The sequence below is a fragment of the Cydia strobilella genome, chromosome 17 (assembly GCF_947568885.1).
Source record: "Cydia strobilella chromosome 17, ilCydStro3.1, whole genome shotgun sequence".
Taxonomy (NCBI): domain Eukaryota; kingdom Metazoa; phylum Arthropoda; class Insecta; order Lepidoptera; family Tortricidae; genus Cydia; species Cydia strobilella.
This window is the reverse complement of record NC_086057.1, coordinates 9,056,645-9,633,360: the sequence shown is the minus strand read 5'-3', so window position 1 is coordinate 9,633,360 and position 576,716 is coordinate 9,056,645. Positions and strand designations below refer to the sequence as shown.

The 576,716-nt window shown below is 38.9% G+C and overlaps 18 protein-coding genes, 1 long non-coding RNA gene and 15 other non-coding genes across 49 annotated transcripts; 16 read left to right on the top strand and 18 right to left on the bottom strand.

Moving 5' to 3' along the window:
• Nucleotides 1-56,799: 56,799 nt before the first annotated feature.
• Nucleotides 56,800-65,152, bottom strand: LOC134748842 (uncharacterized). Its single transcript, XM_063683651.1, has 3 exons — nucleotides 65,097-65,152; nucleotides 58,556-58,673; nucleotides 56,800-58,087 (listed from the first exon to the last, which is right to left on the bottom strand). The coding sequence occupies exons 2-3, from the start codon at nucleotides 58,649-58,651 to the stop codon at nucleotides 56,867-56,869; spliced, it is 1,317 nt and encodes a 438-aa protein (XP_063539721.1). The 5' UTR covers nucleotides 58,652-58,673; nucleotides 65,097-65,152; the 3' UTR covers nucleotides 56,800-56,866.
• A 1,604-nt stretch (nucleotides 65,153-66,756) lies between these two features.
• LOC134749021 (T-complex protein 1 subunit gamma) lies at nucleotides 66,757-88,956 on the bottom strand. The gene is made up of 12 exons (XM_063683913.1): nucleotides 88,818-88,956; nucleotides 88,678-88,739; nucleotides 88,409-88,585; nucleotides 87,814-88,011; nucleotides 86,314-86,438; nucleotides 85,238-85,433; nucleotides 84,011-84,165; nucleotides 83,401-83,569; nucleotides 79,264-79,356; nucleotides 78,091-78,205; nucleotides 69,436-69,644; nucleotides 66,757-68,838 (listed from the first exon to the last, which is right to left on the bottom strand). The coding sequence occupies exons 1-12, from the start codon at nucleotides 88,849-88,851 to the stop codon at nucleotides 68,707-68,709; spliced, it is 1,665 nt and encodes a 554-aa protein (XP_063539983.1). The 5' UTR covers nucleotides 88,852-88,956; the 3' UTR covers nucleotides 66,757-68,706.
• A 2,540-nt stretch (nucleotides 88,957-91,496) lies between these two features.
• On the bottom strand, nucleotides 91,497-131,949 carry LOC134748856 (uncharacterized). The gene is made up of 3 exons (XM_063683679.1): nucleotides 131,906-131,949; nucleotides 92,650-92,852; nucleotides 91,497-92,319 (listed from the first exon to the last, which is right to left on the bottom strand). Exons 2-3 carry the CDS (start codon nucleotides 92,850-92,852, stop codon nucleotides 91,557-91,559), a joined length of 966 nt encoding a protein of 321 aa, XP_063539749.1. The 5' UTR covers nucleotides 131,906-131,949; the 3' UTR covers nucleotides 91,497-91,556.
• An 18,762-nt stretch (nucleotides 131,950-150,711) lies between these two features.
• Nucleotides 150,712-155,131, top strand: LOC134748757 (centrosome-associated zinc finger protein Cp190). 2 transcript variants are annotated; one of them, XM_063683531.1, is made up of 2 exons: nucleotides 150,712-150,847; nucleotides 151,065-155,131. In XM_063683531.1, the coding sequence occupies exon 2, from the start codon at nucleotides 151,120-151,122 to the stop codon at nucleotides 155,128-155,130; it is 4,011 nt and encodes a 1,336-aa protein (XP_063539601.1). In that variant the 5' UTR covers nucleotides 150,712-150,847; nucleotides 151,065-151,119; the 3' UTR covers nucleotide 155,131. The 2 variants fall into 2 exon arrangements, with proteins under 2 accessions (XP_063539601.1, XP_063539602.1); XM_063683532.1 differs by lacking the exon at nucleotides 150,712-150,847 and adding an exon at nucleotides 150,852-150,966.
• A 2,885-nt stretch (nucleotides 155,132-158,016) lies between these two features.
• On the bottom strand, nucleotides 158,017-160,075 carry LOC134748758 (ubiquitin-conjugating enzyme E2 J2-like). The gene has a single exon (XM_063683534.1). It carries the CDS (start codon nucleotides 159,959-159,961, stop codon nucleotides 159,284-159,286), a length of 678 nt encoding a protein of 225 aa, XP_063539604.1. The 5' UTR covers nucleotides 159,962-160,075; the 3' UTR covers nucleotides 158,017-159,283.
• Nucleotides 160,076-173,635: 13,560 nt separating this feature from the next.
• Nucleotides 173,636-201,907, bottom strand: LOC134749125 (centrosomal protein of 120 kDa-like). The gene is made up of 20 exons (XM_063684030.1): nucleotides 201,750-201,907; nucleotides 201,520-201,667; nucleotides 201,224-201,356; nucleotides 200,481-200,591; nucleotides 199,322-199,415; nucleotides 198,426-198,574; nucleotides 198,009-198,094; nucleotides 197,574-197,725; nucleotides 195,715-195,920; nucleotides 189,917-190,086; nucleotides 189,209-189,422; nucleotides 187,611-187,647; nucleotides 186,044-186,153; nucleotides 184,143-184,325; nucleotides 182,782-182,958; nucleotides 180,866-180,952; nucleotides 178,186-178,346; nucleotides 176,921-177,042; nucleotides 175,659-175,698; nucleotides 173,636-174,902 (listed from the first exon to the last, which is right to left on the bottom strand). The coding sequence occupies exons 1-20, from the start codon at nucleotides 201,799-201,801 to the stop codon at nucleotides 174,758-174,760; spliced, it is 2,577 nt and encodes an 858-aa protein (XP_063540100.1). The 5' UTR covers nucleotides 201,802-201,907; the 3' UTR covers nucleotides 173,636-174,757.
• Nucleotides 190,641-190,759, bottom strand: LOC134749151 (5S ribosomal RNA). Its single transcript, XR_010128459.1, has one exon. It is a non-coding gene; the product is annotated as a 5S ribosomal RNA (ribosomal RNA).
• Nucleotides 191,413-191,531, bottom strand: LOC134749149 (5S ribosomal RNA). Its single transcript, XR_010128458.1, has one exon. It is a non-coding gene; the product is annotated as a 5S ribosomal RNA (ribosomal RNA).
• On the bottom strand, nucleotides 192,805-192,923 carry LOC134749148 (5S ribosomal RNA). The gene has a single exon (XR_010128457.1). It is a non-coding gene; the product is annotated as a 5S ribosomal RNA (ribosomal RNA).
• LOC134749147 (5S ribosomal RNA) lies at nucleotides 193,570-193,688 on the bottom strand. Its single transcript, XR_010128456.1, has one exon. It is a non-coding gene; the product is annotated as a 5S ribosomal RNA (ribosomal RNA).
• On the bottom strand, nucleotides 198,721-198,882 carry LOC134749156 (U1 spliceosomal RNA). Its single transcript, XR_010128464.1, has one exon. It is a non-coding gene; the product is annotated as a U1 spliceosomal RNA (small nuclear RNA).
• A 536-nt stretch (nucleotides 201,908-202,443) lies between the features above and the next one.
• Nucleotides 202,444-241,963, top strand: LOC134748872 (uncharacterized). 3 transcript variants are annotated; one of them, XM_063683697.1, is made up of 15 exons: nucleotides 202,444-202,594; nucleotides 208,053-208,776; nucleotides 209,371-209,549; nucleotides 209,714-209,834; nucleotides 213,226-213,469; nucleotides 219,585-219,812; nucleotides 220,120-220,313; nucleotides 228,071-228,860; nucleotides 229,994-230,138; nucleotides 231,153-231,383; nucleotides 232,344-232,462; nucleotides 236,999-237,110; nucleotides 238,201-238,660; nucleotides 239,240-239,424; nucleotides 239,735-241,963. In XM_063683697.1, exons 1-15 carry the CDS (start codon nucleotides 202,518-202,520, stop codon nucleotides 240,276-240,278), a joined length of 4,353 nt encoding a protein of 1,450 aa, XP_063539767.1. In that variant the 5' UTR covers nucleotides 202,444-202,517; the 3' UTR covers nucleotides 240,279-241,963. The 3 variants fall into 3 exon arrangements, with proteins under 3 accessions (XP_063539767.1, XP_063539769.1, XP_063539768.1); XM_063683699.1 differs by lacking the exon at nucleotides 202,444-202,594 and adding an exon at nucleotides 202,713-203,121; XM_063683698.1 differs by lacking the exon at nucleotides 202,444-202,594 and adding an exon at nucleotides 203,738-204,014.
• Nucleotides 210,705-210,866, top strand: LOC134749153 (U1 spliceosomal RNA). Its single transcript, XR_010128461.1, has one exon. It is a non-coding gene; the product is annotated as a U1 spliceosomal RNA (small nuclear RNA).
• On the top strand, nucleotides 218,378-218,496 carry LOC134749146 (5S ribosomal RNA). Its single transcript, XR_010128455.1, has one exon. It is a non-coding gene; the product is annotated as a 5S ribosomal RNA (ribosomal RNA).
• On the top strand, nucleotides 218,815-218,933 carry LOC134749161 (5S ribosomal RNA). The gene has a single exon (XR_010128469.1). It is a non-coding gene; the product is annotated as a 5S ribosomal RNA (ribosomal RNA).
• Nucleotides 223,310-223,471, top strand: LOC134749155 (U1 spliceosomal RNA). Its single transcript, XR_010128463.1, has one exon. It is a non-coding gene; the product is annotated as a U1 spliceosomal RNA (small nuclear RNA).
• Nucleotides 224,233-224,351, top strand: LOC134749145 (5S ribosomal RNA). Its single transcript, XR_010128454.1, has one exon. It is a non-coding gene; the product is annotated as a 5S ribosomal RNA (ribosomal RNA).
• Nucleotides 225,469-225,630, top strand: LOC134749154 (U1 spliceosomal RNA). The gene has a single exon (XR_010128462.1). It is a non-coding gene; the product is annotated as a U1 spliceosomal RNA (small nuclear RNA).
• On the top strand, nucleotides 229,081-229,199 carry LOC134749160 (5S ribosomal RNA). The gene has a single exon (XR_010128468.1). It is a non-coding gene; the product is annotated as a 5S ribosomal RNA (ribosomal RNA).
• On the top strand, nucleotides 229,675-229,793 carry LOC134749159 (5S ribosomal RNA). The gene has a single exon (XR_010128467.1). It is a non-coding gene; the product is annotated as a 5S ribosomal RNA (ribosomal RNA).
• Nucleotides 232,189-232,307, top strand: LOC134749152 (5S ribosomal RNA). Its single transcript, XR_010128460.1, has one exon. It is a non-coding gene; the product is annotated as a 5S ribosomal RNA (ribosomal RNA).
• Nucleotides 237,169-237,287, top strand: LOC134749157 (5S ribosomal RNA). The gene has a single exon (XR_010128465.1). It is a non-coding gene; the product is annotated as a 5S ribosomal RNA (ribosomal RNA).
• Nucleotides 241,964-242,355: 392 nt separating the features above from the next.
• On the bottom strand, nucleotides 242,356-265,714 carry LOC134749003 (aldehyde dehydrogenase, mitochondrial). Its single transcript, XM_063683890.1, has 11 exons — nucleotides 265,504-265,714; nucleotides 263,959-264,107; nucleotides 262,564-262,660; nucleotides 260,131-260,299; nucleotides 256,240-256,388; nucleotides 255,584-255,686; nucleotides 255,082-255,258; nucleotides 254,298-254,416; nucleotides 252,156-252,320; nucleotides 251,114-251,248; nucleotides 242,356-247,125 (listed from the first exon to the last, which is right to left on the bottom strand). The coding sequence occupies exons 1-11, from the start codon at nucleotides 265,600-265,602 to the stop codon at nucleotides 246,955-246,957; spliced, it is 1,533 nt and encodes a 510-aa protein (XP_063539960.1). The 5' UTR covers nucleotides 265,603-265,714; the 3' UTR covers nucleotides 242,356-246,954.
• A 686-nt stretch (nucleotides 265,715-266,400) lies between these two features.
• On the top strand, nucleotides 266,401-267,845 carry LOC134749124 (tRNA-uridine aminocarboxypropyltransferase 2). The gene is made up of 2 exons (XM_063684029.1): nucleotides 266,401-266,756; nucleotides 267,093-267,845. The coding sequence occupies exons 1-2, from the start codon at nucleotides 266,674-266,676 to the stop codon at nucleotides 267,763-267,765; spliced, it is 756 nt and encodes a 251-aa protein (XP_063540099.1). The 5' UTR covers nucleotides 266,401-266,673; the 3' UTR covers nucleotides 267,766-267,845.
• A 571-nt stretch (nucleotides 267,846-268,416) lies between these two features.
• On the top strand, nucleotides 268,417-270,608 carry LOC134749134 (small ribosomal subunit protein uS19). The gene is made up of 4 exons (XM_063684038.1): nucleotides 268,417-268,565; nucleotides 268,719-268,804; nucleotides 269,029-269,251; nucleotides 270,415-270,608. Exons 1-4 carry the CDS (start codon nucleotides 268,557-268,559, stop codon nucleotides 270,538-270,540), a joined length of 444 nt encoding a protein of 147 aa, XP_063540108.1. The 5' UTR covers nucleotides 268,417-268,556; the 3' UTR covers nucleotides 270,541-270,608.
• Nucleotides 270,609-274,583: 3,975 nt separating this feature from the next.
• LOC134748781 (zinc finger RNA-binding protein) lies at nucleotides 274,584-302,569 on the bottom strand. The gene is made up of 20 exons (XM_063683561.1): nucleotides 302,423-302,569; nucleotides 302,083-302,222; nucleotides 300,510-300,691; nucleotides 297,091-297,214; nucleotides 296,156-296,249; nucleotides 294,213-294,336; nucleotides 293,224-293,479; nucleotides 291,646-291,953; nucleotides 291,181-291,300; nucleotides 290,378-290,479; nucleotides 289,099-289,287; nucleotides 288,823-288,908; nucleotides 287,084-287,306; nucleotides 286,875-286,998; nucleotides 285,935-286,029; nucleotides 285,256-285,351; nucleotides 282,877-283,029; nucleotides 276,248-276,343; nucleotides 275,852-275,960; nucleotides 274,584-275,646 (listed from the first exon to the last, which is right to left on the bottom strand). The coding sequence occupies exons 1-20, from the start codon at nucleotides 302,473-302,475 to the stop codon at nucleotides 275,579-275,581; spliced, it is 2,742 nt and encodes a 913-aa protein (XP_063539631.1). The 5' UTR covers nucleotides 302,476-302,569; the 3' UTR covers nucleotides 274,584-275,578.
• Nucleotides 302,570-304,617: 2,048 nt separating this feature from the next.
• LOC134749042 (protein groucho-like) lies at nucleotides 304,618-321,175 on the bottom strand. Of its 13 annotated transcripts, none has more exons than XM_063683936.1 (18): nucleotides 320,740-321,175; nucleotides 320,517-320,614; nucleotides 319,927-319,990; nucleotides 319,799-319,843; nucleotides 318,947-319,084; nucleotides 318,378-318,410; nucleotides 317,168-317,284; nucleotides 316,098-316,211; nucleotides 314,875-314,997; nucleotides 313,824-313,877; nucleotides 313,098-313,211; nucleotides 312,082-312,218; nucleotides 311,541-311,802; nucleotides 310,772-310,951; nucleotides 310,488-310,566; nucleotides 310,090-310,254; nucleotides 309,614-309,813; nucleotides 304,618-308,669 (listed from the first exon to the last, which is right to left on the bottom strand). In XM_063683936.1, the coding sequence occupies exons 1-18, from the start codon at nucleotides 320,779-320,781 to the stop codon at nucleotides 308,562-308,564; spliced, it is 2,073 nt and encodes a 690-aa protein (XP_063540006.1). In that variant the 5' UTR covers nucleotides 320,782-321,175; the 3' UTR covers nucleotides 304,618-308,561. The 13 variants fall into 13 exon arrangements, with proteins under 13 accessions (XP_063540006.1, XP_063540009.1, XP_063540010.1 ...); XM_063683939.1 differs by having other exon boundaries at nucleotides 314,890-314,997; XM_063683940.1 differs by having other exon boundaries at nucleotides 314,899-314,997.
• Nucleotides 321,176-321,621: 446 nt separating this feature from the next.
• LOC134748981 (uncharacterized) lies at nucleotides 321,622-349,066 on the top strand. The gene is made up of 15 exons (XM_063683854.1): nucleotides 321,622-321,902; nucleotides 321,991-322,103; nucleotides 322,235-322,380; nucleotides 322,875-323,011; nucleotides 323,859-323,926; nucleotides 334,890-335,052; nucleotides 336,743-336,933; nucleotides 337,469-337,555; nucleotides 337,700-338,204; nucleotides 339,651-339,689; nucleotides 341,398-341,603; nucleotides 342,328-342,450; nucleotides 342,535-342,691; nucleotides 346,977-347,416; nucleotides 347,606-349,066. Exons 1-14 carry the CDS (start codon nucleotides 321,800-321,802, stop codon nucleotides 347,063-347,065), a joined length of 2,127 nt encoding a protein of 708 aa, XP_063539924.1. The 5' UTR covers nucleotides 321,622-321,799; the 3' UTR covers nucleotides 347,066-347,416; nucleotides 347,606-349,066.
• A 31-nt stretch (nucleotides 349,067-349,097) lies between these two features.
• On the bottom strand, nucleotides 349,098-349,825 carry LOC134748991 (mitochondrial import inner membrane translocase subunit Tim29). Its single transcript, XM_063683874.1, has one exon. It carries the CDS (start codon nucleotides 349,743-349,745, stop codon nucleotides 349,176-349,178), a length of 570 nt encoding a protein of 189 aa, XP_063539944.1. The 5' UTR covers nucleotides 349,746-349,825; the 3' UTR covers nucleotides 349,098-349,175.
• Nucleotides 349,826-352,453: 2,628 nt separating this feature from the next.
• LOC134749129 (uncharacterized) lies at nucleotides 352,454-354,655 on the bottom strand. The gene is made up of 2 exons (XR_010128453.1): nucleotides 354,297-354,655; nucleotides 352,454-352,738 (listed from the first exon to the last, which is right to left on the bottom strand). It is a non-coding gene; the product is annotated as an uncharacterized LOC134749129 (long non-coding RNA).
• A 7,752-nt stretch (nucleotides 354,656-362,407) lies between these two features.
• On the bottom strand, nucleotides 362,408-364,512 carry LOC134748992 (large ribosomal subunit protein uL23m). Its single transcript, XM_063683875.1, has 3 exons — nucleotides 364,344-364,512; nucleotides 363,963-364,242; nucleotides 362,408-362,638 (listed from the first exon to the last, which is right to left on the bottom strand). The coding sequence occupies exons 1-3, from the start codon at nucleotides 364,355-364,357 to the stop codon at nucleotides 362,480-362,482; spliced, it is 453 nt and encodes a 150-aa protein (XP_063539945.1). The 5' UTR covers nucleotides 364,358-364,512; the 3' UTR covers nucleotides 362,408-362,479.
• Nucleotides 364,513-364,730: 218 nt separating this feature from the next.
• On the top strand, nucleotides 364,731-484,361 carry LOC134748982 (tyrosine-protein phosphatase non-receptor type 9-like). Its single transcript, XM_063683855.1, has 15 exons — nucleotides 364,731-364,875; nucleotides 384,393-384,614; nucleotides 385,244-385,333; nucleotides 390,022-390,162; nucleotides 454,521-454,729; nucleotides 457,869-457,981; nucleotides 466,438-466,561; nucleotides 469,295-469,371; nucleotides 474,578-474,764; nucleotides 475,735-475,898; nucleotides 477,837-478,066; nucleotides 478,613-478,782; nucleotides 479,285-479,361; nucleotides 481,255-481,412; nucleotides 484,179-484,361. The coding sequence occupies exons 1-15, from the start codon at nucleotides 364,843-364,845 to the stop codon at nucleotides 484,245-484,247; spliced, it is 2,064 nt and encodes a 687-aa protein (XP_063539925.1). The 5' UTR covers nucleotides 364,731-364,842; the 3' UTR covers nucleotides 484,248-484,361.
• A 3,556-nt stretch (nucleotides 484,362-487,917) lies between these two features.
• Nucleotides 487,918-504,034, bottom strand: LOC134749094 (bumetanide-sensitive sodium-(potassium)-chloride cotransporter-like). The gene is made up of 18 exons (XM_063683997.1): nucleotides 503,969-504,034; nucleotides 503,454-503,634; nucleotides 502,258-502,517; nucleotides 501,941-502,049; nucleotides 501,317-501,456; nucleotides 499,155-499,346; nucleotides 498,487-498,718; nucleotides 498,097-498,218; nucleotides 497,203-497,338; nucleotides 496,857-496,938; nucleotides 496,339-496,462; nucleotides 495,733-495,968; nucleotides 495,388-495,581; nucleotides 494,926-495,053; nucleotides 494,386-494,537; nucleotides 493,794-493,927; nucleotides 489,357-489,490; nucleotides 487,918-488,374 (listed from the first exon to the last, which is right to left on the bottom strand). The coding sequence occupies exons 1-18, from the start codon at nucleotides 504,032-504,034 to the stop codon at nucleotides 488,264-488,266; spliced, it is 2,733 nt and encodes a 910-aa protein (XP_063540067.1). The 3' UTR covers nucleotides 487,918-488,263.
• A 6,245-nt stretch (nucleotides 504,035-510,279) lies between these two features.
• LOC134748946 (bumetanide-sensitive sodium-(potassium)-chloride cotransporter) lies at nucleotides 510,280-566,248 on the bottom strand. The gene is made up of 20 exons (XM_063683814.1): nucleotides 565,911-566,248; nucleotides 543,767-543,906; nucleotides 542,569-542,872; nucleotides 534,410-534,481; nucleotides 533,572-533,752; nucleotides 532,945-533,201; nucleotides 531,002-531,110; nucleotides 530,434-530,573; nucleotides 522,115-522,339; nucleotides 521,289-521,520; nucleotides 520,960-521,081; nucleotides 520,344-520,479; nucleotides 519,275-519,486; nucleotides 518,627-518,868; nucleotides 517,645-517,865; nucleotides 517,206-517,372; nucleotides 516,417-516,574; nucleotides 514,138-514,277; nucleotides 512,989-513,122; nucleotides 510,280-512,709 (listed from the first exon to the last, which is right to left on the bottom strand). Exons 2-20 carry the CDS (start codon nucleotides 543,799-543,801, stop codon nucleotides 512,596-512,598), a joined length of 3,201 nt encoding a protein of 1,066 aa, XP_063539884.1. The 5' UTR covers nucleotides 543,802-543,906; nucleotides 565,911-566,248; the 3' UTR covers nucleotides 510,280-512,595.
• Nucleotides 566,249-576,716: the final 10,468 nt, after the last annotated feature.

Genomic DNA, 576,716 nt, shown 5'->3' with positions numbered 1-576,716 from the left:
ATAACAATTCAGTTGGGGTTAACTTCCAAGCCGAACTGACTTTATGTGCTTCGACTTTCTCATGCATTAATTCTTTGTCCTAGCTTGTTTGTTTGATAAATAACAACCAAGTACAAAGTAATATAGTTAAAACCAACAAATTCAGTAGGAAGCCCAGTTTGACATAATTATTGCGTAGGTACACTGTTTTTCCCACCACTGACATGAAATTTATTTTTTATATCACCTATTCGGAAAAGGCACTTTTCTTTCCTGCTAGGAGGGATCTAAGTGGCACTTTTCTTTTCTAGGACTCTTTTTTTACCTTTTTTACATGTTATTTTTTTATCTAAAATAATATTTTGAAACAATAATTTCTTCATAGCTGATGTGAAAAGCAGTATGTGGTATTCCCTGTGATCGGCCATGTTTAAGTACAGCATGATAACGATAAGATAGATCATCCGCCACTTCTGACACTGAAACGTTGGACCCTTTTCCCACGCTTCACTGTGACTTGAATAGGTACATACATTTAATTATAGCTACCCCATAATACACCTGAGCATCGAATGTATCTTATGGTATCATTACTCTAACGCTAACACAGCGGCAAGACGGCCGTATTAAACCACCGGATGTCGTATTAAAATAATTACCCTATTTCAATAAACAACCATTATATTCCGCTGTTTTTGGAGAAGTTTATTGAAATTATCTTGATACTTTTACTCTTTACTCTCTTTTACTTTACTGTCGTAAATATAAGTTAAAAAAATAAAGCGTTTTTGAATTAAGAGCCTTCTTTCATTCTCTGAGAGTTCAAAAGTAATTTTGGATTTATACTCGTGCTAGGTAACCTGGGGTCTTCCTAAATCTAAAAATGTTTACCTATGTAAGTACCTAAAAAGCTTAAAGGTTTATTTTATTTATTTATTTTTATTTTATTTAATCATCTACGACAAAAACTAACCTATAAGTAACTTTACACATTCCTCAGTATATATATATCTTGAGTTAGTGCTCTACTGGTCGTTATCTACTAAATTAATGATATATGTTTCTTAGATTTTATCAATTTTAAATTTCAACCCGTTTGTAAGTAACATTATTTGTTCTTACTTTCTCACCACTGCCAAATATCAAGTCACTTAAATCAAAATGAAATCTTTAATCATCTTGATGGGTAATATAATACGCCAAACACGCAAGTAAAGCCTTTTCTCAAGTACCAAACCCTGTCATCATCGGTCCACGGCCAAAATTAGTCAATTGCTGACGCTACCTGTTTTACGCCAAGTCGTTTTATTTTGCCCGGCGCTCGCATGCCGATTTTGTGCCCGTGGGCGAAAACTAAAAAGGACCATTAATCCGTCAATACAATTTTATATTTCCTGAGGAAGCGGAATTGCTGCGAGGCTTGAATTCTGATATGCCATTTTAACACACGCTAGGTTAAATTATTAGTCTGATTCAAATTTTAATGCATTTAAAAAAAGAAGATATTATAAAACTTGGTCCGCCATTGTTTTGTGTTAAAATTACCTTTTTATTTTATTCATAACATAATTTTAATACCTTTGGTACACAAACAAAACTCACTAAGTAGGTAGTGAAATGTCTGCCTATTTAAAACACACCTTATATCTTATCAATTTAGGAGGCTTCTAAGAGCAGTTACACATTGCTAGTTTTTTTTATATCTGGGAAACCGAGGAAAACATATAAAAACTCAAAAATGTTCGTTTTCCCAGAGATAAGACCTAGCTAGATCGATTTTTCGCCCCCGAAAACACTCATATAGCTAATCGAAATCGTTAGAGCCGTTTCCGAGATCCCCGAAATATATATACACCGTGTTTTTATTGAATTCCGTTAACTGCGGTATGGGTAAGTACGTTTAAGGAAACTAAATGGCATACATAGTTAATTTAACAGTTTTTTTTTTAGTTTTTTTTTCTGAAAAGTAATTAAATGTTGCGTTAGAACAACGCTTTATTTGTTGTAACACAACCACTCAACCATACATGACATGTCAATGTGACATGTCAATGTCATTTCGAAGATCGATCGTCCGAGATAGTAGTAAATAGTACTTACGTTTAGTAGCAATTGTATAAACTCGTACTAAACACTAAGGTATTAGGGGCCTTATCAGATATAAATAAATTAGAATAGAATAGAATAGAATAGAAATAATTTATTCGTTAGCACACACAAATAGCAAATTATACAAAACAGAGAAACATAAAAAAGAAAAAGTGCCACGAAATGGTCTCACCTCAGCATGTTGCTGGCGAATTCCAGCGCTGATCTTCCGGTTATCCGGGTAAATTATTGGTTATCTCCGAAATTAAGTGAATTAGAATATCGGCGTATATACAATAATTGCTCGCCTAAAGGTATAAGATGTTAACCGACGATTTACCTACTTCCATTCCGCGATGGCCTACAGTTATATTATTTGTAGTATATATACGATTTTAATACCCCTTACGAATACTCGGATTATCAAAAAATCGGCCAAGTGCGAGTCGGACTCGCGCACCGAGGGTTCCGTACTTTTTAGTATTTGTTGTTATAGCAGCAACAGAAATACATCATCTGTGAAAATTTCAACTGTCTAGCTATCACCGTTTATGAGATACAGCGTGGTGACAGACAGACGGCCAGACGGACAGACGGCCATCGGCCAGACGGACAGACGGACAGCGGAGTCTTAGTAATAGAATAGGGTCCCTATAGAACCCTAAACATTATGGAAAAGTTTTAAAACACTTACCAAATGGGAAAAATAGCCAGTTCACCACGAACGCTATTTTCAAAGGCAACGTTCACAAACAAGTCAGTGATCCTAATTGAAACAGTATAGAAATAAGAAATCTCTAGGAAAATTCGTAGTCTTGTCACTTATGTTATGTAATACTTTAAACTCTCTCGTTTGGATTCTAATAGGCCGTTGATAATCATTTGACATTTGTGTTTTTAGAAAGAGGCAAAATTGAACAAAGGTTTGCTAAGTTTTATGAGGGGGTTAGTGATTTTAGAACGGGTCTAACAGTAAGTGACACTAGTGGCTTTGTGAGCCGTAGACCTCCCGTAACCCCATGGCTCCGACAAATCGAATCGACAAAAGAAAATATGATTGAACCTGCTCACAAAATATTACAAGTAAGTAGGAGTACAGGGAGATACTAATAATAAACATTTTTATCCAAGATAAAACGACCTTCATTTCGCTTGGTCAATTACATCGTCTGAGTTCAGCGGTATGCGATTCGGCGTTATCTATAGATATCTATGGACCCAATTGAAAACCGAACGTCGTCTCGTCTAACAGCGAAGGGGTTCAAGGGGTTCATTTACGGAACCCTTCAGGTCAAGCGTCCCCAGGGACCCGGGTCGGTATTCTTTATTACGGACCCCGCGCGTAAACAACTCATTGCCTGCCGGGGTAATTGATGAAATATCGCGAAACACTTTGAGGCAATTTGGAATAAACGTCCATTTTGTCATTTTGTTTGGAATTGATTATTGGTTGAGAATAGGGATTTTGAGAAGTGCGAATTGAGATTAATCAAATTAATTTCCTTTTGTTCATTTAGGGGGCTCTTAAATACCTAAGTGAAACCAAAAAGCAGACTGCACGTTCTCACACTTTGTAAAACTGGTCGCTTAGCACCCCTGCAAGGGTAAATATTTGTATTTGTATGCACCTGTGCGCTAAGCTACCTAGCAATGTTGCTGTTTCAAATGTTGTTTTTCCAAGTTTACAAAAAATATTTTAAAAATTTTTTTTTTTACTAATGAGTAAGTACTCGTTCTTGTGTACAGTCTTAAAAATCTGGCTTATCCACGAACAATCATTACTAGTTTTACAATAGTGCTGCATTAAATAATTATTATGTGGTTCACAAATGTCTATTTCCAACAATACCATCTTCCTCTAGTCAGTTCCCTAAGAAAACAATCAAGCTCCTTTAAACTCCAATAAAATATAACGGCGGAATAACTCGAGCTCATCCCGCTACAATTCCGCGAATTCCCAGAATTGCACAACAAACACAACAAAGGACGTAAAAACAAACGTCCCCCGTCGCAATCGTCTTGCTTGCGCTTGAAATATTAAAATTTAATCGGCACGTTGTCGCGAGGCGAATTAGGATCTCCTGAGAGATGCAGAGATTATAATGCAGAGGGGACAGTTAGAATGAAAGTGTGGGAGGTTGGCATTAAATTTAGCTCATCAATGTTTTTTTTAATGGTCAAATCATTCTGACCTCACTCTTTCCTATGTTCAAAGTTATTGTGTCAATACAATATTTACGAAGAGGAAAATTTGGCAAAATAAAATGACTGAATTGTAATAAGTTATATCATTTTAAGTAATGGAAATAGTCAATGTGTTAAAATCACTATTGAACATAGAAATAATTTCTCTTGTACACCACAGGTGTGGTTGTTCAACTGTAAAATATAAATTAACCAGGTTTATTAACAGAAAAATCTTGCTAATTGTTCTTTTTTACGTAATTCTTGTATATATGTATATAAAAATGTAAATAACTTTGTAGGGTTGTGACTGATGAGTAAACATATTTAGTTTTAATGATTTTATTTTACTTTTTAATCCATCTTTGCGATTGTAATAACTCGATTGTACCTATAGATCACTTAGATAACATTGTCCTTTCAGCTCAGTCGCTATATATTTCTACAAGAATTGCTCGTTTAAAGGTATAAGATATATGTAGGTACCCAGCATCCCTATTTCACCTGTCACAAAAAACCTGCCGCCATTACTGGACTAAGGTCACTAAAGATGGCCACTGCGACCCTGCCCACCAAAGTCAGCCCTTCTGTTGAATATTGTACTCTTGTATCGAATCGCGCAGTGATACCAGCAGGGTAATTGCAGGACGCAACTGATATTAATTCTGCCCTGAATGATTCAAGGCATCCCGTCTTGCCCCGGGGGGACATCGGATTTGGAACGACACAAGAAAATTGCTGTTTTGACGGGATTAAATTAGCCGAGTTCAAAGACGGAATGTTTAAAAATTTGAACGAAACGTGGAAAGTATAATCAAAGGAATACTCAGGTAAGTACCTACGTAAAATTGTCTAAAATTTGGTAGCCGGTAAAGTGAGCAGTATACTTTTTCATTTATCATCATCACAGGCCTTTGCGTCTATTGCAGACGATTTATGCATTGCTGTTTAGACAGCGGGTTTGGTGACTGTGGAGGCCAATGCGTGAGCGGCACGACCTCCCACATTTTTGGCGGAGAAAGCTCATGCCACCTGAGGTTCCAGTCCCGGTTTGCTTTCTGGTTGGTTTTCATTTATAGTGCAGCCATAATAAATCTAAATACCTGTGTACAATAATAATTATTTCTCTGCTTCTTGAGGTTCCCCGGCAAGCTCGGTTCTTCATACAAACGTTGTTACGCTCTAATTTTAAAACGAGTAGCTAGCTTGTTTTATAAACTAATTACAGGCCTAGTTATACCTCATTTCATGTATGTGCAAAGTTTATTTACAATCCAACACGTAGTTTTAAAATGAGAACGAAACTCCGTTTATATGGGAAGGTGAAATTTGGCCGAGCTTGCCGGGGACTCTTAAGACGAAACTGACGCAATGAGGGGTGACAGAGACTTTGTAATCATAATTAATCATGCAACTTAACTTGCCCGCTGGATCGCAAATCCAGTTTTGTTATTTAAACTGCCGGGCTATGATGCTTTGTCACCATTTCATTTATCATTGTATAAGTGAAAAGACGGCATATCTGATAAGTGATTAAATTGGGTATAAAGTCGCGAGGATAACGTATAAGTGACAAATGATAGCGATGAGGTTTTGAAAAATGAATTTTAAGCTCGATGACTTAAGGTGTATTTTAAAGAATAGATTGTTAAATCACATTCTACCACTTATCCATGTACAAATGACATAGATAGTTATAAATTATCCATGGTTTGAGCTTTTGAAAAATCAATTCTAAACAAGTTTACTTAAAGTGTATTTTAATGAATATTTGGCTAAATGACATCCTATCACTTATCTATGTACATGTGATATTGATAGTTAAAAATTATCCATGGTGTAAGCTTTTGAAAAATAAACTCTAATTGAGTTTATTTAAGGCGTTTATTAAAGTAAAACTTTTATACCGTCGCCTCAAATTTAACCGTCTTTAGCATGTCGCATTACAGCAGTAGTAAAATTCTACTTTAATCATATAATATATATGTAAAAATGTTCTTTTAAAATGGAAATATGCAATGTAAGAATTTTGTGCTACGGTTTGAAATTGTGTTACGATTACGACCCTATCGAATTCATTGTTTACCGATGTCCCCGAAGGCGCCTGTAAAAAAGTAGGCCTACCCATTGGAGTGCCGGCTTTCGCCTGCCGTAAGGCCCCTTTCGTTTCGACGCCCCGTCTGAGGCCTAGCGCTCCGGCTCCGACCAAGTCCCCGCTGCCGCCGCTAGTCGCGACGGTGCACCGTGCACCACACATCGAGAGAGTATCGACTCTGCAGTATCGTGCCAGACGTTAATTGTGAATTGTTTAGTTATACGTAATTATATACTGTGGTTTGTGTTTGTTATTTGATATAAGTTTCTCATTTACTATGTTACTATTTTATGGTGTTAGATGCAATGAGTTCTCTGTCTGAGTCTTCGTGCCCCTTACTGTCTTGACTCGTCGCGAGTGTTCACATCCCGAGGTCTTAAGTCGCATATTACTCGTAAACACAAAGATGTTCCCCACCTTATGCCTCCGCAACCCGCCGGCGAGGCCTCTGTTCGCTTTAATATCACACCACCAGCTCCAGCTTCACAAACACATAGCTGTAGCCTGGACCAACTTGTTTCATTAAGGGTCAGTGCGAGTTTTTCCCCACATTCAAAATGGGGCGAGGAGTATCGCCGCTAGTAACTGATGTAGTATCATTGATAATTGCATTACAATTAATGGATTGAACGAATAGTTCGCCCTCCTATCTTTTTCCTACAGAGCCCTACGAACGCCTGTATCAGAAGAAGCAGGATTTCTTACCGCCATGCCATTTTAAATGCGTCTATCTTTTTCAAACATGCATGAATTAGGTATTTTATTTAGTAACTAGCTTTTCCATGTGACTCTGATCCTATTAGCAGATGCTTTTAGGGGTAAAAGCTATCCTATATGTTCATCTTATGAATGATACTTTTTGTTCCGCCATGTAAACAGTAATCTTCATGTAAGAGTCCCGGGCAAGCTCGGTCGAATTTCACCTTCCCATACAAGCGGAGTTTCGTTCTCATTTTAAAACTACGTGTTGGATTTTAATGAAACCTTGCATATACGATAACATGAGGTATATCTAGGTCTGTAATTAGTTTATATAGCTCTCGTAAACGTAAACGAAATAGAGCAAAAACAAGTTTTCTATAAAAAACTTATATTCGCTGTATTTTTTTTACTATGGTATCTGAAGCTACATAAACTAATTACAGCCGGGCTAGCACATGTTTGGCGCGAGAGTATCTCGTCACGACATAAAATACCCGACCCCCTTTAATTCATACAGAAAGACGGGTAGTCTATCTCGCGGCGAGATACTGTCGCGTCAATCATTAGGTAAGGGAAATTAGCTAAAATTACGGCATAATTAATGGAAGACTTTTTTAAATTGGGATATGTACGTTATGGACCGAAGTTATTTTTCATCAACCCTCCCCATCCCTCCCCCCTCTGCGTCACCCCCCCCCCACCGGGCCCGGGCCCGTAACCCGGTTTTTCTCAATTTTTAAGGAAACCGTTCAAGATACAGAAAAAGTGTGTAGGAACGAAGTGATCCTTAATAAATTTGCTAATAATCTCTTATACACACCACAGTGCTATCACTTATAGTTTTTGTGCAATCTGTCACCAAAGATGCAATTTTTTTAGCATTTAACGTTTTTTTCTTTTTTAAGATAACTTTTCTCAAAAAATACTCACGATATCGCCCAATTTTGTTTTATTTAAGTAAATAGTTAATATGTTCTTTAAAACGAAGTATTATTTATTATTAAACTACTTCATTTGACGATTTTATGCCATTTTGAAAATACATCCTCGTCAAACATATTCAAAGTCAGCGAATATCCTTATTAACCACTTGTCTGTATGAAACGGACCCTAACCGAAATTCATACCTAAAGCACAACCCGAGGGTGAACCCACGATTTTCGACCACCACATACATATGAAAAGTAATGAGCGAAAGAGACATAGATAGTTGGATTTTGCTGTTAGGACACTCTTTACGAATGGGAAACGTAAACATTTCAAAAGTTCCCTACGTGTGTCCAATGTACCGTGGTTCCGTGGTTACTTTTTAGGTTTCCGTACCCAAAGTGTAAAAACGGGACTCTATTACTAAGAATCTACTGTCCGTCTGTCTGTCACCAGGCTGTATCTCATAAACCATGATGACAACACGTGCGCTTGTTTTTTAAGAATTTTTTTTTTTTTTTTTTTTTTTAATTTATTTATTCACTTTAAATATTCATACAACTTTTGCCAGTATGCCACTATTGTAAACCTCTTTGGTTTATGTAATAGTTGGCGAGTTCGCGCGGTCCGATCCGCTTTTGCTTAATACTATTAGGTATATAATTATGCACATGTCGTTAACGTAAATCAAGTATTCGGTGGGACTGACTATGGAGCCCTGCGCCGAGCCCTCCTCCGTGCGTAGCGGGTCGCTGAGCGCGTCGGCGATCTTCACCCTTGTGTATCGGTTGCTATGGTAATTCTGGAACCAGTGCAGTAGGGGTCCTTGTATACCATTTTGCTGTAGTTTGGAAAATAAGGTGCTGTAATTCAAAGTATCGAATGCCTTGCTGAAGTCAATAAAGGTGGCAATTACATTCAGCACCTGAATAGATATTCAGGTCAATTTGGTATAAATTCAGATATTCTTTGTCAAATAAACTGGTCGGAATGTCTATCCTACCTATTCATAAACTTTGTCTTAAACTGAAACTGAAAAGTCCAGACTCAAGGTTTGTCAGAGAGCAATGGAACGCAGCATGCTGGATGTTCGTAGAACCGACCAACCGAGCATATTACATATAAACACCGCACTGCGATCCAAAACCGGTATTGTGGATGTGGGCATGAAGGTCGCAAAGCTATAAGTGGGCTAAATGGGGCTGGGCAGGGCACGTTGGCCGAATTAACGAACTAGCCACATACTGGATCCCACAGGATGGACCTCGAAGCAGAGGAAGACCAAAATAGAGATGACAGGACACTTATTTAGAAAAGAAGTGGGAGTGTGCATTGGACAATTTGGATAGGACTAAATAGCGGTGAGAGGGAAGGCCTTTGCCGAGCAGTGGAACACTCTTATATATGTATAGGCTAGTAAAAAAACACACAAAATAGGTGACATAGACAATAAAACAATTCCGATTGGTCTAAATTAATTCCGTGACCATAAGTGCTGAATATCTGAAAAAAAGGCATAGAGCATGTCGGGCCATGCTCATTGTAGGGCTCCGTAGTTACCCGTCCGTCACAATAGGCTGCCTTGAATGGAGCCTATTAGTAAGTAACAACATAACATAACAGGCAAAAGGGAGTAGGTGCATACCTTCGCAACGCTTTGTACATAGGTACGTCTTTTTACTAAGAAGGGAAGTTTTAGCGATAAGTCAAAAACGACTTTTCATTGAATGCCTTTCTACAGCTCTACATTCACGATTTTTTTTTTGTTTTGAACCCATGGTTCAAATGTTTTTTTTTTTTTTTATTACAAAAAGGCAAGCACTTGACCGCAATCTCACCTGATGGTAAGTGCCGATGCAGTCTAGGATGGATCATGCTTACCTAAAAGATGTCTATTCACTCTTGATTTAAAAAGATCCAAGTTATAGTGGACTGGGAATATATTTGCAGGAAGTGAATTCCACTCCTTAGCCGTTCGTATGATAAAGCTGGATGCATAGCGCTTAGTACGAATCAGTGGCAGAGTAACGACGTAAGGGTGAAACGCAAGTCCGCGTCTAGTCCCACGGTGACAGAATGGAGATGGGGGGATTAAATTATGTAATCCCATCGCACACTCCCCGAAATGTATCCTGTAGAACACCGATAAACAAGCTACCTTTCTACGGTGTTCAAGGCTCTGCAGTCTAGCCTCTACTAATCCCGCATCTCCAATAAGCTTCCTAGCGCGTTTGTCTATGGAATCTGTGGAATCTGTGTGATACATAAGTCTAGATATTTAACTCCAAAAACTGGTATATTTCACAATTTATATTCTAAAAGTCTTTTTCGCTGATCTTAGCAGAACAAACGAAAGATGTACTATCCTCACAAAAAGACCTTAAACCAAACTTCACGGTAGAATATGATGGAACTTGCATTCATTCTAACTTAAGATCACATCAATGTACCATATTCTGACAAATAAATACTTTTCATTTCATTTCATTTCAAATACCCTTCTAGTATTCAAGTCCATGTGTTTCCACTTATCGTGCCCAGTGAGCACTACGATAAATTAATCAAAGGCTAGCCGTCAAAAATCGACTATATGTCTAATTATCCAACAATCGTAGCCATTTACCGGCTATTGCTGTCAAAGTGGACAAAAGTGTATAAAAATGTATAAATCTGGACAAGTGTCATATATATCATTTAACTTATCCACTTATCATCAAATTTTAAGGTGGAAATTTAGACAAATGACATATTATCCAACGACCATGTTATGCAGTATATCATTTACCGGCTATCGTTGTCAAAAGTGGATAAGACATCAAAACTGGATAAAATGTCAGTTTTATCATCATTTATACAGCTATATCATTTATACAGTCGAGCATCATAGCCCGGCTGGACTTTTTAAAAATTTGACATTAGTATAAGATTCTAACTTGAATACGAATGTCAAAATGTTCCTAATCATTGGTCAAACGCGTGTTTAACGGCGTTTTACACGTGTAAACTTGTAATCTGTAGCTTTATAGAATATGGTTCAGCCAGCGCTGACAACTTGAGCTTTCCCTTAAAATTAAAACTATCCCGCAAATCCCACTTTCCCAAGAATGTCGTTTCCCGTCTCCAATCTTCCCGCACTAAACCGGCCGGAATTCCTCTGGGATTCGCTATAGGTACTGCCCCTCATGGTGACATATGGACGTGGACAACGGGAAACTAATCGATTGGGTAGTTTGAGGATAAGTCGCAAAATGTTTAACTACCAAGTTATGGATTCTTTTGTGGTTCGAGAGACGAACCTCAAAGCCTGACTTTTGTGCTAAGGAAGTAAGGAATGAATTTTACCTTGTCGTCGCCTCTTAACACTAGGTCACGTAATCCAGGCACTTTAATGTCTTAAAGCCAAGAGAATGAAGCTCATAACTAACTATTAAATTACAACTTTTGCTCTGTCATGGCATCACATCCCAACAAGGAAAGAAAGAAGGTAATTTACTAATAATTAAATAAATATGAGTTTTAAAATGTTTGGCTCAAATACACCATGTAATTTTTTCCAATGGGTAGGTAATTACTGCTAGTAAACACTACATTACATTAACAATACCTAGTTTTAGTAATTGAAATAAGTATAAAAAACTTAAGGCTTATTGAAGCAATTTTACTTAATTAATAATATTTTTGTTTTGCTTGTGTGCGTATAAGATCCCTACACATACACATCTAAGATATTTTCGACTTTAAAATGTTCAACCACTTCTTGCCTGTCCCAACTTGGCAGCGTTTCCCGCTTTACCCGCTGTCCCCTACGAGTGGCACGTATATGTCACACGTCATTTAGACCGTCTGTCCCCACTCTCCCCATTCTGCGGCATTTCGCAGCATTGCACTGACTGCCCATTATTTTTTCCTTCCCATAAAGGCCACCTTTAATTTCCCAAACTCCTATCATATTTATTCACGCACTTCAAAATTATACTTTCTGTATTAGGAGCTGAGTGCTTTTTGAAATAATTTGGTTGAGTGTGAGAGGATTTGATGAAGGGTGTGGGTAAGTAGTTATGGTAATGGCACTAGATGGGGTTCTAGTCGTTTAAGACACGTGTCAGTGTTTGAATTGTCGCTGTTTGAGTGTATTGTGAATATCAATTGGCTTAAGTAGCCGTGTTTGAGGTCTGGCTTTTAGTGCCAGCTATAAACGAGAAATGAAAAGTAGTAATCGGCGTTGTTTTTTTTTTGAAGGGACACCGCCGTCAATGAAGCACACAAATAGTACCTAGCGGTTTTCGAACTCTTCACTATTCTAAAAACGGTAGACGTACTGATGGCCTATTCTTTCATTTTCTATTTGTCATTTGGATTTTTGGAATCTACCGATCTTGGACACATCTGAAAACGACGCAGGTATCAGTGTATTTTTTTTTTACCACACCATCTGGTATAAAGGCCCTCTTGATTGGTCAAAAACTCTAAGGTCAAAAACTAATAGCTAAACTAGCGGTTAAACAACAAGTTTGTCCCCTTGTAAAACAAATAACTATTACTCCCTACTATATTTATGGTGAAAATGGTAAACAAGCGTAGGTACGATCTGCCTGTTGATAAGCGGCTACATGCCTATGGTCGCTTGCAAATCCAGTGGTGCCACGGGGAAAGCTCTGGTTTGAAAACACCCTCACAGATTATTATCTGAAAATATGAAATATCTTAAGCAGAAGAATATCAGACATTGTCGTGGCCACAGGGCCTGAGGGCCCGGAGTTCGCAACTTATTGTACAAACTTATCTCGTGCATAATGGATATGGCTGATAGGTTTCTAAGTGATTGATAGAGGATCGTCGGTTTTCGCCGTTCTGTAGTTAAATTTGATACTGATGGCAAAGTATCTACTTTTTTATAATGCTGTGTGAGTACTAAGTTATAGGCAGTTTTCATATAGATTCCTATAGCACTGTAAAATGACGGCTAAGGTTTGCGATTAAGCTGTTAAAAACAGTGGGTCCGGCCCATTTGGCTTGCAAGGAAGATGGACGTAGGACGTCTATACATAATTGCCTAATATATTTTACATGTCGTAATTGAATCCCTATCACATACGTGATTGGCTACATTTGGTCAAACGTCAAACTCACGAAAATCGTTGCATATGGATAGGAGCAGATGGTGATACGGGACTAATAATAATAACAAGTAAGTGTACGAAAACGCAACCGTATCGAATACCCCCGGCGTACTCCGAGTTCTCGCATGAAAAGTAAGTCTCCATTAAAATATATCTGTAGTCACGGTATGACGGATCGGCAAGCTTTGTTGTGCTAATGTGGTCGTACCTTAGCACAAGAATGCCGTGAGTAGTTTTGCAACGGTACGGCAGATACGCTGTTTCATAAATGACGTGTTCAATTTCGGACCTTGTCCAAAAATGGCCAAGATTTAGCGAGGTTCTGTGATACATCAAATTATGAGGTTTCTGTGATTTTGGGATGATAGATATCTAAGAACTAGTGGGCATGTATTGTAATGTAATTTATCATCTTCTTATTGTTTTAATACCTCCTGAAACATCTTTATTTACATTAGGTAAGTAAGTATTTTTTTACGTGTCGGCGTGAAAAACCATACAGAATCCTTGTTATAGCAATGAAGAGATACCTATGGCTGGCTACTTTATAAGTGTTTTAGTATTTTCTACAAAAAGGTGTTGACTGAAAAATAATTTTATGCTTTGAAGCCAGAGGGATTATGCGATGGATAACACAAACGCGATTCTGCCTATTCGTGATTCCCATACAATATGGATTCCACACAATTGCAGTTTACTACATTCGTAATTCTACACAGTCTATATTTTGACGCAATCGGGATTCTTCCTATTCGCGATTCTACATAAAATTAGTTTATCGCAACTGCAGTTTACTCCATTCGTAATTAGACACAGTCGATATTTTAACGCAATCGGGATTCTTCCTATTCATGATTCTGTACAGTATGGTTTCAACGCAACTGCAGTTGACTACATTCGTAATTCTACACAGTTATTTTCAAACAATAATAGCGTTTAATCCTATACAATATTATTTCAATTAATTTTATTAGAAAGAGCAATATTACCTACTAGCAAAAAGCAGAACTTTGTAAGGGCTCGCGGAGTTTTTTTATATTAAGAGCCCATTTTGTGAAGGCGAGGTCAAATTTTATTAGGGTTTGCATACCATGACACAGGCAAGAGCAGCAATCTACCAGGCCACGCAATAAACTCAGATATTTCGTGATCTTAGAGATGTTTCCGTGCAAAAAACAGGTTTCTTAGATAATATAGATTTAGGTTCTGAATTTCTGAAAAAATCTGCATGTTTTTGGTCCCTTACCATTAATCGCGCAATAGTCAAGTCGCGTGTTTTGCGCCGTCAATGCGTAAACAATGTTAAGAAACAGTAGAAACGCACAAATCGTTTACTTTGTCGTCGCGTCAGGGGCGCGACCCCAGTTAATCGTCGCGAGATCATCCGTCATCCGACGCGCCGTTGATTACACTTGTTTTCACGCATTGACGCGTTTCATTGCAGAAATTGATTTGAGTTCTGCTCAAGACAGTTTATTAAACAATTGCTAATACTCTATAAAATGACCAGCCACGTCTTTCTTTTTGGTTACCTTCCCAATTAATTATTATTTATGATACTCATGCAAAGTTTATTTCATTCTTGACCGTATGGCCGCGAGCTGAACGACTTTTACGGTGAGAGCAACCTCCAAATCGCGATAAAAAGATATACTGTCCCATGGAAAACTGGCATATCGAAGCGATTTCTAAATTGGTATTGGTAAACTTAAAACCTATCTATTGAACCTAAATCTCGTATGCATATTATGCATATGCGACCATTACGACCCCAGTTAATCGTCGCGAGATCATCCGTCATTCAACACGCTGTTGATAACCCTTGAGTCCGATTCAGATTTAACCATTTGTTGCGGTTTTTGAACTGGTTTTGATACGACCTTGAAGATCTTTCACGCTGATTGGTTGGTGCATGCGAAATGAAGTTAAATTCCTGCATGATATGCGCGCCAATCACCAAGACAGTCATCAAGGTCGCATCAAACCCAGTTCAAAACCATAACAGGCAAGCGAATAGCCTGTCTAATAAGTCGCAGTTGTAGTAACTTATTAACACATGCACAAGTCGTCGCAAGACAGACGTCACAATCATGTGCACAGCATACCCACTATATGAGTGGATTTCATGTATGAAGTGGGTATGCACTTTTGCAACTCGCTGAAACCTATGTTTTATTTGCGTATGACGCCTTGACATGTTCCAAATGTCAACGTTACGTTACGATACGATAATATATTGGCTATAAATATCTAAATGTTTGAATTGTAAGTATTAAATTCAAAAATCCTATCTCCCTTTAAAATATTATGTTCTAAACTAGAAAAATCCCGTAGTCTTCCTTCCTCAGTCAATAACATTTCCAACTCTGTTTTCAAATGCATATTACCGCAACCCACATCCCACATTCATTCTTCAACTCCCACGAAACCGATGCTTTTACATTTTAATCCACTAAACCACAAACACGGCCAAGCAAGACAAATTGACACCATAAAAGAGCAAAATAGACCGCTAAGCAGATTCGCCAACTCAATATCCAAATTGCCACCGTAAAGTCAACCCCTCCTTAATCCAATCACACCCATCCTTGTCAACGTTTTGTTTCTACCAATACTGCCAACATAAAAATAACTTTCCAATACCCCCCTTCCCTATATTTCACTATAATAAACAAGGGGGGAGGGAGCTCTGAATATAACAGACACGAAACAAAAGAACGTCACAAAAAGACCCATAGGTAATATTGTTTTTGAAAAAAGAACACACGAAGAAAATAATCCATTTAGTCGCGTGCCGCGCAAATGCTTGGCCGTTAGGGTACAGTGAGGAAAATGCAGTAGGACCACTCCAATAGGGAAAACTAAATAAGATGTAGCGTTCCGCATAGATATGGGTATTTACCTATGCAATTCGTGCTTACGTATTTATAATTTGTAATTCTACGAATAAAGGAATATGAATATACAGACATAAATAATTAGGCAAAAATTGTATATAAGATTTTGAAAAATCAGTAGTCACCGTACTGAACTATACTAAGGTTGGTCGTATCTTCGGCAAACATAATAACGTACCAAATGTGTATTTATAACATGCTGTAATACATATATACAGAAGTAGTGCATAATTATTTTTCATCGTATTTTCACGGAAACGTTCGAACGTGTTTTGTTATTTCAGTCAGTCTCGGTACATAAAATACTTAGGTTTACTGAAGTAGCATGACAAAGATGATCGTACGGAAAACAATTAGGTATACACTACATCTGTACTTAAGGGTTTCATTAGGAAGAGGTAATTGCCAATTGTCATAATTATGAAATCAATAGAGATTAGAGCTTATCGATATAGATAAACGAGAGTGAGTGAGTTGAACAATTCAGTTACTTTGAAAAGAAGTTGTAAGACACCGTTACGTCGTTTTCTTTTGTTCTGCAACACGTTTGGAAGTAAGAACAGAAAATATTAAGGAGTGGGTATCCCTTAGCAGATTTGTATTTACCCGAACGGTTTAGCCTCTAACTACAAAAAAAGCCTTGTTCTTTAAGTAATCACTTTTCCCACATAATAATTATGAAATGAACCTGCTGGTCTTGTATGCACTACACGCGGCCGTTAAGGGATGCACGAACGAGATCAAAACACTCGCATTTCGAACGCGGGCATTCTTTTATTTCGGCCAGTCAAAGCGAGGGGGAAATTTAAAATGTACTTAAATTCGATTCGAATTTCCGTTTTCCAAATTTTCTTTTTAATTTCCATTCGTGTCCATGGCAGCTTGTTTTAGGCCATTCATAGTTAACGCGAGTGGTCTTTTGTAAGGGCTCTCTCTGAAATTGGAGAGGGCAGTGTTTTTGCCTATTTGCTAAATCAAAATACTGTCTCTGTCTCTGTTCGTCGTGTCGTGTACGGTTTACTCAGACGTATTTGGTATAGGTATATTTAAAATCAGTCATTATTTTGTTATTTAAAAATCCTGACAACAACTGTTTTTACTGAATTCGTTAAGGCGGTTCCCTGAGGCAGAAGGCGAAAAATCTCCTTATATGATCATGTTTTTCTAAGAGACGTTGATATTCGTAGACGTGGAAAAAATATATGTAGTTCTTGACTATATTATCTTTAACAACATAGCTTCCGATACACGAATTATGACACTTGGCTCGATACAATTAATTCCCAAAGTCACCTCTAACTCGGACTTTTAATCCTACTTTACTCGGTTATTTATTATGTGATACTATAAACAAAAAAAAGAAGAAAAAACAATCTTAACATAAATAGTAATTTAATAGCTTTAGAATTTCGATATTGTAAGGTAACGTTTTTAAAATAAATAAAAACCGACAAAATTCAATCAAAATTGACACTTGGCGCGTATGTTCTTTCCCTTTCTTTCTTGCGAAATGTGACAAACACAGCGGCAAACCGATGGAACGGCCTTAATGTCTGGTAAAGGATTAAAATAACTGATAATATCACATTATTTTTAATCTACTCAAAATTGTAATCAATGAGAAAGAAAGAAAAGCTTATTTTACGGCGCTATTAAAGCTTTCTATCCCAGCTTAAACAGCGATCCAGGGTGCATTGCCAAAGTGACAAACGATAATCGAAAACGCCAGTCGAACAGTATCAATCCTAGTAGTGTGACTACTTAAAAAAAAAAAACACAAAATCAAAATATTTAATAAAATAATTTGATTTGTTCCCAAACTTGTTCATAGATGGCAGCACTAGTCTCTCTCGCTACAACGTAAATCCGTAAGGAGTTCGTTTAGGAGGTGCAAGCGCGCACTGCTTGCCCTTAGAGTTGGTCAAAGACGCCTAGTCTTACTAAGATGGCATATAGTCGAGAAATTCGGACGGGCACCGCCGTGGCGGGGTGGCCTAGGGGTTCATGGCGTTAGCCGCGATAGCTAAAGACGCCGGTTCGAATCCGGCCTTCACCACTGGAGGGCTTCGTCACTTTTTCTTTAATATATGACATCTATTACAGTTTTTAGTATCAATCCTATTATAAAACGGGGCCCATGAAACGTGACTAAAAAAACTATCGCCAATTCCCCATTGATTCCTGCGAGGGCACCGAGTGTAAATAAAAGCGGTATCGGTGGCGGTTTAAGCCGTACGCGACCGGCGTGACACACATCCTAATAGTTTTTTTATTGGGAGGCTGCCTGAGGGGTATTCACACGTATCGCTTTTTAAAAACGCTTTTTTATATTATCTTATCAATTTCACAATCTGCTGAATTTAAAAAATATGGGTATTAATGGAACAACAAAATAACCCGTAATACCACAGAACTATAATAGTTCTGTGCGTAATACCATGTAATATTAACTAATATGTAATATAGGTAAATAACTACACACTAAAAAGTATGTTAGTATGAAAAATTTCGTTAAAAGTAATTATTATTTGGTTTTTTTTAAATACCACAACGGTGGCAAACAATCGTGCAGCCCGCGTGATGTTAAGCGGCCACCGCAGCCTATGGGCACTTGCAATTCAAGTGGAGTTACACGAGGATTACATAACTATCGTAAGAGCGTTTTCACATTGTCCGATCCGACATCGGATATCAGATGACCTATGAAGAAAAAGAAATTAGGTACTAGAAATTGCCATAAGGCATGAAGTTTTTTTATTTTTGCATTACCACTTTCTTTTGAACAACTAACAACAATTAAATGTATAAAAAATGTAAAAAGGCTCTTTTTTTACTTTTTTGTAGTCGTATATGACATCCGAAATCGGATCGGACATTGTGAAAACTCGGGGTCTACTCAATTTAAAAACACATTACACACGGTGTGAGTGGGCACCAACTCAAACGACTGTAACGGCATTTGAAAACATATAAGATGAAGAACCCCGTGACAGGGTCCACGCAACATTACCCACTGCGGGTCAAGACGCTTGACATGTGCCGACAGGAATTTCTATTAGCTTTACGGAATCAGTAAACTTTGTAAACGGACTCACCGGGGGCGTATTTTGAACCGTAAAATGCGATGTCCGATTTGATTTCAATTGCGTGTCATGCTCGTGCAAATATGGAAACGCATCATATTTATTATAAGAACATTTTGTCCAATGCGTAATCGTATTTAAAAAAAACCGGCCAAGTGCGAGTCGGACTCGCGTTCCAAGGGTTCCGTACATAACACAATTTAAACAATGTATTTTTTTGTGAAATGTCTTTAAAAAACCCGTAGGGGTCGGATCAAAAACTAAGTAATTAAGTCCGACTCACGCTTGACTGCACATTTCTAATAGGTTTTCCGGTGATCTATAAGGTAAAGTCTTGCTTAGATCTATTTTGTGTATTTTTTTCAAAATTTTTGACCCAGTAGTTTCGGAGATAAAGGGGGGGGAATGGTCATTTTTTGCCTATTTTCTTGAATAACTTCCAAACTAAAAAGTATATTTGAGATTCTCACAATGAGCTATATAAATAATATGAATATAAATAAGTAAATGTATAAATGTAACTTTCCGGCTTTCCGGTAGGACAACCGTAGGCTCATGTTTTTCTTTTATCTCCTTTTTATCTTTGCTGTTTAGTGTGTATGTTAACATTATGTACTTACTAATGAACCTCCAGGTCTGTTTTCTTAAGTATGTTAAGTACATTTGTACTTCAAACCCATTTGTATATGTGACTGTTTGTGTTCTAAATAAAGTAAAAAAAAAAAAAAAAATGAGCTCTTTCATTTGATATGTAACACGATATAGTTTGACAAACTTTATTTTTTAATTTTCTCATATCCCCCCCCCCCCCCCCCCCCAAAGTGGCCCCCTGGGTAAAATTAATTTGTTCACGTTACATGTCCATCTTTGGGTCACAAACTTACATATGTGTACCAAATTTCAACTTAATTGGTCCAGTAGTTTCGGAGAAAATAGGCTGTGACAGACGGACAGACAGACAGACAGACGGACGCACGAGTGATCCTATAAGGGTTCCGTTTTTTCCTTTTGAGTTACGGAACCCTAAACACGTTTATTCGGTCTAAGTATTACGCTACAGTTGTATGTGCTGGCGCCTCTGTTTAAGTAACAAATACATGTTGTGTTACAGTCTGGCAAAAAAGAATAGATATTAAAAAGTGGGAACACTGTAGCGTCGTCCCTTTCAAATCAATCTAAGAAAAACGGGACGACACTACAGTGTTGCCACTTTTTAATTTCTACTCTTTTTTGCCAGACTGTAATTTTCCTTAAATGTTTTTACTATTAAAATAGAAATGAATATGCTATAGTATAAAAAAACAGGTAATTATGGCGGATGCTCTTTAACAGCACAGCTACAAGTAGATATGCTATACTATAGATATACGATTATCAGTATTAAATTGATATTAAAATTGTGATATGAATAGACTAAAATATTAAAACATTTTATAAACGCTCTTTTTTATACCACGTCGGTGGCAAACAAGCATATGGCATTACTTAGTTGTTTAAATATAAGTACGCGTGACCAGAGGGCTGGTTCATATCTAGCACAGCGGATCAGCATTGCCATACAACGTGGCAATGCTGCCAGCCTTCTGGGCACGCTGCCAATAGACGGTACTGATTTGGGGCAAATTTTTTATTTATAGTTTATTTTTAAGTTTAGTTTTTAATTTAGTTTGTAATTTTGATTTTAATTCTTACTTGTATTTGATATTAAATAAAATATATAGAATATTAGTACCTGTAGGATTTTTTGTTTTATCTTAAAATCTTTACACGACAGCACTGTTAAAACATGAGTCTATATCATCATTAAATTCCATTAACTGAGCAAATATTATGTTATCAATTCCCCCTTACATAATAAGCAAAAACAGACACAATATTAAACCGAAAAACCAATTTACACTTCCTGGAAATTGACTGTAAATTTATTAAAGCGACGAAGCAACGAACAAATTACGACAAATCCGACTTTTTGTCCGCCATATTAAAATAATAAAACATACATTTACAAAGTTAAACTTTACATCTAATTAAAAATACTTAGGTTACTACCGACTCTGTGCAATTGAAATAGAGTTTAAATTAGTATGAACTAGATATTATATTGGTGGTCGTACGGCAAGACGGAGTGGTGGTTTAGGGTAAATCACACAGTAGGCGAGTAAGGTTTTGGCGCGACAGGAGGTCCGTTAGAGGTTTTCCGGCTTGCTTCTGATATCCAATATTGGGGCATCTACCGTGCTGGATAATTCTTGGTCTTATCGCTCCATTATGGAACTGTAAATTGTCTGTGAGTGTCTGTCCCTTGCAAAGTTACCTACGTGTCGCTTATCCCATTTCTCCTTTCCAGCGTCGATATGCACTTTAATGTGAATGGTATTTAATTAAATTTAGACTAAATTTTAAAGTAGAAAAATTACTGCCTTGGGTGAGACTTGAACTCATCCCTAGACCCATATAGTGGGAAGATTTGCTGACTACGGATGAGGTCTTGGTGGCTCAGTTAGCACAGCGCTGGTGTGTCGATCCAGCGGCCGTGAGTTCAAGTTGCACCCAAGGCAGTAATTTTTCCACTTTTAAATTTAGTCTAAGCTTAATAGCATCGATCGCAGACGTTTCTTCTTGTTGAAAATTAATTTGGTATTTAATTGTTCTTTTTTATTACTAAGACTCCGCTGTCCGTCTGTCCGTCTGTTTTTCTGTCACCAGGCTGTACTTATGAACCGTGATAACTGGACAGTTGAAATTTTCACAGATGATGTATTTCTGTTGAAGCTATAACAACAAATACTAAAAAGTACGGAACCCTCGGTGCGCGAGTCCGACTCGCAATGGGCCGGTTTTTTCAACAACTTTTATTCTATCAAAAACAAAGATAGATATAACTCCGTAATAGATGGATACAGTCTAAGGAAAAAACGTGCCTCGAAAATCACGAAAATTTGATTCTCGATCAGATGGCGCCACTAGCTTTGGCCTACTCTCGTATAGAGGGCGTTGACGGTTTTGTTTGTTATTTATAATTTTAACGCATATCAGTGAAAGAACATGGGTCATAATCATATAAAAATAATTAATGCAAATAAAAAAATCATTTACCCATATTTAAATACATTTTAACGCATTTTTATAAATCCTTATTTTTAGTTTTAAAGTATGTCGATAGATGGCAGTGAATTTACAGTGGTTACAAAATTTACTATTACAGTACCGCTCTATCTTATTATATCCTCTTTGATCAAAAAAAATATAAACAAAAATAAAGTATTTACGTCTAACTTAAGAAACGCGTCTCGCCACAGACTTTAATCAAAGAACCAACCGCTGCCACAGATAAGCCAAATAAACCGCCCCTGTCAAACGCGGCGCACCGCGAAATGTCGTGCGATTCAAAATGGTAAGGGAAACCTTATATTTTACACAGGGCTGTGCCACTCGCAGTATGAGGAAATTGAAACAAATAAGTATTAGAATATTCTTGTTGTGAGTGATACGTCTACAAAAGTAGTCACTGCTATAATCCCTCTTGCTAACACCAAGAAGAGGTGAAAACCATTTAAAAAAAAGTTTTACGCGGGCGCCGCAGAGATTGATGTCATTCATTTTATTCAATACTGTTTTTGCGATTAGTACTCTATGTAGCTGTGTGTGTAATCATTAACCTCAACTCTCCTGGCGATACTATACCTACTATTTACGTCTTTGAAATAATATGTCTCTATAGCAACTATTGAAGTATAATAAGATTACCCAGGAAAAAATATTGTCAGTAATTATAATTTCATATTCTTTGAAGCTAGGTTATCTTAAAATATCACCGCCTCGAACGAGATTCGAACTCGCACTGTGCGAACTTGGTAAATCTTTCCTGAACACCTTTCGTTATTGACGCCATTTAGATGTTTTTTTTTGTACATACAAAAACATATTAAGTATATATTGCCGCATCCACAGCCCTATAGTATCTTGCTAATATTGTTGAAATATCTGAAAAGTTTGTCTTTGTTCGTTGTTAAGACTTCTCGCGAGATTCTTTCGCTCTTTGTGAGCATAAATTAGACAAAACTTCTCCCTCCTCCGTTGACAGTCTACATATTCTTCTGTTTTCTTTGATAACATGTTATTCATTTGAGAATCGAATTTTGTTTCTGCATAGATTATTTTGACATTGAAAATCGGTGTATTTTTTTAGAAAAGTGTGTGAAAATAGGAATGTTAATGGTACCTACACAATTTTGGTACAGTCCAAAACTACATTATAAATACAGGTATAAGTACATCAAATATCTAATAATAACCACCAGCCTTCAACAGCTACGTAAACAGATACACACAAAGACATATAAAAATCAATTTGACATTTTTATGTCAGAAAGTGAGGACTTTTCACAAAATCTAGGTATTGAAATGACTAGTCCCCAAATGACACCTTACAGACTACTTAATGTACACTTTATTGCACATTAGGCCTCACAAGGATATTTTTGGCTCCACAAGTTCGCAACTTGGCCATCCGCATTTCCGGCACCCCGTCACCGGCATCCGGCGTGACGTCACATCCGCTGCCGCCACGATCAATGTAGTGTCTAATTCCAAACTGATTTATTTGCAAGACGTCTTTGTTTGTCTAGTCTAGGACAGTGGCTCTTAGGGTGCATCCACACGACAGGTAACTTTTAACAACCTACCTAGTTACTGACTGCACATTCTTGCTTCACAGTGCAGATGCTGTGAGCTTTGCTATGCCGAGTTGTATTGCTCGCATTATTGTTGTAGGCGCTTCTTATGTGGACGTGAAAATACGGTAAAATAAGCCAAAACTTAAGTTAGTAAATAAAAATATTTTTTTTTTCAATATTTTGTTTTACTAGTTGTATCTGATTCGGTATCGACACGTACGATTACAATATTTAAGTCTAAACTAGATTTTCTAGATAGCTTTTGTATAAAGCTTCCTAGCCTAAAAAACCTACAATTTATATTCATCGTTAATCAAGTCTCTATCGTAGCTCCAATCCTATCCACCAACTATTTTTCCACATAAACCTATAGTAAGTAGTCTATTTATGAACCAAACAAAACTACATCAAACAAAGGCTCGTCTACGACAAGCATCAATAAAAGAATCCAATCAAGTGTGTAGCGACAGACGATAATGATTGCCCTTTGACCACCATCAACAACTGCCAAACGACTTTCGACCTAATTTCAATATAGTTAGGGTGGAAAAGAAGTCTTATGTTGGTCACAGTTTGCGAAACAACAGAACGCGTTCATAAACTAGTTGTTCTGTCGAATGACATTACTGAGGACGTGTCGAGGAAGTATGGCCAGGAAAACAGCGATAGCAAGGAAAAGAAACACCTATTATTATACAAGCAATTTTTAGTAAAAATCATAGGTAATGTGAGAACATCTTGGAAGGGAAACTTGACGGAAAGCCAATTATAGCAAACATGGATCGAGTTCCTAGACTTGGAGGGCTTTACCTAAACTCAATATTAAACGTCGTGTCATCAAAGTTAATCTTCCGACAAGAGCCCCTTTGCCTTTACATATGTAGGTGAAAAGGTAACTCTAAATTAAATGCTATATGCTAAATTTCCACATGGAATAATTACGGAAACCATATTTTTGTACAGCAGACTATTTTTCATTTCTTGTAAAACTTTTCCTGAAATTTTCAACTTTTCCAACTTTTTGGATTTTTAAGCAGCCTGCAGCATAGCTGAAACTGGTGAAACTTGCGAATGCAAGTTGCGAACAGAACTGTAACCGCGAATAACGAAGTTCGTAAATTTCGAGCAACTATCTCTGTCACTCTAATTACGCCTTAATTGGAGAAAAATATAATATGAATAGGAATTGGAGATTGGGGTAAAAGAGAAAGATGCCTGTAATTCGCGAATTTTTATGTTCGCGGTAGACCCTCAGATATTTTACATTGCTATATTGTTTGTTTCGTGGCCCACCAGCCTCCCATCGTTAAGACGCCATCTTTCTCGCCGCCATCTTGCCTAATTAACCACTGTCCGTAGTGTCCGTGTCTCCTAAATTTGTGATTAGCTGCTGGTAAAGCCACATCGACGAATTCCTAGATGTACCTATTCTTTTTATACGACTTGTATAATCTTTTTGTACTATGTACGAGAATAATACATACTATTTGGGTACGTGAGTTTTGTTTCAGATAAGAGCATTCAGCTTTTAAGGGACTGACTATAACAAAGTCATAAAAACAAAGTAAGTACGTGCATCTTGTTTCTTTATTATCTAATTAAAACATGCTCTTTATGTAGAGCGTTATTTCTTTGTATGGCCATTTGGCCAAACTTATTCTCTAGCCGAAGTTTAACACATTAAATTTAACCCTTAAATAGTCACAAAACACACCGCAACCCCTCTGCACTCAGTAGTTGTAATGATTCTGGGGTTAGGAACAAAAAAAAGCAAAAAGCGGGCCAAAGGTTATGTCCAGTATTTTGGACGTCATCGAGTTAAGAGCTAAATGTGTGAAGTATCGTTAGGATCCTTTTGTCATTCCGACGATTTACTAGATGGACTATAGATGGACGCTGCAAAATTGTTGCCTACAAGCAAGTAGGCAACAATTATTTTCTGTCAAGGTACACTTTTAGGTATCATAAATTCTATGTCGAAGTAAGATTCACAGTATATTAGCAGGCCAGAATACAGCTGTTTCATTAGTAGCCATCGTAAACGACTTGGACCGAACGGTCTGAATAATCCTTGTATTGCCTTCGATATTTTCTTCTAGATTTAAATTTCGTCTGTAATTACTTACAAAATGAACGAATTAGTATCTTAGAAATTGATATGAGGAGATAGGTTTTCAAACCTAACATAATTCTCTATAATTGCTGTTAAAATTTAAAGTTACAGTTTCAGGAAGGGTTCACTTCTAAGGGACTTACAAGGCCGAGAGAAAACAAAATAAATTCAATTTTATTTTAAACGACATGGAACTATGTTTGGTAAGTAGGAAATCGAATGGTCTGAATCCGAACGTAACCTACCTTAACTCTATCATACGACAAAGATTGATAATTGAAATGAAAGTCTTACGAATAAAAAGGTCGCCGGTCGTTATCAGAGTACAATAGTAATAGCGATAGCAATAAGTATTTCGTAGTGATGTCCTAGGGGACACGTCGGAGGCTGATGGAATGGTGTCTAATTTTGTGCAACACGGAACGAGGAAATGAACAAGACATTTTGTTTAGCAGTTACCCGTGGGTTTACACAGCTGTGGGTTTGTTACACACACATCTAGTCTACTACTACACACACATGCAGTACACTACACACGCTTGTATCTTATGATTCCTCTAATCAGGAAATTATGGCAAGTGTCTGAGAGGTAGGTACCTATAGTTGCCAGTGTCAACTAGGTTCTTACCACTAAGGTCCTTTGCGTTTACTGTATATTTATTAATTAATAGCTGCATTGTTTTTGAACCTACAGGTATCCAAAAAGTTTATATTGTTTCTTCAGAACACGATTACAAGAATACTTTTTATTTATCAAGGCATAAAGTGCCTGTACCTACAATTATTTATAAAAATCGTCAAATGGTTTAGTATTTAGACGTTTCCAAGGAATCGACTAACTGAATATGATTGTATGAAATCACTAACACCATATGTTTACGGGTCTGACGGGTTTATATTAAAAATAACTCCAAATGTAAAAATATATGTTTAATCTTTCTTATTGAAAATTGAAGTGACATTTGACATGCAAAAGCCCAAAAGAAGCTACATTAACTTTTATCTATATATAATATACTGCCAGCATCCGCGGAGGTGTGATTTCTTGCGAACATGCCCCCGGGCGTTGAAAGCTTGCCTTTCAACCCAAACTGCTCTACCCAGGAAGTAAGTACATCATAACAGCGGGCCGCCAAGTTACTGAAGGTGAAGAGGTATCTTCTCTTCTACGAGCACAACGGCGTCAAGTTGCAGAGCGTGTGTATCACTCAGGCTCTGATGGAAGGTTCCAAAGCTTCTTTCATGATTTGACTGCTGCCGCAACTGCTCAACGCTGACGGACTGTGAGTGGCCAATGTAGCGTACTCGAGGTCGTGAATCCATGCCGATGAAAGAGGACGGTCACCGATGGAGAGGTAGCAGCCACCTTGCAGCATCATTGAAATAAATGGCAGCAATTCTTCTGGGTGGAACGAAATTAAAGTCAGTGGGAAGTGGCAACCAAGCCAGTGTTGAGGTCATTGACGATAAACATTATATTACAATACCCAGCACTCATTAAATAAAATATGGTTGACTTTACCCCAGCTTCCCATGAAACTCCAATGTGAAGGACACGTAGAACTAACATTAGAAAATAATCGAATCACTAGCTGAAGCATTAGCTTGCGAATTATAGCTGCGCTTATAGATAAGTCTAAGACTCATTGTATGCACCCGTTGTATGTACAGTACAACTGAAATAATGAGTAATGCTAGCAAGTACTCGTAAATATATAACTAGTAAAGTCGACTGCTAGCAGTAGATGTACTTAGTACGAAAACATACGAAAAATGGCTAAGATATAACACTTTCACAAGCTTTTTTATAAGAGCCAAAGTAGCTACACTAATGAGTACATATTTAAAATGTTACTAATAATAGCTGTGCTAGATTATTAGTATGTAATAAGTAAAATCTCCAGAAGACATGGATTTTATTTTAACGTGAATGACGCCGAGTGAAAACCTTAGTGAAATACTTTCTATCTAAGTCGTTGCTGTTCGAGGAATAATGAGATTGTTTAGTGCAGACCTTTGCAGGCTGCTGGAACCCCTTGAGTTGGGTTCGAGTCTCATCGTCAAGCATTTCATTACTGGCGTAAGAAGTGACATTTGTAAAACAACAATTAATACGCGAAGGGGCCGATACTTGACAGCTGTTTGTTGGGCCTGCGACTATATACCCTAGTTTAGTCTCAAACAGTATCGTCTGTCCATCGCTTAATTCAATTTTATGCGACCCTAACAAGTTCCAAAAAAGGTCAGCTCCTATTAAAAAATCGACCTCGGAAGGTTTATGAAAGTTAGGATCAGCTAAACGGATGTTAGACGGAATATTCATTCGTGATATGTCCATCCGTTGATAAGGCATCTCGTCAGATATCGAGGGCAAAACAGAACAATTTAAATAAGTCGAGTAGGTGTCATCTAAGGATTTAATTGGCACCTGACACATTTTGCCTACGTGAGACTTTAATTTGTTTATGCCTGTAATCGATTTATTTACTCGATTAGTATGTACATTTAACTGTTGACACGTCTTCTCAGTCATAAAACAAGACGCACTGCCATTATCCAAAACTGCTCTGGCTATGATCTCGCGTTTGTCATGCCCATATACTTTAATTAATGCAGTAGTTAGTAGTCCGACATTTGGTTCAGATGCATTCAAGTGTGGAGTTGCTACTCGTATGCGAGCCGATAATGCAGGGACGGAGGCGGTAGCCGGCGCTGGCGACGAGGGCCGCTCGCACGAACTCGATTCCGTTTTTTGCGTATGCTCTGTGACATGAACGAGTGAATTATGCCTACGCTTACATATTCCACAGCCTGCCTTCTTGCAATGGTTTGCATAGTGATCGCGTCGGAAGCAATTAAAACAAACTTTATAATTCGGCAGCAAATTAAGCCGCTCGATATTGCTTAAGGCGAGAAACTGAGAGCAGTTATTTAAGCTATGCTCACCATTACATTTCGGACATAATTGAGACTGAGAAGTGACACAGTGTTCAGTGGCTTGAGTAGAAAGCAAAACCCTATGTTTAGATGCGATTTTAGCCGGCTGACTAGACTGACCGGCGCCTGAGGCGCTCGATAACTCTAAGGTTTCAATCAAATCTGCACGATTACGCATAAAAGTCATAAAATTATCAAATGAAATAGGTACATTCTTATCAAAGGTACCTTTATGTTCTTCCCACTCACGAAATGTCGTAGTGTCTAATTTGTTGCTAATGATGTGAATAAGGAGCGTGTCCCACTGCTTGACAGGCTCGCCTAGTGATTCTAAGCATCTCAGGTTTTTGTTTACGTGGTCAATAATACGTTTTAAATGCACGGACGACTCCGTAGTGATTGGCTCGATGTTAAAGAGCGCAGATACATGGTTCTGCAATAACAACCTCTTGTTATCATACCGCTCACATAAGAGTGTCCATGCCACCTCATAATTGCTCCCAGAAAACTCTATAGAGTTAATAACCAAGGCCGCAGATCCTTCCAACGATGCTCTTAAATAATGGAATTTATTAATGTTATCGATGTCATCGTTCGAATGAATTAGACTTGTGAAAGTATCTCTGAAACCTAGCCAATTCTCGTATGAACCCTGAAATTTCGGTAACTGAATAGTTGGCAGCTTAACCAGTTTACGATTATTTGAACCACTTCGCGACCCACGATTGCTACATGACTCAAATTCATCACGTTTTTTATTAAAATTACTGAGCATATTCTGGGCCCGCGAGAGTACAGAGAAGTAGTTGTTTTGAAACTCATCTCGGTCCGTAATGTGTGCATCCAAATTATCACTGCTGCACTCCAACTGTGTCTGTACATCGTCATAAAGTGCATACAATGCTTCAATCTTACCTGTACGCAACTGCAATTGACTGGCTTCCGCTTGAGTTAGTGACGTTTCATTAACTTTGCCTAGGTATGTGGTAAATAAGGTGAGTTGACCTTTGTAACTGCCTCTCTTGCGAACTAAATCCATTTCCTCAACCATTTTTGGGAAGCTGGTGTACGTAAACCTGGAGTTCACTATAAACCCTACCTATTTACTAACTTACGAGTGCTGGTCCTAATTATAAATCCTAACACACTCAACACTGGCGGATTCCGATGTCCTGGTGAATTTCTTCATCACAGCCTCGGCAGTCATAATATCCTCGCAGTGTTCAATTGGTATTTTATAGGTATTTCCCTTTGGTCCGTCAATAAATGCTGGTTCCTTTATTTACACCCGGTTCGTGTGGACCATGTTTACGGGTCTGACGGGTTTATATTAAAAATAACTCCAAATGTAAAAATATATGTGTTTAATATTTCTTGTGGAAAATGAGTAAGTGACGTTTGACATACAAAAGCACAAAAGAAGCTACATTAACTTTTATCTATATATAATATACTGCCAGCATCCGCGGAGGTGTGATTTCTTGCGAACACCATACCTACTAAAGGATGAATCACGCTATAACGGCCCGGGCCCGGGCCGGTGCGTCCGACAGTTCGTCTTTTTATGACTGGTGATCGGTGATCACGTGATGCTTTCTATTGAAAACGAAGTGCTGGACGCCTCGGCCCGAACCCAGACCGTTCTAGTGTGAGATATCCTTAAATGTAGAGAATGTTTTTCCCATGACACCAGCTCCCAAACCTGTCAGTCTCGCAATAATTTTACTAAATAGCTCCAAATTACACGTATTATCGGATTACCGCGCGGTCCGTATAATTTCCGAATATTGTTGGACACTGTTAAGGCAGTGTCTTGCATTCGAAATGAGTCCGAGAGGCCAATTCAAACTTACATTTTGACATCAAAATGTTATCTAAATCATGTCATTTTGTTATCATTCGCCCGTGCGTCTCGCTTATGCCAATATTGCCAATACATGTATGGACAAGTTACGAGCAAAATGGACGCCCAAATCATTAACTAAATGACATCAATTTGATGATATCAATTTCATGTCAAAATTTACCTACGTTCTAATAGGCCTCCGGGATGGGAGGCAATTCCTTTAGTGTTTTTTTAAATCTCATGAGTCATGACATATCTCGTGACATCACTTTGCAGATGTTCACTTTAACTTTCGCAGGCTGTCACTTTGGAAAGCAAAGATTGACAGTATGCGACGCTGGGCAAAATCTGGTAATCAATTAAATTACTGTACCATTTTAGTGAGGCAAAACAAAGTGGAATCCCCTCTGAGTTGAAAGGTCAGATGGCAGTCGCTTTCGTAAAAAACCAATTAGGAATATTTGTCAAGCGGACCCCAGGCACCCAAAAAGCAGGGACAACGCGAGTAAGATGACGATAAAATAAAGTAAAACAAAAGTTATTTTATTATTATATGACGATATTAGTCTAGGTCCACTAAGAACCTCCAGTAATCGCTCACCCATCGATAGGGTTGTCACGCGTGAAGCGTGAGCGTCATTTCGCGTCGTCGTTTTGATCGGAGAGTGATGGATAATCGTAATGAGCTGCAGGACACTTTTTTTACTGTTTTAGTCGACAAAAAATGGGATTTCGTATTTAAAATATAGGTAGCAATTAAGCGGGCGTGTAGTTGTAGTAGGAACTAGAAAGTTATTATTATTATTTATTTATTTTATTTATTTGGAGGTCCAACAGCTGTGACATAAACACCAAACTAAGTAAAAAAAGTAAGTAAAAAGTAAAAGTAAGTAAAAGTAAGTAAAGTAAGTAAGTAGTAAGTGAGTTGCGTAAAGAAAGTATAAAAATACTTACCATACTTACCATTTGTAAGTACTATTCTCGTAGTGTAGTGTTTTCACTCTTGAGTGTAACAATACAGAAACATACATTTATGTTATTTTACTATAATCCAGCAGTCACAGTCCAATTGGTGGACTAAGGGTCTTCGATAATCGCTCACCCATCGATAGGGTTGTCACCGCGAGTAATTTCGCGCCGTCGTTTTGTTGATCGGACAGTGATGGGCATTCGTAATGAGCTGCAGGATCCAGTGATTATTTACCCGCTCTAAGGGCTGCCAACGATTTACAATTTTGAGTTTTTTATGTTGCAAAGAAACAAATTTAAGTTTGCAGATAGCGAAAATCCGCAAAAAAAAATAACATCCCAGGTAGCAAAATGACGTCAAATGACGTCAGCGACGTCATAATGACGTAATAATGCCGTCATTATGACGTCGCTGTCGTCATTTTACGTCATTTTGCTACCTGGGATGTAGATCCTAGCTACTTTAAGGAACGGCAAAATAACTACTGTATACATACATAGGTATATACCTGATATAAACGTTGGTAATTTAAATGTTACTAATTATACATGTAATTAGGTATTATTTATATATTAAATAAAATCAGTTTTTGTTTTAATTTATTTTATTAAACACATACACAAACAAACACAAACAGGTACAACACTAAATATGTAATAAAAATTGTGTAAACATTTTTTAAAGAAAGCACTACATTTAACAATTTATTAAATTAAGTGGTAATTCGTTCTGTAAATGTCAATAGACAAAACACTGCAATTAATTATTAACAACGTGCCAGCCCTACCCGATGTCAAGAGTGACCGTACGTAAATTATTTGTTAAATTTAGAACAGGATCGACTAAACGTTTCGGGGCATCAATAAGTAATACCCCCCATTTCACGTTGACCTACCGCGCCCTTCGTTCTTTCTCACCCGTTGGGTTTTCTTAGGAAAATTGGGTATGTTCGAGAGGTCTTCATAAAGTGGTGGGTGTGTAATTATGGCTGGTCGCAATTACGTGGACGGTCTGCAGTGACAAATGTTCATGAGTTTGTCACTTGGACATTGTAGCGGGGGATTTAATGCAGGTTTTGTTTCGCCGCCGGGATCGGACCTTTGGACGGCGAAGTGGAATTATTGCAGCGTGTGTAAGAAGTTATGGAAGCTATAATTCCCTGCATTCTGATCTTTGAAAAATAAGAGAATTTAATATTTCGGAAGAATCTTACGGAGATTGACCTAGCCCCAAACAATAAATATTCCATTAGTACCCTAAATAAGTGTAAACAATCCATACCACGTGACCCACAATCAGTCATTCCGGCAATCAGGCATTTGTCACCCGGAAAATGTTGTATTTGTGTTTTACGTTTACATTATCTTAAGGTCCTAATGGAATTGATTATAAGCCAAGCTTGCACCTCTAGGTAGGTACTAGATGACAATATACATACCTACATTACCAAATCAAATACATTCAGTAGAAACAAAGACCACCCGTGTTCTGTGTTTTTCACCCTATTCAGGCAGCCTTTGCCTATAGGCCGCCTGTCTCGCCAGTACCTAAACATAGAACTACCATTGTCTTGCCTCATTTATTTGTGGCTTGAACTCGGCCGTAGATCTCCGGAGACTGAGCGATATTAGTTTAAGTTAGTAAAATCATTTGTTTACATCAGAACTCAGAACTAAACTTTAGCCGAGCAAACTTTAAATACAGTGTCGAATTCTAATAGAGTTAGACCAAGAAAAGTCTGCAGAGATTTTGACAGCACACGCAGTGCCAGTCATAATTTCATAATTTCATAGAAGTTTGACGTTTCTACTGTTAGCATACAGAAAAATTACAGAAAAAATATAATCATACAAAATAGGTAACACAACCCGCTTTGTAACGCAAAACACTGTTCTTATTTTCATTATCTTATAGTAGGAGTGGTCATCTGGTCATTGCCCATCATTTGGCTGTATAGCTTATAGCTTGTCACCTACTTCAAGTATATGATGTCCGTTGGTACCGCATTTAATACAGTAAAACCGAAACACGAATACATAAGCGAAAAAGCATATTAACATACTAACCGTCAAAAAATGTATAAAAGGAAGTTGCAGTAACTACCTAGTGTAATATAGTATATACCTACATATCGTATTGTTGAAGACGGCTTTTTTTTTAATACAAGGAATTTTAATGATTGCTTATAATGTCCCCCGTTTTTGCGACAAGGCGTTAAAACCACGATTCCTTTTCAATTCAGCGCTTCAGCATTGCTCATTTTTCCTCAAACACATTCTTAAAGGTCAACGGCGTGGATAAATCAATAGCCGACACAGTATGTTTTGTCACCCGCCGATATAAATATCGCGTGGTTTATCGAGACAATCGCCATAATTACTGGGAGGCGCAGCGGGTGACGATTGGCTGTACATGATCTTTTCAACATACCTACACACAACTATAAGTACATACAAGTGATATGAATATATTTTTTACAATACATATTTAAAAGAGATTTTGTCAAGAGCGAAATCATCGATATGGGTACGTCATCACATCGTTACATTAATCACTCAATAACTATTCATTCATTATGTTTTGTTTTATTTTTATTTTTTAGCTTACTAATATCTATATGTCACTCCCTAAGGCCTTGGCAGAATAACAGCGTTGGAATTTGCCTCGTTTGCAAATTGCAACAATATGCTGAGACAGGGCCTTTACCCTACTGCACACATTGCTGGACCCAAGTGTGTAATATTTCTGTTTTTAATGTGTACCTACATAATTTTATCTTTGTTTTGCTGTTCTTATTATTTTCCCATCTTATTTCTTTCATCGTATTGTCCTGTGTATGTGTGTTTTATGGAATAAATGTCTTTCTTCTTCTTCTTCTTCACCATCAATTAATTGTTTAAAATAGGATTAAAGCAATTAATCCTCATCGAAGTTGTAAACGACGGTTATGTACCTATACCTACTTTAAAATAACAATCTAAATAGGAACACCGGTATTAGTTTTTATTAATAGAGTAATAAGTATATACAAGCGTGTACACCTGTAAAGGTAGTGTTCAGTGAAACTATGTTGTAATATGCAATATTGTACCTGCTATTGTAACCTGAATTACCATACGCAATAAATAAATACAAATACAATACAATACAACATTACACTTCAAAAGTATATCAAATGTCCTATAAAACTTGGCCAGGCATCGATCGAGAATCTGCGTCATAATTTCCCGTCCTAAATTCTTCAGTATCAGTGTGTGTGTGTGTGTCAATTTTTGATTAGTGGATAGGTATAGTCAGGTCAACTTACGGTTGTGGCATGTGGTCGCTCACAATTAAACTCATAAGGAGGCTCAGAGTCCACGTGCAATAAAGAAAGCTAACTATTACGTTGCAAATGTTGCAATAGAGGGTTAACGCTGTGGAATAAACCAGAAATGAGGATTGTATTTTGTCTTCATCATTTCATACATTAGTCATTTAGACTTTATCACAAAAACAATATCCTCTCTTTATCATTTGGATAAAATATCCGCCTCCAAGTTTAGGCAATGCTTTGTCACCAGTCGATATACGGCATTGATTTATCGATCGACAAGTCGTGTAATTACTGAGAGACACAGCGGGTGTCGATGGGCTCACGCGATATGTTAAATCTCGGTATAGAAAGGTTATAATTATGCTTTTAACCTGTCTTTTTTGTACTGGAATATTTGCAGTGTCATGGGAACCATATGAAGTCATGCGAAACCTTAACTAAATTTTTATTATAACATGTACAAGAAAACTGTTTATTTCTACCAAACGGTCTTACATGCATAGATATGAATCACGGTCAAAATACGCATATTGAATATGTAGATGTAATTGCTTGATTACCAGGTCAGGTTATTCTGTCTTATTATATACAAAAAAAACGCTTAACAGCCTTAAGAGTTCCATCTTAGTAGCACGTTAGTTCTTGTGTAATCGCTGATTAGGTACTCATACTTGCTACGTGCGCGGTTTGGGACCACATTGGTCCGTATCCTAAGTATCCTAACCCACTTTTTTAGGAACGAATTAACAGCTGAGAGAAAGTGGCTTGTAAATTAACTAGCAGATCCCTTTTCCCAGCAATGGAGTATAATACTCGTGTCTCCACTCAATAACTCAGTGCAGGGCGCTCCTAAAACAAAGTGTCGTAATTAGTCAATAGGGGAGGACAGGGCACTCGTAACAAGTTATTTGGAGCGGCCATTCCAGCGTGTTTATTATCCCCGGTGTCCCCAACTAATTTATTTGGCCCTTAGCGCCCTTTGGCCGAGATGGATTGCCTAATTTAACATTAAGGTGGGCACCTTCATACTTCTGCCGGATGCAATGGCAATCCATAAAATACATAATGGGCAAACAGAGCAATAGATGCCGGTGAGACGAAGGGTGCAATCAAGCGATTATAAGAAGTTTGTATCGCTACGAAGCATTAATTTTTTTGTGTAAAATATGTTCAAATAACGATGTCTTGGTAATCATCCAGGTAGTTGACTGTCAGTACACGGAAAAAAGGGTTTGCCACCTACCTACAAAATGTTCTCTAACTGTAATACATATATATATATAGTCCTCCACATCGATTTCGATGACGGCGAGCTCAACAATCAAGGCTTATTCCTCTCATGAGCTCTTATGTGGCTGGCCAGGCCAAACTTGCTCTTAAAAACTCTTTCACACTCACGGCAGTAGAGTTGACCGGCCGTAATACACTGTACATAAGGTACCAAGTCCTACTCTGTACTAGCAACTTTATAAAGTGCTAACAGTTTCATACCTATAGATACCTACAAGCCGTATTGTGCTTTTTCTCACTATACCACATTTATACCTACACTAGCTTCTGTCCGCGACTTCGCCCGCATGGGATGATGATAATGATTGATAAAAACTATGCTATATCCTTCCTTGGGCGGGCCTCAATTTATCTCCATACCAAATTTCATTCCAATCGCTTCAGCGGTTAAAACATGAAGACGTAACGACAGACAGACAAGAGTTGCTTTCGCATTTATTTATTTACATTTTATTGCACAAATTACAAAAATAATGTACGAATGGCGGACTAATGCCTAATGCATTCTTGACCAGTCAACTATCGAGCCAAACAGATGCAAAATTATAATATTATTGCAACCACCAGTCCTCACTATAGGTATCAGAAACAGATGTCATACAAAAGCAAATTCTTACCGAATTTATTACTAAATAACCCAATAAACTGCAATCATATTCCCAAACTGTATCGACATTCCCCTCCCGGCGATAACCGTAAACACGTTACTCTGTGGCGTAACCCTGATCTAATTTGCCATATTGATGTACACAAGGAGTCCTAAAGTTCACTGAAATAATATAATGGCTCATATTTACTGGTTGGGGAAGTTAAGGGTTAGGTTTGCATGGTGGTATCGGAAATGGCGTTGCTGCTCGTTTAAGACGGGAGAAATCGTTTTACAGGAGTATCATTGACATCGTACGTACATACTATATGAACATATATATCTCAAATGTTTGACGATAAATAAACATTTTTTTTAAATAAACGGATGACACGACGTTTTATAATGTAACATCCTTGAATTTAACACTAGTTATCGATATATAATAATCGTATTAAAACTTTGTGTTACTGGAGTACCTACCAAAACACGAATCCTTTTTTCGAGGATGTTTTTCATAGGAAACAGATAAAAATAGATATATACTTACAAAAGAAAACGGGCAAAATAAACTCTTACTGTTATTTGGACATGCCCTTAAAATTCCGTAAAAATGTGATTTAAAAAACAACTCTTTACTCTTACCTACCTATATCGTTCTCTAAATGTCAAGTCCAACTCTCCTAAGTTTCGCAAGTGTCCTACCAACGCGCATTATCGCACGGCATCGCCATCGCGCCTAACAGAGCAGCGCGTAAATAAGCGCGCGCTACAAGGTTGCGCACTCAGCGCAGATAGCTTTGCGGTGACAATACCGTGCAAGCGCATGCGCGGTAAAATGGTGCGCCGGTTTGGTAAAACATAGAATCATCATACATATTAATTGTATAGAGTAGTTAATCTTCAAGTTCCGTCTTAAATTACCCAATAAATAGCCTAAACTGTCTTTGAGAGAGGAGGCTACTGTGCCCATCATCAGCGGGACATTAACACCCTGAAAAGTGTAACAAAATATAATGTGAAATGAAAGTAGGGCATAGGAGGTATTTGGAGACTGTTTTTAACTAGAAGGCTATCCAAGACGAAGAATTAATGAAACACTGGCCATAGATTTTGATGGCATATATTTTCTTGAGTCCTTTTCTTTTTTCCACAAACCCGAAACGCCATCAAACACTGCAGTGTTTACGACATCTCATTCTTATGCATGAAAGTAATTAGAATTTAGAACCGTCATCAAAATTATAAGTAGATAATAATAATCCACCTAGTCTAAATACGATTTTTTAAGGCTTCGAGATAGCTTACTGTTATTGTTTCTACTGCGATCGTGTTATCGAATTACGATTTACAGTGTTCCCTGTATCAGTTGAAGCTCGTGTCGCCTGAACTTTTTGCTCAGCCGGTATTGTTTGCAAAATATTACGTGGGAATGCTGCCTTGCCTTGTTTATAGACATCGATACTGGACAATACTGGGCATTGTAGGTGTCGTCAAAGTAAGTTTAGGCACAATAAGACAGAGGTACCAAATTTACGAGTTGTTTGTTTTTTTTGTATCTGACTAATATCATTTATTCTCTTTTTGTACTTTTGGAACAGACTATTTACTTACTTAATGCTGTGGCGCAACGACCCGAAGTGGATCTTGGCCTCCGACACCAAAGACCGCCATGTTACTCTGTCCAAAGCCGTTTCTGTCCAGTCGACGGCGCCGAGTCCGCTGAGGTATTTCTGCACTTCGTCTCTCCAGCTGTACCTATGGCGTCCAGACGGTCTTCGGCCACTTGGTACTCCAGAGTACGCCCTTCAGACTGCGCGATCTTCCCCCATCCGGACTACGTACCTGAGCCATCGGAGTCTACGTCGGAGATCTGGTCCGAGCCGAACATCATTGCTGAAGCAGACTATTTACAAAATTGTAATTACAAATCAACATTAATTATAATAACTTATAGTCATAAGTTTTTTTTATTTTACATATTGAGTGGATCTCTTCGCACAAGCTTCCTAAATTTAACCCAACTTAATTACGTCTTGAAGCTGTGGACCATAATTGTAGTACTGGACTATAGTCCGATGGTTGTACGACTTGTACGGCACCTAAATAAGTAATACAGTCGAATATTTTCTTTAATACTCATACTGTCATAATATAAATAAATAAATATTATAGGACATTCTTACACAGATTGACTAAGTCCCACGGTAAGCCCAAGGAGGCTTGTGTTATGGGCACTCAGACAACAATATATATAATATATAAATACTTAAATACATAGAAAACACCCATGACTCAGGAGCAAATATCTGTGCTCATCACACAAATAAATGCCCTTACCGGGATTCGAACCCAGGACCATCGGCTTCACAGGCAGGGTCACTACCCACTAGGCCAGACCGGTCGTCATAAAAGCCGGAGTGTTAATTATTAAATCAAGTCCAGGGTGGGTAAATTTCACAGACCAGAAATTAAACCTTATGTCAATGACATAACGATATAACATGTGCAGGGCTTGCGACTTTATTTTGTAGAGCATTTTACAGTCTGCTTATCATTACGCTGAATGTTTTATACGAACTTTTATGAACCCACGACCTCACATCAGGGACTGGAACTTAAGTTTAAAAACAAATATAACTTCGAAAGTTATCAGTCATTAAAATCCCTGAAAGATAGTTCAACTTGAGAGAACTTTTTACATTCATCCCTCTGCAATCAAAATGTCCGCAAGTGAAACTTTGGGGAATAAATTGTTTTCAACATTACTGTATTCTTATTAAACATGTAAAACAACAATACGTAGTTTTTAGCGTTATTGCTGTAGAAACTACAGCTCTATGAAAACATATTTCATTATCATTGTACATTCATATGTTCTAATTTTGATTCCCGGAATTTTAACATATTGTCTGAATCCGAACGTTACCTTTAAACCATCAGTTACTGTACTGATACGGTTTCAGTTGACTTTAAAACTGAGGTAACATTCGCCAGCCATCAATAGTAACGGGCCCCGAGCGCCCATCGGGCTTCCAAATCATTCCGCCGCTAAAATATCAATAAAACAAGCTCGCCCCCCGGCGCCCCCCGCCTTGGGACTCGTTGAGATTGCTCCCGATTACAAACGATCGCCAAACACGGCCTGGCATTTTCATGGGACACTTTGGTTTTTAGGGTACCGTACGTGGAACGCCGACTGGTCCACAGAATGGTTCCCAAACACAACTGGTGACCTAGTGAAGATGACAATCGTACGTCGACGAACGCAAAATGAAGTAAAAATTTATCGGGATGACAGGATGCTACGAAAAGTCACGTGACTATTTTCATACATTATTTAAGTTTCGATTGCCATTTTCTATCAACGATTGTCATCTTGGCTAGGCCCCCTGTAAGGGTCTCCCGTCTCCCTACATATATCGACGCGGATTCGGCAAAAGCCGATAGAAAAAACCTTTATGTCTGCGCAATAAGAGCGAAAAAGTCTTCATTCGGCTAGGCTTGCATCGGCCGACGGCATAAAGGCTTTTTCTATCGGCTTTAGCCGATTCCGCGTCGATGTATATGGGGAGACCCTTTCGGCATTATCAAACGACTGGCTGACATCTGTTGTCAGAGAGGAGGATTAGTTATATTTTTTGGTATCATGCGATACCTAAAGCTAATAGTTTATTTTTCTATACAAATAGAAAAATAAACTATTGTCGACATATACAAAATGACAAATGTCTTAAAATTGAGACACGATATACTCAACAGAACGTCAGATACAGACAGACAGCTCGCCTCACGGCACACTGGTACGTTAGATACGTGTACTAGCTGTAGCGTCTGGTTTCCTGAAAAGGTTTTGAATCTTAGATGGCAGTACAAGTATTCTATGAAACTAAATTTTATTTAAAAATTTGTACGTAGGGTATGGAAGTAAGTTATATAATAAATCTCCAGTACTACTGCCGGCCTAGCCAAGGTGACAATCGCTATCGCTACGAAAACGAAACGCTTTGTGTCTCTCTATCACTCTTCCATATTATTGAGACAGTGACAGTTGCGTTTCGATCGCTACGAAGCGTAAGCGACTGGCATGTTGGCTACGCGGCCTGGCCGCTAAAAGAATGAGACATAGGAAAACAAATTAATAAAGTCAGTCAGCTGTCAACCGGCCTTTGATTCACTCAAGTTTGGACACTTTAGACCTGATGAAGGTATCTAGAACTCTTTAATAAACTAAACAACCATCCTCCTTCATATTTATATTTTTGAACAAATAATATAGTAGCAGAACATGAGCAGAACCCTTCATTAAAAAGCCTGTTTCGCCCTTACTACATTTTTATTGCAACCGACCGTACACCGCAAAAGTGCGTTATGTGATTTACATTGAGTCGTTATTTTATTGCAGGTAATGGCGATGGGGCAAGTGCCCCGAATGGCCCAAATGGCCGATGTGAAAAATTTAACCAACAGCCACGGGGAGTTATTTGATTTGAAGAGCAACGTGGCTTTTACCGGTATGACGGGTATAAAATAAAATTGTTGAGGGTAAAATAAGTGGATAGTAAGAAGCACTTATTTCTATTTTTCCAGTAAGATTATATGTGCAATATTGCGGAAATATTACCTCCGCTTTCTTGATTAAAATTCTGAAACGGTGATTTATCATTGGCTTTTTTCCTTTTTATAGGTCCAACTTTTTGAACTGCTGTTTGAACAATGAGTATAGAACCCTAGATTTGTTCTTTCTCAGAAACCTTGGTCGCTAACATGTTTGGTAGATGACCTGCTACTACTATTTGAATGTCATTCAATCTTATTTCAGAGTGACCCAAGGGAACGTAACCATGGCAACGAGTGACAAAAGTATCTTGCATTTTTTTTAATCGGATAGGTAATCGGTCGGTTTGCTCCTACTCCCATGGACACATGCTCTTGATTATTCTATGCGATCAGGATGTTTTCATCAAGAGCCTTATTTTCTAGACACAAAAGTATTTAATCCAAGTTGCAGATATGCTCTTCATCGTCATATTTAGAATGTTACGTCAGCCTACTGCTGACGTTGGCTTTTTTCCAAGTAAGGATGACTCACGTTAGACCGGGCCGTGTGCCGGAGCTTTCGGCGCTTCGTTTTCCATGGAAAGCATCACGTGATCACCTGTCATGTCATAGAAAAGTAAGCGCCGGAAGCTCCGGCCCGGACACGGCCCGGTCTAACGTGAGTCATCCTTTATCATATTGTGTTGGTCATGAGCTATCTTATCCCGAATTGACCCCTGATGTTCCTAATCTGCATAGCAAGCATTCTAGAAAGCCACCAACCACCAAAAGGCCTTACGAAGCGGTATTTGACTATAACATTTATAGCAATACACGCACGACATTTACATCTTTCAAAACTAACTTTTGTTACTGCAAATCGGGATCTAAACCTCCAAACTGCTTACGAAACTTCTCACATACGTGTAAAGCGTTCAAAAGTGAACTATAGGGTTACCCCTTTACAAAACTTGTGAAAAACTTTATCCCGTCCAAAAGTTGAGATAAAATAAAAGTACCTACGCCAGCGAAGCTCGTGCTGGGGTGGCAATAAATATCCCGGAATACAGGAGTTTCCTATCGCCGTGATAAAAGTCCTTTCGTTCGACCGACTTGTGATCTTAGCTGAGGATGGGACAGAGCTAACGTCGATAAGAATACGCTAGATAGATATACACATGTGACTTGAGCATTATGTAATTAATCTTATGGATGTTTATGTCTGAATTAAATTAAATTGATTGATTGATTATCATAGGGCCTAACCAAGATAACAATCGTAAATCGAAAAACACTAAACTAATAGAAAAAACGTACCGCGATGACAGATTATATTTATTTATTTATTGAAAACATAATATACAGCATTACAATTGAAACCAAATCACTGTACGATAAAATTCAAGTTATAAAATACGTAAGTTATACCTACACAATGGTAAAATCGGATCACAATCACCGCAGACACATCTGATACACTTGCAAACAATCACATTCTGGTGCCCATGACAGAAGCGGGTTCAGCATGGGACAGCGACTCTAACACTTCTTCCAACCAGCTCAAGACTGGCTGTATCGCCACGTAAAATTTCGCATGTTGTCATTAGGAGTTTGTAATTCCGCCTTACTGCAAGGGAATTAAAACCTAGCGCTCCTAAAAGTACTTGGTCGGATATAAGAATGGATAATAAGTGTATAACTTTTTATGTAAGAACCTAAGGGATGTTTTTTGCACTTTTTCTACGAGAAGGACGTATGTGCTTTCAGCTGGGTTCCAAACAATACTTGCCGCTTCAAGCTTACTTCTCACAAGAACCATGTAGAGCAGTTTGATGGCTCTAGGATCATTGAATGATTGATGGCGCTATGACAAAAGTCACGCGACTATTTCCATATATTATTTAAGTATCGATTTGCGTTTTCTATCAACGATTTTCATCTTGGCTAGGCCCCTAGGTCTCTAGAAACCGATGATGAAACCGTAGTTTATAGTTACATGCAATCCTGCGGTGGAACGTTTCTCAAAGGGAATCGGTTAGAATCCCTTTGACCTGAATGTACCACGGATTCCCCATACTGACCCATTTTTTTATGCCTCTATGCGATTAAGATTAGTAGGATTAGATTTTCAACAAGAATACGTCACAAAGCGCAGCCGGCCTTTAAAAAACCTTACCGTACTCTACTCTAGCGATATCGACTTCGATAATCGATATCACCCCGTGTCCCATCCCACCTCAGACCGTTAGTGTGCACCGCACGTCGCGGCCGGCGCCTGTTTTCTTTTTAATTACCTCCAATAAATAGAGGGGACCGTGCTTGATGCACGAGGTGTTTGCCGAACTTGCTGGAGAATACTAATTAAAGATGGAGACGTTTGTGACCAAGACATTGTCCATATGACATACTATTGACTTCTGATTTCCATTGGGGCCTTCAATGTTGGTTGGTATCGAGATCTGCACGCCATTATCGGTGCTACTTTACCGCCCTAGAGCCGTAATTAGCACAATACGTGCCTATGTCGAAAATTTAAAGGGCCAATGTACTATAAAACGTACAATACACGTGCGAAAAGGTAATTAGCAACTCGTGTCGATTTAAACCACTCCCTTCGGTCGTGTCAATTTATCGCCACTCGTTGCGACGAAATTTAAGCAGTCTTGAAAAGAATTAGAAACTTTTGTAAAACCAGCAAACAGTCCTAAAAATTGACACGTGATAATTAAACCTACGAGTACGATAAGTAGATAAGTTATGAACGAGTTTATATGATAATTATGAAAGAATGAAATGAGTTTATATAATAATTATTGTAGAATTTTCAATACTTTAATCAAATCCATGTGTGTGACTTTATCCTCCTAAGAGTCCTAAGCCCCAGACTCATATATGCAATTTGGAATTTGGCACCTTCTTTTATTCCATTATTTTTCAAAATTCGATTTTAATTTGTCCTCTTAAAAGGACGTTGGGACTTAAGAGGCTATAATAAAATTACAAACAGGGTTGTAATGCCTCTATTTTCCTGGTCAGGTGCACAACTTACATGATAACCCTCCCGTTCCTAGTTTGCAACAGCGCTAAAAACTCCAGAAGCGATAATTTGCTAAGTTTCTTGAACAAGCCATCATAGCTCACGAATATGAACTTGCAAAATATTTTGAAATTATCCCATCTATTCACTTTTACAGAAGACGTGAGTAGGATCGCCCTATGTGTTTAGTAACCTATTGTATCGTAACAGTATTAGTCAGATTAACATATTTTTTTGTGTTAAAAAAACTGCACGCATCACATAATCACATGCATCATGCATGCCACATGCATGATCATCTAAAATTACCGATACTTACAGATTTAATAAGTGCATAATTGTTTTTCATCGTAATTTCTAGGAAAATCTACTTGTGTTAACCTCAGTACTTTTTGTACCGAGACTGACTGAAATAGCAAGACACGTTCGTACGTTCCCGTTCATGAGATAGTTACAGCCTGATGACACAGACAGACGGACAGTGGAGTCTTAGTAATAGGGTCCCGTTTTTACCCTTTGGGTACGGAACCCTAAAAAGAGGAGAGAAGTCTTAAAACCTTACCCGATTTTTTGCACTGGTAATACGTAAGGATTAACTTATACAGTCGTCAAGCATGCAAAATAATAATAAAACACGTTAATACCCTAATCGATGTCAACCGCCATAAATTATACGACATTGTAAACGTTTAGGACCAAATCGCCGCATATCTTCGCTCATTATACTTTATGTGACACCCGGTCGCCTTCAACTGGCATACATTCAAGTTTTAAAATGCAATTTCAATTCAGTTTTAATATATCAATCTTCGGCGCGTTTCTCTCGCACTCGTTAGATGACTTGGGATATATAGTCTGTCAAGCTGGATATGTCAGTAGCAATGTAAAGCAAACTAAACCGAATAAAAAGCAGCAATGTACATCGAACAACGATGAAATGTAAACAAAACAGTTCCACAGATAAAATATAAATATCACGCGATTTTCGAACAATTTAAACGTAGTGTTGCTAACACGCGATTTTTCAAATTTGCCGCCTTTTCTACTGACAAGATTTGCTTGACCAAGTATAGTTAGAATGTTTTAAGATGTCTGAATTTTACTTGGGAGCCGCACTGCTCCTTTTATTAAAAAAATCTAACCAAGAGTCTGATTCAAAACCGTAACAAGTTGTGAAATCTGAATCGGGTACTGGTAAAGAAACCAGGCCGCTATGGATGGTATAGAAAGGATCGCAATCTCTTATGGCAGAATTGTTGCAAAAGTGACCGCTTTAAGCTTTAAATAATAGTTCCTAATCTCTCCGGTGGCGCTAGTTAGGCTCTGGGACACGAGTATAACATGAACCATATAAGGCAACAAATAACCCGACCAAATTACTTTTTTTCAAAATTCGATTTTAATTTGTCCTCTTAAAAGGACGTTGGGACTTAAGAGGCTATAATAAAATTACAAACAGGGTTGTAATGCCTCTATTTTCCTGGTCAGGTGCACAACTTACATGATAACCCTCCCGTTCCTAGTTTGCAACAGCGCTAAAAACTCCAGAAGCGATAATTTGCTAAGTTTCTTGAACAAGCCATCATAGCTCACGAATATGAACTTGCAAAATATTTTGAAATTATCCCATCTATTCACTTTTACAGAAGACGTGAGTAGGATCGCCCTATGTGTTTAGTAACCTATTGTATCGTAACAGTATTAGTCAGATTAACATATTTTTTTGTGTTAAAAAAACTGCACGCATCACATAATCACATGCATCATGCATGCCACATGCATGATCATCTAAAATTACCGATACTTACAGATTTAATAAGTGCATAATTGTTTTTCATCGTAATTTCTAGGAAAATCTACTTGTGTTAACCTCAGTACTTTTTGTACCGAGACTGACTGAAATAGCAAGACACGTTCGTACGTTCCCGTTCATGAGATAGTTACAGCCTGATGACACAGACAGACGGACAGTGGAGTCTTAGTAATAGGGTCCCGTTTTTACCCTTTGGGTACGGAACCCTAAAAAGAGGAGTGAAGTCTTAAAACCTTACCCGATTTTTTGCACTGGTAATACGTAAGGATTAACTTATACAGTCGTCAAGCATGCAAAATAATAATAAAACACGTTAATACCCTAATCGATGTCAACCGCCATAAATTATACGACATTGTAAACGTTTAGGACCAAATCGCCGCATATCTTCGCTCATTATACTTTATGTGACACCCGGTCGCCTTCAACTGGCATACATTCAAGTTTTAAAATGCAATTTCAATTCAGTTTTAATATATCAATCTTCGGCGCGTTTCTCTCGCACTCGTTAGATGACTTGGGATATATAGTCTGTCAAGCTGGATATGTCAGTAGCAATGTAAAGCAAACTAAACCGAATAAAAAGCAGCAATGTACATCGAACAACGATGAAATGTAAACAAAACAGTTCCACAGATAAAATATAAATATCACGCGATTTTCGAACAATTTAAACGTAGTGTTGCTAACACGCGATTTTTCAAATTTGCCGCCTTTTCTACTGACAAGATTTGCTTGACCAAGTATAGTTAGAATGTTTTAAGATGTCTGAATTTTACTTGGGAGCCGCACTGCTCCTTTTATTAAAAAAATCTAACCAAGAGTCTGATTCAAAACCGTAACAAGTTGTGAAATCTGAATCGGGTACTGGTAAAGAAACCAGGCCGCTATGGATGGTATAGAAAGGATCGCAATCTCTTATGGCAGAATTGTTGCAAAAGTGACCGCTTTAAGCTTTAAATAATAGTTCCTAATCTCTCCGGTGGCGCTAGTTAGGCTCTGGGACACGAGTATAACATGAACCATATAAGGCAACAAATAACCCGACCAAATTACGTAGGTTGGTTTTGGTAGTATTTCGGTGTATGGTGGTCCCGCCTAATTACTGTTTTTTGGTGGACACTTTTCATACATAGAGATTTGGCTCCTTTATATAGTCTCCATGGGGGTATGGATGGTATTCTCCATGCAGGCCGCGTAGCCAACATGCCAATCGCTTGCACTCCGTAGCGAACGAAACGCAACTGTCACTGTTGCACTAATATGAGAGAGTGATAGGGGACATGAGCGTTTCGTTGTCGTAGCGCAAGCGATTGTCACCTTGGCTAGGCCGGCTGTGATGCTGGATAATGAAAAATGTACATAATAATATGTATATAATCGTAAGGCGTGTTAAAAAAATAATTAGGTATGTAGTCGTACACTATTAGGAATATTAGTGCGAGAAACACTTAAATTTATATGGCAATACCTATTCTTCTCGTGCTCGATTCCCACCGGCTTGTCTAATTTTCAGCCAGTTGAATATTTTAATAGGTACGGCTCATGAAGAAAAGGTAAGCCAAATTAGCCCAGGTTTTTAATGAATATTTTTGATGTGCCTCTACTGATTGATCATCATATTTCTAGAATCTGAATACGCCCGCTGGTGTTTGACCCGTAACAAAGGGTCTTCTTAGAAGAATTCACAAGCAATCGGCGATAAAAAATCATTTGCATAACTTACTTTGTTGCCGATTTATTATACGATGACACATAGTTTGGGAGAAATTTCGTTGATATGTTATGAATGTTAGGTTTAAAGACACCGTTCTGTGAATCAGCGGTGATAAAATATTGGGACATTTGGGACATGGAGACTTGTAAATCGTTTGTTAGAAATCAACTGTAGATTGTAGATCGTTGTTTAAAACAAACCTAAAACGGTAAAATTAACCTTTATAATAATAAGTCGCTATTTTTACTAAGCTCACATAAATATTTTAAATGAATTAAATAATGTAGAGTAGGTTTCGAAATTTGTGTTATTCTGATCTGGACCCGATTGATTTCCCTTATTTATTCGTATGACATTATGATTGATGAGTCGTTCTACAGTTTTATTTATTAATTTACAGATTAATGTCTAGGTTCTTCACCCATTGGGCTGCGTTATCACTAAACGCTATTAAGGCCAGAGGGTCACCGGTACATTCGTTTTGGGCATTTCCCTTGCTATTTATATTCTGAATACAAAAAACCTTAGACACGAATTTTAATATTATTAATGATGATACTTGGTATGAAAATTTCGAAATACCTACAGTCGCCATCAGATATATCGGAGCGGCCAAGGTGTTCACAATATCTGAACACGCACTCTAACGCTCTGACAATAGAGGCGTGTTCAGATATTTGTGAGCGGCTTAGCCGCTCAGATATATCTGATGGCGACTGTACTACGACGACTACGACCAATTTTTTACAATCAAGAATAATGTAATTTATTGAATGGTAGAGTCCCGTATGGATTTTGTCGAGCTTCACTGTCGCTTTTCTTATGTACTAGGTATGTGTAGGTGTAAATGTGTAATTTTTATATTCTTTTGGTTATCCTACCGACAGACGATTATTATTTATGCCTCGCTTTCAATAAAAAGTTGTGACAATAAACAACGACAGAGCCGACTGGACATCTCAATATTAAGACAAAACTTTCACACTTCCATCAATGATAAAATCTCCAATCGATTATGTCCGCAATAAATAATAAAAATATCGACCATAAACACAATTGATACGTTACGTTGGCATATTTATGGTTAGTGTCGCCCGGTTCGAGTCCGGGCGAAACACGGCGCGTAATGTAGCGCGGAGTGATCGCCCGTAATGTGTGTATGGTGAAAATTATTGCGATTCTGACGATCTGCATGATCATGTACTCTACTTATATGTAGGAAAGATTCGGCCTAAGGATACGATGACAATCAGTTTTAGCATTTAGCTGAGGTACCTACACACACGCGCGAATCGCGAATCAATGTAGGTAAGCACAATGTATTACAAAAATATACAGCTATGCAGCTTTATACAGAATATTTTAAGTTTAACTATTACGTTAACGGATTATCAATATAGGTTTACCACAATGTTCGTAGAATACAGCTTGAAATGTCAATAGTTTAAAAAATGTTTTGTAATTTCGACGTTAAGTCTTCCATAACAATATAAATATTAAGGAAAGAAACATAGCAAGAAAATAAAATAAAAATGATGTAACCCTAAACTAAACAACACTTAGGTACTCGCAATTCAACCTTAGGCTCATACAAATCATACAATGACAAAGAAGTAGAGCCACTCTCCGAACGGTGCGGGTCACTATCCCAGCAAGGCTTCTTTATAGTCTTGTCATATCGGTTAATGGTCGCGCTTTGTCGCACCGCCGCCGATAGCGCGATCCTATCAAACAGGCCCTGCATGTGGATAAGACATCCGGCACTCCTGCACTTAAGTACCTATATTACATGTCTTTGTCTTATCCATGGCGATAAGCGATGAAAAGTAAAGCTGCCCAAATTGTTAGCAGTTCATGGATTATAGTTTCCGGGCCAACGAACTAGAATAACTACAGTAGTTTGACTAGAGTACAATAATTACCCCAAGTGTATGGCGGTTATCACACTGGATGCGATTCGCACGTCGCTCGGATGTCGCTATAATACGCGCATAGCCTTGTCTAGCTCAAACATCGGAACGACGTGCAATCGCGTCCAGTGTGATAACCGCCTATTAAGGATGACTCACGTTAGACCGGGCCGTGTCCGGGTCGGAGCTTTCGCCGCTTCATTTTCTATGGAAAGCATCACGTGATCACCTGTCATGTCATAGAAAAGTAAGCGCCGGAAGCTCCGGCCCGGTCACGGCCCGGTCTAACGTGAGTCATCCTTTATGCCGCGAGCGACGCCACGCAACATGTCTGACAAATATATACATACATTTACTTTAGGTAGAGCTTCGTCGTCGTCGAAGAACTTCGTCTATGTATATTCCGGCGCTGTTTAAAAGCTCAAGATAGAGATTAAGAACAATTAAATGGCATTGTAATGAATTCCTCGGAGACGGAGGTCGTGAACTATTCAAGCGTATCATGTCAAAACTTACCCCTGTCAAAACATTATCCGAGCCGTAATGGGGTCGTCGGCAAATATTAATAGTGCCACCGGACCTTTAATGAATAAGCGATGGCTTGACGGTGCCCGGAGATGATACAGGGTGACCCTAAAATACTACCAGATTTATTCGCGCCATGAGAGTAAATAGGTACTGTTTATGGATATATATTTAAGAACGGATAAAAAGATAATCTGTTTGTATCTGTAAATATTTTACGTAGCTCTCAGCAGGTTACGTGATGAGATGCTAAAATTAGCCAATTTTTAAAATTCTGAGTTGTCAGCAGTGTGCGTATGTCCTTTAAAAGGCCGATTGCAAACTTATGTCGTTTTACATAAACGTCTACCAGCTAACAAGCCGTTGATAATCGTTGGTCCCTATCTGACATTTTGACATTTAAGTTTATTTTAAACTCTTTATTTACATAAAAGATATATAGTGGTACTACGTAAACGAAATTAATAACTAGTTTATTAGAAAGGTTTGCTAAGTTTTATGAATAAAATGGGGTTAGTATTTTAGAAATCTTATGGACTTTTTCTCTCAACGTTATTGTCTATCTGTTTGTTGTCATAAAAAAACCCCTAAAATGTACAAAAATTAAGCTCAATCCAATAAAGTAAAATATTTCCAAACATAACAGACAGAAGAATGTTTGATAATTATAAGGTTCCAAACCCCAGCCAACCAACCAACCAACAATCACCAACTGGATTTATAAGCTTCTATTTATAAAGAGTAAAATGTGTATTTACTTATATCGTCCTGTACCTAGGCCCTTGTCCCGACATCGGTGAAAATTACCAATTTACCGGACCCTTCGGAATTTAAAGTCAGGGCTGTCGCGCGCCAGTTAATTGAATACCATGAGTGGCAGCGGACAAATAAACTTCTGTCAAATCATAAACAGTTTCGTTCGACAGTTCCACACATTACCACGTAAATAATTGCATCATGATGAGAAGACAACAACTTATAATAATTAGAGTTTTGAATGATTCACGGTTAGTTTCACTAGACTTATATTGACCGGGATATAGACATAGAGAATATCGGGAGCTCACAAATAATACAAAAGGTAATCACGGTCTATATCCCGGTCAATATAAGTCTAGTGAACTTATAATAACTTGTGAAAAGATTTAAAAAAAAACAACAGTAACACAAATAATCTGGTAAATGTATAGTTCTTTCATTTCCTTCGAAAAATATTACTAGTTATTCTTTAAACCTCTTGTTTTCTATTTTAAGGTCTTGTATATAATACATGTATATATTCCGTAGGCGCTATCTTTAATTGACCAAATCCATTAAGATAAGAATGACTTGTTAAACTGTTTGTTTCTTGTATTTCTATTAAAAACTAAATACCTATTTTTATTTACACAATGTAAACCCTACTATATAGGTACATACTTATTTTTCGTATACGAATAATCTAAAATGCGAAGGTTACTGCGCCTATAGCGTAGTTATACTCTAAATTGGATAAACTAGGTACTCATATTATAATTTTCCTTGAAAAGCGGTTCCTCAGCTACCCTGCCTAGGCAACCCTAATAAGCTCACCCCTTCTCAATTGTAAAAGCAATTCGGTAAATTGTTATCTGCATGTTAACGTGGCCCTGAATGTCGTATGTCGCCTTTTACCATCAACATATTAACTACCATGACATGGTAGCTTTATTATACGTGGATTAAGAGCGTCTTTACACTCGCTGATGCGTTATCGGAACGGGCGTGGAATGCAACCGCGGTAAATAGTTGTATGAGAAATACCGGTTCCACTCAATTTCCACATAATTTTATACCGGTTTGCATAATCTTAAACGGACGGATTCTCTAAACGCAACCGATAATTTAAAAAATACCCAGATCGACCTAGTCCCACATGTAAGCTCAGTGAGGCTTGTATTGCCTAGAGTATGAGAGTTGCTATACAATCTTTTTTTGGATACCCTTACTTTTTTCCTTTTTGGAATTTAAAAAATTACTTAAATTTTGAAACTTTCAATTCCTGTATTTTTGTATTATTTCCATATGAAGGGTACACGGAAAGAACATGTCTAGTCACTTTAGTCACATTTTGAGTAATCGCGGCTTTAAAATTTGGAACCATGTCAAAATATATGGTAATTCCGTCACCAGGTAATTTTTAACTTAAAAAAAAGTTGAGTTACATATATTATACAGTGGTAGCAAAAGATATAACTAATAGTAGATGAAAATCTCATTTTCCGAAAAAAGTGACTAGACATGTTCTTTCCGTGTAGCCTTCATATAGGTATATTATTTTAATATCTACATCATTGTGATAAATTGCTCATTTGCTATCTAAGTATGTTACTAGATTTTGTTATAAAATTCAACATGTGTCATCATCCCTATTAGGAATTTGGAAATGTAGCGTGACGAATCCGGCGTACCCCGTACCGTAAAATTGACGGATATTGTAAACGGTTCATAAAAGGGACGCTATAGTTTTATCATTGGACCGTTTGACGTAGTTCAGTAAAGCCTTAATGACCTTATGGTTCATTTGGGAGCTGTTAGGTCCTTTGAAACTAATAACGTTTGAAGTTTGCGGAGTTCGAATATAATATCTTCGTGAACTTTGGGACACTGAAAAGACAATTGCCGTTGTCTACTAAATGTTTGTTGTAAAATTAAATCACTTAACGCAAATAGCTACTTTAGTAAGTACCTACTTCTATGTGCATTTTTTTTAGTTTATTAGTCCATTATAGGCATTATACTTTCACTATGACCGTAAACTTCTAAAAATATTAGTTAAACTGTGGTTAAACTATAGGTTTTTTTGTAATTGAAAATTATACAAATCAAACGTCGTACAGAAAAATTAATTTGGTTTTGTTCATATACATATACACGTATCTGGGAGACCGAGATTTGCTCGGAAAACATATAAAACCTCAAAAATGCGCGTTTTCCCAGAGATAAGACCTAGCTAGATCAATTTTTCGCCCCCGAAAACTCCCATATAGTAAATTTCATCGAAGCCGTTCCAGCCGTTTCAGAGATCCCCGAAATATATAAATAAATATATATATACAGTGTGGATAAAATGTATGGGCCCTGGAGGGAAAGTGCCTTAAAACCATTATTTTATTTTTAAATTCGCCCGGGAATCGAACCGACACAAAATTCCAAAAAATAAACAATCGCTATTTTATTCTAATAGTCGATACAGTTAATAATAATGATTACATTTCTTCAAGGAACATTAGGAATTACACTCGTCGTCTGTCTTACGAAATATCCATAATATCGAAAAAAAAAAATTAACAAACTGAATGCAGTTTCGTTTCTTTTTAAAAATAAAAGATATTATTATATAAAAAAAAGAATGTTTCCTTTAAATAAAATGACCTAACTTAAGGTTTTAAGACACATTCTCTCCAGGGCCCATTTTTTTTCCTTCCTGTATATACAAGAATTGCTCGTTTAAAGGTACATATAAGATTTGCATATCTATGTAATTCGAATAGCATCATTAGGCAGTCCACCGTTAAAAAACCGGCCAAGTGCGAGTCGGACTCGCGCACGTAGGGTTCCGTACCATTACGCAAAAAACGGCAAAAAACTCACGTTTGTTGTATGGGAGACACACTTAAATATTTATTTTATTCTGTTTTTAGTATTTGTTGTTATAGCGGCAACAGAAATACATTATCTGTGAAAATTTCAACTGTCTAGCTATCACGGTTCATGAGATACAGACTGGTGACAGACGGACAGACAGACAGCGAAGCCTTAGTATATTTATATAGAGTCTCGTTTTTACCCTTTGGGTACGGAACCCTAAAAATAACCTGGTGTAGTAAATGGTCGCCATATCACAAGATATTTTTAAAACAAGTCGATTTTGCGTCGCCTTACCAAGGGGGATTTTCGCTTGTAGCTATTTAACCACAATATTAATTATTAACATGACATCCTTTATCCGCTTACCGCAAACAAGCCCAATTAGACTCGTTAGCTTTTGCAACCTCTTATCTCACTCGCCATTTCAATTTAAATATAACCTTATTTAAAACACATAAGGTTTAAAGTCCTAGTACATGATGTACAGTTGTAAGAGCTTGGATAGGGCATTGTGGGTAATACGGACGTATCTTAAGGCAGGTTGAGTGCCTCGGGCATCTGTCAACCCTTTTGTAGGGTGTGCTGGAATAGTATTTCAATTTACTTACCAAAAAGATACTACTACATACAAGTATGTATATTAGAGAAACCAGTATCCTTGCCCTCAAGATCCCTTAGCGCCACTTGCACTATCCCATTAACCGGTTAAACCGTAAACCCAGTGTCAAATTGTACTAGTAATAATGGTAACTCCAGGTTTAACCGGTTAATTCCGGGTTAGTAAATGGTGCAAGTGGCCCTTAGAGAGAAAAAGATAATGAAACATTGAGTAGGTAATCCAAACTCCTAACACTTTATGGCCAAGAGAAAACTAGAAGAGAAATTTAGGCACAGCGAAATTTCAACTTGCTCAAATCAGAAGCAGTCCGACTGGTGTAAATCGGGCCTACGAGTATGAAGTCCAAACTCCATAGCCACAGGATGCCACTCACTTAATAGATATTGTTGCTTTCCTGTCAGCAATGCTGTCAGTGAGTTAAGTTGCCACTTGCCACAGCTGTCGAATGAGGCAGCTATAGGTGGTCAAGCAAATCTTGTCAGTACAAAAAGGCGCGAAATTCAAATTCTCTATGCGACGACCTTCGCGACTACATTTTTTAAATTTGCCTGCTGCATATTTCTGCATTTGTTAAATGTGTCTTATCCCTGTTGTGGTGTCCGCTTATCACAAATTGGATCGTACGCTCGTTTGCCACCGTTGTGGTATAAATAATACACTAGCTTTCAAGAGGCGATATGCTCAGCATCCGTTAGGAATGATAATCTTTTTAGAAACACACGGTGGGTTGTAAGGGTAACGAACAGTAATTTAATTGATGGCAAATAATATTATTAACCTTTACAAATGCCCCACCATTTATAAATTAGATAAATAATATTATTTGCCATCATATACCGCCAACATCGAAAAATCGTAAAGCGTTATCTGCCTCCATCGCACTTGCGTAATCGAGCGACAGGGACAGAGATAACGATTTTTGACTTTCCGATATTGGCGGCAGGCCCTCTGCATACATCTGCGAAGAATAATATCATTCATCAGATCATTGAAAACAAGACTTCAATGCACCGTAACTATTTCTTAGTCTGCTTTTATCCGCCGTAGTCAATCAGGAATACTTACCCATCCATCTTACCCGCCTCATGGACACCCTCACGACGAATAAATAATTCTGTCCGGACTCGTCCTGCCGTGTGGACATTACTAATTCAGGGGATAGTCCGACGTAGTATTTACACGCAAAAATGTCTGGGGAATCGGATATTTGGATACCTTGATTGGGCAAGGGTTAGTAATGAGATAGTGGCTTATGTGGATTATGTTCGGGTTTGATTACAATCGTATGGGAATATGTGTACCTAGTTAGTCGGTCCGCGTAACTACCAGCAGGGTGTTTTTGTCAAGTTATTGCTATACGTAAAAAAAATCATATTATTTTTAAGTTTATCTTAGATATTCATAGAGAAGATAATTTTGTAGTAGCAAGTCCTATAGATGAGACCAGTGAACTTATTCCTATACTTGACTTTATCTAATTCTACTTCAACTCATCTTGTTCTAATCCCAAACACTCCCACGACATCACATCAATCAACACAGAACTGTGTCAGCCAAAATGATTTAAACCCCGAACTCAAGCCTCCCTCAACAAGATTTAATTACTCGTAATTTATCGTCGCCATTAATCCTTCGCTTCTGCTTAAAAAAAAGCGTTTTAAAAAACAAAAACGCGGGAATCTATCCCCTTGATTACAAGCTGTCACGTTACGGGATTTTTTCTAAGCCACTCTAATTAGTTGTCGGTTAGTACGCGTGTCTGGGGCATCCATTTTCTTAAATGTTTACTGTAATTGGCCCCCACCTCGAGATGTTGCCAGCCACAAAATTTATTGCTTAATTACCTCGAAGTCGCGTCGTGTTTCAAGCAGATGTTTTTTATTCGCAAGGAAAAACGAAACGGTTTAAGAATGACATTAATTAATTCTTAATGAAATTCGTCTTCACCCTCCTGAGTTTTAATTTAAACGGCCGATTTATTACGCGTACAATTTGTCGCGGGACCCTAGTATAATTAATACAAAACCGTTCTTAATTACATTTATTACCGACAAGTTAAACAGATACTGAATCTGCATTGCATTTACATGGGTAATTTATCGTAGACATTAAATACACAAAATCAATTTCAAACCTAAGCATAGGCAAGTAACTTATAAAACGTTTAAAAGGTGTCGATACAAACGGGTATTTAAATCGTAAAATATTTTAAAACTCTTCCTCCGTTAATATACATATGTAAATAATTGATAACATGTATGAAAATAAGTCTACGAAGTCGCTTTTAATTAGTATTTTCTTTGGTACGGGTCTTCCACGGTGCCTTGGAACAATGGTTCGTCGTACCGTAAGTAGGTGTCGTCCTGTCTCACCACGTCCTGAAAGGCCTTGTGAGACACCGGCTCATTATAGTTCACCACGCCGTCGTGGTACTGGTGACTGTTTATTAGATTCCTGTTCACGTTTCTGTTATAATCTGTGGGTTTCTTATACTTGTCCTCTTTTTCTGGTATGATTGGAGTCGGTGTCACTTTCTCCTCGGCTTTCTTGTCTTTTGCTGTCGTACCCGCTCCAGCTAAGTCTCTATAATTTCTTTCTTCCTTCCTTAAAGGTGCGTACGGATACTTGTTTCTGAATCTATAGTCGTACCTGCCGTTTCTTGCATTGTAATCGTCTTCATACGGCCGCCTGTAAGGGTCTACAGAGTACCTATATCTCAAATCTACGCTAGGGGGCGTCCTGACGACTTCAGGAAGATGGGTGTAGTAGATTATTCTCTTCGGTTTTCGTGGGACGTAGTTGTCGTAAGGTTCATCGTATCGATCGACTTTAGGGCCATATGGTGCAGGGATAAACCTAGGGATACTCCTTCTGTCATAACCGTCGTAGTAAGGATCACGTCGATACATATCATCAGCGGGGTAGAGTGAGTAAGCGGGGTACCGTTCGTTGTAGTAGGGTCGCCGGGATCCTTCCGGGTAGTATACTGCCTGCCGCGGATACACTGGTTTATACAACTTAGCTCGCTCGTCCTCACCTGGTCTGACGAAGTCTGTTCGTATATCTCGAACATCGTCGGTCCTTGTTACTCTCTGAATTGCTTCCTTGTCGTTTCTCGATTCAGATGCTTCTAAAGGTTTGTTTTGTGTAACGAAGTTTACTCGAGGCATGCGAGAGTTGATCAGTTCTCCTGATGGTTGCGGGGGCGTGAGGATGTCGTCTCTGTTGTCCTCTTCCCGGCCTGGATAAGGCAATTTGATCCAGTTGTCGTTGGAGGCTCTGGCACCTCTACCAGTAGGTTTATCCGTAACTCTTTCTGTGGTCTGATACAAAGGAAGAACCTCTTTAGCGTTCTCGTTCGTGATGGATATTTTCGTAGTGGGGTCCTCAGGAGGACTGGGCAGCCAGGGTTGGTTGACCTCCTGTTTGTTCTCTGTGCGAATGTTGTAAAATTTCTCCTCTTCGATAACACCGCGGCGCCCCCGAGTCATATCAGTTTCCATCGTCACCTGGAAACAAGAAGTGATTTCTTCATAATATCACAAAAGCAAGGGGAAGAAACCAGAGATAAAGGATTAGGATTTTTAACTGGACTCACTTCGGTGGCTGGCCAGTCGAGTGAGAAGAATTGACAAGGCGCTGCTCGATCTATGTTTGTATGACGTGTTGAATCATAAGCAACAGTGTACCTTCCAAAGCACGCCTTATGGCAGGGGTTCCCAAACTGTACGCCGTAGACAGTAAAGGGGGGCGCTGCGAGACAATCCTCCTCACCATGTTAGATATCTATTTCGAATAGCCTAGCTAGGTTAGGGCGCAGAAATTAAATTTTAAACTTGCATGTGCCCCTTGAACTGAAAAAGATTGAGAATCCCTGCCTTTTGGTTTATTATAAATATTATAATTAATAAAATGCCTTAAGTAGTGTGTGCATAAAAAGTTAACTACTTACTTTTAAAATAAGAGCTTAAAAGTACCTCTGAATGCGTTTCATATCCATGGTGTTCCTCCGCACAGTGCGCAGCCTGTATGAGAGCCGCGCACCAAAATATCAAAATCTTCGAATTCGTCATCGCGGTTTCGATTTATTTCGTTCTGGAATGCAACATAAAAAACATTATCCATTGATTTTTTTATTCGAGAGATTATTATAGGAAGACGATGCGATACTACTGCTGTCATTATCATCAGCAAAAATATCTTGCACAACGAATTGTAGAGCAATAAGTGCATATCAATTGTTTTCTCGCGCTTCATTGTGCAAATTATTATTGCAGGTGAGTGTACGTAGCTAAACCATGACTCAGTCAGTAGGTAAGTAGGAATTTACTTATGTCGTTATTCATTAAATGTCTGTTGATAGTGTTGATAATCGTTTGTCCCTATCCCTCCCTATTAACAAGTTTGTTAGAAAGAGACAAAATTTAACAGAGGTTTGCTAATTGTTATGTTATGAATAAGGGGGCGTTCAAATATTACGTAATGCAATTTTCGAAGATTTTTGACCCCCCCTCCCTCCCGTGTAACGCGCCGTAACTTTTTTCTGTACCCCCCCTCCTCCCCCTACCTAAAAGTTACGTAACTCCAAAGTGACCATTTTTACCTAAAAGTCACAATTATGTTTAGGAAAGCATAATCATGAGCGACCGTGTATAAGGAATGTTAAAGCATGAAAGTAAGGGAAACGAAAGAGGTATGTCAGGATCGTAGCAAGTTGAAATCTGTGGTCTCAGCCTACCCCTCCGGGAAATAGGCGTGATTATAATTATATTTATTAAAAAAACATGTTACGTAACGCCTTGTTCCAACCAGGGACCGGACAACCCTTTCCGCGATAAAACCCTTTCAATGGGCGACACTTAAACACGGCTAACACATTGAAAGACTTTCCCTTTTGAACTGCAAGCCCATTTATACCCTTACCTTTGACTAACCCTTACCGAAAAGCTAACCAAAAATAAGGCTAGCTAAGCGCTTTTTATAAAGGTTTCCCTTTGCGTGAAAGAGACAGGATTAGTATATATCTACGATAGTGTATGAAAAGGAAAGAAAATACGTGCCTAGTCAAAGAACGCCGCCGTCGCCGCCGACGATCGCTCGGATTCGAAGTAATGTGTGCTTTATGAACAAGGTAGACGACTTAAATTAACACGCTTATATGCTAAAAGGGAAGCCTTTTATAAGGCTAACCCTTATAAGCAATATGCAAGGTGTTGGTGAGCGGATGATAAGGGTTTTGTAAGGGTATTTGGGCTACCGATTACTCAAATGTGGTAGCTTTATATAAGGGTTTTTAAAACCAAAACAAAGGGTTTCGTCTGGCAAAGGGTATGGTAAGTTAAGCCTTATGCAATACCCTTATAAAACCCCGATAAGGGATAGCGGGCCGGTCCCTGGTTCCAACCCCCCCTCCCGCCCCTGTAACGCATCGTAACGTTTTACATGACCCCCCTCCCCCCAATTGCGTTACGTAATATTTGAACTGCACCCCCTAACGAGATTGGTGGATTTGAGATATTTTTTTAATCGTAGTATTCCTCCGAGGTATCTGTTAATCTACCCAATGATTGACCTGTCATTGGCCCTTATAGTTTGTAGGAAAGTCGCCACTGATGCCTTTCTATAAGGTTGAACTGGTTGATGGGGTAATCATTTGAGGGGACATTAGTACAGTTTACCCGATTAGGTTGTAACCTCTGATATGTGTTATTAGCAGACCGTGCTCTGAGGTTTGGTTCATTAAAACTATTATGTTACGCGATTGATCTTAACGCTTTGATAGGCAGTAAATAAATGGTAAATAACGATGTTTGGTGTCATTGTGGCACCGGAAGTGATGAAATGGGCGGAAGGCGCGACGGACCGTGAATGTTATCTAGCCCAACGTTGCTAATGCCCGCGGATTTGGGCAGGCGAGGACGATGGCCTGGGAAACTTGATAATACATTAGATCCTCGATAATACAGATCCCCGAAAATCGTTATCGTGATAATGGGGACGGACGTGACACGGGTGAAGGAAACATTTACCGGGAAAGCATATATTTCACTTTTTCACGCGAGAATTGGAATAAAGAAGACAGAAGAGTACCCATTACTGATTTATGCTTGCCCTATTTGTGAGGCCCATACTGTATTACTACTTAAATGAGGTGGGTTGGGGTAGATGCGCCCATAAGAAAAAGGCGCCTACTCTAATATAATAAGGAAAAGTGCGATCGCCGTAGAAGGATCTCTAACCCTTACTCAGACTCGTATTTTTGAGTAGACGCAGTTGCCCCATTGATCGTACTACTCCCATATAGGCAATCCACGTCTAGTTACTGCTAAATAATATTCAAACATTTATAGCTACTGTAAATAACTATAATATCTTGTAATACTCGTATGCATAGGTAAGACATTGCAAAAACTGGAGCTTGTAAGAATAAAATATTATATTGAATTATCTATCTTTTATGTTTTATGAAACAAGAAGTAGTAACAGAGCATCAAAAATAGGTACTTGGACAAGCTGGAGCTAACACCTGGTTTTCTTTGAGACCTGAAATTTATCGCCAAGGTATTTATGTAAGTAATATGCCTCGTCAGTGACAAAAAGCGAATCTAAGTCCACAACGTTAAACGACATGTGCACCTAAACCTACCACAATAGCTTAACTATAGCCTTTAATGAATCACCAAAATCCCACGATCAGGTGTCAGCACAGTACGTTCCGCTCCATATAGTCACGATCAATAGCAATAGGTCCCGTTACCCGAAATCCTATTCAAACATGTAGAATGCGATCCAATAGTCCGTGCAAATAGGCTGTTGACTTATAGGTACAGATCATTTATTCATGGACCCGAGTGTATGTAATGTTATCCCAGGAGCGGTATTCGACATGCGTTAAGTGACGTTTCGTGTTGAACTTCAGTTGAATGGAAGAAATCGTGTGTTGTCAAATAGGTAAATTTGACATTAGCAATCCACAGTTAGGTGACAACGAAACCAAACCGAACCACGCAGAGTTCAGAGCCATTTTAAACCGTATAGTAGTAAGAAAACAAAGTTGATTTTTGTTGCATAATTTTTTCAATGAATGAGTTTTGGTGTACAACCAAATGATACTTTCCACAGTTGATGAACAAATGATTCATTCCACTGTTGAACTGATGTTGAAGCCGAAACTGACAGTTGTGCATCTCGAATAGGGCCCCAGATGGTGAACTATATAAACTTTGAGCTGTAGACCACGCGAGTCCAAATCCGCCATTTAAAAAAATCGAAACACTGAATTCATAAAATTTTATGACAATCGGTTGAGAAATGCGTAGAGGAAAACAGCCAGACATACGAAATCATTTTTGTCAAAGTTGGAACGGAGATGATTATTCGGACGCGTTTCGCGCTGGCTTGGTGAATAAACTCAAAAAGATGTCATATATGTATGTATTACGTAGAGAAACAGTGATCAAGTTATCCAGTAGCTACCCGAGACGGCCGAGACCGAATTCAAATACGTGTCATCAGCTTTCGCTTATAACGACCCAAACATACGGCCTATTCGAACAATGCTTATAATATGAGATGTCACACCGATACGATACCGATATGTCAGTGAAGTGACGTTTTTGGTTAAAAAAAATGTCACTTTTGACACTGACAGATCGGTATCGTATCGGTGTGACATCTTATAAGCATTGTTAAAATTGGGCTGATAAAGCGCTACGCCATAACGAAGTGCTAGGCCTATAACCTATTGAAAGTTATATAGGTATTTCTTGAGCCTTGATTATTGAATAATTATATGAAAGACTAGCTTCTACCCGCGACTTCGTCTGCGTGGAATGATGCTGATTGATAAAAAAAACTACACTATGTCCTTCCTCAGGCGTCAAATTATCACCATACCAGTTTCAACACTACTTTAAAATTACACAAAATAAAATTTGTTTGTCCCACGGAGGCGTATTTAGATAGTAATTTCTTGTTATCAAACGGTTCTTTCAGGATTTCTGGTTATCGGTTATCATAACTGTTTGATAACAAGAAATTAATATCTGGATACGCTTTCATGTCTGATTGATCTGATCTCCATGTGTCTGACGTGATCAGTGATTACTTCATAGAGATAACGTGGATGGATAACTGTTGAACATCAAGATGGTTGTAACGACTTTTTACTCATACAACGTGGTCATTATATTCCGCTGTTAACCATTCAGTAGCATTGTTTTATTAACTAATAAGCGGTGGGATAGTGGCGGTGTTTTTTTTTATATTATTTTTTCCAAAAAGTATAAATTCGTTAGCAGGTGTCTTTGCTGAATAAAGGATGTCCCAAAAAGGACGCAATATTTTAAATTGATGAAAAACACATTTTTTTCTTCGTTATAATATATTTGTATATAAAATCTTGAAATACATAAAATAGGGTTATTTGTGGAATAATACGTCAGGAAAATGTCCACCTAGGTTTTGCTGGCACAGCCAAGCCAAGAAGGACATTTGCCTGACGTATTATTCCACAAATAACCCTATTTTATGTATTTCAAGATTTTATTTACCAATATATTATAACGAAAAAAAAAAGTGTTTTTCATCAATTTCAAATCTTGCGTCCTTTTTGGGACACCCTTTAGTAGGTATAAGTATACTTTCTGTATGAATGTTTTATTTTCAGCTCATGACATATTTTCAAAATGAGTTACTGCTCTTATGCTTAGCGCGGCAGAATTATACACCAATCAAATCTTACAAAAACATCTAAAAAAAAACAATGCGTGATGTAGTTCTGTATTTTTTGTATGTTGTTTATGAAGGAATGTAAAACTATGTTTTGCAAGCAACAAAAGTTGCGAAAAACTGCAAAAATTTCGGGCTTTTTTCAGGTTTTTGCAGTTTTACTATAAAACTATGGGTTATTGGTCAAAACTTGCTGTAAAATGTTGGAAGCACATTAAATTTGGAATAATTTAAGCCCATTTACAGCGCCGTATGTCAAATAGTTCTTGAGAAAAATGTCAAATAGTTCTTGAGCTTTAAAAGTGTTTTTTTTTTTCTTTTTAATTAAACTTTTCGTTTTGTCTATATTTTAAGACAAATATCGGCGCAACCGCATGCTATGCAATAAATAATGTTGTAGTAAATTTAATTACCTTTCATTTAAATGCAGAAAAGGGTCAGTAAGTCCTACAGTTCTCTTGTTATTATAAAAAAATGAAATTGCTGTATGCAACTAATGTATTGTTTAAGGCATTGTCAAAATCCCTACAAAAGCAGTACCACCGTCTAGAGCGCAATCTACGATTAGCTTTTACCGGCCTTCCCCGATAGCAGCGAAGCGCTGTTAGAGATCAACCATTTTTTAAATGCACTCCCCTCTTTTAAGCACTTTATTCAGTCAGTAATGAAATCAAGATACAATCTGTAATTTTGCTTGTTTTTGGGTGTAGCCATTGTAGTCCACGATCCCGATTCTAATTTAACAATGTGTTATGGTTTTGATCTTGTTTTGACACGACCTTGACGATAGCTCACGCTGATTGGCGCGGTGCTGGCGAACCGCACTGGAATTACGCTGTCGTGTCATTAGATATCTAGCTCGCGCTTATTGGTGCTCTCGAGTGTGCTGTGAGTCGTGTGCACACACGACAAGATTAAAAGTGTAACAAATTGAATCAGAATCAGCCTCCATTGCCCACTCTAGGCATACGTTTGTGCTATAGGCATGTAGTTACCAGTATATTATTACTTCTTCAGTGGTGTACTGTATTTAGTATTTACATACAATAAATTACAAATTCATTACTGTAGTAAGACAAATATTATAATAACTAATAGATATTATGTACCTACTTGTTCTGGGGTCCTAGGCATTCTAGTCTGCTGGGAAGAAAAGTATGTGTCGATTGTGTCGTGTGTTCCAATCCAAGGTTGCCAAAAGTTCAAAACAACTAAGATAAATGACAAAAGTTGTTGTTTACATCGTGTGTATTACTCTAGCAAAGGAAATATCCTAAAATGAAAATTAGAATCTAGCGGGTTGCGAGGGTTTCAAGGCACGAGGTTACAACAAACTGGTTCCGAGTGAAGTTTGTTTTAACCAGCTTGGGTTACTAACCAACAAACTTGTATCATTTTATCACACAAATTGCATCAGTTTTTGAAGCATAAAGAGAGCCTTTACGAGATGTGGTAAAAATATTTCCAGTTCGCTAAAAAACCCGACATGCTCTAGGCCGGTTTGCTTCTAAGAATTTAATTATCTGTTGGCCTATGCATGCATCGACGAAATAAGTAGGTAGGTAAGCTGTACATAGCTAAATCCATACAATTTGCCCTTTGCTCTAATGTCGTTGACTTATTCCACTTTGTTAAATCGAGCTTAAATTATCGACACGATTTCGAAATTTTCCTCCGTGTTAATTAGCATTATTAATTTGGATTTTTTTTATAAATATGGTTCGGGTTCTTTGGAACTCGGGTGTGTAAATCCAAATAAATATAGTAAAAAACTAAAAAATCACTCACCTCACATAATCCCGTGGTGCCGAAGCCAGAATCGAACCCATAATGAGCCGACCCGCGGCCGGCCGGTCGTCACGGGCTGTGACCTTTTGTTGACGCGGCGCGCGGGCCCACTGTCACCCATTAAGCTAGTTGACGTCACGGTTTTTAAATTAATGGGTTTAAAAACCCACAGATTATACTCGTTTCTACTCTTTTCTTTTGGCGTATTCCCATTTGTCCCTACCGCCTCATACGTTACTGTTTACTCGTATAGCCATAAAAATAAAGTGAGAATGCTGCGGCACTCATCACCAAATATTGATTGATTAGAAAACTAAGTCTTAAGGGCCTCTTGCACCATCCACTAACCCGGGGTTAACCCGTTAACCCAGTGTCAAATTGTAGTGGTAACCATGGTAACTCCAGGTTTAACCGGTTAACCCCGGTTAGTGGAATGGTGCAAGTGGCCCTAAAACAATTACATGTAGGTATATGAAATTTGTAGATGGCACTGTACAGCTGTACATTATGCGGTAACTCTGGTTATCAGAAGTTTGATACCGCACCACCAGTTACCTCATAACTCATAATGTACGAAGTATGACTCGACATTGACAATTCACCGTACATTGCTGGTCCAACACGTAAATGGGCAATTTATTTTATTTTTTGTCGATTTTCTTTTTTGAACAGATTTTGATAAAAATTGGTAGGTTTTAAAAGCTCCTTATTCTGGTCGGAATAAACAGGAAATCCAAATTTGGGACAAAAAAAATGTATGAAAGTTCCCATTGAGTTACGGAAAATTCCATACGTTTTCCGTAACTCAGTGGAAGATTTTGTAGAACATACAGTGAAATTTCGCTTATATTGTGCAGAATAAGGAACTATCTATCCACCAAATTTTATCAAAATCTTAGAAAAATTAAAAAAAAACGACAACAAAATAAAAAACCGGCCAAGTGCGAGTCGGACTCGCCCACCGAGGGTTCAGTACTTTTTAGTATTTGTTGTTATAGCGGCAGCAGAAATACATCATCTGTGAAAATTTCAATTGTCTAGCTATCACGGTTCATGAGATACAGCCTGGTGACAGACAGACAGACGGACAGACGGAAAGACGGACAGACGGACAGCGGAGTCTTAGTAGTAGCCCGTTTTTATCCTTTGGGCACGGAACACTAAAAATGACCCAAATAACCGTTAAATATTATTTGACAACCCGAAATGTACAGAAAAGTGTCAGTGTCGATCGTCAATTGTCAAGTTTGCGCCACCGCCAGCAAATTGGTTAGACCTTACAAGTGTAATGGAAACCCGCCACGTATAACGGTGCGCATTTAAAACATGATTGATAACAAAGCGCACACGCATGCGTAGCGTCGTCAATCTGCACGACCGACCTATGGCTGAAATTATTTGAGACCAACCTTGCTTTAGTAAAAAGGGACGTTGCAATTTGCATCTTCTTGCCTAGGAATTAGGGTCGATATTTGAATGGACAAGTTAATTAGAAATGATAATCTCGGATACGAGCATTGATCTCTGCGATTATTAGTTGGTGCCACAATATAACACTCAACCTGTATATCTGTGTTTGTCTCTCAGAATGTTCTGGGTGGATATAGATGATGAGGGCTTAGTATCAAAGATACAAGGATATAAAAGAAACATCAAAACCAATTATTAGTACATTTATAAAACATTTAATACTATTGCTGTATCATTTTCGCAACTAACTTAAATGCATTCTCGACATTAAGTGTGACCATTAACAACAAAATAAGGAAAACTAGCGTTTCATACGAGGAAATAAAATGTTCCTCTCGAACTGTGATACATAAGGCATTTTTATTAGCATTAAGATTAAGTGAAAGCTATAAGACTTAAATAAGACGTACCGAGATACAACTAAATATTTATTACAACAAATAATGATGTAGTGACAATTAAATTAGGTGTCAATACTGTTAGTGTACAAGTATTTCCTTTCTGAGTTACAAACCAGCAAACTTGTATCATTTTATCACACAGAAACACCAAGAAAAATTGGGACAAAAGTATTTTCACCCAACACTACAAATTCTAATATTCAAAATAATGTTTTGACAGACGACTTAGCGAGTAAGGGCCATCCAGGTTTAGCCACTAACTCAGTTAACTGTTGTGTTACCACCGGGTTAGATTGTACGGTAACTTTGGGTTTAACCGGTTAGCCCCGAGTTATTGGCTAACCCTGGATGGCGCTAGTGGCCCTAAGTAATAAATATCCACCTTAAATACTCTCACCGTACTACTGGTTATGTTGCCAGTGTCAGAAATGGAACTTTATGGACTGCAATATTAATAGTTGTTGGATGAGTGATATGAAATGATGAAGGGCCTCCTGCCCTCCCACACCGGCAATATAACTAGCACTCTCAGTAAAACACGTAGAGCACACGGCGACTTTCAGCAAACCATTATACAATAGCTCGTTTTGAAAACGCTCTATTGTTTTTTTTTACCAGTAAAAAAAGTAACCTTGTACATGTACTAAAATCAAAAAGACACGATTCCCTCTACTGTACTAGACCGAACTATTCCCTAATGATTCTGCTCTTAGTACGTTTTAGTACACTACACGCGAACGAAACAGAATGGGAGCGAAGACCGAGGAGTGACAATGACAGCAAAGCGATCCGAGTGATCCGACTCATCCGACCGAACTAAAATTAAACGTCGATTCTCTCTGCGTACTACTGTACTAAAAGACCGAACTAGTACAGTTGTGAGATTGTACTAGTTGGGAGCGATCTTTTCAGTGAACGAGCATGCACAACTCTAAAAAAGGAAGATCGCAAAAACAACGCTGCAAATATTCGCCGTGTGCAACAGTGAACTTGACAAAAACGTTCATTATTGAACTATACACTGATGACCTGCATCATATCGCATAATTGCACGGAAACCGTTTTAAACTAGATCAAATAATTTACTTTATATTGTGTAAAACATACACCATGCTCTTTTGGTTTGTTTGTGCTGAAAGTGACTATTGACATCTAGCGATATCTATAAACGACTGTAAAAGCCTTAAGCATATCTGTGTAAAAAAATACCCGCAATCTCGGTACATTTGATTAATTTAAGATTATAGTAAGTATTTAGTCACATAAGAATACTAAGAGTACGCGTCCGTTATGTCACTAAACAATTTAAAATTATACATTTCTTCGGTGCTCGCAATAGTAGTTAACAGCAACCGGTTAGTTGTCAGAATCTTCTGTAAGTGTGATATGAATGAACAGAAATATAGAACACAGATCGTATTCATATTCGCTTGATTTGCATCATTTTACACCAGAGTTAAATTTGTAGTTTATATGAGTTAGCCATTTCGGATCTCAAGCAAATCCACACAAGTTTAAGTGTTCTAGTCCTAAGCGCACAGGAAAGAAAAGGTCTGCCGCTCAGTAATGATCAAAAAACTTTGATGTCGTAGGTAATAGTATCATCGGTCATTCCTTTCATATAAATTTCACACTAGGCCTTCAGAATTGCCCAACACTAACCGTTGCGATTGACCAAAACCCAGCACCGAAGAGATGCGCTATCTAGGCGTAACGTAGTGTGTTTGTTCCGTCTGTAGTTAGTCTTGTCCGGCCGCCATGGCGGCGGGCGCTGGCGGCGCGGCGGGGTCGTTGGCCTTCTTCTTGGAGCCCGACACGATGTCGTCGATCCGCAGCAGCAGGATCGCCGTCTCCACCGCCGTCTTGTACACCTTGGAGGAACAAACATTCATTAGTGCCTGCGTTTTGGAGTGTTCCGGGCCCTAATTAATATATTACACGTGAAAGAGAATGTCAAAATGGAAAGTGAAATGTAAATTGCAGTAATATTTTTGCACGAGTGTCTCCGCGTTCTTATAGACGTCGCAAAGAAAGGTATAAGAATGATCGACGTTCTAAACGTTCTTCATAGTGCCACCCCTCGCATAAGTCGATCTGAATCGACGATCTAGTCGTCGTAAACATAATTGATCGTACGCTCTAAGCTTGAATTCGGAGGTGCATAATTGTGGACCTATGAAATAATAATATATCTACGTTTTATATCGTCCTAGCCGACGTGAGACAACAACTTACCATCGGGTGCGCATCAAATGGATGTAACCGATCTAATGTGAATTGCAGTGTTACAACATGACTTGTTTAGTAACTCTACCTGCAGTTTGACAGCGAGCGGCTCCCGGACGCCTACAGCGGCCACGTTAAAGATCGTTTCGATATCGCTTTAAACCCGGCAGGGACGCTGTCCAAGTGCTTCACGATAAGGATAGTAAGAGAACATGATGTACGGAAGGAGGGTCCTAATGTACCTGCAGTTTGACGGCGAGCGGCTCCCAGATGCCCTTGGCGGCCATGTCGACGATGGCGCCGGTGTCGCCGTCGATGCCGGCGCTGCAGCCCCCCGCGCCGCCCGCGCCCCCCGCGCCCCCCGCGCCCCCCGCGTGGCGCGCGCGCAGAGCCGTCAGCGTGCGGATCGTGTTGGCGCCGCAGTTCTGAGCTAGCGTGCGAGGGATGATCTCTGAAATTTCACAAATAACAATGTAACTAACAATTGTTAAACCACAATATAGCAACAAATTTTTATGGAACCTGTTTATCAGTGATAATTAGTACTAAAGTAGTTGAGACAGATGTGTAATGAAGCTTTCTGAAAATATGTTGTCTTCCTCTATGGGTAACAGGAGTCATTCATAAACTATAATGACAACATCTTCTTAGCGTCGTTCCGGCTTTCAGCTCCGGCTCGTGGGAGTCCGGGGTCTGTTTGGCGACTAATCCCTTTTTGTGGTCCAACCTTTTTGTGAAGGCAATTGTCTACCTCTTTCACTCACTTTACTATTTTACCAGCTCTATACAACGTGAGGACTGTACACAGTGAGCTTCGAAATTGCATCGAGGAATTCAGAATAAATTCATTGATAAATTCGCCATGCACTTTTACGGCTAATAATACTTGTCAGCAAGGAGCAATATGCATGCCGGATTTACATCTATTCGTGTTATGATTGCTGGTTCGATACGTGGTGTAATTTTATCTGTCGTGCCATCATAGATTAGTTTAGGCGAGAAGTGTCGCTGCCGTTACTCGTTACCTAGCGCCTGCGCCACGGCGCGGTAGGGCGTGTTGTGCGCGGCGTTGGAGGCGAGCGCCTGCGAGTCTGTCGGGCCATCATAGATTAGTTTAGGCGAGAAGTGTCGCTGCCGTTACTCGTTACCTAGCGCCTGCGCCACGGCGCGGTAGGGCGTGTTGTGCGCGGCGTTGGAGGCGAGCGCCTGCGAGTCTGTCGGGCCATCATAGATTAGTTTAGGCGAGAAGTGTCGCTGCCGTTACTCGTTACCTAGCGCCTGCGCCACGGCGCGGTAGGGCGTGTTGTGCGCGGCGTTGGAGGCGAGCGCCTGCGAGTCTGTCGGGCCATCATAGATTAGTTTAGGCGAGAAGTGTCGCTGCCGTTACTCGTTACCTAGCGCCTGCGCCACGGCGCGGTAGGGCGTGTTGTGCGCGGCGTTGGAGGCGAGCGCCTGCGAGTCTGTCGGGCCATCATAGATTAGTTTAGGCGAGAAGTGTCGCTGCCGTTACTCGTTACCTAGCGCCTGCGCCACGGCGCGGTAGGGCGTGTTGTGCGCGGCGTTGGAGGCGAGCGCCTGCGAGTCTGTCGGGCCATCATAGATTAGTTTAGGCGAGAAGTGTCGCTGCCGTTACTCGTTACCTAGCGCCTGCGCCACGGCGCGGTAGGGCGTGTTGTGCGCGGCGTTGGAGGCGAGCGCCTGCGAGTCTGTCGGGCCATCATAGATTAGTTTAGGCGAGAAGTGTCGCTGCCGTTACTCGTTACCTAGCGCCTGCGCCACGGCGCGGTAGGGCGTGTTGTGCGCGGCGTTGGAGGCGAGCGCCTGCGAGTCTGTCGGGCCATCATAGATTAGTTTAGGCGAGAAGTGTCGCTGCCGTTACTCGTTACCTAGCGCCTGCGCCACGGCGCGGTAGGGCGTGTTGTGCGCGGCGTTGGAGGCGAGCGCCTGCGAGTCTGTCGGGCCATCATAGATTAGTTTAGGCGAGAAGTGTCGCTGCCGTTACTCGTTACCTAGCGCCTGCGCCACGGCGCGGTAGGGCGTGTTGTGCGCGGCGTTGGAGGCGAGCGCCTGCGAGTCTGTCGGGCCATCATAGATTAGTTTAGGCGAGAAGTGTCGCTGCCGTTACTCGTTACCTAGCGCCTGCGCCACGGCGCGGTAGGGCGTGTTGTGCGCGGCGTTGGAGGCGAGCGCCTGCGAGTCTGTCGGGCCATCATAGATTAGTTTAGGCGAGAAGTGTCGCTGCCGTTACTCGTTACCTAGCGCCTGCGCCACGGCGCGGTAGGGCGTGTTGTGCGCGGCGTTGGAGGCGAGCGCCTGCGAGTCTGTCGGGCCATCATAGATTAGTTTAGGCGAGAAGTGTCGCTGCCGTTACTCGTTACCTAGCGCCTGCGCCACGGCGCGGTAGGGCGTGTTGTGCGCGGCGTTGGAGGCGAGCGCCTGCGAGTCTGTCGGGCCATCATAGATTAGTTTAGGCGAGAAGTGTCGCTGCCGTTACTCGTTACCTAGCGCCTGCGCCACGGCGCGGTAGGGCGTGTTGTGCGCGGCGTTGGAGGCGAGCGCCTGCGAGTCTGTCGGGCCATCATAGATTAGTTTAGGCGAGAAGTGTCGCTGCCGTTACTCGTTACCTAGCGCCTGCGCCACGGCGCGGTAGGGCGTGTTGTGCGCGGCGTTGGAGGCGAGCGCCTGCGAGTCTGTCGGGCCATCATAGATTAGTTTAGGCGAGAAGTGTCGCTGCCGTTACTCGTTACCTAGCGCCTGCGCCACGGCGCGGTAGGGCGTGTTGTGCGCGGCGTTGGAGGCGAGCGCCTGCGAGTCTGTCGGGCCATCATAGATTAGTTTAGGCGAGAAGTGTCGCTGCCGTTACTCGTTACCTAGCGCCTGCGCCACGGCGCGGTAGGGCGTGTTGTGCGCGGCGTTGGAGGCGAGCGCCTGCGAGTCTGTCGGGCCATCATAGATTAGTTTAGGCGAGAAGTGTCGCTGCCGTTACTCGTTACCTAGCGCCTGCGCCACGGCGCGGTAGGGCGTGTTGTGCGCGGCGTTGGAGGCGAGCGCCTGCGAGTCTGTCGGGCCATCATAGATTAGTTTAGGCGAGAAGTGTCGCTGCCGTTACTCGTTACCTAGCGCCTGCGCCACGGCGCGGTAGGGCGTGTTGTGCGCGGCGTTGGAGGCGAGCGCCTGCGAGTCTGTCGGGCCATCATAGATTAGTTTAGGCGAGAAGTGTCGCTGCCGTTACTCGTTACCTAGCGCCTGCGCCACGGCGCGGTAGGGCGTGTTGTGCGCGGCGTTGGAGGCGAGCGCCTGCGAGTCTGTCGGGCCATCATAGATTAGTTTAGGCGAGAAGTGTCGCTGCCGTTACTCGTTACCTAGCGCCTGCGCCACGGCGCGGTAGGGCGTGTTGTGCGCGGCGTTGGAGGCGAGCGCCTGCGAGTCTGTCGGGCCATCATAGATTAGTTTAGGCGAGAAGTGTCGCTGCCGTTACTCGTTACCTAGCGCCTGCGCCACGGCGCGGTAGGGCGTGTTGTGCGCGGCGTTGGAGGCGAGCGCCTGCGAGTCTGTCGGGCCATCATAGATTAGTTTAGGCGAGAAGTGTCGCTGCCGTTACTCGTTACCTAGCGCCTGCGCCACGGCGCGGTAGGGCGTGTTGTGCGCGGCGTTGGAGGCGAGCGCCTGCGAGTCTGTCGGGCCATCATAGATTAGTTTAGGCGAGAAGTGTCGCTGCCGTTACTCGTTACCTAGCGCCTGCGCCACGGCGCGGTAGGGCGTGTTGTGCGCGGCGTTGGAGGCGAGCGCCTGCGAGTCTGTCGGGCCATCATAGATTAGTTTAGGCGAGAAGTGTCGCTGCCGTTACTCGTTACCTAGCGCCTGCGCCACGGCGCGGTAGGGCGTGTTGTGCGCGGCGTTGGAGGCGAGCGCCTGCGAGTCTGTCGGGCCATCATAGATTAGTTTAGGCGAGAAGTGTCGCTGCCGTTACTCGTTACCTAGCGCCTGCGCCACGGCGCGGTAGGGCGTGTTGTGCGCGGCGTTGGAGGCGAGCGCCTGCGAGTCTGTCGGGCCATCATAGATTAGTTTAGGCGAGAAGTGTCGCTGCCGTTACTCGTTACCTAGCGCCTGCGCCACGGCGCGGTAGGGCGTGTTGTGCGCGGCGTTGGAGGCGAGCGCCTGCGAGTCTGTCGGGCCATCATAGATTAGTTTAGGCGAGAAGTGTCGCTGCCGTTACTCGTTACCTAGCGCCTGCGCCACGGCGCGGTAGGGCGTGTTGTGCGCGGCGTTGGAGGCGAGCGCCTGCGAGTCTGTCGGGCCATCATAGATTAGTTTAGGCGAGAAGTGTCGCTGCCGTTACTCGTTACCTAGCGCCTGCGCCACGGCGCGGTAGGGCGTGTTGTGCGCGGCGTTGGAGGCGAGCGCCTGCGAGTCTGTCGGGCCATCATAGATTAGTTTAGGCGAGAAGTGTCGCTGCCGTTACTCGTTACCTAGCGCCTGCGCCACGGCGCGGTAGGGCGTGTTGTGCGCGGCGTTGGAGGCGAGCGCCTGCGAGTCTGTCGGGCCATCATAGATTAGTTTAGGCGAGAAGTGTCGCTGCCGTTACTCGTTACCTAGCGCCTGCGCCACGGCGCGGTAGGGCGTGTTGTGCGCGGCGTTGGAGGCGAGCGCCTGCGAGTCTGTCGGGCCATCATAGATTAGTTTAGGCGAGAAGTGTCGCTGCCGTTACTCGTTACCTAGCGCCTGCGCCACGGCGCGGTAGGGCGTGTTGTGCGCGGCGTTGGAGGCGAGCGCCTGCGAGTCTGTCGGGCCATCATAGATTAGTTTAGGCGAGAAGTGTCGCTGCCGTTACTCGTTACCTAGCGCCTGCGCCACGGCGCGGTAGGGCGTGTTGTGCGCGGCGTTGGAGGCGAGCGCCTGCGAGTCTGTCGGGCCATCATAGATTAGTTTAGGCGAGAAGTGTCGCTGCCGTTACTCGTTACCTAGCGCCTGCGCCACGGCGCGGTAGGGCGTGTTGTGCGCGGCGTTGGAGGCGAGCGCCTGCGAGTCTGTCGGGCCATCATAGATTAGTTTAGGCGAGAAGTGTCGCTGCCGTTACTCGTTACCTAGCGCCTGCGCCACGGCGCGGTAGGGCGTGTTGTGCGCGGCGTTGGAGGCGAGCGCCTGCGAGTCTGTCGGGCCATCATAGATTAGTTTAGGCGAGAAGTGTCGCTGCCGTTACTCGTTACCTAGCGCCTGCGCCACGGCGCGGTAGGGCGTGTTGTGCGCGGCGTTGGAGGCGAGCGCCTGCGAGTCTGTCGGGCCATCATAGATTAGTTTAGGCGAGAAGTGTCGCTGCCGTTACTCGTTACCTAGCGCCTGCGCCACGGCGCGGTAGGGCGTGTTGTGCGCGGCGTTGGAGGCGAGCGCCTGCGAGTCTGTCGGGCCATCATAGATTAGTTTAGGCGAGAAGTGTCGCTGCCGTTACTCGTTACCTAGCGCCTGCGCCACGGCGCGGTAGGGCGTGTTGTGCGCGGCGTTGGAGGCGAGCGCCTGCGAGTCTGTCGGGCCATCATAGATTAGTTTAGGCGAGAAGTGTCGCTGCCGTTACTCGTTACCTAGCGCCTGCGCCACGGCGCGGTAGGGCGTGTTGTGCGCGGCGTTGGAGGCGAGCGCCTGCGAGTCTGTCGGGCCATCATAGATTAGTTTAGGCGAGAAGTGTCGCTGCCGTTACTCGTTACCTAGCGCCTGCGCCACGGCGCGGTAGGGCGTGTTGTGCGCGGCGTTGGAGGCGAGCGCCTGCGAGTCTGTCGGGCCATCATAGATTAGTTTAGGCGAGAAGTGTCGCTGCCGTTACTCGTTACCTAGCGCCTGCGCCACGGCGCGGTAGGGCGTGTTGTGCGCGGCGTTGGAGGCGAGCGCCTGCGAGTCTGTCGGGCCATCATAGATTAGTTTAGGCGAGAAGTGTCGCTGCCGTTACTCGTTACCTAGCGCCTGCGCCACGGCGCGGTAGGGCGTGTTGTGCGCGGCGTTGGAGGCGAGCGCCTGCGAGTCTGTCGGGCCATCATAGATTAGTTTAGGCGAGAAGTGTCGCTGCCGTTACTCGTTACCTAGCGCCTGCGCCACGGCGCGGTAGGGCGTGTTGTGCGCGGCGTTGGAGGCGAGCGCCTGCGAGTCTGTCGGGCCATCATAGATTAGTTTAGGCGAGAAGTGTCGCTGCCGTTACTCGTTACCTAGCGCCTGCGCCACGGCGCGGTAGGGCGTGTTGTGCGCGGCGTTGGAGGCGAGCGCCTGCGAGTCTGTCGGGCCATCATAGATTAGTTTAGGCGAGAAGTGTCGCTGCCGTTACTCGTTACCTAGCGCCTGCGCCACGGCGCGGTAGGGCGTGTTGTGCGCGGCGTTGGAGGCGAGCGCCTGCGAGTCTGTCGGGCCATCATAGATTAGTTTAGGCGAGAAGTGTCGCTGCCGTTACTCGTTACCTAGCGCCTGCGCCACGGCGCGGTAGGGCGTGTTGTGCGCGGCGTTGGAGGCGAGCGCCTGCGAGTCTGTCGGGCCATCATAGATTAGTTTAGGCGAGAAGTGTCGCTGCCGTTACTCGTTACCTAGCGCCTGCGCCACGGCGCGGTAGGGCGTGTTGTGCGCGGCGTTGGAGGCGAGCGCCTGCGAGTCTGTCGGGCCATCATAGATTAGTTTAGGCGAGAAGTGTCGCTGCCGTTACTCGTTACCTAGCGCCTGCGCCACGGCGCGGTAGGGCGTGTTGTGCGCGGCGTTGGAGGCGAGCGCCTGCGAGTCTGTCGGGCCATCATAGATTAGTTTAGGCGAGAAGTGTCGCTGCCGTTACTCGTTACCTAGCGCCTGCGCCACGGCGCGGTAGGGCGTGTTGTGCGCGGCGTTGGAGGCGAGCGCCTGCGAGTCTGTCGGGCCATCATAGATTAGTTTAGGCGAGAAGTGTCGCTGCCGTTACTCGTTACCTAGCGCCTGCGCCACGGCGCGGTAGGGCGTGTTGTGCGCGGCGTTGGAGGCGAGCGCCTGCGAGTCTGTCGGGCCATCATAGATTAGTTTAGGCGAGAAGTGTCGCTGCCGTTACTCGTTACCTAGCGCCTGCGCCACGGCGCGGTAGGGCGTGTTGTGCGCGGCGTTGGAGGCGAGCGCCTGCGAGTCTGTCGGGCCATCATAGATTAGTTTAGGCGAGAAGTGTCGCTGCCGTTACTCGTTACCTAGCGCCTGCGCCACGGCGCGGTAGGGCGTGTTGTGCGCGGCGTTGGAGGCGAGCGCCTGCGAGTCTGTCGGGCCATCATAGATTAGTTTAGGCGAGAAGTGTCGCTGCCGTTACTCGTTACCTAGCGCCTGCGCCACGGCGCGGTAGGGCGTGTTGTGCGCGGCGTTGGAGGCGAGCGCCTGCGAGTCTGTCGGGCCATCATAGATTAGTTTAGGCGAGAAGTGTCGCTGCCGTTACTCGTTACCTAGCGCCTGCGCCACGGCGCGGTAGGGCGTGTTGTGCGCGGCGTTGGAGGCGAGCGCCTGCGAGTCTGTCGGGCCATCATAGATTAGTTTAGGCGAGAAGTGTCGCTGCCGTTACTCGTTACCTAGCGCCTGCGCCACGGCGCGGTAGGGCGTGTTGTGCGCGGCGTTGGAGGCGAGCGCCTGCGAGTCTGTCGGGCCATCATAGATTAGTTTAGGCGAGAAGTGTCGCTGCCGTTACTCGTTACCTAGCGCCTGCGCCACGGCGCGGTAGGGCGTGTTGTGCGCGGCGTTGGAGGCGAGCGCCTGCGAGTCTGTCGGGCCATCATAGATTAGTTTAGGCGAGAAGTGTCGCTGCCGTTACTCGTTACCTAGCGCCTGCGCCACGGCGCGGTAGGGCGTGTTGTGCGCGGCGTTGGAGGCGAGCGCCTGCGAGTCTGTCGGGCCATCATAGATTAGTTTAGGCGAGAAGTGTCGCTGCCGTTACTCGTTACCTAGCGCCTGCGCCACGGCGCGGTAGGGCGTGTTGTGCGCGGCGTTGGAGGCGAGCGCCTGCGAGTCTGTCGGGCCATCATAGATTAGTTTAGGCGAGAAGTGTCGCTGCCGTTACTCGTTACCTAGCGCCTGCGCCACGGCGCGGTAGGGCGTGTTGTGCGCGGCGTTGGAGGCGAGCGCCTGCGAGTCTGTCGGGCCATCATAGATTAGTTTAGGCGAGAAGTGTCGCTGCCGTTACTCGTTACCTAGCGCCTGCGCCACGGCGCGGTAGGGCGTGTTGTGCGCGGCGTTGGAGGCGAGCGCCTGCGAGTCTGTCGGGCCATCATAGATTAGTTTAGGCGAGAAGTGTCGCTGCCGTTACTCGTTACCTAGCGCCTGCGCCACGGCGCGGTAGGGCGTGTTGTGCGCGGCGTTGGAGGCGAGCGCCTGCGAGTCTGTCGGGCCATCATAGATTAGTTTAGGCGAGAAGTGTCGCTGCCGTTACTCGTTACCTAGCGCCTGCGCCACGGCGCGGTAGGGCGTGTTGTGCGCGGCGTTGGAGGCGAGCGCCTGCGAGTCTGTCGGGCCATCATAGATTAGTTTAGGCGAGAAGTGTCGCTGCCGTTACTCGTTACCTAGCGCCTGCGCCACGGCGCGGTAGGGCGTGTTGTGCGCGGCGTTGGAGGCGAGCGCCTGCGAGTCTGTCGGGCCATCATAGATTAGTTTAGGCGAGAAGTGTCGCTGCCGTTACTCGTTACCTAGCGCCTGCGCCACGGCGCGGTAGGGCGTGTTGTGCGCGGCGTTGGAGGCGAGCGCCTGCGAGTCTGTCGGGCCATCATAGATTAGTTTAGGCGAGAAGTGTCGCTGCCGTTACTCGTTACCTAGCGCCTGCGCCACGGCGCGGTAGGGCGTGTTGTGCGCGGCGTTGGAGGCGAGCGCCTGCGAGTCTGTCGGGCCATCATAGATTAGTTTAGGCGAGAAGTGTCGCTGCCGTTACTCGTTACCTAGCGCCTGCGCCACGGCGCGGTAGGGCGTGTTGTGCGCGGCGTTGGAGGCGAGCGCCTGCGACACCGCCATCTCCACCGCGCCGCCGCCCGCCACCAGCCGCGGGCTCAGCACCTGCAACAACCACACAATATCACATTCTTCAAATTGCTTACATTTTCTTCGTCAAACCAGGCGTGACTCACTCCGCGATTTCGTCGCGCCGCTACAAGTACATGCGGCCGTTCCCAGTTCTGAGGTCTAGCCATAGTAATTGCCGCGCACCGCTACGGAACGGACGCCTGTTCGCGCAGGCGCCACCTAGCGGTCATATCTGTCGTAATAGACGCGTTTTGTTAGAGAGTGAATCTTCTGTACCTAGTACCATTATTTATTCTGTGGTCAAACTACTCTTCAGTGATATGAGTAGCTAGCGCGCTATTTAGGAACCATTTGCGAAAGAATCGCGTTACTCACATGCATTTTGTAGTTTAGTAAAGCGTGATTTTTCAAGCCTTAGGCATAATCTGCGAGTACAACGTTATACTGAACAACTTTCATCACTATGGGATCGATCCACAATAGAAAACAATAACCGGTTTTGCCTTATTTACAGTGGTGGTAAATGATTTTAAATTTCAGAGGTTCATTCAGGACTCTGATAAAAACGCATATGGGGCATTTTCTATGAAAAGGGACCTTCTTGTCGAAGCGCTTACAACGCACAGCGCCGCGCGGCATTCGAAGCATCGTTAATAATGGCGTAAGCGCCATCGGCAATAAGGTCCCTTTTTATAGAAAATACCACATATGTATTTCCGATTTGTAAGACTGAAGTGATATTATAAGTGCTCCAATAACAAAGTTTTGTATGAAGCACTAAAAATGACGCTATCATATATCAGCCGAAATAAATGAAAAAACTATTTCGTAATTTATATTTGCATTCAATTAAAACAGTGCGACTAAGAAACATTCAAAAGCAGCCCATTTGCAAAATCGGTTATACTATTTACTATGTGTGTTGCTCACTAAAACAAAGCATATAGCCCCAACAAATATCAGCTGCTCAATAAATAAATCACATGAAAAGTCAAACTCTTGACTATCGTTTCTTCCCATAATTAGTCCCATATAAACATCCTTATAAAAAAAATATACTAAAAAATCTAGTCAATATGTGAATTGCTTACCAAATTCTTAGCAACATGAAGAGCGTCCTGGAGGTTCCTCTCGATTTCATTCAACACGTCCTTGGAAGCACCGCGAAGCAGGATTGTGCACGCCTGAAAATTACATATATTCAAAGGTTATTAATATTTTGCTAGAGGACAGTACAAATGTTGATAATAAAAGTTAACAACACCAGTCAAGAACATCTTCAACATTTCATGATAAATTGATAATAAATAAAAATACATATGGCTAGTATGAATATATGTCAGAAGACAATCTGATTCGTTTCTATCGCATACTCTCGCGTGAATGTACTGTGTAAATTTTAAATTTACCACTGTGTAAAGTTCTGTCCTTTCATCTAGATGCGCTAAAGAGACTGTCATAGAAAAAAAATATATATTGAAAGGATATAAAAAATATAAAAAGCATGTTTGTAGGGTAATAATAGGGTTAATGTTGTATAATTTGAATTTTTAATTTTTATCAATGTTATTTTATATTTTTCATTATTTATTTTTTATTTTTGTTTTTGTAATTTTTGTAATGTGGTAGAATATGGGTTTGTAAGACCTGAAATAAATGATCTTTATTTATTTTATTTATTAAAACTAGAGGTTACAGTTTCCACACGCAAATACCTTAAATATATATTAGTGGTTTTGCAGTTGGACTCCTATGGCTCCGTCTTTTTAATTAATTTCACCAATTTTCGCTAGAATCGGTTTAGAAATGTACAGGAGAACAAAACAACCCGACAGCTGGACATACGAAAGCATTTTAAGCCAAATTAAAACGGAGACCTTTGCTCTCGCTCGATCAATAACATTTAGCGCCATCTACAACAATGACGATTCTTGTGGATATGTATGGGGGTCATCAGTATTTTCTATATTCTATACTGGTTATACGATTTTGAGGGTTCCTTACCTCAAAAGGAAAAATCCGAACCCTTATAGGATCACTTGTGCGTTTGTCTGTCTGTGTCTGTCCGTCTGTCACAGACTATTTTCTCCAAAACTACTGGACCAATTAAGTTGAAATTTGACCCAAAGACGGGCATATAACGTAATAATTGGTCCAGTAGTTTCAGAGAAAATAGTCTGTGACAGATAGACAGACGCACGAGTAATCCTTTAAGGGTTGCATTCTTTCCTTTTTAAGTACTGAAACTGGATTCTAAACATGGGCACAGAATGTAATAGTATTATCATACCAGAAGGGCCACGCACCGCCCCGCCCCGATTCGAATGACCTCGCCCCGCGACAGCAGATTGACGACCTTTTGCCGACCACTCAGTACTGTTTTTAAGCAACTTACCCACACAATAACGCATGCCGCATGTACAGACGTGCCGTTCACACATAGAAACGTAAGTAATTTTTGATGTATAGCGTGACCGTAGCCTTGTGTCATGGGGGCCACTTTTGAGGGGTTCGAAGTTATTTAAGAATATAGACAAAAAATTAACACTCCGGGTCCGAAATTACTGGTCCAAAATTTTGAAAAAAATACTCGGAATTCGGAATAGTCCTTTACCTGTCCTATAGATGAAAGGAAAACCTATTAGAAATGTGCAGTCAAGCGTGAGTCGGACTTACTTACTTGGTTTTTTCGTCCAACCCCTACGGGTTTTTTAAAGACATTTTACCCACTTTTCACATTAAAAAATACATTGTTAAAAAATTGTGTAATGTACGGAACCCTTGGAACGCGAGTCCGACGCGCACTTTGCTGGTTTTTAGGGTTCCGTACCCAAAGGGTAAAAACGGAACCCTATTACTAAGACTCCTCTGTCCGTCTGGCCGTCTGTCTGTCACCAGGCTGTATCTCATCAAACGTGATAGCTAGAAAGTTGAAATTTTCACAGATGATGTATTTCTGTTGCCGCTATAACAACAAATTCTGAAAATTACGGAACCCTCGGTGGGCGAGTCCGACTCGCACTTGTCCGGTTTTTTCGAAACAGCCCTAGTCGGGCGGGTAAAATTCAGCTGAACTGATGAAGGAGAAGAAGTCATCGCCGATCTTCTTGACCTCGAACTTGCCGGCCGCGGTGCCGACGGACTCGCGCAGCTCCTCTCTACCCGCTGTACACGACTGACCTTGGGGTTCTTGCACTCGGTGATGAAGGAGAAGTAGTCATCGCCGATCTTCTTGACCTCGAACTTGCCGGCGGCGGTGCCCACGTCGGACTCGCGCAGCTCCTCTCTGCCCGCTGTACACGACTGACCTTGGGGTTCTTGCACTCGGTGATGAAGGAGAAGTAGTCATCGCCGATCTTCTTGACCTCGAACTTGCCGGCGGCGGTGCCCACGTCGGACTCGCGCAGCTCCTCTCTGCCCGCTGTACACGACTGACCTTGGGGTTCTTGCACTCGGTGATGAAGGAGAAGTAGTCATCGCCGATCTTCTTGACCTCGAACTTGCCGGCGGCGGTGCCCACGTCGGACTCGCGCAGCTCCTCTCTGCCCGCTGTACACGACTGACCTTGGGGTTCTTGCACTCGGTGATGAAGGAGAAGTAGTCATCGCCGATCTTCTTGACCTCGAACTTGCCGGCGGCGGTGCCCACGTCGGACTCGCGCAGCTCCTCTCTGCCCGCTGTACACGACTGACCTTGGGGTTCTTGCACTCGGTGATGAAGGAGAAGTAGTCATCGCCGATCTTCTTGACCTCGAACTTGCCGGCGGCGGTGCCCACGTCGGACTCGCGCAGCTCCTCTCTGCCCGCTGTACACGACTGACCTTGGGGTTCTTGCACTCGGTGATAAAGGAGAAGTAGTCATCGCCGATCTTCTTGACCTCGAACTTGCCGGCGGCGGTGCCCACGTCGGACTCGCGCAGCTCCTATCTGCCCGCTGTACACGACTGACCTTGGGGTTCTTGCACTCGGTGATGAAGGAGAAGTAGTCATCGCCGATCTTCTTGACCTCGAACTTGCCGGCGGCGGTGCCCACGTCGGACTCGCGCAGCTCCTCTCTGCCCGCTGTACACGACTGACCTTGGGGTTCTTGCACTCGGTGATGAAGGAGAAGTAGTCATCGCCGATCTTCTTGACCTCGAACTTGCCGGCGGCGGTGCCCACGTCGGACTCGCGCAGCTCCTCTCTGCCCGCTGTACACGACTGACCTTGGGGTTCTTGCACTCGGTGATGAAGGAGAAGTAGTCATCGCCGATCTTCTTGACTTCGAACTTGCCGGCGGCGGTGCCCACGTCGGACTCGCGCAGCTCCTCTCTGCCCGCTGTACACGACTGACCTTGGGGTTCTTGCACTCGGTGATGAAGGAGAAGTAGTCATCGCCGACCTTCTTGACCTCGAACTTGCCGGCGGCGGTGCCCACGTCGGACTCGCGCAGCTCCTCTCTGCCCGCTGTACACGACTGACCTTGGGGTTCTTGCACTCGGTGATGAAGGAGAAGTAGTCATCGCCGATCTTCTTGACCTCGAACTTGCCGGCGGCGGTGCCCACGTCGGAATCGCGCAGCTCCTCTCTGCCCGCTGTACACGACTGACCTTGGGGTTCTTGCACTCGGTGATGAAGGAGAAGTAGTCATCGCCGATCTTCTTGACCTCGAACTTGCCGGCGGCGGTGCCCACGTCGGACTCGCGCAGCTCCTCTCTGCCCGCTGTACACGACTGACCTTGGGGTTCTTGCACTCGGTGATGAAGGAGAAGTAGTCATCGCCGATCTTCTTGACCTCGAACTTGCCGGCGGCGGTGCCCACGTCGGACTCGCGCAGCTCCTCTCTGCCCGCTGTACACGACTGACCTTGGGGTTCTTGCACTCGGTGATGAAGGAGAAGTAGTCATCGCCGATCTTCTTGACCTCGAACTTGCCGGCGGCGGTGCCCACGTCGGACTCGCGCAGCTCCTCTCTGCCCGCTGTACACGACTGACCTTGGGGTTCTTGCACTCGGTGATGAAGGAGAAGTAGTCATCGCCGATCTTCTTGACCTCGAACTTGCCGGCGGCGGTGCCCACGTCGGACTCGCGCAGCTCCTCTCTGCCCGCTGTACACGACTGACCGTGGGGTTCTTGCACTCGGTGATGAAGGAGAAGTAGTCATCGCCGATCTTCTTGACCTCGAACTTGCCGGCGGCGGTGCCCACGTCGGACTCGCGCAGCTCCTCTCTGCCCGCTGTACACGACTGACCTTGGGGTTCTTGCACTCGGTGATGAAGGAGAAGTAGTCATCGCCGATCTTCTTGACCTCGAACTTGCCGGCGGCGGTGCCCACGTCGGACTCGCGCAGCTCCTCGGTGCGGTTCACGATGGTGGCGCCGCACGCGCGAGCCAGACGGTTGTTGTCCGTCTTGCGTAATCTGAACAAATCATATTCTATTAAATAATACTCAAACCTCCTATTTAAAGCAAATAACTAAAACACACTTAAAGTTTCTTGACACACAGCTCAAAATTATTAAAAAAAGGTTGATCTGCACCTGTATCCGCAATAACTGTGAGCGAGAATAGTCATTTATTTTATAAAGCAATCTCTCGCAACCTTCCCAGTTGCCCAAGAAACTACTCTGCTTCAGACCCCAACCCGTGGTCACCACCAACAGCAGAACAAATAAAATAAAGTTCGTGAGTCGTACTTCTCGAATATAAGACATGTTTTTAATAGTGATACTTGGTGGTCTCCCCTCTTCCTGATGGCAAAAGTACCTTCTACAAAAATATTCAGTGTTGATGTTGATGTTACTGGTTACAAATTAGGAAATCAATGTGCCTGATTTATTTAGTCAGTTACAGTTAGTCACCTGCGGATGGCGGTGATGCCGGCCTTAACCAGGTAGTGCTGCGCCAGGTCGGAGACTCCCTTCTCTGTAAACACGATGTCGGGCTTCATCGCGATGATGTCCTCGCACTGGCGCTGGACGTGCTCCTCTTCCAGTTGGAGTAGCTTTGTGAAGTCCTGAATATAGAATATGCCTATGTTAGCATTTTAAGTACAAAGCAATTTAGGAAAGCAGACTGAATTGATTGAACTTTTGTTCAGCCGTTCCCTCAATGCTAAGATTGTCTGTCATGTTTAAAATGGCTTTGACAGTTCTGTATAAACACTTCCTATTATTGTATGTGTGTGACAGTTTACTCAGACTATACACACCAGTTTAGAATTATCCTATAAGATTATTAAGAGCCCGGTAATGATTGTAGAGCAAAAATGTAAAATTAATAGATTTAGTGATTGAAATTGTACACCTTTTGTTACGTAATAGAAATAACAAGTACTGGTTTCTATTAGCACGCTTTCTCATCATGCCATTTTACAGATCAGTTTTTTGAAAACACACCAAATTAGTAATTTTTTTTTTCTGATGGACGTTTAGGTAAACGTGCGTAAAGCACTGATTTTGTCGGTCTTATCTGTAAATTTCGTAAAGTTTGGACCGCTAAAAATTATAATTTTGAATTACACATATCCTATACTCCACCTTTTACAAACTACATTTTTATTATTATTATGACTTTGAAGTAGTGTAAATGAAAGTTAGACGAAATCAATTTTCTCCAGAAATTACTTCAAAACAAGTGACAATTTCTCTGAAAATCGACTTAATTTAAACGTAATTTTGATACTTAAACAATCTACAACATTTGCTGAAACTGTTCTTATACATAATTTTGTATAATTTACCACCATAATTTTTTGATGAATTTTTAAAAACCGCCCTTTTTCTTCATATATTACTGGTGACGCACGCTCGCGACCTCATGAAGGCAAGATGAGAAGACGTGCTAATTGAAACCAATACTTGTTATTTAGATATTACGTAACAACAGGTGTACAATTTCAACGATCTATCGATTTCTAAATCTATCAATTTTACATTCTTGCTCTAAACTCGTTACCGGGCTCTTAATTTATTAATGATGAGATTTATAATTGAAGTGCCGCATCTCTTTCTATTGTTCTTTAAATTCTTATGATTTGGAGTTCTTTTTAATGCTGAAGTATGAATCAAAGTATTTCAGTATCATACCTGTTCTCCTACAATCTCGATGTTGGTCTGGCTCTCGCCCTTCTTGTACTCGAGGGGGCAGTCGAGCAGCACGATGCGCGGGTTCTCGATGTAGCGCCTCATCTTAGGATGCGTCACGTCCTTGTTGATCATGACGCCGTTCAGGACGCGGGACTCCTCAACCGTACCTCCGGGGATCTTCTCTACTTTGGCGTAGCTAGAATTTTAAATTTAGTCATGGTTGTTCAAACTACTGTACTCAATAAATAGTTTGTGGATTCAATCTGTAAGGAATTATAGAAATACGGACTATAATAAAATGCCTTTGGGTAACTTCAAAACCAGGGTTATTTTCAAAATGGCAAATCTAATAAACTAGAGGCACTGTCTAGTGTCTAATGTAGCAACAGTAAGCAAATTGCCTTGGCCTTGGTTGCAGTAGTGTATTTTATCCTAATGCACTTTATTTGATAACTCTAATAACCTTTCAGATACTACATAATGCTTCAATCTGTGTTCTGTAATCTGGGGGTATCTATGTATAGCAATATCCCATTCAAAAGAGTTAAAACTTTTTGCTAAACCAATAAAAAGTATGAATAATAAATAAATAAATAATAAATAAAAATAGTTTATTTACCGAAAAATTATACATTCTTTTATTAACCTATGATCTCCACACTAGGCTAGGCCTGTCTTGTGGAGTCAGTTGAGATAATTCCAATTTTTAATTAACATTTTCCTACGCTGAAGTTTTGACATTGTGCTAATACTAGGTGATACATATAGCTTAAAGTATTATATAAAAATAAAAACTTAATCTATACAAGATAAATCACAATTTATATTTTTTTAGATTTAATTTTGTATAAAAAATGCTAAAAAATAAATAAACATGGATAGGTAAGTAAAAAAATCTGGCTTTTAAAGTAGAGCAACCCTTATTCACAGTGGTCAAGGGTCAAAGGACCCCATGCAAAGTGTACTCAAATAAAAGTTACACCAATTGCCGCAGCGAAGGGGTTAATTGCATTTAAAACAGTTTTTCTCCAAATGATTTTATCATTATAAAACATAGGACATAAAGGAGGACTTACTTCTTAATATCAACTTCCACCCTGCCATTCTCATTGACCATGACAGTGTTAACTGCATCCAAGGCAATGTCAACAGCCAGGTCGGCCCAGCGCCCAATGTACTTGGTGCCCACACACGAACGAATCTGAAATACAAAATTGTAATGTTTATACAGATAGCTAAACAAAGAAGAGATAATGCTTTCAAACAGCTGGACAGCTAGACATACAAAAGCATATACCTGAAACAGTGATGCTTTGCTTGTAGTTTTTGTTCTTGCTTGGTCCATTAAAAAACATAATTATAACTATTGAACACACGCAAAAATTTCTCTTAGCCCAGATAAAGTTAAAACTATAGCTTCATTCATCAATTAGTTATTTCTGCTGTCCTGTAAGCCAGTGATATCACTATAGCAAAGGTGCCGATAACATGCCAAGGAAATGCACCCTTGCTAATAAACTTGAAGTTAGTTAAAGGGTACCAAGAAAGCTTACTCTCCTGGATGATGTCATGCGTAATGTGGTATCGACACCGAGAGGTATACCTTGGGACACGAACGTGTTGGAGGACTTAGACTACGCGGACGACATCGTGTTGATTTCGCCTACTCTTGCTTATCTAGAAGCTAAACTTGAAAGACTTAAAGAAGAGGCTGATAGAATGGGCCTGCGAATCAACAGACGCAAGACAGTCAGAATGCGAGTGAAGTCAAGTACAACGGATCTGCTATCACTGGGGGGCTAAAGCCTAGACTCAGTGTTCAAGTTTGTGTACCTAGGGAGCGTATTATCCTGCAAAGGTGGAGCGGATGAAGACATCGACAACAGGAGAAGAACAGGACAAGAAAGAAGGTGAAGGCTGCGTTCGCTCAGTTAAAGCCTGTTTGGGAGTCAAATGTGCTCACGCGACTTTCCCTATTCGAATCCATTTTGAAATCAGTGTTGCTTTTTGGATGTGAAACGTGGAGAGTGACAAGGGCCTAACGAATAAACTTCAAGTCTTCGTCAACAGGTCTGTCAGGTCGATGCTTCGCGTTTTCTGGCTAAAAACTATTCGAAATGAAGACCTATGGAGTAAATGCCAGCAAACACCCATTGGCGAAGAAATGGCGACACGGAAATGGAGATGTATAGGACATACTATTCGAAGAGGGGAAGCAAATAACGCAACCGTCGCTTTCGGTCGGAAACCGCCGGATGGAAGCATTGGCTCCGGGCGTCCTGTACACTCTTGGCAGCGGTCCGTAATGAGTAAGCTACGAGCGGTTGGGTTGAGCTGAAGCGAGGCCAGAAGGGTCGCTGAAGATAGGAAGGCGTGGCGCGAGCTCGTGAAGGCCCTTTGCACCTCTGGGGTGCCATAGGACAACAACAACGCTTAAATGATAAATTAAACTTTAAATAATTATGTAAGTATAGATGAGCCCTTTATAAAAATATCAAACTATGTAATTATATCACAATCACAATTTTCACATCTATAAAATACATGTGAATGTAAATGTAACACAGATTACTTACAACGTCCTTCATCTTTTCCTTGTCATTCATGTCAATGGGGATAGAGATCTTCTCCTCCAGTAGTTTGACGGCATCCTCAAGTGCCTGCCGGTACTCCCTGATGATGACTGTGGGGTGTATGTTCTGGGTCAGGAACTGCTCGGCCACAGCCAGCATTTCTCCGGCCAGGACTATTACTGATGTGGTTCCGTCACCGACCTAGACACATCATTCTGGATTTTAAAAAAATCATCAAATATATACCAAAATGTATAACAATTGTGATTATTATTACTAGACACCATATACTGAACTTTTTTTTTGACCAGTAAACTGGTAGTTAAAACTAAAAATTCATAGTTAGCTGGGTCCACACAGAGCGAGCATACGCCCGAAGCAACCCATGGGACCCTGCTGTTGATGAGAACTTAAATAAATCCTTTGTTACAATTAATTAGTTTAAAAGTGATTTAATCTAATTATATTACACAAAATTAACAGAAACAAGAGTAATGTGAGTTTTTAAGTCGCAATAAAAAGATCTATTGTATGTGTAATGTTTTAAAGTATAGTAAAAGGATTGTAACTGCCCAAAAAGGATAGTAATAATTCTAACCTCTTCATCTTGTGTTCTCGCGATTTCTATCATAGATTTGGCTGCTGGGTGCTGTACAGTGATCTCCCGAAGAATAGCATTGCCATCGTTGGTCATCACGATGCCACCCATGGGGTCCATCAACATTTTTAACATCGCCTGAGGTCCAAGGCATGTTCGGATAACGTCCGCTATTGTCTAAAATAAAAAACAAAAGTACAAAGTAATAAGTGGTATCGGTTGCTAAGTGCGGAAATTTTATGTATAGTATAATTTGAACACATATTCACCTTTCCTGCATTAATATTTTCGAGCTGAACTTTCCGGCCGGACTCACGTTTTGTGTTTTGACCTGCAACCGTAAATCACCATTGAATACAATTTTACCTTTTATTAAACAATACTCAAAGTTTCTTGACACAACACTTACTCAAAACTAAAATAGGCTGTTGACCACCAAACATTTTTGTGTATCTTTTCTGGAAACTGAAGTGAAAAGTACGAAAACCTTTTATTCTTCCAGAAGAAGTACAAGCAAATTCAGAAAGAAAATCGCGTGGTGACTAATGTTGCTATGCGAATGAAAAAAAATATGAATGTCATTTGTCAGACTTTCCTTTGTTTCCAGTAATTGATCGTCGAATTTAGTTTATATAAATTGTATGAATATTTGTATTGTAAAGTACCAATTGTTCTTTTATTCATATTCAAATACTATTATATTAAAAATGTATAAAAAGTATTTGGACTATAGTTGGTCAAACCAAATTGTCAGTAAATAAGAACTATACTCATCCTTTTCTTTTGGGTGCTAGTACTAATGTAAGACAAAGATAGTGTGATTCTCTCTATGTTCGAAATGAGACAGTCCTTTGACGAACAAACTATATTTTATTTTTTACACTGGCAGCACAACATTAACTGTCAATTCTTCGTTTTTAACATGGAGACTGTATAAAGGAGCCAAATCTCTATGTATGAAAAGTGTCCATCAAAAAAACAGTAATTAGGCGGCGCCACCATACACCGAAATACTACCAAAAACAACCTAAGTAATTTGGTCGGGTTATTTGTTGCCTTATATGGTTCATGTTATACTCATGTCCCAGAGCCTAACTAGCGCCACCGGAGAGATTAGGAACTATTATTTAAAGCTTAACGCGGTCACTTTTACAACAATTCTGCCATAAGAGATTGCGATCCTTTCTATACCATCCATAGTTTTTAAAAGCCAAAAGCACTACGCGGCGCGAAGCCGCGAACGCGAGTCTGGAGTCGATTTCGCTGATTAGCGAACTAGACTCCACACTCACGTTCGCGGCTTCGCGCCGCGATTCGCGCACGAGTGTGGAGGGCCCTAAAGACCTAGATACGGACGGTATAGAAAGGACGACAATCTCTTATGGCAGAACTATTGCAAAAGTGACCAGCTTTTAGCTGTAAATAATACTTCCTAATCTCTCCGGTGGCGCTAGTTAGGCTCTGGGACAAAAGTATAACATGAACCATATAAGGCAACAAATAACCCGACCAAATTACGTAGGTTGTTTTTGGTAGTATTTCGGTGTATGGTGGCGCCGCCTAATGAGGGCTATCGCGTATGAATTCGCCGCTAGGGGCGCTAGTGTAGATGGTGGTCTTTTCCATAGTTCGAAATGTCAAATGTCATTTGTCACTTCAATGACTGACAGCTGTTCTATAGTCTTTTGGACCACCATCAACAGAGGCGCCAACTGGTGAGCAAAAAAACGATAGCCCTCATTACTGTTTTTTGATGGACACTTTTCATACATAGAGATTTGGCTCCTTTATATAGTCTCCATGGACCTAGAGCCCGCTCCAGACTACGCGACGCGAAGCCGCGAACGCGAGTGTGGAGCCGATTTCGCTGATTAGTGAACTAGACTCCACACTCGCGTTCGCGGCTTCAGGCCGTGATTCGCGCACGAGTGTGGAGGGCCCTTAAGATTAGCTATAAGCGTACGCATAGACCTAGCATTACATAGATGTGCTATACGTGTGCGCCCGTGAGAGACAGAACATGCGCAATGGGCCAATATGATTTGTCGAGTAGGTTTGTAGCCCACCATAAACCATACAAATTTACGGTGGGGAAATAAAAAAATGTGAGAATGTAACAAGGACATAACAATAACGCTTTCTCTGCTACTCCTACTGAAAGTTCCATAAGAGCATCTCATTCAGTCAAATGGGGGAGGGGCCATCTCCTCTCTATATTATTGTACCTCTATGAGCGTACGCGAGCGCCCGTGAGGTACAGAACATACGCAATGCGACAAAATTAAAAACACGTTTTAACATCCCTAACAACATACCAAAAACGACCTACGTAGTTTGGTCGGGTTATTTGTTAATAGTTACTAGAGTTAGCACTTAGCAGTCACTTATCTTTATTTCTAATCTTGTTAGTTGTTAGGTATACCATGTATGTCAAGTGCGGTGCGAACTTACAACGGCAATAAAGTAAACTGTATTTAAATATTAATATTTTATTGTGTTTCAGTTTCAGAATAATATGGGTTTTATCATTTTACAACAGTTAAAACGTTTTATAGGTAATTACAATTAAATAAAACAGAATTTGAATTAAGTAAGGACTAGATTTAATCACTTTGGAATAGGTACAAACATGTTTTATTTACACTGAGATCATCATAAACTTACGCCCTACATAGCTTTAAACACGGCACTGGTATTAAATTAGGTGGACTTGAGATTTTTATTTAACAGCGTTCTCGAAAAATAAACATTGTGTTTAATACATTTATATACATCCTTACGACCGCTGATAGGTAACTAAATATTGATATTGATATGATCTAAAACGTGAATTCAAACACACAACCAATATTTTCGCTCTGAATATTTCTCATCACAGAACATTCCATCCTGTTATAATAGGTACTATTTTTAGGTAGGTACATCAAGTTATATGCTCAGACTCGTGCTTATGCAGTCATTCAGTTACATATAATACAATTTTGATAATATTTTCTACAAAAATCTTTACTAGGTACCTACTCACATTTATTAGTTACTTTCTCAATGCCAGACTTCGCACATTTCATATCTTTTTAATATTGATTCATTCATCCATCGCCACTTTAAATTACACTTAATTTTATACCTATTAGTTATTTTTATACAACTAATCTATTATATCGTCATCAATATCTGAGGACTCGGCTTTCGTATCTTCATCCTTATCTACCTTGGAGACGTCCTTTACATCTTGAGAGCTTTTCAAATTTTCATAAACGTTTTTCAAATTCTTCATTATATACGACGTCCCGTTGATTTTACCCAGTTTGTTAGTGCTGTTCTGGTCAAAGTATTTAGTTGTTACTTCAGAAGCAATGTTCCCTGGTCTAACTGGGACGGAGAACGCAGAAACGTGGCGTGGTTTCATCCCAAAATCTCTGCCTAATTTTTTGTCCAAGCCGGAATCTTCTGGTCGCTCTTGGCTAATATTGTCTAAACCTTCGGCCAAGGCGCGTTTTCTATCATATATATGTCCAGAAACACGTAAGTCTATGAAGAAGTTTAAAGGGTCTACGCCGAATTGGGGGTTGTAGATGGGTGGATACCACATCGGTGGGGGCGGGGGTAGGATGAGGTTTGAAGGGACGGCGTCAGCTCTGCCGACGCAGGGTGAGGGTTTAGGGAGTTCTTCCGTGCCTACATCGACGAAAGACGACTGTCGGCCGGGAGGTGGGCTACTGCTGGGTTTCTGTTCAATCTTCGGCGATAGTCTCCTCGGCGAGGGTACCCGAGAATGCTTCTCCACAGTTAACTCTAAAGGAACTTCGGGCCGTGTTTCTGGCTCCTTTTTTTCTTCGTCCTGCTTTGGCCAGTCTCGCCGCCACTCGTCATTTTCAGCGAAATATTTGTGTGATCGTCTTTTGAATCTCCTGAAATTAAAAATAAAAAGTTTCAATTACAAAGCCGTAGGTAGATACGAAGACTCTAAGATACTAAGAATCGTCAGAAGCGTTGAATTAAACTAGCATTAAATTTCTAATAAAACTGATACATGGTCGCATAATAATATTAGAGACCGAATAATTTATGTGGCACTAGGGTGGCGCCATAGTCACACACGGAGCGTTTGAGCAGGTATATATAGTTTTACAAAATGATCCGCGTAATTGATTGATAGAATAGAATTGGAAGACAGCTCAGCTCTTCCAACTAGGCAAGTCTGTTGGATGTAAGTAGGTTAGTAGGTGTGCACGTTTTACCTGGGGTAGTGGTTAGGCCTTGGGTGGCGCGTCACAAAAGACCGCAGCATCTCACTGAAGAAGAAAGCATGTGGCTGCAGTGGAAAGGAGCTGTACAAGTATGGCGGCGTCGCAGCAAGCAGCCGTGAAACTAGCTCAGCGTTGCGAAGTTCGCGAACTGCCTTTGCTGGCTCTGGGGGCTTCTCCTCTTGCACTGAACTCATCTGTAACATAATGAAAAGATAAACACAATTAAAAAATACTAGGCAATAGGTAGGTAGTAGGAATCACGTATGCATGTAAGTAGTCTAAAAAAATATCAGGGCAGCTTCTTACATTCAACTAGCGTAGCGGCGCAACACATTCATGTATTTGATTTGATTTTATTTTATAGAGTTAGACCAGGATAACTCTGCAGCGATTTTGATAGCCCAGACTGTCCGTGTTATTTTAAACGTCAAACGTCTATGAAATTATGACGTATAAATAACACTTACAAAGTCTGTGCTGTCAAAATCGTCGTATCTTGGTCTAACTCTAGTTTGTCTCCCGATAACTCTCGTATAGTATAGTACAGACTACAGATATGGTTTAGTTTATGAATCGCACTCTAGGTGGCACTACCTACTCAGCGTAGCAAAAAAATCCTGAATCACGCTATTAAGATTTTCCTCGGAATAATGACTAATAAAATAATTCCTTAATTACCAAATTGCTCGCTAGATGGCACTGCTCCGTGTACTAAAAAATCCTGAATCGCGATGTTAAGATTTTTATTGAGATGATGACTCCAACGTCGTAAAATTTTTGTTTCGTTAGCAAATTGAACAATAGATGGCACTGTTACGTGTCGTCGAAATTCTGAATCGTGCTATTAAGATTTTTCGTGGATTAATGACCCCAGACTAAGACCGATTTTGCTAAGTTAATTGTTACTTAAGGGGCCGCGGCTAGTGAATACATTTTCCTTTGTTTTCCTGGAGGGCAAGGGTAGACTTAGACTAACTTATTTAGTACAACTAGTACAAGTCACCTGCTATTAATATCTTACACAACGAAGGCTGCGAAGATATCTGACACGGTCTTATTTGTAGAGCCATAAGCAGATGACTGTACGAATTAATGCTTATATACAGCGTTGATAATTTTGATATGCTAACTCCTCTGTCGAGCTATCGTCACTCTGATAATGTTCTGCTGACAGCACAGTTCCCAAATTGATCACTAGATGGTACTGTTTCGTGTAAGTAGTACAAATTCTAAATCGTGTAACAAGGCTTACAACGCAAACCCACTTATATACATGAGTGCAGGCTGTGCAGGACGCACCGAAGCGGTAGAATGAAATCGATTAATGAGCCAAAAGTATTAAATAAGTACTTATATGACTTAGATTTTAAGCTGAAACCTACATAACATATTATAAACATACATACCTATAGGTAGTATACCTACTTCAAAACTACTCGTACAGCGGATTTACAGAGCTCCGTTTGCAGCGCATCGGAAGCAGATAGCTGAGCTCAATGTTGTATTTCCAACCTCTTACCTAACACCGGCGAGACGGGACGGGAGTCAACATAAAAAAATGCTCAGGAGACACATGCGGCGTGAAGACGAAATGGAACAGTGAGAGGACATGGGCCAATTAAAAAAGTACTGTCAGATGTTTTTCCGGCCTTCGTTGTAGGTATAACATATATGGCAGGACTGTACGTTACGGTTTTAGGGACCTCGTTACACTGGATTGTCCGAGAACTCTTATCGTTCTCGCTCGCGCTATACTATTCGTAAAACAAACTGACTACCGAGAGCATATTACCATCTCTTTCACTCTTGCTACAACTAGGTATCCAAGTATGAATAAGGAGTTTGCGGATAGAATAGCAATGATAATACATTCGCAAGTAGACTGCATTGTACGCGGATTTCTTGATAATCACCGTCTCAATGGAATGTCTCTATTACTGCATACAGTGCTGCAGTACAAATACACTGGCCACTTTTGCAGTAAAATGGGACTTGGTACTTGTTGTAAAATAAAATAAATATAAATAAAATATTAGGCGACACCTAACACAGATCAACCTAGCCCCAAACTAAGCAAAGCTTGTACTATGGGTGCTAGGCGACGATATACATACTTATATAGATGAATACATACTTGTATACATATTTATGTAAAATGTTCCTTCTACGGTTTATAGGTGCCCCTCCTCTTCCTCCTCTCCGCTCCATCTGAGACCCAGAAGCATTTGTTTTGTTTGTGAATTTGGAAACCTTAGTTACTCAACAAAAGTTCAAAATAGATTGTGAAATATGTACAAAAATTTGTACGCATTGTCTAGCAATACAAATAATACGATGGATGCAAAGAAGGGATGGCAATTCGTGAGTTTTGTGAATATCATATTTTATTAATATTATTGTGTTGGGTTATTACCGGGTTTTTGATGAAAACTATACTTGTACCAATATTTTAACTTTATTCGTTTCACGTTTGTTACAAACAAATATTTACCGTATACGCAATAAAATCCAAATTCGACCTGATTTTCCTACTGTTACGACTGTTATGCGTGGTGACACCGTAATCTCTAGCGGATGATGGCTGAGAACAGTCATGACGAGTGCTATGCTATAGCCTATAGGCTCGTATAAAATATACGTCTCTTACATCGCTATCGCTCGTAATATAATGAATTATCCGATTTTACCGTACTCGAACTTATTCCAAGTATTCCAACATAGGAACCTACTTTAAAATTCATTCCTGTATATAGAAAGCGAAAATGGTTAGTATTAAGGGCTGAAATCACTTTGTGTGTAAATATTTATTAATTTTATTTTATATACATATATACCGGTGTTCTCCACATTGACCTTATCTATATTATTTGTTAATATATGCGAATTATTTCCTTGTAAACCTACGCAGAACGGAATCCATTTCAAATTCAATGATTTATACGTGGCCCATGTACTACTAACATAAAGACCCTATTGACCACTGTCAACCTTATATCGTAGACATAAGGGTTACCAATGGTCAACTGTGTCAACGTCGGTACTCTCTGGAAAAATGTTTTTACTATACATGTTGTTCGCTGTTGACAACGGTTTTAGCTAGATTAAAAACCTGGGCCGGATTGTTTGCGTATGCAGTGCGATCGGATCGTGTTTACAATCTTTTTACCTATGTCCTCTACCTCTACCTAGTTTATACTTAAACTTAAATCATTTTTCTGCTTCTTTTATTGCTTAGGGACTATCATGATGTGTCTGATGGTAAGCTGTTACTGCAACTTACAAACGTTTAGCTTGAAAAACACAACAGAATTGTTCATTAAAATTGCAAGGATATTTAATATTTTTAAGGTTTATGTCATACATTTTATGATGATTCATTAAGTCATACATCTTGGCACAATTTTAATGTGACTCGATATAATCTCAAGAATTAAATTTCATATTTTGTCAAGCTATATTTTAATTTTAATCAATCACATGGCTACATTTCGAGTTATACTTAAGCAAAAATAAACGGTCCTTAGCTTGACTATAGCACTACGGAACCCTAAAAAGGGCTCATCTATAGGTACTAGGGATGCGGAGCGAGCTCGTCTGTCGACATCGATTTTTCAGCTCAGCGCTGTTTTATTGCCAATATTCCAAATTCGAATGACGCATACATCCGAATTCGGTTAGCTCTCTTTTTAATATCGACATATCTCCATTTGGATTTGAATCCCTTTGACGTAAAATCAAAGGATTCGTTACCTATCAGGACTTTTATTTAGTTTTGCAATCGGTTTGCATTGGTTTGTTTAATCAAGAGATGTCGTATATTATACGTGTGATTGAAAACTCGTATAAACGTAAGCTATGAGACAGTTTTAATTTTCAGGATTGGAAATCTGTAACTTTTTATCAATGTCAGTTATGGGGTAAACACTCCTATAACGGTCGTCGGTCCACCTTCTAACTAACTCTAATTAGGTGCCCATATTTCTATAGAATAACCACAAGCCATAAAAGTTACTACACATCTATAGGTATATATGTTTGCGTATGTGCGTATAGATGGATAAATTGAAATATAACGAGGGATCCCTCAATGATAGGAATTAAATGTCACATTACCATATCACACGAGTTTCAAGTGAAAGCGATACATCGGATTTACGTGACAATAGGTTTGGGGTGGTAACTACCAACCTAATCCAAAAGAACCCAACTAAATGTAAAGCTAAGCGACATGTGACGTTTCGGTTTGATGAGCGAGCACAATAAATTCAGCGCCGCGTGCTTCTATTCAAACAGTTGATGTGAGCGTAGAACGGAATTGATCTTTGAAATGACGGGCGTAGAAATAGACTCCCTCTCCCCGTCGCGACTTTGGTTTTTAATTTTGGGACGTGGATGATATAATGCAGTAAACAGCTAGTAATTTTGATTTGAATTTAATTATTATGGTAATTAATTCATTACAATGTTTGTACTGTATAGTTAATGGCCTTAATTGGTCTATAATTTTAATGCTTACTTGCCTTGTGTATTGTTACACCAAGCAATCAATCAAATTTTTGGCTGGCGAGTTAAGTAAAAAAATATGTTCACATTTCTTGAATAGAAATATAAATTCTTTATTAATTTATTTAAACTTTATTGCACATCAAAAAAGGTACAAATGGCGTACTTAATCCCTTATGGCATTCTCTACCATTCGTATTATTTTGTCTTCATTCGTTTCTTTTTGTATCAACACCTTGACACTTGCTACGGCGTAGCACTTTGTAGCTGGTAGATTGGCGGTATCCGGTCGACATTTTTCAATGTCTTACACAGTGATCATAATAAAGGAACTAATATTTACAGTACATATGGTGCTACTTTACCGCACTAGTGCGATAATTAGCACATTACGTAACTATGTCGAAAATATAAAGGGCCAAGGCAAGGGGTTTTTTTTTATAGTTCGTGTAGTTGGCGCTAGTTGCATATGTAGCTGTAATGTTCAGCCAAGGTATGGTTGGACCGGACCGATACAGGGGCTGAATGTTATGTTATAAGTACGATGCTTGCTTTATATAAATAATTTTTAATTTAAGCGTTATGTTGTATCTTCCTGCTGTGTACCTTTTTCTTATTTAACTATTTGTTCATTCTATGTTATTTTATGTATCTTTTCTTATTATCTGTTACCTTCCGTGATTCTTCTCACCTGATGGTCTCATCGGAAGATCAGCGCTGGAAGTCACTAGCAACATGCTGAGATGAGGCCATTCCATGGCACTTTAATCTTATTTTATGTTTTCTTTTATATTATGTAATGTCTTGTTTGTTTGTGCTTACGAATAAAATCTCATTCTATTCTATTCTATTCTATATGTACTGTAAAACGTTGTACGATACATGTGCGCATATTATGTAATTCGCACTTGTATCGTAATGCACTATTTTACCACTGACATTTCGTAAATCTTATTCCGAAGACATAAGGTCCCCGTAGAGTAAATTAAGAGGTTGTTGTTAGTACTCCTCCAGCTCTGTGCTCGAATGGTCCTCTTCCGTCTCAGTACTCCTTTTTTAAATGCCAATGCCAAAAGGAACAACGAAAAGTTGGAAATTGAACGAAGAGGGAAATGAACGTTACGAGAGATTGATATCTTTTATTAGTGATTTTCCGTGTTTGTATACATACCTTGGTTTGTTTATTGTTCAATATCGATGTCTATTTGAATTTTGGTCTTTTTTTGTTTGTTTGTAGTATTAAATATGCGATGCATTTCAAATAAAAGGGCCTTCTATTGCAGTTAAAAAAAACCGGCCAAGTGCGAGTCGGACTCGCGCACCGAGGGTTCCGTACATTACACAATTTAAACAATGTATTTTTTATGTGAAACGTGAGTGAGGTAAATTGCGGTTTACGATTTATGACGTATTAAAAAAAAACTACTTACTAGATCTCGTGCAAACCAATTTTCGATGGAAGTTTGCATGGTAATGAACATCATATATTTTTTTTTTAGTTTTATCGTTCTCTTATTTTAGAAGTTACAGGGGGGGGGGGGACACATTTTACAACTTTGGAAGTGTCTCTCGCGCAAACTATTCAGTTTAGAAAAAAATGATATTAGAAACCTCAATATCATTTTTGAAGACCTATCCATAGATACTCCACACGTATGGGTTTGATGAAAAATTTTTTTTTGAGATTCAGTTCTAAGTATGGGGAACCCCCAAAATTTATTGTTTTTTTCTATTTTTGTATGAAAATCTTAATGCGGTTCACAGAATACACCTACTTACCAAGTTTCAACAGTATGTTCTTATAGTTTCGGAAAAAAGTGGCTGTGACATACGGACGGACGGCAGGGGGGTGTCACTGCGCAGTTTAGGTATATTTGACCGGCGCACCGCCCGGGAAGGTGTATGGCAGTGGGCTGCCGCTCGGCTCGCACGATAGTCGTGTCACGTGGCGCTCGCGCAAAATTGTAAATACGCAATGGCTTCGAAACCTAAATCGCGATCTTATCTGTATAAAAGATAATGTTCCGTTTACGGATCTCTGAATAAACGGAAGAACAAGGAAGCAGAAAAAACATTTTTTTTAAATTCCGGACTATATTGACCGACATATTTTCAAAGGAATAGGTACTTCTGTGGCATACCTACTTCCGTGAGAATCAGACATACTATCTCCGGCTAAAAATTTTATGTTTACAGAATCAACGTTTGTAATTCCTACATATTTATCTTAAAAATAATAAATCAGTAGGTATAGGTACAAAACTTGTCAAGTGACAACCCCGTGCCGACACTCGCAGCTCGGTCATAAAACTGCGGCGCGCAAAGAAGATTCACGGTTCGTGCGCAGTTATAAGTTTCAATTTTGCTTGCAGGCGGCGAGTGTAGGTATAATTTTATACCGAAATCTGGCTTTTGTGAAGGAGTGAATTTTCTGTACGGTAGTACTATTAGTTATTCTGTGCGGACGGTCAGACAGACAGACATGACGAATCTATAAGGGTTCCGTTTTTTGCCATTTGGCTACGAAACCCTAAAATTAACAATTTCGTTGATTGATTAATTTAACCGACCTTTGTTCTAAAACAACCCGAACAAAGTAAAAACATTTGGGTAAGTAGCCTTAGATACAAAGTATAGAAAAACATAAGTAGTTCCTAGTTAGTAGTTCAGGTAGTAGGTACATGTTTATCTGAAAAGAATCTGCCGCTGCAAAAGTACATAAAAAATTCAATTAGGCACCCAAATCCGTGGATTTTAGCGGCAAATTCTTTGTGAAAGGCAAACATACATCTTTCGTCAAATAAAACCAACAGTGCGACTCGAAACTTTATGCTAATACCTTTAGAGGCGAAATTGTGAATGTTAGTGGTATAAAAGGGAAGGAATAAGCTTGCCGAGTACGTCACACGGTAGAACGTTAATTTCCATATTAAAACCGTCACAAAGGAAGCAGATTCAAAAACCGCACGCGGCGGGGGCTGAGCTGCGAAGCAGCAGATACGTACATTTTGCCAATTTCTTAAAAATGGTGAAGAAATGTTGTGACGCTTTTTACTTAAATCTTAAGATAAGATTTATTGTATAACTGTGTACAGAGATGTTGACAATAATACATTTAAGAACCAACAGTTTATCCATCACGGACGTACAATATAATTATGACTAACCTATAGCTAAATGACAAAATTAATACATGTATTCACTACTATCATAATCGTCACTTTTTTATGCTGTAGAAGACTCTACTAATAAGCCATTTTTTAAGTGGCTTTAAATTGTTTACTTTCGACAGACTTTATTTGAACAGGCAATTTGTTAAAAACTCTCGGTAGACCCCTCTGTTCTCTTGTGCATTTGACGTATCGTAATATTTAATATCGAAAAGATCACTATCTTTCCTCTTCTTGTCTACGTCTTTCGTCTTCACTTGACTACTCGCTCACCTATCATTCACACACACTTACACGCGAAAATGGCGAACAGGCATTTTAAGAAGTCGGTTAAAAATTAACAACAACAATATTTCTGTATGAATCATTTCATTTCCAAAGTGCCGCATCCTTTCTGTCCCACATCCAAAACGACAGCGAGATACCGTCGGGTATGATAATCGCGTCAAAACGCACGTGAAGTGCCGGGGGAGGGGGTAGATGGGTGGAGGGGGGGGGGCTAAGCCGCGCTTTAAAACGCACCCCGTTGTGGGGGTATTTTTAAATCGTAAGGAGCTTTGTGCTTGTTGACCACTTGTAGCCTATTTAAAGGATCTTTTGTTTTCTGTTTTAGGCACCTAACCATTCCTATTTGAAGGCATTAATTTATTCCTAATGTTAATTCCATTTCTTTTTATTTCTTGACTTACGGAGAAAAAAAAAATATAGCCTGGTTGAGTTATACTTTAACTTATTAATTAAAAGTTTTAAAGAAAGACACCTACTTAGATCGTATTTCTTAAGGGAACAAAGAGGATACCAGCTAGAAAGCTATCTCCCGTTACGACAAGCAATAAGTAGTTTTTGCCTCCAAATTTTATTTTTAACCATTTATTTCGTTCGTTCTTCTATTTGCCTCTATATTGCTCGTATATAAAGACTTGGAGAGTGATAGAGAGGCAGATAACAAAATTTAAATTTTCGCGATAGGCCCTCAGCGGAATACGGAAGCAGATCAAATAAGAGACGGGTACCTAGTTGCTGGTTCCAACTGGAGCCACGGGTATTTTAAACTATCAAAATTCTAACCAACATAACATCTCGGAAACAGATAAAACCTAAAACAATCTTTGTTTTAGTCGGATTGTAAATTAACTTAAATTATGTTATTTAGTGATGAGGATGTAATATACAGGTTCTTTATAATATTGAGCTGTAAAAAAAAGTGTATCAGATTCAGGTATCTTTTATTTTTCAATTTATTTGGGTAAATTAACAGCCACTATAAGTAATACATATTATACTAATTACTACAATGTCTACAATATGTGTGGCCCACACCGCTTACCACTAATTAGCATGAATAATGTTCATTCAGAGCCAAACTAATCACCATTAGTCTTATAAGGACTACCGGTGTCAACAACAACATAGAATGGTTAGTTATGTATAAATATGTTAGGTAGGTACTTGAAATACAGTCTAAGAAACTACAAGAAGTACTTAGTTTGTAGGGAGTGTTAAATTAAAACATCAATAATACTTTTTTTATAAACACTTAACCTACAACCAAAAATATCTACGTGATTAAATTTTTTATTGTAAGTATTGACAATCTTGTCAAAACTTATCAATCTACAATCTGTATCAATCTACAACTGAACCAAGCAAACCAATTCACCGTTGTCCTATCGAGTTGCCAATCGCAAAAAGTCTTAAAAAGTAATTTTCGAGCCCGAATCGATGTTCGCCGAACCTAACTTGGTAATCGAGTGAATCGAGCCAGTCGAGCGGAAAGCCGACTCGGGCCAATTTCCACCGATGCTGATACCAAACGCATATCTATACCTTTTTAATTCACGTGCATTTACTTTTACAAGCTAATTACAATCTTATCACCATAGCGTGAAGTGGAATTTACGACAAATAGTTTTAGCTAGTTATGCCGTTCTATAAATATACCGGAGTTATAAGTACCTACATGAACTATATGACGTCATTTTGACTAGATTGTATCTCGTGGGCATATTTAACTTCGACTTTAATTACACGAAATAAGGTAGCATTTAAAAGGTTATTTTTGGAGCAAGAGTTACTGAGATTAGGAGTGAATGTAATGATTTTAAGTAGAGACGCTACCTACTAATATCTGTTGCACCTACATAAAAAGAAAAAATGCACAATAAAAATAACTAAACACTAGGTATATTTAATTTATAATATGTAGGTATTCATGGATAAGTTGTTAAACACAAAGACCCTTTTTTGACCGTTAGTTGATTACAAAATATTTTATTTCTATCATGGGTCTGATTTAATTGACTCTTAACTACATTCATTAATTCTGTTCAACAAATAATATATCTTAGCATATGTTGTGTTTTTTTGGCGAACAGTTTTCATAATAATTATTCTGACTCCAAATGTTCGCATGATATATCGAATGTTCGGCACTTCGGCCGAGAGAACGGCCGAATATTCGGTATTTGGCCAAAACCACTATTCGGGGCATCTCTAATTTTAACTGAACGAATGAGTTAAGTAGGTATTTGTTTTTATGTCTACTTAGTTTTAATTTTATAGTAAATGTTGTAATAAGACTAACACTTATAGGTAGGTTTATAGGTTTCCTAGCTTAAGTATTACTAACAAAATATGGATTTTTAGTCTGATTTTTTTTTGTATGAATTTTTTTATTATCTAGAATGTATTAGCAGGAAGTTTGTTTTCGTGATATGTATTAACATACACATGTGATTCTATTAAGCGAACAAAAAAATAAGATTTCATTCTAACAAGCACTTAAAAATGCATTCCAAAAAAATATCAATATGCCACAGCATATAAAATGATCGCTCCCAGCTCCCGCGTCGCCCCTGTTCGTGAGCAATTAATAAACAAACGATAATTAATTAATTATACGTGTTTTGGCGATAATTACCGCGCGACGACGCCGCTTATTAACGCAAGTCTCAACTCGCGCGACATAATAGGTGGTGTGCGTAATGGAACCAACATTATAAAAATAAATTTAAACTTCAACATTGAACATTTCTCGTAGGTGCAATCGAAGAAACTGATTTGTGACCCACTATACGACGTTTTCAGAGTAATTTTAGTTTTTATATCAATGTAATGCCAATGACGTAGTAATAGTAAATGTGAAAAGGTTTCACATTGGGTAAGGAATCAAGTTGTTCGATAGTAACTTATAGTTGTACAATCGTTTAGGATAGAAACAAAACAAACTAAAACACTTTATCAAAATTAAAGCTATTAAAATATTAAACCAATAAAATTAGTCATTCGCCTAACATTAATTTGAAAATAAAAATTAATTTAAACCCAAAAAAAAAAAAAATGATAAAAACATGTGGGTAGTTGTAGGTAAGTACATTTTAAGATATTTATCTACTTTTGCTAGATTAGTACCGAAATTTTTATTTAAATAATTTTATTATAATAATGGTTACTTTTGGCATATGTGCTGCCACGTAAACAAATATGTACGAGTTTCATGTAGTGGAAACCATAGTCTGGAGCCGCTAGTAAGATGCCTCGTTGCTTAATCAAAGGCAAATTAATTACTACTGGAGCTCATGCTAACGCTATTGAATGTTATAGTGTAGTTTGTATGGAGTAATTAAGACAAATTCAAAATTAAAAAATCAGAACAACATTACAGAGAGATAGACGGACGGAGATTAAAACTGCAATTTACGTTTATGTTTGTCTCACAAACTTTGCCAATAAATACACTTAAAAAACGACTCATAAAGTCACAAACGAGACGTAAATTCGTTATAAATCCGCCATATGACTATATATAACATATATTAACAGACTATATATAATAACAGCACGGCGCACGCGTCGTTTTCAGTTCATTTAAAAAGCTTTTTCTTCTAAGCGAACAATAGAAATGTAAAACATTACCATTCTTTTACCTCTACCGGTCGGGAACATCGTTTTTATGTGCCGGCTACAATACGGTACATTTCGCATTTTATCTCGCCATAATAACGCTATCTCGGGCGACACAATGCCGAAATGTCTTTACGTCGCGTCAAAACATGGAGCCGCGAAATTTAATAAATGAATCAATGGATGTGGCTACTGATGTGTCATCGGAAAGTTTCCAAAATTGCTAAATTGCCTCTTGGAAAGATTTCGAAAACATATTTTTTAATTGGAATCGTAATTTTCGTTTCCTGTATACTCCTGAAATTTCCGAGAACTTTTTCAAATTTTTGGAAACTTTCCGCATCTTGACCCGGTCCACCCCTTTTACAGTACCTCATCTTAATTTATTTAAACTTTATTGCACAAAACACAAAAATAATATATGTACAATATGGCAAACTTAATGCCTAATATACAATGTGTAAAATGGCCTTAATGTTAATATTAGATAAAGCAGCGCATCTAAAGCCTTTCAATACTCCACGAAACATTTCAGCGGCACGGTATCGCGCGGTTTCTTTGTGTAGCCAATAAAGGTGCTACGGAGCTACGAGCGCGTCTACGAGCTGCGAGCTACGCCGTAGCGAGCGAGAAGGTATCAAAGCTTTGTTGCGGCCAATCTCTTTGTAGCCAAATTTGCATTTACTTTTTTTTAATGTAAGGGTCTCTTAGGGTATTTAGCAAAAATAATTATCCTTGAACCATCGATTCAATTAGTTTTATAGACTTTTTTAAATCTCTTCAGACATAATCTTGGAATTTTTCAAGTGACTATAATGTCACATCAATTCAGATTGAATTTATATATACCTACACGTCGCTTTACCATACAATTACCTGTATAATAATTACTAAGTTACTACTAAGAGTAAGTTGCATATGAACACATTTTCATTACTCAACTGGATGCATTAGAGCATTGAATATTCCACAAAAATACGAATATATTCCCGTTCAATAGGAAAAAATCAGCGCAACATCGAAACGTATCTCGAATCATGTTCTACATTTGAATACCAAACGCGGCAGAGTGGGTTTGTGTGTAACTTTCAATCACGCATGCATCTCTGTAAGGACGTAACACCACGATTTTATCATGTGAATTTCGACCATATATATATTAAAGCATAAAACGCATTTTCAATGAGCCTGTTACAAAGTGGCGCCAATCACTAAAAGGCGTATGTTTACTAACGGGATTAAATAAATTGGATTTTAAGTGTATGCGGTTATAGTTGAAAATTGTACGTCGTTGTTTTAAAAAATATAGAAAACGTACTCCTTGTTACCTCGTTGCTTGTCGAATCTGTATGAAGCGTAGGTAATGTAACTTGATGTTAGATATCAGTTTACATGGGAAAGGAAAAACAATGTTATTTATAAAGAGTATAATACGAGACAACCATTCCATTTGGGATTAAAATATTTTGTTAACTGAATTGTCCTAAATTGTTTTAGTAATAGTACATTACGATACAAGTGCGAAAAATGTATCGCACAGTACATACATTTGGCCCTTTAAATTTTCGACATTTCCAGCTTTTTTAAATTTAATTCTAAAGTTAATCGATACGTCCACACCAAAGAGTTTGGATGTTCAAAGACTTTATATATTTTAATTTTGTCATTAGACATTTATTACGTACAAAAAGTATGTTACACGGTATGAAGTAAATATTTATTTGTTACAATATGAATAAAACGTTATATAACACGATATTTTACTAAAAAACTTTTTTTATTATTTGGCTGAATGAAACTATCATTGCCACGTTGACAACGTTAACAGAAAAATTAGTTTTTTATTTATTTATCACTAACTTAAATTGCAATAGTAAGAGTATATTTGTATGAAATGAGTTTAATGTGATAAATTTTTGCAATGTAAATCAACGCTGAACGTAGTTAATAGTGCTGAATAATATATAATATAAAATATCATTCAAGTTCAAGGGGAAATTCGTAAGTGTAATACTCATGTCACCAATATTTGTTTAATTGTGATTTTTTTCGCAAATGTATCAAAAAACGTCGTTCAATGTACGTGTGAAAGTGCTATTATTTACTTGTGTCGTGTCTTTTATTCGCCTTCGGCTTATAAAAGACATCTCAGGACTCATAATAATAGTACAGTTTCCACGCTTGCATTTAAATGTACTATTACAGCACATATGGTACTACTTTACCGCACTAGTGCGATAGTTATATATATGTCGAAAATTCAAAGGGCCATATGTACTGTAAAACGTTGTACGATACATGTGCGAATAGGTAATTCGCAACTCTTGTCGATTTGAAACACTCCCTTCGGTCGTGTTTTAATTTATCGCCACTCGTTTCGAATTTCCTATTTTTCGCACTTGTATCGTAATGTACTATTATAGGTAATTCGTAAGGGCATATTCACTACTTATCTACTTTATAGTACGACTAAAGTAATTTGAAATAATTGAACTCTCGTTTTTAACTTCGATTCCGCAAAGTCAATCTAGAGGACACCCTGAAATAATTAGACCATATATAAGCATTAGGTATATATTCTTGATTGTCAGTAACTTGGCAGTGGCAATGAATATCCCATAGGATCTTGGCATGAAAACTTACCCTGGTGTGACTCTCTATGGCAGTCGTTTAAAAAACAAAGATTGAAGCAAACTCCTCTAACCGCCGCGCCGCCGGCCCGGCTGCGCTTAACGCGCGGAATCTAATGAACAAACACACGGAATTGAGTCTTGTGTTTACATTGCCACTCACTTGCTTTTACTAACTGTCGCCCTTGTTACCTGGGCCATAGAGTTCTCAAATATCAAGAAAATTGAGACTCCTGTGTGTAAGGATTAAAATGTATCACCTTGGTGACATAAGGAGGTATGTGAGTGAGAATCTCGTACTCACTTAAGTCAGTTTTATTTAAGAAAGTTTGTGAAGGATATGGATAGCCATATTCTTGGTTGATGTTAATATTCGTCCCGACGTTAAGTTAATAAAAACGATATACCACAAGATATATTCTTATGTTATTAACGGGAAAGTTTGTATGTTTGGGTGTTTGTTACTCGATCAGGTGTGAATGCACGAATTTAGTACGAAATCTGGCTTAGAAATAATTTAGATTTTAAAATATACGGGGTGGTGCGCTCACGCACACATTCATAACAGTTTACATACATAATATTAGGACCCCATAATATAATATTAGAAGGGGGTAGAATTCTTATGAGGAGATTAAAGGGTTCTAAGAAGATGAAGTCGCGGGCGATTCCTAGTTTTTGAGAAATAACAAGTTTATCAGTTTTTTTTTTATCGTAGCATTATCTCCACTGACGTTCCAACAGAATGCATAAACTCCTCCGTCTGCTTTCAATCACTTTTAATATACCTGCAGAAGCATTATTCACAAAATGTTTTGTTTTAACGGTGAACTTATTACTGACATAACTTGACCTCTAAACCAGTAAGCGTGATCCGAAGTATCCGAACTCTTATACTGGCGTATTAAAGCAATAGGTACATTTGAAGAGCGTAGATTCTAAATAGCTCAGGACTGAAACAATAAAGTAAAAGCGGTCGCAAACAGGGCATCCCCAGAGTGTTGCCAGTCTGCGGAAACCAGATTACATTCACTTGGGTGAGGGAAAACAAACGGTTTCGAGTAGATTATCGGCACTTGACGTGTGTGACGCGTGATGGAGGATTTTATTTTAAAATTGAATAGTTTTATCTTGAGTCGTGTAAGATAGGTAACATTGTTACATTTTCATTCCTATTTCCGATTTCATCTAGAACACTATACGTTTTCTTAGATTTTCTAACGCGAGGGAAAATGAGTGGTCATCTTTAGTAGGTAGGTAAAGTATATGTCTGGTTTTAGCAGTATATGTATGTCTGGTTTCAATAAAAGGGTTAGTGGGTGGCTTTGTCAATGTTGCAACTTGATTATTAGAAGTTCTTAATCCGTCCAGAACTAAAGCTTTGCAACTGCTGCTGTTAGTAGGCACTAAATAAAAGCGCAATCCATTGATTAAATTGGTTTTCTACATTTATAAAACGATCCTATAGGTATTTACAAATTGTGTACAAGTCTACCTTCACTCACGTTTCAAACACGGGTTTTATCCGCTGGCAGCCCTAAAAGGCGCGTGCACAATAGACGCAGAGACAATGGCGCGGAAGAGCATTGTCCCGGCGGTGTGGACACGCCTTTAGCGCCGGTGTGACGCGAGCGTATGATTTCACAATCGCCGTCATATTAAAAATCTTATTTAGATGTAACGTTGCAGTTTTGCCAGGTTCTTTTCAAATAGATTGTTACAAAAGTCTATAAGCAGATTTTCCATGATTGTTTTCTAAATTTTTACTATTTTTAGGATGGCTAAAAGACGCCCACATACAACATAAAAAATGTTTTACACAATTCTTTTTTCTACTGCATCAGTTCAATAATGCAGAAAAGGCTGAACTCTTCAAACAACGTGATACGGTTAACCTTTTACAATTTGACGTAGGTATTTACACATATATGACTCTTTGTTTTAATCTCTACCATGGGGGGACGCGTACAACAACTTATATTCATTCCGAGTGTAATTAAAAAAGAAAATAATGTCGTCCATAAAATATGTATGTCTCAAGTTATGTATCAAATTCGTATGGACATTTTATACCTACACGACATTACCATATTTTAAATTGAAAAGGTATTGTTTACTCTCCTAGCTTACTACCCAGTCACTTGCTTTTGGTAGCTGTGCACCATCCATCACCGTTATTACGTAGGCAATAGAGTTCAATAAATAACTGAAGCACCAGAGTGGCTACAAAAGCTACGTGTAATAATCCACGTTGAGTGGCAGTGGGAAGCGAGCTTTACGTCCAAGGACAATAACACCAAGTTACGCATGAATCCCTTATAAACCTAACTACCAGTCACACACAATTTTTTGCCATAGGTACACGTAGGTATATTAAGCCGTTGATTAACTTGACACTACCAGAGACAATAGAATTACGCCAATTTTATGCGTCTACTGATCAAAAACGTGTTTTTGATTATAATAACAGGTTATGATATGAATTAGATCTGGATTTGTTGTGGCTAATGTCTGTCAGTGTTAAAAGTGATATTTCAACCAGAAATGATACTTACAATCAGAATACGCCTCTATACTGAAGTCAAGTATAAGACTTGCACATGTACTGCCAACGACCCGCTAGGTGGGTTCTGCTTTTCGATACATACGGGTTTCCCGTGTTATCGGCTACGCTCGTAGCTCGCGCTGGCATTGAATGACGTATTCAATGCTGTATTCTGTATTCAGCTTCCGAGATAACTATGCCACAGCTACGACGTAGCACTTGATCGTAGCACACCTGCGTAGTGGAAGAGTTAAATAAACATTATAGGACATTCTTACACAGATTGACGTCCGAAGTCTCACAGTAAGCTCAAGAAGGCTTGTGTACTCAGACAACGATATATATAATATACAAATACATACATACATAGAAAACACTCAAGACTCGGGAACAAATATCTGTGCTCATCACACAAATAAATGCCCTTACCGGGATTCGAATCAAGGACGAACGGCTTCACAGGAAGGGTTACCACCCACTAGGCCAGACCAGTCGTCAAATAAATTAGGCATATCTTTATAACATGTGATTACATGTACATGTACAAGGAACAGTCAATTCCTACGTCTTAAGGGGCTCCCTAACGCCAATGACCTTCGATCTGAATCCCTTACTTTTCTAATGCTTTTTGTAGCTTATCATGTTAACAGCAACGGCTTTAAGCTATATAGTATCCCATATTTAAATAAATAAATATTTACTTTAAAGTTCATTGTCGAGATATTTGGCATCAATGTTGAACAATTTTAGGTCAAAAAACTGGTTCCAAACGCCATAACTTTTGTGTTAATTAGGTTAAAATTAAAATCTCTGACACGTTATTAAGACGTCTAAGACAAACCCAAATATATATATTTCGTAAATGTAAAATCCTTCACAGCAATCGAGATACGGAAAAAGTGTTTTATACGAAAAAAAATCATAAAAAAATAAATATTCATTCCTTTCAATATCCGTTAGACAAAAATGGAGATTAAAGATTGAAGAACCGATATTCGTTTGTCTTATAATTCTATCTGTAGTTCAAATGTAGGAGATACGACTCAAAACTTGTCAAAAACCGATGAAAACCGCGGGTAGCCCCTTAAGATAATCTGCATTCCCTGTGGTCGAGAGAGTGAGGTTTTTCCAGCAGCAGCTTTCAGGTTTAGTTTGATGTATCGTTTTCAAGCAAAAGGTACCACATTGTCGCTTGCCATAAGGACGCTTTGACAGGTTATTCGTATAAAGATACAAGCAAATTTTGTCCTTATGGTAAGCGACAATATGGTACCTTTTGCTTGAAATTGTCACATAAATACAGTCTAGTTACACCAATGGTATGGTTACGGTTACGCATATCCGTCACTATTTAAAATTTATTTATTTATTTAAAATTTATGGGCCTTGGTGTGCCGAGGCCAAAGCCTTTATTAAGGATATCTATATCCTATCGCTCTATATCGCTCTAGCGAAGCTTAAGGGAAAGGGGCGGCGACCCTCGCTCTGGTTCTTTCCTCGTCCAAAAGATATCCCTGGCCATTCAGCGAGGTAATGCCGCCAGTATTTTTGGCACATTTGGTCCGGGGGATAATCAGAATGTGGGGGGTAATATTGTATTTGTTGTAATTTAGTTTTACTTTTTTGCATTAATTATTTTTATTAATAAAATTGTGTAAGCACCTATGTTTACAAATAAATAAATTTTGTTTTTAAAATAAGACGACAAATTTGAAAATTGTATTAATTAATAGTAACGAAAGGAATTAACAACCATAAAAGATCTAAAAATGCAGAAATGCATGCAGTCTTTGGAACACCAGACTATACCTAATAATTACAAATTCAAGAGCCTTTAAGGGTGTGTATCAATTTGAATGTATTTAATCCACACACTTGTATAAAAGATTGAGCGCCCGCAGACTGCGACGCGACGCGATGTTTGCTCAGGGGGCCGACATTCATATTGTTCGCTGGGATCCGCTAAAATGTACTTCAGTTGTGGGATCCAGACCCACTAAGAATATAATTTCATGGATATGGTATAATTCCGATTGTAAAACATGAATATGATAGCAATGTGTTTTGAATTTCAGAGTGAGATACTTTTTCATTTTTACCCATCTAAAAATAATAAATTTCTGAAAATATAGACCCCGGGAGGGTTTAATTAGCGTGTCATCCTTAAAGTATCATTCTTATAATCCAAGGTACTGGGTGAATTATATAGGTACCCGTTTTTGTATTTGTAGGTATAGTAGCAACTTTTTACGTAGGTACAGCAAAGTGAATTTGAAGTGAGTGAAGTGAAGTGAATTTTCGATAGTTTATTATCACAAATGCAAGGACCATAACGTAACAACTTTCTTCAAATAAGTATTGTAAACTTATCTTCGGTACCATCAAATTGCAATGAAATTCGAAATATTAAAACGTATTTATGCATCCATGTTCAGTAAGAGATATGAATATGAAGTCATTAAACAAGGGACGAGTAAGTCTTGTGCAAATGACTCACTAATCCGAACGTTATACATGTCTCATAAAACTTGCTCGTTGCAAGTTTCGGCGACTACTTTGAGACTCCAACGTCACAAGATGGTGCCCGAGACCTGAAAGCTCTTAGCGAAATAAAATATATTTGTTTATTCGCCGAATATTAGCATACCAAGCTTATTGGTTAAAACTTTAAAGTGTTAATATACACGTGACGTGATTCCTATCTTAGGCAGGTAGGTTTCGTAGTCCTAATATCGCTGCGGTACTAAGTAGATACAATTTCCTCTAATAATTTTGTGTGTAGGTAGGTAGGTATAATGTGGACAAAGCAGGCCACAACGAAAATGACCCAGACACTACTGACCAGCTTTAAATGCTACAATCAAATATTTAATGGAGTATGTATCGTGCAAAGCCGGACATCACGAAAAGAACATAACTTGAATACTTCCTAAACTTTTTTTTTATGAAACAAACATTACAAAAGTGTTGTTTTGTCTGATCAATAACCAGTCGTCTGACGATCTCCAAAATGCAATCCGGAAATGGCGTCAAACGATCAGAATCACTCATACCTCTGTCAACCCATCCGATACTAAATCCTATCCCTCATAACGAAATTAGCCTCTATTCAAAGGACATTCGTATATCTCCGAACAGTCGGGAATTTCTCGGAGCAGCCCTTTGTCTAAACGCGATTGTAAGTCAATCTCAGACGTCTTGGAAATTAATGTAATGGGTACTCAGGACAATTGGGCCCCGAGCGGAGACGTGTCGCAGTCTATATATTATCTTGCAGTCCCTTGACTATACACAGCACTTGTAGGTTTCTGGAACTGGTTCTACCTTAGAAAAAAAGCTAACATTTTACTGGTTGAATCCTATACTTATTGCTGCGACTGTGACAGGCAACATGCGATTTACCAACAACGAGCAGTGTTGGTTTAGTTAGTTAGAGAATTGTAACTTGTACCTTTTTTAAACAATAGTGCCCTGTTTCTGGAGAAAACCTCAGCTTTTAACTTAAAAGGAGGCCCATTTATGTATAACTATTCACATAACTCTCGCCCGTGCGACTGGTTCGTACTTAGGGTACCTCCATACCGTACTACATACCGCACATTGCCATCTCAGCGAAATTACTTACAATTGCGCAAAGCAATAAAATACTAGTCAGTACACGTTCATCATTAGAACCTATCACGCATGTCCTTATTAGCACCACTATCATTCATAATATCACGCTTTTAAAAAGTATTTTAGTATCAATCAATAAAGTGTTTATTTACGGCAATATTGTAAGTTATCATTATGTCAAGCAACCAACTGAATATAATTAGTGTATGTGACATAAGCAGCCCATATATCCATGTTTGGGTGTCAATGCAACTCGATTTCCATCAGCTTACTCAAATTGATCATCATATACTGCAGATGTTTAGAAATCAGCGGGTCAAATAAGGTACGGAAAGTCCAACAGGTATTTTTAACGTGCCACCACTTGTATGTACTAGTAATACAGTGTTTAATTTCGATCAAAGTACTGCTACTAATAGTTTGATTGTGATCGGGCCCCGAGCAAAGACATATGCTTGTGGAGAACACCGCGTCAAGTGAAATTGTGTTTTGATTGAGATGAGACTTACTGTACTCTTACCTCCGCAGAACATGGGTATAGATATATATACTCTAGGTATATTAATAGTTGTCTTGTTACTTGTTAGACACACGTTGGCTTTGTGATTTAAGTCAGGTGAATCTACATATAACATTTTGTAAAAAATACTGTTATGTAAAATCACAACACAACAAACCACACGCCTGTAATATCATATCCCCAATATTAGCGGTATTACTCGCAACTTCTTACTTGTTGATTCCTCCCTCCGTAAGAAACCCCTTCCCAGTCGTCGCCAACAATTTATAGCAAGCCCATAAATATTAAAAAGTTGGCGCATAAATCTCTGGTTTTAATAATAAAGGAGGTTCTGTGCCGAGGAGGTAAGTCACGGTAATATTGGTCTGCTTTCATCAAAGCCGAATTTATGGAAGACAGGTGGATGGAATACTTTAATGACTTTAAAATCGCAAGGCGTGTTTAGAAATATAAAATATGATACAAAATTGATTTTCATCATTGTGTTTCGCGCTAGCACAAAGTAATTGTTCAAAATAAGATTAATAGGTATAATTAGATCCATTCTGTAGGGACATGTATAGGTATAGGTTTTGAGTTTGAAGTTGAGTAAAAGCTGCCGCTGAAAAAACTAAGTGTACTTACAAAAAATCCACAATCGCCAAAATCATTTAGGTACTCAAAATGTTCATAACCGAGTACGCAAAGAAAAAATCATTGAAATCCTACAAAGCAGACAAAAAGCAAAACATGGGCGAGCCCAGCAGGAATCAGTTCTCCCCAGCAATACAAACGCACTGGCCGCAAACAAAAATCCAATCTCGTAATAATTGTCGTAATACCAGTATTACAATAGGAACTTCGTCGCGGGCGGTCTAAAAAAAGTAAAATCTCTATGGAAATCATTGGGAGACTTTAACAGGGATTTCTAAATCTGGAAGTGCACCTGACCAGATATAACCTGGGTTGAACAGGTTAATCTTGACTTGTGCCATATAGTTGTAGGCTGTGTTGCATTTGCATTCTAACAGTCAAAAGTTTAGAAAGAAACGAATTTGCTAGAAAGGTACCTACGCGTTTCAACGTATAGTTTACCTGAAGAGTTCCATCAAATCCATCATCAGAACCTTGACCATTACTAACCATGTTAGCGCAAACAGATGAAAAAATGTTATTTTTTAGATCTAAAACTAATATATGGCTCTGTGAGCTGTAAGACCTCGCGATTCGCGATAAGATTCATAAGGTAAAAAAATGTAGAAACAAAGAACACTTACTTCCTTGAGTCATTATCACAGTGTTCTCACACTGGTCTTAACGACAGAAAAAATATATCTAACTACTGAACCTGCTCGCAAAATTACACGAGAATCGGTTGAGAATTGCGACCTGTAGAGGAGAACATACGAAAGCAGTTCGCCCGAGTCAAAACGGAGACCTTCGCTAACGCTTCGGTCAATAATAAAAGGTAGAAGATATTTAATTCAGAGTTAAGAACCTCATCACTGCCTTTCTCCCCCCTCCTCCTTCCTCTCTCCTTAATTATAAAAATAAATCTGTTAGTAGTGCTAGTGAACAATCTCAAATTAGTCAATCATTTGCGCCGTTGAATTCGATCCGTTATTGTCGCTATATTTTCGCACAATATATAAAACATTCACTTCCAGTATAAGGGCATTTGTTAATAAATCCTCGGTTTTGATTAATTAGCGCCATTCTTTCCGAGACGACAGGAAGCGCCGCCATTAATCCCGCAAGATGGCGGCGGTATTGAGACATATCCGGTTGCTTGAGGGACGGGTTTTTCGATATTGTCTCGGCTAATTAATTAGATTTCTTGTGGTTATTCTTGAAGCGAGAATTTGGGGGTTGGGTAACATTATAGTTGTTTTACGACCTACTAGCATAGGTACTTGTGCTCATATGTGCTGTATTCAGTCTTCATTTGTAGCAAGTTTGACGGCTTAGAGTTTGTTGATGAGCTAATTAGTAACTTAGGTAAACATCAATATCTCAAACATACGTAGCCCAATTTTAGATATTAAATTAACTCAAGTCACTTCAAAGCATTAAAAAATAATGTGGGATCACTAGATGGCAATTTTTAAACTACTTTAACAAAATTAGTTGCACAGTTTTCGAGTGTTCCTCCGTGGTAATCAGTTATGACTGAAAAACTTCCCAGCTTATTTAAACAGCATAAGCGCCACCTTCAAATAGGCAAATATATATATGATTATTATGAACGCTAGAATAGGTATCTCTTACCTAATACTACTTAGTTGCTTACCTCGTGTTAATATATATAGATAGCAATATTTTGGATAATACCCACCCTATAATTAACAACCCTTATTCAAAGTAGCGCTGATAATCAGAACTCCCTCAAATATTAAATTTTATTGCGATCACAGGTACAATGGCGGCTCGGTGAGACATCTTAAACCGCAAATCCCAGTTTTATATGTTTGAAAAGACATTTAAGCTGGGAGGAATTAGCGATCAGGGGGACGGTCGGGCTTATTGCGTGTCGTCATTGTTATCAATTATCAAGTAATCATTGTTACATTTTTAGGGTTCCGTACCTCAAAAAGAGTCAAGTAAAAATACTATTTATTCAAATAAGCCTAGCAACAAGCACTTTTAAATTGTCAAGTTTTACAAATATTACCTTAATCTAAATATCAGAGCAATTTATTGATGCAGTTGTTATTGTTCTTAAAAACATTGAATTATTATAGATATGTCAAACTTAATAATAAGAATTTCACAAGAGGATCGTCAAACACCAAAATTACTACTGGACCAATTAGGTTGAAAATTGGTATGCATATGTAAATTTAACGTAAACGAATGAATTTTAAACAAGGGGGCCACTGTTGAGGGGTAAATGAGAAAATTAAAAAAACAAAGTTTTTCAAACTATGTCGTGTTATATATACAATGAAAGAGCTTATTGTGAGAATTTCAAATATATGTTATATATAATTTTAGAACAAATAGTTTAGAAGTTATTTAAAAAAATAGGCAAAAAATTACCATTCCCCCTCTTTATCTCCGTAACTACTAAGTCTAAGATTTTGAAAAAAATACACAAAATAGTTAACCTAGCCTATAAATGACAGGAAAACCTATTAGAAATGTGCAGTAAATCGTGAGTCGGACTTAATTACTTAGTTATTGATCCGATCCCTACGGGTTTTTTAAAGACATTTCAATCACGTTTCACATAAAAGATACATTGTTAAAATTTTGTAATGTACGAAACCCTTGCAACGCGAGTCCGACTCGCACTTGGTCGGTTTTTTTAAAGACATTTCAATCGCGTTTCACATAAAAAAACATACATTGTTAAAATTGTGTAATGTACGGAACCCTGAATTGAAACCCTCGCACTTGGTCGGTTTTTTTTGACTAAACCAACGCCCATTTAAATAGTAGAAACGAACATGAATGAATATTGAACATATGTATTATGTAGCATGAGTAAGTACTACTATTAAGAGTTAAATTAAGTTGTCCGGTGAGAATTGTGATTCGCACACTGTCCAAGAGGACATTGAAAATTCAAAATAAAACTATTATCATTCCACCTTTGATAATTCACTAGCCTATAAATGATACGTTCCACGTCTAGGCACAAATTTCCTCATATAATAAGCCTATTAAGTATAATCCTCACACTAGCACAAATTAGCAGGAAAGCAATACCCATAGCGATTTGACTTACGTAATGACGAAGCAAATAGATCCATGGCTACAGCCATGCTAATGAACGCTTTGTTTCCATGGGATCTTATTGCTGGCTAATTGTTTTAAAACAACGTTTTTACCAACTGTTTCGTATTCTGGTTCCCTCTTGTTTTAATTGCATTCAATTTGTAATCCTGAGTGAAAAGTATTTCTGTTCAATAGCATAATCAGTAGAGTAAATGGCACATTGAAGATATGCATAGAGCTTAGCGATATCGTCTTCTTTTTACAAGCTTTTATTTAAATTGCCCTGTTAGTGCGAGTATGTATGTTAGTTAGTGTGGAGTGTGGGTCAAATCTTGGAAGATAAATTTGACCCACTTCCCGATTTCCGATTGACCTGATATTTTGCATACATTAGTAAATCGGATGACAATGCAATATTATGATGACATGGTGCTGATCTGATGATGGAGACAGGAGGTAGCCATGGGAACTCTGTGATAAAATAACCCAAACCTATCGTGTTTGGGGTTGTTAGAATTGTCCCGATGGGCGATAAATATTATGTAGTTGCCTGTGGAAAGAAATAAAAGCTTGTACCAATAATGAAATTTTTGCCAAAAACTAATTGCCTATGTATGTGCATTATAGTGTACCTAATGTGATAATAAAATAATTATATTTTGTCTGTGAGGGCATTTTTTTAGTTCTAGTAATAATACCTATACCTAGTTACACTTTACATACTTAGGAAGGGAAAGTGATGTATGAAACCGCCAGTTTTTAAAAAGCCTACTTCTACTCCTACGGGTGACAAAAAACAATACGTATAGACTTCCGAACCGAAATAATGCATGGCTCTTTCAAAACCTGTCCGTCTCATACCATACCACTCTTCCCCTTCTTCATTTAATCACCGTGCAAAAGGGCGGTTTCAGACTAGCGTATTTTTCTGCGGGTAAACGGTCGTTTCGGCGGTACGAAAACGCAACTCTCAAGATCTGGCATAGGGGCTGAGCTGGTTTTTTCATAATTAAAATGTGAAACTAAGGCTACAAATTAAAAAGTATTGAGAGGTTTTTTACCACAAAAATACGCAGTGGGGTTAACGTTTTTCAAGCATTTTACTCATTAATACCAAAGATAGATATAACTCCGTAATAGATGGATACAGTCTAAGGAAAAAACGTGCCTCGAAAATCAAGAAAATTTGACTCTCGATCAGAGGGCGCTACTAGCTTTGGCCTACTGTCGTATAGATGGCGTTGTCGGTTTCGTTTGTTATTTAACAATTTTTACGCATATCAGTGAAAGAACATGGGTCAAAATCATAAAAATAATTAATGCAAATAAAAAAAATCATTTATCCATATTTAAATACATTTTATCGTATTTTTATAAATCTTCATTCTTAGTTTTAAAGTGTGTCGATAGATGGCAGTGAATTTACTGTGGTTACAAAATTTACTATGACAGTACCGCTCTAGTATAACTTAGTCTATGTTAATACTTACACTACGTTTTAGCGGCTAATGAACACAAGGAGCACTGCACTTAACATGTCGATGACAAGACAGCTTTTATTTTTAACGGTCCGTCACCGACGACGTAATTAGATTGTGGACGTTGCGTCAAATGCATTGTTCAATGCGAACTGTGGGACGACACGAGCATGCGAGGTGCGGGAAGAATGTAAAAAGGTTCCGTACTTATAGAGTGCAACACATTATTTTTAATATAGCTTGACTCTCGCTAGAACGGGCCCGGTCCAGCATCATATTCTATAACTTATGATCGGAGATCACGTGATGCTTCTATACAAAACGAACAGGCCAATTACGTCATTTACTAGTTCTACAAACGATATGGATTAGATATATATCAGTGTCAAAAATGTCGTTTTTGTTTGAAGGAACGTCATTTTTGACACTGACATTTAATTCATATCGTTTGTAGAACTAGTAGATGTCGTATCTCATTGTTCAAATTGGCCTAGAAGTGTCGGACGCCTCGGCCCGGACCCGGGCCGTTTTAGCGTGAGTCACACCTAGATATATGTCTAGGCAGATATGTGATAGTTACATATCTATACAATTAGAATTCTCCGATTCGTCTTAAACTTTTTATTCAAATCACAACTAAAAGCATGGAACAATTACTTAGGTAAAAAGTGCGGTTTGACCCAATCTCAATCAAATCTTAAATATACTGAACAGAAAATTAAGACGGAGAAGTATAGGGTTTTAGAATGTTAAAATGTTACAAGCGACTGTATACGTCCATCAAAGCTACTATTAAAAATAGTATTGGTAACCTGCGGACCTCTAAAGTCGGTAAAAACCGCGTGGGGCACCGTAACCCCCGTAATGATATTAGTTCGTAACCTCTTATTAGGGCGGGGTGTGATTGCGCCCCTTCAACACCCGGCGGTTCATATTTTATGGAATATAGATGTGATTCAAGGACGACAGTTTTTTTATTAGACTCAAGAGCAATGAAAGTGGCTCATTTTGTATGGACTTATAGGTTAGATTCTACATTTTAAACGTGATAATAGGTAACTAATCTTCAGGCCTGTTTTCGAAAGAGTACCTATGATTTGGTGAGTGCTCGCTTGAAAGCGCGGCGCACTGATCAAAACGGTTTTAACAAAATATGGATCTGATGGTCTGAAATAAACAAATTTTATTTATTTATTTATATGTGCGTTAGACGCACCAAAATTACTATATTGAAAATTATGTCGTTATATTTTATACCTAGTTTAACTCGAGAAAAATATTTTCCGTTTTGCGACAAAACAATAATAACAGTAATTTATATCTGTACAAAGATAAGTATATTTTTGCAGTATATTGGTGAGGGGAGTAGAAATGTCACAGCGTCGTAATGTGACGCGGTAACGAGCGCATTTGTTCCGGCGGATGCAGCAACGGTGACAAATGCCACGCCGCCGGCGGTGTGGTGTCGAACTTAAATACAATATACTTTTGACATATTTGCAACTATTGTATTGTCTGTTGGTGATCCCAAATAATTAAAAAAAATTAGCATTGGCGAGTCGTACACAAAGAAACTGTATGATTTTCTTTTACTAACACAAACACCAATGTCGTTGCAAGAAGCTGGCCGCGTAGACAACACGCCAATTGCTTACGCTCCGTAGCGATCGAAACGCAACTGTCACTGTCGCACTAATATGGAAGAGTGATAGAGAGACACAAAGCGTTTCGTTGTCGAAGTGATAGCAATTGTCACCTTGGCTAGGCCGGCTGATCAGCCAACACGCCAACAGAGCACCTAACTTCCACTAGACAAATGATGCCAAGCCGCAAACCGAATTAAAACAGAATCACAATGCGTTATCAGGGACACGGAGCATGCACAATGCACATATAATGTTACCGATGATTGACAGCGAGGGCGACGCCCCCCTTTCCCCTCGAGCCCTTTACCCCCTCTGCCTTCATTAACAAAGGGGCAAATGCAATGCATTGCATGGTAGAGCTGCTGACTATATTCACGTAGCTTACAGGTCATCATCATTCGCTTGTACTTACCCATCATTTGGGGTCTGGGCAGCATGTTTTTTTTTCCTCATACCTTTCTGTCGTTCGTCATCTCATCATTCACTTGCTTTCTTTTCATATCATGTCTCACACAAACCTTCTCCTTGGTTTTCCTTTCTTCTTACATCCCTCCGCATCACATGCCCGTCCGACGCTAGGCGATTTTATCTTAGCTTTTCACTTATGGGTGCAACTTTCAGGCTTCCTCTTACATCACACATTCATTCCTTATTTTATTCATTTACATAGCTTACAGGTGTGTTCGTTCAGAAAACCTGTTTATCCACGACTGCACTATTCGTAGCAACTAAGTATGAGTAATCTGAGAGTACTTTTAAACTAGTTAACATAACATAACTTTTTATCCACTATAAGCTCGGTAACCGATTGGAATGACACTCCTAATTCAAAAAACATTTTGTCTCACTGTGAGCTCGTCCCTAATATAATTTGACCCCGTGATTAGTGACGGCTTTGCCTTATCAGATTCAGAACTATATTGGTTAAACCAATACAAATTTTAGTTTACCTGAGAATGCATTGTTATTGCATTTGGTAAACCATGTGCATCGATGACAGGTAGGATATGAGAGACTATTTGCGGGGGTATTTATGATTGTAGGTATTGTATACCCGAGTGAAAATGATATCACAGCTCGTCTAAAGGTGAATTACACATACACACTTAAATGACTTAAGGCGGTTCCCTGAGCCAGAAGGCGAAAAATCTCCTTATATGATCATGTTTTTCTAAGAGCGTTGATATTCGTAGACGTGGAAAAAATATATGTAGTTCTTGACTATATTATCTTTAACAACATAGCTTCCGATAAACGAATTATGACACTTCGCTCGATACAATTAATTTCAAAAGTAACCTCTAACTCGGACTTTTAATCCTACTTTACTCGGTTATTTATTATGTGATACTATAAACAAAAAAAGAAGAAATAACAATCTTAACATAAATAGTAATTTCATAGCTTTAAAATTTCGATATTGTAAGGTAACGTTTTTAAAATAAATAAAAACCGACAAAATTCGATCAAAAATTACACTTGGCGCGTATGCTCTTTCCCGTTCTTTCTTGCGAAATGTGACAAAGACAGCGGCAAACCGATGGAACGGCCTTAAACACCTCTTTACTGTTATTACAGCTACCTACCAAAAGCGAGTCTATAAGGGAGCATTCCCTTGTTTGAGCATTACCCGAACAGATGTACTGTACGAGTACTAGCGTTCGTCGAACAATTTGCCGAATCTACTTAAAATACGCTAATACTCGATCGGATGTTCTGCTTAAGTCTTTTAGCACCTTAAAAAGAGCGTGTGCAGATTATTTCGAACACCTCGCTCCTTAACTACTGTTGCTGCTAAATATCTCTGACAGAATGAGGGCTATCGTTTTTATTGGCCACCAGTTGGCGCCTCTGTTGATCGTGGTCCAAAAGACCATGGAGACTATATAAAGGAGCCAAATCTCTATGTATGAAAAGTGTCCATCAAAAAACAGTAATTAGGCGGCGCCACCATACACCGAAATACTACCAAAAACAACCTACGTAATTTGGTCGGGTTATTTGTTGCCTTATATGGTTCATGTTATACTCATGTCCCAGAGCCTAACACCGGAGAGATTAGGAACTATTATTTAAAGCTGAAAGCGGTCACTTTTGCAACAATTCTGCCATAAGAGATTGGCATCCTTTCTATACCATCCATACAAAAGACTAAAGAACAGCTGTCAGTCATTGAAGTGACAAGTGACATTTGACATTTCGAACTTTGCGAAGACCACCATCCACACTAGCGCCCCAAGCGGCGAATTCATACGCGTTAGCCCTCATTCACTGATCAATTGTTGTTTGATAAAAAACGAAGTTAATGTTTTCTTTCGTTACTATATAGCTACTTAGTACACAACTCAAATTGCGCATAAGCAATTTTATCGTTTTCTTTTGCATTATTTTTTTCGATTAAAAGGTCACCCATTTAAGTCCACGATTATCTACCTACTTAAAAACTAATTCAATGCAAACGTATTTCTTTTTTCTTAAAATATTTCCCGCCCGAAGTGACACAGACAAGACATTTTCCGGCCACTCTACGAAATGGGAAAAATTAAAAAGTAATAAAAACACAAATGAGCCTTTCAATCATCCCTCTGGCAACACCGACGCCTGTCACGTGAGATTAAAAAGTTTCGCACGGTTAATTTGCATTTTGGTCTCATTTGCATAGCGGTGGGTCTAATTTTCGTCATTGTTTTAACTTGGAATTACATTTTTAATATTGTAGGTTTTATGTAGAGCGCTTTTGAATACTTACAATGTAGGTCTTAATTTCAATAAGCCTAATCATTTGGTTTCGATGTCATAATTATTAGCTATTTGGTTATGGCTTATAAATTGTAATTGTAATCTAGCATTTTGCTAACAGTAGGTACTTATATTGAATTTTCTATGAAAAAAAGAAATGATTAGACAAGTTCAAGTTTCAGAACGATATCCCTACTAACTAATATTATAAATTCGGTAGTAACTCTGTATGTCTGTCTGTCTGTTACCTATTTTTCGCTTAATTAAACCGCTGAACCGATTGGTATGGAGTAAATAGTTTGAAGCCCGAGGATACTTCCTATAAACAAATCATTACCTACTATCACTATCATCACCCCACGCAGAAGAAGTCGCGGGCAGAAGCTATTATATTATAATGCAGATGTTATATACATACTAAATATCTCCTGCTAGATATGTAGCTACCAAGATAGGTACAATAATAATATTGTGCTTTTCCTGAAATGCAAATCAAAATCAAGGCAGTTTCTGCTTACTTTTAAAATGCATCAAGTTCGTTAAAAGCAAACCAAAGAATAAAAAGTGGACACAAAAGGAAATTGAAACGAGGAAATTGTAAATTTATGAGATGCAGAGCCAGTGACGGACAAAAAAATATGACGCGAGACACTTTTACAGCGGGCGAATAAAGTGAATCAGTGAGCAGCTTCACTTTATATGAATTAAGGACTGTTTCCAAAGTCAGTCAAACTTACTATCATCATAACTACTTCAACTAGTAAGTATAGTATGCCCGAATTATTTACCTACAAGCTTTTAGCGTTACAGAGTCTACTTTCACCTCAGAGGAAAACTTTCACCAGGTTTTTTATCATATCGCAATCTGCCAACTGATAGGGGAACTATTGGCAAAAATGATATGCGAGGATTGTTTAACCCATTTAACTATGTTGATCGTCTTAACAATTGTATCGAAAACTAACGAAAAAGCATTTTATCCACATGTGTAGCATATATCAAATGCAAATTTTGAGTTGTTTCCATATGTTTCCCGGTAGAATTGACTTGGAATCTTTCACTTGCTCTGGTATCAATTTTAGCACGAGAGGATAAACAACAATTTTGTCCCCTTGTAAAACAAATAACTATTGGTGCTTTTATGTCAACATCTCACTAAGCGCTCCTTGCAGTATCCCACTAACTCGGGGTTAATGGGTTAAACCTGGAGTTGGATTGGATAGATTGTACTGGTAACCAATTTGACACCGGGTTAACGTCTTAACCGGTTAACCCCAGGTTAGTTGGATGGTGCAAGTGGCGCTAATAATAATAACTAACCCGTGCACTAAAATCGAACCCGCGGTTCGGTTCGAAGTTCGCACCGCAGTGACCGCTCCGCAGCTGTCGGTTAATAATTTAATTGTGCATTTCCCTTCCTTTTTCGTGACGCTTCGCGCGGGATTCGCGGGAAACCACAAAGCTCTACCGCGCGTAACCACTGCAGAGAATACCGCAATACGGTTTTATTATCAGAGTTTCAGAGTAACCTATGTTCTGGAGTTTTTCACCGAATTTTGCCTGGTGCATAAATAACCAAATAGGTACGACTGTAAACTAAAACTAGGGACTTAGGTATTTGGTATATGTTGATGAAAATTCAACGATCACCATATGTATGTATATAGATATATACCTAATACTTAGCCTATAAAATTCGAGGAGTTTCCTCGATTCCTCGTGGAACCAATCATCAGAATTGGATTTTGTCAAAAATGGGACCAAGAAATGAAGTTCTAAGGTAACAAACATTAAACCACCAAAATCATACATTTTACATACATGTAAAACTACAAATAAATTCTTAAAGATACCTACAACTTACACTGTGTTAATGTAATATAAAAGTATTAACCTTAGTAAGATAAGTTAATCATTAAATTTAGATTAAGGTACTAACATTGAAAATGAGTGCACCATTTCGCCGTTAAACGCAAGTTTGGCGAAACTTGTATAAGTTTAAAATGTGTTATACTTTTTTGAAAATAAATTAAAAAAAAAAAAACTTCAACCGAATTGAAAACCTACTCCTTTTGGAATTTTGAAGTCAGTCAAAAAGAAAGAAATATGCAAGTACATACCTACATTCATACTTATTTTAAGTAGGTATAGTATAGTATCTACGTAGAATTATATTCGTGTCCTCTAGAAAATTAACATTCATCCGTTACCGGTGCAAAATTTAAACCACTCAGATTTTTTTTATTTCGTAGGTATGTATGTTACTTAGCGACTTTCTATAAAACTTGCCCCCTGAAACTGTTCCACTCGTAAGCAGTTGAGGGTCAAACTTATACTGGTCCGATGTTGGTGGAAGCATTTGTGAACGACACCCCAGATGCATCATCCGCGCCGGAAAGCTTTTACGAGACGAGGGCTTTCATCGCAGAACAAAATGGGATTTTCTGCACCATACGACATAACTGTGTATAGGGCACCTATTATTGTGGATTACGACACTTCAGACTTTAAACTAGGGCGCATTTTTTATAGCTCTTGGTACCGACATTTCATAGTTTTCCATGTTAACATCAACTGTCTATTATGATGTACAAGTATTTTTATGATTTACAAAATTGGTCATAAAGTCGCCATATTTTTTTTTAAATCGAATACAATTGAAATTAAAGCATTAAATTATGTCATTAAAGCTCTAAATTAAACATGACTATTGTAATTAATTGTTGCCACCAATCATGTTACTTTCAAGAAAATGCTTAATTCCTTTAAATAAAAATTATAAGCATAGAACTTCACTTAGCAAAAGAACTCACTGATTGAGGTGATTAACGAATAATATTTAAAAATAGTTACTTGTGCAACAAGAGAGGAAAGTTGGTTTTTCTTGCGAGTGTTTATTTTGAGTCTCCAGAAAGCGAAGAATCTATAATAATAATGTATAAGTTAGAATCTTGAGCGTAGCGAGGGACTAAAAACACGAGATGTAAAATAATTTTGCTCTCGTGATGCACACATAATTTTTCACCTCAGTAGAGAGAACATATTAAAGGTTAAAATGTATTTAGGATTACACAGAATAATACAGAGAAACACAACGAAAAACAAAAAAAAATAGTAATAAAATTTACTTTGTTTCACTCCCTAGACTGAGGAAAGTCGCACTTTCCTCACTCCAGGGAGTGACGAAAGTAGGCTTGTTCCAACTGCTGAGGTGAAAAATATATTTGCAAACTTCTAATATTTGTTACAACTCGTGAAACACATTATTTTCATATATGAAATATGGATTTGGCAAAAATTTCATCTTTGGTACAAGCTTTTATATGAATTGTATTGTTCCTTTATTTTAATTGTAATTAATTCCTAGCTTTTAAATGTAATTAATTCCTAGCTTTTACTTGAATGAAATTTTATGTTTATGTTTAATTATTTATTTATCTTAGTACCTAATTAGTTTTTAGAATTGTGTTGCTATGCCCTAACAGGGTAACCATGCATGCACTTAATACATGTTAACACCTTAATGTAACCATGGTTCTGCAATAAATGAAATGAAAATTTATCGCTGACTGTACTTTTCTTTCCTCAGGCAAATAACTCATCGAGACAATTTTAACAATCCCAAACACAACTAGTTTGCGTTGTTTTATCACAGAGTTACCATGTTCACCTCCTGTCTCCATCATCAGATCAGCTCCATGTCTACATGTCACATCATAATATGTCTCTGTCATACCCGTAGCTCCGATGGCGCTGTCAGCCGCCGCAACTGGATGCGTTCAATTTTTACGAGGCTGTGCCGTACAGCTGCGATCGTGGCCCACAAATGGACTCGCCGGCATTATGCTGAGGCGAGCCCATTTCGTGGTAAACACTGCAAATATATTTATTTAATTTTCCTTGTAATGCTAGTATGTAAGTTTATCACGAAATAAAATGATTTATGATTTATAATATGGCATTGTCATCCGATTTACATATGTATGCAAGACTTCAGCTCAATCGGAAATCAGGAAATGGGTCAAATATAGTTTCCAAGATTTGACCCACACTAACATACAATACTCGTACATACTAACAGGGCAAGTTTAATAAATGCTTGTAATAATGAAAATGAATCGGCTGTTGCTAACAGTTTAAGACATTGAAGACGTAAGTTTTGGCCTTACAGGAAAGGGAACGGCCGCTTCTCCATACAAACGTAGTCCTCATTTTCCTCTCTGGATATTGACATTATGGAAAATATTTTAAACATAATTTGATGTATATTAACCATAGCTACGTTTGACTTTTTTGTCGTTTGTTCGTTTGAAAAATTTGAAGAAATAAACAGATTTCATACAAAAATTTAAATGCTGCCATTAATACTAAAAAAATTAAAAAAACTCAAACGTAGGGGCATATACACGAAGAGATTTAATCGGTGATCAGGAACCATTTTTTTCTAATTCAGTCATCGATGGCGATCACATTTATAGTAACACAATTCTAAGTTATTTTTTATCATCCCTAACTTTTAAGTTGAAATCAAATTTTAATTGAAATGTATTGTCACCCTACTAGTCTAACCCGTTCGTATAAAAATACCGCAAATCGATGTACAGGTTAGCCGTTTGGCACACACATACTATAGTTATTTGTTATACAAGGGTGCAAAGTTGTATTTTACCCGCGAGTGTAGAATTGAAACACGAGCAAGCGAAAGGATTCTATAGTTGCACCACGAGCGAAGCGAGTGGTTCTAAAATAGAATCCTGAGCGTAGCGAGTGCTTCAACACACGAGAAGTAAAATACATTTGCACCCGTGTGTAACACAAAACTTTTCCCCTCACTATAGCGAGGAAAGTGCAACATCCACAGGCGTTAGATCATCTTCATCACTGGAATCACTAATTTTTTTACGATATTATAACAGAAAACACTAGAAATTCGATTTTTACGTGAGTCGGTGAGAAGAACAGTAAAAATTTTGTTGACAATGTTGACATTTCTGTTCTGACGTTCAGAAATGTCAACGATGCGTTTTGAAATTGCATCGACTCAACTTGTGCGTTCAGAATTATATTTAACATAATTATTAAAAAACAAACGTTTCCTATGGAATTTTAAGGTTTATGACTTAAAATTATTAAATAAAGCTAAATTTGGTATTTTTTATTAGATTCTCAAACCATTTATTTAATGATAATTAATATCGAACGAACCATTATCATGAGCGTTTTACGTTTTGTTATCTGTCAAGCTACTTAAACACGCTCCATCCAAGGTCAAATTACTTTCACAAAACTTACTAACACAAAACTTTTCCCCTCACTATAGCGAGGAAAGTGCAACATCCACAGGCGTTAGATCATCTTCATCAACTGGAATCACTCATTTTTTTACGATATTATAACAAAAAACTCGGAAATTCTGTACTTTTACGTGAGAAGTTTTTAAGTAAAATTTTTGTTGACAATGTTGACATTTCTGATGAAATGAAATGACATGTCAATGATGCGTTTTGAAATTGCATCGACTTAACTTGTGCGTTCAGAATTATATTTAACATAATTATTAAAAAACAAACGTTTATTATGGAATTTTAAGGTTTATGACTTAAAATCATTAAATAAAGCTAAATTTGATATTTTTTATTAGATTCTCAAACCATTTATTTAATGATAATTAATATCGAACGAACCATTATCATGAGCGTTTTACGTTTTGTTATCTGTCAAGCTACTTAAACACGCTCCAACCAAGGTCAAATTACTTTTCCCACTAGTGGATAAAACGCGTTTTTCCCCGCTTGTTTTGAAGGTTAAAAGACAACTTTCCGAGCTAGTGAGGGGAAAAAAATTTTTCCCCTCACTAGCTCGGAAAGCCGTCTATTATCCTTTAAAACAAGCGGGGAAAAACGCATTTTATCCACTAGTGGGGAAAGTAATTTGACCTTGGATGGAGCGTGTTTAAGTAGCTTGACAGATAACAAAACGTAAAACGCTCATGATAATGGTTCGTTCGATATTAATTATCATTAAATAAATGGTTTGAGAATCTAATAAAAAATACCAGATTTAGCTTTATTTAATGATTTTAAGTCATAAACCTTAAAATTCCATAATAAACGTTTGTTTTTTAATAATTATGTTAAATATAATTCTGAACGCACAAGTTAAGTCGATGCAATTTCAAAACGCATCATTGACATGTCATTTCATTTCATCAGAAATGTCAACATTGTCAACAAAAATTTTACTTAAAAACTTCTCACGTAAAAGTACAGAATTTCCGAGTTTTTTGTTATAATATCGTAAAAAAATGAGTGATTCCAGTTGATGAAGATGATCTAACGCCTGTGGATGTTGCACTTTCCTCGCTATAGTGAGGGGAAAAGTTTTGTGTTAGTAAGTTTTGTGAAAGTAATTTGACCTTGGATGGAGCGTGTTTAAGTAGCTTGACAGATAACAAAACGTAAAACGCTCATGATAATGGTTCGTTCGATATTAATTATCATTAAATAAATGGTTTGAGAATCTAATAAAAAATACCAAATTTAGCTTTATTTAATAATTTTAAGTCATAAACCTTAAAATTCCATAGGAAACGTTAGATTTTTTGTAATGATGTTAAATATAATTCTGAACGCACAAGTTGAGTCGATGCAATTTCAAAACGCATCGTTGACATTTCTGAACGTCAGAACAGAAATGTCAACATTGTCAACAAAATTTTTACTGTTCTTCTCACCGACTCACGTAAAAATCGAATTTCTAGTGTTTTCTGTTATAATATCGTAAAAAAATTAGTGATTCCAGTGATGAAGATGATCTAACGCCTGTGGATGTTGCACTTTCCTCGCTATAGTGAGGGGAAAAGTTTTGTGTTACACACGGGTGCAAATGTATTTTACTTCTCCTGTGTTGAAACACTCGCTACGCTCAGGATTCTATTTTAGAACCACTCGCTTCGCTCGTGGTTCAACTATAGGATCCTTTCGCTTGCTCATGTTTCAATTCCACACTCGCGGGTAAAATACAACTTTGCACCCTTGTATAACAAATAACTATTGACCCGCAGTTCCTAAAAAAATTTCGCTGGGCCCCCCGAAATTATTTTCAAAATTGCTTTCTTGGAGTTCGATATCAAGATATTACGTATCATTTGTGGTATATTGTACAAAAAAAATCAGTAAGGTATATCGTAGCTGGAGGATACAACCTTGATATTTTGTGTCAATAACTAAACAAATTATACCAACTGATGAAAAGGCGCAGTTAAAGGGTTAAAGAGGTATTTCCCGTTGGTTATATGGATATTACGTATCATTTTATGATTAATATGTACCGTATCTGCAGTATAGTTCCATAAGTCTCGTGAAATAGGTATTGAAGTAGAACTGTGCAACTTTGTAAAATTGAAAAATTAAAAAAAAATGTTAATGATATTATTTTCATAATTGCTTTCTTGGGGTTAGACATGAGGATATCACGTATCATTTGTGGTATATTGTACAAAAAAAAATCAGCCATATCGTGTCTGGAGGAGCCCAAACTTGGTATGTTTCGAAAATTCTTTTTGTTTTAATTTTAAAAAAAATGGCCGAAATGTAATGATGTTATATATTTTTAGAATCGCCTCAAAAAGCCCTTTCGTATGATACTACACTCGATAGGTTTTGGATTATTTTTTTCCATACAAAAAAAAATGTTTTACCACTCACTCCCCCCCAGCGAATTTTTTTAGGAACAAAAAAAAATTCTAAAATTTTGTTTCGACCTCTAGTATGCGTGTGCCAAACGGCTAACCTGTACATCGATTTGCGATATTCCTTTGAAATTGGGGTCGAGCGGCTTCCGCTATACCAATGGTTTAGTCTAAAGAGTTTAAAAACCTCTTTCCAAAGAAACAGCCATAAAAAAACTAAATTATGAGCAATAAGCTGTCAATTTGTATTATGAAATTTATGGATGGTATAGAAAGGATGACAATCTCTTATGGCAGAATTGTTGCAAAAGTGACCAGCTTTCAGCTGTAAATAATAGTTTCTAATCTCTCCGGTGGCGCTAGGTAGGAGACTCTATGACATGAACCATAGAGGTATAATAATGTAGAGATGTAATGGGAGAGGGTCAGCAAATAACCCGAAAAAATTACGCAGACCGTTTCTGGTATGTTGTCAGGAATGTTAAAACGTGTTTTTAATTTTGTCGCATTGCGTTTGTTTTGTCGCTCACGGTCGCACGGGTGAACATCTATATAAAATACTAGATGTATGGTCTAGGTACATTCAGTGTATGGTGGCGCCGCCTATTTACTGTTTTTTACGGTCACTTTTTGATACATATGTAGATTCATTTCCTTACCTCTAACTTCCGTAATGAAATTGTTAAATTCCCCGCCAAATCGACGGCAATTGAAGTAACATCTACTTCCTTTCAATAAAACTAGGGTGTCCATATCTCCAGTGTTTTATAATTTTAACGATAATAATTAACTGTAAATTATTAGATAGTGAAGAAAATTGCATGAAATCTCGCGTATTGAATTCTGTTTAGGTTGGTAATTAATATTTTTCAACTCCTGATCGTCGATTAAAGTTCATCGTGTATAGCTGTGGTTGACATACAACAGATTGTGTCAAAATATTACTGGGACTACGTTTGTGTTATTAAAATAAATTATAGCACCCAAACTTCGACATGAATGATATGAAAAATTCTAATCTGTAGGTACTTTCACTAAAAAAGAAGCTGCAAGAGCTTACAAACAGTTTTAAACTACCCAACAACCGCATAAATATAAATCGCACGTACCTTGTCTTCGTCCGTAACTCCGACACGTCCGTCCGCCAGCACAGTAGAGGCCTCACTGCCGAGAGTGCCGAGCCCTGCCCACCCACGCTGGGCGGAGCCTCGGCTGGGCGGGGCCACAGATCAGCTGTTACTTCTTTCTTGCCACTGGTCAAGTCGGGACTAAGATAGTTCTTGCTTGGCTCTGAGTGGACAGGATAAGTAAGCTACTTTAGTGTGTAAGTGTATCTTGCACACGCTTCGCTTAGGCAAGATGAAATGTGATTGATAAGATTAGGATTGGGTGACTTTAATCATGTTGTTATTAAGTCAGTTATCGTGATTGGTATAATAAATGTCCCATGGTTTAAAATTTGCTTTAGATAGAATATCAGGTAAGCTTTTATAAACAAGGAGTTAGGTATGTACCTACTTAATAAGGTGTTAAGGACCATACAGATACTAAGTAGTAGCTTAGGGTGGCAAATTGTTTTAGGTTACTTTACGTTACAAAAGTCGGCGGTATAAAGTTTTTTACTTTTTTCATTTAATCATACCATATGGGGTACCAAATGAAAGGGCTATGTGAGTAGATTACAAATATATAACATACTATAACATTTTCATTACTTGGTATAACAAATTATTATAAAACTTTCAAAATTTTACAATCCAGAGTTAACTTTGAATACTGCTATAAGTAAATTGAAAAAGGCTGAATGGATTATTCCAAAGTTGATACCAAATGACTGTGAATATCCTACATAATATCTAATATCATAAAATTGAAAAGCACATAAAGTTGATTAACAGTAAGTATAATTTTCTGTTACAGTTAGACTACTAAAATACTTTTTTTGTTTTACTGAAAACATATGAAAAGAAAGGGTTTTCTAAGAACAAATTAAATTATTTTCTATGAAATGAATTATTTCAGTTTATAGAAAGGGTTTTGTCAGTAGATAACAAATAGATAATACACATATACACTATAACATTTTCAATACTCAACATTTGCAAAATCTCCTTTTCATACAAACGTAGTCCTCATTTTCCTCTCTGGATATTAACATAATTGGAAATATTTTGTGACACAATTTGTTGTATATTAAAGCTTTATATAACTCCGTATAAGATGGAAATGGAGTCTAAGGAAAAAACGTGCCTCGGAAATTTGATTCTCGAACAGATGGCGCCACCACGTTTTACCACCTTTGGCCTATTCTCGACTAGATGGCGTTGACGGTTTCGTTTGTTACTTAACAATTTTAACGCATATCAGGGAAAGAACATGGGTCAAAATCATATAAAAATAATAAATGCAATCATTTAACCATATATAAATAAACCCCATTTACTGTGGTCCCACAGTTCGAAGGCAAAGCCCTTACCATGTCAGGGAGTATTGGGATCCTCGGTGTCGACATCTCCAGTGACGTCAAATTCCGTAGCCACCTGGAAGGGAAGGCTGATCTGGCATCCAAAAAACTCGGTGTGCTCAATAAAGCACGGCGATACTTTACTCCGGGGCAAAGACTGCTGCTATATAAATCGCAAGTCAGACCCCATATGGAGTACTGCTGTCACCTTTGGGCAGGAGCACCTGGATGCCAGCTTGGACCCTTCGACTCAGTCCAAAGGCGCGCTGTACGAATCGTCGACGATCCCAAACTCACAAGCGGTATTGAACTTTTAAGTCTAAGGAGAGACTTCGCCTCCTTATGCGTGTTCTACCGCTTGTACAATAGGCTGTGCTCTGAAGAATTGTTTGACATGATGCCAACGGCCGCTTTCTATCACCGCACCGCTCGCCATCGGCAGGGTGTTCATCCTCACACCCTAGCACCTAAATGGTCGCGTACTGTGCGGTTTAAGAGGAATTTCCTCCCGCGTACGCTTCGGCTGTGGAATGAGCTCCCTGCCAAGGTTTTCCCGAGGGGCTACAGTATGGGGTTCTTCAAAAAAGGAGTGTACAGGTTTTTAAAGGGTCGGCAACGCGCGTGTAATATCTCCGGTGTTGCAGGCGTCCATAGGCTACGGTAACTGCTTACCATCAGGCGGGCCGTATGCTTGATTGCCGCCGACGTGATATAAAAAAAATATACATTTTAGGATATTTTAACCATCTTCATTTTTAGTTTTAATCGTGTGTCGATAGATGGCAGTGAATTTATTTACAGTGGCTACCAAATTTACTATGACAGTACTCCTCTATCCTATAAGTATATCCTCTTTGTTGTTTATCAACCACAGCTATCCCCCAACATTTGTTTTTTTTTCGAATTTTTAATTGTTGTAAAAGTTAGGAGCATTTAAAAATTTGTATGAAATCTGTTTTTCGCTCCTAATTTTTAGGGTTCCCTACCCAAAGGGTAAAAACGGGACCCTATTACTATGACTCCATTGTCCGTCTGTCTGTCACCAGGCTGTATCTCATGAACCGTTATAGCTAGACAGCTGAAACTTTCACAGATGATGTATTTCTGTTGCCGCTATAACAACAAATAAGTACTAAAAAGTACGTAACCCTCGGTGGGCGAGTCCGACTCGCACTTGTCCGTTTTTTATAATAGGTCATGAAAAAATCGAAAAAAGTCAAACGTAGGGATATATGGTTGGTTATTATAATTACTACGTGGAGCAGTACGAGTATATATAATACTTTTTGGAAAATCGATTTTTGACACTCTCCATACAAGCCGAACCACCGTGCAATCGTGTAATAATAACTAAAAGTTTAAGTCAACAAAATATTCTAATCGTGAATCATACGACTTTTTGCAGTGCTTGTAGCAGGCGCGGATCCACCGTTGTGGGCAAGATGGGCATGCCCACAACCTTTTTTACACTTTCACGGTATATTGAGATCGATAGGCCTTCATAAAATAAAAAATAAAAACAATGAATCGTGCGTGATTCGGAACGCAGCAAAGAGCCATAGACAAAAATGGTGATACTTTTTGTCACATTTTTACAACATATTATCTGTTTCTTTTTGGCGCATGAATATGTATTAGAAAAAAAGAGATGACTACCTGGTTGGAAGCGCGCACTTGCGCAGACCATAGACAATAGACAGATCTACTAATTTAAAAGCAAGAGTGTATTGAGTTGTATGCATGCACATGTAGATTCCCGCCAAAATGCCAAAAGTTCCGAGGCAAGCCGCCATTCTTGAAAAGTTTTTTGTTAATGTCAGTCAGGGTAAAATAGCTGTGATAGTGTGATTGTTGTTTCGACACAATGGTAAGTTATTGCAATGCCCTACTCTATATATCATTTGTAACTTTATTTTAACTTTGTTTTTTGGTCATTTCGGCCAGGGTTTACCTAAACAATCAGAGCAATTTATCGCTCTGATTGTTTCTCGACGTGTAAGTAAGCTACTCTATGTATATTACTTTTATAATAAAACAAAGTTACAAATTATCCAATAAAATATTCATTACCTTTATCGATTTATTATTTGTACCTATGATATTTCGTGTTGTGTGTGATTTGTTTTCTTGAGGGGGTTTTTTGGCGTCTTCTAGTCAACGACTAAGTAAATATCTTGAAAATTAAATCCTACAACTACTCACGCAGCTGTGCAATAGGTATATATTTATGGGGCATATCATGCTATCTCGACTGAACATTTAGATTTAAAAATTTTAATTGGGTAGATTCTTTATGTACCTAGTCAAATATAAAATAATTTACCTACATATTTAGTGGTCGATTGAGTAGTAATGGAATACCTCATACTATAGGGAAATAAGTCAGCTAAGCGTAACTACGTTTACTAAGTATTAGGTTCAAGGGAGTTTAAAAATGATTCATAATACGTATGTATTATTAGTAATTTTCAAACTTTACCATACTATACATATATTAAGTAAGGAAACTGGTATATGGAGTACTCTATGCTTACTTATTTATCTAAGATTTGTACCCTAACATCAAAATGTTTTTACAAATATTAGCAACTCTCCCGGTTAGCGTTGCTACCGCAGAGAGATCTTTTTCTACTCTTCGCAGAGTAAAATCTTGGTTGCGGGCCTCAATGGCAGAGGAAAGGTTATCCGGGCTAGCTCTCCTGAATATACATAAAGATACGAACCTAGATATAGATCAAATAATCAACGTTTTCGCAAAAAAGAAACGTAAGCTTGAATTTAATAGCAAAATCAAACTTACGTTTGGGTGCTCCCACAGTTATACCTCGTTACCTCGCGCGTCCAATGATGATGCCTATGACAGTTCATTTTTGTATGGAACAGCTGTCACGTAAAATGTTCGTACACTTTTTTGGAAGTATAGCACATTCGTTTATTTAGAAATGTACTAATTAACTAATAAAAATACGGTATAAACATAAAATATTTCTTATCTTAAGTTCTTAAGCCTATTCAAATTTGACTTTGGAAAGTAGGTAAAGGTGTAAAACTGAGTCAAAAGTAGTACCTTAGTAATAAATGTAATAAATAGATTTTTTTTTTGACCATTCATCAAATTTACTTTGAATTAAACATGTTCTTAAAATAAATATAGATATATATTGATTATAGTCTAGCATGACTTAATTGCTTTTAATGCAACTTATAGATTATGAAAAGCTCTGACAACTAAGTAGTCCACAAATTAGCTGTCTATCATTTATGATTTTTTACTTAGCCTCCTTGGGCTTACCGTGGGACTTAGTCAATCTGTGTAAGAATGTCCTATAATATTTATTCATTTATTTACTTACGCAAAAGGCTAAAATGTAAAATTCTTACTTTTTCATAACCTCGATACGAATGACTCCCTGTATATAACAGATTGGCTCAAATATTTTTTTGCAAAAAATTATTGTAAACAAAGAGAGTGGTGCAAAACTGAATCATTGCAAATAAATATGTATGAAGCAGACCACTGATTAATTTTTGCACGTAGTATTTATTTCTGCAATAATTACTAGATTTAAGATTTGAGAGAATTGCTGTTTATTATAAGACGCGTTACAATAACAAAACAAATTAATAATAAAATTTTATAGGAATGTAAATAGGTATAGTGTTGTAGCACTATACCTATTTACATAAAAAAATCCTATATATTTTTTTTTAAAGTTCCTACTTAAACCAACTTGTCTGAATTATATTGGTTAAAAAGGAGTAGTTATATTACTAATCATCAGTCATGATCATTATCTTTAATTTCTATTTAAGTAAAAAAAATTAAACTAATTATCTATTTTTAGTTCATGTACGTATAATAACTTGATGGATGTCAAAGGATATTTATGAAGATCTTAGAAATTTGTTATGAAAAAAAATAGACTACCCGACTACCCGCCAATCATACCTCTATGATTGGTGCAAAACATGGTAATAACTTTTTAAAGATAAAATTCAACATCCTATTTTCAAAGTACTCAAAATGGGAAATAATTTACAGCAAACATAATTGCTTACCAAATTCGTATACCTACATTTAAGATTAATTTCAAAGTAGAGTAGAATGCGGTTCGGTTTAGCATCTAACTGTAAATAAAGTTATTTAATGTAAAATGTATTAGTATACATTTTATGTGCGTTTAATTTAATTTGATATCATTTGAAGTAGCCGAAATTTCATCAAATCGGTTCAGTAGTTGTAAATTAAGTCTCGCCTGGTGCATGTCACTTGCTGGTCACATTACAATTTCCGAGACACCGTCAAGACACCGCCCAGTTTAGTGTCCCTATTGGCTTACTAGCTGTGGCTAGTATAGGAAACAAAAAAAAAGATTGATTGAAATTGATTTGGAATTTAATCAAAACTGACTATTTAATTGGACGAAATCAGCTCTGAATTAATTCAAAGCCAAAGTCCTGATGCGCAGGAAAAAGGAAATAGGTAATCAAATTCAAAAGTCATTCATGACTCATAATTGCTTTATGAGCGAACTTAGAGTCGCACTTGGCCGATTTTCGGTTTTCGGGTGGCTGTGACCACAACCTTTTTTGAGAGCTGGATCCGCGCCTGGCTTGTAGATCTATTATTATTAATATATTTTATTGCAATGCTAAACTTTGTATGTAAAACAAAAGAACATAAGTGATTCATTAAGTCCATATTAATAATAATCACTAAAGTCACTATTGAGTCAGGAATTCACCACCTTCACTTAATTAGTCTCTAATAAGTGAGCGCGTACAAACGAGAGCTGTGTTCACTTTCGAGGTTCGTTATAGTAAGAACGTAATTAGTTACACAGAATCTATTTATATTAAATTAAAGTACGTTTATTGGCAAACCATAAACAGCCATTGTAAATTTTAAAATACCACATGCGTTTTTTTATTATGGCCTAAGGTCAGCCCACCGTGGATTGTACATACGTAACTAGCATCATTTTCTAGCTCAATATTTCTTGATTAACGGCCATTAACCTTTTTTGCGTAAACCTGCGTATGTGGTATATAGAATACTGCTACGCCTGCGTAGGCCAACGCGTAGCTAGTACTACGAAAATATTACGAATGGAATTTTACATTTTTAGGGTTCCGTACCTCAAAAGGAAAAATCGGAACCCTTATAGGATCACTCGTGCGTCTGTCTGTCTGTCTGTCTGTCCGTCTGTCACAGCCTATTTTCTCCGAAACTACTGGACCAATTAAGTTGAAATTTGGTATACATATGTAAGTTTGTGACCCAAAGACGGACATGTAACGTAAACAAATGAATTTTAAACATGAGGGCCACTTTTGGGGGGTAAATGAGAAAATTAAAAATAAAGTTTTTCAAACTATATCGTGTTATATATCAAATGGAAGAGCTCATTGTGAGAATCTCAAATATATTTTTTTATAATTTTAGGATAAACAATTTAGAAGTTATTCAAGAAAATAGGCAAAAAATGACCATTCCCCCCTTTATCTCCGAAACTACTGGGTCTAAAATTTTGAAAAAAATACACAAAACAGATCGTTACCTATAGATTGCAGGAAAACCTATTAAAAATTGGAGTCAAGCGCGAGTCGGACTTAATTACTTAGTTTTCCAACCCCTACGAGTTTTTTGAAGACATTTCACTCGCGTTTCACATAAAAAATACATTGTTTAAATTGTGTACACGGAACCCTTGGAACGCGAGTCCGACTCGCACTTGGCCGATTTTTCTTTTTTATTTCTTCAGGTGATATGTACGTCGGATCTTTTACAAAGGGATTCATATTTGAACTATGGTTCTCTTACTAGTGGTTCAGATACAGAAAGACGTCGTCAAGTGCTACAACAATTAATACAAGTAATTTGGATGACATCATAAAGTACATTTGTAGGCGACTTGTTATTTATTGCAAATCTTCTTCGCGAAATAAGTTACAGTTCTTAAGCAACATTCGGACTGGTTAAGTGACAAGCAGTGTTAATTTGCCAAAAAAGTAAGGTCACTGAAATGACGTTAAATATTGAATTGGGACAACCATAGACGGCCAAAAAAGGGCTTTTTGGCTTGTAGTAAGCGGTCAAAATGCAGAAGTTTAGCAGCACTAGCATCCTTGGAAGCATAAGCAGTCAACAACCTGACGAATATACCTAGCTTATTTAGAGAATATTGAAGTCAATCCTGATGATGTGCTATCTCTTCTCACAGAAGCTAAACTAACAAAACACCAATATTTTTTGTTACTACGTGCTTTTATAAATTCTTAATTCTGTTTTACCTATGTATAGTAAAGTAATTGATTTAAGAGAGATCTGTATTCGTATTCGATCTCTCAAATCATCTCCTAGTAAATTCGGACCCTATGATTACGGGCCTTAGGAAACTATATGCCAAAAAAATATATAGCAATCTGATGTCAACTTGTGACAGTGTGTACTTAGTTTACTAGATGTTTAATAGTTATTTGTTATGCAGGCTGCAAAGTGATTATTTGGCGTGAGTGTTGAAATTGAAAGCTGAGCGAGCGAAGCGAATGGTTCAAAGATAGATTCCTGAGCGTAGCGAGGCTTTCAAGACACAAGACGCCAAATAATTTTGCAGCCGTGCGAAACACACAACTTTTCTTCTCACTACAGCGAGGAAAATGCGAGATGCTTGAAATATGATGATGATGAAATATAAACATAATCACATCTAATTTTGCCCTCTATTTAACATTAGAGTTTTGAATGATTCACGGTTAGTTTCACTAGACTTATATTGACCGGGATATAGACCGTGATTACCTTTTGTATTATTTGTGAGCTCCCGATCCAATCCCAATCCCGGTCAATATAAGTCTCTTTAACATGTCAAATTTAAGACATAACGCACTCAAATCCAAACAAAATAAACAAGAGAAAAGCACACATATTCATCGTGTTCGAAATTCAAATGACTTTTGCACGCTAGCGGATAAAATAGACTTTTGCACGCAGATTTCGTTCTATAAACTGAGTTTTCCGAGCGAGTAAGGTGAAAAATACATTTTTTAATACAGTTGCTCAAAAAATGCTACTTTCCGTGGCTGTTTAGCGTGCGGAAAGTCGGTTTTCGGAAACTAGTGCTTTTTACTTTTCCAATTTTTTTAAATTTATACTTGTTCCAATTCATGACTACTTATTGATGAGTGTTAATATTAGTTTCCTTTAAACGTCGTAATCAACATTAAAACCTACTGTTAATGTAAGAATACGAAAAATATACATATTTCATATTTAATTACTTACCTCTTCATCATTATAACACGTCTATTTTTTTATATTGAATATTGAAAAACAGTTCTTAATAAATTGTCTGAATGGAACGGAACGCCTGTCAAAGAAGAGGCGTTTTTCTTTTGCATTAAGTTTCCATAGGCAACATTCGATATTGTTTTTTAAATGTACGATACACAAATAATCGTAATTAACGATATTTGAGTAATAATAGTACAATGTTTTATATTCATAATCATAATCTTTATTGTCTGTGAGAAATGGGTACATTGCACAGTAATTACTAATGTAACAATTTTATGTAGACTCACCAAGACTCTACCTTTACAGGTGTACAAACAAACATTTCCTATGCTACTCTTACATGAATGATGTCAAGCATTAATATTAATACAACCATAAATCATAATCAAAAATCTTACCTAATACATCATGCAGTAACAGAATGAAATAAAATAAAATAATATAAAATCGAAGTCAAACACAATAAAATCCCATTAAATCATTTAACAGAAGGTCTATGTAACGTAAACTTATACTGTGTTCTTGTCGCCCGGGGACCCATTGTTTGGAATTCCACAAACAAGTATTTATATTTGTGTACGAAAACACACACTTCAAAAATGTACATACTAGGGAAAGTGAGTATGTTGTTTTCTATAAAATAAGAGCGACATGAGCCCATATAGTGTAAGGCAAATATGGCTCTGATACAACGCTTCTGTGTTATAAATATTGCGTCTTTGTCAATACAGTTTCCCCAAACTACAAGTCCATATCGCAAGAGAAAATTTACGTAGCCATTATAAGCGAGTAGCGCTGCTTGGGTCGAAACCGTTTGGCTAATTCGTCTTAGTGCAAAAATAAAACTATTTAGTTTGGATCGCACATTAGCAGCATGGTCCGTCCAAGTACAGTGGCTGTCAATTGTTATGCCTAAAAACCTTGTATTTTGCACTTCTTTTACAGGCTCATTATTTAAAGTTATATGCAGTTTCTGTGTGTTGCCTCTTGCTGTACTGAACTGGATATAAGTACTCTTATTTACATTTATTTTTAAGTTATTTCGTTTTAACCATTCTACTGTGCTTATTAGTGCTCTGTTTAAGTCATCGTTATAAGTTGACAAATTTTCGCATTTTACAATAATAGATGTGTCATCTGCGTACAGTAGACAATCATGATTGGGCAAGCATTTTGGTAAATCGTTTATATACAATAAGAATAACAAAGGTCCCAAAATACTGCCTTGCGGTACTCCATAATTATTATACATTAAAGATGACTTGTAAGAATTTAGAGTTTTAGATTTTTGGCAATGTTTTAGGGTCTCGGCACATTGATTTCTGTCACTGAGGTATGTCTTAATCCAATCAAGATTTACAATTGTTTCTGTCTTATAGAAAAAAAAACTTTCATTGAAGTGGGTTCAACAATAATAACACCCAGCTAAAAAACACCTCTTCATAATGTCAATGATGTCACAGAATTAATCATATAAAAGTTTCGAATGCCTTAGGTACTTGTTGTTTTTCTTATTTTTTCGCAACTGTATTAAAAAACGTCGTTCGATACACGTGCGGAAATGTCAGTCTTCTCTCGTCCCGAGTCTTGCCACTCGCCTACGGCTCGTGGCAAGATATCTCGGTACTCGTGAAGTAATGACATACTTTCCGCACTAGCATCGAAACGTACTATTAGATTAATCATAAGTATTAGTTGGTCTAAGTTAGTTTTTTTTAAGGTGACTGACACGTGACGTGACGTGAAATATTTTGCGTTGTATAATTTGAACAATAATAGCATCATCAAATATATAAGTTTTAATTTTAAATATAGATTTCTTACTATATACATAATTGATAAAACTACTCGTTTTATTAGGTATATTATTGAATAATACGTTGTAATTTATTTTTTAAATGTACTTTTCTAAGACTTTAAAATTGTATGCATTTCGCATATTTTTTGTTTTCAGTTGGATTTTTTTAAATGATAAATATACAAAGTAAAACTATTTATCACTGTATTTTGATTAGCTCTTTAAACAACACGATCATATTTTTATTTTGAGGGTATCTTTGATAGTTCTTTCGGAGACATCGATTTTTGACACTCTTCATACAAGCCGTACCACCGTGCATTGTGAGTTCGCTGTGATAATGACTCAACGAAGTAAGTAAGGACATTTTTGTTAAATAAACCTAATTTTTACATTTTAGTTTTATTTTCTCCTAAAGTCTGTAATTATTTAACACGTAATTAGTTCTGAGTGTGAGCAGGCAAGGAGTAATTTTACTGGTAATATTGGAAAATTTTCCGGTTTTGGGAAATATCCTAGTAATTTTGGTAAACTTTTAAATAAGTAAACATAAATATGTTGATTTATTCAATTTCATATGAAGCAATTGTGTATGTGTGATGTTCTAACGTTTTAATAAAAAGAAACCTGGTTTATAATTAAAAAAATATAATTTAACGTAATTTACTAATTTTTGGGAACGTTACTGGTAACGTCGTTACTGAGAATTTACTCGCCTTGGAAAATTTACTGGTAACGACACATCACTTTAGTCTGAAATCTGTAAAGCGGGCCACACTCGTGCGCAAATCGCGGCGCGAAGCCGAGAACGCGAGTGTGGAGTCTAGTTCGCTAATCAGCGAAATCGGCTCCGAAGCCGCGTAGTCTGGAGAGACCTTAAGAATGAACTTTTGACACTGAGGGCTAACGCGTATGAATTCGCCGCTAGGGGCGCTAGTGTAGATGCTGGTCTTTTCCATAGTTCGAAATGTCACTTGTCACTGCAATGACTGACAGCTGTTCTTTAGTCTTTTGGACCACCATCAACAGAGGCGCCAACTGGTGAGCAAAAAAACGATAGCCCTCACTAGTGATGGGGCTAAGACATATCGTTTATCAAATAAATAAATAAATATTATAGGACATTCTTACACAGATTGACTAAGTCCACGGTAAGCCCAAGAAGGCTTGTGTGACACAAGTTGTGTCAAATATAGCGATTATTTATGAATTGTTCGAATCGATTTTACTACAACCGATTTTTTCTTGTTATATGCCTATATATTAACTACACTCATGCGCGAATCGCGGCGCGAAGCCGCGAACGCGAGTCTGGAGCCTAGTTCGCTAATCAGCTACAACATCAGCAGCAGCAGCAGCTAGGCTTGAGTGTAGAGGGCCCTTTATATTTAGTATCACAAATCTTCTCAAATTAGTAATTGTTATCTACTAACGAGGGCGTTTAATTTCGCCGCTAGGGGCGCAAGTATAGATGGAGGTCTTTCAAAATATCAAATGTCAAAGTTTCAAGCTTTTTTATCGGGAATTTTCACTCCTTATTCATAATTGTGGTAAATTTTTGTCCATCTTTGATTAATCATGATTTATGGTAAACAATAGATATTCGTATAGCTCAATAAATGTTAGTGTTTAAAAAAAAATGCCAACAAATAGATTCAAAATTAAACAGGTTGATAAAATGGCACATTTAGACGTTAAAAACCTTTGTGTATATTAGAACGTATTGATTTTATAAAAATATGTTTTTCTGGACCTGCATCTACAGTGGCGCCAACTGGTGAGCACAAAAACGGTAGCCCTTATTATGTATAGGGCCCTCCACAGTCATGCGCGAATCACGGCGCGAAGCCGCGAACGCGAGTGTGGAGTCTAGTTCGCTATTCAGCGAAATCGACTCCATAATGAGGGCTACAGTTTTTGTGCCATTTTTTCAACCTGTTTAATTTTGCATATATTTTAGTTGGCACCAAAGAGGATATAATAAGATAGAGCGGTACTGTCATAGTAAATTTTGTAACCGCTGTAAATTCACTGCCATCTATCGACACACTTTAAAACTAAAAATGAAGATTTATAACTACACTATACACTATAAGAAATCTTCAGCATGACACTTCGTTCCTTCTTTGCAAAATCGAGGATTTAGAACAAAAAAACAGGTCGTGCAATATAGAAGTTAGGGGGATTCCAGAGGTGCAAGGAGAGAACCTGCTCAAATACTTGGACGACATGTGTACCTTCTTAAAGATTAAAATCGACAAAAATGACTTGTACACGTCATTCAGATCAGGCCGCAAAAGTAACAAACCGCGCTCGATAGTGTACATATTTAAGAGTGTGATTCCTAGGGATGATATTTTAAGAGCATCGAAGAACTACAATAAAAATTGTAATGACCCAAGCGAGCGTTTAAAGACAGTGCACATTGGTATTCCGGGTGAGCCAAATTCAATTTATATTTCTGAGCACCTCTCACCAAAACTTAAGTATCTACTCGCAAAAAGTAGGACGGCAAAGTCTTCCTTAGGGTATGAATTCTGTTGGGTGCTAAATGGTAGAATATTTATGAAAAAAATGCTAACCAGAAACCTATATGGGTTAAGGATGAGAGCACACTTGCAAATTTGTGACTAGGAAGCGCAAATCTTCAAAAAACTTATAATATTTTATATCACTATTATCTTGTCACTTCTTATAATAACATCTTTAGATATCTATTATTAGTATATTTATTGTATCTATTAGGTGATAATCGTCGTACTACAATATTTACTGCGAAGAGGTCAAATTATGGTTGTAAGAAAATTCGTATTTGTACTCGAGCATTAGTGTTTGCAAATTCTGAGCTGAGTTTGACAAGTGCCAACCTCTTTAATATCTACGATAATGGATAATGACTTTACATTTATAAATGACAATTTGGACAGGCTCTCGTGTGATTCGGCAGTGCTTGAAATAGATAATCCTCTAACATTGAGAAATCACCTCAATTCAAAAATAAACTCGTTGAAAATCATGTCAATTAACATAAGGTCTATTTTCAAAAATTTTGACAGTTTATTAGTCACTATTCAGGATAATATTAAAGATTTTGATGTTTTAATCTTAACGGAATGCAGAATAAAACACCGCAAACCCAATCAAACTATCCCCGGATATACCAGTATCTCCACAGAAATAAACCCGATTCAAAATGATGGCGTTGTAATGTTTATTAAAAATGATTTGAATTTTGCATACAGGGAAATTGTACTTTGTGGGGCGAACTGCCTGAGGGTGGATCTTAAAGAGTGTAGCGTATTTGGTATTTATAGATCCCCCTCGTCATATAATATATATGCTTGAATTCTCATTATGTATTTATGTATTTTGTGTAGGTTTATGTAGTGTATTATTGTTGCTTAAATAATATATGTAGTTTATGTAGTTTATTTTTCATTGTTTGTTATTTATACTTAGGTATTTGATTTGTAAACTTTACACCTTTGTTATTTTGCACTGCCCATTAACTTATTTCTAGCCACTGAATCGCTATCTGAAGGTTGTCTGGAAGAGATCGCTTTTTAGCGATAAGTCCGCCTGTTGTTACCTACTCACTTATGTCCTGTCATTGTTTGTAACATGTATTTTTCTTTGTAGTGCACAATAAAGTATTTTATTATTATTATTATTATTATAGAGATATTCCTGGAGTCACTTGACAAAGCTCTTGATGATTGCAAAGGTATAAAAAATACGGTCTTAATGGGCGACTTAAATATTAACTTCTTAGACTCTTCTGGCAGTAAGCACCCCCATGCTGACGAGTACATCGATTTACTTACTCTACACAAATACAAAATCGGAATTAATAAGCCCACAAGAGAGAATAGTTGTCTGGATCACTGCATGATAAAATTGCAAAATCTTAAACATGAATGTTTAATTTACAGCGCTGCAGTGACTGATCATATGTTAACCCTGTGTCTGCTTGAAAATTATCCAATAGACCGTAGGAGTATCCCAAAAATAGTAATTAAGAAGGTGGATCACGAACAACTTGTGGTAGATCTTGAAACGGAGCGGTGGAGCAGCGTATATAGTAGTAAAAATGTTAATATTGCACTGGACTCATTTAGGGATTCGCTACATGGGCACATAGAGGCAAATACTACTATTAAAATAGTTAGTCGTAAAAGTAATAAACCGATTAAACCTTGGATTACACGGGGGCTCATATCTTGTATGCGCAGAAGGGACAAACTACACAAGATATACAAAAAACACTCAGATAATCCAGTTTTAAAACAGAACTACATAGAGTACAGACGAATTTGTAACCTATTAATTAAAAAAGCAAAAACTAAATACTATGGGGATAAATTTAGTAAAGCGAAAAACAACTCCAAACTGATTTGGTCTACAATAAATGAAGCTTCTGGTAGAAAACAACATAATATTAATAGTATAAAAGAACTCAAAATAGGAAATGAAACAATTAAAGTAGCAAATCAACCGCTTTCAGCTGCAAATGAATTTAACTCATATTTTACTGGTGTAGGTCGTGACCTAGCTACTGAGCATCTGAAACATCTGAACATATCTGAAACGCAGTTAGCGGACGAGTGGGAGCTGTCATACAAAGTGGACACAACTTTTTACTTTAGACCAACCTGCGTAAAAGAAGTGAACTCTGTGATTAGGTCGCTTAAAAATAATAATTCTAGTGGAATGGATGGCTTTACAGGAAATACACTAAGAAGGGTATCAGAATATATAGTGCGCCCACTGACCTACATTATAAACCTAAGCTTAAAATCAGGTATGTTCCCTAAATCACTAAAGGAGGCAGTGGTTATACCGATCTATAAAAAAGGGACAACAACAAGTGTATCCAACTACCGCCCCATATCTCTCTTATAAAGTCTCTCAAAAATTTTTGAAAAAATTGTAAAGGCAAGGTTATGCTCTTATCTGGATAAAACTAATATACTCTTTAAGCATCAGCACGGCTTTAGAAAAGGGCATAGTACTAGTGATGCAATTGCTGAATTAACAAAATTTGTAGTAGAACATACTGATAAAAAGTGTAAAGTACTCTCGATTTTTGTAGATCTGGCTAAAGCATTTGATACCATTTCGCATAAAATACTCTTGAAAAAGCTGAAAGCTTATGGAATCTATGGTAGGATGCTAAGCTGGTTTGAAAGTTACTTATCTGGTAGAAGTCAAGTTGTAAAGATTGATAATACTGTCAGCGAAATCAAAAGTATCGACTTTGGCGTGCCACGAGGCAGTGTATTAGGCCCAATTTTATTTAATATTTACCTAAACGACCTCTGTTCCATACTGCAATCAGACACTTGCCAATGTATTTGCTTTGCTGATGACACAGTAATAAGTTTTGTGGGTAAATCCTGGGATGAAGTAGGCCTTAGAGCATCAGAGGGCTTAACAGTGGCTCAAAATTGGTATGAGAGAAATTTATTGACTCTAAACATCTCAAAAACCAACTACATTTGTTTCTCGCTAACTAAGACAGGACAACCTAAGCAAAACATCAGCTTGAAAATTCATAAATGTCGTCCTACTCCCGACATTGCCTGTACATGCACTACAATAGAACAGGTACACTCAACAAAATACCTAGGTGTTGAAATCGATGAGAATTTAAAATGGGATCTACATTGCAAACATATTGCTAATAAAATTAGACAAACCGCGTATATATTTCTAGAACTTCGAAATATAATTGACCAGAGAACACTTGAAACTGTGTATTTTGCCTTAACCCAGACTATACTATTGTATGGAATCATAGCGTGGGGTGCCTGTAGCGCAAAAAATATAGCAAACATTGAGATTGCACAGAAACTGATCCTAAAAATTATTAAAAGAAAACCAAGGCGTTTTTCTACTGAAGCAATTTATAGGTTAAGTAAAGTGTTAGCACCAAGGCAACTATACATCTGGCAAGTAATAATATATATTAGTAGACATATAGATGACATGGTATTAAATGTTAACCCGGCAAACCTTCGAAACACCAGAAGCAAATATAAGATACCGATTACGAACAGTGCTGCAGCTAGGAAACACTACTCATATGTTGGAACTAGGCTTTTTGACAAATTACCAGGTGACCTACAGGACATAATACAACCTAGCTATTCAAGCGTGTCTACTCAAAATAATCAAAGTTACATAAGTAGGCTGAATAAAAAAACTAAAGTGTTTCTCCTGAGTTTTTCTTTTACTGAATTTAAAGACTTCTACACAAAAATATTTCCTCAGTGAATAGATTGCTACGTAACTCCGTGTCATATTTCTCTATTTTTCCATATAATATATATGTATGTATGTGTATTAGATAGCAAATAATATATATATATATATATATCTACTTACATAATTATAAAACCCAATATACGTATATTAAATACGTACATAAAAATAAAAAATACCAGTAATGCATGTTTATTTAATTAAGCTTGTTTAATTGAATTAAGTAAACTTTATATTATAAGAAAATTGTTTATCCAAAATCCGATCGCTCTCTAAAAATTGTGTCACATATATTGTAACTAGCCCTAGCACAGGCCCCGGTCTTTTTGGGCTGTTACTGCACACTATGTCTTTAAATGCTGGCTTAAATTAAAATGTATAATTAGAAATAGTGAAAAGTTTGTTGTATATATTTAATGAATAAAAAATAAAAATACGTTAAAATGTATTTAAATATGGATAAATGATTGTTTTATTTGTATTAATTATTTTTATATGATTTTGACCCATGTTCTTTCACTGATGTGCGTTAAAATTATAAATAACAAACGAAACCATCAACGCCCTCTATACGAGAGTAGGCCAAAACTAGTGGCGCCCTCTGATCGAGAATCAAATTTTCGTGATTTTCGAGGCACGTTTTTTCCTTAGACTGTATCATACTGTATCCATCTATTACGGAGTTATATCTATCTTTGGTTGGCACTTTTTTTAAACCACTAACATTTATTGAGCTATATCTGTTGTTTACCATGATTAATCAAAGGTGGACAAAGATTTACCACAATTATGAATAAGGAGTGAAAATTCCTGATATAAAAGCTGAAAACCCCCAAAACTTCTATGCATTTGACAATTTGAAGGACCTCCATCTACACTAGCGCCCCTAGCGGCGAAATTAAACGGGCTACCGCACCGCACCAAGGTCATTGTGCAACGCATCCATTAGTAAGAGCGAGAAAGCGATATCTCTTTCTCGCTCTTACTTATGGGTGCGTCGCACAATGACCTTGGTGCGGTGCGACGGTGTGTTATGCCTTTATACCTGTACAATTTCTTTGCTTTGTCCGATGTGCATTGCGTCTCACTCCCTCATTAGGCAAAATGTGAGACGCAAATACATTGGACCAAGATATTGGACAGATGGAATACCATCCTGTCCATCCTAATTGGCCCTATACCCGCTAGCAGTGTTCAAGAATGGCTCCTGTACACAATGGCCTAGTGTAGGCTAGTCTAAGGGACGCAGCTATGCGGTGGAATGAGATAGCAATATCACTTGCTCCCTCTAACACATAAGTGCGTCCCTTGGACTGGCCTACACTGGGCCATGGTGTACAGGAGCCACATTTAATAATGCCATCTTAAATAATAGCGCCATCTGTGTAATGACCTTATTATGATAATGAAGTAGTCAATAAATCTATGAAAGTTGAAATAGGTAGGTACCTAGATCGAAACGCCACCTGTTGTTACAAAAAACATGTTTTTATTTAACACTAAACACGAATTCACGTTAAAATTAACAAACAAAGGGACCTATTCACATTTATAATTTAAAAAACGGTGCAACACAACAGCTATAAATGTAAAATTTATGTAGTTAGTTAGATAGGAAATGTTGTTGCATCGAATTAAATTATAAACAATTTCAACGTTATAGTCAAAAAATTAACAAGCTAAATTCAAAGCCACATTTTCAAGTTGTACATTATATCAGAGCCATCTATTGACTTTTACTTCGAAACGAATTCACCGCTACAATAGAATGGTGTCGACGACTTGTACCGTTGCAATGCGTCACCTTGCCCTAGTATGCCCTTGTTCCTCACATCGGCGTAAAATTAGAACGCAGACAATCAATAGTTGAGACCAAACTCTATTCAGATGGCGACACTCGAGTAAATCAAATCACTACACTGATTTTCAATTTTTTAAATAATAAAACAAAGATGATTATTCCTATTACTGAAATTAATAGTGTTATTTTCGGATAAAAATACTTAAAAGAAGAGTGTTATATTTTTTTTAAACAATTTAGGACAAGCATGTTTAAAGCGACTTGTTATTGATCAGAGACTGCCACATCAAGGCGTCGGTCAAAGCTACGCTTAACACCGCCATCTTACGTTACTACTGTCAACTTCAGTCGAATTTAGTGGAGTAATTTTGTGAGAAGTGATGCTAAATTCAAGACTGCACGAGTCTCAATAAACCTAAGCTTATTGGTAAGTTCCAACAACAAATATAGTGTGGCGCAAAATTCAAGCAATTTAACAAAATGTACACAAAAATTGTATGTCTAAATAGAAAGTGTGAAAGCGTCCCTCGTTTCGTTTCCGAAATGGTTTGTAAACCTATCATCATCGATCGCACCTTTATAACCAGTGTTCAGTTTATATGGGACGACTATTTTCCTAAAGTTTCATAATTTCGTTGTTTCAGTGTACAAAATGCTACAGCGATAACCTAGAAAACAGGTATAAATGCCAACAGCAAAATGTCCGATCTGAAGCAAGTGAAAGTTGATAACTGGGGGATATACTTCCTCCAGCGGCTAAAGCATTTCTTCAATCGAACCGATTACTGTGACCTAACGCTGCAGTTTCAAGACAATGCGCAGCTAAAAGTGCATCGGTTGGTGCTCAGTGCGTGCACCGAGTATTTTGAGCTGCTGGAGCGGACATGCGAGATGTATGAGGACTGCCTGGTGATGCCGGACGACCTGCAAGCAGACGTCGTCGTCCCCATCGTCAACTTCATGTACACCGGCCAGCTTGAATTTAAAATAGAACTTCTTGAAAAGCTGTACCAAACATCACAAATAATGAACATGCCAGTGTTGTCCAAACTTCTCGACGCGCAGCGGCAGCAGCAAGCGGCTCCTAAACCGCCGCCAACGCACAGTTACAGTGGCTTAAAAAGCTATGCTAAAAGTACAAGCAGCAAGCAAAGAGCACCGGTTCCCTCTACAAGTAGCTCAAAGCGTACATTTAGTAAAGCTTTTGATATTGAAACACCAAGAGACAAATCCTACAGCAAGGCTACAAGTAGCACAAGTAATGGCAGGGCCTTTCGCTCACCTTCTCCGGTCCATATAGAAAACCATCTTCCTCCAAGGAAGCTTGTTAAGGGTGAACCTAGACCTACCAGGTATGAGCTCCCTGAGGAACTTGATACTGATAATATTTATGACAACTCATTTACTGATATATCCTACACCTCTACACCCTTGATGGTACATCCAGAAACAACAAAGCGGTATTCAGCCAAAAGGAGCCAGTTTAATTCACCATCAAGCTCGAAAAGATTTTCTCAGGGGCCCTCTACTGTTGAAATTGTGGAATGTAGGAAGATCTCTAAGGAAGAAAATGTTTATGATGATGACTCCATGATAAATGAACCAGATATGTTCGGAAGAGATGTTTTGCCACCTGAGCCCCCAGTCAAAAATTCCAGCCAACTTTTTGACCAAATATTAGATAACAATCTAGGTCCAAAAGTGACAATTGAGGCTAAGAACAGCAAGCAGGCGAGCAAGTTGGACCATGCCAAGATAATAAGTGAAGTGTTAAAGAAGTACCCGCACTTAGTGAAAAGTAACAAAAATATCAAGCTCAAACTTTTGGACACCCCAACCAAACCAGTCAAAAAACGACCAGCGACCCCACAGAAAATATACAAAGAAGAATTGCAGTTGAAACAAGACCCAGACTTCACATATGAATCTACGGTTCTAGATTCTGCAAAGGCAGCAAAGCTTATTGCTATGGGAGCAGAGAACGTAAAAGGGCCCTGGATCTGCCTCATTTGTGGAACACCTGGTCGAGCTATACATTTTACCTCTTATTACAAATTTAGACGCCATTTGGTTGAAATTCACAATGAGAAAGCAGTTTCAAATATGTGTGAATACTGCGGTCTAAAGTCACTTAAGAGAAACTATTTATTACACCACTTATACACTAAACATGGTAAGAAACCTCCACCTCAATACAATTTCCCAAAATGTAACATTTGCAGTTACATAGCATTGAATGAAGGTTACCTAGTCAAACATAAAATGACACATGTTGAGACAAGAAATTTCCGTTGCAATGTGTGTGCTGCAGCATTCAATTCTTCTGCCTTGTTGTTGATGCACATCCAAAACACAGGCCATAAATACAGTGCTGAAAGAAGAACCAACCTCCAATGTGTTTATTGCCTCAAACTCTTTTTACGCGAAGCCAATCTTTATGCTCACCTGAAAACTAATCACAAGCTAGAAGCTAAAACTGACTGCATCATTGATGATTCTGATGAGGAAAAGCAAGAAGAAGAAGAACCTATGGAAAGAATCATTGACCGTAAGCCCATTAAGTATGAGTTACCTGTGACCTATGACCAGGAGTCTGAGGATGACACCGCTTATCAAATTCAGCAGAAGCCTCATGGTACCATAGATATTGTAGAACAACCAAAGAAACATCGCACTGTTACCTCAACACCAAGGCAAAAGATCTTAAATTCAGGTTTTGGTGCGCCAATCCAGTCTACTATCCAACCTTCAACTCCTCAAAAGAAGCCTAAGCCACAGACAATACAAAATCAGTTCCTTAAAGAGCTTAGCATTCCACAAATTGATAACTCAAACCATGAAGAAATTATAATGATTGGTGATACTGAATACATCATGAGGGATAATCAACTCATACCTAAGAATTCGAAAATGGCTGAAAATGATCAATATATTTTATCTGATATGTTACATACAGATGTGGATCAAACATTACATACTCTGGAGTCTGATACATCACTTGAGTTTTCGAATATCCATAATTCCACTGAAATTAATCAATCTGACATAAAATTAAATAAAAAATCCACTATGAATCAACCAATTCAGATTGTGGTGTCAAATGAGGAGGAATATAAGGCTTTGATGTCCTCTAATCATTCAATAATATTTGATGATACAGATGCTAGTAAACGATTAACGGTATTGGCTGCTTCTCATAATGCTACATTGGATGGTACAATAGACCTGGACACTACACAAACTAATGACATGATGATTATTCAAGATGACTTTCCATTAAATGTGTCTGAGGCAGTTTCTGGTGATAATTCTAACATAGTTGTTGTATACAGTCATCCAGTTGATGATCATAATAAACCATACCAACTTATTACATCACAAGCTCTTGGTGGGGCTCAATTTGTCTCCACCTCTGCAGTACTCACTAGAAACTATGAGACAATCACAACTACCTCTGGTGTAGTAAACACTCAAATAATGGATAATCAAGTAAACTGGCACAACATAGATAGCCAACAAATGCAAGTAACACAGGAACCTGAGCTACAAGTACTTACAAATGTTGAAGAGGTGGTCATGGCTCCATCACAAGAAATTACTAACAAATTGGAAGAGCTCCCAGAAGTGCATCTGCTGCCTGTTGCATCAAAAGATGAATCCCAAATAAATCAAGTATCACAAATGGTAGAGCCATTGCCATGTGAATCAGATGCTCAGCACAACAATCAGAATGAGGAACAAGCTGCTGAAATAGTGACTGTGGAAGAAATTCAAGCAGCCACATCAATGCCCATGGAAGTCGATGTTCCTTCACAAATAATAGAAAATTCAGAAAATCTAGTAGCCATATCAACTGAAGAGCCTATTTCTCAAACTACGCAAACTGAAAATCATGACATTGTAGCTCAAGATGAAGCTCAAGACCAAGTTTCAACTGAAGTTGAGGAGGCCATGGAAAAAAATCATGATCCTTTGGATGAATCAGCCATCGAAGAAGAAGAAGAAGAAGAAAATGTACAGAATATAACGGAACTTACAGAGGAAACCAGTGAGTCACAAGAATTTGCTGAGGAAGCCACAGTTGCTGGGCAACCTTTAAATAATGATGGTCCTTCCTTTACACCTGTAACCAAGGAACAAATTCAAAATTTGACATCAGAATGGTCAGAAGATGAAGATGAGGCAACTGCTCAGAATGAAACCATAGAAAATGAAAATTCTGAAAACACTGTTACTGAAATGGATAATCCAGAAAACAATTCTGTGGAGCTAGAAGAATCAATAGAGAACATACAACAAGAAATGGAGAAACAGATGACTAGAATAGTTGCAATTGAACCCATTGAAGAATGTGAGAATCCCATGGAAGAAATGCAGACAGACCAGGGGCTACAAGAAAGTGTTACTGTTAACAATACTGTACCAGCATGCCCCGAAAAAATATCATCATTACTTAATGACTGGGATGAGAATGATTCTCAAGAAGAGGAAGAGGAAAGAAATGATCCCACAGCTGAAAATGATGGCGAAATCACTAATGAAAATGAGATTGTAGCAGCTCCTGAAGATATTGAAAGTAATTCTGCTCCAACTGTTGAGGCACCAACTGAAAACGAACCACATGAACAAGAATCTCCAAAAAAAGATGACAAAATCAAGAGTCTGGTTAGTGACTGGGACGATGATGAAGAAGATGGGCCCAAGGAATGAGGTGAGTTTAATAGGTATTACGTTAATGTGAGCCATGACGTTGTTATAACTTATAACTATAAGCCATTTTCTTGAAATAAACGTTAATTTAATTTTAATCCTTTTCATGGCAATAAATTGCTTTCAATAAAATAAAATAAATTGTAAAGTGACGATAACTTTCTTTTTAATACAGTTGCTCAAAAATTGCTACTTTTCGTGGCTGTTCAGCGTGCGGAAAGTTGGTTTTCGCGAACTTGTGCTTTTTACTTTTCCAATTTTTTTAAATTTATACTTGTTCCAATTCATGACTACTTATTGATGAGTGTTAATATTAGTTTCCTTTAAACGTCGTAATCAACATAAAAACCTACTGTTAATGTAAGAAGAGAAGAGGCGTTTTTTCTTACTGCAAGAATGTTTTAAGTTTCCAAAGGCAACATTCGATATTGTTTTTATAAATATAAGATACACAAATAATCGTAAATAACGATATTTAGGTAATAATAGTACAATGTTTTATATTTACAATTGTTTCTGTCTTATAGAACATGCATTTGAAAAAAAAAACTCATTGAAGTGAGTTCAATAATAATAACAAAATCCATTCTAGTCGAATAAAAGCAAAAAAACACCTCTTCATAATGTCAATGATGTCACAGAATTAATAATATAAAAGTTTCGAATTCCTTACTTGTTGTTTTTCTTATTTTTTCGCAACTGTATTAAAAAAACGTCGTTCGATACACGTGCGGAAATGTCATTCTTCACTCGTCCCGAGTCTTGCCACTCGCCTACGGCTCGTGCCAAGATATCTCTCGGTACTCGTGAAGTAATGACATACTTTCCGTACTATTTCGTTGATGCTTTAAAAATATTTTTACTAAATGTTGCCTCCTTAATTGTTATAAATAAGTAAGGCTAAACTCATTTATAAAATCGTCAGTATACATCAGAATTTCCTCTTGGGTACCATTCCGTGACATCTTTTGTCCATTTGTCTTTTTGTGAGCGCATCATGTGCCCTGTCCATTTCCATTTGAGCGTTCTGATTCTTTGGGAAACATCTTCTATTTTGGTTGTTTTCCTAATATCTGTGAGTGCATCGGTCTCTTACTTTTATTCCCAGCATACTCCTCTCCATACTTTGTTGAGTGACTTTGACTTTGTGCTCATTTTCTTTGGTTAAGGCCCAGGTTTCACAACCATATCTTAGTACTGGGAGTATACATGAGTTATAAATTTTTCTTTTCCCAGAGATTGGCATTGAATTTGACTTCATAATTTCTTTAAGAGACCAGTATCTAGCCCAGCTGTTTGTAATTCTTCTTTGGATTTCTTGAGTTTGTTGTTTGTGTGGAGATATTAGTTGGCCTAAGTATATATAGTCTCTTACATATTCTATTTCTTGATTTTTTATTTTTATTGTTTCTTTATTATTACTATTAGTCATAGCCTTCGTTTTAGAGATGTTCATCACTAAGAAAAGACCCCAATGTAAACCATACAAAAGATGGGAAGATGACTTTCCTGAAGACTGGAGAAGACTCTCAAAAAACCGCGATGAGTGGCGCCGCCTGGAGGAGGCCTATGTCAAAGACAGCCTGACAAAGAAGCAGAAAAAAAAGAGCATAAATAAATAAAATATAGATACATATACTAATAAAATTGTAATGTAAAAACTGAGTCAGGAATAAAGGCTATTTCAATTTAATTCAATATATCAGAATTAATGTATGTTTTACGTTATTTGCAGAAAAGCTGCCTGGCAGACCCTGGCGAATGGCGTCATGACAGGTCCACTACTACCGATTAGGAGTTGTTGCGGGCGATCCTAACACTTGCCTTAGGCAAAATATCTATTGTAGTAAATTCTATATAAAGATAATTTTACTTTAACGAAAGTATTAATATAATATACAATAAATAAGCTTAATACCTGCATTTGATATGTAAATAAAAAATCATACACAATACCATGGTGTATTTAGAAATATATTATTAAAGAAGCGTTAAATCAACTGTGGTTCTCAGAAAACTTGGTATATGTAATAAATATAATAAGTTCTTACATACATGTAAATTTGAGTATTTTGTGTAGCTTTTTGATTTTATAGTGTCAATGAATGGTTTGTGTGGCCCTTCCAAAATATCTGACCATTTATTTATATTATAAGTTTGATATGGATAGTCATAATTTGTGAGGTGTACGAGTATGGCTGGATTGTTTGACAAATTATGTAGCATGTTTCTGTAGCATGAATTGGTGGTGAAGCGACTGGAAATCTAAACGTCAATCAATGTAATAGTAGATGTATTTATACGTAATATAATTATGTCAACCGTTTAACCCATTGACCGCCACAGACGGCTATGGACGTCATCGGAAAGTCTTGCCAAGGAGGCAAGGACGCCAACGACCACAGCCGTCGGCTTCGCCAATGCAATAGGGACTTACGCGGGACTCCGTAAAGTTCAATTTCGCTTAAATAATCGCGATCGCCTTGCGTCCAGTGCACGGCATATTCCTTCGCCGTCTGTGTTCAAAGGGTTAAAAGAATTGCAATGCTAAACCTAGACTAGACTATCACTAGGCCAGTGAGTTTAAGATGAATTTACTCTTGTTTAAAAACATATTTAGACAAATCTAAGAACATGACTTGCCAATCTAAGGTGGCTTGCACAGAACATTATTAACCTGCCAATCTAAGGTGGTTATAACCTTAATATTGTATTCCGTGGTGATGGTACGGCATGTATATAATTATCTCTTCCTTATTATGATGTCACTAGTTAGCACCTAGGTACAGTTGGCTCTTAAGTGTAAAGTGAATAAATAAACAGACCATGCAAATTTTAGTGGTTTTTAATTTATTCATAAATAATTCAGTCTCAAATAAAACAACATTAAAATAGAAAAATATCAACATTTTACTCAATGCTTTATTAAACAATATTATCTACAAATTTTCAGCTGAAAATTATACATTTGTTGTATTGATTCATTGTTACTAGTTAAATTGTTATTTAACAAGCTAATTACCCAACACATAACCGTTTCTCCATTCATCATGATCAAATAAATAAGATTAGTTCCTGATTCACCAGATTTACTTAAGTAGGTATGTCACAATCGGACTAAACGAGATTCCGACAAAATAGGAATCCGGCCAATCGGGAACTTATCACAAATAAGTCTTGTTTCCTGGGCAAAAGTATGGATTGCAAATTGCATTTGCCAAATTATATGCAAAACAGTGCAGTGCACACAATGTGCTTTCATCACCGGTACAGTCGTCATCAGATATATCCGAGCAGCCAAGGTGTTCGCAAATATCGAAACACGCCTCTATTGTCGACGCACTAGAGTGCATGTTCAGATATTTTGAGCACCTAGGCGATATATCTGATGCCGACTGTACTTAAATCATTTCCACACTTTCGTCTGCAAGATTTCACTGGCCTTCAACCCACAATGTATTTAGCTAATTTTTACAATATCAGTCACTCTTCCATGCTGACACTGGCATGGTATTAGATACCAACTATCCCAAGTAAACATTTGTGGCGGTAATAAATACAATACAGGTTGCGCATGAAAATGGCATTGTCTAAACCAGCTTCAAACACAAGAGGCTGCTGGCAGTGAAGGTACTGCAAACCTCTACAGAAAATACTTTGTAAAAGATCTGATAGAATAGTAAATGCAATTTCGATACTAATGAAATTATCTTATAGATAATCATAGTTACACACTTGCACAAATAATTAAGACCATGAAATCATCAAACCATATGCAATGCAAGGATGCATTAAAATTTAATTCATGTTTGTGCAACTGTGTTCATGGTTGCATCTATCTAGAATACTATGAAAGCAATTAATAAATACGTAACATATATTATGCTAGCTTAGAGGTCTAACAGTAAATTAGAAAGTTAAGAATAGGTAGTTGCTGAACGAAAAAGACAAGGAACAAAAGTAATACACACTATTAGATTAGCAACAGCTAACAGCCAAATTGATTACAACAGTGAGATAGAATACATGGAGCACTGAACAGAATATGAATGTGCAGATGCAAAGAAATTCATTGTACACTTTCAGTGGAATAAGTACCTATATACAAAATAAATTACAATATTTACATTAAAATTTAGCAATATTTAATTGTCTAGTCATTGGATATAGAGACTAGGACGTATTTCACCATATATGCGAGGAAGATGAAACCCACAAGAACAAACAAATTAGTCATAATATAGTACATGTTGGACTGTTGCTCTGTCATCACTTCACTTTCACTACCTGGAACCTCCTCTGCTTGCAACATAGCTTCCTGTCTCTCCTTCAACTGTTGTTCAATTTCCTCCACAAATTCGGGGAATAGTTCACAGAACATCTTATTTTTTATATTAATTTCCAGAGATTCAGCTGCCATGCACCGTTTCTGATAATCTGATGTTTCTATGGAACCCCAGGTAGGTGTTTTTTCTAGCATGAAACTTAGCAAGCCCGTTAGGATGGTCGAGATAGACCACGCCGGGTTCCAAGTGTCGGGGTGGAAATCCGTGATGCTGAGGCACAGACGTGTGTTGGTTCGGAAGCGGCCGTTGGGCGTGATCATGTAGATCGACGGCGGTTTAAACGGAAACTCCCGGGGAAATATGATTTTCCCATGGTAGTAACCACCTTCGTATGGACTTTTCTCGGGTCCCCGTACCACATAATGCCACTCCAGAATATTTGACGGCACAGGCTCCGCAGTAACGTAAGGCACTGGGTCGTTTTTAAGCCGCAAGTAGTCTTGCTTTAGCCTGCTAGTGGCGCCGGTTACTTTTGTTTTAGCCATACTTTCTTGGTTATTAAGGGTAAAACATGGAAATATTTATAATTTACTTTTATGCGCAATCTATTGTATTACACATCCGTCACGTCAAACGTCATACAACTAGCAAGTAGGCAAGTAAGTGTTTTTTTTTTAGGCAAGTACGTAACCGTCGACTTCGACCATGAATCTAGTATAACATGGATCGGTCATGATGGGTGGGGTGAAATGACCGAACGGGATAGTCTTATGTATCTTTCAGTAGTAGTGACAGAGAGCAATATATTACTTTTTGTCTTTGTCATAGTTTCACTTTTCCACCGCTGCCACAACCGAAATTGTGGCAAACAAATAAGTACGTGACATGTCATGCTTGTTCGTTGCTTGTTTAATTATTGTTGTTTTCTATGAAATTGTGCTTTCTCTTATAAAACATAGTGATGGTTAGCGTTTTGAATTGATAAAATAGAACCGTTTTTCCCCCGAAGGGTAAAAAACGGATATTTAGGTTCCTGCCGAAGCTTGAACCACATATGAGATAACACCCTTGTAACTCAGCCCTAATTAAGGGAATTTATCAACTTGCAGCGCCATCTATCGCGCCACTCAAGTACTAATGTCGCCCGGTTGCTAGCGCTCGGCTGCTTTCTCGTCAGTACCATATGTATAAGCCGGCAAGGCCCTTAGGCGTGGTTCAAGCTTCGGCAGGAACCTAAATATCCGTTTTTTACCCTTCGGGGGAAAAACGGTTCTATTTAGGTATCCTTGCCTCCCGCTTGAACCACATATGAGACGTGTTTAAACCTCTGCCGGCGCTGGCCCGGGCGTACTGTGACCTGTGACTGATAGTTATAATATTTATGCAAAAATCACATAATAAGAATATGGGCTTGAAATATATTCCGTATTGATATACCAAAAGATTGCTTGCGTCAAACCTTAATGACTAGAATTTCCTCATTTGTAATTATCGATAGATACGACAATCGTTAGCACTGACTGGCAACATAACTAAACTTATTCATTGCGACTATGTAAGTATGCTGAATCACATCTGAAGCTACGCGAGCTGTGATGCTTGCAAAGTGAACCCCATCAAGTGAGTTTTATATCAAACCCGTCCACACTACCTCTGATGCTTTCCTTACAACTTAGTGGGGACTAGGTGAAAATGATAAATAGGTTATGTTGTATAATGTAATGATAATTATTATTTTACAAAAAAAAAGAATACTACTTGTCTACTGCTTAACACAATGAAATATAGAACTGCCGATCCATCCAAAAATCTGTTTCAATTCGTAACTAATTGGAAAACCCTGGGTCCTCTCTGATTTAAAGTATTTTCTATCAATTAAATGTAAATTGGTAAGTATAGGTCAGATGTAATGTAATATGTATTTTAATATGCACGAATAACCAAATGTTTGTATTTTTGGACATTAATAGTTATTTACTATACCGGCTTCATTTGTACATAGCCCACTACGTAATGACAACAAATTCCGTAAATGTGTTGAAAATTATATGTATACCTACATAATGTGTTTATTTCCGGAAATAATTGAATTGTATTTCGAATCGAGTACTGCTCTGCCTGAAAGTAGCGTCAGAAAATGAAGAAGAAAGTACATCATTTCACGATTTAGCACTTTAATATCTAGTAACAACTTTCAGCTAGTAGTAGTTTCAACTGAGCCGATAATACATCCTTATTGATTGGTTTTAGGTGAGGGTTGCTTTAAAACAACCATATTAATGTTAAGCTCATAGCTTAATAATTCTTATATGAAATGGTAGGCTCCTATTTATTTTAAGTGTCAATTATGCTGCTAAATTTACTATCCACACATAACTGAAAACATGCCATTAGGCTGGTACCGCTTCAACTGAGCTTATATTATATACTTGTTAGTCATGCAAGCGAATGTAACGAATGGCGAATGAACAGAATTACTGAGTACTGACACGCATGTGACAATCGTATGGTGTTGATGATTGTAAATTTAAAGTGATGCTGACAACTCCAGTTGTTGTGGATGGCATCTCTCCATGATACTGTGCGTTTACTGAAAATACGTCTACCAAGTAGAATATTTTAGAAGATATTTTAATCATTGAATCATTCAAATGAGTTCACCTATAATCTTTAGGTTTGGCATTTTAGGTTATTTAACGTTCACTCTTTCTGGTGGCGAATTGATTCCCAAAATGAATATTTTATGTTTCGCGCGCTGGTAGTGGATTGTACAATAGTTTATTGTTAGTCTTAGCACACTTCGTGAGTTTTTTATTGCTTTCGTACCTATACATACGATCTTCTAATAAGAGCGTAAACACCTCTTGTCTGACCACGGAAGACTCTTTGAATAAGAATAGACGAAGTGAAAATATCCATTTTAAATTGTAGTGCAACCTATTAAAACCAATTGCGAAACTTTCGTGAGACTAAGACAAATTACATTACATTACAGTATTATTTGTTTATGTCCACGGGTCGAGCTTCATAACGTAATCTAATCTCAAGTGCTGCGCTAGCGCCGTCGCGCGTGTGGTGTCGTGGCACAGTTCGTATTGACTCTTGACACGTGTAGATGCATTCATTACCAAATATTAATTTTGATAAGAGATTTAGCAATGCAAGGACGTATGTTGTTTATTGACTTTCATGCAATTGTGCCATCAGGCAGGGTACAGTGCTACAAATATTTATTTACCCCTACTGTAATCAGTTTGACATATACACACAAATAAAAACACTTTGAACTTTGTATATCAGTTGAATTTAGACTGTTTTTATTATCTTGAAGGAACCCTAGTACTAATCTGTCAACATGATGCCCCCAAATAGACAATTATTTGATGATCTAGGCCTTTCTGCGACATATTATTTGTCACTTCGTTGACGTAAAGCTGATATATATCTAGAAATCTCATATTTACTATATTTAATGAATGTATCATGAATATATAAATTGTAGTTGTCTTCACAAGTAATGCTGTAATTCGATTAGCAGCGCGTCTGCCCTATATCCAAGACACGATGATTTTGTAGGGTACTACAAACCTACAACACTACTTGATTGCATTGACGATGATGTTTTCAATTGCGAGTACATGTCATACGAGACCTGTTACAACAGTATGCTGTAAGCCCTGGACTGCTGTAAGCCCTGGACTTCTACCTTTCAGTTAAGCTTGTGGTACTTAGATCTGACAATGACAACAGCACTAGTGTTGATTTTTAGAGTACATTGCACTCTATTTAACCGGTGAGCATATTGTAGTCATGAGATACTACTAGAATCATATTCGGCTTAGATCTTGCGCGATCCTTTGATGAGCGTTCTAACGTTATTATCAAGCCTCTGATTCCGTGCACTGGTATCTATTTGGGATTTGACCTAGTTGACTCGTCTTTTTAAGGATGTTCTCTTTCGGGTATTCCTCTAAGAATATTACATATTATCTTGAACTTGGTTGCCTTTGGCCTAAAACGCCGTATGTTATAGTTCTTTTGTAAAAGCATGTGACTACTTCGTAGGAAGGGAAACATCTCAACTAGAAATCGAAAGAAGGGTTTGTATTTCCGATCCGTGCTCTTTTCGAATCAGGTATCTGCTATCGGTGACTGCCTGCAAATATTTTCTAAATATTACTCTTGTATGTACGTTTGCGTACGTTGTACCTTTGTATGTACATATAATGGCTTGCCCCGCAGTCCACATGGTTTCAAAGATTTTGAAGTGATTTCATTTATTTGTCTTATTGGAAAATCAAACAAACCCTCGGAGCAAATAACTAGTTTTATTGTTTTATCATGTGTAGTCGTTTGAGTTAAAGACTTCCAAGTTCATTTAGATAGAAAGCCGTGGACCATGGCTGTTGGTTCGACGGTTTAGTTCCCTTAGTTGTCTTCACTAATTTAATTCGCGATTTTTCGGTACACAGGATCAGTAACTCCACTCTAACTGAACTACCGAAAAATCTTTTCATAAATTCTTTCTTTATTTACACAAAGGGAAGCTTCGTCAGACATATAACATCTACCACTAACGAAACCGATGTTTCCACTCCTATTGATCAATAATGGGTGACAATGCGGAAGGCCATATTAAATTAGTATTATAGTCCTTTTAGTAATTCTGTGAAAGCACCTCCTACAAATACCATTTCGTTTCCGATAGTTATATTAATAGTAATGGAACTCTTTGAAATGGAACTAGAACGTTTGCAGTCAACGTATTATGATTTAAAACCCGCTGCTAAGATAATCTTCCAAAGTGGAGCTCGTTACTTACAGCATTTGAAGCTGAGTTTACAAGTTTCTACCTGATTGATGTGAATATAGCATTATAAATGCTTTTGTTAGTTCGGCCTTTTGAACGGAATGTGATAGAAGGTATGTTTTCTACGTGTTACTCTTAGTTCTGTGGTCTCTGTGTGACAACTACTTAGTAGATGTTTTGAAATATAGATAATTTCTAGACTAGCGCAAAGGTTTCTCTTTGTGACAGGCCGCTATTTTGTAGCTATAGACTATAGTCAACATTAGAAGAGGATACAGGAGATGCTTTAGTATCCCCAAAAAGACTATCAAAACCTGACTAGTCATTCAAAAGAGGGATTAAGTGCGATGAATTTTCACTCATATATGTCATAATATGACAGTTGTAAACGAATTCGTATTTTACGTGTATTGATAGTCCTATTCAGAGGAGAGAGTTTTAATCTTCTTTTCTTCTTTAAAACTGATGTCGATTTTCCTTGCCTCCCCCTCTCGTTTTGGTAAAGGATCTAGTTGGGCAAAGTATAACACAAGGTTTTTCACTCTGTGCTTTTCCCTCTGCACAGTTTCTTAACTGCCATTTTGCAGTTGGTTATACAGTTACGATCCTCAGAATGTATATAGGTAGGTTAGTTTTTTAGGTTCGTTCACGGCAAACAATTCCTTGTTTGTTATCGACCAAGACCAACATTTGTACACAACCAAGATTTACTGTAACTGCGTTTCGTTATCAATTTCGCGCCAAACCCGCCAAATGAAATTCAGCTGCTCATCGTCCTAAAAGGTGGCACACAATTCGATCGATGACGTAGACTAACCGGGTCGCACATGGGTAATATCAGGACCATGCAGATCTTAAAAAAAATGTGAGTCCGACCAAGCAGACATCGAACAATAATGCGACCAATAAGACGTCCGCCACCGTATTAATGGTAGACCATGAGACAACGGTTGTTTGTCTAACAAGACAACGTTATTTCATTGTCATTTCAGAGGACGATACAATGCCGTCTCATAGGACGACACATTAGGGTCTCACGATACGAGAAAATGTCGTCTTATCGAACAACGGAATCTAGTTCTACGGGGCGACGCAATATCTTCTCACGGGACGATACCACGGGATGACGCGATATCTTTCCACAGGATGACGCAACTCATCAGGACGACGCCTTGTCGTTTTACCGGACGACGCTTGGCGTTCCACAGGGATGCCAAGTCGTCTCACGAGACGACGCTACGTCGTCTCACGGGACGACGCTACGTCGTCCCACGGGACGACGCCATGTCGTCTCACGGGACGACGCCATGTCGTCTCACGGGACGACGCCATGTCGTCTCACGGGACGACGCTTTGTCGTCTCACGGGACGACGCCATGTCGTCTCACGGGACGACGCTTTGTCGTCTCACGGGACGACGCCATGTCGTCTCACGGGACGACGCCATGTCGTCCCAGAGGCATAAGTACCAGTGTACTTTTTATGACGGTGCCTGTAGTAAGGTCACTGCGTCTCGTCGCTGGGCCACGGGCACCGAGCGGAATGTCATCGGAATGATGAATGTCAGAGATGCCATGTCGTCTCACGGGACGACGCTTGTCGTCTCACGGGGCGACGTCATGTCGTCTCACGGGACGACGCCATGTCGTCTCACGGGACGACACCATGTCGTCTCACGAGACGACGCCATGTCGTCTCACGAGACGACGCCATGTCGTCTCACGGGACGACGCTTGTCGTCCCAGAGGACGAAACCATGAGGCATAAGTACCGGTGTACTTTTTGTGACGGTGCCTGTAGTAAGGTCACTGCGTCTCGTCGCTGGGCCATGGGCACCGAGCGGGATTTCACGAAGTCGGAGGTATTCAAAATTCTTCCACGTCCCACAGGACGACGCCATGAGGCATAAGTACTTACCCGTGTATTTTTTATGACGGTGCCTATAGGAAGGTCACTGCGTCTCGTCGCTGGGCCATGGGCACCGAGCGGAATGTCACGAAGTCGAAGGTATTCAAAACATTTTCACGATTTGAAATTTCTCGATCTTCTTTAAACTTGCTTTGTAAACGTGTTGCTCGGCTGAGTTACAAAAGCGTACTGACGAGAAAGCAGCCGAGCGCTAGCAACCGGGCGACATTAGTACTTGAGTGGCGCGATAGATGGCGCTGCAAGTTGATAAATTCCCTTAATTAGGGCTGAGTTACAAGGGTGTTATCTCATATGTGGTTCAAGCGGGAGGCAAGGATACCTAAATAATGGTGAATTGTTCTGTAATCGGCTTTAATAGCCGCTCTGAGCAAAAATATGAGAACATAACCTTTCACACGTAAGTACGGTATTTTACACCTTCCTCTTAACGCAATATGTGAGAATAACATCGTAAAATTACGTTACACTCAAAGCAATGTAGAATCAAACGATTTCAATAAAAATATCACAATTATTTACGCAAATTAACAAAACATTATTTAATATTGTCTTCGGTTACCGCGATAGTTACTCATGAAATAAAACTATGAAAACGGATTATATCGCGTATATTGAATTTATAATACATCCCGACGTTTCGAACTCTTTACAGCGTTCGTGGTCAACGGGTGACTGAGGAAAAAATTACAAAGTGCAAAAATACCCACATACTAAAATAATGAACAATCATAGACTACAAACTTTAAGGCTGATTGTACATGCAAAATCGGTTCATAAGGCTAGTTATACACTATAATTATTATAATTTTTTTCTTTTTTTTTTTCAAGTAAAGATATATATATATATACGCGATAAAAAACTATGCCGGCTCCAACCCTACACCACGGAAAAACATTATTTGTAAAATTATCCGCCCAAATTACGTAGGTTGTTTGTGGTAATATGTCAGCTACTCAGACGAGTCTGAGGTCAGCCGTTTTTAATCTTCTTCTTAATTTAGCTGCATAACAATCATGTTAGGGATACCAGATGAAAGTATCATAATTTTATGGGTAATTTTGACCTCGAAGTTTTTTCGTATTTCTAATTCCAAAAAATAAAATAAGCAAATTTTTTTTTTTTTTTTTGTTGTGAAGATTAAATGTGGTGTACATTAATTAGTGTGAATAATGTGATTGTGATTTGTGATTTCATAAAATTAAAACTCATAATACATTTTATTTTACGTTTTATTTACTAAACATGTTTAGTTTTGTACCACCTGCGCGAATTATAGGAGGTATTTCATTGTTCATACGCCTAAAAAGAACGGCCCATTGACATTTTATTCAACAATTTTAATACCGTCCAACTTTGCCTCCAGGGTAATCGCCCCAACGTGATATCAAATATTGGGGTAATTTTTACCAATATGGTATCCCCACGTTTATGACGTCATCTATGTCTATCCCTTACGGGCGCACGCGGTAGGCCGCATCTATGTAATGCTAGGTCTATGACTTCGACGAATCCTCAATCAACGCTAGTGTTGTAGCATCAGCCAATATTTTTTATCGACTATGTTCTGAAAAAAAGACTATAGTTGGTCAAACCAAATTGTTAGTAAATAAGAACAAAAAAAACTATACTAATCCTTTTCTTTTGGATGCTAGTACTAACTACTAGTGTAAGGCAGATAGTTGAGATAGTATGATCCTCTCTGTCTATGTTTGAATTGAAACAGTCTTTTGACAAACGTATATGAATATTTTCTAAGTTTTTTTGTATCGCCGTTTAGTGAAGGGAAAAACGTACCATTCTAATAGCACAGATTATATAATAGTTATAATAGACGGAAGTGCCGAATCGACCTAGGTGTATTGTATTCCCATTTGTCCCCGCCGGATACAGTGGGAATAGGTGCATCCATATGAATCATTTCCACCTGTCCCCGCCTCATGTATGGCGGCGGTCACATGGCGCGCGGACAAATAGGAATACACCGACCTAAACAGATCAACCAGTGGTACACTGGTACACTGTAACATTTTTTTTAAATAGCTCACCAATACAGTATTTGAGTTTATTCGGAAACATGGGACTATTTGTTACTATGGCCTTGCTATGGCCACAAACATGCTAAGAGCAACAGGGAAAAAACATAACTTTTCTTGTCCCTCTCAGCAGGAAGTGCCCGGCGTCTGGATAGATGTTAGGGTGGTATTTCACCTGTCCAATGTCATTGCGTCTCACTCTCTCATTAAGCAAAATATGAGATACAGTACACATTGGACAAAGAAATTGGATAGTTGGAATACCATCCTAAGAACATTGTTAGCCATGTAATTGTAGCAGGATAGATATGACCCGAATAAGAAAAAGCAAAAATTAGGGTTTTTAAATTATCATAAGAATTTGACGATTATGATAATAGTGCATGCAAGTATTAATTTTGTTATTTAGTTATAGGTTAGTCTTAAGTATATTGTACGTCCGTGATGGATAAACTGTTGCTCAGGCGCGGATCCACCGTTGTGGGCAAGATGGGCATGCCCACAACCTTTTTTACACTTTCACGGTATATTGAGATCGATAGGCCTTCATAAAATAAAAAATAAAAACAATGAATCGTGCGTGATTCGGAACGCAGCAAAGAGCCATAGACAAAAATGGTGATACTTTTTGTCACATTTTTACAACATATTATCTGTTTCTTTTTGGCGCATGAATATGTATTAGAAAAAAAGAGATGACTACCTGGTTGGAAGCGCGCACTTGCGCAGACCATAGACAATAGACAGATCTACTAATTTAAAAGCAAGAGTGTATTGAGTTGTATGCATGCACATGTAGATTCCCGCCAAAATGCCAAAAGTTCCGAGGCAAGCCGCCATTCTTGAAAAGTTTTTTGTTAATGTCAGTCAGGGTAAAATAGCTGTGATAGTGTGATTGTTGTTTCGACACAATGGTAAGTTATTGCAATGCCCTACTCTATATATCATTTGTAACTTTATTTTAACTTTGTTTTTTGGTCATTTCGGCCAGGGTTTACCTAAACAATCAGAGCAATTTATCGCTCTGATTGTTTCTCGACGTGTAAGTAAGCTACTCTATGTATATTACTTTTATAATAAAACAAAGTTACAAATTATCCAATAAAATATTCATTACCTTTATCGATTTATTATTTGTACCTATGATATTTCGTGTTGTGTGTGATTTGTTTTCTTGAGGGGGTTTTTTGGCGTCTTCTAGTCAACGACTAAGTAAATATCTTGAAAATTAAATCCTACAACTACTCACGCAGCTGTGCAATAGGTATATATTTATGGGGCATATCATGCTATCTCGACTGAACATTTAGATTTAAAAATTTTAATTGGGTAGATTCTTTATGTACCTAGTCAAATATAAAATAATTTACCTACATATTTAGTGGTCGATTGAGTAGTAATGGAATACCTCATACTATAGGGAAATAAGTCAGCTAAGCGTAACTACGTTTACTAAGTATTAGGTTCAAGGGAGTTTAAAAATGATTCATAATACGTATGTATTATTAGTAATTTTCAAACTTTACCATACTATACATATATTAAGTAAGGAAACTGGTATATGGAGTACTCTATGCTTACTTATTTATCTAAGATTTGTACCCTAACATCAAAATGTTTTTACAAATATTAGCAACTCTCCCGGTTAGCGTTGCTACCGCAGAGAGATCTTTTTCTACTCTTCGCAGAGTAAAATCTTGGTTGCGGGCCTCAATGGCAGAGGAAAGGTTATCCGGGCTAGCTCTCCTGAATATACATAAAGATACGAACCTAGATATAGATCAAATAATCAACGTTTTCGCAAAAAAGAAACGTAAGCTTGAATTTAATAGCAAAATCAAACTTACGTTTGGGTGCTCCCACAGTTATACCTCGTTACCTCGCGCGTCCAATGATGATGCCTATGACAGTTCATTTTTGTATGGAACAGCTGTCACGTAAAATGTTCGTACACTTTTTTGGAAGTATAGCACATTCGTTTATTTAGAAATGTACTAATTAACTAATAAAAATACGGTATAAACATAAAATATTTCTTATCTTAAGTTCTTAAGCCTATTCAAATTTGACTTTGGAAAGTAGGTAAAGGTGTAAAACTGAGTCAAAAGTAGTACCTTAGTAATAAATGTAATAAATAGATTTTTTTTTTGACCATTCATCAAATTTACTTTGAATTAAACATGTTCTTAAAATAAATATAGATATATATTGATTATAGTCTAGCATGACTTAATTGCTTTTAATGCAACTTATAGATTATGAAAAGCTCTGACAACTAAGTAGTCCACAAATTAGCTGTCTATCATTTATGATTTTTTACTTAGCCTCCTTGGGCTTACCGTGGGACTTAGTCAATCTGTGTAAGAATGTCCTATAATATTTATTCATTTATTTACTTACGCAAAAGGCTAAAATGTAAAATTCTTACTTTTTCATAACCTCGATACGAATGACTCCCTGTATATAACAGATTGGCTCAAATATTTTTTTGCAAAAAATTATTGTAAACAAAGAGAGTGGTGCAAAACTGAATCATTGCAAATAAATATGTATGAAGCAGACCACTGATTAATTTTTGCACGTAGTATTTATTTCTGCAATAATTACTAGATTTAAGATTTGAGAGAATTGCTGTTTATTATAAGACGCGTTACAATAACAAAACAAATTAATAATAAAATTTTATAGGAATGTAAATAGGTATAGTGTTGTAGCACTATACCTATTTACATAAAAAAATCCTATATATTTTTTTTTAAAGTTCCTACTTAAACCAACTTGTCTGAATTATATTGGTTAAAAAGGAGTAGTTATATTACTAATCATCAGTCATGATCATTATCTTTAATTTCTATTTAAGTAAAAAAAATTAAACTAATTATCTATTTTTAGTTCATGTACGTATAATAACTTGATGGATGTCAAAGGATATTTATGAAGATCTTAGAAATTTGTTATGAAAAAAAATAGACTACCCGACTACCCGCCAATCATACCTCTATGATTGGTGCAAAACATGGTAATAACTTTTTAAAGATAAAATTCAACATCCTATTTTCAAAGTACTCAAAATGGGAAATAATTTACAGCAAACATAATTGCTTACCAAATTCGTATACCTACATTTAAGATTAATTTCAAAGTAGAGTAGAATGCGGTTCGGTTTAGCATCTAACTGTAAATAAAGTTATTTAATGTAAAATGTATTAGTATACATTTTATGTGCGTTTAATTTAATTTGATATCATTTGAAGTAGCCGAAATTTCATCAAATCGGTTCAGTAGTTGTAAATTAAGTCTCGCCTGGTGCATGTCACTTGCTGGTCACATTACAATTTCCGAGACACCGTCAAGACACCGCCCAGTTTAGTGTCCCTATTGGCTTACTAGCTGTGGCTAGTATAGGAAACAAAAAAAAAGATTGATTGAAATTGATTTGGAATTTAATCAAAACTGACTATTTAATTGGACGAAATCAGCTCTGAATTAATTCAAAGCCAAAGTCCTGATGCGCAGGAAAAAGGAAATAGGTAATCAAATTCAAAAGTCATTCATGACTCATAATTGCTTTATGAGCGAACTTAGAGTCGCACTTGGCCGATTTTCGGTTTTCGGGTGGCTGTGACCACAACCTTTTTTGAGAGCTGGATCCGCGCCTGCTGTTGCTTCCTAAATGCATAGAGTAACTTATACTAGAGCGGTACTGTCATAGTAAATTTTGTAACCCCAGTAAATTCACTGCCATCTGTCACACTCTTTAAACTCTTTAACCCATGAATCTAGTATAACTGGATCGGTCATGAGGAGTGGGGGAAAATGACCGAACGGGATAGTCTTATGTATCTTTCAGTAGGAGTAGCAGAGAAAGCGCTGTTATTGTTTGTCCTTGTCATAGTTTCACTTTTCCACCGCTGCCACAACCGAGGTTGTGGCAAACAAATAAGTACGTGACATGTCATGTTTGTTCGTTGCTTGTTTAATTATCGTTGTTTTGTATAAAATTGTGCTTTCTCTTATGAAATATAGTGATGGTTAACGTTTTGAATGCTTGAACTTTGATAAAATACTGGTGAATTGTTCTGTAATCGGCTGTAATAGCCGCTCTGAGCAAAAATATGAGATCATAACCTTTCACACGTAAGTACGGTATTTTACACCTTCCTCTTAACGCAATATGTGAGAATAACATCGTAAAATTACGTTACACTCAAAGCAATGTAGAATCAAACGAATTCAATAAAAATATCACAATTATTTACGCAAATTAACAAAAAATTATTTGTAAAATTATCCGCCCAAATTACGTAGGTAGGTAGGAGTCTGAGGTCAGCCATTCTTAAACTTCTTCTTAATTTAGCTGCATAACAATCATGTTAGGGATACCAGATGAAAATATCATAATTTTATGGGTAATTTTGACCTCGAAGTTTTTTCGTACTTCTAATTCCAAAAAATAAATAAACAAATGTTGTGAAGATTAAATGTGGTGTACATTAATTGGTGTGATTGCGATTTGTGATTTCTTTAAATTAAAACCCATAATACATTTTATTTACTAAACATGTTTAGTTTTGTACCACCTGCGCGAATTATAGGAGGTATTTCATTGTTTATACGCCTAAAAAGAACGGCCTATTGACATTTTATTTAACAATTTTTTAATACCGTCAAACAAGCTAACTTTGCCTCCAGGGTAATCGCCCCAAACGTGATATCAAATATTGGGGTAATTTTTACCAATATGGTATCCCCACGTTTATGACGTCATCTATGTCTATCCCTTACGGGCGCACGCGTATAGCTGGTCTATGTAATGCTAGGTCTATGCTTTAACCTCTACCTTTAAACTCTGACACACTTTAAAACTAAAATTGAAGATTTGTAAAAATACGATAAAATGTATTTAAATATAGATAAATGATTTTTTTTATTTGCATTAATTATTTTGATGATTTTGACCCATGTTCTTTCACTGATATGCGTTAAAATTGTTAAATAACAAACGAAACCGTCAACGCCATCTATACGACTGTAGGCCAAAACTAGTAGCGCCCTCTGAACGAGAATCAAAATTTCTTGATTTTCGAGGCACGATTTTTCCTTAGACTGTATCCATCTATTACGGAGTTATATCTATCTTTGCTAAATGTATTATTGCCAACATCTCTGTACACAGTTATTCAATAAATATTATCTTATCTTATCATATTAACTTTTGTTTGATTATGTACATCAATAACTCTTTGTGCTTACATAGTACCCGAGTGTTCTCTTTACACGTGATCCACGAAACTACTAAGCCGATTTAGGTGATCGATTTTAGGAACCAGGTAAACTCACTGTAAACTTCATAAATCAGGTCTACAAATATAGTATATTTCACATAATAGATAACAGTAGCGATTATGTGGTTTTGGGGATTTATTTAGAGAAAGAAACACGTGAATATCTAAAATATTTATATTTTATTTAAATAAGAACAACAATAGATTGAGCTAGTTTCGATGAGACACATGTCATAATAATTACCTAATATGTATATAATAAAGAATTACGATACGAGTGTAATATTAATATATGCGTTGCAGTAGTCAATTCCACCGTGTAAAAGCACACGCGAGTAACAAGTAGGCCGGCCGCTCCACTCCTGTAGTACTATAAGCTCGCTCCAGACTTCGCGACTTCGCGCATGAGTGTGGAGGGCCCACTGATTATCAGTCCGCCGGACGATATCAGCCTGTCAGTTAGAACAAAAATTTGACAGTTCCGAACAACTGACAGGCCGATATCGTCCAACGGACTGGTAATCAGTGGGTCCCTTTAGTCTAGCTACATGCGCCAAGTGCAAGCACAATTTCTAAGCACATTCGTATTGGCTTATAGGATATAACCAAACGGAGTATAGAATGAATCATCATGAATCTAGTATAACTGGATCGGACATGAGGGGTGGGGGGAAATGCATCTTTCAGTAGAAGTAGCAGAGAAAGCGCTATTATTGTTTGTCCTTGTCACAGTCTCGCTTTTTTTTTATTCCTCACCGTAAATTTTGTATGGTTTATGGTGGGCTACAAATCTACTTCACCAATCATATTGTCGCATTGCATATGTTCTGTAACTCACGGGCGCACGCGTATAGCTCATCTAATGGCAGTGTTGGCCGAACGTTAATTGCAATTAACCATTAACCAGTACAAATTGAACCGTAAACCGTAACGGACGGTTACAGTTTACGGTTCAATTTGTTTGGCGTGGCGTTCAAAAACCTACGTTTCAACCTCTGCGTAGCTTAGAATTTCGAATCGTTAATTTACAAAGAGCCTATATTTGACGTTTTCAAATAAAAGGTACCACTTTTTCGGTCGATAAGGATTTTAAATTGAAGCTTTATGGAAATAGCGCCTTATTGAACCGACAATAAGTACCATTTTGATTATAAAGGTCACATATTTTGAACACTAGCAAGAGCCGAAGGTCCCTGAAGATAGGAAGGCGTAGCGCGAGCTTGTGAAGGCCCTTTGCACGTCTGGGGTGCCATAGGACAGCCACAACAACAATATTTTGAACGCTAGCAAGAGTTGAGCAGGATAGATCTGATCTCCTGGTTTAAATGCTGCAGGCGGTCCTCGTCGGGACAGTCACGCTCGACGAGGCGGTCTCGCTCTGCGATTAGCTCTGACAGTCTCTCGTTTGTTGGGTTCTTTGGCGCGCTTCTAAAAAAAAAGGTTGGCTTAAGTTCTAAGGTAAGGTTATCGTAAGTTAGTTTCTCGAGGGACTACAGTATGGGGTCCTTTAAAAAAGAGTGTAGGTACCGGTTTTTAAAGGGTCGGCAACGCGTATGTAACACCTCTGGAGTTGCTGGCGTCCATAGGTTTCTTCAAGGGCTCATGGCGGTTGTTTGCAAGATCAGGCTAAAGCCCCATTTAGACCGTTCCAGAACTTTCATGCCATATTCAATACATTGCTAACTACAGAGTTCAATGATTTCAGTCAATCGACCAAATCCCGCAACGTATATAACGAAAATCGCATGCAAGTTCTTAAACCGTCTAAATGGGGCTTAACGGTCCAGAACGGCAAAGCAAGTAAAGCAACACACATAATCTAGGAATAAATGAGACGGGATGCGTAAAGAAAAATAGATACGAAAACGGGTCCGCCCATAATAACAGAAGAAAAAGATGCATTATTAGTTATTCTGTGGCATTGTATTTATTTATTGTCTGTTAACTTTAGCTTGGTACTTGGTGATATCTGTTACGTCGCTGTCATTCGGATTATGCTACAATTAGGGAATGCACCAGGGACTAAATTTTAATGCCTAGGTTTTCCACCTTCCACTTGTCCAATGTGCATTGCGTCTCACTCTCTCATTAAGCCAAATGTGAGACGCAAATACACACTGGGACAAGATATTGGACAGATGTAATACCATCCTAAGCTACAATGAAAACAGTATAAGTACTTACTTCATTTCATCATACATATCCAAGTCTGGTCCCGTCGTAGCTGTAAAAGATACAACTTTTAAATATTTGCTATATTATTATCTAAATTACATCGTCACCTTTACGTAACAGTACATGTTAAACTTGCATCTTACTTCCGTTTAACTTCAAATAGAGTAACAAACCACGAAGCTCATTGCGGTCCGTAGATATAAATATTAAAATACAGTTAATATGTACAACTTGTAGTTCCAGGTATTCCACTTAATATATACAATAATTACGCGAATGGAAGGAAAGTAACTAGTACAGTACGATTGATAATGTTGTCACTGAAGTGCTACACAGTGTGCGAAAAATGCATATCCATATATTTTTTTCAGTGACACATTTTGAGAATGATGGATATATCTCTGCACAGGTACCTTTGTAATAATAAATAATTTGTTTTTAATAAAATATAAATATAAAATAATAATATATGAGTGATACCACTTCACATATGGCGACTCATGAAAAAATATTCACGAAAAAATCGTGAGAATTGCGGAAGAGTAAAATTTGGGCAACGCGGGTACCATTTCGGCATAAGACAAACGGTATCTAGTTTCCCAATCGAATAGCGACATCTAGCGGGTATCTTGACAACGGTGTCAGTTTAGTCAAAGCAAAGATAGATATAACTCCGTAATAGATGGATACAGTCTAAGGAAAAAACGTGCCTCGAAAATCAAGAAAATTTGATTCTCGTTCAGAGGGCGCTACTAGTTTTGGCCTACAGTCGTATAGATGGCGTTGACGGTTTCGTTTGTTATTTAACAATTTTAACGCATATCAGTGAAAGAACATGGGTCAAAATCATCAAAATAATTAATGCAAATAAAAAAAATCATTTATCTATATTTAAATACATTTTATCGTATTTTTACAAATCTTCAATTTTAGTTTTAAAGTGTGTCTACAGATGGCAGTGAATTTACTGGGGTTATAAAATTTACTATGACAGTACGGCTCTAGTATAAGTTACTCTATGGTCAAAGAGAATAGAGGCGTATTTTGTAGCCACAGTAAATTTACTGCCGTCTTTCGACACAGGATTGTAGCTTTTAGAATGCCATTTGACTTTGATCCTTGCTCTTTGACTGATATATGTGTTAAATATCAAAAGGTGTCGCCATCTACACGAGTATAGGCCAAAGGTATGGCGCCATCCCTTTGGCCTATACTCGTGTAGATAGCGACAGTACATAGGTAATTACCATAAACTGTTATAGAACACTTACTTATGATAGAGTTGGACTCGATGACGGGCATGTTGGCGAGTATGTCGACGTAAAAGTCGTCTTTTAGGCGTTTCATGTCCACCTGCTCGGCCTTCTCGTCTTGGTCTTGAATAGTGTCCAGTCTGAAAAATAATATTCATTCTTAAAAGGTTATTATGCATACTGTTAAAACTGACTTAAGAGCCCATTAACGCGCTCACTAGCGCCACTGCTAAATAATTGTGATTATTTAAATTTAACGATAGATATTTATAAAAGGGGGCCGCTAGTACTGTATTTTGTATTTGAATACATTATAATAGTTTTTACGTTTCTGGATGCGTCAATCTATGCGTCCAAAGTTAAAGAGGCCGCTTTTGTTTTGAGTTCATAGATCGACGAATCCAGCAACATAAAAACTAGTTTGATGTATTCAAAAGGTACTTAAATACAAAATACAGTAGGTAGCGGCTGTCGTAAAATTTGAATAATCACAATTATTTTGCAGTGGCGCTAGTGAGCACGTTGATGGGCTCTTGAGTGGCAGTGGGCGGGCTACATTTGCTCGCCGATGGGGCAGAAAGGTTCTCGAGTGGCGACCACGCCCCGGAAGACGCAGCGTGGGAAGGCCCCAGACTAGATGGACCGACGATCTGGTTAAAGTCGCGGGAAACCGTTGGTTGAGGGCAGCGAATGACCGTTCGTTGTGGCAAACATAGATATAACTCCGTAATAGATGGATACAGTCTAAGGAAAAAACGTGCCTCGAAAATCAAGAAAATTTGATTCTCGTTCAGAGGGCGATACTAGCTTTGGCCTACAGTCGTATAGATGGCGTTGACGGTTTCGTTTGTTATTTAACAATTTTAACGCATATCAGTGAAAGAACATGGGTCAAAATCATAAAAATAATTAATGCAAATAAAAAAAACATTTATCCATATTTAAATACATTTTATCGTATTTTTATAAATATTCATTTTTAGTTTTAAAGTGTGTCGACAGATGGCAGTGAATTTACTGGGGTTACAAAATTTACTAAGACAGTACCGCTCTAGTATAAGTTACTCTATGGTTGTGGAGATCTTTGGGGGAGGCCTTTGTCCAGCAGTGGACGTCTTTCGGCTGAGATGATGATCATCTTTGTTTGTTTGTCGTAGATGCGTTGTCTAAGTGCCATAGCGAACCCACTGCTGGTAATTTCGGGATTTTCAAGACATACAAACGCGTCAGTCTTTCTTATTACTTGCCCAAAATGTTATATAAGAATAATAAAAGGTTATAACCCCATCTCTCCGAGCTGTCTCCTGTCTTGTCTCAGCTGCGTGAGCATCTGCCTCCTCGTATGGAGCTTGTTCAAGTGTAGTTCCCGCACGGCGCGGCCCCACTGCTCCTTGAAGAACCCTTTGGACTGCACGGCGCTGTCCAACTTCTCTTCTAGGCAACGCTAGAAACAATAAAGGGAAATTGGTTATTGTTTCCAGGGAAGTTGAGTTCAGATTTTTTTTTATGTCAGAAGAAAGCCACCAAAAATAACCGGAAGAAGAGAAGATAGGAATAATCGTATAGTAAGGATGTAAAACTGTCGACGTTTTCTCTTAAAAAAACTGAAACTTCAGGCTCAAACAGAAGGCTCAAACCTCTAACAGTTTTAAAATAACTGAAATTCCTACTAAAAATAATGAGTACTAGCAAATATCGATATAACTCCGTAATAGATGGATACAGTCTAAGGAAAAAACGTGCCTCGAAAATCAAGAAAATTTGATTCTCGATCAGAGGGCGCTACTAGCTTTGGCCTACAGTCGTATAGATGGCGTTGACGGTTTCGTTTGTTATTTAACAATTTAAACGCATATCAGTAAAATAACATGGGTCAAAATCATAAAAATAATTAATGCAAATAAAAAAAATCATTTATGAATAAAATAAAACTATGAAAACGGATTATATCGCGTATATTGAATTTATAATACATCCCGACGTTTCGAACTCTTTACAGCGTTCGTGGTCAACGGGTGACAGTCACCCGTTGACCACGAACGCGAATATACGCGATATAATCCGTTTTCATAGTTTTATTTCATGAGTAACTATCGCGGTAACCGAAGACAATATCATTTATGAATATTTAAATACATTTTATCGTATTTATATAAATCTTCATTTTTAGTTTTAAGATGTGTCGATAGATGGCAGTGAATTTACTGTGGTTACAAAATCTACTATGACGGTACCACTCTATCTTATTATATCCTCTTTGGTACTAGAGTGAAAATCTGAGTCAAGTCCTGAAGATGAAAACTCCAACGACTAAAGTTGTAGCAATGGAGCAAACGATCATTCGTAATGAATTCAGATCATTCGTGATTTGTATTCATAATGAAGATACCCCTTTTACCACATTTGTTAACACAATAAAAATTCGAGCGGAAGATGTGTGACATTAATTCAAACCCCGTTATCAATGTTTCAGTTCATTGACAATAAAAGAGATGCCTTTTGGCATTAAGCCCGCCATTTGTACATTTTTCTTTATTTGTGCAATAAAGTTTAAATAAATTAATAATAAGGGTTTGCACATAATGCCTACAGGGATCGTGCGCGTTGGAGGGTCTGCCATCTTGTAGTCTGAATCGGAAACATAAACATGTACTTTGTCAAAGCAATATGCTACCATCTACCGTTCTCGGACGTTTTCTTGTGCATAGTAGGCTGCCATCTTGTGAGCATAAATTTCGCATTTACGACTGGCGCCAAAAATTTGAGATCCTATGCCAGGCGCGGCTTCCTCTAAGGAGCGCTTGTGCAGTGCACTCCCATAAAATTATAGTGCCTAATTAATATATTACTCTTTAAGATCTATCGTACAAAAGTCAATACCAATTAAATAATTACCTTTATTCATTATAAGTTTATAGACGGCCTATACTACTCGGCCTACTCCTATAATTTCATAGGAATCATAGGTAACGCGCGAAGCGGAGCGCTTTGGATTGCGCTCCTATGAAAAAGATTTAGTACATAAAATCAATAGGAAATTCAATGAGAGCGAAAGAGAAGTTTCGCTACAGTTCCGCACGTGAAACAGAAGATTTTCTATGAAGAAAGAGGTAAAATTGGAGCGGCGCTCCGTAGCCCGTTTGACCTTGCGCCCTCTCGTCGAATGCGCGCGCATTGTGTGCGCCATATTTTATTGTCACTTGTTTGTAAACAGACCTTAGTTAGTAGTCAATTTTAAAGTACGCGCGTGAATGGAATTTTGGAATTTTTTTATTATAAATAATTAACCAAGAGTTTAAGCAGTAAGTGCACATAATTTGTTTGTTGTGAGGTGTTTAAAATGAATGAATTTAACGGGAGAATGTGAAAAAAGTTTACAAAATCGACTCGAGTTCAATATAAAAGGAAAACCTTGAACTTTCGTAACAATGTTCGTCAAAAACAAAAACTTATATGTCATTAAATAAGATCAATATGAAAAAACACCGTGGTTGTGTTATGTCGCTGTGATAAAAGTAACTAGGTGTTTTAGTTTATCGTGTTACCTACCTAAGTACATGTATGTACCTAAGTATATGTCTTGTTTGGAGCGGGCGCGGGCGGGCCGGGCGACGGCTGTGCGGTGAGTTTGCTTGGACCGAAACCGATGTGTTAATAATTTAGCACATATTTCCATAAAATTTGAAAACAACATTCACAACCTAGAATCCATTTGTAAAATGAACTGCAGTTAGCGTCTATCGGTCGTCAAGATATTCGTAATAGCGAAATTCTATAAGAGAGTTCAATGACCGTATTTTGTGTCGGTTAATTCAATGTGTAGTTTTTTACTGTGATAGTGAACACCCATAATATAGAATCACCAGCCGCCGCTGTCCTATGCTGCCCCCTATAGTTCATGTAATAGTCGTGTAGGCTAGTAGTTTTAGAAAAGTATTGCTCGTGTATACGGTGTATACATACCAATTCCTGTATAAGGCTGGCCGTTTGGTCTTTCGTCAATCCGGAATACTTGCTCTCGGACTCCTTTTCTATATTTTTGGCATTAATCTGAAAATGAGAAATATCGCTTTTAGATGATATACAAACTACTTGGGATTTAAATATCGCCGGAAGATCAGCGCTGACTACGTTTTCAAGTACCTCATTGTCGGGTGTCGATAAGGTTGATTTCAAATTGAAGTTTTATGAAAATAGCGTGTTATTGACAGCCGACATTTAGTACCCTTTTGGTTGAAAACGGCACATTTCGTGGTAAAGTGTACACTTTATATTTTAATTATATTTTTTGTACTATAAGTTTGTATGAAATAAACTACATTTTATGAACAATAAAATAATAAAAAATAAAAGAGACGAACGTAACCATAGTTTCTCAACGAATACGATATTCGTTGAGAAACTATGGGGCCATGGGGCCAATGGGGTTGGCAACTGTCAAAGGTTTTTATAGATGGCGCCAGCATAGGTTTCCATTGCTTCTAGTTTTGTTCTATGGAAGGACTAGCAACCGGGTCATAAAAATAAAAACAAGAATTTGACGATATTGGTAAAACTAAAATTACCCACGGACTGGTGCCATCTGTAAATATAGTTGGTCAAACCAAATTGTCAAGACGACAAGTGAAACACGAAACCATACTAATACTGTCAGACAGTAAATCGGTACTACAAGCGCTATGCAGCGACAAACTTACTTCAGAGCTTATACTTGAATGTCATCGAAGCCTCACTGAAGTGAGCAAAGAAGGCAACAAAGTAACAGTACAATGGATAAAGGGGCATAGTGGATCAAGAGGAAACGATGCAGCGGATGAACTGGCCAGAAAAGGTTCAGAAACACCGGCATATGGACCCGAGCCAATCATGCCCCTACCAATATCCTACATACACAACCAGCTAGAACAACATCACAGACAACTGCACAACAAGTACTGGAATGAAATGAAGACATGCAGGCAAACCAAAGAAATTCTACCGGAACTGAACCACAAACTTACCAAAATATTACTGAAAACACCAAGAAGCCAACTACGTAAAATAGTAGGATTAATAACAGGACATAACACACTAAACAAACACCTACATATTATGGGTAAAACGGACAGCCCCATGTGCAGAGCGTGCATGGCAGAAGAAGAAACAACAAAACATATTCTCCTAGACTGTAAACAGGTAGAAGTATATAGGAGCAAATACCTAGGGAATCCATGCACACTAAAGGAAGCAACTAGCAACCTGAAGACCTTGCTAGGCTTCGTGGAGGAGCTGGGGTGGTTAGAGTAGCGCTACCTCGTTTCACGCAAAATAGGCACATTGGATGTCGAGTTGCGGAAAATGCCCAGCAAAACTAACTAACTAACTAACTAACCAAATTGTCAGTAAATAAGAACAAAAAAAACTATACTCATCCTTTTCTTTTGGATGCTAGTAGTAGTGTAAGACAAAGCTAGTATGATTCTCTCTGTCTATGTTTGAAATGAGACAGTTCTCTGACAAACTATAACTTTCACTGGCCAATTCCACTAAACTGAGAGTAAACCCCGAAATCGACAACAGGAAACACGGGATATTTGTACTGATCAATACTATTAAATCAATACAATACATTTATCTGACTTTTCAAGGATTACATGGTGTTTAATTTAAACTTATATTGAATTTTAGAGAGGCGAATAGGTTTTAGACATGATTTACGTGTATCGCCTTCAGTAGCGTAGCTAGGCATGGGCAAATGTGACCTTCGCCCACGGCCTCGCACTTAGGGGGGCCTCGCAAAGCCAACCTTTTCATTACCCAGGGAACACATTGAAAAGGGCCTCGCAGATGTGGTTTTCGCCCACGGCTAGATTGGTTCACGCTACGCTACAGTGTAATACCTTCATGGTCTCCAGCTGCCGTTCCAACTGCTGGACCTTCGCGTCCAGCTCCTCGATGCGCATATCCTTGAGCTTCAGCCGGTGGTTCATATCGTCTTCCATCTTCTGCGAAGCCTCTCTGAGCTCCTGATATTTCGCCGTGTAGTGGGTCTCCAGAGCATTCTTCGCGTCTAGAAGCTGTGAAAGATTATAAAGTTTTAAACTTATGAAATTTGGGAATGAGCAATTTGGGGCTGGTTTTTGAAAAAGTTAAGCCTTGCTGAATCATTCAATGATATCTTAGAACAATTTCTATTTCTAGTATTTGTGACGTTTTTAAACAAAAGGTACCACATTGCCGCTTGTTGATTTCCAATTGAAACTATATGGAAATAGCGCCTTACTGACAAGCGACAATAAGTACCCTTTTGGTTGAAAATGGCACATTGATTTATTTAATCGTATGGCATAATATATTTGTTTTGCTGCGACGCACACAGGATTTTTATTTGTATGAAACAGTATTTGTTTTTTTTTTCTTTTTCTATTATGTAAAAATCTATGTGACTCTTATTTGTTTTTGTAATAGCAATTTTTTTTTCTGGGTCGTTTTATGTACCTAATATGTGATTTTTGTACTTGAATATTTTGTGTGTATTGTGGCAAACAAATAAACAGATTATCTATCTATCTAATATCTATCTATGCCAAAGAGGCAACCGGTAAACCTCTGCGAAGAAAGTATAGCTGGTCAAGCAAATCTTTTCAGTAGAAAAAGGCGGCAAATTCAAAAAATATAGGCGCTAAGGGATATCGTCCCATAGAAAATTTGAATTTTGCGCCTTTTTCTACTGACAAGATTTGCTTGACCAACTATAGTAAGAAGTAACCTTCTTCTCCCTCTCCGTGTTCCGGTAGCCGCGCAGCCGGAAGTCGTCGGTGGCGCGCGCCAGGTCGGCCGCGAGATGGCGGCACTGCTCGACGCCGCGGCTCAGTTATTATAAGGAAGTAACCTTCTTCTCCCTCTCCGTGTTCCGGTAGCCGCGCAGCCGGAAGTCGTCGGTGGCGCGCGCCAGGTCGGCCGCGAGATGGCGGCACTGCTCGACGCCGCGGCTCAGTTATTATAAGGAAGTAACCTTCTTCTCCCTCTCCGTGTTCCGGTAGCCGCGCAGCCGGAAGTCGTCGGTGGCGCGCGCCAGGTCGGCCGCGAGATGGCGGCACTGCTCGACGCCGCGGCTCAGTTATTATAAGGAAGTAACCTTCTTCTCCCTCTCCGTGTTCCGGTAGCCGCGCAGCCGGAAGTCGTCGGTGGCGCGCGCCAGGTCGGCCGCGAGATGGCGGCACTGCTCGACGCCGCGGCTCAGTTATTATAAGGAAGTAACCTTCTTCTCCCTCTCCGTGTTCCGGTAGCCGCGCAGCCGGAAGTCGTCGGTGGCGCGCGCCAGGTCGGCCGCGAGATGGCGGCACTGCTCGACGCCGCGGCTCAGTTTGGTTTCCAGTTCGGTCCGCTTCTTGCTCCACTCGCGGGAGAGGAGATCGAGGTGGTATTCTTCTTTGCGTTGCAGCTGAAATGACCAGGGCATATTATAATTACCATAGAGGTAAAAGAGGAAATGGCCCCTCCCACATTTGACCGAACGAGATGCTCTTATGGAACTTTCAGTAGTAGTAGAGAAAGCGCTATTATCGTTTGTCCTTGTCATAGTCTCACTTTTCCTTTCTGCCTATTTCTAAAAAGTCCTAAGTGACGTAGACGTTTTTTGTGGCCCACCGTTTTTATGGTGGGTAGAAAACGAACCCTACCAAATTACGAAGTTTGTTTTTGGTATGTTGTCAGGAATGTTAAAACGTGTTTTTAATTTTGTCGCATTGCGTATGCTCTGTCCCTCAGGGGCGCACGCGTATAGCACATCTATGTAATGCTAGGTCTATGATAATTACATTTAAATTAAATTAAATAGATTATATCAGGCAAGTAAATACTGGCTCAAGTCGAAGTCTTTCGATCACGCTGAAAATATTGATATTGTAGACCACCTGGCCGTGAGCACTCAAAACCGGTTCTGGAGACGGAAGAAGAAGCCATTGTTAGTAGAAACTCACGAGTACCTCAAATCGAAAGAAATGTATTCAACTAAGCAATTAGAGATATTTTCCTTAAATACCCGAGGTCCTAAAGTTTAATATTAGTAACATAAATATACGTAAACGTCAATGTGACCCAGTGAGTTTAAGAAAAACATGTACGGACTTTATTACATCGGCTTACTCAAATTATTATCACATTTATACAGACGGTTCTAGGGATACTGGTGACTCCGGTCTGGCTGTGTTTGATCCTCAGATAAATAGTAGTATTAAGTTGCGGCTGAAGGTCAAGACGTCCTCTATGAATGTTGAATTACTGGCAATTGCAGAAGCCCTCTCTTATATTGAGTCATGCGAAACGGGTAGGTTTGTGGTATTTACAGACTCAAGAAGTGGCTTACAACACTTGGCTCGATGCACCTCGAACTATCGAGGCGCACCGATAGCCTATAGCATATTAAGATCGATTTGTAACTTGCAAGCAAACAAAACAGCCATAGTTTTACAATGGGTACCATCACATATTGGGATACCGGGCAACGAGGAGGCAGACAGACTCGCTAAAGAGGCGGCAACGGACGGACTTGTAACTAGGTGGTCGCCGTGCCATAGCGATCTTTTGTATGGAGTAAAACAGAAGTGCTTCGATATGTGGAAAGAATATTTTAATGAAAGATCACTAAGCAAGGGTATCTGGTATCGGACTATACAGCCCAATCTGCTACGGATCCCTTGGTTTGTAGGTTTAAACATGGCCAGATCGGATATTGTTACTGCTCTCAGGCTGCGTTCCGGACACATACCACTGAATAGTTTCGGATTCATGATGGGTAAGAGCCAGTCACAAAATTGTACTGAATGTGGAGTAAAAGAAGATGTGTTCCATATCTTGGTGGAATGTGTCCGAAACGAGGCAGAGAGAATAAACTTTAGGCAAAAGTACAACTGTAATTTATATAACATAGGTGAAGTTAACTTCATTTTGGCCAACCCGCAATCAAAAAAGGCGATGAAAATATATGAAATTGTTAACTTAGGTATTAAGCGTAGATAATAAGAGTTGATTTGTCTTGCTATGTCACAATAAGGGTGACATTTTCATTTGTGAAAAAACCCTTTTTCTAATAAAGATTAAAAAAAAAAAAAAAAATACTATAGTGCAATGAAAGTAGCCACACGTTAAAAGAGCACCAACCTGTAACTTATACAGCTCCTGTTGTTTCTCCTTCCAGTCTTCCAGCTCGTCCACAAACTTCTGCATGATATTGTCCCGCTCCTCAAACGGTATCACCCTCTTTACCATGTCTGCAATGGAAGCAAGCTTAGTCAGTCAGTTTCGTAACGTGGTGGCAGCTCTACAGTCTACATGTAAAGTACCTACTAGTATGTCAACAGATAGCCATTAGCCACATTTTTAAGCTAATATCATCACCAGGGGGCAATTTCTCGAACGGTATTAGTGTAATAAGTGTGTTGCCATGGTAACCCATACGACTTGACAGTTCGTGGACTAATAATATTAGTCTAATACCGTTCGAGAAATAAGCCCCAGGCGGGACCTATATCAAAAAATTTACAATTACAATTTACAAGTGACAAGTTACAATCCATACTTAAGTCCCCGGCAAGCTCGGCCGAATTGCACCTTCCCATACAAACGTACTTCCGCTTTCATTTTAAAACTACGTGTTGGATGGTAATGAAACTTTGCACATACAATGGCATGAGGTATATCTAGGTCTGAAATTAGTTTATATAGCTCCAATTTATAACAAACGAAATAGGGCAAAAACAAGTTATATGTATATGAAAAACTTAAATTCGCTGTATTTTTTTAACTATGGTATCTGAAGCTACATAAACTAATTACAGAAATAGATATACCTTATCCTATTGTAAGTACAAAGTTTCAGCGCAATCTAGCTAGTCGTTTTAAAATGAGAGCGGAACTACGTTAGTATGGAGAAGCGAGCTTGCCGGAGACCCTTAATATTATAAATGCGAAAGTGTCTGTCTGTCTGTTACCTCGTCACGCTTAAATCGCTGAACCGATTTAGTTGAAATTTGGTATAGAGATAGTTTGAGTCTCGGGGAAGGACATAGGATAGTTTTTATCCCAGAATTCACCCCTTAAGGGGGTGAAAAGGGGAGTGAAAATTAATATGGGCAGACGAAATCGCGGGCAAAAGCTAGTATTGTATATTTAACAAGTTTGTGTACAAGAAAACATAATAAGCGACGAATTTGTATAATTTATTTTTAAAAAATATATAAATTGTAGGAATAAATCTACATTTGACATAAGCGCCATGTTTTGTGTAACGCGTTGTATGTAATATTTGTGCATGTATCACATTATCTACAACTAGCGACCCGCCCCGGCTTCGCACGGGTAGTTCAACTAATTTACACAAAACCTTTACAAATTATACATATAAACCTTCCTCTTGAATCACTCGATCTCTATCTATTAAAAAATACCGCATCAAAATCCGTTGCGTAGTTTTAAAGATCTAAGTATACATAGGTACAGACATACAGACAGCGGAAAGCGACTTCGTTTTATACTATGTAGTGACGTAACAATATTGTCGATTTGTACACTTATAAAGTTTTCTGTGATGGGCCCTACAGAAAACCAGCGCTGGCTTCCAAGTCGGCATTTTGCTGAGTTGCCCATTTCGTGGTGTACGTTTAATATGGTTTAATGTAACACTTACAAATGTCAATAAATGTTAATTAAATTATACCTATTCTATTACCTTTATCGTTCCGTATGCAGGTGTCACTCTTACTCATCTCTAGTTTTATTGGCGTGCTGAAAATAATAATGTATTTGCAATAATTTCATGTTAAACAGTTGGTACTGTAAAAATAATTAAAATTTAACGATTAAAAAACTCAAGCCTTTGTTTTTATTGTGCATTTTTGAGCAATGAGCATAAGCATGTTGCAAGTTTTTGAATAGCCTTCCCGCTATATTATTGTTTGTACCTAAATTAGATATTATATATTTAATGTTACAAGTTAAGTCTAATTGTTCTTATAATTCTAACTGATTATATAATACGGGCAAACACTGGGGCTGCAACACAGTGTAAACTAACGCAGTCTCCAGGGCTCCAACTTCATATGTACCATGTATGTTTTGATCAATAAAGATTTATTTATTATTATTATTATTTTGGCATTTTGCTGTCTAACATCGAAAACGAAACAGTTATACGAAAATGTTTCAGAACTACCAACTAAATTAACTGTTGTAGTTGACCCTATCACACCAACGAAAAACAGCCAGAAAAATGGTAAAGAAATTATATAATATAAATAATGCAAGTACACGAGTTTACCTCTCTCCTGATGAATTTAGTTACCCCTCTTTCTCCCCTACGCTATCCTTGTCTCCCACGCTCCCATTCCCGCACGATGTCCTTGTCTCCCTTGTAGTATATATCCGTCTCGCATTGCACTTGCATGTCGCTAGTAAGCGGCCTCTCTCTAGCCGCTAGTAGTTTAACTTGGCCGAGCGCGAACGACTCATACATCTGAATACCGTGAATATGTTATTTACCTCTCTTTCTCCCCGACGCTCTCCTTGTCTCCCACGCTCCCTTCCCGCACGATGTCTTTGTCTCCTTTGTATATCTCCGTCTCGCATTGCACTTGCATGTCGCTAGTAAGAGGTTTCTCTCGAGCCGCTAGTAGTTTTTCTTAGCTGAGCCGGAACGACTCATACATATGTAAACCATGAATAAGTGGCATACCTCTCTTTCTCCACAAAGCTATCTTTGTCTCCCACGCTCTCTTCCCGCACAATGTCCTTATCTCCCTTGTCTATCTCCGTCTCGCACTGCACTTGCATGTCGCTAGTAAGCGGTCTCCCTCTAGCCGCTAGTAGTTTCTCTTGGCCTAGCGCGAACGACTCATACATCTGAATACCGTGAATATGTTATTTACCTCTCTTTCTCCCCGACGCTCTCCTTGTCTCCCACGCTCTCTTCCCGCACGATGTCTTTGTCTCCTTTGTATATCTCCGTCTCGCATTGCACTTGCATGTCGCTAGTAAGAGGTTGCTCTCGAGCCGCTAGTAGTTTCTCTTAGCTGAGCCGGAACGACTCATACATATGTAAACCATGAACAAGTGGCATACCTCTCTTTCTCCACAAAGCTATCTTTGTCTCCCACGCTCTCTTCCCGCACAATGTCCTTATCTCCCTTGTCTATCTCCGTCTCGTACTGCACTTGCATGTCACTAGTAAGCGGTCTCTCTCTAGCCACTAGTAGTTTCTCTTGGCCTAGCGCGAACGACTCATACATCTGAATACCGTGAATATGTTATTTACCTCTCTTTCTCCCCGACGCTCTCCTTGTCTCCCACGCTCTCTTCCCGCACGCTGTCCTTGTCTCCCTTATCTATCTCCGTCTCGCATTGCACTTGCATGTCGCTAGTAAGAGGTTTCTCTCGAGCCGCTAATAGTTTCTCTTGGCTGAGCGCAAAGGAATCGCACATCTTTCGTATTAGCTCCGTTATCTCGTTTGTTTGGAGAATGGCGGCGCCTGATGCGTCCTTATACCTGGAATAATAAGTAATATAAATTAGCCATAGACATACGAACATGCAGTGCTGGATTACGCAAAATCTCAGGAATCGATCTAATCTGATGGATGTCTCTGAAGAGAGGGGAACCCAATGCTCTAGAAATTCTTAAGGCATCAAAATGTCTTAATCTGGAACTGGAAATATGTCGGCTAAATAGTCTAAATACACTTATAGTAAAGTAAAATATTTTAGGCCTCGTAGATTATGCAGTACCTAACCAAAAAGGCTCGCACGTTTAACCCGGGCCTTTTCCAGGCCGCACCAATTTAAAACAAATTTATATAAATAATAATATAAATCGTACTATGCCTGGAAAAGGGTCAGACATTGCACCAATAGAATCACTTCATTTGTTTTCTTCGCCCAGCGTATAGTGGTTCTCATTCTCTTGGTTCTTAACAAACACATCCCTCGCTACGCAACCTCTCGCACGTCTCTGGTGGAAACGCAGCCTTATACTTTATATACCTGGATGTATTCCTCGCCGTGTTGTTAGTGTACGCAACGCCGCCGACATCCTCCAAATTTGTACAACTGCCGCTGCTTTTGATGTTCAAAATGCTTTCCTTCCGCAGCACCTCCGTCTGCGCTCGAATTTCCAGTTGAGTCGCACTACGCGCCGAGAGTACCAGTGGTTTCTGGAAAGAGCGTAAATTCAATACTAAATTTAAGACTTTAAGATCGCTTTTTGTCTAGCAAATTTAAACGATCGAGTTACTTTCTCAAACAATAGAAAAAAGCCAATTAATTCATTTGGGGCTACGGCGTAAGGAATACATTTTATATGACTGTATTACTCTAAGGCATAGAGTAACTTAAACTAGAGCGGTACTGTCATAGTAAATTTTGTAACCCCAGTAAAATCACTGCCATCTGTCGACACACTTTAAAACTAAAAATAAATATTTATAAAAATACGATAAAATTATTTAAATATGGATAAATGATTTTTTTTATTTGCATGAATTATTTTTATGATTTTGACCCATGTTCTTTCACTGATATGCGTTAAAATTGTTAAATAACAAACGAAACAGTCAACGCCATCTATACGACAGTGGGCCAAAACTAGTGGCGCCCTCTGAACGAGAATCAAATTTTCTTGATTTTCGAGGCACGTTTTTTCCTTAGACTGTAAACATCTATTACGGAGTTATATCTATCTTTGCTCTAAGGCTAAAATAAAGCAAAAAGCCAACGACACAAGGTGTTCCCAGGCGGTCACCCATCCAAGTACTGACCTCGCCCGACGTTGCTTAACTTCGGTGATCGGACGAGAACCGGTGTATTCAACGTGGTATGGACGTTGGCGACAGAACAACTCAATATTGACATCCAGATCAGACATATGATGAGTAATGACGATGACGTCATTTTATTTTTGTCGTAGTTAAAAACTCCTTTGCAAACTTAAATGTCGAAAACTCATACTGTTGTATATTATATCTTCTACTCAAAAAAATCTAACAAACAAGTGCATATTTCTTTTTTTTGCCTTCATTTTATCCTAATTAAGTAATTTATGTAAAGTCTGCTGTCTTGAATAGGGTATTTAACTGTATTTAAAATAAATTATTTTGCACCATTCATGAAATAAAGCACCAGAAGATTAATAGAGAAACGTAGAGAGCAGTTATTTTTAGACACAATTTTTATTTTAAAACTCGTATAAAACTATAAAGAGTAGGTAATTTGATTGTGACGTCATATGCTAGTTTCATATAAATTTCATAGTAGCAAAATGGTTTTGACAGTTCGAATAAAGAAACTGATTTGACGCAGTCAAATACCCTATTGAATATACTTGCCAATACTAGGATTTAGATTTAAACACAAAAATGGGCGGTTCAATTCCAAGTTTTAGGTGTTTCATAATAAAAAAAAAGAACAATGTGTATACCATGGTTGCAATAAAGTATAAATTATTATTATATTATAGGTATATTACAAAAATAAAAGCAAAAAGCCAACGACACGAGGTGTTCCCAGGCGGTCACCCATCCAAGTACTGACCTCGCCCGACGTTGCTTAACTTCGGTGATCGGACGAGAACCGGTGTATTCAACGTGGTATGGACGTTGGCGACAAACAACCGAATATTGACATCCAGATCAGAAAAATTAAGTCATAGCTATTTACATTTTTTCGTCGTTTGCTTAATGTTATCCTGTTCAGAAGTATGACGTTATAGTACTAACAAAGAAAGATATAACTCCGTAATAGATGGATACAGTCTAAGGAAAAAACGTGCCTCGAAAATCAAGAAAATTTGATTCTCGTTCAGAGGGCGCTACTAGCTTTGGCTTACTGTCGTATAGATGGCGTTGACGGTTTCGTTTGTTATTTAACAATTTTAACGCATATCAGTGAAAGAACATGGGTCAAAATCATAAAAATAATTAATGCAAATAAAAAAAATCATTTATCCATATTTAAATACATTTTATCGCATTTTATAAATATTTATTTTTAGTTTTAAAGTGTGTCGACAGATGGCAGTGAATTTACTGGGGTTACAAAATTTACTATGACAGTACCGCTCTAGTATAAGTTACTCTATGGTACTAATTAACTTAATTATAGATTACAAAAGAAGTAACCTAACCCAACCAACCAATTTTCGTGAAAATTTGGGAGCCGGTTTGGTAGTTAGATTAGAAGAGAAGAGTAGAGAAGAGAAGTTCTAGCATCAAACCCGCGCACGTGTATTACAGACGCGCCCACGTCGGACAAGGCCATGGCATCGCGCCGCGCCGCATCGCTACGCGTTCGCGCCGAGAACGCTCACCTAGGACCTAGGACACTTCCATACGTATATCAACGGTTTGTTTCTTCCTCGCCGCGTCGCGCCGCTTCGCATTCACGGTAAATTCGCATGGCGTCTAAATCGCTCAAGTAAGACACACCTAGACGTATCAACGGTTTATCAGACGCCGCGCCGCTCCGCATCGCGTCGCGTTCGCGAGTTGTTCGCCTACGTAAGACACTGCCTTAACTTCGGTGATCGGACGAAAACCGGTGTATTCAACGTGATATGGACGTTGGCGATCATATAACTGAATATTGACATCCACATCAGAAAGCTGACGTCATAGACATTTACATAATTTCTCTAAGAACAAACATTCATCAACAACAACATTCGTCATTTACATTTGCTAATAGTTAATTTTAGATGCGTGTATAATTATTTTTAAAGAGATATTGATTACCTATATTATATGATACAATCAATAATACTTTGATTATATTGGTCAAATTCTAATAGACAATGAAGATGCAAACGGGCAAGTGGAAATAGACTAAAAATTTTCATAATAGCAACAGTACCAAATTCTACAAAAAAAGTTGCAAAAAGCCAACGACACGAGGTGTTCCCAGGCGGTCACCCATCCAAGTACTGACCTCGCCCGACGTTGCTTAACTTCGGTGATCGGACGAGAACCGGTGTATTCAACGTGGTATGGACGTTGGCGACAGAACAACTGAATAATGTTGTCTAAACCAGAAATATAACGTCACTCATTGATAGGAAATTGATAGTGACATTAGTGACTACTGACTACCAAAGAGTAAAGATAATTGTTTTCCATCGTATTTTCTTGGAAATGATCGTATTTGTCATGCTACTTCAGACAACCTCAGTACTTTTTGTACCGACCGAGACCGACTGAATGAAATTTCAAGACACGTTCGTACGTTTCCGCATGTTTCCGTGAAAATACGATGGAAAATAATCATGCACTACATCTGCAATAAGTATATAGTGACTACATCACATCTTTATTTTCTGCTTCACAACGTTACATTAAAAAACGAATTTAATAATAGTCAGTAGGCGTTTGTAATAATTGAACCACAATTTACTTTCTGTTCATAGTGTTTGTTTGTCTATCTTGATTTATTTATTTTTTAAATCTCAATTGCTCAAGGGTTGACAGGAAGAGATACCTTACAGGGATAAGTTCGCCTTTGTACATTGTATATATTTTGTTTTTATTGTGTTTGTAATGTGTCTTATGTACAATAAAGTGTTTACATACATACATTACTAAACTTACATACTTGATAAAGGATAAATTTTGGTTTGTTGGTACACAATTAAAACAAAAAAAGCAAAAAGCCAACGACACGAGGTGTTCCCAGGCGGTCACCCATCCAAGTACTGACCTCGCCCGACGTTGCTTAACTTCGGTGATCGGACGAGAACCGGTGTATTCAACGTGGTATGGACGTTGGCGACAAAATAATCGAATATTGTTATCAAGATCAGAAATATGACGTCATGATTTGTTTTTATAGTTAGACCAAGATAAGTCTGCAGTCTGCAACGATTTTGGTTGGTAACACACGCAGTGCAAGTGTTATTTGTACGTCATAATTTCATAGAAGTTTGAGGTTTAAAACTTGCACTGCGTGTGCTATTAAAATCGTTGCAACCTTATCTTGATATAACTCTAAAATAATTTTCCAAGTGTCGCTACACAAGTCCAATGCACTTTGCCTCGCTTAGTTTCAATTCACTGACATCTCACATCACACTATAAGCAGGGTTCAGGGCCTGCTTTTAATTCACGCATTCTCTCTTTCGCATCAAAGAATCTGCCTTTTGGCTAATCATAAACTTGATATAGTTTTTATTTTTATCACCACCATTGGGGATACCGCCGTTTAGCCAAAATATTTTTCGCCAAATTTCACTTCCCAACAAACTTATGGCATCAGTTTCATTTCCAAAAATGAAATTTTAGCAAGTTTTTTACTTCGCAACCATTTCATTTCTCAACCCCATACTTGCGAAATGAAAATGACGTACTAGGTTGGGTTAGGTTAGGTTGGATTATGAAATTTTGCCAAATGATAATTTGCGTAAAATAGTTTGGGAAGTAATACTTTGGGAAACGATTTTTGGCAATACATTAGTAAACCCCACCATTGAGATAGCCCATAAAAATCCATTACATGATGACATAAAGCATATAAAACATATTTTTAAAGCGTGTGATGATTACAAATCATTAGTATCATTACTTAAAAACCTTCGCTTTAACATTTCGCTCCTACATGGTGTAAGCCATGAGTCAATAGATGGCGCTAGTGTACTATGAGCAGGGTCACTAATTTTAGACTGGACATCATATTTTTGTTTTAGGCAAAGATAGATATAACTCCGTAATAGATGTTTTAGGCAAAGATAGATATAACTCCGTAATAGATGGATACAGTCTAAGGAAAAAACGTGCCTCGAAAATCACGAAAATTTGACTCTCGATCAGATGGCGCCACTAGTTTTGGCCTACACTCGTATAGAGGGCGTTGACTGTTTCGTTTGTTATTTATAATTTTAACGCATACCAGTGAAAGAACATGGGTCAAAATCATATAAAAATAATTAATGCAAATAAAAAAATAATTTATCCATATTTAAATACATTTTAACATATTTTTTTAAATCTTCATTTTTAGTTTTAAAGTATGTCGATAGATGGCAGTGAATTTACAGTGGTTACAAAATTTACTATGACAGTACCGCTCTAGTATAAGATACTCTATGGTTTTAGGAAAATCAATCTGACGCTTATCTATCTATCTATCTCAAAAGTATTTTATTTCGTTTTCTAATCGTTCTGTATGCATACACTTATTATTTTACATTTGTTATAGGTATGTATATGGTGATTTCGTATTGTAAACAACATTTTCTGGCTTAAAAAGCAGATGGCGTTAGTGTACTCAGTACTTGGTTAAAACTCGTGAAAGAATAAAATTATCGGTATCCGCAAAACGATATTATGATGTGTTATAGTTATAGTTAATCAAAATATATTTTTTATGATCAGTTATATTATTTCAAAATATTATTTCTTAAAAACACCTTCAAGAATAGTTTAGTCACGTTTGCACTTTGTAATTAGTATAAACACTAATTTCAAAATCCCGTTGTCATTACATGACATGTTGTTGTGTAACCTCAACTCTTACCATTGAATCACAGAACCTTGACAAATTATACACATATATCCTCAAGAATCACTCTATTTATAGGTAAATACCGCATGAAAATCCGTTCAGCAGTTTTTAGACATAGACATAGAACATTTTTACAGTTCAAAAATGAGTTTGTTGTTTTTGAGTTTATCATGATCTTCGTTTTACGGGGGACTTCGTTTTACAAAGTGTAGTGATTGTCAGCTGGCTAACGAGACAACAAGAATTAATTGATTTACCCAAATACATTATACCACTGTAGTTCATCCTGGACTTACCGTAGGTTCAGTCTGTACCCCGACGTATTTAAGACTCATATCAACATCGACATATGGTTTCCGGTCCCCGTCTCGTTGTCCGTCCGTGCGCAGTATGAAGCAGCGCTCATGGATGGATAATGCTTGGGGATCGTTGCAGAAGTTGTTGAGAAAGTGATCAATACTCTCGGTTGGGACTAGCTTGCGGAGATCCATGCTGCAAATACCTGGAAAAAATACGTATTCATCACTATTTGCCAGTCAGGACATCTTTTTAGGACTTGTTACATGCCAGAATTTGCAAAGGTTCAATAGATTTATATTTGTATGAGATACTCAAAAGTACTTTTTCTCAAAAATGCACGGCAAAGTCGACGTTGCCGGTTAAAAAGTAGGTCGTGAAGTGCGTAGTTTATGGTGAGTCAAAAAATTAAAAAGTTAAAAACATTGCAGTCTCGATTTCGGGACTGCAATGTTGCATACAAATTCCATTATTTGTCGAGTTCCAAACTTAAAAGTTGAATTGGCCATATCAAATGAACGCATGGGTCCATTAAACAGCCAAACAGATGATCAGTACTTATTATTATAATGTTGGTACCGCGACTATTTAGGTGTCTCAAATAGGTTGGCGTATTTTCAGCAGAAAAAATACACTTCTATTTTTAATTAAAAAAAAAAAGGCGGCAAAGCAAATCTTTTTACTTTTTTTCTGTGAAAATATATACATAAGAACGTTGCTTTTGTAAAATATTTATATTATATTTGTATTTATTGCGCCATTTTTGAGAAAAGCACTATATATGACTCGGCTGGAAGGCTACTTGCTGGCTTCGGATTCAATTAAACGGACTCCCAAGGTCGTCCGTTTAAAACGAATCCTCAGCCAGCAAGTAGCTACTTCCGAGCCTCGACAATAATGTACTATTTCTCAAAAATGCACGGCAAAGTCGACGTTGCCGGTTAAAAAGTAGGTCGCGAAGTGCGTAGTTTATGGTGAGTCAAAAAATTAAAAAGTTAAAAACATTGCAGTCTCGATTTCGGGACTGCAATGTTGCATACAAATTCCATTATTTGTCGAGTTCCAAACTTAAAAGTTGAATTGGCCATATATAATGAACGCATGGGTCCATTAAACAGCCAAACAGATGATCAGTACTTATTATTATAATGTTGGTACCGCGACTATTTAGGTGTCTCAAATAGGTTGGCGTATTTTCAGCAGAAAAAATACACTTCTATTTTTAATTTTAAAAAAAAGGCGGCAAAGCAAATCTTTTTACTTTTTTTCTGTGAAAATATATACATAAGAACGTTGCTTTTGTAAAACATTTATATTATATTTGTATTTATTGCGCCATTTTTGAGAAAAGCACTATATATGACTCGGCTGGAAGGCTACTTGCTGGCTTCGGATTCAATTAAACGGATTCCCAAGGTCGTCCGATTAAAACGAATCCTCAGCCAGCAAGTAGCTACTTCCGAGCCTCGACAATAATGTACTATTTTTTTACGTATTTAAGAAATACCAAGTGTGGAAACCGGAATGTACCATACAGGGACAAAATATCCTTTGGGTTGATAGGTCAAATAGATAACAGTGGCTGTTAAATATTGTGAATCATTTTAGTGACGCTTAATAATAAGTTCTGTATTTCTCATCATTTACTTAAGTTTAGTTCAAGCCTTTCTTGAATAAATTTTCTTGTATTCTATTATATTAGTGTCCAAGCCAATGACGTTTATTTTTTTCTAGGTCCTTTAGAAAAGCGCTAGGCGCAAGTAACAAAGTAATGGGTTTCTCGCCGGTGCAAGCTTGGGCTTGGACATCGAACGGAAGGAACGTTTGTTCGAGGCCCTCGGTTAAGACGCAGACATACCGACGTCCTGGTCCGCGGCGCGCACGGTGGTGACTAGACTCGGGCACTCGGCGAAGTAGCGCCCCAGTGTGGACAGGTCTGCCCGGAGTCGCAGCGACGTTCGCTGGTTGAATAGCGCCGCCGCGCCCGACCCCGTCACTGTCACACTCACTCTGGAAAACGAGACAAAATATTGTTTAAAAAAAATGTATCGCCATACAATACTTCGTAGTGCCTCATCATTTTTATAGATGGCAATATTTATCATGCGTATAAAAACTGTCGATTTTCTATATACTTAAATAACTTTGTCATGTGAAATTGGTCTTGCCTGATCGCTTTCACAGACACGAATACAAAGACAGAATACAAGGACAGAGCCATCTAGTGATCTTTTTAAATTAGATTTCAAAGTTACACTACATGTAAAGTGGGTATAAATTGAACATAATTTACCTGTCAGTTGTAATGGTATGCATGAAGACGGTGTATGAAACATAACAATCAGTCGCATCTTTTCTGGAGGCATAGTCAGGTATAAGCTGAAAAAAAAAACATTAATACAAACAATTAACAAACCCCTTTTTTGTGGCTTTAGACCTCTGATTGTACCAATAGCTACGCGGAAATCGCTATCGTTTGATATTTACCAATCACTTTCGGCGTAAGATAACTGAAGGTGTATGGTACAATACCTTCATAAGAGTGAAATACCGAAAACGCATTGGTCTAGTGCAGGAAACTATTGTACCGTAAAAGGAGGCCAGTGCTAGGTTATGAATGATGCAGTAGTAACCAGAATTTATCTCCTCTAAATAGACTTCTAGTAATTTAAGTATATGCTTATGTACTACACTATTAGAGAAGAGTTACCATGTCAATGTTTTCGACAGAGCCAATGACGAAACTCAGCACGAACAGATGCTTCCCGTCGCCGATCTGTATGAGCCCCTCGTCGCATAGCAGGTTGGGCTGCAGGTCGGGGCTCGAAACTGTCTTCTTGCTTTCTGCTATGTATTCATCTGAAAAGGCAGTCGTTTTGATGTATTGAGGTGTTCATGCTAAAATGTGGAGCCAAAAATGTACAATCGCCGAATTTTATGGATCTATACGAATAGAAGCAACGTACATACATAGTGCGAGGACTCTTTATGTTAAATATTATTGGGGGGGACGGCGCGTACGCAGTCCCCACTACCAAAAATTACGCATCCGAGTTATCCACATTAGGGATAATCGCAAGGGTCAACCCAACCGCAGTGCAATGGAAGAGTCTCGCCCTGGGGGAACCGCCTTCTTGATCACGGTGTCCCCTATGCCAGGTAAGTATGAGTTCACAACAGTACGGAGGGAGGGTCGTTATTCGTGGAAAAATCTTAACACCGCGATGTACGATTCCAACGCCGAGAGCACAGCGACATCTAACGGGAAATTTAGTAACTATACGTTGCAACGTATACAACGCGTTGTATGGCGTTTGCAGGGTTGATTTTAATTATCCCATTATTATATTTTTTATTAAATACTTTTTCCTGATCTTTCACCTAGCTAAGTTCATAGTGAAAAAATGCTGTCTATTTTACAGCGATATTATATTTATTTACAAACTACCTAATTACAGTACCTACCATGAGATAAAATAAGTATTTAACACTTAAAAATCTTAAAAGAATAGATACAGTCCGCATTATTGATGCAGACTATACCTAAGCCCGCCGAAAAAAAACCTTACTCCGTTTTTGTTGGCCTATGTTTTCACATGTACTTACTCAGTGTCAGTAACAGTCCAGCAGTGGGGTTGACCGTGTTGTAAGTAGTCGGGTAAGCCACGTCATTGCTATGGAACATGCGGAGTTCATTCCTCTGGAAATATAATAAAAAATACCACTTTATGGCAAACTGGCGGACAGACTAGTAATTTTATATTACTTATGTCGCTTGAGATAATGTAAGTTTAATAATCAGTGGAAAATTTAAGTCTACCATTAGAAAAAAGTTACAAGAGCATTACACGAAATTGTCTACCACTGTCCCGTACATCCACGAAATTTTTAAGGATTAGCAGGTAATGCTTAGTAAAATAATGATGATGATGATGGAAATAAAATGCGTTTGTACGGGACAGCTCAGGAATGTTCCTTGAGATAAATAAATAATGAGTAATATCTAACAGAAAAAAATGATAATGACTGTGGTAAAATAAACAGGATGCCAGTTACAACTTACAAGTTAGTTGAAAACCTTACTTTTAACCTTTTATGAATAGAGTCACTTTTTATATGTGGCGGTCCCGGTCTGTAGCATCACTCAAAGTTAATCTGAAAAAGCTTTGGCTTTCCCACGAACTGTGATTTGGTTGAGTGCTAATATATATATATATTATTTATATATTATATATATATATATATATTTATTTAATATTTATTTAGTACTATATATTTATGTATGCTAGTACATATTTATTTTATTGCATAATGCAATTGATGTATTTTAGTTATTCGTAGACGTTAATATTGTAGTTTTCCTTCTTAAATATTATTGTACGTTCTGTAAGTTTGTCTATCTATCTAATTCGAATTTTCCACTCATTTACTCTAAGGTTAGCTGGAAGAAATCCCTTATAGGGATAAGCTCGCCTTTGTACCTAAATTTATATGAATTTCATGTTATCAATTTTTGTTTTGTACAATAAAGTGATTTACTACTACTACTACTATACATCTATCATATATTTATTTCAATATGCCAGCATCTAAAATATTTACTCAAATAACTATCTATTTACAGATATTAGTTTAAAATAGAGTGCCTCAGTTTTTTAACTCAATAATAAATTTTAGTATTTTGTAAGAAGCTGCTAATGTCATATTCACTTTCTGATAAAAAGAAACGCTGGTAACAGAAAGTAATCTTAATTAAAGTGATTACGGGAGTGATTGTGTTGACACGGTCTTCAACAGAAAGGCTGAGCATGAGCTGCGGGTGGCAGCACTTTCCCTCTGACTTCACTCCTAGCAACCGGTGCCATGAGTGCCGCACCTGAACATGAAACATTCTTTGATGCTAGAAAACAAAAAATAAAAGTGTTGACTGCAGCATAGTGTAATCATACACATGTACACATAAATGGTAAGTAGTCTCAAAGCAAGGTAAAGGTTCGTAAGGTGGTAGGTTTCATGGAAAAGCTTATTAATCTGCTGGTTATTCTATATACTTGATAAATCCACACTGAGCTCTTTGAATTTTTTATTTTTATTTTCTTTATTTAGGATTACCAACAGATAATACATCTTACATGCTCTTAAATCTATATAACAATCATTACTGATGCTTATCTAATTATAGGTAACCACAACTTATATAAGTGTCTTGTACCTGTGAACAATAGTGAATTCAACAAATATAAATAAGTAAATGAATAGAGGCTTGCCATGGTGGCTTTGTAATAGACTAAACAGTGGTTTGCCATGACCCATACATTAGGCAGGGCAGTGAATATGTTAACTACAAGCTTACTCTAATTGCCACAGTGAGTGTGTTAAAAGTGTTTAAACTCACAAAAGCATGGACATCAGTATTTTCCGAAATATTAAATTAATACAGTTTGAATCTCTTGCAGTCTCATTAGTTGTGTGCAGGTAGCATAACAAAAGTAATGTTAACTGACTTACATCAACAATCTTGCTGGCAGGACAGGGCTGCGCTCCGAGGAGACTGAGCAGCAGGTAACCTACTTTATCCTTTCGGCCCTGAGTTCCCATTGTGAACACTTCCACTTTAATGGGGACATTCTGGACTCGTAGGCTGAAGAAATATCATACAAAACGTAAGTACTTTTACAAAAATATTTACTTATGTTAACTAAGGTTATATTATATACTTATGTATTGTGGATTAAAATTGTTAAACGTAATCGGAACTCGTTCATTAATTAGTTTTTCGATAAATTAAACCAAAGCAATCCTACCTACGAAATCTTCGTTTATCGGCCTCCCAGACAAGTTCAGCGTCGAAACCAGGTGCATGGCTGGGCACAACCGGATCCGTTTCCAGCATATATCCATTTAAAGATCCACTTACAATAAAAGGAACCCTCAAGAAACCAAATCCAAGACCTGAAAAACGAGCACAGAAGTTAGTTACAACGACAAAAAAATACATTTTAATGTTTTTGCGCAGTTGTTTTGCGAACTTTACCTTCTTTTACATGAAGTACTATTTGGATAGTAGGTCCTTTTAATTCGTCCATTGAAATTGATTTACAAAATTGGGAGCAAATAATAAATACAACTCAAACTCAACGTAAACATGTCCTTCGAAAATTAAAATTGACTTTGACAGATAAAACGTACCAGTGCCAGGAAAAAAAAGTAGTGTTAGTGACGATAACGTACCAAAATAGACAATAAAAGTATCGATAAAAATTAATAACCATCTTCAATAACCATCAAAACTATCAACATGCTATCAACGTTTTAAATGTCCTAAAAATAAATGCATGGTAAATGTTAGCAACGCAATGACGTACAAAGCGTGTATCATAAATATTTTTTCCATTTTAATTTTAATCTTGCACGTGGCGCCAATTACGCGCGGACTTGCGCACATGGTAACAATCTTTTTCTTTGGGTAACACTGGTCTGGCGGGAAAACGGAAAATAGTCAAGTTAGAATTCATTTAATTAAAAAACTTAAATATGATTTCTTTTTACTATTCACTGATATATTAATTAGAGGAACGAAATATAAAACTAGTTCCGTTAACTATATTCTTACTAAATGAATTATACCTATATGTGAAATATTATTTATATTCTTACATGGTTTTGACATCCATTTTATTTTCAGTCAACTTGAAGTTAATTGTTTGTATACAATAATAAATATAATAATTGTATCAATCACGCTTGCATTACTTTAATTTTGATAACTGTGTTGTGTAGTGGTCAATCTGTTTCGAGCCGAATGAAGAAGTTTCTGTACGAGTATAAAGCTGTAAAAATTCTGAAATGCCGGTCAGAAACGGAAACGGCAAAAGAGAAGTAAATAATCATTTCATGTTTCATAAACCACCCACTAGTACCAAACGTGTTAAATGTTCAATTACTACCTTCTAATTTCTTTAGAAATTACTGTTTCTTTTTTTATTGTCTGTTGTGTGTTTCGTACAATCGCCGAGCCGCCTTGTGACCGCGGTAGACTAGAACGACGAGCGAGCGAGGCCCGACCGGCGGATGAAGTGGATCACCGGAGCGCGACGAAAAGTAATTTGTACAAAAAACAGAATTCAGTTCATTGCGAATGCCGTGTTGTTCGTGATGTTTTGTCTGACCGCACAATATATCAGTGGTCATTGTTGCTAGACGTTTTTTATAAGTGTAGGTCCTCTAATGCGCCGGTAATGTCCCGTGTGCTTCTGTCGCGACTTTCTGTTTTAGTTGAAAAGTTACTTGATTAGTTGCTAATTGCGCACCATGCGCGTGTAGTGTTGTTTATTACTGTATGGTTCATATTCTAACAAAAAAGTGGCTTCGTTACACGACATGGGAGTTTTCAAGTGGTTGCGCCGGTAAGTACTTAACTTTTGTAACTTTTTCTGACCTTGCTCATTTTATTGTTTTACGGACTTTAGCGTTTTATGGGTTGTTCGTATTTTGTTAAAAATTGTATATTCGTATATTTCTGTGATGATGAAATACCTTAAGAATATACCCACACTATGTACTTTACAATAAAGTAGGTAGTTGTTACTTTATCTCTAATGCCATAAATGCGGATTTATTGTTTTGTTACCTACCATACTAGCTATGCCCGCGGCATTTCTCGCGTGAGAATTGGACTGATATGTTTACTTCTCTCCCCCCCCTCCAAAGTAGCCTTGGCCATCCAGGGTTTAATCTGTACAAGCCAAATTTTATCGAAATTGGTTCAGTAGTTACATAGTTAGCCATGAAAAGGTAACAAGCACTCAAGACACACAACTTGGCATTTATAACTTTATTACAGAGTGAAATGGGTATCAACTTTGCATTATTTTCATGAATAAAAGTTAGTCTAATAAAGTGAAACTAACTTTCTATTTAAGCTTGTAAAGATAAAAAAAAAACTAATTACCTATCACTTACCTACTTTTTTACAAAAACACATTTTGTATAATGTCCTCTTCTGTATTTGTTGTTAATTGATGTCATCCCATTGATAGGCTTGCCCAATACACCAAGCCTCCTGGAATGTTTGATCCATTTTAATTGTATGTGGACAATACTTGGTGTACTGTACAAGTACAATACTTGGCCACCTTTGAATGGCTCGAGGCCACACATTGTGGCCAGGAATTGGTTGGATTGTTGAATTTTCTGCACTTTAATTTTATTGCAGTCTGTATGTCTGAATCGGTCAGGTGCATGACACATACAGCGTGTGCAAGGTTTTGATGAAAATAATCATTATTAAAACTATTTGGTAAGTTGGAATTGAAAACAGTTTATGATATAAGTAGGTATTAGGCTATTTATTATATCATATTTATTTTGAATATAAGGATAGATCTTGTTTCTTATAAGAATCTACTTCACTTTTAATTGACTGTTGGCCAATAATGTTTCAATTATTATTTAAAAAAAATATAACACTTAGTTTTACTAAACTAAATAAAAGTGACAAAAAAATGAGAATTAGGGTCAGAATTTATTTCAAATCCAGAGCTTTTATCAGCTGTAAAAAGTAAGATAAAATCTTTGTTTACTTCTTTTCTTGGCAGCACATTAAAATGACCATTACCTAGTCACCTTTTTCACATTGACTGGTCTACCCACATAATAAGTTTGTTGTACTTTGTGGGTAGCTTTTGTTCAATGAATTTTGTAAATTTAAGAATAGGCATATATGAATTTGAAGATTTGCAGAACATGGTTAATATTCCTATTAAACTCCGAAAGCCACACACCTAAACGCTCTTTAAAGTAGCAGTATATTAAGGGTTTACCACCTTTATAAGGATTTTCTTTTATCATAGGTACAATTTTTAGGGTTCCGTACCCAAAGGGCAAAAACGGGACCCTATTACTAAGACTCTTCTGTCCGTCTGTCTGTCTGTCACCAGGCTGTATCTCATGAACCGTGATAGCTAGACAGTTGAAATTTTCACAGATGATGTATTTCTGTTGCCGCTTTAACAACAAATACTAAAAAGTACGGAACCCTCGGTGGGCGAATCCGACTCGCGCTTGTCCGGTTTTTTTAACCTATACTTGGAATAAAACTATGAAAACGGATTATATCGCGTATATTGAATTTATAATTTATTTCATGAGTAACTATCGCGGTAACCGAAGACAATCCTATACTTGTAGTTAACATTCATCATATGCCCACCAGGAGGCCACCATGCTGCCATTAAAAAGCAAACATTAAAAATAATACCCATATTATACTACAATGGTGGTGTTGTGTTGAATTATTATAAGTATATGATTGTTCAGCTTAGTAGACTGTAAGTACTGTAACATACATAGCACCTACCCAAGTCTATGGCTATGGCAGTGTAATACGAACACATTCTCAAGTCCTTGCAGTCAAGTGCAATCGTTATGCATGCTACACAAAGGAATTACTCGTATTGGTCACAAACCTCGCCTACGTGGCTCACTCCGCGATTTCGTCGCGTCGCTACAAGTACATGCGGCCCACCCCAATTTTGGTGTCTAGCCATAGTAATTGCCGCGCACCGCCAAGGAACGGACGCCTGCTCGCGCTTGCGCCACCTAGTGGTCATATCTGTCGTAATAGACGCGTTTTGTTAGAGACTGAAAGTCAATGAATGCTTGCAACTGATGTCTGGGTGAAGTCACAATGATGATGACTTTTATAAATTGCCTAGGTCGTAAATAATCTTAACAGGTTGAACTTCGCATTTTACCCACTCGAAGTCGAATACCTAGCTAATAATATTTTTAACGATCTACCCAGCGCCCGTCTATAGTAGGCACCTTCATCCCTCTTTACTGTCTACAACTTATAAGGTTTATTTTTTGAGTTGAAATTTTTAGGTCGTCACGTCAGGTCGGCCCCGTGAACCGCAAGAATACATATCTACCCCCGTAACGGCCGTAACTTTAGGTCGGCCATACACCACACTACGTTTTTATATACTTTTCACGAGCCATCAAACGGGCCGAACCAACTCTTTGCTCAACTTATCCTATAAAAACAAATGATGTACTACCTACCTATGACATAAGATAGCATCAATATAACAAACATCGCAATTTCTAAAAATTCTCAGTATTCTCACGCACCGATCGTCTCAAAAACAAAGAAAATTACCGAAGCTCATTCAAAATCAACATTAGAAATCAATCGTGATTGCATTACATTAATTATTCCATTCAAATTTCAATGAACTTCAAAACAATATCGGAATTTCACTTTCGCCGGACTATTTGTCCGTAATTCGTTGTTATTGCTTCAGAATAACCGAAATTGATGGGCAGATAGCTAATACAAAGATAACTTCCAAGGCGTTCTATATCGCTTAATTTCGTCGGTTAAAAGTAGACTTTGTTTTCAGTGTTAGAAGACTGATTTTAGGACGAACAATAATGCGGTCAAGTGACCTTGCTTAAGGTATATTACTAATTTATGTAAGCATTATCTTGTCACTCAGACAATGACTTTAGCTGATCCAAAATGCTTTCTATTTTATAATTATAAAATTACGCAAGGTGTTCAATATTGGTCATTGTTACGCGTTCCTAGATAAGATTGACTAAATGGAGGACTCTTGGAAATGCCAGCCTTCCGGAAACATTCTCCTCTCTCATACTCTTCTTTGGAGGGTACAAAATACATAAAAGCAGACTGGGCCCGGCCCAACGTCATCGTAAAAAATAAATCATAGGTATAGGTAAAGCTAGCTAGTAAACTAGAATCGGTTAGCGGTTTTAAGATCTAGTTAATCGGTAAAAGTGTAGCGACTGACCCGTCGGTCGTTATAATCGTTTATCCAATCTTTTACTCGCTTTTTGGTTGGACGTTACCGATTTCGCTTTTGGAGCATTCCACAGGCTTCTCCCGTTCATGTTTTCGTTTATGAACGTTCTTCCTACGTTGTTAATCGATGTAGCTTTTTTGGAGTTTCTGTGTAAAAATAAAACTGTGTCTGAAATTTGCATAAAATTCGTGTTTGTACGGGTCACACGGTACACAATAGTTATTGTGTAGCCATCATGGTATTCTAACGATAACGTAACCGATCGACAAAAGATTGCAACATGTGTGTGCATATGCATTATGCACAGGTATTACGTTACACAATATGGCCGAAATAGTCGAAATACCTATCTCACTTTTTAGTATTATTATAACATTTAAATATCATACTCTAACTTTTCTGTGAACGAAAAACAGACAAACACAGCCAGACTTTAAGATTAAAACCGATATATCGTCAAACTTAATTATCTACCAGAAACCGAGTGTAGATTATTGTTCTCCGAACAGTATGTCAATAGACAATTTCTAAAAACACCAGGGCCCTGTATTGAACAGGACTTGCTTTCCATTGACCCGTGTCGTCCCACGGTTTTACCAGATTCCGAGTACCGGCGTTTTTGTCGAGAAATCAATCGGGTCGAAAATAACTCTGGATTGACTAATAACTTTAATTGACGCGGTGTGATCTGTTTGCCGGATTGTAATGGGTATAGTCATTCGATTTGTAGCTGGCCCCGAACGGCTTATCCTTTGTCTATTGTTAAGTAAAACCGCACGTGCTTGCATGCAAAAAAAAATAGGTATTTATAAAGATTGTGGTTGTTGTTTATTGCTGTAGACATGGTCGATAAAACATGCATCGGTCCCGCACACATGTCAGAATGTTACCGGTGAAATGGATATTATATTTATATCCCCAGCGCAAAACGAGACGCCTAGACAGAGCTTTAGGATAATAGTAGTACTTAATAGACCATAATAATCTAGAGTCGGTATATTTGAGGCTTTGCAATTCACTTGTTTACCCACCACTTGCCCACGACGCGATCCGGGCACCTCTTACAGGAGTTACAGGATGTCCAATTTCTGGAAAATCAGGAAAAAGTCCGGAACGGAAATGATGGTCATGGAAAGTCAGGGAATTTCAAGACACGTCAGGGAAAAATAAGAAAAAGCTTTGCTTACAATTTGTGTAATTGGTAACGAAAAATTTCGCGCTCACTCACTGTTATTATATTAACCATCGTGTTTGCTTCACTGGACAGATGGGTGGTGATTTTAACACATACAAAATATTTGCCTTTTGATCTATCCAAATTCGATGTTCATAATGTACGGAAAACAAGTTTCAATGTAAGCATTTTTGGTCAGGGAAATTTGAGAAAATGGTCATGGAAAGTCAGGGAAGTCAGGATTTTTTTTTCTGGGTTTGTAGTGGACACCCTGTCTTATTAAATCGATTTTTCGGCCTAACAGTAGTTTTACCACAGCTCGTTTTTTTTACAGGGAGCGCGTGACGGTGAGCAGGCACCGCTCGCCCAGCCCCGACCCGCCGCACGCCCCCGACGACGTCGGCACCATCCGCACCGACGAGTACAAGCGCGATCTCGCCGAGTTCCAAGCCCGCCGGTCCTCCGGCCCGCAACTCCCTGACACTCCCGAAAAACGATGCGGCCGACACTCCCTACCCATCTCCTGCACCGACTGCGCCGATCCCGACCGCACTTTCAACTATGAAAAGAAATCAGCCGTCAAATACAAAAAGAAATCGCAAAAACGAGCGCAAAGCGCTAACCCTGAAGACCCTGTCCCTAACATACAATTCCTCTTCCAAAATCAGGTCTTCATGCCCGGTACTTTACCATATTCGGAACCTAGGAAACGACACTCGCGCAGAGCATACAGGCAGGAAACCTTTACTCAAAAGCAGATAGATTTTAAGGAAGACGAGTCTCAGGTTCAATCGCCTCCGTTCTTTTATAAGAATAACTCTTTGCCTTACGATATCAAGAACTTTCTAGACACTAAAAGCGATGTCGAGGAAGTAGACGGAATGAGAGCCACGGAGAATGTTAACGTTTCTAGTCACAGCTCTTCGACAGCGAGTAGAGGGAGTAGCAGCAAAGACAATCTTTGGGAGGTGATGAGCGAATTGAAAAACTTAGACCGTTGGGCCGACGAGCAACTGCAAGTTAAGTCTGCGAACCAGGGTAAAACTGACGACAGTAAGGTGCGTGTTTCTTTTTCTTTTTCGGATTACATCATTCTGTCAAAAAATCCAAGGTTAGGCAACTTTACGCTATCCTAAATGTTAACTGCACGATCCACGAGGATAATTCGATTTGCGCGAACGATCACTGACTCAGTCATGAGTCATGCATTGCGTTGGACAGAAAATGCACAATGTATTTCGCAAAATTATACGCCATTCATTAAAATCTGAAAGTCACTAATTTTAAGTAAGCTGGTACATTTTATGTTTATGGCAGCTTATTTGTTAAGTTTGATTTCGAATAAATTAAAGAAAGCCGTTAAATATTAGGGTTGACACAACTTGTACTTGACGTCCCTTTGCGTACACGACCACGGATAACGGATAAGATAATGACTTGAATTTTAATTTAAAAGGGATACATTAGTATCATAGTTAGCTTTTATTAGTATGTTTACACTTCAGGAACATAATCTTTGAGAAATCTTAGAGAGTCTTAGTACTTGTCTGCGTCCAGCCCACTGTACCAGTTTAGGGACTAATTAACAGTACTAAAGCATGTAGTAGATATATTTGGCGCGAATAATATTAACAACATATTCCTCCCTACAGAGCGAGACAAGCACATACGGACTGTCTCTAGCCAGCGCGAGCAACCTCGACGTAAACGTGGACAAGGCGAGGGTCTGGAGCCTCGGCAAGTGGGGCGTGGTGCCCGTGCAGATCAAGACGCTACCCGTCTCTGTCGAACACGTCAGGAAGAAACGGAGCATAGAGATTAACATATTGAGGTAATAAGCTACATTAATTAGTAAATTTTTTTTTTTTTTTATTAGTATTAAGTACTAACATGTATGGACCATTGTAAAGTCTGAATTAAACGATTTTTTTTATGGATACAATACGGTCGTTCTTTCACTTGTCTACACTATGTTAAAGTGTCCTCATTTTTCAGAAAATGTCGCCACCCCAACATAATCCTCTTGATGGGATTGTATCCTGACGTCCACAACAACGTGAACATAATTTGCGAACGATGCATGGATACCCTTCATGATATACTCCACGATGGACAGGTACTTTTTTACCTCTTTGTTGAGTGTAGGTACCTTACTGAAAGGTATTTAGGCCCGTGGTAAATTGCCCCTCGTATTTTAACTTATATTATTCATCGATTAAATTAATACCAAAGATAGATATAACTCCGTAATAGATGGATAACAGTCTAAGGAAAAAACGTGCCTCGAAAATCACGAAAATTTGATTCTCGATCAGAGGGCGCTACTAGTTTTGGCCTACTCTCGTATAGAGGGCGTTGACGGTTTCGTTTGTTATTTATAATTTTAACGCATATCAGTGAAAGAACATGGGTCAAAATCATATGAAAATAATTAATGCAAATAAAAAAAATCATTTATCCATATTTAAATACATTTTAACGTATTTTTATAAATCTTCAGTTTTAGTTTTAAAGTATGTCGAGATGGCAGTGAATTTACAGCGGTTACAAAATTTACTATGACAGTACCGCTCTATCTTATTATATCCTCTTTGTTAATACTTAAAAAGTTCTGTACACCTGGTGGGGGGTATAAATAAAAGGGACGACGCCGCAAGCCGTGATAATAATACAAAAATATATGGTCCCATATTGCCGTACGCTTACTGGCCAGGAGCCAGGCGGAGTTAGTTTTGTACTCGTACATAGCTAACAATAATAATAAAGTACAACATTATGCCTATTGCACATATGTCTATAATTATCAGGCGAGGTGCGAATATAATAAACTGCTTAAACCACATAAATTTTAGGTCTGTGGCTTAAACGCCACGTTGTCACTGAATGTCCCGTTAGATGTCGCTGTGCTCTCGGCGTTGGAATCGTACATCGCGGTGTTAAGATTTTTCCACGAATAACGACCCTCCCTCCGTACTGTTGTGAACTCATACTTACCTGGCATAGGGGACACCGTGATCAAGAAGGCGGTTCCCCCAGGGCGAGACTCTTCCATTGCACTGCGGTTGGGTTGACCCTTGCGATTATCCCTAATGTGGATAACTCGGATGCGTAATTTTTGGTAGTGGGGACTGCGTACGCGCTGTCCCCCCGTAATATTTGAACTCTACTAAGGATAGGATAGTGGACATTGTTCATATTCGTATGGATATGTTAAATTGGCGTTATCATATTTCTCTCGGCTTTTGAGTGATAAATATAGTTATATGAAATTGAAGTCGGTTAAAAAGGTATGGCACGAGAAAAAAATGCAAACAATTAACACAATTTTGACTATATTTTTTTATTATTCTTTGTATGTCTTTTCCATATCACGGGACCATGGGGTCCCGGCCCTTTGGGAGGCGTACGTGGGGCCGAAGTCAACAGCGCAGAGGCCCTTTAAGACAATTTAATCTAAAAGCAAGGGATTATTATTATTTATTTGGGACTAAAAACAGTAACACGGTTTAGGCACAGAAATAGAGTACAAAGAATAATATAGTGTGAGACCAACAACATCGTCCACAGATTACTAGATTACCTACTGATAGATCTACAATATATAGCGCTAGGTAACAATATATAGGATAAAAGCTCTTAGGTAAAGTAATAATAACAAAAGTATATAATATAATTCCGTGTTACGGCTCGTTAACTTATTGGAATCTTCTTTATTTATACCTATGTCATCTGGCAGCTGCTTATTCTATTTTTACACACTTTAATTATAACAATAAGAAGACGATCAGACGATGCAACCGGCCTAAACAATTGCTATTTTTTTTATGATAAGGTCACTAGTGTATCTAGAAATTCGATCGGGCCATCTTTTGTTTTTAGCGCTTAGTTGCTAAACTATTTTAGATCGTATTACAGTGACTTCAAATTAAATTTTCCTGTGAGGTCGCTCGTGTTCTATCAAAAAGTACTTACATTCCATAACCGATCATTTTAATAGTCTGGTGCCCAATATAGCTTTAAGGTGTATTATTATTTCTTATTCTGCTAATCGATTGACTTGGTTGTTTTGTTTTGATTTCCGGGTGCGATTCCTCGACTGATCGATTGTGTTTTCTTTTGACGAAAAAAAATAGAGCAATGATCGTAGCTCGACTAGTTTTACTGTGGCGGATTAATTATTAAGGAAAAAGTTTTACTTAAAACTAGTTCTATAGTAAGGTCAAAGTTGGAAATATGGTCGTACTAATGTTACTTAGAGTGTGCGAGGGCTACGCTCTACAGCATGGTCTTAAATATAATGCGAATAAAAGCGAGGTGCTTATTTTTAAGGCAAAAAAATATAACCCAAACACCCCGCCTAGGATCATGCTGGGGGCGAGCCCCTAAAGATAGTGAACCAGTTTAAGTATTTGGGCCACATGTTAACTGCGGAACTAAATGACACTGCAGTGCATCAGCCATGTTTGCCGAGGCGCGGGCGGATAACTTTTTCGCTATTAGGCGGAAAAGAATTGCCTCGATGCTAAGGCGGGTGCGCGGCAGCAGGAACAGTATGCTGAGGGTGTCAGCGGACTGCCCGCTAACCAAGTACTGGGTGGAAGTTGTCATTGGCAGGGCCAGGTAGTGAATAAAAATATCTACTACTTGCCCCTGTCAGTGGAACATTTTATTTTTAATAACAAAACTTCCGTGAGACACAGACATATTAAATATATTAATAACGGGTCACTCACGTGTTTTAAGTCGAAAACGCTCGACATGTTTCACTCCGTACCGAGGAGCGTCATCAGAAGCTTGCGTCGACGGTGACGGACCGTCATTTTATTTTTATTCTTCTTAAATTATTTGTTGGTTTTTTGCTTTTATCTTTATTTTTAAATTAACATGTAACACTAACATAGCCTTTTAAGTTTGTACTACAACTAACATTTTTATGGACACTATGTCTGAAATAAACAATTTTAATTTTTTTTTAATAACGCTCCAACAGTCTATCGACGTCATTTTTTAAATTTAGTAATTCGGCACGTAAATGACAAACGAATTTCTCGTTATTATATTTTTTGTATTTTACATTTGAGCATACATCTATTAAATTAAAACTATAATACTGTTTATTGACAATAAACACAAGCTGCAAATTTGTTCATAAGCGAAAGTGAAAGCCCGTGATCGTGATAGTCTTGAAGCAGATTATATCAGTATTGACATTTTGTGAACAATGCTTATAATCACGTCTGGTTATACTTCCTAAAAGGGTTCTGGTATCTGACCGAAACGTCAAAACTTAAAGATCGCCTGTCTCATCTATATTGGAGCGATAGAGACGCGGATATACGAATTTTGATATTAAAAGGTTTCCTTTCCACACTTGCATTGTTAGCGCGTACTCGCTTTTAAAATACGTCACTAAAATATCTTCCCATTCATAAGTTAATGAGAGAGAACTAAATTTCACGGAAATTTTGATTGAATAGACAGTTATAATAACTTTTTATATGTCACAGGGCCGAATCCTCAGCGCGCAGACTTCAGTCCAATACGCATTGGACATCGCTAACGCGCTCGTCTTCATCCGCATGCAAGGGTACCTTCACACGGCTCTCAGCAGTAGGAGCATCATGATCACACGACAAGATTCCGCCAAGCTGGCTGACTTGGGGCCTTGTATGAAGCTTCCTAAGGAAAATAAGAAGGATAAAATCGGATATGACATGTATTCGCCCGAGCCGCAATACGTCAATATTGATGGTAAGTGTAAGATTTGTCTTCCTCCGCACTTTAACGTCCTCAAGATCCATAACAACTATGCGCAATCGATGAGCGTCTTCGCCTCGCCAATCAATCGCGACTGTGACAGGTGTATATCACACATGTACGTGCTTGCGCTCGCGACGATAGCGGTAACTAATTTCAACACGATGACGTCATTACTCGACGGCCCGGCTGCTGCTCGCTCGGTGTTCGAGCTCCACACTAATGGTCCGTGGTTCGAACCTCTCCGCGGAAAAATGCAAAAAGCCGACGCGACATTCCTACCAAATGACCTATACTATCACGTCGGGGTCACCAAATGTTCACGCGCCTATGAGGCGTGAACTATATCCTTGATTTTGTTGTTTGGCTTCGGAGTCTTCGGGCTCACCGAGGCGATGTCTCGGGAGTTTGAATTATTGTAATATAAGGGGCATGATATGATGACGTGATTGCCTTTCGACCACCAAGACTGGAGAGGATTAAACAGACGGAGTGTGCCTCAAGCCAGATGCAAATAATTACATCGATCTATTTAGCCACCAAAAACGGTGTTTGTCTGGTGTTTCACCATTAAATCGTCTGCAATAGACAAAAGTTCCGATGATGATGTATTTAAAGTAACTCCCAAAGTTCCAAATGTGTTTTTCGAGGTATAGAAAAAGTTAGTTAATATAAGGAAGAATATAGAGAATATTGAAACATCAAATGAGGCATTCGATTGCCAAATGACCGCCCACTAATATAAGTAAGAGGCTATAATATAGTAAGTAAAAACACCCAAATATTTCGAGGTAATAAAACTTGGTTAATATAAGGAAGAATATTGAAACATCAAACGAGGCACATTCGGTTGTCCAAAAGACCGCACAATAATATAAGTAAGGGGCAATCATGGAAAATCGCACAAAAAGCAACGTTCCTACCATTCTTCAATACAAGCGACTCATTGCTCGTATATTCAACTGTCTCACTAGACTTATATTGACCGGGATATAGACCGTGATTACCTTTTGTATTATTTGTGAGCTCCCGATATTTCGACGCAGTTACATGCATCATGTTCACGGGTGACTGAAGATAGCGGGTGGGTGTCAAAGTTGTGTAGACAGCGCTCTGTCTACCCTCATTCTTGCGCGTCGGCTGCGTTCACTTTCAACGTTACCAACGGTCGCATTCACACTTGTTGGTCCGGTCGCGTTCACACTCGTTGGTCTGTCCAAACACACTACACTCTCGGTGTCACTACGCGTGTTTGATTCGGATATCACTGGTTTTTTACACAAACAAATCACAGGATTCCACACATCTACAAAAGGTAATCACGGTCTATAACCCGGTCAATATAAGTCTAGTGAAACTAACCGTGAATCATTCAAAACTCTATTCAACTGTCTAGCAACCAACGTTATATTCTCAGAGGTATTCCTTGACAATGAACAGCAATATATTGATGTCTTTTACCAAATAGGGCGTTTAGGTGCATACAATTTAAGAGACATTAAAACCGAATGTGTATTGTTCAAGTCGATACTAAAGAATAATCATAAAGCACTACGGTTTGACCGTCCGAGGCGGTTACTACGGACAAACATTCGAATCTATTTACTTTGGAGATCAATCACGCAAGGCAGGTGAAGATACAGGGTTCTGTCGTGTAAAGTCAATAAACGCACACATTTATATATATAGTTCACACATGAGTTCGCTCATGTATTGACTTCGTACGACAGGAACACAGAAGAAATCTCAGTAGCTTACTGGCGAGAACTAGAGCCAATATCCCGCCCGACGCATTTAGCGAATACAGCTGTAGTGACATAGACGAGTTTCATGCAGAAGCCTTCACTTGTTACTTGTTGAGCGACGACCCTCCCAAAGTGGTTGTACAAGTGGGAAAGTTAATTGATAAATATTTCGAAGAATAGTATACAAGTTGGCAAATGCATTGTTGGTTTATTGATATTTTGAAAAACTTTTTTTTTTTCAAAAAATATGTCATGGATGGGTTATTCCCACTAGTTACCACCAAATTGTTACCATTGGCAACTACTGGGAAAATGTGGGTTTTTTTTCTAGTAGTTACCACCAAAATTTTATTAGAGTTCAATACAAATAAAAACAATATAAATAGTATAGTATAAACGTATAAATATAGAGAACTTTAATAAATAATTATAAGTCGATTAGTGTTTCAGTAAACTGCCTTAAAAATTGGCCGTGACATTTTGACTGGTCTGTATGGGAGGGGGGAAGGTCAATTTTCGCGATTTCTGTATTGGTTCCATAGTAAAAGTTGTTCAGAATAGCCTACACATTCACCCCGTAAATTATTACAGGTGGCTATAAAAAAAGACCCTGTATTTATACTGTTTTTATTAGTATTGAACTGTACCAACATTTTGGTGTTAACTACATACTGGGAAAAAAATCACACCCTTTACCAGTGATAACTACTGGGAAAAATAATTCCCAGTAGTAGTTACCAGTGGTAAAAGGTGGGAAAAAAATCCCTGGTGACAATTTGGTGGTAACTAGTGGGAATAATTTTCATGGATTGTACAAGCGACGCTTGGCAAAGTACTCGGACCGCATAACGTAACAAAAGCTATACTTTATTAATAATGATTATTTCTGTCCACGTGTTCATGCATGACTCACGCGAATTATTATTGCCTATTCCATTTTGAAGATAATCAATAATTATTCTTTTATCTGATAAGGACTGTCCGATTGTGTACACTATGTGGGTGGTATGACTTAAAATCGGACGCCTATTAGTAAAGAAAAGATGCATCACAAAAATTGATAGTCATAGCAGAAACAAAGTATTTTTAACGGGGTATCTTTAAATCGGTTAACAATATGCTTCCTAAAAATGTTAAATTAAAATTAGTGGAGTATATACACTTTCGGTATCGGGATTCCATAGCAATGATCTCAAACTGCTTACAGGCTAGTTTTCTCTGCTGAACAAATTTAGATGTTTCTCTTGGTAATTAATTATTATTATTTTACATTTTAAACTTGCACAAAATACAAATGCCGAAATTAATGCCTTCTCTACCAGTCAAGCATTAGGCTTGGGTTATTTATGTTATATGCAGTTTGAACCTATAAATCGAATCTAATATTTACTAGCTGGTCTATCTGTATTCAGGTTTTAGTAGATTTTAATTTCATTTCAATAATCCATCAATAATAATAAACCAGTTTCTAGCCACTGAATCGCTATCTGAAGGTTGTCTGGAAGAGATCGCTTTTTAGCGATAAGTCCGCCTGTTGTTACCTACTCACTTATGTCCTGTCATTGTTTGTAACATGTATTTTTCTTTGTAGTGCACAATAAAGTATTTTATTATTATTATTATTATTATTAAACTACCAGTAAACATACTTATAAACTTAATATCCATTCTGTATCTCCATTATTTAGTAAAACACGTACTGCTATTAAACATTTAACCTTAATATTTCGTCACAGATGGCGCAAGTAGTCACAACATTCTTATAGTTGTTATTGTTATCAGAGCGTTATATACGAATTATCTCATAATTAATAAGGTAAAATCGTTTGTCTCCTTTGTATTTATTTTGTTACTATAAATGCTTTTATTATAATGATACTTTACGTCTTACATTTTACAATTACAATATAAACATGTAATTACGCCATGTGCGTGTTAACTAGATGGCGTTAGTTACCTTCAAATTGCAAGTGATATTCAAGCGATAAAATAAAATCACATAACTCCCCTAATGTATTTAACTATGAAAAAACTGTATATTTTAATATATATTATCTCACTCATCCTAAATCGCTTTGTTTTTGAACTGGCGTTAGGCGTTTTTCAATTTAAAAACCTGTGCTTTAAACCAAATTAGTGAAATTAGTCATGTGCAGTTCTCTAATAATACGATTTGTAATGGTGAAGACATTTCTCAAAGAGGTTAGTCGGGCAAAGTATTTTACAGATGGCGCCAGCATAGGTCTCACCTATCAATCCTACGAATAGTGCAAATTCTTGACAGACATAAGATAACCGTATCTTATACCAGCCACTTACGCACCCTTAATCATCTCGAAATTATAATTTTGTTCTATATTTAACCTAGCCGTCCTTGCCATGTTATTATTACACTTGTGATAATAGGAGTAAAACTGTTAACATCATACCTAGATGGCGCTAGTGTACGCGTTGTTAGATAATTTTGATCAAGACTAAGAGTGGTATTCCAACTATCCAATTTCTTTGTCCAATGTGTATTTTCATCTCACATTTTGCTTAGTGAGAGAGTGATACGCAATGCATATCAATAATTCGCACGTTCAAACCACACACTAAACTTCACGATTGATTTGTTAATATACATAGAATCATCACATTGTGTAACAGAGATGTAATTTTTACATTCATAATAATTTGAAGTGTTTCCACTTTCCTTCGATTCCACTATTTTAACCAAATAGTTTCCGGCTTATCACTAGATGGCGCTAGTAGGCAGTCGGTTGCTAATATTTCTGACGGATTTAATTATTTACTAAATAGCTACAACCTGATACTAAAACAGGGATCTCCAAACTACGGCCCACGGACTAATATATCATGTAAAACTTTCGCTGTTTGAACACATATTAAATCACATTTAGAATAAAGGTAACAAAATAAATTCGCGATAGACCCGTTTCTAAATGTGATTTAATATATCATGACTAACCCATTAGCGCCCATTGTACCTATTTGGGTACATCTAGGTAACGACGTTTGATTCGATTTTCTACTGTTACTCTACCTAACAGCATTAGAAAAATGGTGGGTTCCCAAAAGTGGGTGTGGGTGTAGGCGCTAATAGGCTCATGACATCATATTTCTGATCAGGATTACATAATTCATTAGGTCTGTCGCCAACGTCCATACCACGTTGAATACACCGGTTCTCGTCCGATCACCGAAGTTAAGCAACGTCGGGCGAGGTCAGTACTTGGATGGGTGACCGCCTGGGAACACCTCGTGTCGTTGGCTTTTTGTTGTAATTTTTTTTATTTACCTAATGCAATTGGGTGCTTACCATTTTGTATATTTTTATAACTTGCTTGTTTATGTCCACTTAAATAAAAATATCTATTGCTGCGATTAAAAACTGTTGAATATTGTTGGCACAACAGTTTACTTAATATTACCTATGTGCGCAAAATTAGGCACAAAACTATAGTTTTGGCATAAAACAATGCCAAACAACTTATTCTTATCATAAATAATGACTAGGTAATTTAGTTAAATACAAATTACCGATATGACGTCATATTTGTGATCAGGATAATAGTATTCAGTTGTATTGTCGCCAACGTCCATACCACGTTGAATACACCGGTTCTCGTCCGATCACCGAAGTTAAGCAACGTCGGGCGAGGTCAGTACTTGGATGGGTGACCGCCTGGGAACACCTCGTGTCGTTGGCTTTTTGCTTTTTTTTATTAATAGACACCATTTGTACAACGGCCATTCTACTTATTGTTGTACATAAGTTTTTGACTCTCGTAAAATGCATTTTTAGAGTAAGTATGTACTTGGCCATTACTTTCATTTTCTGTTTTGTGATGGAGAAAGTGGCTTAATTAGTCTCTCAATGCCGATAGCTTTGTTCAATAAATAACTACTGTAAATATTCTTAATCACAGTAACTCAGTGTTGCTTGATTGTCTCCCGATTTGTATGACAAATGACAATAAGCATTTACCACTGCGTTACCATCTGTTTACATCAATCAATATTAATACATAATATATAAAATTTGGTCAACAAATTCCTATTATTTGGTGCTTCAGGTACAATTTGGGAATACCATTTTTGTACACGAATTTAATATCTATACATACTTTTTTCTGTCAATAGATTAATGGTCATGAAAAATTAGAATGACCCACAAGGTTTTTGATGTCTTAACCCGACTACGGCAAAGGGTGATTTTAGCAGTCTTTGCTGTGCATCAAAACCACTGAGCCGATAAATGAAGTGGCAATTGATTCGTTATTATGACGCGATTCCGTCAAATCAAAGTGATGCAGTTATTTATACAATAACGCCATATAACCTTGCTTTCATACTTTTAGAAACCAGTCACAACAACCAAGAAAGCGAGCCCCTAATATCCCAGCACGCCTCCGAAACGTACATGAGGGGTAACGCGGTGGCGAAGCCATACAAGGTTTACGAGGGGTCTGAAGCATATTATTGGCATGCGCCGGAGTTGTTCGAGCCCGATGAGGAAGGGAATGTGTATCCTTGCAGCAAGAGTGACGTGTATTCCCTGTGTTTGATACTGTGGGAGAGCTGTAATGGTAAGAATTGTGCTTATAAGTCGTCATAGATAGCGCTAGCTGTAGCGGTGTTAACTTTGGCATCTTCTCATGGAATGGAATACAATTCTTCGTTGACGAAGTCGGCAGCAAGTGACAATATATTATACGAGCCTTTATGAAAGCTTATCAAGACATTAGACATATAAACTTCATTTTGGGTATAAAAAAAATGGAACCAAACCAAAACCGACGGATTATGTGTTGAATATTTGTATTTTTTCATTATTGAAAACAATAAAACAGCCATTTAAAGATAGACAGAAACTAACTCTTATTAATTTTCCAGCTAAGATTCCATGGAACACACTAACCTACGAGAAGCTAAAGGAGCAATATACGCTGTGGAAAGTGGGCACGCCCTTGCCGCAAGACGGCACGTATCCGGGCAGCCTCCTGGCTTTGCTGCAAGACGGACTGAAACTTGAGCGATCCGAGCGCATGGACCTTGAGAAGCTGCAGAACATACTGCAGACTGTCAAGGTAAATTTGGGTATCTTTCTATCACCGCACCGCTCGCCGTCGGCGGGGTGTTCATCCTCACACCCTAGAACCTAAATGGTCGCGTGCTGTGCGGTTCCTCCCGCGGACGCTCCGGTTGTGGAATCAGCTCCCTTCCGAGGTTTTACCAAGGGGCTACAGTATGGGGTTCTTCAAACTAACTGTGGGTGGATTTATTTATTTAATATTGCAATAATTAACAATTAATGATTAAATTACATGATTTGTGATGAAAGCATTGTTAAATCATAACATCACTAATAAGAATAAAATAAACATTTATTTATATTTCTGTCTTTGCGATAAGGTTTAAGAGGGGGCTAACGCAGAATTTCACTTTTGATATTGAAATTTTATACACGTTTTAATCAAGGAAAAATGCCATGAAATAAGACTATATATATGCGAGGGCAAACTCTAAGCAAAACCTTAAAAGGTTAATGTTGGCTCGATAGAAAAAAATCACGAGAACATGTCTAATTTTCATTTATTTTTAATTGTAAATATCTCTTCATATTCGTGCGATTTGTAGCTGGCCCCGAACGGCTTATCCTTTGCTACTACTTGCATAAACAATTTTCGGTCACTTTAACCGGTTATTGAAATACAACTCCTATGGGAATTGCAATAAGATTCAAAATGAACAAATGAAAAAATTATTTGCGATTTATTGTGTGGCCCCTTACTGAGTGCCGGCTGCCGGCGCCGGCGAGTCGAACGCTACAGAACCAGTCTAAAATGTGTCATCGAGATGCGTAACAAAGGCGCGTTATCGGAGGGCGCACCTAATACACTCGTTTTATTGAGCGTTGGACTATAGGCCAGGAAATAAATGCCCAAAAAAAGGTATAGAGGGAAATGCTTAGAACACAATTTTTGTCTACGTAGTAGTTTGGACTAGTTAGGAGGTGAATATATCAAAAGTCCCCGGCCATAACCCTGGTGCTGGGGGGGAAAGCGGGGCTTGAAGGTTCCATTTTTCGGTTTTTCGATTATATCTCGGAAACTATGCGTCTGAGCGACTTGGCCACTTATACAAAGTGAAAAGAGATTTAATTTGTTACAAGTTTTATTCAGTCAAGTTTTTCGATATCTTGTATAGTTTTTGAGATATCCGCTCTTGAAGGTTTATTTAGGGCTCTCATTTTTATCTTGATTATCTACATCAGTGAAGCTGCTAGGCCGGATTTGGGATCGTTTTCGTATAAATCGGGGGTGCTGAATTCATTTATGGTATCACCATTGACACCATTCCTAAGTAAAAACAAAATTTAAAAAAAAGATTTTTTATAAAACTCCTCTTTACGCTTAAACCGCCCAACCGATTTCGTTGAAATTTGGTATAGAGATGGTTTGAGTTCCGGGACAGTACACAGGATAGTTTTTATAACCAAAATCATCTTTTAAGGGTGTGAAAAGTGGGTTGGAAATTTGTATGGGGAATCAATAACCGCTGAACCTATTTAAATAATATTTGGGATGGATGTTTGATTTAGTTGATAATGATACCAAACATTACTTCAAACCTAAATTTAAACAGTATTAACCTCAGAAATTCAACTTCGGCGAAGAAGCTGAATTCCCCTCACACCAAATTTCACACCTTCAAAGTATGATTTTTGAGATATAAAACTATATTATATCCTGTCTCGGGACTTAATACACCTATTTACCAAATTTCATCTAAATCGGTTCAGCGATTTAAGCGTGAAGAGGAGTTAAAAAATAAAGTTATTTGTTTAAAGTTTATATGTTTTTACTTCGGAAAGGTGTCAATGTTGATACCATAAATGAATTCAGCACTCCCGATTTATACGAAAACGTTACCAAACCCGGCCTAGCAGCTTTACTGATGTAGATAATCAAGATAAAAATGAGAGCCCTAAATAAACCTTCAAGAGCGGATATCTCAAAAACTATACAAGATATCGAAAAACTTGACTGAATAAAACTTGTTACAAATTAAATCTCTCTTCATTTTGTATTAGTGGCCAAGTCGCTCAGATGCATAGTTTCCGAGATATAATCGAAAAACCGAAAAATTGAACCTTCAAACCCCCTCTCCCCCCAGCACCAGGGTTACGGCCGGGGACTTTTGATATGTTCATCTCCTAACTAGTCCAAACTAAGCTACGAAGTTAAAAATTGTGTTCCTAGCATTTCCCTCTATACCTTCTTATTGCTTGGCCTATAGCCCGCGCTCAGGTGCCAATTAGAATTACACGGCCCTTTTTTGCAGGTAGTGGCACGTGCGGTTAGACTACACTGCATACCATCGCAGTATACATTTAGTACTTATAAAATAACTAGTGATATAGCCGAAGGATTTAACTAGCAAAATTTTAATCAGAAGTATACTTCCATCTCAGGGTTCGCGCGGCGCGCAATATCTTTTGTTCCTTTCTAATTTCCTGGCTTCACGGGGTTGTGCGGATGCTACAGGATAATACGTACATTATACATTGTGGATGTACTTACCATAGAGTAACTTATACTAGAGCGGTACTGTCATAGTAAATTTTGTAACCCCAGTAAATTCACTGCCATCTGTCGACACACTTTAAAACTAAAAATTAATATTTATAAAAATACGATAAAATGTATTTAAATATGGATAAATGATTTTTTTATTTGCATTAATTATTTTTATATAATTTTGACCCATGTTCTTTCACTGGTATGCGTTAAAATTATAAATAACAAACGAAACAGTCAACGCCCTCTATACGAGTGTAGGCCAAAACTAGTGGCGCCATCTGATCGAGAATCAAATTTTCGTGATTTTCGAGGCACGTTTTTTTCTTACTGTATCCATCTATTACGGAGTTATATCTATCTTTGTACTTACCAAACGCCATAAAATCATTAGCTACCAAATTCCTCATTAGATGTCGCTGTTACGTGCGGAGCGAATTCTACTTCGCGGTGTTAAGATTTTTCCCGGTTTAGTGACCCTCCATCCGTACTGTTGTGAACTCATACTTACCTGGCATAGGGGACACCGTGATCAAGAAGGCGGTTCCCCCAGGGCGAGACTCTTCCATTGCACTGCGGTTGGGTTGACCCTTGCGATTATCCCTAATGTGGATAACTCGGATGCGTAATTTTTGGTAGTGGGGACTGCGTACGCGCCGTCCCCCATAAATCGTTAAAGTTACGTCTGATATTCACGTTATATTATACTTGCAATATCGAGCATCTGTCTGTTGAGCTTTATCTTTATCAGTCTATCCTTTATCTATAATAAGAGCTTTATCGCAGGTGTGATGCAAATATTGCAAATGCTTCTTTTCCTGCGAGGACGTTTGGTGCGTACGTGGCGTGTAAATGTTTTAGTTTGATTCCCTGTGACAACTTGACAAGTCGATAATTGGTACAGTCGCCATCAGATATATCGGAGCGGCCGAGGTGCTCAAAAATATCTGAACACGCACTTAACGCCTTGACAATAGAGGCGTGTTTAGATATTTGTGAGCACCTCGGCCGCTCCGATATATCTGATGGCGACTGTACATGATTAATAAAACTCATCCGCTTTGTATGACGTGTTTATCACTTCCCTTCGATGTCATTATATGTGGATTCTACTGTTATTCAGAAATAAAGTTCGATGATATTTAATAGATATTATATTAACCTCGTAAGACCCACCATATAAAGTTTTTCAATTTTTAATTTGAACCTTATTCTGTAAGTAAATTGGAACGAATTTCGTTTGTTTTACAACACAGTAAAACAAAAGAAATGCTACTCTATTTGTTTCATCAAAAGGTTCAAATTAGATTGCAGTGAATATGTACATTTTAATGTACATTTAGACTCACGAGTCACGAGGTTAAATTGAGATTAGAACCATGACGTCATATTTCTGTTATGCATGTCATTATTCAGATGTTCTGTCGCCAACGTCCATACCACGTTGAATACACCGGTTCTCGTCCGATCACCGAAGTTAAGCAACGTCGGGCGAGGTCAGTACTTGGATGGGTGACCGCCTGGGAACACCTCGTGTCGTTGGCCTTTTGCTTCTATTTTACCAAACTGCAGTAATTTTATTTGTTCATTATATGTATTATGAAAATCAGCGGGATTATACCTCTTACTTTTAAATTTTTTACTATTTTTTCGTTCTAAAACTCCCAATGGTCAATGACATCCCAGTCATTCAGCCAACATAATAAAAGTATTTTAAAGAATTTAATTATTAAATAACATTTAATATAGTGCTAAATAACTTTAAAAACCCATTTAATATCGTACAAACGTTTAACTGTGGCTGTATACGATTCTGCCTTTGCTCATTTACCCAAGTGTAAGGTTTAAAAAAATATTTTTGGTGTATTCCTTTTGGTTCCCGCCTTATCAAATCGAGTAAATACAATTCAACAAAAGAAATTAAGAATAATTTATTTTAACAATTTACTGTTTACATCATTTTTGATAAAAAAAGATTCAATGCGAGATTAGTAAAATTAGAACCATTACCAGGCGGGGAAATAAAGACACTGTTTTACTATTTTGTTTCCACCCAGTTGCTCGTGGGACGGGGACGCAGAGGAGTACACCATTTTTCTGCACTAGACTACTTTTTAGAACAACAGCGACCCACTTTCAGAGCATGAGATATGAAAATACATGAGGATTATAATTCTAATTTTAAAATGATACAGTGTTATGGTTATATATAGTTAAAAATCTTAGCTAGATTGCTTGTGTAAGTAATGTGTATTATTTATTTAATTAAACTTTATTGCCCAAAAAAATTGTACAAAAGGCGAACTTAATGTTTGAAGGCATTCTCTACCGTAGTACCAGTTAACCCTCGGGCGTACGTACCCTAAATTCGTTTAATTGTGAATCCAAAGGATATTTTTTTCTTGGTAATTTTTCGTGGTATCTTTGGCTTGGTTGGTTGAATAGGTAAGAATTTTACATTTAAAATAACACTAACGCACGACACATTGTTGTGTGCGTGGCCCCTCTCTTAATGGCGAGAACCGTACTTACCAAACGCCATAGAATCATTAGCTACCGAATTTCTCGTTAGATGTCGCTGTTACATGCCGAGCGTATTCTACTTCGCGGTGTTAAGATTTTTCACGGTTTAGTGACCCTCCCTCCGTACTGTTGAAAACTCATACTTACCTGGCATAGGGGACACCGTGATCAAGAAGGCGGTTCCCCCAGGGCGAGACTCTTCCATTGCACTGCGGTTGGGTTGACCCTTGCGATTATCCCTAATGTGGATAACTCGGATGCGTAATTTTTGGTAGTGGGGACTGCGTACGCGCCGTCCCCCCATAAATCGTTACGTCTGATATTCACGTCATCACGTGATATTTATACTTGCAATATCGAGCATCTGTTGAGCATTATCTTTATCAATCATCATCTATTAAATATATGACATTATTATCCGTCAGTATTTTCGAAAAGTCTTCATCGTTCTAACTAGAATTTATAGTTACTTAAAAAATCGTCTTAAGACTCTTAAGTGAAGTTTATTTTATAAAAATATTATAGGTTTATCCTTTATCGCGGTTATAGGTGTGATGCAAATGCTTCAGCAGGCGCCGCTAGCCGAATTATGATAAAACTAGGGATTTTTAATATCTTTTAAGACAGGAACTTTTAAATATTCAAGCGTGATGTTAAGGGGACACTGCAAGCTTTACCATTTTTACCAACAAACAAAACTTATTACTTTTACCAAAGATAGATATAACTCCGTAATAGATGTATACAGTCTAAGGAAAAAAAGTGCCTCGAAAACCAAGAAAATTTGATTCTCGATCAGATGGCGCCACTACCTTTGGCCTACTCTCGTATAGATGGCGCTGACGGTTTCGTTTATTTAACCATTTTAACGAATATCAGTGAAGGAACATGGGTCAAAATATTAAAAATAATCAATGCAAATATTGCGAATAAAAAATATCATTTATTCATATATAAATACATTTTTTGATATTTTTATTTTTAGTTTTAATCGTGTGTGTGTGTGAGATGGCAGTGAATTTACTGTGGCTACGAAAACTACTATGACAGTACTGCTCTATCCTATTATATCTTCTTTGCTTTTACGAATCGATAATTTAAAGAGAGATACGAAAGTTTAATTTGTAACCTGTAAAAAAGACGATGTAACGAAGCATAGGAGCAATTAGGAACTATATAATTTAGAAATAAAGTTCGATGATATTTAATAGATTTTTCCCCTCACTAGCTCGGAAAGCCGTCTTTTATCCTTTAAAACAAGCGGGGAAAATCGCATTTTATCCACTAGTGGGGAAAGTAATTTGACCTTGAATGGAGCGTGTTTAAGTAGCTTGACAGATAACAAAACGTAAAACGCTCATAATAATGGTTCGTTCGATATTAATTATCATTAAATAAATGGTTTGAGAATCTAATAAAAAATACCAGATTAAGCTTTATTTAATGATTTTAATATTGAATATGAAAGTCTGATATCTCTTAATTTTACCTTAAAATTCCATAATAAACGTTTGTTTTTTAATAATTATGTTAAATATAATTCTGAACGCACAAGTTAAGTCGATACAATTTCAAAACGCATCATTGACATTTCATACGTTAGAAATGTCAACATTGTCAACAAAAATTTTACTTAAAATCTTCTCACGTAAAAGTACAGAATTTCCAGAGTTTTTTGTTATAATATCGTAAAAAAATTAGTGATTCCAGTTAGTGAAGATGATCTAACGCCTGTGGATGTTGCACTTTCCTCGCTATAGTGAGGGGAAAAGTTTTGTGTTACACACGGGTGCAAATGTATTTTACTTCTCGTGTGTTAAAACACTCGCTACGCTCAGGATTCTATTTTAGAACCCTTCAATTATAGAATCCTTTCGCTTTCTCGTGTTTCAATTCCACACTCGCGGGTAAAATACAACTTCGCACCCTTGTATAACAAATAACTATTAAGTTGAGATAAGAACTGTGACGTCATATTTCTGTTATGGATGTCATTTTTTCTTTTGAGGTACGGAACCCTAAAAAGATGACAGCACTTCCCTCCTAAGGGATTTTTTTTAAAGAACTGCGGGTCATAAATTTTGTTTTGACTTCTAGTATGCTTGTGCCTAACGGCTAAACTGTACATCGATAGGCGTTTTTTTTTTTTTTGCGGACACCTTCCACTAATAAAGCAAATAAAACTGATAGGCTAACAGTTTTTAACTACTGTTTTTACATTGATTTATAGATATAGTCTTAGGATGTAGGCTATATGTACTTCTATAATTCTGCCTGTAAATCTTATTGGCCTGTATCTATTTTTTCCCCTAATAAAGAAAATAAAAATAAAATAGATAAATTACTTGGCTATCGGCATGGTACAAAAAAAATACAAATCATTTATTGTTAGAAAATGAGGTGAGGTATTTGCGGATTCCTGAATTCCACGCCACTTTTATTCTATACGGGGTGAGACATATTGTGGTGTCGATTTTGGCTTCCTTTGTGTTTGGTGTAGCATAACAGAAAAATTCTCACATACATTTTTGCATATTTTGTGAATATTCCGTTATATTACAAACCCTTTTTTTATTCAATCATATCATAAAAAAACAGTTTAACTATCTAAGCAAGATTATCCACGTCTTCCAGTTTTGCATTATGTTTTTGTTATCGATTGTCGATGTTTTGTAGCTAAGCAAACAGTCCGCTACGTTACCAACGGATGACATTAAATTCTAATACACGTTTTCTTACAGAACGACATCGACAAGATGGACTACATAGTAATACCAGCGCGGATTTCAAAGAAGAAATCCAACTTTAGCAGCGTCGCGTGGGACACGTCTCCTACCGACTCTGAATGCTTGAGTCCCGTTCAACAAAACATCCAGCTTCAAGTCGACATCCATAATAAAGACAGCTCAACTGAGAGTGAAAAAGATGATAGCAAGAGCGAAAGTCCTGTTTATGAAAGTGTAGAAAAGAGGTCGTTCGCCACATCCGACTTGCCACAAAAATGTTACGTTTCAGACGACGAAGAGCGCCCCGTTCTAAAATACGAGCATCTAGCGGAGAAGGATTACTCTAGCGCCTGCTCCACCCCCATAGCAAAGATACGGGCGCGGATTAAAGACATCGGAACTCCCAACAAGTTGCACAGGAGCGACTCCACAGAATACTGTAGTATCTACAGTCCCGATAATCGCACACGCAACTTTACCATCACAGACGACAGCGTTAAAGACCAAAGTGGCGTAGAGAGACCGGCGGCGAAACTGAGCAGAAGCTTCACGCCTAAATCTTACAAACCGCTTCACATTAAAGTACCTGAGTACAATCTAGACTGTCTAAAGTCGTTGCCGAAGGATAAGGTCAGTGGGCGGTCATCGTATAATTTTGATATTAAAAATTATAGCTTGCCCACGACGCCTATAGCACGTAGTAATAAATTAAGAAAAAATGCCTGGTTGTCTGGAGAGTTGACTGTCTGTGACAAGAATGTGGAAGTTTTAAGACAAGCTATTGGTAAATTATCTAATAACAGAGGTAAGTGTTTATAATCAGATTTAATGTTAATTATGTAATTTATCAATTTCGCTTGCCAACATATGTATGTCCAACCAACATAACAACTTATAATGTATACACGCAGCTCAACCCAACTGAACTGACATTTATAAACAAGCAAATGATGAGCAAATCTAAATAATTATGAGTATTATGACGTCATGTTCCGATCTGGATGTCAATATTGAGTTGTTCTGTCGCCAACGTCCATACCACGTTGAATACACCGGTTCTCGTCCGATCACCGAAGTTAAGCAACGTCGGGCGAGGTCAGTACTTGGATGGGTGACCGCCTGGGAACACCTCGTGTCGTTGGCTTTTTGCTTTTATTTTTGATATGTCAAATACACACTGTTTTTTTTTAATTATAATTTAACTGCCCATTTTTGTGTATTAATCTGAATCCTAGTATTGGCAAACATATTCAATGTAACACAGCAGACTTTACTTTTAGTACTTAAATTTAATAATACGAAATGAACACAAAAAAAGAATTATGCACTTGTTTGTTGGAAAATATAAGTAGAAAATATACAACAGTATGTTTTTAATATTTAAGTTTGCAAAGGAATTTAGGAAAAACCTTCTGAAAGTAAAATAAAATTTCTTAAATTACGCAAGAACAAAAATACAAGTAGAAGATGTACAACAGTATGAGTTTTCAATACAGAAGTTTGCAAAGGAATTTAGGAAAAACCTTCTGAAAGTAAGATAAAATTTCTTACTACGACAAGAACAAAATGACGTCATTCTCATATGTCTGATCTGAAAGTCAATATTCAGTTGAATGATTGCCAACGTCCATACCACGTTGAATACACCGGTTCTCGTCCGATCACCGAAGTTAAGCAACGTCGGGCGAGGTCAGTACTTGGATGGGTGACCGCCTGGGAACACCTCGTGTCGTTGGCTTTTTGCCTGTTTATTATTTTACCTCGGTAAAGACACTCATTTTGTGACAATGTGTCGTTTTATTATCAGTGTTTGACAATGTGACGCGTAAATAATGGCAGCAGTACAATCTATCATATTCCCCGAAATAAGACGCTTTACTTTCAAAAAGATAATCGAACCAAAAAAAATATTGTGACTTTAATTTCCACTTATTTTAGCGGGCGATACCAAAGATCCATCGGAAGTAACCAACAACCGTTCGTCTGAGAATATCAATGTGACACCATCTAATCGTTTCTCGGAGAACGGTTCAAAGGAGCAGTCACTGGATGCTGACACTAACAGTTATATGGGACTTAAGAGGTAAAGAAAACAGTATGTTACGTATATTCAGGTGATTCCTAATAATCCTAATACACATAAGAAGATTTACGAAATTACCCTACAATTTGAAGTATTATAAATTCCTTTTTCGTAACGCTTTTACATCATAACATACAACCACTCAAGTCACTTACTATTACTACTTAGTCACTTGGTTCTTGTAAGTCAGGTAGAGTCTACTCTATGGCAAAAAATTATATTCCTAGATCTGGAGTTCTGATGTTGGTAAAAATTGTTTTTCTTGTCTGCCCAATCATCTGCTATTGTAAAATACCAGTAGGGAATATTACGCGAAACTCTGCGCTTGTCGCGCCACTACCACAATCTGAGGGTCTATTGTGAATCAAGAAAATTGAAATTTCGTTATCTAACATCTCTGTCACACTTGCATATTCGAGCGATAAAGAGGCAGATAGCAAAATTTCGGATTCGCGTTTCCCGGTAGGTCCTCTGTAAACAAACCGCCTTGATGCATAAATGTCATATTTTATTATCTCTGAAAACTTGTCAAAAACATGTTAAAGGTACAGTGTCTATAAGTTACTCTATGGTTTACTAAAAAGGCTAGTGCTGCACTGGTGGCAGAACATTGCAGTAATATCCCCTATTATTATACCAATTATTTACTAAAATCCGGAAATAAAAAATAATATAAAAAGGCATTCTTTTAGGTATGTATTTTCAGAACACGTGATTAAATAAGTAAAAAAATTATAACTACCCCTCCCACCACTCTCCAATACTTTTCCGTATAGAACCTACTCCATTTATAAATCACTTAAGTATGTAGCCTAGTCTGGGGTCATTAAGACGAACGCCTTTTCTCCCTATCTTTGCCTTCCCCTTCTATAACTCCCTTCTATCTTTTTCTCCGTTGCTTTTTTTAGTTAGATCATTATGTCATAACAATACCTACTATCATACTTTCCCTTCAAGACAGGTTAGGATAGGTTAGTGTTGTTAGTTTTTATTTTATTTAAATATTTTTTGCAGAGTTGACCTCCCAGAATCACCTGTAACATCTGACACCAATAGAGACCAGACAAATTCTTGGTCGTACAAAACTTCACAAAACTCCGAAGCTGCGAACAAAGGGAAGTTTAAGATTGAAGAGGACATACTTGCCAATGTCAATGTTAAACCATTGGTCGCCATACATGAGAAGTGGATCTTCGAAGCCAATAGGAAAACCGGGCGGTCCATGTCTTTGCCAGAGAATAATCGGTATGTACGGGTGGTATTTTCTATAATATAAACAAAGGTTTCAGAAAAGGTAGATTTCCAATCACCAAATTTTAAAACTGGTTTGTATCTTATCAACTTATCATTATTAAATACGAGTACGAGTCACGAGAGTACGTCCGTTAACTCTCAGAATGACCTTCGGATTTTAGAAAGATACATCGGGTATCGGCGTCGGCGATAACACGCGAAGGTGATACTGCTGTTCCGCTTTCTTATTAACTCACAAAAAGTTTTAAACTTACCTTGTTGTTTTAGGATACCTATTGTCTCAATGTAAAATAAGCCCTAATTTAATGACATTATGTTTAATATTCGGTTGATTACTATATTGCGATTTGACTTTTTGTCATAATCTAAATAAAATAGAATCAGAATTTGAAATTCGAAAACAAGTTAATACCAGTCACATATTTCAATGTATATGGTAAAATTATACAATTGGAAAATTGTGATATTATTGTTATGGTGGTATTAACTACTCTTATATAGTTTAGCCTTGGGGGAGGCCTATGTCCAGCAGTGGACGTCTATCGGCTGACATGATGATGATGATGATGATGATATAGTTTAAGGCTGAAAAGACGACTGCACTCTTTGGATGTTGGATTGCAACTAAATCAGTAAGAGACTGTCATTTTCTATTACGCGATTACATCCGATTTTACCCGAAAAACGAATGTCGTTCTGACATCGACCGATGTAAGTATGAAAGTATGAAAATGATGATGACATCATGCTCCTATGGCTAATCTAAATCTAAAACTCAATATTCAGTTGCTCTGTCGCCAACGTCCATACCACGTTGAATAAACCGGTTCTCGTCCGATCACCGAAGTTAAGCAACGTCGGGCGAGGTCAGTACTTGGATGGGTGACCGCCTGGGAACACCTCGTGTCGTTGGCTTTTTGTCTTTTTCATATATTTATTTTTATTTTTCAGAAACCCGATTGCTGCTCTGAAGCCAGCCTCACACTGCGTAGATACTTTGCAGCAGTCACTGCCGCAGCTGAACTCCAAGCGGCCAGGTTCGAGGTGTTTTAAATCTTCATCAGACAACGGTCAGTCCGCTAGCACTAGTACACCCACCAATTTCTCATTTGCACGCTTCTGTTATTTATTGTCTTGCGATAGGGGCAAGGAAAATGAATTGGGGAATAATGGTGACTGAAATCGAAGTAACTAGGATTAGTTATTAAAAACGTTTGCTTCAAGAGTCGTAGATGGCGCTACTACTACCAATCTTATTTTAATGAAATGAAATGAAATGAAATGAAATGAAATGAAATGAAATGAAATATTTATTGTCAGACCACAGGTAGAAATATAAAAGATGTTAATGGTGATAATTTAAGTCCTTTTCCGCAGTCTACCGTATTTACGGTGTACAATATTTAGTGTCATGCACAACATGCAGGCAAGTTATTTACACTATTTACATATGTCACAGTATTTCATACAATAATGTCCCCAGTTTTGTGTCACTTTATTACGCTATATCGGAATATGTCAAGTATGTCATGTATTATTACATCATTAATTATTATTATTTTATAATTTACCATTGTTGTTTAAAAAGTCAAGTGGGGAATAAAACATTTTGCTCAACAACCATTCATTAAGTGCCTTTTTAAATTTAGTATTGTCAAGGTTTTTAAATACATCCGGAATATTGTTATAAATCTTGATTGACATTGAAAAAATGCTATTTTTGTAAAAGACCGATTTAGTTTGATGCGTATTTACGAGTTTGTACTCGTTTCTCAAGTTACGATGGAATTTATCGTTCCTTGGATATAAATTAAGGTTTTTTTTTACAAACATAGCAACTTCTTTAACATATAAACAAGGCAGTGGTAAAATCTTATATTTATGAAAGAGAGGCCTACAGGAGTCTCTCTGAGATGCACCGCACAGCGCTCTTACACATCGTTTCTGCATCTTAAAAACTTTTAACCAGTCAGTAGAGTTTCCCCAAAAAATTATCCCGTACGTGATGCTAGACTGAACGTAACCAAAATATGACATTAGTCCCGCTTTTTCCGATGCATTATGTATCAGTCTACGTATCGGATAAACGAACTTTGAAAGTCTCGAGCATAATTCGTTTATATGACATTGCCAATTACAATTACTGTCAAGTATGAGTCCAAGAAATTTAGTCGTCTCTGACTCTGTGATTGCGTCTGCTTTATGCGATAAGTTGATTGCCAAACTTGGTCTACGGCTCGTATGAAATTGGACAAAGTGAGTTTTAGACAAATTAATGCTTAATTCATTATTTTCCATCCAAGTAATGATATCATTAAGAGTATTATTAATTTCAAGTTCATATTCTTCAGTTGTGCTTGAACATCGTATTAAAGCACTACTGTCATCTGCAAAAAGCACTACTTGATTTTTCGTCTGCTGAGGAAGATCGTTTATATAAAACAGGAATAAGAGGGGGCCAAGAATACTGCCTTGAGGCACGCCTCTTGGATTAGGTTTGTATGCAGATCTTTTAGTTTCAATGGTATTGCTTTTTGAACAGTAGTAATTGATCTCAGTACATTGGAACCTGTTTGAGAGATAATTTTTTATCCACTCGAGAGCCTGCCCCCGAATACCGTAGCGGTCGAGTTTATTAAGCAGTATGGCATGGTTAACGCAGTCGAAAGCTTTAGACATATCAGTGAAGATCGAGGATACATGTATTCGTTTGTCTATGCATTCATGAATAGTTTTCAGCAGTTGAAAAATAGCAAGATTTGTAGACCTATTCCTTCGAAAACCACATTGTTCGTTTCTTAGTAGGTGGTATTTGTCAGAGTACTCTATTATTCTGTTATACATAAGTCGCTCAATCACTTTCGAGAAAATTGGGATCAATGTTATAGGCCTATAATTGCCTAGACTGGTTTTTTCCCCTTGTTTGAAAAGTGGTTTAATAATTGACTTTTTCAGTCTTTCCGGGAACATACCAGTTTGAAAGGACAGATTTACTATATGCGCCAATGGGGTAGATATTAAAAATGCAGTATCTTTTATTGTTTCCGTACTTATATCGTCATAACCTACAGCTGTAGTGTTGTTAAGTGATTTTATTGCTCTGAAAACTTCTTGAGGAGTAACAGGATAGAGATATATACTATTTAAGTTATGATCTATGATTTTACACGGGTTTTTGCTAGCCGTTATAGCATTAGGAAGTGAATCAATGAAGAAGTTATTAAAGTGTGTTGCAATATGTTCAGGTTTATCAACTAATTCCCCATTGCGATCTATCTGTTCTATCATGTTTGGCATTTCGTTGTTTCCCGTGTATTGTTTAATTATTTTCCAGGAAGCCTTACATTTGTTTCTCGCACTTTCTATTAACTTATGATTAGCTTTTTTTAATGAAATTTTTACACATTTCTTTAACATGCATGCGTATTTTAAATATAATTCTTTTACACATTTTAAACCTTTATATTGATAATCCATGTATAAGCATCTTTTGACTTTGCTAGATATCTTGATCCCTTTTGTTATAAACTTATTTTTATTCTTTGATTTTATTTTTATTTTTATTTTGGGAAAACATAAATCGTAAAATAATTTAAAATCATTAGTAAAATTATTATATGCGCTGTTTACATCCTCTGAATTTAGTACCTCCGAGAAGGATAAAGCTGTTAAACAATGTATGAATTTGGAAACATTTTCTACACTATGGTCTCTTTTATATACAAACCAGTATTTTGGCTGAAGTTTTTGTCTTAATTTTATTGTAATTGTTTGGGCAGTATGGTCCGAAAGAGCTAGATGATGAACTTTTGCCGTTCCATTTTTAAAATTACATAATATATTATCAATACTACTTTGAGTTCTATGTGTTATTCTAGTGGGTTCAAGTATCCGCGGGTATAAGTTAAACGTCCCTAACAGACTTTTAAACCAATTCTTTAAGTTTGGATTTTTATTATTTTTGTCCAGGATATCTATGTTGAAGTCACCACATATTATAATTTTATGCTTCTTGTAACATATTTTTAACAAAAGTTTCACTAGCTTTTCAAAAAATAAGTTTATATCACTATTGGGAGTACGATATAGACTTAGTATAAATCTTACATTTTCTTGTTAGTGATGCCGTTGATTTGCAAATCCAGTACAAAAAATTAATAAACAAGGTTAATTAAAAGAATATTAATAACTATAAATAACTCCAACAATTCTGCTAGCGCCCAAAGTATTTTTGCTTTGATTCAGGTTGAGTTCATTTTCATGTCATAATTACTTTTCTGTAAGTAAATGTTATTTGTTTCACGTTTGATTGAAATTGATGTCTAATAAAAGTAGGCCTTTATTATTGATAATCATTCGAACATAAACAATGTTAAATAATAACGACTAATACCTATTTTATTTAAATGATTTCATTAAACAATTCATCTTCTAACCTAAGCGAGGGTTAATATGGTATATATTATCTAACTGGTGTTTTATTTGGGAATCATAACAGTATTAAGATAATACCTACACCTTTTCAATCCAAGTATTGTAAGTGATTTGTAATATGTTCTAAGAGAATATAATTCAAACTTAATGCATAAGCGTTATTCCAGTTAATGGCTCTGAAAAGGTTCTGGGTCGTAAGGTTCTAAAGTCTAAGCTTCTACAGGGATCACTTGTATAGGTATTGAATCGTGGAAAGAGGCCACACACATTAACAATCGTTTATAAACATGAAACTATACGTCATTCTTAATTTAGTACATAATATGTGCGTGTGTGACATTCCGTTCCTTTATCTGTGGAATGAGACCATTTGCTTCTCTCTAAATTTCAAGACCTTATAGCGATATGTTACTAATTAGCTTGATAGTTTTTTGTTGTCTAATGATGCATGTAGGTGCCAGTGTGATTGACTTTTAATAAAAATCTAATATACTTTCAGCCTTTTATTTTTGACTTATATTTGATATGTGATCTGAAATGTAACTATCCACTAACACAAGATATGAGTCGTTCACACGAAAAAGAAACCTTGGTGCGTGACTTGTGAAGGATAACATCTGTATTGGATAATCATTAATCATTAGATAGTAATAGCGGATGCAACAGGCGGACTGTTTTCTTTTTCCTAAGAACGATAATTATCAGCCTCGGGGCGGGGCAGAAATTGATTCCCACCGGCTTGAGTATTTAAAAATGACTGAATCAGGTGCAAGCTATTCGCCGTCTAGCCAAATATGCTTAAGCTTGCCGCTGACAATGTTGACGCCTCGACACTGATAGTTATAACAATACGTTACTAATAAAAAGAGCTATGCTAGTTTAATGGAAATTAACCTACAAATACGAACACAAGGCCCTGATCTTAGCGGGAAGAACCAGGTATGTATGGGAAGATATTCTACCTGTCTCCAGTTCCATAAGCCACAAGATTATTTTATATTTTTGAATACTAATGTCTACTAATGCCTTTCATGGAATAAGTTTATAACAAGTAAATTACGTTAAATAAATATTAAATTCACAAAAACACGATCACAGTCACACTTACTAATGAAATTAAATCTTTACTTATGCGATATACCCTACGTGTGTATCCTTTAAATTTCTTCCAGAAGCACAATGGAGCCAATTCTGCCAGGCACGCGATAACATAGCCAAGAAGATGCACTTTCCTGCTAGAGACCCGGACCGCCATCACAGCTGGCGAAGGGACATTGATAAAAGGTATGATGTCATAACGTTAGTATTTGATCATATGATCACGTTATTCGCTTGAATTGTCGCCAACGTCCATACCACGTTGAATACACCGGTTCTCGTCCGATCACCGAAGTTAAGCAACGTCGGGCGAGGTCAGTACTTGGATGGGTGACCGCCTGGGAACACCTCGTGTCGTTGGCTTTTTGCTTTTATTTTTGAAATATCACATTTACAGATAGATAGATTGGTTTTATTTTCAATTTTGATTTATAAATTCTTTACTGACCGTTACTAATACTAATATATGTTATAATTTTTCACATTTGGGTGCAACTGACATAAAACCCATGATAAAAAAAACATGTACAGTCAATTATAATATTTAAATTTCAGTTCCATTTAGGAATTATATATCAAAATCATTATACAGGGTGGCCAAATAACAGGTATACACTTTAGTTTTGTAATTTTATTCTATGAAATATAAAAAAATATTAAGTGTTCCTTGTTAAATATAATATTTAGGGCCGGCAGTTAAACAAGGAAAATAATGTCGGACAAATGTCCACTTCTAGCAGCATGGCAGATGTGAACCCTTTTGATCGCGTTTTTTCTGCGTTATCTCAGTGACTGTGTCTCAAATGTTTTATTTTAATTGCTGAAGGTTCATTGGCCTGTTAGCATAATAGACACGTCCCTTTTCCGATAAATCAGGCGATCTTGGGGGCCAGTCAATGTCACCGTTTCTCGAATTTTCCGTAATATATGATTAGGTTGAGTAAAACATTTTAATAATTAAAATACCGTTTTTCCGTCGTAAAACGCTCCATAACAAATTTGCCGTATCTACACAAGTAATTTTCATGCAACAACTGTCATATTTACCGCAAAACAAAATGGCGGCAAAAAAAGTTGTATACCTCGAAGTTGGCCATCCTGTATCATTCATTAACCTCGTAAGCAATTTTTGCGCTGTCAATTTGGAACTTTCTCTTATTTCTATAACAGTGCGAATTTAATTTGTACTTGTACAAGTACACGGGAATTTACGAGGTTACTGCTTATGCGCAGAATGAACGTCTTAACTAAACCATGATTTTATCCTTTATCACAGAACAACAACCACTGAAGAAATGAGGCGAAGCGAGCCTATGATCGACCAAGCCACCGACACACACGGCATCGAAGACTTCATCCGCGAACTTATCCGCAAAGAGCTGCAACACATCTTCCTAGAAATGCAAGACGACTCCTCCTCCGCCTCTGCCAAAACCGACGAAATACTAGACAAAGGCGTGGCCAATATTATAGAACACTTGAAGACTGCCGAAGACGAAACACGAAAAGATTCAGTCAAGTCTTTTTCAAGAGTTAAAATTAACGGCAACAACAAGCCGCTACTTCAAATAACGTTTAACCGATGCGGCGAGAATAGTCTGCAGGTTTTGGACAACTGTGTGAATGTGACTATATGCGACAGCCCGCAGAAAGATAAAAACCAGTCGATGGAGGAGGCCGCGGACGATGTGCAGGTGCATTCGCTGAAGAGGTGCCAGGCTTTCAACGCTTTACAGGTGAGGTTTATGTTGAAAACGTATTTTTCAATAATCTATAAATTCGTTAAACGCGGTAAATTTTTGCCTTTTTAAACGTCTATCCCAATCAGAAAACGGCACTTGTGATCCAAACATTGGCCCCATTGGCGGACCTAATTAATCTAATATCAATTGTGCGCAAAGGAAGTTGGGGGTGTAAAACCTTAGAAATCGAGCTTTGATTGATTATTGATCCTAAAAGCTTGGTAAACATAACAAGATATACTCAGACACATCCACTTCGTCAGTAGAAAAAGCCGCAAAATTCACATTTCTATGGGAAATCAACTCCTCGCGGCTACATTTTTTAAATTTGCCGCCTTGTTTTACTGACAAAATGGGTGTACGACAGTATAATTATATAATTTATTTCTTTCGGTTTTAAATATTCTTATGATTTAGCTGTGTAACATATAGGTGTGCAGATAAAAGAGCGTACTTCATTCCAAAAGTCTTCCTTCTGGATTTAGACTCCTCTTTCTGTCTACCTAGCCTAGTGTTTACAATAATAAGAAAAATAATGCAATTTAATGAATAATCCTCATGATCCATCACCAGGAAGCCCGCAGCACAGAAGACCTGTACATTGACGACGAGCTGTCGACACAGATGGGCGACAACTTCGGCAAGATGCGGCTCATCCCCCTCCACGGCTCGCTGCACGAGATCCTGTGCGAGAAGGCCGACGACTGCTGCCTCATTAAGGTCAAGCAGGAGAACGGCTGCGACACCATCTACTTCAGGTACCCTTCATCTGGTAAAATCCCGCAGCGGGAATGTGAAATTGAAGTTTATTTAATTGGCAGAAAGTTCGAATTTCAACAACTCAAAATGATGTATTTATATATTTTATATCCAACTGAAGGCAAAGGCAATTTTTCCTTAAATATCTAATCCAAGGCAAAGGCTAGTCGCGCCGGGTGGGGCTTTTTAGAAACTACTTCCCTCCTTTCATAGTAAATAAAATGTGCTAATGTAACTAATTGTTTTAAAGAATTACCCACTCCACTATAAACTTAGAAAATATTACAAATTAATCTTTTCCCCATTCAGGTGTGACCACTCCGACACCGAATCCAGAGACGCTATCGACGGCGTGCAAGATATACCACAGGACACCGTCGTCTTCAAACGGAGCATATCCCTAGTCGAAGAGAGAATCCAACGCATCTTCCCCAGCGAGAAACGTAGCACCGTCAGCCCAGTAATATCGCGCAAGAAACGCCACGAAGCAGCCAATAAAACAGCCCGTCCAAAGTCCGAGGTACTTGTCCAACACGAAAATGATGAGAAAAAGTACTTGAGCAACAGCACCCCTTCGCTACCTGTTAAAGACGACGCCGTAGAACTCAACATAGAAAACGTGTTAGCTTACCAAGACTCCTCATCTGAGGAGTGCTTGAAGTGTCAAGCAGAGAATGACGACTTTGAGTATCTCGAGCGAAAAATCGAGGAGGACTTAGCCAATAGCAATATTAGCACCCTCTCTTCTTTGACGTGCGGTTGTTTGGAGAAGATATCTGAAGAAAATCTGTCTGCGATGAACGAAGACACCACGGATAAGGAGTCTTCGCCAGACCCCGGGACAGACGCCTAAATATACACTTACTACGATTAAAGGTGCTTAACTATTTTTGCCTGTTTACAGATTTGGATACTGTATTTACTCATAGTATTTTAGAGTTATATATGAATCTCGAGAACGTTAAGATTAGACTGATAAAGTGACAAAAGCGTTGATTCGAGCGTTCTTGTTTTTTTTTGTTTACTGACTTTAACTACGCCTTGAACGTTGTCTATGTATAATTGTCTTTTACTTCCGATACAACTGACTGATTTGAATGGCATTTATTCGCATTCACAGTTCATAATCTAGTAGAGAACTCATTTACCAAAAGTACAATGGAACAGTATTTATCGTGGTACAAATAGTTATTTTATTTTTACTTTATTTTTGAGTGCAAATAACGTTAATCATAATAATATTTATTATCACTAGTTATGTTCAAATTACGAATTATTGTTTTGCTATTAATTATCATTTCGGTTTCCGTTATGATGTCGGCACAAATATGTTCACTGAAGATACGTGTTTGAAACTTTTAATGAATATATTTGTTTCGGCAAGTTTCTCAGTTTATTCGTAACAAATGCAATATTTTGAATCACTAATCATTGAAAAAAATATTTGTTATGTTTCTAATGACCAGATTGATCGAATAGCGGATTCGCATGAAACTAAGTTTATAGTTTATGCGTCGTCTGGTGATGGTAAGGGTCGCAGTCTACCACCAAAATTATTTTATCTGTCTGCCAGGGGGAGCGATTTTTTAATTTCGATCGCTCGATTTCGTCATTCGAAAATCGGTGGAAAACGGCGAAATGCAAATTTTTGAAATACGAGCGGATAGAAATTGGGAATTTAGTGGTATTGACCACTCGTTTTCAATTCTATTAGTAGAATTAAATGCCTAGTAGTAGAGATATTATTGAACGAAATACACGAAATCGAGCGGTCGAAATTAAAAAATCGGCCCCTGGTCGTAAAATTTGTCATTTCATAAAACGAGGGCAGACAATTGCTAAAACTGGACATCGCTTAAACATCAACTTTCATTAGTTCATTTAGATAAACGTCGTGCGTGCGTTTACATATTTTTTGAATCACAGATTATCAATTGATCTGACCAGACCATATGTTGTGGCTTGTGGGCCGCCGTTTTATGAAATTCCACTATTACGACATACCCATCTCATTGTTTCTGAATGCGTCCCTCGCAATTGCCTACACGACTGTGACGCGAGTATGTCAGTCATAGTTTTATATTCGAGCACTATGTTTTTGCCTGTGTTTTGAAATATTCTTATAATTTCGTCAGCATTTTTATAATATAAGTTTATTTGAATAGTTTTGTAATGCAAGGCTATGTGATTATTAGATTAAGTGGCACGATACATTCCACTGTTGTGATTTTTAGATTAGTCTAGTTAACCTTTTAAAGGTACATTTATTTAGATTTCGTTGTTTTACTTCTCTTTTAATTGTATTTCTCATTCATTTTAGATACTGCATCTTATGAATCTATCGGTTTCTAAACAAATCTGAGAGGACCAAAGGTTTTATATCTACTCTTACTTGTTCTATATTGTTACACTACTAAGAAGTTTTATCATAGTTTTATAATAAGTTGATTTACAAAAGTTTAGGGTCGTTTTAAAAGTTTCTATTTTATATAAATAAATTAAATTGTTAAAACAATAAAAACGTGAGATTTCATGGCACGTTTTTTATTTAACATTTCCTAATCAGACACCTGAATAGGTGCAGGCAGGCTGCCCGCTCGCGGGAGTGGCGAGCACTTTTCTCGCGCAAATAATGCTGCAAGTACAGTTATTAAAAAACCCTTTTCCCAGTAGGACGCAACGTTATACGACACTACTGAAAAAAAACCCCAGCTGTTTATACCATAGCGTGTTTTCCAAGTACGTGGCCTATGATTATAATTTCACCTTCCATAATTAATTTACCCAAGTTGCCGAAAAGATTATACAGAAGTAAGTTTCACAAGATCAATATTACGCAATTCCCTGTTAATGGACTCCATCCACCTTAAATACCCAGTACCCACCTATGCGCGTAAACTTTCATCGATTAAATGGTAAAAAAAACAAGGTTATACGGTAATAAAAAAGAACTTGTATTTATTAAACTTGAACATATACACATGTACCTATATCTATTATCATATACTTATGGTTGGAGAGCCGGCAGTAAAGTTTCGAACCAACGTGATACCGCGATGAGATGCACAATGGTTTCCCATAAAACTGATGCTAAGTCCGAATTTGATAGTCTGCCACGGCGGAACTAGCCGAAAGTACAAAAAAAATAGCCACTTCCGGTGCGAAAAAGGGGGGGTCATTTAACCCATCTGATACTACAATAAAAGCTATGGCATCAGTTAGAAATTTACTGGTAGATACAGAAAAGCGAAATCTGCCAGTATGATTCCTGCCGGAAGTGCTTGGCATACGCTCTCAAAGGTGACCATCAGGACCCCTAAATTAACCCATCTGATACCAGCATGAAACCAATTCCAGTCGGTAGATATGAACCTTCTCTTCAGGAATATATAAGTCTGCCAGGGCGCTTTCAGCCGAAACACCTTGACATACGAGATTATGTGGCGCAACATCCGTGGTACCCGTATAACCCGTATTTTGGAATTGTACATATTACGGACATTTCAAATACTGCAGGCTTATTAATTTATTACTCTATGCTTATATTTGTATATTATTACGTTATTAATAACACATATTTATAATAAATTAAGTTAAAATAAATTAAATAATGTGATTAATATGATTAATAGTCATTGAATCAGTCTATATGAATCGTTTGTCTTTGTCTGTCATTTTGACTTATGTATTTGTAAGAAAAGGATAAAACATAATTTAACTAATTCAGGCTCGTAAAGTTTAACGAATAAGGGGGTATTAGTATTCATAGCTAAATCAGGCTTGTAATGCGACATAAAATGATTTTTGGTGGTTTCTTTTACGCTTGAGGCGTTTTTTCACCTATTTGGTGTATCTAATCACTATCTTATGTAGGGGAGAGAGGGGCAAGACGAGTAAGACGGGGTAGCGGCTTTATATGGCGAAACGACTGACCAACCATCAGAATCCCGTTAACGCATGACGATGCGTCGCCATCATAGCAATCAGTTCGCACAGTGACCGGCTAGACAAATGGTGTCGTTAATTATTTATTTGCAAAAAAACTGTTTTTGTCATATTCCTTGTTATTTTTAGGGTTCCGTACCCAAAGGGTAAAAACGGGACCCTATAACTAAGACTCCGCTTTCTGTCTGTCTGTCTGTCTGTCCGTCTGTCACCAGGCTGTATCTCATCAACCGTGATAGCTAGACAGATGAAATTTTCACAGATGATGTATTTCTGTTGCCGTTATAACAAACTATAACTAATTGTTTATAACACCTGTATTCATTACCTGTAATGCACAATTGATGAATAAATGATTCTAAAAACATAATAAAATAAATATTTAAGTGGGGTTCCCATACAACAAACGTGACTTTTTTGCCATTTTTTGCGTAATGGTATTATGGTACGGAACCTTACGTGCGCGAGTCCGACTCGCACTTGGCCGGTTTTTGTGTTTTATTTGGTTTGCGTTTGTTTCCTTATTATCACCAGCACATATATACTGTTAATTTATTCCTATGGCCCAGCAATCACGCCAACAGCTAAGGACTTGTTTGGTTTCAAGTACGGTTTATTTTACAAAAAACTTTCGAATTTCATTAGGCACATGGGGCAAGATGGGGTACATCTTGACGGCCGTAGTTTTAAAGTGATAAACTGATGAAGAATTGCGGATTTGAATTTATTTATTCTTCAACATCAACATCAACATCAAACATTTATTCAGCAAATAGGCCACAGGGGCACTTTTACATGTCAATTTTTACAAACAATAAAATTAACCCAACAAACAATAAAATTAACAAGGGAAGATGGGGTACATGTTAGCTGTAAACACATTTTCTGTCTCTCAGACGACTTAAGAAATAAAAGTAAAACAGTTCGTGAGAAGTTATCAGACGATGGACCCAAAAGCCAAAAATTTAAGTTTTGTTTAGGCCCTAAATATAATATTTATATGAATCATTCTTATCTTGTCCTGTAGGGGTTCCCCATCTTACCATACTTGGGGGGCAAGATGGAGAGAAGGCACTTTTGGCCATTTTAATTTATTTTTAATTTTATTATCTAACTAGAGAGTTCCTAGTAAGTGTTGATTATGAAAGACTGATTACCAAAGATAAAAATAAAAATAACAAAAACTTAAAAAAAATAGCATTTTCAGTTTTATTGGACTTGAAACATTAAGTATCCCGTCATGCCCACCTCTCCCCTACATTTCTTTACGTTGACGCAAAACTGACTTAGTTTAACATTCAGGGTGTTGTTTTATAACACTACAAATTGAGATAACTAAGGTCTGTTTTTTTATTCCGTAGACTAAAATGACGTTTCATATGTAAGACATGACATTTCTTAGTACCACATGAAATGTCATTTTAGTCTACGGATTACGGAATAAAAAACAGAATATAATCTATTGGAGTCTTAGTAATAGGGTCCCGTTTTTACCCTTTGGGTACGGAACCCTAAAAATGATTTAAAATGTTCATATTTGGATTATTGGTAAAAATCGTCCTTGACGTTGAAAATCCTGTCTTTTTACACCCGTTTACAATAAGTATGTAATAATAATAATTTTGTTCATTTTGGTAAATAAAGGATATTGTAATTTGAAATTATTGTATTATTTATATATAAGGTGCTAACAAATTAGCTACAGAAATTTTACGAGATGGTTGGTACTTTACACTAGAACAATTAACTTTTAATAGAAATTAAGAAAGTTTCTCATAATTTTTATTTTATTTACCGAACAAAATAAATAAACTATAATTCTATCTAAAAAATAATCATCATGTATTGTGCTGCTTGTTTGTCTTAAATGTCATTGTCAACGTGTCATTTGATTTATCAGCGTGAAGTGGCCAGTTAAGTTTTATATTTAAAAGAGGTTTTAGAATCTGTTCAATGAGGTCTCATTTAATTATCTCATTAACAGAGTTTTTTTACAAAGCAAATTTGTTTTCCTATTTTCTCAAAATAATATCATAAAACCTATAATGTTTCATACTTACATATACTTCAGGAGCCGAGTACTATCAACTGTAAAGATATCGGTAGCTAATTTGTTAGCACCTTTATAAGGCAAACAAAGAAGTACAAAGCCGTAAGCAGGTATTAAATTAATGCCCAAATTATATTGTGTATATTAATAAATTTGAAATATATGTTATTAATGGCATAAAAATATACAAATATAAGCATTAGGTAATAAATCATAAGCCTGCAATAATTAAAATGTCTGTAATCTGTACAATTCCAAAATACAGGTTCCACGGATGTTGCTCACATAATCTCGTATGTCAAGGTGTTTCGGCTGAAAGCGCCCTGGCAGACTTATATATTCCTGAAGAGAAGGTTCATATCTACCGACTGGAATTGGTTTCATGCTGGTATCAGATGGGTTAATTTAGGGGTCCCGATGGTCACCTTTGAGAGCGTATGCCAAGCACTTCCGGCAGGAATCATACTGGCAGATTTCGCTTTTCTGTATCTACCAGTAAATTTCTAACTGATGCCATAGCTTTTATTGCAGTATCAGATGGGTTAAATGACCCCCCCTTTTTCGCACCGGAAGTGGCTATTTTTTTTGTACTTTCGGCTAGTTCCGCCGTGGCAGACTATCAAATTCGGACTTAGCATCAGTTTTATGGGAAACCATTGTGCATCTCATCGCGGTATCACGTTGGTTCGAAACTTTACTGCCGGCTCTTCTACCATTAATATATTGCAAGGACAACCTATAATACATATGGTGCATTCCACGAGAATGTCCCTTACGAAACGCCGTTCTTCTAACACTGACAGTTCTGAAAAGGCTGAGAAAATGATATTGGGTCTGGTAATATGAATATGTCATGACTTTACTAACAAATTGGCAGTATATTCTCGAGCTTTACGGATTTGATTTAATTAGCTGCCATATAAGGCAAAAGCATTTCGTAAGGGCCATTCTCGTGGAATGCCCCTATGCACATATAAACGGAAACAAATATATGATAAACGGAAATGGCACCTTTTACGCAAATGCATTGAATCAGCCTCATAACAACTAAGATACGGAAGACAGGGATTTTTATCACATTTTATAAGTAGAAATACAATATTGTGCCAAGGAAAAAATTACAGACAGCATAATATTACCCGTCCACACCGTGGTCTATCTTAAAATGGTTTTCAAAAACCACTTAGTTTGTGCTATTTTGCAATGATCTGTTATTTTACACGCGCCTACATAGAAATAAATTTTAAAAATACAATTCGCGCACGAAATTAGAATCCCGAGCTGCAGTTGTACCAGGCAAGATAAACAAGCAGCCTTACGATTGTACGAACTGTACCTTAGGCTAGGTTCACACGGCGTTAATTTTTCCCGTATACCGTACACGGGATTTTATCGAATACCATAGTGACAGCAAAATTTGTATAGAAACGTTCAAAATCGTTAACGCGCTTTGACGGCTTTCTCGCATAGACGTCGTGTGAACGACTTTGAACGTTTTATTGTTTACGTTTGTAGGCACTTGTATAAGTTAAATCTATGAGTTTTTAGCGGTAAGTTTGACAAGTACGGACTTGTTCTCGACGTAGTTGCGGATGCCGTGGGGCCCGTTCTCGCGGCCGAGGCCGGACTGCTTGAAGCCGCCGAACGGCACCTGGTTGCAGAACACGTTGTAGTCGTTCACCCACACCGTGCCGGCGCGGACGCCCTGCGAACAAAACATCACATACATTCTACCTTTACTTATACTAAGGGCTAAGCTAGCTAGAGATCATGCTGTATGGTTTCACGATTACGTAAAGAATCTCAAATTTGATGCATCCACCTCGACCCGCCTCATAAGATAAACAACATTTAAATGAATATCAATAGCTACCAGATGTAGTGCATTAGTATTTTATACAATCGTGATATAATAGAGAGCTTTTCAGTCGAGTACCGTGTTTAAGCAACGAAGCTTGCTGAGTTGCTTAACTAAGGTACGAGATTGAAAAGCTTAATTATATCACTATTGTATACAATACTTTTTCTACGAGACAAAAAAATTATACTTTCAACTAGTAGAATCATACCACCAAACCAAACCAAAACCAAAAGTACCTATACAGCTAAGATACGCGAGCTGCCGCAGCCCGCGATACCTTCATACTCGTGCGCGCCCCGGGCCCGGCGCGGGTTGGTCAACGACACCTCCTCATAACTCATGAGGCCCTGGTACCTGCTCCGCGCTAAATTCAATTTTAAGACAGTTTTTTTCTCGATTTTGGCCACCGTAGCCTATGGAGACTAACAAGCAACGCTAAGCGGTTTTCGTAGGGTAATGAATGTTGCTATATAAAGGGTGTCACATGCACGTTTCTGACTTAACATAAAATAAAATGTTTTTGTTGGCCAACCAATCACAAAGCAGTGCGACGCAGCAGCGTGTTTAAGTAGGCTAATTTGCTTTGAATCTAGTCTCCTTAAACAAGAAATATTTTATCAAAATGTATGAAGTTCCATTTTCAAAATTTTTATAATTGACTAAACCGTATCGATAAAATTCTTATGCTTGAGTCGGAAGTGCCATAGACTATACAACGTTGAAAAGAGTAAGGTTGTAGTGTTGCGTGTGAAGTTGTAATACACAGATTATACTCGACGAGTAGAAAAAAATATTTTCTCAAAAATGGACGGCAAACTCGACGTTGCCGGTTAAAAAGTAGGTCGCGAAGTGCGTAGTTTATGGTCAGTCAAAAAATTAAAAAGTTATAGTACATTATTGTCGAGGCTCGGAAGTAGCTACTTGCTGGCTGAGGATTCGTTTTAAACGGACGACCTTGGGAGTCGGTTTAATTGAATCCGAAGCCAGCAAGTAGCCTTCCAGCCGAGTCATATATAGTGCTTTTCTCAAAAATGGCGCAAAAAATACAAATATAACAGAAATATCTTACAGAAGCAACGTTCTTATGTATATACATATTTTCACAGACAAAAGTAAAAAGATTTGCTTTGCCGCCGTTTTATTTTTTTTATTAAAAATAGAAGTGTATTTTTCTGCTGAAAGTACGCCAACCTATTTGAGACACCTAAATAGTCGCGGTACCAACATTATAATAAATAAGTACTGATCATCTGTTTGGCTGTTTAATGGACCTATGCCTTCATTTGATATGGCCACTTCAACTTTTAAAAAGTTTGGAACTCGACAAATAATGGAATTTGTATGCAACATTGCAGTCCTGAAATCGAGACTGCAATGTTTTTAACTTTTTAATTTTTTGACTGACCATAAACTACGCACTTCGCGACCTACTTTTTAACCGGCAACGTCGAGTTTGCCGTCCATTTTTGAGAAAAAAACATTGCAGTCTCGATTTCAGGACTGCAATGTTGCATACAAATTCCATTATTTGTCGAGTTCCAAACTTTTTAAAAGTTGAAGTGGCCATATCAAATGAAGGCATAGGTCCATTAAACAGCCAAACAGATGATCAGTACTTATTTATTATAATGTTGGTACCGCGACTATTTAGGTGTCTCAAATAGGTTGGCGTCAGAGATGGGCATTAATCGATTAATCTTTTAGTTAACTAATCAATCGATTAAAAATATCAATCGTCATTTTTTAATCGCGATTAATTTAGTTGCGATTAAATTAGTTGTGAGAATGTTCGACTAACAACTAAATTAGTTTTAGTTTCAATCGACTAAATTTCACGATTAAATCTATATTAAAACTACGTAGTCGCCCGTTTTTGCATTTTTTATCTTGCAATATGTAACTACAAGTACGTATGTATGTAACATACGGAGGTACTCGTATGTTGTAACTATGTTAGTTTGGGTTCCCTAGTTCTTATTTACCCTTAGATAAGAGAAATTTAATCCAATTTCAGAGAGATGCACTACTTTAGTAGCAAAATAATAGTGAGAACAGATCTCACTCCTTAGAAACAGTCAAAATATCGTAAGTAATACATGACTAAGATGTCCTAATCAGTCTGTCAACAAAGCCATACCGAGGTATTCTATTCAATTTGCTTCTAACATTAGTCGCGAGAAAATAGTCTAACTAATTAGTCGATTACAAAATTTAGTTGTCCGAGATCAATCGGCAACTAATTTAGTTGCAACTAAATTAGTTGCACTCTATACAACTAAGATTGATCAATCGTCGTTTTCAATCGTCAGTCGCAATTAATTCTTGTAATCTTAATCGTTAATCGTTAGTCGATTACATTTTGCCCATCTCTGGTTGGCGTACTTTCAGCAGAAAAATACACTTCTATTTTTAATAAAAAAAATAAAACGGCGGCAAAGCAAATCTTTTTACTTTTGTCTGTGAAAATATGTATATACATAAGAACGTTGCTTCTGTAAAATATTTCTGTTATATTTGTATTTTTTGCGCCATTTTTGAGAAAAGCACTATATATGACTCGGCTGGAAGGCTACTTGCTGGCTTCGGATTCAATTAAACGGACTCCCAAGGTCGTCCGTTTAAAACGAATCCTCAGCCAGCAAGTAGCTACTTCCGAGCCTCGACAATAATGTACTATTTCTATCGTATTTTCACGAAAACGTACGAACGTGTCTTGCTATTTCAGTCAGTCTCGGTACAATAAGTACTGACGTTGACTGAAGTAGCATGACAAATACGAACGTTTCCGAGAAAATACGATGGAAAACAATTATGCGCTACATCTGCACTTTTCTTTCCACATCACCAATTCGTAACGGGCTTTTTCTTCACTATTTTTATACTTTTTTGCATACTATTTTTTTAGTTAAAATAATATTTTTACAGTACATATGGTGCTACTTTCTCGCACTAGTGCGTCAAATAGCACTTTTCGTGCATATGTCGAAAGTTTAAAGGGCCATATGTACTGTAAAACGTTGTACGATACACGTGCGAAAAGGTAATTCGCAACTCGTGTCGATTTAAAACACTCCCTGCGGTCGTGTTTTAATTTATCGCCACTCGTTTCGAATTTCCTCTTTTCCGCACTTGTATCGTAAATAACTATTAAACATTATTATTTCCTCAATCCTCATAAGTGATGTGAAAAGCAGTATACACGTGTCACATGGTAGCAAAATTATTTCTATCTTGGGCGTCGCACACTTGAATCCCTCACTACGCTCAGAATTCTATTTTAGAATCATGCTCCCTTGTGTGATTTGTGACAGGTTCATAGGGGCACTGAGAAATAATACAACATTGTTGTCGTTTTGTGATGACAGCTAGCCGAGCGGGGCCCGGACAGCCCGGACTGTAAAGGTTACAGCATAAAAAAAAAAAAAAAAAACGTTTATTCAAAGATCTTACTTACAACTAAATACCTATTTTCTTCTGCCAAACCACACAGTGGTTTGTTGGCAGACGAGGCTCCTTTGCGTTTGTGCTGTTGATATGCAACTTAACTTTATCTTAAACCTAAACTTACCTACTACTAAACTACCCTTTACTGCACGCGCAGCCTTATATGGTTGTTATGTTTTTAGCTATTAAAGTTTACTTTTAACCAAATACTTATTTTATTTTTGACATGAAGTAAGGGGTTAACTTTCCAATCTGAGCGTACAGTTTACAAATGTAATGTATTATAAGGGTTATGTATTGTAATGTATTTGACCCTTTATTTTATTTAATAAAAAGTAACTTAATTTCTTTTTAAATGTTTGTTGATAATGATTGGTATGTGTAGTACCTGAACAACATAGTTGGCGCGGTCGAGGTCCTTGGTGTAGACGGCGGCGGCGAGCCCGTACTCCGTGTTGTTGGCGCGTTCGATCACCTCGTCCACGTCCGAGAAGCGCAGCACTTGCTGGACGGGCCCGAAGATCTACAAACAACGTTAAAACGGTCAAAAATACACCCGACTTTCCTGATCAATGGGGTTGGCAACTGTCAAAGGTTTGCATAGATGGCGTCATCGTAGCTTGCATAGCATTCAGGGCATAAAATTCCTTTAAAAAAATAAAAAAATAACAATACTAGGGATTGACAGGGCAAGCTATGCTGGCGCCATCAGCTAAATATTTCGACGTATCATTTTTTAAACAAATCTTTCTTTATCCTACCCTTATCCCAGTTTATCTGGGGTCGGGTCTTCCCGTACATTTGCGCCAAAGAATTCTATTTCGGGTTGTCTGTGGGTTAATGTTCTGCTTCTGGACCTCTCTTTGCACGTTAGACCACCATGTAGAAGGTGGCCTGCCTTGTTCCTTCGGCTGTTCTGGGAGATTAAGGACCCGTTTTATGGGATGAGTTTCTTCACGCCTCATTACGTGCCATCATTTTTTAAACAAATGAACTCTTTTTATTAAGTTACGCGGCTGTCAAGTTCAGCATCCGTAAATGTCCATCTCGCACGGTTCTCGGGTTTACCGCGGAAAACTCGCGCCATAACACACACACAGCTGTTGCAAAGAGATGCATATTGCATATATTATACGCTGATTGTAGACTGTTCAGACTTTCAGCGATTACTTTGTCTAATAGAAATTACTCGCTGATCAGTTTAGTTTGTAAGATATTCATTTTAAGTATATGTTCGGTTACTTTGTATGTAACTCTGGTAGGAAGAGCGGGATCTCCTGCCACAAGTATAATTTTACTTACTTGGAGATTCCAACCATAATTTGCTGTACACAATATTGTAACCAATAAACGCTTTTTCATTTTTTTCATCATCATTGGGACCGCTATAAACTGTATCTAAATTGCGACTTATTTTAAGGGTCATATACCTCAGTCTTAGCGATGTCCATATGGTCCTCCACATTACTGAAGACGGTGGGCTGCACGAAGTAGCCAACGTCTCCGGCACGAGCACCGCCAGTCTCCAGCTTGGCTCCCTGTTGCTTGCCCGTCTCTATGAGGCCCAGGATCTTGTTCTGTTGCTCGCCGTCGATCTGACAACAAAAATACTCGTTTAATACAATGTCTAGTTTTATGTAGGTAGGTGACATTGTTTCTTCTTTTCCCAAAATTAAGGATGCTTGAAACCTAATTGTGACTTAGAGCTCCTGGCTTAGTTTAGTTAGTTTTAAGCTGTATTAAAATGTGAATTTTGTGAATTAGACTGTCACTTGCTAAATTAACTAAAATTATATACAAACTGTAGTAGACCTACTCGAAGCTATTTTTTGTCGATTAGTCAACGATATAATGACAACGCATAACGATAATTGAAGGACTTTTTTAGTGAGATTATCGACGTTAGTTGCTTATCTGTGTATCGACGGCGATTGTAAGCGAGAGGTGATCAGAAGAGCTAAGATCGCTAAATCTGCGGTTAAGTGGTTAGAGAAAGAGAATATCTGGAGGAACAGAGGAATCAGCAAAGCAACTAAAACCAAGCTAATGCGCACCCTGGTCTTCTCTATATTCCTGTATGGTTAGGAAACCTGGACTCTGAAAGCAAGTAGAATTGACGCATTTGAGATGTGTTGCTGGCGCTAGATGTTGGGTATTCCCCATAGACATAGTATAGTAGTTATAGACATGAAACCGAGCGACCAGGGGTTCTTAGGGGTTAGGGGTTCTCTTGAAAGACATATTTATGTATTGACAGGTTAATGTATGGCAGCATAATCCTTTTTCTCTTTCACTCTTATAAATTTCGGTATTTCGCCATCACCTCCTACCTATGCTGCCATAACCCGACCATGGAAAAAAACCCGGTCGGTGATAAGGACAAAGCTTGGCACTATTTTCTCTTTCCTCTTATAGGAATCGCAATAAGACTCTTTCTATAAAAGAGTGTCAGGCCCTTGGTATTCCCGCACTAATTTATTTTTTTATTTTTTTTATTTTTATTTTATTTTCAAAATAGTTGTACAGCATAACAGTATGAAATATACAAAGTCACTGCAAAACTACAAACAAATTAAAAACAAAAACAGGTAAACTAATAATATTATTATACAATAAGCACATTCAAACTGTTGAAGGACGCTCATCCATCTTCTCACAGAACCTCAACAATTCCTCTCGCACTTCGCTCCACCTGCCAGCAAATAAATCACACTCGGGCGCTGATGCTAAGAGCGCATTCAGGAGGGGTAAAGGGCGAACAAGTGGGGATTTTCTGCGAGACACGGTTCGCGATATCGGGCCTACAAGTAGACCACGGTCCCGAGGCCGGAAGTTGATTCTGGTCGGCGTAGGGACAAAAAGACGCAGTAATTGCGCCACCAGTTCGGCACAATCCGATTCACCTCGCAAGACGCAACAGGCTGTCGTAAGGAGCTTAAAATTTCGTCTTACCTCCAAAGAGTTCAGGCCTAAAGATCCCAGCAAGTATTTGGTTGGGTATAAAAACGGGTAATACCCGAATATTTTTTTATATAAGAACCGGAGAAATACTTTTTGTACCCTCTCCAAAAGCAAGACATAGGATACCTCATGAGGATTCCAAACGATGGCAGCTGACTCGAGCTTGCTTCTGACTAGAGATGTGTATAGATGTGTCAATCCTGACGGAATTGAAAATACAGTGCCGTTTATCAGCCATTTGCCTCCAGGCGAACCTTAGCTACTTTGGACACGTGACCAGACGGGAGCCAGACAACCTTGAAAAGCGCATTATGGTTGGCATGGTGGATGGAGAACGGGGTAGTGGACATCCACCAACCCGCTGGGTGGACACTGTAAACTGGGTGGGCCTGCCGGGGATTTACACAGGCGCCTATTATCCGGAAGGCGGAACATCTTGCAGAATGGAGAGCACAAAATAACTTCCCTCACGTGGTCGCGACCCTCAGTCATGAGGAATCGAGGAAGGAGAGAAGAAGTGTCTTTTGAAGTTCTCGTTACCAGACATCAAAATCACCCGTATTGCCAGGCAATAGATTTCCATGAAAAATGTGAAGCAAATAAGTGTGTACCTGCGGTCCGTGGTCGGTCTCGTGATGGAAGGGGTCTCCGACATTGCGCTTGGCGGCGCGCTTCGACGCCAGCTCTACGAACTGGTCGTAGATCTTGTCTTCCACGAAGGTGCGGGAACCTGGGAATAACAATATCAGCTTTAAGTACACTTCTTAAAAATATACGAAAAATTGCATAAAACGCCTTCGCCTTCGGTAAGCAATTCTAGATAATCTAGATCGAAAACACAGCTAGCTTGTATGAGTTGTATGAGGCATCCGAAGCGAGGAGTCGAGGCTTTAATATTTGATTCCCACCAGCTCGGAAGTTGAAAACAATTTAGCAGCATATCCAGATGAGTATGCTATTATCTGAGATCATAAAAAGTAGGACAACAGATTAGGTTTTCCCTATGTGGTCTCTCATAATATGGATCGATGGCAAATATCGGTGACGCAAAAACAGTGTCTTCGGTAACCTCGGAGAACAGCTAATGTCGAGCAGTCAGTAGATGTCGCAGCTGTTATGCCTAATACTCTACACTATCGCCTAAGATCGTTGATAGTATCATCGTCTATTATCGGCAAGATCATCGTACAAGCATCCACATGATCGCCTGTACAACGCAACGACCCGGCGATTCCCTTTGATGCGTGCCTAAAAAACCGATAACTGAAGGGTCGCGGGTGATCATCGATGATAGACGATGACTGGCGGAGACTGCCGAGTATGCTCTACAGTGTACACTATCGTGCCCGCCAGTGCCCACAGTGTAGACTGTAGAGGAGCCATCACAATCCTCACCGGCGGTGCAGCACTGGCCCATGTTGTAGAACAGCGCGTGGTGCGCCTGCTCCACGGCCGCGCTGACGTCCGCGTCCGCGAAGATGATGTTGGGCGACTTGCCGCCCAGCTCCAGCGTTATGCGCTTCATGGAATCCGCCGCACCGCGTTGGATCAGCTTCCCTACCTCCGTTGATCCTGAAAGTAGTACGAAATATTACGCATAAAATTGCGTTAACCTTTATTTATGTGGGCTATTAAAAAACCCTCGTACCGTGTATCATCGTAAAAATCGTTCTTTAATAAATGCTAAAAGGTGACTGAAAATGTGTGCAGGTTCCCGAACAAATGAAAGGAAAGGATAAGTTTAGATGTGATATGGGCAATCCGAGGAAATTTCTAAAGTGTTTGCCGTACAAACGTGAATTTCAGAGGCTTTTGGCATATAAGTTTATTATTCAATGACGAATGGACTCTAAAACGCTTTGAACGTTTAGAAATATTCTGTAAAGCAATAGCTTACCAGTGAAGGCTATCTTGTCGATCTTCGGGTGCGCGACGATAGCGGCACCGACGTCCCCAAAGCCTGGCAATACGTTCACCACGCCAGCGGGGAATCCTGCTTCCTGCAAAAAACAATTATTAATTTATGCTTTCAAATTGTTCAACTAAAGTATTAGCGACAAAGTATTTAAAGAATAAAGCCAAAAAACAAGCCAGAGAAACAAGTAGCAAGTTTAGCTATTCGGGCATTTTAGAAGTGGGATCATAGAGAACCTTACCCATTTCGGCGAATAGCGCCGTCATCGTCAGCGTCAATGGAGTCAGGCTTCTACGTCAGAAGTGGGATTACGCGGTACAGTCACGTCTAACCAGGGCCGGATCTAGGGTAGAGCGAGTGGAGCGACCGCTCTAGGCGCCGGATGGCAAGGGGAGCGCCAAATTGGCAAATGAGAAAAAAAGAGTAAAACGCTTTAACGAAGGGCGCCAAAACCCCATTTCGCTCTACCCTGATCAAGGACTCGGGCCGGCACTGCGTCTAACAATATCGATACGAACAAAGTCCCAAATATATTTACACGACCTTATTGCTCATATATTAAGCTGTATACATATTTAGGCACTTTGTTATCCGTATTTATATATTCAGACGTGACCGTACTCTACGAGGTACAGTACCTTGACAAGTTGTGCGATGTAGAGCGCCGTCAGCGGGGTTTGCTCTGCAGGCTTGAGCACGAGCGAGCAGCCGGCCGCCAGCGCGGGGCCGAGCTTCCACGCCGCCATCAGAAGGGGAAAGTTCCATGGGATTATCTGACCGCATACGCCTGAACATCACAATACACTTATTACTTCATTAAATTATTCAAAATTGATAGAAATAATACCCCCTATTACTGCAATGTTCTGCCGCCAGAGTGCAACACTAGCACCTATCGTAAATCATAGAGTAACTTAAACATACTGTGCCTTAAACAGTTGTTTGACAAGTTTTCACAGATAACAAAATATGACATTGATGCATCAAGGCGGTTTGCTTACAGAGGGCCTACCGGGAAACGTGAAAATCACTATTTCGTTATCTGCGTCTTTATCGATCGAATATGCAAGAGTAATAGAGAGGTTAGATAACGAAATTTCGATTTTCTTGTTTCGTGGTGGACCCTCCGATTGTGTTAGTGGCACCCCTTCTACGCAGAGTTTCACGTAATATTCCCAATTAGTGACCCCTTTCACATAGGGTTACGTGCACGTTGTTCACCTATAATATATGTCTTTTTTTTATATGCATATGCAACGCTGCCATACACTGCACTGCAGCTCTGTACACAATACTGTCGAACAGGTTAAGAAACATATCTTTAGGTATTTCAAACAAGTATACTACTTGTTTGAAATATTTAAAAATATGTTTCTTATCTCTTCAGTTGGATAAACATACATTACATAATCACAAATTATGTGTTCAGTTCAGACCAAACAAATAAAGATTGGTAGGTATACGCTATCTGCGATACCTATCGAAGTTAGCGTCTGAATCCCTGTAGGACCTAAAGTTTACAACGTTTCCTACTAGTTCAAGTTTACTAGGTAATATTAAATTTAGTGTCTTTTTGATAAAAAAAGGAGACAGGTACTCGTACATATACAGAAATCACAGATATGGAAACCAGTTCAGCATCAGTAGTATCACCATATTCTATCAGGCCATATTTCAACGGAAATGGGGTATGGGGTAGAGATACATTTCGAACAATTCATTATGAGACTTTAAATGCAACCATCCAAACAGCGTGAAAATAGTATTACCATAAACATACAAACTAGCTTCTAAATGAACCTCACCACAGAGATTTCTCTCATATGAAACACACTTTGTAATTAGGTCTCCATAATTGGTTTTCGTCCTCGACTGTCCACAGATAGTGCAATACTGTGTCTTAAGCATACAGTCAGATACTATACCGATCGTCTGACCCCGGTGTATGCCTGCTTTCTGGACCTCTCCAAAGCCTTTGACCTCGTGTCCTACAAAGTACTATGGGAAAAAATGGAGAACATAAACATGCCCAGGGAATTAATTAATATATTTAAATATTGGTACGGACACCAGGTCAATAGGGTCAGGTGGGCAGGAGCAACATCGGAGGAGTATGGGTTGGGGTGCGGGGTGAGGCAGGGGGGGTTGACTTCTCCCGCACTGTTCAATCTATACATGGACGCGCTGATCGGCGAGCTCAGCAGTCAGCATGTCGGTTGTCATGTGGATGGCGTGTGTGTGAATAACCTTAGCTACGCGGACGACATGGTGCTGCTGAGCGCGTCGGTTTGTGGTCTCAGAAGGTTGTTGAGAATTTGTGAGGAGTACGCTGTGAGCCATGGCTTGAAATATAATGTGGCTAAAAGCCAATATATGGTCTTTGAGGCCGGCAGTAATCGACCATTGCATGTACCTGATGTAACTCTGTATGGAACACCACTAGAAAGAGTAAAGAGTTTTAAATATTTAGGGCATATCGTTACTGCTGACCTGAAAGATAACGTTGACATTGAACGGGAGCGAAGGGCATTGTGTGTAAGGGCTAACATGTTGGCGCGCAGGTTTGCTCGGTGTTCCAGCGACGTGAAGTTGACGCTGTTCAAAGCCTACTGCACGTCGCTGTACACGTGCAGCCTGTGGGCTAACTACACACAGAAAGCATACAATGCACTTCGCGTCCAATACAACAACGCGTTCCGGGCAGTGATGGGGCTGCCTCGCTACTGCAGCGCCTCGGGAATGTTCGCGGCAGCGCACACGGCGTGTTTTCATACCACTATGCGACTGCGCGCCGCGTCCTTGGTCCAGCGGGTGCGAGCCAGCCCCAACACAGTCCTAGCGATGATCGCGGACAGAGTGGACTGTCCTTACATCATGCACTGCTGTGACAGGCATGTAATTAAGACTGGCATAGGATAGGGACTTAGTGTATGCTTTAAATTTATTTTATTGTTTTATTAATAGGTACCAATTTTTCGATTTCAATTTTAATTTTATATTTGTTTTTATTATTTTTATGACGTGCAAAAACTGATTATGAGCCTTGCAGCTTGAAATAAATGAATTTTTTTTTTTTTTTTTTTTATTTTATAATAAATGGTTTTCCATATTTTACTGCTTTTATGAAAATTACCTGGGTACCTAATCATTACAGTATTCCCTAAAAATTTAATGTTCCCTCTCATAGATTTTCTTATTTGATTTCATTGATACCTTGATCCAGCTGTACTACTTAATACTCTCAGGTTACCATCTTAATCACTTTTGCTACGATTTTGGCTACGGCTACGATCACAGAAAACCGATTAAATTGGTTATTCGTTTGAAATATAATTGGCCGCATGCACAATGGCCTTTCACCCGTAACGCGTGTACGTGTATCGTCTCCGTTATCTCATGGTTAAAATGTTTTTAGTAAGTTCGGTTTACATCTGCAGCCTATAAAAAAGGTTGAGCCAGGTCAATTGATTTCAAACCAGATATCTAACATAACCTGAATATTTTGATTAAATTCTGTCATCATTATTTGTGTATTCCAAAACACAATCAATCATTAATTCCTGCAAAGTAGCATGTAACTAATCGACACGTAGCTTTTATTCAAGTTTTAGAATAGGACTACAGTTTACTTATACGATTTTCGTATTAAATACGTACCAAAATTGCACCGTTTACTTTACTATTCAGACAGACTTCTCTATTTTATTCCTTCTGTACGAACTTGTAATATTATATTATCGGGTAATTCCAGTATTATGCTTTCTACGTAAACCACATTGTATTTTTGTTTATGGACGAAAACCGATTTTATAGTTTCTATTAAGAAAAAGCAAAAAATTAATGTGATATTTACACACTGACATGACTGTAGCCTGTAGCCGATGGACACAATCATGACACAATATTACCAATAGAACAAGGTCATAATTTGAACATTAATAATTTTTAAATTATAGGTACATATTACCTATATTTTTTAATAAAAGGTGACTTAAATTAATATTCAATTGTCCTTTTGCAAATTTTTGCGGTAAACCTCAAGATAAGCCTAAGTACACAGGTACACATAAAACTGCATAATAAAATACCGTACCCAAGTTTAACCGCCTTCTGATTTACGAGACAAAGTCAGGGGTGCGAAACTCCTCGCTTCGGGCAAACTCGGCTCCGTTCGGCTCAGCATTGCTCCGAACAATTATTAGGATTGGCACAACTTGTCGTCCCATTTGCGTGCACGACCACAGATAAGATAATGACTTGAATTTCGACAACCCTAAATAGTCGAAAGGGATAGTGCCATATATTAGAAAGGGACAGCATGATTCGACCCTGAACCGCTGTCAATCTTCGGTTTCGTTGGAAGTTTCCTTTCTGTACGGTAGTACTATTATTTATTCTGTGACAAAAGTGATAGCGTAAATGTTATCATCCTGAATTATCATCTTGTTGAACATTGTAAGTAAAACTTGGCCGTTTTTAATGGTTAAGCTGTCGACAATTTGCAAAAGTAGCTGATAGCTTGCACTCACCGACAGGTTCTGGACGGGTGTACGCGAAGTAGTTTCCATCGGCGGGCAGAGTGTACCCGTGGTTCTTATCGGCCCAGCCGGCATAGTACCGCAGGCTCCTGACCACCGCCGCCACATCGTGGAAGTAACTCGCTTGGTACGGTTTGCCGTTGTCGAGCGTTTCCAAACTCTGTGGTATGAGAATAGGAGTCAATTTTGAATTGGCGCGGCAAAATGTATGACGCTCGGAGCGCGCGTTTCTTATATAGGCCTCGGGGAAAACTTGGATTAGGAGTGTCAACTCGCCAAGAGTCGAATTAATGCACGCACTAGATCAATAATTATCATACAGCCCGCGAATTATTTATTACAGAGTTTACAGACCCTGTAGTAAATAATTCGCGGGCAGTATGATAACTATTGATTGATCTAGGTATCAAGTTATCTGTCGTTTTATAAACAGCTTCATATACCAAAGGCAGATTAAGGTATATCATCATATCATTGATTTGAATTCTTCTAGACGCAGAAATGTGAAGATGTACAGGACTAGAAACGCAGTTTATACGAGTATCTACGTTTTAAGTTTTAATATAAATATAGAATAGCCAATCTGTACTGACTGGACGACTAGACCGCGACCGGTCCGACCAGTGCCTGGCCTGGGTTATTCTCAAATTTCTCAATTGCTATACTGTTTTAGACGTTGTGCACTCCTAGCACCAAAAAAACAGAAAAAAAGTAATTGTGAGATCCGCCCAATACATTACGTACCTAATTAGGTACATACAGATTCTGATTTTCATAATCAGTCCGTAGACGCCATGGTTATTAGGGAAATATCGGAAATCTGAGCGTTATGTTTTCTTAAGAATCACCCGGCTATTATGAAAACGGACACTCGACGAGTCTAACAACATTTCATTTTAACATAACTAGTTTTTGCATTGAAAAGTTAATAATCGAACTTAAACTATCGTGAGACATATTTCACAATATTTACATCAGTACGGTTTCACTCACTATTATTTTTAGTCGCTTTTGACAATAGTGAGTAAAACCGTAATGATCTAAATATTTTGAAAAGTTAATACTTACCTTTTTTAAGATAGCTAAACTAAACCGTATCTTGCGTTTTGACGACCGGTTTCGCTTAGTGACCCTGCCTATGAAGCCGATGGTCCTGGGTTCGAATCCCGATAAGGGCATTTATTTGTGTGAAGAGCACAGATATTCGTTCCTGAGTCATGGTTGTTTTCTATGTATTTAAGTATATACTAGCTTTTGCCCGCGACTTCGTCTGCGTGGATAATACATTTATATTTAGCTACATCATATTAATGTATACTACTCTAAGTTAATTATAAGATTTATAAGAAAAATGTGAAGAAGATGGGCATGTTTTTTTTTGTTGAGAAATCCGTCATAGGGCAAGAACTCTCGTCTCGTATTTGTATACGTACGTCGCTTAGACACAGTCAGAAAGAAAGAGTTAGAAAGGACGAAATAGCTTGTATACTGTCTTACCTTTTTTTTTTTTTTTAACGTTGGGGAAATGCGTTTACGCATGCCACCTGGTCCGGGGGAACCAGGAGGGATGACGGACTAACCAGAGGACTACCGTCTAAAACCACCAACGAGTGCCGAATCCGCCTTAGATGGGGTGCCGCAGGGTCGCTAAAAGCATTCGACCGCAAGCGCCCCGGCAGTATACTGTCTTACCTAAAGATAGTCATAGTCATAATCTTTATTCGTTGCAACCATGGTGTTACAGATGTTTTTAAATGCTACACATTGACCTTTGCTAATATATTGTATTTATATGAATATTATATATACCGATATATGTATGTATGTCTATGCCTATGCATTATTTAAGTATACTTGTATATATGTCATCACTATGTCGCACCGCCTACAAATTCTCTGTTTTGCCCGAAGGTTGACTGGTAGAGAATGCCTCATAGCATTAAGTCTACCTTTTGTACGATTGTATTTTCTTTTGTGCAATAAAGATTAAATAAATATTAATGGTTCTATACCACGTTTGATATTGTAGGAACTATTGTAATGGGAATGGGTCTATAGTGTGTTACCAAAGTTGTGAACTCTTTACTTCTTTCTTTGACATTTTTAAAGTGCTTACAGTAGCAGACGACCCTGGAGTTCCAAGTACTAACAACACTCTTACTTAACTGGCCATCTGTGGATCTAACAATTTGCAATAAGATTTAGGAATTGTCAGTAAACAGTATGGATGGACGATTGTATCTATGAGCTACGCTACGCAATTGCCAAATAATCCAGTAATCCCGAGAGGCCCAAGAGCAAAGGCCGCTTAGCATGACTTGCGTTGTCGCGCGCGACGTGGCTGACGTATGGAGTCACGCACGACAACGCAATTCAAGCTATATAGGTCTATAGGTACCTATAACTTGCTAGGAATAGACTTACAGCGAGGTAAATAGCGTCGCGCTCCACCAAACTAGCGAGTTTGTTGATCAGCAACCCGCGCTGGGAGGCGTCCATTCTCCGCCACGGAGACCCGAGCCTATGAAAAATTTAGGTACATATTATTTATCAACCCTATTTATTTAACCTTCTAAACATATTCTTTTTGACATAGAATAGAAAGTTTGGTTGTGCAGGAACAGGACCGCGTAAAAGGCCACCTGTGCGATGGAATGACCAATTCTAATCTGCTTTCCAGGGACCCTTAAACAAGTTTGCCAGAATGACCTGAAGCCATGAAAATTGCGGTCAAATGCTTGCCTTATTGTAATTAAAAAAACGAAAAAATGGCGATTGGAATGGCGAAACTGATAATTGACCAGGACAACTTGCAAAGAGTATAGATTTAGATTTATTTATTTCATAATATTAAATTACATTATAAACAACTGAAAAGAAGATTTATTTAACCTTTGCAATAAAACTTAACATATAAGAGGCGGGCCTTTAGGTATTCTACTAGTCAACTTCGATTTATAGTTGGTCAAGCCAATCTTGTCAGTACAAAAAGGCGGCAAATTTAAAAATTGTAGGCGCGAAGGGTAGGCATAGAAAATTTGAATTTCGCGCCTTTTCCTACTGACAAGATTTGATTGACCAACTATATTGTGCGGAAAAAATGGTTTAAAAATAGATTCCACATAGACAAAAATATTTTAGCATGGTCATAATACACAAAAATATAATGGACATAATATTGTGCATTGACTAAAGACGATTACCAGGAATTATGGGATATATTGCCGTACAAAAACTATTAAAATTTACAAATACAATAAAGTTCGGGCGGCTGAAATTTTGTATAAGTAATACCTATGTGTTACTTAAAGCCACACCATCCAAAAAATTACAATACAAACCCAACATTGCTGGGGGCAGAATCTCTTAGCTTATCCTGGCATGGCCTTTCGGCCTTTCAATATTTGATGACTGTGCAGTAGGCCCTCTAGTGCTCAACGACACGGTAAAATGGTCTGCGACCCTGTGGCGTCCCCCAACAACGCCGCAGGGGAGGGGATGTGAGTGGGTATTCTCTTCCCCTCCCTCTGCCTAGCAGGCGGAGTTACGGGAGGAGCGAGTCCCACATACCACCCCCCAATGGGCTTCCCCAGTCCAGGGGTGAGATGCGTAAATGCAATTATTTTAGAAAACATAGGTTCCATAATATGGTTAGTAACTCTTTACTTAAGAAATATGTTAGAATATTATTAAAAGGAATGGGAAACTAAAATAAAATAAAATTAAAATTACATTTATATGTATATATTACAAATCATCAATTTACCCCTGCATCAAAAAAAAAAGGCCCTCTAGTGCTAGCCTGTCACTTGGACTCACTTGAAAGCATCATTGGCGGCCTGCACTGCCTGCTCCACATCCGCCTGGCCCGCCTGCTCGACGTCGGCAATGACCTTGCCATTGGTCGGGTTCACTGTCTGGAAAGTCTTCCCGTCTGATGACTTCATCCACTCATTGTTGATGAAGAGCTGAAGTAATATTATAACTTATATACATGTATTCATAGGATGGTAAAAAAATTACAAACCATTATGTTATTTATGTTATTGAGATACACATATAGGACCTACCTACATAATGATCTGAATGGTGAAAATCACATTTATTATAAAATGCATAAATGTAACTGCGAAGGATGATTAATCTGTTATGATAACTGGCAATTAATGTCTCTAAATAATACAAGGGTCATACACAGATTTCAAAACAAAATTCCTCACTCCTGTGAACAATAGCACACAGTCGCTGTGGCCGAAATCGGTCAGGAGAGCATCATCATCATCATCAGTTGACAGCTTAATTTAATGTGTATATTAAGTAATGATTACTTAATATACACATAAATTAAGCTTTTTATAACTATTACTTAGTAATAATTAATAGAAGGGTATCTATTCTAATGACCATGGGGGGAAGAGCGTCCTCAAAGTAGACCCCAGATGCATTGGGACGACGACATCAAGAAGACTGCGGGGAAACAGTGGCTCCAAGTCGCACAGAACCGCGACGAATGGCGCAAAATGAAGAAGGCCTACACCCCAAGGGTAGAAAAAGGCTAAAGAGAGAGAGAGAGAGAGAATAATTATTTTATCAGAAATGTTAACAGAAAAAAACCGGCCTAGCGCGAGTCGGACTCTTGCACGAAGGGTTCCGTACCATTATCTATAAAAAACCGGCCAATTGCGAGTCGGACTCGCGTACCGAGGGTTCCGTACATTACATAATTTTAACAATGTATTTTTTATGCGAAACGTGAGTGAATAGTAAATTGCGGTTTACGAATTGACGTATAAAAAAAAACTACTTACCAGATCTCGTTCAAACCAAATTTCGTTGGAAGTTTGCATGGTAATGTACATCATATATTTTTTTCAGTTTTATCATTCTCTTATTTTAGAAGTTACAGAGGGGGGACTTTACCACTTTGGAAGTATCTCTCGCGCAAACCGTTCAGTTTAGAAAAAAATAATATTAGAAACCTCAATATCATTTTTGAAGACCTATCCATAGATACCCCACACGTATGGGTTTGATAAAATTTTTTTTTTTGAGTTTGTTCCAAGTATGGGGAGCAAGTATGGGTTCCGTCGCCAAAAAAGTTTGAGAACCGCTGAGCTACAAGACAACAAGTTAATATTTAGACATTTGCTAAGTGTAAAAAAATAAACATGTTTGAATTACTTATTATTAGCAGTTAGTTAGCACCCTAAGCTTTGAATTATGGCTTGGCTAAAACAAAATAACCTTGAAACAATGGCTTAGCTAAAACGAAATAACCTTGAAACATTAGTGGAATGTGAGTTCATAACATATGATAATAATACCCACACCCAACCATTACCGTATTAGTAAATATAAACTTACTCCGGTATAGATAATTTCGGGGTTGACATGAGGTGCCGGTGCAGCAGCTGTGGTGAATTTCGCTTTTTGCGTTACAACTTTACTAATATTTCGCAACATGATATTTATTTCCTTTCAAACAACAAACACGTGAACGTGAAAGCGAAGAAGCCGGCCGGCGACAAACAAAGAGCATATAATCACTACGTTGCGACTGAATTCACTGAATGACTGAATCATAGAGTAACTTTGGACCAACTTTGGACTGAATACTGAACTGAATGAATGCATATGCAAAAAAAGAGAAAAATAGAATATAACCACTACGGTGGGACTCCCATACTAGCGAATGGAATCAGTTTGGTTTGAATGGCAAATCAATACCAACATGTACGCCAAAAAACCGTGAAACCGTCAAAAACATGAATCTAGTAGAAAACTGGATTAGGCATGAGTGGTGGGGGGGAACTGTCAGAAAAGTCTTATGTATCTTTCAGTAGGAGTAGCAGAGAAAGCGTTATTATTGTTTGTCCTTCTTACAGTCACATTTTTTTTATTCCCCACCGTAAATTTGTAGGGTTTATGATGACGACGATTACGATGACGCCGGCGCTACCGCAAATATCATGCAATGACACGGGTAACAGGCGTGACAAAGTCACGATGACTTTTCACTGTGACTTTCTTGGAAGGGGATCGTGAGTCACCTGATATCAAAATGTAACGCTTTTCCCCATGTCTAGATTTGACTCGACGTGGACTTGACAGATAAACAGCACTGACGTTTTGTTTGGTTGGCAATGATTTGCCATGCAAACTCCATACAAAAGTTTTTTTGTTCTTAGTCACGTTAGGCAATGTGCTACGCTACGGTGTCCGATATGACAGAGGAGTTGAGAGGAGATAACTGTCAATAGTGTCAATGTCAACTTTAGTGAGACTCGTGGTGGTGTGTCGTTTGCAGTTTATTATATTTTTTTTTGTTAATTTTTGATTAAGTATTAACATCTAATCATATTAAAGTTTGAACCACATTTAATTATACTTCAGCTCTATTAAAACCGCGATTATTATTGAACATGAAGCGCCTAAAAGCCTATAAAACATTGTTGGCACTATTCTTCGACATGAATTATTGGTGAATTTTTTTGGACACTTTCATGGTTATAACCTGGTCTTAAAGTTTCAAGCATGGAAGAAGAAGATGTATGGGAAGACCTGTCTAATATACCTGCAGATCCACCACATATGCGTGAATTATGTGAAAATTGCAAGTAAGCAAAACATTTTATAACTGAAGTCTCAATGAAGCCTGTTTACCTATAGCTCGCTCCAGACTACGCGGCGCGTTCGCTCCGCGGTTCACGCACGAGTGTGGAGGGGCCTTATAGTCTTTACTTATTTTATAGTAGAGTAAGATCAATGTGGAGAAGATCGTCTATAAGGGAAGACCATCAACAAGCTCTTTCATCACTTTTAACTCTTGTGTTTGTGCACATCACTTACCTGGCTGTCTGGGCAACAAACTTATGCAAATACAAGAGAGAGCAATACATTTTATATGCTGGTCATCCCCACATTGGCCTTAAACTGTGTTGTTTGAATTCCAGAAGGCCACAAGTAGTGTGTTGGTGTGCAGCCCTTCCCCCTGAGAGGTTACAACCACGCAGCAACATCATTCTCCTGCAGCACCCGGCCGAGGAAAAACGCTGCCTCCGGACTGCCCCCATGCTGCAGCTGGGCTTAGCAGAAAACAAGTGCCTTATCTTCAAGGGAAAAAAGTTCCCACAACCAAGACATGACAACTTGGAAAACATCCTAACTCAATCTAATACAATATTACTCTATCCTAGCAAAACTGCTATTGATATAAATGACTTAGTTAATGAGAATGATTTGTACAATCTTGTCCTGTTAGATGGTACCTGGCCCCAAGCCAAGGCTATCTATGCCTCCAGTCCTATTTTACATAATATAAGGCAGGTTAAATTAATAACTAGTACTGTAAGTAGCTATATTATAAGAACGCAACCAACTGAAGGTTGTTTGAGTACACTGGAAACAGCGGCGGAGGCTTTGTCTCAGTTGGAGAAGGATCCAATATACAGAGATCAACTAGTACAACCTTTACATATTCTGTGCCAATACCAGTTGGACAATGGAGCTGTTACTCACCAGTCAAAGGAGTTTTTATTGAAAACTAGAACATATCCTAAGTTAATAGGAAAACGCTTATCCAGGCTATTAAGGTCTACTAATGATACTGTTCTCAATTTAGATTAAGTATTACTATATTACTTTTATAAGTGTTTCATATGATATGATATATGATGGATAAATAAAGTTTATCTGATTTTGTTAAATGTGTCCTATATTATTTTGCTTAATTATTTTCAATCCTAGGAAGATGGGCCAGTAATTTAATTATTTAAATAAATAATTCATTAAAATATCTATAGATATTCTATTAAATTTTATGGGAGTATAATATAACTACAATATGTTTCTCTCACACTCGAGGCATGGAATGAGATAAAGCAACAACACATACTGCGGTCTCTTTCTAACTATATTATTGTGTTTTTACTTCCTCACACTTATTTCTTTCCTCCATCGATATCTATTGTTTGTGTCCATGAATCTAGTATAAAACTGGTTTAGGCATGAGTGGTGGGGGAGCTGTCAGAACGGGATAGTCTTATGTATCTTTCAGTAGGAGTAGCAGAGAAAGCGTTACTATTGTTTGTCTTGTTAGAGTCGCAATTTTTTTCCCCCACCGTTAATTTGTATGGTTTATATGGTGGGCTACAAATATACTCGGCCAATCATATTGTCACATTGCGTATGTTCTGTCCGTCACGGGCACACGCGGTAGGCCTCTTCTATAGGATCATACCCAAATCATACCTTCTATGTTAGTGTCTAATAATTGCCGTAGCTTGAAACGGCTTTTACTGTAGCTGCAACAGCTTTAATTTTATAGCATAGCAACACTGGAAATTGTCATCTGTCAGATCAAGCTGTCAAACGTCCTTTTCTCTCTTTTCGGTTTTCTGTGCTGTCAGATCGGAAACATGGCTGAGGTTAGCTTATAAATTCAAGAATATAATCCGTTTTTACTTTCACAATCGTGTTACCAAATGCGTTACTAAGTGCCGTGTATTCTCAGATGCTATAAACATATTAGTTTCAGTGGGTATTTCACAAAGGTGATCAACAATGTTTACGTTTTCCAGGTCGACGAAACTCTTAAGAAGAAGCGTACCTTCAGGAAGTTCACCTTCCGTGGGGTTGATCTCGATCAGCTTCTTGACATGCCCAAGTAAGTACACCCATAGAATTACATAAATAGTAGTCTGAATCCGATCTACCTACCAAAACATGATTATTAAAATCGCTCCTGATGAGTGTCATATTTGTGCTGATTTTAAACAAAATTCCCTATTACTCCCTAAATGCAGCCTCCTTATTTTAAAAGGCTTCGTTTCACTTACATAGCATCATAATCATTTTTATTAACCTAACCTCAAAATTATTGTTTTTCAGTGAGCAACTTATGGAGCTCATGCACGCCCGCGCCCGCAGGCGGTTCGCCCGCGGCCTGAAGCGCAAGCCGATGGCGCTGGTGAAGAAGCTGCGCCGCGCCAAGAAGGAGGCGCCGCCCAATGAGAAGCCTGAGATTGTCAAGACACATCTGCGCAACATGATCATTGTCCCGGAAATGGTTGGCTCCATTGTTGGTATCTACAACGGCAAAACCTTCAACCAGGTAATATTCAATATTGTTTACATACCCCCATTGGCAAAAATAACGGACCGTTTGTGAAAATGGTAGCAGTCCCTAATATTTTTGATATTATTACGTTACACCTGATTAAGACTGATTCTCCCCATTTTAAAATGATTTCTAGCAATCTATATATGTTAAGTATTAACTCTGCTATCCCCATAAAACCTGGGGGGTTTGTCTTATTGCAACTGAATAATATGTGCTAATCTTTGTTTATTTATGAGTTAGTAATCAAATGAAAAACTGCCACATTTTTGACGTAAAATGCTTAAACATGGTGACAATTTAGTATGGACATTTTTTAGTTACATTTTATTCAATTTCTACTATTAATGTACTATACCTGAGACTATTAGAGTCATCCAATAGTGATATTTTAGTTATAAATTTTTTCTGATGACAAACATGCCTCTATTGCCTTACTTTGCAAGTCTCCAAAGTTATTTGCTACTATAGTGCTGCGAAAAACTGACTTTTTCCACATTTTTTTAAATATTTCATGTTGTTATTCATAAGCACTCATCACATGTTCTAATTTTAGAAAAATGTGAAACCATCTAAATTCAGAGGCAAGCTATGTTGTGTGATAGAGGGTGTGATTCTAAAGGTGCTTCCGTTTTACTATCAATTTACAGATTGATTGCAAGAGTTAATGCCAAATGATTGTAGTTACCTATGCAGAAAACAACCAACTTCATTTTCAGGGTTCCGTTGTTTTCAAGTAAAAGGTACCACATTGTTGCTTGCCATAAGGACGCTCTGACAGGTTTTTCGTATAAAGATAAAAGCAATTTTCGATTGAAAATGTCACATTTAAAGCTGTAGCTAATACAATGATCCTGACTATCGGGTCGTCCGGCCTGGGAAAAAAAAACATAAAATACCTGATAGTGGGCCTCTCCGCATTGAATGTGTTAATCTTTATAAAGCACCTAGAAGTAAGTAAAAGCTTAAAAAAAGATATTTTTCCTAGTAGAAAATCAATTACTACCGCTACACTTTGTAGCATGTCTAAGGTTGTAAATGTAAAGCAACAAACAACAAGCTTATGAGTTCTTACATGAACACAACACAACCCAATCCTCAAAACTTCTTGTGTATCATTTCATTAAAAATAAGTTGCTCTATTTCCTTATTTCAAGGTTGAAATCAAGCCTGAGATGATCGGCCATTACCTGGGCGAGTTCTCTGTCACATACAAGCCTGTCAAGCACGGTAGGCCCGGTATTGGTGCCACCCACAGCTCCAGATTCATCCCGCTCAAGTAGAGTGGCTCCCCTTTAGGTTAAGTGGAAAAAATGTACAAGGGATTACAATAAAGTATCTTTTGTACTAATATTTATGTTTTATTTTACAAAATGCAAGCTATAGAAATTCAAAAACCACAAATTTGAACCCGGAAAGGTGAAATCCACCAAGAATGCCCAAAGGCAATAAAAGTAGTTAACTGGAGAAGCTCAATGGGATTACTCTGGTTGTCGAAAACGCGTTATGTTACGTATGTTGCGGTGCTGTTCCAGGAGTCAATATAATATCTGGGGAGCCGGCGATGCTAAATGTGTATTTAATCGAGCGTCGTAGAGACCTATTGGAAGCGAAAAATTTGATAAAAAGGTTGTAGTTTTTTTTTTCAGGGAGCAGGAAAGCGTCTACAGATTTTTTTAAATTAAGTAGTCATAGTCATGGTTTTTTATTTGCTAGAATTATGGTGTAGATTGTGGATTTGGTCGTTTTGGTCCAACTCCAAGTTAATGCTATAATTTTTCTATAACTTAACACATTCATTGCCGACGCATTAAGATTAAATAGTTATTGTGACGCGAATTCGCGTCTTCGGCAATGAATGGGTTTATGACACTTATTTGTAAGCATTTCCTTAATCTGACGTCTGACGACCTCAAGTTCGACGCCCGATTTTCACGAGAATGCGTACAAATAATTGTAAGATTTAGTAATAGCATTAAATTGGACTAAAATGACCAAATCCACAATCTGCTTAACGATTTGTTGAATGAACATAGACGGCTAAAAGTGGTAAAGATAAACTCCACGGGGCACGGTGGGCTGGATGGCTCGAAAAGAGGACATTCGCACTTTTTTCAGAAAATCATTTTTTGAAAAATGCTATCCAATAGAGAATTATATGAGGAACAATAAATGTGGTATACATTTTTGCGAAATAAGGCATATTGACAGCAGAAAAAAATAAAGTCTGTTTTTTTTGTATGGGACCCAAAAATAGGTATCTTGTTTCTCAGAAACTATTAGAGGTCCCGTCTTCTACCTTTCAAGACTTTGTTTTTCTACTTTTATAGAGTAAGAAACGATAAGCAGATTTTCTATTCAGGTGCTGTTTTTTTTTTAGTCCAGTAAAAGTTAACACATTTTCGATTTTTTCGTTTATGTCTTTTTTGGGTTTTTACATTATATTTCGATAGTTAAAAGTAAAAATGATAATAACACATAGTATATGTAACGTTTATTAAGTTATAAAAAAATCCTAAGTACATTTTTTACATTTTTCATACAACTAAAAAGAAATAATCTAATGTTTTACAATAGACACATGTCATTTAAAATAAACAATAAACAACAAAAAGTAATATGGTTATGGTATAATAATTACGATACATAAATAACATTTCTTAAGAAAATACATATACCTAAATACAAAAATTACTACACTTAGTGAAAAAGTTATTCATTGGTATTTTCTAACATTTCAAAAAGATTATATTCATGGTCGTCGCTCGTATTATTTTCTATAATTAGTAATTCTAAAGCTTCGGGTGAGAGTTTTTTAGCTTTCTTAGTTAGTCGTGGCCTTAGAAGAGTTATTTGTGGATCAGAAGATATAAGAAAGTTGTGCAAAATATCTTCATTCGTCATGGTTCTGCTACATTTTCTTTCATTTTCATTTGAAGGAACAAGCGAAGAAACGGATTCAAGACTAATTTAAATCTGAACTGGGATTACTAATTGATGTCGTTAAGCAAGGAGCTGGAACAACAAACAATGGTAACACTGCCAGACGCTTCTTCTCCAACCCTGAAATCACAGCCCGTATTACGGGAATCGATGTCAATGTGATTCAACGATTTCATGTAATTTTGCAAGTGATTGCTTCTGGAGAACATGTAAATATAACAAAATTTTCTGACTATTGTCGTGAAACTGCAGTTTTGTGTACAAGTGAAGAGTTATACGCGTGGTATTATATGCCATCTAGCGTACACAAGCTTTTAATACATGGGGCTGACATAATTAAGCATTTCGGCATGTTACCAATTGGAAAATTATCAGAAGAAGCATCAGAAGCGAGGAACAAAGATTTTCGCAATGTGAGAGAACACCATGCTAGAAAATGTAGCAGAACCATGACGAATGAAGATATTTTGCACAACTTTCTTATATCTTCTGATCCACAAATAACTCTTCTAAGGCCACGACTAACTAAGAAAGCTAAAAAACTCTCACCCGAAGCTTTAGAATTACTAATTATAGAAAATAATACGAGCGACGACCATGAATATAATCTTTTTGAAATGTTAGAAAATACCAATGAATAACTTTTTCACTAAGTGTAGTAATTTTTGTATTTAGGTATATGTATTTTTTTAAGAAATGTTATTTATGTATCGTAATTATTATACCATAACCATATTACTTTTTGTTGTTTATTGTTTATTTTAAATGACATGTGTCTATTGTAAAACATTAGATTATTTCTTTTTAGTTGTATGAAAAATGTAAAAAATGTACTTAGGATTTTTTTATAACTTAATAAACGTTACATATACTATGTGTTATTATCATTTTTACTTTTAACTATCGAATATAATGTAAAAACCCAAAAAAGACATAAACGAAAAAATCGAAAATGTGTTAACTTTTACTGGACTAAAAAAAAAAAACAGCACCTGAATAGAAAATCTGCTTATCGTTTCTTACTCTATAAAAGTAGAAAAACAAAGTCTTGAAAGGTAGAAGACAGGACCTCTAATAGTTTCTGAGAAACAAGATACCTATTTTTGGGTCCCATACAAAAAAAACAGACTTTATTTTTTTCTGCTGTCAATATGCCTTATTTCGCAAAAATGTATACCACATTTATTGTTCCTCATATAATTCTCTATTGGATAGCATTTTTCAAAAAATGATTTTCTGAAAAAAGTGCGAATGTCCTCTTTTCGAGCCATCCAGCCCACCGGGGTAGCAAGATATCACTCATATCTTAATCTGACGCACTCGAGTAATCCCCTCTTGGGCTCCCCAACCATAGGTCACACTTACATTTTGTATGGTATAAATGCCACCCTATAACACTTGGTATTTTTTCTTGGGCAGAATTTTTAGGACTGGAGGCGATGAGCCTTGTCGTGTATTTTTTTTTAATTTTGACCTTTAAAGGGTTAAGTTACAGAAAGAGATAGATAGTTTTATACTTTGACTGCAGCAAAGTTTGTTTAGGTACCTCTCGTGCCTTGAAACCCTCGCAACGCTCAAGATCATCTGAAAACACTTCAATTGCATTAGCAGCTAAAGATGAATCTCTTCCTAGGTAATTCCCTAGTAACAAACCTAGGTCAAAAGGCATGGAACACGCAAACAAATGTTCGACATTAAATAATTCAAACATTCTGGAGGAGCTTACATTTTATAGTGTTACAACAAGACGTAAAAAATTTTGGGCACTATAAGATACGATACATCGTTTTTATGGCCCCCACAGACGTCATTGATAGAATCTGACCACGCTAACTTTGCACAAACTTGGCAGTAAGAATATATACATAATATATATACTATGACAGTACAGCTCTATCCTATTATATCCTCTTTGATATTATGCTCAAATTGAATGATTGCTATAAGACTTTCTCCAGGCGCTATTCTTACTCTAGCTGGGGTTACTAAGACCACGCAGACGAAGTCGCGGGCAAAAGCTAGTTATTTATATTAGGGAACTAAACTGTAGCTTTATTTAGGGAATATTATTTTAACAGTAAACTGCAGTACGTTTACTTCCGATTTCAAATATGAGGCACTAATAGAACCTCTCTTCTCTTGTCTGTGTATGATAATTGATAAGGATCCTGTATTGCCCTGTAGGCTTAGATACTGTCGTGCCGCTCCTGTGCCAGGCCTGCTGACTTATTTTTAGTCATCTTTTTGCATTTTTTCTGCTCTACAGCACAAACGAGGTTTGAACTTACGATTTTTGACCACCACACATGAAAGTCTCACGTCTTTCGTGAAACTTTTTTGAAACAATGAAAGGTTACAAGTTAGGGTTGTAAATAATAACAAATTTTTAGTTTTTAATTATTTATTGACAATAATTTCAAAATTACACAGCTCTCACGTAATAAAAATAAATTTAACTTAAGAAACAAACAAAGGTCCACAGTAAGTCCTGAGTTATCTATCTAATATTCTAATTAATTTTTGGGAACCTGAATATATCTAACCCACAAAGTATGTTATTAATAAATCAGTTTGCTTACGCTCCCATCTCTGCCGGATCAAAAACAAGATCTGATTTGTATGCAGTCTGATTTTAAAGATCATGATTTGACATGATAAAATCCATCATTATCAGACAACATTATCTTATACATAGACCCAGACTGATCTCCCTATTCAAACATAGCAACAATTTGTCACTAATAATAAAATTTCCTACATACTTGTAGATAAAATAGGGATATATTATATATATTTGAGAAATATACAACTTACAAACTAAATCTAGAAAATCATAATGTAAATAAAGAAACCAACATGCGATCTCGTCACAGAAGGAACTAAACGTCAAGTCAATACTGCAAGCTTAATAATAAGCACTCTGTCGCCCTCATCCGCTCGCGCCAGTCCGACTCCAGCCCACGACGGTGACGACGGCGCCGCCACCCTGTCCCTGTCTCGCAACCTCATACAGACTTACTTCCTAATTACGAGACTAAAATTCTATCTAATTTTAAAACACTACAAATATTTTGGGACTGCTATGTTATTTGTGTACTTTTTGGACAGATCTTCACTGAAATACATATCGAAAATAGTGTTACTGACAATTGGCTTAAAACGATATTCTTATCTGTATAATTTTTATCAGTTGACTTTAAATCAGAATATTTTATTGCTATGTCAATGGTAGATCATACGACAAAGCGCTTGGTCGCAGTCAAGTCGGAATTATAATATAGTATAGATAGATAATGCACACAAGGATGTTAGGTGCGTGTAATGTCGTATGAACTAGATAGAACATGTGTATGTCAGCAGCAACACGCGTCGTCGCGCTTACTTTGCGTTCGCGGCGGTTTCGGACGCGTCCATTTTTTCTTCCGTCTTCACTACTTTGCCCTCACCTGAAAGGGATTAATTTAATTTATTAATTGAAATATGTGTATATAATTTGTTAAATGAATTGTACTCGAACATTTTTATAAGAGATATACTATAGAATCTATTTATACAATTCTGTTTTTTTTAACGGTAGATATCAATGACAGAAACGTAGATACAGTGTTTCTGAAACTGTAAGTAACAAGTGTAGAGATGTGTGGGACTGACCGTTGGGCTGGTCGGACTCGGCGTCGGTGTGCGAGCGCCTGCGCTTGCGCGGGAACTTCCACGGGCCCGCCGGGTGCTTCAGCTTGGGTAGCGGCTCCATGTCCAACACCTGGATAATACAAAACACCATTTTCTACACCAAGCTGAATAGAAGAGCAATTGGTTACAAGTTGCTTCATTAATCATTATGCAAATCCTATACCATATTTATAGGATCCTAAGTGCGGACCTGAGTATTATCACTGACGTTATTAGTGTATAGTGTAAAAAATTGTTTAGACAAAGGAATTTTCGTCGTCAGTCTTGCTGGAACTTTGTTAATTATTTCCACTGTAACTAACCTAACTGAAGGTACTATATTGGCGGAAACAGAAGTTAATTTCTACTTTTATTTACCTTGTAAATCTGTCTAAAGGCGATCTGTCTCAGGAACTGTTGCGCCGAAGCGGTCAGGTCCTCACGCTTCTGCGCGGGCAGATTTCCGAGAGCATCCTGTAAACAACGACATGATGTTATACATTTATGCCATTCTCAATCAAAAGGGTACTTATTGTCGGTTGTCAATAAGGCGCTATTTCCATATAGCATTTATTTGAAATCAACCTTATCGACAAGCGACAATGTGTTTGGTTGAAATCGCCACATTTCTCCGCAGTTTGCCAATGTGGGTGCGAATAATGTCTCTTGCACACCGCGCATGTCATGTTAAATGCATCATGTAAACGACGATATAAAAAACATGCATCTATTTTCAAGGAAGACAAGACAGGAACGCACCACGAGCTCCTTTTCGCAGGGGTCGCGCAGGCCGGGGCCGTGCTCGAGCAGCAGGCCGCCGGCGACGGCCTCCATCTCGCGGCGCAGCGCCTCGCCCGGCGACAGTAGGTACTCTATGTAACGACAGTAGGTACTGTATGTAACGCACCACGAGCTCCTTCTCGCAGGGGTCGCGCAGGCCGGGGCCGTGCTCGAGCAGCAGGCCGCCGGCGACGGCCTCCATCACGCGGCGCAGCGCCTCGCCCGGCGACAGTAGGTACTCTATGTAACGACAGTAGGTACTGTATGTAACGCACCACGAGCTCCTTCTCGCAGGGGTCGCGCAGGCCGGGGCCGTGCTCGAGCAGCAGGCCGCCGGCGACGGCCTCCATCTCGCGGCGCAGCGCCTCGCCCGGCGACAGTAGGTACTCTATGTAACGACAGTAGGTACTGTATGTAACGCACCACGAGCTCCTTTTCGCAGGGGTCGCGCAGGCCGGGGCCGTGCTCGAGCAGCAGGCCGCCGGCGACGGCCTCCATCTCGCGGCGCAGCGCCTCGCCCGGCGACAGTAGGTACTCTATGTAACGACAGTAGGTACTGTATGTAACGCACCACGAGCTCCTTCTCGCAGGGGTCGCGCAGGCCGGGGCCGTGCTCGAGCAGCAGGCCGCCGGCGACGGCCTCCATCACGCGGCGCAGCGCCTCGCCCGGCGACAGTAGGTACTCTATGTAACGACAGTAGGTACTGTATGTAACGCACCACGAGCTCCTTCTCGCAGGGGTCGCGCAGGCCGGGGCCGTGCTCGAGCAGCAGGCCGCCGGCGACGGCCTCCATCACGCGGCGCAGCGCCTCGCCCGGCGACAGTAGGTACTCTATGTAACGACAGTAGGTACTGTATGTAACGCACCACGAGCTCCTTCTCGCAGGGGTCGCGCAGGCCGGGGCCGTGCTCGAGCAGCAGGCCGCCGGCGACGGCCTCCATCACGCGGCGCAGCGCCTCGCCCGGCGACAGTAGGTACTCTATGTAACGACAGTAGGTACTGTATGTAACGCACCACGAGCTCCTTCTCGCAGGGGTCGCGCAGGCCGGGGCCGTGCTCGAGCAGCAGGCCGCCGGCGACGGCCTCCATCACGCGGCGCAGCGCCTCGCCCGGCGACAGTAGGTACTCTATGTAACGACAGTAGGTACTGTATGTAACGCACCACGAGCTCCTTCTCGCAGGGGTCGCGCAGGCCGGGGCCGTGCTCGAGCAGCAGGCCGCCGGCGACGGCCTCCATCACGCGGCGCAGCGCCTCGCCCGGCGACAGTAGGTACTCTATGTAACGACAGTAGGTACTGTATGTAACGCACCACGAGCTCCTTCTCGCAGGGGTCGCGCAGGCCGGGGCCGTGCTCGAGCAGCAGGCCGCCGGCGACGGCCTCCATCACGCGGCGCAGCGCCTCGCCCGGCGACAGTAGGTACTCTATGTAACGACAGTAGGTACTGTATGTAACGCACCACGAGCTCCTTCTCGCAGGGGTCGCGCAGGCCGGGGCCGTGCTCGAGCAGCAGGCCGCCGGCGACGGCCTCCATCACGCGGCGCAGCGCCTCGCCCGGCGACAGTAGGTACTCTATGTAACGACAGTAGGTACTGTATGTAACGCACCACGAGCTCCTTCTCGCAGGGGTCGCGCAGGCCGGGGCCGTGCTCGAGCAGCAGGCCGCCGGCGACGGCCTCCATCTCGCGGCGCAGCGCCTCGCCCGGCGACAGTAGGTACTCTATGTAACGACAGTAGGTACTGTATGTAACGCACCACGAGCTCCTTTTCGCAGGGGTCGCGCAGGCCGGGGCCGTGCTCGAGCAGCAGGCCGCCGGCGACGGCCTCCATCTCGCGGCGCAGCGCCTCGCCCGGCGACAGTAGGTACTCTATGTAACGACAGTAGGTACTGTATGTAACGCACCACGAGCTCCTTCTCGCAGGGGTCGCGCAGGCCGGGGCCGTGCTCGAGCAGCAGGCCGCCGGCGACGGCCTCCATCACGCGGCGCAGCGCCTCGCCCGGCGACAGTAGGTACTCTATGTAACGACAGTAGGTACTGTATGTAACGCACCACGAGCTCCTTCTCGCAGGGGTCGCGCAGGCCGGGGCCGTGCTCGAGCAGCAGGCCGCCGGCGACGGCCTCCATCACGCGGCGCAGCGCCTCGCCCGGCGACAGTAGGTACTCTATGTAACGACAGTAGGTACTGTATGTAACGCACCACGAGCTCCTTCTCGCAGGGGTCGCGCAGGCCGGGGCCGTGCTCGAGCAGCAGGCCGCCGGCGACGGCCTCCATCACGCGGCGCAGCGCCTCGCCCGGCGACAGTAGGTACTCTATGTAACGACAGTAGGTACTGTATGTAACGCACCACGAGCTCCTTCTCGCAGGGGTCGCGCAGGCCGGGGCCGTGCTCGAGCAGCAGGCCGCCGGCGACGGCCTCCATCACGCGGCGCAGCGCCTCGCCCGGCGACAGTAGGTACTCTATGTAACGACAGTAGGTACTGTATGTAACGCACCACGAGCTCCTTCTCGCAGGGGTCGCGCAGGCCGGGGCCGTGCTCGAGCAGCAGGCCGCCGGCGACGGCCTCCATCACGCGGCGCAGCGCCTCGCCCGGCGACAGTAGGTACTCTATGTAACGACAGTAGGTACTGTATGTAACGCACCACGAGCTCCTTCTCGCAGGGGTCGCGCAGGCCGGGGCCGTGCTCGAGCAGCAGGCCGCCGGCGACGGCCTCCATCACGCGGCGCAGCGCCTCGCCCGGCGACAGTAGGTACTCTATGTAACGACAGTAGGTACTGTATGTAACGCACCACGAGCTCCTTCTCGCAGGGGTCGCGCAGGCCGGGGCCGTGCTCGAGCAGCAGGCCGCCGGCGACGGCCTCCATCACGCGGCGCAGCGCCTCGCCCGGCGACAGTAGGTACTCTATGTAACGACAGTAGGTACTGTATGTAACGCACCACGAGCTCCTTCTCGCAGGGGTCGCGCAGGCCGGGGCCGTGCTCGAGCAGCAGGCCGCCGGCGACGGCCTCCATCTCGCGGCGCAGCGCCTCGCCCGGCGACAGTAGGTACTCTATGTAACGACAGTAGGTACTGTATGTAACGCACCACGAGCTCCTTCTCGCAGGGGTCGCGCAGGCCGGGGCCGTGCTCGAGCAGCAGGCCGCCGGCGACGGCCTCCATCTCGCGGCGCAGCGCCTCGCCCAGCGACAGTAGGTACTCTATGTAACGACAGTAGGTACTGTATGTAACGCACCACGAGCTCCTTCTCGCAGGGGTCGCGCAGGCCGGGGCCGTGCTCGAGCAGCAGGCCGCCGGCGACGGCCTCCATCACGCGGCGCAGCGCCTCGCCCGGCGACAGTAGGTACTCTATGTAACGACAGTAGGTACTGTATGTAACGCACCACGAGCTCCTTCTCGCAGGGGTCGCGCAGGCCGGGGCCGTGCTCGAGCAGCAGGCCGCCGGCGACGGCCTCCATCACGCGGCGCAGCGCCTCGCCCGGCGACAGTAGGTACTCTATGTAACGACAGTAGGTACTGTATGTAACGCACCACGAGCTCCTTCTCGCAGGGGTCGCGCAGGCCGGGGCCGTGCTCGAGCAGCAGGCCGCCGGCGACGGCCTCCATCTCGCGGCGCAGCGCCTCGCCCGGCGACAGTAGGTACTCTATGTAACGACAGTAGGTACTGTATGTAACGCACCACGAGCTCCTTCTCGCAGGGGTCGCGCAGGCCGGGGCCGTGCTCGAGCAGCAGGCCGCCGGCGACGGCCTCCATCACGCGGCGCAGCGCCTCGCCCGGCGACAGTAGGTACTCTATGTAACGACAGTAGGTACTGTATGTAACGCACCACGAGCTCCTTCTCGCAGGGGTCGCGCAGGCCGGGGCCGTGCTCGAGCAGCAGGCCGCCGGCGACGGCCTCCATCACGCGGCGCAGCGCCTCGCCCGGCGACAGTAGGTACTCTATGTAACGACAGTAGGTACTGTATGTAACGCACCACGAGCTCCTTCTCGCAGGGGTCGCGCAGGCCGGGGCCGTGCTCGAGCAGCAGGCCGCCGGCGACGGCCTCCATCACGCGGCGCAGCGCCTCGCCCGGCGACAGTAGGTACTCTATGTAACGACAGTAGGTACTGTATGTAACGCACCACGAGCTCCTTCTCGCAGGGGTCGCGCAGGCCGGGGCCGTGCTCGAGCAGCAGGCCGCCGGCGACGGCCTCCATCTCGCGGCGCAGCGCCTCGCCCGGCGACAGTAGGTACTCTATGTAACGACAGTAGGTACTGTATGTAACGCACCACGAGCTCCTTCTCGCAGGGGTCGCGCAGGCCGGGGCCGTGCTCGAGCAGCAGGCCGCCGGCGACGGCCTCCATCTCGCGGCGCAGCGCCTCGCCCAGCGACAGTAGGTACTCTATGTAACGACAGTAGGTACTGTATGTAACGCACCACGAGCTCCTTCTCGCAGGGGTCGCGCAGGCCGGGGCCGTGCTCGAGCAGCAGGCCGCCGGCGACGGCCTCCATCACGCGGCGCAGCGCCTCGCCCGGCGACAGTAGGTACTCTATGTAACGACAGTAGGTACTGTATGTAACGCACCACGAGCTCCTTCTCGCAGGGGTCGCGCAGGCCGGGGCCGTGCTCGAGCAGCAGGCCGCCGGCGACGGCCTCCATCACGCGGCGCAGCGCCTCGCCCGGCGACAGTAGGTACTCTATGTAACGACAGTAGGTACTGTATGTAACGCACCACGAGCTCCTTCTCGCAGGGGTCGCGCAGGCCGGGGCCGTGCTCGAGCAGCAGGCCGCCGGCCTCCATCACGCGGCGCAGCGCCTCGCCCGGCGACAGTAGGTACTCTATGTAACGACAGTAGGTACTGTATGTAACGCACCACGAGCTCCTTCTCGCAGGGGTCGCGCAGGCCGGGGCCGTGCTCGAGCAGCAGGCCGCCGGCGACGGCCTCCATCACGCGGCGCAGCGCCTCGCCCGGCGACAGTAGGTACTCTATGTAACGACAGTAGGTACTGTATGTAACGCACCACGAGCTCCTTCTCGCAGGGGTCGCGCAGGCCGGGGCCGTGCTCGAGCAGCAGGCCGCCGGCCTCCATCACGCGGCGCAGCGCCTCGCCCGGCGACAGTAGGTACTCTATGTAACGACAGTAGGTACTGTATGTAACGCACCACGAGCTCCTTCTCGCAGGGGTCGCGCAGGCCGGGGCCGTGCTCGAGCAGCAGGCCGCCGGCGACGGCCTCCATCTCGCGGCGCAGCGCCTCGCCCGGCGACAGTAGGTACTCTATGTAACGACAGTAGGTACTGTATGTAACGCACCACGAGCTCCTTTTCGCAGGGGTCGCGCAGGCCGGGGCCGTGCTCGAGCAGCAGGCCGCCGGCGACGGCCTCCATCTCGCGGCGCAGCGCCTCGCCCGGCGACAGTAGGTACTCTATGTAACGACAGTAGGTACTGTATGTAACGCACCACGAGCTCCTTCTCGCAGGGGTCGCGCAGGCCGGGGCCGTGCTCGAGCAGCAGGCCGCCGGCGACGGCCTCCATCACGCGGCGCAGCGCCTCGCCCGGCGACAGTAGGTACTCTATGTAACGACAGTAGGTACTGTATGTAACGCACCACGAGCTCCTTCTCGCAGGGGTCGCGCAGGCCGGGGCCGTGCTCGAGCAGCAGGCCGCCGGCGACGGCCTCCATCACGCGGCGCAGCGCCTCGCCCGGCGACAGTAGGTACTCTATGTAACGACAGTAGGTACTCTATGTAACGACAGTAGGTACTGTATGTAACGCACCACGAGCTCCTTTTCGCAGGGGTCGCGCAGGCCGGGGCCGTGCTCGAGCAGCAGGCCGCCGGCGACGGCCTCCATCACGCGGCGCAGCGCCTCGCCCGGCGACAGTAGGTACTCTATGTAACGACAGTAGGTACTGTATGTAACGCACCACGAGCTCCTTTTCGCAGGGGTCGCGCAGGCCGGGGCCGTGCTCGAGCAGCAGGCCGCCGGCGACGGCCTCCATCTCGCGGCGCAGCGCCTCGCCCGGCGACAGTAGGTACTCTATGTAACGACAGTAGGTACTGTATGTAACGCACCACGAGCTCCTTCTCGCAGGGGTCGCGCAGGCCGGGGCCGTGCTCGAGCAGCAGGCCGCCGGCGACGGCCTCCATCACGCGGCGCAGCGCCTCGCCCGGCGACAGTAGGTACTCTATGTAACGACAGTAGGTACTCTATGTAACGACAGTAGGTACTGTATGTAACGCACCACGAGCTCCTTTTCGCAGGGGTCGCGCAGGCCGGGGCCGTGCTCGAGCAGCAGGCCGCCGGCGACGGCCTCCATCACGCGGCGCAGCGCCTCGCCCGGCGACAGCGCCGCGCCCGCGGACTGCATCACCCCCGACACCAGCAGCTCCATCGCCTAACAACAAGAACATACTTGTCAACCTAACCTTCTATCTATGGGATAACTTTCTGGTAGACTGAAATAGTAAATTACTAGCAATTATTGACTTATCGCAATGCTGCTTACCCCATTAAAATGAACCTGATTTTTTAAGATCCCAACCCTGGTTCGACTGAATCGACGACACACTTCAAGATCGCGACAAAAAAATCTAAATTCTTGTGAGCTAAGTCAGTGTAGGGTAATTGACTACTATTCCATTGAAATCAGTTTCATTATTCAAACTGTCAAAACAATTTTGCTACTATAGAAGTTATATGAAACTAGCATGTGACGTCACAATCAAATTACCTACTCTTTATAGTTTTATACGGGTTTTAAAATAGCCATTGTGTCTAAAAATAACTGCTGTCTACGTTTCTCTGTTAATCTTCTGGTGCTTTATTTTATGCATGGTGTAAAATATTTTAAATACAGTCAAATACCCTATTGAATTTTCCGTCTATATTTTTAACCGACTCCTAAAAAGGAGGAGGTTATACACTCGGCGTCACGGAAATCGCACACCCACCGATTTTTGTTTCAAGCGAATACAGCTCTTATCATATGTATATACCTATATCAATATTAATATTATTAAAAAGTACAATTAATAAGCTTTAAAGCATGAATAAAGCATTTTTGGAAAAAATAATAATAATCACGAAATTATGGCGTTCTGAAAGAACACCTAGAATACGCGTTGTAAGGGTCGCTAGTTGCGTTACCTTGGATAGGTATAAAAGGGAGGGGTAAAAGTGAGATATGGGTCATTCGGCATCCAGAGTTCACAGAGGTCACACTACAAAATTAATACCACGGAAGCAGCATCAGCTCAAGCAGTAGCCCTGGTGGAATCAGGAATGACGCAGTCTGCGGTTGCTCGGCAGCTCAACACAAGCCGTTTCCAAGTTCTTCGAGCAGTTCATCGATTCCGAAGGACTGGAAACTTCACCAGGAAGCCTGGATCCGGAGGACAACGCTGCACTTCCGAGAGAGACGACCGCTTAAATTGTGTCGACGTCTTTACGGGACCGTTTCTCCAATGCTGTTCAGCTGCAGCAGCAGCAGTGGAGAAGGTTGCGGCAGAAGAAGATCATGCCCCATAGAGCGGCTACGGGTCCCAAATTGACGGCAGAGCATCGGCGAATCAGACGTGAGTTTGCTCGCGAACACAAGGATTGGACGGTCGACCAATGGAAGGCTGTTCTCTTCTCCGATGAGACCAGGGTGTGTCTTTTCAGCAACGATAGGCGCAGAAGAGTGTACAGGAGGCAAGGGGAACGTTATTCACCTGCCTGTCTGTCTGGCCTGTCTTGAAGAAACCGTCGGATACGGAGGAGGATCCTGCATGTTCTGGGGTGGCATTTCCCTCGCCGGCAAAACCGAGCTCGTTTGTGTTTCCCGCACTGGTGGTGGTCGAGGCCAGGGATCCATGACTGCTCATCGGTACATCACAGAGATCCTGGAGGACCATGTGGTTCCATACGCCGAATTTGTCGGTCCTGGATTCACATTCATGCAGGATAACGCCCGCTCCCACACAGCGTTGATTGTTCGCTAACTAGGTTGGGATCACAGCTATGCAGTGGCCAGCAAGGAGTCCGGACCTGAATCCCATAGAACACCTTTGGGATCAGCTAAAACAGAAGGTGCGGTCACGTGATCCTGCACCTGCGACCCTGGAACAGCTTCGAGATGCCGTCATTGAGGAGTGGGATGCTATTCCTCAAGAGCACATCATGACTCTCGTGAGGTCCATGAAGGCTCGCATGGAGGCAGTAATTAAGGCCAAAGGAGGCAACACTAGGTTTTGAAGTTTAGTTTTCGCATTTGTATTCCAATATCTGTTGATTTTATTGTGTTTTAATTTGTTGATTTTTTGCATGAATATACGATTTTTATTTCTTATTTTAAAAAATGCCTTTTTTTACTCTTTAGTAACTTTTGCATTGTTTTTAAATGAAGGGTTAAATTCTCTTTAAAATGAACCCACACACTCATACTTTACCTTCAACAACATACGGTTTATAACGGCTTGAAACAAAAATCCGTGGGTGTGCGATTTCCGTGACGCCGAGTGTATCTCTAGTACAGCAAAACAGATGTCATAAAAAAAACTAGATTGCAAACTTATTCTTGTAGCAGACCTAGGCACGACTGTTTGATTCTACTCTAGACATTAAATAGGAATTCACTTACGTAGGGATTGAGCGGCGTCCAGTTGGGAATGCGACGGCAGAGATCGCGTATTATGCGGATGATGATCACGCACGACTGCAGAGTCGCCGCCCTAGCCTACGCACAGAGAAAAGTCAGCGGCGTCCACACACCACATTATTTATTGCTCGCTCTAATGCACAAACAGAGCAATAAACGTGGCACAATTAACGAACTAAAGCTCAAACTGCGTTTCTTTGTTTCTATCACCTCCCATTTTCGGCTCAGTGCAATATCAACGGAAACGCAGCTTTCGACCGAGCACTTGTAGCCACATGTTCAAGGGAGTCGAAACAATCCATCGAGTTACTTTTCGAGTAAAATTAAAATACTACATATCACAATAAAACAAAACAAACATGTGACTAAATAAAAATACGTGCGCACTCCAAGCGAGCCACAAAATAGGTTTTATTAAGTTTTTTGAATGGATTGAGTGAGGTCAATGATGGGTAAAAAAATCCAATAAATTTTATAGGCCACAGAAATGATAGCATACAAATGATTTTAACGGTGCTTAGGGAGCGACATCGTGTGATGTGACGCACCATAGTCGACAGCGAGTCGGCATTCAAGTTATAATAGAATGAAAAAGAAAAGCTTTATTGGATAAATAGGGTAGTGGAGTGCGCACACGTTCAGTAAATGTGGGCGAATGTACCTGGAACCACTTGGCGTGCCGAAGGGCGGCCAACGCGTCCAAACACTTCTGCCGCGGTAGCACATCCTTGTCGTCTCGCTTTATGTCGCCACCCTCTAGCGACAACAACACAAAGGGTGTTTGACCATCAGAACATCGACGAAAACGGGGCAAACATGACACACTGCGCCTTCATCGATCGCGTTGGTCTTTCGAGGTGCGATCCACAGCGGATCACAGCCCGACACAAACGCTCTACAAACACTAAACATGACATGACAGGGGACAGATTATATCATAACTCAACAATTAATCAATAAACTCAGAAAATAATAATCTACCATTATCTAAATTATGAATGGCTAAAATTACAACTTACACTATGAGTGCCCTAAAACAGTGGGTAGGTGGAAATAGAAAAATAAAGATAATATATACTAGTATAAAATAAAGTATTACTATATAAAATGTTTGCTCCGTTTCAGTAGACAGAAATATACCACTGCGGAGACTGCGCACGTGATATATCATACGAGATGATCAAAAATCCTTTTCTTCTCGGCGCTTCTTATGCTACTCACACCTAAAAATAAGCTGAACACATTGCTCGGCGAGCCGAGCGGTAAACTTTGAACAAATTATCTTTTTTTTTAATTACTAAAAATCATGATCATCAACGTGTGCAAACAAAAATTTCGAAAAATACATATATAATACAAAAATTATGTAGCACATAGATAGTTTGTTCTCAGAGTTCGTCCTCGAATGTATGACGATTTCGACGACCAATTTCAACCGGCTAGGGGCGCGGTCGGCCGGGATCGTCAACGTCAACTGCCGGAGATGGGCGAGCGAGATAAGTATATTAAGATAAAGTTCTCAAGTGGATCGAGAATAGAAAAGCTGAGGGGGTGTGAAATTGGCGCAGTCGAAGATCGCGGCGGGACTTCGGGGAACTCACCTGTGGGCTCGCGCATCACGGCCGACGTGAGCGACACCAGCACGCTGCCGGTGCCGTCCGACACCTGCACGGCGCCCTCGGCCGGCAGCAGGTCCACCTTGTACTTGGGCTCGTCGCCGGGGCCCTGGGAACACACGAAACCACTCCCGTAACAAACACTCTTCAATGACGTATAAGTACGACGTAGGTTATGTAGAAGGTGTGGTCACCTTGACCTTGGCGAGATGCGCGGGCAGGTCGTGCGCGACGCGCTTGAGCAGCGTGACGGTGGGGCGGTCGTGGCACAGCACGACGAGGCGCACGTCGCGGTCGCCCTTGAGCAGCAGCCCCTTGGCCAGCAGGCCGACGCGCATCACGCCCTTCAGCGCACGCGCCGCCGTCTCCCCGCCCGACCCGCCGGCGCCGCCCTCGCCCTCGCCCAGGAACGAGAACCTGAATACCGAAACGATAATTTAATTCATCCTGAATATAACTTTCATATACTCTAGACCTAGAGCAAAAGTAAAATCATCTATTACGACCCTTATTGGCTTCTGCCATACAAACAAACTGCCACTCTGCAGCAGCTGTCGGCCGGCGCGCCCCCGACCCCGCTGCGCCGGCCCGAGTACATTTTCTTTAGTTTTGAGACACGATAAAATATCCAAAAAATATTGGATACTTCTGTATATTTTCCTCGCAATCGAAGTGAAAAGCAGAATATCGGCCGAGAGAGTGTCTCGACCTACATCGGTAAATTGCCTCAGATGAAATGGCTCGCTTTATGCCCTAGTATTTTTTACTAGTAGCTACCTACTATTTTTTCAGAATTTATTCCGTCCTGGTCTCGAAACCCGTCGCAAGTTCAATATTTCATATGTATGTAATGTACAACATGTTGAATATTACATATGTTGAAGATGAGACCCAGAAATTAGAAATAGAAATTTTCAAGTTGTCGAGCTCCACTTGCAAGTGTATGTGCGGAAGAAGTATAAAAATAAGTGACGCGTCCATCAATCAACGGCATTTCTTGACTGCAAGGCTCGAATACCAGTTAAATTTTCGGAAAACCTTTTCTTAACTGGTTATTATTATTAACAATCGGCATCCACTCCCCTGCTAATAAAATAACACGGTTAGTTTACGTTAATGACTAATGACGTAAGAACGTTTGTGTTCTCAAGTACGGAGCGAAACCGAAATAATCCGGTATTTATCGGTATAGTCCAATCCCTGCTCGGCAAATGTATATCTTCTTTTAATCTATTTGTAAATAATAATTTCAACTACAATCTAAATTTCGACGACACTAACTACGTTCTACTAAACTACTCTACAACTACAACATATGCATATAAATGTACATTTCCTGCTCTACATGTGACTCACTTGTTCTTCCTTTTAATACCATCATCTCCCATTTGATCTATCTCCATCTTTCTATCTTCCAGTTTAACTGGCCGCATTTTGAAGTTGCGACTTTGTTTACTGTGCCAAGTGCAACAAAAAATAAATAAAAAGAAGCATACTCAGCTATGAAGGAAATGAGGAACTATATAGGTATTACATGAAATCTGTGCCTATTTAAAAACAAATGAAACAACAAATAAATAAATATGAGCCTGCATAGCTGCATAGTAAGTGACAGCAGGAATCTTGCAGCATACAAGAGAATGAACCTTATTTTTGTAAAGTAACAAGTACTTTTAGTTAAATCAAGATTCTGGCTGCCACTCTTTAATTGTGACCAAACTAGTACAGTCGCCACTAGATATAACGGAGCGGGCAAAGCCTCTATTATCCAAATGTAATTTAATTTTAAGTGCTTGTTCGGATATTTTTGAGCACCTCGGACGCTCTGATATATCTGATGGCGACTTTACACATCACATTTTGTTGTTAAATTCCTCACCAACAGAATAAAAACACTGAATCATCTATCGTAAGTAAAAAGATGTATACTTACAGTTGGTTGTCGCGGCCGTCTTCCTTGCCATCTTTATTCTCATCTTTCTTGTCCTCAGTCTTGACAGCCACTTTGGCAGCGCCAGCCTGCCATGAAAATAATGTTGGGTTTTAAACTAATCACTTTTGGTAGAGTAACTTTCAGGGTTGATTTTAGCCATTTGATTCGAATGATTCATATGCTGGATGTGGATTGCCTCATCATGCCCCTTCGCTTTTAGACTGGCGAACCACTTGTACCTGGTTAGGTATCGTGTAATAGTGAGTAATGGCTTACCTTAGGCTTGGCCTGGTCGGCGAGCGCGTCGGAGAGCGACTTGAGCGCGCGCTCGGTGTGGGACACGAGGCGCTGCGTGTCGGCCAGCTGCTGCTCGCCGGGGTAGATCTCCACGTGCTTGGCCACCACGTGCCGGTCGTCCGACGTCTCCGGCCGACGGCCCACCGACCCGTAGCCCATCCCCATACCCTGCCAGACGTAAAAGCCAATAACTAAAGTGAAACTAGCCAGTTTAAAATGAAACCCGAGTTAAGGATGATGATCTCAATCATCTACAGACACACAAATCGTGTTACGGTCAGTCCAAGTTAACTTTGCAATAACTTGGTAAATCAACAGAGTAAAGCTTCGGGCCGCCCACCATACAAAACTATAGCTTGTAAGTGTAGATCTAGTTATAATCAGGTTGAATTTAATTACGTTCTAAATTTTTACGAAACAAAGCTTGAAATTCCATTGAAACATTGTAATGTACATTGAGCGGAACGAGGACAGGAGGGCCACCATAAACATTAAATTCCTTTTCAATTGTCGCTGATCCCACGAGGCAGTAGATAAGCTTGCTAAAACCGCTGTAATGGATGGCTCTGTACTCGATTCTATACCATATTCAAGTGAAGTAATTCCCAGAATTAAAAAAAGATGTTTACAGAAATGGGAATACCATTTTGGAGAACAAGCTTTATCAAGGGGTGTTGGAATCTGGTACAGAACAATTCAAGATAGACCCTTGTGGATACCCTGGTTTGATTCTGCCAACCTCTCTAGAAAAGTGTTAGTCTCAGCTTTCCGAGTCCGGTCCGGACACATCCCTACAAACAAATTTCTGTGCATGATGGGTGTTAAATCGTCACCACTGTGTGCAAACTGTCAGAAGACTGATGACTTGTCTCACGTGTTGTTGGAATGCGTCCGGAATTCGGACTTGAGAAAAATAATTTTTGGTAGTCTGGGCTCCATGCACAATGGACAGATCAATTGTTGGTTGGCAGAGCCTATATCGGACAAAGCAATCAGTGTTTACCACTTTATTGACCTCTCCCTTGAGTAGGGAACTATGATAGCACCCATGAGGCTGACATGTTCACCTAGAGTGTCCAAAGCCTCCATAAAAACCAGATTTAAAAAAAAAAAATTGTTGCTGAAAAGACGTCACCTCAGTCACGCTCTGCGGGAATTATAGAGTGAGAATCTAGCCTCAGCAATTCAGTTACTTCACTATAAAGTGAAAAATAAGGTGGTGAAGTGAAGTGCTTGGCGTGTTTGGTATGGTTCGTACCGGGTGGTGGTGGTGCAGCGGCGGCGGCACGGGCCCGCGCGGCCACCACGGCTCCATGCCGCCCTCCCAGTACGCGCGCTCGTCTTCCATGCCATCCATGCCCTGCACATAACAACAACGGCAACGGGTGAGCGGTGAGCGGTGAGCGGTGAGCGGCCGGGAACGAAACGAACGAGTGTCGCCCTTACGGAATCACGACACTTCCGAAATCTAATGTGCCGAACGTCAAGTTTCCCATCGCTACAATGTTTGATATTCACTTGTGTAAGCAAATTATTTTCAAATGGTATTGATACTATTCAAGTTCGGAGTTAATTTATGTCATCGGCTCGAGCCGATGCCGCGTCGATAAATGTGATAATTCTAGCCCGCCCCAGATTCGGTTCTATAGAAATACATTAAACCATACATCAGATTATATTGAAGTGTATTCGAATTTGGGCCAACATCAAAAACGCTGAAAACTATGTTTTTGTACAAAATTTAAATTACAGTAGATTAGATTTAAATTTTGAAACATGTTGCACAGCATCTGGTCTATGATGGCACTAGCACACGGCAGTTTTGAAGAAGTTTTGTGCCTTATTATCAGTTTTTAAACTATCATTTTATTATCTCACCACACTACATGTAATAAACGTGAAACTTGTTTTTTTTTCGGTTTGGACTACACAACTCGACACCAACCGACAATGAGCGCATTTCGTGCTATTATTCGGCACTTTATCCGATCCGATTTTGGCCGGATGCACTTGATGGCTTCCAGCGGATTGAGAAGAGTGGTGCGACCCTACAGTACTCACGTCATGCATGCGGCGGCGCGCCCACAGCTCGTCGCGAACCAGCATGCGCTGAGCCTTAGCCTCGGCCAGCTTGCGCTGGTGCATGGACGGCTTCACCTTCACCTCCAGGTCGGGTTGTACCTGCAAATAATCAAGATATGCACACATGGTTCGTATGTGAAGTACCTATGATAAAAGAAACCAGCGTTGTGATCTGCCACTGTCCTTTAGAATATGTTATAATAAACTGCAAACTACTTGACCATCCTCATTATGATATTGTAATCATCCGACGCTTGGATCTCTTGGCAGCCTGGAATAGCCGCCAGGCTCTACAAGCATCTCAAACCTTTTACTAAATAATCACTGGATAGGATTCATTACTGTAGTAGGATCAGTGTTTTTTATGTTTTTGTTACATTTTAACACTGGCAACATTAAAAAGCCTACATAAACCTAGTCACAACCAGCTCTGGGATGGCATACCTTCTTCTTGTATTGCAGACGATGGCGACGGCCCTTCATGTGCATCTCCTTGGCGTTGGGGTCGTTGAACTTGCAGTCGCACAGCTTGCAGTTGAAGGACAGCGCCTTGCCGTCGTCGCCGCGCAGCTCCTCGATGTAGTCCTGCCCCACGGGCTGCACCTCCGGCTCGTCCGCGCCGTCGTCGTCCTTGTCCGAGTCCTTGTCTTTGTCTCCTTGGATGGATTTTTGCGGATTGGTGCCGGCCACCGTGCTAAGTCCTCCGGAAGCCACGAACGCGATCTTGGGCGTTCCGGCGACCGTCTTTTTGGCTGATAGATCGGAAACGTCAAATTTTCTCTTAGAGAGCGAGCGCTCGGCGTCGGCTCGACGGCCCCGATTCGGGAGCGAGCGACTGACGTTCTCTAAAGTATTTTACTTGGCCAGTTGTTTACAATAAATAGGGGTAACATATACCTACATGTTGGGCCTTTTCTACAGTTTGAAGAAATTCAATTTTGATTAGATGGTATTTCAATTTGATCAGTTAGTGGTGCCGAATAGACGTTTACGGTATAAAAAAGGCCCACAATAACTCACACTCCATATCTGTACCGAGTGTCGATTCATTACGCGTTCTTTTTTGCAATGTAAGAGAAAATTTGACTAGAAAATCAATCTAACTGCCGACTGTTCGCGCGTGGATACAGATATGACATTGTGGCATCGAGAGGATTTAGCACAGATGCAAGACAGACAAATATGTTCTCCATCGGACCGTGTATAGTATCTGGAGATCATATCTGAATTTCATCCATAATGATTATAATTTACGGACGCAATAATCAGTTACATACTGCAAAATGCAATAAGAAAACTTATAATTTTTAAAAAGCCGTAATATAAGATAACCAAACGACGGTAAAGCATGTATATGACCTTTTTCGGAAAACTAAGTCAAAATCAACACATTTACAGCAGACATGTGATAGTCATAAGACTAGACTACCAAAAATTTAAGTTATATTATATTAGTGCTCCAAGAAAAATCGAGCCGTCAAAATTGCATTTTGACAGTGGTTTTCAGTCAGTGGCCGATTGATTCATAAAACGGAAACATAAGTGGAACAAACGTCACTGTCACTACGCCATAAAGTGAAACTACTTTTTAAGGAAATCATTTTTATCAATGGCATTAGCTCGCGCGCGCCGCCTCGGCCGAGGCACGTCTACACTGGCACTTTTGTGCGCGAGGAAATTGCCTCGCGCGTATTATGCCCGCTCTGTCTGGACCCGGCTATTCGAATAAATTCGAGTAATATGGCAAGTGAATAAACGAGGTCGGTTCACTAAGTAAATCACCTAGATACCTACAGAGAGATAAACTAGGGCTCTTACCCACTGAACATCTAGTTTTTTGTGGATAGGCACGGTTTTCTGCAGGATTCCATTTTAGTAGTACCCGCAATAAACTGAATGTTCAGTGGGAAAGAGCCCTTAGTCATCAAAGACCTTTCAACGAAACTAAGGTGTTTCCAATGAATATTGTGTTAATTAGGGTGGATCTGGATTATATTGTAAGTGCACGGTACCGGTACTAACCTCCTCCCAGCTTGGTGGGCTCGGTGGAGGGGATGGGCTTGCCGAGCATGGTGTGCAGCTTGACGACCTTCTGGTGCTTGATGCCGCGCACGTGCGCCGCGTAGGCGTCGGCGCCGGTGCACGTGACGTCGCACAGCTCGCAGCGCAGCGCCGAGCCGCCCGCCGCGCGCCCCGCCGCCGCCGCGCCCGCCGCCGCCAGCTTCACCGCCGCCTCCTTCTTCTTGTGCTTCTGCCCCTCCAGGTGCTCCTTGTACGTCTGTGTAGTGTACCAATACTTTACACTTGTTAGATTAGCTACCCAACATTTTTGTTCCCCAATAGTTTTTGTTCCATTCGCGTTTTTCCCCATTCTGCTTTTTAATCAGCGTTAATTTTTTCAGTAGTTAATTTAATCACACGCGTATGTCCCAGTTGCTTTTTTCCCCAAAGAGTAATGTTTTAACGATAGTCAAACTAAGTCGATAGATAGGTAGGTTAAGTTCGTTAGGTAGCTCCAGATGCCAGAAATAGGAGCCCCGCTCGGGGCTCCGTCGGCCCAGCGTGAGAAGGGCATGTTCTCGGAAATATTACTCTTTGGAGAAAAAAGCGACTGGGACATACGCGTGTGATTAAATTAATTACGGAAAAAATTAACGCTGGTTAAAAAGAAGAATGGGGAAAAACGCGAATGGAACAAAAATTTTGAGTAATTAATCTATACAGTCATACTATATACGATCGTAAATGTACCACATACGCTATTGGTAAATCTAATCATGTTCACAGTGGAATTTATATTTGCGACTCCTGTATTTGTGCTACCGCCGATTTCGAATAAAATAAAATTAAATTATTAGGATTAGTTCTGGAACTTATGGATAGACTACATTACGAACGATGACAGTTCTCATTCCAGAATGTATCAAAAAATCCATATGAGTAAATTTCGATTATAACAAATAAATTCCGAACTGTTTGGTGCAGGATCGAGAGAAATGAGGAATAATTACCTGGGGTCCGGCGCACGAGATGCGGCACACGTCGCAATAATGCAGCTGCTGCGCCTTTGGAGGCGGCTTAGGGCGCCGGACCTGACCCGCGCCTACTCCGCTCTTGTTGTAATTCTTCCAGCCCCTAAGACAACACACATCTTAAATAAGTTGCTGATCTTCTAAATAATAACATGTATTACCATAATAAAGTTTAATGTCATATAATAGTCATTAATACTAGAAGGTAAAAACTAATTCAATTTATTTATAAACTTAAAATGTAGAAGTATAAGTAGTAGTAGAAATAGTAGATTGTGTCACAAGGGAGCAAAATGACATATTTACGGCGAGGGCGTACAATTGAATCCTAAACGAAGCGAAGGATTCTATAATAGAATCCTGAGCGTAGCGAGGGATTCTAACATAGAATCCTGAGCGTAGTGAGGGATTCAAGTGTTAACGCCCAAGGTGAAAATAATTTTGCTACCATGTGACACATACTGCTTTTCACATCACCTATGAGGAAAATTACATACCTACATATATTAGGATTCAAAACATTATTATTTTAAGCAAAGATCGATACGGACAAAGTGCCAAAAATATGTATACACGACCTTAGTATAGGTACAAGCTTCTGGCACTTTGTCCGTATCGATATTTTCAGACGTGACTGTACTGACAAATTAAAAGTACCTACAGCTCATAATTATTGTTAACAAGTTCTCATAAGAGTCCGATAGATTCTTATAGTGGTCTTCAAGTTTACGAATACGAGCCGCTAATATCCCTGATGAGTAATCCTTTGATTTAATCATAACAGCCGTGTCCGTAAACCACTCGCATTCAATTTTAAATTTTACTTCATAACTTTTAAGCGCCATCTTGAATCATAAAACTTTTCACAACACAACAGGCACGCCGTAATAACAATACCAATACCTATGAATTAAATATGCACCGAAAGCACTATATTACCTACTTAACAACAATCTTAGATAAATCTACTAAAAACCGAACTAACCGCCGATATAGTAATGAATAGGTACTTAAATCAAAATGTTCGCGCCGCAATCGACTAATATCTTTTCAAAAACAGCAGCAAACAACTAAAATGATACAATGAAAATCAAGTACATTACTTTTGTAGATTTTTTTGGTAACAAATTAGCTCTTACCCCTTTGAACCAAATCTTCGGAAGAACACTATGAAGACTGATATCACTTATATTTATTATTATTAGTGTCGTTACCGGGATGCTGCTTAAAACATCTGACACAGATGAAAAGGCCTATTATTATTGATTTAAACTAAGTATTTACAAATTTATACAGAATACAGAACCGCATAATGCTTTGTGAAATATTTGAACAAAACTTTTTAAATATAAACTTTTTAAATTGCATAGACAAGTATGGCTGCGTTTAAGGAGACCTAAAATGTCAAAATAAAAATTAAATTATTAAACTAATGTTTTTTTACGTTTCTTTGTATTACGCTAATTAATTAATTTACTTAATTTAAATATGATATTAATTAATTTAAAATATGTTAATTGCATTTATTGTTTACAATTACAACAAAATATTATTTGACTTAGAAAGATTGTATGCACGTAATCGATTATAAAGAAATTGTAATCGATTATATGCATACTAATTTCATATGTCTTTGTGTCAATATTTCATACTGGCAACAAAATGTCCTTGAACAGAAAAGTGCCACTTTGGTCCCTCCTAGCAGGGAAGAAAAGTTCCCTTTTCGAATAGGTGATGTGAAAAAAATATTCTATATAAGAGCTGCTTTGCTAAAATTTAGGTACAATCAACTGCACCTAAGTTTACTGCATGAGTTACGGCCACACTCGAATATATATTGAAGCATGGAAAATAAACAAAGCGAGGTTGCTCACTCAATCCTAACCAGGCTATTGGATATCAATAAAATAGTGTTCACTCACCCGCCGCCTCCGGTCTTGTTCTGCTGGGCCACGTACATGGTAGCGGCGTTGTAGAGAGCTGTATCATAAGCAGAGGTGCCCCTGTTAGCCGTCTCTACAACAACCGCAACGCACACATAGTCACTGACGGGTCAAGCCATGCCGTGCTAGCGTCTACCATGGACTCAAGGGATGTTTAGGGAAACAAATTAATGAACTATTCATAAGGAATATATGAAGAACAACTCTTTTTAAGAAGATGGTTAGTTTAGTAGATTGCCACATATTTGGACAGAATATTGGCACCTTGAGTTCACCATGGCAGAAGGAAGATTATTAGAAATAAGGGACTAAATTAAACTAATGAAATTGATTGTAAAATAATTATCTACAAAATATTAATTATGAGCAGGAAAAAATTAGGGCGTAAGGCGTAAAGGATGGAACTAAATGGCTAAATAACAAATACAAATAATGGAGCAAACCAAATATTCCATGTTATGTCTGACTATGAGGTGTGCATTGTGGTTGTTACAATATTGTATGTACTCTATAAATATCATATAACTATAATGAGTAACAAGAGTAGCACAGGTGTTATAGTAATATATAATATGTAAGCTACGTAACAAATTATTGAATAAATATTGGATCGGATCAGACAATAAATTTAATGATGTTCCGAAAATACCATTCATACCATTATTTAATAACTATCATTACTGAATGAGCTATAAAGTCTGCTAAGAAACTAGTATCTCTAATGTTCATAAGTAAAACAACTTATAAATGTGGTAAAAAAATGTTTGCCCATTCATTTTCTTTTTTCAGTTTAACAATATTATAACTTTGTGATTCTCTTGACTACATTGCATTTACTACACATTTGGTACCCTTTATATCTTTCAGTCCATGTAAACTACTTATGTAATATAATTAGTTGTGGTGGTACTTACGTTTAGGAGTCTGAGCGGCGGGCTGCGTGTAGGGCTGCGTAGGGTAGGAGGTGGCGGGCGTGGAGGACGAGTACACGGAGCCGTAGGGCTTCGCGCCCGCCGCGCCCGTGCCGCGCGCCCCACCCTGCGGCCACGCCAAATGGCCATACACACGTTACGTATAATTAATGTTGCAAAACGAAAAATAACCAAACAAATGATAACCATTATTGGAACTGGTGTATTTGCTAGTGCTTATCATAGGCAGTAAACCATTCTTTCTTTCATAACTTTCTTTGCCTGTGGTGAACACAAACATAATCAGGTCTGATTTAAAATGAAATAAACAAAAATTGGATAATAAATAAAGTAATAAATAAAGCAATACAATAAAAATAACATTCCACTTTCAGTTGTTGAAAATCAATTCTCTACCTAGTATTTTATTCATAGCTCTCATGTTACCTTGGTGTGTAGTGTAACATTTAGATCACTATTCGTATTCATCCCTGTAAAATTTAATAATAGTATTAGGTTGTATTTTATCATGCAACTAGCTGTGCCCGCGGCTTCGCCTGCGTGGAATTCGGTCTGTGTCAGTAAGCGGCTAATTCACCCCTAATTTATCTCCCTCTCCCCTGGAGGCGGAACTTGAAGTAAAGTTGACATATGGATACGATAATATAAATAAAACTACACTCCAAAATCAATATTATTCAAATTTTTGACGTGATTTAAACGACATAGAATAGTAGGTGTATATCGAACGATACAGTACCATTTTTGTATTTTAACGTCCTCGACTGTACCTATCCAAATCATGTCCATGGCAAATCGGTCCTCTAGTCAAATCAGTCTAAGCATGACGCCAGCGGCGCGCAGCGTCTGCCCCTACGACTTGTTGAAGGTCATGGCGAAGCAGACGCTCACGGGAACCTGTAGGCGCTTGAAGCGGAACGGGAAGTTGCTCAGGATGAGGGGGATGCGCGGGATGAACACGGCTTCTCCGGCGCCACACTCCGTCAGAATCTGCGCCTACATATGTATTGCGTACGATGTCTTTGGGATCACAATCGAGACTCACGTTGGCTTGCCGTTTCAGCCGAAAGCGAAGCGACCTGCCTGGCTAGAGCGCTACTGAGTCTCTCACCGTGGTCTTTTGCGTTGGGAGACTTTCACGAAAGATTCGATTTTTTTTCGGGAAGGCATGGTAACGCGTATAAGTCCCAAATCGTTTGACAATTACTCCGCAAACGACATAGAAACATGTTTTTTTTTTTTTAAGTACCCACCTTCGTGGCCATTATTAAGAGGAAAGGGCACGGCCGCTTCTCCATACAAACGCAGTCTCCATTTTCCTCTATCATTATGAAAATATTTTTAGGTACATAATTTGAAGTATATTTACCATAGCTAAATGCTACGTTTTCTACATTTCTTTTTTAGATTTTTTGATTATTGTAAAAATTAGGAGCGAAAAACTGATTTCAGGCAAATTTTTTAATGCTTCTAACTTTTATAATAAGTAATTAAAAATTCCAAAAACACAAACGTACACGGGACATAGCTGTGGTTGATACACAACTAATTGTGTCAAAATATTTTGAATAATGTTAATATTAATTAGTGCATCAGGTATGTTTGCGGAGGCTCAAACTGATGGATTCCAGGCCATAATGCGTAAGCGTACTGCCTCACTGATGCGGAGGTTGCGCGGCAGCTCCAACAGTCTGTTGCATGTGCTGGCCGAGAGGCTAGACTGCCCGTTCCAACACCACTGGATGCTGTTGCATGTACAGCAGTAGTGTTTGGAATGTGGCAGTCTTCATTATGTAAATAGTTAAATGTGATATATATTTTTATTTGTAATTTAATGTGTGTTTACTAACATTAGCATATTAAGATTAATTTAATTGTATTACTAACAAATTATATGGGCATTTGCCTGAAATAAATAATTGAATTGAATTGAATTAATATCAAGAGAGGAAAATGAGGACTAACAGTTGTACGAAAAGGTTATTTCGCGCGGGTCCTTCACTTTCGTCTTAGTGCTTAAAGGATGCGATACGTATCAATATGGATGCGATATACGATTAGGTATTTGGCAGAATTAATCTTAGTGTTCCTAAGATGTATTTAAGAAGTGGAGCTACCCAGATTTTTGATGTAGGGGGGTGGGGATGTTTAAGATTAGGTTCTAAGTCGTTTAGTATCAATTTCAACTAAATCAAAAGACGTATACGTAGATTTCATGTAAATCAGTTCAGGCGGTTATTGATTCCCCCTACAATATTACACCTTCCGTTTAGTTTTACAGTATTTTTTTTCGATAAAACTACCCTATGTTCTTCTATGGGACTCTATGTCAAATTTTATCTGAATCGATTCAGCGGTTATTGAATCCCATACGAATTTCCACCTCCCTTTTTACACCCTTAAGGGATGATGTTTGAGATTAAAACTTTCCTATGCTCTTCCCTAGGACTCAAACTATCTCTATACCAAATTTAAACTAAATTGGTTCAGCGGTTTAAGCGTGAAGGGGAATAAAAAAAAGTATTATTTTTTCATATTTTTTGTGTTTTCATTCCGGAATGGTGTCATTTTGATATCATAAATGAATTCTGCATACCCGATTTATACAAAAACGATACCTAACTTGGCCTAGTAGCTTAAATGATATAGTTATCAAGATAAAGTTTTTAACCCCTTTTTCACCACCTTGGGGGGATGAATTTTTAAAAACGTTGAAAGTAATTTTCTTGCTTTTTAATATAATACCTTTTTGCAAAGTTTCAAGTTCCAAGCATAAAATAAAATTTGCACCCGAAGACAAGGTTATAGGTTTCGCGGGCTTGGTTTCCGCAACTCGACGTCATATAATGCGCCTATTTTGCGTGAAGGCATCAAGACAAACTTTCATCCCCTTTACAACCCCCTGAGGCGTTAAATTTCCAAAAACGTCGAAATTACTTTTTTTGTAATCGTCTATTATACATTTCTAAGAATTTGTAATGGATTCAAACTTTCAACCCCCTTTAACCCCGTTAGGGGACTAATTCTTGATAACGCTGAAATCACTTTTCCTGTATTATAATAATATGCCCATATACAAAGTTTCAAGTAACGCACTCGAAAAAAAAATTGATCTCCATACAAACTTTCAACCTCTTTTTCACCTCCTTAGGGGGTGAATTTTCAAAAACGTTGAAATTAGTTTTCTTGTATTTCAATAATATATCTTTTTACAAAGTTTCAAATTGCAAGCTTAAAATAAATCTTGAACCCCATACAAACGTTCATCCCTTTTTTAACCCCCTGAGGGGTAAAATTTCTCAAATTTTTATAGCCTATAACCTGGCCGTGGTATCCCCAGGTTTTTTTTTAGATAGGCCCCTTGTCTTTGAAAAATAAACGATGTCATGTGGCAGTCTTACCTGTGCGTAAGTGGCCTGCGTGGAATAGGTGGGCTTGGTAGCCGAGGTGTCGTACGTGGGCTGGGGCTGCGGCGGCGCGGCGGTGGGATAGGCGGCAGCGGCCTGCTGGTAGTATGCGCTCTTGCTGGCGTCGTAGGCCGACGCTGCCGCCGCGGCAGCGTGAGCGTGCGCGTGAGCCGCTGCTGACCATACCATGTGTTATTGTAGAGTTGTAGACCAATAATAATCAAAATTTGATTATTATTGGTCTACAACTCTATGCAGCCTATGCAATATTAAATGTTGGTATTAGCATAGGCTGCAATTAGGTCAGCAGCCATTGTTGAACAGTATTTAAAGACAAAATTCGTGATATTTGTTTCAAATCTCGTTTTTTACCAACATGTCATGTATGCAGTTATTTGGTGATGTTAATTATAATGCCTGTTTCACAATAGCAGTAGATTTTATTATTTTCCTTAAATTAATTTAGCCATATGCCAAAGTCAAGAGAATTCAATTTAAACTTCCTGTTTAAGGATTTTAAAAGTGCATACCTGATTATGATTCAACTATTTGAAGCAAAATGTAATTTTGAATGTGATGTTCCCAGTATGTGGGCTAGCCTTTCATCTGTCAGACAGTGGAAATAGATGTATTTAGCCACAATATTGGTCATTACAAACTTTTAATTAACTTACAATCTACCTATGTAAGTATGTATGTAACTATCTTTGTACAGGTCAGATCTTGCAAGTTAAATTTGACCCACTTCCCAGTTTCCGATAAAGCTGAAAATTTGCATAGATATGTAAGTCAATACAATATTATGGCACCATTGAGCTGATCTGATGATGGAGACAGGAGGTGGCCCTGTGATAAAACAACGAAACCTAATTGAGTTTGGGTTTTTTAGAATGGTCTCAATGGGTATTAGTTGCCTGTGGAAAAAAGTACAGTCAGCAGCGATAAAAGCTTGTACCAAAAATGAAGTTTTTGCCAAAAACTTATTTTGCTGCCATCTATGGTATGATATAACCAGAGACAACCTACTAAATGAAAATTTATATTCCTATCAAAAACATAGAAGTAGTGTAGTATAGTAGTAGTAAGGCTTGGTTGACCTAGAGAATAAAAAGCCTATGACGAACCTCCTGTTTAATTAAATCATCTGATAATCCAACTTTGTTACATTTTGTAGCAACAATAGAACCGCAATTAAGCTCAACTAGTTCTGTATAGCGGCATTGAGTATGGTACGATATTTAAGATATTTCACACATACAGGTAGTTTAAGGTATTATTTGTTAGTTATTCCACAATGAATCATAACTTCATAATGTTATCAGAGCCAATTGACGATTTCAATCACGAACTTATACACGAACGTCAAACCGTGCGAATCGGCCCGGCCTTTAACACATGTGAAATACCGCAGTTACAGTATTGATTGGTTATATTACCTACCGGAAAAAAGGGCCATTGTGTTTGTTTAGCATTGGCTTCAGAATTGCACCCATGCACTTTATAAACAAACATCACAACAACGCAAATCCGAGTTTTTAATGATTTTAGTAAATTAAATTGCACTAACCTTGAGTAGCTGCCGCTGCCTGGTATGCTGTGTCGTATCCTGTTGCAGCAGCGCGCTGGGTCCCGTACGTCGCGGCGGTCGCAGCAGGGGCTACAGCGTACCCTGTCTGACCCCCGTAAGCCGCTCCAGCAGTCGCAGCACTAAAATCACATCATCAGAACTTCACAAAACTGAACACTCACGTATCCTAGAAAAACCCCACGATCAATACATACGAGACGCCATTTTGATTGGAAACATGAGCGAGCACAAGGCCGCACATCAATCAAATAGATCTCAAACCTAGCTTAATTTCATACTTGATCTAATTTATTCTTGTTAAATACACTATTATACATACCCGTACTGTGTTCCGCCGTGAGTAAAACCAAAATAATTATTTGCTGCCATCATTTACCAATTCTCCGCGTTGAAACAACAGACGCGTCAAGACGGAAAAGACCGGCAAGACGACGACGACGTAGGTCTAGGTTTTGTCTTTGACAAATATGGCGGCCAATTTTCCACAGACAACATGACAACAACGAACGGATATGGAACGGATGCGTTCAGAAATCAAATGTAAAATTTTGCCATCTTTTGTTAAGGGCTCTCCACACTCGTGCGCGAATAGGGTATTCGACAACATTAAAAATATATAACGAATTGCTGTCATCCTGAAAGATAATAAACTAATAAAGTATATTTCACTATATATGTTTACTTTTTGAAATTTCATCAGGGACGTGAACGCTCTGTGATTGGTCAACGCTCGGATGACGTCACACGCGGGTAAACATTCTTGATTGTCTTGAGGGTTTTAACTGTTTTATTTGCATTTAGTTAATTTTAGTTATTGTTCCACAGTTTTCTGATATATTCCGATTTATCCGTATATCTAGTGGCACAATATTCATAAGAATCTCAAAATGAAGCCGAAATATGTGAAAGCTGATAGCGGCAACCTACCAGACATAGACGCATGGTTGCACTTTTCTTTAAAGATAATCCGTATTACTATGCTGCGGAACTTAGAAATGTAAAAACAGCTGTGTGAGTATACGTAGAAATTGTTTATTTACGAACATTTCGATTTCGATGATACGAATACGACGACGATATATATATATATATATATATATACTAATACTGAAAGAGCTATGTTATGAGGTTATTTATAGTAATACATTAAATACCTAGATCTTGTTTCGTTAAATAACAAAATCCGCTGCTTTAATTACCATATTTATTTACAGTTAAATATTACTTACATCGAAGTGGTCTTCACACATAAAAACATTTGTATGCGCTAAAATGCTCTTTCTCGCACTAGTTTTAAACAATTTTTTTTTTTTTATTCGTTGGAATGGAAACAAACGATTTGTCTGGATTTTTTATAGTCGTGCTTGAACATTGCGGCATTATACACCATTTATATACCATTTTACAGTGAAATAATGAATTCAATGCACGTAAACCATGACATTAACTAAGGTCATTGACTGAGTTTACTTGCGCGTGACGTCACACGTGTCACGTGATTAGCCCCTGCAAAAACAGCGTTTAAGGCGCGTTCAAAATAAATAAACTAACATTTTTTTTTTATATTTAATACAGGAAATTTCACGGAAATATATATTATTAAGTCATAAACAATAAATTAAAACCATTTTCAAAAATTAGTCAAATAGCCTATTGCGGCGCCGCGTAGTCTGGAGCGCGCTTTATGACAATCAACTCTACGGATAATAAGTGGGGTCCAGACGGGACAATTTTTCGAAAATCTGATTAAATTGTCCGATCAAATCAGGCCGTACGGACGCAAACGCCAAGCGCTAGCTGATTTTGATCGCCGATTATGACCGATAAAATGGAGGTGCGGACGCAAGAATACCAGTCTGGCAGTCTAGACGACCGGTCTGGCCTAGTGGGTTGGTAGTGACCCTGCCTGTGAAACCGATGGTCCTGGGTTCGAATCCCGGTAAGGGCATTTATTTGTGTGATGAGCACAGATATTTGTTCCTGAGTCATGGATGTTTTCTATGTATTTGTATAAGTATTATTATATATATCGTTGTTATAAGTCTTCTTGAGCTTACCGTGGGACTTAGTCAATTTCTGTAAGAATGTCCGTATAACATTTATTTATTGTGAATCTAGTATTCGCGTTTGGCGGTACCTATATTTTCAATTTAGAGCGTTTAGATATCACCATAAAACTAAAATTTTTGATTGACGCCAATTTTTTTTCCTCTCTGGACTCCTCTTAATAAACTTCAAAAGAAATCGGGATATTTATGTATAACTAATGAGATACTAATGAGTCTGTAGGTAAGCGGTTGAGCGCTAACATAACTCGCATTTTGTTTTCAGTGGTAATTTCTGATTGGTACAGTCGCCATCAGATATATCAGAGCGGCCAAGGTGCTCACAAATATCTGAACACGCCTCCATTGTCAAGGCGGTGCGTGTTCAGATATTTTTGAGCACCTCGGCCGCTCCGATATATCTGATGGCGACTGTACACGGAATGGGATTAGAGTAAATCAAAAATAATTATTTTACCCAAATAAATATAATACAAGAATACAATCCAGTTCATAGAAATAACAATTGATTCTCACTCAAATGATAATTAGTGGAACACTAACCAAATGCATTTATGGATATAAAAATCTATCACATTTGCAGATCATAGATTGCTACATTGATTTATAAAAGCGAATATATTTAAGTACAAAGTAGCTAAGTATGCATTTAAAGTAAAATATACAACCAAATTAATTACGTAATTCAGACCTTATTTCTTATTTCATTTTAATATGTATTTCAATACTTCATGGAACCTAAGGTTTCAAATAAATCAATTATAAAAATCATAATAAGGAACTATTTTCTTGTACTTAAAAATAAGTTACACTACTACGCATATTACCTACCCGAAATAGGATTTCTCTGTATTTTTAACAGCTATTTTGAAAAAAATACAATTTAACGGAGGCAATCAAACCTGCTAAATTATAGCGAAATTTACAAAAGTCTTTTGTGATTCATCTTGCATTATTTTTGCAGTTGTATTAACCCTTTCAACGTCACTCTAAAATCTACAATAGATGTTGTGCCCACGGTGCCAAGATCTACTAATCTCCATTACTTAAACTGCCAAAGTAACCATACTAGCTTAAGTAGGTAAGGTTTAGTTTACTGTCTTGTGGGTATAGATGCTTTTGTAGACGACTAAAGGTACTAATAATAATAAACGTACATACCGAACTACGACTTTGGTGCGATCCGAGGCGTGTTCGATCGTGTGGACGGTAGTTCGCCTTGCGTCCGATAAGGACGCAGCTATGGGTTAGAGTTAGATGATTAGGCTAGAAAGAGATATACGGAGCGAACTAAGGGCGCGGTTCGGTACTTACGTCTATTAGTACTATAATAGCGGTCAAAAAGGTCAAATCATACAGTGTGTCCAGATCTAGCGAATGTTTGCTTCACGTTTGGTTGCACGTCGTATTAGTGCTCCTGCTCCCATAAATAACGCAATCTATAAAAAACTTGCGTGCGCACTCGAGGCTCATTGGCTAGATTTGGATGCACCTTTAAAATAAAAATACAACAGATTAAATTATATACTACTCAAAATAAAATAGGGGCCACTAAGAAATTTGATCATTACAGGAAATTTGACGTCTATTAAAATATGTGAAACAATTTACTGCTTATTTACTTTTTATAAGCTTAAATAACAACCAAAGCCTTGTTTTACTGTGATTAAAAAAATACAGGATGTTTTGTTAAAAATCAGGCTGTGTAAAATGTTAGATAGGTTGGTAATTTGCTATCTTTTCCAACCACGAAAAAAAAATTTGTGCCCACGGATTTTTTAAATTAATATTGAAGTACTAAAGATTTACTCATTTACACATTACAATAAAAATATAGGCCACTATCACTTTTTTAATTCAAGTTTAAACAGGTAAGATTCGGGACTTATCAAAAAAATTTATTTCCGCGGGTACAATTTTTTGGAGATCTAACCTATCTGACATTTAAATTTGACAAATGAGGCAACCATATTTTCACGCAACGTTCAAAACACTTAGTGGCCCCTATTTTCTTTTGAGCAGTATATTTTGCAATCTCTAAGTCTGCTGGCGGACTATAGCCACAATTTAATTGTCTCTTAAATTGTAACAATTTTTTTTTTCTTTATAATAGAGGTATTTAACATTCCTTTTCTAAGGTTGCATTTAAACTATTACAAGGCAAGATGAAGAAAAATATATGCTGAAATATTCAGATCAAAAGTATTAATATACATATATATCTATACTGGTATTTAAAAAAACAACACTTATCAAAATAATCATAGTTATGTAGAAAATTATTTCAGTCTGGAATTCATATACCCTCGTCTCAAACTAAATATCTAAATCCGTAATAAATACAAGTAAGAAATGGACGTCGAAATATTTTACCTAATTAAACGCAGCTGTGAATAAACGCCACTAACCAAAAAAAAATTTTTCTAGGTAACTTGTTTTAATGTCGCCACCAGAGGATATGATATATTGTTATATTTATTTTATTTCATATAGAATATTTTATACACATTTGTTCTCAATATTTTAAAAATACCCATGTAACCGGAAAAACTCATGAAACGATTTTTTCGCTGAATGAAATTTGGATTAGTCGATTTTTCGTCCAAGTACTGTAAATTATATGGGCCTTATTAGAGCCGATTTACTTTGCTTGTTAATAGTATATATTTTTGACGTTTTTATACAACTGCGTTTGATTGAACTTAAAAAGTAATAAATGGTATTTAATTTTATTATAAAAATATACAATAACACTAAAATATCCGTAACCGTGCAACATTCATCTAATAGTTACTTTAAAAACTACACTTAGCATTAAATTTTATTATTAGCGAAAAATCGCTAATAGTAACATTTTATACAATAGAAGTGAGTGTAGATTCCTAACCCATGGTTTAACATATAAGCGTTTACTAATATATTCGCATATACAAGTGATATGCGTGATAATGATAACTAATCGTATAAAAAAAACTAAAATTATCATATTCATAGAATTTTTACAAGACATAAATAAATGCATTAAAAAAGGTTATACATACTGTTTAGTCTTTTGTAAAATAATCATTGACATTTATTATATATAGACAAAAGTAAACATAACTATTTACGTCGTCGTCAAGTCCGTCAGCTTGATACACAATTTTAGATTTCTATAAAAAAGAACTAGTCTTCGATAAACAGTAAAGTATTGTTAAAATAAAATTAGTAAATAGGTTTTTCGATCATTTCAGTTGTTTGGTAAGAAATATTGACAATAAAATTTGATCTATCTATTCAAATTTTAGTTTCATAGTTACGGCGATCTTAAAATTCTCATCAGCGTTCAGTCTGTCTGTACATACAACACAAATAGGTTCTTCGTTAAAAGTCACGTGAGTCAAAATAATATCACAATATCGATTTGACAGATTTTACCCATTTCAAGATAGTGAAAACGGGTTTATTACGAAATTAAAGAAACATTACAGGAATAGCAATTAGCAAGGCCTATAGTAGGATATGTGAAATATGTGATTGCTACATAATGAAATGCATTAAAATGTGAGTGTGGGTTTATGAAACGAACAAAGTGAGTTTTATAATAGGATCACACGACTGTTTTATGCCTAATAATGTAGTTTTAGCTACATACATCTCATAAACCCTCTATGATGCCTTTAAAAACCGCAAATTACGACCAGCATAAAAACATATTGTATTAAAAAAATATATATATAGTTAACAATATTTAAGACCAAATCTCTATAATGGGGGCGCTCGGAATTGATTTCATTGGCAATGTTTACCGTTTGCGTATTTTTTTTAACAAAAAACTATGCTGACAAATAAGCATCGATTACGATTCACCTCGAATGTTCCATGCGAAACATTAGTACTTATACAGCTTTATACTTATTACAAGCTAGCCGTCAATGCAGTACCTAATACTCTAGTCCGGCAAGCGTATTTGCCAGTTTGTGAATTTAACCCTTTCCCCGTCAAAGACGTCACCTGATACGTGGGGCTATAGCCCAATATCAACCATTCCGTCATGTTTTACGATGACGCGCCGCGCACGACTGGCGTAGCGTTCGAAGAGTTTAAATGGTATCAATTAAATTTGCTTGCGTGGAAAATAACACGAATGTTTACATGAAGACATCCCGAGTCCGTACCAATTACCAATTTATCACAACCGGCACTGATGATTTTTTTCAACTGTGTACAGTCGCCATCAGATATATCGGAGCGGCCAAGGTGCTCACAAATATCTAAACACGCCTCTATTGTCAAGGCTTTAGAGTGCGTGTTGAGATATTGTGACCACCTTGGCCGCTCCGATATATCTGATGGCGACTGTACTTCAGAACAACAACATATACAATGTACCTATTGTAGATCAGTTGGTGTTCAGTACAGGACTTCGTAAACGGTGGCTTTCTTGTCGCCCGAGCCGGTCACTATGAACTTGTCGTCCGCTGATATATCACAACTGAGCACCGATGAAGACTCCTTTGACTGTGGACAAAAGTTAAATTTTGTTTGGTATATAAATAAATTAAAACCTGTAGTGATGAAAAACAATTTAAAGGATTACGAATAAGACACATAAATTATTCTGCAAATAAGTAGTTACAAGTAGTGTTGTACGCAGACCAAGTAAAGTAGCCACGGTTCAAAATTTCAAATAGTCAGGCATCTAAGAGCCGAAGTGACTGGACGGGCGCGAACGGCGGCGCGGGCAGCGGTGCGATCGTTGTATCAAGTCGCTCAAGCGGGCCGAGTGCCGACGCAAACGGTAGATTCGAGCGTCTCGATCAAAACGTATAGACTTGAGTGAACCTGTTCTGGACGACGGCGGCGGCAGCGGTGTGCGGCAACGATCGCCCGCCGCGGCCTAAGTCCAAGTTAATGCGCTTATGAAGAGTTTATGAAGAGGCAGTTGGGTGTACCGGGAATATGTTGGCGCCGTAAGTTATCCATGCCATTGGACGCGAACAACTTTACTGATCACCAGTTAGGTCTTGTTTTGTCGCCATATGATTTGGCAAGGGGCAGTTACTGTGTTGGTGTAGGCAACACGCCACTCACGCCAGCTAAGCTACCGGTCGCCTTCACCGCGGCCCCGCTCAAACGGTATCACCAGGCTAGGGGTCGTGGGGTTGGGTAACGATCGGTACTCAAGAGCTGGCACACAACAGCAGTCAATTGACGAAGATTGCAACAGCCGTCGCAGACGGAAGGCGGACACGGCCTCTCATACCGGGGAGGTATCGAAAGACATCCCGTCCAGTCCACACGTTGAGCATGTCCTTATCGGTGGACGCGAACCACTTGCCCTGGAGCGCGAACTTGAGCGCGAGCACGACTCGTGTATCAGCTGGTAGCGGTCCGGTCTTACTGATCACTAGTGGGCCTTATGACGTCGCAATATGGTTTATGAAGTGGCAGTTATTGTGTACCTGGAATATGCTGGCGCCGTAGGGTGTCCGCCACGCGTTGAGCAGGTTGTCCTTGCCGGTGGACGCGAACCACTTGCCCTGGTGCGCGAACTTGAGCGCGAGCACGCACGACTCGTGCAGTAGTAGTTGGTAGCGGTCCGGCTTGCCCGCGTGAAGGACTTCGACGTGAGAGTTCTCCATGCCTACTGCTAGCCATGATCCTGGAATTACAAAAGATAAAAAAATAAGGTGGTTCTTATCTGCTTAGTTATAAGCATTTCAGAAATTCATTTCCACACGTGAGATAACCTGCCCTTCGATCTCGTGGAAGAACGTGATCGATTTTTACTATAGCATGTCGCGATCAAGCAATCAGACAGAGATCAGGGTCTCTTATTCGCGTCTATCAAGCACTCATCGGAAGACTGTAGCTTGTTGATATGTTTTTATTTTATCTAAAGCGCCCTACATAGATGGGGAGTAAACGTGATAAGTACCCGAGGGGCAGTAGCCGAGCGAGAAGATCTGGCTGTTGAAGTCGTGCTGGTGCAGCTGGCGGCCCTCGCGGAGGTCCCAGGAGCGGACGGTGTTGTCGAGGCCGCCGGTCCACAGGCGCGAGCCGTCGCCGCTGATGTCGATGCAGGATGCGCCATCTGTGTGTCCTAAAATCGACATTTTTATTTTAGAACATAAGTATCTGAATATCATCAGAATTAAAAGTTATTCTTTGTTGGTCACACGCCTTTAACCAGTTATTAAATACATCACAATCATCGATTTCCTTGTGGTCCTCATCCATCGGAATGAACGGGACGCGGGGAACGGATTTTCTAAATTCGCGATTCAAGTCGACATTTCACATCGGTCAGTGTAAGGTATTGTACAGAATACGCACCTTGAAATTGTCTAACTAAAGTCTGATTATGAAGGTCCCATACTGCAATATTGCCGTCTGAACAACAGCTGAAGCACACCTGTGAAAATATAATTTAGTTTAATTCTCAGAAGTAGGATCGCTAAGACAAAACTGTAATTTCATAGCACACTGATTTCCTATTGTTGGGCGCCAGTGGCGCCACACGCACACATTTACAGCTCGAATGAGAGAGTTGAATCACTAAAACCCGATATGTGAGTATGTCGACTTTTAGCATATTTGATTTGAAAGTGACAGTTAACCTTAGAGTCCGGACTGATGGCGAGCGCATAGCACGCGGGTGCAGAAGATGTCAGCTCGGCACGCATTCGCGGTGTGGGGGAGCCCAAGTCCCAAATTGACAGGTTTGACGCTTCGCCTCCTACTATTAGCGTGCGTCCATCGGGGAGCAATTTCACACTACGGATGTAGTTATCACGTTGCTGTAACAAAAACAATACTTACTATAGTATTTTATGCAACCGTTGTATAAGAAGGGTCATAAAAGGCAAGTGGCGTGGGTTATTGATTTAGCAATAAAGTCCTGCATGTGCCATACAAACTGCCAGCCCTGCCGGCGCGCCCCCGACCAGCCCAAGTACAATTTTCTTTCATCATTGGCCTTATCGTCTATTGCAGACGACTTATGGTGTAACACCGGAGAGACACCGTTTTTGATGGCTAAAAGGACCCATGCGAGACCGACATTGCCTGCCGCAATCGGTCAAATAACCAAAAATATTGGATATTTATGTTACTCACAATCGAAGTGAAAAGCAGTATATAACTCAGGCATAAATGTCCATTTTTATCCTCGATAGTAACAACAACTTTTCCCCCTTGTGCTACATGTCTTTGCGCCCGTATAAGCGTGTTTCGTTCTATAGTTGATATACACCGCAACATCGCAGACGTCGCCGTGAGATATGACAGAAACTGGTCGCGCGCCGACAGAGGCAGAGGGGACACACTTTTCTGTCAATAGTAATAATGTTCCCAAAACTCATAGGTGTAAAATTTTGATCAACTCACCAAACAATCCAACTGCGACAATGGCTCTAGCGTATTAGGCGACCCCGGATTCGATATGTCCCACAGCTTCACGCATCCCTTTCCCCCCGTATAGGCGTGTCTCGTTCCATTATTCACAGACAACGCCACGGCACAGACGACTTCGCCGTGAGGGAGCACGGCAACTTGTCGGGCGCCGCGCGGGATGCCGGGGCCTACGAGCGCATCGGCGGGAAAGGGGACAGGCTGGAGCGGCCCGCCGCATGTGTGGTACGAGTATGCCCTGGAATAGAGAAGCGTCGTTAACTAATGTCAGCTTTTAAGTCTATGGCTCACCAGATAAAATAAAACGAGTCTAAGAGCTAGTTCTAGAAAAAGGTTTTCAACTATAGAACTAACAGGTATTCTTATAACATTGCCAAGAATTTAGTGGAAAAGTGGTGCTAAATGACGTCCAAAGGCAATAGTAGCCAACCCCTCCAGTTTTTGTTGCCGCCATGTTGCTCATCGTTCTAATGTTCTCGTATCGAGTGGCTGCCGGCCACTAGAGAACAACACTCACGGCTTGTGCGGCGGCTGGCCGTTGGTCCTGGCGTGGTCGAGGTGCGGCGGGCGGTAGGCGGCCAGCGGCGGGAAGCCGTAGCGACCGGTTGGAGTCGCCGCCCGCGCTGGCTTTCCACCCGGTGTGCCTGGCTTCTCCTGTCATCAGAAAACGTGACAACTTTACAACTAGATTTTTCACATTGATCGTAAAAAAAGCTCGATTTTTTTTTTCAACTAATATTTTTAGAGACGGTAAGCGAGATTTTGTAAATTAGAATTAACCCTTCTTTAACTCCCTAGGGAGTTAAAAGCTTTGTTTTTCACAATCCGTAACTACCGCGGGAACAATATAGATAGACCTTTACCCTTCAGTACACCTGCATGAAATAAGATTTTTTTTTAAGCGAGTGTGATGAAAATACTTACTTACTTACTCCGTTGGCTCAGCGACCCAAAATGAGACTTGGCCTCCGACACAAGACAGCGCCACTTTTCTCGATCCTGTGCGACCTCTCGCCAATTGGTGATTGTGGATGCGAAGCATGGACACTGACACTCAAGGAAGAAAATATGCTGCTAGTGGCCGAGAGGAAGATCCTCCGTAAGATACTGGGGCCCAAAATAAGACCGGATGGAAGCTGGACAGTCCTTAGGAACCATGAGATTGAAGACCTAGTGGCTGAACCTAACATCATGGGAGAGACTAAAGCTCACTAAAGCTCACAGACTCCGTTGGTTGGGCCATCTTGTGATGAAAATAATATTTAAAAAAATAAAAAAAAATATAACGAGTTAAGACTCAATGTAATGTGTGGTGGTCCGAGTTTTCATCCTAATCCGATTGTGAAACCTTCATGCTAATAGATTGCTGCCTCTCTGTCGCCGAAGCCACGGGGTCTACATTTTGACAGAATCAGAAAATCTTCTTCAAATTTGCCGGATCAATTCTTGTGACCTTGCCAAAGTCGGTTCCCGGGCTCCTTTTGAAATGGAACCTGGCATGTTGTTAGATGAGATAGAGGTAGATATACGTACGTCCTTGGAGCTCTTGGGCGTGGAGCGACTGGAAGAAGAGCCTCGGGAGGGCGGGCGCGGACCGTTCTCCGCGCGCTCCGCCTCGGTGCGCACGCTGGGCGACCCGCGCTCCTCCTGCACATAACCAATCTTTATAATTATATAAATATTATAAACGTTTCAATACTAATATGTATCTGAATTATTCATATCATACCGTCAACAGTTCAGCATTGTAGGTATAGGTATCTAAAACTAAAATGCATCTAAATAAAGTATTGAGGCTTACTTAGCGTTGGTAAGGTAATATAATATAGCACGACTTTTTCTTCAAACTTGGCCCGACATCCCGATACAATGGGGTCGGTAGAAGTATTTAACAGATGGCGCCAGCATAGCTTGCCCTGTAAATCCCTAGGATTGTGTCAAATTCTTGTTTTTTTTTTTAAATTATACTACCTGTATGCCAGCCCTTTAAGTCAAATCTCATAGAACAAAACTAGAGGCGCAAGCTATGATGACGCCATCTTTCTATGCAAATCTTTGATAGTTGCCAACCGCATTGGTCATCAGTAACTGGTGGTATTCACTATTCGGATTCGGACACAATTTTATGACCTTATAGTAGCAGAACGTATAAATTATAAAAAAATAGCCTTCAATACTTGCAAAATAATGCTCATAAAGACACTTTGCAATTCTCAGACGGTAAAACACTGATGTAAAATAAAACATCTCCCGATTTACCTCATTGGCTACATCAACAACTAAGTCCTGATCACTTTTCTCCGCATCACTGTCCTATAACAAGTAAATTAAACGTTACAAATATAAGTACATAAAGCTTTTGTCAGAAAGAAACAAAGCTATTTGAAATTTTAAAATATTTTAGCGAAAAAACTACGTGCCAACGATAAACTAAGAAGAAAACTCAAAATGTAATTTTAAAAGCTGTGCGTTCCAAGCAAATACATTTTTATAATTACCTTACTACCTATGCAAGTATATGCACAAAAAGAAACGTTTTTTTTGGAAATTTAAGCAGTATTATTTTTTCGCTGTGCAAACAACTGAACAAGCGTGAATAGTCCATTTAAAATTACCTGATGTGTAACCATATGTTTTTGTTGATTGTAATAAATTGTATTAAAGAGTATTAATCTCTATCCCCGTGCCACCTACAATACATTTTTGCTAAGGAAATTTGAATCTGTTCCTATTTCTCATTGGGATAAAATTATTTTGTTCAAATGCTGAAATTTATTTAATGACACATGAAATGCTACTTGCTTGTTTTAATGGACCTAACGTTAGCGAAGGTCTCCGTCTTCAGCTTGGCCAAAAATGCTTTTCACGTGTCACGGATCACGTATCACGGATGTTCTCCTCTGCAGGTCGCATTTCTCAACCGATTCTCGTGAAATTTTGTGAGCAAGTTAGGTATGTTTCGTTTTTTTGGAAAATATTCAAAAATTGGTAGAAATTGTCATAAAGAACTTTAGTGGCAATAGCGTCTATGGCAACTTAAGACCATTGTGAGTCCACTGTGATAATGACTCAACGAAGTTTTTTTTTTTTTCATTTTTAGTGTACCGTACAAAACTTTGTTCACGGGACACTTATTTAAGCTTATCGCGAGTTCTACAGCTCACAGAGCCACTAGTGTAGGTAGGTTCAGATTCCATTGAACATAATGTATACTGTAATGTACATTTGGCGGCAAGGCACGAGTAATATTGAGTATTTCCGGTGACACGGCAGGCAACTAAGAACGGACGGTATAAAAGACACGACATACACTAGAGAGACTGACATGGTGTACCTTCTCCTCCTTCCGTCGCTTCGTGTCTAGCGCCTCCGGCTCGGCCGGCGAGCGCGGACGGTACTTCTGTTCGCGTTCGTGCGGGGATACGGAGTGTCGCTGGTGAATTTAAGTTCGTACGTTATATAGTACTCAATTTTGTAGAAGATTTTATGTCTATAATTCCACCAAATGTTTTAAGTAAGTGCATGACCAGTTTGTAGCCATATTATTAATAAATAAATAGAAAATTTTCTTGTCTACGAGTAATGGCGTATAGTTTATTCTAGTTGGTTGTTTATTGTAAGTATAGTAAATACTCCAAATGCTCTTACATCAGAGTCATGGTGTTACGACAAAAAATTGGCATAAGAACCCAAGTAACATTTCTTTTATATACCTTAAATGTCACGACGGACACTGCTACAGGTCTTCTATGTCAGTGAATGCGCCTAAATTTGCGCCACTTCGGCTTTATACAACCTGCTTAGGTCTTTTATATGACCAATAGGTGGTATTTGAGAAACGTGCTATCGACTACTATAGAACCACAAATTGTTACTTGAGTACCTACCTATAGTCTGGTCTTATATGTATTTAAATGAAATGGAAACAAACACACATCACATGGACATTCTGATGTTTTGAAAAGATGTGTCCCGCCGAGTTTGTTGCCGGTCCCATATTGGGATACCCTCCTACAATTTAGGAGGGAATTAAATCTTCTCGGGTCCGTGGTGTAGGGTTGGAGCCGGCATAGTTTATTTTTTATCGCGTATATATATATATCTTTACTTGAAAAATAATTATAGTGTATAACTAGCCTTATGAACCGATTTTGCATGTACAACCAGCCTTAAAGTTTGTAGTCTATGATTGTTCATTATTTTAGTATGTGGGTATTTTTGCATTTTGTAATTTTTCCTCAGTCACCCGTTGACCACGAACGCTGTAAAGAGTTCGAAACGTCGGGATGTATTATAAATTCAATATACGCGATATAATCCGTTTTCATAGTTTTATTTCAAGATAATATGACACAATATTTTACTATCGGCTGTATTTTATTATATTATTTCATTCGCTTAACGACTTAGTCAAGTGGATATATGTGTTTGCTTTCCTGTAGAGTATGAAAAGACAGTGTTTTAGTATTTTTCAACCATCTACATATTGGAAAAAAATTGGTCCTTGAAACTGCAGAGTACTTCAGAATTTACCCTTGGCAGCACCCTGGAGTCGTGCAGGCGGTCGTTCTCGCGCGGCCCCGCTAAGAGCGGCGGCGCGCCTGGCAGCACCGGTGGCTTTATGTCCGCCGGCGGCGGGAGCTCCACCTACGGTACAAATTACAAGTTAAGGCAACAGGAAAAATGTTAGCAAAAGATGATCTTAGCGCCGCAAAAACATGGCGCTGAATGATGTTAGATCATGAATCATGATTTCTGTTATTTGAATACCCAAGTGCACTTTTTTTTTAGTGACTAGATCAGTTTTGCGAATTCAAGGCTATGAGCAAGTAGCTGGGGAGTGCAACCGAAATAAATGCTAAGAGAGAGAAGTGAGAAAAATGAAGATGACGAGTTATCAGAAGGTAGAATGATTAACCGACGGATGTATGGATATAAGGGAGTGTGCGTGAACTGAATGGGGCAGCACATGAGTCCTCCATTTATTGACGCAAAGTTATAATGTCAAGAGTAAGTACTCAATTCGTGGCACAAGATGGCAACGCCTTTATCGTGGACGATCCCTATAGTTCACTAGTTGACCAAGTGATGTCCGGATGTTCTCCTATCTAGGTCGTATTCCTCAATAAATTCTCGGATTATATGAATTTTTCATCCTTTCGTCGATTCAGTTTGTGGAGAGCTCTCAAAATGGTGGAACACCCTAATATATAGGTAGGCAACTAGCTTTTGCCCGCGACTTCGTCTGTGAGAATTAATTCGTAATTAGTAAGTATAACGCCTGATAAAACCTAATGGCAATAATTTAGAGCATAATATGCTTGCTTACACCAATTAGCAGGCAATTCATTAGTTTTCTCATTTCCACCCCCTTTTCACCCTCTTCAGGGATGACTTCGGACATAAAAACTATCCTATGATCTTCTCCGGGACTAAAACTATGTCTATGCCAACTTTAAACGAAATCCGTTCAGCGGTTTAAGCGTGAAGAGGTAACAGACAGACAGACACACTTTCGCATTTATAATATTAATATGGAAGTGGTATGGAAGTATAGATTACGAGGTGTATAGGCACGGCGCCACTACTAGAGAGTAGACTACCTTATGCTGCGGCGGCTGGTGCGGCGGCGGCGCGGCGCCCGGGAAGCCCAGCAGGCCGGCGCCGAGCAGCCCCGCGCCCGCGCCGTGCGGCAGGCCCACGCCCGCGTGCATCTGCTGCTGAAACCATACCTTTACTTCAGACTAGCGTCTTTGAGCCGCAAAGAGGACGCCATATTCGAATATGCTCGGTGCGAGCGAGGCGGAATCGGAGCCAGAGTAAAATTTCGTTGATTTTGAGTTCTTTAAGCTGAGCTTTCATGGCTAAGTGCAGGATAGATGACAAACATAACGTGTGAAGTAAATTGTTAATCATGCGAATACAAGTAAAACATTTCTAGGCAAAGTCCAGACACTAAAGAAACTATTCGACTAGTGCAAAAAGATTTAGATTGATTGGCGCTGCATTATAAATTAATAATATACCTATGTATACTTTGACTTTTTTTAATTAGTACCTAATAGATATACTTGTTTTACCTATAAATAGTAAATTTCTGATTGTCTTGTTCAAAATGTGGGAGCTCTAATCTAACTGACCAAAGAAAACTCTTGAATACGAATTATTCTCATTATTGCCTTGTTGGAAATTTTATCGAAACAGATATTCCTTTTATTATAAACCTATGAATTGTTAATAACACAACACAGTACTACATGTGAAGAGATTTTTCCATAAAGTTAGTTGGGGCAAGTAATGACAACAGTAATAAGACAAGTATGGCTAGAAATACAAGCAGGAGTGCAAATGTCACAGACATTTCAAACTGTGTGATTGCACTTTCCGGGGGTACAAAGTGTGCATGGTAGAACTGCATACTGCATCTAACCTCTTATACTACCTTGTGTCTCTAGAGAAGGCATACCAGTGGCGGATTAGCTACGTGGCAAAAGTAGCAAATGCTACAGGCCTCACGCACCTACGCATTGTGACCGCAAAAACCTAAGTTTCACTTCGTCCGACAAAATTAAAACAATCCATGGGCCCCATGATAGAATTTGCTACAAGCTCTGCGCTGGCTTAACCCGGCACTGAGGTATACTTACTCCAACTGACCTTAAATGCTAATGAAGCATGATTAGATTGATTAGAACAAAACATCAAAACGCGCAACAGAAAAAGTGCAGTGCAGTGATAAAATAAACTCCACTAGTGAAAAACTAAATAAGGGTTAATCACAACATACATGTACCAGAGATGATCTGAACTTACAAGAAGCTGTTGTAGACCTTGTTGTTGCTGTTGCTGTGAAATGTTAACAAGTAATGCTCAGTGTCTATAAATCTAGCAGATTTTTAAACGTCCCTCCCAAGTAAAGTTGATGGGCAGGCACTTTTCCGTAATTTTATTTTCAGGTAAAAATTTGCAGCATGCAAATATTAAATCAATGGTTTTTCTAAATGTTTGATATCAATTGTTGTACCTACAATATTAGTTATAATTTAAGCATATGGTTTAGTTATTATATTTTTGATGCTTATAAATAATTATAAGCATATGGTTTAGTTATTAAATTTGATGTTTATAAATAATTAATGTACAAAATGTAAAATTTACAAGTAATTGTACTCAGTCAAATGATTTATGTAGCTTATATCTTTGCCAAAAGTTATGAAAGCAAAAAATCATAATTGTATAAAAAAAATATAATGTGTTATAATATAACACTGGTTGTTATTTTTTTTATTCCATATTAGAGATTTGGAATTCAATGTTACTTTGCATGGAACCTACTTCCGGAAGAGCTCTATGGTGTATGGAATTAAAAAAATACAACATACCCCAATAATAGCGTTAAGTTCAGACATAGTGACCTGCTTGGCTCTCTCCACGGCTGTGGCCACTTGTTGCTGGTGCTCCTGAGCCAAGAATGGTGCCACCTGGCTTATTATAGCACTCAATCTCTTTGCTATCTCCGTCTTGAACAAAAATGCAACAATTTATATTAAGGCTATGAAAATCTGTATAAAAAAACTATATTGATATCAAGTCTATTATGCATTCAAATGGTTTGGAAATCCGAATTTAATTTGTGGCATTCCACCAGAGGGTTGCTTACAAACGCTATTCCTTTAGTATTAAATATGCTAGGAAATCCCTTGTCTAATTAAAATCTAGCTTATGATAGGGGTTTCCAAACTGTGCCGCCGTGGACAGTAAAGTGGGGCACCGTGAGGCAATCTTCCTCACTCTGTTACCTATATATTTTGAATAGCCTAGGTAGGTTAGGTAGGTGCCATGATTTAATTTTAAACTTGCAAGTGCACCACAGACTGTAAAAGATTGGGACGCCCTGCAGCATGGCCTATGAAATTAAGTTTGAGAAGAAAAAGTAGCTTTAGTAATCAACACTGGTGGAATGTCCTTCTAGCCATAAAATTATGGTTTTAAGGAAGGCCCCCCAGCCACAAGATGAATTTGCTTTAGGGTGACGTTGGGATGGCAAAGTTAACGGTCACCTGATGGACCACCTAAATAAGACAGGTTCAGTATCACTGATTTACAGTATAGAAAAGAGTTGTATAAAATGTGCTTCTATTAATAACAATGCAATTAATTTAGCATATATGATGAAGTGAGAGCTACATTGTTGTACCTTAAGACTAATAACATACAGTTTATGTTTAACATACCTGTTTATGCATTTCTACATTAAGGCCATAGGACATTTCATAATACTGAAAGAAAAACAATTATTATCAGTAAAAGATACATAAATGTATTCATTATATTGAAACCTTTTGTAAAAACAAATGCTTACCATAACATAATGCCTCTGCATTTCTGTCTTCTCACTAGCTAGCTTTTCACATTCTAATTTCAAACTGAAAATGAGAAAAGATATTAAGAAATTAATATATTTAGGCCCACTTGCACCATTCATCTAACCCAGGGTTAACCGGTTAAACCTGGAGTTACCATGGTTACCAGTACAATTTAACACTTGGTTAACGGTTTAACTGCTTAACCCTGGGTTAGTGAATCATGTTTACCTCAAGTCTATATCTATTAATTGAGTAAATATTCCATCGTTGTTATGTATGTTTTGTAAATAATAAAATATATACATTTTTATATTAAAGGAAAACTTTAAAAATTTACACCTCCAGCAGGACTCGAACCTGCGACCATTGGAACACCGGTCCAATCGCTTCTGCCAACTGAGCCACAGATGCCTAATGATAAAATATATACACCGAATATACGAAATCAGTTATCAGCAAGCAGGTAATTAAGAGGATGCTCGATACTGATACAGTGAGTAGTTGTTTCACAACATTTTGGTCAAAATGGATTTATATCTGAGATTATTGTTTATTTCTTCTTTTTACCAGCTTTGGCAATACTTACCTATGATATTGAGCTTGTAAAAAGTTAAATTCTTCTTTTATACGTTCTAAAGTATCAGCTACTGTGAACTTAATAGGGCCTGATGAAGGTGGAGGTCCCTGCAAAACAAAAACAGCAACAATAATAAATTCGTCAAATTCACGAAATGCATAAGGGGCACAAAGCAGTGACATATATGATAGTAAACAAACATAAAGCATCAAAGGTAGAAAATAACACAAACCCTTACCGCGGCAGCCGGGTGCCGCGTCGGCGCTGGATACATGTTGACCACAAAAACTGCTCCGACTTTCGATCAAATGAAACTATGTTTCGATTTTAATAAAGTAAGCACTAATGGCACCATTTCATTCGATATTTTCCACCACTGCTATAACTCGATGAAAACAAGAGAATCACTCGGCGCTACTAACGATGATATGCACAAACTTTGCTCCAAAACTTTTGAAATATCGGTCATTATCTTAGGAAACAAAACTTTAAGTTATCTTTACTAAAATCCCTATAAAATTTAGGCATTAAAATCTCATTCTCGTAACTAGTTCATAATAAAAGCAACAGACAGTTTGCTAAAATTTTAACCCATAAATCCACGCCGTAATTTTTATTCGGCTGTCAATTTGTCATTCATCATTCATCCAAACATCCAAACGAAGCCCGTCGTAATACGTTTCGTTCGTTTATTTATTTGTTGTAACGATGAAAAATAATTAAGGTTTCTTGTGTTGGCTAGCATGAAGCTGCATGAAATTTTATACTGTTTTCAAATGCAATTAAATTTTCAATGAATAATTTTCTCAGTAAAAGTAAAATTACAGTATTATAATTGAATAAAATATACTGAAATAATGATTACACTTTAAATACTACAAGCTTTTTACTATAGTTTGTCAAAGGACTGTCTCATTTCAAACATAGACAGAGAGCATCATACTATCTTTGTCTTACACTAGTACTAGCACACAAAAGAAAAGGATGAGAATAGTTTTTTTTTGTTTTTATTTACTGACAATTTGGTTTGACCAACTATATCTTCCTTCATTTTTTATGTCACGTCAGTTGGGTAGTATTTTGTAATCCTGGCAATATTTATTATAAAAAAACTGCGGAGACCGTTGTATTGTATGTTGACTGACTGCATTTTGCGATTATCAATTTTATTTCGAGTTATTTCCTTAAATTTTTTGTGTTCATGCCAGTACAGTATTATAATGTTTACTTATTAAATCTGAAAGTAACTGTACGAAGTGTACGATTTAGCTGTTAATTGTATACAGTTCACTATGTGGGAATTCGAGGATGGGCTTGCAGAGGAGGCGCTCGCGCTCGAGGAGGCACGAGTCTTAGGAGAGTTACTTCACGTCGGCGTCGCGCGCCGTGAAATTTGTACGTCAATAACTTATATGTACCTTCCATAACGCATCTTCTTGACCAGCTGGCTTGGTCATGGAATATAAAACTTGTTTCTTTTCAGATGCCCTAAATTCAAATCTTGATATAACACCATACGGTTTACGAAGTGTACCCACTCATACGGAAGATGGTATACCCATTAGGAAGTTGTACGTTTCAAACCTACCCCCAAAGGTAATGCTATTAAAGTGTTAAAGTTACAGCACAATTACTTACTATTCTATGTACAAAAAGTTCATTTTCTTTATCTTTTACAATGTCAACAATCTGGGATCCTTCTCTACTATTCAATAATATATTTGTAGACATCACGGACAGAGCTGTTTGGAGTGTTTGCTCAATATGGGTTCATCAAAAGCTGTTGGCTGCGAATGGGAGACCGGGGCCCCAACAGGACTCCAACTCCTACATATGCATTTGTGACCTTCAGTGATCCCGCAGATGCACACAAGTAAGTACAATCAATCAACATAAGTTTAGTCAACACAGATAACAAAACAAATGGAAACACCTTATATTAAATCCTTACTTTCGCTTACACTTACTTAAACTAGTAAGTGTAAGCGAAAACAAATATCGAAAGATGAAAAATCGAATATTGTGAGTGTTGTGTGTCGACCCGGTGACATCCCTAGTGCGCAAAACGTTCAAGTTAATAAACAAGACCAAGTGCGGGTAGTTCGAAAAACTCGCACACCTAGAAGATGTTGATGTCAACTTGAGCCAGTCTTCTCCGAGACCACGGGGACAACTCCTTCCTCGAAACGTTGGAGGTTAATTTAAAACTTATTTTACGCGATTAAGTCCCGTCGTTGTGAATAATAATGACTAAAAATTGTGAAAGTTCAAATCATATGGTTGTGATCCTCAGTCACAAGCATGAAAATAATTAAATGTAAAATTAATTTGTGGTTTTCCATATATTTCTAAAAATACTTGTTACAGAGCACTCATGGCACCAGATCAGGAGAAGATACTGAAAGGTTACAAGCTCAAAACGTCTCCCGCGGACAGCTGGCACCAACCTGCCGAGGATGCTGATGGCCAAGTCACATGGAAATCTAGCAACCGGCAATATGGCAGTAGCGTATTATTCTTATTATTTATTTTTATATGGGCCTTATTGCCCGAATCATATTTGTAGTGTATTGAAATATGAGGGTACCCCTACAAAACCAGTCTGAATTTGTCAGGTACGTAAGCACATGTGCTCTCCCAAATTTTGGTGATAATATCGCGATATAATAATATTTAAAAAAAAACCTCATGAAAACTAAATATATATTCAAATTAAAATTTCCAGTTTTGTTCCAGGTTTCCAAAATTGTAAACTCTATGCGCTATGTAGATGATGAGTGAGATGTTGATGTAGAATGTTAAAATCGTGTATTAAAACCTCTGAAACTATAGATCCTTGAATAATGATAGGAATCAACACAAAAAAAAATTTTTTTGGTCCACCCCATTATTCTTGATGAGAGGTGTCTGAACTACCTGAAATGAACATCAAAACCAGTGTTTTATGTGCAACCCCTTCAGTATAGACTGATTTGGTCACCTTGCAGTTTCAATAGTTCATTAAACATTAGAGTTGTGCATGCTCGTTCACTGAAAAGATCGCTCCCAACTAGTACAATCTCACAACTGTACTAGTTCGGTCTTTTAGTACAGTAGTACACAGAGAGAGTCGACATTTAGTTTTAGTTCGGTCGGATGAGTCTGATCACTTTTCTGTCATTGTCACTCCTCAGTCCTCACTCCTATTCTGGTGGTTCGCGTGTAGTGTACTAAAACGTACTAAGAGCAGAATCATTAGGGAATAGTTCGGTCTAGTACAGTGGAGGGAATCGTGTCTTTTTGATTTTAGTACATACTACACAAGCCTATTAAACAGGCACCATCCACCATTAAACTAATTCTTTGTTACAGGCGAAGTTCCCCTGGAATCTTCAACTGATAGTGGTGAAGCTGGAACACAGGATAATAATGCAGAGGCAGTAAGTCAACAATTTTGTTTTGTCTTGCTATATCATCTAGAAAATGTGACACATGACAGTGTGACAAGGGGAAGGGGGGGGTCGCAAACTTTGTGACGTCACTATAACTTATTTAAATTATTTTATTTGCTGTACAGTTAAATAACTAGTTTTTGAAACAATAATCGTTTTTCATCGTTTAATTTAATCAGTTTTGGATTATAAAATTACTAAGAATACTTTTGTCAAAAATATTTTGATAAAATATTAATAATACTTAATTCGATTTGCCGATTTCATTGAATTTGCCAAATGTGACCAAGTGTGACAAGGAGGGGGGGAGGGGTCAAAAAACCTCAATATTCGTGTAACGTAATTAATGGATGAACCCTTACATGGTATATGGTTGTAGTGTAACCCGTTCGAATTAAAAAAAACCGCAAATCGATGTACAGGTTAGCCGTTTGGCACACGCATACTAGAGGTCAAAACAATTTTTTTGACCCCGCAGTTCCTAAAATTATTTTTTTTGTATGGAAAAAAAAATCCAAAACCTGAATGATACCACATATATCGTATCTGAAGGATACAATCTTGATATTTTGTGTCAAAAACAAAACAAACTATACCAACCGATGAAAAGGCGCAGTTAAAGGGCTAAAGAGGTATTTCCCGTTCGATATTATGGATATTACGTATCATTTTATGATTAATTATTATTATTATTAATTTATTCCTTTTATATCTTGGGTTAGGTTATTTTATAATATGGATATAAAAATAAAATACAAAAACACGTATAAAAACAATACAAAATACATATAAACATATTATAAAAAACCTAACCTAGGGTGCCGCCAGCAGCGGGGCAGGGCCCAAGCTGCCGGTGGTCAGGGCCGCAGAGAGAGGAACCGGCGGACTATCCGCGCCGTGTCCAAGATCACCGCCTTCTGCATCTGACCCTTGATCCAACCACCTAGCGAGAGTCTCTCAAGGTGTTGGTCGAGACTTCGCTATGAGACCGTTCGCTGAAACGACTATCGGGACAATGATTGTCGAATCAACATCCCACATGGCGGTTATCTCGTGAGCCAAGTCTAGGTACTTACTGGACTTGTCCTTCTCGGCCTTCACGAGATTCTCATCATGCGGGATGGTGATGTCGACGAGCACGGCCCGGCGTTGCGAACGATCTATTATCACAATGTCAGGCTTATTGGCTACAATAGTCCTGTCAATGATGATAGATCGATCCCAATAGAGCGTGGCACGACCATTCTCGAGAACTGGCACAGGTAAATACTTGTAGTACGGTACTTCGCGGTCAACAAGGCCGTATAGAAGAGCAAGTTGCTGGTGAATAATTCTGGCTACGAGATTATGTCTGTGCAAGTACTCGCCGTTAGCAAGATGAGAACAACCGGAAATGATAAGCCTGAGTGACTCTCCGGGACGGCGGCATGCCCGACAAATGTCGACCGTACCGTCCTTCAGGATATATTTCCGATAGTTGTTCGTCATCATAACTTCGTCCGCAATTGCACAGCCAAAACCTTCGGTTTCTCCGAAGAGGTCCCCGAATCGTAACCAGTTCACCGACGCGAGCAGGTCTACATCGGGTCCCGTGAGGGCCTTGTAGAACCGCCCGTGTAGCACCTTACTCTCCCATACCGCCCTGCGGTCCGCAATACTTTGTACCACAGGTTTGTGCCAGTTCTCGTTAGCCAAGGAGAGCGGCGTAAAGTTCCTGTCCACTGCCACCACATCACGATGCATCCCACACTCGTTGTTAGGGAAATAATTCCTAAGATTGCACACCTCCCGGTTGTGGAGATCTTTAGCGTTAAGGAAGCCTTGACCTCCACACTTCCGTGGGATGTACAATCTCATAACAGACGAGCGTGGGTGTAGCATACGGTGTGTGGTGAGCAGTAGGCGGACCCTTATTATTATTATTATTATTAAATTCTTTATTTCAGGCCAGATTGCCCATAGATTGTTAGTTATATACAGACTTATAATATTAGGGGTAGTACATCTTAACCTAGGTATAACAGTTTTTTTAAAACTTATTTGGGGTCCCGGTAAACAGGACGATGAGCCGACGCCCAGTGGCTAAAAAACGGACAATCCCACCTCTCGGCTATATCTACCAGCAAGCTGTTGGTGCTACCCCGCAGGCGATACATTTGAGAGGCGATTCTTTTTCTCATTATGGCATGACAATCGTCCATTCGTGCTTCCGCAAACATGCCTGATGCACTGCAAAAGCGTGGTAGCCCCAACAGCATCCTGAAGCCGTTATTGAACTGGACACGCAGAACACTGTAAGCACGCTTCGTACGTATAATTGATCCACAGGCTGCACGTGTAGAATGATCTGAATGCTTGGCAATACGACATGAACAATGTTTTATTGACCTCCACTGTACAACGCGTAAACCTGCTAATCAACATATTAGCTCTTACTGCCAGTGTTCTGCGTTTCCTCTCAATATCCGCATCGTCCTTTAGATTCTCGGTGATTATATGTCCCAGGTATTTTAAACTGGATACTCTGTTTTTTTTTTCAAATTCAAACCAAGGCAATAACGAATGAAAACCATATGCCGATAACTTCGTTAGTAAGATATTGTGGCAAACTTTATCGAAGGCCTTACTAAAATCTGTGTATATTACATCTGTTTGCTTGCCGGAGTTCATTGCATTAGAGAGAAACTCTGTAAATGATATTAAGTTAGAAGCAGTAGACCTACCACTGACAAATCCATGTTGGAAATCGTTTATGTACATTTTGAAATGTTTTTGAACAAGCGGGCAGACAAGGGACTCAAAAAATTTCGTAAACGAACTAAGTATGGATATAGGTCTATAGTTCGAAATTGTAGTGTCATCACCAGACTTGTACACAGGCACCACCTTTGTTGTCTTCCATTGTGACGGAAACTCTCCCGTTGCCAGAGATTTATTAAATATTAACTAACGCCGACGCACATGAATGTATGAAAATCGGTGGAATTCCGTCTGGCCCAGCGCCTTTTTTCCTATCAATTCCCTTGAGTTTTTTTAAGAGCCCGTCTTCAGTAATGATAGGAGCAACAAAGTGAAGGCTGTTATAAGAGGTCCTAGTGACTGTTGGTCACCAATATCATGATTACTGGTTGTAACTTCCTTTGCATATACAGTTGAAAAGTAAGATGCAAACAGTTCGCATCTTCTTCTTCTTCGTCTTTGCCTTTATCCCATTATTTGGGGTCGGCTCTCCTCGTTCTCATGCGCCAGGACCGTCTGTCCTGGGTTGTCTGTGGATTTAATTGGGCTCGTTCTAAATCCTTTGACACGGTGGACCACCAAGTAGCAGGCCGGCGCCCTGGTCCTCTTTTGGTTTCCTGAAGGGCCAGCGCCTTTTTCACGACATGGTCATCGCCACGCTTCATAATATGTCCATACCACCTCAGCCTCTGTTCGGAGAGTTTCTCAGTGATGGGCGGTATTTTGAAACTTCCTCTGATGTGCTCGTTACGCACTTTATCAAGTCTAGTTACACCCGCAGCCCATCTCAGCATCCTCATTTCGTTGGTATGGACTTTCTGTTCGTGCACCTTTTTCAGCGCCCAGCACTCAGCACCATATGTTAAGGCAGGTCTTATTGTCGTTTTATACACTTTGCCTTTGATCTTGATCGGCATTCTTCGGTCACACAGAACCCCCGTGAGATCTCGCCATCTTTGCCAAGCAACATTGACTCGGTGTGTGACGTCGGTTTCAATAGTGGCATCCGCTGAGAGCATCGACCCAAGGTATTTGAACTGGTGCACTTTTGGTAGAGGACTTCCCTGGAGGTTTATGGTGCATGGATGCGAGGTGCCAGTGCTGAATAGGCATTCCATGTGCTCAGTCTTGCTTCTGCTGATACGCAAACCATTGCTTTCCAGTGCGTGTCTCCATGTTTCCAAGGTTTCTTGTAGATGTTGTGCACACTTATCGACCAGCACAACGTCGTCGGCATACAGCAGGCACCATGGAAGAGGAGATTGAATACTCCTGGTTAGGAAGTCCATTACCAAGTTAAATAGTAGTGGACTTAGTGCAGATCCTTGATGGACTCCTACGTTTACCGCAAACGGTTCGCTGACTCCCGCCGGGCTTCTGACCCTCGTGCTTATGTCGTGAGTCGTACATGTCTTGGATTAAGCTGATGAGAGAGTCCGGTATTCCTTGAGCTCTCATAGCTTGCCAGATGAGCTTTCTAGGCACGCGGTCAAATGCCTTCTCCAGGTCAATAAATACAAGGTGTAGGTCTTCACGGTTGAGAAAGTGCTTCTCCATAATAATTCTGACGGCCTGAATCGCATCGGTCGTCGACCTGGCAAACAGTTCGCATATTTCATTGCTATTTGAAGTAGTACTTGACCCATTATAGACATAACTGCTGGATACACACTTGACCCTCCGCGCTTACATTTCACATGTGTCCAGAACAACTTGGGATTTTCCCTTAGTCGGTCCTCAGTTTTATTAATGTAGTCATTGTATCTTGCCTTTGCTAATTTATTCAGACGTGTATTAATTAATTTAAGTTCTAAAGCGTCCAGTGGATTTTTATATTTTTTATATCGCATTCTGATTTTATTTTTTTCATTTGACACTTTCCTTAACTTACAGTCAAACCATGGAAGGAATGTTTGTTTTTTTAATTTAGTCAGTGGCACATGGTCTTTGATCACTCTATCAAGAAGTTCATAGAAAATACCAACCATTCTCTCCACATTAACATTGCCAAATAATTTGTCCCAATCATAAGTGTTTAGGTCTTTGGATATTAATTCATAATTAGCCTTATAGTAATTAGGTTTCACTTTCACTATTGTAGGGAAGTTTACATTCTTTGACGAACCTAATCGTGATATCTAGCGGGGGATGATACCGATCAATGTTGCTTAGAGGACATGTACTTTCAAGGACACTACAAGTTTTTATTGTGGACATGACCAAGTCAAGAACACGACCAGAGCAGTTAGACACGTAATTATACTGTCGTAGTTTGTTGACATGAATGAAGTCAATAAGCATATCACAAAAGTTAGGAGGAGTGTAATTACTAGTTTCATCATTTGCTAGAATCCAATTTATGTTACCCAAGTTAAAATAACCCATCATTATACATATCTGAAGTGACATATCTTCAAGAAGTGAATTATAGTGGTCCAGTAATTGTGCAAGGTTAGAACGTAGAACAGGTGGAAGCAAGTAAGCCGCACAGAGAGAAATCTGATGGCGAGGTCCCGCGACAGGAATATCAATAATAACCCACAGATCTTCATAACCGCTCTCCCAATTAGAGCTTCTTTGTGACATGAATTGTTTATGTACAGCTATAAGTACCCCACCCCCCTCTCGACCGCTCTGAAAACTCACCTGCTCCCTGTCTCTCCTATACACCTAGTGTTGTGGATTTAAGCTTTGAGGCGTAAACTACAAGACTTGAGTCCCGACTGCGGAGCCTTGAAGCCTCAAACCTTAAAGCCTCGGAACCTTAACGACTCGAACTAAGTGTTCGTGTTGCTGCTTACGAGCAAAGAAACCTCGAGTCTTTTGGCCTCAAGCTTTAAAGCCTCCTAGGCTTTGAAGGTTTTTAGCAGTAAAGGTTTGGAGCAAAAAGTAATAGTAGATTGTGTCACAAGGGAGCAAAATGACATATTTACGGCGAGGGCGTACAATTGAATCCTAAACGAAGCGAAGGATTCTATAATAGAATCCTGAGCGTAGCGAGGGATTCTAACATAGAATCCTGAGTGTAGTGAGGGATTCAAGTGTTAACGCCCAAGGTGAAAATAATTTTGCTACCATGTGACACATACTGCTTTTCACATCACCTATGAGGAAATTACATACATATATTAGGTTTCAAAACATTATTATTTTAAGCAAAGATCGATACGGACAAAGTGCCAAAAATATGTATACACGACCTTAGTATAGGTACATACTTCTGGCACTTTGTCCGTATCGATATTTTCAGACGTGACTGTACCAGGCGCGGATACAGGGGGGGGGCACTAGGGGCAATTGCCCCCCCCCCCCCCCCCCGAACCCCTGACACAAGACTCGGTGCAATTTTTCAACAATTGACTAAACTGGGTCCTGTAATACAGGGTTTCCTAGCTCAGGACACAGGGTCGTGATTTACTGTATGTTTAAATTTACCCAATAAACTTTATTTATTTTTTTCATTTTCAATTGGAAAAAAATGCCCACCCTACGTACTTAAATATGAGTACAACAAATAGTTTCCATGAACCCGCGGCTCCGCTCGGATTTTGACAAAACAGTGCCCGCAAGCCGCGCGAAGAGAAATTACGTAAACTTTTCGACGGATATACGAGTATGAGTATACATATACAATAACACAACGCTTTTGATTTTATACACTCATAGGAATCGTCTCGTCTTGATAAATTAACTTTTATTTTGTTGTTAGTTTAATTTTTTTTACAAACCCCAATCCTTATACCTACGATTTATTTCTACCATTTTTGTAATTTGGCAAGAATTTGCCCCCCCCCCCCCCCCCCCCCTGAATGAAATCCTGGATCCGCGCCTGGACTGTACTGACAAATTAAAAGTACCTACAGCTCATAATTATGTACCTTATATCTTTTCAAAGACAGCAGCAAACACCTAAAATGATACAATGAAAATCAAGTACATTATTTTTGTAGATTTTTCTGGTAACAAATTAGCTCTTACCCCTTTGAACCAAATCTTCGGAAGAACACTATGAAGACTGATATCACTTATATTTATTATTATAAAGTTATTGATTTAAACTAAGTATTTACAAATTTATACACAATACAGAACCGCATAATTATGCTTTGGGAAATATTTGTACAAAACTTTTTAAATATTAACTTTTTAAATTGCATAGACAAGTATGGCTGCGTTTAAGGAGACCTAAAATGTCAAAATAAAAATTAAATTATTAAACGAATGTTTTTTACGTTTCTTTGTAAATATTACGCTAATTAATGAATTTACTTAATTTTAATATGCTATTAATTAATTTAAAATATGCTAATTACATTTATTGTTTACAATTACAACAAAATATTATTTAAGTTAGAAAATTGTATGCACGTAATCGATTATAAAGAAATTGTAATCGATTATATGCATACTAATTTCATATGTCTTTGTGTCAATATTTCATACTGGCAACAAAATGTCCTTGAACAGAAAAGTGCCACTTTGATCCCTCCTAGCAGGGAAGAAAAGTTCCCTTTTCGAATAGGTGATGTGAAAAAGCTTTTAACAAATAAGATCAACCTATGCTATAGGGTAGGGTGAAATTTAATACGTTTTTGTGAAATAGGGAAAAACAGAAAATGATAATTATGACTTATCGCGTTTTTAGAGTTCCGTATAGTCAACTAGGAACCCTTATAGTTTGCGTTCATGAATTAGTCAATAGCGGAGGCGGTTAAAAGTTAAAACGTTCAAGCGGTTCAAGTAATCACCCAGTCTTAATTAAGTAATAAATATTTTTTTAAATACTTTTTATTTTTATTTCTTATGACTCACTCATATAGGACGGAACGGAACGGGAAAATTTTAAAATATAGTTTCATAGAAAATGTATCTGGATGTACATACGCAACGGAATCACGGTTCTAAATGGTCCACCCTGTATACGTTGCAGGCAGTAAATGCGTTAACTGATGTTATGTTACTCTTCCGATATAGATAGGTATATTATAATATTCGTAAATTCTCTACACAAAAATAATTTCTGCAAAGAGAGCTCAACGTATGAGCTCTAAGCTTGACACAAGCTTTTAAGGTTCGGGGGCTTGAGCTTAAGTTAAAAAGCTAGAGTTTCCTATGAGGCCCGAGTCTTACAGACTTAATTTTGACAAGTCTTAAAAGTTTGAGTCGTTAAGGTTCTAAACCGCTTTGTGAGCAAACCTTTAACGCTCTAGCTTTCAAAGCTTGAGCCTTAAAGGTTCGCGAGTCGTTAAGGTTCTAAAGTCTTAAAGACTAGTCTTTTAACAACACTATATACACCACATACCTGCCATCAAACAACTCACCATTCAGCACAGAGCTGTTTAGCCAAGTCTCTGTGAGTACAATGACATCAAAATCGTTGCATACTATATTACTATAAAAATCATGTGTTTTTGACCTCAAGCTGCGACTGTTTTGGTAGTAGATTTTAAGATCGAATTTGTTACAATTTAGGTTTAAACAACATGCTCTATATTACCTAATATTAAACTATAACTACACTATTTTACTTAAACTATCAATGTTTCTGATGTAAATGTAGCGTATATTCTGCCATCTCGAACCCATACATATTTGTAGCCATGTTCTTTGGCCTTCTTCCTGGTCGCTGCGTGCAAGGTTTTATTGGCGGCAGACAGATGTGCGACAAGATACACAAGAGTCTTTGTGCCTGTGAGTCCAAGATGCGAAGTGTTTAGTTTGTCTTGTGGATTGGATCTGTTCAAGGCAACACCGCCGAGTGTCACCGGCTCAACTATTGTTAGGGTCTTGTTACCAGCTCGGAAGATGAGTATCTCACTTTTTTAATATTATAGATGAGCCCGTGAGACTCCGCATACGTGTCACACATCTTTAACAATTTGTTCATAGCACTGATCGACGGGCTCAACATGTACCGTATCTGCAGTACAGTTCCATAAGTCTCGTAAAATAGGTATTGAAGTAGAACTGTGTCAGTTTGTAAAATTGACAAATTTAAAAAAAAATGTTAATGATATTATTTTCAAAATTGCTTTCTTGGGGTTGGATATGAGGATATCACGTATCATTTGTACAAAAAAAAATCAGCCATATCGTATCTGGAGGAGCCCAAACTTGGTATGTTTCGAAAATTCTTTTTGTTTTAATTAAAAAAATATGGCCGAAATGTAATGATGTGAAATATGTTTAGAAAATCGCCTCAAAAAGCCCTTTCGTATGATACCACACACGATAGGTTTTGGATTTTTTTTTCCATACAAAAAAAATAATGTTTTACCACTCTCCCCCCCCCGGGAATTTTTTTTAGGAACTGCGGGTCAAAAATTTTGTTTTGACCTCTAGTATGCGTGTGCCAAACGGCTAACCTGTACATCTATTTGCGGTATTTCTTTGTAATTGGGGTCGAGCGGCTTCCGCTATTGGTTTAATGCTCTAAGACTTTCTCTATTATCTACCACTACTGGTTCAAACAGAATCTTATGCCTTTAATAATGCAATTCTTGTTTATATATATTAATATTTTATAAGAAAAATAACGCTAATATAACATGTGTGGAATATTATAACATACCTATGTAGTACAATTTTTCCGATCTCTGGCTGTAAATAAACAAGCCATTTCTGGCTTAGCAGTAAAGAAACATGGAACTCTGTTATTTATTTAATGTTTAGAACTTTATTAAATAAAAAAAAATATATTTTGGGGATCTAGGAAACGGCTCTAACGTTTTCGATGAAATTTGCTGTATGGGAGTTTTCGGGGGCCAAATTTCGAGTTTTTATATGTTTAACAAATATAACATCATACATAAAAGACTCAGACTAAGCTAACTGCACCAACTTGGTAAGCGTGGAAATGACACCATAAACGTTAAATTACTAGTATTGCTATGAGAGGGAATTGCAAAAAATAGTGTACGAAACATAATGGAATATTCACAAAAACGTGACACAAAAATGAAGAAAATTACACAAAGGAAATTATAAAGACCGTTTCATATTGATATTGAACAAAAAAGTTAATGTGGAAAAACCAATAGATTACAGAACTTTTTTTTAGATAAGGCCTGCTCCGTAACGGATTTGCCAAATTGAAAGTGCTTTTTCTTAAATATTTTCTAGCCTTACAACTTATTTGCTTTTTTATATAACTCCACCATTAAAAATTGCCAGAATCACGAAATTATTATACTAATTAGACATTTTTAAATGATCAAAAAATTATGATTAAAGTGAATACCAAAAATATTTCGGCACCAAATTGCTGTCAAAAACTTGATATGTGTGTGATATGCATGTGTTGACGAAACTTGCATAATAACTAATTTCCGACACAACCTGCTAAACAACATTATGCCATTACTGAAAGGCAATCTCTTTGCAATTCTCATGAAACAATGAGAATGTAGACGAGTCCCTAAACATCTGGTGTACCAGGGATTTAGTCAATGTGGTATCAGTTACCTGACGGGTTACTTTTCGGCAGATAAATCTACATCAACAATCACTAAAAGAAACGGTTTGCATATTTTGTTTAATTATAAAATGTCCCAATATTGTTTTGAAAATAGTTGGAGATGATCCACGATAGTTATCAGGCCATCAGCTTGCTTAAGCCAAATCGGGCCCAAATACTTGATTCAAGAAAGTCCCACAGTATTGACCTGTTGAACGGTACGGGGTTGAGTTGAGTATCCAAGGAATTCTTTCGTTAAAACAACAAGAACGATTTGCAACAAAAATATTTAAAAAAAACTAGCTATCACGGTTCAAGAGATACAGCCTGGTGACAGACAGACGGACAGCGGAGTCTAAGTAATAGGGTCCCGTTTTTACCCTTTGGGTATTACGGAACCGTAAAAACGGTTAGCTCATCAGTTTTAACTGCTATCCAAATTTCAAATTTTTTGCTACAAAATACTGAAACACATTTTCTTACCACGGCTCGAAAACCAATATAGGTGACGACACGTGCGTTTGCGCCGGCGTAGGTTTAAAGTTTTTAAGAAGTAATAATAAACGCATGCGTTCATATTCTTCCTTTAAATGCGTGAAATAGCGTGACAGGTATGTAACACAAAGGAACGTAATCTGTTCCCGATTTTCAACACAAGATTATGTTATATTAAATATACGGTAAAACCGTCTAACAAACATTTTTATAATACGTTATAAAAGTATACTTTAAGTTTTCAAAATCGCTTTGTTTTAGAATGCAGAAGAAAAAGAAAGCACAGAAAAGGCATACACAATATTAGACATACTGAACAGGGACTGTCTAGCTCATGTGCTCAACTTCGTTCCCATCATAGACTTGATCCGGTCAGAGCGCGTGAGCAAGCGCTGGCAGAGCTTGGTCCAGGAACATACTAATGGTTTGTACATTCTGATAATATCTTAACACTAACACTGACCGCCAAACATGTCAAATGACGCCCAATATAAACCATCGTGCATTGCGATGCGACAAGATTCACGGTGACGCGCCGCACACGCGTGGTGTTCAAAGGGTTATACTTTTATGTCATAGCGGTCATACCATGTAATTATTTCACAGGGGTGCCAACATGCCGCAAGTGTTAGGGGACATGTCTGTATATTCTAAATCAGTCACCTAGAAGTTCACTAGCCAAACATAGCAAGGGGTAGATTTCCACAAATTAATTGAGTAACCTATGTCCATCCCTAGAAGGCCGTAGCAAGAGTCAAATGACTTATTGGACTTTACACGAATGATGAAATATGTATAAAACTTATGTATTTGTGTTCAGTAAGGTTTAGTAACGTATGCGGAGTGAAATCTGGACAAAGTTTTGAACATGTAACTCTTGAAATTGTGGTCAATCTAGAAGAACACCATCGCGAAACTGTATGTAATTTCTCCAGTACTATTTCCCTATGGCCGAAAGAGAAGATAGTGGAACATTTTGTAGAAGCGAGTTAGAAGTACAATATGTTTATAATATTTTTACATCCTTGTTCTTTAAAAAAAACTACGGCTATAAAGTCTGGTTCAGGTAAACCTTCCAGCATTAGCCAGTTTCCTGGGAGAGATCGATTGAAGAAAATGACTGCCCGCTGAGTCACAAAATCTTACAGAGAGGTCATGAGATTATTCAAATGTGGCAGTGAAACTGTTTAAAAGTATCTTGAAGATATGGGCATCGGCAAACATCCAAGAAAAGTTAAGGTCACCGTATCCGAAAATAAAAATAAATAACTGAAAATGTGGGTACGTCATACCGACGAAAATGTGTAAAAAACAGCTGTTTTTGCGTAATGGGATTTTTGGGGGACTAATCATATGTCACTTAAAATGGAAATTTATGGCAAGGTAACTATTATTTTGAGAACATCAATGGTCCAACGGACGAGAATGTGAAATATGTCGAGCATACGAAGTTTCCTAAAAAAAATTTCTTAAGGAAGATAAAATTTTAACTAAAAGAAATGCCAACATGTGTGTTTTCAACACCGATGACTTTAAAGTACCACAACTTCCGTTAAAAATCTCGCATTTGAGTAAACTTTATCTTGCATTTAACGTTGTTAAATACATTATAAAAATACATGAAAATTTATGAAAAGTAACCACATTGTTTTATTTAATACGACATTGAATTTTATCCAGATTTCACTCCGCATACGTTAGGGATACTAGTTTTCCTAAAACATAAACCCATTATTTTAATAAATTTATTGTACGTTAATGTAAGATTGCTAATGTGTAACATAAAACATAGTTGTCAATAAACATTATGAAGTTAGACTAATTTAGGAGAACAATAGGTACTGAAATTCATACGTATTGTGGTGTTACATACGAAATAAGTAATTAGACGTAAAGTTCACTAAACAAAAGTTTCAAAATTTATTCCGCAGTTCACTCTGATTTTCCTATAAGTGACAGACAAGACATCAATGCAAGTCTTTTGAAATTTCGGTTACTATGGATGCTTGAATGCCGTAGCCCTTGAAAAGAGACAAACAGAAATCTCAAAATGACGGATAGGGAAAAACGATTATCAACAGTGTTTATTCAGTCGTCAATGTTATTTTTACCAGGTATTCGAAAATTCAAGACGTCATGGTGGCAACACGGTACAGTGACACTAACGACGGCGGTATTACGGCGGGTGCTGCAGCGATTGGGCCCGAACCTGACACGACTGCACATCGACCACCACTGGTCGGCGCTCAACGACCGCACGGCGCACACGGTGGGCAAGTTCTGCCCCAACCTGGAGGAGCTCAAGGTGATGTACAGTACTATGTGGCAGTCAACAGGCACGGGAGGCTGTAGTGATTGGGCCCGAACCTAACGCGGCTGCACATCGACCACCACTGGTCGGCACTCGACGACCGTACGGCGCACACGGTGGGCAAGTTCTGCCCCAACCTGGAGGAGCTCAAGGTGAAGTTCTGGTTCATGTGGCTGGTATATAGAGACCATGCTCGTTGGAGAATCTGACACCTCGTGACCTGAATCGATCACTTTAACAATTAATGCCTAAAGGTGTTACCCCGTACAGTTCACGCACGCTCCCTTGAAGTGATCAAAGTGATGGCATTGTGGTATTAGCTAGCTGATACATTGACTGGTTCTATCACTGACAATTACATCTGTGTCTGTGACTTAAAGAAAATGTTAAAGTTTTCTACAGGACTTTGGTCACTTTGCCACGTAACTTTAAATATTTTCCTTAGTTTTGATTTACTGAGAGCTTAATTGTAAACAAAGAGGAACATACCTATATATCATATTGATTTCGTTTTTTTTTCTCGTTACAGGTTGTCGGGATGTATACAAAAAATTGGAATCCACTTATTTATGGATGTAAATATTTAAAAGCGCTTTCCTTTGTATCTTGCAACAAGGTAAGTTATACTATTAGTAAAATACGTCATCATTATAAGTACAATCCCAATGTCTTCAATCACTGACTTAATAATGCTCATCACTATAATTACCTATAGTAATCATTCATACTTTCGTCTTTAAAATGTACGCACATGTTTCAGCTGTCTGACTCAAGTTTAGTACGAATAGTGAAAAGCGAAGCGAGCATAGAAAGCATAACAGTAGCCAACAACACGCACGTGACCGGTCTGTTCCTCACGGGCTCCAACCCGCCGTGGCTGCACACGCTCTCCTTCTACAACTGCTACAGCCTGCAGGGCACCGTCATATGCGCCGCCATAGACACGCTACCCAACCTCAAAACACTCAGGCTGGATGTATGCCCCGTCGCCATGTGGAAAATCATACCACTCATACTCAACAAACTACCGCAACTAGAAGAGTTATCACTCAGCGAATACACGTCTATGGAAGTCAGCTCAACGCCACAAGTCAATATTGACTTTTGCGAATCATTGTCCAAGATGACCGAGTTGAAAGTTTTGAACCTCAGCCGGAATATCTACATCAATAATGCGATACTGAAGATGGTCGCGCAGACGTGCAGCAAGTTGGAGTCTTTGAATGTCTCGAGTTGTAATGCTAGAAAGATCAACCCTCAGCCAGGTAATTGCTTTATGCTTCATTTTATTTCTTAAATTTCTTATTTGAAGGATCTTCATATGGTACAATATTTTACCTTATTCTATTTATATAAGGTTAGAAATGGAACAATACTGATGACTGATCACTGATCAGCATAATATTCTTATTAGTTGTGTCTGTGTGGCTGTCTGCCAACTAAACCATGTCGCAGATCCGTGATATTTATCAGACAGCTGCTTGCTAACAATTTTATGATCCAGTAAAGCAAAATATGATACCGCACTTGTGGTATCATTAAAATAAATACCAGTATACTGTTATGCCTGCTGCAAATGCTGCATACCAATGTCAGCTCTGTGAGTCAAAACGTTAGAGCAAATGTGCCCAAAATGTCTGCGACGGATACCTCTTTTCGAACATGTTTTTTACCTGTCGTTGGTTACCTCGTGACCTGTTTGTCCTCTCAGAGGCATTCCACATAAAGGTCTACTTTGTCGGGGACGGGACGTGACGCGTATGGCAGCTAGCTTAGGTAATAACCTGTAAGAATCTGTGGTATACAGCCAAAATGTATGAAACAGCCAATTTTTTTTCGCGAATTCGGGGTTGGTCCCATAGTAAAAGTTGCTCAGTATAATCCCAAAACCTCCCTGGCAACGGGAATGCACTTATTTTTTAGCCACCATGTATAACGTTGAATTTAAAGCTAAGCTATCAAACGTTATCATGCCAAATATCAGCTACTCAGCTTTATCAGAAGTGTTAAAAAAAATAGCGTCACGTACCCGACACTTTTTAGAATGACCCTTTACTTTTGTCCCAGAGTTCAGGAACATTGGCTATAATTCTCGGCCGGGCCAGTATGGTGCATGCGTTGTGCAATTTGAAAACTGTACTTTCACTTTAGATTCGAATCACCTCCATAATTCTTTAAAAACGTAGCCTGTAGTTTTAAAGTCTGCTTGATTGTGTTGTGATGTTACTAATATTCTTAAAATTGATTAATCACTGAACTACCAAGCTATAAACGTATATAAACGTACATGTGTTTACGTGCATGCTTGCATGTGCATGTGTTATACGCAATGTATTGTCGCACTAAGCCACTACCAATGCCAACTTTCATTTATTACCAATAAATATATTCTTACGTATCGCTGCTTCAATACCTAATCTCAATCTATTACCTGCACTCACTTAACGAGATTGTAAGAGCCTGTTCACATAGGTATTTCTCGCAGGAAACGCGGCGGTGACAATTTCATAAACGATAGAACACCGCGTTCCGTTTTGTATGAAACCGCCGCCGTTGTTCCAACGAGAAACGCTAGTGTGTAACAGACTAATAGACAACGGCATGCTCTCTCCCCTCTACTAAATTCCTTGCTGAATTGATATAAAATATTATCTCTATAATAAAATGGGTTGTTTTTCTGTGGCTTGCCATTGGATGACCCACGATCGAAGTGAGTTTGTACACGTGGAGGGATCACAGTTCCAAGGAAGGTACCTATTAACCCACACCCCTTTTGTTTTGAAATCCATTAATAATTTGAACCATAATCCCTTGTAATGAAAATACACAAAACTAGTATTTACTGAATTGATTCAACTGTACACTACTTAGGGCCCTTTAGACGTTTTTTGTATTATAGTATATGTTAGATTTTAAAAGCCTTCGTTGTGTCATCGATCCATAACTTATTTCGTTGTTTCATTGGCAACACAGCTGACTGGACGTAGATCTTATTACCACGAGATAAGGTCTACCTATGAATCCTATGATTAGTGAAATGTGTTGCTGTTAGTATTGAAGCGGTGTGTACATACGCTTTTTACGTTGCTTACTGTATTATTCAGTAATCATAATAGGTAGCCGTGCTAAAACTGCCAAGCGAGTGTGTGTTAAACTTTTTGGAGTACAGATTACCATACACGCTGTGTGTGTGCGCTTTGATGATTTTATGAAAGAGATTATTTAAAATATTATTATTGTATTCACAACTATTGCACGATGATTATTTAAGAAATTGAAAACTGACCAATGTATTTTATCAATCATATTTAATTGTATATAACTGTCGTATTTCAAATGTACCTGTGTGACCTGTAAAATTCTTTTTACCAATAAATAAACTGAACTGAACTGAATATGAATCAGGAGGAATAGGATTTGTCTTTGTAAATGTATGGTTTTATGGCTATACGCGAAGTGCCTGATGGTAGAAGTTGATTTGATCACAGCGCACATCGTGTCATACATTGTTATCTTTTCTGGGCCGAACTTCTATGAAATGTGGAATTAAAATGCCGTTGAAACAGATATTTTACGATTATTAATCGAATTGTCGAAATACAATACGTAATCATAATGCATTGCGGGTATTAGAAATACCTGCAACCAACGGCCTGCACTGATCAGATAAAATATCGAATGAAAATCACATTTTGTAGGTTTGCCACAACAGTAAAACCATGCACGTGCACTTCTAGTCGTCAAATTTCAAACCGCATCACTGTGTAGCAGCAGTGCGTATACTTCGTGGTCCGATTTTGTCTACAATTTGACAAAAAATGTGTGTTCTTGCACTTCTTGCTAAGTTTCGTGGAATAGGACCTTGATAGCGTGTGGACCTCCCATGTATTCTACACGTAAATATTTGTAAAATACATACTTACACGAAATTTCAAATGAAAGTTGACAAAGATCGTATGCGTCGATGCCAAATTATAAGTAAATTATTAGGTATTAATTTGACGACCGGTCTGGCCTAGTGGGTAGTGACCCTGCCTGTGAAACCGATGGTCCTGGGTTCGATTTCCGGTAAGGGCATTTATTTGTGTGATGAGCACAGATTTTTGTTTCTGAGTCATGGATGTTTTCTATGTAATTAAGTATTTGTATAAGTATTATATATATCGTTGTCTGAGTACCCACAACACAAAGCCTTCTTGAGCTTACTGTGGGACTTAGTCAATTTGTGTAAGAATGTCCCTATAATATTTATTTATTTATCTGACACTATACTTTTAAGGTTTTTGTTTTACATTCATTCTAATAATAGTACCATATATGCAGACAAGTCAAAACATCACATTTAAAAAAATAAACAGTCCTAATTTATCAATCCTTTATACAAGTGATTGTGGAAGTGGCATACCTAAACACCAAAAATAACCTGCAATTTATTAATCGTAAGTTGTAACCCCTCAGGCGTGAGTGACGAGGGCATCCTAACGATATGCCGCTCGTGCACGGCGCTCAGCAAGCTGGACATCTCGTACATCGCGCTGCTGACGGACGCGGGCGTCGCGGCCGCCGCGCGGTGCGCTCGCCTCGCCAGCCTCACCGCGCGCGGCAACGCCTCGCTCAGCGCCACGCCCTTCGCCGCCGTGCTGGACGCCTGCGCCGAGCTGCAGGTAGGTGTCAGCTGCACGTCTCGTGTACAGCGCGCTGCTGACGCCTCGCCCACCTCACCGCGCGCGGCAACGCCTCGCTCACCGCCGCGCCCTTCGCCGCCGTGCTGGACGCCTGCGCCGAGCTGCAGGTAGGTGTCAGCTGCACGTCTCGTGTACAGCGCGCTGCTGACGCCTCGCCCACCTCACCGCGCGCGGCAACGCCTCGCTCACCGCCGCGCCCTTCGCCGCCGTGCTGGACGCCTGCGCCGAGCTGCAGGTAGGTGTCAGCTGCACGTCTCGTGTACAGCGCGCTGCTGACGCCTCGCCCACCTCACCGCGCGCGGCAACGCCTCGCTCACCGCCGCGCCCTTCGCCGCCGTGCTGGACGCCTGCGCCGAGCTGCAGGTAGGTGTCAGCTGCACGTCTCGTGCAATACGGCATTTTTGTAATTATAAACGGATTTGTTTTCACATTGACGTCGCTTAAGCTACTGAACTGACAATAGCCTGTGGTAAACGTGATCCTAACGCTTCACACGTACGCTACATTTCTATTACTTCTTTGTTTTGTGATTATACTGATTATACTACTTACTTTACTTATACTGGTTTTAGTTTAGTTTACTTTTTAGTTAATTTTAATGTAAATTGATGTATGTTTAAAGACTTTGGTTTCTTCTCAATAAAACTGGTTAATTTTATACTGATTATTATCATCAACATACGGCTATGTGTTATGTGTTCAGGAGCTGGACGTATGCGGTTGCGACAGCGTGTCAGAAGAGCTGGTTGAAGCGGCTACGGCGACGCTCGCGCGGACGCCGCGCCCGCTCATGCTGCGGATGGGAGGCACCGCGGCCATGGCAGAGGTACCTTAACACTGACCTGACTTCAAATTTTGGATATTTTTCTTGTATGGCTGGGCTCAGGCTAATCGTAAGTTGTATGTACAGAGTTACCCGTCGCACAAGCTACTGGTAGTAAGCACCGAGGACCTGAGCAACCCGCACTTGCGGCCGGACTTTGTGGACCGCATCTTCGAAGACAGCTCCGACGACTCGCTCGACGACCCCTACGATCACGACAACTTCGACGACTTCTTTGGCTCCGGTAACTATAACTACTCACTCACGTCTACAGTTACCCGTTAACCTACTGGTGTAGGCAAGGAGGACCTGAACAACCCGTACCTGCGGCCGGATTACTGGTCAATATTGCAATTATTATTATAGCCCTTTATTCCATAAGAAGTTTTATATGGTTTTTGTATTTGTAATTTAAATGTTATCTTCTATATGGATCCCTCTTTGGGTGTAGGCCTCCTCCAATTTTATCCAATCATCGCTATGCTTCGCTTTCTCCATCCATTGTTTTCCAGCTGTATGGACTATGTCATCTGTCCACCGTTTTTTTGGTCTTCCTATGGACCGTTTGCCTGCTGGTGCTTTCCATTTAGTGGTTATGTTGGTCCACCTTTTGTCAGTCATTCGGGCTACATGTCCTGCCCAGCCCCATTTAAGTTTTAAAGCACTTGTGAGGGCATCAGCAACCTTTGTTTTTTCTCTTATTGTTGTGTGTTTTATTTTTTGTATCTTCCTGAGTCCCATCATACTCCTTTCCATGGCTCTCTGTGTTGATCTTATTTTTTCTTTTACTTTATTTGTGTACACCCATGTTTGTGAACCATAGATCAGGCATGGCAGAAGACATGTGTCACTCACTACTTTCTTTAGGTTCAGACTGTAGTCACCCTTAAGAATTTATTTTAGTGACCAGTACTTATTCCAGGTAATATTCGCCCTTCTCGTAACCTCTTCTTCGTTGCTTGATTTTGAGAATGATACCTGCTTTCCTAGGTATATGTAGCTATTTACATACTCAATTGTTTTATTTTCCACAGTTATAGGTTTTTCATAGCTATTGGTCATTACTTTAGTTTTACTAGTATTCATCTCAAGTCCAACTTTACAGCTTTGTTCGGTTAGTGACCTTACCATGTTTTCTAGGCTTGTGGCGGATTCTGAGAATAGCACTATGTCGTCCGCAAATCGTAAGTGGTTTAGGTAACGACCATTTATCCTTATTCCGGTGTTTCTCCAGTCCAGATTCCTGAATACTTCTTCTAACACAGCGATGAAAAGTTTGGGTGAGAGAGGGTCACCTTGCCTCACCCCACGTTCTATTTTTATTTCTTCTCCTCTTTTATCAAGTTTCACTGTGCTAGTGCAGTTTTTGTATACATTTTTGAGTATGTTGATGTATTTAGTGTTGACCTGAGCTGATTCCAGTGCATTCCATATAGAGTTGTGGCTTATAGTGTCGAAGGCCTTGCTGTAATCTATGAAGCATATATAAATTGGTACATTAAACTCTTTATATTTTTCCAATATTTGTTCCAACGTGTGTATGTGATCCATAGTGCTAAACCCAGAGCGGAAGCCTGCTTGTTCTACCGCTTGCATATTGTCGATTGCTTTGGTTATTCTCCTTAGAATGATCGAAGTAAATAGCTTGTATGTGCTAGTTAGAAGGCTAATTGGCCTATAATTTCCTATATTCAAGGGGTCACCTTTTTGTATATAAGGATTATGTCTGAGTTTCCCCACTGCTTAGGTATCTCGCCTGTGTCTAATATTAGATTAAACAGTCTTGTTAGGTAGTTAAGGAGTATCGGTCCTCCTATTTTTATTGCTTCGTTAGTTATGGAGTCAGGGCCTGGACTTTTTTCATTCTTTAGGAGTTTTATGTGTTTATACACTTCTTTCTCCTGTATACAGAGATCTTCTCTGAAAGTTGTGTTGTCGTAGCTGGTTTGTTTTGATTGTCCATCACTCTCTCTTCTTTTGTAAAGGTTTTTGTAGAAATTTGTTGCGGTGTCTATTACATCTTCTCTCGATTTTGTTTCAGTTCGATCTTCTTTTAGTTTTTGTATCCATGTGTTATATGTTTTTAGTTCTTACCAGGCACGTTTCGTACTTCTGAACCTCTTAAGGTTTTGGGTTATTATAACTTTTCTGTGGTTACTGTAATCTTTTCTGATTGATTTGCTAACTTGCTTAAATATTGTGCTAAGCTCATGCCTTATTGCTCTGTTTTTATTTTTGGTATGAATTAACTCTGTTCTTCTTTTTATTAATTTCTTAGTATGGCTGCTGAATATTTTGTTTTCCTTGGTTGCATTAGTTTTTCCTTCTGTCTTTAAGCTTGTTTTGATGGCAGTTTCTATCATATTGTAGTAGGCTTGCGCATTATTGGGTTCCATTTGGGGGTCCAAGTTGGTTTCTAATTCTCTTAAGTAGTTATTTATTTCGTCACTGGATTTTAGAGTTTTATGCAACGTATGAAAATTTCTTCTTTTTAGCGTCTGACTTGATAGTATGAGTGTCGCTCGTATAGGCCTGTGGTCACTCGGGAACTCTATCTTGCTTAATACCTCTATATTGTTTACTAGGTGCGGTTTGTTACACAGAATGTAGTCAATTTCGTTTTTTGTTTTAGAGTCAGGAGATACCCATGTCCATCTGCGGCTATCCTTTTTTTTGAAGAGGGTGTTAGTTATGGAAAGTTGGTACTCTTGTGCATGTTCTATAAGTCGCTCTCCTCTTCTGTTCCTTTCCCCATAGCCATGATGACCCATAATAGCATTTTCTTCTTTTGTTGGTTTCCCGATCTTTGCATTAAAATCTCCCATTAATAGCGTAGTACCTGTAGCCATTGTGTGAGCCTTTCTTAGATCGTTATAGAAAATGTCTACTTCTTCTTCACTTGCGCTACTTGTGGGGGCATAAACTTGGATTATAAAGATATTTGTGTTATCAAATTTAAGTTGTAGTAAGGCCACTCTTTGTTTTCAATTTCTTTTTTATCAAGAAGCCAATTCCATGCCGGCCTTTGTTTTGTCCCATGTAGCAGAAGATGTACTCCTGGTATTCTTCTATTTCACATCCTAGTCTTCGGGTTTCTGCGATTCCTAAAATATCGAACTTTATGTTTTTTAAGGCATTTGTAAGTTTGACAAGTCTTTCTTCTGATGATAAGGATCTCACATTGTAAGTGCATATTCTTAGCTGTCTTCCTTTTACTTTGTTGTTTATGTGTTTTTTGATTGGAGGGTTTTGGTCAGACGTCCCACGGGGACCAGCCGGGTTGGGACCAGAGAGTTGTGTTATATGTGTGTTGTTTATATTTGTTTTCTTCCGGTTTGTGTCTGATTGCTATAAGTCTTTGGATGCTGTGGGTGTTGCATTTGATCTCCATTGAGAGAAGGCATTTGTTTTTGTGACTTTAGAATGGTTGCCTGTTGGTGTTGGAGCGGAGTCAATATTTTTGTTTATATTAGGCTCAGGCACTGGTGAATTTGTTGGGGCTCGCTTCCTTTTTTCGTTCGTGGGCTCTCTTACAATGAGTATATCATAACGGATAAAAGCTATTTTCCCTTTGTTGATTTCTTCTTGCATTTTGGTTTTGAGCTCCCTCCTCTTCTCTAGGACTTCTTTCGGGTAATCATCAGTGGCGTACACCGTTTCTGGGAACTTTTTGTTGTTCTTCAGTACCTCCACTTTACGCCATTCCAACGTAACAGAGACCACAATCGGTCGTTTCTTGCCTTCTTTCACTTTTCCAAGTCTCTGGACGTTGCTAATATCCCATTTGTCCCATGTATCTAGCTTGGCACTTGCACTTAGTGTGTTCAGGGTACTCGTCACTTTTTCCAAAAGTTCACTAGTGTTTTCAGTATTTGTTTCCGCAATGCCATGCAATATAAAGTTGCTTTTCTTTGTTGTTTTTTCCAGGTTACGTATTTTGCTTTTAACAGTGGTGATTTCTTCTTTAAGTTGTTGGTTTTCTTTGATAATTGGATCTAATTTTGCGTCCATTGTGTTCGTTAGAGTTATTGTTTGTTTGTCCATCTCTTCCTTTATTTGTTGGAATAGCATTTGCATTTGCTGCTCCATTTTTAAAGTGAGTTTTCTGTGTACTTTTTTTTCCCCAGAAAATCAAGAAAATGTAAGATTTTTTCGCGCTGGCCTCCTTTGCGATGTGGCAACACCGCGTTAGACGTCAAACTTAGCGGAAGTCGTGCTGACAATCATTCACTTTGACGTTTCAATTTGAAGGTTATGATATACGTAGTTATGGTTATGTATGTGTTTTATCAACGTTTATAAGGGTTTTTTGCCTTGTACTACATGTATTTCGACACTTTTCAGCACTGCACGTATACACTTGCACTTAGTTTATGTGATTTTGGCCTTTTTTCGTTAAAAAGGCTACTTTTTCGCGATAAAACTGTAATAACTCAGGAGCACAACAAATATACGTAAGTCGTTGACAGCTGTTAAACCGGAAAAAAAAATATTGCAATTAATATCATTATTTGTATTTCAATTTGTAGATGGAGATGAAGAAAGGTGGGAAGATCTCGACTACGATGACGCGATGTACGCGTACGGGCTGCACCCGCGGAACCTACTGCTCATGTAATGCGGCTAGGCCCTGTCTGACGGCCCCACGGAATGTATATTCATTAACATATGTTGTACGCTTATTATTTATTTATACACAATCGGTGCCCAATTGCATAATAAAGTACAAGATTTTATGCAACCAGCTCCATGTTATACCTCGCTTCCAGAAAAGGATGACGGAGTCAACTTAGAAGTCTTTATCTGTGATTGTTTTTATTTTACTATTTCCATGTATATTTAGATAATAGAAATCATATCTATTTTTTTAATATCAATGTTAATAGGAAACAAGTTTGTTTCTCACATCCACTGTTGAGTGATTCGTTAAAAAACTGATGCCTAACCTGTGATGGACGGAACTTGTATTGTTAACCTTTTGGACGCCAATGACGGATATATCCACACCGTAGGTCCAACGCCAAAGACTGATTAATCCGTCAGAGACCACAATCAGCATAGACCTACGTGCATATGCATAAAGTTCAATTTCAGTTTTGACACTTCGGTGATGTGGCGTCCGAGTGACAGTTTTTATGTTTGACACGGCGTCGAAAAGGTTAATTAGAGCCCTTCACAGCGGTCTCGTACTCAACATTATTTACCAACATGCCTATGTAAAAATATTTATGGAAACTGTAAAATATATTAAGTAAAGTCTGAAACAATTGTGATAGAATACTATATAATTTTTAATTTCCCTTGTAACAGCAGCTTAGTTAAATGTAATATTTTAGCAGGGAAATTTTGTTTACATAACACTTAATAACATTTTAAATAGAATAATTGTTACAGAATTTGTTATATTTGTCAAATAATTGATATAGTATATGCTATGCTAATTTGCTAACCTCATGAGGCCATGTCCACTAAATCTACATTATTGAGAAGAACTTGCTTATTATTTTATTTGTATTCATCATTTTGGATTACTTTTATTTTAATTCAAGAAGAACAGTCAATTTTCTCTAATTTGTAACTATAGAGTGTGATGTTTATTTCCCAATTTAGACATTGTTTTAAGTTTAGACTCCTTTTTCAGGCTTTTTTATGTTATTATATTTTTTCTTTTTAAGATCTTAATACATTGCAATCAAAGATGATTTTATTTTTCAGAGAGAATGAGGTAGGTTGTTGTAATCAGTGCTCTAATTTATATACTATTTTTTTTATTTTTTATTTAAAAGGTGTAACTATGAATTGCTAATGATTTCATATGAAAAACCTTTCTGTTGATTCTGATAGGATTATCTAATTTCAATTAAGTGACTCACTAGGATGAGTAATGGTTTTTGTTATAAATACACAAGAACCCTCAAATAACAACAGAGGCATTGTTTTTTCTTACAATATTTTTTGTTACCTACTCATTTATTGTTTTAGTAAAGACATGTTATAATTAGACCCTATTATCTTGTCGCACTGACATTGCTTTTCAGTAGAGTGTGAATGTTTTTTTATCGACTATCTAAATGTCGATAGCACAGAACTTAAAGTTATTATGTCACTGATAATTTCAAAGTGTCACTAGGTAGGTACTATATTACTTTAGATAAAAATATATATGATAAAAAACTGGTCAAGTGCGAGTTGGACTCGCGTTTCAAGGGTTCCGTACATCACACAATTTTTACCAATGTTTTTTAATGTACGTGAAAAGTGAGTAAATCATCTTGAAAAACCCGGATGTGTGAGATCAAAAGTTTTCATTGAGATTGAGCATATACTTATTGCATTATATAAACATCAATATTTAGATAGTCGATAAAAAAAACATTCACACTACTGAAAAGAAATGTCAGTGCGACAAGATAATAGGGTCTAGTAATAATAATAAATGTCACTTGTCAGTAACTAGCATGAACTTGTTTTTCTTTATAATTATAGTTATGTTACTAGAAATGATTTGTTTTTGTGTTTTAGGATAAAGCTCATTGCATGAGATAATTTGTGAAAAGATCTTAGTTTTTATACGTTAATTTATCTATAAGAAATTAATTATAAACATTATCATCTGGAATTACTAAGTTTTATTTCTTAAACATTGAACAAGTTATAGTAATAAGTATTGTTGTATATAATATATGCCATCTAAATTCACACTAAGCATCAATCTAAGAACAATAATTTCAGAAGTTCACATCATAATTTGTCATTTTAATATAAATGTTCCACCAATTGCCCATAAATCCAAAGTCAACTATTCTTGAAGGAAAACTAAATATTGACGGTTGCATATAAGAACAGTGTGCTTTGTACATATCACATGATTCACTTATATCTGAGGTGTACATAACTGAAGCTATTCCAAAACTCTTGTAATGGATAGTGTTTTGGTTATAGCAAGTTTCAAGATGTCGTAAGTGCGCGTAGGATTTTGGATTCAAACAGTCTTCGCTGACCAATGCAACTTCGTTGTGTATCTTCTTCAATCTGTCTTTAAAATCTAATTCATCTGGGTTGTTCTTAGCTAAAGCGTAGACTGTTGTTAGTCCTATCGTCCATTTTAGAGCTTTAATCGGATCATCCTGAATGTCTGTGCGTAGGTCCTGGAGCATTTGACGATAGTCGATGAAAAGATTCTTCCAATAGTCAGCCCATTTTTCAACAATAGTTCCTTTCAATTTCGCAGGAAATTTAACTTTGTCCCCAACTTTATTAAAAGTTACTGGCAATCTAGATAGTCTGTTTATCGACATAGTTAGGTGGTCCTTGAGGCTATATTGCGGCAAAAGCCACCGATTATGTTTTTATTCCAATAATTCCAATTCCAACTAAAATATTGTAGGTAAAGTAGGTTATTCCTATTTGACATTAAAATTAAAACTGTTAGTGTGACGTTGACAGATGTTAATTTTTTTTTTTAATGTGCCGTTCCCGCTGTAAGGTCGCTCCAGACTATGGGGCGCGAAGCCGCAACGCGAGTGTGGAGTCGATTTCGCTGATTGCGAACTAGACCACACTCACGTTCGCGGCTTCGCGCACGAGTGTGGAGGGATTTTTTTTTATAATCGTTTTTATATGCCTCTGTGGAGGGAACTTAATAATAAGAATCTAAAGGGCAGTCCAGACGAGAACAATTTTTCGACAATCTGATTAAAATGTCCGATCTAATCAGGTGGTGCGGACTAAAGAATGTGCGGACGAAACGCCAATTTGGCCACTTTCACTCATTTTAAATTTATGGTGACATTTGAGCGCTCTAATTTACAAAATCAGGTGGTGCGGACGTGCAGACCAAAGAATGTGCGGACGCAACGCCAATTTGGCCACTTTCACTCATTTTAAATTTATGGTGATATTTGAGCGCTCTAAATTACAAAATGCCCCAAACGCATATACTAGCGTCACAAATTGATATTATGCGTCCGCACCCCATTTTGTCGGCAATATCAGTCATATTCGGCGGTCAAATAAAATTCGACCAGCCACTCGATAATTTAATCAGATTCTTTGCCGGTTTTTTTTAAATTCATGATAGCATATAAGCTACGTAAACTACCATCTGACAAAGTAAAGCTGGTCAAGCTAATCTTGTCAGTAGAAACAGCGCGAAATTCAAAATTTCTATGGGACGATATCCCTTCGCGCCTACATCCTTTTTGTACTGACAAGATTTGCTTGACCAGCTATATCAGCCGGGAGGCGATGACCAAAGAGTATAGTAAGTATGGCTGGCCCGCGGTCTATCCAGATCGCTGGAAAAAGTGTACAGTCTGGCAAAAAAGAGTAGAAATTAAAAACTGGCAGCACTGTAGTGTCGTCCTAGATTGATTTGAAAGGGACGACACTACAGTGTTGCCACTTTTTAATTTCTACTCTATTTTGTCAGACTGTATTTACAAACATGTATGTATTTCATAGACATAGTATATACAATTAGTTATAGACGCGCCACCGAGCGACCGGGGATAAGAGAAAGTATATTCATATAAAATTTGGGCAGCATAGGATTTTGTTTCTTTCACTCTTATAAATTTCGGTATTTCGCCATCGCCTCCATCCTATGATGCCACCCGGTCGGTGATAAGGACAAAACATGGCACTATTTTCTCTTTCCTCTTATAGGAATCGCAATAAGACTATCTTTCTCCAACAAAGAGTGTCAGGCCCTTGATGTATTTACAATTTAGTTGTTAAAAAGGCCGATATGACTTAATGTGGATTTAATTTTCAAAAGCAGGAATTTCTGTGCAGTCCACTTGCCACAGTTGCAACGTTTATTTAGCCGCGCCGACGACAAAACGAGGAGTCCTCATCGAGGTCCGCAGTAGCTATAAAACATTTGAACCTATAGAACGGTTTCTCACCCTAATTAATGCTAAAGTGCTCTCCACACTCATGCGCGAATCATTGCGCGAAGCAGCGAACGCGAGTGTGGAGTCTAGTTCGCTAATCAGCGAAATCGACTCCACACTCACGTTCGCGGCTTCGCGCCGCGTAGTCTGGAGCGGCTTTATGATTAAGTCTTGGCTTGGAGGATATAACCAACGGAGACGCTTTGTCTGTAATTTGCTGTATAAAAAAGTCTGCTAATTTTTGCGGGAGGGGAACGTGGGAGAACGTCAAATGTAACGTCAAAAATTCAAAGTAGCCATGTCAGATAAACGTCAGTCTATACATTGTGTATGACCATTTTCGACAGAGGGGAACGCCTGTTAATAGCTACTCCGTTTGGTTATATCCTCTAAGGATTAAGTATAGAGACCATGGAGACTATATAAAGGAGCCAAATCTCTAAGTATGAAAAGTGTCCATCAAAAAACAGTAATTAGGCGGCGCCACCGTACACCAAAATACTACCAAAAACAACCTACGTAATTTGGTCGGGTTATTTGTTGGTTCATGTTATACTCATGTCCCAGAGCCTAACTAGCGCCACCGGAGAGATTAGGAACTATTATTTAAAGCTGAAAACGGTCACTTTTGCAACAATTCTGCCATAAGAGATTGGCATCCTTTCTATACCATCCATAATAGAGACGCAGTTATCTGCTAAAAACATAGACATATTATTTAAAATGAAACATGTAATGTATCCCACTTCCGTCTACTACCTAACTAAAGAGGCGAAAAAGTACTAATTATGTAATAATTCCTACTTTTACAGTTCTTATTTCGAAGAATACATCACTATCATCAGCTGCACCCTAGGAGGATATAACCAAACGGAGTAGCCATTAACAGGCGTTCCCCTCTGTCGAAAATAGTCGGCCAATGGTCATACACAATGTATGGACTGACGTTTATCTGACATAGCTATTTTTACGTTATGCATACATTTGACGTTCCCCTCCCCCGCAAAAACCTGCTGACTTTTTTGTACAGAAAATTACAGACGTGGTGTCTCTGTTTGGTTATATACACCTATATTATCATAGGGTGCACCAGTTAGAAAAAAACACACTTTAAATTGCTCAAACTTAATTTAATAAACGTTAATCAGGGATCCATACATGCATGGTCGTCGCGACGTCAAATCGTGTACCTAATCAAATAAATAGTTTCAACAAAACTAGCCTTTTCTTGTGGGCATGGCACCGCCGCCTTTCGCCTCTCGTCTGTTACGAGTGGTAGCGCCTGATATACCAGCGAAATTTTGGTACATAATTGAGGGTTCTAACATACCCGGCATACCACCTGGCATTTCTGATGGAGGTGGCGGTGGTGGCGGCGGCATTTGTCGGGCGACCTGTTCAAACGTAATATTAGATTCTGTTATCTAGGCACTTAAATGGTATTTAAAGTAATTAAAACAACTACGGGGAACTCATTGGATGGAGGATATAGCATTCACATAGTTAGACATTCTGGCAAGCCAACTTTGTCAGTAGAACAAGGGGTGAAATTTAAAATTTGTACGTAGATCGATACTTCGCGGTTACATTTTTCAAATTTGCCGCTTTTTCTACTGAAAAAGCTGGCTTGCCACTTCAGCTACTTGCCGGAGTATACATATTGTTTTAACTTCTTTAATACCTACGTATATTATATTCGTAGGTAGTCTCTATTACCTCTCGCGTCGAATGATGATCACTATGATAGTTTCTTTAAGGGTCCCCGGCAAGCTCGCGGTTCTCCATACCAACGTAGTTACGCTCTCATTTTAAAACGATCAGCTAGATTGCTCTGAAACTTTGTACTTACAATAGGATAAGGTACTTATATCTATGTCTGTAATTAGTTTATGTAGCTTCAGATACCATAGTTAAAAAAAATGCAGCGAATTTAAGTTTTTCATACAAAACTTGTTTTCGCTCTATTTCGTTTGCTTTATAAACTGGAGCTATATAAACTAATTACAGACCTAGATATACCTCATGTCATTGTATGTGAAAAGTTTCATTGCAATCCTACCCGTAGTTTTAAAATGAGAACGAAACTCCGTTTGTATGGGAAGGTGAAATTCGGCCGAGCTTGCCGGGGACTCTTAACTCTTATTTCTTAAGTCACTTTTGGTTGGACTTAGACCGTAGTTATGCAAGAAAACAACTGTGGGTTCCTTTGAGAACGGTTAGTATAATGGAATCCCACGAGCAAGTTTGTAATTATTTATTGATTCACAAATTACAGTGTGTGTCCCTTATTCATAAACTCACTAGAGTTAGACCGAGAAAAGTCTGCAACGATTTTGATAGCGTACGCAGTGCAAGTGTTATTATATACATCATAACTTCAAAGTTTGACGTTTAAAATAACACTTGCACTGCGTGTGCTATTAAAATCGTTGCAATCTATTAAAATTATTGTCTTGGCTTAACTCTACAAAGTCTACAAACCTCTTGTATCCTTTTCTTACAAACACAACACACAAAGTCAAACGATTGTTAGCTAATTGAGGCTTGTAGCGCGTTATGAATAAGGGGGTGTGAGTGTAAAAGAGATTGTGAGTGAATATCATATTATATCCCATCCACACCAGGTTAAAGCCTACTCTAACGTCCAAGTCCTTACTTGTTATGGGGACAATGAAATCATTAAGAATGAAGGGAGGATTATGCAGCACACCAACCAAGCACCACCACAACCACAGCAACCAAGGGAATGAGGATTAGCCTGAGTAAGTAGGTAGTTACCTATGGTGCCCCCACTCAGAAAAGCGTCGTAGAGCATAATATTAACTTATTACATATGAGATGAGTGTGATATAGTAAAAAAGTTTATGATACATAACATTTATATTTTATAACTACGGTGTGCAAATAGAGTGGTACTGGCAATGATAAAAGAAATTAACACGAGATACTCACTCGCTTCAAAGGCATCTGAGCATCCACAGAAGACGAGGGCGCAGCGCTGACAAATGCTGGCTCCATCACTAGGTAGAGGCACAGGGCAAAGACAGCCAAACAAAACGAGTGTTTCATCTTTACTGGTCACTGCTTCATTGTGTCCAGCCCACCTGGCTCCGTCTTTATAAGGCCCATCGCATGATCCCGCGGCGGAAACCTTTGACAAACAATACAACTACTTCCTGTGATGGACGCGCGAGATGTACCAGATAAAAATTTAATAAGTGCTGATTATAATTTATTACGTGTCACTTACGTGTTAGAGGCACCACACAGACTTATATGGATGGTAAAATTTTCAACATAAAGTATTTTATACAATCGTGATATAATAGAGAGCTTTTCAGTCGATACTAGCTAAATTGGTTGTGCAATACTTGCGCTATGGAATAAATACATAAATTTTTATTGACTTTTCCGGGTCGGATAGGTTTATTCCTAATTGTCCCCACTTAGTAACTAGTAGGATTTTTTTTCCAATTGTCCCCAATGGTAACAACTGGGAATTTTTGTCTCACTTGTCTCCATAATAAGTAATTTTATTCATTCAATACATTAGTCTAACCATAAACTAGGTTATAGTTCTTACTTTGTACAAGTATTTGAATTGCGATAATTCTTGAATTAACATTCCGCATTAATAATGCCAAACAAAAAATCATTGTGCAATGCGCCTCACAATTCTCATAAACACTTGAAGCTACTTCTTGTTCATACTTAACAACGACTCTGTTAACAGTTCAGAGATTCTTATCGTTTCAACATGAAAATGCTGACCTATTAGTGGCACGCAATGCATGGCTTGGCACATTGTACCAGGAACAAGTTATACTAAACCTTTTATTTCTCAATATAATTATAACAAAATCAAATCTACATAAACTTTCGTTATAGTTGGTCAAGCAAATCTTGTCAGTAGAAAAAGCCGGCAAAATTAAAAAATGTAGGCACGAAGGAATATCGTCACATAGAAAATTTAAATTTCGCGCCTTTTTCTACTGACAAGATTTGCTTGACCATCAATAGTTTTTGACCTCAATCAGGCGTGTCTCACTCCGCGATTTCGTCGCGTCGCTACAAGTACCTGCGGCCGCCTCAATTTTGAGGTTTTGCCATAGTAATTGCCGCACACCGCTATGGAACGGACGCCTACACGCGCTTGCGCCGCCTTGCGCAAATAGCGGAAGCCGCTCGACCCCAATTACAAAGAAATACCGCAAATCGATGTACAGGTTAGCCGTTTGGCACACGCATACTAGAGGTCAAAACAAAATTTTTGACCCGCAGTTCCTAAAAAAAAATCCCGGGGGGGGGGGAGAGTGATAAAACATATTTTTTTGTATGGAAAAAAAATGCAAAACCTATCGTATGTGGTATTATACGAAAGGGCTTTTTGAGGCGATTATAAACATATATCACATCATTACATTTCGGCCATTTTTTTTAAATTAAAACAAGTTTGGGCTCCTCCAGATACGATATGGCTGTTTTTTTTTTTGTACAATATACCACAAATGATACGTGATATCCTTATATCCAACCCCAAGAAAGCAATTTTGAAAATAATATCATTAACATTTTTATTTTTTTATTTTACAAACTGACACAGTTCTACTTCAATACCTATTTTACGAGACTTATGGAACTGTACTGCAGATACGGTACATATTAATCATAAAATGATACGTAATATCCATATATCGAACGGGAAATACCTCTTTAACCCAAATTTAAAAAATGTAGGCACGATGAGTCGAGTTTCCTTAGAAAATTTGAATTTTGCACCATTTTCTACTGACAAAGTGGGTGTGTTTGAATATTTATGTACAGGATATTATTATATTTGTATATATATACATATTGTTACTTTTCAATAATTTAGTTTGTTGGTATATAAAAACTAGCCAAGACAAATCCTGAACTTTAATTACAGCCCAAGTGAACAAGAACTTGCCACATATCTTAGATATCAATTTTTTTGCCGGCGAAGTCAACAACGACCCATATTCTTAATGTTGAACTGGCTCTCATTTCACATTTGTTTTTGATGGTATATCAATTACTTTTTGTACAGAAGTAATTTCAGTACAAAAAAAACTTTCCAAACTAAAATTCTATTTTGCTAGATTACAAATTCGATACACACAGGGTGTAAATAAAAACTGTTTTTTGGAAAATTTTACAAATCGTAAAAAAAGCACTGTTTCTTGATCTTAGGTTCGTAACCACACAATTACCCAGCTGGATGCCAAATTTCAACATGCTAGGTCATCTGGAAATGGGTTAGGTTTTTGATATTAGGTGAGTAAGTACGTCAGTCAATAAGTCAGTGAGAAAAAAATCCCTTTTTAGGGTTCCGTACCTCAAAAGGAAAAAACGGATCACTCGTGCGTCTGTCTGTCTGTCCAAAGAGGATATAATAAGATAGAGCGTATGGATGGTATAGAAAGGACGCCAATCTCTTATGGCAGAATTGTTGCAAAAGTGACCGCTTTCAGCTTTAAATAATAGTTCCTAATCTCTCCGGTGGCGCTAGTTAGGCTCTGGGACATGAGTATAACATGAACCATATAAGGCAACAAATAACCCGACCAAATTACGTAGGTTGTTTTTGGTAGTATTTCGGTGTATGGTGGCGCCGCCTAATTACTGTTTTTTGATGGACACGTTTCATACATAGAGATTTGGCTCCTTTATATAGTCTCCATGATAGAGCGGTACTGTCTACTGTCATAGTAGATTTTGTAACCACAGTAAATTCACTGCCATCTATCGACACACTTTAAAACTACAAATGAAGATTTATAAAAATACGATAAAATGTATTTAAATATAAATAAATGTTTTTTTTATTTGCATTAATTATTTTTATGTTATTGACCTATGTTCTTTCACTGATATGCGTTAAAATTGTTAAATAACAAACGAAACCGTCAACGCCATCTATACGACAGTAGGCCAAAGCTAGTAGCGCTCTCTGATCGAGAATCAAATTTTCTTGATTTTCGAGGCACGATTTTTCCTTAGACTGTATCCATCTATTACAGAGTTATATCTATCTTTGGTCTGTCTCTCTGTCCGTCTGTCACAGCCTATTTTCTCCGAAACTACTAGACCAATTAAGTAGAAATTTGGTATACATATGTAAGTTTGCGACCCAAAGACGAACATGTAACGTAAACAAATGAATTTTAAACATGGGGGCCACTTTTGGGGGGTAAATGAGAAAATTAAAAAACAAAGTTTTTCAAACTATATTGTTTTACATATCAAATGAAAGAGCTCATTGTGAGAATCTCAAATATATTTTTTTATAAATTTTAGGATAAACAGTTTATATACACACACACAGGTTATATATTTTTCTTTTTGTTCACGCTACCTGGTCGTTATTCTTCTCTTGCTTGAATTCTCATTATGTATTTATGTATTTTGTGTAGGTTTATGTAGTGTATTATTGTTGCTTAAATAATATATGTAGTTTATGTAGTTTATTTTTCATTGTTTGTTATTTATACTTAGGTATTTGATTTGTAAACTTTACACCTTTGTTATTTTGCACTGCCCATTAACTTATTTCTAGCCACTGAATCGCTATCTGAAGGTTGTCTGGAAGAGATCGCTTTTTAGCGATAAGTCCGCCTGTTGTTACATACTCACTTATGTCCTGTCATTGTTTGTAACATGTATTTTTCTTTGTAGTGCACAATAAAGTATTATTATTATTATTATTTGTATCTCCTCGGATTTCACGGGCCTATAAATCCCGGTCTTTTGATAGGCTTGCGTGGGGATATAGATCCAACACGTAGAGGCCCCTTGGAGAGCTTTAATGTCATGTAGAACGCCTGCTGGAACCCGTTCACAGGTGCAACAACAGACACCCATGAACCGGTCGCAGCAGGCATTGGGACTATTGTAGAAAAAGTGAACAGTATACCGGTCTATGGATTGAAGTTTGGGTGGATAATGAGACTGGGCTATTGAAAAGAAGTCCGGACACCTGCCATAACAATGCTAACACACGTTATCGAGGCAGGTGGTGACTTGCCGCTTACTAGATGGGCCCCTGAAACTGCCGTCGTGAAGACGACCAGGAGCAACACCGGTGTGAGCGGCTCAGGGGTGTCGAGAGGTGTGCGCCGCTTTCTACCCAGTGTCTGATGTTAACAGCCACTGTGCCAACTCGCGTCTTATGGATCTTTCACTTCCACCCCTGGAGCATATAGCTCTTACGACTCCCCTCTGGACGGCCAATGAAGGCAAGCCAGAGCTGAGAGTCATGCGAGTCCCCTTGGGGTCCACTCCGACCGACGAAGGCACGCCGGAGACGGAGACCCTGACCGACTCTCTGGAGCACTCGGGTCCGTGGGGTCGTCACTCCCCAACAGCTCGCCACAAGCTGCCCTGCGGGCTTATTATTATTATTCTCTTTATTTATTCTTTTTCTTATGTTAGGTTTTTTATAATATGCATATAAAAGTAAAATATAAAAACACTTACAAAACAATACAAAATACATATAAACAAATTATAAAAAACCTAACCTAGGGTGCCGCCAGCAGCGGGGCAGGGCCCAAGCTGCCGGTGGTCAGGGCCGCAGAGAGAGGAACCGGCGGACTATCCGCGCCGTGTCCAAGATCACCGCCTTCTGCATCTGACCCTTGATCCAACCACCTAGCGAGAGTCTCTCAAGGTGTTGGTCGAGACTCTTCGCTATGAGACCGTTCGCTGAAACGACTATCGGGACAATGATCGTCGAATCAACATCCCACATGGCGGTTATCTCGTGAGCCAAGTCTAGGTACATAGATTATTATTATTATTATTATTTACAAGTTATTCAAGAAAATAGGCAAAAAATGACCTTTTCCCCCCTTTATCTCCGAAACTACTGGGTCTAAAATTTTTAAAAAATACACAAAATAGATCTTTATCTATAGATTACAGAAAAACCTATTAGAAATGTGCACTCAAGCGTGAGTCGGACTTACTTACTCATTTTTTGATCCGACCCCTACGGGTTTTTTTTTTTTTTTTTTTTTTTTTTTTAACATTTATGGCCCCCCACGGGTTTTTTTAAAGATATTTCACTCACGTTTCACATAAAAAAATACTTTGTTTAAATTGTGTAATGTACGGAACCCTTGGAACGCGAGTCCGACTCGCACTTGGCCGGTTTTTTAGATGTATCTTAATAAAAATGGGCAAAAGGCAGCAGCAGGGAAACTTTTGTCAGTCATCAGGGGGCGCAAATTTTGTGACTGCCCGGGGCGCCATATCCTCTAGCTACGCCCCTGCTAGTTAGTCTTAAAGATCTTAATAAATGAACCAAACTTCATATGTTTACTAGATTCTGTAAATAGATTTTGAGTTACGCAGGGGTTAAAAGTAGCTCCACAAATGGTTCTTGTAGTAGCAGTGCCGGCCCGAGTCCTTGATCAGGGTAGAGCGAAATCAGGGTTTTGGCGCCCTTCGTTGAAGCTTTTTACCCAAAAGCAAAACGAACCGTATTTTGGGCCCGAACTTTTTTTTTTCTCATTTGCCATTTTGGCGCCCCCCTTGCCATCCGGCGCCTAGAGCGGCAGCGCAGCTCCACTCGCTCTGCCCTAGATCCGGCCCTGTGTAGTAGTATAATGACCCAGCCGCTGCGTCGTCGCCAGTTCTCTTCTTTTGAACTTGACACGCTGCCGCGTGTTTAAAGGGACCTCCACACGCATGCGCGAATCACGGCGCGAAGCCGCGAACGCGAGTCTGGAGTCTAGTTCGCTAATCAGCGAAATCAACTCCACACTCGCGTTCGCGGCTTCGCGCCGCGTAGTCTCAAGCGAGCTCTCTGTCTATGTTTGAAATGAGACAGTCCTTTGACAAACTATATTTTGAATTTCGGTTGTGTATCGAAAATATCATAAAATTATCGAAACGTTTATAGAGACCTTAAGACATTTGGCACCTTGCAAGCAAAAATAAAAAACGTCTTATTTTTTTTTTCATGTCTATGTCTACCCGCTAAAGTTTCGATTGTGTCATTAATTTAGCTTTTCTTTTAGCAAAGTTTTGGGCTTATATCAGGAACAAAGGTATGTAAGTGATATTAAAAATAAAAGTCTCCTGGTTTGGGGCTTCTACAAAAACTCTTATGTTCGTAGGAAACCAGCAATGGAAACTGTAACTGCTATGAAAGGTACTCCAGTAGCAGCGGCGGCTGCTGGTAAAATTTACAAGGTCGGAAGTCGCGTCGGGCGTGGCGTGCCCGACATCGCTGACGCGTATACGAAGAAATGCTCCTGCGAGAGAGATAAGACCATCGTGTTTTGCAGAGCATGTGGCTATTACTGCAACGGTCGCATTAGGCTGAAGTGCGAACAGCATCCAAGAGTAAGTACGTTTAATTAAGAAGTTATTGCTGTAGACCAATTGTCGAGTCACCATTTGAAGTTATTTAAAGTACAGTTTGATTGAGTGGAGACGATATTGATACTTGAGATGACCATATATTTAAGAACATTGTAAATTCAATTTGAATCTTGTTGTCTGGACAGAGAGGTTGATACATGTACGGATTGGTTTAAAACTTAACTGATCAGATTTTTTTATGACTCAGGTAACCTTCTTGTTAGACATTTCTGAGTGCCCGCGGTGCCACTGCTCAGCGTTCCTAGATGAATATATTAAAGCTTAGTGGCTAAATTTTAAAGTGTTCAAGCTACTGACTGTTACTACTATGTTAACATTTGAAAGAATATTATTGTAAGATATACCTATCTTATAAGAAATTATTATTCTCTTATAAGATAGGTATGTATGATTGCTAATAGATAAGGAACTGGTAAGATTTATATTCTAGAAATAGATTTTACCACTTTGTTTGACAAAATGTCGAAACAGTAAGACATTATTTTTAAACACTTTAATTTGATTTCTAAGTGGATAAAAATAAGTATACTTCCGTTAACATTTGTATGTTTAAGTTTTCGTTTTGTTTTTAATTAGTACAAGAGGATAGACTGCTTTTATGTTATAATTAATGTAATCAGACTATTATTACACAGATTACATTTTGCAATGTATGAAACCAATGGTTTTTATAGTAAAAACAGTTTTGAGTTTCAAAATACACTCAAACATTTGTAATCTTTGTAGTACAACTAAACAAGCCATTATTCTTTTGATATAATAAAAAAAATAAGGTAATAAGGTTTTTTATTTTAATATTGATTGGTGGTGACTACTATACCTTGTGACTTGAGACATACCTTTATAAAAACAAGTTTAAAAATAGGCATGTGGAGAATAAATAAAATTAAATATGAATAGGGAGTATTACTGCAAAATTCTGCTGTCAGAGTGCAGCACTAGCACCTATCGAAAACCAGAGTAACATACATACTGTGCCTTAAAGAGTTTTTGACAAGTTTTCACTATGTTGGTTTATGCATCAAGGTGGTTTGTTTACAGAAGGCCTACTGCGAAATTTTGTTATCTACCTCTATCGATAAAAATGTGCAAGTGTGATAGAGAGGTAGAAACCGAACTTTCGCGTTTCGCGGTAGGCCCTGTGATTGTGCTAGTGACGCCCTCTACGCAGTTTCGCGTAATATTCCCTACTAGCTATTGCCCGCGACTTCGTCTGGGGGGGAATCGGTAATAGCAGCTAGAGTAACTTTAGCGCCTGGATAAATTGCTTGACATCAATTATCAGGCAATTCATTAAATCTCTCAGTTTCACCCCCCTTTTCACTCTTTAGGGATGATTTCCGACATAAAAACTATCCTATGTCCTTCCCCCGGGACTACTAAATCGGTTCAGCTGTTTAAGCTTAAAAAAGTAACACACAGACAGACATACATGCTTCAGCATTTATAATATTAGTATGGATTGGAAACTACATTGCAAACATAAATTATAAAATTTGGAGGAATTACTACAAACAAATAATGATATTTAATTAGAAAAAATAAATTGAAGCAAATAAGTATTTTAGTAAATAAGTACCTGACTTGACTATGACCATGAACCATTTCATTGAAATGAAGTTTTCCTCTTCCTGTTGAATGAAAAACTAAGCTTACTACATTTCTAACATTTATTTACATATCTTATTCTAATAAAAAGCTAATATTTATCTAAGTTACACATTTTATATAGAGAACCAACTTGGAACATCAGATCTGTCCTTATTCCGTTCCAAATACCCTTTGAAGGTTTTCTTCGCTTCATCCAAGGATTTGGCGTCCTCGTCCTCAGCTTCCTTTTGGTCCAAAAATAACTTAGGGTACTCAAACTTCATATCTTTTGGCTGGAAAATATAAGATGAGGAATGAGAATGGTTTACCTTTATTAAGGTCACGCAACAATGTATTTTAATTGGTATGTGCATACCTAATTTCAAATTTGTATGCCTGTCGGTACACAAATAAATCATGCGCAACAAAACTCTAACCAGTAATCCCAGCGAAACTAAACAACAAAAAACTACACAACAGAAACTTGAACAAAAAAACTATTTCAAAACAAATGAAGAACATGTACGCAGAAAAACACTACAAAATGACATGAAACAGCAGGGAAAGAAAAATGGAGAGAATTGGAGGAGGCCTCCACTCAAAGAGGGGTCCAAATTAAATTAAATTAGTAAATAACATACACAAACTTAACACTAACTACTAGCTATAAGAAAATTACTAACAACACGCAAAAACTTTTAATGTAAAATTGGAAATAAAGGCTTTTTTATTTTATTTTTATTTTTTTTATGCCTGTCGGCAAAGCATGGCGGTCTATCATACTTTTTGTACCAACATTGTTACCTATGTTTACAAATAAATCATTTGAGTTTTAGATGGTTGGGTAATTCTAAATATTGACACTATAGACAGTGGGCCAGGCGAAAATTTCGTCAGTCATCGCCTCCCAGTTGATACTTCGCCACATGTGCATGATAGTTTTGATGCTATTATGAATTAAAAAAATAGTCAGTTGTATTGCACAGTTGTATCGCGGTGGAAAGTTCGTAAGCTGGTCACGTGTACATTTTTTTATGTGTTGGTGGCTGCCATTCCTCAACCCACCAATGGAGCGGCAGCTGACGTCCATGAGGGTTCATCATATATAGCCGTTGACCACCATATGAGTTATCACCCGGAAGGCGATTGGTCATGGAAATCTGTTCCTGGCTTGCGGTCTATAGTATGATGGTATTATGTAGGATTTATGGAATTACCAGACATTCTGAAGTATTTGGAATAATGACTCAAATAAATCTTCATAAGATATTAAAAGTAGGATGTGTCAGCACACTAAAGAAGAGACACTTTCCACATAGATTCTTGTGTACATTGTCCCGCTGTTTGCCATCTCTATTGCATACACATAACTATATTACTGTCAAGACCGAAGTCAATGGAAGAATAAGATTCGAGCCCTACACCCCAGCATAGGGTAACAGGATAAGAAGAAGAAGAGAAGAGCAAGCTCTCAGTGACATTGACAACCGGTGTCATGGGTGGGACAGCAATATAATTATGCGCATGCAATAGAGATAGCACCAGGCGGTTCCATGTACGAAAATCTATGTGGAAAGCGTCTCTACTTTACCATAACACTAAAAATCTCAAACTTACCAGGGTAACATAGGCATATTTGATATCATCATCTTTAATAATATAACCCCTTCCCACATCCCTTCTGAACTTTCCCATGGTAATCTTTGTTCTGACATCAGCGATTGGGACATCGTAAATCTTCTCCAGGTAATTTTTAATGTCGTGCTTTGTCATTTCCATAGAACATTGGAAGTGAACTATGTTTGGTATCTGTTTTAAATGAGGTTTAACAAGTTTCATCCAAAAATTTGGTAAAAATACTCTTAATTGGGGATTCCCTCTTTGGTATAGTGGATACCTGGAAAAAGATGGAGAATTTATGACTGTGAAATCAGGGTACAAGTAATTCACAAGACATTTTGTTATATAAATTTGATAAAAGACGAAAATAATTATTACCATCGGGTGGACATTATTCTGGACCCTTACTATTACTGTTAATAATATAGACTCGCAAGATTGAAAAATCGAACGAGCTGTAAAATGACACTTAAATAAAAGTACGAATAATAAAAATTAAATCGGGTTTTAGATAATTTTGATTATCAAAGGTAGATTATAACCTACAAAATTTTGACAATACTCAATAGCTGTCAAAACACACTGACTGACAGACCAAAATTTCTTATTTTTGGCGCGCATAGACGCTAGACGAATTAAGCTTGCTTTGCACGATAAACTTAAACCGACTTTTGCCGACTGTTCTATCCACAGATTATTAACTAGTTACTTCGGTTCTATCTACGCTGCTACGGTGTAGTTTGAAGTTTGAAGTGAAGCTGCGAGTTGCAGTGATCGAGATCGAGGTGCTCTTGATCGTTTTCGCTTGCGACTGTCTTTTGAATGTGTGTCGGAGAGGACTCCAACCAGCCATTGAGCTTGTTTGTCATAAAGAAAAATGGCGGTGGCCCTGTCACCCGATCAGGAGGTGGTAAGTAAATTAATATAATTAATGATTTTACGAAATGACTGTTTATTAAGGTCTTGATGTCTGTGTGTTGAGATTCTCAACTTTTTAATACAAACTGCACATACTTTAGACGGGTAATGAATTTGCTACTCGCGTCATACCATTACCATGTCATCAATGTTTGTTTTGATTCAGTCGTGTCCGCTTGTTTTCGCTTATATTTTATTCCTCGTAAGATAAAAAAATACTTTAAATCGTGTCATAAAAATATGCTCTCCGAATTGAATATACATTTGGAATAACACGTACTGTCATTCTTCTTTATAATACGAAACTATCAACTTTTTCAAGGCCCTTAATGTGGTGGATGTGGGTTTTGTGGAGCTAGATTCTTATTAGCTACCAACTCCTTTGTTTTCTTTTAAAAATGCCGGTTCCGGTATTTTTAGCAGTTTCAATCAAATTTAGCTTCCATTCATTATTTATTCAGTACATAAGTTCCAGATATTCCAGTGTTGTTTTTTTTTTAGTGTATGTTAGTAAACTTCTCTAGGAATGCGTGGGATTTCTGTGCAATTATTATAGAGTAATGTTCCTATTACAAGTGGAGAGTAGGTAGGTACTTTAATAAGATAGACCAGCTATGCAAATGTAATGTGGCTCTTCAAATGTCATAATTTAGAATGCTGATAGGCATGTGGCAGTGGTAATGTAGAGGTTACTTAAAATTCTTATTTTAGTAAGTAATACAGCACAAATAAAATATTTATATAGGTATTTATAGGTACTTTTAGGTATGTTTTGTTTACCCATAATACTTATTTATTAATTTCAGTTGTTAGCAGTTTATTCATTGCCACGCTAAGCATAAGAGCAGTAACTGATTTTGAAATCTCTTTAAATTGTAGAATATATCATACAAGTACAAAGTATACAAATGAAAGAGATCAAAATGAGTTACTGCTCTTATGCTTAGCGCGGCTGCATTAATAAATAAATAAATAAATAGAAAAGCCTTTTATATCTGGGTAACAGCATAAATATAAAATATGCCATTCTCAACCAAAAGGGTACTTATTGTTGGTTGTCAATAAGGCGCTATTTCCATATAGCTTCAATTTGAAATCAACTCTATTGACAAGCAACAATGTGGTACCTTTTGGTTAAAAACGTCACAAATATTTGCAAACTTAGTCTAGGATCAAACCTAATTTATATGTAAAGAATAAAAAATCACACCAGAACCCTCTTATGAGGTAAAGGCCTCTTCCAAAATTTTTCCACCTCTCTCGATCTTGGGCCTCCCATTTGGCCCCCTGCCACCTTAACTATGTTGTCAGTCCAGTGTGCCAATGACCATCTTCTTTTTCTTTTCCCGTCTGGTCCTTTCCAGGCTGTAGCTTGTAAGGTCCATCTCTCATCCTGGAGTCTGGCAACGTGGCATTTACTTGGACACCTGTTTTACTTATGGGTTATGTATAGACAATGGGGGTAGGTTTTGACATTTGGGTACAAGGTGGGGTAGTTGTGAAAAGCCAGTCTGTCAATGCAAACTTGGACCAGTGCCTGTGCCTGGACCCCTAAACTGTAAGTTATAGTAGTATGTATCCATGTTAAGACTCCATCCCCTCATAAGACAAGTCACTCAAAAGCTACAAACATCCCCTGACAACATGACTTGTTTTACTTAGTGATTCATTTTTATTGTTTTGCTTATGTCAGTGATTCCAATTTATTTGCTTTCAAGATGATTGGTATCTAACCAGGCATCTAGCCTAGATGGCTTTGTTATAGTTTAATGTCAATTTTAAATAAAAAGTTGCAGGACTGAAAGAGTTTTTAGTATATAAACATAAACTTAATAAACAGATAATAGGTAGAGGTTTTCTCGGGGGCTACGGCTACAGTATGGGGTTCTTCAAAAAAGTGTACAGGTATGTACCACCCCTGGAGTTGCAGGCTACCCATAGGCTATGATGACCGCTTACCATCAGGCGGACGTACACTTTACCACCAATATGGTATTAAAAAAAAAGACTAGTATCAGTATCATTGTTGACAAAAATATGCTGCCTAATTGTAAACCTTATTGCAGCAAGGTCTATGAATGGTTAGTGTGTTGTATGTGTGTGAGTGTGTGTGTCTATATATTATATCCAAACAGAAATAGTTACACAAATATCCAGTGTTCAAAAAATAAACAGTTTCTTGCAAGTTATTTTGTAACAAGTTTTCTATTACAGATGTAGTGCATAATTAATTTCTTCCGTATTTTCAAGGAAATGTAAATTAAATCATTTATTCATTTGCAAGAATGTAGTACACAAAACCAGTTCTTACAATATAAAGATGTCCAATACATTCTGCTTAACAAAGCATGCAAAGAAGGCTTAGACTAAACTTAGCTAAATGACATATATTTTTAAGTGCCTAAGGAGATAATATTATTACACATATGTCAATTATCAGAATTCCGGAAAGACTAGTATTGTAAAATAAAGTAACATTATATAATTCAATTAGTAGAATGTCAAATTTTGAATCACATATAATAATAGAAATATTAATTCAATAATTAACGTACGAACGTGTCTTGCTATTTCAGTCAGTCTCGGTACAAAAAGTACTGAGGTTGACTGAAGTAGCATGACAAATACGAACGTTTCCGAGAAAATACGAAGGAAAACAATTATGCACTACAGCCACAGAATAAGTAATAGTATCTACAGCTGTAGGTAGATACCTATTTCCGCAGCTGACTGTACATCATTTTGTAATAATGCATAGTTCCAAGTAAATTTACAATAAAACCGTGATGTAAGTATAAATATGTTACGCACGCCCCCATTACCGGCACGCTTCCTTGAACACATGTGTCACATTTCGCCAAGTCCACTAATGTCCGTCATGTCTCGCTTACGATGAAAATCTTCCACCTACTTTTTTTTAATAAGGGTAAACTTGGGTGATTTCGTTACTCGCTGAATGCGAAGTACCATGTTTCATTATGTTGGGAAGGGCTATTTATCAATTATCATTTATTTACTCGTTGTGACCCAAACAAATGCTAAACAAAGCACTGTCCCCCTCTCCCTTCTCTGAGCTACATACATCCGGCCAAAACTATATAGGAGTCTGAGTTATCCCGCTGTATACTTAGGCTGCGACCGAGATCTGTTGCGTTTACGCCTCCATTTTGGTTCTTTGTGGTTGTTGTTGTCAACTGTCTTCATCTCAACATCAGGTTATCTTATGGAATTTAGTATTATTTAAGAGCTATGAGAGTCCCACTGAATGCACTAGCTGTTGGGTAAAGGCCTCTTTTCCACTTAACCCAGTCTTAAACAGTCTCCCCTAGTTTGCCCGAAAGGCAGTAAGTAGGTAATAAATTCACCGTTTTCGTTCTGCCTTGATGCTGGACTCTGCTTCCGACATCTTTTCGGCGACATTTTTTCATCAACGGTCGTTAGCTAGTTAGAATTGTTTGAGGAAATTCACAAAAAATCTAAATAAAGTCTTATAGTTGCATGCCTGAGTTATTGTAAATTCGTAAAGAAATACATAATATATATTAAGAAATACGCAGTCGGTGTAGCGTAAACAACAATCGCAAAAACCTGCCAGGTATTCCCTCGCAAGTCGCAACACCTAATAGAATTGCTGTTCAGCGGGCGTGTAAGTTCGCTTTTTACTATCATATAAGTATTATAAGTTAATATGGTAGCAGCATTTAGCAAGATAAATACAGGTTATTGTCGCTAATAATGAGTTTGATTTCGTTGTTCGTCGGCAACGACCTATATAAACAAAGGGGTGATTAGTGTAATTCTTCATATATTACGCAGATTACGTTATTCCAATTGAAGTTACTAAAATGTACTACTTAACTTATTTAACAAATATAATTTAAATAAGATATGTTGTTCAAATTTAAATTGAAATCGTGTTGCTCATAACTCATGACCGATCCATCCCTCTCCCTTGCTCTAATATAAACTTCATTAGAAACGCGAGTAAATCTGCTATTTCTAACTTTTGAACAAAGTCAGATTATAAACAACTTAACAAGTTATTCAGAATGAGCGAGTGAGTGAATTGAATCACCGATTACTTCAAATCCCATCAGATCGGTCGGGCAACTCGGGCAATTGAGGGCACTCTATCAGCGAGCGCAGCGTCCGGCCGCTCTCCGTCACTCAAACTTAACGGCTGATTTATTACGCCGATTTTCGATCCGGCGTTCCCACACTACCGCAAATTTATACCAAATACCTGTTGGTATTTATAGACATTTCAGCGGAAGTGTCGTAAACATGGCTACCATGAAACGATCGCACGTCAGTCCCCCGCCGCTATTTTAGGCGCCCGGCGCGTGTAAACCAAGTTTAAACAATCATACTGAACGTAATGTCATCTTGCCTGTCTACTGACGGGTTTGTCAATGAATCTTCCCACTACTATTACGTGTTGTCTTGACTAGAGTTATGTGCCGCTGCCGACCGATCGTTGGGGTTTTCGGTCATTGTTGCCTGCGCGTATTAGTCAGTTTCCTTCACTCTTTACATGGTCTCGATTAGAATAAGTTGAGATAAGACTACACTTATAATACACCGCCTGCATTTTATTGTTTCTAATAATACACTCGTGTTTGGTTTTGGATCGTGTCCTTGTATCTGTAAGTCTACAGCTGCACGAATTGATATACCTTGACCTTTCCGTGAAACTGAAAATGATAATTTGACGTGATTAACTAGCTTTTGAGATGTGGTGCTGGCGTCGAATGGCTAAGATCAGTTGGACTGAAAAAAAAACCAACGAAGAGGTTTTACGTATAGTAGGAGAAAAGAGGACTTTGTTAAGAACTATAGATAATAGAAGAGGAAAGATGCTTGGGCACCTGATACGACACGACGAATTTATCAAAAACATCATAGAAGGGAAAGTTGAAGCAAAGAGGAAGGAGGGAAGACCAAGGAGAGCGTACATGCATCAAATAAAGGAAAAACTCAACGTCGTGTCGTATCAGGCTGTCAAAGAGAAGGCAGAGGACCGCGAAACATGGAAATTGCTCCACCGACAAGAGACTTACTCTTAAGTATATGATGATGATGAACTATCTTTCACCGTTAAGGTGTGAAGTCAGAAGCTGAATTGCTTAAGTAGTGTGACATTTAAAAGTATAATAAACCCGTGACAAAGCCGGCCGGCGGATGCGCGGTCGACGACCCATAATCGATAGCACTCTATTTCGGAAGTTCACTGCACATTGTTACCTGGAGGCTTTGCAGTGCACTCTCATCTATAAATTTAGCCAGATCAGAGACATGTGCACTGGAAGGAAAGGTTAAATAGTTCAGTCGTCGATAATAAACATCGATATTTGTAACCGAAAGGTTTAAAAGGTATTCGCCATCAAATTATACCTATGTATTTTTTTTTGCTTTACCAAAAAATATATACGTACGTAGCAGTACAAACAGCAACACTTAACTGTCCATCGGTGGACCTTATGCCTTTAGTAATAAGGTTTACGAACTGTCAGTTAACAGCTTGGGCGATGGTGCCTATACCAAGAACGAAAAAGTTTTTGATATTTGAAGTACTTACAAATACGAACAATTCCTAGAAAATATGAAGGGTAACAATTATGCACTACATCCGTAATCTGTAACTTAGATTTAGTTATAAAATTCAACGTGTGTCAACAACCCTATTATTTGAACATGATGTAGTAGAATAGAAAGTCGTTTTGAGTAACCTTTGATGCTGTATCTACCTAGGTGTATTTGCTTTATGTCAGATTCTCACGAATCGAACAGACTCAAAGCGTACGTTACGAATCGTTACGATACGAATGTTATCGTTACGAATGTTAAGAATCTGAAGCTTCTATAATAGGTCGCGAGGAGTTCAAAAATAGTCTTCTAATTCCTTTGGATCTTGCAACGTACGATTTCGCTTGGTTAGTAGGAATCTTATTACTTCAGCCGGCAGCCCCTGTTTTTAGTATACCTACTCTTTGGAAAATGAATTTTCTTGCTTGATTACAACAAACAATACATATAAGCAAGCAAAAGTTGCTGTTGTTGATCATAATTATCATAAAGGAATTCTAAAAGGTATAAACAAGGATCTGGCTGGTCTGACTCACAAGTAACAGGAAAGCGGTACCCTGTCTGAGAACCGGCAAGGTATACTTTTCTCGAGGCGTATGGGTGGGAAGAACAGACCAGTATTACTCATCTCGATTTAATGCATCCTGCGAACCAGTGTTGGCCGAACGCTAATGCCATTAACCATTAAAAATTAACAATTAAAAAGGTAAATGGCCATTAACCATTAGCCATTTAATTCGGATTAAAGTTAATTCGGATTAAAGTTAATTCGGATTAAATTTTTGAGACGTTAATGGCCATTGAAGTTAATTCGGATTAACTTTAATTCGGATTAACTTCAATGGCCATTAAAGTTTCTAAAAATTTATTAGAATTACTCTCAATTGCATCAACGTCTAATAAAATTACATTCGTGATATTTTAAAATGAGACAGCAAAATGACCCTGACTGAACCCTGGCAGTAGTAGCAGTACCTACCTACTACCTAGTAGAATTCTGGTGTGGTGCAACACAGACATACGCGGTTTTGGTCATTTAAATCGTCTTGATGAGCACTTCGGAGAGCCGTACCCACGATAGAGCTGATGCTGAACCCTGGCAGTACCTAATGGATCTAAGGTTTGGTGCAACATAGGCACACGCTGTTTTAGTCATCCGACTCGTCTTGATGAGCACTTCGGAGAGCCATACCCATGATAGAGCTGATGCTGAACCCTGGCAGTACCTAATGGATCTAAGGTTTGGTGCAACATAGGCACACGCTGTTTTAGTCACCCGACTCGTCTTGATGAGCACTTAGGAGAGCAGTACCCATAATGGAGGTGATGCTGAACCCTGGCAGTACCTAGCGGAACTAAGGTTTGGTGCAACATAGGCACACGCTGTTTTAGTCATCCGACTCGTCTTGATGAGCACTTAGGAGAGCAGTACCCATGATAGAGCTGATGCTGAACCCTGGCACTACCTAGTGGATCTAAGGTTTGGTGCAACATAGGCACACGCTGTTTTAGTCACCCGACTCGTCTTGATGAGCACTTAGGAGAGCGGTACCCATGATAGAGCTGATGCTGAACCCTAGCAGTACCTAGTGGATCTAAGGTTTGGTGCAACATAGGCACACGCTGTTTTAGTCACCCGACTCGTCTTGATGAGCACTTAGGAGAGCAGTACCCATAATGGAGCTGATGCTGAACCCTGGCAGTACCTAGTGGATCTAAGGTTTGGTGCAACAAAGGCACACGCTGTTTTAGTCACCCGACTCGTCTTGATGAGCACTTAGGAGAGCAGTACCCATGATAGAGCTGATGCTGAACCCTGGCAGTACCTAGTGGATCTAAGGTTTGGTGCAACATAGGCACACGCTGTTTTAGTCACCCGACTCGTCTTGATGAGCACTTAGGAGAGCGGTACCCATGATAGAGCTGATGCTGAACCCTGGCAGTACCTAGTGGATCTAAGGTTTGGTGCAACATAGGCACACGCTGTTTTAGTCACCCGACTCGTCTTGATGAGCACTTAGGAGAGCAGTACCCATGATAGAGCTGATGCTGAACCCTGGCACTACCTAGTGGATCTAAGGTTTGGTGCAACATAGGCACACGCTGTTTTAGTCATCCGACTCGTCTTGATGAGCACTTAGGAGAGCAGTACCCATGATAGAGCTGATGCTGAACCCTGGCAGTACCTAGTGGATCTAAGGTTTGGTGCAACATAGGCACACGCTGTTTTAGTCACCCGACTCGTCTTGATGAGCACTTAGGAGAGCGGTACCCATGATAGAGCTGATGCTGAACCCTGGCAGTACCTAGTGGATCTAAGGTTTGGTGCAACATAGGCACGCGCTGTTTCGGTCATCTGACTCGTCTTGATGAGCACTTAGGAGAGCGGTACCCATGATAGAGCTGATGCTGCACCCTGGCAGTACCTAGTGGATCTAAGGTTTGGTGCAACATAGGCACGCGCTGTTTAGGTCATCCGACTCGTCTTGATGAGCACTTAGAAGAGCAGTACCCATGATAGAGCTGATGCTGAACCCTGGCAGTACCTAGTGGGTCTAAGGTTTGGTGCAACATAGGCACACGCTGTTTTAGTCATCCGACTCGTCTTGATGAGCACTTAGGAGAGCAGTACCCATGATAGAGCTGATGCTGAACCCTGGCAGTACCTAGTGGATCTAAGGTTTGGTGCAACATAGGCACACGCTGTTTTAGTCACCCGACTCGTCTTGATGAGCACTTAGTAGAGCGGTACCCATGATAGAGCTGATGCTGAACCCTGGCAGTACCTAGTGGATCTAAGGTTTGGTGCAACATAGGCACGCGCTGTTTAGGTCGTCCGACTCGTCTTGATGAGCACTTAGGATAGCAGTACCCATGATAGAGCTGATGCTGCACCCTGGCAGTACCTAGTGGATCTAAGGTTTGGTGCAACATAGGCACGCGCTGTTTTGGTCATCTGACTCGTCTTGATGAGCACTTAGGAGAGCGGTACCCACGATAGAGCTGATGCTGAACCCTGGCAGTACCTAGTGGATCTAAGGTTTGGTGCAACATAGGCACGCGCTGTTTTGGTCATCTGACTCGTCTTGATGAGCACTTAGTAGAGCGGTACCCATGATAGAGCTGATGCTGAACCCTGGCAGTACATAGTGGAAGTAAGGTTTGGTGCAACATAGGCACGCGCTGTTTTGGTCATCCGACTCGTCTTGAGGAGCACTTAGAAGAGCAGTAACCATGATAGAGCTGATGCTGAACCCTGGCAGTACCTAGTGGATCTAGGGTTTGGTGCAACATAGGCACACGCTGTTTTAGTCATCCGACTCGTCTTGATGAGCACTTAGGAGTGCAGTACCCATGATAGAGCTGATGCTGAACCCTGGCAGTACCTAGTGGATCCAGGGTTTGGTGCAACATAGGCACACGCTGTTTTAGTCATCCGACTCGTCTTGATGAGCACTTAGGAGAGCAGTACCCATGATAGAGCTGATGCTGAACCCTGGCAGTACCTAGTGGATCTAAGGTTTGGTACAACATAGGCACACGCTGTTTTAGTCACCCGACTCGTCTTGATGAGCACTTAGGAGAGCAGTACCCATAATGGAGCTGATGCTGAACCCTGGCAGTACCTAGTGGAACTAAGGTTTGGTGCAACATAGGCACACGCTGTTTTAGTCATCCGACTCGTCTTGATGAGCACTTAGGAGAGCAGTACCCATGATAGAGCTGATGCTGAACCCTGGCACTACCTAGTGGATCTAAGGTTTGGTGCAACATAGGCACACGCTGTTTTAGTCACCCGACTCGTCTTGATGAGCACTTAGTAGAGCAGTACCCATGATAGAGCTGATGCTGAACCCTGGCAGTACCTAGTGGATCTAGGGTTTGGTGCAACATAGGCACACGCTGTTTTAGTCATCCGACTCGTCTTGATGAGCACTTAGGAGTGCAGTACCCATGATAGAGCTGATGCTGAACCCTGGCAGTACCTAGTGGATCCAGGGTTTGGTGCAACATAGGCACACGCTGTTTTAGTCATCCGACTCGTCTTGATGAGCACTTAGGAGAGCAGTACCCATGATAGAGCTGATGCTGAACCCTGGCAGTACCTAGTGGATCTAAGGTTTGGTACAACATAGGCACACGCTGTTTTAGTCACCCGACTCGTCTTGATGAGCACTTAGGAGAGCAGTACCCATAATGGAGCTGATGCTGAACCCTGGCAGTACCTAGCGGAACTAAGGTTTGGTGCAACATAGGCACACGCTGTTTTAGTCATCCGACTCGTCTTGATGAGCACTTAGGAGAGCAGTACCCATGATAGAGCTGATGCTGAACCCTGGCACTACCTAGTGGATCTAAGGTTTGGTGCAACATAGGCACACGCTGTTTTAGTCATCCGACTCGTCTTGATGAGCACTTAGGAGAGCAGTACCCATGATAGAGCTGATGCTGAACCCTGGCAGTACCTAATGGATCTAAGGTTTGGTGCGACATAGGCACACGCTGTTTTAGTCATCCGACTCGTCTTGATGAGCACTTATGAGAGCAGTACCCATAATGGAGCTGATGCTGAACCCTGGCAGTACCTAGCGGAACTAAGGTTTGGTGCAACGTAGGCACACGCTGTTTTAGTCATCCGACTCGTCTTGATGAGCACTTAGGAGAGCAGTACCCATGATAGAGCTGATGCTGAACCCTGGCAGTACCTAGTGGATCTAAGGTTTGGTCCATCATAGGGACACGCTGTTTTAGTCACCCGACTCGTCTTGATAAGCACTTAGGAGAGCGGTACCCATGATAGAGCTGATGCTGAACCCTGGCAGTACCTAGTGGATCTAGGGTTTGGTGCAACATAGGCACACGCTGTTTTAGTCACCCGACTCGTCTTGATGAGCACTTAGGAGAGCAGTACCCATAATGGAGCTGATGCTGAACCCTGGCAGTACATAGTGGATCTAAGGTTTGGTGCAACATAGGCACGCGCTGTTTAGGTCATCCGACTCGTGAGCACTTAGAAGAGCAGTACCCATGATAGAGCTGATGCTGAACCCTGGCAGTACCTAGTGGATCTAAGGTTTGGTGCAACATAGGCACACGCTGTTTTAGTCACCCGACTCGTCTTGATGAGCACTTAGGAGAGCGGTACCCATGATAGAGCCTTACCACCTACCTTAGATCCACTAGGTATTGCCAGGGTTCAGCATCAGCTCTATCATGGGTACTGCTCTCCTAAGTGCTCATCAAGACGAGTCGGATGACTAAAACAGCGTGTGCCTATGTTGCACCAAACCCTAGATCCACTAGGTACTGCCAGGGTTCAGCATCAGCTCTATCATGGGTACCGCTCTCCTAAGTGCTTATCAAGACGAGTCGGGTGACTAAAACAGCGTGTCCCTATGATGCACCAAACCTTAGATCCACTAGGTACTGCCAGGGTTCAGCATCAGCTCTATCATGGGTACTGCTCTCCTAAGTGCTCATCAAGACGAGTCGGATGACTAAAACAGCGTGTGCCTACGTTGCACCAAACCTTAGTTCCGCTAGGTACTGCCAGGGTTCAGCATCAGCTCCATTATGGGTACTGCTCTCATAAGTGCTCATCAAGACGAGTCGGATGACTAAAACAGCGTGTGCCTATGTCGCACCAAACCTTAGATCCATTAGGTACTGCCAGGGTTCAGCATCAGCTCTATCATGGGTACTGCTCTCCTAAGTGCTCATCAAGACGAGTCGGATGACTAAAACAGCGTGTGCCTATGTTGCACCAAACCTTAGACCCACTAGGTACTGCCAGGGTTCAGCATCAGCTCTATCATGGGTACTGCTCTTCTAAGTGCTCATCAAGACGAGTCGGATGACCTAAACAGCGCGTGCCTATGTTGCACCAAACCTTAGATCCACTATGTACTGCCAGGGTTCAGCATCAGCTCCATTATGGGTACTGCTCTCCTAAGTGCTCATCAAGACGAGTCGGGTGACTAAAACAGCGTGTGCCTATGTTGCACCAAACCCTAGATCCACTAGGTACTGCCAGGGTTCAGCATCAGCTCTATCATGGGTACCGCTCTCCTAAGTGCTTATCAAGACGAGTCGGGTGACTAAAACAGCGTGTCCCTATGATGCACCAAACCTTAGATCCACTAGGTACTGCCAGGGTTCAGCATCAGCTCTATCATGGGTACTGCTCTCCTAAGTGCTCATCAAGACGAGTCGGATGACTAAAACAGCTGTGCCTACGTTGCACCAAACCTTAGTTCCGCTAGGTACTGCCAGGGTTCAGCATCAGCTCCATTATGGGTACTGCTCTCATAAGTGCTCATCAAGACGAGTCGGATGACTAAAACAGCGTGTGCCTATGTCGCACCAAACCTTAGATCCATTAGGTACTGCCAGGGTTCAGCATCAGCTCTATCATGGGTACTGCTCTCCTAAGTGCTCATCAAGACGAGTCGGATGACTAAAACAGCGTGTGCCTATGTTGCACCAAACCTTAGATCCATTAGGTACTGCCAGGGTTCAGCATCAGCTCTATCATGGGTATGGCTCTCCGAAGTGCTCATCAAGACGAGTCGGATGACTAAAACAGCCTGTGCCTATGTTGCACCAAACCTTAGATCCATTAGGTACTGCCAGGGTCCAGCATCAGCTCTATCATGGGTACTGCTCTCCTAAGTGCTCATCAAGACGAGTCGGATGACTAAAACAGCGTGTGCCTACGTTGCACCAAACCTTAGTTCCGCTAGGTACTGCCAGGGTTCAGCATCAGCTCCATTATGGGTACTGCTCTCATAAGTGCTCATCAAGACGAGTCGGATGACTAAAACAGCGTGTGCCTATGTTGCACCAAACCTTAGATCCATTAGGTACTGCCAGGGTTCAGCATCAGCTCTATCATGGGTACTGCACTCCTAAGTGCTCATCAAGACGAGTCGGATGACTAAAACAGCGTGTGCCTATGTTGCACCAAACCTTAGTTCCGCTAGGTACTGCCAGGGTTCAGCATCAGCTCCATTATGGGTACTGCTCTCCTAAGTGCTCATCAAGACGAGTCAGGTGACTAAAACAGCGTGTGCCTATGTTGCACCAAACCTTAGATCCACTAGGTAGTTCCAGGGTTCAGCATCAGCTCTATCATGGGTACTGCTCTCCTAAGTGCTCATCAAGACGAATCGGATGACTAAAACAGCGTGTGCCTATGTTGCACCAAACCTTAGTTCCGCGAGGTACTGCCAGGGTTCAGCATCAGCTCCATTATGGGTACTGCTCTCCTAAGTGCTCATCAAGACGAGTCGGGTGACTAAAACAGCGTGTGCCTATGTTGCACCAAACCTTAGATCCACTAGGTACTGCCAGGGTTCAGCATCAGCTCTATCATGGGTACTGCTCTCCTAAGTGCTCATCAAGACGAGTCGGGTGACTAAAACAGCGTGTGCCTATGTTGCACCAAACCTTAGATCCACTAGGTACTGCCAGGGTTCAGCATCAGCTCTATCATGGGTACCGCTCTCCTAAGTGCTTATCAAGACGAGTCGGGTGACTAAAACAGCGTGTCCCTATGATGCACCAAACCTTAGATCCACTAGGTACTGCCAGGGTTCAGCATCAGCTCTATCATGGGTACTGCTCTCCTAAGTGCTCATCAAGACGAGTCGGATGACTAAAACAGCGTGTGCCTACGTTGCACCAAACCTTAGTTCCGCTAGGTACTGCCAGGGTTCAGCATCAGCTCCATTATGGGTACTGCTCTCATAAGTGCTCATCAAGACGAGTCGGATGACTAAAACAGCGTGTGCCTATGTTGCACCAAACCTTAGATCCATTAGGTACTGCCAGGGTTCAGCATCAGCTCTATCATGGGTATGGCTCTCCGAAGTGCTCATCAAGACGAGTCGGATGACTAAAACAGCCTGTGCCTATGTTGCACCAAACCTTAGATCCATTAGGTACTGCCAGGGTTCAGCATCAGCTCTATCATGGGTATGGCTCTCCGAAGTGCTCATCAAGACGAGTCGGATGACTAAAACAGCCTGTGCCTATGTTGCACCAAACCTTAGATCCATTAGGTACTGCCAGGGTTCAGCATCAGCTCTATCATGGGTACGGCTCTCCGAAGTGCTCATCAAGACGATTTAAATGACCAAAACCGCGTATGTCTGTGTTGCACCAAACCAGAATTCTACTAGGTAGTAGGTAGGTACTGCTACTACTGCCAGGGTTCAGTCAGGGTCATTTTGCTCTCTCATTTTAAAATATCACGAATGTAATTTTATTAGACGTTAATCCAAATTGAGAGTAATTCGGATTAATTATTTGACTTTCATGCCCATTGAAGTTAATCCGAATTAAAGTTAATCCGAATTAACTTCAATGGCCATTAACGTCTCAAAAATTTAATCCGAATTAACTTTAATCCGAATTAACTTTAATGCAATTGGTTAATGGCGGAACTAATGGTTAATAAAATTGATCAATGGTTAATTAAAATTAACAATTACGGCCAACACTGCTGCGAACCATTAAAGTGTGACCTCCGAGTAGTTAAAGTTATTAAGGATCTCGAAGCCGTAGTTATATTGGTAAATCTGAGGCGAGCACCCGCGTTCGACAGCGAAGGGAATTAGTCTCGTGCGATCAACATCCTGGTCGCGGTGTTAGTAAATACGGGATTCCCGAATTAAGACTTGCTGAAGGTAAATTAATAACAGCAGGCAAACAGTGGGTAATATAGCCTATAATAGGCCTGTGCTTATCAGTTGGATGACTGGGTCCTGGGATGGGTTGGATGACTGGGAAGTGGGCTTGTGATCTTGAATAGACAGACATTTACACCGAATTTTTTACAAAAAAAATCACTTTATCGGGTTGGGGGCCTATTAATGAAGATTGGCAGCCAAATAGGTACAGTCAAGGGCATAAATAAATATACATTCCCAAAGTTTCAAAAATATGTGTACGCTCTTACACCTTAGACAATAAAGTCGTGTTCACATATTTTTGAGCCATTTTTCTGGATCGATATTTTTGCCTTCGACTGTACTCCGGGCTTTCGTAAACAATAGTGAGTTTGGCAACACTTATTATGTTTGCTGTGTGATGACATCCAATGGCTTACAAAGTAGTTAAAGTTTATATTTAAAACGCCCGCATTTCATTAACCCCATCATTGTCATCATTGTGGTATACTAAGCATTCCACGTCACCACGTGCCTGCTCCGCCAAGCGTATTGAATTCATTGTGGCAGGGATTGTCTGCCTCCCGTTAAAATAGGTATTAGGTACTTGGAGGTAAGAGGAAATTATTAATTCTGCCAGTGATATAGGTAGGTTTTTGACGATAATAACATTTTGCGAACCGTGTAAAAAATAACTGGTATGCTCCGCGACATCGACAGACTGATTGTACAGTCAAGGGCATAAATATATATATATATATACATTCCCAAAGTTTCAAAAATATGTGTACGCTCCGTACCTTAGACAATAAAGTCGTGTTCACATAATTTTGAGCCATTTGTCTGGATTGATATTTTTGCCTTCGACTGTAGGCTTGGCTGTATGAAGCTGATTTGTATTATGTATAGTCAAAATGTTATAGATAAACTAGCTTTAGTCCTAAATCTACCATCTGCTAGAAAATCACTGCACAACTTCTTTACCAACAATACCAACCCACCAACCGCCTGAGATAAGATAAGTGATAGAGACATAGACTATAGAGTCAGACCAAGCTAAGTTGGCAGCGAATTTGATAGCACACGCTGAGCATGTGTTATTTAATATTTTAAAAGTCAAACTTCTATGAAATTATGACGTTTACTTAACACTTGCACAGGCTGGGCTATCAAAATCGCTGCCAACTTAGCTTGGTCTGACTCTAGTCGAAATTTGGCGCAAGCTGGAAGAATCTGTCTGTAAGCCTGTTACCAAGTTGCTTGTTATCGTCATCATATATATTTAAGAGTAAGTCTCTTGTCGGTGGAGCAATTTCCATGTTTCGCGGTCCTCTGGCATTCTCTTTGACAGTTTGATACGTTACAGTGGTATAACCTTTATATGTTAATGATATCAAATATCATTGACGTCCTGCAATATCTAATAGTATAGATATACCTATTAAGAAATTCATTGCTAAGCGTATAACGTTTTTAATCATAGATATCGGCAACTTCGCATTACGGTAAATGTTTCGCCCACGCCCGTTCATCATTAGTTGTTACTGGAAAGAAGAAGGTAATATGTGACTCTGATGGCATAGACATTAGACACGTGTGATATTGTACTATACTATCACAGTTATCACACCGCGGTAACAATGTGGGCTTATTCAAATCTAACTTAGACTGGTTCGCCGCCATCGAATTCTAGCAAGAAACTTATCTTTCTACCTATTAAACAAAACTTATTTTGATCATATGGGTCATGGGTCGTTTCAATGTATCAAAACCGACATATTTGTCATTTGCGAACAGTCACCTGTGCAATAATATGTTACAAACTTAAGATTCAAAAAGTATCAAAGAATTTATTTGCATAGTAACACAGTTGTGAGAAGGTGCATGTTACAAGATAAAAGAAATCCGAGCATTCGTCTTGCTTGCACAACGAAGGCCGAAAAGATATCTGACACGATTTTATTTGTAGAGCCATAATAGCATGTCACATATTTTTGCGGCCTTCGAAGAGTAACATATGTATTATTGCAGGTGACTGCACATATTTACAAAGTTCTAGTGTGTTCTAGGATATCAACAAATGGAAAGGCTGAGATGATTACAAAAATTCGATACCAAACGTTCGAAATGCAGCCACTGCGTGCATGCATATTACCGTCAAGTGCTTTTATTTAACGGATTTTACAAATCAATTTCCCCTTGCGAAGGTTATAAGATTATTCAATTGCTCGTACCGGACCATATAAGGGGAGCATTGCATTGCTATATTGAAATGACATTTTTATAATTCTTGCGACGCTATGTTTGGAGGCGTTGACGTCGCCACGACGTCGCGTAAGTGCGATTGTTTCGCGCAGCCCACAGTTGCACTTCGGAGACGTTTTCGCACAATCGTGCGTGTCATTCTTAAACTCTCGGCGTTTGTACCTAAATTACTTTACGTCTCTAAAATAATTCCTTTGCTAAATGATTCAGGGGGATTAGCCATGCAATATCATGTTTTTGCGTTGCCTTCTGCGTCAAACGAGTCTTAAACGTCATTTAATTGTTTAAGTTGAGGGGTCACGTTTCCTTAAATCTATTGACGGATGCTTCACTTGCTTCACTTCAGCCATTCATGCTTTACTGCAAGTTTATTACGCGTTTTTATTTTTAAACAGTATATTATAACTTTTTATTCAAAATAGTTCAACAATTGTTTAAATAAGTGGTTCGTTGTGTTCATTTTCTTTAGTGCAGCACTGCAATAAAGTGTTATCAAAATGCAGAACTTTATCTTTTGAAATAGCTATACATAAAGAGTATAAAAGGTAGTTTTAATAGTGTGAGAGCTCCAGTAATCATATGCAGAAATCGGTAAAACTTCGTGGGTAATATTCTCTATTTCCCGCGAATCGCACAGTAGTAGCAGATGTTTAATCGCCGGATATTGACATTTAGTAGCATTTTCATGCGTAACAAACTGAGTAACAAACGTCGGTACAAGCCAGAGAATTTTCACTGGTCTATGGTACAGTACAAACCATGGGAATCATGGGATATGTTTAATTTAGAACGATATAATCGCAATTAATTCTATACACGCAATGCTTTCAACTGAAACTGTCTATACCGATTTATTTCACGCAAAACTTACGATGTCTGACATATGACATCTTGGAGCGGCGGTGAGGTGCGTGTGCGCTCATACTAATGCTATACCGGCGCGCGCGCGCAGGAAACACATCCCGGAAGAATTAGCGCCCCGCCTACTGCAACTTGTTTGCATTCAATTTTGTTTGAACTGCCAATGTGTCCCGCCGTCCTTATCTATACGAAACCAAGTTATCTTTCACCGACATTAATACCCGTTTAGGATTCAGTCGCGCGAACGCGCGTTAAGGCTCGACTGCCAATGAAAGTGTGGCGAAATAGTGAAATCAGTTCGTATTTAGTGATAAACTATGGTTGACGATTAAACAAAGTGAGGATCTGTTTAGTCATCATGCGGCCGGCCCTGATCAAAATGGAGACGACGTTTATATTGTTCAGACTTCGACTATCTACGGTATTTCGTTTTGATTTATTATTTTGGTTTATAATTATGATTTTTTTATATTTTGATATTATATGATATGATGATACTTGAACCTAAAACATACAAGTAGATTAAATTATCACGTATCATAAATCCTAAACATACTGATTCACTCAATAATCTCAACCTAAACAGAATCTTATGGGAGTTATATAATAAATAAATAAATAAAAAAGCCTTTTATTTCTCGCAGATATAAGAAAAAGTACACTCATAGAATTAAATTTATAGTCAAAGGTGCTTCGTAAAAAGTTACAGTACATTTCTATATCTCCCTATTCTGTCATGCAAATTTTGGATAAATTCCTTAGTAGGCATTAATTAATTATTAGTTTAATACATTTAATTAAATTGAATATTTTCATGCCTTATAATTAATAGAATAATAGGGTCAACAAAATGCAGATTGATAGTTTAAATGTCAATAGTCAATAGTAATATAATAATAAAGTATAAATAGAAATGTCAAGCGAGAACCCCTCTCAGCCGAGGGTAAAGGCCTCCTCCAGAGATGACCAGCGGTCTCTATCTTTGGCTTGTGTCATCCATTGTTTGCCAGCCGTATGTGTGATGTCGTCTTCCCATCTGGCTCTTGGTTTTCCTCGTTTTCTTTTACCTAGCGGTCCTGGCCATTTAGTTAGCGCCGTTGTCCAGCGACCGTCGCTCATGCGGGCTACGTGGCCTGCCCACCGCCATTCATTCTTTTTGAGTAGGTTAGGGCGTCTATTACTCCAGATGCTTGTCTTATGTTAGAGTGCCGTATTTTTTGAATCTTTCTGATTTTCAACATGCTTCTCTCCATACCTCGTTGGCAGGAGGTTATTTTATTTTTTGTTTGATTCGTGAATTTCCACGTCTGGCAGGCATAGGTGAGTGATGGCAATAGGCAGGAATCCATGACTTTCCTCTTAATCTTTATAGTTATCTGGCTTTTGAAAATTTCCTTTAGGCTCCAATACTTTCTCCATGTTCCTTTTACTCTTCTGTCAATTTCCATCTCGTTGTTTTCTTTTTCGAAAGAGATTAGTTTGCCTAAGTATGTATATATATGACTCGACATATTCTAGTGGTACGTCTTCGATGATTATTGGCTTCTTTGATGAGTTTGTCATAATTTTTGTTTTACTAAAATTCATTTCTAGGCCCACTTGCCTACTTGATTTTTGTAGTGTTTATCATATACTCCAGATTTACACTGTGTTGCAAGACTAGGTCGTCAGCAAACCTCAGGTGGCTGATGCGTTTTCCGTTGATGTTCAAGCCAGCTTTTTTCCAGTTTAATTTGCTTATAGCCATTTCCAGCACGGCTATGAATGGGAGTTATATATATATATCTTATAGACTAATAAGGTACGATACTAATACATGACCAACGGATTAGGATATGTAATGGTAGAGTTGTACTGAACTGTCAAAACTGTTATATAAAACCCGCACGCCAGCTTTCGTGGATCGACCTATAACAGTAACAGTTCAATTTCTTTAATTTCGCAATTTATACTCTATTCGATTCCCTCATCATCACATCCTTTAAACGTCCCACTCTCCCACTACATGACTGAGGAGGCACTAGTTCTTGGGAGGCCAAATCTTAGCGGAAACAGGCTAGTCGGGCTAGTCCCCTTTTAGTTGTCTGTATACTTACTCAATGTTTTTTTTTTAAATTATTTTCAGGCGACGAAAGCATTCCTTGATGCTCTGAGCGAGTCTGGCGCGGCGTGCGTGTCGCGCGCGACCGCCATCAAGTTTCTACTTGCACGCAAGTTCGATGTTGCGCGCGCACATGAGCTGTGGAGGCAGCATGGCGCCACGAGGCGGCGCGAGGGGCTCAACAAGTTCGAGCCGTTTGAAGATCCGCTCAAGAGTGAATTGGAGACGGGGAAGTTTACTATACTGGTGAGCGTTTCAGACTTTTAACTATCTACACTGTTAAACCCCACATTCATCGTGTTCCTGTTCGTGCGCAAGTTTGATGTCGCTCAGTTCCACGAGCTGCAGGCAGCATGGCGCCATGAGGCGGCAAAAGGGTCTTAACAAGTTTGAACCGCTTGAAGACCCTTGAGCGAATTGTATACAGGGAAGTTTACTATTTTGGTGAGTATTTTAGTAGTCCACTGCCAAACTGTACAATCATTCAATCATCACGTTTGTGTATGTGTAACAAATCATCAAGTGAGCTGTAGGTGTGGAGGCAACATGGAACTATCAGGCGAAGTGGCGTGAAGCTGAAGGAGTCAACACGGGCTAGCATCATACTCCATTAGTAAGAGTCTTAGCCATGCATCTGTGACAATAATGTAACATATCTACTACGAGTGATTACTGAGGTGGCAGACGAAACGCCGCGAGCCACGCGACGGTCTTACAAATTTCGAACTACACTCTGAAGTAGTCACGTGTCTGGCAAGACCCTAACACTATAGAGACCTGGCTATTCAGCGACGGCCTTATTTATTCGCGTATTTACGCTAACAAAAAATTCTGCTTGTACATTCTAATAAGGTCGTACTTTGTTTGATTCGCAGCCAACCCGCGACGCGACGGGCGCAGCCATCGCAGTGTTCACGGCCAACAAGCACTTCCCCGCGCAGACCACGCACCAGATTACTTTACAGGTACTCCCGAACATATCACAATCCGAAGCCGTACGATACTAGGATAGATCTTCTTCTTCTTCTTCTTCTTTTCCTGTTACCCCCTGCTGGGGTGTAGGGCCCGAATCTTGTCTTTCCATTGACTACGGTCTTGGGCAGCTTGGGTAACCTCCTCCCACCCCATCCCCAATACACCCAGTTCTTGCTCCACAGAACGACGCCAAGTGGATTTAGGGCGACCATGTTTCCGCTTGCCGGGCATCTTCCAGGTCAGGGCCACTTTGGATAGGTGGGTGTCAGGTTTCCTGAGGATATGTCCAATCCAATGCCATTTCCGCGTCTGTATCTCCCTGTGCACGGGTGTTTGTCCGGATAGATCTAAATAAAAAAAAATCGGCCAAGTGCGAGGCGACACACACATTTTACCACTTTGGAAGTGTCTCTCACGCAAACTATTCAGTTTAGAAAAAAATGATATTAGAAACCTCAATATCATTTTTGAAGACCTATCCATAGATACCCCACACATATGGGTTTGATGAAAAAAAAATTTTTTTTTCGAGTTTCAGTTCCAAGTATGGGGAACCCCCGAAATTTATTGTTTTTTTTTATATTTTTCTGTGAAAATCTTATTGCGGTTCACAGAATACATCTACTTACCAAGTTTCAACAGTATAGTTCTTATAGTTTCAGAGAAAAGTGGCTGTGACATACGGACTGACAGACAGACAGACAGACATGACGAATCTATAAGGGTTCCGTTTTTTGCCATTTGGCTACGGAACCCTAAAAAAGACCTCCAGCCTCCATCGAGCGAGAGTAGTGCTTCTCCGAAATAAAAAAAAGGATGATTTTGAAGTATGTTTGTGCTTGACAGATGTTTCTGACGTGCTCTGACTGTGTATATTTCGTTCCTATACAAAAAATACCGGTATCCGAGCCCTGGTTTACATTTGTACTTGTACTGTTAATTAATGAACGCAGTTAAAACGCGGGCTGCAATAAATACGAGTATAACACGAGACGGGTCATCGCTTCCCGCACCCGCACTTGATAAGCTTCATGCTTTATTATCCCATTAGCCACATGCACGAATGCATACAACACATTTAAGCTCATGACATGTAACCGTGCATTGTAAATGAATACTTAGGCAATACAAATTGACCTATATAGTCCTCCCATAAACCCAGAAAGGCTTGTTCTGTGGGTACGCCATCTGTCAAACCCAAGAATGTCGTGCACATCTCTGGCATAAGCTAGCAAATATAAATAGTAGTTTATAAGCGTTCTTGGCGTCATGGCCACGACTTCTTACGACGCCTTCAAGGGTTCTTGGCGTACAAGGGGTTAAAAAATTCTATCACGATTTTCACTATTGATTTTTTGTTTGAAGTTGTAGTAATAGTATTGTTGCCAGTAGAGGCTGATTGTTACTCTGTCATATTACTAAAGTAAGGACGCTAAGCACATTGTGCAACGTGGGGGGTAAGTGAAATATTGTACGAGAGTATATAACAATATTCTTACCCCGCAGTTACACACAATGTTTTCATTTTCATTTCATTTCATTTATTCGTTGCAACCATGGTATTACAGATGTTCTTAAAATAAAGTGAGTACAATCATGGACCCTACTAGGGCGTAGCAACATTTTATATCTACTTATTTCTAAGGTAGTCTTATAAAATAAATCTATAAACAATAATATCAAATAGAATAGATAATTAAAATCAAATATTTATAGTATTACAATAATTAAAATCATATATTGTCTATGTAAGTAGTTATATTATTATATCACTATAACATTTATCATGCTCCATTTTTATTAAGTACATTATTATTATTATTTTTTGTCTAATTATTCATAAATTCTTGTAGGGTGTATGGGCATTCAGTTAGAAGGTAGCTCTTGAGCTTGTTTACAAAATTATAATATTTGGTTTCGTTTCTTATAAACTGAGGGACGTGGTTATAAATTCGAATGGACATTGAGTAAGGGCCTTTACTGAACATTTGGAGGTTAGCTTGATTTGCTTGCACAAGTTTATTTCGATTACGTAAGTTATGTAGTTGTGGTTTAGGGTTTTGGATTTTAAATAAGTCTTCGTATTCTCGCACAAATTTACAAGTTTCCAAGATGTATAAGGATGTGAGGGTGAGTATTTTTAATTTCGCGTAATGTGGTCTGCAACTTTCTTCAGTTGTTATCTTGGCTAGAACTCGTATGCATCTTTTTTGTAGTAAAAATAGGTCACTAACGTTTACACTATTTCCCCACAAAATTATGCCATATTGGAGCCATGACTGGGCAAAAGCATGGTACGCAGATACAGCAGTTTTTAGATTGATGCTTAATAATATTTGCTTGAGCGCATACGCAAAACTTGATACTTTGGCCGAGATTTTATCAATGTGGGCTTTCCAGTTAAGGTTTTCATCGATGCTTAAGCCGAGTAGTGGGCAGGTGCTGGTGAGTTCAAGATTTTGTGATTGGTATGAATAATTAATTTGTAACGCTAATCTTTGGCGTTTTTCATCACACTTGCGAGAAAGAAGTAAATTTTCAGCGAAATCATTATTAAATACGATGACATTTCATATATTCGTCCGCCATTTTGAAATTTCTTGGCAGTTTAGGCATCGAAGGCACACAGACCCATCGGCATTCAGCGACAATTGAAAATTGTATAAAAATATTTGAAACATTAAAAAATTAATATTTTAAAGCATATACAATAAAATATTGTATAAATTATAAACTGTAATAGATGTCATATATTAAAGAAAAACCGCCGTGCCGTGGCGAGGTGGCCTAGAGGTTCATGGCGTTAGCCGCGATAGCTAAAGACGCCGGTACGAATCCGGCCTTCACCACTGGAGGGCTTCATCACTTTTTCTTTAATATATGACATCTATTACAGTTTATTTTTTATATAAAGTAGTGTGACTACTTAAAAAACACAAATCAAAATATTTAATAAAATAATTTGATTTGTTTCCAAAATTGTTAATAATTTATAAATTCAGTATTTTCAAAGTAAAACTCATTTATACCTACTTGGTTCATATGAATAGGGGATATTACTGCAATGTTCTGCCACCAGAGTGCGGGACTAGCCTTTTTAGTAAACCATAGAGTAACTTATACATACTGTACCTTTAACAGGTTTTTTGACAAGTTTTCAGTGATAATAAAATATGATGACATTGATGCATCAAGGCGGTTTGCTTACAGAGGATCTACCGGGAAACGCGAATCCGAAAATTCGCTATCTGCCTCTTTCTCGGTCGAATATGCAAGAGATGTTAGATATAGAAATTTTCTTGTTTCACGATAGACCCTCAGATAGTGGTAGTGGCACCGTGGCGCCTCCTACGCAGAGTTTCGCGTAATATTCCCTATTAGTGACACAACAAAAAAAAAGCTACGAGTGAGGTATAGCTTTTTTTTCGGAATTCATAACTCCCGCGGGAACAATATAGGCCTTTGTCCTTCAGTACACCTGCATGAAATAAGATCTTTTTCTAGCAAGTGTGATAAAATATAATTTTTAATACAATTGCTCAAAAAGTGCTACTTTTCGTGGATGTTTAGCGTGCGGAAAGTTGGTTTTCGCGAACTAGTGCATTTTACTTTTCCAATTTTTTTAAATTTTTACTTGTTCCAATTCATGACTGTTAATTGATGAGTGTTAATATTAGTTTCCTTTAAACGTCGTAATCAACATAAAAACCTACTGTTAATGTAAGAATACGAAAAATATGCATATTTCATATTTTATTACTTATCTCTTCATCATTATAAGTATTATAACACGTTTATTTTTTAATGTTGAAAAACCGTTCTTAATAAGTTGTCTGAATGGAACGGAACGCCTGTCAAATAAGAGGCGTTTTTTCTTACTGCAAGAATGTTGTAAGTTTCCAAAGACAACATTCGATATTGTTTTTATAAATATACGATACACAAATAATCGTAAATAACGACATTTAGGTAATAATAGTACAATGTTTTATATTTACAATTGTTTCTGTCTTAGATGTTGGTTCAATAATAATAACAAAATTCATTCTAGTCGAATAAAAGCTAAAAAACACTTCTTCATAATGTCAATGTCAATGATGTCACAGAATTAATAATATAAAAGTTTCGAATTCCTTATTTGTTGATTTCTTATTTTTTCGCAACTGTATTAAAAAACGTCATTCGATACACGTGCGGAAATGTCATTCTTCACTCGTCCCGAGTATATCTCGGTACTTGTGAAGTAATGTAGTACTTTCCGCACTAGCATCGAAATGTACTATTTCATCACACTCGCTCAGTAAATGTGGAATTGCACGCATAGAATTGCAACTATAGAAAAAGCGTTTTCCTTAGGGAGTTATGAAGTTTCTAGTATTGTAATTAACAGTTTTTTGTCTTTATTCTTAATTTTTGTATCGCAAGTGTAATGAAAAACATTGTGTGTAACTCGGGGCGTAATAATATTGCAAACTAGAGTCTATAAATCGCTCCGGCAAGCCGTCGCGATTAAACTATACTCTCGTTTGCAATAGTTAACTTACGCCCTATGTTGCACAATGTACTAATAATTATGCGCGTGCGATAAAGATAGGAGCAGGAGGGGGAGTCAATGTAGGAAATAGTTCGTAGTACGCTAACCACCTTAGTTGAGATGTTATGTATCTGTTGGTCCCAGGGCGTGGTGTACCAGCTGGACGTGGCGCTGCAGAGCGCGGAGACGCAGCGCGCGGGGCTGGTGTTCATCTACGACATGACCGACTCCAAGTACACCAACTTCGACTACGACCTGTCGCAGAAGATCCTCACCATGCTTAAGGTCAGTCACATTACTAATGGAATAGGGACATGTTTCTACAGTAGTGATTTTGAACTTTGTTTAAAAGTGATAGGGTTCAATTTTGTGTAATTTCTTCCATATGCTTATGCCTTTAAACGAGCAATTCTTGTATATATATCGGGGATCTCGGAAACAGCTCTAACGATTTCGATAAAATTTGCTATTGGTATGGGGGTTTTCGGGGTCGAAAAATCGATTTAGGTCTTATCTCTGGGAAAACGCGCATTTTAGAGTATTTATATGTCCCCCAGATAATATTTTTTTAACAGTCTAATTTGCCTGCCAATTTTTCTTGTATGGCCGCTATTAGAGGTTATGACGATTCATTATAAGTGCACGCCACGTAACTGTTATGACATACATATAACGTATAACTGTGTACACTCAGCGTCAAATACTTTGTAGCAACCAAAGTTAATACTTAAGGTTATTAGCATTACCCCAGCCTTTTGGGTAAAGCCCGAAAATTAAAACAACTTTTAATCTTGATTCGGCCTTTTCCCCTTATACATCTTGGGAGAGTAATGTCAGAAATGATGATGCAACACCTAACATTACCCAGCCAGTGTTGAGTAGACCTAGGTGTGTACGAGTAAACGCCGAATACAGATTAATGATGTTTAAATTTTCGGACTTTTATCCAAAGGCTCGGGTAATACTAGTTATACCAGGGTAAACTTGAGTTTAATTGAGTCGCTTAACTTCAAACTCGGATAAATGCATTCGACCCTCTTAAGAAATATCCACCCTATCACCTTTCCCTAATGCCAAAATCGCAAAATCTGACACTTGGATTTATCCGAGTTTAAAGTGAAGCGACTCAATTAACCTTCTAACATCACCCGTAACATATATGTGTTGCTTAACTTCAAACTCGGGTAAATCCATTCGACCCTCAGCAAATATCTACCCTATTACCTTTTCTTAATACCAAATTCGCATAATCTGACAGATGGATTTACCCGAGTTTGGAGTTAAGCGATATTACGAACGAAAACCTATATCAACCGTCAAATTATCCCCTTCCCGTAAAATAACAATAATAACATTAACACATTCGCGGACGCGGATGCTATAGCATTCGCGTAGTCTTTTGTTTGGCCTCACTTACCGTCCACGAACGTGTTAAGCATGCTGCATCGTTAACTGGCTCACTTGCCTATGCGTTTACTTTTTATTAGCACCTATCGGGTGTTTGTATGTCTATAATAAAATCGTGCAATTGAAATTTGACCTACATCACTGAAATTAAGCATAAGCAAAATTTTGGACGTATATCACGTATACTTTAGTATAAGTATATTACGTAAATAAAACAAATTGTATAATTTCAGCTCGGACCTCCGCCTGTTCCCTGAAGACCGCTCCCTGTTTATATCCTGATCTCCTCGAAATGTGTACATTTCCGCAAGACCTTATGGAACCCTTCCACTGTGAACCTGTTCATTCCTTTATTGCACCTTGAAATGCAAGCTGGACTGTCAATATAAAAAGGTTAACTTAATTTAAACAGTAGTTTTTTTTAATACTAAGTTGGTGGCAAACAAGCATACGACCCGCCTGATGTTAAGCAGTCTCCGTAGCCTATGTACGCCTGCAACTCCAAAAGAGTTACATGCGCGTTGCCGACCCTAACACTGCACCCTCGTTGAACTCTCTGGCAACCTTACTCACCGGCAGGAACACAACACTACATTTACATTTTAATTTGTATACTTTTTCAAATGTGCCACAATGTAGGTAATCACTGGTACTCTAAGATTGGTGCTGCCATTGGCACCTAATTGTGAAGGAAAGTAACCGCTGCTGCCTTAAATAAGGGTGAAGGTGCCAACCATTAGTGAATGCCTACAATAGGGTAGTTTACCCGCCATATTAATTCAGTGGTGTTACTTTACCAAGTGAGGATCGTAAGAACTAAACAGTGCTAATATAATGGTTGTGGTTATCATCGTGACAACGTAATACTAATAATGACAGGACTTGTCTATTTCAATAGTGCAGTGTTAAAAGGTGACTTACGTGGATAACCATAGACTAATCAGACGCTTACGGAATGCATAATGTTGAAAACGATGTATTCAGGTTGGCGTAAACATTTTCAATGTTTCCCGTATCAGCCACATAATATACTGCCATAAAGTCGCTGCTCGTATACACGTGTCTTACAAAATTACTTCCCAAGTACATAAATAACTAATTACCAGGCGAAAGTTCCTGCAGTAACCTGCTGAATGTTCCAATCTCATTCCCCACGCATGTCCCCGAACATTAGTTAACTAAAGTGCCAATAAAACGTGTTTGTTGTAACAAGTGGCTCGTAAATATCGTGGTTGGCCTATACAGATATTAGGTCAGATTTGGGTCAGATATTTGTCTTTTCTGTTGGCGACAAGTCAAGGACAAGGCAATATTAGGTTAGGGTAGCAGAATTAGTAACACAGACCAGACGTAGAGTACCTCCATAAAAACCAAAAAATAAGGCCCAGTGTCCATATCGTTCGCTAACGAGACGCGTTTATTTTTCGTAATAGCGCCATCTGCCGTGTATCCGTCAAGCTACGCAATCGGGAGGTAGCTCCGTTTCAACCAGAAATAGGCTCTCGCTAGATGGCACGGTCACACGACCGTGCCATCTAGCGAGAACCTATTTCTGTAGGGTGACATGTAATTAGTTAACCCCTAAAGCCCCTAATATTGCATGGAGATTGCATTATCGAAATTCTGTTAAAAAAACCTTTCTAACGTTTGAAAACGTGGCGGTGATTGATTGGTTTAAACGAGGCTGAACAGATGGCCAAGGTCTTGTTTCTAGATGGGCCATTGGGTATACAGGTACAGTGTCTAAAATGTCATTGTTTATGGTTGATCTCTTTTGCAAATGGGTATCACTTTTTTGCTTATTTAACTAATAGTATTTATTTCCGAGTCCCGCGTCCGCGATATCGTATCGGCGAATTAGGCTCAAACATGTCTTTTGGTGGGGGGATTATTAAAAAAAAAACACTGTATGACGGATAGCGTAAACCATAAAATTAAAGACAACAAATTCATTTAGAGCCGTTTTTTTCAAGCGCTCTGAATTATAATTTTTTAAGTCATTGACAGATTTTAACCTCCTTTCTTGTTCATTTCTTGCCTACTAGATAGACTCAATCACCGGCCATTTTTATTCGATTTTCCAATTTGCCTTTTTTAACGCAAATAACACCTAAATAGGCGTACTTGGTGGTTGTGTCCGATGCGCCAAGACACAGCATATACGGGTGAAGCCGTCCGGTCCATAGTAGCCTTCAAGCTTTCAATACAAGTAAGATTTATATTGGATCGGCAGTGTCCAAAATATTGGCGTCATGTTATATTTACGACGAATATGACGAATGGCGGTGAAATGGATAAACTTCGGCGGAGATATCATGTGGAGCTCGATGTAAATCTTGCTTAGAGATAAAATGAGAAAAACGATGGTTTTGCAGTATATCATGCCATCCTTTGAGAGATCGAAACTTTATCCAGTAATGCTATATAAACACTAAGTACTAACGTAGAAGTTATTGCACAGGGATGCCGAAATTATGGTATTATGATGGTAAACCATACTAAGCCATTTTATATCGAAATTATAAATTATAATTTCGATATGAAATGGCGTAGTATTATAATAATACCTAGAGTTACTGACTGGTATGGAGGCTTGATAAATTATGACACGTATAACATCCCTACTTTTACCTATCCGATATTTGTGGCACTTTGATAGTTAAGAGATGGGCCGAATACGGAGTTTGCGGAGAATATGGAGAGAATATTTTTATTTATTTATTTAATCTTTATTGCACAAAAGAAAATACAAATGTACAAAAGGCGGACTTAATGCTACAACGCATTCTCTACCAGTCAACCTTCGGGCAAAGCAGATAATTTGTAGGCGGTGCAACATCACGTTGTAATTACAAAAACAAAGTAGGTATTTTACACAACTCATACAACTAAACAAATACATACTTACTTACTTAATGGCGCAGCGACCCAAAATGAGTCTTGGCCTCCGACACGAGTGTACGCAAGTCGTCTCGATCCTGTGCCATCTCCCGCCAGTTATCGGCATGGAGATCGCTCAAATCTACTCCAACAGCATCGCCCCAGCGATACCTGGGACGTCCGATCGGCCTCCGCCCCACCTAACGTCCCAAATATGCCCTTTTAACGCCGCGAAATACAAGTAATATAAATAATACATAGGTATAATACATACATATATAATTTAAAAAAATATATGTATACATATATATATATATATATATCCTTATTAATATAATTTTCTATTTGTGTGTGCTAACGAATAAATTATTTCTATTCTATTCTATTATATATATATATAATCATATAAAGATACATATACATACACATACATAAGAAATCAGATGAAACTAACAAAATAGAGACGCTAAGAATTTGCCATTCTGCCAGCAAAGTACTCACTTAAAGCTTTTTTAAAAGCAAATCTATTTGGAGACTGTTTAATTTTAACAGGGAGACTGTTCCAAAGGCGAGCTACCTGAATGGAGAATGAATTGGACATGTAACCTGTTCGGTGAGATTTTAAAGATAAAGAAAGGTTGCCAGTAGAGCGAAGTTGACGGACACGAGAAACAACATAGTAGTTGAAGAAAGCTTTTAAATATTCGGGGGATCGAGGATCATTAATGACAGAAAAAAGGCTGCAAAGCATGCGAATGTTGCGACGAACTCGTATAGGAAACCATCCAAGTTTAGAGCGGAAAAAAGAAACATGGTCGTATTTACGGAGACAGAAAATAAACCGAATGCAATTATTTAGTAAGCGATCTAATTTGTTCAAGAGCTCTTCATTTAAGTCCGTATAACACACATCCCCGTAGTCAATTATGGGCAAAATTAATGTCCGTGCTAATAATATTTTGGTTTTAACGGGTAAAAACTGTTTGAGTCTGTTAAGGGCGTGTAAAGAACCAGTAACTTTACGGCTTATTTCAGTCTTCCAACTCAGGGTGCTGTCTATATAGAAGATTCGGTAAGATCTGAACCGAATATTCGGTTCAGATCTTACCGAAACCAATATTCGGCCGAATTATTTCGTTGATCTGAATCATTCTTACAAAGTATAGGTATATTACCAACGGAATACCTGCTATATGTTAATGATATGTGCAACATAATAACTGAGGGCTCTGTCTATCAGTTCGCGGACGACACATGCATTATCACAGCCGACCGTGACATAGCTGCCGCAGAACGCATAATGCAATCCAACTTTAACACCCTCTGCAAATGGGCGCACGATGTCGGTTTAGTAATTAACGCCCAAAAGACCAAGATAATGCATATTCGTTCAGCTCACAATAAAACTACTCATAATATTACTGTATTTGCACACCAACATAGCTGCCTGCACCAGCATAATATCACAACGTGTAACTGTGAAAAAATTGAAGTGGTCACAGAGCACATGTACCTTGGGTTAATAATCGACCACAGATTCAACTGGGGACCGCACATTAATTATGTGTGCGATAAGTTGAGAGCCATCCTAAGTAAAATGTCAACATTAAGATATAAGTTACCGTACAAAACCCTACGTATGTTGTACTTAGCCCTTGCTGACTCTGTGATCGGTTACGCTCTGAGTACTTATGGTAAAACCTATAAAACATATATAGAAAAAATATATAACTTACAAATAAGATTATTGAAGACACTTGTACCTAAGCATATCAAAAAGAAGTACGAAACAGACTATTCCCAACTTTTCAAATACTGTAATTTACTCCCAGTTCAAAATATGTGTAAACTAGCCATACTAACAGAAGAATATCACCATGTTACTAAACTAAAAGAACACAAAAGATGTACAAAACTAAGAAGTCTACAGAACCAAAACAAATATTGTATACCCAAATATAACAACATATATGGAACTAGACTGTACACATACAGTATATATTACCTAAAATATTGAATGATCTGCCAGAAGTTGTTTGTGCTAAATATTTAAATGGTAAACATATAAAAAAAGTCGTTAAAATGCACTTATTAAAAACTAACGACACAAGCTATGTATACTAAGAATCATATTTATGATGATATAGGATATATGATAAGATATAGGATATAATATTGTTTTTCTCTATGTTATTCTCGAACTCCCCATCGGCACACAAACCTCCATAAGGTTTTGCCTACGATGGGTCTTGTAATGATCTAAAAAACTGTAATTTGCTTCCTTATTCAATAAATTAAAAAAAAAAAAAAAAAACCTTTTAGAAAACGCTTCAATTACATTAGCAGCTAAAGACATTCGCTTCCTAGGCGATTCCGTAGAAATAAACAGGTCAAAGGCAAGCTTACAAGTTACCACTCTCGTCCTCGAAATAATCAAAACATCCTATGGATGCAACATACGTCTCATGCGTCTCATAATGTGTTTTAAATTGACAACGGGAAAACGTAATATGATGGAAGAGAGTACTTGAAAATTCCTGGAGGAACTTTAACAGTGTGTGTAACAACAAGAAACATAATAAAACATTTGCCGACTTTAACTAACATTGGAGAACTTGCCGAACATACGGAATACCGAATAATTACCGAATATTCGGCCCATCTCAAGTTAAAACAAGGTCAACCGGATAGTACAAAAATTGGGTCGGTAGAATCTCCGAGGGTGAACTGAGGGAAGTTAGTTTTCGCAGTGCAGTTGACGCTAAGAGAAAACGTTTTAAAGTTGGCGCAAATTCCTAACCCGGTCAGGGCCTGGCCTCGATGGGAAATCTTATTGAAGTCTAATAAAATTTCATTCGTATTGCGCTGAAGATTCTAGAAATGTTTCTTGTTGTGTACGACGCAAATACTTGGCATTTAGCCTTTTAAAGTCAAGCAATATTAATGTCTAATGATAATGATTCATGTCTTAATAGGTTATTGTTTCTTGTACATTTGCGACTTTAGGGAACAGGTTTTTGTTGAAAACGATTTTGAACTTGGCTTGACACGCTATGCCACTTGTCTAGGTTTTAAAAGGGCGAAGAATTGGAAAAAAAAGGTTTTGGACAGCTTGGGTCTTAGTGCGAATTTAAAATGTATTAACATTTAATTAGTCGATTAAGTAGTAGTAGTAGTAGTAAACTCTTTATTGTACGAATATACATATTAAAAATTACATGGTACAAATAATAAGATGTACAAAGGCGAACTTATCCCTTTAAGATTACGGCACGTTGTTAAATTATCAGCTTGCTCAAAGTTATGTACTTTATATTGAAATGTGTGAAACACATTGAATATTAAAAATTAATCGACCGGTCTATAAACCGAGCTATTCACATACATACTCGTAATACATATTATATTTCTGTCGAAAAACAGACTCCCTTCTCTTATTCCATTCGGATAAAAACATGATTATAATGTTTTAATTTATTGAATCCATATTTGACCCGACTTCTTTTCAATGTAGAAAAAAAGTTGGCTACCGCCCAGTAGTCGCACTTACATTGTCCGACACCGACCACTGGGGGAAAACCCGCATTTTCGGAGAAATACTCATTCATAAATTATCAGTGGTATTAATATTCGGTGAAGTTTTTCGTGATCCTATTGCTTTACGTTACGGCAATCGGATGGAGTCTATTGGAAGGAACGGTCGGCCACCTCGTGGTTTCAATCGGAAACTTGAACTTGACATTAACATTTGTAGCTAGTAATCCTTTACTCTCCCTATGTAATCCACCCATGAGCCTCGTTCTCAAAGTGTGATTTGCACAAGGCCTTGTTGCATAAAACAAATAGCCAATAGGTATAGTTTTCAACACCTAATAAAACATGTATCAAACAGGGTTGTGATGGGTACAGTACAGTCAACGTCCAATACGGGTATATCACCATATTGCAATGAATCAATTACCGTGATACAGATCCAAAATTGCTGTCGCCCTCATACATATTAAACGGCGGCTGCAAGCTTATTACTGTACCATCAACACTTGTTTAATTTAACGTCGTATAAATCCCGTGTTATACCAAAAGTCCTTACAACTGTGAAACCGAAACATGAATAGAAACAATCGTAGCGCGCAGCGCACAAAACACCGCGAAGTGGAGCGCGGACGTGCCGGCTCACACTTTTCCGTGGTTTACATCCGCCAGGGCCGGATCTAGGGCGGTGGGCGCCCAAATACTTACTCGTGCGAGTCAAGGTAGTTAAACACCTCTTTTGTGCGAGGTCAAAGTATGAACACACAATTTTTACTGTTTATTTTTAACAGACAATTGGAATAGCTGAAGGACGGCCTGTAGCGAAATTGCCGTGCTATTTTACTTAACATTGTTTTTATTTTCTTTTATGCTATTTTTGGTAGGAAACTTCTCAGGATAAGGATAGGCGGAGAAAAATGACTTTCCCCAAGCAGTGGGACACCTCATAAATAAATTAATAATTCTAGAATTCTTATTGTCACTCGGTAATAAGTTCATATTCTGATCTCATTACACTTTGTATAAGCAGGTATTTGATTACCCTTATCTGTTCTGTTCTCTCTGCCATGGACCCGACACCACACGCCACTACAGTTCAGCGTTGCATTCGTAAAACAACGGCTTGATCAAATTTTAAGTTGTGAGACATCGAAACAGCAGCGATCTAACTATAAGCACGATTATCTTGTTAGATCCGCAGCATGCGGCTTGTTCAAATGCCCCGGCCGGCACTGAATTTTACGAATCTGACTTTGTGCAATCAACATTACCTCGTGCTGGTAACGCTATACGCTATCACGAGACGGGGACTAAACGGAGCGCTGCGGATATTCTTTTTGTAGGAAGTTTAATAGGAATAGTGTAGTCAAATTCCAAGATGGGAAAAGCTGAAAATCTTTTGTTTATTAGATTTTCATTTTTACCTACTTAATTTATTTGCTGCAGTTGTGTAATAACGTAACTAAAAACATCGTGACGTTCAAAAATGCTTATAACGTGAGGTTGTAAACAAAATTATTTCCACAGCATCATCGTCAATATTTATCGATATGATTCTCATCCTCGCACTTTAAATTAACAAGTTGGGTTGCGTAAATATTACGAGTATATATTTAAACAACCGGATTGTTTTTCATGGTTAATGCAGAAAGCAGTGTAAAGTACAGAAAGCACAGGGTGCGTAGACAAGATGCCAATCGTTTACGCTCCGTAGCGTAGCGTAGTTATCTCTCTTTATCACTTTTCCATATTAGTGCGACAGAGACAGTTTCCTTCGCTACGGAGCGTTAACGATTTTCGACGTCTACGTACCCTGAGTAGTTTTCAAGTTGCTTTTGCTTCTATTGCAATGAAGAACGTAAGCTATATAGCTTTCATTTGTAAAGGGAGGGCACAACAAGTCAAAGTTAATACACCTAATTGTAATAAAGCAGGGGATAAGGCTTCCAAAAAACTGAAACTGAGGGAACAGAAATTTTGTAAAATCTTTTCGTTTTAAATCGCTTATAGTCGGCGAGCTTATTTAACTTCATTGTGTCGGTCGACGGCTCCAATTTTGCCACAAAGCTCTGTTTTGCATCAAAACACAATTTGAAGTGTCTGCTTTATTGTAGATGTCCGAAGGTTTAGGTACTAAAATAAACCAGATCCCGCTTTGGCACAGAAAACTTATTGTACGCGTAACTTTTATAGTCGTATTTCTGCATTGGAAATGCCTGTAGCTTTAGTTTGCGGGGATAATCCCCCGTGTATAGCACTTTTATGAGTTTATGCCTTTTGCTGGGGGGCCCGATTTGTGAACTTTACGATGTTTGTTTGCGAGCTTGGCAAGAAGAATTGACTTAAAAAAGTTTTCAGTACTAGTAAACCACACTTCTGCAACATTTTGATGAAAACTTGATTCTCCACTGGGTAGAGAATTTCCAAGTAAATTATTATTCTATCTAATTTTAGTTACTTTCCTCCTCATTTAGTTGGATTCCCGATTGTCGCGGTCTTTTAATAGATTCAGGCGTGCAACTTTTAACGTGAGGTTCTGAGACTTCTACGAAATTTTCGCTAAGTGCGGAAGGCTTTCGGAATATCATATTACAGTAACTCCCAGTTTTTCCGGGAAGAAAAATCCTAAGTATACCGTCCCATTTCCTCTCTGGGTTGGATGGTCATAGATCTCTTGTAGTGAAAAAATAGTGCTGCCGCTATTCTTGGGTTGTGTAACTGAAATAACTGAATCATGCTGACTGAGTTACGATTTTAATCACATTTCTCTCAATTTATCTTTTGACAGACAATGCCTAAACCGATGAAAGCACATCAACCTTGATATTTCAAATATACTTAATTCTGTATAATATACATCTCGAACGAAATCGCGAGCCTACGTTAGTAGTTATAAATTACCAAACAACTGCAACAAGCATTGTAACTTTAATTGCCTGGCCCCCACGTTGCCTATGTTGCACTATACCGTCTTGTGAGTTTTGCAACTCGGGAGTTCCGACTTGGTTAACTGAATAACTTCGGATCGCTACAGCCCGAGGTCAGAATTAATTACAGCTACAATAAACATCCTTTATAAGAGATACTTTTTGTATTGGGAACGAAACCGGTATTTTTTTGTTCATTGTTAATTATATCATTTCTAATAATTGGGCAATCTTAACAATACGAAGTCGTTACCCAATAACACAACTGAGTCCTACATTTGGAGTATAAAATAATTCGAAATATATCATCATTCCGAAATTTTTAGTTTGTGGTGCTGTAGTCTTAGTTTAAATGCTTATAAAGATACAGCTTTCCGTAATAAACTTTATCCTATGTCCATCCATCCCGGGACTCGAGCTACCTGCTTACTAAATTTGCGCTTTCCGTAATAAACATTATCCTATGTCCATCCATCCCAGGACTCGAGCTACCTGCTTACTAAATTTCCGCTTTCCGTAATAAACATTATCCTATGTCCATCCATCCCAGGACTCGAGCTACCTGCTTACTAAATTTCCGCTTTCCGTAATAAACATTATCCTATGTCCATCCATCCCGGGACTCGAGCTACCTGCTTTACTAAATTTCCGCTTTCCGTAATAAACATTATCCTATGTCCATCCATCCCGGGACTCGAGCTACCTGCTTACTGAATTTCCGCTTTCCGTAATAAACATTATCCTATGTCCATCCATCCCGGGACTCGAGCTACCTGCGTGCTAAATTTCCGCTAAATCGGTTCAGCGGTTTAAGCGTGAAGAGATTACAGACGGTAAAGAAAGCCAGAGTCACGTCACGTATACGTAAGTTTACGTGTTGCTCGTTTTGTCGACGACTAACTACGGTTGGACCGATCTTATGATTTTTCGGACATAACACAGTCTGAAGACCCTCATTGTTGGGTATGCAACTATTTATCTGACGCCGGGCTGCTGGGAAGTAGGGATAATATAAGGGTTCCAAAGCTCTTTTTTTTCAAAGCAATAGACGAAGGAATTATTAGTAATGGTCGAAATGTATTATAAAAAAATAAGTTACTAATATTTTTTCTGCTTTGGTGGAATGTACGCATCCGACAATTTCCAATGAAATTCGTTAGTCCAGTGTTTTCTATAAACCCGTTCGCTTCGTAATAATTTTTCCGCGAAAACAGCGTTCCCAGAACAACATCAACAACACAACAGGTTCATAGGAAATTAAATGTTTAATGCGGCACGCGCACGGCACTAGTTTCAATCGAGTATTATTCAGGGGAGTGCTTTTCAGTCGGCTGCGTTTTAATTGTAGCGCAATTAATGTTTGCTGTAGTTCTGGGCTATAACCGCGGAATCTGAGCCCTCTAATTCCATCTCTATCGCTCTTGCATAAATCAAGTAAGAGAGATGGAGATAAATAGTCTAATTTCAAATTCGGATTTCGCAGCGCGCCGTTGCACCTGTAGCATTGTCGCCTATGCGTCAAAATTAAAGCTTTTGTCTCTCTCATACTCACGTATTTGCTAGTAGAAAATAGTGGAGTGCAATCTGGTTTATATCTCGGTACCTCAGTTTCAATTTTAATGAATGGATATTTAAGATATTTTGTATGATTGGTAGGTACCTAATGATGCTTTGTACAGTCACGGACTTTAATTGTTGAACCATTTAGGATTTTCATAGCGTTACTATTGACAACCAAATTGAACTCTAAATAGATCAACAATTAAAGTCTGTGATCGGACACACTTGGGATTGTCAAAAGAAAAACAGCGGTAGGTAATACCTACCTTGTTTTTAAGTTACCAAATTTAACACATTTAATAACATAAAACACTTGGTAAATAACTATAGTTTGTCAAAGGACTGTCTCATTTCAAACATAGACAGAGAGAATCATACTATCTTTGTCTTACACTAGTACTAGCACCCAAAAGAAAAGGATGAGTATAGTGTTTTTGTTCTTATTTACTGACAATTTGGTTAGACCAACTATACGCTTACCACTGGTAAGCGTACCTTATTGACTCGTCATTGCGCGTTGCCGACTAGTTTGAGAATACACAATTTTTATGAACCCCGGAGGCCATTTCAAACACATTTACATTTTGATATCCAAATGATGTCATTTTGTTATCATTCGCTCGTGCGTCTCGCTCGCGCCATTACATGTACAGACATGTACAAGTGGAATGCACGCAATATTGATAGCAAATGGACATCATTTTTCAGCAAATGTACGTTCGAATTGGCCTCCCGGTCTGTATTCCTTTGAGTAAACATAGTTTATGAGTTTAACGACTTTCGTCATTCAATATAAAAATAAAATTCATGTATTCAATCCATCCATTATCTCGATCTATTTGTAGTTACAATTTGCAATTTGCTAAACGAGTGATTCTGTCTGAAAAAGTTCTATTAAATGAAGGAGCGAGATTTGTTGTAACGCTAGATTTAACCTTTGCATATTTATGAGACGGGGAGCTTGGAGAATTCTAAGCATATACGAAGGTAGATGGGAAATTACTTTGTTTGAGAGTTTTCTCGAAAATTGTCGCAGGGCACGTTTAGAATACTTTAAATAGTTGCCATGATGGCTTCGTTTGCCTATATAAAGTGGCGTTACTATTTTACTGTTAGGGTTCATCTTCGCATTCTTCGCAGTCAGACATACTAGGTACTATGTAGTTAGTTTGTTATGCCTAATGAGTTCAAAGGTAGCAACCTCTTGGAATCAGTGGAAAGCATACAATTAAATTAGTAAACTTATTTATAACTACGTCGGTTTAAGAAAATACATTGTTATCATAATATTTTTTTATAGATTGTAACAGAATACTAGCTAAGTACATCATATTTTATATTTTAGGAGCCATAGCAAACTCTTGTTTCATTATGTTTTAATCAGCATTATTATAGACGTAATAAAAAGCAGTGAAGGTCGCGGGAATTCGGTGGATGCGAGCGGCACAGGATCGGTCGGAGTGCGAGCCTTGGGGGAGGCCTATGTCCAGCAGTGGACGTCTATCGGCTGACATGATGATGATGATGATGAATAAAGCAGTTTCCGCTCTAAGCCATGAAGTTAGAAAAAAGAAAGCCCAAGTGTTTTCATAGTGCATGAAACAAAACAAGAAAGTGGTCGTAGAGGCTCTGAAGTGTGAACCCGTAGCTCGGGCGGGCTACGGCCCGTAGCGCCGCCCGGCCCGCGCCCTACTACCTACGTCAGTCGAGCCCTCGCGCGCACCGTGACCGCACGTGTATCGCTACGTTCCGTAATACGCTACGTTAATACGTTTAAATTGACCGACAACGTCACACTGCGACTATTGCGTTGAATTTACCAGTATCAGTTCGCCGCGCGCAGCTAACAGGTGGATTGGATCGTGTTATTATTAGGTGTTGTTGCTGGCCAGTGCAGTGCAGTGTCTATATTGACGGTGCTAACCGGGCTTGTGTATTGTGAACATTTCCGATCGATAGGCAACAGCTGAGACTTATCTAAGGTAAACTGACAGCAGATATTGTTTTGGTGCAATACGCATTATTACTTTTCTGCGACGCCGACGCGCAAACGCCAGTTATCAATAACATTGACATAACTCAGCAGCGGCATGTTTATTTGTAATAACAACAAAGATAACATACCCAAATAAAGTCTGAAGGCCGGTTATCTATATGATTTTTGTTATTTATATGATTTTGAATATCATATGTAAATTTTAAATAGATTTCCATTATAGTATTAGATGGCTTATAGCGTAATGCAATTGTGTCATTATTATCAAAAACGTAACATAACGGCAGCACTTAAGCTGCTACTGGCATAAAATGCAATTACGATGCGTCAGATAAAAAACAAAATTTATTATTAAATCGGTCCTCTCTGGTCCCTTTAAAAACCTTTGATCCGTCCGTGTAAGTATATGACATTGTTTGTTAATTGACCAATCGTCGTTGACAACCGGCTAAGTGGTATTTTTTGCTTCAAACGCCATGTGATCGTAACTGGCTGCCCGGGTTATTTCTCTCGTCACGCACTGCCGCTGCCGCGTATTTGTGTCACGCTATCAGATCGTCCTCCAGGCTTCTCATTGCTAATATCGGTCCCCTGCTCTAGCGAGTCTAGCGAAACAGCGCTTGGAGATATGTACATCATTTATTTATCGGCTGCTTTGCTAGAGTTGGTACTGTAGGGATACTGTGTAACAATCCTCTTCGACATTTAAAACAACGACAGAAAGTCAAAGTAATTAATATAACTAATGGTGCTCTAATAAGAGATGCCAAATAAGCACATATTTTAGTATTCAATATTTAACAAATATTAAAATATTCAGTACTGAAATATGTGTACCACTGTCAGCTTTCAATAAGCCAGTACTGAAATAAGGGATCCAGTAATATGTTGATGTCTATACATCTATTGACAAGGGACAAAGTATAGTACGATCGCTTCTCGGCTTGACGAATAACCGCATATCATCCATTCTGTCATATCATATCATCCTCATTGAGCGGTATGAGTTCTATCTCTGATATGAATTACTCATTGCCAAAGAACATATTAACCTCAAGTAGTTACCTATTACAATTACAACACATTCTCTTAGAAATGTAATCTTTGATTCAATTTTATTTATCGCACCTACGGAGTTCATTACAACTTTAAATGGAATTACGCCTCGTTTTCAACAAATGTTCGTTCCTACATTACCCGTGAAAAACATGAGCCATACATACAGTCAAAAACACAAGAAGGTAAGTGGGAGAAATGTTTAAAATGATTTGTACATAAGTTTGTTGTTATGAGAATAAGAGCGTGTGTAATTTTCGACACATGACACGCTTAGCCACTTCTGCACCTGACTGTACAAGTAAAGATAGAGTACATTCTTACCGTCAAATATAAAAACTCGAGTGTTTATAAGTTGTTCGAAAAACGTAGGTGTAGTTGTCGTTATGTTGTTTTGCAACGCGAGTAATGACACCTTGTTGAGTTTTTGCTGCTTTGTCGTTTTTTTTCTAAACCGGAGGTCGGTTTTTTGTGCTCTTTGAATCATTAATCATATCTTCACATCGTCTGGACAATCAGAAGGCAAAACCAGTAGCCATACAGGGTAACGTATAATAACTGGTAACACTCGTACGTCGCATATTTGTCACGTGCTTTAATGACTAATATCTAAAACAACAAACAGTGATTTAAACGCTGACGATTTGAAATAAACCAATAATGTGTTATTCTTAAGCGAAAGGTCGTCGTAAACATTGTCGGGCATTTGTCGGGTAAATATTAAAACAGCGCGCCTGCTATAAATAACTAATCGGCAATCAGCTTTATTGACATATACAAAATAATGAGCTTTTTGTAATGTGACGAAGCTGCTTTTTTTTTGGTTAATAAAATTTATTATTTGTATGTGAATACAAAATTGCTTAGAAAAGGTCTAGGATGGAACGGTCAACGAATTTAATGTCAGTACCATTTCGTGTCTTACCTTATCACAGTGACAATAATATGAGGTCCCTAAAGCGACTTTTATATCGATTATCACAGTGTTAAATTTACGAAATGTAGAGCACCTAGCTATGTTTATGTCATCTAGCCTTTACTTGGAATATAACATTGAAATACCTGGGAAACTAAGTCTTCTTGGGGTGGGAGTTTTAAATTAATTAACTTACATACATGCACAAGAATAGCAAATTTTTAAATTAGCATGATACTTAAAACATTAACACATCTTTTACGAATACGTAACGTGGGCTCTGTTTCAATTCTTAAATATATTATGAATATTCAATTGAGCCCACGTTACGTACACATAAGTAGACCTCAGGTTGTTACACCATTTACGTAATGGGTGCAGACACGATCGGCCAGTAAAAAACACAATGTATGAGTAAACAGGCTTATTGCCTTGAGACGTGGGCGTCCCTAGCTGACTCATGAATAATAATACATACAGCATGTAAGGACGTCGATTGAAGTAGCAAACAATGCTAAAAATGTGGGAAATCTTCCACTGACATCACATACGGGTACGGTGTGTCAGATACTTAGGGACAATACAATAATTAAGTATGTACTTGTACATGGCCATTTCACAAAACAGACAAATGACTTAAATTCCTCATATGTAAAAGCAGTAATTGTATGGAAAAGTTAAGTAAGTTTATGACAAATTAACCATTGACAGGAGGAATAAAGACGCATTAAATAGTTCAGCAATATCACAACTCTAACACTACCTTTAATATATCTAGTTTGATCGATTGTCAAGGAATACAGACTGGGAACCATAATGTCGATAAACGATAAAAAGACCGTATGATTTCCATCACATGGTGTTATGTTCTCACTCGTCTCGTATGATACTTAGGATCGAGGCGTCACGTACTTTGTCACGTGAAAATTGACATGCCATCGACACAAGAGCGAGTTGGGTATTTACGGACACCTCGACTGTCGCTATTAATACCAACGGTGACAGTTGGGCAACAGCGCAATTACTTATTATGTTTCATTTTGACGACACGATTATCATAAAATCAATTTGATTTTTATTATAATTCAAAGCGTATTGAAATATGGATATATTAAGTAAATAAAGCAGAATGTTTGAATAATGTATAAGCTTGTTAGGAAGTTGCCGAGTTTCGTTTGGTGTTGGAGATCAAAGATAAAGGCTTTGATGGAACATACCGCGCGTTGCGGTTTGAGAAACAATGCTGCATTATTTGTTTTATCCAAAATACTGCATTTTTAACGTTTAAAACCGAAACAAGCCACAATATTGAAATGCTCGCTTCTGGTTGATTCTAAACTATAAACTTATTTAAAATTGGATATCAAAAGTTTCCGTCATAAACAGAATTTTTGAGACAAACGCGGTAGAATGCAGTGACTCGTGAATTTTAAGCATAGCATATCCAGCATATGAACGTTAACTTTGCAGTAAAGTGCACGTCGTTTCTGGCGAAATTTCACGAACATTTGAATCTCACCTAGAGATAGACCAAGATAAGTTTGCAACGATTTTGATAACACGCGCAGTGCAAGCGTTATTTATACGTCATAATTTCATAGAAGTTTGACGTTTAAAATAACACTTGCACTGCGTATGCTATCAAAATCGTTGCAAACTTTTCTTGGTCTAACTCTAGTTACGTCTCGTTGCTGTGGGAGCATTGGGAGAGTCCCTATTTGTTTAAGAAATTCTTAAGGAATAGAGTTCATATTCTACCAAAAATTATCAGTTTCATGGAATTACTGGTAACTGGTACTGGTGCCCTAGAGTAAAACAGATTTTGCGAATCGGTTGTGAACGTATAACATTTATTACAATTTAAATTATTAAACTGTGGTAATTAGGCTTGGAAAAACAAACGGTTTTTGCAATGTTTTGTAATGAAATAAGAAAACATATCATTTCGTTCTCTTTATTCACACCTACATAATTTGCGGGTGTTATCCGGCACATCAGTAATCCCAAATCGCGTGTTCAGTGGGTGTTCACGTAAACAGTCATGCTAGTTGCGTGAAGCCCGCGAGTGGATTACGATTGTGCAACTTGCATGTATCTACTGTTTGAACGGTTGCGTCACGTTATCGCTATCGATCGAGTCCGTCGGGCGAGCGTGACGCTCCAGAATACGCAGAATTATGAAATCCAGAAACACCTATTTTCCGATTTCAATTTAATACGAGACTTATCACTTTCAGTGCGAAAAACGTTCAAGTTAATAAACGAGACCAAGTGCGGGTAGTTCGCAAAACTCGCGCGCCTAGAAGATGTTGATGTCAACTTTAGCCAGTCTTCTCCGAGAACACGGCGAGGGATGGGCGGTCAAACCCGATATTTCGAGATATTTTTGTCAGTTAAATAAGATCTACGCACGTCACATATAGTTCTAATTTCAAAAACCATTTAGCACGACTTATCGAGTTTTACCGCCCACCTCTCGACGGGGACAACGCCGTCCTCGAAACGTCGGAGGTAAATTTAAAACTTATTTTACGCAATTAAGTCCCGTCGTTGTGAATAATAATGAGTACAAATCGTGAAAGTAAATCAGTGCATTGTATAAGGAATCTCCCGTTTTTAATTAATGAATTCCGAGTTGCATGGTCAGCTTTTCTAACCATTCGATGTCTACTTGAGATGATGCGGACCGCATCATTAATAGACGCCTGTCTATACCCAGTGTAACTACACTAATGGGTATCGCATCGCGCAGCTATTTGCCAAACGGTGGTTCCGGAAAAACGTATTGTTTAACGTGCTATTAATCACACCCCCTAACTAAACCAAAGCCAAAAGGCCGTATAACCATCTGGAAGAAGAAAGTTTAGGCTCCCCGCTTTGCAGCAGGTTGTCACGGATTTCGCAAATCACGCTGCCATTAATTTGTGCCTTTATGAATATCAAAGCGTTGGCGAAATTCTCAACAATATGCCTGAGGCGTCGCTTACAGAGTGGCCAGAATTTATGGTCTCGCGGAACTCATGGAAGGAATAGCTAATTATGTTAGTCATTGGTAGCCACTATACCCAGTTTTAACTACCTACGCATCACGAAATTAATAGTGGAAATTTCGTTCATCATAACAAGTACTACATAAATGTATCCACAATTCCTTTAGCATAGTTATTATGTTACAAAAACAGTAGACAGACTGTTCGCTATACTTCGATAAGGAAGACTATAAATGTCTTTACGGTCTATTAATGTAATGATTTGCTAATATTGGTGACGTCATGTGTTGAATCAGCACAATATTGTAGACGGACCTTATTAGACTATTGAGCCATCCACTTAAAGTCGGATAAGTATGTCCAAGAACTATAGAACTTGTCGTGTTAAAGTCAGAAGGTTTATGGAAGTTCTCTCTCTAAAGCACTTTTGCCGTTTTGAGTTATAAACAGAAGTGGGCGATATGTGGAGTTCGCGATCTCGTAGAAATCGTTGTCGAAGCGATGTGAGATCTGTGGGTGCCTGCATGGGTGGGTCTATTCAGCACTAGACCGTCAGTTCCTAGTTCACACCACATTAACTAGTTTTGTTTGTGGTCTTGCTTACTATTGTACAGTTACTAGTTTAAAAACTGTAATGGATGTCATATATTAAAGAAAAAGTGACGAAGCCCTCCAGTGGTGAAGGCCGAACTAGTCTTCTTCTTAGAAAAGATCCGGCCTTCACCACTGGAGGGCTTCGTCACTTTTTCTTTAATATATGACATCTATTACAGTTTTTAATTTATATATAGTAGTGTGACTACTTAAAAAAAAAAAAAACACAAATCAAAATATTTAATAAAATAATTTGATTTGTTCCCAAACTTGTTCAGTTACTAGTTGTTTTTTTTTACCTTTTTAAAATTGACCACATTGTGACTGTTTAAAATCTTGGAATTATTCGAGCTTAGGCTTTCAGAAACCCGCTATAATCAGTTGAGCTATTTGCGTAGCTTTATCTCATTTCATTTGGGGTCGACTCTACTTGTAATTTTGACCCAAAATAAGGCTAACTACTGCCTTCATTCTCAAGAGCAAGGTTACACCGCCGGAGTGGCTCCTTAAGTCTATGAAATCTATATACCTTCCCGCATCAAAAGAATAAGGCAATAAGTGTATTTGAATCTCACGCATTATTACTCCTTAAATGTTAGTATATTTTTCCTTTTTTATTGTGGCTTACCAAACGTACACACGTAAACGTACACGTACAGATGTAAATCTGGTGATCATCGTTGATTTTTTCATTGTAATTGACATCTACTGTATATACAATTTATAGATCATTATTACTCCCTTTCAAATATAAGAATAAGAAAACATTTATTGCCACACAACAAAAGAGAAATTAAATATGACCGACAGACGTATATAGGGCTCTAGGGCTACCATCTGTCGCATCTAGATTCCATTCCGAGGAAAGCGGGCCATTCCTTAAAGAAAATAAGACACTTGACTGATAGGCGCGCATACCAACACCGGCGTTGGTTCTAATGAAGAAGATTGCGTAGAAAAACTTCTCGTAAAAGGGTGTTGATACTGTACATAGATACCTCAATGTTCATGTAGAGGCATTTTTGATGACAATAATCCATCTTGTGTAAAGTTCCAACTTGCCATGTTTCACTTAGCGTGTTTTATTTTATCTAGTACAGTAAAAGTATGTACATGCAATATTTTGAGCGACGAAACGAAAAGAAATATCTGACATAGTCTTATTTGTGAGCCATAAGGGCGTACCTATTTTTGTGTTGTCGTTTACATCCGTCGTGTTCGTGTATATATGACGATGAGTTTTTGCAGGTAAAACTGTACCCGTGTTTATGACAGAGGGATTAAGTATATTTCCCGCGTAGCAACATTGTTTTATTTGCCTTTTAGGGACAGCGCACTTTCTCGGTTGCAGTCTGTTGCCGCTTGAAAGAGCAAACTTATCTAAAGCTTAAAAAACACGTGATAAGTATTGTTTAAGCTAATAATATAAAGCTAATAAAATATTTGACTTCGACATCATGGAAAGGTGCTAAAAAAGCTTCATAAGTGCGAGTAGGTGAAATAGGTCGCGGATAAGAGGTCCCGGATCCTGGATTAATCGCGAGGTCTATCAATCCAACCGCTAAAGGTCAATTAACAAATTGAAAAGCGATCGCATTCGATCTCGAACTAGAGACCTAATTCGCGATGTCACCGAAGCTATCTGGATTACCTACTACGAGATTGCATTCTATTTCATACAATGTCAGATACAAAAGAGTAGGGTTGAATTGAATACGCCAAACTCCTGCGAGTGACATCAGGTTTAGGTAAGATTAAGGAGTATGTTAGTAATTTGTTTATTTAAAATTTATTTGCCCATTACCGCTGGTGCCGGGCGAATGCTTTAAAACTCCACGTGTCTTGGTTTTAAGTAGTCTTCCGCCGTCACCAGTTCTTAGCAAAATTGTCAAATTTGTCTTCTTTTACGACAAGGACTATCAGTAGCCTAGCTAGGAACTTCTGTAAGTTATTCAGTAGTGCGATATCTGTATGTTGCACTACACAAAGGTGCTATACACGCACAACAACATGTCGTTGACACATTAATCTATTCTAACAGCGCCCTTTTAAAATGTAGAATACTTTGATTCATCATATCAGCCCTTTATCGCCCACTGCTGAGCATAGGCCTCTCTTCTAGTACGCCACTTGTCCCGGTCCTGGGGCCCTATTCGAGATGCACAACTGTCAGTTTCGGCTTCAACATCAGTTCAACAGTGGAATGAATCATTTGTTCATCAACTGTGGAAAGTATCATTTGGTACGACCAAAAGTCATTCATTGAAAAAATTATGCAACAAAAATCAACTTTGTTTTCTTACTACTATACGGTTTAAAATGGTTTGGTTTCGTTGTCACCTAACTGTGGATTGCTAATGTCAAATTTACCTATTCGACAACACACGATTTCTTTCATTCAACTGAAGTTCAACACGAAACGTCACTTAACGCATGTCGAATACCGCTCCAGAGCTAATCGCATCCAGAAGTGACTCGCATTTTTCCGGATGTCGTCCGTCGTCCACCCAACGAGCCAACGGACGCCAGGGGCTTCTTTCATCCGAAGGCGGCCACCACTCCGTTAACATTTTAGTCCACCTGCCATCACTCTGCCTAGCAACATATCCCGCCCAACTCCATTTTAGTTTGGTAATGACGCAGCCCACGTCTTGCACCTTGGTGCGTCGACGGATCTCGACATTCCTTACTCGTTCTTGAAGTTTAATTTCGGTGAGTCTCGGCACCGTAGGTCATGGTGGGCAGGACACATTGGTTGAAGAGGAGTTTTCAGGCATTGTGGAATGTTAGCAAGTTTCAGGATGTCCGCCAATTTATTAATTGCTGCCCAACCCAGCTGGATCTCCTTCTGCTGGTGTGTTTTATCAAATGATAGAATATGTCCAAGATACAAGTCTATCCTTTGTAAAATCATTCGAAATAAATTCGGGAATTAATTTATATATATAGACTTTAAAAAAAACTCAACGTTCTGAAGGACAAGGATTATTTTACCTTTTTTATTGTTAAAGATTACAACTCATACACAATGTTTACAAAATACCATATTAACTACCTCCAGCTGAACCTCCCATAACTGAAACAACCTCTAGCTCCTCTATTAATGAAACCCTCTGTCAATGAGACAAAAAATATTTATACCTGGCTAACTGAGACCCTCTGAGTAAGTGGAATACCTCTAAGTGAGACAAATTTGCTTGCCTCTCGAGGTCCCACTTATCCAGGTTTCACTGTATTTACATCAGGTTGGAATCGTATTGTTCAGAGCGTCCGGTTTCCGCTAGACACTTACACACAGCGTGTATGAAGTATAAGTTTTTATTTTTAATAACTGGAATGAATGTTTTTTGGAGCTAAAAGTCCCGAGAAAATTCATTGAAGGGAAGTCAACCTCAACAACAACATTACGTTAATGTTTACATCCGGCCACGTGTTTACGCCAAATTATCCTGTTGGCCCACATTTTGCGTGTTAGTTTTTAGAATCGCATCGTAAACAATTCTAATCTTACTAGGAACCGCATCAATGATCATTGATGAATTTTATTTACCTAAAAGTGTTTTACCTCCACATTTTTTTTATGAATGATGATTATACGGATGTATACTGTTACTACCTTTTCTATATAAGATTATTGATGCGGGGTAGGTACTTGTTTATCAGCATGGCCGCGGTTGTTTTTGCTCTGGCCTTGCATTTATATCGCTTACCGGGCACTTGCTTCAGTCTAATCGGTAAGTGCGATCTGCGATTACGCATGTTTGTTACGGATGTTAAAACTGGTTGGGTTGAGACGAGTGATCCATAATCTTTGGGAATGACCGGCCGGCTCACCTGGAGTCACGTGGGGAGCTGATTCACTGCACGCGCGCCTCCATATTTGTATCACCCGGCTCGATAAAGACGTATGTCGTGCAAAAATCTAAGGTGATTTAACGTTTGACCTCCATACTCTTATACGGGCTTGTTAAACAAGTTTATACTGGTAATGGCTTATGTAAAGCGACATCTATGTGATCATCCAAACCTTATTGCAGAGAGAATAAGGGCTAGTTGGCACTTCAGTGCGTTTTCTAAGGCCCTTTCTGAGTAGACCCGAGCACAATGTTCGATCAACTGTGGAAACCTTGGTAACATCGATGTCATGTCGGCCGTCTGAGCACATGTAGGTATATATTTTCGATCAATGCAGCCAAGGTCAAGACTAAAGCCCCGTGTGTCGGTGGTCAGCTGTGTTTGACGGCATAAGGCCAGTCCAGACGGGATGATCAAATCGACCCATTTGATTAGAAAATAAATTGGCGTCAATCTGATCTAGCGTCCACACGTACCTACACAATTTAATCACCAATTTTAGATTTATGGTGACGACATTCAAGCGCTCTAAATTAAAAATAATGCCCCAAACGCGCATTCTAGCGTCACAAATCCCTCTGGAAGAGATCCCTTATAGGGATAAGTCCGCCTTTGTACATTGTATATATTTTTGTTCTTTTATTGTGTTTGTAATCTGTCTTATGTACAATAAAGTGTTTACATACATACATACATACAAATTGGTATTCTTGCGTCCGCACCTGCATTTTGAATAATGAATAATGATTTATTGGTAAATGATACATTTACACGTCAATAGCAGGTACATATTATGATACCTATTATATTATACATAGATGTAAACATTTTAATCTTGCATACTTTAATATAACTTGCTTAACGTGTTATTAAATAACGTCAGTTTTCATATTGAGTTTGTTATTTCCTAATTATGATTGGGCCAATGATTTGTAGTTGGAGAAAAAAAATCCTCAATTTTATAACAAGCTAATTGTATTAATATAGTCTTCAGTTTCTTAACGAACAACTTATCATCATTTAATGTGTTATATCAATGAGGATATAATAAGATAGAGCGGTACTGTCATAGTAAATTTTGTAACCACTGTAAATTCACTGCCATCTATCGACATACTTTAAAACTAAAAATGAAGATTTATAAAAATACGTTAAAATGTATTTAAATATGGATAAATGATTTTTTTATTTGCATTAATTATTTTTATATGATTTTGACCCATGTTCTTTCACTGATATGCGTTAAAATTATAAATAACAAACGAAACAGTCAACGCCCTCTATACGAGAGTAGGCCAAAACTAGTGGCGCCATCTGATCGAGAATCAAATTTTCGTGATTTTCGAGGCACGTTTTTTCCTTAGACTGTATCCATCTATTACGGAGTTATATCTTTCTTTGGTTATATTATATAGTTTTATCCCGAGCACATCCAGGGTTTTTTTGACTTGGCGAGCCGGCGCGGCCGCGCGGGGGCACCCGCAGTTGGTCGCGCCTGCGCATCACACTGCTCGTCGTCTGCCCGTTGGTAGGCAGCTAGGCAAGGTTCCGTCTTGTGTATTTACATGCTTCAAGTATATATACACTAGGCAAAGTTAATATTTCAAATTTAATGAACAATTCCTTCGCCGGGTGGTCGAGAGGTTTCTGTGCCATTATGCGGAATGCACTTTTTGTAACTTAAACATTTTATCGCGATCTGCAGCCCCATAGGTCCACTCCATTTTAGTATACTATTACTACTAGTATACTACTAGTATAGTATATTCCATCCAGATTAGTATGGAGTGGAAATATCCAAAGTATGCTTTTTTAGAGTTCCGTACCCAAAGGGTAAAAACGGGACCCTATTACTAAGACTCCGCTGTCCGTCTGTTTGTCACCAGGCTGTATCTCAAGAATCGTGATATATAGCTAGACAGTTAAAATTTTCACAGGTGATGTATTTCTGTTGCCGATATAACAGCAAATACTAAAAACAGAATAAAATAAATATTTAAGTGGGGCTCCCATACAACAAACGTGATTTTTTTGCCATTTTTTGCGTAATGAATAAATAATAAATTAATATTATAGGACATTCTTAAACAGATTGACCAAGTCCGTAATTAGTCCGTTTAGTTGATTATGTAAGTAATGGCACGGAACCCTTCGTGTGCGAGTCCGACTCGCACTTGGCCGATTTTTAGGTTCTCCTAGGAGAGGCTGTGTGTCAATCTGGATACCGCATAACACGCCAAGGAGAGCCTATTACAAGTATTTTCTATATGGGCTGAACATGATAGTCCTGAATCAATAACAAATCCTAATTAAGTACTTGACCTCGTTAACCTGCATTTATCTTTTGTATTTCTTCTAAGTTGGAAGTGTACTACATTTGTTTTCTCAATGTTAAGTAGCATGCCATTCACAGATCGGTCATAATCCTACAATCGAATAAAGTGGAATCGGCGAGCCAAATTTTGCGTTTGCGTCCACACCACTTGATTTGGATCAGACAATTTAATCAGATTGGCGAAAAATTGTTTCCGTCTGGACGGGCCTATTAATATGATATAACGATTGGTTCTGAAATCTAGACCAAAAATGACAATTTGAGATGTTTAATTTCTAGCGGTCTGAGCGACCCACTCAGTGGCACTTATTCTAGTTGTATAAGTAGGTAACATGGTGTAATTTAAAACATACTGACAGGATAGAGGGGCTGTAGAGATTCCTCTTAAATAATCCGGTTTTCGTTCGGTACTGGACGGCAAACATCACATTACGTATGCTGCGGCCTTTCTATGTTAACCTTTTCCGCATTGACAAAAAGTTTAAGTACGCGTATTACAAAAAAACAGTTTTATTTTATCCCTGTTGACTGTTGAGTTTGTTTTACCAATTAGATTCTAATTATTAGAACATTGAAATCATAGGATTTAATTATCCGTCCTGTTTTGTTTAATTTAATGTGTTTCATAATGACTGTCATCTCCGGTATGCAGTCATCGTTTCGCATGCTATTAAAGACAAAAATATGATCATTATTTAACTTAAATAGTAACTTCAATTAAGTAAATTCAATTATTCCCGAACGATGTGTCCCAATTGGTTCGGCCACAAAAGTACGTTAGCTGCCATAGACAAAATTCTTCGGAATTAACTCGAATCCCCCTTAAGTGAAGTGATATGAACATAACTTGTCATCACACCTTAACGTCCATGAAATTGATTTCCTCAAGCTCATCGTTCGGTTTCCAATTAGCCGAAATGCTCGCCGGGATGAATAATATCCTGCGGGCCGGGAAGTGACGTCGCGCGCTCTGCTTCCTTCGTACGTGACGGACTTTACGATGGCCAAGGCCGTGTATTCCCGTCATTTCCTCAGAGTAGGTACGAGTCGAATGATCAAAGACACTAGCGTGACTGACCTCCAAGATCAGTGTAAACTATGAGTAATTGGAGAGCGCGTTTGTACTAGTGAAACAGAGCGCTTAACTTGCGAGCGAGGTGTGCTATTGGAATTGTTACTACGCAAGGTGAGGCCTGTTCGGCACGACAGAGGCATGCTGCCATTCGTATGCCGTAGCCATAGGGATATTGACCACCCTTCATAGTATCCTTTATAATGATGGTCACAAAAAAAACAGGTCATATTGAATTTTAGCACCAATCATTTATCAATATACAAGGTGTAACAAAAATAGTGGGGATCCATTTAAGGGCATATTCAGTATCGTGTTCTGATTAGGAAAGAGTAGAAGAAAAAAAAATTGGGCTTTGTATGGAGGGTTGGCGACTTGGATGACCTTCCCCAAAAAGTTTTCGTGTCAATTTTTTTTTTCTACCTGTTCCTAATCAGAACACGATACCGAATATGCCCTTAAACGGATCCCCACAATTTTTGTTAAATCCTGTATGTATATTTGTATTGTAATAATGTTATTAATTTTTCAACCCTATCTCATATCATATTTTATATGTCGTAACATGTTGGGTACATTAGCTTTTGCTTATAATAATATAACTGAGCTGCGCTGAGACTGCTGAGTAGACAGACACACTAAGATAGTTATTATTTCGGTATTTCCCACGTATTTCCTTTACCAGAACTCTGTTATAGACTTCCCGCTTATATTCAATTGGTCAAAAAGTAACAGCATGTTGAATGTCTCGCGGCGAGCTTGAAACTAGTCGTAGGAGTAGGAGTCTCCTCGCGGAACCTCACGATTTGCATATTCCAATACAACCACAACACAATCAATATCGCGACGAGCATAGGTAGGTACATGTATACGTACACGTAATCTGTACGCCTGATATACCGACATCTACATCGACGTACGGCAAAAAGTTTCAAGGATTCCATCCTCGAGACAAAACATTATCACTTTATCCTTTTTTCGATTCAACCCTTGACCCCGTGTATGTAGTCATAATACACATCTCGCCTGTGAATTATTCAGAGACGCCAGCTAAATTGATAACCTACTTTGTCGAGTGAAGTACGTACCTAACGTAAGTTTGTACATTGTACGTTTGAGGTACGTATTAGGTACGCAGAAAAGTCCGTATTTTCGGTACCGGCAATTTTCGGAATTTCAATATTATGCACTTCAATATTTTCAATGTTTGCTTTGTCGATGGCGCGTTGTAGGTATATTAGCTGACAATAGGTTATTCTAAAACACTGATTTAAACTTTCACGATTTTTACTCATTATTATTTACAACGACGGGACTTAATCGCGTAAAATAAGTTTTAAATTTACCTCCGACGTTTCGAGGACGGCGTTGTCCCCGTGGTCTCGGAGAAGACTGATTAAAGTTGACATCAACATCTACTAGGCGCGCGAGTTTTTCGAACTGCCCGCACTTGGTCTTGTTTATTAACTTGAACGTTTTGCGCACTAGGGATGTCACCGGATCGACACACAACACTCACAATATTCGATTTTTCAACTTTTGGCCCTGACTCTAGTAAATGCTCAGCAACGGCAGACTTGTTCACCTGATGGTTCTTGACAGCTGCGATATGCTCCTTAACTCGCTCCGCAATGGTACGTTTCGGCAAAGATAGATATAACTCCGTAATAGATGGATACAGTCTAAGGAAAAAACGTGCCTCGAAAATCAAGAAAATTTGATTCACGTTCAGAGGGCGCTACTAGTTTTGGCCTACAATCGTATAGATGGCGTTGACGGTTGGATTCGTTTGTTATTTAACAATTTTAACGCATATCAGTGAAAGAACATGGGTCAAAATCATAAAAATAATTAATGCAAATAAAATAAATCATTTATCTATATTTAAATACATTCTATCGTATTTTTATAAATCTTCATTTTTAGTTTTAAAGTGTGTCGACAGATGGCAGTGAATTTACTGGGGTTACAAAATTTACTATGACAGTACCGCTCTAGTATAAGTTACTCTATGGTTTCGGTTATTCTCACTTGGGATTACCGCTTTCATGTTTCCGGGTCTATAAGAAAGTTTTGCAAATTGGCGTTGGGTCGGAATCAGGTTAGATTATTTATACCTTTTTTTATCCTTCTTTTATTACACCTTACGATCCGAAACGGGAGTAGTCTTTCGGCACTCTGTAACGGCTTCTTACCTTCATACGTTTGTTCGTAAGTGTACGAGCCATGCCCGAGCAGTGACCGGGAAATAAAGATATTATAAGATATGATATTATATAAGATATTATGATATTTAGTTATATAAGATATTATTTTATTTTAAAAGATATTATCGTTAAAATTGCATATTTAGGAGACGTCAACAATAAAGCTACGAATGCGAATGTAAGTGTCCGTACACTTTATATGTACATATACCTACAGTCCATAAAGTGTACGAACATTTAGAGTAAAGAAAGTACATATAGAATGAGAATCCCTATTTGATTTGTCCCTATTTGAAAGCGATATCTTGCAGCGATTCTTATCGTGAGCCATAAAGGTTTCCTGAAGTTGATAGTCATACATGCAAATGTCTCCGGGCGCCCCAAATGCGAAGTTTTGAATTTATCAGTGCAGTGCAGATACGTAGGGCAGTGGAACAATTAGATTGACCTAGATATGTATAGTGCCGGGCTTTTCATCGCTATGCATAATGAGTGCATTCACCGATGCGGCGAGGCTGCGTGCCGTGCAGGCCCCATGTTGTCCAGCGCGGATGATGGACTCGAGCCATCCAGTATAGCTGCGATCTCGAGACCCTAATAACTGTGTGTAATCGGACATCTACTTGTGCTGGTTCACCTCGGGCAACAATTTATTATGCAACACTGCTGTGGACTTCGAACGACCGCATCGCTGTACTGCAAACTGCAATCCTAAGCGAAAAAGCTTTAATTCACTGCGACATGTAGGTATAATGTGATGACTATAATACACAGCAGATACACTCAAGCTGCCGCTAGTTTCGAGATATATATGTATGTAGTTTTAGACGAAATGTTTACAGATACATTAAAATAATTCGCAATACTTTGCGAAATAGTTACAACAACTAATCATTGTTGTCCCCATTCATCCATAGTATCGATTTTAATTCAGAAGTTGTATCTTTCATTTAATTCCAGTTACCTAAAGTTGGATATCGTTTTCTTGGCAGTTTTGGTCGTGGATTTGCTACGTTTATCCCGGCTGAGAGGTTTGGCGATATAAAGGAAACTCGTGGGCGAGCCAGGACAAGCGACTTGGGAAAACGGGTTAAAAGACTGCGGCTGTTAAGCTGAAATCTATGATACAAAAATATACTTATTTATTTTTACTTTAATGCCCGTCACAGACGGAGCGATAATATACATTAATATACCATAAAATACCGAAATATACTCGTATCTTATACCTATTTTGGTATCGTTGTAGTGTGCGGAGCTACACGACAACCATCGACAACCACGACAATGGTCTGTCTAGCACCTACATTGTGAGAGAAACGAAATATACCAAAATATATCGTAATATACCGAGCTAGGTACCGAGTAAGGTATCTTAAGATGCCTTGCTATAAGATATCGTAATATGATGATGATGATGGTATCCTTGTATCCCTCATCAGGGACATAGGGCTCTTAGAAGAGATTTCTATTTTTCGCGGTCCAGCGCGGCCTCCTCCAGCTCCGCCCAGTCGAGGCCAACTGGTGCAGCGTCCTTTTCCACTGTGCGCCTCCAGGTAATACGTGGGCGACCTTGCCCCCTTTTTCCGGGAATTTTCTATGTCAGCCCTTGCTTGGATAGGTGGTTGTTTGGCCTTTGTAAAACATGTCCTATCCAGTGCCATTTCCGCAGAAGTGTCTTTAGCTAAAGGGTTTTGTCCAATAATTTTATATTGGAAATGGTCCGTGGATTGTAATATACCATAATATATATTATAGCTTCGTGTGTGGACTGTCAAATAGTACGTAAAATATATTATATCGTAAGATGCCTTGCATAAGATATCTTTTTGGTAGATTATCGCTACGTCTGTGACGGGCTTAAAAGTAAAATTCTTTTCTTTTTTCAATAATTTCACACATATTAAGTCACCTTATACACAAAAAAATGTTTATCCGTTCGAAAGCTATTAAAATGCCACAGCACGTTAAGCTTTATCATAAAATACCGTCAGGGGTTAAACAAGCCAAATACGTAAATTTTGTTATTACGATTTGAGCGGTATGATATTTCATTGCTTAGTAAAACAGTGACGCTTCACAATCTATTGTATTTTACAAACTCTACATTAAGTATAAGCTTTCAGTTTCGCTTTAGCGAGTAGACACAAAAGCCTGACTTTATATCCTTCAGATGTTTCTTTAAAGAGCATGTGTGCCGTCTATACAAACACACCCAAATGTAAGGATAAAGATTACTTCCCCCGGTGCATGCGTTTTTGTAAGGATCTTATTCGGCATCGGATCGCACCTGGCAGACGGGGCGGCGGCAGCTGCTTTCTTCGACCACAATGCGTGCATTCCCCTATTTTATATTACTCAATACGATAAATACGACATGTCGTGTACATAATGTACTATTTACGATATAGTATACTTAATGTACACTTGTAAAAATCTTGTTTCGCGCAAATCCGTTTGAAAATACCACCGCTTGACAATTCTTTAATTTAACTATAATGACATGTATTCGCTTTGGCTAACAAATCACTTCACCGTATTTTCATTAATGTGATTATTAATTATGCACGTCATTTGTTTTTCTACATATAGCTCTTTACTGATTTTGGCAGGCGTCATTTAACTAACTTCAGAACTGTGTCGCTTAACTTCAAACTCGGATAAATCCATTCGACCCTCATAGGAAATATCTACCCTATTACCTTTTCTTAATACCAAAATCGCATAATCTGACCGTTAGATTTACCCGACTTTGAAGTTAAGCGACTCATCTATAGATTATAATACATTTGACTAGTAAAGCTATTGCTACAAGTTTCCGTGCCAAAATGTTTGTAAAACATGTTTACAAGTCTAAAACTTGGCCGAATTCCATATCGCAAAAGCTTGAGTTGTAAAAGTTATGCAATCATGCCACGTTTAATCGCTTTTAACATGTTAGCGCGTTTTAAGACGGGCGTTATCGGATTATACCTCTAGGGACGCGGAACTACATAGACGGGATGACGGATCTTGGTTCGGTTGTGAGTTCGGTCGTTTTATGTTGGATTGGTAATTTTGACACGGGTGTCGTCGGTTGTCAGCTGTCCTGTTATTGCCCATGGTTTAATAGCGTCTAACAGGCTGGGTAAGGTTTAAGAGAACCAGAATAAGTGTAATCTTCAATTACGTATAGTAGCTACAGAGGTGGGAGACGAACTTATACTGGTTGTTGGCGGTATTCCCGGTTCGTAATGCCGTGATCGTAATGCTAGTACTCGCACCACTTACCTATACATGTACGACTGTAAGTACTTGTAATGTGTTCTTATCCGGTTTAAATAAACTGCGTGGGTACTGTTTGTATTGTCTCCATTCCATTACAGTTGTTAGCTGAACTATTGGTTACCTATAGGATAGTTCTATTTCATCTGAAAGTAATGGCAGTATGTTTTACTACCTACTATTAGATATCAAATAATTACTGAGTTAGTGTTTGAGTCCGCTATTGCATCCGCGAGCCCAGTTTTAATTTCTGCATTGTAAAATCGGATAGGAAAACCTGACATCAGTGACCGAAAATTCTGAACCTATATGCTTTAAGACTTGACTATCGGGTTAGGTTAGGTTAATATCCATTAAGGGTAATCGTTAAATTCTTCAGTTACTTGTTTGTTGAGTTCCTGATAACACACCTAATACGAACCGACCGAAAGCGATCTAATTCGACGTGACACGGAGTGGCGCGGTGCTGTCCCCGTCGAACGGGGACACTCGGCGCCATTCCTGACCTATATCGCGACGAGGTCTGGGACATCGCCAACTATCGCTAGCCCTCTCAGAACTATAACGTCTCATCTATCCGTGGCAGCACTGGCAGCGTTGCCAGCAGAGCAAGTAAACCAAGAACGTGGGAACCAAAGCTTTTTCATATGTCTAAACAATTTATCACGCTTAAATTTCACGCTCCCGGTTAAGAAAGTCGATGGATGATCTATTTATTTGCGACACTTTATCTCCAAGGCGTTGAAATGAAAATTCATTCTGCGCTGGCTCTGATTGCGATTGTTAAAAACTCATCTCGAAAGTCGCATAACCATTCAGTACGAAACTTTTCGAGCGTATTATATTTCAAACTGTTTGCGGTTTGTCGTGCGGTCGACAACTACATTTAAATACCTGCGGACACGGTGTTCATATGAATAAGGACATAATTTAATTTTTTAGGGACGTCAGTGTGTAATAACTGTAATATCAGTTATGCGAGCTCATTTTTGCGGTTTCGTTCATTCTAAAGTATCCTGTTTCCGAAGTACATCTGCCCCTGAAACGAATACCGGGGTCTAAAATATCTGGCGCAGAACTTAATTTTAACTCCTAAAAATCTATTTAAAAAAATCAATTTACAATATTTTAAATAACAATAATTAAAACTAATAATCTAAAACTAATAAACTAAAGGTCTAATATGCGCCTCCAACCTGCATCGTAAACTATTTGCAACATTTCTATAATAATATGTCTAAAATGCATCCGGTCATTTCGAACGCTAACGACTCGAATCTTGGATTCTCATCGTATTTTAGAAATCAGAGGGATTTAAAAAATAGTTATTTGTTATACAAGGGTGCAAAGTTGTATTATACCCGCGAGTGTGGAATTCGCTACGCTCAGGATTCTATTTTAGAACCACTCGCTTCGCTCGTGGTTCAACTATAGAATCCTTTCGCTTGCTCGTGTTTCAACACACAAGAAGTAAAATACATTTGCACCCGTGTGTAACACAAAACTTTTCCCCTCACTACAGCGAGGAAAGTGCAACATCCACAGGCGTAAGATCATCTTCATCACTGGAATCACTTATTTTTGTACGATATTATAACAGAAAACACTGGAAATTCTGATTTTTACGTGAGTCGGTGAGAAGTGTTTTTAAGTAAAAATTTTGTTGACAATGTTGACATTTCTGTTCTGACGTATGAAATGTAAACGATGCGTTTTGAAATTGCATCGACTCAACTTGTATGTTCAGAATTATTTTTAACATCATTATAAAAAATCTAACGTTTCTTATGGAATTTTAAGGTTTATGAATTAAATTTATTAAATAAAGCTAAATTTGGTATTTTTTATTAGATTCTCAAACCATTTATTTAATGATAATTATTATAATTAATATCGAACGAACCATTATTATGAGCGTTATATGTTTTGTTATCTGTCAAGCTACTTAAACATGCTCCATTCAAGGTCAAATTACTTTCCCCACTAGTGGATAAAATGCGTTTTTCCCCGCATGTTTTAAAGGATAAAAGACGGCTTCCCGAGCTAGTGAGGGGAAAAAATCTTTATTTAACAATAAACACAATTTCACAGAGGCACATTGCAGTGAACCCCGTACTAGGCATGGCCTAGGTGTATCGAGGGGGTCAAGGTCATCACGAGTTACCAATATTATATTTATGTATAGGATAAGTAAACATAAGGATAGGAAGGAAAAAGAGGAGTGTGAAGTGTGAACTTGTATGTGTGTAAGCTTGTTGTGAGGAGGGAGTGAAAATGTGTGTGTGTGAAATCTAAAAATGTAATGTAATGTATAAAGTAATAAGTAACAAGCATTTGTCCGTTTCTAAATATTATTTATGCTTTAGATTCATGCGTCGCATACAATGTTGTCGGTATGCGAGCACATCAGCATATTTCTAAAGAATTTGACGCTGTTCTACAGGAAATTATACTTTGGAGAAATCATGGACCCTAGTTTTATGGACTTCCGTAATTTATGCAAATAATACCCCGGACAATTAAATGGGACTGAGTTTGTCCACAACGGGGCGCGTCGCACGACATTTGAATTACAAATTGTTGCACCGGCGGTTGTCAATAAAATTGATTCACTTTCACGAAACGAGCAGTTGTTTCGCGTTAAAATCCGTTTAAACTCGTGTCCGCCAGTTGTGACGTTGATTTTGGAGAGCGCGCCAGTTGTGCTAATCCCACTTTTATGTATTTGTGTGTGTCTATCATATTTTGCCGTTGATATTTCGCCTCATTACTCACTTAATATGGCTATAGGATCAAAATTACTTTCAAATATCGTGGTACTTACGTTTTTAAATGTTATTTTTGACTATATCATTGACATAACTTGAACACGCAGTGCATTTACACTTCTTAGGCACTTCGCTTTCTCAGGTCTCCTTCTGACTGATGAGTTTTGCACTGCAGTTCTTTAGATTTATTACACTATATCAGCATGTTAATTATATATGTATATGTCGCAGGCAAATTGTAAGAATCTGCCGTTTACAAATGGCGTCGTCAATTTACAAACGTCTTTACGTTAGCAAATTGCCGAAAGCAAATTGTAAGTGCGCTCAATAGTGTCAACGTTCACGTGATGGTTGTCTGAGAGTGACCATGGTTTGGGTTTGGGTGACCATCCTCACGGCCACCAAAATATTAAGGTCACCCAAAACCGAACACGTGTTCTTGTCTGTCCTACCCCTAGAGAGCAATTGCGAAATCGGAGGCGCGGAGGGAGGGTCGCAAGCCGAAGCTGCGGAGCAGAGTGTAGTGGCCATGCTTCGTCACGCGAGGGCGGAAGGGCTGCTCTTACGCAGCGCCGGAGCCACCCAGATCCAAAAGCCTCCCCCGTCCCACGCGCCCCAAATAATTCGAGGGCTATTCGAGCAATATATAAAATGAACCATAGAGACTCACTTAGAGATAAATTTAAGGAAATTGACACAATGACAGTGCACTGTCAATATATTTATGAGAATATTCTGTATGTACATAAAAACATTGCCAGTTTTAAGAAAAACTGTGACATACATAACATTAATACTAGAAATAAGCATAAGCTACCCTTCACTCGGCTCCATAAAATTAAAAAATCATTCATGGGTAAGATTTTATAATAAACTTCCAAATATCATCACTGAATTATCTGTTAATAAATTTAAAAAATATGTAAAACATAAACTTATCTCTAAAGCCTATTATAGCACACAAGACTACATGAATGATGAAACACCGTGGGATTGTGATTGAAAATAATTAATTATTTATTATTGTGTTAATAATGATGAAATTGATAATTCAATGAATACCTATATTAGGTAATCCGTATTTTTTGACATTTAAATTTTTATTCTAGAAAGTTTCTAGACTAGTATTTTTTATACAATTTTGGTGTTTGACGATCCTTTTGTGAATTCTTATTATTAAGTTTGACATATCTATAATAATTCAATGTTTTTAAGAATAATAATAACTGCATCAATAAATTGCTCTGATATTTAGATTAAGGTAATATTTAAAACTTGACAATTTAAAAGTGCTTGTTGCTAGGCCTATTTGAATAAAGAATATATTGACTATTGACTATAAGTCCGACGAACTCCAGATTTGACGGACATCCCAGCGTTTTTGTGATATGTGATAGTTTTGGTGTGCAGCGCCCGGCGTGGTAAATTAAAGAACTAATTTGACCAGAATGCCGCGGCTAATTACATACGGCGGTGTTAATGTCATAAGGTTTTTTTTTTGAAATGCGAACTTTTTACAATTTGCCTTCGGCATTTTACAAACGGTGTCGTCATTTTACAAACGTGAAAAAAACGTGAAACAATACAATACAATACTCTTTATTGCACACCTCACATAGTTTACAATAAATGCACACACATAAACGTTTGTAAAATGACAAGGCCGTTTGTAAACTGCGACATATATAAAGATATATACATATTACATATTCGCAATGCAAAGCTATTGGTGTGCACACAGTAATGACACTATCATCGATTGTCGATTACCGCGCGCCGCCCGTCTGCTTAATTGATTTGTATAATTTTATTATGCCCAATTGAAATGACTAAATGAGCAAATATGACAATCGTCGTAAAACTTATGTATTTTTTTGTTGCAGGTATAAACCACAGTTCGTAAGGTTGGTTACTTGGTAAGGGTAAGGGTATGGGAATTATGGGATAAACTTTAACTGATATTGGCAGTTTCTTCCTTGCATCAGTTCCCTCACGTCATCGCTGAGGATTATCCTTATTTTCTCGGAACAATATCACTTAATAGGGCACAAGCAGAGGTGTGGGTTGAAATTATGTGTCATACCAATGTATTCTTGAAACTTATGTAAAGCATATTATTTGATATTTAGGTACCACTAGACCGGAAGGTCAGATGGTAGTAGCTCTCTCAAAAAGTAGTATCTACTTTCTGTTTGTACATGTGATTGCCGAATGGACCCCGGGCTCCTTTAGAATATGACTAGAAAATTGGTAAGATGTGATTGTTAAAGTGGCTTATTGTCTGATTGATTAATGATACTTATAGTTTAGGTTCAATTTTGTCTTTCGTGTTTCCGAAAGTTAAGGACAAGGACAACATTTCATACATATGTAGGTACCTATTGCGAACTGTATGCCTAATTAACTAACTTTCTAACCAAAAATTAGGCTCAGTGTCCCTAGGCATCCTTTGTATATGTGTGTATATGTTGTATAAAACCTCATGCTCGTCTGCTGTTTAGTTAGTTTTAATTGAAATCTAATCCTATTAGGTCGCCTGATGCTTTCGACTCGAGTGTGCTCGCCAAGCGATGACAATACACTAACTAAGGCGTTATCAAGATGTCTAATTAACAAGACACAACCCTATTAGTAGTTGGTCGCGTTGATTAACATATCCAGGGCTTAGAGTACCTAGGTAACAAATACACAATTTAGAACCTTGTTTGTTTAGCGTAAAGGTTGTATTTAGAATAACATAGATGTGAAATATAACTTTATCGTTCCTACTTGGGAGGACGTGTGTCGCGAGCTGGTTTCTTATCCTGAAATGGCGTATCTTACTCGTTTTAAGGGAAAATTGGCCTTAGTGAATATCAGGCACCCACGCCATAATCCACGACTAGCTTTTGGCGAATTGGTCCTTGTAGAATTCGTTAGTTGCTCTGTGTTAACAAATTACATCCCTTAAATTCTGGAATTAAAAATATAAGTATTTCATGATATTTCGGCGTAAATTATGCTTCATTAAAAATTTAGCCGCTATTCATTATCTGAAAATATAACAATAACAAACATCCTTTCTTTAAAACAGTAAGTAGATGCTTTTCTATTCTTATGTCATTGACAAACGAAAACGGCTATTATATATATGAAGGTCCTTTTGTTGAGAGTGACACATACGTCGTTAGCGGCCTCGAGACTTGTCGCGGCCCGTGATAAGGATAAATTTATGCATCGGGGACATGCTGCATTATGGCTGCTATACGCTTAGCTGCATTTATTAACGCAAGGCTAACCCTCTCTTATATAATACTGTAGAGCTTAGGTACAATCATCGACACACTAGGTACAGTCAGAGATGTCAGTAACATAAAGAAACTCTCATACATATATACATAAAAACATGAACGCTGAAAACATTACACTCTTTTTTGGGCAGTCGTGTAAAAAGTGACTAAACCGGCGAATTGATACCGTTTTATCTACACGCGCTCTTACTTTCTTGACAATAAAGTTGTACCCAGATCATTTTTAACACACACCTCGCCCAACTGTGACAACTTTTGTTGATGACTGTAGCATTCGTTATTAATATTATCATAAGGTCTCAAAATAGCCTGTCAAACTTAGTGTATTAATAAAAGAATATCCAATGAAGTGTAATTTGCTCTGCGTAATTAGTGGCTAACCACTACTTCCTTTTATTATTAATATATTATTAATTAAACGTAGGCTGCAGCAGCTGTGGTGTAGAACTGGTTACATCAGGTCATTGCATTTGCGAGTAACTTAAGAAATCACAATTATTTAAGCTACTGCGACAAATACGATCGCTATCCTTAACTTATAGTTCCTCGAATACACTGGTAAGCTGTACAAGGCTCTAAAAAGTGAAGAGCTACTTTATATTAACGATAAAAGTGATTGTGCTTGACGGCGTTTATTATATGACAGTCATCAAACGCGTGTCCATATTAAAATAAGTTTGTTAAATACCCGTCTTGTTACCGCAACTTTCACGGAGACGGCGGGCGCTGGCGCTGTGCCAGGAACCGCTTTCGAACTTTACTAATCTTCACTTGATTTCATATTAATTTGATATGTACCAGTATTCCCTGCATCATATGGATATTTTCCATGAGACATTATGTAGCTTCAAACGATTATCTTTACAAGGTATTCAAGAACTATAATACTGATATCACGTAGACATAACTGCAAGTTTTCTGGTACTGTTTCTATTAAATATTATTAAATATTAATACTCACGATGCATATCGATAACTCGTAAATTTTAATGTTTTAATGTTTAGGTTTACATATTTAAACTAAGCAAACTCTGTCTTTAGTATTTTAATATATTGTGTCAAATGTCTTTATAGGTATTTAATCATATGAGACTGTTTGTTTCTGAATAAATCAAATAAAATAAAATCATGTTTGTCCTTATGTAGGTATACATGCTAGCATCAGCCCGTGACAGACCGCGTAGAAGTTGTTAAAACACTTTTTTAATTTTCATCCTGCTTGGGTTTGCTTTCAAAAAAATCATTTCCTAGTGTTCTCTGCAACATTTGGAGAATACTTGTTTCAAGATCCTACCTTCAACGTGTGCGACGCACTGCGAGTATAATGTCCTAATGTCAAAACAATATAAAATTAAGTTGCGATCCTCAAATTTTGAAAGCGGTTCAAGATAGTCTAAAGGTACATAACAGCCGTAACAGAAGCCTGTCTCCGAACTTTAAAGTTCGAATCGTTTAGCATCGCCGCGCCGACACAAGACTGATGTTTGTTTATTCTGCAGCCTTGAACTTTGACGGATGAATATTCCATTCGCCTTTCCATAGTAACAGACGTTTTTGCTTCTAATATTTGATCCTCTTTTGTTTTACATCAATTAAGTAGTCTTTGATGTTTTGAAGTAGGTACATATCTATTTATATGTATAAGACAAATAGGTTTTAGTTATCTATTACCTATTTTTTTTCGTAGAACCAAGGGTATTTTAAAATGAAACTAAGTGGGAAATTAAAACCACCGTTAAGAAATTTGTAGGAATTAGTGCGATAGCTTCGGGAAAGATTTTTAACACGATTACTGATTTTTACCATTTTCAAACATTAAAAAAATATGATTACGTTGTTCTTTTAAATAAATAATATCGCCAGGTTTGTTAAGAATCTTTCCCAATATATTTTCCACAGCACCACTACCAAATACAATCGTTCACAGAAGTGACATAACATGTCGTTTTAAGACAAAAGGTACATTATCACCTTATCAGTAATTAAATATCGCAACACGCTACTGACTTACCTAGTCTAGCCATAATTCTGATACAAAGTTGAAAAAAGAATATAATTTTTAAGTTATTTTATTTAATAAAGTTTTATAGGCCTAATAAAGGGAGCAAGCGAAGAGGAAATATGTCATTCTTGTTCTGAAAAAAATATATATATAGGTGACCAAACTTTTTACAATTTTCAATGCATTCCTTGTCTGAATACAGATCGAAGCGGCAGATGTAGTTAGTTAACAAAGTGCTGAGACTATCATCTCGTGTATTTTATGGTTTTGTGAGCAGGTTCAGATAATAGGTTCACTAAGCCCAATGTTTGTGAAAAATTAATCCATTTTAGTGAATGAGTGACACGTGCACGAGTGTAAAAAAATATCGTAATAGACGCATAAGTTTAACCTGTTTGCAACATTGATTTTTGAGTAACTAAATGGAAGTGGAGTTTAACAGAGGGAGTGGATGGCGTTTATCATTATACATATAAGCATTATACCAACACAAATGTGATCCTCGTACTGTCAATCGTATTTGTTTCTAAAAGCGACATTGAATGAAAACCAGGTATGAAACCCTATGTACCATTTTTGTAGCAGCAGCTTCTTTCTCTTTTATATTTCAAATATCAAAAAATATTACGCACTTTTGATATTCATCATTTTTTGTTTGAAATCGACGAGAGTTTTTCATGTATTTCATTAAATATTAATGTAAAAGTAATTTAAATCGCAATGCCTGAAACTTCAAAGAAGTTTCTCGTTTTCAATTATATTTGAATTTGCAGCGTGTTTTAAAATATTTTTGTCCCGTAGGGAAATTACTGCGTAAATGATAAGTAATTTTCTGTACATAGACGTGTAAGAGTGTCGAGAAATGAACACGTAGGTAAGTCCCGGTAAAACCTTTTGGAATAATTAAATTTTCCAAGAAACAATGAGGAAGTTACACAAGGGAATATCATTATCATTGTGCAACCTAACATATCTTGTTAAATTAGAGATTGTTACATTAAAAATGACCTCAGTGACGCCGATCTGGGGCCCAATTTGTCGTTGGCTGCCAAATGCCTACAATATCGCTATTTTTTGAGAGGTGCGCGACGATTTCATGCCCCAACCGACCAATTGTTAAAGACGATTAGTCTGAGACAATATGTCATCATGTCGAATGCTATTTCAGCATTGTCACAGTAGCCATATGGTAGGCACCTGTGGTAGGCACATAACCTGTTGTCCGTTTCTCGAGTCGACTGGACCCGTCCCTGTAGAGTGTAGTGTACTCTAGTAACTGTCATAACAACACATTATGCTATTAATTATCTAGTCTTTGAAACCGAATATGTAGGAATGTTTAAATTTGAAACCTAATTTTCATGTAAGTACTGGTAGGTTACTGGTAACTATCTAAATTGTTACATTTAGTTATTGGTCCCGTCTCATATACATATATCTCTATATGTATATGTATATATCTCTAGTCGTCGTCTAGGCTCGATCAAGATGTTATGGAGCTGGAAGAGCCTAGAGGGCCAAAAAGCTATTTGTGAGGGGTCTTGCTATTCTGGCCGACTTATTTGCAAAAAAGTATGGTCGAGTTTGGTATCAAATGAAAGTTTACACATTTATAATATTGTTTGTTAATTTACTATAGTAAAATAATTGGCAAGATTTACAAAAACGAAATAAAATAAACATAATTAGGAAGATATTTGACATTTGACAAGAAAGATTACGGCTTACCACAGGATACAGTTTATTTTAATCTCTATAGTATGAACGGTATCTCTATAGGGTGACTTAAGTCTATCAGTTAAGGGTTCCATATACCTTGCAATAAATCGCACGCGGTTTTCGATCCTTTGCCAACTGGGTAGGTGCATTCAATTGATCTAACTTTTTGGCTAACCGCGAGTTCTCAGTTCGGGGCGAACTAGTCTAGGTTAAATTTCTTTATTGGGGCATAAAATGACAATTATATACAGTAAAATTAAATAACCTAATCAATAAAAAACAACTACATGTACCTATTATAAAACTTAAAATAAACTTATAAATAAAAAAGCGTTACCTCGTTGGATGGCCAACTTAGTCTCTGAAGACCAGCGTCAAGGTATTCAAAAGGTACATTGACACTAAAAACCTGAGTGAAAACCTTTTCAGTGACGTATTTAAGTTTTTTTGTGACATGTTTTTGTTAAATTTCCGTTGTTTAAGCGTCCTGTTTTTTTTTATTCTATTCTAATCTATCTATTCTATATTCAAGACTTCAGTACCTAGCATTAAAATGAGTTTTGACGCTATCAAACAAATTATGAATCTACGAAATGCCACCTGACAACCCTAATGGTCCGCGGCTGTGTACACTGTACATCATCAGCGAACTCTGAAGCTTCTCATTTCCCGCGTGAATAGTCGCCATTTTGCCCGGAATGACGGCAATACTCTTTTGACCCTTTCAGAGCCGACGTTTCTAGTGCTTTTTCCTCCTATAACTATAAAAGTGGCTACCTAGCATATTTTCCTAGCGTACTGATGCCGTACACACCACAAATGGGTGCACCCGGGAATTACTGTACCAGAAGAAGAAGATAATTGTAATTTAGTATCTTGTCTCTTATTTCCAATCAAAGCTTTACATCTAAACCCATGTCCTGCAGTAAAAAATAAACTTTTCCATAAGACGATTTTCGTAGTGTAATACTAGTAGCCCATCATTCGGACTTTGTTGTTGATTTTTGAGAGAAGAATTAAAAAAAAAAGATCCAATATAATTGATCTGAAAGTTATAGTTTTCACCTATTCATTTTCTTATTAACTGATATTATATTGCATACAACTGTAAGTGAAATCATTGCATGACTGACAAAATGGATCAGGATGGTACTACGCTACGCTAAAGTACCTAACCTACGTCCTGCAAGCTGTAGAACCTTGATTCTATTGTAGAGCATATTCAAACTAATGGTTAGTTAGCACCACGTTAGCACGGAATACTGAGCAAAGCAAGTACTATGTTAATCAATGTGGAATAAAATTATGGGCCTTAAAACCGAACCATCAAAAAATTGTAAAGAATAAAAAAACTCGCTATTTTATTCTACTAGTCGATACAGTTAATGTCAATGATATCAATGATACGAGTAACATTTCTTTAATAAACAATTAGGTCATACACTCGTCTGTCGTACAAAATATCCATAAAATTGAATATTTAGTACTCAAGAATATTTTTAGACAAGCGAAAAAAAAAACTGAATGAAGTTTTATTTCTTTTTAAAAATAAAATAATGTTTCCTTTAAAAAAAATGAGCTAACTTAAGGTTTTAAGGTACTTTCCTTCCAGGGCCTATATTTTTTTTCCAACCTATATGGTAATAAGTAATAACATATACTAATCTATGCCTGTATGTTCGGAAGGAGTTTAAAAAAAATGTTAACTGATTATGCACCATGTAAGTACTGTAAACATATCTAAAAATGTACCTCAATCCCGACTCGCGCTTGGCTGGTTTTTTCTATAAATAACGTTTCTATAAATATATACACAGTCCCTTGTAGAATCACCAAATGAAATTACGACGGCCCTTTTGATTACGTCCACATCCAATCACACTTTATTCAGCCGGGTTGTGAAAACTTCTACACCTAAACTAAATGGTTCAATGATGAAACAACATGAGCTATACTTAAATTCGTCAATTGAAATAGTTTCTACAAAGTACCCGTCATGAATAACTTTTATAATAATTGGCCTTTAGAGCATAAGACAGTATTTTCACCCAATTAATTAAACCTTCCCAAATCCGTTATTTATTCTGACAACGTTGAGTTCGGCAGCAAACATTTACTCGTACATTTCATGTTCGATTTGGAACGTGGAACCTATAAAATGATATGGGTTCATAAAATATCCGTCACGTCACCTAAAAATAGATTTACACGAACGGCAGACATCAAGGGGTTTAAATAAAATTTACATTGATTAAGTACGACAAAGCAAACGATTCAGTTCTAAATATAGCATTGTACTCTGACTACTCTTTTCACTAGTAGGTACTTTTTCCGTAGCTGAATAGGAGAATACGGTCCGGAAAGTATTTCCATACGGAGGCGGGCTGAATGAACGTAGGCAGTAAAATGCAACCCTTTACGAAATTGCGAATAAATCTGTCCTTTTAGCGTACACGGCTCTGAACACCTGGAATTTTTCCGTATTCACATATTTACGCCGTATTTTACGATGCGTCACTTTTAGTGTTATACTGACCTGAATTCAATAGAATTCAGGAATACCTTAATCGAATCAAAATGCAATTCCAATTTAATCTGATCATTGCGTTATCAGTGCGTTTACGCTTAGACTCGCGTTTGGTTTTTGCGTTATATGGGAGCGCGCGAGCGGATGCGTACTCGTACCAACCAATACCATTCCATCTACGAAATCTACGAATACCTTAAATTTTAACAAGAACTGACCCCAGTTTGCGTTCAATTAGGAATTAACGTAAGCCATCGGATCGAATATGAAATAGCGCCGCAGGGAAACCAATTATTTCATTAACATCGCTGGCTATAATCCTGACTCGATAGTGTCAAATTCGTCCATATTTTTTTCGATTAAGGTTTAATTAAAGCCATTTGCATACTGTGGGTAAGAATTCCTTTAAAGTAAAGATAGCGATTGCGAAAGTAGGTACCTACCCAGTGCTTTTTGTCCTCTCAAAAGGTCCGTAGGTTTATTGCTTCGAGATATAAGTAGCGGAATATAGAATTTTCCGCTTTGTTGAACCATTTTCCCTTTGTGTAGGAATATTGTCTTTGAATTTTATGAAGCTGGATTAAATAATATGAAACTTTAGTGTCTTTGTACGACTAAATAAGGTCTCGTTCGAGTTAACTCAAAGTAGCTGTATGATGCCAGGGTTATATTCTGTGTTCAGAGTAAGATAGTCAACTTATATATACTCATAACCTATTTATTCGATAACATGATGCTTAAATAATTTAAAATCATTTAGTGAAGAAGGCTGGTACGAGTATAAGCTAATTATGACATTTATGTTATGATAGTATTCCCTACCGAACGGAAACGGTATATAGAATGTATATGCATTAAGGGTGAGGCTACTGCTCGTTTGTAGGTATGTAAATATGCTTGTGCACACTAATAAATGTTATCTCCCAAACGGCTTGATAAAATATAGTTGGAGATTTCGGTATAGATAGGTGATAGAGAAGCTATATAATATGGTTCATAGATATACTACATTATAGTTTCAACTCACCAAATTGAGTAGATAAAATTGTACGTATTAAAAATAACGTTAACTTCCTTACTCGTATAACTAAATTAATAGGTAAGGTAGGTACTTAGTCCTTATTTGAGTTAGCCCAAAGAATACGGATCCTCAGTAATTTAATTTTTCCAAAGTAAATTACGTCGCGCGTTGAAGTTGTGGTTCTAGCTCCACTGTTTACCTAGCGCAAGCGTGTCACTCTGATGAACCAATATAATTGTGATGAACGTCAACGAGATTTCAGAGATGTGGCATAGTTGACAAGGAGAAGCATAGGTACGCAATCCATTCATGCTACAATACTAAGGTACCTAACAAGGCCTACCTAACTTCCAGTCGTTTAAATCCTTATTTATTAAATATAGATTTTATTTAAAACTTAGGTAATGTAGCCCTTGTCAATTTAAACCAATATACAATACAAATAAAATACACGTGTTCATGCGTCATAATTTACTACAATTAAAAGATAAATCGCGTACCAAAGTAGCATAATAACTATAATAATAAGGCCTGATACTTTATTAAGTTTATTAAGGTTTACTGGTAGAGAATGCCTTTTGGCATTTTTTTTTTTTTTTTTTAATTTATTGAATAAGGAAGCAAATTACAGTTTTTTAGATCATTACAAGACCCATCGTAGGCAAAACCTTATGGAGGTTTGTGTGCCGATGGGGAGTTCGAGAATAACATAAATATGATTCTTAGTATACATAGCTTGTGTCGTTAGTTTTTAATAAGTGCATTTTAACGACATTTTTTATATGTTTACCATTTAAATATTTAGCACAAACAACTTCTGGCAGATCATTCAATATTTTAGGTAATATATATGTGTACAGCCTAGTGCCATATATGTTGTTATATTTGGGTATACAATATTTGTTTTGGTTCTGTAGACATCTTAGTTTTAAGTTCGCCTTTTGTACAATTTTTACTGTGCAATTATAAATAAATAGGCCTTGTCCATTTTTATGATTTCGAAAAAGTGTGCAATAATACAAAATGTTTCAATAATTACCTTTATTTAGAAAGCACTCACCTTTGTTTACGTATACCAGTTATTATAATTTCTGTACAAAACATAATTTTCAGAAAATTCGTTAAGTACTTTAAATGGTATGGGTTTTATTGCGTGATGCACGTAGGCCTTATTATCCGAAACTTTTATAAGACTAATTCATAAGAAGTAGGTACGTAAGAATGTACTGGATTGCTATTAGCTTTTAATTAGGTATATTATTTTATATGTTACTATTAACCAAGACGATTACACTGTTGTAAGTACACTATTTTTAGGGAGGCCTTATTATACTATCTCAGGCCTTATTACCTACGCATATACTGCGTGAAGTTACGATAAAATCGGTCCTCATTTCGGGCGTACCCTTAAACTTTTTAATATTTCATCAACTGTACAGTCGTGACATCGCCAAGTATTTAAAAAAAAAGATAACGATTAGCCATATTAAGTATATTAATTAAGGGTCACTCACGTATTTTAAGTCGAAACACGCACGACATGTTTCACTCCGTACCGAGTAGTATCATCAGGAGCTTGCGTTGACGGTGACGGACCGGCGCAGACTGCGGGCCGCAGCCCTAGGCGCGGGCGCCAGTGGCGGCAGGGGTAGGGCGAGAAACTACCCTCGTTTACGGCATTATTGTTAAATGATGGGTTGCACACAACACTCACTACGTCATTCGCTAATGTTTGTCCACACTAATGTCTAACGAACCGCTAATGTCTCTCCTGTTGATAACTCTTCCATATTAGTGCGATAGAGAGACGCGTTTCGTTTACTTAGGCGATTGAAATCTGAATCGTGTCTGAATCGAATGCTCGCCTGCGGTCGCCAAAGCGTCGGAAATAATCCGGGAGCCAGTAAAGTCATGAGCCGGGTTTGTCCAGTGAACTCTACCCGCCCTACTTCGCCGAATGGCATTTGTTTAGCGACGAGTCATTGTTGAACTTACCCCGCTCTGATGAATTCGGCGGTTGCTGCGTCGTTTACAAACGCCTTTGCTTAAGCACCGGCTTTGTTGCTTTAGCCTTAATTTTGACTGAAATAGCTAAACGGGTTTAAGCGCTAGATTCTCAGTCTACTTGACATCGTAAAATTGCAATTACGAGTATTTTAATTGTGAAAACAATTCACAAGACGAGCTTTTGTCATTTATTTCATAAAATTTCTAATCTGATCTGAGGCACCAACTAAACACTATTTTAATTTTTTTTATTTACATACAAGATATATACAGTGGTAGGTACTACGTAAACGAGCTTTTGTTAGTTTGTTGTAACAACATCAGATAATATCAGATTCCACCTTTATATATACCTACTTTATAGAAGTGTACGTCATATAACGAGATAACGAACTGAATGGAGATAACGGCCTATTACTTTGGTGGAGCGAGTTAACATTTATTATTTGAAGTAAATTTTGTGTGAGTAGACTAAACTAAAAACGTGCCTCAGAAATCAAGAAAAAGTCATTCTCGAATAGATGGCACTACACCTTTGGCCTATACTCGGCTAGATGGCGTTGACGACACCGTTTGATATTTAACAATTTTAACACAATTTTAATATCAGTGAAAGAACATGGGTCAAAGTCATATGGCGTTCTAAAAAAATTAATAAAAAAATCATTTATTCATATATTATGTATGTAAATGTATACATTTTTTGATATTTTTATGCATTTTCATTTTTAGTTTTAATCGTGTGTCTACTATTACAGTGTGTCGTGTGTGTAGATGGCAGTAAATTTACTGTGACTACAAAATTTACTATGACCCTCCATGTATACTATCTATGTTCTTTGACATCACTACTACGCTACAGATATCTCGATTAATAGAAACAATTTGGTGTATTAGCAAGTCAAGTGTGTCACTTCACGGAATGAAAAAGTAAACAGTCACAAGTCTGCCTATTGTCCGCTTAGAAATTGAGCAGACCTTTCCATTAGATATAAGGACAGTTCCAAGTTGATTTGAGTAGAGTGTAATGCATTGAGCATTAACCTGCATAGACTCCTGACGTCATGGGCCGTCTAGACAGTGTAAGCTGTAGGACGTTGCTCTGTTTACTAGCTCCCGCAGTTTACGGTTACATGAGGAGAGTGAACTTCATTGTTTAGCGAACGAAACATGATCTCCCATTTACACTTTAACCTTGAGCTATCCATTCTATGCTTGAGCGTCCATTAACGACTCCTATGTATTTAGACCCCCAAACCCGAACAAATTTACAGTTAATTCTCCCTGATGTTGGTCGACTATTACAGCGTCGAATAGGAGTCAACAATGTTCACAATCACACTAAAGTTTAGTGACTAAACCACTGAACACAGCACAGACACAAAACCACTCGAGATAAAAATCAACTAAACATTATTCACGTTAAACTTTTGCACAATGATACGTTACACTAGACAGTCAACAAACAGAATAATCTTTGTTTCTTTTTCAATAGTTCGATAAAAAAGAAAATAAGGAGTGTATATTTTTCCACTGTATTGAATATAACACAAAATCACAACGAAAACAACGAGGAACACAGAAACACGCTTACAAGGCTTCAGTAATTTCTGCAATGCAACATGTTCGTAAATTTCTGCTTTGCACTTGTTTGCTCTATCCAATTTCGTCGTACTTTGTCAAAAGTTAGTAGGTTACGTCGATCCGTAGCTTGGAGTTTGTACAAGTTGGACGGACAAATAAAACAACACTTCTGTTTATTTTGCGCCGCTCCGCCGATCATCGAGGTTAACGGCGCGATTCGCACTAAGATACGTCAAATACTACGTGTAGATACGATATGGATTAGATATGTCAGTGTCAAGAGTGACGTTTCTTCAAACAAAACCGTCACTTTTAACACTGACAGAATCCATATCGTATGTGTCGCTTTACTTCAAACTCGGGTTCGAACCTCTCAGCAAATATCTACCCTATTACCTTTTCTTGATACCAAAATTGCATATATAATCTGACAGATGGGTTTACCCGAGTTTGAAGTGAAGCATCACGTATCAGGATCAGGACGTAATATTTGACGTATCTTAGAGTTCGAATCGGGCCGTAAGTCCGTTGGAGCATGTTCAATCCGCGCTGAGCCCTACGATTTGAACGGCTATGTTTTGGGACAGTAGCACGCAGTGCGAGCGGGTTTACGCGATCATTTCGATCACTTCGTGGTGGATAAATGCACAGTGGCTAAACCTAACGCGGTCGACCAAATCTACTGCGAGACCCCTTTCATGTTGGTTAGGAAACCGTGAAACATTTAACTATTTAAGATATCGAGGGAAATATTTATGATAGGGTTTAAGTATACTCTACAAAGATAGATATAACTCCGTAATAGATGGATACAGTCTAAGGAAAAAACGTGCCTCGAAAATCACGAAAATTTGATTCTCGATCAGAGGGCGCCACTAGTTTTGGCCTACACTCGTATAGAGGGCGTTGACGGTTTCGTTTGTTATTTATAATTTTAACGCATATCAGTGAAAGAACATGGGTCAAAATCATAAAAATAATTAATGCAAATAAAAAAAATCATTTATCCATATTTAAATACATTTTATCGTATCATTGTATCGTATAAAACTAAAAATAAATATTTATACGTATCGTATAAATATTTATTTTTAGTTTTAAAGTGTGTCGACACATGGCAGTGAATTTACTGGGGTTACAAAATTTACTATGACAGTACCGCTCTAGTATAAGTTACTCTATGATACTCTAGGAAAAACATTTAAGAATGGGCAACCTGAAGAAGACATTGATGCGCCATATGCCATATGCGCTGCAAAAACGCAACGCATAAAGCGTCAACCATGCTTTAATGCCTTTTAAGCACAGCATCGGTGGTCGGTGCTTTAATGAAGTGACCAGGAAAACATCAAACTTTTTTAAATAATAGTTTCCCGCCTATCATCATTTGTGACATTTTCAACCAAAAGGTACCACATTGTCGCTTGTCAATAAGGTTGATTTCAAATTGAAGCTATATGGAAATAGCGCCTTATTGGCAACCGACAATAAGTACCCTTTTGATTGAGAATGGCACATTTTACGACCGAATTTAACGAGCAATCGCCTCACACGACCATCGCTCTCGCTCAGCATGCAACTCGCGTAGGCGAAAGATTCGTACGAGTCGCTAGGTGCTTCTGAGGGCGGCCGTCGGTCTTACAGGGGCTTGAAATAGCGGGTGCATTGACCTGTCACCCCTGAGCATCGCCGGCACCCGCTCTCCCTAAGTAACCTTTCAAATATTGTTGTGAACTTGGAAAAGCGTTATGATACGATGGAAGGAAATGTTGTACTAATACAGTTTTAGGTACAAGTAATGTTGCGCCTTTGGGTAATATTTGTGTTTTGCGAATATATTGTTTACTGTATAAATGAACACGGAACGGCGGTGTGATTAAATAAGAACGTAAACCTAAAGTAGGACAAGTATAATACATAGTTATGTGCTCCGGAAATATATTTTTTTTAGAAAAAGCCTTTACAGTCTAACTACTCGTAAAAAGAATATTGGATACAGAGTTTTTAATTGCTTGCCAATTCATAAAAAATATTCCTGAAATTCACAATCAGTTTTACCGTTACAGTCTCATACATATACATATTGTAAAATAGCCTCAAAAAACTGTTTCAAAGTAATTAGTTAATTATATACGCGTTATTAAATAAAAACAAACAGTTTTAAAACGGCTTTTTTAAACACAAAAATACATAGGAATTGAGAACACCTTGGGAATCCGAATATAACTACTTCATTCTTGTCCTTAGAAGTCCGGTCTCAACTTAACCACAAGCGTTAATTAAAGTGAGCAATTACTTGAAAACCAACACTTTATTAATCAAACTAAGATCCAGAAATGTTAACAAATGGTTATTGTGGGTAATTTTGAGTATTAATGGAGCCGGATTCGCTCTGGTGAACTTAGTTCTGTTACTTAAGTAATTAAATACTTAATACATAGCCTTTCTAGTTGGCATTTTGATTATACCGCAAAACCCTTTGTCCTTTCGGCAAGCATTTGGACGGGGGTTTTACCCGTTTCGTTTATATTTAATACTAGCTTGTACCCAATAAGGCCTGGTTTCCTCTCGGGGTTGGAAGGTTTGGCAGTTGCTTTCGTAAATACTAGTGCTACTAATACGCCAATTCTTGGTATAAGTTGCCAAGCGGACCCCAGGCTCCAATGAGCCGTGGCAAAACGGCGGGACAACGCAAGTAATTATGACTAGGTCTTGCCCGTGACTTCTTCCTCGTAAAAGCGATGCTTAATGTACTTTGGCGTGCCAATGCCAAGGTAATAAACCGACTTATATTTTCAAGAAATAAATATATTTAATCTAATCTATAATCATCTTATCCAAAAGACGTCCATTGCTGGACAAATGCCTCCCCCAAGGATCTCCACAACGAACGGTCATTCGCTGCCCTCAACCAACGGTTTCCAGCGACTTCTCATTACAGTCGTCGACATATATGTATACATAATAACATTGGCTTTTATAATATTGCAGTATGGTAAGATGAGAAGTAAATCTGTACTTTTACAAGGATTTTCGCTTCAAAGCGGGAAACGTCTGGTACAGCTACGGCGTAGCGCTACGTGATCCTTTTTGCAATATATGACGTCTGTCAAAGGCACTGTCCGAGCTTTTGCATCGCAAACATGACCAACATACATAAGTTGTGTAGTTTATTACAGTTGAGCGGAGTGATATACGTGGAGTCAAGGTGGAACTCTTTAATCGTTAACGGTAATCGAAAAGTAAATATTGTATAGAAATCACGTGACTTTTCTTTTGCACTTGTCATTACCATACATGTTTGCTTTTCGTTTTACGATTATCACCTTGGCGCCCTATGCAGAAACTTTTGCGGGGATGTATGCCAGACCCCTTTGCTTAGTGCACAATAGCCTTCAATAGTGTATTACAGAATTACAGATGTAGTGCATAATTATTTTCCATCGTATTTACACGGAAACGTACGAACGTGTCTTGCTACTTCAATCAGTCTCGGTACAAAAAGTACTGAGGTTGACTGAAGTAGCATGACAAATACATCTGTAACCACATGACTGCGGCTGTATATACTCGTAGGTACATCGTCACACGTTGCTGAGCACTTTGAATGACGCTAATAAAACACATTCAAACCTTAAATGATGAGTACCCGTGTCATTGTCGATTAGCGGATCCGCAAAACAACTTTATTAATTAAACACGTACTTAATTTACATTTATTTTTCTAATTTTATTTAAGAGTTTTGTCTAGACGACACTTAATGAACAGAGTATGAAAAAGTATTTTGTTTATTCGTAATATTTTAACCCATTTCGAATTTAAGTTTAAGTTTAGGTTACACCAGTAGGAATGCTATCATGTTCTGTTCTAAATAATTAATTCGCAAAGTGTATTATAGAAATAATTATAATCTAAGAAAGAGGCATGAAAGCACTGAATCGCTATAATATGATGTCGCATCTGGAATCCTAATTACGGAATGGCAAACACAAAAATGTGTCCTTAGCAATTTCGTTATGGATATACATACTATAATAAATTACGTCGGCATATTTGCTAGCGTGCGATTCGCATGTTCGGTAGAAAATGACTGTTTACAAGCATTACTTTTGTCTTTGTAGGAATATTATTTTTAAGGTATTGACGAGCAAGCGAAGCTGGTTTTTGCCAAAAACATCGTTCGGATTTTTGATTGAAATACGAAGGGGGCTTGCAACGAGTCTTAATTTAGCGTTGCCTTCCGCTGCCGTAAGCGTTCCAAAACGTTCCAACGAATTGAGTTCACAAATTCCCCTTCGATTGGTGTAAGCACGACATTTATATGCGCTCCGCGTTTAGATTTGTGCTGAGCCTTTTCACATGCAATATTAATTTCGCTACGCCTCTCGAGGCTTCGACGACTCGTTACTTTCCATTTCTACCTTAATCAATGATTTATTTCGGTTTTAAGTTATGCACTTAGTTGAGTAATTATTGATATCGTACCTACCGGCCCAATACGGCCAGAAGTTTTGAAGAGGAGTTTTGAAGTTTAGTTTAGGGTTAATACCTTATTGGTATGTTATATATTAATAAGGTGAACTGGATGTTTAATTATTGATATTATTGCCCAATTACGGAGATCATGAGTTATTTTCGCGAAATATAACCAATAATCATGTTTTACTGGCGACTCGAGTATTTTCCGTACATGAGAAGTAAGCATAACGGTCCCCTTGATGGTACAGTCAGCATCAAATAGATAGTGACGGTCAAAGTATATATTTGAAGTAAGCATAACGGTCCCCTTGATGGTACAGTCAGCATCAAATAGATAGTGACGGTCAAAGTATATATTTGAAGTAAGCATAACGGTCCCCTTGATGGTACAGTCAGCATCAAATAGATAGTGACGGCCAAAGTATATATTTGAAGTAAGCATAACGGTCCCCTTGATGGTACAGTCAACATCAAATAGATAGTGACGGTCAAAGTATATATTTGAAGTAAGCATAACGGTCCCCTTGATGGTACAGTCAACATCAAATAGATAGTGACGGTCAAAGTATATATTTGAAGTAAGCATAACGGTCCCCTTGATGGTACAGTCAACATCAAATAGATAGTGACGGTCAAAGTATATATTTGATGCCGACTGTCAAAGGTTACCGTAGCATATTATTAGCTTACACCGTCAGGAGTGTCAAGGTCGCCGACCCTTTAACAAGGTGGATATTTTTAACATCATTTCGGTTCAAACTTCAAACCGTAATTTACTACGTTCTATCCTAGTCAGTGTAATCCCGGTAAAGTGACAGACACGAGACATCCTGTAATTTTGTGGAGCTACAGCTGTTTAAAGCTGCAGCGAAAAGCTGTCGTCGCCTGCAATTAATTGTGTTTCTTCTGCGACTGTACCGATGTTACCTTAGGGAATGTTTAATTGACATTTAGTCACAGTGTAACGCAGGACTAATACTAGTCTTAGTATGATAATACTATTACTTATTCTGTGTCTTAGTACAGGCAGGCCTATGGAACTCTCCGCGCGATTTATACCTACGAATCGCCTCCCGTTCACGGTAGAAAAGCAAGCCAGTTGGTTGCCACACGCGCTCACGCACGCACGTCACCGCGCGCCGCACTTGCAATTTTTACGATAGTTACAAGCTACGTAGGTACTTACTAATGAATTTCTTTCATTAAACATGTAGTGTTTATTACGACAAATTTATAGTTTCAAAGTAAAACAGTTGTAAATGAATGAATGAATGACTAAAATACATAATTTAAGATTAAGATTTAATTTTATTTCACTCCGCTGTTAGAAATGATAAATACCTATTGGTATTTATCATTTCTAATGATTCACATGATAAATACCTATTGGTGTTTATCATTTCTAAGCGTCGGCAACCCTAGCGTTGTGCCGGTGCGCGCGGTGCGAGGAGCGGACCGCCGAAGTTGACTCCATTGTATTTTTGTGTAGGTATCAAAACGGTGGGTATTTGCGTTTTCTTTGAGAGATAAGTATCTGTTCGTAAGAATTATTATATAATCTGTGGTACAGGGGTAAAATTAAAACAGGAAGGAAACCAACTGTTAGCGCTGTGGCAACACCGCTAGCTTCGCCAACCAATGATGTGTGGAAACGCAGCCCTGCAGCCCCAAGATGCCAACATAGACGGCGGGATCGGCGTCCAACCAGAAAGCGCGATGCTAGCGCCAGAGTTTCACACATACGACGCATCTTCGGGCATCGCTGCGAGCGCATCCCTCTCTTGCAATCTAACCACCACGATAAACGCGCGTCCTAGACATAGAACCTATACATATAGTTATTGTACATTGTAATAAAACCCATTAAAATGGTAATCTCCAGTTGATACCTTGTATTATTTAAACAGCGCAAATAGGCGCTAACACCAACCGATTAAATAAATATTTTAGCCTAGGTCACTGAAATAACCTATTTGTCTATTCTATTTATCTATTTGTTTAATATGCCTACTGTAAAGTGTGTCAAAGAAATTACATACAAACAAACATACCTCCATTATGTATGTGCAATCGAACAACATTGTTTTTGTTTGTACTTACGTCGTATGAAAATAAAGGACTAAGTCTTATGTGAAAGTTTTCCAATTATAGTACGTGATACGTTGTTCCCGTTTTTGGTGTATTTTCCATAACAGTTAAGTATGAGAATTGGTGTATGGTGCGACTGCGACTGCGACCCCGCTCCGGAAACATCGCGCGAGCTTCCGGAGGCACTTCTACAAGTAGACTAGCGCGAGAGATAGGTTAAGCCACCTGTCCTTGCGCTATCCTATCTCTTGCGTTACTGAATATGTAGTCCGTATAATCTGGGTCGCTGTTCGTACCTCTGAAATTTGCAAGCGTAGCAACAGAACAGACCAGACTATGCAAATACCCTTTTTTTTATTATTTATTGAGAAACAAACAGTCTTAAAATAAACATAAGCAACTTAGCTAATAGCTACAAATTGATTTTTTATAGACCTATAGTTTCCTAATTCACATATCGAGGTACAATTAAAAAGTAATGATAAATAGTGCAAACTTGTAGTACCTAGTAGTTGTACATAATCAAAACAATAGTATACCTACTAATACAATAGCATATAAATGTATAAAAAAGAGAAAAGACTTATACTTATACACTTACTTACTTACTTATAACGATTTATGACCTACTAAATGGCACCGGGAGCCGACGGCATTCAAATTCTACCTATTCAGATATTTTTATTATTATTGACGGCGTTACAGAATTACTGGCTTCAATTAAATCGAGTACCTACTTTGTTTGCAGATGAAACTCGTTATTTTTCAATATACTTAATTAGGAATTTAAACAGGTAGGTTAAGGTTGCATGTCTAATGCGTTTGTTTATGGCATTGACACTGTCATCACCATGAAGTTATACCCTAAACAGGAGCGAGCTGTCACTTTTTTTGCCATACTAAATTGAACCTTATCACCGAGCCAGAAAGGTGTTCGTACCAGACTAGAGAAAACGGTCCACATGAGATAGCAAAAGTGGGTCGCGGTGTCCCACTCGCACATGTTGCCAATGTTAAAAAAATACCATTTTGGTAGTATTTATATCAATAACTACTAAAATGAAATACCTTCTTATATTATTTAAGTGCTATATTCAGAGTGCGGTTCTGATATTTTTTACGTAATTTGTAAATAGTTATAATCTCAATATTATTAACTGATTTAACCAAGCATGTGCACAACAAAAAATACATTAATTTTAATATGGTAGACATTGTAGTAACTTTGAATATTAATTGGTATTCCCAACTTGATAAAGAATATTTTCAAAATACATGAATGGCGGCGCTCAAGATTTATTTGCGTAATAAAGTATAAAATGGGTAAAAGATATTGTGTGAAAGGTTGCAGAAGTGAAAGTTTTGTTGATTGTGGTATATCTTTTCACAGGTAAGCCTCAAATATTAAAGTTTACGATAAAAATACAAGAAAACATTGTCAAACTCATTAGGGTGACTATGATGTCGGCACGATGTGAATCGGCCTTACAGAGTTCTTATTACCTCGTACTTACTTAATGTAAAAATAAGTTTACCTAAATAAGTATATCTTTATTTCGTCATGTTTAATTATTTGGTTGATAGATAGATAGATAGATAAATGATTTATTTGTACACGTAATGAGAGCTATATAATTGCCAAAATTTAAATCCAAAATCCTTAAATATTACAGACACATTTATACATAATATTCTATATAAGTTGAACACACATTTCCGCCAGTACACGAAGGCGGCAAATTAAAAAAAATGGTGCAATTAACTACGATGACGCTTAAAGAATAGCTGAAGTGTGCAAAAGAGAAGCCATTACATATATGAACATACCATGAGTGCGAAAGAGGCAGACTACAAATGAAAAAAAGTGACCATTTTTAGGGTTCCGTACCCAAAGGGTAAAAACGGGACCCTATCACTAAGACTCCGCTGTCCGTCTGTCAGTCTGTCTGGCATCAGTAACAGCTTTTATAACGACTAAATTAAGTAAGGTTTTGAGAAGCGTTTTACAGAGGAGAAAAAAACTATATCCATTCTCTCTGACTTCCTATGCATGAATGAAAAAAGATCTTGGCCAAACTATACATTCCAACTTATCCTAATATCCCACATACATATGACTTATGGTCACCCTAATTAGAAAGAGATGCAACCGCCCACTTTGACTTCTCATGTGGACACACTTTTTGGCCCGTGTACTCCATCCGGTTTATTAAAATCTAAATCCGTGGTCATCACTCATCAGTGGCATTGTGTGTGACGTTTTACTTTTTCTAAATAGAACTGGAAAAAAACCGAAAAAAAAAACGAAATTTTGTGAAATTCACAAAAAAACCATTTGATTTTTTCCGGAATTTTTATCCCTAATTCTGAAGCATGAATAGCGTGAATGAATGACATTCTGCGAAGGCATAAAAATAAAACATTTGAATGCTGAAAATTTTCCGCATAGAGATGCTCGGATTCTCGGATAGGATTGAACCGTGGTCTTTTGACCTATCTTTTCCGCGATCATTTTGTCTCAAAACGCTTGGGTTATATAAAAATGATGACTAGATCATTCTCAATTCAATATTACATTACCAGCCTATGTTCATGTTTACAATGGCCAAAGGTAAGGCTACCTGAAAATTTAAAATAAAAAACAAGTGTAAACTTTGCGTTTTATTCGATACACATTTTCATAAAGATTTAGAGCGAAATGTGAATAATTATTATAAGCTACAATTCCAAATAAATAACTGGACTGTTATACCGGAATCCGTAAGCTTGTTATCAATTAGATATTTTGGAAATATGTGCTCCAATTAACCGCCCATCCAAATGATTGCGGTAAGAAATTCGTACGTCGCGACGCACATTATCACAAACGCTTGTAACTAAATACTTAGAACAGGTTCAGTCGACAGTGACAGCTTTGATATTATCGCTGTCACCATGGCGACATGTCGCTTCAGTTACCGCCAGCCAGAGATCTACAATGTAATGATTTACAAGATTACATCTCAAATATCAAAAGTGCGACTAAAATCGTAATGATGTCAAGTGTCACCCACCGTATCCCCTGAAAACAGCTTTTCGTATTTTTTTAGTCCGCTACTTAACTTTTCGCTTTGTTTTTTTTTTCTGTGGCAGCCAACGAGCAGACGAGCCGCCTGATAGGAAGCGGTCACCGTCGCCCAACATTAAAGCGGCTGCTTCCCTTTTGCTCACTTCAATTATCTCAGAACAAAAATTTGACAGTTCCGCCCAACTGACAGGCCGATATCGTCCGGCGAACTGGTAATCAGTGGGCCCCTTAAGCGTAATACAATAGATCTGTGGTGTGGTTATCGCGATGCCAGACAAGATGGAGACTCGGCGCTCACCGCTCAGGCCACTCGGGCCACTTCATTCAGCACAGCACTCGAGATTTGACCATGAATATTTATGAAGCCAAGCCGCACTCGGGCCTCTAATGCGGATTTATTATCGCCACTCCTCGCCTTCTGGGAGTTCGATCTGTAATTAGTTTTTAATTCACTTGCTTTATTCTCAATATTCGCTAGTTTTTTCGCGTTAGTCCCATCCCAACTCGATTACATTTTATAAGCGAGTGAAAAAGGAATAATTTAAACTTTTCTTTAGACTACATAGGTATCTGCGAAAGTGCGTGAGTGTAGTTTAGTTGACCATTTTAACCGTTTTATTTTATCATGATCACATTTCACGAATAAAAAATTAACAAAAAAAAGAGTGTGCGTGTAATCTTCACGCGCGATTGTTTGACGATGACGTTTATCGCTATGTTGGCACAGAAAGGATCGCAATCTCTTATGGTAGAATTGTTGTAAAAGTGACCGCGTTAAGCTTTAAATAATAGTTCCTAATCTCTCCGGTGGCGTTAGTTAGGCTCTGGGACATGAGTATAACATGAACCATATAAGGCAAGTTGGCACTTTGACGTGTGTCCTATTGTGCGTGTGTCACTACTCAGCGTTACTTCCGTCAGAAAAAAAAATCTGAGTTACCCTCTAGTCGCGCCTTAAGAAGTTTTACTTCAAAAACAAAGAGTACATGCGAACTTTCTATTTTCGTAGTTCTATGTTTAGTCTGCCAATATATCCTGCTTTCTAATGTGACCTTTTACAGCTGTTCCGCCCATTATTGTTTCTTCCTGTTTCCATTATAGAACAAGTAGCGACTGAAACAGACACCTTCGTGAACGTGCCGCACGGACTAAATATAGACTAACAAGGTACGCTGTTGACAACTTTTTTAATTGGGTAACATGATGAAATAAAGCAATTTGTAGGGTTTTACATTTTTTCTGACATTTTCAGATTAAATCCTGGCAATTTATGAAAGTGGAGCTGAATAATTGAAATTCCAATGGCAGTTTCGGTCGACAACGCGTCAAAGAAAATAGACTATAATACTCGAGCCAGAGAAGCCCTCTATTTTGTAACCCTCCGAAGGCACACAATGTTTTTCATAACATTTGCGAGGAAATAAATAATGCATTATACTTATATGTAGACCTATAGTCAGGCAACGAGGCATATTAGACCCATAAATGGCTTATAGCCGTGCATCCGACATTGGAACAGTGGTAGTAAATTTTTTTTAAACAACTATCAAGTTACTTAACACTTATAAATCTTATAATCATAAATAAATAATAAGTTACGTAAAATGTACCTATTCATTGACGGCTATTCCCTATAAACCTCTTAAGTTATTTTGTTTATAATATAGAGGACGCTGACAATAGAGCATTTACCATATTTTAGCAAGGGTAAACTGCTCTATCGTTTCCTATAACCACTTGCCAGGCCGTTGCTAAAATAGTCATTACTTTAAACTAATTTATCGGAAGGTACTGATTGAGTGATATATTTAATTAATTTATCGGATATGAAAGCATCTAAAATATAAAAATAAGTAATCCACCAAAAAATTTGGAAAATCAATAACACGTCTTTTAATGTCAAAACAGCCATGACCGTATGCCCAAATACAAAGCGAATTGCTGGGAGAATAATCTTTTTTTTACCTTTGTTGGATACTATGGAAGGTAGAGGTAAGGAAATTAATCTTCATGTATCAAAAAGTGACCGTAAAAAACAGTAAATAGGCGGCGCCACCATACACTGAAGTACCTAGACCAATACACCTAGTATTTCATATAGATGTGCACCCGTGCGACCGTGAGGGACAGAACATACGCAATGCGACAAAATTAAAACACGTTTCAACATTCCTACGTTGGTCGGGTTATTTGCTGCCCCTCCCCCATTTCATCTCTACATTATTATACCTCTATGGTTCATGTCATAGAGTCTCCTATATATTACAATACTCTTTGGTCTCAGAGCCTACCTAGAGCCACCGGAGAGATTAGGAACTATTCTACAGCTGAAAGCTGGTCACTTTTGCAACAATTCTGCCATAAGAGATTGACATCCTTTCTATACCATCCATATTGGATACAATTGAAAAGTCGACACTATTGACATATTAGTCTGTACTCTGTAGCAGACCACACCTTGTAGGTAATATGTGTTTTAGAAACAAGTTGTTCGCGACACATGGCGGTCAACGGCAGTTACCCGACCGCCACTCGCGAGTCGCGCGTTATGACAGGCTAATCGAATTAGGTGTGCCCGCACAGAACTATATCAAGATAGAAGTAAAGAGCTCGGCAATTTGTAGGGAGACCGAGCGTGTAACATTTTGCGTAGGTACTTTGACGTCACGAGCGTAATTTAGTGATGAGAAACATAAGCCGCGCGAAACGATTCAAAAGCATCGATTGATAGATCGATTAGAACACGGCACCGATTCTATGCACCGCCACTTTTTTGTTAATAATATTTGCTTTGCACTACGTACATTATATAGCTGCATAATAATATAAGAATGTAATTATCCTTTCGTCTGTTTTCAAAGTCGATTTTAATAATCGAGTAAGAAAATCGCAGTGTACAGCACTATTCTTACTTTTGACAGAAAAAATGAGAAATCGACCCTGAACGTGACTCGACAGTTTGAATAGCTTATTTTTACATCGCTGGTTTTGAACGCACGCCAAGTCTGGCTCGTCAAATTTAAGCCGCAATGGAAAGCTAGCGTTGGTACACAATCGCCCGCTACTGTTTTGATGAAAATAATAAAATAATAGTTTTAGGACAAATTGTACTTACCGATGAAAGGAAATACCTCCATTAACAGCTCCAACTTTATTGGTAGTGTTTGAACAGTTAATTATTGCGCAAGAAACCATTTTGTTTTTAAAACCTGACGTCGCAAGCAGACATCGATCGGGAGCAGACTGAAGTTCGCGGCGAGCAATGGAGCCACCGGGTCGTCGTTTCGCCACGTGAGGTACATACACTCTTTCCTTCTATCTTGATATAGTTCTGTGGGTGCCCGCCTCCAAGAGAATGGTTCTAATTGCGGCGAGCGCGCGTTGATCGCTCGATTGGACCAGTATAAGAACTCTTCGATAACGCGGACGCGAGGAATCAAAAAAGGTGCAACTCCCATCATATTTAAAGACGAGACATAAGACTTAATATGCTGGATTTGAACTAGTACTCGTAGTAAGAAAAGTAACAAAACGACATACTTTCAATCATTTTCTTAGTGATTCAGTGCAAAACGCGTTTCCAAAACATTTTTTTAAATCGACCTAATGTCACAAATTCTTGCTTGTTTTGGCACCAGACATGTGTGGCTGTACAGGGTACCTATATCCTGTACAGGATGTATTATCTGCCCAATTCGCCTAAAAACTAAATTCTCCCGCGACCGCACCATCAATGAGAATACCAACTGCCGGCTCTCCTGACGATTCCCATTCAATTTCGACATTTATGTGGGTGTAATTAATGTTTACGCTTTGCGTATAAATAGTCTGCGAGTGTTTCAAATGTGGCGATTGAAATACCTCATATAAGTACATACTTTCCGAAGCATTTGTTTTTTACAACGTGTTTTCGGTAGTCTGTCAGTACTAAGTTCTAGTCTACAGCTATATTAATACTGTTACTCACTACCTCTGGTTTAGAAGTAAACCTTATTGCTCAGCTACAGGAGTTATTCATAATGATGTTACAATGGTACGAAACGTAAACAAGTACGCGCAGTATACCCAGTAGTTTTTTTAAATCCAATACTTAATTGTGGTTCTGAGAAGAGGATACTTGTATTTAGATACAGAACCCGAAAGTACAATTAATAAATAACACACCGCGCAGAATATTCTAGTCTCGATAATGATTAAGTAAGGTATATTAAGGACGGAATAAATATATTATTCAGGGCAAGTGTGTAGGAGTACGAGTAGGTATATACTTTTACATATTATAGTACAAAATTAACGTGGCGGATGAAGGCTTCCAGGAATGCGGCCCGTATCTCACCTTACATTTTAGGTATATTGAAGACTGGGGCACTAATTAAAATAGCTTCTTGGGAACATCGTCGTGTTGCTCACAATTTACGTGGGTTTACCCTCATCATTGTGCTAAATCTCGGATAAGTTATTTCAGTAAACCTGCCTTCAAATTATGTCACATTTATTAAATCCAGACATTTTTTTATTTGTAATATTTTCTTCATCTTCTCTATCTACATATGAAAAATCAGGCAATTGTTACAATTATTTAACTTTATTTATGTTAAGATTATTGCACAATCGCACATAAATATGTATAAACAATTGGCGCATTAGGAACTTAACTGCCGCTAAATAGGGCCGGCAACTTAGGTACTTACAAAATTTACGAAACCTACCGTAAGTTTATTTCTTGTCTTGTCTTGGATATCGTAATCCCTCTCATCCATCAAAATCAGTCAATCGACTACACGACACGTACACGGTTATATTCCCATGCGTCAATCGTGTGGGATCCAAGACTGAGCCTCAATTTTTAGGGTTCCGTACCCAAAGGGTAAAAACGGGACCCTATTACTAAGACTCCGCTGTCCGTCTGTCCGTCTGTCTGTCTGTCACCAGGCTGTAATCTCATGAACCGTGATAGCTAGACAGTTGAAATTTTTACAGATGATGTATTTCTGTTGCCGCTATAACAACATATACTAAAAACAGAATAATATAAATATTTAAATGGGGCTCCCATACAACAAACGTGATTTTTTTGCCGTTTTTTTCCGTAATGGTACGGAACCCTTCGTGCGCGAGTCCGACTCGCACTTGGCCGGTTTTTATACTTACCTTTGAGCACGGGGCACAACAAAATAGGTTTGATCGGGCATGTGTTTGTCTAAACCTAGTCTATTTGGTAACTATTGGTATTAGTGACCCTGCCTACGAAGGTGGAGGTCCTAGGTTTGAATAGAGCTGTTGTTTTTGCGTATTTACCACGAATATTTGTTTCTCTATCTAGTTCTGTTATTTGTTTATCTATCTAGGTCTAAGGTATACCCACAACACAAACTTTTATGAGGTTACTCTGGGATTGGGTCGATCAGTGTAAGAATGTCCCACGTCTCCCATAAGATTGATTTTTTGGCGTGTAATTATGTACGAGCCAATTATGTAACAAAACCATTTTTTGTTGCAGGGTGGCTACCCAGCGAAGTTAAAGAAGGTGTTGATAGTGACGGCGCCGCTCTGGTTTAAGGCGCCCTTTCGCATCCTGCGGCTGTTTGTGCGCGAGAAGCTGCGCGAGCGCGTGCACACGGTCAGCGCGCCGCAGCTCGGCGCGCACGTGCCGCGCGTCAGCCTGCCCCGCCAGCTGGGCGGGCTGCTGGAGCCCGACCATACCGCCTGGTGAGTCACGTGATCCTCGCTCGTCCGTGGTGTGACTTGCTCCAACGGCCGCCATGTTCTTGTTTTCCGGTTTACGCTGCGTACAGCGTCACATTGCAGGACGATAACAACTTTTCTATAGGATGTGACGTCAACGGGGAACAAGACCATACCAATATTGTAGTGATTTTGAAAAAGGGGTCCACTCTGACAGACGTCATATATATGTCAACGAAAGAGCACCCAACTTATCATTCTGTACTAAGTGCTTAAATTGGTACGAAATTACATGCAGCCACCACAAAATACCGCCGTTGTTATATTTACTAAGAGAGGAGCTGCAAACAAAAACAATGAATATCATGGCTTCACAACTACCTATATTACCCCGCTTTCAAAAGGGACCCCAATTCCAATACTCAATTTTGACCTACATTCGCTGCACCTCTAAGTAAAACAAACAAAAACGATGAATATCATGGCCTCACAACTACCTACATATACCCCGCTTTCAAAAGGGACCCCAATTCCAATACTCAATTTTGACCTACATTCGCTGCACCTCTTGAGTAAAAAGCTTTTTATTATTACGCCCTCGGCTGACGTCCGTTAAGCCCTGTCACGGCCAGGCACGCAACTTCCTCAATTTTCCCGCTTTTCCCACCGACTACCAAATATGGTTTCATCAACGAGCCGATGGCTTGCTACCTTTTTAGTTTCGTATTGTAGCAAAGCTATCATACACAAGACTGCAAAAAATCAGAACTACCGGATTTGATGCAAACGAACCCCATTACAAAAGGCGACAAAGTTAAGAGTGCGATTAACGAATACTACGCATAAAAGGCGCGGGATAAAGTCACTATTAATAATATAAAGTTTTATAGGCGATGTAAATAAAAGGCAAAAATCTACGTACCTACCCATTTATTTGCGTGAACATATGTACGAGTATAGGAGTGTGTCAGAATCAGAACCTCGTCATATACCGTTCCCCCCACTCCCTTTATACCGTTTTTCATTAATGAAACTCGATCGAAAGCACTGCACTGAATGGGATTCTCTTTATAGACACTGTCAATAACATTGCCTGCCCTACATACACACATATACCTACGTGGGTAGAATGCCTCGGCAGCAGTCGTGGGTGGATCAAAATTATTTTCGTTGTCTTCTTTTTTGTTCCCAAAAATGTGACGAGTGGAGCTTTTTTTATGGGGTGAAATTTATTTTTAATTTTTTCTCGTATGAATTATAATCTACAGCTGGAAAGACATGCAATATCAGTCGATTTTATTTATTTATTTGATAAAAGACAAAAATATAAGCGTGACAGAGTGGTCAGAAGCAAGACAACGAAAATAATTTTGACCCGGGTGTCCGGCATCTCGTTTACTTAAGCCATATGGGTACATGTGTATTGTTCTTGCATCTTAATCAAATTATTTTTTCGTAATTAGAAATGCCAGTCATAATAATGATAATTAGAAAGTACATACAGAAAAACAAAGTTTCATTCTTGTTTGACTACCATTCATGATTCCTATTGAAATTAGTCTACCTACCATGAGGAGAGTAGTAGAGTGTAGGAATGCAATGTAGTTTCTAGGATCTATTTAAACGTAAATTTCGAGATCGAATATTTATGAAACATAATGATAATGACCCACATTCACACGTGATAATGAAAAATTTGAACAGTTGTTAATATACACATTGTTATTACACCGTGTTAATTATGTATCAGATTATCGTTATGGTTAGACATCGCCCCATGAGACGGTATTTTTTTACAGAAGCTTAAAATAATTAACAAAAACGACAAATAAAAAGAACTAAGGCAATAACGAAAGTGACACCTGTGGCATTTCTCTAACGTCCTTTCTCGAGTTGATTAATGACGGCTTACCTGTCTTACCTTTTGTTACAGCTTTCTATTGTACTAGAGCACGGCACGACTTAATCTGTGATAGTCGAGAGACTTTAAACTACGAAAGTTTGAAATTAATACAATAACTATTAGGCGTAATTCTAACATATTATACAGTTTCGTAGTTACGTTCTCGCGACGGCGTATCGTTGTCATTTCACTACGATTCCTCGCTACGATGCTACGAGGCCTTATTCTTGAATTGAAACCTAACGAATCAAAAAATATCAAAAACAATTGATTACCTTCATGTTTGTACATTAGTTATTAGGATAATACCGAAATAATTGGTAGGTTTTATATTGGTACCTATTGAATTTTCGGTCCTGTATGGGTATACAGGACCGAAAGTCGAGTGGGTGTTCGAGAGGGTTCTCGAACACTCGAGTACTAAGTGAAAGGCCGTGGCACAAAAGGACTATTTGGTGAAAACTACTCGACCCGAGAGCTGTATGTCATTTTGGACTAAAATCGGCTTGTTGTTGTACGTAACGAAATTGCCTTTGGGACGATCACTCGAGCCTTTACTAACAGCCTCTTAGGATGCGATGGTAAAGCTAGGCCAGATAAATGTGCCGAGAGTGTGTTTACAAGATTTTTAAGGGGATCCTATGCCCCAATGACCTTTAATCTGAATCCCTTAGTTTTCTTATGTTTTTTGTAGCTTATCATATTAACAGCAACGGCTTTAAGCAATATAGTATCCCATATTTACTTCAAAGTTCATTGTTTTCGAGATATTTGGCATCAAAGTTCAACAATTTTAGGCCTAAAAACTGATTTTCTGGCCATAACTTTTGTGTTAATTAGTTTAAAATTAAAACCTTAGACAAATTTTTAGAGACGGCAAAGACGAACCCAATATGTAGATTTCGTATATGTAAGATCTTTCACAGCAATCGAGATACGATAAAAGTGTTTATTTAGACAATGTTAAAAAAAACATAAATAAATAAGTATTCATTTCTCTCAAAACCGTTAGACAAAAATGGAGGTAAAAGATTGAAGAACCGATAGCCGTTTGTCTTATAATTCTATAATATGTAGTGCAAAAGTAGGAGATACGATTCAAAACTTGTCAAAAATCGATGAAAACCTCGGTTAGCCCCTTAACACTTGAACTTGACACTTGAGATCAAGATCACTATTACAATATTTCCATGGCAAAGAAACAATCGTGCGTAGCTTATGAGTTGTATGAATAGGTACTTATGCTTGTTCTTTTTGCAGGTTGGAGCACTGTAAAAACTGCTACCTAAACAATCTGCAGAACGCAAAACTAGAAGGCGTTATAGACGAATATGTAATCAGCAACCACATACCGCCCGTCAAGCCGCAAAATGGTGAGTCGCATTTATTAATAAATATGCATCTATATCGACGCGACCTTTACAGGCCATTAGTCGCTCGAATGATTGATTATTCCAAACCAATCAATTACCTAACCGACTTTCCTTTCAACGATGGAACGTGGTGATGCCCATGAAAGGTTTACTTATATTTAGAAAAACGTGGAAAATGTCGGGACATAAAAATAATTTTATGTCAAGCGGGTGTGCAAGGACTAAGAACGCGAAGAGCCATGTGAGAGAGAAAAGTCTGAAGTGTATATATGTATTATGTTTAACCCCTGTGCGGTGTGCGTTTGTGTAGCGGGGAAGCCGTTTATCTTGGTGATTAAATCCTCTCGACATCCTCGAATATGTCAGAGTTCGCGAGGTAATGTGAAAGTGCTCGTGTAAAAGGGGTGTAATTTGGGCGAGTCGGTTGTCATTTCTGGTGTCGGCAAAGCGGAATGACGCCGGGTAATGAAGCGGCGCGGCTGCTGAGCCGTGCGGAGTGGCCATTCTTTTGTCTATCTCGTTAAGGGCAGTGGCCCGTTTAGCAGTGTGAGCTTGTGAGGGTATAAGAATAACATCCATGGCTTAACATGCCTTTGGCTGACCGATGTTTGTGGTTGGTTTATGAAATTTAAATTTGTATTTTCTGTTCATTTTTATAAATTAACAAACCAGAAAAATGTAACTGGCAATTAATTTTTAAACTGTTCACGTCAACGTCACTTAAAGTGTCGAGAAATGTTTTCTATCTAAAGACCCCTCTTTCATTTTGATTTGCCGGATAACCTCTTCTAGAGCATAAAAGTAAATGGAAATGCTTAATCGTTTTAGATAAGTTGGAGTTTGGGGAGTTTAACTTATTATTCAAAGTTCAGTCGATTAGGGAATTTAAAGGAGAATTCAACAAATCTTAGCACCTTTGCATGAAAATTTCTATGTAGACTAGCAGGTACCTTTTCTCTGCAGCTGACTGTACAGACGCGGTCATTATTGGTTGGTATCTCAGCAAAACAATAAAATTGCCTGCAGCCGAATTGAGCGCCATCCATGCGTTCTTTGCGTAATAACTAATAATTATTTTTCACCTATACGTGAACCCTACTGGTATGGTTAGCTGTCACCAGATGGCGTTGACAGCAGTAAACACAAAAAATAATAAAATATTTTAGGTCAAGCAACAAGAAGGTATATAGGTTCCGGTGGCGTCGTTCCGGTCTCAACTTGTGTTTTATTTCCTCGGTGCTATTTATTAGCTTTTTTCTTGTTTTTGGTGTGATTTTTGGGTTTGTTGTGGTTAATTTTTGTTTGTGGTTGCTGATTCCGTCGGGTCAGTAAGTTTTTATTTTTCGTTTTTGACTGAGGGATGAATGGCGAGGAGCCCCCGGATGGGGGTGGTGGTTCTCTTCCCGCGGACTCGTTGACCTCTGATGCTCGCATGAGTCAAACAGAAAAGCGTAAAGCTTCTGATGAAGCTAATGATAGTCTTCTAAAGAGGAATGATAAAACTCCTGCCTCCGCCTCGGTTCAACATACATACACGCGGCCGGAATTTGCTCCCGGCTCCAAATTGACCTATGGCCCCGCAGATTCTGGTCCGTTTATTGTCCAGGTACAAAATTCTAACGATAATGCCTCACCCTTTAGAATATTAAAGTTTGCTCAACAGTTGCACACATATAAAGTAAAAGGTATTATAAAAGGTGGTGTAGTTTCAAATGGGCGCAGTCGTATGGTCGTCTCTTTCGAGGATGCTGAGTCTGCCAATGAGTTTCTCAACTGTGTGTTCTTTAAAGAAAACACCCAATACACTGGTTTAATTCCGATGTATAACATAACCCGAACTGGTCTTGTCAGAAACATTCCAATAGACTGGGCCCTTGATGAATTAGTTAGCTCTATTGAATGCCCTGAAGGCACTAAAGTCATAAAGGCTCGTCGTCTGAATAGAAAAGTGGTTGATGATGGCGCAACTAAGTGGATCCCTACCCAGTCAGTCGCTCTCACCTTTTTGGGTCAAAATTTACCAGAAAAGATTTTCTGTTTTTACACAGCTTTGCCTGTGGATATATATCGTCTCCCCACCATCCAATGTAATCGCTGCTGTCGATTTGGACATGTTAAGGCTGTTTGTAGGTCCAATCCCAGATGCTATAAATGTGCCCAGCCTCATGAAGGTGCCAGTTGCACAGTTCCGCCGGAACAGGCTTCCTGCCTGCTTTGTAGTGGTCCCCACTCCGCTACCCACCCCTCCTGCCCTGAACATAGTCGCCAGAAATTCATCAAAATAGTCATGTCGGAGCAAAATATTTCTTACACGGATGCATCCCGTCGCTTTCGCCCTGTCCAGCGCTCATTTGCAGACACTGCTCGCTCTCCTTTGTCCTCCCCCACGTCTGCGGATATCAATTCTTCTCAACCTATTCCCCAAAATCAAACTTCCTATAGAAAGACTGTATTTATCCCTCGGCGCCAGGCCCCATCCCCAGGTAAAAGTTATGACAGGTCTGCCCATGAGGATATTACCAGGACCCCTTCTTCTTCTCAAGCGAATGGTTGTTGTCTCAATAATGAATACACTCCGAATGATAATATTTTAAATATTCTCATGGCCGCCTTGATGGATTTCATCCGGAGATGGTCTGATGCTTTACCGAACAATGTCTTTGGCTTAGTTGACCAGTTAATTAGGCTTGTTAATTCTTGCAAAAATGGCTCTTACAGTAATGCAATGGAACACTAGAAGTATCCGAAATAAAAAAGCTGATTTATGTTCCCTTATTAATAAATTTAATCTGTCTGTTGTTGCCATCTCTGAGACGTGGCTGCGTCCGGGCTCTCGGTTTAGGGTTCCTGGGTTTTCATGCCTCAGAGATGACAATGATAATGGTAAGGGAGGTAGCTCCCTATTTATTAAACGTTCTCTTACTTTCTCTTCGATTTCTCTTCCTCCTCATTCAGTAGGCATGAACATTGTAGCGTGTGAAGTCTTAAGTATAACATGTGTCTCTTTATATATTCCTCATCCAAACTGTGTTCTCATTGCCGAATTGGAGTCTATTCTTGAGGCTCTACCTGGCCCTTTGTTGGTGATGGGTGATTTTAACTGCCATAATACAATGTGGGGCTCAATTGTTTCTGACTCCATTTCGCCCCGTTTGTTGAAGTTGTTTGATGAAATTAACTTGTGCTTGATGAATGATGGCTCCCCCACCAGGAGATCCCCCCCTACTCAGAACCCTAGCCCTGTTGACCTTACTCTAGTTTCCCCTAGTTTAGCTCCCCGTCTTATGTGGGAAGTCCTTACTCACTCACATGGTAGTGATCATCTTCCGATCCTAATTTCTCTCCCGTCTGTGACTCCTACTCTTCCTCCCTCTTCTCCCCCTCTTTTAAAATACAGGCTGGATAAGGCTGATTGGTCAGAATTTTCTTCCTTTGTATTTGATGGTGTCAATTTGCTTCCCCCGGTGTCGGATGATAATTTCTTGGAGTTGTATTTTAAATTTGTTGATGTTCTCTCTAAGTCAGCTGATAGGTGTATCCCTTTAAAAAATTCTTCCTATGGTAAAATACCCTCCCCTCCGTGGTGGGATGCTGAATGCACTGATGCTATTAAAAAGCGCAATCAGGCAGAGGATGCTTTTACTGGGGACTTGACTAGTTTAGAAAAGTACTTAGAATTTCAATCTGTTAACGCCCGGACTAAGCGCCTTCTGTCTATCAAGAAGCGCCAAGGCTGGACTCGTTTTTGTGAAAGTTTGTCTCCTCGCTTCCCTTCAGCTCTTGTATGGAAAAATATTAGACGTTTCCGTGGTTATATGTCACATATTAATTCTCTTTCTAATAATTCCTCTGGTTGGTTGGAAAATTTTATAGACAGACTGGCCCCTCCTTCAGTTCCATCTCAGGATTCCCTTCCCCTATCTTATCCATCTGTACCCTCTAGGGACAGAATGGATGAACCCTTCTCTTTTCCAGAATTATTATCTGTACTAGAGCATCTCCGGGATTCTTCACCTGGTATTGACGAAATTCCTTATTCCTTCATCCAACGTTGCCCTGACTCATCTAAATTATTCTTTCTTTCTATAATTAATAAAATCTACATCTCAGGGATTATTCCAGATACTTGGAAGAAGCAGATTATTATTCCGATATTAAAGCCGGGTAAAGATCCTAATGATGCACTGTCATACAGACCTATTGCACTTTCGTCCGTCTTGGCTAAAATACTAGAACACCTTGTGAAGAATAGGCTTGAGTGGATCTTGGAATCTAGAGGAATCATATCTTCCTCCCAGTTTGGGTTTCGTAGAGGCATGGGTACTATGGATAGCCTGAGTATACTTACTTCTGTTATTCGTACTGCATTTTCTAGGCGTGAATACGTTGTAGGTGTATTCCTTGATGTAACGTCTGCATACGACAATGTTCAGCTATCGATACTCAGGCAGAAAATGCTACAACTGAGTCTGCCGGTAAGAATGGTTAATATCATATGCAATCTCTTTATGGATCGTTCCATTACTGTCCGCTTCCAGGGTTCCCTTTCCCCCGCTAGAAAGGTTTGGAGAGGTCTCCCACAGGGATCCGTTCTGAGCCCCATCTTGTATAGCCTTTACACAGCGGACCTTGATAAATCTGTTGATTGTTTCTGTGATATTCTTCAGTACGCAGATGACATTGCTCTTTATTATGTTTCTAAGGATGTCTCAGAATGCACAATTGCTTTAAACTCTGCTCTCTTTTACCTTAATTCCTGGCTTACAGATCATGGTCTGTCCCTATCAGTTGCCAAAAGCTCTGTTGTTGTTTTTACACGTAAATATCGTATTCCTGACATTGACATAGTCCTCAACGACGAATTGGTTCCTGTAGTAGATTCGGTTAAATTCTTGGGCCTTTACTTGGACTCGCGCTTAACCGGTGTGGCCCATTTAAATTATTTAAAAAATAAATGTGAAAAAGGGGTTAATGTACTGAGATCATTGTCTGGTGCTTGGTGGGGCTCCCATCCCTTCTCACAAAAGCTACTATACAATGCTATTATAAGAAGTCACTTCGATTATGGTTCTTTTTTATTGGAGCCTTGCAATAAGGCTGCGCTATCCCTTCTTGATAAAATTCAATCGAAGTGCCTTCGAATTGTTTGCGGAGCCATGCGTTCTTCTCCTACTAACGCTCTCCAGGTGGAATGTCTAGACCCCCCATTAAGTTTGCGGAGACAATTCCTGTCTGATCGCTTCTATTTCAGGGCAGCCCAGCTTTCAAACCATCCGCTTCTTTTTCATCTAAATAACCTGGTAAACATTATCCCTACTTCTGATTATTGGACTAATAAAGAACTTCCTTGTCTCATCAAAAGCTTTCAAAAATTATCTGACGCAACACCTATGTGGACCTTTCCTGTTAATCCAGTGTTCCTAATTGATTATGATGCTCTTTTGTTTCGTCCAAATATTATCTTTTCTCTTGGTATAAAAAAAAATACTTCTGGTGCTAATAATGTCTTTTTACAACTCATTGAGGAAAAGTGGCAGAATTTCCTTACAATATTTACAGATGCCTCGAAACTCTCAACTGACCTTGCTGTTGGCTCTGCGGTTTGGATTCCGCGTTATAAAATTATATTAAGTTTCAAAAGCCCTCCTACCACATCGGTGTTCACAGGGGAAGCAATATCTATCTTTGAAGCTGTTTCATTCATTCAGTCTCACAAAGTCCCGAAAGCAATAATATTATCTGACTCCCTTAGCTGTCTTCAAGATTTACATAAGTTTCCACTTCGCTCCAGGGATAATCTTTTTATCATCCTTAAGATTAGACAGTCCCTATACCAATGTTCTCTACTTGGGCTTGAAGTTGTTCTTGCTTGGATCCCTAGTCATAGTGAAATTGATGGTAATGAGCATGCAGATGCCTGTGCTAAACAGGCGATTGAAATTGGTTGCTCTTCCTCTTATTCCAAGTGCTATATGCAGGACCTCCGCAACTCTGCTAAAGCAGATCTTGTCAGACAGTGGACTGAAGAGTGGGAGATAACTAGCAAATCCACTGGCAATCGCTATTATAGGATCCAACCGAATATTCTTGTCAGACCTTGGTTTTTCAAATACCATAAGATTCACAAGTCAGTTACCTCCTCTATTATTCGTCTTCGACTTGGCCACAATACTTCCCCTGCTTGGCTAGCTAAAATCCATATTCTAGATCATTCATTATGTGAATGCGGCCTGGAGGAAGGCACCCTTGATCACATCTTCTTCAACTGTCCAAATACTCATGCCAGTTTTTATGATTTTCTTCCTGACTATATTCAACGTCCTGTTAACATAAACCATATCCTTACTTTGGTTAACACTACCTTTGTTTATGTCCTTGCTAAGTTTATGAAAGATTTTAATATCAAGCTTTAGCTCCTTTTAAAAGTTTTTACCTGTTTGTTTACCCAAACTTTCCTGTAATGTTCCTTTTAAAAAAAAAAAAAAAAACCTGATCCTGGCAGTTGGCTCATTACTTTCTATAGTTTCTATTGGTTTTTCTGGCCGTCCATTTTTTCTATTTTTATTCCTATAGTAGTTTAGATTCTTCAACCGATCAAGCATCTACACGGACTGGATCAAGTTCTGATACTGAAATTCTGCTCCCACAACCTTGATGCTGGCAAAATTGTCCCAATGGACAGATGCCATAAGAACCAAAAACTGAACTGAACTGAACAAGAAGGTATAGAGGGAAATGCTTGGAACACAATTTTTGAGTCCGTAACTTGACGCCGTAGCCCTTGACGTATAAACGGCCTAAGAATTTCTACAACTTAGTGTCCAACTTATCGCTCAAGTTTCCATCTGACTGTGCTATCTATGGTAGCTGCAACTAATATTCCACGCGAATTAGAAACGTCCCCACATGTACGAAAACTTAGTCCTCTGCCCGATAAGTTTACAAAGGCCTAAACTATGAGATTAGGCGCTAAACTATCATTGGTAATATTAAATAGAGATTGTGGCACGAAGTTTCCAAGCCATGCGGTTTATGGGACAGCCTTAGCTTGCTATTAGTTAAGGCAAGTTTTCACATATTTAGATAACTAAGTATAAAATACACAGATACGGTTCATCAATAAGCTATGTTTGCGTAAATGTCTAACAGTAAAGACGCTGATCGTGATCAGTTGAGCAAGTTGGCAAGTCCTGTTTTTTCTGTGTCAATAGGTACGGAAGCGTAACAAACAACGTCTTAGTATCTGGAATACTAACTAATTCTGAACAATGACTACATAGACGACATCTTTATATTGTCTTCGAGTGGGTGAGACGACAAAAGGAGTATTTAATCCTCCACAGATTTTTTACTTTGGAACCTTTTATTCAAAGGTCATGACATTACTTAACCTATACCTTTAGGGTGTTCATATACAGTGTGGAAAAAATTTCTGGGCCCTGAAGGGAAAGTACCTTGAAACCTTAAGTTAGCTCATTTTACTTGAAGGAAACATTCTTTTAATTTTAAAAAGAAACATAATTGCATTCAAAGGATTTTTAAAATTAGCTTGTCTCGCCCGGGAATCGAACCGACTAAAAATTCAAAAAAATAAACACCATCTATTTTATTCTACTAGTCGATACAGTTAATGTTAATGATAACATTTTTCCAAGAAACATTATAGGCCTTAGAACACTTGTCTGTCGTACAAAATATCCATAAAATCGAATATTTATAGGACTCGAGAATATTTTTAGACAAGCAATAGTTATTTGTGCAACAAGAGAGGAAAGTTGGTTTTTCTTGCGAGTGTTTATTTTGAGTCCCGAGAAAGCGAAAGATTCTATAATTGAATCACGAGCGAAGCGAGTGATTCTCAGGTAGAATCTTGAGCGTAGCGAGGGACTCATAAACACGAGATGTAAAATAACTTTGCTCTCCTGTTGCACACATAATTTTTCACCTCAGTAGTGAGAACATATTAAAGGTTAAAATGTATTTTGAATTACACAGAATAAACAGAAAAAAAAAGTATTATAATATGTACGATACGATAAGATACGATACGATACGATGCGATACGATACGATACGAGACCGGACCGGACCGGACCGTACCGTACCGTACCGTACCATAAAAAAAATGTAATAAAAGTATGAAGTTCATGGCCTTCACTAAATTAAAAAGCTACATTGTTTCACTCCCTGGAGTGAGGAAAGTCGCACTTTCCTCACTCCAGAGAGTGACGAAAGTAGGCTTGTTCGAGCTGCTGAGGTGAAAAATAAATAAAAAATCTATTAATGAAGTTTTGTTTCTTTTTAACAATAAAATAATGTTTCCTTTTAGTAAAATGAGCTAACTTAAGGTTTTAAAGCACTTTCCCTCCAGGGCCCATTCATTTTTTCCACCCTGTATTGCCTGTTAGGGTTTTCATTTAATAATAACGTAAATTTAACGTCATTTAATTGTTGTAGGTATAATCGAGCACGAGCCGCGTGACATGACCAGCGACCACGCGACAAGGATTGACGACGACTCCGCCATGCATATTAGCGACCGCGACACCCCGCCCTACACCTGCGACCCTAACCCCCTCAGGTATGTATAGGGTATTCCACAAATTTTTATGAATGGTATCAGTCGATCAGGTTTGTTTTGAGGATCAAATGTCTGTATAGGACCCATTGTCTTAAAGCAATACAAACGTCACAAATGATGGTCAAAGTCTGGCACCCGCACTTTACTGACGAAACGCTTCTAACAAATTGGCATTACATCGTGGCGTCAGTATGTAACGCCGCTGTTGCTTAAAAGCCGTGGAAAACAAGGAAATTGCGATTTTGTCAGTGAAATATTGCTTTTATGTATATTGTTGCTAAAATGTAAGGAATGGAATGGTACCATTATTTTTTTCCTATTTGGAAGTTTTTTTTTAAACTGAAGTATTTATTTATTATTCTATATATTTTATAAATTTCCAATTTATGGTGATAAATTACTCATTTTCTATCTATTTAACTAGATTCAGTTATAAAATTCAACATGTGGAAACAACCCTATTACTGGAGTCAAACGATCTTTCTGCTTCTGCAAATGTTTTATATAACACGGCGAATTATGCATGGCTTTATGCACGTAATAAAACAAATGTCACTATTGAACACCACGCGATCGAGAGTCGGCGGATGGAGTAGACGGACACTGTCTTTATCACGCTGTCGCGTAGAGATATGCGATCATCATAATGTGTAAATAATCGCAGTCCCGGGTGTAGTCTCGGTAGTTCAGATGGCAGAGCATGGGCTAGTGATGTCGCTAGTTCAAGTCTCGCCCGAGATGGTGATTTTTTTTTCACTTTCAATTTATTTCTAAGCTTAATAACATCGTTTACGGACGTTTCTGCTTAATACAAAATTAATTCATTATAATATATACGTATTACATCGGCAAATTATTGCAGAGAATAGCTAATCGTCATAGAATTCAATAGTTTTGGGTATGTCGCGCTAGTGACTAAAAATACGTGAGTGAAACCGCTAAGTTAGTTAAGTTAATATGTCTCACGATAGTTTTAATTCGATTAGTGTTAGGTATTTTGCAGAGTTACAAAATATGGTTTGAGTGGTCTAAGTCCTCTAACTCTTACCTATTTAAGTGTTTTTGGGTGACTTGAAGAGAACCGCATAAGACTTACGAACCGCGGTTGACCAACTCCAGCACCGGTATCATGGTCGCGTTTTTGTCACTTGTCACTTGTCATATCATGCGTCACTTTCGCACTTAAGTACATGTTAGAGCGTGACAGGTATGGTGACAAATGATAGACAGCCGTCCATCTTAGCCCCGCTGATATACTATACTAGGTAGAAGACTGCCATGACGGGTTCACGCGTGTTGCATTTGTTGCTGTGTAAATTTTACTTTATATACCCATGTGAAATCTTCTATATCTTTATATATCTATGAAATAGTGCCCCTTGGTGATGATATGAAATGTACCCGTACCCGTGTGGATACCCCTTTCATAGGCATAACGTATATAATCCCAGTGGCCTGGGCCGAGCAATACATTAGCGCTAGGGATGACTAGGGAAGTGAATCGAGTGCATCTCCGGGGATGCCCGCTTTGATTATTCACCGGCCTGGTACCTGACCTAGCTGCCCGGCGGCTCATTGTTTGCGGCTCAGCAATTGAGGGCAAAAATGCCATTGATATATTATACTAAGGCTGTGACTTTAAGGCTAGTGTATGAAGTTTTTAAGTAGTGATATTGGCGTAGTGCGCCAGATAAATACCCACTATTTTCTTATTTTCTAAACAGTTCATTGTAACTCACTTATTTTATAAACAGTACCTACTTGTGACAGTGACGGATATGGTTTCGGACGACTTGCAACTTGACTCGTAGCTGTACTACCCGCGCAGGAATACATGGCTAAAATCTTCCTGGTTCCTCCCGAGCACCTTGTTTAGGCATGCTGGTTTCCTGCGGATTTATTATTTTTATTAGTTGTTCGCCTACGTAGTACGCTGCGTTATGCGGTTCTCTTTAAGTCACCCAAAAAATTACCACTTAGTTTAAATCTTAACGATATCATAACGTTATATTTCGTTTGTGTTTCAAATTCCGCTCAAAATGTATAGCTATTTTTTCATAACGTTATTATTTTTTATCAATAGAATATTTAACGTTATGAATCATGTAAATGTAACAGCCACAGCATAAGGTTTTATTACACTGACCAGTGGTCAAGGTTCACCATACATTTTGCTTAGTGAGAGACAGAGACGCAGTGCACATTGGACCAAGATATTGTACAGGTGAGACCAACCTAAGGAGCATCTCGTCTCGGTTGTCGCGTTCGACGTCATATTTTTTTCCGAAAAATGTATTGGGAGTAACGTTATAAAAATAATATTACGCAGTAACGGTATGAAATACCGGCTAAATAACATTTAATAATGTATCAATAACGTTACTACTTCGTTACTTATATTATAATGTTACTTGATAACGTTACAGGAAAAAAATGGTTAGTTAAGGTCTGGTTGTGATTAGTTTTATATCATTTAACGTCACTTATGTAAAAAAAGTCTTGCTCAAACGCACGTGACAGGTATTTTAATCTGAATTTGGAACGCTGCCGCGGTGATGCAAAATATGTTTCGATAAATTGAACGTATCACGGAATCGAATGTTTGCACTACGAAACAAATATCACGCTACTATAGTCGCAAAGCTTTTATACGTTTTATACACACGATTTGTTTGTCCGGAATTTGTTTAGTTTGGTACTAAAATGAAGAAAAAAAAAATGTTTCTGTTGCAGGCACACACACGGCTACAATGGCGACATGAAGAGCAGGCATATAAACTCCGGTGATGAGGACGATTTAGATATAAGCAGTGAGTATTCATTTTTATACTTACAAGTATATAAATCTATAATTATTTTATTTTATTTTATTTTATTATAGAAAAATAATTAAAGTTTAACGCAAACACATTAACGTGAATATAATAATTTAAAACGATTTAAGAACTTGACATTGACGTGTGACTGATGATAGGGTTGTGACCTTTTTTCTATACACATATAGTATTTTTATCAAAATATTGAAAAAATATAGTATTTACTTTGGAAATTTGAAAAAAAATAAAATAGGACGCCGATTTGAGGCGAATTAAAAATCCAAGTCGCATACGATGCGATATCGGCGATATCGGTGACATTTGTATACCCCATTCTTGAGTGATGAAAATATAGTATTTTTCGTACTATATTGTTTTTGTATAATATATAGTACAAGTGATTAAAATATAGTACGATACTATATATTATAGTATGGGTGGCAACCCTAACTGATGATGACATTATTGACATTAGTAAATAAACATCCTTTAAATCCTTTTAGTTATTTTTGCATGCTAATTTGTTTCCAAATGAAAAAATGTACAGAACCGAAATCTGCTGGTACGTTATCACAAAAATTGAATTGGCTATGTTAATTACGTAGATAATCCAGTATTTGTGCATATAATTTTCATAACAGAATGCAATGGGTCAATGTTTTCGCAAGATCGCGTCTAAAGGTAACCTTCAATTTTAATAACGTACCTACACCATAAAATCCCTTAAATAAGTTTCGGTTATTAAAACAATAAATCTTTTTATGATTATTGTGAATTTCAAGTATATACTATATACCATTGCAGGAAGGTTACGACTGTTTCGCAAACGCAAAAACGATGACACAAAAACAATGTGTATTTATATGTTTTCTCATAAGTAAGTCGTTTGATCATCACTGTTATCGTTCTCGTAGGATTTAAACACATTGTTTCTTAATAAAATAATAAAACTAGATTTTAATCGGCGTGTGGCTGATAAACCTTTAGGTTTTACCACACAAGATCTTCCTTATTGTCTTGCAAATTAGTCCTGTGCCCTAATCATTGATAGCCTTAAACTAGCTGTATAGTTTTTTCAATCATTATATTTTGTTGAATAACTATTTGATTCTATTCTAATAATGCAAATACCGTCGGCTTTTTTGTTTGTTATAAAAAGACAGACTTTAACAACTTTTGATTGTTAGATGATATTTTTTACATTGTTACTGGTAATGTTATTAGTGATAAATGATAACGTTTAGATAATTTCATATCCATATCCCTTGGCGGTTTTTGGCCATTCTAAATCGTCTACGCACCTCGTCCGTACAAGATCCAAAGGCGTACCACGATAGCTTGCGCGATAGAGAGGCAAATAAAGAAATTTAGATTTTCGAATTTCGCGGTAGGCCCTCCGGTGTTTTTTTAAATGGGCTACTGCCTGTTCAGACTTGCCGGCATCGTTCCTACGACTGTTTCCCGGCGCTGATCAGCGGCGCGTGTAAGTCGCCATTATTTTAAACAAGGCGCCGAAGCGTGTTTCAGTCACAAGTACACTTTACTTTGTCAATTAATTAACATCCATTGTCTCCTGAAACAAAGGTATTTTCGGTCCATTTCGTTTCGTCTTTGAACTTTCACTGTCTTGATTCAAAATTCTCAATAATTTTATTAAAGAGCTCGCTTTCATTTCATATCCGTTTGCAGTAATAGAATAAACGGCTTTACTTTTTAGATGAAATAGTTATTTACGATACAAGTGCGGAAAAGAGGAAATTCTAAACGAGTGGCGATAAATTAAAACACGACCGCAGGGAGTGTTTTAAATCGACACGAGTTGCGAATTACCTTTTCGCACGTGTATCGTACAACGTTTTACAGTACATATGGCCCTTTAAACTTTCGACATATGCACGAAAAGTGCTCATTCCCGCACTAGTGCGAAAAAGTAGCACCATATGTACTGTAAATTATATTGTTTTGTTGTCACACATGTCACCTTTACGCTTTTGAGCGCAGAAAACATCCAGTGAGTACTGTGGCCCATTTCTTGAACGGTATTAGACTAATATTATTAGTCCACGAACTGCCAAGTCGTATGGGTTACCATGGCAACACACTTATAATATTAGACGAATACCGTTCGAGAAATGGGCCTCCGAAATATCGATCAACCTCTACAATTGTTTGTTCTACATTTATAGGTACGTATAATTTCTGTCTTGATTTAAAATAATATGAATATTTTATAATATTTATTAACATCCACTTGAAGAAAAAAGGCTGGAGTGTAAACGTTACAGGAATATTAAGTATATTATTTCCTAAATAGAGGAAATACTTAATGTGTTCGGCGCCGGGAGCTCAAAGGTTTCTAATTCTAACTAATCGATTAGGTCTCAAAAGGTTAGTTGCTTGTTATCCTTCCAGAAATAGCAACATCATTACACTCAGCACAATGGCAACTTAAATTTAGTTTACCTTGTTATTACACTATGACCTTCCCTCGACCCGATATTACTATGGTGAACTATATCGAATTTGTTGTATAGAAATCGATATTCAATTACGACTCAATACCGCAGGACACTATTGTTATCATATAACGACATATATATGTGTAGAAAGTCCGTTTAAAGCTTACGGCCCGATTCGAACTTTAAGATACGTCAAATATTAGGTCTAGAAACGATATCGATTAGATATGTTATGACAGTGTCAAAAGTGACGTTTCTTCAAACAGAAACTTCACTTTTGACACTGCCACATCTAATCCATATCGTTTCTAGACCTAATATTTGACGTATCTTACGCAGCGTACTACACGTAGGCGAACCACACGCGATCGCGAAGCGAAACGAAGCGGCGCGGGGTGAATCAATATTCAGCTAACCTAATATCGTGGAACGTCTCCAGCCACATCGCCGTTCGCGAAGATTACAGGCAAATTCTCCGCGAGAGAAATTGCTTGAGTGTCTTACTGCAGCATTTGAAGTCCCCCAGTCTCACCGTCGTGAGCAACTCCTGTGGAACGTTGTGGAACCTCTCTGCGCGCTGCCCGCAGGACCAGCAGTTCCTCTGGGACCACGGAGCCGTGCCCATGCTCCGCAGCCTCATCCATTCCAAACATAAGATGATAGCCATGGGCTCTGGTGCGGCCCTAAAGAACCTTCTCAACTCCAAACCGGGAAAAACACACATCATCTCACTAGACACCACAGCGAGAACTATGAACTTGCCTGCTCTGCCTACACTTGGAGCTAGGAAACAGAAAGCTCTCGAACAGGAATTAGACCAGAATTTAGCCGAAACCTGTGACAACATCGAACCGGCGACCTCCCCCACTACACATATATATTAATCAACTAACCTATAGAAGTGTCCTACGTAGGCGATCTCGTTGCGAACGCGAATGCCGTGGGCCCGCCGCGCCGCGCCGCTTCGCGTTCGCGAGTTGTTCGCTTAAAACGCGACGTTAAAATTCGAATCGGGCCGTTAGTAATCCTCGATATGAGTTCTGGAGCTGGGCAAAAGGATTAGGTTAAATAAAATGTATCTTATGCGGCAGGTAATAGTGCACATTATTACCTGATGTACGGCTGAGTTAGCAGTTACCCAGGGTTTTAGTTTGAATAATGAATAGGCTGGGTCAGCCTGGGTCGAACGCGGCTAGTAGTGATCAGGATAACAAACATACTCGTAATATGAACGAGGCATGTGTTTCTATTTCTGTTCGTTTGTTTTTGCAAGCTCTTTTTAGGGTTCCGTACCCAAAGGGTAAAAACGGGACCCTATTACTAAGACTCCGCTGTCCGTCCGTCTGTCTGTCTGTCCGTCTGTCGCCAGGCTGTATCTCATGAACCGTGATAGCTAGACAGTTGAAATTTTCACAGATGATTTGTTGCTATAGCGGCAACAGAAATACTATTGCCGCTATACTAATACTAAGAGCAGAATAAAATTAATATTTAAGGGGCTCCCATACAACAAACGTGATATATTTGCCGTTTTTTGCGTAATTGTAGGGAACCCTTCGTGCGCGAGTCCGACTCGCACTTAGCTGGTTTTTTAACTTGCACTAGTGTGTCTTTAGATATACCTACTTATGTTATTTTGTAGAAAATGTTTTTGAGGTTCAGGATTTATAATAGAAATTATGCCGCCTCAATTTTAGAATATATTCTTGTATGTAAAATCTACCTATAAAATAAATACCTAGCTTAGTTAAACACGAACTTGAAGACTACTTGTTTCTCAAACATTTATAAATATACTTTACCTTTATTAAAAACACTGGAAAAGTCTATAAAGCATAAATAGGTTCATTTGTTGAAATTGTCTTGTTTATTTTGTGTTTAGTTTTACTTCAGGCGAGGGATATAATTAGCCCTTAAAGCTTTAATAATGCTATGGATTTCTAAGTAGGTGTGTATAGGTGTAGGTGTTTTTTTTTCAGTGGAACCTCTAACTGCTCTATTTTCCGCGGAAGCTTACTCACGGAAGTGAGTAATTATTGTTAGTAACTACTACCTCACTTGTTTCTGATATTTTTCGCATCATTTTAAAAGTTTTTCAATATGGTTTAGTTGATTTAGCTAATCCGTTATGATTTCTTTTGTGTAACGACTGATATGAACGATCGAGTTATCATAGGTATTATATGGAGATGTTACATGCTCTATCTAGACGTTTGACATGTTTGTATTTTGTCTTTACAATCAAGAGCACACACACGACGCGACGATACATACATAGATACATACGACGGCTCTACATTAAATACGGCTTTGTTCGAAGAACACAAATCAACTAACTTCTTATAACACAGATATCCATAACGTCGTCTAGAACAAGCAACACAAAGGCGAAACTAACCCTTACAGATAGAGAATAGCAGACAATAAACCCAAATAAATTTCGTATACAAAGGGAAAAATGACCAAGGTCCCCCAGTGTCCAGAGCTGGAATCGAACCAGCGTCCTCTGTTTACGCGACAGATGTCTAGACCGCTCGGCCATCCGGTCACGGTGGCATGGGTCTAAATTTCCAAGTATTTGAAAATTTCCTAAGGGCTTGTGGCGCCGCCTGACCATCCCTAAGATAGAACAGTATGGTTCGACCTCCTAACCGAATCAACTCAGGTGCTTACGGGCTAGCGGGCTTAGAGTAATAGCAGACAAATACAGCTCTATAAAATATTGGTTTGTTTGTCGATAGCGCGGGGCGCTTGGTCGTCGGGTGAGGCGTCTCCGGGGCTCTCCGACGAGGAGTGCGGCGGCGGCGGCGCGGGCGAGTCGCCGGCGGCGCTGCTGGCGCGGGTGCGCGCGCTCGGCCGGCGGGGCCTGCACGCCGAGTACGAGGAGATCCGCGCGAGGGCTCCGCCTGGCACCTTCCACCACGCCAAGTCAGTTTACCACCCTTTTTACTTTTTAGCTTTGCTACATTTCTGATCTGTTAATTCAATACGAATATTGCTTCTTGCACTACAATCAACCTAATCTACCAGATTTACAAAAAATATTGTAGTTCTTTGCATAAACTAACGACAATATCGTGCACAAATAATTTTGACGTCACTCCGTAACAGCCTGTTGTTTTTGCCACCAATGGGACGAAAATGTTTTTTTATTACCTAACCTAACAGTCCTCTTAGCCTGCACGAAAGTACCCGTGTAAAGCTACAGAGTGAAAATGATTTCTATATTGTGATCCTTCTATACTATTATGTATTCTGTGCTCACGCCAATTCAATTATTACTGCAATATGCTTTAGTGATCGGGCGATAATGGAACTAATGCTATTAATCGAGCCTTGCCGCGTACTATGTTTATTCATTACTAATAAACAACACAGAAGGTATTATCAATTTCGCTAAATTGCCGGATTCATAGAAACAGCAAGGGCGAATTAATATAAACAACGGTGCGGTGTAAATATTTATGTAATAGAGTATTTCCACCTAAATCAGAATAGGCCCTTGCCTAGTCAATAAGTATAGGTACTTAAATTTGACCTTGTCCGCAAAGATATTGTAAACATACAATGGAAAGTGATTAGTTTACCGGCGCCCATTGTATTAAAAAATATGCTCAACAATTATCGCGCCAGTGCTGAAGGTTTCGTAATTTTTAGTGTTATTTCGTCGTAAATTGTACTGAATGAGAAAATGACAACTTTTGCAAGCTCGGAAGACCTTTCCAGAAGAGAACAGTTTTATGTTTTTATTTATAGATTTGCAGTTCTGATAATTGCAGTTTGCAGATCGTACTTAGTGTCAGTAGTTAGCCGGCTCTCAGGATTGTTAACTAGTGCACTTTATATAAAAAAAACCCGCCCCAGAAGCCAACATTTAATACTGTTAACCTCATTTCAGATTGCCGAGTAACCTAGCCAAGAACCGCTACACGGACGTGCTGTGCTTCGACCACTCGCGCGTGCTGCTCTCCCAGACGGACCCCGACGACCCCACCACAGATTATATCAATGCCAACTACGTCGACGGGTACAAGCAGAAGAATGCCTTCATATGTACGCAAGGTAAGTTTAATCAAACCGTTTGACGTATAAGAGTAGGAGCCGTTGTACAGGAGCCCTTTGCTTATTGGCGAAGTATCAGTGTAAAGTTTAAGTTTCCGATGTAGGCTACACATAGGCAGGCTCTCTAACGCGGACCGTCCCAGTTAGCATGCCAGGTTAGGTCGACCTAATAGGGAATTTCATGTTAACCATTTTTTTTGTACAATAAAGTGATCTACTACTACTAATATTACGCAAAACTCTGCTTAGGGGGAGCCACTAGCACATTCAAAGCGAAATACAAAAATCGAAATTTCGTTATCTGCCTCTCTATAACTCTTGCATATTCGAACGACGCAGATACCGAAATTTAATTTTTTGTGTTTTGCGGTAGGTCCCTGTAAACAAACCGCCTTGGTACATCAATTTCATATTTATTCGCAACAAATTATCTGTGAAAACTTGTCAAAATACTGTTTAAGGCGTAGTATGTACAAGTTACTCCATGGTTTAGGATGTGCGCTAGAGCTGCACTCTGGTGGCAGAACATTGCAGTATTAATACTCCCTATTGTAACTGTTGTTGAAGAAATAATCATCAAAAGGAATTTATAAGGATCCGGAGCATCTTTCTGTCTTACGTATTTTATTTTTATTTTTTATTTTTTGTATATAAAATATATATTTGTTTAAGACAATGTTAAATTTTAAAATATATATTTGTTTAAGACAATGTTAAATTTTAAAATATATATTTGTTTAAGACGATGTAGATTTTTGGCAATCATCGCAATCTAAATGTAGCATAATAACCGTATTTGCTAAGTTTCACTTTACAAGACAAATCAGCAGTTACTTTATCATTCCTTCAACGCAATGTTCTTGGAACCCTGGAAAAGTAGCGTTTTGGCAGGTGATTGTGCCGTTGGCGCGCTGCCATCGGCTGCGTTCGGTCAACGGTGATTGATGGCCGGTTTATCGCAAATTTCGCGCTTCAAATGTACGGGAAATTAAATTTCCACTAATATCCGAGTCTTAGAATAGGTGAATATACTTCCACCGGCACCGGTGAGCTACGTCAACGGTGCAGGAAATTTCAACGGTAATGAATCAATGTTTCTATATGAATTTTCCATTCCGTCATTTTCGGTCTCAACAGTTGATAAGCATCTTAACGGTCTCCTTTGATATTATGAGATGCGTGAGAGTAAAAATCACTTGTAATACTGTGTAAGACCCATTTGTCATTCCTTTAATTAAAAAAAAGTCATTTTAGCATTATTCGGCTTTGAACGTTTATTAAATGAAAGCAGCTGCTATTTTGATGTTATCTAATGAAGAGTTGGCACATACCTAAAACTTTACTAAAATTAAACTAGTACAGCTTAAAGTACCTACAATTCGCATTTGTACTTAATCATAAAGACGAAATAAATGCCGCCAGTGCGTATAATGTCTGCCGTTAATAGTTTTCCAATAACTGTAACGGCGCCGACTAACGAGAGTAACGTACGCAAATGGCTCGCGGTAAACATACCCATTATGTTATAAGTTGCCTAAACACACACTCGTTTTCGTTATACAGGTGAACTTGCGTGTTCCACTTTATTTAATTTGTGTAAATAAGTTCAATTTGCGAAAGATAGCTCAAATTGAACGAGTATGTAATGAGTGGAAATAAATTCTCCTTTATATCCAAAAAGTTCTTAATAGTTATCCTACTTACTATACCTTATTATTAAATGTAATTCATTTGGTGAGATTTGTTATGGTCATTGAATAGACTGAATATTAAGAGTCAGTGTCTGAGGGCTTATAAAAAAAATCTTTTCCTATCGATTTGCATATTGATGTTGAAATTGTTGTAGTTCCCCACTTCGAGTAATTATTTATCACCACATTGTACGGGCCAAAACATGCCAAAAATTGTGTTTTGACGTATATATTGTCTTGTTTTCAGGACCCCTCCCTAAAACGTTCGGCGACTTCTGGCGCATGGTGTGGGAGCAAGGCACGCTCGTGATCGTGATGACGACGCGTGCCGTGGAGCGCGGCCGCGTCAAGTGCGGGCAGTACTTCCCTGTCGCCGTGGACACACGGGCAGTACACGGAGGCTTCGCAGTTACTGCGGAGGCCATCGAGCAGGAGGATGATTATACTGTGACGCATCTAGTGCTCACTGATCTGAGGGTGAGTTGTCTGTATTGTGTGCTTGTCGTGTTATTGCCGTCAAATGAAGCCATGTCAATTGCAGGCAGCATTTCCCTGTCACTGTTGACACCCGGTCAGTGTATGGAGGCTTCGCAGTCCCTGCTGAGGATTTCTAGGAGAAGTGTGACTATACTATCTTATCTTATCTTTATCTTACAGTCATTGATCAGACTCAGAGTTATTAGAATTAGAATTACGATATTGTGAAAATAATTTATTTGTTGTCAGATAAGGGTGCACCTAGAAAATGCTTAGCTACAATGGTAGCTTCAGTGGGATCGGACAAAGTGTTATTTTGTCCTGTCCCCAGATGGTGGCAGGCATTTGAGGGTATCGAAGGCTGGTCGTAATGGACATAATTTATACACGTTTAAACGTACCCGAACACTAAGAAGAGAGCGAAACAATCTCCTCTTGGAGCTCGGCTTCTCCCTTTGATTTAGAATGTTTTCCGTTCACTTCTATCTTTGATGGATTGATCATTACGGAGAATAGGTCAAGCTAACGGTGGTTGTTGTGGCGCAGACGGAGCAGTCGCGGCGGGTGTGGCACGGGCAGTACACGCGGTGGCCGGACTACGGCGTGCCGGGCGGGGCCGGCGGGGGCGGGGGAGGGGGCACGGGCGGGGGCCGAGCGGCTCCTGTACTACGCTTCTTGCAGCTAGTTCGTCGTGCTCAAGCTCGAGCGCTTGCTGAGTGAGTACACTCTGTCTTATACCAGTAGGCCGAGCACATGATTGACGCGACAGTATCTCGCCGCGAGACAGACTACCTATCTTATACTAACTGTATGAATTAAAGGGGGACGGGTAGTCTATGTCGCGGCGAGATACTCTCGCGCCAATTATGTGCTAGCCCGGCAGGGGTGGTAGTACACGCGGTGGCTGGACAAAACAGTGTTAAAATGAACGTTCAGTGCATTAGGAGACGACAGTATTATTTCATTTATGACCTTCCGCTGTCGAATATTACTCACTTCTAGTCAACGACAGTAATTGTATACGTAGTACTATAAGATAAGTTACTCAAAACTAAGATGTATACGTTATGCGTTAATGATGGATTACATTCAGTAACATACATTTCTTAAGGTGGTAAAATAAAAAGCTTCTAAACAAGTACTTTGAAAATGAAGGTTTTGATAATTTATTAATTTTAGCGTAAGTAAAGTATTGATAACGTTAAATGTATGTTTCAGACTTGGAGACGCGTGGGCGGGACACAGTAGAGGGCCACCCATAGTGGTGCATTGTTCTGCCGGAATCGGACGCACAGGTGTGTACTTTTAACGTGTTTTTGAAGTGTACCGAAAGCGATGTGAAATAATGTCTGTTCGTATGCTTCGCATATTTATTATTCAACAATAATCTTATATAATGTCATCTTTCTTCAGTGTTTACAATGTTTATGTTTGTGTTTCTTCCCACGCCCGCAGGTCTCATTAACACTGGGGGCCAGTGTGGTTTTAGGCAATTGGCATGATGACAATACCTAACAAAGAATCATGGAAATAATGGTTTCAAAGAAACATAATTATATTTCAATATGATTCTAAAAATGTCCCAATTTCAGTATAAACATTAGGATTATTAATATTTTCAATAAAATAAAAGTGCTAAATTCTCTAATCGGCCATTTTGACTGAAACACCAATCAGAAGCGAGCCAAACCGTGACTTTTCACCTCAGCAGCTCGAACAAGCCTACTTTCGTCACTCACTCCAGGGAGTGAAACAAAGTAGCTTTTTAATTTAGTGAAGGCCATGAACTGCCACTTAATACTTCGGGGTCTATTACAAATTCGAAATACATTTTAACCCTTAATATGTTCTCACTTGTGTCACACGAGAGCAAAGTTATTTTACATTTCGTGTTTTTGAGTCCCTCGCTAAGCTCAAGGTTCTGACTTAGAATCACTCGCTTCGCTCGTGATTCAATTATAAAATCTTTCGCTTTCTCGGGACTCAAAATCAACACTGGCAAGAAAAACCAACTTTCCTCTCTTGTTGCACAAATAACTATTGAGCAGTATAGCCAAAACCTCATTGACCGTAATCATACGTCCACACCAAAGTTTGGATGTTCAAAAAGGTATTTTTTTTATTTCACCATTAACCATTTATTGCGTATAAAAAATATTATTACACGATATAAAGTAAATATTTATTTGTTATTATATAAATAAAATGCTAAATAATACGATATTTTACTAAAAAACTTTTAATTATTTGGTTGAATAGAACTATCATTGCCATGTTGGCTGTCGTAAACAGAAAAAATTAAAAAGTAAAACCGGCGCCCGATATTTGCACTCAAAATTTACACGTAGGCCTATCTAAATAATTCATCTTAAATTGCAACCGTGTGAGTTTTTGTATAAAATGAGTTATTGTGATGAATTTTTGCAATGTATTTATCACGCTAAACGTAATATATAGTGCTGAATATCGTTCAGGTTCAAGGGAAAGTTCGGAACTGGAAGTGTAAAAAAGTACTCATGTAAACAATATTTGTTTTATTGTGACTTTTTTCACAAATGTTTTTAAAGATTTTTGTCAATTTATGCACATATTTTATTTTACAATTAATGAACATATCGATATATCAATCACGATAAATCGATTAATTCAAATTGATCAATTTCAAGGAACCGGTCGGTTGCCTTTCATATTGCTTTCCTACATCACTGCAATGTTTACCAAAGCGTGACATTACAAACGGACGCAAGGCTTTTTTGCGTGAGGTTTAAAGTTGCTATAAAAAAATGCAATTATTTATGTTAAAACTTATGACCTAGCTGAAATATTGCGTTTTTCGAAACCAATACAAGTGTACCGACAATAATATTGTCTTCGGTTACCGCGATAGTTACTCATGAAATAAAACTATGAAAACGGATTATATCGCGTATATTGAATTTATAATACATCCCGACGTTTCAAACCCTTTACAGCGACCACCCAGCCAACGTCAGCCACCCGTTGACCACGAACGCTGTAAAGGGTTCGAAACGTCGGGATGTATTATAAATTCAATATACGCGATATAATCCGTTTTCATAGTTTTATTTCATGTACCGACAATATTAAAAGGGATTTCAAAATGTGTCATCATGCCAATGATTGGTTTCGCATTTGATTAGAACATGAACCATTGTGTTGTGTTACAGGCACGTTCCTAACACTGGATATTTGCGCATTGCGGCTGGCGACGGAGCGCTCCGTGGACGTGCGCGGCACCGTGGAGCGCGTGCGCGCGCAGCGGGCGCACTCCATACAGATGCCCGACCAGTACGTGTTCTGCCATCTCGCCGTGCTGGACTACGCGGTGAGTGCGCACTCCATACAGATGCCCGACCAGTACGTGTTCTGCCATCTCGCCGTGCTGGAGTACGCGGTGAGTGCGCACTCCATACAGATGCCCGACCAGTACGTGTTCTGCCATCTCGCCGTGCTGGAGTACGCGGTGAGTGCGCACTCCATACAGATGCCCGACCAGTACGTGTTCTGCCATCTCGCCGTGCTGGAGTACGCGGTGAGTGCGCACTCCATACAGATGCCCGACCAGTACGTGTTCTGCCATCTCGCCGTGCTGGAGTACGTGGTGAGTGCGCACTCCATACAGATGCCCGACCAGTACGTGTTCTGCCATCTCGCCGTGCTGGAGTACGCGGTGAGTGCGCACTCCATACAGATGCCCGACCAGTACGTGTTCTGCCATCTCGCCGTGCTGGAGTACGCGGTGAGTGCGCACTCCATACAGATGCCCGACCAGTACGTGTTCTGCCATCTCGCCGTGCTGGAGTACGCGGTGAGTGCGCACTCCATACAGATGCCCGACCAGTACGTGTTCTGCCATCTCGCCGTGCTGGAGTACGCGGTGAGTGCGCACTCCATACAGATGCCCGACCAGTACGTGTTCTGCCATCTCGCCGTGCTGGAGTACGCGGTGAGTGCGCACTCCATACAGATGCCCGACCAGTACGTGTTCTGCCATCTCGCCGTGCTGGAGTACGCGGTGAGTGCGCACTCCATACAGATGCCCGACCAGTACGTGTTCTGCCATCTCGCCGTGCTGGAGTACGCGGTGAGTGCGCACTCCATACAGATGCCCGACCAGTACGTGTTCTGCCATCTCGCCGTGCTGGAGTACGCGGTGAGTGCGCACTCCATACAGATGCCCGACCAGTACGTGTTCTGCCATCTCGCCGTGCTGGAGTACGCGGTGAGTGCGCACTCCATACACATGCCCGACCAGTACGTGTTCTGCCATCTCGCCGTGCTGGAGTACGCGGTGAGTGCGCGACCAGCCTGCACTCCATACAGATGCCTGACCAGTACGTTTTCTGCCATCTTACCGTGCTGGAGTACGCGGTGAGTGCGCACCCCATACAGATGCCTGACCAGTACGTGTTCTGCCATCTCTTTATTTAATTTTCTTATTGAAATGGTTGAATCTTACATATAACAAAAGCTGGGTCTTTTATTTTTCGTTCATGTGTATTGGACTGCCAAAATTGCAACTGTACATGCTTTACCAAACCTACTCGTTGGATGGCAGTCAAAAATAAGCGTGTTACTGAAAAGTACCCTAAGTTTGAAGGGTATATTAGGTGAGGTACAGACTTGTCGGAGAACTAAATGCTGGTATAAATAACGATAAAATAACGTTCCAATAAAATAGGTTCATACAAATAAACAATAGGCTATTTGACTAATTTTTGAAAATGGTTTTAATTTATTGTTTATGACTTAATAATTACACTACATTGATATTTCCGTGAAATTTCCTGTATTAAATATAAAAAAACGATGTTAAAGTTTATTTATTTTGAACGCGCCTTAAACGCTGTTTTTGCAAAGGGGCTAATCACGTGACACGTGTGACGTCACACGCGAGTAAACTCAGTCAATGAGCTTAGTAAATCTTATGGTTTATGTGCATTGAATTGATTATTTCACTGTAAAATGGTATATAAATGGTGTATAGTGCCGCAATGTTTAAGTACGACTATAAAAAAATCCAGATAAATTGTTTGTTTCCATTCCAACGAATCCCAAAAAAAGAGAAATGTCGTTAAAACTAGCGCGAAGAGACCCAAAGAGCATTTAAGCGCATATAAATGTTTTTATGTGTGAAGACCACTTCGATGTAAGTAATATTTAACTGTAAATAAATATGGTAATTAAAGCAGCGGATTTTGTTATTTAACGAAACAAGATCTAGGTATTTAATGTATTACTACATAACCTCATAACATAGCTCTTTCAGCATTAGTAGGTAGTTAGTAGCATACTTTTTCTTTCAAACTAAAGTGCAGTATGGAGATATTATTCTCGTCATCGTATTCTATATATATATATCGTCGTCGTATTCGTATCATCGAAATCGAAATGTTTTTACATTTCTAAGTTCCGCAGCATAGTAATCCGGATTATCTTTGAAGAAAAGTGTAACCATTGATGCGTCTGTCTGGTAGGTTGCGCTATCAGCTTTCACATATTTCGGCTCCATTTTGAGATTCTTATGAATATTGTGCTACTAGATATACGGATAAATAGGAATATATCAGAAAACTGTGGAACAATAACTAAAATTAACTAAATACAAATAAAACAGTTAAAACACTCAAGGCAATCAAGAATTTTTACCCGCGTGTGACGTCATCCGAGAGTTGACCAATCACAGAGCGTTCACGTCCCTGATGAAATTTCAAAAAATATTAAATTTTCTTTAGTTTATTTTCCAAAAAATAAACATAATTTACATTCAAATATAGTGAAATATACTTTATTAGTTTATTATCTTTCAGGATGACAGCAAATCGTTATATATTTTTAATGTTGTCAAATACCCTATTGTACCTATTTTATTAAGGTGACACTGATTTTTACTCCCTTTTGTAAAGAATTATTTTTCACAATCCAGCCGCTTATTCGCGTCTAACGACAATCCGAAAGTAAACAAGTAGTTAATTAAGTCGCGATTTGGCTTGACATGTTTTGATTCGTGGGTGGCTAGAAGGTAATATACCATCTGTTTTCTATTTATTTTAAAAGAACAATCAATAACCATGCTCATTTCATATTTCAGGTGCAAAATGGCTACTTAGAATCAGCTGACCTGTCCGGTTTCGACGACAACGAGGACGAGTCGGAATGAAGACTGTCGCAGTCGCACCATCCCTGCGCCGTGCTGTGAGCGCCGCGCGCACTCGACGCAGACTCGAGTCGCGCAATCCCAGTTTCGAGTCGCTCAGTCGTGGATCCGAGTCGCACAATCCCGGTCGTTCAATCGCGATTTTGAAACCCGTAATCGCCGGCGAGTCGAATAAAAATGCCGTGTGAATGCCACTCGACTGCAAACTTGGCTTCGCTTCGGACGATCATACCGTGTCAGAGTTCAAGAAGTGGCCTACACTATTGTATTTCCTGTTAGTGTGAATTTTGAGAGGCACGTGACAGATTTTTTCGGTTTTCAGATATCGCGTATGTTGTGTACTGCAAAACGTGAGTTTAAAAAAGTGTGGTGCTACTTCGTCCCTCGTATTTTTGCAATGTTGCAACAGACTCCGACCGGATATGTAGTGGAATCTTAGCACAAAAGTGAACTGTGTTCATTAGAATTACGTGGAAGTGAAGTGCTCTCAAGGAACTGAAACCGGACTTCAAACCGTTGTGATATCGCCATGGACGTGTAGCCACGTCTTTTGTTGTAAAATGGAACCTTGTGAACCTAGGAACCATGTCAAATTGACAAGTAGTAAGAGATGCCTTACAATTTCATTTATAAAGTCAGTTGGACGTAGTTCCGAGGTAATTCAGGGTTTGTTGACTGCATGTAAGCCCCAGTTTGGCCAAATAAAGTTATACAGGATGTACGCGAGTTGCTTGCCTGACGAAAGCTCTAATAAAGTTGTTCTTATATTATAGTAACAGAACGAGACAGTCTTCGGCTCTAGTCAACGGTGATCAACTCGAGCGCTGCCTTCTAGCATAAGTTCTAGTGATTACAAAAATATACATACGATTGAGAACGTTCCTTTAGCACGAATAAGAACTGAACTAGATCATTTGGAAAGGAAACCTCGTGAATCGAGTATTTATTTTGCATATTTAAAAAATCTATGTAACCAAAAATATTTCCATAATTATTTAGGTTTTTTTTTTTATTATGATTATTTATTTATAAATGATGTATGGCTGTGTGAAGTTTTTCGTCTGTAATTTATGTATTAGTTATGTATGTGTATGTTTATTTGTTTGGATAAATATTTAGCGGCGCGGTCGTGGTATGGATAACTCGCCTGTAGTAGCGCGGGATGCTTTCGGCAATCGGTCTAAATAAAATTGTCACGTGATTTAGCGTTCGAGCACAAACCCAGGAAGGCCGTGGACTGAACTGAATAATGAGTCAATATCGGTTATATTAAAGCCCCATTTAGACGCTTCATGAACTTGCATGCAATATTCGATACCTACATTGCTAACTGCCGACTGACGACCGGTCTGGCCTAGTGGGTTGACCCTGCCTGTGAAGCAGATGGTCCTGGGTTCATATCCCGGTAAGGGCATTTATTTGTGTGATGAACACAAATATTTTTTTCCGAGTCATGGGTGTTTTCTAGGTATATAAGTATGTATTTATCTATATGTATAAGTATGGATATCGTCTGGCACCCATAGTACAAGCTTTGCTTAGTTTGGGGCTAGGTTGATCGGTGTAAGATGTCCCCTAATATGAAGAAAAAAAAAAAAAAAAACTACCGAATAAGCAGTCGATCGACCAAATACAGCAACGTAACGATAATCGCATGCAAGTTCTTCAAAGAAGCCGAACTACTGTACCAGACTTTGGTCTCGGGTGTCACATAACGCATAGGGCATAGACGATAAAATGGCACCCTTTGTATCCGTATTAGTATGTACCTACGCAGCGAATATTGGAGACTAAGGACTAACAAATAACCTTTTGTATGCTACTGTAAAATGTTGGTCGTTCAGAACAGAACTTAATATTGACATGCATGCTTAAGTTGAATGTAGGGATGACGTAGGTGCCTAGCCAAGGTGCCAATCGTTTGCGCCGTACCGAACGAAACACTAATATCTCTCTGTCGCACTAATATTTGCACATCGCAAACGATTGGCATCTTGGCTAGGCCCTCTGATCAGTGCTAAAGCGCCCCGCGCTGCGCAGCTCCGAGAGGCCGCGTCGCCTCGCGTGTGTAAGGTACGTGTAGAACACATAACACCAGCGAGTTATCAAACGTTTGATACGATTTTTATACGCCAAGGTGCTGGTAGAAGTAAATCATTCATGACTCGACAATCCGGATTGTCTCCATGCACGACGCACGAAAACGGGCAGCTGATGCCTTCATCCTAGCTACGCACTGTACTAAGCATCATCAAGTAATGTACCTTAATAATTATAAAGATAGACTGAGTAACATGTATCTGATGTTCCAGAATTATATAGATAGACGACCCGGACTAGGGACGCACTGCATCTCAATGTAAATCGAATACTGGTTTTGTTCGCAAACAGGATATAAAAATTGCATTTGGTGAATCGGAGTAAAAAATATTTATTTTTCCAACGGAATGCTACAACATATCTTTAAAGTCGTACGGTTCCTTTATAACGCGTAAAATCAAAAACAAGTTACTGTAAAAGAAATATGTGACATTTTCAACCAAAAGGTACCACATTGTCGCTTGTCAATAAGGTTGATTTTCAATTGAAGCTATATGGAAATAGCGCCTTATAGACAACCGACAGTAAGTACCCTTTTGATTGAGAATGGCACATATAATTGTTTGCCATATAGTTTAAAATTGCGCAGCTAGCTGCTTAACCCAGCGATAATAAACACATGTGCACTCTAAAGACTACTAATTAGATTTATTAACACGCTTTTCGATTACGCGCGTTGTAATGGTATCGTACTTATATTTTAAATCGCCGTCCTTTCACGTAACTTACATATCGCAGTAGACGTCTTCTTTCATACTATGTGGCAACCAAAATGTTTCAGTCCAATTAACTTATATGCTATAAAAATATTCGTAATCAGAATTCATAGCGATGACAACATTATCAACCTTATGTAGCATGTCGAGCATTTAAATGTTACTACCTACTTAAGGCATTGCTACCTTCTTAAAAAAAAAAAAAATGTACATACCATGTGCCAACACATAACTGAAAATTTGTAAACCGTATTCCAGACAATAAGGTCAGTTAACTGAGTCGATCATCAAATAAAAAACACGATGTAAAAAAATTGCACACAAGTTAGTTGGACACGAAATTGCCTCAGTCCTGTATCATACTAGACAATTCGCTATTATTTTTTAATCAATGTGTCATTCAATGTAAACTTCCTTATGAAATGTATGGAGCATTATGAACTTCCATGTTTTATAGTAATTAATAAACTCTTATTATAGTTGTTACTCTGGAGCCACGCCACTGTTGATTCTTGTATTTGTAAATATTTTATTTTCTGTTTTTATTCTAAATTAAAAACCCTTGTGAAATACGTGTGAAATAAAAAAAACTTGTAATATATTGAACTTATTTAGTTTTATTTATCACAATTTGCACAGCATTTTATTACAGTTTGTTGATATCACAGAATATTAGGTAGGTAAGAAGGTAGCCAGTCTGCGCCTCTAGGGTTAAAAAATTCTACTATGGTGACTATGAGGTGTCTATGTAGTTGTACTTTCGGACGGAAGACTAAATCACAATATGTTTTCTAGGTTAATAATATATTTTCCCAATTTTTTTTACTAAAAAGCAGCATATCTAAAAGGAACTTGGCATTACCGCGTATTTTTTACTAGCTTTTGCGTGGAGTTAGTAATTTAGGTAGCTTATTTTTTATCCAATCTGCTTTTTATCGATTCCCCATACAAACTTCCACCACCCTTTTCACCCCCATAAAAATGATGATTTGTGGGATAAAAACTACCCTATGTCTTTCCCCGGGACTCGTCTTTATACCACATTTCAACAATCGGTTCCGCGGTTTAAGCGTGAAGAGGTAACAGACGGACACACTTTGGCATTTATAATATTAGTATGGATTCGTTTGGTAGTAAGATGCAGGACGATACACCTCTACTCAATAAGTTAGCTAGGCTTCAGTTTAGAGTTGGATTGATTGTCTAAGCCTCATGTGCGAGTACTGGCTGGTCGTTGCCTCGCACGAACAGCATCGGCGGCATGTCCCGGCTCAGCATCTCCAGCCACGCCATGTACAGCGGCGCCGGTAGGCCCTGAAATACCCATCAATTTGATATCTACTTGAAAAGTCCAATATACGCACGCAATATAAGGGACACAGCTTGGCTACTGGTTTTTTACTTAGGTATACTACCTAATTCGTTTGGTTAAGGCTTTTAATCCTTACCACAAGCAGAATATAAAAATCAAATGTATAAAAACCATCTGTCAATCGCAGGTGTACTCCCATTTGTCCAAGTCGGGCACAGATAGGAATAGGCACCTCATGAAAATCATTCCCATTTGTCCCCGCCTCATGTCACGTGGGGCGGGGACAAATGGGAATACAAGGTAATCACAAACTAGATGTAACCAAGATATTTTAACAACAACAACAACACGTACAAGCAATTTTTTAGGGCTCCGTACCTCAAAAGGAAAAAAATATATATTTTGACACTCAAGGCATAGAGTAACTTATACTAGAGCGTTACTGTCATAGTAAATTTTGTAACCCCAGTCAATTCACTGCCATCTGTCGACACACTTTAAAACTAAAAATGAAGATTTATAAAAATACGATATTTGAATATTTAAATATAGATAAATGTTTTTTTTTATTTGCATTAATTATTTTTATGATTTTGACCCATGTTCTTTCACCGATATGCGTTAAAATTGTTAAATAACAAACGAAACCGTCAACGCCATCTATACGACTGTAGGCCAAAACTAGTAGCGCCCTCTGAACGAGAATCAAATTTTCTTGATTTTCGAGGCACGTTTTTTCCTTAGACTGTATCTATCTATTACGGAGTTATATCTATCTTTGCTCAAGGGAATCAAAATTTATAGGGTACTTTCCTTTGACCTAGAACTATGAAACTTGGCAAGACGTCTTATAGTACTACAAGTACAGGGAAAAATCTGAAAACTGTACATGTGTAAAAAAAAAAGTGTGTTTGTGTAAATTTGTACGGAACCCTCGGTGGGCGAGTCCTACTCGCACTTGTCCGGTTTTTATCTGTTACTCACTTCCCTAGGCACGGGCAGGTTCATGACGATGAAGTTGGATTTTCCCGAGTTCTCGAGCAGCAGTTCGCGCAGGCGCAGCTGTCGGCTTGTTTTTGCTTCCCATCTTCTCAAATCAGCCTCGCTTACCAAACAGTCTAGAACAAAACTTCAATATATTAATTAGCTTAAACTACATACACATACATACTACACTATGTACATACATATATATATATATATAAATATAATCAACTTCAATATATTTACTTATCCCTCGATTTCATTGATAGTCATACTTGTTATGAACAAAATGCTGCACTTCATGATAAAAGCAAGCCGCTCTGCACAGTGATAGTAGGGACCAAACTGAGCGATTTGACCCGCAGCAGCGGCAGTTTCACTCCTTAGGAACAGAGATGGCGCCACTTCTTTAAAAAATATTTCAAAAAATTCTACAAGCTAAACCAATGAACCGATTTAAATCTTTAATATCTCAAATGAAAGCGCATTATATACATTACTTTTAAAAAAATACTCAAAAAATATATACTCAATACTTTTGATAAAAACGGGAATTTTAAGTTTGTTTTTTTTTACTCGATTGATAGTTTTTACTTGATTTCTCAAAAAAATTGTATGGAATATGAATAGTTTAATGCATGTATATATTACTGAATAAATAACAAGTATTATAAAAAAACCCGACACCGTTATCTCTCATACTTCTCGAAATATGAAAGTTTGAATGTGAGTGTAAATTTCTTCAAGATATATTCCAAATAATTCTACAAGCTAAACTGTTCGACCGATTTTAATGTTTAATATCTCAAATAAAAGCTCATTATATATACTACTTATAAAAATATATTTAAAAAACATATACTGAATACTTTTGGCAAAAAACGGCATCTTAAGTTTTTTTTCTTACTCGATTGATAGTTTTTACTTGATTTCATATAAAAAAATATGGAACATGAATAGTTTAATAAATATATATATATATAATACTGAGTATATAAAAGTATTACAAAAAAACCCGACATCGATACCATTCATTCTTCGCGAAATATTTAAGTTCAATTATGCACATTCTTACAAATAAATTCTTTAAAACAAATCTTCAACCGCATTAAGTGCACTGATTTTAATATGAAATGTGTCATATGAAAAGAAATCACCCAATTTATTTTAATAAATAAAAAAATTTATAAATAAAAACTGAATAAAGTTTTTTCCTGTTGCTGAATTACAAAAAAATATAACAAATCTAAAATTAGGAATTATTTTTATTTAAAGTGACTACATTTGTAAACAAAAAACTTAAATGTCCTCTTCGGGTTCACCGGTAGATGTAGAACTGAAAAAAAAGTCGTTTTGAGAAGTACTCGTACCATTTCAATACTACAAAATCACCGATCATACATGAACTGGTTGCTGTAGATTACTGTTGGATAATTTTTGTGCCTGTACTGTAGATTTACTGTTGAATTATTTTTGTGCCTAGTTGATTACCATTAAACCTATAATTTTGTGCCAGACCTGTAATCAGTGGTCAGCATGAAAAATAACTCTGGATTGAAAATTACATTAACTTACTTTTGATTTGTACAGCCACCTTTGCATGATTTACACTGGGCTGTGCATGGTAAGCTGACGCGACGACACTCACAACGCATAGTTTCGCAGCCAGATTTGCAGCCACAATGGTCCAAGAGGCTTATTTGCGACCAAATCGCTGTAACTGCCGACCATTCCGGAGTCCAACTCTCTTTTTCCTCAGTCCATCCCCAAGAAGATGGACATGGTATGGAAACTTCTGGTTTCATAGCGTTTCCCCAGATATGGCCCGCTTGGTAAGCCGCTCGAAGTGCATGTTTATAGAGAGCAGCTGATGTAGGTGGCAGGCTTGGCACAAGCTTGTTTTTTGAAGCAAACAAATATTTGTGAACTTCGTTTACGTTTATGTGTTCCGTTTGGCCAAACAATAACACAAATCTAGGGTAACTTTATACTAAAATTAAAATATGTAGTTACACACCTGACAACTGACAAAATCAAAAACTTAAAAGTTGACATACTCCTATTTTCCCGTCTTTTTATAGTGGCCAGAGAAAGGCAGCTTGATCTGAACGAATTCTTCCAGTACGAAAACCAAATTTGTCCACCTTCGTTGTCAGTTAATGGAGGGCGTCGTTCAGGGAACAAATCTGATTTGGCCGAGAAATTAGAACCTGCCAACCCTGCCACCTACATCAGCTGCTCTCTATAAACATGCACTTCGAGCAGCTTACCAAGAGGGCTATATATGGGGAAACGCTCTGAAACCAGAAGTTTCCATACCATGTACATCTTTTGGGGGATGGACTGAGGAAAAAGAGAGTTGGACTCCGGAATGGTCGGCAGTTACCGCGATTTGGTCTCAATTAAGCCTCTTGGACCATTGTGGCTGCAAATTTGGCTGCGAAACTATGCATTGTGGGTGTCGTCGCGGCAGCTGGCCATGCACAGCCCAGTGTAAATCATGCAAATGTGGCTGTACAAATCAAAAGTAAGTTAATGTAATTTTCAATCCAGGGTTATTTTGCATGCTGACCACTAATTATAGGTCTGGCACAAAATTATAGGTTTAATGGTTATCAACTAGGCACAAAAATAATTCAACAGTAATCTACAGCCACCAGTTCATGTATGATCAGTGATTTTGTAGTATTGGAATGGTACGAGTACTTCAAAACGACTTTTCTTTTTCAGTTTTACATCTACCGGTGAACCATATAATTTGACATCACCTAATAATAATTAGGTGCCCGTTTATTTTTGTATTTAATACACTGACAATTATCTGACAATTATCGGATTCAATTCGGCTTATATGTATAAAAACTACTAAATTGACCTACTTTTATATTATACACATAGATTTAAGATTAGATCCTAAGTATGCATGTAATATTGCTATGCCCCCACGGGGTCCATGTGGAACTACCAAGAACTTGTAATACCTATAAAACCATGGTTGCAATAAATAAATATGAACCCGAAGAGGACATTTAAGTTTTTTGTTTACAAATGTAGTCACTTTAAATAAAAATAATTCCTAATTTTAGATTTGTTATATTTTTTTTGTAATTCACCACCAGGAAAAAACTTTATTCAGTTTTTATTGATAAATTTTTTATTTATTAAAACAAATTGGGTGATTTCTTTTCATATGACACATTTCATATTAAAATCAGTGCACTTAATGCGGTTGAAGATTTCTTTTAAAGGATTTATTTGTAAGAACGTGCATAATTGAACTTAAATATTTCGTGAAGAATGAAAGGTATCGGTGTCGGGTTTTTTTGTAATACTTTTATATACACAGTACTATATATATATTTATTAAACTATTCATGTTCCATAATATTTTTTTTAAGAAATCAAGTAAAAACTATCAATCGAGTAAGAAAAAAAACTTAAGATGCCGTTTTTTGCCAAAAGGGTTCAGTATATGTTTTATGAGTATTTTTTATAAGTAATGTATATAATGAGCTTTTATTTGAGATATTAAACATTGAAATCGGTCAAATAGTTAAGCTTGTAGAAGTTTTTTAAATATATTTTGAATAAATTTACACTCACATTCAAACTTTTATATTTCGTGAAGTATGAGAGGTATCGGTGTCGGTTTTTTTTTATAATACTTGTTATTTATTCAGTAATATATACATGCATTAAGCTATTCATGTTCCATACATTTTTTTTGAGAAACCAAGTAAAAACTATCAATCGAGTAAAAAAAAAAACTTAAGATGCCGTTTTTTGTCGAAAGTAATCAGTATATATTTTTTGAGTATTTTTTTAAAAGTAATTTATATAATAAGCTTTCATTTGAGATATTAAACATTTAAATCGGTTCATTGGTTTAGCCTGTAGAATTTTTTGAAATATTTTTTAAAGAAGTGGCGCCATCTCTGTTCCTAAGGGGTGAAACTTGCGCTGCTGCGGGTCAAATCACTCAGTTTGGTCGCTACTAGCACTGTGCAAAGCGGCTTGCTTTTATCATGAAGTGCAGCATCCGGGCAAAAAATGGCCATAACAAGTATGACTATGAATGTAAATGAAGATTGTAATAAAGAGCGAATCAAAGTATCTGTTAGGTCGCGGACTAAACGCACGCGACAGGCGGTGCGGGCAGCGGGGCGATCGACGCCGCCGCCGCCGCCGTCCAGAACTGATCGAGCCACTCGAACGGTGAATATGTAATTTTTTCCTTTTATTTCTTAATTTGTAATATAGCTCGCAGACCTATCTGCTTGGTACACAATTAGTCTATGTTGTAGGGTGACTGCTACAGTTACTGGCCACTATACATAGTAATTGGCCACTCCTAACAAATCAGAAAGAAACAAGCCAATAGAAGTCTTATTGTTATGACTGGCCAATTACTATACAGAACTATAGCAGTCACCCAACCTTTAATTGGCGCGTGCCTGTGTATGAGCGAGTGGAACAGGTCCCAGGTGGCGGGCGCCGGCGTGTCGCCCACGCCGCTCAGGAGAGTCAGAGATGTGTAGGTGATGCGGAACTTCGCCAGGAGACTCTTTAACCTGTGGACATGAACTTCACAGCATTAATATCATCAATGCGTACGAAATCTACGTCGGTGGGTTTTTAGCCGTTGTGTACGAATTACAAATACAAAATCAGTTAAACCAAGCTAAGTTAGCAGCGATTTTGATGCCCAGACGGTGCAAGTGTTATTTTAAACGTCAAACTTCTATGAGATTATAACGATTCAATAACACTTATACCGCTTGGGCTATCAAAATCGCTGCCAACTTAGCTTGGTCTAACTCTACCTATTTTTCCATTATGTTTTTACACTCTACATGTTATCTTTCGACAATGTTATCAATGACGATAGGCGGGCACGCGTTTCATTCCCAAACGTATGATCGAGCGAGTGCATGCAAGTTTTGTCCTACCCATATTATTAATATGTACCTGGACTTGCGTTCATAAAATATAAGGACCAAACTCTCACGAGTTCTTTCTTAGTTCTTACTGGTTCTCGGCGTCGGCTCTGTCGCGGGTGTGGCGGGCGAGCGCGAGGATACGCAGTTGGACCGGCGCGTGCGCCCCGCGGGTCGCGATGATGTACGGCAGCAGGATATTCAGCCCGCCGTCGTCATATAACCACCACGCGTCCAAATTTCCCTACAAATAAACAAACATGCATCGTATCCTATCCAGTCCGACTCAGCTAGTTAGCTTGCAGAGTTCTGCACAGACTGAAGTGACAAAGTGTGTGTGTGGAAATAACACGCTAGGTACACATAAACTTTATTAATGTTGATTAGGTTAATAAGAATGGTGAGCGCGATCGTTGGATAGTCCAGTTAATAAATTATGCATTAACAATACATTAACTGCAGTTATAAATATTGTGCACTAATTTTGATGTTACAGTATTCCTCTTTATTTATGGTAGATATTAGTATATAGGTACCCGCAAGTACTTCGGCAGCCAGTTCGGCCGACTTGGTTACGGCCGTAATGATCAATTGAACATTTCCTAAATTATTGAACTTGCAGTAAGACTCACGTGTTGAATTTGCATGGGTTTATAGGGTCCGGAAGCAGACAGCAGCGTCTGGTAACTCTCTGCTTCAAGGATCTTGAATGAGTCGCTTGGGGCCTTCAGATCCTTACCATGTGTCGATTCTCTTCTTACTGAATTAAAGACAGGGCTACACTGCTCAAGTGCACATACTGCACATCACTGGATATTAAAGACAGGGCTACACTGCTCAAGTGCACATACTGCACATCACTGGATATTAAAGGTTTCTACATGCCAGAAAAATATCTCACACTATATTACTTAATTCCAATAGTTAATATAAAATGACGCGAATTAAATCTATCTCGTTAGTTATTAGCAATAACCAAAACTCACTCACGGGCCAAAGTATTCTAGTTAGGTATTTGAAATAAGGTAAGTAGGTAGTAAATGTAAATAAACACTAGAAAGATTCGTAAACTTTAAAAGTAGATAAATACGTACTTGTTTCATCTGTTAGCGGCAATGTATCGACAAAGGAGAAGTCCGAGTCCTGGTACAGGAGCTGTTGGATTTCCCTCATGCTGGGCCGCATAAGAGACGTTGAACTGGTTGGTAGAAGCTGCACGCTGTCGCTAGCGCGGTGCTCGGGCGCCGTGCGGAGGATCGGCACGCCAAGCTTATGCTCGAAGGCTAGCCTGCAAGTATTATAAGTCAAGTTACTACTTAATATAATTTGTTTGCACGTTACGAATGTTACGAATAAGAATTCCAGTTGTACATAATATATATTGAAGGTTTTGAAATTTCAACAATAGGAGTCAAGCTCTGAGGCTCGAAGTAACTTACCGCACAACCCTGACATAGACCTCCGTGTTGCTTGCCTGCGCCCAATCGTACTTATACCCGAGCAACACGATGTTGGGCGCGAGGCCTCCAAGCCCTGAGGCCTGCAGCAGCGCTCGGACTCCGGCGTCGAATCTGCTGCCGTCCACCAGCGTGACGAACCCGCGTATGTTCATTGAGCGCAGCCATCGGTAGGATGACGCGATGCGAGCTTCACGATCCGCCGAGGATAGCCCGTACTGTTATAATAGAGTCATTGGGAAAAGTATGTACTTAGGGTTGATAATTTAAGTTCATGTCTTTTGTAATTGATTTACAAGTATAGACAAATTACAAAACCAGATGTTACCCGACTAGCGAGTTTAATTTTGACACGCGTTATGGGATTACAGATACAGATAGGCCCTTATCCAGATAATGCCATAAAATGTATTCATAAACTATGCCATTTATTTTCGATAAATTTTGACTCTCCCACTTTTTAACAATATTTTGACGCATGAATAAACGGACGTTTGACAATCTTGTCAAGAGTGCAATTAGGCGAGCCAAACAAAGCGTGGACATTGTGAAGACTCTTGCGTCACACGATGATGATAATGAGAATACCTCGTGGATATCAGCTAGCAGGCTGAAAGTACCGCCAGTGATGAGGCCGGCTACCTGCATCAACGCCGGCCGTCGTCCCGCCGGCCCAGATAGCACCAGGACTTGTGGGTTATACGACTTCACACTGTGTACACAAAACTTACTCCTTACTGAAGTAACATGAATATTGTAAAAAAATATTTGTTTATAATTGAACTATACTTGATTCAGCTGTCAATAGAGTTAAATATTATAACTGACAATATATAGCTGCGTATGCGGTAAATGGTAAACGGTTTAACTCGATGTGTGAATACAGAAAAGGCAGCGCAACTATAGGATTTGGATGCTTTCTGGGAAACACGCAGAGGATCGTTCCACAAAAAAGAAGCGCGTGTCACGATTTCATTGTATTTTTTTAAATGTCTACGATACAATAAAACTAGTAGATGGGTGTTAGTTAGCGATACAAAACTGAAAAAGTTAGATGAATGAGTTTTCAAATCAGTCATAAGAAAATGATTTCTATGCTTACTCACCTGTGTTTTTGGTTAATTTCCAGCAGCGACTGCACCATGTCAATGTAACGCTGCGCTTCCGTACTGCTGCCCCAGTCTGCGTCTGGAATACATACAGACACACATGACACGCGGTCGGTAACTAGTGGCGAGAAACGAAAAAATCTGTCAATAACATTAACATCCTTATAGAATTCTTATACATAGGCTGTGCTTGTCCGTCATCAACTATTCTCAATAGTTCGTATCGTCATCGTCATTCACAATCTGGATTAGCATTGAAGTCCCATAGTATGACGGAGGCCTAGAGTTGGGACCGTCTATCATATGTTTTACTAAAAATTACGATAAATAAATATCGTCGTACCTGGTTTCCTGTAGTGCACGATCAGGTAGAGCACGAGGAAAACGATCACCGTGATCATGGCCATGGACCAGCTCAGCAGCACCATGATGGCGCAGCACAGCACCGTACCCAGCAGCGACACCCACATGTTGTAAAACTGTAAAGTGTGTAAGGCGCATTCCACGAGAATGTCGCTTACGTAACACCATTCTTCTAATAGGTACTTTTGAAAATGCCGAGAAAGCGATATTAAGGTCTGGTGACCAAATTGGCAGTTTATTCTCGAGCTTTACGGATTTTATTGAGGTAGCTGCCATACAACGCAATAGCGTAACGTATGCTATATTCGCGTGGAATGCCCCTATTTAGTTAGTTGAACCAAAGAGGATATAATATTATAGAGCGGTACTGTCATGGTAAATTTTGTAACCACAATAAATTTACTGCCATCTATCAACACACTATAAAACTAAAAATGAAGATTTATAAAAATACGATAAAATGTATTTAAATATGGATAACATTTTTTTTTATTTGCATTAATTATTTTTATGATTTTGACCCATGTTCTTTCACTGATATGCGTTAAAATTGTTAAATAACACACGAAACCGTCAACGCCCTCTATACGAGAGTAGGCCAAAGGTAGTGGCGCCATCTGATCGAGAATCAAATTTTCGTGATTTTCGAGGCACGTTTTTCCTTAGACTGTATCCATCTATTACGGAGTTATATCTATTTTTGGTTGAACATAATGGGATAACAAAGGGCAAAAATACACCTTGTTCTTTTGTCCCGTGTTCGAGGTTTTAGTTAGTCCTTGTGTCAAAATGCAAACAGTTTAGTAATAGGATTATAATAGCAATATAAGTATGTAGCATTATATAGACCCGTTTAAACGGAATAGGTATATACTTGAAAAGTGGGCCGCCAGCTGATGTGGTGAACGAAGGCCGCGTGGAAGGTACAGAAGTTGATGAGCGCGTACGAGGCCAGGTAGAAGTTGGAGATCAGCGGCGCGATGGTGTTCAGGTCGGCTGGATATTACACTTTGCATTAAAGAGGTTGACAAATTATTGAACAAACATGGGGGTACGATGTTATAGATAGAAGAAGAAATTGCTAGTGATCGCAGTTTCAGTCAGTCGTCAGTACCTGTCAGACATCAGAAGAGTAAATGTTAATGACTTGCTTTTTAAAAGCAGGCTAGAAACGTTATTTCACGATATTTATTACGATATTATATGGCAGTGGCAACGATGATTATCATTGATGTGGTACACTCATTACCACTTTAAAACTTACCGATGAGCAAAAACAGCAGTGACACAAAGAAGGTGAGCACGTATCCTCGATAGGGCTCGCCGTGCTTGCTATAGGGCTTCGAGAAGAAGATAAGGCCAGGGTAGATGCGGTCCACGCCCAGGGCCTGGATCAGCCGCGGGACTGACAGCAGGTTGGTCAGCGCGGTGGACAGAGTCGCCGCCCAGCAGCCCCCGTAGATCAGTGGCGCCCACCAGGACATTAGTTGCATTATCTGAAAGTGTATATAATTAATTAATGATGTTTATAATGTAGCACTAGTCAGTCAGAATGTTATTACACCTACTAACTATGTTACAAATAACACTATAGACCCTACTCTTAGTGTTGTGTTCCTGCCGGTGAGTAAGGTTGCCAGAGCTCAACGAGGGTGCGGAGTGTTAGGGTCGGCAATGCGCGTGTAACACCTCTGGAGTTGCAGGCGTCCATAAGCTACAAAGGCTGCTTACCATCAGGCGGGGCGGATGCTTGTTTGCCACGCTTGTCTCGTGTAATACGTAGTATTAAAAAATACTATATTACACTAGTAAATACGAAAGATTATGCGGTTAGATGCTTAGATATATGTGGCTGAAAAACTTGGCTGCACAGATTTTGACGAGATAAGTTCAACTTTCGCGGATAGAGGCTGGTATTGTTGAGTAAATTACTTCATAGTCGCGGTGCAGCCCATAATCGCACTTAGGTGCGCAGGCGGACAGCGCAGCGTGAGTTAGGTTCTTGACGTCGCCACTGGCGTCGCGTAAGGCTCCTGCACCGCAGAGCAATGCGATTAGCGCGTACGACGACATGGAGATTAATAGCGCCAGTAACGTGCCTTTTGGGATGGCGGAGGCGGGATCCTGCAAAACATCATCATAATTAAACAGGTATGAAATGTTGTCTACAGGAGAAAATTCTAATGGGTTCTGCCTAGGATCTCTAAACTCATTAATCGTATGCTGCTCCCATACAGCAGTTTCCCGGCACTTTGACCATATCTTTGAATTTTTGGGAAGAATGATTAGTTTGGAAAAAAATGAGTTTCCATGTGAAGACTATAAGGCACGTAGGACAGTAATAGGTATGACAATTATAACAGAAGTTCGCTTTGGAGACCAACTTTGACTAAAATTATGGGCTTGACTGTAGTTAATCCCTGCCCAATCAATTTTCAGTACAGTATAGGAGGTGAAGCTATAGAGCGAGTATACTCAGTGAGGGATCTTGGTGTGACCCTGGATTCAAAGTTAACATATGTTCAAAATATCGACGATATTGTGAACCGTGCCTATAAGAACCTGGGGTTCGTGTTTCGCGTCTGTGGTGAATTTGAGGATGTCGGGTGCATCAAAGTAGTATACTATGCCTATGTCCGAAGCGTCCTTGAATACGCTAGCTGCGTTTGGTCTCCCCAGTATATAATTCATAAAGAAAAAATAGAAAATATTCAGCGCTCCTTCTTGCGCCACCTAGGCTTCCGTATTAGGCAATGGGATACCGACTACGAGTCCAGATGTATTCGTCACCGCTTTTTGAGTCTCCAGAATAGAAGAGTATTATTAGACATCACTGCACTATATGATATACTCTCAGGTCGCATTGACAGTCCTTCTTTGCTGTCGGAGATCAATTTCTCAGTGCCATCTATTAGAACTCGTAATTCCGAGCGCTGCTTGTTTAGTCTACCCAGAGTTCATACCAACTATGCTCAAAATTCGCCCATATATCGTATTCTAAAACTTTATAATAAACAATTTAGTAGTATCGACTTGTTCGACTGCACAAAACCAACTTTAAAAAAACGAGTGCAGTCACTGCTACTGAAATCTAAAAATAACGACAATTGACGAAATCTAACTAGGTAAATAATTACACACCTTAATCTTTCCGTCTTCCATTACACACTCAGTCACAGTCACATACACACACAATCACTCAAAACACACACGTACACATGTTATGCAAGCCATATCTAGTTTGTATAGAATGCTTTTTTACTCCCTTCTTTTTTTTTTGTGTTTCCACTTAGTTATTGCATGTTAATTGTACTTTTGTGGACATCTGTTATTGGCTATGTTTTCTGCTCACTATGATTTGTATTAATTTTAGTATTGCTGTTGATGCCCCAAATAAAATAAAATAAAAAATCCATGGCTGATGTCACAGATGTAAAAATAGAATAGCATACCAAAATATGATGTGCTCAAATTATAATCGGCACCTAATTTAGTATAGAAAATTATCAAATTATCCTCAAATCACTACAAAAGTTAGCGCCAGCCTGCACGCCGGTGACGGTGGGGAAGTACATCGCAAACACTGTGAACACGTTGTGGTAAACACATTCGCCGAAGGTACAGTCCGGCATCGCGTTCTGTTTCATCGTGTCCGCAGAAACATTGTCAGACGTTGCAAACAACAGCTACGTTGCTTACATAAACAGAGTATAGCTACCCTCAAGTCCAGGGCCGGATTTAGAGGTGTAGAGGCCCCGGGGCAACACAGGAGTGGAGGCCCCCTGGCCCCAAATTATTTTTCCTATCCTTTCCTAAGTTGTGGGGGACCCTGTTTTGTGGAGGCCCGGGGCAGTTGCCCCGGTTGCCCTCCCCTTAATCCGGCCCTGCTCAAGTCGCCACAAATGTTAGCGCCGGCCTACACGCCAGTGACGGCGGGGAAGTACATCGCGGACACGGTGAACACGTCGTGGTGGACGCCCTCGCTGAGGCGGAAATCTGGCATTGAGTTCTGTTTCATCGTGCCCGCAGAAACATTGTCAGATGCTGCCAACAACAGTTCCGTTACTAGAGATATATAGGTAGAGTATAAGTACCCTCAAGTCGCCACAAATGTTAGCGCCGGCCTGCACGCCAGTGACGGCGGGGAAGTACATCGCGAACACGGTGAACACGTCGTGGTGGACGCCCTCGCTGAGGCGGAAATCAGGCATTGCGTTCTGCTTCATCGTGTCCGCTGAAACATAGTTTATTATGGTTAGAATTAGCATGGTTTGTACCTTTAACATGGAGTTTAACTAAACATATTATAAGCTTGCGTATAAAAGGAAACGAACGTTACTTGATTGATTCTCTTGAACGTTACTTGATAGCTACTTTTAAGGCAATATATACCTTAGCTAATGCCTAATTTCAATCAACCTGCATGCAACAAGAGATAAAAATCACAAACTCCTTCGGAAGGCGATTCCCCCTTACCTGTTTATAAGTTTTTTAATGTATTGTATCACAGAAATATCATTGTATTTATAGGTACATATGAATGCACCGTGAAAAAGCCCTACACACGGAATGTGTAAATTACTTGAGTAACAGAAAAAAAATGTTGGCGATCCCACAATCTTCACCGAGTATACTCGTATAAGCTGTATAAGTTAGAGAGGGATGGCAATGTTGGAATTAGTTAGAATAATATCCAAACGGACAAAAACTCTACTTACCGCTGACTCCTACGAAGCCCCGGGCGATTTCAGAGTTGTTCGCGGGTCCCTTGGCGACACCTATGACGTAGTTGAAAATCGCTAAAACGATCACTGTGATCAAAAAATTCTGAAAGAAAATAGTTACGTTAGGTACGTACAAATATACAATTCTAACAGTATGCAGGTTTGAAAGGAAAATTATCTGCCCAAGTACATATACTACACTTTTTCACTTAATAAATAAATACAATTCATTAAAAATTCGACAAGTCGCTTTGGTGGTTATTAGCCCAACTTTTATTGTGATTCTAACTAATGAACGTATGAATTCCAACCTGAGTTTTTGTCTCCCAGTCCATCCCAACGGCGCAAATGAGGCACATAACCAGCAGAGCGATAGCTCCGACGATCCTCGTGTCGTTGACCCCGTTGTCGAGAATCTTAAGGCCGTGCGCCCTCAGCAGTTCGTTGAGCGAGTCGCAGAAGCCGATGGTGTTCATGCTGGCGGCGACGGCGTTGGCGAACGCGAAGATCACGCCGACGGACGCGCCGAGCTCCGCGCCGAGAGAGCGCGACACGAGGTAGTACACACCTCCTGCAATGTGTCCGTCTTTATCAGTTGTTGGACTTTAAATTAGTTTCTATTTGTGGTGTTCTATCAGGAATGAATTTTCTAGCAATAAGCACAATTGTTACACGGTGTACATATATTTGTGATTTATATAACATTGACTTGTCTAGGCCAACATTTCTTTGCAGTTTAACTTTATCTTGTAAGCAGGCATTTTATTCAAAAGTTTTCAAGCCGCATTCGTTGTATATAGGCATTTTCAACATATTGGACAATATTGGTATTTGTCGATTGGTCTTGATCGACGACCATAAGGGGGCCCACCCATTACCAGTCCGCCGGACGATATCGGCCTGTCAGTTGTTCGGAACTGTCAAATTTTTGTTCTAACTGACAGGCTGATATCGTCCGGCGGACTGGTAATGGGTGGGCCCCTTAAGGCTGCGATAAGTCGATAAATACCAGGAGTTGTAGCACGGTACGCTTATCACCATGCCTGTCACGTTCTAACAAGTACGTGAGTGCGAAAGTGACGGACTTAGTGATAGGGGAAACCATGCTGCGCGGGCAGATGCTTACTGTTAATTACTCATTCAAATTTCTAAGGAATGTAAACTATCCAAGTTGCATAATGGCAGTTATCTACATGTAGGTACCCACTTACGAGAATCATTCGCTGTTATGCTCAACCTAATCAATTTGCTTGTTAAACATATATCAGGACATGTTTATTGTCTTTTTCTTAGTATAAACCACGTCATTTCATGTGTACATGACTTGATGGATGCTTTAGAGGAGATTAGAAAATTATATTCTTCTTTACATACTCGTACCTCAGTCAATGATTTTTTTGTAAAAAAAAATGGTAATTATTCGATGCTCTCGAAACCACAATATGGATGATTGCTGTGGTGAGCACGGTCACGGTGCCAGAATTTAAGATTCATTTTTGGTAATTACCTCCTTTCAGTTGTCCATTCGTGCATATGGCGCTGAGCGAGAGCGTTGTGATGACGCACACGACGCCAGAGACCAGGATAATCGCCATGGTGACCAAGGTGCCGGCTTGGCCTACGATCCAGGAGATGCGGAGGAAGAGCATGACGCCCCAGATGTTCAGCAGGCACGGGATCAGCACGCCCTGAAGAATGGAATGTACCGTAAACTGGGGTTACTTTGAATAGTGGGGTAACATTTACCACTCAATGTGGACGATGGTTCAAATACATGTGCTGCTTTTGGTGCATGGTTCAAATACAGGGAACATTCAAGTCAGATAATGGCTTATTACTATGAATCAGTCCTTTGTTATACCTAAGTAGATTTTTCATGCGGGATATATAAGCGATAATTCTACATGAAAATAGTCAGTCGTGCCTAACTTACAATGATTTAACAGTGAAATTTATTATTTTATTTCTTTACTATTTTGTTCACACAGTAGAAATTTTGGAAATAAAAACTGTGGCACAAACCTGAATCCATCCTAACTTGATTCCTCCGTAAGTAGTCAGCTCAGGAGTGGGTTCCAGCGACACCATGGAACCCTGATGTTCGTCTGGCTACAAAATAATCATTACACCATGAAGAAACAGTTTTTTTTACAAAACCTACTTTTAGGAAATTCCAGACTACTCCCAATATTAAATGAGTCGAAATCTATATTGTTGTCACTATAGGTATGTACCTAAATACTTTAACTTTTAAACAAGTGACATTAACATGACGACATAAAGTTTGTGTACCTATCCTGTAATAAAAAATTGTAGAACTCGGTCCACCTAAAACTCAAAAACCAGGCTCAGATAAAAGGGTCACTAAGCCCAATTTTTGCCCAAAAAAATTAATCCATTTTAGTGAATACTCTATTTTGTTACGAGTGTAACCGTATTCCATTCCATGATAAAAAATGGACATTTTGTTAAAGCTCATCTCTAAAACCAAAAAACTTCCCAAACCTTTATATGGATTAATTTACCAAGGTTATTGAGGCAACTTACTGACTCTCTGCAAGTCAATGTTTGATCCACTGGATAAAAAATGTTATGTATCTTAGAGAACAAGGTCTGCTCTACGCGACACATAAAAATAGTTTGTTACAGACAAAATTTAAAGCTATGCGGTGGAAATTCCCGACGGAGGTGGTAAAAAAGACGTGTGTATTTTTGAGGCACTTCGCTACATCATTTAAAAACACGTAAATACGCAAGAAATTACGAAATCTAATATTCACTATATTTTTTGAATTTCTCATTAGTTTGTCTATTTGATATATAAAATTTGTGTTAATACCTGTTAACTTATAGTTGCTATGTGTAATCAAAGATAGATATAACTCCGTAAGATAGATATAAGTTACTCTATGGTGTAATTTACGTTATCACGGAATTTATGGCTAGACTAGGTATTTATGTATTTATATTTAATTTAATTTAATGGCGGTTTTACGTTGAAAAAACTTACAAACCTTTCAAATGATTCCACAATAAATATTTTAAAACTGAGTATCATCCACTAAGTAAAAATGTATGTAACCTTCACTAGTTCCTCACTTGATGACTATAATCCAAACCTGATGTACATAATTATGTGCAATTAATTATAGGGGAGACCGATGTAAAAATTCTATGTCTTTTATGTCTTTTAAATACATGCATACTTTGCACGTTAAATAAAAGCTTGTAAAATAATCAAGATGGAAACAAAATACGCTAACAGTAGAGGAAAAAAGGCCAAGAAAAAAATAAGCGAAGAGAGTGAACGCACAATCTGTGCCATTATATTGTGCTTATACCTAGTAAATAAGATTTGGGCGTTTCCTAAAATAAATATTGAAAATCTGATTCTTTCAAATCTGGACATTCTTGGGCTCATTCTACTCAGAATAGACAGCATTCTCCATCCTGCCATTCCATTATGGCACGTTTTAGTGGTTTTTTTTTTTCACTTTTTACTTTTACAATTTTCATACAAAGTTAATAGAACAAAAAAATTCAATTCCTTCTAATTCTAACTGCCTACTGAACTTCTAAACAAAAGCGACAAAAAAAGGATTTTTATACCTACAATCAGTCATTTTTTTTAAATCGGCACGTATTTAGTAAAAATATAAGTTTTTTTTTACTAATTGAACTTCCTCAATGTTTTAAGACTTCCTAATAAATTCTTTCGACCTGTCTGTAGGCATCTTACCTGTTTTGATCGCGACCATTTTACTCTAACCCCCTTTGTTACTCTTTCTTCTATCGGGATATCTTGTTTTCTTCTTATCTTTGGCATATAATAGCACGCTGAACTTCTTGAAACTGAAAATATAACAGACATCGTAGACATAGACTGTAGGTAGCCATTTCAAAGAAACTATGTTTGATTAAGGTGTTTCTTTTAGATGACCAAATTATTTATAGGAAAAAAAGAATTATCTTTTACATAGCATAGCTATTACTCAGTAGTTACGTAACCTGGGGGTTTTCAGAAAAAATGGTACCATTTACTTATTTTCGAAAACTTTTGGGTTATTTAGAATCACGAGTACTATTGAATGAGACAAAGAATAAACTGTCCCCAGTTTTTTATACAAATTTTGGGTGTCAGCTTTGTAACGTTCCATACAAAATGTATGTGAAAATGCGTTACAAAACTGTCATTTTTTTGGGGACATATTCTCGAGTCTGAATCTGTCTTAATCTGAGTAGAAATAACCCAAAAGTTGGTGGATTATCGAAAAAAAGTAAATGGTAGTGGTGGTGGTAAGTGACAATGCCCACCTACACGTTACACTCTCTTAATTTTGAGATAGAAAGGCGTAATAGAACTAAACTTTCCTGGAAGAAGAGGACTAGCCAAATGTATATATATATATATATATATGTATATGTAACAGGTATTTAGGAACTTAGCGTACAACATCGAGGTCTTGACCATACCTACCATTACGAGTCGAGTTTTCACGTATTGTATTTTTATCTTGCAGCAGTTTTACTTCCATTTCGCCAACAACTTGGACAAGTTCCGTAGCGAACGCAATACGGTCAACCGTTTCAATTCATTCGAATTAGCCGGTCGTAATTAACGACTACACTTGCGTAGTACACGATACAACTGGCTCGAGGCGACGCCCGGCGGCTTCAGGCGGCTGTCGCCCGTTGTAGCCAGACCCCCCAAGGCATCCTTGTTATGCAGAGTTGATGAGCGTTTTCAGAATACGTGGGGTCTTCTTAAGATGGGTGCGGAACAATCGATCTTGTCAGACCGTCCTAAAGGCACGTGTGCACTACACATCATCGGGAAGTTAGTCCTAAGCTATAGGTAACTGATAATCGGGGTATAAACATTAATACATTATAAGAAGGGATATTTGATACGTGCAATTTTCGCGGAAGAGTTAAAAAAGGATTCTGCTCTTAACTTCATCTAGAATCAGAAATTGCGATTTTGAAGGAAACTACAAAGTTAAGACGAAAGTAGATGACCGCCCCCCCCCGAAGCCGCCTTTCCATACAAACGTAGTCCTCATTTTCCTGTCTGGATATTAATTAACTTTATTGAAAATATTTTTATGCAATTTTATTGGCTAATAAAATATTATATGGTTAGCATGTGATGTACATCAACCATAATAGACTATGCCGTTTAATTTTTAATAAATATTCTCAATTATTTTAATATCCAGGGAGAAAAATGGGGACTACGTTTGTATGGAGAAGCGGTCGTCCCTTTTCCTCTTAACAACTTTTCTTTCCGCGGTAATACTGCTTTTATTTTTTATTTTATTTTCATGCTTTTATAGATTTTTTCCGCAACACAGTATAAAAGTTAACAAAGTTAACATGTTTTATTTTTCTTTTCATGGTGATATTGTTTTTATTACTTACATTTCATTTCTCATGCATTTACTGAAATTTTCCGCAACATAGTATGATAGAGTAAGACCAAGATAACTCTGCAGCGATTTTTTTAGCACAGACGCATGTGTTCATAGAAGTTTGACGTTTAAAAGGACACTTGAATGTCTGTGCTAAAAATCGCTGCAGTTACCTTACTCTGACTCTAAGTAGATTGATCCGCTTTCATTAATAATACTGTTTATGTGCAACACGTGTAAAATCATCTTAATACTGTACGAGGATCGATTATTACCATTAGTTTATCTCGTCGGCCTGTGATATTAAACAACATGTAAATTACAATAAAGTAAGTTATTAAACAATGCTTGCAATTATCGAACCAAACAACACGTGGGTCAGGTACTTATCTGCACATCGTGAATGTTCATCATCACTCCGAGTTTCGAGTCAAGTATTTATTTTTCTACTTTTGTCAAGGTTCTTTATTGTTCGTTTTACGTATTTAAAAGATATAAAGTAATGAGTTAAGATGTCTATTCGAACTGAGTACTTAAAACTTGTTTCACCGTCTGCACTTTGATTATCGGACATGTCGAAATATCGAAATATTTTTAGCTTTATAATTTTTAAGTCTTTTAAAAGTAGATTATTGGTTTTTTATTTCACATTATTATGCTTATTACTATGTTACTCTCGGTGCCTACTCGTAATTCTAGAATACGATGTTTGTTTTGACGCAAAAGACAACATTTTATGACAATAGTCAAACTATGGTGAAAGAGTGAGGAGAAAATTGTAATCGAGACAAAAGCTGCATGGGTTGTAAGACTGTGGAGTTTACTGAAAACCTCTATTTTTACTTTTTAGCACGAACCAAACATTATCCAAACATTTTGATAGCACACGCAGTGCGTTATTTTAAACGTCAAACTTCTATGAAATTATGACGTATATAATAACAATTGCACTGTGTACGCTTACAAAATCGTTGCACTTTTCTCGGTCTAACTCTATTCATATATTATTATACTCTTTGGAGCTAACTGACGCTCAGAGAATATAACCAAACAGAGTAGCCATTAACAGGCGTTCCCCTGCAATTCCCCTGTCGAAAATAGTCGGCCAATGGTCATACACAATGTATGGACTGATGTTTATCTGACATGGCTATTTTGACGTTACGTATACATTTGACGTTCCCCTCCCCCGCAAAAGTTGGCAGACTTTTTTGTACAGCAAATTACAGACAAGGCGTCTCCATTGGTTATATCCTCCAAGCCTGGAACACTCCAAATGCAGTCACCTTTTGTGTTCGAACTTTTATCAATGATAAATTATCATAGAGAAATATAAGTAAAGAAAGAGTGGTCCATACATCAGTTTTCTTACCAAAACGCGAGTTATTTTGTAGTCGACATAGATGTCGCTAGAGCGTCAACTAGCGGAATTTATCAGTCCTGCTAGTTGACAATAGATATCGCGGCGAACGAAAACTAATGCTCAACAGTTTTCAGCTAATATTTTAACCGGATTAACCGGAACTATATTTACAACTCCTTCTGCTTGTAATATTAGTTGTAAATCCTTTTAGCAGTACATTTTTCGTCAGTAGCGACACTTGGGACATCTGGTGTCAAGTAGCGGTACTGATGATTCCACTACTTGACGTTAGATGTCGACTACGAAATAACTCGCGTTTTGGTAAGAACACTGATGTATGGAGTTATCACTCTTTCTTTACTTATATTTGTCTATGCTTTTATGAACATTTTAAAAGGTATGGCATGAACGGCATTCATCACGCTACCTCAAAAATGTCTATCAATTACCTAGGTCTACATAAGAGTAAGACTATTGGGAGTTTTGTTTTACTGGTAGTCTACTGGGTACAAAGTTCCCAATGGTCTTACTCATGTCATATTAGCAAGTCTAAGGGAAGGGGAGGAAGGGAGGGGGGGGGGTACTGGGAAAGGAAATTCCCAGTAGTTTAACTGGTAAGACTAATTGGTAAAACTACTAGGAATGGTCGGTTCGTTCTTTCATTCCTTCCACTATTAGGTACACAAAGTTACTACTTCTATAGCAGCTTTTGATTAATGCCATTATTTAATAATGTCATTTGTATTCAATGTATTTATAGTATCCGGATTTGAGTCGAATTGAAAAATACTCAATTATATAATCATTGCCCTTTTTACGGTGGTCGGTAAAATAACAAAATATTGATTTAAAAAAAATCATTTATTTTATTAAAAACTTGTCACATTATAGCTATCTCTTTACTACTTTCATAATTTGTCGTTAATTCTTAAAACTAATTATACTTAACATCATTTATTAACTAACGTTTAAAATCACATTGTATATTTATAACATATTTAAAATGCGAAATGCGTATCCAGCTCACATGAGCTCATAGTATTGTAAATTGTTCATATGCGTATAAAACATGTACTTAATATTATTCTTTGGGTGTTTCACAGTTTGTTAGAAAACTTGTAAATAAAAGGGTATATGGTTTTAAATTATTTTATCACGATATTTAAACCTAAATTGCCAGTAGCTCTAAGTACCTACCTTTCTTAAAAAGATTAGATCGTGATCGTTCGGTCAGTTTGTTGATTTTAAAATATTGCTGCCAAAAATTAAAAGTAAATCTATTGTACGGAGAAGTTAGAAAAATACACTTATTTAGGTACTTACTAGTTTTCACTAATGAATTAACGTCAAGTTTGTGAGCTTATGCAATGAAAATAAATAAGATTCATATATAGTTTATCTTTTGCTAACAATAAATATTTATTATTACTCAAAATTAATTAAGGATTGTAGTGTAAAGGGGCCCACCCATTACCAGTCCGCCGGAAGTTATCGGCCTTTCAAACTGACAGGCCGATATCGTCCGGCGGACTGGTAATGGGTGGGCCCTTTAAATACTTGTACCTAATCTATATTCTTAAAATATGTATTATATAATATTGGAACAATAGACACAAAAGGTTGACTTTCTTACATTTTAAACTTTATCCACCTTTACCAACAGTTTTCGGAAGTTTAAAATATCTAATCCCACCAAAAACGTTTTCATGTAGGTAAAATGTTGTCAAGACCAAACCATAAAGCTCGCACTGTCAAAAAGTTATCAGATCTCTTGTAGAGCCAAGCTTCTAACTCTACAAGCCCTAACTTCACAAACTCTACACCTTAGTCAAAATATGTGGCTTGGCCGTTCCACTACCATCACATGGGCGTAAGGTGAAAAAATTATTCACTATTCATTATTTTTTGTTATACAATAGTTCTTGTAGTAACGAAACGTCCTAGCCATATATTTTGACTGGGTGTAGAGTTTGTGAAGTTAAGGCTTGCACTTGTAGAGTTAGAAACTTCGCTCTACAAGAGATCTGATAACTTTTTGATTTGACAGTGCGAGCCTTATGGTTTCGTTTTGGCTACATTTTACATGAAAATGTTTTTGGCGGGATTTCACTTCTTTTTGTAAGTTGCTTATGACAATCTTCCATCTCCTAATTTAACGGGTTGGGGGTGATTTACTAAAACTCCTTAAATACGTATCTGGGGGCATCTTTTCTACAATCTGCTTTTTACTGATTCCCCATACAAACTTCAACCCCCTATTCCCCCGTAACGCCCTTTTCCTGCCGCTTTTCACCCTTACGGGGTGATATAGGGGTTGAAAAGTATTCTTTATCCTTCTTCGTAATAAAAACTATCTCCATACCAAATTTAAACTAAATCGTTTTAGCGGTTATTGATTCCCTATACAAAATTCTACCCCTTTTCACCCCCTTAGAGGCTAAAAATTTCGTATTTTAGTTTTATTTTGTTGTTTGTGTACTAATACCTATCTACCATACCAAACCTACTATCCACCTACCATAAAACCACTACAACCTACTATCTTACATACCAAATTTTAGCTTCCTAGGACTTCAGGAAGTACCCTAAGAGTTTTGATGAACATGAGTGAGTGAGTGAGTCAGTGACGAAATCATTTTTTTTAGATATAAATAAAATCGAAAGTGAGCTATGCAATTGAAAAAAAAAATGCTTAATAAGTCCACTACCTATTCCCGTCAACATCCGGAATCACGGACGGGACATCATATCTCCAAAATTTTGTTATATCTGTTGTAGTCCAAACCCAAGTTATAAGGGTTCTAAAAAACGAGAAGAGGTAGGTAGTGCTCTTGCGTTTCGCTTTGCTCGTCTTGGCTGGCGGGGGCACTACCGTGCCCCCAGATGTTGGGTTTTTATTTGGTCTTCGAAATGTAGCATCTACCAACATAAATATGTATGTATATTATGTACCTAGGAACTAAATTATGTGACTAAATCCGAAAAATACTGTTTCAATTGAAAATAATCTCAGCACCAACACAATAGATAGGTAGCTAACCTACATACCTAATTGTTACTGATGTGATGTCCGAATAATAAATGGTCAGATGCGCTAGCAACACTGGTCAGTTGTCATGGCGCTCGGGTGAAGCGGTGCACTCCGTGCACTGTGTTGATGATAATAATTATTCTTATTTAATTGTTATCCTAAGAGTTCATAGATTGATAAACTAAAATGTGAACACTACAGTTACCTACTATACAGAAGAGCTGAAAGAAGCGGAAACCTAATTTTGCATTACAAATTAGGTTACCTATACATGTACAGAATTAATAAATACCTATTTATTAATTCTGTACATACACGAATGTTATGAACTTTTGTTGCAAAAATAATGTGCTTATCTTAATTTAGGTAAAAAGTAATAATACATTTAACATTTAAACTTACAGTCACAACGAATACTTATTGTAACTTAATATTAAAACACTTAATTAATATAAAAAAGTTTATTCGCATGTTGTACTTTTTAAGTAACAAAGGAAAAGAGAACGTCCTTTGAAATAAACGTAATATATTATTATATGTAATGTATTACGTGGAATTATGGAGTAGGTTCGTAAATATCACTACGTATAAGGTTAAATTGGTCATTTTAATATTTTTGCTAGTATAATACTTTGTAAACGGTTTCGATGATGGTTAATACCTACAGGATATTTACTTTTAAATTTGATTTCGAGGCTAAGGACTTAAATATTAAAGGACGGCGCTCTGCCCAATCGTGTACACCCCCCTCCCACATACATTAAATGTCAACTGGGATGGTGTGTCTTTAAAAATTGTCTTTTTAACACAAAACTCGCGTTTATCAAGTTTGTGCATCGATTATTTACGAGTAGAAGGTGAGCACGGAGGTGTGGTTGCCTCGCACGAACAGCATGGGAGGCAGGTCGCGGCTCAACACCTCAAGCCACGCCATATACAGCGGAGCTGACACCGACCCCTGAAAAAATAAGAAGTTGACCTTATTTGTGGTATTTACAGCCATGATCGTTTCTCACGACAACATAAAATAGTTTACTGGTGCGTAGCTTTTGTCCAACGTATCAAACCGTATCATATAATACTTATGGCCACAAATTGAGAAAGCTCACAGCGCACAGCGGAATCGATGCCGCCCTTAACCAGTCTATTTCCTCCTCCTTCACATGGTCCGTCTTATATAGTTGTACATGAAATATAATAGGTTCATTAACAGAATATTTCTGAGAATGCAACTAACCTTCCTAGGCATCGGCAGGGACATGACCACCAGGTTGGCGTCCTTGGACTTTTCCAGCAGTAGCTCCCGCAGCCGCAGCTGTCGGTTTGTCTTTTCAGCTAACGTTAACAGCTCCACCTCGCTTATTTTACATTCTGAAACAATATAATTTCTACTATGACGAATCCTGCGCTGAAGTGTAGGCATAGAATATTAGGTATTTATAGGATTCGAATAACATTTAATTAGATCATAAGGATCATATAGCTTAGCGGTACCATATACGGAGTCATGTAAGATGACTCTCCTCTATATAAGGAATGGAATTTAGGTAAACAACCATTTGACACCTTACACGTGTAGACCTCCCAAGTAGTGTGATTCATAGTTAACCTAGATAATTTAGTATATAAAGGATTGTATCTTTTAAATTGAGGCATTATATCTTCAGTATTTAACCGACAGTCTTGTGTTTTACTTCTGTCTTGGGTCTCATCCTTACAGCGCTGTGGATTGATATTGTGTTTAGTTTGTTTTATATTTTACGAGTACAAGTAAAGCATTGTGTGCGATTGCCAAGATATAATTTCTTATTTATAAATAGTCAGTGTAAGAGGATAGGACTGGAATACGGCGGTTGACATAATTTCAGTATGTTAATGGAATCTGGGGGCACGGCAGTGCCCCCGCCAAGACGAGCAAGGCGATGCGCAAGGGCACTACCTACCTTTTCTCGAAGCGCTTCGTCGTTTTTTAGAAACCCTCATAACTTGGGTTTGGATTATACCAGATAAACAAAATTCTCGGGATATGATGTCATTAGTCGATTTATTTTACTTAATAAAAATATTACAATTGGATGGGAGATAATCTATACGGTACGGTTAACTCTAACACTGCACGGATTGTTAAGGATGACTCACGCTAGACTGGGCCGTAACCTTCCGGCGCTTCGCTTTCACCGATCAGCCGTCATAGAAAATGACATGTCGGACGCTTCGGCCCGGGCTCGGTCCGGTTTAGCGTGAGTCATCCTTTACCCTTTGTCGTTTGAAAATCCAAGCTTGTGCAACATATGCTAATATGTAAGAGCAATCTAGAGATGCTGTACCTAAGCTGTCGTTATGAAACTTGTTCAACTGCAAGGAATATAATAATTTTATTGTGTACCTTCGTTTGTGTTGTCAACGAATTTGGCGACGAGGTCGTCGAACATTTTCTTCGTCTCCGGCTGCGGAGCTTCGGTGATGTCCTGCACCATGGTCAGTGATGAATAGTCGATACGGAACTTCGACAACAGGTTCGCCATGCTGAAAATGAATCGTTTTTATTAATAGCGCTTCATTGAATAATTTGGGTGAAATTATTAAAATTACTGATATGGTGCTATTTCTAACTAATCGAAGCGCAGGCAGAAAAAATCCCGAACGACGAATCTAGACATTGAGACAGGATGTTCGGCAGCAGGGTCAGCCTGCCGTCGTACACCTCACACTCCTGTAACACACTCACTTCCTCTCCTCCAGCTCGAGCTCGTGGCGGCGGTTGGCGAGCGCGAACACGCGCAGCTTGCAGTGCGACCACGCAGTGCGCTGCGACAGGATGTACGGCAGCAGGGTCAGCCTGCCGTCGTACACCTCACACTCCTGTAACACACTCACTTCCTCTCCTCCAGCTCGAGCTCGTGGCGGCGGTTGGCGAGGGCGAACACGCGCAGCTTGCAGTGCGACCACGCAGTGCGCTGCGACAGGATGTACGGCAGCAGGGTTAGCCTGCCGTCGTACACCTTACACTCCTGTAACACACTCACTTCCTCTCCTCCATCTCGAGCTCGTGGCGGCGGTTGGCGAGCGCGAACACGCGCAGCTTGCAGTGCGACCACGCAGTGCGCTGTGACAGGATGTACGGCAGCAGGGTCAGCCTGCCGTCGTACACCTCACACTCCTGTAACACACTCACTTCCTCTCCTCCAGCTCGAGCTCGTGGCGGCGGTTGGCGAGCGCGAACACGCGCAGCTTGCAGTGCGACCACGCAGTGCGCTGCGACAGGATGTACGGCAACAGGGTCAGCCTGCCGTCGTACACCTCACACTCCTGTAACACACTCACTTCCTCTCCTCTAGCTCGAGCTCGTGGCGGCGGTTGGCGAGCGCGAACACGCGCAGCTTGCAGTGCGACCACGCAGTGCGCTGCGACAGGATGTACGGCAGCAGGGTCAGCCTGCCGTCGTACACCTCACACTCCTGTAACACACTCACTTCCTCTCCTCTAGCTCGAGCTCGTGGCGGCGGTTGGCGAGCGCGAACACGCGCAGCTTGCAGTGCAACCACGCAGTGCGCTGCGACAGGATGTACGGCAGCAGGGTCAGCCTGCCGTCGTACACCTCACACTCCTGTAACACACTCACTTCCTCTCCTCTAGCTCGAGCTCGTGGCGGCGGTTGGCGAGCGCGAACACGCGCAGCTTGCAGTGCGACCACGCAGTGCGCTGCGACAGGATGTACGGCAGCAGGGTCAGCCTGCCGTCGTACACCTCACACTCCTGTAACACACTCACTTCCTCTCCTCCAGCTCGAGCTCGTGGCGGCGGTTGGCGAGCGCGAACACGCGCAGCTTGCAGTGCGACCACGCAGTGCGCTGCGACAGGATGTACGGCAACAGGGTCAGCCTGCCGTCGTACACCTCACACTCCTGTAACACACTCACTTCCTCTCCTCTAGCTCGAGCTCGTGGCGGCGGTTGGCGAGCGCGAACACGCGCAGCTTGCAGTGCGACCACGCAGTGCGCTGCGACAGGATGTACGGCAGCAGGGTCAGCCTGCCGTCGTACACCTCACACTCCTGTAACACACTCACTTCCTCTCCTCTAGCTCGAGCTCGTGGCGGCGGTTGGCGAGCGCGAACACGCGCAGCTTGCAGTGCGACCACGCAGTGCGCTGCGACAGGATGTACGGCAGCAGGGTCAGCCTGCCGTCGTACACCTCACACTCCTGTAACACACTCACTTCCTCTCCTCTAGCTCGAGCTCGTGGCGGCGGTTGGCGAGCGCGAACACGCGCAGCTTGCAGTGCGACCACGCAGTGCGCTGCGACAGGATGTACGGCAGCAGGGTCAGCCTGCCGTCGTACACCTCACACTCCTGTAACACACTCACTTCCTCTCCTCTAGCTCGAGCTCGTGGCGGCGGTTGGCGAGCGCGAACACGCGCAGCTTGCAGTGCGACCACGCAGTGCGCTGCGACAGGATGTACGGCAGCAGGGTCAGCCTGCCGTCGTACACCTCACACTCCTGTAACACACTCACTTCCTCTCCTCTAGCTCGAGCTCGTGGCGGCGGTTGGCGAGCGCGAACACGCGCAGCCTGCAGTGCGACCACGCAGTGCGCTGCGACAGGATGTACGGCAGCAGGGTCAGCCTGCCGTCGTACACCTCACACTCCTGTAACACACTCACTTCCTCTCCTCTAGCTCGAGCTCGTGGCGGCGGTTGGCGAGCGCGAACACGCGCAGCTTGCAGTGTGACCACGCAGTGCGCTGCGACAGGATGTACGGCAGCAGGATCGTCAGACCGCCGTCGTCGTACAACCACCATACGTCAAGAGTACCTGATTCCTGCAAAATTAACTTGTTATAGACAGCATTTCTTCAGAATTCTTATTAATAAAAACTATTATGCAGTTGACGATTTTTTAAATGATTCCGATATTTGTACCAACTAATGTTACTGTGTAAATAATTATAATTTTTATTAATTTAATATTTATATTAGCACTAGTCCTAGTTTTAAGTTTTACCTGCCATACCCGTTCCGGGTCCATGAGATACTTTTTACATGTTTTTAACATCTTGTAATTACCATGGTGCAATAAAGAAATACCGCTGTGTAATAATTTGTGCATTATCAAGAAGTTTGTTTCCACGACTGTTAGCTTTAGGCATCGGATTCCTACATAAATTGGAAAGATTTTCATTCACACTTTAATTTAGAATAATGTGTTTGTATTGTACCTTTTTCAATGTTGAAATTTTCTTAAATCCGAAGTCATCAGTAGGTATATTTATATTTTTATCTATCCGAGGTGTTACATCTTGTTATATGTGTTTCTTTTCTTGTTAAAATTGGTGCTGGTTAGTTACTTACCTACTAGATACTAATTAGGTACCAACTTTGGTGCAAAAGCGTGCGAGACTGTAACTAGGTGTGACTGGTGCTTATGTGATGACAACCAATTTTAATGCTAACCTGCTTCTTCTGAAAAATGGTCATTTGTGAAAGTTGATCCTTAGAGAGCTCCACGCCGCTGGATGCCTTATAGACGATTTGCCGATGGATATCCATCGGCTTCTTCTTGCCGTTCTCTTTGCCCTCCGAAATCGTGAAAGATCGCGAAGTAGTCATAGTCAACAAACCTGCAATGTCAAAAACCTCCTTAAATTTCTATGTTGCCGTTCACATAAGTCTCAATTTTGCTGTTCTAGGTTAAAAACTTTAACCTGATACCTCTGTTACATTCACACCTCTATCAACAAGTATAAAGTCCCTGTCAAGGAGAGCATGTGGGAGCAAAGGTAGCAGGCAGATGTTTTTTAGCTCTCTTTGCAGAATATGATTGTGTGATGTAGATTTTATGGACCAAATGTACATTTGTCACTTGTTATATTAAGGCAGTTAAATTGCTTACTCTGCAGATTATGCCTGCTGGAAGGCTGTGAATCTCCCCGTATGTCGAGGTCGGAGTCAGCGTGCATCATGACATTGGGCGAGCGCACACGGAGGTCCCCACTGCCGCTGGAAGTGGCCGTGAGTCCCGTGACCGGCGCGTCCTCCGCCGTCACCGGCCCGTAGTCCAGTCCGCCGGCCACACGGAGGATCGCAACCGCTAGACGGTTCTCGAATGCCGTGCTGTAAAAAAAATACGTTTATAAACTCCATTAAATCTGGTATGGACAGAAAAACTTGACTCTTGAAAACAACTGTACTCTGTAACTGTCTTGGATATAATATTTGTTAACCCACATAGTTTTTAACTGGATAGGTTACAGTTTAGCTCTTACAGATGCAAAGTAAAGTAGCTCCCTCCCATTACTATTGACACTTCAATGCACACAGGAAACTTTTTTGTTCATTCTCGTAAGAGTTTTAGCCGATTTTTCAAAAGCCCAACTTTAATTTTAATTTTAGTGAAAGCTCAGATTTTTCTATATCACCGGGACCCCTTTGAGATTCTCAGAGATGTTTTCGATTTCCAAAAGTCGAAGTAATATCGCGAATTTATTTAGTTACCTTTATTTACCGACGTTGTGACACGTTGTGACACAGTTTTCACTGGTCGTGATCGCGGCTAACTGACGTCCCAGCAAAATGTCAAAACAGAGATTTGTGTGACTACACGCTACACGACGAAAAGTGTATGAAAAAGTTTGGGCTACAGACATCACATTTTCAAACCACCCACTACACATAAATGTTAATTTTTTTATACCACATCGGTGGCAAACAAGCATTGTCAATAGTCCGACACGCAACACTCACAACATCCACGCACACATCCGAAGATAGATCCCTTGGCTTTAACTTCTGGATCACTGGTCCCCAAGTTGCCGATAAATGTGATTTAATATGTGTTCAAAACGCGAAGTTTTAAATGTAATAAGGTAACTTACTGTAGTACATTGAAGTAAGCCTCAAGATCGCTGGCGGGCGCCGTGGCCCAGTCCGCCTTGTATCCCATAAGCATCACATTCGGCGACAGCCGGCCAACCCCAGCCGCCTGTATGAGTGCCCGCGCACCCTGCTCGAAGTTGAAGCCGTGCACGCCGGCGCTGAACGCCTTGATCTTGCGCCCTCGGAGCCACTCGTCGTTGGAGCGGGTACGAGCGCTGCGCTCCTTGTACGATAGCTTGCCCTGGAATGGTTTGAATGCTCTTGTAATGAAAAGTTTCTATAATTCACTACTAAATAAGAGGCATATGAGAGAATACTTTTTAATGGTGTCCATTTTAGAGCTGGGACGAAAATCTAACTATTTTAGTAATTATGTGGGACAACAACTTTTGACCTGGCTTTTTGTCACTAGATACTAATTACGCCTACTAATGCTACTACTCCAAAAACATAGATCTGATGGTAGTATTTAGAGACTTATTTTAGTTGAAAGATTTGTGGTAAATAGCAATTGTGCCTGTTGTTTTTAACGTTACACTAACCTGACGCGACGAGTATATTTATCGTCATCGCCCGCCAGCTTTACTTTGCTGCTGCCAGCCGTTCTCTTTTTAAACCAGCCTAACTACTCAAATTTCAAGACTAACCTGCGTTACGTCTCCGACAATCATCAACGAGCCAGCCTTTGTGATGAGATGACCGAGATCTATGAGCGCCGGGCGAGCCTGCGGCCGACCAGCCAGCACCAACAGCTGCGGCCAATAGTTCTTCACGTGTTCCCCGGTGCGGGCCAAGTTGTGCGCACTCGATAGCGCCGTCTTGTACATCTGAGCTTGGGTACTGCTGCCCCAATTTACGTCTACAACAAGCAGTTGAGGCCAAATATTGCCTAAGTTTTATAAAACCCTAAATAGCAAAATTGTTCATCCTAAAAAATTCTGGCATTCAGAAGAGTTCGAGATGAAGGACTATTCTAGTGAGGTGTAACTCAATGGCGGTGCACTTGTGCCTCTGTTCTATCAAACCTAAAGCGAGGTTTAGCAAGAACTTGCATGCAATTTACGTTACATTGTTGACTACTAAGGTAAACTGCATTCACAATGTTTATCAGATACCGCAATGTAATGAGAATTGCATGCAAGTTCTTGCTAGTCTAAACCTCGCTTTTGAGGGGACTTAGAACTTTAAATTGATGCCTAGAATGAACTGGCCTCAACTGGCCAATGTCAATAGGTAACTACTAACTAGGTAATTTGAACTTTACAATACTAAATTTAGGGTTTTGTTTGTAATTTCGGAAGTGAGTGCATTATGAGGTTTAGGAAGTTATTCGTTTACTCGGAAACCGATATAGAATCGATCAACAGTAAGTTATTTTAGTAATTGCGGGCTTTCCGCAGATAAACATGCCTAATATAAATCAGTCAAAAGTTTGACGGGTTCTATACTTGGCGAATGTGAGAAGCACCAAAATTCAAAGTTTACTTCAATTGGCCTGTTGTAGTTTATACGTAGGTAGGTATAAGAAGAAGTCAAAGCAGTTGGGTAGAGGTAGAACTATTGCTTCTGTATCGCTGCCATTGGTTAGCTATTTATCGTAACATTCATTTTCAAAAACAATTCCAAAAACCTATATTTTGGCGTCTCCGTGTCAATACGAGTATTTAGGCTTGACGTCGAATGAATTTTTAAAACGTCTTCAGTAGCAGTGCGTACCCGGCTTCCGGTAATGCACGATGAGATAGAGCGTCAGGAAGATGGCGAAGGTGATGAGTGACATTTTCCAGCTGATAAGCAACATGATGGCCACGCACATCAGGAACCCGGCCAGCGATATCCACATGTTGTAGAACTGCAACCGAGAGAATTTGCTGGTTATTGGTTATTTTTCTGCGTCTCTTCTGAGAAAACGCTAGCTAGTAGGTACCAAACTATACGCTTGGAGTAGTTTCAGTACACAGTATAAATCATAAATCATTTATTTTTGTGATAAACTTACATACTAGCATTACAAGGAAAATTAAAAAGATGTAAACATTACGTGTGAGACATTGATTCATGCAAGCACATGTCACGAGTGAGTCACATTCTCAATCGTAATTTGTAACGACTATCGAATGTCTATCCAAATAGGAATCAATGAAAATTGCTGATATAATTCTTTAAGTATTTGAGATCCATTGTGACAAATTGAGAACTACTTTCGTGTATGCGATGGCTCAAGTTCGAGCAATTTTAGTACTTAAGGGCCTAGTAATTGGCTACAGAATCGCGTGTATGACCTAGGTATAGACTTGGGTTTGTTTGATAAGGTTTGTTTAGAGATTCTTACCCTGAAAGTAGGGCGCCAGCCCAGCGGGCGCACGAGTGCCGCGTGGAAGGTACAGAAGTTGATGAGCGCGTACGAGGCCAGGTAGAAATTGGAGATCAGTGGTGCGATGGTGTTCAGGTCAGCTGAAGGACAAATATAACATGAAAACCCGGAAAAATTTCAGCGACATCTTTATTTTTTAAGTTTTATCGTTAGATTAGGTTAGGGTAATTGCGTTACCAGTATGTTAGGGTCGATTGCACCAACCGTTCGCAGGTAATCGCAATTACATTTAAGTTCACTAGAATTTTATGCGTGACTTTGATTATTCTTTATCATACAAAACTCACCAATAAGTAAGAATATAAGTGAAACCAAAAACGTGAGCACGTATCCGCGGTAAGGCTCGCCATGCTTCCCGTAGCCCTTGGAGAAGAAGATGAGGCCAGGGTAGATGCGGTCCACGCCCAGAGCCTGGATCAGTCGCGGGACTGACAGCAGGTTGGTCAGCGCGGTGGACAGCGTCGCCGCCCAGCAGCCCCCGTAGATCAGGGGGCCCCATGCTGACATCAGTTGCATAACCTGGCAACACAAGCATATTTGTTAGTAGTCAATACCCAGGTTAATAAAGCTCAGTAGATACTATCGGAGCCAAACTCGAGACATCTACATCAGACAATATTTTATGTGCAATGATCGGACAAATCATCGCACAACCATCAAAAATCATTTATATCTCAAAATAGGACAATATTTATTAAACTCCTATTATGTACAGTATTTTTAAATAAAATTTCCAGATTATACTCAAAACTGCAGTTCAAAATTGTTCAACTTTTTTTATCCTGTTCCATACCATATTTAATTTTGCGATAATTTGTCCGAACTCTGTTTATGTGTTTCCGACGTGGACCGATAACTATCCGTCTGATAACTGATGTATGTAAGTCTGATTTAGCCACCGAACATCGGTACTCATAGATGTATTATGTGTACTTATGTACTTATTTATTTTTATTGTTAAGGGTGACTTCATTCAGCTTTAATAACCTCAAGAGGGAGCTACAATGATATATCTTAGTTACTTTAACATAAACATTTCAATGATATCAATTTGTGACAAGAATGTCAAAATTAAACGTTAACTTGAAAAGATATGATATTAACTTAACTTACGGAATAATCATTGTGCAGTCCATGCGGACATCCACCTGTAGTGTTGGCACAGTCGGAGACAGTTCCCAGGTCTATAAAGGTGCCATTGTCAATTATGAGATCGGTTATGTTGCCACTAGCATCTCGCAGAGCGCCACCACCGGAGAATAGGACCATCAGGGCGTAGCTTATCATGGAAATGAGCAGGGATAGCAGCGTGCCTTTCGGGATAGCTGACGCTGGATCCTATGGGCAAAAGAAAATTATTTTTTAATAGTTAAGAAAACCAATACTAAGTTCCTAGACGTGTTATGTGGCTTGTTGTGATTGTCATGTCATGATGATTATGTTTGTCCTAGCTCCCGAATATACCCCTCTGGCCACGTGGTCCTACCTGCCTTTGTCCTACCAATCGGACCACATAAACTTTTTTGCCGCTTGGTCCGATTACCTAATCGGACTATTGAAAATATCATTTTCTTGAGCCTAGATAGATGCGACGACGAGCGAAGCGAGGAGGAGTGTGTTAAGTGGACTGCGACCAAAACAGTAACCGACATATTTTATTGGACGATATTGTATTACATTACATTAAAATAAGAAAAAAAAATGTAATGAATGATATAGACTAGGGCCTCGGGTCGGGTCGGGGATAGGGACTAGGGTCCTTTGTGATCAAATGAGTTCATTTGGTCCGATCGGTAGGACGAAGCGGAATTACAATTCCTTGTAGTCCGATTACTCGAACTAATAGAAAAAAAAAGTTCATGTGATCCGGGTAGGACGAAGCGGAATTACAATTCCTGGTAGTCCGATTGATCGAACTAATCGGAAAAAAAAGTTCATGTGGTCCGATTGGTAGGACAAAGGGAGTAGGACCACGTGGCCAGAGCGGAAGATACCTAATAAATGTTTTACCATCTACATAAATGTATGCCTCAGCACCAGCAGTAGACACGACTATATAAAGGACGGGAAATATCCATAGTTGCCATAGATTACAGTGTTTGATACCTGCATGGTATATAGGGTCAACGCTTGTACATATATCAACATGGTGCCCATGGTGGTACGTATTTACAATTGAAATAAGAACAAGCTCTAGGATGCAATATGGCATATAAGAAGAACTACGGTCTATCTAAGGCCTTGACAACACATACCTTGTTTCAGTATATTTGAACATCGCTACATAACATCCTGACCGCTCCTGTAAATTTGACGCTGATACACACTTACAGCCGTGACCCAAATATCTACGTTACAGTTTCTGTGTCATGGAGCGTCATAACATAACATCGTACCGATGATGAAGCGTCCCAATAATTCGGAAACCAATGTCGATTTCAGGAATTATTTCTGTGCGTTCTTGAAATAGATTGTACTTCGATGAGTCACTCGTTGCCACTTCGACTCAATTGGCTTTAATCAATCGATACGATGTTGTATAATTACGTTCGGCGAAGGCGTTTGCAAATTTAGGGGTTAAATATTTGACTCTCTATAGGAGATGTTTATGTTTCACTCAATTTGTTTCAATTGGAATAAGTTCATGTGGGGTATTTGAGGCATGCAAATCATACCCAATTGAACTTCCTAATACCTAGGTGAGGAGTAAAAAAAAACAATCACAAAGATCTAATAAATTAGTGTAGTATACTATATCTACTGTATCTTAGTAACTTACCCTAAGGGTTGGTACCTACTTATGGTTAAATAAATGCCAGTAGTTGCGAGGAAAATTACTCGACATCTAAAAAAACTGACACACACACAATTACCATTTAGTATTCACGAAGGTGTATCATGAATGAATAAAGTTAATCCCGTCTAAGCGGTCTAAGCGGGTGTTTCTAGAATTTGAAGCATTGCTCATGTACAGTGACGTCTGCAAATACGTCTTTTACGAGAGTACATAAATTCTACGATGCAACGAGTCAACATATAATAATAGTGCGCAAGAAACCAAAGAAAAAAAATTCATGACGTTACAAAAAAAAACAGTAGATTACGTATAAATAAAATAGCCTAAACTGAAGTAATAATCAGAAGACAAGGTTTTGTGCCAATATCGGATATTGGCTATCATCTGACCTCTAAAAATCTTCTTTATCGTAAACAGTGCATGCGTATCTACCTACAAGAGTATATTTTATCCTGTTGCGTGGAAATACTACTTTCTCTACGCTTATGGACAAAGTTGAATTCAGTCCGCCTATTTTGACCAAGTAATTGTAGTTAAATAGATAGGTACGTAGATAATCATCAGTTATTAGCTTTCATTTCTAAACTAACTTTGCTCTTGGTTCAATGTGGAGTCTTTCGGTAGCTCGGCTTTTAAAGGAAATATTACGCAAAACTCTGCGTAGAGGGCGTCACTAGCACAAACACATGGCCTACCGTGAAACACGAAAATCGGAACAGAGGCAAATATCACAAAAACAAACCGCAGTAATGCATCAATGTCATAGTGAAAACTTGTCAAAAAACTGTTTAAGGCATAGTATGTATAAGTTACTCTATGGTTTAGGATAGTTCGATAGTGAGATCAAGTGAGATCCTGTGAAGGTGACTATATACCATATACTTGTTATAGGTGGTAGTCGATTCGATCGTCGATCGCCGGCACGTGGCGGGGTCGACAAACAAACAGATCGATGACAACCATGTGTAGAGCATCGTTCCCCGGGGCTACGCTAATTTCATCACATTGTTGCCACTTGGACCAGTCGGGGTGATGGCCTGGAGTGGCCTAGAAAGGTCGTACACATAACAAAAAAAAAACCCTCATGTTGAAAGTTAGGATTTACAAATATACCTATATGAGTTAACGATTTGTTCTTAAAACAAGGACTATTTAACTTACATGTACTCGTAACTTGGTGGTGAGTACAGAACGCTTAAAAGTCAGAAAATATATAGTAATATATCGACCATTTGTACACCTGAAGTTAAATACTTAAATGCAATTATTAATTTATTAAGTATTAATCTTCTCCGATTGTCTGAAGATACATATCGGCACTACTTTGAAAAAATCTCGCTACTCAAAGTTGAAAGAACTCTATACAGTGTGGAAAGAATGAATGGGCCCTGGAGGGAAAGTGCCTTAAGGAAACATTCTTTTATTTTTAAAAAGAAACAAAACGGCATTCAAAGATTTTTTGAAATTCGCTTGTATCACCATGGAATCGAACCGACAAAAAAAACGCTATTTTATTCTACTATTCGATACAGTTAATGTTAATGATAATGATAACATTTCCAAGAAACATTAGGCCTTACACTCGTCTGTCGTACAAAATATTCATAAAATCGAATACTTACTTAGGTAGTATTCGAGAATATTTTTAGACAAGCAAAATTGAAAAAAAAAAGAAATTAAAAATCTTTGAATAATAATTTTCAAAAATAAAAGAATGTTTCCTTTAAGCAAAATGAGCTAACTTAAGGTTTTGACGTACTTTTCCTCCAAGGCCCATTGATTCTTTCCACACTGTATGCATCCCATACACCATATTTTTCTTTTGATTGACAGAGCAAGATACGGGTTTTTTTTTTAAAGAAGTGCCGATATGTCTGAAGATAAGATGCGATATGCGATCTGTATCTTTACCGGTATTATCATAATCAAAGTTCTGTAAGACAATCAGGTCGATCGGGTGTTGACGTAATCTAAAAGACATCCGGTTAATACGAGCAAAAAATTTAACTGTAGGCTGTATTCCTCATACCAACATTTGTTCAGCGACTTTTAAAAATAACATGTGATTTGATTATTAGTACACTTTAAAGTTTATTCTAAGACGCAATGTATCGTCTATAGATTACAATGATAATGGCGTACATTGAAGATTTAATTTGTATGAAAAATAGGAACTCTAAAGACTTCATAATTTTTAAAAGTTGTTGAACAAAAGTGTCACCGTTTGAGGAGTAAGTACATTATATGTTTTAATTATTATTGCTCGTGTTACAGGCCATACCCGGTATAACCAAGCTATTTTAAATGCTTAATTAAAAAAGTTATTAAGTTATTAGTTAAAAAAGAAAACGAGTGTCTTAATTAGATGTCGTCTTTAAAACCTATACTTTACCTATTCCAAAGAGTTATTGGTTGTAGAAGAGATGTAAAATTTAAGAAAAAGTTCAGGTAGTAGTTTGACGGCTGAAATAGAAGACCACTTTACCTACATAGACATACTTATATTTTGTGGTTACTGGATTGTAAAACGTGAACTTTTGACAACCAGAGTCACCGTTTGATGCACGGAGCATGAAGTTTGAAAATCAATGAATGTTTACTTCATTCGTATGTTAGGTACATTTTCTAAGGAGTAGACGCACAAATTACAAACCGGACTCGCTAATCTGTTCTATCAATCACGTGAATACCGGCATGCTACAGAGTTCATTAACTTAAGTAGGCAAGTTATTAGACAAACACTGATGACCACATTGTTTGTCAAATTTGTGCAGATTAATTGAGCACGTGAGTAGCATGACGTCATGACCTCAATGAAATCGAAACGATCTCACTGATCTATCGAGCAAGTGTGGGTGTCAGCGGAGACCAGAAATATATACTATTAGAAATTAGAAAAAAGTCTTAACTATGAGTCTCGGCTCCGAACATGACCGCTACAACCTGTTCACTTTATCTCCAATACATTCATGCCAGAAATTCTTAATTACTGTACTAGTTCCAAAACTACCTGCCTATAGTCTATCTGTAGTTAGTATATTACGAACATTTTGACCTACTTATTAGAACCTTGTAATTTAATTGGTGAACTTCATTTCGAATTTGATTCCAAATGACAAATTACCTCCAACCGACTAATATATAGGTAAAAGCGGGCGGAGCGGCGGAAAGCGCCGAAATTATAAAACGCAATAAATATAAGAGCCTCGGTAGAGAGTATCATATATACCTGTAGGTCTATGGGGTCCCAGCGCGCACAAGTTGTTTGCAGAAATCGCGAAGCGTATGGTTGATGTAACTGGTGACCGAAGAGCTGGCAGCTTCCTCGCACAACGTATCAGCATTGCGATACAGCGAGAAAATGCCGCCAGCAACCTTGGTACAATACCTCAAGGACCTATTTTAGATTTAGGCTAGTTATTAATTTCGTTTACGTAGTACCACTGTATATATCTTGTATGTATATATGAACACTAGTTTAATATTTTTAGTGACCGATTTACGTACATACATTATTGCAACTCAGCAATTAAGATCCATGAAGATAACTTTTCAGTTACCAAGAAACACTTTGCCTTATTTACAAAAGCGAGCAAAGTGCTTTTAGGAATAGCTGTGACTCAAAGGGCCAATTGGTTTCAATGAGTCCGCTTTCAACGTCCCCGTGCTAATAAACTGCTAACCCATGAAACTCGGGTAAAAAAAAGACACTACCTATAATACTCAATATATAATTACGTTACTGCCGGTTTGCAATAAGACTTTTTACAGTACAATGTTCTTTGAATAGGTATGTGGTGAAGAGTCAATCACTTGTGCGGTGGAGTCTAGTCTAGCTAATCGTAAATCAGTCGGTTATTTATACTGCGTTAATTATAGTATGAATTTTCTCAAATGATTTCTAGGCCTCAGACCCTAATCCGTTAAACAAAAGCCTTTGTTTCTTTTATTGTTTTGTATTGTATTCATTTAATTCAAGCAACAACATGGCTCATAAAAGCTTTAAAACATAAAAATCAATTAAAATTAAAATACAAACTTAAAAATTAAAATAATTAAAATATGTATTACTAAAATATTACCTAAGTTACAGGAAACATGTCAAAAAGAAAAGAATAAAAATTAAATAATTAATAAAATATGATTCATGATTAATAAAATATGATTGTTTATGGAGAGGCGCCTTAGTCGCGTGTCGAGCAAAGCAACCATGTCGTTAAAAAGCAACTATCGTGATAGTATTAAGGTCCAAAATGTAACTGGTCATTCTGAGATGACGAGTTTGGGTAATGAAGGTCGAACGGTTGCCTGTATGTGGCCTCAGAATATAGAGCATTTGAACCACATAAATGGGATGGTAAAATTTCTTTTTAAACGAGTTTGTTCCCGTTCAGTCAATAGCGTAGCGGTAGCGTTGTTAAAGGCTAAACAAAAGAAACAAGTCTTTTGTTTAACAGATTAGGGTTTGAGGCGTAAAAATCATTTAAGAAAGTTTATACTATATCAACATTGCATTTAAACAAAAATCTACCAAACAATTACCAAACTGAAAAGATTTCCGAAATTTTAATCTTTACTTCAACATCGTCTTCGGTTGCATAATGATCCTAACAGTGAGGAATTTACTTGTAGTCCGACAATAAATTGTAGAAAATTATTGAGGGCGCCACTTCCTACGTAACTGTCATATTTTTGACGTAAAATGCTTAAACATGGCAACAGAGTTGGGCGTTATCTAGATAATTTCTTATCTAGATAATTATTTGAAATAAAATCATTTCAAATAAATTTATTCGAAGATAAATTCAATCACAACTTTGACAACTTTTTTATTTAGATAAATTATCTAGATGAAGATAACTGGCCTCGATTGTTATTGAAGTAAGCTAATAATATAAAATTTATATATAGAATGTCACGTCGGGTCAAACCGTCACACTGACACTGTACTACTGACATTCATCTTTTATTTAAAATCCCAACTAATTTATCTAGACAAAAATGAAACTGATCTAGATAAATTCAAAATAACAAATGACGGACTATTTAGTTATTTCAAATAAATTATGATTTAGTTATCTTCCTAGGTATTCGTAAATAGATAATTTTTGCCCAACTCTGCATGGCAACAATTTAGTATGGATTTTTTTAGTTCCATTTTATTTAATTTCTGCTATATTTTATGTAGCACTATACTGTAGGTATCATTTTATTCTTATTTCAAAGTCTTCTTCTAATGATTCATCTGCTAGACTAGAAAAGGAAAGTTGTAAAAGTTCCTACCGCAAAGAGCACTCAGAAATATTATTTTTACCAATAACCCTTAAGCTAAGTATAGTACTTAATAGGTAATTTCCCCGACTCGAGGAAAGCCAACAACGATTTTGAAATGGACTCGCCCACCGGCCAGTTAATTGATTTTGTTTTGACGTCAACCGGCGATTGGCGTCGCCCAGTATACAATGTACACAGTGTGTACAAAGTATAAGGTTTCCGTTTTTCCTTTTGAGGTACGGAACCCTAGAAAATATCCAAAGTTAAGTGTTACTGCGTGCAGTAAGTGTGAGACGTGTCACACTTGCCGTTCTCTCCTTAACATTAATTAGCATAACTTCTTATCTGTATGACTTACATTAAAGTTCCATATATCATCATTGGACAGGTGATTAAATTTCGCATAAGATTATGCATTACTTAGTGCAATAATCTTTTATTTTAACGCTGGTCGACCATTATTTCTTTATCACACGTACAATAGTCTGAATACGCCTTTTCTCAAATACCAACGGATATTTGATTAGCCAAAGATACTAACGTCACTTTTCAGACATTATGTAGTAAGTGCATTAGTTGCAATTATAAGGTGTGCCATTCACGAGAAAAAAATTTCGTCTTCGTAAAATGTAATTTCCTGGATTGATTTTTAAGCACCTAGAACGAGTTTGTGTCAGATTATTTTTTACCAGTTAATTACTCATATCATCCTTATTTTCCTGTATAGATAACACGTAAAATATGTAGGTATATGATTTAACCGTAGTCGTAAAATACATTAATTGTCGTTATTTTCCTGGTTTTATTATCCAGGAAAATGACTGGTCAAATTTATTTCAATTTATTATTGTTCCTAAACTCTTTACTTAAAATATGTGCCTTATGTATCATTCAAATTATATTACGAAGGTGTTTCTTATGTCATAGTTATTTTTGTCAAAATCGAAACAAAATGACCAGAGAATGACGCAAAAGTTTCATTTTAAAATACACCCGTCTACGAAATGCCAAAACGAGCTAGAAAAATTATATACTAGTATCAAGTCAGTAAAGAAAAATACAAAGGATGACGTGTGCAATTATCAAGTCGTCTCCTTTGTGTAAGTTTTTTTGCCATACGTTAAAAATAGTTAAAGGCTCTAATAATGTGCGGTCTTTTTTGTTCCTTGTATTTTTAAGAAATATGATTACTTGATTGACGTGAAACAATTTAACTTATTGTGTGTCTGTAGCTCGATGGATCGAAGTCATTCTAAAGTTCGCTAGATAAAATGTTATACTCTTTTACAGACTGAACCGCCAGTTCGGATAGAAGTTGGTAACTTGGTACTGAGTGGAGAAGTGTCTATTCCACAGCGTACCTTGAGGTCGCCGGAGATGTTGGCGCCGGCCTGGATACCGGTGACCGACGGGAAGAAGATAGCGAACACGCTGAAGAAGTCCTGGTTCAGGCCCTCGCTGAACCGCCAGTCCGGGTAGAAGTTGTTGCTGAACGTTTGCGCTGAAAGAAGTTGGAAAATTATAAACTGAAATAAATCATTCTAAAGAAATAATGAGCAAGCCCTCCAGTGGCCCAGGCCGGAATCGAACCGGCGTTTTCAGCTTAGCATGACCTCTAGGCCGGCCGGCCACGGCGGTACCGGTATCCTTCCCAATTTCTCTAGTATATAAAATCTTTAAGGTATATAACTGTTAGTATGACTACATCAAAATATTAAATATATTATTTATTTCAAAGTTGAAGTTGGAATTTTTTTATAGTGGGAACTTAAGGATGGACGAGTAATGTCTCGTATTCAACATATTTTCGTACGTAGATTTGACCAAGGAATTGTATACCTAGGTAATATGAAATAATTCAAGACGTGGATGTACAGCAGCAGTGCACGGACTATTATGATTGCCTGTTGATTAATTTGTAAAACTTACAGCTGAGTCCCACGAAGCCGCGCGCGATGGAAACGTTGTGTTGTGGTCCCATGAGTGTTCCGACCACGAAGTCCACTATTGCAGCGATGATGATTGCGATCAGGAAATTCTGTAAATTTACAGTCCAAAGGTCAAATCTTCTACATTATCTCTTAAGAACCGTTTAAACGTCGCGAGATGTCGCATGCGAGTTGTATTATGGATTTGATTGTTGGATTGAATTGGTTGTACCTCAGTAGTCGGCAATATAACTACATACTCGAATCTTTAATCTGAGCTTAATGGTTGTAAACTGCATGTAGTTAGTTTAGAGACATTAAATAAAACAACTAATGAGCCATATATGTGTGTTGGGCTATCCGAACACCCTTTATTGTAAGCTTAGTATAGCTTTCTATGAATTTATTCAAGGCGATTTTATTAGGTAAACAGTTCATGGATACCAATCGTAAACATGGATTATGATTAATTTTAGACATAGTTACTAAATAATAAATTTTAGTTTTAATTCTAAGCCGATAAAAGCATTTCAGATCAAACCCGTGACCCAAATGTTTTTCATAACTGTAGTTGAACTAACTCATGTGTACGTTTACAAAACCTTTGTTTTATTTAGGATAATCTTTTCCGTGATCATAATGATAACAGTTATAATATAAAGAAGATCTGTAACATGCTATGTATTACTTAAGATGTCAAAATGTTACTAATATACAACTAAATGTTAAACCGTGCAAGGCTCGAAACATAATAAACTAGCTTAATGTAACACTAAATAGCTACAGAAACATTGCAGTTTAATTTTGGCTTTGCACCTGCACCACAGTATAATAAACAGCACTACCCTGCACCCTCCTCCACCGAAATCTGTGGCGACACGGATTCGACGCCAGAAAATTTACGGGAAATGAATTGGTACGTCCTATTTCTTCCATCCTTTAGCAAAGCATATATATAATTGAACATCGTGCAATTAGAGCAATTTCATGAAAGTATACTGGGTAATAACCACTCAAGGTGCAATGTGAGTCATCCTTATGGTTGTTTCATTTCAAAAGCAATTATAATTATATAATAAAACAATAGTTGCGGTTACATCCATTTGGCGCACCTTAATTTCTGCCATTTAATAAAACAGCTAACTCATCCGAACACGCCGACAGAAGTATCATTTCCGGAAGGTTCCTCTGTCTCATAAATCTTGTCATACGAACAATTTAAAAGTAATTAGAAGTACAAGTAGATACATACTATAAAAAGTATCTATAATATCAAGAGCTGTAATTTTTCACCTGAAGTTTTGTTTGCACAGAGACAATCGCTCAACAAGGTAGGTAGCTTATAAAATAAACTATGAAAGTGGCCCTCAGAAGATGCTTATTAATATTGCCATCACATTATCCTATATGTACCATTGTCTGAAAGGCTTTGAGAAAAATGCGCCCTATGGAATGCTTACTTTAACAGGTTATGGGCCCAAAAGGGACACTGGTTAGGTTTCCATTGATTTATATTAGTTCTAATATGCAATTCACATGTGCGTTATCGATACCTTATTAAAAAAAAGTGGTTTCACTGAAACGTCGTTAAATGGAATCTAAAGTCCCGAACTTGAATACTTAGTAATGACCTAAATAAAAACAGCCAATACCGTCGAGTGAAAACAGTGGCCGCGCTCCGGTCATTACATCCTTCATTTGTGTGGCATCGGGTTACCAGCCCCACAGAAATATATCAAGATATAGTTCTGTGACCAGCCCCATGACGTCACATGTTGTCAATTAGCGTGGCATACTATAATAGTAAAAAAATTATTATTATGGATTTTTGCTTGGTCCCTTATGTCTTAGTTACTGTTGAAGAAAAGACAAAGAGAGAGGCAAAGCTACGTAAATGCATAAGTATGCCCATTCTTTTACAGGAAAAAATTTAACTAATCTTACCTGAGCCTTGCTTTCCCAATCCATGCCAACCGCGCAAATGATGCACATGACCAGCAGAGCTATGCTCCCGATCAGTCTTGTATCATTCATCTTGTCGGAGAATATCCCCCCGCCCGGGCCTAACAGGTCATTTAGTGAGTCGCAGAAGCCGATGGTGTTCATGCTAGCCGCCACTGCGTTAGCGAACGCAAAGATGATGCCAACGGACGCGCCGAACTCAGGGCCGAGGGAGCGGGAGATGATGTAGTAGATGCCACCTAAAGTGAATTAAAATAACTAAGCAATTTTTGTTGTTGAAGATGATAGAAATTGGCTATGCATAAATCATACCAAAATGCTTTTAAAACCCTTGCCAATTTTATGGCAAGGATTTTAAAAGCATTTTATTTATTTTATCTTCATTGCACAAAAGAAAATACAAATGTACAAAAGGCGGACTTAATGCTAAAAGGCATTCTCTACTAGTCAACCTTCGGGCAAAGGGCATTTTGGTATGGTTTATCACTTACAGTAGAATGACTTATTGAAACGCTGCCGCACACGCACAGCTCATCAGCTGCTAGTTATGGCGGAGCTATGTCGAGAGCATTGGCTTTTTTTTGAGTATTTCGAAGTAAAGATACGAACCTCCTTTGACCTCGCCGTTGGTGCATATAGCGCTCATGGATAGTGTTGTGATGACGCACACGACGGCCGAGATGGCGATGATGACCAGCGACATCCCGATGCCCGCCTGCGACACCACCCACGAGATGCGCAGGAACAGCATCACGCCCCAGATGTTGAGCAGACATGGTATGAGCACGCCCTGGAACAAAAGTTTTTTTTTAAAGATGTTGGACTCACCGTTACCGCAGACGACGAAAAGGTGTGGCTGGAGCTTAATGAGCTTTAGTGCTTAAACTCTTTTCTATTATATTTATTTAAGGAGAACATGTCTTCAAAAATATTTGCAAAAATGATAAATACCAAAGCGCAGGCTGTTCTCTGCGAAACGTAATCCTTTCGGCCTGAATCCGATATTTCGGGATGTGTCCATACCGATATTCAACCATCTTCAGCTGCTTGGCACGAGTATCTCGTTTAACCTGAACTTTGGGGCGTTCTTCTCTAAGGTCAAGCGGTACTTTACACCGGGATAGCTTCTTCAGCTCTACGTAGCTCAAGTCCGGAGTACTGTAGCCAACTTTGGGATGGATCCGCCAAGTATCACCTAGACTGCATCGGCACTTACATACCATCAGGTGAGATTGTGCTCAAATGCACAATTTTTGTTGTAGAAATCTGGTGCTCTCAGCAGAAAAACGAGCAATTCTTTTCTCCCTATTTCCTCAGAGCGAAATTTCGAAAGTGATAATTTATATTAAAAAAATACCTACAGTTATACAAGATGAATACTTGCCAAGACACAATGAGGAGGGAAAAGTAAAAGCATCTGATGATTGAATTTGAAGGCGAAACTCACTTGGATCCATCCTAATTTAATTCCGATGGCCGGTGTCGGTGACTTGGTGTCGCGCTTCGGGTCCTTCTCGTCCTGTGAACAAGGCAATTTATTTAGCTTCTTTGGTGTCAATTTGACGCCAATTCAATCAAAACATTAAAATACTTTCACGAATGTTCCATCTTCAATTCTTATTTCTATTTGGCGCGTGGAGCGAAAAAACAATCAATCAATCAATCAATCAAAATATTTATTGTTGGTCATGAGTTACAGGGATGTTATTCTAATGTACAATGGTCTTCATGTCCTGCCTCAGAGAGGCGTACAATATGGAAACTTAATTCTAAATGAGATCATTTATGTAAATATATTAGCTTAAGCTACACATTACAAAATTGGTTAACATAGCGTTTTATATTATTCTGTTAAAAAATCGGAGATGCTGTAAAAACATTTCTCCACAAGCCATTGAAAAAGTTTTCTTTTGAACTCCATAGGCATCAACTTCAAACAATTGTTTGTCTGTGTAAACGAGTAGCGGGACGTAGAAGACTGGACTGTGCTAATATTACTGCTTAAATCGTTTAATCATGAATGGACTGGCCTTATCAATTAGGCTGTACCGGTGTTGTCATTGTTAACATGCCGCATGATAATTCGGTCTGATGACTGACAGGTGGCAGTTCCTATTCTGTGATGATGGCATAGTTTCTATTGAACACTATAACTAAAACATAAACCGAATGGAATAAGTTAGTAAATTCGACTTTACCTGAAAGTAATAAGGTAGGCACTTTTGTGAACTGGACAGTGCACACATAATACATTTTTCAGTTAAGAACCGTTTACAGTGGATTTGTTCCATGGCACATGTTTTTGCATTGTACTGTAACAGTGTCGAATTGCACTACTCGTAGGCTCATATACCTATACAATTACACTTGTCGTTGTTAGCGAGCTGAGCATTACAAGAGAATTTTACGTTGAATACAGAGCAGTTAGTTTAATTCGTGTCGATACGAAAAGCAAATCAAGAATTCAAGACTCATCTTTATCCATGATACCTACAGTTATCCCTTTATAACTGAGGAAGAGTCGATTCGGCAATCGACAATAGGAAAAATATACCTCCTCAATGGCGATTGATGGCGATATATTATTAAAACAACTAAGGGCGCGTCCACATAGTTGACAGGCGACATTGCCAACAGTGCCTAAAGCCCTCAAGCCAGCGCTATCATCGAATGATTTTGTGATTTGTGAGATCAATAGGTATATGTAGCTTAGCCTATCTGCATACATACAAGTTGTAAGGTGTTGTAGATCTCAAAATTAAGCAAGCTCACGTCGTTACCTCCGCCATATTGGCCAATTAGCTATTAATCGTTTGTCTTTAGCTGTCATTTTGACTTAAGTTTTTGTAAGAAAGGGGTAAAACATAATTTAACTAAATCAGGGTCCGTAAAGTTTTATGAATAAGGGGGTTAGTTACTACAGTTTGCAAATGTATTGTATTGTAACCAAAAAAGCGAGTTTATAAATGACAAGCTATGTCAGCTGCATTGGTTTTAGATATGTACTTAATCGAATAGTAGAAGCAGGGCCAGTGGTAGTGACGATTCTTGGCTTTGAAGCTCAACAATCCGAGGGTACCCGGTATAGTGTGAGGTTTACACCACATGATTATTCATGGTGTTGGTTATTTATGCTGTGTTTACTTGGTGGGAGCAAACATGTTTGAAGGGCGGTTTAAAATGGCATCCTGTTTATTTACGTACATATTGATCAGTTCAATACGTTATGACTATGTAACTTGGTAAGGTGACTTGATTTGATGGCCGTAGAATTAAATATATGAATTTCTAAACAAATTACGATACCTAATATAATTAACTAGTTAATAATGTTTGAAACATGTTGAATGGTCACAACAAAAAAAACCCTTCCGATGGATCTATATCACTATACCTCGCGCTTAAAGCTTAACATAGGTGTACTCTTGTACCTATGTACTTAGTAGATATTGTAATAGTAGGAATACCTACGAGTAAACTTGCATTTTATTTGACTCAAGCTTTTCCATGTAAATGTGCGTTTGCTCTTGTAAAAGCATCTATTAAGTGGCAGGGGCGCAATAGCAAATACAATTAGAATCTAAACCCAATATATATGTCAAATTTTCATTGACTTGTTGACTCATGAACGCAAATGGGCAAACGGCATAAATATGACACTTCGAAGAATAACTGATCAAAAAGTCAATGGGAAGTGATATCATTGTGAACGTTTTAATGATTCAGAGACACGCTAGTAGATTTGCTGGGGCCATCCGGATCGCACCGGTGTAGGCTGCTGCGGCGCGGCGCGGCGCGCGCCGCTCGCTCGGGCAAAAACTATTCGCAACATGAGCGATCGCTGTTCATCATGTCTGACCTGACCAGTATACATTAATCTGCGTTATGCTTATACAATTAATGTATAATTAAGAATCAGGTTTTTAATATTTATTTTAGAAAACACCCAAATAGAAGCACACAACATAGTAAATGGCAAACATACAAGCTTTCTCGATCTTCTACCTTCTACCTATGTATAGGTAGGTTTCAAATCAGGACATTCTTTTGGGCTCATGCTACTCAGAATCGATAGCATTCTCCATCCTGCCATTAAAAAAGATGTCCCAATATGTACGTGTAATGTAAATGTGTGTGTCATTACGTCACGTTTTAGTGTGATTTTTTTTTTCATTTGTATGTGCGTGACGTAGTGGAATGTACAATTTTCATACAAATTTTTGGAACATTTTTTTTATCATCAGCATTGAATATGCTAGTGGTTCTGTTCTGAGTTGAAATAACTGAACCCAAAAAAAACAACAGGATCTGTAAGAATCAGGTTTTCAATATTTATTTTAGAAAACGCCGATTTACGGCCAGAAGTCTGCAGCGCGTAGCATAGACTCGGCTATCCACTTTAACCTTACATTATCTATGCTTAACGTGACATTGAACATATATTATGTAGAACACTTTCGTGTAAGATAGATACTTTTTATGTATAGTCCCTATACATAAAAAGTGTGTACCTATACTAACACACTATGGACCACGGTCTGCAATAAATATTTCAATTTCAATTTCAATAGTCTGCACCTGGCAAGCACCGTAGCACACGCTAAGACTCAATGGCCGACCGGTCGCACAAAAGGAACAATTGCTTTTGTTTAACAGATTACCGTCTTAGGCGTAAAAATCATTTGAGAAGATGCAGATTATACGTTTGTAATCGTCGGATATTTAGTGTTACTTGTTACCTATAAGTATAGTTTTATTTTCGTAACCCAATCAATCCACCTAATTATATAATTAAAAACCGGCCAGGTGTGAGTAAGACTCGCTCACGAAGGGTTCCGTACCATTACGCATAAAACGGCAAAAAATCACGTTTGTTGTACCTATGGGAACCCCACTTAAATATTTATTTTATTCTGTTTTTAGTATTCGTTCTTATAGCGGCAACAGAAATACATCATCTTTGAAAATTTCAACTGTCTAGCTATCACGGTTCATGAGACACAGCCTGGTGACAGACAGACAGACAGACAGACGGACAGTGGAGTCTTAGTAATAGGGTCCCGTTTGTACCCTTTGGGTACGGAACCCTAATAACGTAACAACCTACGGTAAGTAATGATTTGGGATGTAGTGATCTACTTAACCACCATGACAGTCAAGATCGTGTAAGATTTTATAAGGATTTTAAATCTAACTTCTGAGCTACCTAATATACCTATGCATACTTATTAAAGAATGTAGGTAGGTACTCGTAAAGGTCTGTACTTCGAAAATGCGTTTTATGAATAGCTATTACAGGTTTTAGTTCCCACAGAATTATAAAACAAGCTTGCCAGGGGCACGGGAGGTAAACATGTGGCGGATTATAGTTATTAAATGAGGCTGTGTAAAGCGAAAATTACGAGCTTTGGTGCGGCGGCTTATTAATAACTAGATACTGGCTTCAAGCACTAATCAATGTCAATTTGATCCTTAGATATGTATGTTGTTGGGTTACATTTAAATAATAACAATAATTTGACTGTGGATTAAAATGGGATAAGCACATAGACTTAATTACTGGTCGATTGGCTCAGGCATGTTTCGCGCTGTCACGTCTTTCTCCTGCCCTTTCTTGTGAAAATGTCCGCATGGCATATTATGCTTATGTAAACTCGATTATTCAGTATGGAATTGACTTGTGGGGCCTGGCTGCTGATAGAGATAGGGTTTTTGTTTTGCAAAAAAGGGCCGTTAGGATATTGGCTGGGGTTCCGCCTTTTACTCCAACCAAACAATACTTCCAAAAACTTAAGATTCTGACGGCCATTAGTTTATTCATTCTGGAAGTCGCGAAATATATGAGGAAGCACAAGGGCGAATTTAAAATGCGTCCTCCAGATAGAAACGGGAAGAAATGTTAAACTCATTGAGGGTGGTTGGTATATTCAATAGCTTCAGCCCGGAAATCAGAGGCAACTTTTTATGAGGTTTGGGCGACTAAAGAATAAATAAATATGAGATATGATGATATTATTTTTATGAGATGTTTATCAATAAAAAAAATTTGATTGATAAAGCCTATAGTGTTAATAAATTTTATGGACATTAATTATATAAATATTTTAAGAATTCATATTGTCGGTATTAATATTGTGTAATGATATTTTTTCTTAGTTAATTGACGTAACATGTGTGTAGTTTAGGTTTAATTAGTTTTAGTTGGGTGTGTGTGTGTTTATTTTTTATTTTTGTATGTTTTTGACATGTACGTTTTACATAGTATTAAATAACGAATTGAATTGAATAAGCCCGCAGGGCAGCTTGTGGCAAGCTGTTGGGGAGTAACGAACCCTCCGACCTGAGTGCTCCCGAGAGTCGGTCAGTCAGTCTCCGGCGTGTCTTCGTCGGTCGGAGGGAACCCGCACGACTCTCGGCTCTGGCTTGCCTTCATTGGCCCTCCAGAGAAGAGTCGTTAGAGCTATATGCTTCAGGGGTGGAAATGATGCATAAGCCGCCAGTTGGCACAGTGGCTGTTAACAGCCGGAAAGGAATTTAAGGCGTTTACTTTTAAGCATCTTCTTTAGGGCCAATTACATAGGTGTCAAAAAATGTATGTCGAATTGCATCTAATTATTAATTACTAGCTGTTGCCCGCGACTTCGTTTGTATTTCGTAAATACCTAGGTTACATTATGTACACTCTAAGCACATAAACGTGACCTAGGTAAATAATTTAAGCACCTATTACAATGTAATTTATGATTTGTAATGTCCATAATACTTTATTATTATTACCTACCCGACAAAGACTATTCAAATTCGTTACTGTGACATACATAGTAGTTGACAATGAGAGTAAGTTTCGCTATCAAATGGGGATACAAATACTCGTACCTAATAACAATCAAACTTCTTAATTTTATTCACTAGACGGTGTAACATATACCTACCTTTCATATGTAGGCATTGATTGTGATAACCTATTATTCTACTACAATTGTTCAAGGATATCGATAGCTATGAGGTTTGCATTGCATGGACTTCCTTATATCATAACGTTATTAATATATATTAAGAGTTACACCAATATACGTCTGCATCTATTTTGATAGCCTAGCCTGTGTACGTGTTATTTAAACGTTATAATTTCACAGAAGTTTGGCGTTTAAAATAACACTTGCACAGTCTTGGGTATCAAAATCGCTGCAGACTTATCTTGTTCTAACTCTAGGTACCTAATCAACGTAGGTTATTAAGCTAATATAAAGTGGGAAGCTACGTGCATCTGTTATTTACAAATAAAACATAATTGCAATGACTAGGTTCTTATAGCATCAGTTAGCATTAAGATTTTTGGCCTCTGCCATGCACAAACGTTACTTAACGACTTTTTAATCATAGAAAATGTGTCGTATAATAACACTTTTTAGAGATGGGAACCCACAATTTTAAGCTAGTAATAATCGTCACTGAGACAAGGTCGAGTAAACAAAGATTATACCAATAACATGTTTTTAAAAACTTGCAAAATATCCAAAAAATCGAAGATCACCGAATGGGCCCTACGGAAGACCAGCGCTGGCTTAGCATTATGCTGAGTTGGGTCCATTTCGTGATGCACACTTGATGATCTCTTCTTTTCTTGTTGTTGTTGTCTGTACATGTTCGTACTTGTGTTGTGATCGTCACGAATAAATGTATTTTATCTTTATCTTTATCTTTAAGATCAAAAACTGGTGCGGTGATTATAGTCTATACCAAAGATGATATAATAAAATAGAGCGGTACTGTCATAGTAAATTTTGTAACCACTGTAAATTCACTGCCATCTATCGACATACTTTAAAACTAAAAATGAAGATATATAAAAATACGTTAAAATGTATTTAAATATGGATAAATGATTTTTTTTATTTGCATTGATTATTGTTTATATGATTTTGACCCATTTTCTTTAACGGATATGCGTTAAAATTATAAATAACAAACGAAACCGTCAACGCCCTCTATACGAGAGTAGGCCAAAGCTAGTGGCGCCATCTGATCGAGAATCAAATTTTCGTGATTTTCGAGGCACGTTTTTTTCTTAGACTGTATCCATCTATTACGGTGTTATAACAATCTTTGTCTATACTTAATATTTATCAATTAATTAAAAAAGTACCCGTACTTTACCCATCAGATTTTTTAAAAATAATTTATAAAAATATATTTAAGTAATTTATAAAAACGCATTAGGTACATGCCTCAGTACCTACAGTATTTCTGTTTAGTGCCGCGTCTTTTGCCGCGGCTTTGACTCATTTATCAATTAAATTAAACGTTTCCAACTCCACACCAATTACTTTGTTTGCCGCATTGTTCAACCACCTACCTATAAATAATTCATTAAATTAAACGATTCTTCTTTTGTTAATAATGGCAAGTACTACACTTAGATTATTATTTGGATACAAATGTTAGTAAATTTATAGGGTTGCGTACCTCAAAAGGAAAAAACGGAACCCTTATAGGATCACTTTGTTGTCGGCCCGTTTATCAGTCTGTCAAGACCCTTTATCTTGGGAACGCGTGGAGGAATCGAGTTGATTAAAACCATATATACTCAAGTCTATAGTCCCTTGAAGCTGTGAAAAAGTCAAACTAAGATAACGTACCTAAAAAACCGGCCAAGTGCGAGTCGGACTCGCGCACGAAGGGTTCCGTACCATTACGGAAAAAACAGCAAAAAAATCACGTTTGTTGTATGGGAGCCCCATTTAAATATTAATATTATTCTGTTTTTAGTATTTGTTGTTATAGTGGCAACAGAAATACATCATCTGTGAAAATTTCAACTGTCACGGTTCATGAGATACAGCCTGGGGCCCTATTCGAGATGCACAACTGTCAGTTTCGGCTTCAACATCAGTTCAACAGTGGAATGAATCATTTGTTCATCAACTGTGGAAAGTATCATTTGGTACAACCAAAATTCATTCATTGAAAAAATTATGCAACAAAAATCAACTTTGTTTTCTTACTACTATACGGTTTAAAATGGCTCTGAACTCGGCGTGGTTCGGTTTGGTTTCGTTGTCACCTAACTGTGTATTGCTAATGTCAAATTTACCTATTCGACAACACACGATTTCTTCCATTCAACTGAAGTTCAACACGAAACGTCACTTAACGCATGTCAAATACCGCTCCAGACAGACGGACAGACGGACAGCGGAGTCTTAGTAATAAGATCCCATTTTTTACCCTTTGGGTACGGAACCCTAAAAAAGATACTTACGGCTGTTTATGCCGCAAAAAACGTAGGTATAGGTACCTATATACTTACTCTCAAGGGAATCTAAATTTATAGGGTACTTTCCGTTGACCTAGAACTTTGAAATATGGCAAGTAATATCGTCTTATATTTACTACAAGTACACGGAAAAATCTGGAAACTATAAATTTGTAAAAAATAGTTAAATTTGTAAGGAACCCTCGGTGGGCGAGTCCGACTTGACCTTGTCCGGTTTTTTTTTTACTTATTTATTAGTTCGTCACTTTCGTCAGATGTAATTCCATGACTTGACCAAGTACCTATCTGGATATCGTCCTCATTAAGTAGGTACCTAACTGATGACTTACCACTTCAGTAATTAGATGGTCCCCGTGTAGCTCACCCAAGCTCGGCCTCTTGAGCGCCCTTTTTGAATTCCTATAGTTCTCCATTCTTGGCAGCGCTTCCCTCGTGAGCTGTGCCAATGACCGTTTCCGACGCCACCCGGCATCATGCAGCCATGTATCTGGTTGATGGCTAGGTACGACCACCGCCACGCCACGCTCCGCCGTCTCCGCCGAGGATCGGAGGGGCCGCGAGATGATGCTGGCTCCCATGTGGATGCCATTCTTCTTCGACTCCGGCTCCACGGCCGATACTGTGAACCTAGGACTGGAAAAAGTCTAATTTGTAATGTTGGAATGATGGTTTTATCCGGCTGAGGAAAGAATTAAATAAGGTATAAGATTCGGAATAACTTTTAAGGCCGTTCCATCGGTTTGCCGCTATCACTGTCACATTCCGCAAGAAAGAACGGGAAAGATAATGCGCGCCAAGTGTCAATTTTGATCTAATTTTGTCGATTTTTATTTATTTTAAAAAATTGCCTTACAATATCGAAATTCGAAAGCTGTCAAATTACTATTTAAGTTTAGATTGTTTTTTTCTTCTTTTTTTGTTTATAGTGTCACATAATAAATAACCGAGTAAAGTTTGATTAAAAGTCCGAGTTAGAGGTTACTTTGGGAATTAATTGTATCGAGCCAAGTTTCATAATTCGTGTATCAGAAGCTGCGTTATTAGAGATAATATAATCAAGAACTTTTCCACGTTTACGAATATTAACGTCTCTTAAAAAAATACGATCATATAAGGAGATTTTTCGCCTTTTGGCTCAGAGAACGGCCTTAAAGTAAAAAAAAAAATGGTCAATCCAGCCGGGCTAGCACATGAGTGACGCGACATTGTCTTTATACTAGACTTATATTGATCGGGATTATGGACCGTGATTACCTTTTTATTCAAAACTGTTAGTGTCTTTATAATTTATAATTAATACAGTTAGAAAAAGACGGGTAGTCTATCTCGCGGGCGAGATACTGTCGCGCCCCTCCTGCGTGTGCTAGGCCTACAGAATCGTCTTCATATACAAACTTTTTTATTACTTACAAATTAGAAATAATGCACCCTCTGAAGAAGGGATGAGCGACCTTAAAACGAAAGCTAATAGAATACTACTATACTAAATACATATAATATCATAATCTATAATACTTAGTCTATTACCTGTTATCTTCCATTTTGACTGTTTCAATAGTCATACGCCGGTGAACTACCGACAAGGCGTTATGTACGTAGCAAGGTCGCACAGTTTGAAGATCTCAGTAGCAGCTTTGTGCAACCACATAGTTTGTTGATCCCTTAACCTGCAAACAATAATTACAATTAATAATATATTATACAGGAAAGGAAACACCCCTAAAAATATTATTAATTATGTTTCTTTACTTTAATTGCCTCTTCATTGTAATCTGAATCAGTTATGTACTTATGTATAGACAATGAGCTTATGGGTCATACAGTCAAAAACAGGTAGGTATATACGCGTTCTGAATTTAAACTTACGTCTCCTTTTTCGACAGTTACGGGTTAGGTATCAATTGGAAATAATGAATAGCAGCAATGTTGTCGATGCCGCAGGTCAAAACTAAACTACGCCAGGAGCTTTTAGATTAGTTACCTATATACAGTGTTGGCCGAACGCTAACCAGTACAAATTGAACCGTAAACCGTATCGGACGGTTACAGTTTACGGTTCAATTATTGCACTGGTTAGTGGTTAATTGCATTAACGTTTCGGCCAACACTGCCTATATATATATGCGAATGTAGGCATAGATAGTCCAGTATTCCTAATAACAGATGGTCAATTTTCGCTAATTGGTATATATTGATTTACTAGATTCGAAGCCCTAACAGATCAAATCAAGTATGATTGGTTCGGGGAATTTCCGTATTGGGAATATTGGGATACGGAAATTCCCCGAAGTAGTTTACATAAATAAATTCAAATTCGTACATGAACTTCGTTTAATTAGATGCGTCACATAAGTTTTTATTGATTCGTAGGTACTTTTCGTTGTTTTTATGGGATAAAACCCACCTTATCAAGGTCATAATCTAACAAAGTAGTCAAACAACATTTAAGTAAGCCCCACTAGTCTGATATTGCGATGTCACCGTCATAGTCATGGTTTTCAAACACGTGGTTCATTCATCGTGGTGAATAAAAAACTCGTGCAAGAAATTAGGGTTTTATATCTATATAGGTATGTACGCCTCCACTCATAGCTGTACTTCTCCAGGTAGGACACGTGGGACAAAACAATTGCAGCACGCGTATCACGTTACTTTTAATAAGTACGCCACGTTTATCTAGGAGGAAAATCAGCAAAACCTAGTAAAAAACCTACTTTCATTGAAACGGCTATAGATTTGTCCTTGTAAACATTTAAATGTAAACTGCGAGTAACAATTGACAACAACATAAATAATAGGTATCTAATACGTTTGTTATTCAAATTCGCCATGCTCGATGACAAGGCTAACTTAATTACGTAAGGTACCTAACGTAATTAAGTTAGTAGAGTACGTTATAAATAAATAATATTTAACCAACTGTTTAAAAGAAAAAAATATCTATACTCCAGCTCAATTTCCAAAGCCTGTTACGGCTGTTAGAGTATACATTTGGATTTTCTTTATAATATGAGTAGGTACATATATGTATGTGACCATAATATATATTTATACCAGCTTTTGTACCACAATTATAAGCAAAATAAAGATATAAGTTTATGTATTAACACTCTATATTTTGTATATTTACACCCTGCGATTAGAACTACGCTTCATCTATGAAAACAACAGTCCCAAGAATACAACATAGAACTACACGTGTCCATATATTAATTCCCTCGGATTGGCGCAAATAATCGCATTCCGCCTTTAAATATACCTCAAACTACGTCATTTTAAATGAATTACTGAAGGTGACATCCGTTGTAAGTGCAATTTTCCTAACGTGTACATTAAAATAATACTTAATTGCCGCAACAATGGACGAAACGCTGCATAAAAGTGAAACATTTGTAATAAATCTACGACATCCTGGGGTAATTTCTACTACAAAGCGTTGATGGCTGCAATAAAAAATAAATATATAGTAAATATATATTTAATAGGAGTAAAACGTGACCTAAAGTTATGTAAAGTTGCATTTAATGGCCGGTACGGTGGTGAAAATGGTACTTCCTAATGGACATTTGGACAAGTGTAACCTTTACTCTCAACTTGTGTTTCTATAGAGCATAATTGTGAAATGGAATTTTTAATATTACTGAATGCTTGATTAATGCTTGGCTAAATCCATAATATAATGGCTCCAATAAATCAAAACTTTATTTATTTATTTATTTATTTAATCTTTATTGCACAAAAGAAAATACAATCGTACAAAAGGCGGACTTAATGCTATGAGGCATTCTCTACCAGTCAACCTTCGGGCAAAGCAGAGAATTAGTAGGTGTAAACTTTTTCTAAATAACGCAACTTTAAAATAAAGTTATTGCATTTATGAAGTTTATTTTTATCAACGAGACACAAATGGGTTGAAACATTATAAAACACTTAAAATTAAAATAAAAAAATATCCCAAGTCATGATCGCTTGGTAGGGTGCCCAGAAGGCTGGCTGCATTGCCCCTGTGGATAGCAAGTCTTTACTAACTCCTTATACAGGCGGTGCGCGCTAGGCCCCCACGGCCCGGTTTCAACCCCAAACGCCGCAGCTATTGCCGAGGTTGACATAATATATACTTGCAACGCTTGAGGCTTTCGGCCGAGGATGCGGCAGCACCTGCATCTACTTTGGTGCCTGGAATTCGGTGCCAGGGTGTCTACGAGAGTAGCATCCCAGACAAGTTATTGCATTTTTTTTTATGTAGTTTTTTGTTTTAAATTTCGAACATACTGATGATTTCGGCTCAAGGCACCTTTACGCTATCTCTCAGAGCATCCAAAGCATATTTTTCCCCGCTGGATTTGAAAGCTCGAAGGCTCGCGAGGCGGTTCTCGCCAGTTACCGGCGGTCAAGCCTCCTGGCCACAGATTCACACATAACAGACGCGCCATGTGACGCTAGTAGGACCAAGCTAACTCTGCATTTGCAATGACAAAGTGTGGACATGTCATCATTAATGTGAAACTGACATAAAAATATGACGTTTATATTCATATTTATTTATTTTGTATCAATCATACATTGTCAGTGTTACAATTAGGTACATGATGGATGGTGGATGGATGGTATAATGTCACTTCCTCACATTGTTCTGTTCAATGACTTCAAATCGATGCAAAGTTAGCTTAGGCGGATTCTCTAGATAACACATCGCATTCATAAAATATTATTATACTTATGGCGCGATGGTTCACGATTCAGTCACAATACGTTGCGCATGTTCATTGGCCCCCGGGGTTCTAGCCAAACGCCAAACGAGAAGAAAAATGTATATATGTATCGGGATGACAGATGCTACGAAAAGACGTGACTATTTCCACCGACGACATCATTCCGCGATATCATTTAAGTTTCGGTCGGAGTTTTCTATCAACGATTGTCATCTGGAGCTATAGGCCCCCTGGTATGCAGAGTGATTTCAGTTTTCTCGGCATGTGTACCTAAGGTGTCACTTTAACCAGGCGTGTGATACTCCGCGTCGCGCGGCCGTCACCAGATCTGGTGTCGCATACAAATATGTCTAAAGCAAGTAAACACTGCATCGTAGCTGGTTGCAGGAACAATGGCAAAAATGCTGATTACACATAAGTGTATATAATATTTCCAATCGGCAACGTTTAAGTCCGTTTGCTATACCTAAACAGGGGTTTGGTTTTGTTATACAGTGAGCCTTCTGTACGTAGTACTATTATTTTTCTGTGCTTTTACTTACTAACTACTTCTATACAAAACTTTTACTTCAAATACTTTTATAAAGTACCTTTGTATGAAAGATATAATGACAATCAATGGTGGTTATGTAGAGTGGCGTGTATGTATTTCATATTACATATTTAATATGTGATTCGAGCATCCGCGATATGGTAGAAGTTCAGAAGGTCATATACATATACCTATAGAGACTAATTCGTATGGCGATGAAACTTTTTACTCTATACAGCAAAGGTTCATGGTCTAGCAAGCAGCTAAGTAACTACTTGTCAATATATACTTAGGTACGTCTCATTGTATAGCATTTGTACGGCTTTTTTCTTGAGCTTCGCAAAAAAGTGAATGAATTATTATAAGTGTTCGTATGAACTGTAGCCGACTACGCTACGTTTATAACGGCGGGGAACTTCGCGTGACCGCTACTTGTTTGCGTGTGGGACCAATACAGCTTTAAACATGCAGCCCCGTATAGATGCGGCATTTTGCAATTCACATCTCGATCTGCAACTTTCTACTTTGGGTCGTTTAAGTAATACCTATTATCGTTTGTGTTGTTTAAGATAAAATATATAGTGTGGAGCTAATATGAGACAAATTTGTAAAATGGGCTCGAAGGTGCCTGCCTAACTAAGTTATATTAAAGACGATGAAACATCAGCCACTTTTTGACATTGAAAACTTTACATTCTAGCATAGCGTCTGCGTAAGATTAACAAGCAACATTATTTTTAACATCAGTATCAACTGGTTATTTTAAGAATTCATTTTGTCGATATTGATATTGTGTACTTAATGTTTTTTTCTTTTTTCATTGATATTGTGTACTTCCATCTCGTTGGAGGCCTACCAGCAGTTCGTCTTCCGGTACGCGGACGCCACTCCAGAACCTTCCGGCCCCACCGGCCATCAGTTCTGCGAGCTATGTGCCCCGCCCACTGCCACTTAAAGTTTGCAATTCTGCGAGATATGTCGGTGACCCTAGTTCTACTACGACGACCTGGTGAAGGTCGCGGGAATTCGGTGGATGCGAGCGGCACAGGATCGGTCGGAGTGGCGAGCCTTGGGGGAGGCCTATGTCCAGCAGTGGATGTCTATCGGCTGACATGATGATGATGATGATGATGATGGTGATGATTGTGTACTTAATATTATTTTCTTTTAATAAATTGACGTAACGTGTGTTTACACTGTAGTTTCGGTTTAATTAGTTTTAGCTGTGTTTTTATTTTTATTTTTGTATGTTTTTGACATGTACGTTTTACATCGTATTAAACAAATTGAATTGAATCGATCACCGGTGGATCTTAAGATGCTTTGGAGAAGGTTAACAAAGTGTGGTCAAAGGGTGGCTAGGATCAGTTCGACCCTATAAAGGTCTATGGTAGTTTTTGGCAACGGTTTTTTTTTCACGGAAAATGTTGTAACCTTGTATAGCTATTCAAATGGTTAAAAATTTTACCATTTTATATAGTTCTACTCCTGTTAAACTAAAGGCGTGGTAGGTACTTAAAACTTGTTTGTATAACTAACTACTGACCACTAATTAGTATGTCCACAGCTCAAACTTGAATGTGTCCGTATACTCCGTTCACAGTTCACACCTTCCAACACGTGAGCTTAAACAGTGGCCCTTCAGTTTGTTCAATTAGATCACGAGAGTTGCTTGAGACGTCATCATCATTACCATATAGAGGTATAGTTGTGTAATCTAATCTCTTAGGTAAATACAAGTTTGATATGGGCTATACTTGTGTGGCACAAGCTGAGCTGTGTGGTTAAAATATAGCGGAATTCCTATAAAAAGGGGATTGACCATATTGCTAACGTTAGCGCTTCTACTATATGCTCTAATGCTTTCATTACTAATAGTTTGATTTTTGTGCGCCGAGTGATAACTGATTAGGGTGTAAATATCGACCAAACTTGAATCAATCGAGTTACTCAACTGGCTTGCAAGTTTTTTGCCATAGATGTGTACGTTGGCACTGCGTCCGAGATATTGACTCGTATGCATTGATCTTGGCTAAGAAGCCGCCCAACGTCGAGTTATATTGAAAACTCTTGCCGAGTACAGTAGGTACAGTCGCCATCAGAATATCGGAGCAGCCAACCTTGGCTGCTTTAATATGCACTTTACTTGAGCTACAAGATATATGCAGTGGTACTACGTAAACGAAATTAATAACTAGCTTAAATCTTAAATAGGCCCTTGAGGCATTGTACCAAGGATGCTGGCGGCATTTCCCCGCTGTATCGCAATGCTGATACGTTGTGCGAGAAAGCCGCCAGCTCTTCGGTCACCAGTTACGTCAACCAGACGCTTCGCGATTTCTGCAAACAACTTATGCGCGCTGGGACCCCATGGACCTAGAGTTTCAACTCCAAAATAACTCTTGGGCTTTGTTCAGATATTTGTGAACTTGGCCGACGTAGCTTAGCTTTAGCCCTGCTTTTGACGAGTTTCATATTTAGTTTGACCTCACCGTTTAGCTATCTCGCACATCTCTGCTAGAAAAACAACCTTATTTGTATTAGTTTATCAACTTCCAAAACGGTTACCTACCTTAGCCAAATATGTAAATTTGGTCTTCCCCGCCTTAATTAACGAATGCCCCCCTAACAGTGGGCGAGGCGGCCTTGACCAAAAACGACTCTCAGGTGCCTAGGTACCTGTTGATTATAAAATCTTTACGCAATTTTGTCCTCGGAATCGCAAAATATATTCTCCAGCTGTTTGTCGGACGGAATGCGAAATTTCCTATGGTATTTAATTTGTATTCAGTACTACGCTACGTACGTTGACCTTAAACGAGGTAGATAGAACATCGCTAGAAGAGCTATTGGATTACTTGTTACTTGGGAAAGGTAGGTAAGTGTATCTATTTTTTTGGATTTTGGCTACACTACTAACATTATATGTATAGAAATTTATTTTTATTTTTATTAGAGTTTCTATGATCAATTAATGATCACGTTTAGTAGGTACATCATAAGCAAGTCTGATTGAAATGTCACACTTTAATATCGTTAACAAAATAACGTGTAGAAGTACCTACCGAAGTATGCTTTATTCAGCTCCATCAGTAGCAGTTAATCTTGCTTGCTAAATAAATGTCTCGTCTAAAGGTTTTCTTCGGTTTAACATACAAAAAACATAATTACCTATATGTTGTACCTATTTAGTAGTACATTTAATTAAATGTAAAGCTTAACTTCCGTTATACGTGATCTAACAATCAAGTTTTTTCTATGATGAGTCAAAATCTTCCTCGTAATACGAAAAGTAGTTTAAGTACTTATTGTATTGTAGCACGGGCAATATTTCCGCAACTCGATGACTATTAAATTTATAGCGCCTATTTTACGTGAAAAGGTTTAGGTTAAGTATGTAAGTACCTGCGTTTTAAGGCGTAAAAACTTGAAATGAAAACGTGTTTTTTGTGAATGGAGGTCATAATTTGCGAATCAAACGGAATTTAGCAAACATTCGACTGGCAAAATCGTGTAAGTAAGCACTTAGTGTTAGCCAAACGTTTAAAAACGAAAAAAAAAATGCCTATTTGAGTCAAAAGTTTAATGGGCTATGCAGTTTTTGACCGTGCGCAACGACTATTTAAATTGAACACATTATGATACCGACGTGACATTACATTATAAGTTAAGGGTAAGGGAGGGTAAAGTTAGGTAAGGTAAGGTTTTCAGATACCGGGGATATCCGACTTATCCGAGTAAGTGTAATCTCAGGGTCATCGGGGTATTAATACCAGTGCAGAGTTTTAATAACAAAACTTCCGTATGTATGTATGGAGCGAAACATGTCGAGCAATAATCGACTTTATAAACGTGAGTGACCCGGTTTATTATATTTAATATGTCAGTGCAGAGTTGTAGCGGGTTTCCCTGACAATGCCTCTTCCGGAAATAAGCGACTAAATTAATCATGATGACGATGAGTCATTAGGCATATTCCTCATATCCGAATATCACTGATGGATGGGCTTGTAGGTATGACTAAAGTACGTAAGTATAGTCTGTCAATCACTGATCATTGTTCAGTCATTGGTCGTAAGAAGGCAGGACATTTTAAAAAGTCTGTCGAGGGTCTATAGACATTTATTTTTGGTTTCCTCCCTACTTAGGTACCAGTGACTAGCCAAAGTAAAGTAACCCATTGCAATAAACATTTACACGAACTCCCAGCTGTAACCCGTTCCGTGACATTCCAGACGCAAGGGTTTCTACATTGAATCGTTTTTGCTTTAGCATACAGTCAATAGTTATTTACGATACAAGTGCGGAAAAGAGGATATTCGAAACGAGTGGCGGTAAATTAAAACACGACCGCAGGGAGTGTTTTAAATCGACACGAGTTGCGAATTACCTATTAGCACGTGTATCGTACAACGTTTTACAGTACATATGCACGAAAAGTGCTCTTTTACGCACTAGTGCGAGAAAGTAGCACCATATGTACTGTAAATAATTTAATTTTAGTACCATTTCGTATGAAAGTCGCTATTGTCACTATTTGTCACTGTGACAAGGTACGATATGGTACTGAAATACATTTCGTATGTTTGACTGGCCTTTGACAGTCATTATAGAGGTACATTTTTAAAAGGTGTAAAAGTACAATAATATTCAATCCATTCTACGGTACGAAATACGTAAGACCTTGTCATTGCTTCATAAGCCAAGTTCAAAGTGCGCCTACAAAACCACCAACTGTAGTTTCCTCCAGTTTGTTTAGGGAAACATTGGCATAACTCCAAAGTTTACAAAACGAACACGAGCGTGGTGTCTAATGTATTTACATCGTACTATAAGATAAGGCGTCGATCACATAAAGCAGCAGTCTAATAATATCTACATTTTCAGTGAAAAATCGCGCTGTCTCGTCATGCTTACGCACGCATTTTTGTAGGCGGCGGTGTAAAACACTATTTACACCGTATCATGACCGTAGTAGGAATGTGTCAGGCAAAAAAAATGTTCTTTGTATTGAAAAGTATGAAAATAGAGGTAGAGGCCTTTAACGCCAAAAAAAGCTTGTGCGCATGATTGTTTGTTATGCTGTGTTTTAGGGTTCCGTACCCAAAGGGTAAAAACGGGACCGTATTACTAAGACTCCACTGTCCGTCTGTCTGTCCGTCTATCTGTCACTAGGCTGTATCTCATTAACGGTGATAGCTAGACAGTTGAAATTTTCACAGATGATGTATCTGTTGCCGCTATATAACAACAAATACTAAAAAGTAAGGAACCCTCGGTGGGCGAGCCCGACTCGCACTTGTCCGGTTTTTTATATCTGATGTAAACTGACGTTAACGTTCGCGTACCTATTTGATATCGTTACTTTATATAACTGGAATTTATTATAATTAATTTACATAAATAAAATGTACGATCAAGGAATTTAATTTTCATTTCTCATGCTCTGAAGGAGTCATTGTTGTTCTAAAAAGTGTGCAAACAGCGATACGTTTCTGCACTAGAGCATGTTACTTTCCAATTACGATTTTTTATTTTTTTTACGATTTAAGCAGTTGAAATTTAAGTTACGATTTAAGTTTTAAAATGACTTGTTATACAATTTCCATTTTGATCTTTAACTCCCCATTCCATAAATAACTATAATTTTACCTAAATTGTTAATTTATACTTGGACATTTAAAAGAAAACATGCATTTTACTTTTCCTGTATTCGAAATGAGTGTTTAACTCGGATGAAAGGCATAATTTCAGCCTTCGTTCGAGCGCCAAAGTACCTCGGCAAAATGAGTGCCTTTCATCCCTTGGTTTACAATCTACTATTCAGTGACAAGGTACTAAATGGTACGGATATTAAATTCTTGACTGTACAGTATATTCAACACGTTCCATTGTGTTCTAGGCCTATTAAGACTCGCGTAATGCTATGCCACTTCCTATTCCATATTACAGCGTAAACAAAATTTTACTGTTTAAAAAAGGGCTAGGTAAATAAATTAAAAAATCGCTCGTAGTGATGAAATGACGATGAAACGATTTCATACTCGTAAGCATCGATGAATGATGGTGAAAATAGATGAATTTTATAAAATAGCACTTGCACTGCGTGTGCTATCAAAATCGTTGCAGGCTTTTCATGGTCCAACTCTAGGTACCTACTTAACAACATCAGTTTAATATTGTTTCGACTATCGTCCTTGTGTCAGAGCCGAATAAGGATTCATGATATTCAATGTGACTATTTCGCAATTTAATGTTATTGTAATGGAAATAGTATTGTGCGAATCCGTCCTAACGAATCTTCTGAATACCTTGCAGTACAAAAGAAAACGACGTGAATTTAGCGTACATTTAAGTACAGTACAGTAATTTATTGTTGTAAGAGCACGTGAATGGTGACTATTACGTTAATGATCTCATAATCGCGCTCAGTAGCGGTTAACTCTAATGATTTTAAACTTTATTTTCATGAAACAAAGTTCAAAACGATGATATGCGGTCTAGGAGGTCTACTGAATTTTTATGTAGGTAATTTACATACGAAACCGTTTTGACAAGATTTATAAGGACGACGAGTCATTATTTAGCCCTAAAGGGGCCCAATTCCACATAATTTTTGTCAGCTCGTGACATTGCGAATTTTTCGATAGGGCCCCCGGTCATATAGACAAATTTCTCAAGTTATATTAAGTAATTAATTGAAAATTGTATATGTACCTTTTTTTACAATATTTTCAATTAAGTAATTTATTAATTCCATAATAAACAATATTTTTGCAGTTCGTTGGTGAAATTCTATCAATCTTTGACCCGCCACTGACTGATCCTACACTGTCCGCATACACCAACCGGCCCTGACCGAAAAGTCATGTCATTACACTAATGTATGTAATTCATCGCGATTTCGCATAGCAATTTAAAGGTAGGTATGCTGTTGGATTAATGAATTTAGCAATTTTCCACTATTTTCAGCGTTCTGAATTTGAGTTGGGGTTCTAATTTGACGGCATTGTGTTACGTGGCTGCCAGCCATACGATCACCACATAACCTTTCCACTGTGGCCTTACTGTGGCTTGTCAAACAAACGACAGATGCCCGATTCGGGTCTCGCCGCAGAGGTGATGATATCCACTTTTCTTTATAACAGCCGTAAAGGGGCCCACTGACTATCAGTCCGCCGGACGATATCGGCCTGTCAGTTGTTTGGAACTGTCAAATTTTTATTCTAACTGACAGCTAGGCCGATATCGTCCGGGGGACTGATAGTCAGTGGGCCCCTTTACAGCCTTGCGTTACAGCTATTGGAAAACTCAATTAATTGTTTATTTCTAGTGTCAGTAAAAACAGTTATAATTTTCCCAATGAAGGAAGTGTTTGAGTGCATGTAATTTATCCATATAAATGCAAGCTAATTCATAGGACCAAATCAGCACGTTGGTTAAGGCCCCATTCGCACGAGAGCTTAAAAAGCGTTGCGTGTGGGACGCACCCATAAGTAAGAGCGAGAAAGCGATAGCTCTTTCTCGCTCTTTCTTATGGGTGCATCACACACGCAACGTTTTTTAAGCTCTCGTGCGAATGGGGCCTAACTTTCAAGTTTTACTGCAAACACTACGGAGACACCGTAGGAATTACCATTAGAAAACCTTTGTAGTTTTGTTGTAGTAAGGTAACGAGTAGTTAATTAATTGTTTTAATAAGTTTTAGTATAACTGCTCCATTATAAAAAAACAGCCAAGTCCATGTCGGACTCGCGCACGAAGTTTACCGTACCATTACACAAAAACGCAAAAAACGGCGAAAAATCACGTTTGTTGTATGGGAGCCCCGCTTAAATATTTATTTTATTCTGTTTTTAGTATTTGTTGAAAATTTCAACTGTCTAGCTATCACGTTTCATGAGATACAGCCTGGTGACAGACGGACAGACGGACGGACAGCAGAGTCTTAGTAATAGGGTCCCGTTTTTACCCTTTGGGTACGGAACCCTAAAAAAACACAAAGTTTTGATACTTAGGTTTCCTATTTCATTTTTTTTTATCAGAAATCAGAAATTATTTGTTTGGATGTTACAATACATTAATTTTACAGTTCATGTATCTAGCTTGCATGCAAGCGTGCAAATTTAATGTCAATGAAATTACACTTAATAATTTTAAATCAATATAAAATGTCAAATAGAAATACTTAATTGCAAAAGTTAACATAATAAGCATATCACAATACAATAATATAACTAAGTACTTACTTATGACAAATTTGAATACTGCTGGTATTCAAATTAATTTACAAATATCTGTAAAATACTATTAGACTATTTTTAAGAAAAGATAAGTCTCTTAAACGCTTATAACCTTTGCTAGTCTAGTACTAACCATTATTTTAACTAAAAGTAGACTTCATGTAAACAAACGTAAGTAACAAAGTAGTATATATATATATAAACGTATAACGTAGATAACGCAAATTTTCCTTATTTGATATCTTTTTCCTCAACGCTTATTCACATATTCATTCATCGTTTCGTATATTTCAGCGTTCGTATATTTCGTATATTCGGAATAACAAAGGTTCAACAGGTGCACATTGTCAGTGGGCAAGAATAAGTAAAGGTAGTATACAAATATGAATCGTATTCCCGAGATATAAGTTCTAAAACGTATCCACCAGGAAGCTGACCTGTTGATAGCAGGAGGGCGAGGCACGAGGTTGAAGGGCGCAGTAGTGACTTTGTTAACAGTATGTTAAAGCTTTTAAGAGTACTTTAAGCGAAACAGATTTTCATACCGAAAGTCTTTCAAGTATCTTTATTTTTAGTGTCAATATTTTTTATTTACATACAAGATATATACAGTGGTACTACGTAAACGAAATTAATAACTAGCTTAAATCTAAAATAGGCCCTTGAGGCATTGTACCAAAGATGCTGGCGGCATTTCCTCGCTGTATCGCAATGCTGATACGTTGTGCGAGAAAGGAAGTATCTTTATTTATTTTTCCATATATCCTATTGTTTCGAACCGTCGGTATCAATAAATTATGTCCGTTAGAGCAAGGAGTGATTATTTTAGCAACGACGACCTTATTTTACACACAGATTTGTTAAATCCACCGGGGTAGGTAGTTAGTAACTTAGTAATAGTACGAAAATTTCGTCTAAGTAATTTTTTAATTTTATATTTATTGGTTCACCAACAATTGTTTACACTTTGTTAAGTATAACTACAAACGTTTTAACTATTATCGCTTAGCGTGACAATTACTTAAAGGTAAACACCACTTGCATTGAATGAAGTAAGAAAACTGCATCCACGTAACATACAATACAATAACGATGCAGACATTACTAATAAGTACATTAAGTGGATATATATAATCACTAACTTATAGTAGTATATACCATAAGTTAGTGATATATAGTAAGCTATCCTTTCGAGCTAAATCGACCCATCAAATGTGATAGAAGCCGCGCCCTTATTGCAGTAAATATGTGCGGTGTGGGCCGGCGGGACGCCCCCCTTGGCGTTTGGTAAATAAGTCATTGTTCTACGAAACACGTGGCTGTTTTTCTCTGCCTGCCTGTTGCTATCAATAGTATATCTATCACTAATCACACAAACATCGACAAAATTGCAAATATTATCGATTCGGTCAGGATTTGAACTCTACTGGCCGAACTTTTCTGGAGACAGATGGCAAAACCATGCAATTTCAATTAGGGTAAAACCCGGATAATGCCATATTTCTGATAAAGGCTCATAACTTTAAAACTTTTAATCTTCATGAGTAATTTCAATGAAACTAGCTAGTCTAATCTTTTGTCTTACTCTGAGACTTGTCTTTTTGTTCAAATAGGTAACTACAGTTTATCCAGTATTTTCGTTTTTCCAGAAGATGTTTTTGAGGATAGATGCCTAATGATGAAATTGGTAAGACGGATACATGCCCTATGGAATAAAATAATGAAAATTAGTTAGAGGGATAGATGCCCTATGGAATAAATTAATGTAGGTATAAGTCGCAGCACAGTTATTATTATCAAAAATATTTTTTTCTGCCATATCTCCCAAATAATAAATCAGGCCCAAGTTAACAATAAATAAAAAAACCTAAACTGCACCAAACATATTTTTTATAATACCTATATTACCTATCTCATAAACTATCGAATACGTACATAACGTATACAATGAAGACGGTAAAAAAAATATTTAAAATAAAAACTTACATACCGGGGGTGGCCTGTAGTACGAGCAAAAATTTTAACTTTACTCTGTACTCCTAATACTGACCAACATTATTTGTTCAGCGACTTGGAAAATAACTTGTGTTTTGATTTTTAATACACTTTAAAGTTTATTCTAAGACGCAATGTATTGCGAATTTTGTTATGTTTAAGGCATGACAAGCAACGCCAATCACAGTGATAATGGCGTATTGAAGATAATATTTATTTTGTACAGTCGCCACCAGATATATCGGAGCTGCCGAGGCGCTCACAAATATCTGAACACGCCTCTATTGTCAAGGCGTTAGATTACGTGTTCCGATATTTTTGAGCATCTCGGCCGTTCCGATATATCTGAAGGCGACTGTACGAAAAATAGGAAATCTAAAGACTAGTACAATCTATGTTTTATTTATTTGCTCGTGTTACAGGCCCACCCGGTATAACATGGTGTGTGAGGTATAAAAGCTCTAAGGGCAACTATGCCGCAAAAAATAGCGGCACCTATTCTTTTTGGCATGGATACACGTTTTTTAAATTGTTTAACAAAAATAAACACAAATTAGCGATTATTAGCAATTGGATGTGTACTTCACGAATACAATGAATAAAAATTTAAATTAATTACCACTAAAAGTTATGCCACAATAAATACTAGTGGTCGGGGAGTCCAAGAGGCGATTTGTGTAGTTACTCGAGCGCGTCAGATTAAGATTATGAGTGATATCTTGCTACCCCATGGAGTCTTACTTTACCACTTTTAGTCGTCTATGTTGAGCAGTTGGTTGGTGGGGGGTTCAAAAAATCGCTAAGCAGATTGTGGATCTGGTCATAATCAGAAATATTACGCACAACGCACAAGTGCCTTTTCATTATATTATCGCACTTGTGCGGTAATGTCTGATGATCCGATCGAGTTGAGATTGTAACTAATTGCTAATAATATGTATGGAGACGGACAGACCTTCTTAATTGGTCGAGTAGCTTTACAAGAAGGACTGGAGGGCGTCGGCGCCCTGCCGACCGTCTGCCGAGGCTCGGCCGCGAATGGCGGGTCGAGGGGGCGGCGGCAAGCAATATGACAGATTTTGTATTTTTACTAAACGTTTTAACAATTAAAATTTGATTAATATTTTTCCTCGTATTTTTCCTCGCAAGTGGTTTGACGTATGAAATGCGTGTGCATTGGTCATTACACACATCGGCTTTCTTATTGCGCGTTCGCTTTCAGTTCGCGTGCACAATATCGCATCGTGTGTAATGAATGACCAACAGTCTATTATGCAGCCTAATATTATGGTCTTTCGAGGGTTCATTCACGATGTTTCAGTAGTAATGCAATAGTAGACTATCATTAGTAATATGAGCCAATTGCTTGATTAAACTGCGACCGCGCCTTGATTCTGTCTGTCTGTACTGACGTTGACATATTGCACTACGCAGTTACTTGGTTCATCAAGGCTGTTTTCTTTTTCAGGGTTCTGTAATATCAGGAAGCTTAAAAAGATAATATGTACGCTCGTATGGAAATTTGGAAGCCTGAGCGTTGGGAGGGTTTCAAGGCACGAGGGTTAAACAAATTTCACACCACACCAACACTAGGAAAATACTAACTGTAAAATATCAAACAAAATCAAAGCAAATCAGTTCAAAATGAATGTTGTTCAATATTTATCATTCAAAAGTCAATTCTACCAGGAAACATAAGAAAACAACTCAAAATTTGCATTTGATTACTTTGCCTCGCATGTGAATAAAATGCAAAACTCTTGGAAAACTCTCTTGGATATGGGAGCACCTAATCACCTCATATACGCTAGCCATATGGCGAACCTACTTTGTAGAATGGAGAGCGTCAGTCTTGAGTTTGGTCTGAAGATTAACCGCAGCAAAACAAGTGATGATTGTAGATCGTGCTAACCAAAATTTGCTAAAAGTTACACATATTGTAAACTGCATGTGAAGTCGTACAAGTCTTATATCTATATAGGGGCATTGATCACAAATAACGGTGGCTGCGTAGAAGAGATCAAACGCCGGATGGATTACAAGATCTGCCAAAATGAAAAGAGTGGAGGAACCGAAACATCACAAGGACCACTAAAACCAGGCTTGTCAGAACCCTCATATTTCGCCTCATATTCCCTACGGAGGCAATGGCGACGTATCGATAAGCGAGTCGCTCAAAAGATTACATAATGGGCACGACCACCCTGTAAAGAGTGCAACGAATAAGAAGAAAAGTGTCAGTAGACTCTGTCGCTAATGACTATTAAATACTAGCTGTGCCCGCGGCTCCGCCCGCGTGGAATTAGAGAAATATGGGAAATATGAGGGTTCTGACACCCTCATATTTCCCATATTTCTCTATCCTGCCGAGACATGGACACTAAGGGTATCCGAAGAACAGAAAGTGAATGCACTAGAGATGTGGTGCTGGAGACGAATGCTGGGTATATCATGGACTGAGTTCCGGACCAACGTATCAATTCTTGAGAAGCTTGGCATATAAGAGCGTTTGCTTACTACGGTCAAAACTTGGATCCTCAACATCTTTGGACACGTGTCTCGGCGAGACGGAACATCCATAGAAGGTCTGTTTGTGCAAGGAAGAGTGGGATGTGACAGGTCTAGCGGGATATCGCCAATGAAATGTACCGACCAAATCAAAGCCAGTGTGAGTGTGTCGGCCACAGGCACAGTAAGCGAATGCTCACAGAAAGCAGTTTTTTTATTTTATTTTATGAAATAGGAGGCAAACGAGCAGACGGATCACCTGATGGTAAGGGATTACCGCCGTCCATCGACACCCGCAACACTAGAGGGGTAGTAAGTGCGTTGCCGGCCTTTAAGATAGGAGTACGCTCTTTTCTTGACCACTAAAACCAGGCTTGTCAGAACCCTCATATTTCGCCTCATATTCCCTACGGGAGCAATGGCGAAGTATCGTTAAGCGAGTCGCTCAAAAGATTACATAATGGCCACGACCACCCTGTAAAGAGTGCAACGAATAAGAAGAAAAGTGTCAGTAGACTCTGTCGCTAATGACTTTATTAAATATTATTATGAGTGAGGATGTAATAACGAAGTTATCTCCAGCCTACATCAAATAACTAATAAGAGTAATAAAGGACACTTAATAAGTACGAGTACTATTTTTACTAGGTACATCGTTGCACGAGGGACTTAATTTTATGACATAATAAAATTGTAATTGGTTTGTTGATACGATACTAGATATCTATTTACCTACTCATTAATACAAGGCCTTCCCAAATGAGCATTTAATAGTACCCAGGTAATAATTTATAACACTGTTATAACGTTTGCACAGTCAGCGACACGACAAAAGTAATTCAGTAATATAAGGTGCTTTAAAACAATTAGCCTACCTAACCAGCGCCAACTTGCTACATGAACAAGATACATGGATACAACCTCTAGTCAAGTTTAAATCAGTGCTTAGATCTCAGGAGTTTCAACGGATATACCTGCCTACCCAAGTCGATATAAGCACCTATTTATTTTTTAGTTTCTCAATCAATTCGTTTTAACCAACAGACGTTTCTAATAACTTGACGTGCGTAGTGCCTATAGCCACCTTTCGACTGCATGGTATGGGAGAATATTATTGTGCTGTTACAGAAATTAGGCAAGTATAATTTTTAGTGTAATGTTACTAAAATGACACAGCTGTTGTTGATCCAGTTTGTTCTTTGAGAAGGCACCTAGGACTCATAAGAGGTTCCGTGTAGACAATGTGACGACAGTATTATTTACAGTGCGGTCGTTGTGGCGGTGCATGACGCGGTTAGATGATTAAGGTGTGTTTTACATCGACCGCATCGAACACGAGTAGCCATCATTCATGACGTATATCGATTTCTCTGGCGGTACGCAGAAATCACGTAAAATGAATCATCAATTGATTACCTACACCCTGCTTACGATCTTCAAGGAATTGCGGGGGGTTCTTTCGCCTCACACGAGCATGGCGCGGTGTAGATACACTCGCCCTTCTTCGGTTCGAAAATACTGAACTTCTTGCATTCTTATGCGCCCAACAGTTCAAGCTTAGGCGTATAAGTGCGGTTGAAACAGCATAAACATATTTATCAAATTTATACGCCATTATCTTTCGCTCGTACACCAGTTCACGCCAGTGCGGAAAGCGGACTGTCAGAAAAACCATTTGTTTTGGTTACATGAATTTTTTAAATTCCAAGTGTAATTTTTTTTAGTGACTCGGAAGTGCTTATCAAATTATACGTGTTTTACTGCAAAGGGTTTAGTTGCGAAAGGGTTTGATTTGACCAGATTTGACTGACTCCTTTTATACAATTAATAAACCTACGTGACCTACGTCTAAACGGTTTTTTTTGCACAATCATAAAATTGACAATTTGTTTGTGCGGTCAGGACGGAAAAAAATTATTCAACACATTGGTTAGTCGATCCCACTATTAAATTATGTGTGGACGCTAGATGAGATTGAAAATTAAATTACCAATTCATGTTCAATTTGGTAATTCAATTGTCCCGTCTTGGCCTTAAAGATTCGAAATGCTACTACATGTCTAATAAAATAAACTTCAAGGTTTACAGCGTACATACCTAATATATATGTTTCCTTGTTTCAAACAATCGGTTGTAACATAAGTGTACGATGTCTAATGACATTGACACCTAGACGCGCTTGATAAACACACAAGGGGTTTTTATCAAGCACTTGGTCGTCTCGAAGTGTCGCATGCCTACTATAAAACGAAGTATGTAGTTCATCATCATCATATCAGCGGAAAATCGACAGCAAATGAGCCTAGCAAAGATGACAATCGTATAAGTACATAACGCCAAACGAAAAAAAATGTAGCGGGGTGCTACGAAAAGTCACGTGACTATTTCTTTACATTTTTTATTTTTGATTGGCGTTTTCTAGTGAGAGTCAGCAGTGGCTGGAAGAACAGTCCTCCCCAAGGTTCCCTAAAATTAATTGTTTTAGCGCATCATTTAGCGTTTCATTTTGTTGTATAAGAGGAAAGGGGATGGCCGCTTCTCCATAAAAACGTAGTCCACATTTTCATCTCTGGATATTGACATAATGGAAAATATTTTTGCATAATTTGATATATATTGACCATAGCTATGCTATTTGACTTTTTTAAATTTTTTGATTATTGTTAAAATTAGGAGCGAAAAACAGATTTCATAAGAAAATTTAAATGCTCCTAACTTTTATAATAATCAAAAAATCGAAAAAAAAAACGTAGGAGCATAGCAATGGATGATATACAACCAATTGTGTCAAAATATTTTCAATAATGTTAATATCCAGAGAGGAAAGTGAGGACTACGTTTGTATGAAAAGGAGATTTCGCGCGGGTACTCCACTTTCGTCTTAAAGGTAAAAATATGTAGTATGAGCTCTATATAATTATATTAAGTTAATTAATAATGGGCCTTCTTACTTTAGATACCTACTGCGGATTTGTTTAGAGAAGTTAGTATTTATTATTTACTAGATATATATATATAATACTTTTAATATTATGTTGGGGAGGATTAGTAGCAAAAATGCTCCACATTGCCCAACCATAACTGCTCAAGTAGGGACATGATTTTAAAGCATCTACATGCTTCCGCCACTCTTGAAAACATAGTTGCCAATGTTAATGGGTAAGTTTAAACATAAGGATCTTTCACTTCAAACAGTACAAACAGGAAATCTATTCGCAACCGTCTTTCAAGATATTTATAGGTATTCGCAAAGAGTTATTGATTATAGAAGAGTTGTAAATTCTTAGAAAAAACCGTAGCCACGAGTTTGACGGCTGAATGAGACGGCACTCTACTGCACCATAATTAGTCCCTGTTCTGAGCAGTGACCAGTTAAAAGAATAGGGGTGAGCACTCGGTCTAGTAAAAATATTAGGGACCAAGTGGCGGTTGCCTGTCATTTTCTCGACCGAGTATTCGGCCGAGTACTTGACGATGTGTGACATTACCAGCTCTTGGTCGAGATCAATCTCGCTACTGTACTCGTTGGGTATTAGGTATAATCAAGGCGTTACCGCATAATGTAGGAAGCCATAAAGCGCCATCTATATTAGCTGTCAAAATCTTGGCACGATTTTTTCTTGGACTATAATTCTACAATTATTAACACTTTAGTTCAGGCTATCAGTAATCTGAATTATCATAAGTGGTTAAACTATCAGTAATTGATAACATCTCTTGATGTTATCTTGCATTATCGCGATATTAACGTATCTAAGCATTTATTGTGTCCGTGAGACTTCCTTTTATATTTATACTGAATACTTAAGTTCATATCAAACGCTATTTAACAAATACATCTGAATCATACAGTCTACCAACAAAAATGTCCAATGTCTTGTATGATCACTTTTTTAAAGTCAAGGTAGGTAACTAAACCAATTTTTTTAAAGATAGTAATTTTAACTTGTACCTTTATGAGTATGTACTCTCCCATCATTGTATCATTATAGTAGTAGCGATAATTAACCCGTGGAGCGTCCTACGTCCCACACGTGTGGCCGTAATTACGAGTAGTATAGTTCCATACTACCTACTGTGAAACAGGAGCGCTCCAGGGGTTGAATAAGTTAAGGGAACGTTACGTATATAGCGGTTTTCAGTTGAAATGATTAATTAGTTAATCCATACTAATATTATAAATGCAAAAGTGTGTATGTCTGTCTGTCTGTTACCTCTTCACGCTTAAACGGCTTGACCGATTCAGTTAAAATTTGGTATAGGTACAGATAGTTTGAGTCCCAGGGAATGACAAAGGATACTTTTTATCCCAGTACTCACCCCTCAAGGGCGTGAAAAGGGATGTGGAAATTTGTATGGGGAATCAATAACAGCTGAACCGATTTAGATGAAACTTGGTACGGGGATAGTTTGAGCTGTGGGGAAGGAAATAGAATAATTTTTATCCCCGATATCACCCCTTAAGGGTGGGAAAAATGGGGTGGAAATTTATAGAGTGGACCAATTTGGGGGTGGGGAAGGAAATAGAATAATTTTTATCCCCGACATCATCCCTTAAGGGTGTAAAAAATGGGGTTGAAATGTATAGTGTGGACCAATTTGGGGGTGAAAAAAAGGATGGATTTAAAAGCAGATTTGTTTAAAAATTAAGGTACCTACCCAAATTACTAATTCTACGCAGACGAAGTCGCGGGCAAAAGCTAGTAAAGATTATAATACAGATTTTAGTTAACCACTTGCTTTGTATCCGATGTGCAAATACATATAATAAACCTACTTAATATATATGTAGCGATCCATACTAATATTATAAATGGGAGTGTGTCTGTATGTCTGTTCCTCTTCACGCTTAAAGCGCTGAACCGATTTAGTTGAAATTTGGTATAGAGATAGTTTGAGACCGGGGGAAGGACATAGGGTAGTTTTTATCGCAGAAATCATCCTTTAAGGGTGTGAAAAGGGTGGTGGAAGTTTGTTTGGGAAATCGATAAAAAGCAGATTGGATAAAAAAATAAGAAATTACTAACTCCACGCAGACGAAGTTAGAAATAATGAATGCTCAAAATATGTCTAAATAAGTACCTGCGCTTCAAAGCGACAAGAAGCCTTAGGGAAGTAGACTATCGCATACCGTTTACCGGATTTCGTAGATACCTATACATTTTCTAATGTTATTTTATGATGAACTCACTAAGGACTTATTGTCTCCATACATTTATTTGCTGGGCCGCTTCCATACAGGTTATTTTGCCAGGATTAAGATCTGTCACAAAATTATCGAAATTATAATTTGTATAACCCACTTTCTGGGTAGAATTTCTTTACATTACTTACTCATTAATTTAGCCAAATGAGGGTAGGTTTCCAAGGTTTCGCTGTCATTTGTTTATCAGAATCAAAAGAAAGTTCGGCAAGTGTAGTAAGTATATGTATTAGTTTTGTGTTTTTAATCATCATTTTGTTCCGGTTTTAGTCACGATTTAACATAAGTGTATAACTATATTTTCCTTTTAATAACAATTGTAAAAATAGGTGGTTTTATATTTGTTTATGTATGATCTAACGTTAGTTATGTGCCTCGTACTATCTTGAAGGTTTGTTAATACCTCGTTATAAACTCAGAAGTGGCAGGCAAATAGACACAACCGCAAGATAATAAAAATCAAACAATCAAAACTCACCTTAAAACGTCTCTTTTGTGAATAGACAATTAAAATGTCCGATTCCGATAAAAACTCACTTCACAAACACCTAGTCAGTCACAAAACAAATAAATAATCTGTATTTTTTAATGATTTTCTATTGTTTTGTTTTTCGCGCACCGGCGTTCAGTTTCGCGGTGTTGCGGCTAAAGCGAGCGGCACGGCAGCGCGTCCGGTCTGCCGGCAGCGACGACCACTAAAGACGGCGCAGCCTTCCAGCGACCCTATATAAGCCCGCAACTCGCCCTTACACCAGACACTTTTAATTATCAATCATCGTTCTAGTTATGACGAGATTTCTTCCAGTTCCAGAGCCTTCCCGCACCCATCATGTCTATTTTTAGTTCCAACGTACATAGGTATATTTACATGGGATAAAGCTCAGGTCCATTTTATGAGGTGGGGTATAATGAGAATTCATTCGTTTGCATTCGCCAGTAATCGAAAGTTAGTAGGAAATTAATTCTAATCCAACTTTGCTGAATAATTAAATGCTGAACAAATGTAAACATTCATCTAAAACACCCATGAATAGGCTAATGTATGAGTTTTCAGGAATTCACGAGCATGGGAGAGGGGTGAGGGATGTAAGGTGGTGCACTCGCACTCCCTTGCTTGAAAAAAAAATATCAAATCAAATATACCTAATTAATTTTGAGGCAACCAATTATATGCCAAATATGCTTTACATACAATACAATATTTCTTAAAAACACTAAATATAGCGTCACAACGGTTTTCGGCTGCTTTAGAAGGTATATTATATAGGAAGGTAGATTGGGCCCTATAATATAAGCAAAAATGGTTACAGTAGATTTAAATATAACGAGTTCGAGGTCTGGCTCGAGCTCAAAGTCAACTCGTAGGTACGGTTATGAAACTTCGGTTTATTATGATTTAAGTTCCGGCTTTTCACGAAAACTGCTCGTAAAATTTATTTCATAGCGTCTGTTCCCACTTGAGATTTCAGAAGAGTCCAACCAAGAGTCCAGGAGCGGTATTCGACATGCGTTAAGTGACGTTACGTGTTGAACTTCAGTTGAATGGAAGAAATCGTGTGTTGTCGAATAGGTAAATTTGACATTAGCAATCCACAGTTAGGTGACAACGAAACCAAACCGAACCACGACGAGTTCAGAGCCATTTTAAACCGTATAGTAGTAAGAAAACAAAGTTGATTTTTGTTGAATAATTTTTTCAATGAATGAGTTTTGGTTGTACCAAATGATACTTTCCACGGTTGATGAACAAATGATTCATTCCACTGTTGAACTGATGTTGAAGCCGAAACTGACAGTTGTGCATCTCGAATAGGGCCCCAGAAGTCCAACCAATGAGGTAGTCGATTCAAACAATCCGCCGTCGAATGATAACTCGTAGGGTTTTATTCTACTTACCTATTTCTGTGAGTTTTTTAGTACATTTGTGTTCAATCGACCTGAAAACACATCATTATTTCATCCATTAAGATCAGGTCTAATTTCACAAGCCTTTGTATCAAGAAATTTTTCGTTTAATTTAATTATTCTAAAGTTTACCTGCATATATATATCTGTTAAAAATAATATCCCGCACACATATCAATGTGATTCAGTAAGAGGTCGGACTGAAAATCAGCGCTGCGTCAATTCCTAATGAAGTGGCTGGCGCAGCATATGCTGAGCCCGTTCTTTTTGTCGCGCATGCCAATTTTTAATGTTATTTGTAAATATATTCCTGTAATTTCTCTTTTGTTGTGTGGCAATAATCGTTTTCTTATTCTTATTCTAAATAAATAAAGAAAGTTAGAAGTAAATTAGAAAATCATCCAATTGTTTAGAGATTTCTCCCGCAATAAATTCCAATTGACTATTCAAATTATAAATTGTTACGGCTGTTATGCGTGTTGGGGCATCGGACCATCAGGCCATGGGCTTGTTTGCCACTGTCGTGCTAACAAACCTCTGCCATATTAAAAGAACCTTTCTCTTATCCGGCGGTTCTTCTGTGTAAGAATGTCCTATAATTTAAAAGAAAAAGAAAGAAAGAAAAGACTGCGTCGAAATATCGGGAGCTCAAAAACAATACAAAAGGTAATCACGGTCTATATCCCGGTCAATATAAGTAGAGAAAAGAAAGACCTCGTTGATTTGGCTTACCACCTCACTAAAGTCAGGTTATACTCGTAGTGATACACTATTTATTTACAAATGTGTTTCGATAGGTATAGGAATCATAATAAAAAAAACCGGCCAAGTGCAAATCGGGCTCGCGCACGAAGGGTTCCGTACCATTGCGCAAAAAAACGGCAAAAAAATCACGTTTGTTGTCCCATACAACACCCACTTAAATATTTATTTTATTCTTTTTTTAGTATTTGTTGTTATAGCGGCAACAGAAATACATCATCTGTGAAAATTTCAACTGTCTAGCTATCACGGTTCATGAGATACAGCCTGGTGACAGACAGAAAGACGGACCGACGGACGGCAGACGGACAGCGGAGTCTTAGTAATAGGGTCCCGTTTTTACCCTTTGGGTACGGAACCCTAAAAAGGAAGATACCTAGTCTATTATGGATAATATTAGTTTAGTAAGCAGGTTTTTCACTAAAGGTTCCTTCATTTAATCTAAAGGTGCGGTAATCGATGTGATAAAAAAAACGCCATATTTTAAACACCGCTTTGTAAAAAGAGACAACACATTAAGTATCCTGTTCACTTGTTATTACTTACCGAGTCACGCGAGTCTTGTCAAAAAGAGATCTGTGTTTTTTTACATCGTTAGATACCACATCGACAACTTCTTTCGTCATACGTCCGCTGAGGCAGCTAAAGAGTAATGCACAGTCTCCATCAGATATATCGGAGCGGCCAAGGTGCTCACAAATATCTGAACACGCCTCTATGGTAAGTCGTTAGAGTGCGCGTTCAGATATTGTGAACACCTTGGCCGCTCTAATATATCTGACGGCGACTATGCACACGTTAACAACTTATATTTACGATAACAACCAGAAAGTTACACTCTCAGCGCCCAAAATCACAGTCTCAAATTACCAAAGGAACCTATTATGATTCCTAAATCCTAATGATGTGCAGTCGGAAAGATTCCGAAATTGAGAAATTTCCAAGTGGAGTGAGCACTTTAAGCTGAAGTATTTATTTCTCTATACTCTCACACCAATGCCGTGATAGCTTAGACTTCGTCAGAATGGTCGGGTCCTATGTCAATGGACGGTAACTTGAAACCAATCATGCGACTACAGACGTGTAGTGTAGACCGAGATTTGAGATCAATGTTGTGACATTGATCCCATTTGATGTGTCAAACGGGTTATTTTATCGCATTTTAAGTTAATAGAACCCTTATATGCGATTAAGGTTCAATCAGAAAATTAGGCTTTATCTCTTAACGTGATTTTAAATAGACTAATTAATAAACTGATTTATTTTAACTTGCGAAGCTTATGGAATTGTTGATAATTATGGGAAATGTTGATGCAGATGAACCTAAATTTTCTTTTTCAATAATGTGCCCTTTAATCGAACTTAAGGTGGTTCGATTTTCATACAAAATTCAATCGGCTTTAATTAAGGCACTACACACTATTACTACACAAATATTTGCTCATTTATCTACTTTCGAATATTCGTTTGCGCTAAATTAATAGAAAAACTTTGTTTCATACAGAAATTATACATAAATCAACGTAATTTTTTCATCAATTTTACGTATGTGTGTGTGTCACAAATGTCGTGTACAAATACATAATTTAGATCAGTACGGTTTTTACTCACTATTATTTTTAGTCGCTTTTGGCGACATGTTTCGGATTCTTTGAGAATCCTTCCTCAGGCACGAGTGTCCGCGGCGGTTGTACGTCGTGCACTCGTGCCTGAGGAAGGATTCCCAAAGAATCCGAAACATGTCGCCAAAAGCGACTAAAAATAATAGTGAGTAAAAACCGTACTGATCTAAATAATGTGCCCTTTGTTGTTGAGATGAAGAAAAAAAACCGTCGGAGACGCGCCCCAACGTTTCCGTGCTAAGGTGAGTTCGACTAAGATCGGACATCAGGCAAGATAGTATGATTCAAATCGCAAATGCGGGTTTTTTTTTAATGCTGGCAAGGTGATGCAATACGCTATTTTGTCCCGCACCCCGTTCAGTCTGCACTTGTTGCTCCGACTAACAAGTAGCGTAATTTATGCGGTTAAGTGCAAACTGCAAACGTCCAAAAAACGAGATTTTATATTTTGCCCGGAAATATCCTTCGCCAGTTTTTCTTAAGTAACTAGTAAGTTTAAGCGTTATTTGTTTCTTGTACAGATTGCATGTTATTTTTATTAAATTTGTGACAAATCTGTATGTTTGGAATTTTGATACGATGCGGTGGTGAAAGATCGGATGCTAATCATCCGATCTTAAATTCTCAGGGATGCTCGAACTTTATTCGTCTCACCACTATTTGTGAATAAATTAGGCATTAGGTAAATGTGATTAATAGTAAGTATAGGTATAAATCACGATAAGGCTCCCAAATAATCTTGTATTAATCGCTACACTTAACTAAGTAACGACACACTTAATTGATCTCTTATGCTACAGCAAATATGTTTCCAGCATCTTTATACATACCTAATAAAAACGCACTGATTAAAAATGGTCGTATTCATTCCTCCACATATATTATTTTATCCTTACGTCCTCTTTTATCAGTTTAGCACCCTCTCTCAACCTACCGCGCTTATGGTGTCACGTGGTTCATTGACCCCATGAGCCCCACACCTAAAAGTTTGAAAAAAAAATCCAACATCTCAACCCACCTAAAAACGTCCGAAACTTTGCCGAACTCGCCATAACATTTTTTCCCTCATATTTTTGATTTCTGAATGCCACTATACATATATTATTATACTCTTTGGTGCCACTCACGTTAGACAAAAATTTATTATTTGTTGTTTGTCGTATTTTTCTTTACTAACCCATAGACAAAATATTTACATAATTCCGAAAAAATATTTCGAATTTTAGAATGTCGAATTTTATCATTCCGATTTTTAAATGCTCGACCCATCAAAATTCCGACTGTCGTAATTACGAATGATGAAAATCACGAAGATTTATATTTCCGAAAACCCAAAAAGCTGAATTTTGTTAATTCCGAACTATATACATAACTCCGATTATAACAATTCCGATGGTGGCAAACACCGAATTTAACAATTACGATTTTTGAAATCACGAATTCCTAATTGCCATTCTTACGAAATTTTAAATTCCGAACCACATAATTCCGATTATAACAATTCCGACAGTGACAAACGCCGAATTTAACATCCTATAGGATTTTAAAAATCACGAATTCTGAATTGCCCTTATTCCTAATTGACGTGATTCCTATTTTAAATATCCCAATTTTTAGGGTTCCGTACCCAAAGGATAAACCTGATTACTAAGACTCCGCTGTCCGTCTGTCTGTCACCAGGCTGTATCTCATGAACCGTGATACCTAGAGAGTTGACATTTTCACAGATGATGTATTTCTGTTGCCGCTATAACAACAAATACTAAAAACAGAATAAAATTATATATTTAAGTGGGGCTCCCATACAACAAACGTGACTTTTTGCCGTTTTTGTGTGTAATGGTACGGAACCCTTCGTGCGCGAGTCCGACTCGCACTTGGCTGGTTTTTATGTTTCCGAATTTTAACGATATTCCGAATATATTGTTAAAGTTCGTTTTCTTGAGGGTCGCAGTTCTGTTCTAACCTAACCTAATCCACTTTTCTGGCAACAGTTCGTTTTCTTGGGGGTCGCAGTTCTAAACTAACCTAACACACTTTTCTGGCAACAGTTCGTTTTCTTGGGGGTCGCAGTTCTAACCTAACCCACTTCTATCAACAGTTCGGTGTCGCAGGTTCGCAGTTCTGCGTAATTTATTTATGCCGAATTTTTATGCCAAAAATATTTTATGCCGAATTTAACATGATGCGGCACGACAGGCACCCGTAATAATTACTAAAACGTGAGTCTTCATTTGAATATCACGAATTTCATTTTTCCGACCTTACCTACAAAAGACCGAATTTCTGAATACCGAATTATTTAATTTCCGATCGGACAATGATTTTTCGGAATTTAGGAATTCGGAAAAGTGTAAAATCGGAACTTTAAGCTTTCGGTCAAGTGACAATCGGATTTTAAGTTTTCGGAAATAGCACATTCGTGATTTTATTCCATCGTGTTTTTAAAAATCGTAATTTTGATATTTCGGACTTATAAAAAATCGGGATTATGAAAATCGTGGTTATAAAAATTTGGAAAAACGTATTTCGGAATATTTGGGTGTTCCCTAGTGTAAAGATAATTATATTGCTGTCCCCCTCGCACAGTGACATTGACAGTCGGCGGGACAGCAAAATACTATATAGGGAATATTACTGCAATGTTCTGCCGCCTGAGTGCAGCACTAGTGCACATACTAAATCATAGACTAACTTATATAGTTGATCAAGCAAATCTTGTCAGTAAATAGGAACAAAAAAGACTATACTCATCCTTTTCTTTTTGGTGCTAGTACTAGTGTAAGACAAAGATAGTATGATTCTCTCTGTCTATGTTTGATATTAGACAGTCCCTTGACAAACTATACAATTGTAGGCCTAGTATTAATACTAGGCCTTTAACAGTTTTTTGACAAGTTTTCACTATATTGACCACGGAAATTGATGCATCAAGGCGGTTTGTTTACAGGTGGCGTCACTAGCACAATCACAGGGCCTACCGCGAAACGCGAAAATCAAAATTTCTGCGTATCTATCTTAGGTATCTATCGATTGAATAGGCAAGAGTGATAGAGGCAGAAACCGAACTTTCGATTTTCGTGTTTCGCGGTAGGCCCTGTGATTGTGCTAGTGACGCCCTCTACGCAGTTTTGCGTAATATTCCCTATTACGAGTATTACGCGCATCGCGCATGCGATAGAGATAGGAACAGGCGTGTCAGTGTACGAAATTGTTCATGTTAAGCGTCCTTTCTTAATCCCTTATATCATCTCCTTAGCGTTGTCAACGGCTTTTTCTCAAGGCTCATGGGAGCCTAGGGTCCGCTATGATACTAATCCCAAGTATTGGTTTAGACACTAGTTTTTACGAAAGCGAACCCAGAAGAAAAACTAAGCTTTACTGAGATTAAAGTTTTCCTTCCCCGACAAGCAAGTGGCAAAAAATAATGATATTTCGAACTACCTATTTTAAAACAAAACAATCTTGAGGACCTACCTACCTCGGAAGTGATGTGATTCATGTGATGATATCAAATGCTAATCTTGGAAAATGCCAACATTAAAGTAACTTTTGGAGGTCGCAAGTATTTTATCGTTTTACCGGTTGTCATCCTCATTTATTCGTCGTTATACATAATATACTTTAACAAACTGACTTACGAGTAAGTAAAAAAAAAGTTTTCTCTAAGTTAGGTCCTGCCACAGTCTACAAACTTACGTAATAACTAGGGAAAATTAATAGATGTAAAGTTATAAGTAATAGGTACCTACTTTAAATGTACAATGTACATAATATTAATAATAACAGGATTTTTTTGTCATGCGTACACCTACGAGTATATCCGTGAAGATGTTTAAAGGAGTATCTGAAGTTTCCAACCCGCTTTGGGCCAGCGTGAGGACAAGGTAAAGCCAAATCCCTAGAGAAGGCTTTCGCCCAGCAGTGGGCGTATTTATTTATTTAATCTTTATTGCACAAAAGAAAAAAAACCTTACAGTACTAAAGGCGAACTTAATATACGTATATAGGTACAAAGGGTTATTAGTTATACATATATCTGAGACACGACTTGAAAAACATTGCCCTCCCCTCCCTTCTTTGTCAGCTATGACAAAAGGATGGCGATACTCGTGTCACTTTTCCATCTCGTGACAAATGACATAACACGCAACCGTCGCGAATGCGCGACCCATTCATGGCGTAACGTTAACAGGATAATCCTGGTTCGCTAATCAGTCTGGTGTCGATTAAATACTTGTTTAGACGACGTGCACATTACGCGCGTACGCAGACTGTTCTCATCATGAATGGCGGTGTCAGGGCTGGGCCTTGCAATCGCCAACTGGAATCAGGGTTGATCTTTGTGCAACTTGATAACTATATATGTATGTAGTACCTATATAATCAGTGATTATATAGGGGCAGGGATGACTATTTGTTTTAGAGGTAAACGTAAAAAAAATTATTAAAGAAATCAAGCAGTTATTTTACGCCATTACATAATAAATTTATACTACTTACCTACATCCAGTAGTTCGGTCAAAAGCTTTTTTACTATGAGGGTTATACATTATACATATGTATTTTCTGTGGACATCATAAAATAAAGTCATTAGCTGTCGGACCATGTCGGACCGATAAAATTTGTTTGTGTGCGTATGTGTAGGCATAATGCTTGTTTTAGTGTGCGTGACCGCTAAAGACGGCGCCCGGGCGCGCCCCGCGATCTGACTCGGATGTAGGATCCTACATCCGATATCAGATCGGACTATGTGAAAACGCTTTAAATCGTATTTTTCTTTCTTTAATACCTATATACACATTTAATTATGTTAAAACCTACTTCCGTACGATAAGTCTTAGAAAAATGTATCCAAAACGTTACTTTTGTAATCTCCACAGAAATACGCCGGTTTTCCCACGTAGCTGGGTAGGAAGGATGTTGCGTGATCTAAATCTACTAAGTAACTGACAGACGTAGTGGATAGGTGAGTAAAATACACTGATATGGGCTATAAAAGAAAGATACTTAAAATCACACTTTGTTGCCTACACAATCTTCTCGTGCATCTCTTCTCTTGGAATGAAATGAATTCTAGCACCTACCTACCTACCTACCTACCTACGTAGGTAATTTTGGTACTATACCTTTAAATACTAATAGAGTAAGGGTTTCGTGCCAGGCCCCGTAGGCCCGTAGCCAACACACCAATCGCTAACGCCCCGTAGCGATCGAAACGCAACTGTCACTGTCGCACTAATATGGAAAAGTGATAGAGAGACACAAAGCGTTTCGTTGTCGAAGCGATAGCGATTGTCACCTTGGCTAGGCCGGCAGTACCATTATCAAAAAACCGGCCAAATGCGAGTCGGACTCGCGCACGAAGGGTTCCGTGCCATTACGCAAAAAACGGCAAAAAAATCACGTTTGATGTATGGGAATGTTTACTTATCTAAATATTTATTTTACTCTGTTTTTAGTATTTGTTGTTATAGCGGCATCATCAGAAATACATCATCTGTGAAAACTTCAACTGTCTAGCTCTCACGGTTCATGAGATACAGCCTGGTGACAGACAGACAGACAGACAGTGGAGTCTTAGTAATAGGGTCCCGGTTTTACCCTTTGGCTACGGAGCCCTAAATTGGTAAAAGAGCAAAATCCCACGCAGACGAACTTTAGGTATGCTTTTTTGTTTACAAGCTATTAGATACAAGTATTTAATTAACACATTAAAATTAACAACTTGATCATGTAAAAGTTACATTTTGTACGGTAACGCAGCAGAAAAACAAAAATGGTGTGTCCCTGATTTTTGTATGAGAGAAAACTTTTTTCTGCTGCGTTACTTATCTATCTCATAATGCCCGTGTAAACAAAAAAGTAAAAAAATCAACATGGTTTTTGAAAAATCGACACTGTTTTTTTAAATCTTTGGTATTAATCACCTTGTATACTAGCCACAACTAAATTGCCCACAACCTTTAATAAGCCTTTGGCGTGTAAACAAGGCATAATGTTAATCATGATGTATGACATTCAAATTAGCAAGAAATTGGAGCGCATGGGCATGACTACTTATGCGGCTCGTTAAAGAGTTAGTCAGAGGAGCCGCGGATGGAACTGCTGCTCACTGGAAATTAATAACGTTTCTTAATTGTGCGATGAAGTCAGGCCCATGTTTGCCAAATACCACACTCATCTCTATCACTTTCAAAGGAAGAGATGTCATAGACGAGTTCGGGTTATTCTAGTTACCACCAACGTGTTCCTAGTGGTAACAACTGAGAACAAGAAATCCCACTACATAGTTATCAGGTTACCACCAACTCGCTTTGGTGACAGCTAGTCAGATTTTTTTACTCACTTGTTATTGCAAGGGGGCTAACAATATTAGATACTACGAGTAACAACTTGGGGCCTATTGCAGAATAAAATACAAGCTAATACTATTAGTGATTTTACATACAAAGTCACTAATAGTATTAGCTTGTATTTTATTATGCAATAGGCCCCTGGTGGTAACTAATGAAAAAAAAAACTACTAGGAGCAGTATACTTACCCATAACCCCCCCAGAGAGCTAGAGGCACGTTCACTGTCCCCATACAAAATGCAGCACGGACTCCTGAAAAAAAGCTTCATGACCCCACTTTAGGGGCAGGGGAGGGGGGCCCGGACAAGGAACGTGTTAGAAATTGCACAAGTATATGAGGGAAAAATTCGACCCATGCCGCTGTGACCAAGGTGGCTGAACGGTTTTAGGCATCGGCCGCGATTGCAGAGGACGCTGTTTCGGTTCCAGCCTTGGGCACTGAAGGCCTAGTGGGTCTTTTTTTCTTTCATATATGACATTTATACACATTTTAGAGCGCAGTTTCCTGGCACTCCAAACTTAGATATCCGCGGAAACCCTGACGAATGGCAGCCCTAACTCGTGCCACTGACATTTTATGTTTCTGATTCTGATCAGACGTAAAAAAAATTCTTTTTACATGTAAATAGGTACGAGT

What these genes read in the sequence shown, in the direction of transcription:
- LOC134749094 (XM_063683997.1), bottom strand. Translation starts at nt 504,034, where the DNA reads ATGGTGTCGCTGGAACCCACTCCTGAGCTGACTACTTACGGAGGAATC. An exon ending in GCTGGCGGCCCACTTTTCAA is followed by an intron (nt 497,339 to 498,096) that starts GTATATACCTAT and finishes CACACTTTACAG; the next exon opens with TTTTACAACATGTGGGTGTC. An exon ending in CAGGCACGCGCCAATTAAAG is followed by an intron (nt 489,491 to 493,793) that starts GTTGGGTGACTG and finishes GTTTTGTTCTAG; the next exon opens with ACTGTTTGGTAAGCGAGGCT.
- LOC134748982 (XM_063683855.1), top strand. Translation starts at nt 364,843, where the DNA reads ATGGCGGTGGCCCTGTCACCCGATCAGGAGGTG. An exon ending in CGCACCAGATTACTTTACAG is followed by an intron (nt 385,334 to 390,021) that starts GTACTCCCGAAC and finishes TGTTGGTCCCAG; the next exon opens with GGCGTGGTGTACCAGCTGGA. An exon ending in TCGCCGTGCTGGACTACGCG is followed by an intron (nt 481,413 to 484,178) that starts GTGAGTGCGCAC and finishes TTCATATTTCAG; the next exon opens with GTGCAAAATGGCTACTTAGA.
- LOC134748842 (XM_063683651.1), bottom strand. Translation starts at nt 58,651, where the DNA reads ATGACGAATTCGAAGATTTTGATATTTTGGTGCGCGGCTCTCATACAG. An exon ending in GATATGAAACGCATTCAGAG is followed by an intron (nt 58,088 to 58,555) that starts GTACTTTTAAGC and finishes TCTTGTTTCCAG; the next exon opens with GTGACGATGGAAACTGATAT.
- LOC134748946 (XM_063683814.1), bottom strand. Translation starts at nt 543,801, where the DNA reads ATGACTATTGAAACAGTCAAAATGGAAGATAACAG. An exon ending in ACCATCTAATTACTGAAGTG is followed by an intron (nt 534,482 to 542,568) that starts GTAAGTCATCAG and finishes CCTTGTTCACAG; the next exon opens with GACGAGAAGGACCCGAAGCG. An exon ending in GCTGGCGCCCTACTTTCAGG is followed by an intron (nt 520,480 to 520,959) that starts GTAAGAATCTCT and finishes TCTCGGTTGCAG; the next exon opens with TTCTACAACATGTGGATATC.
- LOC134748757 (XM_063683531.1), top strand. Translation starts at nt 151,120, where the DNA reads ATGTCCGATCTGAAGCAAGTGAAAGTTGATAACTGGGGGATATACTTC.
- LOC134748872 (XM_063683697.1), top strand. Translation starts at nt 202,518, where the DNA reads ATGAAGAAGTTTCTGTACGAGTATAAAGCTGTAAAAATTCTGAAATGC. An exon ending in ACATACTGCAGACTGTCAAG is followed by an intron (nt 220,314 to 228,070) that starts GTAAATTTGGGT and finishes GTTTTCTTACAG; the next exon opens with AACGACATCGACAAGATGGA. An exon ending in AGTTATATGGGACTTAAGAG is followed by an intron (nt 230,139 to 231,152) that starts GTAAAGAAAACA and finishes TATTTTTTGCAG; the next exon opens with AGTTGACCTCCCAGAATCAC.
- LOC134748991 (XM_063683874.1), bottom strand. Translation starts at nt 349,745, where the DNA reads ATGTCGATAAACAGACTATCTAGATTGCCAGTAACTTTTAATAAAGTT.
- LOC134748981 (XM_063683854.1), top strand. Translation starts at nt 321,800, where the DNA reads ATGTGGGAATTCGAGGATGGGCTTGCAGAGGAGGCGCTCGCGCTCGAG. An exon ending in CCAACCTGGAGGAGCTCAAG is followed by an intron (nt 336,934 to 337,468) that starts GTGATGTACAGT and finishes TTCTCGTTACAG; the next exon opens with GTTGTCGGGATGTATACAAA. An exon ending in GGATCACAGTTCCAAGGAAG is followed by an intron (nt 339,690 to 341,397) that starts GTACCTATTAAC and finishes GTAACCCCTCAG; the next exon opens with GCGTGAGTGACGAGGGCATC.
- LOC134749042 (XM_063683936.1), bottom strand. Translation starts at nt 320,781, where the DNA reads ATGTATCCAGCGCCGACGCGGCACCCGGCTGCCGCGGTAAGG. An exon ending in TTACAAGCTCAATATCATAG is followed by an intron (nt 319,991 to 320,516) that starts GTAAGTATTGCC and finishes TCTCATTTTCAG; the next exon opens with TTTGAAATTAGAATGTGAAA. An exon ending in GCTCGGCTACTGCCCCTCGG is followed by an intron (nt 309,814 to 310,089) that starts GTACTTATCACG and finishes TTGTAATTCCAG; the next exon opens with GATCATGGCTAGCAGTAGGC.
- LOC134749125 (XM_063684030.1), bottom strand. Translation starts at nt 201,801, where the DNA reads ATGGACGAATTAAAAGGACCTACTATCCAAATAGTACTTCATGTAAAA. An exon ending in ACGGCGAGGAATACATCCAG is followed by an intron (nt 189,423 to 189,916) that starts GTATATAAAGTA and finishes TTATTATTCCAG; the next exon opens with GTATAAGGACGCATCAGGCG. An exon ending in CGAGTCCAACTCTATCATAA is followed by an intron (nt 175,699 to 176,920) that starts GTAAGTGTTCTA and finishes TATCTTTTACAG; the next exon opens with CTACGACGGGACCAGACTTG.
- LOC134749134 (XM_063684038.1), top strand. An exon ending in CAGCTTCTTGACATGCCCAA is followed by an intron (nt 268,805 to 269,028) that starts GTAAGTACACCC and finishes ATTGTTTTTCAG; the next exon opens with TGAGCAACTTATGGAGCTCA. An exon ending in ACGGCAAAACCTTCAACCAG is followed by an intron (nt 269,252 to 270,414) that starts GTAATATTCAAT and finishes CCTTATTTCAAG; the next exon opens with GTTGAAATCAAGCCTGAGAT.
- LOC134749003 (XM_063683890.1), bottom strand. Translation starts at nt 265,602, where the DNA reads ATGTTGCGAAATATTAGTAAAGTTGTAACGCAAAAAGCGAAATTCACC. An exon ending in TGGACATCGCTAAGACTGAG is followed by an intron (nt 251,249 to 252,155) that starts GTATATGACCCT and finishes CGTTGTTTGTAG; the next exon opens with ATCTTCGGGCCCGTCCAGCA. An exon ending in GCGCCAACTATGTTGTTCAG is followed by an intron (nt 247,126 to 251,113) that starts GTACTACACATA and finishes TTTTGTTCGCAG; the next exon opens with GGCGTCCGCGCCGGCACGGT.
- LOC134749124 (XM_063684029.1), top strand. Translation starts at nt 266,674, where the DNA reads ATGGAAGAAGAAGATGTATGGGAAGACCTGTCTAATATACCTGCAGAT. An exon ending in GAATTATGTGAAAATTGCAA is followed by an intron (nt 266,757 to 267,092) that starts GTAAGCAAAACA and finishes TTTGAATTCCAG; the next exon opens with AAGGCCACAAGTAGTGTGTT.
- LOC134749021 (XM_063683913.1), bottom strand. Translation starts at nt 88,851, where the DNA reads ATGTTTGGTGGTCAACAGCCTATTTTAGTTTTGA. An exon ending in TCGAGATTGTAGGAGAACAG is followed by an intron (nt 84,166 to 85,237) that starts GTATGATACTGA and finishes TTCTATATTCAG; the next exon opens with GACTTCACAAAGCTACTCCA. An exon ending in TTCATGTTGCTAAGAATTTG is followed by an intron (nt 78,206 to 79,263) that starts GTAAGCAATTCA and finishes TGGTTGTTGCAG; the next exon opens with GTGCTGAGCCCGCGGCTGGT.
- LOC134748992 (XM_063683875.1), bottom strand. An exon ending in AATATGCCTATGTTACCCTG is followed by an intron (nt 362,639 to 363,962) that starts GTAAGTTTGAGA and finishes TATATTTTCCAG; the next exon opens with CCAAAAGATATGAAGTTTGA.
- LOC134748781 (XM_063683561.1), bottom strand. Translation starts at nt 302,475, where the DNA reads ATGATGGCAGCAAATAATTATTTTGGTTTTACTCACGGCGGAACACAG. An exon ending in GGCAGCGGCAGCTACTCAAG is followed by an intron (nt 300,692 to 302,082) that starts GTTAGTGCAATT and finishes TGGTATGGTCAG; the next exon opens with CAGCGGCTCACGCGCACGCT. An exon ending in AACAAGACCGGAGGCGGCGG is followed by an intron (nt 294,337 to 296,155) that starts GTGAGTGAACAC and finishes GTGTTGTCTTAG; the next exon opens with GGGCTGGAAGAATTACAACA.
- LOC134748758 (XM_063683534.1), bottom strand. Translation starts at nt 159,961, where the DNA reads ATGGCTAAAACAAAAGTAACCGGCGCCACTAGCAGGCTAAAGCAAGAC.
- LOC134748856 (XM_063683679.1), bottom strand. Translation starts at nt 92,852, where the DNA reads ATGAGTTCAGTGCAAGAGGAGAAGCCCCCAGAGCCAGCAAAGGCAGTT. An exon ending in AGGCCTAACCACTACCCCAG is followed by an intron (nt 92,320 to 92,649) that starts GTAAAACGTGCA and finishes TTTTAATTTCAG; the next exon opens with GAGATTCAAAAGACGATCAC.